The sequence below is a fragment of the Accipiter gentilis genome, chromosome 14 (genome assembly GCF_929443795.1).
Source record: "Accipiter gentilis chromosome 14, bAccGen1.1, whole genome shotgun sequence".
NCBI lineage: Eukaryota > Metazoa > Chordata > Aves > Accipitriformes > Accipitridae > Astur > Astur gentilis.
In genome coordinates this window covers 2,109,136-2,685,851 of record NC_064893.1, presented here as the reverse complement: position 1 = coordinate 2,685,851, position 576,716 = coordinate 2,109,136, and the positions used below count along the sequence as shown (strand labels likewise).

The window sequence follows — 576,716 nt, the reverse complement described above, 5'->3', positions numbered from 1 at the left end:
GGCCTCACTGGCTTTGCAGTGTGCTCTTCCCAAAGATATGCCTGGAAAATAAGCTGCAAGTCTGGGGACTATGAGGCTCAAGCAGGGACCCAGGAGATGCTGGTCCCTGTGGAGTACCTAGCCTTAAGAGAGCTGCTTTAATTCACTGGGGAGTCAAAGGCAACAGAGGTAGTTGAAGGAGGGCAGGGAGTGAGGTGTGCCTAAGGGCTGGGGGGAGAGAGAAAGAAGCCGGGGAAAAGCTCAGCATTAGGTAGGTCATTGGATAAACTGGTCCCAATGCAGTTTATTCTTAAAATAAGTGCTAGGCATAAAAATTTTCTGTGATTGTGATACGGTCCACATCTTGGACGGGATGGAACTGAGACATACTTCTTAATGCTAACTGAGTACTGCCCCGGTGCTGACTGAAGCCGAAGATATTGAAGACACTCCCCAGCTGTATGTTGTGTTTTCACACCAGGACATTTCCTCCTCCCTCCCATCCTCCTATTTGCTCCATATTTGTTATCCTACTTCTCTTTTTCTCAAATATTATAGTAATTGCTCTAACAACAAAATCCTGAATAACGTAACAGGAAACCGAGAAAATAAGAGGAGTGCTCATCCTTTTCCTCAAGAAATTTTGATAGAAGCCATAAATGATTCATGTAATGGAGGTGAGGCAGACTCTTGCCTGATCCCATATCTATCATAAGCTGCTCAGCTTTACCTAGTTATCACTGAATTGATGGATGCCTGTTACTATATTGGAAGGGGGGCGGGGGAAGCAAATCTTACGTTTGTGTAGCAAAAAGCAGGAAACGTTTGTGTGGAAAAGCAGTCAAAAGCTGGGAAAGAGCAGTGAAAGGGCAATGCACTATCCTTACATAGCTGCATGAATGAAAACTCAATACTATGGTACCAAAGCTGCTTCCAGGATTGGAGCTTAAATAAATCCCCTGTGTTCCCCCATTAGAGAGCTGCCCTTCTGCATATTTTAGGGTAAAATCCTGTCCCTTTGAGATGACCACAATTCTTTATTGTTGATTTTGGCAGGATCAGGCACTTAATCTAAATATTTTATGGTATCATCACATAGCATAACATCTTATAATTCTTGGGGGAAAAAAATCAGATACTCATTTGTGATGCCATGTGGCAAAGGATATGTCCATATGGCCATGTTCACAGCAATCAAACATATAATGCCACTGAATTCAGTAGGCACCATCGCAGCACAGCCCTGCGGAGGCTGAAAGAGGAAAAAAAAAATCATTGATTCAAATGAGGCCAAGATTTCACCTCATGTTTTTAGTGTAGCAAATGTTATTGCAAGCCCACACAGAGCCAGCGTGAAGCGCAAATTACCACAGGAATTTGTCATATTCATTACCAACCTAGCATCATTAGTTTATATGAGTGTAGGCAATTAGGAGAGAGGTTTCAGTTTCTTTCTTTGAAAATGTGAATTTTATTAACAAAATGACAAGCTTTCTTTCAATGAAAGCAAGTCATATGCTGCAGGAAGAGTCATAAATTTGAGGAAAGACCTGAGAGCCAATGTTTAACGAAGGCAGCATCACTCCACAGACTAGAAAACAAGCAATAACTCAATTCTTTGGGTACATGGGAATCCAGTACAAGAAAAGTAACCACGGATGAGGAAATTTTGTTTGCAAAGGCAGATTTAAAGCTACTGAAGACAGAGTAAAGACACTCAGGGGACATCAGTGGACCTTGTTGTCAGACACTGTACCTAGATTTGGTTATTTTCCATCGATTGCTCTTCATTCTTTGGTTATTTGGTGACACCCCCCCTTACCCCCCCATATTTGATAACCCCTGTATGTGAAGCGAAGCTGCACCACTTCTTGTGAGCAATAATATTTCTCCCAGCAGATGAACATAACTGATGAAGATGCTTCCCTTTGCTCCTGCAGGAGTTAGCCCCCCGCCCCAGTACATTGCCGTTAGCTCAAGTCTGGTTCCGTCTGATTTTTTTGAGTATCAGTGGAAGAAGAGAAAAAATATAACAGCAGTTTTGTCCATGGATGTGTAAACATCATGTATGTTTGAAAAAGCTACACGCAGGCAAAAGGCCCCAACCCAGTTTGCAATCTGGTGTAACTTTCTTGCAGTCCAGGGTAGCTGTGTTTGCTGGGATTTTGTCACCTCACAGAATTAACGGCTGCTGTCAACGCGGGTAATCCTGTTCTAGAGCGACCTCTCGTGTTATGTCGGCTAACTTCTGTTTGGATTGTTTCTTTTACCCAGTTTCCAGTAAGGTTATGAAAATATCATCAAATCGCTTTGGATGCTGGGTTTGCTCTGTGCAGCGAGCTCGGTTACACTTCCTCCCTCTCATGCTTGTTGCTCAGTCAATGTTCTGCATTGCCCTGACTCCCTTTTTTCCCTGAAATCATCCCAACAGCACTAGCGAGAGGATTTCCCCCCTCTTTTAAATTAATTTTCATGTATATTCACTTCTGTTTGGAGTCTTCACCTTTCAGTGAAATGACCAGATGTCTCAGAAAGCCTGGAGCAATGCTGGCATCAGGAGACTTCGCCCCCATCCTGAGTGAGTGCAGACAGAGATGCCAATATGTTCTGGTTTGTAATGGATGATTGATTTGGAAGGCTGTTTTGCTCTGATTCTCCCTTGCTTAAAGAAGCATTGGGCCATTTTTATTCTTTTTTATACCAAGCACTATTTCCCCTGTCTGTGGTCTTGTGTCCAATAAATCCAATCATATTACTTTTCTAACTAGCTACTCTTTTGGGTTTTTTTTTCCCCTCCAGAGGGGTTCATATTATTTGAATCTTTAATAGCAGTAAAATTACATTGGGGAAGTAACCAGCTTAGTTGCCCAAATACCTTTGAATGTACAAGGATCGTCCATGGTGGAAGCCTGCTTCTCAGCAGCCCTATGGACAGAGCACCACACTTTCTGTCTTCTCCTTGGGCTGCGATGTGACTCCTCCTCCTCTCATCTCATGCATCAGATCCAAACATCAGACGTCCACACTTCGTAAGGCTTTGTAAGCTGCATGTTCAGCCACCATGGGCAACCCTGTGGAGAGATCCCTCAGGTTCTGACCGAGCGTGAAGACGTGCAGCCACGCTCCAGCTGTGCTAGCATTAGAAGGTCCTCCGCGTCCAGTGAAAAGAACATTAAATTGTTTCCCTGTGTATAACCCCTCTCCCTATAGATGTTCACCTCTGAAATACCAGTACAGACCAGGTCACCTCTGGGGAGAAGCCTGCAAATAGCCAGAAAGTCAGAGTTTGGACCTTAGTGGCAGCTGGCATAAGACTGGAAGTGGGATTTAGAAGTTACAGCCTCCAGTTTATAGTCCCCTGTCTTTTCCCTGAGAACTCAAGTATAGCTTGGTTGAACAATAGTAATATCACTAATCTAATCCATTCCAGGTCCCCAGAGCTTTTTAATGTGTGCTACAAATTAATTACACAACTTTTACAAATAACAGGGACTGAGCTTTTAATTCCTCATGCAGTGGGGAGTGTGCTAAAACATAACCTGCCAGCACACATGCTAGTCCGCTTTACAGACTTTTTACACTGGTCTGGCAAGAGAAAGAAGTCTCCAAGTTAACGGGAATTGGATTCTCAATGTTTTGAAGTGGGAAGAGGGTCTCACAGAACAATGCTCACAAATTATCTGCCTTTAGGTGCCAAGGATTGCTGTTTTATTTTTAAAGGCATTATTTTTTCTTGCAGGATTGTGGCTGGAGTTCCTTTGGGTAGGAATAAATGAATGGAAGGCAGTCACCCATCGTGTCCTTCACTCACTAAGGTGAGTGTGAGTTTTACCACTGCGTAAAACGGACAGAGGCTCTGACTCTAATTGATTTATTTTAATTTGCTTTTTTTCACTCTGACATCATGTTCTCACTCGGTTTATTGCATTAATCTGTTTTCTGAGAAGCAAGCTTTTTGTGTCAATTCATATATGAAATCGTGAAGAAGTCTTTCCAAATCTCTGGATGCACTGGCGAGCACCTGATGGAGGATTTTTCGGATGATCCTCAGGGAAAAAAAAAAAAAAAAAAAAATTCCTCGAGAGGCTCCTTTTGTGTAGAAGAACGCTTTTCCTCTAGAACCGAGGGAATCCTGCAGATGTACAGCTTACCCCTAGAGGTCACTGCGATCCAGGGATTTCAGCGGGTCCTCCCTGGCAGCGAGCGCAGCCGGTGCCGCCGCCGCCGCCGCCGCCGCCGCTGCCGCTGCTGCAGGAGAACAATGCGGCGTCCCGCTGGCCTGGGCCGGCGGGGGGGGGTGTGTGTGCAGGTGCTTCAAAACTCTCCTGAAGAGCCTTTCTTTTTAATTTCTTTTTCTTTTTGAGGTTTAAGGCTTACCACTAGGAACCAGCAGGTAGTCAGCTTTTTTTCCAGGTGAAATTATCTTTTTTCCCCCCTCCTTTTTAATTTTGGCTTCTTCCTTTGCACTCGGGAAAATGAAAGATAAATACGGCCAGTTTGTTGTTAATGATTTTAAATTCAGGAGGGAATTCACCTTCAGCAGGTGAAGAAGATGACTTCTGGGCTCTTCAGTGTAAATTCTTTGTAGGAGTGAATTTTACTGGGCTGCCTCTGATTTAGCTTTCTGGCACGATTTACTAGTATCTCCCATTTTTTAAGCATATGATTTGAAATTTTTTTGAGTTAACTCTCCAGTTCCAGTGTAGATTGCAGGTAGCTTTGAGGCTCAGTGTTATGCAGACCGGTTCAAAAGCATCGTGCTACTTTTGCAAGGGTTTTTTACAAAGAATTCTTCACACTTTAGTTTCACTTTGCCTTTTGAAACAACTCAAGATTAGCTGGAGCTATGCTGTTGGTAGCATTCTAATGAACCACAGGCTAGCATTTTAATTTGGTGGGGGGAGAGATAACAAACTGTCCTACTTAAAATCAATCTTTTTTCAGACTCTTCCAGGTCCGCTAAAAATTTTGAAACTCCTTTGAAATGTGAGCTTCTTTGTCTCAACTCTAGAAAAATAGATCTATACCAAAATGTGAAAAAAAGCCTAGGAAAAAAAAAATAAATCTTTTCTGACTTTTCACAATATTATGATCATATTCTGCCCACAGAAATTTGCCTAAGTTCTACAGTAAAGCAAGTATATGTAGCCAGAATAAGTGAAAGAACAGTTGGCCAAAACTTCCTCCATAGAAAACTTTAAACATGGAAAAATACCCATGGCTAGAAATAAGTGTATTGGTGGAGCTGGGTAGGCTATGGTCCCTTCTCTATGACACGCATTGTAATTGAATAGAGCAGAATCCCACCTTTGTATCCTACTGCAAAATATGCAAATTTCTATGAATAATGGATTTAATCCTATTAGAAAAGAGATTAAAAGTAGTTAAACATGTCAGCCTTGATTCTGCTCTATGACTTGTTAGCAGAGACAGAACTGTATGCTTATCCGGTTGATGAACTGTTGTGGCATCAGCAGCTACACCCCTCTCTTGGGATCCTGCCATCTTTGCAAAACCTGGCTGTTGTATTTTTCCTTATCTGAAATGACTTTTTAAATAGCATCTGCTATCTAATACTATACATTCTGCTGATAATCCTATGCTCATTTGTTCTGGATTGGCCTAGTGTTTGGAGGAGAAAGCACAAATCCAGAACGGATGTGGTGCACTTTTTGTGCCTGGCTTCACTACTGACTCTTAGTAAGTCCTATAGCAAGCCATTTAAACTTTTTACATTTTGATTTCCTAACTTGCACAAGATTTGGCATAGCTGCACTAGTACTCATTGTGTGGGAATGACCAATTATTAACAGAAGTTGGGTAATTCTATTTGGACGGTATAGAAATTATAGAAATTGCAGGCATTCAGTTATGGAAATATCCACTATCTGACCAAATAGCTGTGATAAAATATCACAGTGGTGTAAAGAAGACATATTGTGAAGTATTACATCTTACATGGAAAAATGGAAGAAATGCCACTGCAATAATTCACTAAATGAAGATATAAATACAGAAATTGACCTTTTCTGGGTTCCCAAAATGATTTGTGTGTATTGGTGGTGGGTAGGGTGTATGCATAGCACTTAATGGGGTGGAACAACTTAGCTTGGGGTGAAAAAAAGAGGTGGTAATGTACAGCTCTGATTACTTTCTGTTTCTTACAAAAAAAAAAGAGAATGATGGGGGGGAAAAAAAGTGAGTTTTAGCAGTCAGTTGAGTTGAACAGAACAGGGCCTCCTCCAGTAAAGGCTTTGCAGGCAGCTCTAGCATGGGGAACATAATGACCATGGTTGGCTGCAGTGGAAGTACTTGTGCTGTAAGGGCTGCAAGTGCTTCAGTGTCCTTCCGAAGCAGAGCCACGAGACCCCTCTGCCACGTGAGGCCACAGCAGCGGGGCAACTGTAAAAGTTAAATGTGCGTATTCGCACGTAGTATGTGGGAACCTACATGTGTAGTTTGCTAATATGTGAAGTTATCCCAAGAATCAAAGTTCTAAGCAGAACTTTCTTTTAATCCTTTTTTTTTTTTTGCATTTTCTTTTTTAATTTCAGTTTAAAAAAATCTGCTTAAATGCTTGGCAGTTGTGGCCCTACAAAAGATCATTAAAATCCTGTTGAAACATGAAATTTCTGGAAAGTATCTGAAAAGCTGCTCAGCCTCAACCGTTCAGTCTTTCCTTCAGCATGGAAAGCTTTACTTTTGTGAGATGGGTTTTCACTGCGTGACAGACCCCTGCTCTTTCCCGTAGTGTTGATTTATCATCTGTTTGCATTACTTTGCAACTGGTTTTACTCACAACTGTTATGGCAGAGGGTGAGACCATATCATTTTTTAGTATCGGTAGCAAAAGTCCTCCCGCAGCCCACCTGGCCTTTGCCTGAGAGGTGGTACCACTCGGGAGAAAGCAATGTCCTACTTTCTGGATTTTTCCAGTTTTGTTTAGTGAGAGAACAGTGCGTTTTATCATTTAGCCATGACATATGATGCGGCGAGGAGATCCAGAGAGATTTCTCAGAGCTGCCAAATTTGATGCAGTTCTGTGAAGGATATTTCTTACCAGTGAGAAACCCTCCCATTTCTTGTTCCCTTCTCATCACCAAAAATGTATCTGTTCCTCTCTCTAGGTCAGCCTACTTCCTGGCAGGCTTGCAGCACTCCAGAAGAAGTAGGACGTTGAAGGGCAGAAAGAAACATCAAATGGGAGGGTTTCATCAGTCCTCAACTAGCTCCTGCCAGAAAGACAAGCAGCACTGGCTCCTCTGCCCCAAACTGTGCTTCCTTGTGTCTTCTTTGGGACCCTTGGGGTTTCTGCTGCAATTATGAACATAAGAAGGATGCTCTTGCAGAGAGCACTAGGGCAATCCTCAGGAGCCATAGGAGAAGGTGGACGGCTGCTCTGGGGCTTGTGGTCCAGCAGGACCAGGAGCAGGGGATGCTCTCAGAGGCCAAAATGGTGATACGGGTGTTTTTGGCAGCTGCTGCAGCGAGTAGCGGAGACGAAGGCGGTGACCTGGCTGCCAACGAGACCCCGCTTCTAATACACCACTGCGGCACCAGCCCCGGGTCTGTTTAAAACGGGGATTTTACTGCTGTGGGGCAGGGAGGGGGAGGAATCGTCAGAAAGGGTGAAAAGCAAATAGGAAGAAAACAAGTGAGGGGAAAGCAAGGCATCCAGCCCGGCCCGGCTCAGCCCCTCGCAGAGGGCAAACAGCTGCGGGGAGCCTGAAAATGGGGAGAAGAAGCAGGGAGAAGGAAGAGCCGGGGGCCCAGTTCTGCCTATGCTGCTTACAGGTTTGGTGTCTCTTCCCTCCAATGTGGTACCTCCCCTCCCCGCCCAACGCGAGGGCACCAAACTGCCCAGAACAGACGGGAACTACTGAGTGAAAAATGCCTGCCTTTCATGCCAGAGGCACAGTCCAGGCGAGGATTGTTTCCTTCCCAGTATGTCTGCCACCCTAGACTTAAATTCACCTTGTCAAAGAGCAGGCACCTGCCATTTCTTGAGAAATAAACGCAGTCTCCAACCATGGTCCCTGGGGACCAGCAGAGACAAACAGCGCAGCAGCTTGCTGGGGCGCTCGCTGTTAGGGGGATAAAACAGAGCAGCAGAGGCCTATTGATGCCCGATAGAAACAATAGAAACCAACTGCTGCGGTGAGAAAGCGGCCATTTGCCATGCCAGCTGCAGCCAGGGACAACAGAGGGAAGGGACGGGAGAGGACGGGTTTGGGATGCTGCAGCCTCCAGCCCCGCAGCATCCCGGTGTGACATCCCTGTTTTGCTGCGTTTCAGTGGTGACTAGATGGGGAGAGAAGCGAGGAGAGGAAAACAATGAATCAAGTTGCCTGCCTTTCTTTTTATCCTTTGAAAGCTGTGCTGATACCAGTTTTGCTTGCTCCAGACTTGAAACGTCCCGGGGAGGTGTCTGGAAGCTGGTGCCCAGTGTGTGTTGTCCTGAATGTCCATTTTAGCTTCCTGTGCTGTCACTCAATGCAATTTCTTTCTGGAAATCTGATTTTCTCTCTAAATTTTACACAGCTGTGGACTTTCTGTCCTCTGAGGGAGTTGGTGTGGGCCTGTCAGACCCAAAGTAAGGCAGATATTTCCTAGCCCATAGGTCTGGCTGGATTATGGCTTGGTGATGCTCTGAGAGGGTCCATGTAGCTGCCCGGCAGGGCTGTGGCCTGCCTGCCCTTGCCTCTCTGGTGGGTTTTTTGTACAATGCTGAATCCTCACTCTGTCTTGCTAAGTAGAGTGCTCAGACCTACCAATGAAATCCCATTCCTTTCGTTTCGGTACATTAGCACCGCAGGATATGTAGCATTGCATCTCTGTTGGAGAATGACGTCGAGTCCAGGGGAGCATGTTTTTTGGCCAGGGCTTGCCAGCTGCTGTGCAAATTCAGCTTTAGGCAGAAGTCAGTGAAATCTGCAGATCCAGGCTTTCCCCCAAAGCTTTACATCATTAAGCTTCAAGCCTTGCTCGTGATTTGCTAACTAGATCTGTTCCTAACATGGAGCAGCAACAGGACCATGTGGGCTCTGCTGTTCCTCAGCTGTTTAGCCACAATAATTAGGTGTTGTAAGGGATGGAGGATTGATAGGGAGCTCCGTGCATTGTCACACACCACCAAACATTCCTGTGATACTGTTAGAAACCTAGAGGGAGTAGTAGAAGACTCACAGCCATGAAAATAAGGCCAAATTAGATATTTGGGGGTTTGGTCCTTTCAACAGGTAGATTCTCAAAGGAGTATAAAAAGTGGGCAAGGGTTCATTCTGCTCATAGCTGTAGCTAGCCTCCATTGTTTCAATAGAAGAAGGTGAAAAAATGTCGCAGAAACCATGCTATATGTTGAAAGATGGGGGTATAATTAAGAAAATTGAGTTTCTTCTGTTCTGTTAGGTGACCAGCAAAAGCTCTGAGATATGGGGATAATACCCTATAACTGCTTGCAGGTCACTGGTGGGTGATGGTCTCCTTCAAAATACCTTTGGAGACCTCATCACATCAGGGATCTACGGATTCAGCTCAAAAGCTTGGTCCTCTGTTATACCATCCCTTCCATAAACTTACAGGGCAAACTAAATGAGAGAAGAGGAATATAGTGAGAGGATGGCTTATATGAGACATAGCTAGGGAAAAAAAAAATGGCAAAAACTTGCAGACACATCAGCACTTCTCCTGATGTCTTCTCCTGTGCTTTGATGAACAGGTTATATAGTTGGGGGAAAACCCACAAAACCCTCAATGCCAGCTCCTATAGCAGCTGTTCCTTAAGGCTTATTGCTAGGTAAGAACATTGACTTTGTGGAGAGAAATTCTGCACACACTCTTCAGAAGCATACATGGGGCTGTGGAAGCGTGTGAGGACATCACGGCAAGCATGTCATCCACCTAGCCTGGTGGTAACAACTGGAAAAGCAAGCAGTATAGCTGATAGGCTAGAGAAAATGATATCTTGGCTGTACCTTTGTTGCTCCGTACTACAGTGTTATAGGGAGAAATGAGTAGACATCAAAATGATCTTACTGATTACTTACATATTCATACACAGATTTCATACAGACTTTCCTATCAGGCACATTTATAGGAACTGTGAATTTGAAGTGAATATTAGGAGGAAAAATAAAGCCTTTAAATGCAATCATTTACTGGCATTCTACTTCTGAGAACCACTGTGATAGGGAGACATGAAGCAAGTAACTTGTGTTCCAGTAATAACTAGTTGAATCTGTCCAAACTGACGTATCAGATGGCTGTTCAAAATTGCTTATGAGCCATGTTCAGTTGGGAACAAAAATGGTAGCAAAATTCCTCCACTATTTGCAGTAACTGCAACAGAGAAATATATCAAAAGTGGGTAGAAAATTATTCCCTCCCCTCCCCAAATGTAGTATGACCAAAAAGAGGGGAAAAACCTATGTGCCATTTTTTCCTAATTCTTCAAGAAACACTATGGAAAAAAAAAAAAAAAAGTCACTCAGGGACAGATTGCGGGCAGAAGACATCAAAATTTGTTAAATAAATTAAGAACTGTGAAATACTTGCTCAGCTTTATTCAATCCTCTACTGTATAAGAAGCAAGCAGGAGAATGTACTTGTTTCTTCTACCAGTTTACTTCTTCAATAGATTCATTCATACAATGAAATCCTTCTTCAACTAGGGGAATAAAGGGAGAGAGGAAGAGAAATCCCTGGTCAGTACATCCGGTTTTCCATCTGATTTTTTTCCTAGTACATGGGAAATACATAGCAGATTGCATGTTGTGTTTACTAAAGAACATACACATGCATTTAAATCACTTACAGCTTCCTTTTTTATGATGCAATTGTGAATTATGTTCTTTTTGCATTTGTAATTAGAGGGCAGAACAGATGCGAAAGCTTCGTTTAAAGTGATATGTCCATTAAAATAACCTAGACTGCCAAGTAATTGTTCACTATAATGGGAGAATATGCCCATTGTAATAGTGTTTTTGTTCCAGTTCAATATATTGAAGGGACACAAGTCCTCAGCAAATGTTGCTCAGATTGAGAAAGTTCCTGAAACAGGGTGGTACTGGAATAGTTTTTGTTTGTTTTGGAGGGAAAAAAAATGATGCCAACACCACCATACCTTATTCTGGTACAAAGCATCAGACTGACAATTTAAATTTGTGAGAAGTTTCCTGCTTTTTTGTAAGAAAGCTTTCCTCAGCAGCACTTTTACTCACAATGGCACTTAGGCTACAAAATATTTTAAAATACTATTAGGCTTTTCATTTTGAACCAAGACTAAACAAGGGCTCAGATTTTGATCAAAGACAGCTGCCCCGTAATCTGTAGTTATGCTTGATTGAGATAGGCTCTGACAGCCAACATAACAATAGACAGACCATTCTTTAACATATTAACCCTTGTGACCTAATTAGCCATCCAAAAAATGCAAATAAGATCCTCAGCAACCTTTTTAACCATTCCCTTCTCAATGACATTTGATTTTCCTTTTGCAATGTCAATGCACTTGTGTTAAAATTTTAAAGATGTTTAGCCTTTCTGCAAAACAGATGCACACATTAAGCACTTGCATGGCTCTAATTGAAAACCTCTGTCTTTAGCCACCAGTGCTCACAGCAACGTTTGCAAGCTCAAGGTTGAAGATCTTGGCTAAACAGAATGTTAACCATCCTGACTACATCGTTTACACATTTGCTGATGATCAGTAAATACAGTTGAAATTGTAAACAGGGGAAGGGGGGGTGGCAGTGAGGGACCAGAAGGGAAAGAAGAGAGGAAGGAGGAAAGGAAAAGCTGAAATCACGGTGCCTTATTTACTCTTGCAAAATAGTCTGTATTTCTCTGAGTCATTTCAAAAAAAAGCTTAGAAGGGATAATTCACAAGATGCGACAAAAAATATAATAATGAGAATAAATCCCTGCCAGTGATTTTTTTTTTTAACTGGCATTACATTATTTGTGCATGTTAACTGTAGTATATCTTCAGCATCTGTCTTTTTCCCTTTTCTCCTTCGAAAGCAAAGTCATAAAATCCACTGAAAGTTAACCTGGTCTGTTCTGGTCAAGAAGATTTAGATCAATATCTGTACAAAGGTTTGAATTCAGTTCACAGTAATCCTCATGTGGTTAATTATTGCCCCTAAGTTATTCTAGTGATGTGCTCATTTGCAAATGCTGTTGCGCCCCTTCCCGTTATGTTTTGTAGTGACCCGTGGAGTAAAAATACACATCGGTTTGTTGGTTGTCTGTCTTTTTTGGCTTTTTTCACTTTTTTCTTTCTCCACCTCCACGTGGTGCCTGCCGCCAGCACTTTGGGTGTACACATGTTTTTTCCGTGAGCTGGGCAGGAAGCCCTCCATCCCAGTATGTCTGTTATTTCTTTATCACATAAGCTCAAATATATTGTGTGCCTTTTCCTTTGGACTGGGTGATGGAGTAATATCATGATGAGGAGTCGTGGGCTAAGAACCTGGTGTTCGCTCAGCATGTGTCAGCCTAAAATGCTCTGTTGCTGAAGTAAACCTAAAAAACCCTGCGGTCTAAATTGTTGAAGTAGCTGGGTTTTGGACTCTCAGAGACATGTGTTTCCTAAAATTTCGAGTGTGTGGAAAAGCATATATTAGTGCAAGCAAAAAGCATGACAAAACTTCCACTGGCATTCACTACAGAGACCAGCAGATGAAGTCTTGTAAGAAGTACAGAATAAATCAAAACATGATGAGCAACACCTCATGGGTCCAGCCCTCAAAAAATCTCTGGAGATATTTGTCTTTTCATCTGCTTTTTGGTTTTTTGAGAAGCAAGGTCTCACTTGCTGCCTTTTTTCCTGCCTGAATATTTACTTTTTGCTTTCCTTTTTATAAACTGGAGGCTGAAATTGCTGACACAATTGCATGATTTGAAAGTACTGGGATTTCGAGAGAAATCCCAAATTTCTCATCATTGGCAAGAAACTCACAGGAGCGCCTGCAGCTGAAGGCATTTGTGATTTTTATGGTGAGACTTGTGATGCACTCGAGTGTGTATCTAGCCAAGAGTGACCGCTGCGATTGCGGTGTACCTGGGCTGGCTTTATTTGTGCTATCCAGGGATGCTCAGCAGGAGCTGATCTGTCTCTTGCTGTCTGTAGGGTGGCTCTGCCTCCACACGGCTGCTGGTTTAAAACTAGCTTGGACCGTGGGCAGAACTCGCCGTCTTTGTTGTGACTGCAGCGCAGACACATATTGTGTTTCTCCGCCTAAAAGAACAGAAGACAAATGGGGATTTGCGGCAATCTGCATTAAGAGGTTTATTCACTGTAAGTGTTAATGATAACTGGAGAAAAATAATGTGCCAGAGCGTGGTGGCAGCTTACGCTGTCAGAGAACACATCTCATCGCACCTCTGACCAACACAGCTGTGCTGTCAGAACAGGATGGAGTTGGCCTTCATAAGGGGAAGCAAATGAAAAAAAGAAGGCAGCAACCATTGGCAAATGGTGCCAGAAATGCTGAGCTCTTGCCTGATTGTAACTGCGGTGTTGACAACCCATGCCCCCCTTGCAAAGTTGTGCCCCTCTTTTGGAGGTCTGTTGCAAGAACCTCTCCTCTTCTGGACTGCCTGGGCATTTCCAACTGTGATCCCAAGGAGTGCTCACACCAAATGTGTGTGCCTTGACTTGTGCAGTTCGTGAGTTTAGTACAGTCTTTCCTGCAGAGGAAAACCACAATGAATGCTCTAGTGCACAGAATGAGAGTGGGCTATGATATTAATTTTAAGACTGCAACAGGATTAGGTATAGTACTGTAGATTTGCCAGTCTTAGAAGAGCCAAAATCTGCCATGACTAATTCACTGATAAGTCTATTGCCATTTCTTTTCCTTTTTTCTTTTTTTTTTTTTTAAATAGGCTGAGTTGGATATAAAAAAAAAGGAAATGAATTGCTGCAGTAGTGTGCTGAGTCGACTCTCCTTAAAAGTTTCTTTTGCAGTTGAAGGCTCAGACTTAACTTCTTAAGGTTTTATCACCACTGTTGCTACCTCCATGTCAAAGCCACAATTAGCAGTGGAGGCAAAAACCAGAAAAGGCAGCAGGGGAGACAGGAGCACAAGGGTTGTCTGCGTCCTCGAAGGGAAATACCCTGAGGAAAACGGTCCCTCAGGAAACACTAAGTACTTCTCTGAGGATCGATGGAGCGCGAAACCTTGCAGTGCAGCTCTAAGTGAGTAAAAGTTGTCTGCAACTTGAGTGGTGCTTTTTGGTGTGAGAAAGCAGCAGGACAAGGCAGTAATGAGATGTAGTGGCCTTCCGCCTAAAGTTACTGTTAGAGGTCAGTAGTACATTCAGTCAGGGCAGCAAACCACACTCCATTCATGATTTTAGATAGTGTAAGAAACAAATGGAAACATTCTTGCTGCTCTGTTGGCTTGCAAAAATCATGGGGGCTCAACGTCATCTCCATCACACAGTGAAACTGCTTCTGCTGTCTGTGCCTGGGAGGCACAGACCTCCTTCAGAAGCCAGTCAAGAACCCAAAGAGCCGCTGCAGCTCTGCAGAACGCATGTCCTCTGTGGGGGGCCAGACCCTGCAGACCTGGCAAGAGGCTGTAGCTTACAGGGGAAAAAGGAGTTGCTGACAGCCCCCCTGTGACGGGTTTGCCAGCCCCAATACGTCACGGGCGGGTGCTGCTGCTGTCAGAAGGGGAAATGAGAGTCTGTGGAGAGCTGGCTGGCAGGATTTGGATTCCAGCAACAGAAGGGCAGCAGTGCAGGAGCTAGCTGGTCCTTTCAGCCAGGGAGATGCCTTTTTGCCTCTCTTCACGCTGTGGAAAGCATGCTTCGCTCTTCCCCTTTGTCGGTGGGAGCTGATGGGCAGCTGAGCCGGTGCAGAGCAGCCTGCGATCCCTCCGCAGATGACAGGCTGGCTTCCCAGTGCCGAGCATCAGGCACCTCGTTGACCTCTAATTCCACTGGCTGTGCCTGTGGAGAGGTATGGGTTGGATTTTTCTGTATGGCATGCTGGTGGAGGGAATCTTAACCCTTATGGGACAGTAGTGTTCTGCTGTAGTAACTCTGAATAAATAGCTATCTTCAGTTCTTTCCCTTCTGTCCCTAGTTCTGGATTTTTTAATCTTCTTTATTTTACCTCTGCTTTGCCCTGGAATAAATGTTGATCTTGATCTTCTGTTGCTCCTGAATTGTCTAACACTGTCTGTATGGCTAAAAACTTGACGCTCTTACAGGTGGAGTCATGGAGTGCCAAAGAGCAGGCAACCAATCCCAAAATGTGCTGATGAGGTCCAGAGGAGAAAGAAATAAGAAACAAGGGCACAGGAACCAGAGCTGCCCAATGGAAGGAGGCTCTCAGCTGCTAAGCAATAGCAATTTCTTCTTTTAAAATTTACTATATATTTACTATCAATGATGTATCTGTGGTTCACCCAAATTTGCTCATTTAATAGAGTGTACAACCACTAATATGCTGCCGCAAAGAGATTACCTGGAACACTGACGCTTCTGGACTTCAGCGGTGTTTGCCCAAATTATTGTCCATGGTCTGCCAGCTTTATACTTTACGTGTAATAGAGCCACTAACAACAGACTCGGTTGCTCTCAGCAACTTCGAGAGCAAGCTCAGACCACCCCTTAGCCGTGGGTTGTGAGCTGGGAGGAAAGGTGTATGTTCACAGCACACCTACAGTGACAATTACCAGCTGTCACAAGGATATTTAGATGCAACTTTTAGGCTATGGAAAGGAAAGCAAGCTGGCTGCCTGTTATACAGAGCAAGAGTCAAAGAGCAGGGTAATCCCAGAAGCAGTGTCCTTCATCTTTACAGATGCTTCTGATATGACTTTGATTGAAGCCAGAGGTGTAGGATTTCGATAGAGAAAAGTTTTTTCATTTCTCCTCCCCTCCCCACTCCTCCCTAGCAGTACCACATTGCAAATGGCTACAGAACAAAATATGCAGGAGGGTAGTATGCACCTGATTTTATTAGTAAAACCTTTCCTGGCAGTTACAGAAAACAGCTGTTGCCCTATAATGACACAGGTATTTTGTAAGTCTCCCCCCGCTTTTTTTAACGCTGCTATATAATAGTTGCTTTCCCTTATTTTTTCCATTGCATTGTCACTGTTTGACAATTGTTGTTATGCTAGATATTCTCACTCATTTGACATTTCTCACAACAGCTAGAACAAAAGTGATTTGTTTAAACTGTAGGAGGTACCATGCATTAATAGCTCACTTCTATTATTGTGTTCCTGTTAAGTAGAAAGACAAGTCATCTTTTTTATGAGTAACAGTTTTACCTTGGAATATTTCAGAGTGAGCAAGGACAGCCCTGGACACCTACGGTGTCTCAATCAGAGGGTGACAGACACTGCAATAGCATACACCTTGTCTTCAGTATGCTGCTGTCAGTCACCGGTGACTGAAGCTATTTGTGGTCCATAATAATGCACAGCTGCTGTGCACGAGAAATACCATCGCTAAACAAACACAGTGCTGTGCTAATCATTTAATTGGTTTTAGACAGTCTTAAAGTTCTGATAAATTCCTTTTTAAAAAGAGAGATTATTCTTCTTTCCAGTACGTGAAAGTGATTTCATGGGTTGTTTGTGTAACTCTATTCCATGCAAATCGTCCTTCTTGTGGACTTCTCCTGGACTTTTTGCAGAGGTGAAGATACCAGCACGGTGGCTTTCTGTGTTATGATGTTTACTGTAAGCAATTTGGAAACACACCAGAAAATCATGGGTTTAATTTCTCAAAATCAGGTCCACGGTAAACTTGAAAAAGATGAGAGCAGGGATATGTTGTGTATAATCACCGAGCTAAAAGTGAGTAGTTTTTAATCAAAGTATTCACCTGTTCACTGGTCAAAGGCTAGGGATCTAAATGAGTAGGGACAATTGCTTCAGGACACAACTTCTGGAAATAAAAGGGCTATATCCATTGACCAGTCTTTACCTCCACCATCTTAAAGTCAGAAATATTGTAGACTCCCCCAACTACATACTGCAAATGAAGGGCTTGGTCAGAGTCCCCAGTGAGGAGTTTGTGTTTGATTTCAGAAGGAGCAGGATGGGGTCTAGGTGATTAAGAAAGCAGTAATATCCCTGCTAGAAAAATAGCTCAGGAGTAAGGATTATCTTTCTTTGGGGATGAACTCTTACCCTTTTGGAGTCCAAGGCAATTTTATCACTGTCTTCTGTACGATTGGGATTTCACCACTAATATTGTTGAACCCATCTTCCATTAAAGAAGAAAAAAAAAAAAAAAAAAAAAAAAATTGAAGAGAAAAGCCTTCCCTTCCCCTTTTTCATATATTCATGCAATATGCCCACTTGCACATCAAGTGTTTTCGGTAACTCTTATTTCTTGCCTTTGGGCTTGATTTCAAAATATTCGAATATATTTGGCTTTTGTAACTTTCACTAATTAAACCATCTAAAACAGATGGAATTACAGAAATTACAGGGTTTAAAATATCATCCTAATTGGTTTACGATCTATGTGACACTACAGTGCCATTCAGACTGTGTAATGTATAAGGACTGCACAAAAGAGAAATCTTGCCAATTAATTTTCTTAAATTCCATTATCTGCAGTTTTCCCTTCCTTATAATCCCTTTTCTGTTAAGCTTTTCCTGGTATCCTTATTGCTGTAGGGAGGCAGAAAGCATTCCACGGTCATATATGGACTTTTCCTGTTTGCTGAAAAAACAATTTATTTTTCACGTGCAACGGAATAGAATAAGTGAATAATAGAATAAGAGTAAGTGAACTTAGGAGGAACCAGCAGCTAAATGCTGTGGAGTTATAGGAAAAAGCCTAATGCATATTAGAAATGTAAAATAGTCATTGTGCTCTCTGACACATTTTCAAATGATGGGGATTTGAGAATGGCTAGAGAAAGGTCCCCTTTTTTGAGAGTGTAATCATGCAAAGTTGTAACAATACCGTGCTTCTCTTTCACAGAAGAAAAAAAGCCTACCCTTCTGTTTCTTTAAAGTATCTCATTTTGCCATTTAGACATGATTTTTAAACTCACGATTCCCTTTTGTTGCCATGGTAACGGTTTTTGGCCCTCATGGTGACAGAAAAGTATCTCAGTTCTTGTTCCTCTTTGAACGCATATGTTTCTGTGTATAGCTGTACAGGCAGAGGGAAGGGAGGTGTGAAGAGATCGCACCTTTCAGAGCAAGGTAACTCCCTGTGCCAAACCAAGGCTGCGACTGAGGAAATAGCCTGCAGCAGGGACAGATTTATCCCTCCCCATCCCTGCACGGACTCATTCAGACTCCGGCTCTGATGATGCCAGATAGGTTCTCTTCCCTCTCCCCCACCCCCCACCCCCTTGGCACCCCCTCTTTCCTAGGTGACATTTTAGGGACTTTTAATATATATGAAGCAAGTATTTGAATGAAATCTGCTTCTAGGGGATTCCTACAGAGCTGGCTGTTAGCGTTTTCCAGCATTGCAGGGGTCAATTAAGAGAACCAATCATCTGGTTTTAAAGCTTTAATAAAAAAAAATGAATAGAACAGAAAAGCAAGGAGGAAGGAAGGAAAAAAAGAAAAAGTGGACAAAAAGTAATGTTAAATAGCATGGAGCATGACTAATGGCACAAGCATGTTAAAATCATTGGGAAAATGTCCTTGGAAGACAAATGAATTTTCAGCAGAATAATTAACTTAATTAACAAATTTGCATGCATATTCATCAGGCTATTGAAGTCTTTCCAGCACAGCTTGATGAGCATTGGTGTAATAATTGTCTCATTTACATTCTGCAATCTACTACAATTTGGGGCATGCAAAAAAAGCCGACCTTTTCCCTTTGACTTTCTTTAGGACCCTGACCCTCTTAATAAACACATGCAAACAACATGTAGTGTCCATTGCTTAGCCCTGTCTTCCACCCTTTATCAGAAAACCTGCTCCCACTCTGCCATGCTTTCCTCCTTTTCACTCCCCTCTTCCTTTGCTTTATTTTTTTCGCTTTTTTTTTTTTTTTTTTCTTCCTTTGGCCCAGGTTCTCTGTTTTGCCTCTGCTTGCTCTCCTGGGTAAATCTTGGCACCAGTTCTGACTTCAAATCTCCTGGGCCGCCAGACTGCATCATGTAAAAATTGCCATTTTCCTCTATCTCTGCAGGGCAATCTTTAAAGGCAGTAAGGTGTGACGCTCCAGACTGGCAGCTTGGCAAGAAAGAGCCCATGGATACCAGCACACAGGAATCTGGAGGGTTCACTCTGACAGGCAGTCAGTACTGGGAACAAAAGGAATTAAAAAAAAAAAAAAAAAAAAGCTGCAAATATATTTTTACATATTGCAGGCATATGGCCACAAGACCAGCAGAAATATATTTAATTACTGATCTTGTGCATTAAGCAGAAATAATGTACCAACAGCAGTACCTTATTTTTTTCCCCCTTAGAGTAAAAAAAAGCAAATGAAGGGAGGCCTCTAGAACATAGTTGGTTAATAGTGTTCCATTTCAGCTCCATTTAGACTTTTTACCCCAATTTTACAATCATTTGCAAATAGAATCTGATTGCTTGATTTTAGACTAGTGTGATTATTTTAGCATGATTTTCTTTTTAGATGTGGATGGGCATTTTTAAATGCAACTAGGCCATTTGCCAGCCTTTTTATTGCCTTATTTTAAATCAAACACTTCAACCATGCAGTATAGAGTCCCTACAATGCTTACAACTAATATTAGGTACAAATGCAAACCGTGTTATAACAGCGTTGACTTGTAAGTAGCGGTGTCTGAATGTTTTGTACCAAATGACAATGTAAGTCTCATGGTAGTACATGTGTTTCAGGCTGCATAACAACACTGTACCAGCTATTTTCCTCAGAACCTACAATCACAGTAAAAATACATTCCCTGACTGCTGGTTAAAAGGTTGACTAGTAAAAAAATGGGGCGCCTAAAGCAGGATGGATATGGAAAGTAAAGACGTCGGTCCAGAGTTGCAATGCAAAACTCCTAAGTCTGCATGTTAGCCTCTGTGTGCCTCCCTGCCACTCCTGAGATGCCCATGTGCCTAGAAGTGCGCTTGCACCCTGCACCACACCTCCGAGCAAGGCAATACTGATTTCCATCTTATTTAAGTACAATGAGGACCCAGAAATGTCCATATTCCGCTATTTCTGTCTCTTCAGTAGCTTCAGCCAGAAGGTATGTTATGGGTGTGCCTCATGAATATCAACAGGATTGGACCTTTCAGGAAATGCTGTTGCGGCTATTTCCTTCTAAAATATTGCTGCTGCTAGGTTTTATGCAGCAAACCGGAGCCCTCAACCTGGGGCAACCAAATATAATTCCCTTCTTAGTCTGGGATTCAAACCCATTATCACCCAAGCAAGTGCTCTAACCAACTGGTTGTAGAGTGTTTTGGCAGGAGAAGAGGACATCTCTGCACCTCTGCTGTTGGACCTATTCTGGAGTTATACTTAAATACCTAAAGTATATCTATATAAAAGCAATAAAGTTATCAAGGTAAGACCTCTTTCAAGAACGTAAGCTGCACTGACCCGGTTGATGGAGGTGAATTCCTCCATCAAAGTACAACAAGAATGAGTTAGAAAACATTTAAAATTAAAATGTCTTAACTTGCTACGATATTTATGGTCCATTCAGGTCCATAAAATAGGGAACACTTAACACTAGTTACAACTTGGTATTGTTTGGCTTATAGAAAAGAGATTAATCTCTTTTTTTTACCTCTGAACAGTGCAACATGTCCTCACCAAACTTGGAGTTCTTCCTTGGTAAGTATTGGATGAATTTCCAAAGACGTTCATATAAAGCCGTTCGTTAGTTTACCAGTTAAAATTCATTTAAAACTGGATCATTTACAAAATTCAGCACCTGTGTCAGTCTTTCCTTTGTCTCAAATGGTCCTAACAGCATAATGAGTCATGTAAAACTTTTCATATAAAGCTAATTCAAATCTTGTGTTTAGGCTGTGTTTGAAGAAAGTAGGCTGTAATTAAGCAAAGTTATTAACATTTCTTGTTTCTAATTGTGATTATTATTATAGGCTATAGATATGCCTTGGTCACCAGTTTTTATAACTCTTAAGTAGACCCTATCTAATACAACTAATTCTGCCAAGAGCCCTATTTCCACCCATGTTAATTTTCTTGCAACAGTTCTGCTGATTTCAGAGGCTTCAAGGAAACTGCACGTGTCAAGAGGAAGTTGCTTGGTCCATTTGTCACTGCCCTTTATGATTACATTGCTACATGCAGATGGGCGATCTTGAAGGCTCTCCCAACACTGCTGCTTCTGCATTCCTGCAGACTGAGGCAGTAGCGCCAGAGAGAGCTGAGGAAGGATCAGAGTGGGAAACCTTAAAGGGCAGAGACAGAGTTATACTTACTGCTTTGGATTGTTAAGGCATTGAAACAACCCCATCTCAGTCCTGTGATCACAATGGGAAAAAATGCAAATTTTTTTCCTTGAAGAAATATTCTAATCTGAATTAGAACAAGAAGATACCAAAAGTATCACTTTGGGGCAAGGTGGAGGTTTTTCTTTTGAGTGCTCTAATTTGAATTATTATTTTGCTAAATTAATCACGCAGATTGGTAGCATGTAGTTTAAGGATAAGTGTAACACTTTTAAATTTTTTATTTATATGCAATTTTACCTTCTAACATTAATTTGAAGTTTCAATGACTAGACTGAAATAAAAACATTGGGCAAATGTTTCTTTTAATACAAAATTTACCATTTTTATTTTGGGACTCTGTAACGCTTCTTAAAATATATGTATTTTTTAAAAGTTAGGTTACTTTGAAATCTCAGTTAAAAGAACAATCAAAATATTTTGCACTGAAATTTTAAAGCAAGCATTTCAACTTCTCAGGAAAAAAAAAAAGACCTTTTGTCAGCTGAGACTGTTCACAGGCTTCAATGTGACTGTGAATAGGGTTTTGTGTTTTTTTTTCAATGGTTCCCAAGCTGCAGTTTTGATGTAGTTTCTATTCAGAAAAACGAAATTTCCAGCTCCAAAGCTGAGGCTGGCAGACTTGCCCAAAGCAACAGCAGGAGCAAGCCCAGGGTCTGGGCTGGAGCTCAGGATTTCTCCACTCCTTGTCCCAGCAACACACTACAATCCCAAGACGCCAGCTTTCCTTCTCCTTTACTCACACAAGAAAAAAAAAGATCTCCTTATTTTACACCCTGTGGGGTAAAACCCACCAACACCTACCAGGGCTGAGGCCGCAAAGTGCAGTCGACTATGAACCCAAGTTATGCAGCTTTACTGCCCGCCTTCTCTTAAGCAGAGGAGGTATAAGAAGTAGGTGAGGGCAAGGAGAAAGGCCAAGAAGAAGAGCTGCCGACAGACGCCGCAAGCGGAGCAGAGACCTTGCATGTCTTTGATGCTCTGCTCCCTCTCCCCACACTGATGTCAACGGGAGAGTTTGGGGCAACAAGGGAGAAAATAGTATTGAAGTACAGACTCCCATGGAACTGAAAGAAAAGTTTCGCCCCTAATCTCTTTCAATGTTAATTCCTTTGCTGCCCTATGTCTACTAAAGAATTTTCCTTTAATTTTCTAGCTAATTAAAAATTTCACTTCATCACTACTAAAAGGCTTCATCATCCTATTCACTTAAAGAAATTAACTTTTTAAGGGTTTCATTTGTCTGGTGCATCATGTTTTGTAGAATAATATTTGGGTTTTCTAAAGTATGTAGTATAATTTTGTTTGGAAGCAAGAGAGACTAGTAGAGATCATGTCTGCTAATTTTGTGTGAGAGAAGAAAAGGGGGTGACTTTGCAGCCTCGACATGGTGTCAGTTGATGCTTTATTTTGTATGCACATTATTATCTGAATTTGCCTTTCTATTAAAGAGGAGTTACTTAACAACTAACGTGTAGTTTATAATAGTGAGGAAAATTTGGGTACTGTAAATGTGTGACTGGCCATTTGGATTTAGCCTGAGGTGCTGTCAAATAGAGAATGGAGGTCTGTTTTCATAAATGGATCAGATGTTATACTGATCACGACCATATCACTTGTTCTTGTATTTGTAGGATGCGGTAGAGTTACTATAACACACCTTGAAGATGAGCAGTGCTATGGGTATTCAACATCACTATTGTTATGAGTATTTTTAGTATTGCCCATTTTACAATGAGGATATAGATTTGGCAATGCTAGGCAGCTTTGGTATAGGTCTTGTTATTTATCTGACTTCTACTAAAATGGTCCTGACAACAACTTCTCTGGTGTGCAGCTGTGAATGGTTTGTGTCATGAATTGTGATTCCTTGTCTCTTTCTGAGCTGCTAGGATACACTGCTTACAGCGAGCTGCAGCATAGTCTTTGAAAGCACACCATAATTCATAGTTTAACTTGCTTCTTTTCACACTGTCTTTCAGTGTTTTTAGCTGGACATGTTCTGTCTGCTTAATACCTGCCGCCATGGTGGCGATTATTTTGATAGCTGAAAGAAGTTTACTCTTTTTACCATCCCCTTACTTGAGAGTGAATTTGGGTATTCAGTACCAAAGTCACTCACTTGATCTAGTAAATGAGCTTAACATTCCTTGGTCCTCTTAAATATTGTTTCTAGTGTCCTGAATGCTTATCAGAAAGTTTTAATGCATAACAAATAGCCGCTTTGATGTCATTAGAAAGCAATTGTTAAATGTGATGGCTGCAGCCTTCCTTCAGGTTCTGCAGCTCAGGGCCCATTTCTCGATTGCTTTAAATAGTATTTACCCAGGATTTGGCTGGTAAGTGTGAGTGTGAGGTGGCACCACCTGGACTGTTGGGTGTTTCTTAATGCTACTTCTTACCGCAATTGACCTTCCTACTGCTGTCAAAAATTTGGTGGCAGGATCAGCTCACTTAGCAGGAACATTTAAGGGTCGGATTGTGGAGTTGGTCTTTTTGCTGCAGGAAGGAGCAAGATTTGGAGTAGGGGTTGAGGGTATACTTTGGGATGGTGGGGGGTGGAGCTTGAGAAGAGGAGGGAATTAGTCTTAGACTTCATTGTAGCCTTTCATAGAGGGAACAGCCCTGGCTTTCTTTAAAGCAGTGACTAGATTTTTTGCATACCTGTTTCTTTCACTGACTAACCAAGAGATATGGAGCCTCATTCTCTCTCAAGGGTCTTTGATTAGATCTTAGGATTTCAGATCAGATCCCACCAGCTCTTTCATATTGTCTATGTCTCTAGTAGTGGCATGACTACTCCCTGGCCTCAAGGCCATCTGTCACAGTGAAGCCTACATCCACATTATTAATACTTGAATCATGCTGAGGAGTGGTTTGAGGAGGTGCTGGTTGGTCTGGGCCAAAACTGGACTGCAGACTGTTCCGAGAATTACACATTCAGCTTTCAGTGGCAGGGAAGTTTCCTTTGCCCTATTTAATTTAGTAGTATAGGCTAAGTAGCACCTTAATTGTCTGTTTCATCCACTGAATAATGAAAATAGAAGGTGTTAGCCAGTGAATGAATAGTAGAAGCAGAGCTTTGGTGTTGCACACAGGCAGTCAAAACCAGGATTCCTGTGCCCATGAGGAAAACGTGGGAGCCTGGTAGATTAGATGGCTTATACACTCCACTGGTGTAAACCAACTGATGATTTAATCTTTATCTATTGTCAGCAAGAGACCAGAATACCAAGTCCCTTCTAGAGCTGCATGTTTCTATCCAGTATGAAAATTAAAGTGTCTGGCAATAGTTGAGAGAGCCTTCAGGTTACAAGAAAATGGGTACTTTAGAAGGTGCCTGACTAATTCAAGAGCAAATAGAGTAGTAGGCAGCTTCTCAAACTTCTTGGTAGGATTTTTTTTTTTGACACCATACTTTGTGCATTCTTGTCATGCATTGCCAACATGCCATATGCTTACAACACATGGTAAAAGCATGGGTAAGAAAATGTGATTGTGACATGTAAAGACAACTCTGGATCCGTAATACTTCTGAGCTAAAATACATTTGTGCATTTGTTATATAAGTTTAGAGGATTTTTTTTATCAAGCACTTTGGATGTATGTCACTGGAAAGGATAGAGTAATTCTAACTTAGCAGACTCCATACAAAGAGAACAAGGACCGTATCATGTGGTTACCAGCTAGGATTTCAAGGCTGCAGTCCATAGTTTGCCACCGATTCTCAGAACTCAAGGCTAGTCACTTGAGTGTCCTGTGTCGGTTTACTACTCTGTAAAAGCAGATTTAAATAATTGTTTGTAAAGTGTTTAAAAATTACATGTACATATGAAAGAACCAAAGTGCTGTATTTGTGATTTGTGTAATGGCCAGCTTAGGTCTCCTGGTTTTCTGTACATAAAGAGCTACAGCTCCTGTATCAAAGAGTTTATACCATGAAAAGATAAGATAGAAAATGAGTAGGAGAGAAAAGGAGCTAATGAGAGGTAAAAAAGATTTGCCTAAGGTCAGTCACACAACATTCAATGACAGATTTGGAATAAAATCCAGGCTTCTTGCATTCCCAACCAGTTTCAAACTCACTAGACCTTGCTGCCTTCAACTACCAGTGTTACTCATCTCCCTGAAGAACTGGGGAGCCTAGCAGCTGTCCTTGGGTACTGGCATATGGGGCAGGCTCCTCTTCAGAAGTTGTTGCAGGACTTTGTCTTTCCAAACATGCCATCGATAAAGCCAACTGCAGTCAAGAAAAGCAGGTGATAGAAGAAAATGCATGAGAAATTGCAGTTAGGGACCTTAAACCTACTGACACAGTTAGGAAGATAGTCTCCGTAGGCTCTGTCTGTGATTCAGCAGAGAGAGAGGCTCTTTCATAGGGATATTCAGTGAAAGAACATAGCTAAGGTGCCTGAGTCAGACCAGTCTTATGTGTATACGTATTTATAAGTGTGGACATGGAGGCTTGGAAATGACTTCATATAGTTGATTGAAGAACATTATATCACTTATCCCCACTAAAGACATTAGTATGAATGCAAGATTTCCTTCTGCCAAACAATATGCAGACTTCTCAGAGATAACACATGTGATACGGTTTTTATCACAGACACCCTGGCAGAAGACACTGCAAACCCAGTGTTGGTCCATTCCTTGTCTCTCCCTTTGCCTCCCTTCTCTCAGCAGGCCACTAGGCTAGTCACAAACTCAGAGAAGAGAGAAAGGAATGCTACACTTCATTTATCATCCCTTCAAACTTTAAAACCCAAGCGGTCCTTCAGATCAGACACGTTTGATTTAATTCATTCATCTAACAATAGAAAACAGAGCCAAAGCTAACATACATTTTTGTTCATTTACTGTGTCCCCAGAGGGTTCATAATGGAGTTTACTGATACCTTGTTGGCAATGATGGTGAAATACTCCAGACTTTTACCTCCAGAGATTTCAGCATTCATGCTGACAGGAATGCAGATACAAAAAATCACGGAACTGATGTCTTCACTTCCCTATCTGCATTCCTGGGGCTTAATACATTTACTCACGTGCAGTTTCAGGGCTTGCTTAAAGAGATTGTACTGAAAATATCAAATATATGAGTCTGCTCTTCCCTGGCTGATAAGAAGGAAGGTTTTGAAGAACTGGTGCTGCTCACAGACAAAACACACAATGCTTTTGTCAGGAAAGGGTGCATCCCATCCTCCTTTGAAACATGGAATAATGCAACCCTCACTGAAGAAACTTACTTTGGGTACATCAGTCTCAGCTCCAGGTTCTCCCCGCAGGGTGCCTTCCAAAAACAGTGGAAGGTGTACCTTTGTCCCGTGAGGACGTAAGTTTTCTCTCTGCAGAATCTCCATATGCAAGTATTACCAAAATGTAAGGCAGAATACTCAACCAACAGACATATACGGGTGACAGGTAAAGCCCTCAATTGCCTTTCACTACACATGGCCTTGCATTTTCCTCTGTGGTGACCCAAGGCTTTAGGACAGTGTTGGCTGACGAGATGTTTGAGAAGCTGAACAATTTATGAATGCTTGTAGAGTTTTCTTGGAAAGGTTTCACATAACTTCATTTTTCAGCATTGACTTTTAACATTTCTGCTTGACATCTCTAAGTGTTGGCTAGTGCTTACTTAAACATGTTTCTGTCACTTTTGACCAAGGACAGTGTACAATTACAATGTGATCTCGTATTCAGGAAAACACCAGCACGACACAACACTGGAACATACTTGAACAACAGAGGTGTTGTGTGGATACTAGGCACTCTCCACACCGGGTGACTTAGTGAAGAACAAATCTATTCTCAATTCTTCACCCCTTGTATTCAAGGCACTCAGTTGTTACCTTTTTATTTCTAAATAAATAATTTACACCTCCAGAAAGGAGACTGTAGGATATAGCTCTGTGTTTAGAGCCCATGGGAGCTCCTATAAGACTAAAACTCATTTGTGCAGCACTAACAGCATGGTGGTGGTGAAAAAGGAGAGACTGAGAACTCAATTAGCCCCAAAGCTGTGCAACCTGATTGAATTATTGACACCTGATAGAGCAAGAGCTGTGAGGAGAACTGATAAGAGGTTGAAAAGAAGGGGATAAGACCCCAGGGCCTGATCTCATCTGGTTTTATTTTGTGGTCAGCACCCTTGATCCTGTGGTATGACTGTCTCCATGGGCAAAGGTATCCTCCCTCCTCTCCAGGCTCCTAGGCTTTGGAGTTATAGAGGTTGTTTACCTAAAATTTCCAGAAGATTGAGTCTCAGAATGGTCATCTAGCATGAAAGACTTAGAACAAGGTAAAGCCTTTTTTGTTGGGGGTGAGCTTTTCATGTGGGTTTTTTTGTCGCTGTTTTTATAGTTTTATAAGCAATTTAAAATAGACTATTATGATACTAGTTAACAGGCAAATTTAACAAAAAAAAAAAAAAAGCTATTTTGAGCACTATTATGTTAGAATAAATTTGGCAGGTAGTTGCTGATTAAATTAGAGATGGACTTACTCTGAATCTGAGATCTTAATGAAGAAATTTAGAGATTTTAGACCCTGAATAGAAAAGGCCAAAACTGATTTCCAGGCTTCAGCACCAGTGCTAGATCCGGTCCTCTGGAAGCAGATATTCTCTTAATACTCTTCCTTGCCTCAAGCTGCAGGAGCAGGGTGTCACAAGCCTAATGGGAATGAGTGCCCAAAGCTGATAGCAAGCCTCTCGGTCCTCTAGAAGAGCAGTGGCAACCTGCACCCAGTTGTGATGCAGCTTTCTAGGATTAAATCCCCCAGATCGCCGTGGAAGTGGTTATAAAGAAAATTTTGCTCTTTTCATTTTGCTGTCAGATTCAAATCTGGATCCCTCCTGTTGTCAAGGTTTTTGAACCTTGAATTTTAATTTTGATGGATTTATCACCAGCCACCCTTTGCATGTGGTTGTTTCCATCTATTTCCGGACATACTGGCTGTGCTGGGATAGCAAACGGTAGGAGAAGGTATTAACTTAAATGAGCTACATGAAACAGATTTCTGTCCGTGTCCCCTCGGCATTTCTTGATAACAACACTGTCAACAGATCTAAACATTGTCAAGATGTGTGAAAAGAAGCTAAGTTTATGCCTGTGACTAGAACTTTTCAGAGAATGGGCTTCAAAAAGTTTTCATGTTTTTATTTTTTCAACAAGCAGGCAAAATTTCCTTAGAAAGTAGATACTTTTTGTAAAAATTTAATTTTAGTCAGAACGCCAGTTTTTTTTCTGTTGGAAGAGTTTTGTTGGAAAAATGTTGACAGGCTCTTCTTGGTAAGTGGTTTCAACATTTCATTACATAAATTAGCGTGTCTGCTAATGGAAAAAAGTCCAGCTTAGACTTTCAAGAATTCTAGTGGATGGCAGTGACCACGTTTTCACCGATACTTTGTATTTTTACAGTGCTGATGACTCGGCTGTCATCAGGTGCTCAATGCAGTAAGTACTTAGGGTAGGTCAACAAGAGAGAACAACTCTGTATGTAAGGCTAAAAGATGATTTTACTCAAAGGACAAAGTCAATCTCTGCATGGGTTTGTAATGCTTTTGCACAAAGATGAAGTACCATGGCAGAGTTTATCATCTTTGACACTAACACAAGTCTTTCACCCTAGCTTCTCCAGCAAAAATTTTCCCCAGCAGTCTGTGTGTGCGAGAAAAAGCAAAACACCACATGCAATTGTCTGCTTGGGGAGAGGAAGAAAGAAAAAATGTGTGACGTGCTGGCCATGTTGCTTACTGCTCTACTGGAAAATGCTCTGATACTTTAGTGATGAAAGCAACGCAAGAGATTGAATGGAAGTACTTTTTGCTAAATTGTCAAATTCTTGCTGCTCTGTTTCAGGGATCAGGTCAAAATGGCATATATGGATTCTCACCTATAGTTCTCCAAGAAAAGCTTTTGTGTAACTAAACGATAGGTGACAATGTGTCAGTGAATTCCACTGAAATTCTTAGCTTGTCCTTGTAGATAAGGTATTTCTGCTAGCATAGGAAATGTAATTATTTATGTATGTTTATATATGTTCTTTATTACATTAAATGCATTCCATCTTATTGTATACAGTTGACATTTATATACATTTCTTTAGTATATACATTTCTTTAGTACATACATTTCTGTGTGTCTGTGGCTCAAAGAAGTTTTGAGCTTTTCTGCTTGTTGATTCTTTCCAAATTGTGGGCTTGATCCAATATTTAAGCAAGGAATGTCAAATTTCAGGGAACAAGTGGTTTCTCCCCACACAGTTCCTTTCATATGCAGAAACTTCCCTTCATGTGAGTTAACTAGGGCTAACTCTGCTTGCACCTCTGCTCTTGTGTCCTAAATTTGCTGCCTGCTCAAGTGCTTCTGAGCAGCCCTGGTAATGGGATGGGGAAAGAGGAGGTGCTCTTGCTGTAGGCAAGAGAAAAGAAGGAAATTGAAGGCTTTCTTTACCTTGTAGTGAGTGTAACCTATTTGATAAGAGTGGTTTTAATGGGCCAAATCACAAAAACTAGGGTGTTGAATTCAGCTTGTGCTAAACTTCAGTGAGACTCCAAATGTGAGCCAGCCAAACAAGTTATAGTTGACATATAGATGTATGTGGCTGATGATTGCATTTTACCTCTGACTCTAGAGAGGGCTCCTAGGCACTTCTCCATCAAGGATCTCAAGAAGAAGGGTTAGTTTGAGGTCCATTAAACACGGTGAAATTTCCTAATGTACCGCAATTATGAAAACACCTGTGCTAGGCAGAGTAACTTTTTTGTTGAGTCACTGGATTAGACTCTTTAAGTCAATGTGCTCATGCTCGTTTATAGATCACTTTAACAAATAAGCAGCATCCCAAATTGCAATTTACTTTCTTTAGATAATTTGATAATTGCAGCATTCCTTACAGTATTTATATGAGGAGATTGGCAATTCATAAAATGTTAAATTGTCCTGTTTCTGTCTATTTGCCAATTGCAGAAAATTACTGAACTAAATCTTGCGGCTATCAGAGTAGCATAACTCAAGCTACAGTAAATTCTGAAATACAGCTATACTGTGCAATGCAGCTCTAAATAAACTGATGTCAAATACTGTCAGTGCTGTGAAGAGATGCTACCTGTTATTCAGAATGAATACAGCCATGTCACAACTGCAGTGCACCAGGGTAATTTGCTCTGCTCCTCAGGACTGTTAAAGACTTTCTAACTAAATTTTTTCAGCTGGGTTCATATTCTTAGGAAAACTGTCTTTTGTGCTTGGTTTGGGAGAACTACCTTATCTCAGTTGTTTTATAAAATATGCTCCTGTTCTTAATTATTCCCTGTGACTATCTTTTTATTTTTATTTTTACATAATTTGTTTAATTATTCAGGCTGGGTTCAAAATATCTGCTGGTTTGGTTTTTTTTTTTTTCTTGAATGTTTAATCAGTGAATGCATAAGAAAAGCCCAGAATCGTGGTTTTGCAGCAATTCCAAGTTAAGGGTTTTTTTTGCCAGTGGAAAAATAAAAACATATATTTATAATACAAATCCTAATGATCAAAGACCTGGATGGGCTGTTTTGATATTCTCTAACAGCTCGCACTTATTGATGTATACTTATGAGGAAAGCCATCTTCATTTCAAAACAGAACATATATATCGTGTCTTGCTGGAATCCAAACTACACCTCTCCTCGCCTGCAAAACAGAGGTAATGTCCTGTCTTGGGTATTCCTTTCCACAAAATTTGCTCATGTCCCTTTCCATGCCTTAGAAGCTCTGAGCTCCCATGATGATAAAAGGAGACAGAATGGGATTTTTTTCTCTTTCAATTTGGCTTTTTTTCTTGCTTGATTGTGGTGTCCAGATATGCCAGCAACGAGCAGCGCAGCCTGGGCTGAGGCAAGCAAGGCAAAATGTCAGCATATGGATTCCTCAAGCACCAATCTGGTGCACAGATCTGTTATTAAGCCAGAGAACAGGACAGGGCTCTTGACCCATCAATGTTACTTTGCACAGAGGTTGCTCCCTGGAATTGATGATCGTGATAGTCTTGAGTTTCCTGCATTGATTACAGGCTGAGTTGGTAAGTTACAGAAATATTTCTTCACCATCAGATCCCAGTAAGATCCTTGGCATGTAGAGCTGCTTTTGAAGGTCCTGTATTCAAACCTTGTCTTATTCCTTTTTTTTTCTTCTTTTGAACATAACAAAATTTAAAGTTGCACTCTCGTTTCTTGAATATGAGCATACAGTTAAATTCTTAGGCAGGAGTTATTAGCATTTTGCCTTTGTAGCCATTTTCTAATCATTGTGCAGATGAAGTATTTCAGGATGAGAAAGTTACTGTAGTTTTTTAGCAAGTACCTCAGGCAATTTGCTGACATATATCAGTGCACTTGTCAAATGCTTTGACACAGATGTCTAGTTTTGGCAACCACAGAATTTGAATATCCTACCCTGTACATATCTATTCATAGAGTCAATTCAGATCCGGTGTAGGTGGGTGCAACTTCATTGACTTCAACTGTGAGGCAGCCGCCTGCACTCAAGCTGAATTTAGGCTTAGACAAGTGTGTCCGAGAACAGCCTGGAGAGCTCTCAAAATGGTCCTCCAAGACCTGTTGCTGTCTCTGCCTGTGAGTGGGGATGTGTCACAGGCATTACTGAGCCACTGGGGCTAGTGATGGCAGTGATGGATGGGCTGGCCTTGCCCTTGTCCTTCTCTACAAGAGGGTAATTTGGAGTCAGAGCCAGCCCTGGATGATGGGGTGGTCTTCTTTCCACTCGTGCTCCAATGCCCATCCTTACCCTCTGGCTGTAGTGTTGCTTCTCCGGTTGGCCCAAGAGCAACTATGGAAGTTGGGACTCTGCGTTTCCCCTTGTAGAGGGTTTTTTTTTGGCGACTGTTAATATCCCAAACATCAAAGGCTCTTTGTTCTCCCTCCAGTCAGCTATTCTAACTTTCTGCAGCTACAAATCCCCAGGATTATTAATCATTACTATTACTCACTTAACTGAGCTTCTCACTAGTTTCCCAGTAGGCATTGAGAGGGAGGGTTTCTTTTCCACCCTTGGAGGAGAAGCCAGCCCCAACTGTCACAGCGATGGAGGTCTGGGCTGGTGGCACAGAGGCCCTTTGTCGCCTCAATTGGTCCCAGTCACTTTGGGTACCCGCCAGAAGATACAGCCTCCCCTTTGCTGCCCCAAAACCCTTCCAGGGAGAGTTTCACATTGCAGAGAGGACAGCCAGGAAATTAACGCCGACAGGATCAGCCTTAACGTACCTGCTAATATCCCATGGGTCTGTTGTGTCTGGTGCTGCCTCTGCAGCTGTCGCTTCCCCACTCAGTGATCCTCCACACCGTGAAATACATTAGTGTGGCTGGAGGGGAGAGGGAGGGCACACGTCCCTCATGTTGCCAGTAATCGCCTTTTCTGCTCTGTCCCAATCAGAGCTGTCCGGCTCCTTTCCTGTCTGTCGGGTCAGGGGGGCCTGGTGAATGCATTGCAGTTTGGAGCAAAACCCCAATATCAGCGTGTTAATATTCCCAAATGTTGGGATTTGCTAAAGGTTTGACTTGTTTTAGCAGTTCTGTGAGAGAAGAATAAAAGCATTGTTGTAGATGTTTGTTTGCCTGTAGATAGAAACACAATTGCTGTGGTATATTTGGGTTTGTCACTGCATATCGTGTCCAGATTTGATTTTTCTCAAGATGGTCGTGAAGTGAAACCCAGTGGATTGACACAATGTCTTCACTTGTAAATAATTGCACTGAGCTGCCCTGCTGCTATCGGAAATAATCACAAAATACAGTGCTGCATGACACAGATCATCCTTTGGTTTGAATAACACAGTGTTAATTTTATGCTCTCCTTTCACATAAACACCCTCACTTGCACCTTAACAAGCCCCCAAACATTGGTTACCAAACGACCATATTATATCAGCCCCCCCCCCCCCCGCCCCGCTTTTGTTCACTCGCTATAAAATTGAACAACTGGGACTGAGAGAATTTGGCCTCGGTCCAAAACATGGCTAGATGCATCTGCATTTGGCTCTGTGCCCAAAGATATAATATTCAAATGTGAGTTGTCCTTAATTTTTGTTTAAATCATCCTTTTTACTTTTTTTTTTTTTTTTTTTTCCTGGGGAGGGTACGGTGCTTGTAAGATGTTTTCCCCTCTTGTTGTCAGATTTATTTTTTTATTTATTTATTTTTTAAAATGCAATTTCTATCTCTTCTTTCCCCATGGAATTCAGAAGAGATGAAACCCAGTGGGACTGTTTAGAAATTAAATGGGGCCCCCTAGAAACTACTCTTTCAAAACCACTTAACAATTAATAAAGAATGGTACCATTTCTGTAGTTTCTTTTAAACATCCTACAAAGTACAGTGGAGAACCTTATTTCTCTGATTTTTCTATAAAAAGGGCTCTTATTACCTATGAAATTCTAGGGGTTTTCTACTCAAACAGCTTTAGCTGATACTGCTGCTGGTTAATTATTACAAATGTGCTATGGACAGTAAGGGCTTGATACAGACTGAGGGGGTGGACCTTCCCTGACTGCAATGGGCTTTGGGTCAAACTGGAGTAGATCTTTGCTTGCAATGGATTTGCACGTAAATCCTTTGTGCATGAAGCTGCCTGTGATTGAAGCAGGGTAGGACTTTGAGAAGTGGCACAGCACAAAATCAGCTGCAAATTCAGTCTTGTCTTGCACTTCTCTGTTCATGCTGCCCTAAATTCAATGACATAAAGGGGGGAGCAGGTCAACAGAGAGTGTGACCTTCAGCTGAGGAAACATTTGCTGTGTTTTCCGTGCTTTAGTTGCTGTTACTAATACTGATAATGCTTAGCAGCAGTACCAATTAGATTGGTGTAAATAGAGATTATAATGTGGTTAGGGATAACGCAATTGACGATACGTGTATTTAGTAAACAAGACTGTCAGTATGTATAAAACATCAGCAACATGTTTAAGCTTGATATTTCATAAGACAGCAGAGCATGGGGATTGCTTTGAGACAGCGAGCTGAAAAAACATTTCATTTATAAATTAAACGTGTTTTAGTGTTATAAACCCCAGCAGGCAATTCACTCATTGGGGCTAATCATTCAAAATCTGCTCTTCTTTGGTAACAAGCTGAAAGAGAGACGGAGCGGCATTTCCAAAGACATTGGGGGTTTTCTTAGTTAGTCCTTAGGAACAAGTTTATTTTAGCTTTATGTTTTTTTTGGATTTAAAAAATGCTGTCTTCTGTATCTGGAGAGTAGTGTTAAAAGGCTAGATTTATTAATGTTTTCCAGATTTACATGAACTGTTATGTAAATAATGACAAATATGGAGACTTAAAATATACACCACATGTGGTAGAGGGATTAAGTGTCTTCCTTAGCTACCTGATCCAACAACCTTGAATAAGGTATTTAAAACCAGGTATGGTGAGTAATTGTAAATCAAGCACTTGAGTGGCTGAAGCAGTTAAAGAATTTTATGCTTATTGTCAAAGTATTTCCAACACTGAATTGCTCACTGTTGCTTCTCAGGCTATTGTTTCTTCTCTCTTATAATACTGTGATCTGAATGGGACATTTGTAGCTAGTTGCTGGCAAGGTGGATTACCAGCATGCTGAAGCAGAAGAGGAGGTTTAGGTCTTAGTAGGTGGATGTGAAAACTGGAGTTGGTGTCAGTAAATGTTGATCTCCCAGAGGTAACCAGGCGCAAAAAAAATTCATCTCCTCATTTATGAGGGATAGGCTTTTACTGAAACTGACTCTGAAAAATCACCCATCCCTGGCTTGGCATTTTTCTCTTCCTCCTTTTTTCTCCCTACCCCCCTGCAATGGTACAAGACTTGCCCTGCCCTCCCCCCCCAGCTATAATTGTAAATACGATACCAATCTGGGAGACATACAGTGGCTGCGGATATGCCATATTCAGCATTTGAAAAGAATATGATGAAGCAAAGTCCCAAGAGGTCCCAAGAGAAACTATTTAAATACTTTTCTGTAAAACTCTGAGCTTGGTTGCCATGTGGGGTGCAGTTGGCCAGCACTGGGAGAAGGCCCAGCAAAACCAAGTAACACTACTAAAACATAGTGGGCATAACAGCATGTTCCCTGCTCCTCTTCCTAGTTTCGAAAAAGGTCTCAGTACAAAATGGAGTTTTGCTTAAAGGTACTGGGAAGGTGCTCTTATCTTTCTCAAGTGGTATAATGAAGGTCTCTTAGAAACTGAAAAACGTAAATGATATAAGAGTTTTTTTGTACTGAGCTCACAAAAAAAAGTTGGAAGTTGTTGATGATGCCAGAAATATAGCCTAATTTTAAGAAAAATTGCTGAACCCAGTGATAGGAGGGGAAAAACCCCCAAAGTAGACATACATCTGCAGGGAAAATGTAGTCATACATCTGCACGGAAAATAGTAATACATTTATCTAAGTTAGAAGGGGAAAACTAGGTATTTCTCTTAATCTGATGTCCTTTTTCCCAAGATGTTTTACTAGAATATCTCATAGCTAGATATTTGTTCATATTGAATCTATGCCTTATACATTTTCTATCTGGCATGGTAACTTCCACAAAGGAATTATCACAAGCAAGTGTGAGCCATTTCTTCACTTCAAGTAAAGATTTCTACCAGTAACTGCTGCTCTCCCTTAACCACTACCAAGGAGGTTGCTGGAAAACAGCATCAAAATAATATTGCCTCTCTTAAAAAAAGACAGTGGAGGCAGACCTAATTTGTATATACTGCTGTTAAATTATAGAGCAGCACCAATGAAGCATGAATCATCACCTGCTGACATTTTGTTCAACTCACGGCTGCAGAGCACAATGTCTGCACAGTTAGACGCTGATGTCAGGCACAGTGGAGATGTAGAGATACAGAAAGAATAAAGATCAGAAAAACCGATGCTTGGTATGATTTGACCACCTGGGCATTGTCATTTCTCCAAGGAGCAATGTTGTGTGTGTCTACACCAGGAGGCTGTAGCTGCAGACGGTGGGGATAGCGTATGAGGTAGCCCTCCAACTGCACGAAGCTTCCATTCCCACCAGCTGCAGGTGTCCTGTGGAAAAACTTGTGACAGCTCCTCAAAACACCAGAGCAGTGCAGGCACCATATAGGTTGTTTCTAGCAAGAGACCCTGAGACTAAGCCAAAGCAGTGATGCCTGTGAGAGCTGAGCCCCAGGGCAGGGAGGTAGATTGAGCACTTCTTGTTGCTGCCTCCTGAAAGTCACGTGTGGATGTGGAGGTCCATGTGCCACTGCAACTGAATGTTTCCACCTGAGTCAGCACATTGCTTATAAGCAACCGCAGATCTGTATTATGTTCATGTTGATCAATTGGTGTTATTTTTAAGTTTGACAAGGAGAATGTTGTGGGGAACTGTCCCTTATGAGACTCTGGCATGAGAGCGTTGAACCCTGTGGCTGTGTTACACAGAGGCTTGCGTTTCCCTGTGCTGAGCGGCCGCCACTCAGATACAGCCTGTAAGGAGCTGCTTAGCTTCCAGTCATTTCTGAACAGCACAAGTAACATGCAACTTCCCCTTATTCATTATCAACAAGTGCAGAGGCTGAAATGCTTATAATTGCGCTTCAGTGCAGATGCTTGTTTTTCTGCTGGGGCTTATCATGTGTTTCTTGCCCAGTTGCTGTCTGGGTCTTTCCCACAGCACCTTCTCCATCCCATCTCCCATGCAGTTCCCTATGGCAATAGCTATGCTGGCCCTCCTTTCAGCTGCCTCCTCCGCGACAGTCAAGCTCTTGTGAAAGCAACTCAAAATCCTTCCGTCAGATATTTGAGTGACTGCATTATGGACATCGTGGATCACATATGCATGCTGTACCACTGGATTGTGCTGTCTACTGCTAATTTTAGTTTACAGATTTTCTCAGGAACAAATGAGCTTTTCTATGGCTTGTGCAGCTCTAACATCACCTTTGGTTGCCACATGGTTACTGAGAGGCAGACACAATCTTTTCAGCTGGCTACTTTGACTGCCAATTTTTTTCTGGAAATGGTTTAGGTCTAGCTCATAACAAATCTTTTGCGTCCATTTTTCCATATCTTTGACTTTTGTTTTCTCATTAAAGCCTCTCACATGTCTAAGGAGAGGGATTTTTTTTCTCCTCTGTGGGAAGGAACGTCTCCTTTACTGTAACACTTCCCTTTTCTTGGTGATTGGCTTTCCCCTAAAGCCGTGGCAGCCATTTCTTTCTGTCCTTGCCCACTGAAATCCTGAGAAGCTCCGTGGACTGCAGCAAATGCCACTTTCTATCTGAAATCCTAAGCACTTTTAGGGCAGCTGTTGAGTCTTTTGACCGTAGCAGAAGAGGTGATGTTTGATACTTAACAAGATAGCTGTTCAATAGTGGATTCCTATTCCAAAATTTCAGTTGAAGACAAACATGGGGAGTTCATTATCTAACATGCATAATGTAACAGCCACAGAATTAGGTTAATATAACAGAAATGATGTGCTTTCTGAGTAGAAAAACAATCTGAAATGAAAAGACACTTACTTCTCAGTAACAGCTTTAAAAAGTAAATCATACTTAGAAATTTTAAAACTGTTTCTAAAAATTTGCTGTTTTAGGAGATCCCGAGAGCCTGCTTTAAATGCTCTTTCTGTCCAGTTTTGTCCATTAGCCTGTAGGAGGTTACAGAGCTGTGTCTCATTTTGTCTCCCAGTGTCCAGCCCTTGCTCTGTGGCTGGCACTCTCCCAGCCCACAGGCAAATGCCTTCAGTCTCCTCCATCTGAAGTTCATGGGCAGCCAAAATCCCTCTGAACAAGCCTTTGACGCAAGTGGGTTTTTGCTCTTCCTATCTCAAAACGCAACTAACTGCTGCCTACCACTAGTGAGAAGACCAAGACCAATATGTTGGTAACACTTCAGTGCAAGGGCCAGTTCCGTGGGCATGGCAGGGGTCAAGGTGAAAAAGTGATCATTTAGTGCTTTTTCACCTCACAGATGCGTAGTTGTCATTGAAGAGAGCATACTAGAGAAGTGATGCAGAATTACTCATCCTTGCAACTGCTGCAGAGAGTAAATGGAAGTTACTCTGTGATTTGCTACTGGAATAGGGATGCATCCAACTCTCTGAATGCAGACCATTATTTTAACCCCAGAGAGCTCTTGGGTCTTCCAAAATAGCTCAAAAAAAAGGCCGATGTAATTTATAAAGGAAACGGGGATTCTTTTGATATTTTGGTTTCCTCAAATCAGTGAAATTAAAGGTATCTTTGCTATTATTTCTTCTGTTTTCTCCTTTTCCCACCTCCCCACAGAGTAAGGTTTTTGATGAATAAGCAACTGATGATCACACTATTTCTCTAGACCCTCTTTGGTAGCTGGAATACTGAAAAGTTAAGAAACAAAAATGCTGTAAGGGTATTTCTCCTCCTCATTAACTTTCCTCTGTGTTTTAGCTTTCCACCACCAGTAATGCCAGAGGAGATTTGCATTCCAAAAAGGTAAATTTAATCTGGCATTTCTGCTATTCTTCTAAAGACCCACTTATCACAGCATATGCAGGGATAGATAGAGGTTACTGTCATGGTTTAACCCCAGCCAGCAGCTAAGTACCATGCAGCTGCTCACTCACTTCCCCCGACCCAGTGGGATGGGGGAGAAAATCGGGAAAAGATGTAAAACTCATGGGTTGAGATGAGAACAGTTTAATAGAATAGAAAGGAAGAAACTAATAATGATTATAATAACAATAATAAAATTACAACAATAATAAAAGGATTGGAATATACAAGTGATGCACGATGCAATTGCTCGCTGCGGGCTGACTGATGCCCCGTTAGTTCCCGAGCAGTGACACCCCCTCTGCCAGCCCCATTCCCCCCAGTTTATATACTGGGCGTGATGTCACATGGTATGGAATACCCCTTTGGCCAGTTTGGCTCAGCTGCCCTGGCTGTGTCCCCTCCCAACTTCTTGTGGCCCTCCAGCTTTCTCGCTGGCTGGGCATGAGAAGCTGAAAAATCCTTGACTTTAAACATTACTTAGCAACAACTGAAAACATCAGTGTTATCAATATTCTTCTCATACTGAACCCAAAACATAATTACTATACAGCTACTAGGAAGACAATTAACTCTATCCCAGATGAAGCCAGGACAGTTACTCACCTGAAGTCTATCTTAATTTATTTTAACTATATAGGATGTATTTCCTCCCTTCCTCAACCCTAGGGTGGTGAGATGTAACATATAAATCAATATGAGTTTTCTCTGATGGTCTCAAAGAAGTACGGGATTGGAGTTGAAAGCCTACTACAGATGCTAAAATACATATGAAATGCATGACTGAGGTGTCCTGCAGTATGTTGTCAGCTTTGGGGAATCTGTAATTTTGTCAAAATGACCCTAGAGGAAGTAGCAGGGTGGGGCGGGGGTGAGGAAGCAGCTAAAATCAATGAATATTCAAATTCTTATTCCTGTTAAGCATGTAATTCTTCACAAATTTCAGTAAGTTTAGGTGCCAAGACAGAAATGTGAACCCTGGATGATGCAGAGCTAACTGTGTGGCCTCCTAAAGGAGCTTCTGACTAGCATGGGGACAGTTCCAGTCCCCACAGGAGAGGACTCTTACCCCAGTGGAAAGTGATTCTAAGGTCTTTCATCTGTGTAAAATGACCGCAGAGCAGTTTGTCAAGATAGTGGTGGTAAAATGCTATTTTAACACATGCAATAGTCAAATACTTTATTGGCTTGGCTTCTGATAAGCTAGGGCCCTAGCTTGGAGTGTATACCTGGACCTCATCTGGTCACAGGGATCTTATTTTACAACTTTTATTTAACTATATCTTAACAGCCGCATAGAAACCCCTGGTCACACGCAGTATTTATCTGTTTTGGCATCTTTCTTTGTATTTGCCTGTGAGTAACAGGTCAAGCACAAGACAGTTAAATGCCTATATATGGGATCTAGCCTCATTCATTTTAAAGTGTTCTTCAGCTCGGAAACTTGATCATAAAAATAGTGTGTGCATGTTTCCTGCATGCAGTTTTGTTCCTTGCTAGTTTCTGTATTGTGTACATTATAAAATATTTTTTTATAAGAAATACTCTTGTAAGCTCAGCCTACTACCCAAGAGTCCAAATACCTTCTTCTCCAGTTGTTAACCATCATCAGCGGTGAAAATGCAATAGGCCAAATTTTCCCCTGCCACAGCTTTTCATTCAAGGTTAGACTTAACACAGAGTTAGGGTTAACACACTGCCTATGTATTTTGAGATTTGTTGTTAATGCTGCTTCCTAAAAAGGAAAAACCAAGCTCATTCTTTGCTGTTTGTCTCTGCAGGGCAGGCAAGGGGCAGAAGCAACAATAGCAACAACAAAGATTTGATGCCTAAGCAGATATTATTCAAAGGCAGTGATAAAATATTTTCTAAATGGCTTTTTTTTTTTTTATTCACTAACAATTATTCTCTTTATTCCAAATACTTAAGATATCGAAGGATTTATGCATAGTTTCTTTAACAACATGAAGGTTCTGTGTTTTGCCTTCCCCCAAATAAATAATATAATCACATATTCTTTCCTTTGTGAAATATGTAGTTTTCCCATAGGAAAAATAATAAAATTCCCTAATAACTTTGTTAAATTGTTTGCAGGTGTCAGTCATAAGTATAGACATGAATAAACCAAAATAATGGTTGTATAATATTAAAGAATCATAAAACAGAAATACAGCATGAATAAACTGAAACATCAAGGGGTCTTGAATGTAGTTCCAGTCTTTTGTTGCATCTGGTAATCTCTGGACTGTGCATGCATCTTTCCTGTTCTAATGATAGAGCAACCTGCTACAATTTCATTTGAATAGGTAGTAGATGTGGTGTTTTGGGGGAGAAAATATTCTGCCTGAAATCAATGTCAGGAACTGTATTCTTGATATATTACAAAATATACTTAATAACGTGCTGTCATCTAACATAGAGAAGTATTTTGATTCCCTAATATAAGCTGTAGTAAACTTTCTTTAGCATCCATGTATGTCTGTACTCTCATCACAGAAGCTTGCTAGAATTCTTGACACAGCTTCAAGCACAGTATTTACCATGCACCATGTTTGGTTTGGTTTGGTTTTTTTTGATGCTGCAATGGCTTTCTTAACAGCCAAAGAAAGTGTATTTGTTTCTATCAAAAGGTGACTATCTCACTTTTCCATGTTGACTCAAACAAATGCAGTTGCATGAGTTATTTTCCTTGACTTCATATAGGGTAGTGTTAGTAAGAGAAACTGAATAAGTATGTTTCTGCTACAAAGAGGTAAACCAGAAAAAAAATCTTTTCCTTGGTACTTTGTTAGCTAATTTAATTTTTCATTTTTCACAGTCAAGGTTTCAAGAACAAATATCCAAAACATGAAAAAAGTTACATGCCTCAGTAAAATGTAACAGATATGGCATACTTTAAACAAATCATCAAATATCTTGTCCAGATTTCCAATGCTTTACACAGCTCTGTGTGTGCAGTGGGACACCCATCACCAAAATATTTTAGCACTTGGACAAAAATCGTCATATTGCGAAACTCTCCCTAAGTATAGTGAGTGATCTGCATTTATCCAGGCTCAGGCTTCTGCTGACAGAGGAGGGTACAAGCAGCTGACATTGTGACCCTGAAACTACTCTAGCCTTAGAGAAAATGGAGCCTTCCGAGCCTTTTTGGAGTATAGGAGAGGTTTTGGCTGTTTAGTAGAATTAGCCATGGCAGAGGGATGCTGCAGAGGATCCCGCCACCCTTCTCTCCCCCTGCGGGCATGCCCTCTGTTCCTTGAGAGTGAGGAAGGGGTGCGCAATGCAGGTGTTTCAGCAGAGCAGTTCCTTATGGGAATACTTTGCTAGACCACAAAACCAAGAACATTGCCCTTTTATGCCACCCTTATGCCACCCTGATAACACCACCCTGCTAAAGAGCTAGAGGCTGCCTTGGTGCAGCGATGCTATGCTTGTAATTGTAAGAGCAAGGACTGAGACAATGTCGATGTAAAATGGCCTCACCAGTGATCCTAGAAACACCTTGCAGGGGTTCTCCCAACATTTCTGTGTGTAGAGTACTTCCACGGACAAGGGATGGCTTTGTTTTGATGAAATGCAGAGTGCTAAGAAAGTGCCGTGTGTAGATAATATTTCCCATCTACGCCATCAGACTCATCCTGGAAACTGCTCTGCTAATAGATTGGCTCCTGATATGGTGTCTGCAGTCCTTGATCAATTATTTTTGCTCATTTTTTTTGGCTCAGAACAAGGACAGCTTTCTGTAAAGTAAGTGCTGGCTCAAGCATTCTCTGCTTTTTCCCTGGGTGTGTTTGCATGTGTGTGTGTGGGGATATATAATGCTGTGGCATCTCTGTGTGCAGAGCCCGGTGATTTTTCTCTTGCAGCCTATGTCAAATCACAAGACATAGCTGTGTGGTGCCATGAAGTACATCTCCTTCAAAAACCAGTATACCGGTCCTGGACTGAGCTGAGCTTAGCACCCGTCAGCAAGCAACACTCGTGTTATTCTGCTGTGGTGTTAACCTGTCACTTCCAAGACAGAACCATGAACTGGGGTTTGGGGGGCAGCACCCATGTCATGGGCTCGTGTTCAGCCTTGCAGTTCATCCACAGGGCTGGAGAAAAGCCTTTACGCTGGGAGTCACCTGGGCTGCTCTAGGGGGTGGCCTGCTCTTTGATGGCAGAGGCTTCTTCAGAGTCCCATGAGTACTTTGCAAACGTAGCTGGTTGCCCAGGTGGGGTTTTATTTGCACGCCTGGCTTTTGTTTGTGACAGTAGGCAAACATGAGCATCCTGCACCTCCAGATAATGACAAGGAGTGGAGTTAATTTTTAAGGAGAAGCTGTATAAGCACGGCACAGTTAAAGTTCTTGATGTAAAGAAAGTCACCAATTCACAAAGGAATTTGATTACCTCTATCCATTATACACACACAGTGAGTGATCGTGCTACTAACCATCTGTCATCTATTTCATTTGCATCATCAACACCTGCCCTGTTTATCTGCTACATTCTTTTCTTCACTGAATTCTTACACTGCTTTAATAAAATACAGAAATGTTATTGTTAAAAACCAATTAATTTACAATCCTCCACAGAGATAGTATTACTTATAATTCAATTTAGCTTCTAATGACCTGCTTTCTTGCAAAATGACTTAATTCTAGTGTCAAAGATTAGTTATTAGACATTACCCTGCTGCACCAGTCATGTACTGCTGAGACAGGCAAAGCAGCTCTAGGTGTCCCTGGTCATTAATCAGAACTCAGAGACGTTTTCCCTTTAACTCATTACAGAACCTGATTTCATCTGCCACTTTAACTCTTTGGTTTACAGAGTATTTTGAATCTACCTTTCCTTGCGTTTTCGTATTTTGGGCCTTCAAGGGGGAGAACAGACCTGGAAGTCCGATTGTTTCAGAAAAAGCTGCTGTTGCCCATGCTTTCTGCTGACCCTCCACTGACGAGTTCATTTTGCAGCTCAACCGTTATGCGAATGGGGCCTGAAAAGCAGTACTTGCTTTTCCCTACATCAGTTTTGGGGAAATTAACACAATTGGATTTTCCACACAATTACAGCACTGGGTGTACTTTCCTTCTTATTACAAGGAATGGTATTATAAGCATGCAGCACAGAGGCCAGCCTGCTTCCACGTGAGTGCTTTGGCAAGGCAGCTACTGTTAGCCACCTCCTTCCTGGGCTTCACAAAAGGCATCGTGAAGCAAGAGGCCAAATCCAGCCAATTCTCACAGCATCGGCTGGGCTCACGGGCATTCAGAAAAATGGCTGGGTTTGCAGTTCACACGTTAATGTGTCATATACAAAATATTATGTGCGATCTAGGGCTGGGTCAAATTCTTCTTTCTCGCTATACCCCAGGCAAGGTTTGGTTTTTCTTACTCATTACTAGTATGGCTTCTTCCTCTTTCTCAAGTGGCATAGCACTTTACTGGGAGTAACCCTACTTGTGGGGCATTTGCAGACTGTGATATGGCAGTAAGGATGGATATGATCTTTGGAAAACAGTGTAAAGCGCTATTCTGAGGCTCTGTTTTTGTGTTTCTGCAACGCTTTAGAGAAATACCTGCCATTAAATTAAATCCCAGATCTCTAGAGCATTTCAGCAACAAAGGGCATAAAAATTGCATATACAAATGGGTGGATTATATATAGAAATTAAACCTTTTAAGCAATTAATGACAACTCAAGCTTTTGAAAATTACATGCAGAGTATTTTTAAAATGCGTTTCAAAGTTAAAACTTCAGGCTCATCAAAACTCATTCATAGAAATGGTACAACTGGCAGGATTCAATGTGGAAAAGGTTATTTCTTCTATTCACAGCCAAGTCTATACGCTGCAGTACTACTTCCAGTAAAATCTTAGTTTTTAGCATGTTTAAGTGGTGCAGCTTAGAGTGGGTAAAATTTTTTATTTTCCCAAAATACAGTCACTTCTGTCTTTCGAAAACTGAGAAGCTACCTAGTGTTATAAAAGGCAAATAATGTCTCATCTGACTTCTTGACAACTGCATGCCATGCTGGAAGAATAAGAGATGCTCATTATTTTCCTAAAGCATAGGAATTGGCTGTACAGTGTAGGCTGACGAAACTTCAACAGCTGTCTTCTAAGAAGCAGGGTTTTTTTTCACAATAGACTATCAAGGGACATGTGAATAGTACACCAGACTAACTCTTAAACAACAGGCATTCTTACAAATGATCAAACTCAGCTATAAGCGCCTAAGAATAACCTCCTTTGGATGGCAGGGGTGGGACATTGCTCTTCGCGTACTGCAAATGCTAAAGCCGTACATAAAACATTTTGCTGGGTGAAAGCTCTGTTTATATAGCTTATAATGTTTGCAGACAAAATCCATCTGAAACACTAATATCTTAAATACTATCAGGATCAGCCCTTTGGACAATATGGTAAATCTCTTTGTATAAGCATCCTTAACAGCACTGCTTTCCAAATGTTATAGACTTATTGCTTCAATCAGACTAATAAATAATTCACATTTCTAAATGGTTTCTACACAGGGTGATGGAGCGTTGTGGTAGGGTAGGAAACATCCAGCTAGAGCCTAAAATGTCTTCAGACATAATCCTAAAATAATCCTGTTTTCAAATGGTAAAAGTTCGTGCCTCCTGCTCAGGCAGCACATCATCAGCATCCAGATCAGGAGTTATGCCAAACTAGCTGTAATCTAATATGGAAATGAGATGTTGGCCTTGATATTGTGTCATTCTTCTGAATGGGATCACCTGCACCCATATCTCCTAGGAGGAAATTTCAAACAGAGTTAGCTCCTTAAACCTTCTAATTAAAATGAGAAATCCCCAGGCTTCCATGACTCAGCCTCGGAAAAAGATTATTAGGAATTTAATAGGGAAAATATCGCATCTCAGACCATCTGTGACCCAGTGCTCTGTGAGAATTTAAAGAAAACTGGAGGGAGGAGGTGCACGCTCCAAAGCACACTCTAGGAGTACTTTGTTGGAGCTGCAATAAATCAACATAGTTAGAGTACAGCCTTTTTCAGATTTAATTACTGTTACATAATTATTAGCAAAGCAGTCTCCTCTGAAACTGTAAAACTCATTACATCAAAAATCCCCAAGCTCCTGATGGAATTTATGAACTAGTTACTTTCTTCCTAGCTCTGGGAAAATGCAATAGGATGCATTTGGGTTTGTCTCCAGCAATTTTTTAGTGTTCTGAACTATTCTATTCTTCTTCGTTTCAGAGAACGTTCCCTATTTGCCATTTTTTTATTATAAAACATGTTCGTTTTCATTTGTTTGCTTTTCTGCTCCTGGCACGGAATCTAGACATAAGCACTCGGGGACAGATACCCTTTCCCCCTCGCTGAAAGGGATTCGCATCTCATTTCCTCCATCACTCTAGTAGCTACTGATTGCGCTAAAGTATGGATTCCCTCATGGAGATGCCAAAGAACAAAATTTTCATTGTCTTTTCCCAGAGGTTTTGCTGTGAATACACAGCTTTAAAACCTGCCAATGATCTGAACAAATTGCCACCAGGGAAGGCCATTTGGAGTCTATATCAAGCAAGCCTGAGGCCAGCCCTTCCCTGACCATTGCCGCCCAGTTTGAGACCGTTGACAGCCGCCTCCTGACTCTCCTGTAGGACAGCAGAGATTGCACGATGCCCTAATGGACAGACTGACCCTTAGATCCATGACATCGCCTCATAGATAGAAGTAACAAAAGACATCCCCTCAGAGAGCTGAGCGAACAAGCGAAGAATGGTAATGGCAATGGCTCCTTTAGGGTTCCATTATTTCACAGCTGGTGGGGCTAGACTGAGCAAACAGCAAGGTCTCAGCCCAACCAGGTGAAAACAACTACAGCAGTCATCCCTTTCCTACTTCTTCCCTCAGCCAGGAAATCATATTTCATAGTAGACCTTGTGCTAGCCCAGCCCAGCCATCAGCCCTGGGAGGTACTCATAAAGTTAAGCATGACTTCGGCTGCTTGTAAGCTTAGGAGTCACAAGTCGAGGGAAAGCATTGTTGCATCTTCAAGGGTAACTCATGGATAATCAATGCTTTCACTCATATAGGGCAAAGCTGAAATCATATTTACCTGTTGAAATTGCTATGATATCATCATTAGATGGGAGAAGACTAGCCAGCTTTTTCTTGAGCTGCTTTGCTAAGTTTGTGGCATGAGAGAGTAACTGCTCTTCCTGCGTTTAACTCCTCCAAAATACAACTTTGTGGTTGTGTAAGTTGACTTGCTCTTTCATGCAAAATTGCAAATCTTACCATGGCAATTTTATAGATGCCCGAAATTTCTTGGCTCAATCTGATTTTGTTTACCTGTAGACATGATAGTGAAATAACACTTGCTCCAAGGTTTAAACCAGTGACTTAGAAAACTTGAGATACTGAGCTACACTGGGTCAGGAATATAGGGATATTCACTTTTGCTCTGCATTTAATATAATTTAATTATCTTCACAGATATTTCTCTTGGTAGGTATTACAGGTTGCGAAATAACAAGAAATCCATGCAAGACAATAAAATATAACTTAATTTTGCATAACATTTTAATGTGATCTGAATCCTAAAATGTTTAATAGAGTTAAATGGTACGTTTATAATATCCCAAAAGAGAGATTAAGGAAGCAAGCAAGAATTAATGGGAGACCTCTTTCCAAAAAGAGAGATATGGGTCAAGGATCAGGATGTGCATTTCACTGCACCAGCTGAAGTAAAGTTTCCTGTGCTACATTTCTGGTAGACAATAGATAAACAGATGGTTTAGAGATGAAGAGAGAAGGATAGAGGGAGTTTGGAACTGGATTTTTAAATGAGGGAGGAGTCAGCAGAATTTAACGAAAACAGGGTTTTATGACTGATTTTGTAAAAAAAAAAAAATTTTTTTTTCCTCCCCTAGGAAACAGCAGTTGCTTGAAGTGTTCTGGAGAAGTAGGTCTTGAGGAGATCATCAGGAGAAGAAATTACAATAGTTAAGGTAAGAGGAATGAATAGTGTATCCTTGTTAGTGGGCTGAAAAAGAAAACATTGAACACTGTATGTGAAACAGAAGATAAAGACAGGACATAAAGATAACCTTAGTACTGTCCATGGATTTTATCTGAATTGCAGAGAGCTCTGTCCAGATCTAGGTTGGGGAGAGAAGAATTAAAAGTGTCCTTGAGGGTGCTTTCCTTATCTGAACAAATCTTCTTCTGAAGCATCTTGCTGGAAAATTGTATTGAGCTTATTTTCTTGGGCATGTCCTTACTTTGTGAAAGATGGGCTCAGGATGTTTATTGGCATGGAGGCAGAGAGCATGATTTGGGCAGTTATGTGGGCCACTGGGTAAAGCATCAGATTGAGGTCTCAGACACTTGAGCAAGTTACCATAGCTTAATGAGTTCCTGTGTAGCAGCTGAGCTGTTGCGAATGTAGGGTAGCACACGCTAATTTAAACTATTTTCACTGGGGCTCAGCTGATGCATGGAAGCCATTAAACCAAGGTAGCTCAGTCATATGCCTGAAATCTGATTTAAGGAATCTGGGTTCAGCTCAGTTCAGGAGGTAGGGCACCAGGCTTCTGCTCTTCTCATGATGTCTTTGGGCAACAATTTCATCTTGGTTTTTCTCATGCATATAGCAGTAGTAATGGTGCCAACACACAACTGTGAAGTCTTCTGGGGGAGAGGAGAGAGGGGAAGAAAAGGGGGGGAGGGGGAATGCTATAAGAGCAGAATGTTTCTATTTGTTGCTGGGTAGAAATGTGGAGTATGTTGAACTTTGGCTGAGTTTAATGCAAAGTTTTCATGCTTGTCCTCATTAATACGTAAGTAAATCCAATATGTTTAAAGGGGTTTTGCTGGTATAAATGAAGGCAGAACCTTGCCATAGGGACCTAGCCTTCTGTTGGTGAGCATGCATAACCTCAGCTGAGATTTATCACAATTTCTTGTAAGTGCTGAGGAAAGAGCAGAAGAATCAGGAAATGCGCTTTTTGCTTACCACTTACTCTCTTTGGGTATCTTGGAAAGTATCAGGCACCCCTGTCCTGCCAGGAAAAGTGCACAAGTGTCCATTTTAAAAAAGTACAACATGCTGTTAAATCATTTAATATTGAGAGGTTTGGTTTCTCCCTTGTTTGAAATGAAGATGTTCCCCTGTGGAAGGATTTTTATTCTGTCTTTGTGTGGTGATCATAACGTGTGGCACTCCAGACAGCTATTCAGCTCAGAGCTGAAAAACACCAAGCATTTCCTTTAATACTACCAATAAACATTTGTGTTATTTTTTTCCATAAAGTGGTACTCTAAGCATCGTGCCAGTTCTCCAAGTGACAGTTTCTTTTGGAGGCAAAAGAAAAGTATCAGTATTTACTGGTTACCATAAGTATTTCCAAACAATTTAAGAAGCACAAAGTCCTAAAATATTTATGTATGCACATCAGTTACAGTACTCTGCTACCATTTATAGGGCAGAACGACAAAATAGATGTATCAGTTATGATTGCCGTGATAATTACTTGAGGGAATCACTCCATAATGAAAATTAAAAATAAAATCGTAGTATCATGGTCAGTGTTTAGTGGAATGATTTATTCTACAGTCATGGAGGTGGTTCATATTTCAAAATATTGGATGCACAAAATTAATGTCTTGCTGCAAAAATGGTCACTGTATTCTTACAAGGACACCTCTAGAAGTTGCAAAGGACAATGTTTCTCATGTATTCACAGTCAATTTCTCGTGTTGCCCCTCCTGTTACAAAGGACTTTCAGACAATAAACTCGCAAATTGCTACAAAAATCTTCTGATATCACTCCTGTGCATTTACAGTGGATGATAATGGGGAACAGCAGAGCAAGAATCAAAGATCTTGGTTTGGGGGTCCTGCCTCATAAACATAGGCAGCCTCTGCCTAGTTATTCATCAGACTAAAGATTTTCAACAGAGCTGTGCTAACACCCTCAGCTACTGCTTCTGGGCTGGCAGTAGCAGCTGTCTCTTACCATTATGCCCCGAGGAAGCAATGGCATTTGCCAGCAACTCCCTTTGTGTCTAACTCATTTCCTACATTCTCTTCTTTCATTTGCATAGTCAACTGGTCCTTACGCCTCAAGAAAATCAGGAAAGCATCTGAGGAATAAGTTGTTAGAAATGAAGTTTTTAAACATCACACCAGGAGGTGCATGCACAGACCTCATTATATTCCCAACAGGTCTGCCAGCTCACGAGAACATAACACACCAGAGAGAGATTCTCTGTACTAACAGTTGACAGTACTAAAATAAAGGCGGCAGATCTCAGAAAATCATTGTGTAAATGCAGTGAAATATTTCTATGAGTCTGCTTTGCATTGCGATGCCCTTCTGGTGGACAGGACTTCTTGACGTCAGGAGTGCTAGAAAGAGTAGGACTTAAGTTATAATAGGCTGCCTGCTTCTATTGTTCTTCCCTCCATCTGTCTCCCTTCTTTCACAGTAATTTAGCCTGGGGTTGTCCCAAAAGCATCAGTTAGAAATTAGTCAAAATAACCTGAAATACTAGAAGAGGTTAGATCAGAGACTTGTTTCATTGAATTTCTTCAGAATCAGGGTTTCAGCATCATCAGTGCTTTGATCTCTGATGGTTTTTCCCATCTGTGGTTAGCCGGCCTGCAATGGCAGGCTGATGCCTTTGCTGCCCAGGAGAGATCTGGCAAAGAGGTTTTCCAGGTGAAGGGTTGTGTTGACATCAACCACTCTGAACAACCAACAGCTAAAGATGCCTCAAAGGTGTCTCTGATAAATACAGTCATCAAGACCCCCCCTTCTCATTCTTTTTGACTAGCCCAGTGGATATTTGGTAAGCCTGACCTAGTTCTGGGTGGTGTTCGTGCCTGTGTTAGGTGCTTTCAGGCTGTTACTTGATGTAGTGTGGTCTCAGGATGTGAAAGGCTCTAAGTTTGGATATGACTGGGGCTGTGCTTGATGTGGTTTCCCAGCTATAAGTGGAACCCAGGCACGGCTGAACCAAACCAGCTGCTGACTTATCAAACAAGTGGCAAGGGTTCAATTGCAAGTGTGTTAATGAAAAAAAAAAAAAAAAGACAATTCTGTGCCTATGATTTTGGCCTTATTCGCTGTTGCCCTAGTGCTGGCCACCATGCCATAGCTGATGCCAGTTGCCTGCTTGAAGCAACAGGGAAAGCACGCTGGGAATTGCCGACAATTTTATTAGCAAAGCTGGTTAGAAAACTTCCAATGAGGCAAAAGTGCTTTGAAATATCTTGCTTTGGTTATGAGAGAGACTTCATTGGGTGGGTTTTCTGGAGAAGGGGGAAGAGGGACGGAATGAGTATTGCTGTGACCTGTGTGGGCTTGCAGCCTAGTGACTGGAGTTGTGGCGGGGGATGCTGGCATTCGTGGCCTGCTCTTACTTGGAAAGGGCTCAGTTTATCGCTCTTGCTCTCAGTCAGGCAATCGATCAATCAGACTTGAATCTAGGGGCATAATTCCACTATAATCACTCTTCAGTGGGCTTTGTTAGGCAACAATGAGCCTGGTGTTACTGGAGTTTGGTGTGATCTTAGTGCTCGAAGAAGGTAAGAGAGAGAGAACTTTGAACAAGCGCTGTCACTCATTCAGACACTGCAAGGTTCTGCAACAAGCCTGTTGAAAATGAGATTTATGTGAAACATACTGCCTTTATGTAGTTGATATGTTCAAACTAATCACAGTGTATGCACAACTCCAGGTACGTTACGCAAAAACTCAGCAGTACTTCACTAACAGCGAACCTATATGTCACTGTCAAAAAGTAGGCTCTTTCACTGTGTTTAAGCTTTGTAGTCAATGCTGATGGTATATCATGTTGTTATGTTTTGGTCCTGTTGGGTCCAAAAGAGGTATTGGATGCTCAGCGCTTTTAAGAAATGTGCCTTCGTGGTCAGGAGGCTGAACTGGTAATAGCGATCTGACTATGGATGCCTTTTTCATAAATGCCGGTTGTATCTGTGTTTCTATGAATGCATGTAGATATTCCTCAGTCTTACGTAGGTTATGGTAATCCCAAATGGCGGTAGTGGTTTTGGACCTGTTTGGATTCTTGTGCCTGTGTAGGAACCATCTAGAATGGCTTTCTGCCAGTAAGCACAAGCTGACTTCACATGTCTACAGACTATTCTTCAAATGAGCCTCTGTAGTGACCAGGGAACCTAAAATTGAAGCCATATGGAAACTTACTGTGCATATTAAATTGCATGCAGCAGTGTTAACAGCATTTTGATTTGTGGCTGCAAGTAATAAATGAATTATATTAATTTTGTAGCTGCAAGCTAATTTCTCCAGAATTACTTTTTAATAACCAGCATCATGTTCACTGGTAAGATTTAAATACATTTAGGAACAAATCAGAGGATTTTTTTCTTTTAAAAAAATTAATTCTAGATTATCATTTGAGACTGAGTTTCTTTAATAATCCTGTAGATATTTCAAAGTAAAATGTCCCATAGCATTTGGATGACCTGGGGACCAGATTACCTATACATGATGCAGGAGCTGGAGTAAATCACAGGTGAAATGAATGGGTAAACTAAGCAAAGACTCTGCATTGTCTACTGCTACCTTCACACACACTGACCTGCAGGAGAGAAGGGGCAGGTATAACACTGATCTAGGATATCTGAGCACAGGAGTTATCCCTCCTTGTGTGCGGTCCTTCCTTGCCAATAACTTACCCTTTCCGGAGGAGGATTTGCTTCTCAGACATCTCATTGGTGACTGTAAGAAGGCAAAGGATGATGGTGAGTGTATGCCTGCAGTCTGGGATTGCTAGAAATGTGTGTGTTCCCACATGAAATATCTTCTCTTATGCCTTGGTCCATTAATAACATACTTTAATATATTAACATTAATGCTGTTAGTGTCATTTTTGTCCAGAACAGTGCTGAATTTGAAGAGAGGGCACATCCCAACACATGGATAGGAAAAAGAGTATAAGGAATATGATCATAGTAACAGTGAGATATTGTGCTCAGGCAGCTTGTACTGTTAAGTCTCTTGTAGAGGCCACTAGGCACAGCTTAAATGAACCACTGAAGAGCTTTTCCATAAGGCTGTGCCTGTGGTAGAGGCCATTACTCATGGTGGAGTCACCATCTTACAGAACGCACTGACATCTGTGTGAGTACCTGAGGGTACAGGGAACCCGTGATTAAGTAAGATGTGGATGTATTGTACAGCAACATATCTCCTCTAGGGCATCTTTTGCAGGCTCAGCTGTTGTGAAGTGCCTGTTAATCCAGCATGAAGGCTGAAGTAACTGTTATGGGGTAGATGACCTGCTGTGCAAAGCAACTGCATCGTTCAATATGGGGATAGACAGAGTTGTAGCTGGGACACGCTTGCTGTCCAGGCAAAGCACGCTGGCACCCAGCTCATGTTTAACGTACCTGCCTCTGAGGAGCTAATTATCTGAATTTGTTGTGACCACGAAGTTGCTTTTTCCCTGCAGAAGCTGGGTACTCCCTTGCCTGTGTTTCCACTGCACACCGCGGTGCATCTTGCACTGAATTACGCTATCCACTAGGAAAGCCTTCGTCATACTTCTGGTGGCATTTATTTGTATCCTGGTCACTTATGTTTGGGCTGTGTTTCCATGTTTACAGTATTTGCCATTCCGATTTCTGGGTTTAGTTATCTTAAGCCTCTCCTAAAAAGAGAGTGTGAGATGAGGCACGGGGACAGGGTTACCCTTTTAACTAAGCTTCTATTATTTTATTGAATAAGGGGGAAAATGGTTGTGTAGAAAGAGCAAGAATATATGAGATTTAGGAGTTGAGGAAAATGATGGTTATGACTAGTTTGAATCCATGGGCTGGAAGTCTGTGTAGCTAAACACCTGGGAACTGGTGGCTGGACATATTGGCTGGCTATTCACTCACTGTCTTACCACGCTCCTAAATTTTGTGCCTTTTTGGCATCAAAATTAGTATAACTACATGCATTCAGTCAAATTATTTCCCCACTTTTTGATAGGGACCTGCAAAATCTGTGTCCCAGTGGCTATAGGCATGCCTCTGTATGTACACTGATGGGTGTGAAGGGAAACAAAATGGTTATTATATCTATTGCAGGGAATATATTTACTTTTCTAAAGTAATGCCTGTTACCAAGACAAAGATGCCAAGCACAAGAACAGCTCTCTTTAATCCAGAGGGACAGGGCTTTGCATTGTGACTGACGTGGACTCTCCCTCAGAATTTGGGAATCTCAATTGCTTAATTATTAAAATTAGCAAGAGTCCTGCTCCTGCTGTTCTCGGTGTCTGGATAATTCTTTTCCTTCCCACATATGCTTCTCCTGGTGTGGGGCAAATATCCACTAGTATTCATGTGGGCTTTCCCCTGAATTCTGAGGAAGATCCCATCATAGTTTCTTTGTTTGCAAGCTGTCTGCCCAACAGAAATGTCATTTCAGTTGCATCTAAGCGTTATGCATCTGCTCATGTGGCTGTAAATAAATAACATAGTGGATAAGGCTACGTTTAGCTTCCCGTGTGATTTAGAATTCAATCTGGTATCTGCTGAACTCCCATGGAACAAGAGCAGACCCAAGCCCTCACGTTCCTGCTTTCAAGAGTACAAAATTTATGTTATAATCTCTGATTTAGCCTGGATTCTCTATCTGTACCAGGACCTCCAATTCAGTTGATTATTACCATTTTCATTTGCAAGCAGAATGTCCAAGCACTTCGGAATTTATAACCTTTTATGTGTGGGTATACTTATATACCAGGAAATTTCATCAGTTTGAAAAATACTATTTCACATATTAATTAACTCCAATTAAAAAAACAACCAAACAACTAAGCAAAAAAACCAAACCTGCTTAGTAATGCTCTACAGAAATGCAAAAAAAACCAATAAAACCCAGAATATCAGAAAGTACAATGTTCATTAGGCTGGGGTGGGGATGGGGATACACTGAATATCCTAGAAAAATGATAAATCATAAAGGTTGCTTTTCTGTTCCAATTTTATTATTTCAACCTCCTGAAGTTGTCCAGAATTTCAGCTACAAGAAGATCTGGCTTGTTTCTGTATGGTATGTTCTACATATGTGGTGTCCTAGAATTCAATAGTGCAAGTAGCGCAGTTACAGGGATAAATGTGGAAGTCTAAGCAGCTAATGACAAACAGCCAAGAGAAAACAGTGTGTTGGGGGAGGAAACCTCTTTACAACTCTGTAACAACCTTTCTGGGTGATGCCAATTCAAAGCCAGTTGTGAGTCATAGGGAGTCCACACTGCAGGCATCAAAAAAAAAGAAACTTTTTCTTTTCCAGAGCTCTTTTGCCTGTGAATTTGTCTGTCTTTTCCTTTTTCCTAGTTTGTTCTTGCACGTCCTCTGGGTAAGGGGGAAGGCTCTGCAGGAAAATAGGCCATCCTCTTGGCATAATGTGCAAGAATTTTGTGAGACGACTAGCTCAGGTCTGATTGTGCGGCGGAGAGGACTTGGGAGTGCGATTCTGCATGGCAGCCCCGTGTACGGTAGTTAGATTTGTATCAGTGAGACACGACAGGTCTGCCCTTGAGATTCTGCAGTGGCATGGTGCCAGCTGTTCGCCATGCTGATCTGTGTCTCTCCAGAGCAAAATCACAACCTGCTGCCGCGGTTCAGCTCTGGGTCAGACCCACAGCCAGATTATTGAGGGGTTGGTTTGGTTTGGGGTTTTTGTTTGTTATTGCTTTTAATTTGGAAATTGCTGAAATTTTATAAGGGGAGCTGCTTTCGTGACAATTCGCCCCCAAGCAGTACCACCTTTGCTACTTGTACATCAAAAGCTGTAGGATTTTGGTACCGGGATTAAACCTGCTTTGACCTTGGGTGTGGACCGTAAAATACAACCATAGGCTTGAGTTAAGCTAGATTCACAATCTGAAAAACAAAACCATGCAGCTACTTTTTAATTTAGGCAAGTATTATTTGTTTTTGCAAGGAAAGAGTCTGCCATGTGTTTCATTGGGATTTCATTCATCTTTATTGATGGCATTTCACTTAATTTGCTGCCATTTGAGAACCCTACAGGCAAAGGGGAGAAGAGAAGAGTAAAGTAGGGGTAAAAATGGGAGAGGGAATTGCTAGTGTAGAAAAAACCTGCCATCACGTTTGTGCCTGTGCAAGCTCCATACATTTTAAAAATCTTTGTGCAGATAGCTATGAAGTGAAAGAATGCAGACAGTCCCAAAGGGAGCACAGCCAGGATGTGTCCTAAAACGAGTGTATTTCTACTGTAAAGCAGAGGAGCTTTGAGATCCCCTCTGAGCTCTGGCAAAGCAGTGGTTGCCCCTCCCTCTTTCTTTGCAGTCGCACTGGGATTTGTAGGACTGTGGGGCTGGGGCCACGGGTTTTAAATTTTACTCCCGATGAGGTGGGTTTTGAGACTGAGTTCAGAGGTACAGCCTAGTGCTACCCAGTCCATCCTACTCAGTGATTACTGGTGAGCCCAGTGTTGCAGAGGAAAGGGTGGAAACCCTGCAGTACACCGTCATGCCTCCCACCCCTTTTTCCAATTCAGGTACATCCCTGTCTTCGACAGGGCTGGCTGAAATCCTGGAACATGATGTTTAGTTTCTTCTCCAGCATTTTTATTAGTAAAACAAATATTTATTTTCCTCACACTGTTCTGACATCTTTGGCCATCTTTTTTACACCCTCATGTTGGAAACAGGATATTAGGTTAGCTGGATGTTTAATCTGAATCAGTACTGTCATTCTTAAATAATTAGTGTATTTCTGATACCATAAAAACATACAGTGCTTTTTAAAAATCACACTAAAATGTTACTCTGGGAAATAATAAATGGCAAAGAGTTCCACTGTGTAGCAAAACCACATATGAAACAGCTTTTCTTCTGCCAGCTTTGGGGTTCCCACCTCTAAAATTGACAGCAGGCTTCATTACTCTTGTGCTAGAGGACAAGGGAGAATAGAAACTTCTCACCTAATTTTTCTGGAGCAGTTACTGTTTTACATATTTCTGTCCTCAAGGAAGTGAAGGGAGTTAAGAGGAGAACAAGGCAGGCAGAAATGAGCAGCTTTGTTTTGCTGTATGAATGGGGTTGAAAGGAGACAAACCTTATAAAGCAGAGACTACAGGTAAAGAAACTCACTTGCTTTTATTCCTGTGACTTTAAAGCACCAGAACTTTCTCGATGCTCAGATTTGTTCCCTAAAATAAGGCGACTTCAAAGGCTTTTATAAATCACTTCAGAGCTCAGAGCACCTTATGTTCTGTGAGTGGCCGGCGAAGGAGCACAGAAATGTTTGCCGTGTACGTGAAAGAGAAGGTATGCAAGAAAGCCTGCTCTCAAGGGAATCCTCTACCTCCGTATCTCTAAATAATCCATACCCTCCTAGACAGGGAATGTCAGGGGCTTTTTTTATGCTGTCTCAATATTTTTCTATGACTTGCTCCATTATTTATTCTGGACTGGCTTTCCAATTTGCAATGCCCTGAGCAAGCGTGGTGCCCGCCTTGAGCTACCAGAGGGGGAATCTGGCTGTGAATTGCCTCCCCATCTGTCGTGGAGTGAACAAGGAAGATTCAAACTGGCAGGGACATTTTTTTCCCCTTTCCTTTTGCTTCTGCTGCCAGAAGGGGAAACTGGAACTGGCCCATGAGTTATTGAGTTAATATAGGGCCACAGAGCTGGAGACCCCCAGATTGCAGAGCCTGAAGTCTTAACACCCCTCGGGTGCCTGCTGAATGTGTTGCAGCAGGCATTTCCTTCCCTTGGTGCAGGACCTTACAGCTGCCTCCTCGCTTCACTCTCAACTTATGCAAACGCACCCTTCCCCGGTGCAGCAACGCTGCTCCGAGGTGCTTGGCTAACTTTCAGCCTTCTGGAGGAGGGTCCTCTAACAAAACTTGGTTAGAGAAGTTTGCTGCCACTGCCTTCCCCCCCACCCCCCCCACCTTCAGAGGATCCCCTGTTTCTGGGCCTACTTGCCCATAGCTCCCTGTGATATGTTATTATATCTCAGTGCCTCTTCATGCAAATCTGTGCTCAGGACTGCGTGCTTTCTTCTCCTTGACTGGCTTCTTCCCCCTTCTGCTCTATCCTGTCACCTTTCTGTGCTTTGCTGAATATCAGCTAATTCTGACTAACAGCAAAAAGCAATCTGTTTTACCCTCTCCTCTTTCCTCCTATATTCAGTGCAAAACACTTGGGGATGCTTTTGAGCTGATGGTCATCACCATCACCTTTCCTCCAAGGCAGAAAACTGCTGCCTGTACCTTCCACAGTTCCTGACCCTGATGAAAAGTGGGATAATCCTGACACAACCCCCCTGAGCTGTGGGTCAAGATTCTGCTTCAAAAGGCTCTATTTTGGGCCTGATATTTGTGTCTAGAAAGGATGTTGGTTGAGGAAAACCCCCATGTCTGCCCCCCCTGGAAGCTTGGAAGCATTTAGTCCCATCCAAACTTTGGGACTTGTTACCCCTCTCTAGCAGCTGGGGTAGCCTTGTCTTATTTAGAAGAGATGAATGTCAGGCTGCTGTTGTCCTGAAGGACCTGCAATGCTTGATGGGGCAGACTGTTTGCAGCAAGTCCAACTTGTGAATTTAGGCCAATTATCAGGGAAAATTGGCCCGTCCCCTCCTGCCAAGCTGCATACTCAAGTGAGGGTCTGGGGTTGATGTGTCATTAACAAACTGTGACCTAGACTGTGATTCAGCCAAGGGTCTCCAACCTGCAGGTGGAATTTGCACTTTTTATATAGTTTTTAAAAAAAACCATTCCCTGCTCATTCACAGCACAGCATTTTGGTACTTCGGGTGAATGCTTGTCAGGTAGCTGCTATTTATCACTCAAAATCAAGGGGTCTTGCTCACTCACAGCTTTAAAGGCTGTTAGCTTTTACAACTGTTCGTTCATTTTGTCACTTGTGTAGCTTATTGAGAAATAGCTCTGAGTGCTTAGAAAACGACCAGAGCTCAGCTGAGCTCGACTCTGTTCAGGTGCGAGGGGCCACGCAGGTCCCTGTAGCTGCTGAACTAATGTGGGTTGCAGATGCATCTGTAGTTTACTGGCGCTGTCTATTAGCCAAGGCTAAGTTTAGCAATGTTCAGGGAGTCCTTCTCTCTGCAGTTTTTACGCTTCCCGCAGTCCTGCACCCCTCCGTGAGCCAGAGCTGGAGGGGTAGCTAGTGGCCTGCGTGTCTGCTCAGGGCCCTTTCCCATATGAAATTCAGCATTTTGTTGAGCTATAAAGTTACCTTCTTCCTCTAACCTGTGTTTTGTTTAGCACACAGCTGTTTCTGTGATATTTTGGGTCTGCTTTTGCTGCATCGCTAATACATCCTTCTGAAAATAGCGCAAAGTTCGCCCTGATAATTCATGATTTCCATCCCCAGGCTCAAGCACTACGGGGGTGCGGGGAAGAAAGCTGTGTAGGCAAGCCCAAAGGCAGCTGTATACTGTGAAATAATAAGTATCAGGCAAAATACAGTATCACAGCTAATAGATGTATTTTAAAAGTGGAAACATCTATGTTTAATTGCATTTAAAGTACGTAGTGAGAAACCACAGTTATACATTGTTATAACAAACCTTTACATCTGAAGTCAGAATAATACAAAAAAAGTGCTGATTATATATGGTCAAAATAACTGAGGCAAAATTTCAACAACATCTTCTAAAATATTAGCATGTGGCCCTTGCCAGCAACACTCTAAAGGTCAGGCTGAATAATGTCAGTGACAATCACTGGTTTTCCTTATCTTACCCAAAAACAACAACCCCCAAAACTGTTTTGTTTTTTTTTTTTTTTGTTTGCTTTTTTTTTTGCATAGCTTTCAATATTGCTGCACTCTCACCTCTGCATATTGCAAGCCCATCTCAGTTCTGAGATAATTTCTTTAAAGTTCTGAATATTTTTAATCCAGTTCTCCTCAAATACATAATATATATTTTCTACCAATTATAAATACATCATTTTTATTAATCTGATTTCAATAACATGCATTTGTATAATTACTGTACAATCAAAATAGACATTGACTTTACACAGTGTGTATGCTTTTATTTCAGCGATATTGTTCAGACACACTGCTCAACAAATCAGGCAAATAGGAAAATAAAAAGAAAAAAAAAAAAAGGAAGGGGAAATAACCTCTGGGAGGAAACAGAATCTCACAGTGTTTACAGACAAAAAAACGAAAGGAAAAATACTTATCGGAAAAAGGGTTTATTAATACATAGAAAATCCCCACAATAGTTGAAACACACTTTAGGAACTAGTAAACACGTTAAATAGAGTTGTGCCAATTACGCAGTGCCCAAGCATCTGCTTGCTCTTAATTAGATGGGGAGGTGAATGACCACTGTTTATTTTCATTTTCCTCATTAATTATGAAAAACTGCATTTAATTCATCTTGCATGGTGAGAGACTGGCTGCGCAGATGTAAGTCGTAAGGGAAGTGGCTCTCTGTAGGCAACCTGAACATAGAGCTCTGCCCAAGGGGACCCCTGGGTGGCACTGCACAGTAATGCATGCCATAATTGTAATTTTTGCCATAGTCCAAGCTTTCTTCTTGCTTCAGGGAAAATATCCCATTATAGTTAATTGGGGGAGGACTTAAGGGACCTTCAAACTGTGGGCTGGCGCACTCGGGGGAAGTGCTTTCATAGAAGGACTCGTAAGCGCTGCAGTAATTGTAAGGTTTCATGGACTTGGAGTTGTCGAGAGTCCCGTGCCCCGGGGGGGTGCCGAGCTCGGGGCTGTGGTAGGGGGGGTAGAAGGTGGAGTAGGGCGAGCGGGTGTGATGGGCACCTTCGCCTGCCTGGCCCATCAGAAAACTTCTGGCATTCAGCTGGAGGCATCCCGCCACCAAGTTTGTAGTTGGCTGGGACAGACCCTTGCACAAGTTTTGGACGAAGGTGAGCAGGTCGGGTCTCTTGCCAATTCGGAGGATTTCAGAAAGAGCCCAAATGTAGTTCTTGGCTAGTCTTAAAGTTTCTATTTTGGACAGTTTTTGTGTTTTAGAATAACAAGGGACCACTTTCCTTAAATTGTCCAGGGCGTCATTAAGGCCATGCATCCGGTTCCTCTCTCTAGCATTGGCTTCTTGTCGCCTGAATTTGATCCTTTCCATCCTTATCTTGCTTGTCTTTTTTTTCCGAAGACCCCTTCGCCTAGGCAAGCCATTCTCATCCTCCTCTTCTCTCTCTTCCTCCTCCTCCTCTTTTTCCGTGTCTTCACCAGGAGATCTTTTAATGTTCTTTCCTCGGAGCACAATCTGCTTCGAAAAGCTTTCTGGGTTCTTCATTTGCTTTTGGTCATCACTTTCTCTGGAAAACTTTCTGCACATCTGGGATTCTGGCATTACAACAGACTCATCAAACGGTAGTGTTAACATGGTTCTATAATCTTAAGTTACCTGAAAGAATGCCAGCACAATATTTAAATATTTCCATTTTTAAAGTTTGCCGACTTACACACACATCCTCATGCACATTTCGTGCATCTGCGTGCACGCTCTGTATATATATAAGTGTGTGTGTTTGTACAAATATGCACAATCTGTATTTTTCGCATAAAATGCCAGTTGCAAATTCTCGCTTTTTAAAAAATAAAAGCTGTCCAGAATTTTAAAATCACTCAAAACATTTGGGATCTTGCAACTAAAAAGCCACGTTTCTCACAGATAAGTATAGAGTAAATCAATATTTAAAATGTACAATTAGCTCCCTGCTCATTTATTGTATTTTTAAACAAGCCCTTCGAACCCTCGCCACCGTGGAATTCAAAGAAATGCAAAACACGATAAAGCAATACAGAAATTTCATTAATCCAAATTCCCCTGGGTGAAAAAATGAGGAGAGCGAGAGCAGTCTTAAAATTGAAAAGTGCCATATCTCTATTAACTAATGGTTAAATATTTTAAAATCACTTTTTGACTTATATTTCAAAGTTTGGGGTTTTTCCCTCCACGTTTCTTCCCTTATGAATCAAGATATTAAACTCTAGGAAGTTAGAGTGGGTGAGAAAAAAAATTAATGGAACATTCCCCCCCCCCCCCCCCCCCCGATCACTCAGCTAGTAACATAATTAAAAATGAAGAATTTTTTCTAATGATTTGTATAAATATCACATATTACTAATTTCATATTAAGAGAAAAATCAGAATGATCTAACCCTAAACATATTCAGATTAGAGTTAGGAAATAAAATCCCCCTACCTTTTTTTTTTTTTTTTCCTTTTTCCCAGCAAAAATTCTAATTGATAATATCTGTTTAGTTAGAATCAACTTATTTGCTTTTTCTCTTTTTCTTTCCTCCTTTTTTTTTCTCCCCCATCAGTTGTTGGCGGGGGGGAGGTGAAAAATTCCCTGCACGCTATAGCAGTGTTTATGTTCTGCGAGGCTCAGACATCTCCCTCCAGCTCGTAGCTGACAGGAGCGGTCTGTAGATTCTGACTGCAATCCTGCACATGTGCTCAGAATCCAGCCTGGAACAGGAAAATAATTTCCTTCTCCCAATTATTTTGCTTTTGTTTGCAGTTTGGGAGCAGCAAAAGCTTGCATCCCACAGTTCCCAAAGAGACAAGCAAAACAAATGCAGGGACTTTTTTTAATAGAACAAAACTAAACAAAAACCCCAGTCAAAGACTAACTCTATCAGTATTGTCTACACACTTGCAATATTACATAACACCAATGAAAGTATGCAATTGCATCAGAAGAATAAAATGTTAGGAGGAGTTATTAGACAGTAAATAGCATACATAAAATACAAGACAATGATACTGTATCTTTAAACACTTGCATGCACACCCAGCACCAACTGAAATATATCTTTATTTGTATTACCTTAGCTTTTTATTTCATTCAACAATCAGTTTTCATTTTTTGCCTTCCAAATCTTTTCAGTCTGAATGTCGCATCGTCTCCTGGAGTCTAGATCTGTGTATATCTGCACTATCTCATTGATCTCTAAAAAGTGACATTGATGCCAACTGCCAGAGCTGGTACCCATGCCATCTGCTAGTGACGTCACGGGGCAGAGAAAACCACGTGAGCCTTTCTCCTGGGACCTTCATTCTGCACTGATCATCTGGCATCCCTCTAAGTGGGTACCAGCATTCATGTATCAACACAGAAGGTTAGACTGATAGAAAAAAAAAAAAAAAAAAAAAAAAAAAGAAAAGAAAAAAATCTGCACCAGCATTTCACATACAGTAGGTGCATTTCCACTGGAGCTGCTTCTTTTTAGCAGTCTAGCTGCACGGATAGACATGCCAACATTTGGTGCTATCCCTGCCTACAGGTACGGCTGCCCTGTGGTTGTTAATATGGTATTGTTTTTACAAAAAGTGCTGTCTTGTATTGATCTGAGTCCCTCTGGTGCACCTGGTACCCAGGGAAAAAAAAAAAAAAAAAAAAAAGAGGCAAGGAAGGGAAGGCAGGAATGGGGAAGTAATGCCAGTGCTATAACACGTAGCACGGTCACAAAAAGTAGTTTTTGTGTGAAGCTGCTGGGAGTGATTTTGGGGGTGTGGGGGTTTTTTGACTGCAGTGTGCTGCCCCAGAGCGCAGGATAACAGGAACAAACCTCCTGCCGGCTGTAAGAAACCCTCCCCTCGCATCTCTCCGTGGTTTTTGACATTCCCAAAAGAAAAGAGGCATTTGTGGGAAACTGGACGTACAATCTGAAGATGTAATAAACGATGCCTTTTTTCAGAAGCGTGTGGCGGGGTTCTCCGGTCCCCGTCCTGCCCTGGTGCGATGCGGTGCAACCAGGGCACCTGCTCCCGGTGAGGCGACACGCTCGCAGGTGTAACTCGGGGTGCTCGGCGGGTTTGCCCCCCTGCCAAATTTTGTCTGCCTGCCTGGCCTTTTGCGAATGCTTCCCTGAAATCTCTTTAAAAACTGAGTTATTTCCTTTGGAAACACGCTCTTCCTCCTCCTAAAAAATCTCCCCCTGCTCTTCCATTCGCCTCCCTGGCTGCTCCTTTCTTCGTGCCCTTGTTTCTCCCGTCAGCTGCCTCTCCTGTACTCCCTGCTCTTCCTCCCTTAACCCTTTTGTCTCTTTCCATGGGCAAGAAACTGTTAAATGAAGCTGACAAAGCCTCTCGGCTCAGCCTTGCCATGGAGCTTATGGCAAACTCCACCTTGGTGTGTTTGGGGTTTGTGGGTTTTTTATATTTAAGGAGTGGCGTGTCACATATAAGTGATACCAAGAGAGTTAGAGGGGGAAGGACGTGTGATCTTAGAAACATTTTTTTTAAAGTTTGCTTTCATTATTATCGCATATCACTGTTTTTTAGTGACTAAGTAATCTCTATTTTTAAAAAGTCAGTGATGGAGTATGCTTTTAGTATTAAAATAATCCCTGGCAGAGCTGCTATTGTTATGGGTCTGTGTCAGCGTTTCTATTATAAATCCTGTTTTTGAAGGGTTTATAACTCATCTGCTTTAATTCACATTGGGCCCAAGCTTGGCATTAATGTTCTCAGCCCAGATCCAATTATTTTGTTTTCACAAAGTTTCATTTAAATATGTTTGGGCATTTTTTGATTAGAGAGGGGAACAAAAAATAAGGCAGCAGCAGAACCACATGTGTGTGTGTGGAGAGCGTGTTATGTACATCTACGTGTGTGTGCTCAATGATTTTTAGAGCCTTTCATTAAAAAAAAGCCCTCACCCCAAACTTTGGTTTTGGTTGGGGTTTTTTTGTTCGTTTGTTTTTTCACAGAAGTGAGACATATCGGGTCATTCATTCTTTACGGAGCTCAGGCCACTTTTTAAAAAAATTGTATTTTTTAAGGCAAATATATTTGAAGCGACAAAGATGTTAAAACTTAAGTGGCAACTGTTCAAAAGGAGCAAGAGCTGTACTATTCACAACATTCGTTTCATTTTATCCCAAATATTACAATCTGTGTAACAGAGGGGAGGGTAGAATCCCATTATTCTCAATAGGAATTTATGTATTAAGATTTATATTGTGGAAGGTCCTAAGGGTTGTCAACCTTTTCAAGGATTTTGCATATTCAGAGTATTATACAATGCACGATAATCTAAATATGCAAAGTCCTGAGGAACCAAACCCTGTTTCAATGCATACTAAAAATACTACGAGAAATTGAAGGAAAGGTTGATATTGTAGTGGCTCTGTGTTAAGGGAAGGACCATCAAAATTTCCAGTTATATCACCCAGCCTCCAACACACACTTTTATAAAAATATTTTCTCCGTCCTTTTTTATTGCTGAAGTAGGTGTTTTTTTAAAAAACGACTCAAATGTTATTGTAAAATGCATTTTTGAATGGCTTTTATACTGCTACTAAAAACAAAATAAATGAATTAGTCTGTGTTGAAGGATTCCCTCTGTAGTAGTAACATTACATTTTTGCAGATTCTTAATCCATCATTTGACCTTTTTAATATTTTCAAATAAATAGTGGAGAAACAAAATAGCTGAGATATCAAGGTTTAAAAAGCCTCTACTGTGCATGCATAATAACTTTTCATAAGGATTTTACTACACATTTTGTATTATGGATCCATGATATGCAAATGTGTACTGCTGTTAATATGCATTCACAGCATACCCCATAACTGCTGCTTTGCTGTCTACTGTGAATGCATGTTAAGAATAATACACAAAACACAGTTAAATGCACTCTATAGAATGGCTGCACAACACCAAATATGTTACTGAACACATACCACAATTTTTTTTCCTGTGTCCAGGCTGTATAGTTTTGAATTATAAGTGACTCTATTTCAAATGCAGTATTGTTATAATACATTTAACATAGCCAAACATTAATAGATTCACTGAAATAATATTGAGTTCAAAGGACTGCAGAACCTCCACGGTGCATCAGGGGGACTGACCCAAACTGCATTGCAATCAGTGGGAGTCCCTCCAGTAACTTCAGTACGCTATCATTGGATCCCCAGGGAATGTCTTTACTCTTTTCTTTTTCCTCTTTTTTTTTTTTTTTTCTTAATTTTTTCATCGTCCTCTCCCACCCTCTCCCAACTGGCCCACATCTCCCAGTTTTGCTGAATCAGGAGAACTGCATCAGAATTAAGAAACTCTAATGATGTTTGCTCAGGACCAATTTGGTGTGTGGCAGTGTAGGTCATTCACTGGTAGCAATGGGACCTTGTGGGCAGCAGGGGACTGTTCAGAAGGTGGAGTTAGCTAAATCTTTCTCTTTTCTTTGTTTCCTTGTCTTTCTAATGTAGGCACTAAACGTCTCAGCAACTCTGCTCCTTGCGCGCGTAAAGTCATGGCGACAGTCCTGTGATGCCAAACTCCCTCGCTCGCGACCTGGTGTGAGTTTGCCTTCCTGCCACAGCACCCACATGCACAGCCCAAACACCCGGGGACGACCAAAAATACCCCCTCCAAACCTGTTTGCCTCTGGGCAGGGTCTGGTGTTTGGTGTCTATGCCAGAACCCGACTGTACGTCTGCAGCGGGGTTGGACTCTCAGCTTCCCTCGGCAGGTACCTCTGCTGCCTTGGGAGCAAGACTGGGGGGGAAATTTGTGTCTAATGTATCCCAAATTGCAAAGCCAGACCATGAGGGGAGAATACATGGGTAACAGTATGAAAAACAGTGGCTCCTGGCTCCAGTCTCCTGCTGAGTTCAGAGCTCAGGAGGAGGTGGAAATACCTGTTCAGGGTTTTTCATGTTGGGTTTTTTTTTTTTTTTTATGTGTGTTTGGTTGGGTTTTTTTCTGCAAAAGTAGGGCAAAAGTGGATGGTATCTTGGGCAGGGACTCTGGTCTGCCAGACCCAGCGAGTTTCAGACTGGTGAGAACTGGGATTCTCTGGTGAAGGCAGGACTGTGTCCCTACAGAAGGAGCTGCTGGGGGGAGGAACCAAACTGATGTGCCATATGCATGTTGCCTGCCAGCTGCTTATCCTTGTGTGCGACTAGCACACTATGGGACTGAAGTGATGTCTGTCCCCGTCCAGGGGTGACCCAGCCTTTTTCTGCCTCTCTGCATCCCCAGTACGCTGCCGTAGATTATGGACTGCTTTGTGAAGGGAACTTACTGTTCCCATCAAGTTAGCTAAGCCCTCTCCCATCAGTGCTAAGATGATATTCAGGGATATATGTCCTTTTCCTGGGAGGGATTAAAAAAGACGCTAATAAGGACCCCCCAGGTTCAGAGAAGTAAACTACGTTAGCTCAAGAGGATTCGGTTCAGTCTGAAAATGTGATTTTAACCCATCTGCTAATGCTGCGAAATATTACAAATGTGCTTTGCACTATCTAAGCCCCCTGTAATGAGGATGTACTTCTTGCTCTAATCAGACATCCTCAGTTTTATGTTTTGAATAGGCTGTTAGGGACAAATATGAAAGAGCTGCAGAGGGGTTAGTTACTCTATTTTAATGGGAGTCGCTTGAGTAAAACATGAATTTAGAATCTGAAAATGGTCTCTAATACTAATTGCTTATGGTTAACCAAAAATGAGTTTGTGACCAGAAATTGCTCTAAGATTTCTGAAACACATGACTAGAATGGGACTGATTTAGATATGACATACATTTGGCATAAACCTATTAATTTTGAGCTACTTCTGGCTTACACTAATGTAAATGAGTTGAGAGAGGGTGGGACCAGATAGTCTTAAGATGGAAAATACATTTTTTTAAAAAATAATAAAATGCGTTCCACCTAGAAAAGTAATGCCACAGTATAGCCTAAAAGTTTTCTTAGAGGTGATATGTACCTTGCAGCAATATGGGATTTAAGGTATTCTCTCCCAGGGGAAAAATGCTCTAGTCAGGCCAGTCACGTAGCTGTGTCACTTCTTGAAACTGCAGGGGATTAAGATCATTCCTAATGCTTTGTGGTGTGAAGCAACCCTATGGTACATCTGAGAAATTGCTTTGGTTTGTTGGGGTTTTTTTATTTTATTCATACTTGGCGACTGGGGTTTTCACACTCTCTGCTACCCTGCCTTGCGGATGCTCCGAGATCAGTAAGTTCGGCAGCTTTTAGAGGCTGCAGCAGGGACACCTGGCTGTGGCACAAACCCTCATGCTGCTGATCTGCGTCTACTCTTTGATGGCAATCTCTGTCAAACAACTAGTTAGTGCTGCTGCTTTTTTTCTCCCTTTCCTCTGCTGGTGCCTAGAGTGATTCACAGGCATGCTTCCTCCATGTTGCCATTTTGAGAATGTCTCTGTCCCCATCCGAGCGTGCTTCTGGGGATGGCCCTTGCCCCCAGTCCCTTCTAGAAGAGGTAGTGTTGGATGGGTGTGACCCCAGAAGAGACCTGCGCTGCTTCTGCTTCCCCAGGCAGACTCCATGGCTATGGCGCATGCTTTTTCTTCCATAAACCAGGGGCACTCCTTCCTTGCAAAACATCTGAGGCTGACGGGCTGCTTTCTCTCCTCTCCCTGCTGCAAATCTCCCCCAGCAAGAGGTGCCTGATGGGATATTTTCCCTAAATCACCCCTGTGCACATTCCCTGCACTTTTTCTCCCTTCCTGCAACCTTCCCCCGTGGAAGGATTATCCATTGTGTGGGGAGCAACAAGGAGCTGAGCCCTACGTGGTGAGGCTGCGCTGGGGCAAAGCCCCTCTGGGCAGCAGTGGGATCTCTGAGCGCGTGGCGACAGTGGCGACTCAGGACGGCCGAACAGCCTTACAGAAAGTACGTGCCGAGATGAGCGGTTTGCTTAGGACTACGCAGCATGCTCTAGATTAAATGCAAGACGCAAGGAAACAGAGAAGTTGAATTAACACTGACTTGACAGAAATGCAAAATAAAACCTAAGAGTAACGTCAGCTTCTGGTGGACAGTTCCCTCTCAGGAAATTATAGGATGTTTTGTAAGGGGAACTTTGTAAAAGATCCTTGCAAAGTTTATGAGAAACTGACATTTCCATTATTTGCAGCAGACCTTTGAAACTCAGCAGGGAGAAAGCCCTCAGGCTAGAGAAATGACTTTTCTTTACCCCCATGAAAATTTATCCAGGTTCAGGTGAGCTGTAAGCTCCTAACGAGGAATCATCATTGCCTCTCTCTTGCGTGCACTCCTCAGGCAAATTTTAGCAGGGTGCTGAAATAATACCTGAGCGTCTTAGGGGGGGAAAAAAAAAAAACCAAACCAAAACAAAAAAACCCAAACCCACCAAACCCTTAGAAACAACAATTTAAACCTATTTTGAAGCACATTATTAAAGTTGAGAAGTTGAGTAGCTGACAGTAGGAAATGCCAGAGCTACAGTTGCTTATGAAACCTCTATTCTCTCTCTTTATGTACAAATATGCAGGTAGTTTCTTAACAGCACAACTAAGCTGAAGTGCTTGTTTTTATGAAATAAAATTAAATGTGGGGCAGGATGACTCAGGCTTATTGTAATGGGAATATCTGCTCCTTTTGGTTTGCCTTTTATTATCTGAATTTATAACCTTCCTTGGACAGTGCTCTTCCTAAGATACTGGTCTGATGAAGATAAGTAAATTTTCCATTCAAAAAGCAGGAAAGCTGTGCAATCAGGCATCCCGAGCTGTTAATAAACTATGGCCTGCTATATGTTTCCCAAATCTGTGTTACACTTTTGACTCCTCCTAGCATCCACGATTGCCAACCAGCACCTGCAACATGTGATAATACATGTACTTAAAAACCTTACTGGAGATCTTTCTTTACCGAAAAGAAAGGTAACTTTGGGTAAAAAAAATAAAAATAAACCACCACAAAAAAGGCAAAAAACCCAACCAAAAACCCCAAACCAAATAAACATCAGCCAGTGCCAGAATTAAATGTTTATAACGCTTCTATGAGGCAGGGAAATGCTACTTTCCAAGAAGAAAAGGGAGGCACAAGGTTCTTATGGCACAGATCCTGAACTCGTTCCACTGATTTAAAATGCTAGATGCAAACATTAGAAGTAATCAAGAACCCAATGTCTATTTGATTAACACTCCAGAAATTATTTTTCAGAAGCAGATTAAGTGAAGCATACAGTCACTGGATCCTCCAGCCTTTCTCCTGCTACGCAAAACTATACGCATCTTCATTGATCTGAAGGCAGTGGAATATGGACAGCAATATACTTCAGATGATCTTGACCATCACATTTTACCTCAAGACACAGAAAGTTTGTCACAGCTGAGAGTGGAAGCCAGGTCATTTGAGGTGTTTCACCCACAGGATCAATTTTCCCTTGACAGTACTGGAGATTTGATGGCAGAATTTGACTGCAAATAGAACAGGATTTTATAAAACTGCTTTCTGGATTCAATCCCCAAGCTTCTGAGAAAGTGAAAAGCACAGCCAATTTCAGCTCAGCTGTAAAATGGTGCTGAATTCAGATTGGGCTGTAATGACCTTTTTCCAAAATCATTTTGGAAAATTGATGTTTAAAGAACATTTTTTCAGTGATGAATGAACAATTCTATTACTTCTAGCTGCAGATCTACTTTCAGAGAAACTGATGTTTCTCATATTTATGAAAACCCATTTTGATGTGTTTTTCACCAAATTTCCTGGGCAAGTAGACACACTGATGTTGTAAACTGCAAATTTCTTAGATTCCATTGCAAGCCTCATAATTTTCCTGGGACAGAGTGAAGAGGAGAAGATTAAGAATAGAGCGATGGTTCCCATCTATTCAAGTACATAACTGAAAGAAGTAGAGCTCAAGAGGATTTTGCTTATACCTGCATAGATGTTTTTGGTAAGATCTGTGGACACCCCCTTGGAAGCAGCATTGTCTAACAACAGTCAATAAAATTTGCCAAAATCAACATGGAGTTATGATCTGCCATAAAGAGAGGTGAGGTTTTCACATATTTAAGTACAAGCTGAAGTAAACAGTAGTTTCAGTAATTTCCATCTCATGTCTGCGTAATCTCTAAGGAGTTGTGTAAGCCCTACAGCTTGCCAGATTCCTCAGCCACCAGCCATCATGAAAATCAGTGCTTCATGCCACAGCCTTGAGCACACAGTGTTGGTTTTGGAGGTAACAGCTCTGCAAAGTGGTCTCACCTTACAGGGTGTGCAAAGGAAATGGAGTAGTATCTTTTGGCAGCCTGGAGTTTTCATTTCAGTGCTTGGGCTGGCTGAGGACTGTTTTGAATCCCCAAATAGTTTAAAGCAACCATGGCCAGAATGCACCTGGAAGTTTGGCAAAAAGCCTTCTTTTCTGGCCAAATTCCCTTTCCTAAGAAGGGAGCATGGCTTGCTGAGCCTGAATCCTGCTTGCATTTCCCCTCTGTTGTGCTTGTTGCTGTATAAGCTGACTTTCTACCTGGCTTGCATGACCTTACTGGGAGCCTGACTCTTTCAGCTCTTGAAGTACTGGGAAAAGGTCATACAGGGGACAGGTTGCAAAATGCTAAAACAGTCAGTGGTGAGCAGAAACAGTACAGAATATGCATCTATATTTGCAAGTTAAGAATCCTTTTTTTTTTTTTCTTTTTCTTTTTACTTTCTTTTTTTCCCCATAGTACTGCTTATAGTGTCAGCCAGTATGTATCTGGCCTTATTTTGGTTTCTTCACGATCATCTTTAATATAATTGCTATTTTTGGAGAAATACGTATTGCAGTCATTATTACTGCAGTGTGACCAGGACAGAAAAAATATGCACTTGACAAAGTATTCAAAGATATGCGTTCTGAAGAGGGTACTGTAATATTTTCAGGGCCTCATTCTTGGGTTCAGCATTTTTATGCGTGGCTTGGGTTGAAAATTGAAGTGCACTTTCTGCCTAGGGAGGTGTGCTGACTTCTGCATTCTGCATTTGGACCTGTAAGGCATCTCACTATGTAAAGCCATCTAGGTAAAATTTATCTCAAAAGGGTACTTTGCTATGAATTTTGAAGACAGCTCTGTAGAGAACATTTGCTGTCACCAGCAGATGGTGACTGGAATAGCCTTCTCTCCCTGTACCTCCAAGCCCTTGAACAGTGTGAATACAAGCAGTTCAATAACAATTTGGTGAAGTGATGGAGGAAATACACTTGACGTTACAGCATGGGGCCAAATCCTGAGAGATTCAGAGCTCCTGCACTATGCCTTGAAGACTGGGTGTTGGAAGAGTAAAATCTGTGAAGTTCAGGTTGGTGGGGTTTAGAATAAATATTGCTTTCTGTTGCTTTCCTTTCAGTCTGTTATTCATCTGCTTCTTGCGGCACCAACTAACATCAATGAGTTTTTTTATAAAGACTGTGCAAATGCTCGGACTCCCGTGGAAACAGAAATCTTGATTGTGAGCAAGGTATTTGCAGTTTGACCTTGTAGCATAAAGTGGCAGAAAATGGAACATGTTTTCTTTCAGAAGATTGCATATATTTTCAGCATAAAACTTTGTATATTAAGTGCATTATAATGAAATTTCATTCTGAGAATAAGACATTTAGGAAAAGTAAGATCTTTAATTCATTTCAAAGGGGTTCAAAACGATATTTCTTTTAAAAATCACATATAATACATAAAATCAAAACTAGAGCTTGTTTTTTTTTTTCCAAAATGAGACATTTCAATTGATGTGAAACAAGTATTTACTGAAAATTTTGCATTGTGGAACACACTTTTTTCTTTGCTTTTGTTTCATGTCTAAAGGAAAGCAAATTTAGAAATGTGAGCATTCTCCAAACAAAGGAATGTCTCAGTTTGCCTACTGTACTGAAATCCCTATAGTACCTGGGCTAAATCAGTGTTTCCAAAAGGCAAACCTCTTTCAGCCATGTATTCTGGAGTTGCAGTTTTCACTTTATTAATTCATTTCTCTATCATTTACTATATCCTGTAATTCAGACAGCCTATTCTTGTTATTTAACTACCACATACAAATGTTTTTACATGCTTCCCAAACCTTTTTTCTTTTTTTTTTTTTTTTTTTTTTCTTCCCCCTTTAATCATCAGCAATTCTCTGAAGTAGCAGTTCAGGCTCCCCTATACCCTCAATTCCATTTTGCCAAACACAACACAAAAAAGATAGCCTTTGTTAAAAAGTTTAATGTTCTTAATTAGTAGAATTGTCAGACTAATTAGAATACCAATTAGAATTGGCAGGGCTATCGTTAATTTAGAAGTGCTGTGGTCTAGTGTTAATCACTATTAAACCTTATAGTTTGTGAAAGAGGGGGAGCAAGGAGATGAATACACACACACGCAACCTCCCTCCCCTCCATTTTAAATGTTAAGGGTCCATAACCATAATGATCTGTGCTGTCAATGCGTACTTCGGGACTGTTTAATCCATGGAGATGTTAATGCAAAGTTAATAACTGTTTATGCAAAAAAGTAGCATTGCAGAATAAAAACTTGGAACTTCTTTTTTTTGTGTGTTACTATTAAAATGGCAAAATCCCATCAGAGGCAGGAAGAGATACTCAGAGCACCAAGGACTTCTTATCAGAAATGTGCAAGAGAAATACACTTTACTTACTTTTACTTTTGGTACTGTGAAAGTTACTTTGCACTTCTTACAGCACATGGTAAATAAAGATCTCACAGAGCTGTACATACTGAAATAAGCTTCAGTGCTTGCTGGTTCAGTGAGTTCATATCTGTGTTTCATAGATGGAGGAGCTATCACTCAGGTTCCCATCGTGAGTCAGACGTACAGTGGGAAATACACTGAGAGCTCAGCAACTTTCAGTCTCTGGATCTAACCCACACGCACATGTGCCTTTCCCATTGACCTAATTCTAACTTTTAAGTAGCGAGAAGATCATGGAGCAAAACTATTCTATTTTTCAACCCCAAGGAAAATAAAGAAGCTTCTATTCAAACTACATGCTTAAAACATCTGTTCCTGATGGAAACCTTAAGGGACAAGTTCCCAGAGGTGGATGGTGTGAATATTGCTGTGAATTTTGTGTACGCCCCTACCACATGCACAGAGCCCAGTTTATATCTGCAAGCAATTAGGAAAAAAGGGTGCTCAGGCAGCTAAAGAAGCACACAAGAGCCTGATGTGCCCAAGTCCCAAGCACAAACGTAACGTTTCCTAGGTGCAAGTATATTTTCCACTTTGACGTTTCCTCCAGCTGGGCTGATAGCTTTCTGAAATCTCTTACCAGCGATTGATTGAGGCAAGAGTGATGGCACTGAGTATTATTTATCTGGGGCAATGGTGGTGTGAGCTAGAAGAGGATAGACTGAGTGCAGAGCAGAAGAAAGGTCAGTGACACTGTTGTCTATGGACCACGTGAATGTCCTATTGATAATGCAGCAGAGTGTAAAAATTTTTCTGTTCTCCAGCCTGATCTAGCTGAAGTATTTCTCTATTTGCAGCACAGCTAGTTCGCAGTCTGATAAAATCCATCCAGACCCAACTGTGCTGCCTCTTCTATTCCAGAGAAACTAAATATTTCATTTTCGAGGAAGTCAGATGTTTAAATTGCATCTTGTAAGTGTATGGTCAAGAAACCTTTGCCTTGGTCAAATGGCACCTTGTACATTAATGCTTTATTTAATCTCTGTTTATGTAAAGCTATTGTCAAATATGACACATACGTGTCTTTGCTCTTGCAGAAAAAAAAAGTGTGAATTCACATGCTCTATATAGGAAAAGGGATTTAAGAATCAGCTACGAACTTAACCTTCATAGTTCCTATCATGTTCCTGCTCAAAGCTAAGATTTTATCCTGGATAAGTAAAATGCTGAAAAGGAAAAATAATCAGGATACAATAAAAGAAATTAACTGATGAAAAAATGATTTAACTGAAAGCCAGCATTTTAATTCAGTTTTTCACTAAGTAAGCTAGGTAGTGAATGTTAAAGAACTACATACAAAACCATTTTGCTCTCTGCTTTTTACATTAGATGTAATTCAAATGAGAAATTAAAAGAGGAACTAGAAAATTTTCTCCCAAAGCAAAGCTTTTTAAACATGTAAGAATCCTCCCAAAACCTAGTTGAAATATAGTTGAGTTTTTTAGGGATTTTTATTGACCGTGGGTCTTTTTTTCTTTATTTAAGTACTAGTACATTCATTTCAAGGCTTTGATTTTGAGCTGCCTAAACACTGTAGGCAATGTGGTCAAGCCAACTTGAGACCACCAGGACGTTTAAAATCCCATGAAAAGTTTACTTCAAATCCATCGGTCCCATTTTCACTGAGAGTTTTTCCAGTTAGGGAAGGAAAAGAGATTCCTGTCATCTTAGGCTGCTGCAACCTTTGCCCTCAGCTACATATTTCATGCCATAGCTTCAGGTCTTTGCCACTTAATCTTACAGTGCCCAAAACATTATTTCTGTTTTGTCCGGGCAGATGCATACAACCACAGTGATGCTAAGGATGAGAGTGAGGTTAGGGGTTTTTCACTGAGCTCAGCTCCAGGTGGATTTCACTTAGAACCAGCACCATGTTAGATGGGTGATGAACAACAGCCCTGCACATACACATGAAGCTGTGCAAGGACTCACATACCCCCAGCTTACTGCTCAGTAGCTGCCTGAGTGAAAACAAACTGTCTAGGCTTGCTCTTAGAGAATGGGAAAAGGAGGCATCATCTTCTCCTGTCTAAACTGAGTGCAATGAATCACTTTCCACTACTTTCCACTAACTCTGTGCATGTTAGACAATCTTCTCAGGACAGACAATTTTTTTGGTGGCTGACGTTAGATAAGTTGAATTCTACTGTAACTCTGCAGGGTCAGGACTAGAGCTGGTTGGAAATCCTTTGCCAGAACAATTTCCTCATGATAAAGCTGCTCTCACAAATCAGAATTTTCTTGGACATGTTTCCTGAAAAGGTTCAGCTTCTGAAATTTAAATACAGTTTTTCAGTTGACAGTACTGTTAGGGAGTATGTTGACCAAATATTGTAATGTTTCACAAAAACAGAAATTTGGCGATCACTCACTAGAAGAAGACTCTGATTTTGGTTTACCTTTATCTCAAGGTGCATTGCAGACACAACTCCATTCTAACCTGCCGCATAGCAGGCTCAGTGTTTCTGCCTCAGCATAGTAAGTGAAGTATCCCCCAGCAAAGGTGAGCAAAGGACTTGAAAATACAATGAAAGAGAGTAAGACAGACCTTTTTATCTCTGGTAGTGATGTGGTGGTTCAGTTCCACATTTCTGACCTGCACCAGTGGAAGTCCCCGTCCCTGAAGCACTGACCTGCTTCACACCTTGATTTGCATCAGAGATGCTTGTTGCTGCTGCCTTCCTGGGCAGCTGCAACCGCAGCGTCCAAGCCCTGGGGTCCCACTGTTGCTATATATCGCTACATCCCCCTGGCCCAGCCTCAAGTCCACAGCTGCCCTCTCTGAGCTATGGTGGTGGTGCTGCATGGACGCGGGAGCAGACGGAGGCATCACTCTGTTCCTCCAAGAGAGATGAACAGCAGTCTCGGTTTGCTTCTCTGGATATCTTACCACTTGGGTGAGAAGGCATCGTTGTGCTTGGAGTGCCTGGAGGCAGAGAGCTGCAGTTGTGGAGCTTCAGTATAGACAAATGATTTTCCCATTTTACTGCTATTTCCCCAATCGTTATTTTATTTTTTGCTTAGGTGGTTTGCAGTTACTATACTTATTCATTCTATTGTTTGCCTTTAGGGCTTCTCTGTGCCTTTTCTCCACCATTAGTCTATTCTCCTTTTCTTCCCCCAGTGGTTTTATATGTAATCTTCATTTTAATCTAGCCTGATTGTTGTCCTCTTGTCCATTGTAGATGCAATTGTTTCTAAAGAGATGAACAATATTAATTAATTTGTTTGGTGCAAAAGACCTTGTGTATTACACCACCTCTTTTGCTCAAGCGATCGAGTTTTCCTTATCTTTTTTTCATCCCCTTTTTATTCTAGCCTTATAAAGAATTAGCAGACTAAATCAAGTGCCAAAAGCCATCCATCGCTATAAGAGGAAAGACCACATAGGGATATAGTCCACAGCTGAGAACACAGAAATATTTCCTGTTTGTTTAAACCTAAGATTCGTCTCATCTCGTATTTATTTTCTGGCAATAGCCATTGCTGAAGACAGACCCTGAAAGTGTGTACATGAAGGTTAAAAAGAGATTACCCTTGTTAAGTCTCAGCCCGTTCTCTAACAGTTGCTGAATTCTGTGAGCCCTGAAGCATGACCCAAAAACGTTATTGTAATTAATTATGGTAACTCTGATATGCATATCAATTCCTTTTTGCAAACATACATTTCTGAAATCCAATTCTTGTGGCAGTGAGCTCTCTAGCCTAAGTACATATTGAGTGCAGTCCATTTAGGATGCTTTTTTGATTTTTTTTGATTTTGTTTTTTTTCTCTTTAAAACTCGTCGTGTGTATGAGCAAATCAATCACATCTCAGATCTAGCAAAACAGCGAAGTTTTAGCCATCCTTTTGCCTTCTTTTCCATCACTGAGCCTTTTATTCCTCGATTTAGAATGAACGGGACCTTGTTCAGAACCCATCACAATCCTTGATAAATTTCTGGCAACGCTTGCTGTACTGCCATAAGGTTTTTTACTTCTGCACCCTTCCTCCAGACATCATTGAGTCAGTGCGCAACCGAGGACAAGGCTGCAAATTAGCTCAGTATGGTACGCGTTCTGTTGCACGGGGGCAACCCATCCTTCCCTCCACAAGGGAGGAGGGTCTTTAACCCTTGAAAAAAAAAAAAAAAAAAAAAGATGCTGGAAAGCAGTGCCCCAGCTCTATGCATATGGAAAGCATTCACCTGGAAGCAGCAGAGCAACTCTAGGCAGGTGCCGTCCTCCTCCAGAACAAGGTAAAGGAAAAGGACATCACTGTAGTTCTTGTTCATGCTTTGCTCACGTTAAATTCTTTTTAAATAAGGCACTAATAAATGGTGAATAATATATAGGAAAACACTAACAGAAGTCAATAGCAAGTATGCTGGTTTACTTGCCAACAAAAAACAAAAGTGAAAATGTTAACATGTGAATGCTGCTCTCTGTATGAAGAAGTGCCATGTTCCAAGCATAAGTGCAAACTAAAACCCCATTTGTGTGAATAGCTAATTATAAGGGTGAAAACACTGTCAATCTTAACACTCATCTGGGTTTCATCTTGGATGCCAAATGGGTCTTGCTGTCCTATATGTTGAGAAAAGTCTTAATTTCACAGCCCTGACAGGAGAATAAATATCAGCCAGAAGTACACTGAAAGGGAATAAACATAGACTATCATGATGGAATTTTTATTAGCATCACTTTTTTCTGACTATACGTAAGTATTCTGAATCAAGACAATATTCTTCAGAAATAAGTACTGACAAAACTTTCTTAGCTATTTTATGAACACAATCCAAAAAAGAAAAAAAGATTTTTTTGTTCACAGTGCCTGCCGTGAGGAAGCCTACTGCAATTTGCAAAAGATGCATGTGCTGTTGCAGCTTTCTAAGTGAAGCTAACCCATCAAAGGGTCTAGAGACTTTGTCAAATGTCTTAAGTTACAGCTCATGTCCCAGTATAATTATGATTTAAATGTAACTCTTTAAAGAACACTACAGACAACCAGAACAAGGTCCCATTACCTTCTCATACCTATTCATTATTAAAGAGTTACCTGTGGAGTTTTGTTAAAACCTTCACATATTAATCTCTGAAAACTTGTAGAGTTTAAAAAAAAAAAAAAAAAAAAAAGCTGTTTTTTAAATATCAGGCAAAACTCACAGCAGGTGGGGAGGACTGTACTCTGTAACAAACAATTTGGATCCCATATGACTCCAGGATCCTGCAAATCTAGAAAGATCACAAAGGTGGTTTGCTTTTAAATAAATATTGTAATTTGCATGATGTTAAATGGCATAGCCATTAGCACATATTAGTATTTCAAGCAAAGGTAGCAACTTTTCAAAAATAAATTTTGTCTTTGGCTGTTCCATAAACTGCCTGGTGAATTTAAGTTGGTTTAGTCTTTTTAGTTTCCTCTCTTCCCCAGAGCCTAAATCACAAGACTTCAGATTATCAGTTCAACAGTATTTTATTCCAGTGTTTGGATAGGAAAGATAAATAAATAAGAAAGAATCTGGCTTAGGGTTCCAAACTATGAGAGAAATATACAGCTCAAGTTCTGATTAAACCTAGAATGATAGAGGCTCTGGGAATTCAATAACCTGTAAACCTCATTTGTTGCTTCAATTTAACCCCAATAATTCAAAGCATAAAGCAAAACATTTGCTAATCTTTTTTTTTTTTCTTTAATATATCTGAAGACTTTTTATATGTGAGATGTGTGAATCTCAGAGTTACACGAAGAGCTCTGTTGACTTTTATGACATCTTTATCTGGTTTTCAGCCTACCTCTGTGAGGAGAATTAACCCACTTGATCACATTCAAACTCTCAAGAAAATGCTCTGTGAACATTTCACATTTATTGAAATGATGGTATATAACAGTGAAAAGTAAGCAAGTGAAGGATGAAGAAACCTTCTGAGAGCTGTGGGAGATGCTGCATTTCCAGTTAGCCTTAACTTGTGTCAGATAAGAGGATGCACTTTGCCTAATGCCTTTCTAAAGCTCTTAGGAAAGCCTTTGGCTCCTAGGATGCCTCTGATGGACTGCGCACCATAGCATTGCTGTGGGTCGATGTTGCTCCATACGATGAGAGGACTCAGTGACCCTCTTTTCACAGGCAGGTGCCATTGGGTTTGTCATGCTATGGGGATGTTTTTCTCCTGTCCTAAAAGGAGGAAGATGTAGAATAAGCCCTGCAACCTGACACAGTGACCTCCACACCATGACGGGCTTTGGTACCTGAGCCTCCACCAGCGTGCCGCCCTGCGTGCTGTCGCTGGGGCATGAATTCAGTGTGGGGAACTCACTGCACCCTCCAGATGTCGGCGTGGGGAAGGAGGACACCGGATCCCCTGAGGCTGGGCAGACCACCAGCAGGGAGGGCAGCGGAGTGACCCTCCCTATTCCCGAGGTGCACTGGGGAGGTGAGGGGTGCAAGGGAGAGGTGGCACCGGCTGGGGAGCCAAAGATCCCCGTTGAAATGGATCAGAGCCAAAGTAAACTTCAAGGCCGGGGAAGGGGTCTGCAAGCAGTTTCTTCTTTAGCTACTCTTCATTTTTCCTGACAACCCATTCAAATGTGGTCTAGCGAGGCCGCAGGACTAAAGCGGATATAGTCATGGTGGTTTTAGCAGATCCAGCTTCCTGGGATTTGAGTGCAGGGTTTAGCAGTCCGTTCAGGTAGAGCAAACCGAATGCTTTCCTCCAGATTATCTTTCATGTATGTATAAACAGCATTGCTGCAAAATTTGTGAACTACTCAGAGTCACAGCCTGCAGCACAGCAAACTGGCTTTTCCTGGAGCTCATAATATGATAATTAAATTGCTAACAGGTACCTTAGTGATGGCATTTGCTGGAGATGTGAAAGCCTTCTTACAATCATACCTTTCTGTAGGGGACTCATCAGTAGAAGCAGAGCTATCAGAATCGGGGTTTTTTTTATATATTTTCTTCAATGAGTACATTAAATTTTTATGTGGAGTGAAATGGGACAGGACGTGTTTCCCTTCCACTGCACAATGATTTATTACCCCAAAAAGACTGCAGAACTAATTAGCAGAGTAATTAATTAATATAAATTTGCATATTTGCATTTGCAATTAGTGCAGCCGACTGATTAGTCTGAAAATGGGAAGTTTGACTCATTAGATGTTAGTGTCTGCTGGACCGGAAAGTGGCTGCCAGATGAGGCGAAAAAGCATAGAATAAGCATGAGCGTATGCGTGTGTGTGCGCGCGCAAGCTCATCATGTCTTTTGTTAGAAGAACGGAGTGCAAATATGTGGTCTAAGATACTAAGACTGCTAATTTTTTTTAATTTTTTTTTTTTTGCTTTTGCTCTTTAATCACCTTTTCAGCTGTTTTTTCCCATTAATTTACTTCCTCCAATGAGCCACTGCAACCGTGAAACTCATCAATGCTTCTGCACAGTCAAATCTTTAAGGGAGGGTAGCTGCTGCAGATCTCCTGATTTAGGTGCCGAAGGGGAGCTGTAAGGAGCCTCTTTGCTGTGTGAGAGATGGGACAGGGATATTTCCCCTCTTTCTAGTTACATTGTCTAACCAATTGCTAACGCTGAGAGGCCAAACTCAGCGGAGCCCATAAAAGCCAGGGATAAGTGATTAGCTTTCCGGGTTGCTGTGCTGTTGTCTTTTCCTCCTTGGACACCCTTGTGGGTGTGCCTCTTTGTATACACCTAAATGGTCCTTCTGCTCTGCATAGTTGAACTTGGTATGCCTGGACAGCCATTGTCCCAAGTTTTAGTGAGGTTTTAGTGAGGTTTGAGAGAACATTGAAGAGAGATGTGTCTGTCTGTTGGGTAATATATCCAGATGCCATAGTATCTTTAGGCTGATTACTAATGGTTCTCTCCAGGTGCCAGAGCAGAGCTGGTTTTCTTGGGGTTCAGTGGAGGAAGTCCTGCTACCACTGTACCTTGCTCTCTCCACTACAGCTGGAGGAAATCCCTAGTCCTCCCCCAGCGAGACTGATCGTCTCCTCTTCAAGATTACTGTAGCTGGGAATGGGGGATGAGAAGGAGCTGGTCCTAAAACAGTCCTCTGAAATCTCAGAGGGTCCTTGTCCAAAAGCTTTGATCAGATTTTAGCCATTGGCACCACTTTGACACTTGCTTGGATGTTGTAGAAGACTCACATCACTTGGGTATTGCCCATCGCTTGCCATCGCCATGCATTTACAGCATGGTGGAGTTCAACACTTGTAGCAGCTTCCTCAAGCTCCTCTGCTGTATCACAGCAAGTCACTTTGCTCCCTCTTTTTTGGCCTTTTTTTTTTTTTTTTGCTACTAATCTTAAAAATTTAGCTGCAGCAGTTAGAGCTGTAGTATAGATGCAGTTATACTTCCAATACTGTATATTTCTATTCTGTTCAAGGAATGAGTTTAAGCTAATGTGCAGGTATAAACTCTGTCCCCTCTGGTATACCTTCATTAGTTTTTAAAATCTAAGTGCAAACTGGGCCTAAGTCAACACGAATATCTTATAAACTTGAGTCCATTAATTTTTGTAAGATTTGCAGGTGTTGATTAGATCCCAAGATGCCCCTGGCATATTAGATGTATGCAAGATAATTCAAAACGTAATCATCCCTATGAAATGAGATAACCTTATTTTTTCCTTTATACACCTACACCCAGGTATGATAATTTGTTATTATAATGTCTATGTGGGGAATACTAGCAAAATGACTCTATTTTCCCCCTACCAATGAGTAAATTTTAATTCTACATTTGCCACAAAAAATTAATAAATTCCATCACTATCTGAAAATAATTACAAGATGAGCAAATATTATTTTCTATTAATATTATTTCTGAAATATTATTTGTTTCAATTATGAAATCCAGTAGTAAGAAAGAAGTCATGACTAAACATTTGATTAAGAAAGAACTACTATGGGTAAAGAATGTTACTTAAAAGAATCTGTTCACCACTACAGGTGAAGATATAGGTTTTACAGTCATTCTTTCGATAAGAATATTCTTCAAAAATTCTGTCATACTCAATTCCATCCTAAAATATGAGCAAAATTTGTCCTTCATGAATGTCATCTTGGGTAAAAATCAAACGATTTGGAGGACCAAATAACCAAACTTACTTTTGACCAAAGTCATTATTATGCTTGAAACATTACCAGATTTCCAAACACATTCAGGACTGATAGAGGCAAATTGGTTCCCACTGCTGTTTCCCGTGCCCCACTCCCATCAAGTTCTCTATCTGCATCATTTGGAACTCTTTAAAAATCTAGCCCTGTAGGCAGGTGTCAGTCATTTTGGACATGGATGCACGTAGGTATATGAGGCAGCCCTGGCCTGGGAGCCACGGCACTATGTTATGTAGGTGTTCACCCTGGTGTAGGACACGCTGCCTGTTAGCAAGGCATATTATTGGGACTCAGCACCACACGCACACAGCTATCCTCCTGCCGGGTTAGGATTGCTTTGTACCCCGTCAGCCTGAAGTGCGGGCAGATGCATAGCTCTACATGTCTGCAAGCTCCCAAGTCACTGAGCTGTTCTTTGTTTTAATTTACAGACAGCTGTGAATTTGCTTTTGGATCTAGATTGAAATATCATCTTCCCATATTTGCAGCTTTGTATTCTGACATTGTCTCCAATTCTGACCGTCAAAACTGTGCTAAAAGAAAATAATGCTCTGGCCATTTAGGGAGATCCTTACCCCCCCTTACCCCCCCAAATGCTGACTCAACAACTGAGAAGCTGTTCACCTTCTTCCTAAACTCCCCCATGCAAAACAGCAAAACATTCTGTTTTCATGAGGTCCAAATGTTTCATTACAGCTTTATTGAAGAGTTGCATTTTGATAAGGCTGTTTGATTCCAGCCACAAAGTAAACCATTTTGCAGAAGCATGACGCATAAGCAAACAGAAAAGTACAGGGCGTACAGTGCCTGCAGTTGGAGAGCACCCCCAAAGAGACTTAAGCAGCAGCAGTGACACAGCACTCTTCTTGGCTACGGTACAGTACAAAGAGAAGGATCACAATGCAGCTAGCTTCCTAGGTCTAATTAGCTGCATAGGGCCAAAGGAAACCCAGTGACATTCAAAACTGGTAACTGGGGAAAAGTAATCTGTATTCATGAGACAGAAGATGGGCAAAAGCCAGCTTCCATTTGGACTCTAACATTGTCTGCATCAGTAGGACTAACGAAATATGGAGGTCTTCCACCCCAAGTGTTGGAGAAATACAGATTGAATATAGATGCAAAGGTCAGAAAGTCTCTTCCTATTGTGGCTGACATGCGGACAAGTCAGTCCCAAGACAGAAAATCATTTCACTTGGTAAAAAACTTGGTATCTGTGCAATCCATTTCATAGTGGAGGCAAGTAAAATGGGATTTTTCCTAACAGCTAATAATTTTTTGCCCACAAACATGGGCTGTATCCTGGAAACTGCAAAAATAAGTCACCTCCCAAGGTTCTGGTATTTCAGCAGCCACTTCCACAAGCGAGGTGCAAAGAGGTAAAGGAACCTCAGTGTCTGACACAGGAATATGATTTAAAGTGGACAAACCTCTAAAATGGGCACAGCAAGGAAGAAAAAGACAGTCTGGATACATACCAATCACTGCAAAAAAAGCAACTCAATATTTCAGGGAGGCTATAGGCTCCCTGTGTTGTAGGCTATTATTTATCAGGACTCTGCAGCATATTCTGAATATAACCCGCCCATTCTGGGCGAGGCAGGTGAGACTGGAAGAAGAGATGAGCAGCCACAACATTTGGTAGGAAACACCTGCTGGCCTGTTATCAGCAAATGAGATTTCCTGGGAAAGGGTGCATGATGCATGAATGTTGACAGGAGGTGAAAACATACATGACAACTTAGAGGTATGTGACCAAGACAAGAGGGAATACCGCTGCTCAGCCAAAATTCGGGAAGCATAAACTAAACCTGGATCACAGCAGAATGTAAATCACTGCATAGCAAATGAAGAACTTCAGGCACCAAGAATGAAGCGAATGCCACAAAACAACCTCCCTTAAGAAACTGGAAGCCAAGTGTTGGGTAACTACTTACCAATTAAAACTGGGTACCCAGATCAGAAGAAGTCACAGGGCCTCCATAACAGTCAGGATGGGGCAGCAATCTGGAACATGAAGGATGCTGTTGCTTTGGGAAAGAAACAAAAGACTTTATGAAAACAAGGGAAGTCCCACCACAGGGAAGTGCTTAACAAGCAGCAGTTGGAACAGCACTAGTGCAAGAAAAAGCTCCACAGTGAAAGGATTGAGAGTACAGATGTCAACACAACAAAATGGTGTTCAGATGGAAAACATTGGATTATTGCTGTTGTTCCATGGTATCAGGAGCTTAATCAGCACATAGATAGCTGTGCTGTTACCACTGAAAGAGATCACAGGCCCCAGAGGAAATTCCTGACAAACCTCTAGCATCTGCATGGCCAAGACTTCATTGCAGCACTTTAAAGCTGTGAAGGTGCTCCTTGAAAGCACAATACAAACCCAGAAGAAAAATTTCTTTAGGAGATTTTTCTTGACTGCAGTTGTGTTGGGCAGCATGTTGCAAAAGGGAGGAAGAATCAAAGGAGCAGATGTGCGTGCTGCAGCAGCACTTACCAGGAAAGAAACAGAAAGTGACGATGTAATCAGTCTTTTGAAAGAAGGGATCATGTCAAGAGGGTCTGTACAAAAGTAAGTTCCTTTTGCTCTGGAGAGAAAATGAACCGAATTGTGCAAAGTGTAGCAATTTGAGTCCAAAGAAGCTGTGGCCAGAGCCAGAAAAAGTATTCCCAGCAGACACCTTCATATATCACTATCCAAAATATGGTTTGGAGACACATCCTCCCAGTTCAACATTTGTGCACTGATAGCCCCGTGCTAATGCACAAAATACTGGGCTTGCTCCACGTGGCAGGGCTGTTGCTGCAGGGAACCTTTGAGCACGCATGTCGTACCCAGAAAAGTGAGGCAGCAGCTGGTCTCCTCTGACACACAGGAAAAATATCTGATGGTGAGTGAAGACAAAAGATATTTTTTGAGGCCACTATCAGCAAGGCTGATAGATACCGTATTACCACCAAAGTAATCCCAGAAAGCAGAGAAGTTTTGCCTGAAGACTCTTGAAGATTTTGGAGGATGGGTGTCCAATGCACAAACAACTAATAGTTTGCACGCCATGCTGTCCCAGGGGCGGCTAGTCCAGGTGATTGAAGAGGAGTCAGACCGTTTCCTCAGACAGCTAAGTGACTTCAACGTACCTGATAAGGTTTTCCCCCTGACTTCAGCTATGAAGGTGTTGCCCATTTCATGGCCCAGCGCTGGAAAGCTCAGCAAATTAACGCAACTTCCTGGCCGGAGGAAGGAGGAAATCCTCAATGACTAAAGGCCGTAAGGTAGAAGAAAACCTCCTTTCTAACAGAGGAAAACCCTATTGGACAGTATTACGCTGATGTGGTAGACGCCCAGGTGAAATGCAAAACATTCAGTTAGAAAAAATAGTTATTGAAGTGAAGCTGCAGGCTCCAGGGAATTGCTAATATTAGTGCAACTGCTTCTGATATTGAAAACTTGGGCTGCAATGCAGAAACTGTGAGTGAGATTGCTAGCAGCAATCACAAAAGTCCAGCAAGAAGAGGAAAGGGAGAACACAATTGTAACCCCTGTAATCACAATCAGTCAATGGCACTACCAGTGTGTATTCAGCCACCCAGCTTTCTGTAACTGCCAAACCATAGCCTCATCTTCCAAGGTATCATCTATAGTCAATGAAGAGAGAAAGAAACTTTTTTTGAAAGCAGTCTTAAGCACTTGCAGTAGGGTCCTATGCCTTTCTCTGATGGTGCCTGTTTCCCATTGCTGACCATGGAGAGACCTGGGAAGTTCAGCTCTGTGGTGGGTGCTCGGTAGGAAGCTGCCTTGTGGTAGGTGTTGCAATAACTCTTCTTACCATGTCTCTGCATTCAGAAAGTAATACTTGCTCCAGACACTGGAGGAGTTTCCAGCTCAAATTGTTCTGAAGTAACAATGTCACCAAACTTCCTTGACTTCTTGATGAGGAATATTTTATGCCTATGCCCAGTGAGATGGCTGACGTCCCTTTAAAAGAGGGACAGGCTCCTTGCACGTGGGTGCCTAGATGTGTTGCGGAGAGCAAGGGGTCTGCTTGTGAAAAGATTTATTAAATCAGCCCTTCTTGTTTTCTTCTGTCCTGTGTAAAACCTTCATGGCTGGGAATGGCCTGAACCCACGCAATGTCAGTGAGGCAAAAGGGGCAAGGCTGAAATGACCTTAATCGGTGGCCACTCCGCAGTATTCTGCAGAAACCCCCATTATCGTGAAGCCGAGCAGAGTGCTCTGCAGGTCCTGGCAGCTCTCTCAGCCTGAGCACTTCTAAAGAGATTCATCAAAATGTCTTACTTACGCAAGCAGGTGTCTTCCTCACCCCAGAGAGAAGCTTTCCAGTGGCAAGCTTTGTAGAGGGGTCAAGGGAAAGCTAATTAAAGATTAAGACTACAGGGTTCAGCCCTCGACCAGAGGAAAGGCTGCACAGAGTGCCCCAGCAACAACAGCATTAACCAGGGGACTTCCAGCGAAGGGGAAACCCCAAGAAATTTCCTTTCGACCACAGCACCAAACACTGCTGTGGGTCACGAGAGAAGGCAGGCATCTGAATGCAAAGACAGGCTCACAGAGAAGAGCACGAGTAGTCAAGGCTCATGTGTTTCGTGCAGGTCTTACACAACCAACTTCCGCCTCTCATTCTCTCATAATTAGGTCTTGTTCTCATGCATATGCAGTACAGCCTTGTGGTTTCCCTCCTGATCCATCATCTATCAATGAGACGTGGTATATGGAGCCTCTGTGGGAAGGAGAGACCATCACAAAATAGAGGGATGGGGGTGTCATTTCAAGGAGCTCAAGCTGGAAGTACGCTTTCACTCTGGGTCACGCCAGCATGTCTTAACAGGCCTGCCGTGGCTGAGCGTGCCAGCGCCGCATCTCCCATGCATGGGTGGCGTGAGCAGGGGATAAAAAGCTTGAGGGGTCCAGAAATACTGGTAGTGGCAGAAAGAGGCTTTCTCACACAAGGTTTGCAATGTCATCCAAATCATACTGTGAGCTTGGCAAAAAGGGTTTCAGAGAACCATCTGGTGGTGGTTTGGCATCCTGTGGGAGCCGAGTTCCTAGTTAGTGGAAGATCTGGCCAAACAACAAAATAATTATGGCTACCATTGGCTTTAAAGATCTTCTTTTGTGGTTGCTTCAGCACAGATGTTTAGATCAGAATGAGAATGGAGGTTGAACTGTATTCTCCTTTTTGATGATGGCTGTGGGTGGGGAAAGCTTTGTGGTGGTTTAGATGGGAAGGTATATGGAGCATGAATCTCCATACAGCATTTCTGATGGTTAAGCATTTGACTTTCAGTCTCCAGAACCTGCTACTCTAGCCCTTCTCGTAAGAATCAAGAGATATCAGGCCAAGTATGATTGAACACATATCTTCCCTCCTGCTTTGTGCATCTTGTTGCCTACATTACACATGATTAAAGCACAGTTCTAGAGAGTGCAGCATTACAAATGATGATGTAGGTCTTTATACAAATATCTAATTTCATTTATGATAGAAAAGGAGAGTTTGAAAGACATACAATACATCTTTTCATCATGCCTCTTTCTTCTAAGAGAGAAGAAGAGAAGTGCTGAGGAACCGTTATATCCTACTGGTAAAATAAATTAACAAATCTTCCATTACTCTGCCTCCCATGTGTACCCTGTAGTGGCCGCAAATATTCACAGTTAACAATTATTGTGCTGTGAAAGGAAAATAATTCACTTTTAAAATAGCACAATTTGGAACGTAGTGCAGCTACCCTACCTGAATCTTGTGTTAGAAGGATGAATTAAGCTTCACAGATACCTCACACCATCCAAATTGTGGCAGCAGTTGTGCCTGCAGTTCTGTGCCTGAAGTTTGTTTTTCACATCATAACCTGTGCAGTCAAAAATAGGGAACTGTTTTGCAAATGCTTGATTTGGCCTAAACCTTGACAAACCAAGTCTCAGTATGATAGCAAGAGCTAGATAGGATAAGGATATTTTTATAAAGATGGTGAGATATGTCTGAGTGGAAACAGCATTTGATTCTCTAGCTCCCACCCTCACACGCTGGGATGTGATGGTGGTATGAGGTCTAAGGGTGGGAGAAGCCCACATTGCTGGTCATTGAACACTACAAGGCCCTAAATAATTTAGTTTCAAATGCTACTTTATAAAATAATTTTTTGCAAAATAATTTTAGGAAGTTTCCTTTCTATCCTGCCTCCAGTCCTTCACTGTAGTAGTACCATCTTTTCATTTATGTGAAATAATTTTTTTTAATAAAGAAATTTAAAAAAGGCGGTCTTGAACATAAACACACAAGTATTGTCACAATGGAGAGAATGTAGTCTTTGACAGGGAGGCAGTGGGAATGGGAGGTTCTTGGGAGGGTGCAGAAAACCTCTTCTTGAGCCAGGTCTGACAGAGAAGGATTCAAAGCATGGACCTGCACTTTCAAAATCCCAAGTCCAACTTTCAAGACTGGCAGAAATACAGGAGCCTAAGACACACTGACTTTCAAGAAGGGAGAGGTTCTACTAACAAGACATGGGGTTTTTTTCACTATCTGGACAGAAAACAATGCAAGATTAGATTTTAAAAAATGTCTGAGGGCTGTTTTGAGGTGAGATATTATGGTGTAAGTACTAGAAAGAGATAAGAAATCCAGGGCATTTGCTGTTTGAAGTTGCCAGATCTGAGCTCTGTATAAAAGTCAGTTGAGAGCAGGAACAGTGCCTAAGCTGACTGTCTGGAGAGGATGGTCAGAACATGATCCTCTGCAATTAGCTGTGTTTCAATCAGTAAATGACGTGGTTTTGGAAAGCTCCATGAGATCTCCCAAATCATGCCAGAGTAACTTCTTCAATCACTGAGGTATTTTGGGAAAGTTACTACTAGTGACTGAACCAAAGAATAGATGAGGAATGAGCAGAAGAAGCAGGAGTACAACACACAAATGGGTACATAGGTGACAAATAGGTGATGATTAAAGGGAAAAAGGAAGAGAAAATCTTCCTCAGAACTTACCCCAATCGCATGGCTGTTTTCTTGTAGATATTCATGGCAGAGTCAGGTCTTCCAGAGTTATCTGAACACAGTGAGAGTCTTAATTCAAGGGACAATCTAGAAGAAGAGTTCCATGCAGTATATAGTACAGAAGATTTGCCATAAAAGTCTGTTGGACAGTAAATAAAAAGCTGTCTATTTAATATATACTGAAAGTGAATATCTCAGAACGTATTTGGGGGCTTTCTCTTAGTTTAGTGGCATTAGTAAATGATGTCTTCCTTTGAACGATGATCATGATTACCTTGTGCATATTCTTTGTTCTAGAAAACAGGTGGGACATATTGCCCTTGTGAATATGTTCTTGTTACACCCATTTCTGATGACAGGGTACAAGAGAACTGCAAAATCATTCTAGTGAGCATTAACTGAAATTTATATGACTGTGTTTGCATATGCAAAATATCATAATTGTATGGCAAAAGGTACAGTAAGAAAGGCTTGGCATTCCTATGGACATTAACTATTTATTTCAACACATTAGCAGAATGTGAGTCTTGAATTTATAAATATGAATATAAGCTCCAGAAACCTGAATCTCACAATTAGGTTTATTTAGACAGGAACAAGATGAAATTTGAATATTGTCTAGAAAATCACTCTTGTTCTGGGTGGTATGAGAGCCTCCACTGTAATCAGACTAGTCAAGTCTACTGTAGAAGTAGCTGTTTCCCCTCATACTTTCAGTCAAATCACATTTATGTTTTGATGCAAGTTCTGTTCCCATAGACATGTTTATAATACCTATCTGAAGAGTGTCTAGGAGAGCCTTCTTATAACTACTAGAGACTCTGTCTTTATGCATGCTTACACAAAGAAACTCTGTGTTGCACATGCAGTTGGACCAAACCTACTGCGTAGGCAGTGTAGGAAGTCCAGACTTGCTTACCACTCAAGCTGTGACACCTTTATAAATTGGGCTCATTCCTTAATACATTAGTGTGGCTGTGAGAGGCTTTCTACTAGGGTGTATGGACAGCTTACATGCTTGACTGTATCTGATGACAGTCAATCATGTTCTGGAACCACACAGGGGTATGTGATGTACTACATATGACCTGAACAGAATGGAGGAGTCTCGGGTCTAAGTTGCTAACAGTGAAGTTGGCTTCAAAATTTATTTACAAATCTTGTCCATTTTATTTGTGGTCTTGCTTCTGAGGCTAATGTAATCATTTAAATCCTGAAACTGAGCTTTCAGAGACAAACATCAAATATTGTGAAACTTGCTGAAACCATGAGCTCTGGCAACACCACCTTTAAGCTGGCTCTGCAGTTTTGTGTTAATACACCTACAATGTTTTTATACACTGTTATTTGGAAAACCTACCATCAAAAAGGCATATACTGACATTTTGCCTGTTTTCTACTCAATCTTACATTTGACTTTAAAAGGGTATCGTGTGATAAATGATATCTGAAGGCCAGAGTCTGAATTCCTGGCTCATACTGAGGAGCACCTTGCTCCACCAGTAATTCCAGAAGAGTCAGGCTTCAGGAGGAGAAGGCCACTGAATCAGTGTGAGGGAATGAGAATTAATCGTCTACCAGGTTAATGTACTCCAGAACCTGAAGACCAGTTCATGCTGCCAAAACTGAATGGTTTAGTGTTTCAGTTTCTTGGCAGGGATTTGGTGATTTCCTGTATGCCCAAAGCGTGACTTTGAGGCCTAAAGGATTTGAGTAGATGATCCAGTAGCATCAATGTCAATGATGCATGAGAGGATCCTAAATTGGTAAGAAAATAAAGGCTGCTTGTGTAGGCTGTTGCCAGTGCTAACTCCTGTGGTACCGGGATAATTTTATTCAAGTATCACAGTATGAGAAAAAAATCTGCCCTGGTAATTGAAACTTTACATCAGGCAATCATTCATTTTAATATGTCAAATGTACACATTACAAGAAACTGTTGAAAAACCCAGACTGGAAAACCCCAGGCCAAACCATATACCTCAAGATTGAAACCGATTTAAATTCCAAGAATAAGTAGCTGACAAAGATAATTTTCATAGATTAACATTTTTCACCTGGGTTTTATATATCTGGAAGAAATATACACTGCATTGGTTATGCATTGATCAAACTTTTATTGTGCCAGCTGTACTTCATAGACCTGAAAAAGTGATTCAAGCAAAACAAAAGAGAACATAAAAGCACAACTATAATGGTTTTAAATCCCAAAGAGGCAATTACAAGTTTGATTCCAGTGATGCAGCTGGACTACATTGGAAAACTAAACACTTTACACATATTAAGTAGATATGAAGGCTAGGACTAGGACTGTAAATAATAAATCCATCCTGCAGTTTTATTTGTGAAGTACAGCCCTTTTAATAAGTTAGGAAAATACAGCAATAAAATTCACACTAATTCATGTGTAAAAGGTAGTTTAACAGAGCTGAAATGTGTTAAAACAGATATTTTTATTTTTTTTGAGAAAAGTAAGTTGCACAACAACTAATCATTTAAATAAAACAACTGGAAAGTGGACTAAAATAATGTTGCAACAGGAATTAATTATAGTTCTTTAGCCTTTGTGAGTGTGTTAGGGTATAATATAGTGGTTTATATTTAGAATATTATGTGGCCTCTTTTTATAAAGAAAGGCCTGGTAATTGCAGTACATAGTATTTATCTTTGCTTTGGGGGCTGAGAAGGAGAGTATAGGGCAGGGCAGTGCGGCACCTAACAAACCACCCAAACAATGGCACGAAGATGGCTTGAGGTTTAAAAACCTAATGATGCAGATGGCGACTGGCTGGTGAGAGTAGGGGGGAAGGAGATACACAGCTGCCTCCGTGTGCACAGATCACAAAAGCAGCCTTTGCATTCAAGGTACACGCATGGGGGCCTTTGTCTTCAGGTCAACCACGCCAGCTAAATGTGACATGCTGAGTATAAGCTAGTTCTGCAGGCTGCTTCAGTAGGCACTCGAGAGACATTTCTGGAGGGCAACTCATCCCACAGGAGCTGCTTCAGGCTGAGACTGATCATTACTACCCACTGAGTATTGAGAGACCCTACATGGGTTGTTTCAACTAGACATCTCCATTTTAGATGGCTAGTTAGGTGAAATGAGTCCTTCCCTCAACAGGTATTATAAGACTGATCCATCTTTTCTGTGCTTCTTCTCGTGTGCTGGGCATACAGCTGGACAAAGCAAGCTGAGGTAGTTCCTGGGTTGTATGGAGAAGTTTTGCATGTGTCTGGAGTAAGGTCTTCCTTGTAGTTCTCTCCGGATGGAGTAGGGTGTTAAGGGTAACCTCCTTCTCTAAAGGTCAGGATCAAACACCAGTGTTGGGGGGGGGGGGGGGGGGGGGGAGGAGAGGGAAGGGAAATCTAATTATACATCTATTCTCCAACACTTTGGATCTCAGAATTAAAGCAAAATTAAAAAAAAACAACAAACCAACACTGAAGCACAAAATGAAAGGCAACAGAAGGGTAAAAATTAGTAGATCACAAGAAAAAAAAAGGACACAAAATAAGTGTCATTTTTATTGTAATTCTTTGGTTTCTCTTTTGGAAAATGTAGGTTCATTGTAACAGCAATAAAAACTGCTTGTAACAAAGGATCAGTTTTGATTGTTCTGATCTAATCTGAAACATTTCTGGGGGAAAAAATGTTTTCTTGAAATGTTCTCTTTTGATACTTTCAAGAAGAAGAGTTTACTGTTTTATAATTCAAACTAATGCTTTCATCACAGTATTTTAGTTAATTTCTAGTTTAAAGTGTTAAAATTAACAAAAAATAAAAAAGATAAGAATGTTATTTAAATGAAATATTTTAACAATTTAATCTTAGGGATTTCTATTCATTTGTCTTCTTGAACAGCATTATTTCTCATGTTTTTTGGCTTTTTACCAAAATTCTGAAATTTCTTATGTGACAAGAAAGACATTTGCAGCTTAGCATAACGCTTAAAATCTAGAAAGGTCTGTGGCTCAAATAATAGTCAATGTTGCACTGTCAAATTACGGGTGAACTTCAGTGAACTGTGGGTTGATGCTGCTTTCCATGGGAGCCTGGTGGGTTTGCTGCTTCTCTTCACCAGAGGCAGGTTTGAGAGAGCAATGTTAAATATGCCCTAACATTTGTAAAGCCACCTTTCCTGAGAAGTACGATTCAGACGGGTATTTGCCTCCATTTGGCCTTAACATTTGAGGACACCCAGAAGGCACGGACGTACGCCTGGGAGGTGGAGGTGAGTAAACTGGCAGATGTCGGGAGAGTTTGTTTCTTGCTTTACAAATGCATTCTTAGTTTGTCTGAAGCTGCTTCTGAATGTATTTAAAGTTTGTGATTAACACCTCCACCTACAGCAAGGGAGATTTCGGACGAGAAGCTGCAGTCCAGCAAGGTCCGCAGAAAGAGCGCCAAGCATGGGCTGAGATGTTACAAACAGAACTAGTGACACCTATAGGTAGCAGAAGACTAACCGGTGGAGTTGTGGTCTGCTTTGCTGATGAGCAGCACCGGAGTAACTTGCAGATTTTGGCGGCAGGGGTGGTTGGTTGTCCTGTTCGCAGGGTTTGTAAACGGGTTGTATTCCTTTATCTTTCCCAGGTTTTTCTAGTAGGCACATACTCTTGCTGTAGCTGGTGACTTGAAGCTGCGGAAGTAAATGGGGGAATGTAGAAGATTGGAGGGGAAATATTATACAAAATGGTTTCCGGGGGGTGGGGGTGGGCGGAGAACAACCTATTTATTATTTTACCGTCGCTAAAGGAAGCTACAAACATCCTGAGATGAGGGGCATGTGCTTAGGTTTAGTTACTCCTGTGCAGCGAGACCAGAATAGAGCTGAGAGAAGCAGCTGAACTGGAGTTGACTAAGAAGGAAAAACAAAACCATCCTTGAAACCAGACTAGGGGCACAGTGAATTTTTAAGAAAAGTTTCAAGGGCTCTTCTCTAGTTTGGCAGTCCTATTATGATTGTTATTACTGTTAAAAAAAATAAATAAATCATACCATATAAAATATGGGTAGAACACTGTCTTTTGCAATTAGGTAGGAGTAGTTTAAGGGACCACATAGGCTTGACATCTAGCCCTGGGCACTATTCCCACTGCCAAACTTTATGAGTTTCTGCAGATTTTAAATCACATTGTCTTATTCTCTTTTCTGTGAAAGATCTAGGGGATCAAGCAGGGTAACATGAAACTGGGATCATGATAGGAGTTGGTAGAGACGTTTCTTGCTCCCGCTGCAAGGCACCTTATGAAGATTTGAGGCCAAATATATTGGCAGTTGCAGAACCAGGCCCTGGTTTCCTAGTCAGGAGAAACAGTGAAACTGTTGAGTTCTGAGTGTTCCCAAGGCTACATGTGGATTTAGGCAAGCTCAGTGCCACTAAAAATGAGAACAGAAGCGATGCCAGATGTAAAATTAAATTGATTTTATGTGTAGGAAACTCATTCAGCAAAGAAAACATCTAGAAAAATATTAATTTAACTTCCTTTTTCAATTATATTTGTTATAATAATAATAATTGCTTAAAAATTTTGAGTGGAAATGTGAGTTTGAAGTTGACTTTGTCCTATGTTGCTTTTTTAGCAGCTTCCAGCAGAGTTTTAGAAATTGTTTTGCAATTTTTTTTCCAGCATAACTCAGGTATGTTTTCATTTTTCTTTACTGTTTCCTTCTCTCCCTATGTGAGGAATGTGACACACGTCCTATGAGATTTTGTGTTGCCTTTCCTTGCTTCCTAGTGCTCATCCTTGGTATGTGCCATGGCACTATTTTTTGGTCACCCTTATACTCTGTGTTCCACTTCGATTTGTTGCTGTGTACATGACAATCTTTGTACTATGCTTCACAAAAAGATTTTACTTTTCTAAATCTCAGGACATCATCCCTATCTGATGCTTTGTGTGTTGTTGCTTTTTATTATCAGCGTGAATTGTGTTATTGCCTGTGGGATAAGCCAGAAAAGGCAGGCCTTTTGTGAAGCTTCAAGCTTCCAGTCTCTTCTCTGATCATCTTCTCTTCACTCTTATCTCCAGCAGGTGAAACTTTGAACGTGGTTTTCCCTTTTTTCCTATGTTTTTTGAAAACAAATTGGGCCACGTTTTTGTTGGTGAGGATAAGTAGATGTCTTCTAGCTTGCCAAATAAGAAAGAGTGATCCTCATATCTGTAGCAAGCACAAGTGATAGTTTTAGTAGAGTTGCCATTAAATATCACTGTCTGGATTTAAATGTTTGGACAAAGATTAGCTGCCAGTACAAAATAAATAGCATGAATGTTTAATCAAGATCTATCATTCCTCGTGGTCAGATACTGCCTTTTTTGTTCAAAAGCCCAGTATAATGGAGACACAATGCCTACTGAGAAGTCCTATGACTCTGTTAATAATTGATAGTTTCAAGCAAAATCCAATTCATACCTTGGTGGACTGAGGTGAAAGAAAGGAGAGTTTAATCTATGCATAGATAGGTAGGTGTATACTTTACAGCCCCTTTTAAAATTATGTCTTTAAAGTTGGGGTCACGACTTTCAAAACTACATTTATTTAGTCACTAGAGGGAGACATGATCTCGTATAACCTAGAGCACATCTACCACCAGGAAGAGATCAGTGATAAAAATTCCCATTGCAGGGTGGCAGATGTCAACCGCGCCGAAGTGTTACGGCCCAAGTGAAAGGCTGCTGATCTGTTAAGCGTCTGGGGGCCGTGGGGATTAGAGGGAGTGAAAGAAGTCTTCGTGGACCTGCCTGATCTTGCAGGATCGCATCACCGGTGTCTTTCCATAAAACACATCTGATCTGGGTTCCAGTGAGAAGTTCACCTTTAACTGAAGTGAGCAGAACAGGCTTTAACCACATCTTTGGCCAGTGCTGGTCTGTGCCACATTGCTCGTCATTCTCAAGAAACCTGCTGGGTAAGACACCGTTTCTCGCCCCAGAGCAGCACGGCTAGGCAGAGAAGTGGAAGGTCAATGCAGAAAGCCCTGACTCTTCTCAGGAGATTTTCTGCTGTCAGAAGTGGGCTGGAACACGTTATCAGCTCCTGCTGCATGCTGCCCAGTAACCGTCTATTCCTCTACAGCGGCCTTTGGGGAAAGACCCTGCTTGGGGGAAGCCAGTGAGGGAAGGAGGTACAGAGAACGCTCCTGCACCGTTTGTTGGCACGGGTAAGAGAAGACCTGTTTTCCTCTTGGAGCAAGACACTATAGGGGACAATCTGTGCAACCTTTTGGCTGGAGAGAGCGGTATGCAAGGCTGGATTGACAGGGTCTCACCCCAGTGATTTACTTTAAAATGAAAGCTTAGGTGCAAACATTAGATGCAGATTTTGTGCCCACTGGAAAGTGCTTTGATCAAAGCACGAAGCCCAGTGTGAAGTCTGCACAAGTGTTATTATTCATCCAAAAAACAAACAGAGCAAGCCAAAGGCCCTGTCCACACTGGGATCAGGATTGGGCTAGCACCAACCATGTTGCTGCTGATAAAACCACAGGGAAACATCTCTACATCTGGAGCTTCTGTTCAGCGTTAATCCATACTGGGATGCTGTTTAATAATGTATTTAACTAGAGTACTGCAAATGTGTGGTAAATGACATTTTTTACCATTACATTAATAATAGGTGTTATTTATCCTTTATTGCCCAGAAACATTTTAGGGACTGCTGTTAATATTTCCTCGAAATAAATGTTTATGGAATCATTAACTCTGGTTTTATTGGCCATATTTCTCACAAAGCTTCTGAGTCATGCCTTCAAGTCTGCTAGGATTTGTGATCCTATTTTCTGTTTGCTTTGTACATTTTGTCTGTCTGTGTAATTTGAAGAGAGAATTGTAGAGTGTAAGATGGAGGCAAGTATTCTTTATTTTAATTAAAATGCTAACATAAGAAATTATCTTATTGAGTGATTGTGTTGTAACACAGCCACTTGCTCTGCCATACAGTAGTTAAGTGTGATTTGATGCTTCCTCTAGAATGCTTCCTATTCTCCAGGGCTTATACTGTAGCCAAAAAAATTCCCTCTAAGCTGAAACTTGGCACGCAAAATCTCAGCTAAACTTCAGTGTTGCTTGAAACTTAAAACACAAAACTTTGCTTTTTCATGTTCAAGTTGCTTTGGGACACTACACCTGGTGGTTCCTTGTATTGTTTCCTTGTGGAATGATTGAAGAGCTCAGTGTCTTTCTGATATTAAAAATGAAATGTTGCTGGCGTTAATTTGCAATGGGAATTCATTACTGCTGATTGAGAAAAAAACCTGTGTTGTAGGCCAGATGAGTTCTAGATGGACATACATACATCACTGCACACAAAGAAAAAATTAATTCTTTTTCTGCCAGGTTTTGCCTATGTTGCCTGTCCCAAAGGGAACTCTCCCCCATTGGTGGAGGGGCCATAACACAGGCACCACGGCTGACCCTTGTTGGAGGCAGGGGTGTCAGCTAGCTGGACATTTCGTCTCATCCAAGCGTGAGCTGTTGTCTCTTCTCAACAGCACAGTGAACAGGGCTATTGAAGAGTCTTAATACAGTGCCAATGGTGTGAGTCTAGACTCTGCTGTAGACCTTAACGAATATCTCAGCTATGGTTATTTATGTGTAAATGGTTTCTGAAGCAAGCCAAGCATGTTGCTGAGCACATTGCCTGTTCCCATGCCGCTGACTACAGGAAGCTGGTCATAATAATCTGATTGGCCATTTAGATTTGGGTAGATCTTTGATCTTTCAATAACAGCATATGCATATACATGGGACAAGAGAGTCAAGCCTACTGTAACCTGAGAATACATAAGGATTGAGTCTAGCACAGCTTGCATGCCTGGGACCAACAAGTACCCGTGCAGCAAGGTTATAAGTTGAACAGTAAGTATCTACCTAGAGGTTTTTTCAGTGAATTATGTACCTGACTGATTTCAAGCCATTTTTGCAGCATGCTTTTCCAAGATCTTTACCATAAATTTAGTAGTTGCAGATGACTGCAAAGTGTTTTCTCAGAAAATTTTTCTTCTGATTTCATTTATGTTCATCCTTTGAAATGTCTTTGCACATAAAAAAATGAAAGAGACAGTGTTTATTAGATGAAAATTTCTGTCTATGAGATACCCATGAAAGCAGTTCCTTTTGGTCGAAGTAGGGAAAAATTTTAGTTCTTTCTGTATAGGAGAAAAGGAGCACTCAAAGTTTTTGCAGTTGGAGAATTACTGTCTGACATTTGAGAACAGCAAAATAAGCTCACAGGTAGAAGAATTTGTAGTCATTTAAGCCAGTCAAGAGTCATAAGGAAATTCAGAAGGAGACAACAGGACGTAACACAATGACATAGGGAACTGCAAGTTGACAAATGCAAGTCATTTATCTTGGGATAATGGAGAATTTGAAACAGCCATTCATTTTGGAGGTTACAATTTAACTTTAATACTCCGGAAAAATACCACTGAACAGAGGTCAGTCAGAACTGGTCAGCCTGTAAGAGTAGCTCAAAAATAGGTAAAATGTTAGTACCTGTAAAGGTTGGGCTATAACACTATGTCAATCAGTGACAGAACAATGTGAACCTGATAGTGTCACTGTATGCATCAGTGGTGTATTGTCACCTGCAACATAGGATCAGATGGGCCTACAGAGAAGATGCAGAGCTAATTTTCTCTTTTCTTTTTTTTTTTTTTTTTTTCCAGACTCTTGTATTACATTCTTAAGACTCCAGTGCTTATAGGCCAGTACAGTTTAGGAAACCTGGCTTTGGCAGCAGAGACTCAGAAACTGATGTGGATATTCCTGGTCTACCATCCCCCTGCCTGTGGGGGCACAAAGTTGCATAAATCCAGAAGACAGCCTGAATTACCGTTTTCTACCTTTCCATGGGTCGCTTGTTCCTTTTTGCTGTCTATTTTGAGACATTAAACCTCCAGTGATTGGAAGGAGGTCCATTTCCATGTCATGTCACTGATCCTACAAAATTGGAGCATTTTCCTGCCCTCTCCAGCAAAGCATCTACTTACCCTGCCTGGCTCTGAGCACATCAGTGACTTGGGGGTTCTTGCAGGAACTCACAAGCATGATAATCTTGGGCAGGAGCTGGGCAAGCAGAAACTCTTGGGACCTGGTGGTGGTGTGGGAACGGCCTGTCAGAGGGCAACAGGGTGCACTAGTGGGCAAAGGAGTTCACTGTGTTTATGTGGAAGAAGAATGGCTGCTAAAAAATGAAGTAATGGGGCCTGGCTCTGCTCTCAGAGATTATGGGAATCATTGGCCTGAAAGAGGTGGAGTGACATTTATGCAGAAGTGGCTTAGGAGTGGAACAGTTTTGCAGCCTTTATGGGGTTAGTCTTTTCCTATTTCTGAGAGCAGAATTGGTGAACAAGGTGAGTTAATAGTACATAAGTAAAATTGAAGCCTACGGCAATTAAATTAAAAGCTAAAAAGATTTGGAATGGTAAAACTGAATACATTTTAATTGAACATAATTCTATTGAAGACTATTAAATTACCACAGTGGAATAGAAGCACAAAAAACCATGATAATGAGTTCCTGAATGAAAATTTTAAATGGATAAACTGAAAAATTGCAGGTACCCCGGTGTATGACATGCAGAGTGCTCATGATATGAGAACATGAATTATTTATATCTTCTTTAAATGTAGAATGTAAATTTGTTTTGGATTAATTTCTACTGGGAAATCACTACACAGTAAACATAACTGTCTCTTAGGGCGATCATTTTCCTTCTAATTATTATTATTATTATTATTTTATCATATTGTTGTTTGGAGAGGGGAAGAAAAAATGGCAAATTTCATGGTAGTAAGTCATTTAAGTAATGGTTATACTGGAAAAATGTAGTGCTTTACTTTGGGGTGAAATATACTGTAAGCTAGACTGCTGTTAAAGTAACTTAGGACACATCGACTCCACTTCGATGTTGTTATGCTGGGCTAAAGAAGTTGGTATCTCCTTGTTTTTTCCTACAGCAAGTAAGCCGGTAGACTGGTAGGGGACATGAAAGAGTCCAGCTAGTGCCTTATTACTGTTGTGGTCTGTGGGATGCAGAGGCAGGTGCCAAAGCTTATGCTGAGACAGTTATGGCCATAGGAATAATCTAAGAATAGAGGAAAAGCTCTTGTGTGTAGGGAGAGAGTTAAAGGAATGCGCCACTATCATTGTTACCTTTCTTCTCTTTTCTTTGTTTTCACCTGTACAAGTGTGTTCAATCATAGGGGAAATAAATCACTTTGGTGGAATTAGGACAAACAGGTTTGTTAAAACACAGATACGCTCATAGCTTGCCTGTTGACATTGTTTTAGTCTAGTGATTATCGCTTTGCCTTTGCAATACTCCTGCTGGAGCAATGTGCAGGTAAGTCTGGGGTAAAGCCATTGAGGAATTGGGCCTTCCCAGCTGTGTTTTGTACTCCTAAGTTTAGGAAAATTGATGCAGAGAGCTCCTTTTGGCTTCAGTGGGGCCTTGTGCTTGTGAGTCACTGAAGTATCTTTGTCTAAGACAGAGTTACCAGGACCGAAGCTTTTGTTGCTTGGCCTGACCTTTGCAATCCTCGCTGCTCATTTCTAATGACACTTTATTGGTCCATCTCTCCCACCCCAGAAAATAGTGATACGTTGTAGATAACGTTATATAGCAAGCATTAATCTTGAGTGGCAAGTGGAAGATTAAATTATTTTGCTACATATAATACACTATTTTTTCATTGCTTGTATCTTTGACTTGCAACCTGTCTGGATCTGCAACTCCTTGCTAGCTGCAAACTATGTTCTGCCCATTCTCAGTCCTCTGACAATGGGAAGACGATGAGCTAAAAATGTAAAGATTTTTGTTCTTATTATTTTGGAACAACTGCTCTCCCGTTTTCTGCTGTTTTCTTTTCATGGACCATTAGCAGCTTCCAAAGGCAATATCCTTTCACTGTCACACTATGCCATGGGGTGCCATTTCAACAACTTCAGACGAGGGCATTAAGTACAATTCTGGATGAGAGTCAGAGCATAACCAAATAAAAATAATAAAGGAAAGCTTGTAAGAGCAATTTGGAATGCTGTCCTGTGCTGAATTCATTTGCAGCTTAGCAGAGAGCTACCAATCACTGGTGATCAGTGCAATACTCCGCAGCACCTTATTTAATTGTAAAGTATTTCATACCCTAAGAAACATCACTGTTCATTTGCTTTTCCTTTTTCGGTGATCATCTTAGCTGAATGCTGAGCGGTGAATCAGTGGGAGGGGAAGAAAATTCATGTTTCTAATTCAAGGAGAATAAAAATGGACTTCTTGTTGTTCCTCTCCCTTCCCCCTTGCAATTAATCTGGAGTTATGCATTTCTTAGGATAGTTTAAAAAAAAAATCCTGGAAGGAGGGAAAAGCCCCTCATAATCCTCTGGTAAATTGCTCAATGGGTCAAACTGTGGCAGACATTGCATACAGGTCCAAGCCAAAACATCCTCCTGGCCAGCAGTAAGACTGTGGGGCAGAAGCAATTTCCTCTAGCTCACCTCCCATGGAGACAGAGGAAGGACTATTCTACAGGTCCTCACAGCACCCCATGCTTTGTGGAGGACTAGGGCTACATACATTCATTGAAATAGCCCCTAAACTGGCACTGACTGATCTGGCACTGGCTTTTGCATTCGGTGCTTGAACAAATTATTCATTCTTTATACTGGGGAAAATCTGTAAGGTGCACAACGAATGGGCTGCTCAGAGCTGGAGTCAAGGCAGCCGCTGACTCTGATGCTGCATTCCCTCTCTGCACCTCTTTGGTGGTGATGGATATGCCACTTAGCAGGCATTGCTTGGAAGTGTGGTGCGGAGATCCATGTAGAGCTTGTCAGCTGGAGAGCAGATCAGTCAAGAGGCTTAAGCATAGGACTGGGAGGTAGCTGGGATGGTTGCTGTCTTGGCTATGCTGATAGATCACTTTGGGCTAGGTACTTAACATCTGTGTATTCTGCTTTCTCCTTCTGTAAAAGAAGGCTAATCTCTCTATTCATGGATGTTGGAGTTTTCTCTGGCACTGGCCTGGGTAATAATATCTTAATGCCAACATGGAAGGTGCTGGGAGACTCTGTGAAGGTTTATAAAGCACTATGAATGTGTGTTGGGCTAGGTGTTACGTTACATATGCCTTGCTACCAGAATGTTTACATTTGACTTGCACCTTACATAAAATACAGGTTTATACTATTCTCTGCTCTGTTGAAAAATGTTGAGGTTCTTGTCATTTTCTCCCTAATATAGGAACTATTTCACCTTGACATGGTAGGCTAGACAAGGGTGTCCAGTGCTGGAGTAAGAGGCACACTGAACGTAAGACTGGAGATGTGAGGGATGTAAAGAGAAGGCTAGGGCAGTCATTCCCTTGTCTTAGCTCCATCAAAGTAGTACCGATTGCTGATCTTAATGTGGTTGGTTTAGGGTTTTTTTAGTTTTCTGAATTTTTCCAGTCCCTTTTTGAGCTCATGCATCTCCAACACCCCTTGACACAGAGATTCACAGCCTAACCACTTCTTCTGTGTGAAGAAGTATGTTTTTCAGTTAATTTTGAACTGGCCATTACTAGTTTTATTTCATATGTGCTGCTGTTTACACCAGAAGACACAGCAGAAGATCATTCCCTGTATCACACCAGCTGTGGTTTTATACATGTCTTTAGAGATCCACACCATCCTCCCATGCTAAGGTGAAAGAGCCCCAGTCTATTTAGCCATTCCTCTCACAAAGAAGTGTCACACAAAAGCTGCATCCTACTCTTGACCATCCTTGCCACAATTCCCTTTATCTTTTCAGTTCCACTGTATACTTTTAAGAGGGGGGACTGGAGTTGCAAACAACGTGCACGAGACCAGCACATTCTGGATATACAAAACGCTATACCTGTGTCTTTGGTTTGTCCTTTGTGACAAGCCTGTCATTCATGGGCTTGCATTGCAATTATTTCAGGTGTGGCAATAACATTGTTACAGTGGCTGGGGGTATATAAGAGTCCTGGCACTGTGTGATAGAACAGATACTTACTGCCACTGTAAGTCTGAGCATGAGAGGAAGGAGCCGTCCAGACCAGTACGGCTTCCTCTCCATTCTGCTTTGTTTGCCTCTCTGCCTGCTTTATGATGTCCCACATTTTATTCTTCACCTTGGATTGTTTTCCTCTTATTGTACATTCACTAGAAAAGCAAAAAGCCTCTCTAAAACTGCTGGACTGAAAATGAAATATAGGATGGCTGCAGGCTATGTCTTTCTTTGCTGGGAAGCACTACCATGATAATTGTTTCTACAAAAAGAAACTACTACTCTGGCAAAAAAAAAAAAAAAAAAAAAAAAAAAAAGGAAAAAAAGACAAAAAAACCCAACCAAAAACCCAAACACCCTCTATTTGCTTGAACCTACCATAAACTATTGCTAGTAATTATAGAAGCTGACTGCACAACAGCTTAATTTGACTTAATTGGCAATTTTTTAAAGCTGCAACACAATAAAAATAGAAAACGAACTCAGTGCACAGGTTCTGGAGATGTTAAATTTCACTTTATGAAAAAGCTGTAAACCTTCATGCAATGTGTTGGCTTGTAATTCACTTCAGTTGGTTATATATTTTTTCTTTTCTTTTTTTCTCCTGTTGTGATATGAAAGTGTAGAAATATGCAGCAGTGTCTGAAAGAAGACTAAGCTTTGCCTTTTACTCTCAGTGCTGTGTTCCAGTACGACAGAAATGTTTCACAGTGAAAGATTATCAAGAGGGAGGAAGATCATCTGCTAGCCTTATTACTTTGTTAATGGCCACAGGGTTGGGGTTTTCTTTATTGAATTTTTTTCTTTTTTTTTTTTTTTTTTTTTTGAGTGACTAGTAATTCCAAATGGCAAATTCTTTTGTTCTCCCCAAACGTTTAAGAAAATGGTGGTCTACTAGAGAGACAAATCCTTTTTGAGCTACAAGTTTATCCATTGTGGGTTTAACTTTAAATAGATTAGTAGTCCCCTTTAAGTCAATTGAGCTTTAGTGGGTATTACAGAAAATTAAGCCATCTGTACACACTACCAGTGAGATGATTTAATTACACAATGTTCTGATATGGTAAGAACAATTTATATTAAGTCAATGTTTACTTATTTGAATGGGAGCTGAGGATTGTATATTATAATATACAGATATACAAGTTGGTGTGGTGACAGAATGAATTGATTTATGCTGTAAGTACCTAAAGGATGCGAATCTATGTACACAGTTAAAATATGAAGTAAGGCTCTGCAAAAGTTAAGAGTTCAGACTTTACATCCACCACCCCATTTTACACGTCTCGTGTCCCATATGAAGCATCTAGTCCCAGCTGCTTGGAGAGTGGCCTTGGCCACAGGAGTCCCTCAGAGCTTACCTGGCCCCTTCTCTGGGGAAGGTGCTGTAAATGAAGGGGACTTGGAAGGACCTAGGGCAAATTGCAGCTAGTGGATGGCTTCTAGTGGATGTTTTCCAGTTGACACAGTTTATCACAACTGCAGGCTAGCCAGAAAATCAAAGAGTCAATCCACTCACCCAGTGTACCCAATACTGTGGAGAATCTTCTCTAGACTTCGACATTAGTCCTCTGTTGGCATCAGAAACCAGACTCAGCACTTTGCCTAGAAGAGTTCAAGCTCAAGAAAGATGAGTATGTGAAGCTGATTTTAAGCTACATTTGAATTTCCTTAGTCCTGGAGTTGGTGCACATTGAAGGCTGCTCTAAGTTGCCTGGCTTCATTTGACCTAGCTAGTCACAGTAGGTAAGTTTGATCTCCTCCTAATTCCTGTGATAGTGGCTGACAGGATGACCGATTCCCCAGCATAGCTTTGTAACAATGATGGTTTGACTTAGTGGCTTAAACTGATTCAAAAGTTGTCAATAGAAACCCAAGACTCATCCCAGGTGATGAGGAAAAATGAGCCCTACCTACAATAAAGCATGTACAAGGTGCACACTTCCAGTGGAAAATGGGTATACACGCCGTAGCACTTAGCCACTCCTGGAAACAGACTTTAACTCCAGTCCCGTACTTGGAGTACTGTGTGCTTATATGAAAGAGTTACGCTGGATCTTTAATCCTCAGAGTTTATGGGGCTCTCAGTTCGGTTTCTATACCTGCTCCCTACACTCTGATGCTGCTGAGTACCCTGCTGGAGTGTGGTTTAGTCCTGAATCAAAGGGGTACTGCAGGTAAATTATGACATCATGTGGTGATACATACATATATATATATATATATATGCGATTATTTTGGTTTTTTTCTTTAAAGTCTCATTGCTTTATGGAGAAAGGAACCATTAAAATGTGGAACTAGCTCTCCCATACTGTCCAGCCAGCATTTTTGGGCCAGATTTATCTATGTCTGTGGTTACAGGCTTTTCAATGAGAGCAGTAGCATGCTGCACGCTCTCCACGCTGGTTAGAAAAGAAACAGGGAGGACAACATTTGAGACTCCAGTGCAGTATGAGGCTACAGGAAATTTCTAGGAGAAACTGGCAGGAGGTGCCACATGATCTAGCTTTTCACAGTCAGTTTTACCTCATTGGGAAGAGGTTGCTAGCAACAGGAGCAGGACCGGACCTTTTAAATCATTAACACTCCTAACCTGCATATTTATTACCTGCCAACTGGCAACAACAAAGTGATTCATCTGATGTGTTCACTGAGCAGCAGAGAACCATGCAGCCTGATTCATAAGATAAGCGAACATAATGGGAGACATAATACTGTTATCTACTGAATTTCACTGAGGGAACATGTGGGAGAAAGTAGCAAAATCCTAGCTTAAGGACTGTGAATGGAGAGGGTCCCACTTTATGGGTACTCTTTACATTATTCCCAAGGCAGATGTAGATGTTTGTGTTGTTCTGATAAAATGTATCTCAAGGCAGCAGAGGATAGCATACGTGATATGGAAGTTACATGATAGAAAACCAGACTTGTTGAGGTCATAGGGATACTCAGGCAACCACAGAAAACTCGGTACTATCCAAAGCACTTTCCCATCATAGAGTCAGGTCCTAACAACTGTGTTCCCAATTTAGTGGCTTAAAATGGCAAGAAAAATTTAAACACCCAAGAAGGAATTCCTTTGAGACAGTCCAGACCTCGAGCATTCAACTTACTTTCATGCTAACACCATTTTAGCCAGCAACCTGTTCTTTTTTATTTCTTCTAAACTGGAAGTACGGGGGTTGGGGGAGATCGCTAGTATTTGCACTTCAAGGGAGTAAAGCAGTATGTACTTTCAGGTGCACAGAGAATTAAATGATTGCATTAATTTTTTCAAGGCTCATGGAAGGCTATATATGGATTTTGTTGAAAGTTATTGTCAGTTTTTTGATGACCTGAGCTGGTTTGATGTCCATAGCTGGGATATTCCAGTTGCCACACAAATGAAACACTGGAAGTTTGGATCCAGGCATGGCTTCATTGTTAGTGAAGATTAATTTACATGCTGATTTGCATATGCTTATCTCCCCACCCCCCCCTCATTACACCTGTCTCTGAAAAAAAATTTTCTTAGTGTGTGTGAGTGGTTCCCCTAACCTAAATATTCATTTTTTTTCCCTGTACATTGACATTGCCTCTGGCTAAGACAACTGCATAGAGCCAATGAGTGTGTAGGATGGAGAGAAGAAGCTTTTGGTTTTCTGGGGTTTTTTTCCCCCAGACATTAAGTTTTCATTTTTTATTTCATATGGGAGTTGCAAGCACATGCTAAGAGAAAAGCACGACCCCAGCATAGAAAATATTCAGCACTATCGATTTTGTTACGAGGTTTCACTTACACCTGTCCAGAAAACTGGACCAACTGACCCAGAACCACAGCTGAACTGAATCAGTGTTGCTCTGCTATCTTCAGGGGACCTTACAGCAGCTACGGTCATTGCTCTCTGTGACTTACCACAACTGCGGATGGGGCCCCAGTCTTTTATGGATAAATTATTTCAAGATGTTCAGAGCTGTACTTCTGCCAGTGAGTCAGCGCAGTGGGAAGCATATTGGACATGGTGTATCTGTGCCTTTTCATTCGTGTTATTGAAACATCTCTTGTTCCTCTGAAGGGACTGACCCTTAAGAGTGATCACATGCAGTATGGATAGTATAGCTGTAACCCAAGGAGGTATTATATAGGTGGAAATGGAATGCAGATAGGGTAACTTTGACACATTAGTGTATGGTTTTCTTCTTATTTCCTGGCATATAGCTCTTTTGTAACTACTTCAGGGTTAATAGTCTTTGACTCAAGAAGCTTGTTTGATTTTAACACTAAAATTTTGGCTTTCTGCCTATACTCTCCAAACTGTTGGGCTTTTGGGGGAGGGGAGGGTTCAACGTAATGTCTAGCAATACTAAGTACTGATCTGAATTCTCCTGGACTTAAGAAAAAGTCAGTCTATTTATTATGCAGACTGAATTTTTCCTAGCTTTTTTGACCCTACATAAAGCTTGGCATGATGTGCTTAAACTAATACCACAGAAAGAACTGCTGAAAAACTCAGCTGTGAGTTGTGGATCATTATTTGTTATTACCTCACTCAGAGTCCTCTAGAAAGTGAGCTGCAATTTACCGTGTGTTATTATACTACTCAGGTGTTGTAAAGAGCTCCATTTTTAAAAAAATGCAGAGAAGTAGTCCACAGATAAAAGGCAGTATTTCCTATTAGGTTCAAATAGTTATGTGCCAGACATGTGCCCACAATAATCAGAAATGCTGTACAGTGATTTTGTATTCCTTTAGGTACCGCAGGTTTCATGTTTGGATATGTTACATTTCATGACTGAATTTTCTTTATTCTATTCTATTCAGTTCAGTTCAGTTTTATGTGTGATCAGAATAGGATACTCAGGGTCTCTTCTTAAATTTCTTAATAAACAGATGGGATTTGGAGCTTATTCTTTGAATTTCTCATTTCATGCTGGTTGCCATCATAACTCAAGAGCTTCTGTTCACGCTCCTCCCATACGCAACCCTTTTTATGAAAGATGTAGCTCCTGCACTTGGGAATTAATTGTAAATGAATTCTTTGACCATTAACGATAATTCATTCTCAGGGGTACTACGTAAATTTGTTAATGGAGTCAGGTCGAGATTTCTCCAAACAGCAAACCTAATAATTTAAAACTCCACACCTCAGAAACAATTCATGTAATAAACCTTCCACTTCTCTTCCACCCATCCAATAAACTCTTGCTTAAACAGATTTCATGTACAAATTTAAGACCAATGAAGGACTTTTTTTTTTTTTTTTCTGATTGCTGGATTTTTAATGGAGTTTTTCTGATAATTTTTGAGGTGTTTACCTCAGGATATTTGTCTCATACTCAATAGATGCCCCTTTGTGATGTTCATTTCATAGCAGACACCTCATTTTCCTCACCTTCTAGGATGTCCAGAGAGCTTCCAAAGACTGAAGTGTGAAAGGATTTTCCAAATGTCAGAAGCCACAGTGAACGTGCAGGTGAGAAAGGAGTTTCTCTTTCAAGTTTTCAGGGATATGAGAATCAGTCTTCAACAGGGAATCATTTATCAGTGTTTTCTATGGGAAGAAATATGATTCTTTTCCCAAACTATGAGCTTTAGATGTATAGTATTTAATCTGGTGAATAAAAACAAAGTGCATTATACATTAAATTCTGGAAATAATACTTTGGTGATGGCTATAATGTATGCGTTATAGCAAGTACTGACAAAGTCATGACCTGCTGAAGTAGGTAATAATATATGGTAGGTGGTCTTCTATCCCAGGCAGAGGAGGACATCCTGGAAGACCTTGACTTAATTCTTGGCTCCATCACAGTCCTTTTATGTGACCACGGACAGGACATTTCATCTGACAGCTACTCGGTTTTTTTAATTCTGTCAGTTTATTTTTGTTTCATTTGGATTATGAACTCTGTAAGAAGGAAACACCTTACTCTGTGCTCCACAATGAAAAAGAAACTTGAAGAACAATAATGTAATGTAACCAAATTTTATCATTTTAAGAGGCTGACTCAGTTCAGTGAGTAGCATGATGAACTCTGAAGGGCATGTACTTCATGACGCTGTGTGTGGTCTGAAATCTTATGCAGAGACAGATTGAAATCCTGATATTTTAATGAAGCTTTAGGTATGAGGAATAGTATACTGTCATATTAAATGACAGTAGTGAGTTATTTTGCCAATTTGCAAGTTCCCATAACACTGTAAACAAAAATTAAAAAGCCCTACCCTTGGAAGACTTTGAAAAAGAATCAAATCACACAAAACCCCTTGTATTTGAGAATAGCCTAAATAGAAGAGTTGCAATATTATCACAATAATTTCAAAGTAAAAGGATAAAGCTAGGAAGCCAAGTATTTCATAATGAATGCAGCATATAGCTTTTAAACAGGGCTAACATATGGACCACTAATGTGAATGTGAATGCAAATTAGATACTTTTGATTGCTTGAAATAAAGTCAGCAGAATCCAAGCTTCAAAAAGCAAATTGTGTGGATTTAACTACCTGAGTGCCACAGAAAGAATACTGTTCCTACAATATTTCCATATGAAACAAGGTAATGAACCTAATTAAGCTAATTCTAAGGCAAGCTGCCCTAGATAACTTGAAGATGAATTGTATGTTTTCTCTGGCCCTTTTTTTTTTTTCTTTGGGTTTACCTGAGTTTCTCAACTGTGGTTTGTTTAACCTTTTGAGGCTACTCACTGCTAATTTTGTTACCCCAAACTACAGGTGCTTTACAAGGTATCTGTCTTTTTTAGAGGCGATACAGCTTCCTACAAATACGTTGCTTTTGAGAAGAAGCAACACGACTGGCTCTGGCTGGAATAAGCAGTCACTGGGATCTCCTCAGCTCATAAAGTATGATTTAGCAGATAGTGTGATAGGGCTTCTAACATGCTCTGGCTCAGGTAAATAAAGGGAGAAGATCAGAGGTTGCCCTAAACCTTGGAAGTACTGGTGCAACATAGCTCAGAAGGACATACTTTGCACTCAGCATTGCTGGGCTGTGAGCAGTGGGAAAACTGGAAAGCAATATTTATTTTCTCTGTGAGCCATTGCCCTTCATGCAAAAGCAGTAAGCTGCTCTTGGTGAGAGGGAAAATTAAGAGGGTTGCCAACCACCCTGCATCTGGCATGGCTCGCCCTATGCAGCAGCTATGTCATACCCTTGCTGCGAGCAGCAATTTGCAGGTACTGCAGGAGCTGCTGCCAGGAGCTCTTGGGTGATGAGTGCCCATGGGGCTGGATAGTCTGGAGGGGAAGAGCAACCTCAAGGCACTGGGAGCCTGGGTGCTAGGGCACCTTCATTCCTGCTCCATGTTCTGCTTGCCCGTTTTACAGCAAAATCTTAGGCTCTACCAGAAGAGTCAAGAGATGACTTTTTTCACTGTACCTCCACATCCACAACCTTCTTCTGTCAAATTATCTTTCCTTCATCCAGGAACACCAGCTATGCTCCAAACTGCTGTCACCTGCAGCGAAACCAGCTCTTCAGCTCCCCTCATAGCCAGCGTTGCTTCACACCATCAGACATCTCAGCTCCCACCCCTGGCCTGACTGTGCCAAGCATGACCACATCTGTACCCATTTACATGCTGATATTTCTGCAGCTGTGCTGGGTACTCCCCTGACACCTTCCTACCACATCTGGAGATCTCCTTAGCATATTAGCAAGCCTATACTGTTTTTTAGCATCCTTCTCATACTCAGCCAGGCACATGGGTACACTAACCCAAAACCCTACTAGACCTGCCAGGTTTGGGGAAGTTGCATTAACTTCCCCTCATTGCCATAACTTGGGAAAGGGTATACTGATCCCAAACTGAAGTTTAAGGGAAGAGGAAAATCACTAAATGAGCTAATTTACATGTTTGCCAATCACTTGCCAATTTGCAAATATGTGAATTAGCGCATTCTGAAATTTGCATAAATTCACACATGGAGCTTTGCAAGATTTGGCAGCTATGAAAAAAAAAAAAAAAGAAAAATGTATTAATGGCTGTGCAAAAAGCAAAGGAAACTGGTTCCAGAATATAGATGTCTTTATGACTATATGAAGAATGGGGAAATGGCTTTTGAACCGAAGATTGCTTGTCAGATTCAGAACTGGTAAAAACAGATGCAACTCTGTTAGTATCACTGGTATCCATTTGTATAAATCCTGAAACTGGGCTTCATGATTCAAAGCATTGACCTGGGCCCTCTTCTTTCTTGAGAAACCATAAAAACCAGTTGCAAAGACGAGGAAGAAAAATTCTTACGAAAAGAAGAATGCAGCGCATGAGGCATTGGCTAGTGTTAGGGAAGCGTTTGGGGTGACTCTCTATCTCCTACACTGTGTGTTTCACACCAGCATTACTCAACCCTGGCTGTGCACCTGCACTCTGAAAATGATTTTGGTTAAAGCAAATGATGTTTCTAACTTACGGCTGTGTTAAAATTCAAATTGAGCCTGAAGGGCTTCCTGGATCACTGTTATTGCACTCATGTCCACCTGTGGGGCTTAGCTAGTGAGGCCGCTGAGCTCAGGCTGCAGCCTGACCTGCTGTTTTCCTCCAGAGGGATCCCTGAGAGCAAGCAGGTGTGTGGCGTTTGCAGCTAGATCCCCTCAGCTGGCGATCGATCGGTCTTATTTGGGGCCCTTTCTTCCCTTGTCTTCAGAAATGTGTAGTGGCTTGAATTGGCACCAGCCTCTTCCTCTCCACAGGGTGCTAACGCTGAAGCGTGCATTTGCATCCTCACCTATTTCAGGGATGGCTGCTTGCAGGCAGACAGGTAATGCATAACCCTCATCATCTAAGCCTTCCCAAGTGCTGCTGTCTCCAGCTAGTTACCTCTCAGCAGGCAAAATTGGCTGATAATGTCAGTGAATGTCAATGACTTGGGCAGTGGCAGTCTATACCACACATTTTTATTAGCAGAGGTGTAGTCACCATGGGTTGGCAGGGCAAGGATTGATTTATGGCACCTGTAGCTATACAAGGGGTAGCTGATGGTATTTTATGCTAACAGGATTGGGCTTTTGTCAGTATATTCTGCTTTACCTGTAAAGGTTGGATTAATCACTACCAAAAAAGCGTGCTGTCAGTCTCAAAGAAATGAGAAGCACTTTGCTAGTCCCAAATCCTGTTATTGTTAACAAGCTTGCTTCCTTCATCAGCGGGTCTGACCTCTGTTGTCAGCACCACAATCTTTTATGAGCTAGAAAATTAAAGGCGCAGAGCTGTGTGCAGTGCAGTGATCTGGTATCACTGTAAGCCGTGGCAGAACTATCTTCTTTGAAAATGCCTTTTTATAAGCAACTGCTTCTTGACTGGAATGCAACTTGTAAGTTTGGCTGGAGTTTACTGAACTCTTGAAAGCAAGACAGAAAAATAAGGGAAGTCAAACTTACTGTTATACAAAAACTTATTTTAGATTAAAATTGCCTTGGGTTTGCAAAACTATTTTTTTACTGAAAGCATTTTTTGCATTATGAAAATAAAAATAATCTTTAGGGAAATTTAGGAAAGCAGAAGAAATATTAGATATTGTAGGTTGAATTTTTAAAAGTCAAGTGCAAATGCCAGAGCATCTTCATTCTGAAGTGCCTTGATACCACAGACTTCAGGAACCTTGCTAAAGCTTTTTGGACCATTAGATGTGCAATATTCACAGATTTGTTTTTCCTAGAAAAAAACGGATGCAACAAGTTAGTCCCTGGTTACCCCTGTTACAGGGGTATATATGTATTTGAAGGACTGTTTACTAGGAAGAATGAGAGGGTATGGTACATGGGGGAAAGATACTAGGAAAGCTAGTACTCTGTTGTACTTATGTTTTGGGTTTCTGTGGCGGGGTTTTGGTAGTGGGGGAGGGGCTGCAGGGGTGGTTCCAGTGAGAAGCTGCTCGAAGCTTCCCTGGCTCCAAGTTGGACCCACCTCTGGCCAAGGCCGAGCCCATCAGCAACAGTGGTAGTGCCTCTGGGATAACAGATTTAAGAAGGGAAAACCTGCAGTGAGTAGTGGGATCGGAATGTGAGAGAAACCCCTGTGCAGACAGCAAGGTCAGTGAGGAAGGAGGGGAGGAGGTGCGCCGGAGGAGGGGATGCCCCTGCACCCCGTGGTGAGATGGCAGGCTGTCCCCCCCCCAACCTGTGGACGTGAGCAGGGGAGCAGATGCCCACCTGCAGCCCACGGAGGGTGCCACACTGGAGCAGGGGATGCCCCCAAAGATGGCTGTGACTCCATGGGAAAGCCCACACTGGAGCAGTCTGTGCCTGAAGGACTGCAGCCCATGGGAAGGACCCACACTGGAGCAGTTCATGGAGGACTGTCTCCCATGGGAGGGACCCCACGCTGGAGCAGGCGATGACTGAGGAGTCCTCCCCCTGAGGAGGAAGGAGCAGCAGAGACAATGTGTGACGAACTGACCCCAACCCCCATTCCCCCTCCCCCTGCACTGCTGGGGGGGAGGAGGTAGAGAAAATCGGGAGTAGAATTGAGCCGGGAAGGAGGGAGGGGTTGGGGGAAGGTGTTCTAGGGTTTGGGTTTACTTCTCATTATCCTTGTTTTGATTTGATTGGTAACAAATTAAATTGATTTTGTATTTTGCCCAAGTTGAGTCTGGTTTTTGCCTGTGACCATAACCGGTGAGTGATCCCTCCCTGTCCTTGTCTTAACCCATGAGCTTTTTGTTATATTTTCTCCTCTTCATCCCACCCGGGGGGACTGGGGGGAAGTGAGCAAGCGGCTTCATGGTGCTTTGTTGCCAGCTGGGCTTAAACCGCAGCAACTTCTAAAATATCTGAAGAGACTTGCAGCCCTCAAAGTCTTACAGGTTCTTCCCTCCCTGATTTAAATGTCATACTCCATGCTGAATATGTTTAGATGCTACGGTCACTGACTACCTTGTAGACTACAGTAATTAATCTAGTAATGCTCCCGTTGGTGTGGATGACACAATTGGAAATCTGTCCAGGTAGAGACAATTATGTAGAAGCAGAGATACATAATTCTTCTGTCCCTGAAGTGACACAGTACTTATCTGTCACTGTTCCTATGTTTCTTCTTATGAGACTTAGCAACTGTTTCAGTTTCTTTCATTTTATTTACTTTCAAGTCATGATTAGATTAGAGAATTCTGTTGCTGCTCCTTCCCTTAAAATCCAGGAAACCAGAGCTGAGCTGATTCACTTTTTAAAGATCATTTAATTACCTTAATGAGTTTGCTTGATTTTTTCAAATCTCCAGTGAAGTCATAGGCAGAAGTTGAAATGGTTTTATTTGCCTTGGAGAAAATGTAAGCCACTCGCTTAGTACAAAGTGTATATGTGTGTAATGCCAAAGCATACAGAGCCTCCTCTGTCCACAGCAATGATGCAGAGGCTCCCATACTGTTGGTAGCACCTGGTGATGTTCACATGTAAAAATCTAGTTTGTAGACAGAAATGCCCCAAATTTTCAGTAATGCTATGTATTCTGAACTTGAAGCAGAGAGGAAGTGAAGGGGTGCAATATCCTGCCAGAACAGGAACATGTTGTGCAAAACTATTCAGGCAAATATGAATATTTGGGATGGTCAGCTCTGGGCAATTTGCTCCTGGCTAAGCTTTATTTTTGATTCTCTGAAAAACAGATTCTCAATTCTTCAGAAAGGATGGGAAGATGATGGGCCTGAGAAGGACTATGTGCAAAGTCTTGCCCTGCTCCAGACTTCCCAGGTGGTCTGAAGCAGGTTATTTTATCTTCTCTGAGACTTTGTGGTCCACCTGCCTAAGAAAAACATAGTGCATAAAGATAAATCCATCAGAGGTTGCGGGGTGCACAGAAGCTGTTATAATGGTGATGATGTGTACTAAAACTATTGCAGAAATCAGTGCAACTGGCCAAGGGTTACACATAATCTCCATACCCTTCAGGTACGTAGGTTAACTTTGGATAAAGATTTCTTGTCCAGTTTCTGAAGCAACTAGGTACCAGTGGGTCTATCTATGCTTGCATGCTTTAAGACTTTGCTACCTCTCCAGGCTTTTTGAATTAAAAGAGAGAGTTGTTTTGTATTTAGGACTAGGAAGTATCCTATCTGCTAGTGAGGCACATAGTAGATATGGAGCTGCTGTGCAATCACTTAAAATACCGATCTATAACAATTTTGGAAATCCCATAAATAATCTTATCTGTGAGACAAAATACAGTATCAGTCTGCTGAGACACAAAATTTCCCTGCATGTAGACATTACCCTAGCTGAACAGGGGCATACTGGATAACCAAGCAGGAAATCAACTCGGTGGATATGGATAAGCATCTTCCCAGCAAATATTTGGGGGCAGTTATCAAATATCATTCTGTGCTCAGGCTCCCAACTGAGGCTGTTTTGCAAAAGACAAAAAGGTCATGAGTGATTAACCAGTGATATTTTTATTTATTTATTTTCCTGTAGCAGGAACAAATGGCAGGGGCTTAGCAGTGTCAGAAGAGTCTCAGAGCCACGTGGGGCCATGTGAGAGCATGGGACCCCAAGGGAAAAGGCTGACCCAAGGCAGGCAAGCTGAGAAAGCCCTTTTAGTGGGCTCCTGTGTTTCCCTGAAGATGAAACCTCTGTGAGGCCAGTAACATGGCCTTCGTTAGCATTTTTTAGAGAGCAAGGAAGGAAAGGCACACAGTCAACCACTGCAATGCCTGCTTTGCCTGTTTCCCTGCCTCCTGGCCTGCTGAATTATTTGGGTGTGGAAAGGAGCTCCAAGCTGGGGTGATGGTCACCTTATCTCCCTTTACTCTGGTGTGCTGGGTTGCTGCACGTGGGACCACCAGCAGCCAGGCCTGGTGCTTGGGTCTGCCAAACCCCCCTGCTGTAAGGCTTCTGTAGTACCAGATATGCAACGTAGGACATAAAGCAAGTCCTCTTTTTCTCTTTCTTTATTCCATCTCATCTTGTCTGAGGAAATAAAAGACTGCATTTCAAGTGCAATAAAGTACTTAAGCGTCTATTCACAATAGCTTTGCATATTTAATAAATGCATTTCACAATGTTTTTGATGCTTTAGCCTGTCGCAGTAAGAACACTGTTAATGTTTTCTTCTTTTGTACTTCAGCGCTGGCCCTTCCTGTCTTGATCACAATTAGAGAAAATAAGGGTAAGAAATAGAAAACAATCAAATACAATCTTTTACACTTCCCCAAAGGTCTGTGATCTGATTTATTTCAAGTTCAAATAAAAGTTTGTGTCATTTCTTATTTAACACCATTGTGTTCTTTCTCTGAATTAATTCATCCTAGAGGCAGAATTGTCTTTGGATCTTTCTCGATTGCTTTTTAATCTGCTGGTAGAACTTAAAATACTCCAGTGATGCACTGTTTTTCTGAACAATTGCCGGTAGTTTAGAGGTCTACTGAGTGTAACCTCTTTGGTCTCTGGAATTAATGAATGTTCACACTTTGTTTGATCTCTTTGTATCCAGGTTGGACTAAGTGATGACCATACTTCTGATACAAAAAATGCATTTACTTTGGTATTTAAAGTCCATGTCTAACCGTGCAGTGAGGTGCTGAACAGACGCAGGGCACAGAGGGAACTAATCAAACTGTGGGAACTGCATTTTAACAAGAGAGACCCTAGCACATTTCCTGAACAGAAATACTTGCACATGCACTGCCCAGTAAGCATACAGTATTTGGGGAACATCAGATATGTTGCATGTGTGCAGACAGTCTTTGTGGTAAACACCGCATAAATCAGATGTATCCTGAAAGTGACAGATTCAGTATACCTGGACTATAAGATTTATCCATACTTGCTCATTTCTCTTCGCCAGGCACATATTAGGACAAAAATTTATTTATATTGCACCCAGCAGGAGAAGACAGGTCTGAGGGACCTTGATGACAGAGTAACTTTATGCAAAAACCAGGTGTAGGTTTTTTGTTTGCAGAGAATTTAACTACTTCACAGTGACACTTGAGATTGTTTATTGAGTGAAAGTGTCTTTCCCATCTTAGATGAAAGCAACAAAATCACTGCATGGAGACAAGTGAGAAATTATAAGAGGCTCTGTTTGTGCTGCTCCGCTCCATGCACCTAGAATTCTATCTGTGCAGCTTTAAAATTTAATTTAACATCTTTTTAACTCAGAACAAATGTCAAATGAAAAATGACTGGCATCCTTACTGAAAACATAGGATGTAGAAGCCAGAAAGAGTTTCTGCAAATCTTTTGTGTAAATGGTGGCACTGCTATAGCTGGCATTGCTATATGAATTATTGAGACGCTTGCTGGTAAGTGGTAGAGATGTTTTGACTCCTCCACAGGCATTTGGCAATAAGCCTTATAACTTCCATATATTGCAGATGATAAGGTCTAATATTATACACACAATACAAGCAAGTACTGTGGTCACCTGAATCCGCAGACTGGGGAAATTAAGATACTAAGGAGTAATTACCTGTCTGGTGACCTTTGAGGTATATCTCTCCACCTTTGCAAATAGCACTCTGCAAGGAAAAATGTATATTTTACAGGTAAGGTTTTAGTTTTAGAAAGCATGTTGATATGAAATGTCTGCCATAGTATTAGAGAATCATGATCTTGAAACCTCTCATAGCTGTACCAGTCATTGCTTTCCTTACTGTCTGCTACCAGCTAAACCTGTATCCTAGTTATGCCATCGGAGTGGACAAAGCAAGTTCAGGTAGGTTGCACACAGCTGCAGAGTTTAAGTTCACTTGTCAGAAACTGCTGGTACTCATGTTTGCCAACCAGTGTGCTTTGCTTTTTTTTTTAATCTAAGTTCAGTGGTTTGTGATCCGTGAGCAATCAGTGTGTTGTGTGCTGCCCTAAAAGTATGGCATCCAGCAAGGACCCCACATTGACGCAGCAATGCTGTAACAAGGACCTCATTTAGCACAAGATGGGAGCTTTCTTCCCCAAACGTCCTCCCAGAGAAGGATGTGTGGGTCATGCTCCAGCTGTGAACAAGCTCAGACCTGGCCAGGACAGGCCACTACAGTCCCAGAGGAGATGTGGAGGTGTCACAGGCTGTGCTTAGAAGAGCCTTGCAGCAGGATGGGGACAGTTATCAAGGCACCTGCTTGTAAGTTAGACCTTGAAATGCAAGAAAAAAGATATTTTCTGCTCCAGTGAGCTTGTGTTTGGAGGCAAGACATTCATCCTGAGGAAGAGGAAGCAGAAGGACCGTGTTGGCTGGTGAGACAACTGGCTGTTTTAGGCAGAGCTGGAAAGGCAGGATGAGCGTTTCTAGAGTTTCCTCCCATGAATTAGAAATGCAGAGGGAAATAATAAAGTTGTTATCCCACTAAATTTTTTTTATCCCAGAAGAAAACAAGAGAATCATACTCTCATTGCTGTACTTCAGTCCTTCAAAATGGTTTCTGTACCAAATAAGTACTTCAGGTGAAGTTACTGGTTCCAGACAGTATTAGTCCCTTAGGATTCTGGTGTACTCCAAGGTAAATATGTTGTTAGTACTTAATATCCTGGTTTGTTGCATTCAATAAGTCTTGGGCAGCTATGGTAGCTTTCCAAACTCTTTAAAAAGAGGTGTTCCTCTATTTGTATGAGAGCATGAGGAGTGGGATGCATCCCGTCTGACTCCAGCTGTCTGGAGTGGAAATTTCTGTGCCTGAGCTAGTAAGCCTGGCTCCCTTTGCAGCCAGTCATTTGGACAAATGAATCCCATTCTAGATGTCTGAGTTTCATGGATGTAATCATCCTTTTAGATTTCATGTAAGCAAGATTGGTGGTTTTTATTTTTGGTATTCCACTCTTCCCATTTTTTAACTCTATCACTAGGTAAACCCTCTCTCCCATCAGAAACTTGGTACTCCCATATGCTGTTACTTGCAAGAAAAGGTTTGTACTGATTTAGTTTATAAATGCACTAACAGTACTTTATATGTACTAGCTGAAATGTAATTACCATATTTCTAATTCTTAAAGAGCTCAAATATTTGTTTCTATTGATGGATGAGTGAAAACTATAGATATTTTTTTTTTTTTTTCCCCTCTACTTCCCCACAGTTTGGGGGAGGAAAGGCAAGCAGTTATGCTGCTTAACTTTTGGAAGTTTTACACCTCTACTTTCAGCACAACCTGCAGTGTAGATGTTGTCAAGTCCTTTGCAGCCTCTGTGACAAAAGGCAGTTTTTAATGAGACATTTGCTGGAACAAAGCGAGGTAGTTCTGTGAATGTTGAACAGGAGATATTGTGATGGGATTTGTTTGCAAACATGGCACCAGATTGGAGGAAGATGACCTCCCATTTGAGGTATCATCACTTTCTCTTTTTCTTGATCTTCTCCTGTTCTCCCCAAGCATTCAGAAACCATGAGTCAAGCCTCAGAAGAACACCATGAAAACGAATGGAAAATAACTGACTTGGCATGCTTTTCATTTGTTCTTTCACAGTTGATTTTGCAAATTTTTTTTGTAATGAGGACCATAAACTCACTTTCTGTTCTTAATGAACAGCTTTGATTCTTATAGATTCTCATGACTCCAGTAGCTGGAGCTTTAGGAATAATATTGTGATATGTTCATTACAATTGTGTTATATTCATGGGAGCTAGTAGCTGTGAAATAGATCTGGACCTGAAAGTGTAGGAGTGAGCTTCCACTTTCTCTAGGTACTTTGGGCTAATCAACCTGTAGCCTCCTTCCCTTGGGGACTTTCCTGGGTCAGGGATGCAGCATAGCTTCCTTGCCACTCACCCGCACTGCTGCTGCATCCAAGTCCGGCTCTTGGTTTGAGGTTTTCCTGCAATGTCCTCCCCCACACTGGCTCTAGAGGATCTCTTTTCTTGGCTGCACAATCAAAAAGTCCAGGGCTCCCTCTGTTGTGGGAGCTCAAGCAGCCCAGGGAGGGCAGAAGTACTGCTTCCAGTTTGAAATGTACACACATTAAGTGTTGATCTCCGAGAAACAGTGGGACTTGTAATCATCATTTCTTCTGTGCCATAGTGACCATTTACATTTTGTGAAAAAGGGTCCCTACAGAATTAATTTTCAGCATTGGGGAAATATGGGCAGCTTTTTATAGTTTGATAATAATTTATCAGCCTCTCTCCTGCAGTCCTTTGCTGGCTGGCTGCTCTAAAAGCACACAATCAACAAGAGAGCAGTGAACAGAAATATTTTCAAGAGCAGATGGGATGTACCTTCAAAAACCAGGATTGTCCCAGTGAAACTGGGACATCTGGCAACCCTAAAAAAACCCAAACTAGATGAAATAAAAATTATGAGATGGAGGAGCAGAAAAATATGTCTTTGCATTGATTAGCAGGCAAAGTAATTAATCTCCTTCAACTCCCCTTTTGGTCCTTGGTGTAAAACAAGGAGAAATAGGGATATTATTGCTTTGCCAAGCGTTAATTCCTGTGTAGTGATTGCCGAGTAGTGTTTTCAGATTTAGAAGGGATATTTCACATCCTTTACTCCATCTTTCCTGTTGCCCCCAATAACAGTCTTTGTGGCATTTAGAAACACAACCTGTCCCTTGCTATGTTTGTTGCTGGGCCTAATGCAAAGTTTTCCCATTGTCTTTCAGGCACTTTGGATCAAACTCAAGCCAAACTTTGCTGAGCATGTTATCATGCAAGACATCAGCCTGTCCACAGTCCAGTTTGCAATTGACTTTCTGTCCTGGGACTGCTTTATAACAAGTCAACATTTGCTGGCCTTCTCAAAATGCCAGACAGACAAAGTAGCGTCATCTCTGCAGTTTCACGTGCATCATCTAGTCCCACGGTAAGTTTGGGGTAGGAAGTTAATCAAAATGCTGAGTGTGAAAGACAGGGACAATTGATCTGTCAGTTCAAGAAAATCACATATCTTGCTAGAAAAATGTGCTAGAACTCCAAATGAACTATAACATTATGTTCCCTGCAATGCAACAATTTAGAAATTATTCCTATGTATTTAGAAGATAGTATGTGTTTATAGCATTTACAGGGTGTAATGCAGCGGGATCCCTGCCATTGTTGGAGTGGGAGAAAAAAAATCATGTGATGTTACAGATGACAAGCTCTGTGGGAATGTTAACAATACTGGTTTTGTACTGTGTTTCTTCAGCAGATAGCACAATATATTCATAGTGAAAACTTGTAGTTTCAGTAAAGGGAAAAACTGAATAGTAGAGAGGTGTTTGGCCAGTGAGTGCAGGTATTTTAATGGCAGCGTGACAACATAGAGGGAAATATTTTTCTAAGCATCTTGTCACCCATAAGATGACAAGACAACCCAAAAAATCAAAGCTCCTTGATGTCCAGCATAGGTGTATGATTATACAAGGAATAGTTACTATCAACTCTCCTTTCATACAGGTCTGCTTATCTGAATCATTGTGTTACTCTCAATGTCCATTCTGGACAATTGCACACTTTATTTCCCATTTCCCTTTGTTTCTATTTTTAATTTGTTGCAGTACAACAGTTTAATGCTTTGTTCAGGTTCATGCCATAGCTGTGCCTAACAAGTATTTCTTAATTTTAAACTTTTTTTTTTTTAATTCCAGGTTCCTTTTCTAAATAACAGCTCTTACCTTTGCTAGAGCTAAAAACCTAAAATGCACCCCCTTCCTAAAACTCAAATGCCAGTATGTATTAGCTCATAGTTTTATCTTCAGGTGAACGGTATTGATATGTATGTCCATGTGAACACAGCACATTTGTCAGAGACACCCCTCAACGAAAGCCGTGCCACTGAGGCAGTGTATGTGAGGGTAGGATTGGCCTGCTGGGAAGGGAGTCACAGATGATACTGGTAGACATGAGAAAGAAAAGGGAGAAAACAGGTGGTTCCCATTTGCCCACTGCATTTTTACTGACACACAAAGTCTGAGTGTTGCATAGGCAAGTTGTTCCCAGACAAATGTAATTGCTCAGGAAAAATATTTAGGCCATCAGGGTTGCTTAAATTGACCAATCCCATATGCACAAGAAATGTGAAAGCAGGGGTTTGTTGATATTTCACAGCACAGACTGAATCTGTGTGATCAAATTAAGAGCATTTGCTTAAGCTTTTTAACATTCTTTATATCCCGCCCCAGATTACTTGCTTTGATGAAGAATACCCTGGGCATTGGGACTGTTTTTAAGATATTCCCTTAGATAAAAAGACAGAGCTTTTTATGAGCTCCTTAACTCATTCTAGAGTGAAAATGACCTCTGCTGGTGGAAATTTGCATGTCTGATCAATTAATCAAGTATCATCCAGGCCTTTTCATACACATTTGGGTCCAAATGCTGTTGCCCTGTTTTCTCAGTGTATTTTATTGCAGTGATCTTCTAAGGGGAACTGGAATATTTCAGAGATGCTGTATATTAGAAGATTGTCAACTATCTTCAGTACCAAAAAGATACAGGCCCAAGGAATATTAGGGAGGATGTCACAAATACTGAAATACTAAGAAAAAGATAGAGTGACCCCAAAATATTTGTTGTTATATAAAGCATTTTGACTGTGGCACCCATTCCTGTGGCATCCTCTCAGTAAAAATAATAAACAGACTCCTAGCAAGGATAAAATTAGATCACATAACTGATAGTAGAATCATTTTACTCCTTTTTGTATGGAGGATGGATTTGATATGGAAGAAGATTGTTATTCTACACTTACTAATAGAGTCTGTCTTTCTAATCTTTCTACAGGATCCAAAAGGTTTATGATCTGAATCATGTTTATAAAATACGTAATTTCCTATCTCCTTTTCCATCTCCTCCTATAAAGGCCACTTAGTGAATGATAACAACCAACAAACTTTGTGTAGACACTGGTATTAATCTGTATGCAGGCATGGAGAAATAGAAAATTATGGCCATATAGATTTCCTGGATTATGGCAGTTTTGCAGATGTTACCTAAGTCACAATACTGTTTTTCTAGACACCAGCTTACTCTTGTCTATGCTAATGTCCACACTTTTGTTATTGACAAAGATCTGAATGTAATCAAGAAAAAAAGGGGGTGATTAACCCAATTTTTGTAGTTGCTGAGCAATGTTTGTCAGTTGTAACACAGTAGCAGAGCGGGAAAACATGTGAAAACACTGGAGTGTTTTTCTAAATGTGCTTGCTTAAAAACAATTTAAAAAAAAACCCACATTAAAAAAAAATAATCCCAGCTTGTGAAAGCTTCATTCTCATAAGAATCTCAATTTCAACATAACCCATTTTTCACTTGGGAAAGAAAGTTCTTCAGAAACTTTTCAACCAGACATCTCTAGGGAGCGTGCAGTCACAGGACAGGGCAGGCCCTGTCATTTATACGCTTATTTTCCCAAATTGTCTTTAGCACTCTGACTTGGAGTCTCCCATGTGACAAAAGGGGGCAGAAAAGACATGGCAAGAGCCCAGAATGAACTCTTTGTGCCATTGGTTGCAAGAGAACACACATTTGTTTTTTCCCCATCCAGATTTGTTCTTTGTCAACTGTCCGGCTAACTTCACAGAGAATGCTGGAAAAATATACTTTTAGCACTTTCTTCTCATTTTGTACACTCCCTGTATGTACCCATAGAAAAGCAGACACATGCAAGCATGCAAATAGATCCTTCCTTATTAATGACTGTCCTGTTGAAAAATGTTCTCTTTTTTTGCCTAGTATTCTAGAAATAGCTCTGAGAGGAATAGTTTCACTTCAGTGTCACAGGTCATAACCAAACTTTCAGTTTTTATTTATACAGAAGGCATCTGTGGCTTTGAATCTCTGAGGAAGAAGCTGAGCTATTTGATTATTTTTATTTTTTTTTACAGGAGATGGAGAAGGAAAATTTAAAAACATTATTGTTGAAAAGTTGACAGAGAATCTACCACTGAAAAGCTGAGTCCAGCTTGCTTAATTTCCAGCATAAGTCTGTCTTTAGCAGAAAAACAGTGGAAGCTGTGCTTAATTCTAAGCACATGCTTTGCTGCTTCCAAGCCTAGACTCTGGCTGCTTGCTCTGGGTTCAGTGGGGTCGTGCTGAGATAGGGAGGGAAATCTGGCCATTGAGGTGTTTGTGCAGATCCACTCTGTCTACTGAAAATATAACCTCAGATTTGTTGGGCAATCCCACATCCCTTGCAGTGGGCAAGACTGAGTCCCCCCAGTAATGAATGAGCAACTTAATACCTGGTCTTTGGGATAGTCAGTCCCCTCCTGTGGCTCATATGGAGCTGAGGTGACAAGTATGTGCCTTTCATCCTCTACTGAGGGCCACAACAAAGTATATCCACTCTGAAGTCCCAGCCAAGGCTTCCTCTATAGAAAGTGAAAGACTACATGGAGAGAAGGATGTGAATGTGCTGTGGTTTCCCACCAAACGCAGCATGTTTGCCTGCAAACCTGAGGAGCTGCTTACTACTGCTTGGCAATTATATTCATCATATTGTGTCTCTTGGAAACTTATAACATTTGTTCCTGAAAGAGAGATGTGTCTTTTATCAGGACATGACTCTCATCAAAGTAATTTGAGATTGAGGGAGGAGCAGGGAAAGGAATTAGAGATAAAGCTGGCTAGAACATTTTTTGACGTTTTCTACATTAAAAATGTTGATTTGCCACAATGAGAACATTTTATAGAAATAGTCCCTCTTGACCAGCTCTTGACCTGAAACTGTTTATGATAGCCTTTCTTCTGGACTTGTACAAAATCTGCCATTATATCATTTTCATCACAAGATTTTTTTTCTTTCCCAGACAAAAAGTTTTTTTAAATAGAAGTGGAGTTTATTAAAATATATATTTTCAAATTAAATTATAACAATAACATTAGTTCATTTTATATTACTAAAACAGAAACATTTAATGGCTTTGAAAGAGTTTCTAAAATTTCAGTTGGTACTTTTGGGGAAAAAAGGGGACAGTATTAAATAAGAATGGTGGAAAGATCAGAAATCTAAACAAAATCAAAAGATTTTGTATATGGGGAAAGTTTAGAGAAAACTGAGAATGCCATTTGATGCAGCAGTTGCATATTAGAGCATGAGATGTTGTCTTCGAAACCCAGTTTCTGAGTCCTGATCAAAATCATCATGAAAAGGTGTTTTTGTATGTTCAATTAATTGTGTTCATGGTAATGATAAATTGCATCACGCTGGCTGTCACAAAGACATTGGGATACAGCATTTGACTTGGTTAAAAAGCTGTGGGAAAGAAGCTGGTTTATTTCTGGTGGCCTCTTTAATTTGATATTTCTCACTTCACTGAATGCTCTGAAAATATAGGGAGGACAAGTGCAGATAAATTGCTAATCCAGGCTGGGTGATGTTTTCCCTCTTAAAGAGGCCTGGATTTCACTAGGGAAAATAATATAATTTTTTGAGGGTGAATTTGCTATATGAACAACATGCAACACAACTTTATGTTTAGAGACATCCCTGCAGGCTCTGCTGGGCATCTTGCTGCATCTTGCAGCAATACCAACTCTTGTTGTTAAACTTTTTTATCTCTAGTAAAACGCCATGCAATAGTGCAAACTAGTTAGCACTGTACACCAGGAGTTTGATGGAGCTCAGTGCAACTCTGTAGTGCTTATATTATTTCCAGTTTTGTACATCTATCTTCAAGTGTGAGTGAGGAGGGATAGCAAATGGACTGAAGTTACATGTGAAACCAGTGAACTGGTTTTGGACTTCCTCACTGATGAGGTGGGAAGCCAAAAAGCATAGGAGAAGATCGGGAGGAAGAAAGGGGACAGAATAAATTACACTGATGAACTAATGCGTTATTTATGTGTATTCACACATGATAAGTAGCTCCCTTCCAGGAGCTCTTACAGAGCTCCAGATTGGATTCCTAGGTTTTTCCTTGTCTCAGTATTGGCTTAGTTAGCCTACATGACTACAGTTTCATGATCTGGCTATTTCATGAAGCCCATCCAGTATGAACTTTGACCTTTCAATACACATGGAGGAAGACATTATGAAGACTTTTCTGGTCAGGATTCCTGGTCAAAGGGCTGCTCAAGGGTATCCTTTCCTTCACAAGTGTTGCTTTCTGAGTTTGTAGCATGTTCTTGCAGAGGCAATGTTTCGTCCCCACTGAGGACCGACTCTAGATCACTACAGGGAATATAAAATATTAATGTGTAAAGTGGTATGCATACCTTAATATGCATGTGAGAGGTTCCTAGAGTTCTTATTTTACAAGGAGTGAAGTGTAGAGACAGAGAAGTCAAATTACTTGCCCAAAATACTTAGTGGAAGTCAGAGGCTGAGCCAGACTGAGAATATGAGATTTGCCCCAGGTGATATCCATGCTAGCTGGTCTGCTCAATATCTCTGGTGTACTGAGGCTATTGAAATTGTCCTTGCCCCCAGCTGAAATGGCACACCCTGCAGCAGCTACATGTTTGGGAATATTGTGCTGCTGAGAGTAGCTTTGCAAGGTAGGATTTGTTGTTTGTCAGGCTGTTTATTTATTTTTTCCAAGTCTGATGAGAGCAGCTTTGTAGGCTTTGGCTGTGTTGTTATTTTCATTAGTTTTCAAGTGCTGAGTTTGTTTTTGTTAGCTCACCTGTTTGTTCTAAAAGTCTTGTTTGTTCTTGGGATTGATGTTTGAGAGCGCTTTGTGTCATTTCCATGAGTCATGAAGGCACCAGGAATTTTTATTGTTCTGATGAACTCTGTGGTCAGCACCATCCCCGGGCACCTGAATGACAGTTGGGCTGCCTGGCTTCTTGCAGACATCTGGACTCTCACACCTACAGAAGATGTTGTGGAGTGACCACATTAAGGCAGTCCAGTTTTAGATGTCCTTGGGACATCTTCCCAGCCTGTGTCTGCCTCACCCCACAGGGTTGCCCAGAGTATTTTGCATTCATGTATGACTGTGCACAGACAGGTTGGCTTGTGGCATCAACAGGGCAGCAGCCCTCACAACGGGTCTCGCTGGCCCTAAAATCTGCACTACATTCACTTCCCACACTACTTTAAGAAAAAAACTTAACAATACAAAACTTCCTGAACACATCTATTCTTGAAAAACTTACGTGACACAGAGTAGACAAAGCATATTTGAAAAACAGGTTTCTTTTTGGCTTGAATGGGTGGGGATTATGAAAATATCAGCCCAGGTTAGGCAAATGTTTGTCCTCCCTCCTTTAGGACCGGGAAAGCTGAGGGAGATTTTCAGAGCTGCTGAGCTGAGATGGGAGACCTGCTGGAGACTCTGTCTCACCTGTCCCTCCTCTGGCTTCTGAAGGAGTGTTAGAGCATGCTCTGCAGTACCTGTGCTGGCCCAGGTAAGCCTTATATACTTTCCCTTATTCTTTACTGAAGCTGCAGTTGTATTGTAAGTTGACAGACAAGCACTGCTGGCAGAAGGGTGATGACAAGGGAAGTATCTCTGGAGGACAAAAGTCCTTTTTTGCTGTTCCTCTGTGTGCAAACGCATCCAATAGAGAGGGAAAGTGTGTCTAACACAGCACAGCTGTGTCTCGTACTATACTACTCCATGTGCATGGGACGATGCCTTTACCAGGGGCTAAAGCTTGAAGCTTACGTCACTGAGTAATTAAATATACAGTGTCTAATGATACCACTATCTAAGATATTGAGCAGTGTAGTTTTACTGGTGCGTATAAAGTCAGATTAAGTTATTGACTTATCAACTACACTCTTTGTTTTCTCAGACATAGAGATAAGATTAGCGATTGTTTAAATGACATCTCTGTTTGACTAAGGAACATAAAATCTGGCCTTCAACACAGAAGATTATGTATACTTACAGTTGTGTCCCCTCCCTGCCCCCAGTATGCAAAGCATACTCTCATCAACACAGAAAAGTAAAATGTTTGCCCTCAGGGTTTCCTGTGGCAGTTCACAGATGGGGAAAATTGATGTTCATGACGGCTAACAGTCTGATGTGGATGAAGCCTGAACCAAATTCTCAGTGGGTAATTTTCAATTGACTTTTGTAGTCTCAGAACTGGTCCTGAAGTGACTATAAGTTAAATTGGGAGTAATTTGGGGCAAAACCTGTCTACTTCCATATAAAAGAAAAATCAGTTGAAACTTTGTACTGCAGAAAGAAAGAAGGGAGTAATTACAGTTAAACACTTGTCAGAGCAATTCTGGTGAATGTGTAGTATCTCTAATCTGAGACAGGAGGTCAGCCTCGTCTGATTTCTTTCCTTATACGCTGACACATATCAAGCATGCTGGCTTCTGACTAAAGTCGGCCAGGCTGCTTGTGAACTAACCTAAACCTATCCAAATCTGTTCCAAAATCATGGCAAAACCAGGTGTGACTAGCTGCAAGCAAGTAGTATCAGTGTTTGCTTCTCCGTGTTAGGACATTACTGAGATATTAGTGAAATGCATACCCATCCCATAATCAGTACTGGCTTTTTGAACTGTTATCAGATAAGAAGTCTGAGCCCATATGTACGGGTGAGGTAGGGATATAAAGGTTGGTGAGAGCAAGATTCCACTTGAACAGTATTGCTATAAATGGCAACAAATGGAAAAATAATTTGCACCGATGTTACACTTTGAAATGAGCCCTGTAAGAATGACATTGCAAGGGCCAATACACTTAACTATTGCTGTATCCTTTATGACTTAAAGATCCTAGTTTTACTGAGAAGAAAAAACAAATGTTCTAAATTTCAGTTCTGCAAATTTAGCCTTGTCCATAAGAGTCAGGGTGAGTTATTCCTGGCTCTGACAATGCTAAAAATAAAAATAGCAGGCCTTCTACCTCTTCTGGAATATCTGTCTGTAACTCCCTTGAAACCAGTGCAAATAGCAGGATATCTACCATTTATAGATTCAGCATTACATATAGAATTTGCGGTCATGCTGATGAGAGGAGGCAGGGAATACTGCTTTTCCCATTCCTCTTGTGGTTGTGCAGGATTAATAGAATAAAAGCAACAAAATGGTTTTTACTAAAATAAACAGAGGACTGGACACACAGAGGGAACAGACCTATTGATTGGAGGACTGAGTCCAAACTTATTTTCAGACATAAAAGGAAACGGTGCTTTTCATAGATTATTCACATTGAGTCATTTTGGCATTCAAGAGACTTACCATCCCGCCTGCCTCACTTCATCTTTACTGGCTGGTGGACTAATTTTTAAAGAAATGCCAAGAAAACTGTTTCTTAATCAGTTTTGTTGCAGAGGAAGGAAAGGATCTTACAGGGCAGGAGGATGGGACTAAAAGTAAATGAAATGCTAAGTTCAGTTTTCAAGGAGACCTATGTATGGTCAGGATTTACATTTGCTTTCGCCTGACAAGACAGGCTGGCACTGGTGTTTTCTACGTTTTGCTGTTGCTGCTGCACAGAGCGTCTGGACGAGCACTAAGAGCAGCTCATGGGCGACACGTCCCCGCTCTGCACTGCTGCAAGGGGAGGCTGAGGACTTGAAGTCCTGCAGAGCTGTCAGAGGCATATGGAGAGAGCTGCCAGTCCAGGTATTTGCTCCTATTTCAAGTCCCACCCTCCTCCTCCTCCTCCCTTCTTGCCCTGCTTCACGGGCTGGTGCAGAGAGGGAGGACCCAGGGCTTTATTTCATTGCCAGGTGCTCTGAAAGGGTAGGAAAAGACTGAAGTGTGTGCATATGAAGTCCAATGTGCTTACACAGGCACCACGAGACTGGGGCAGTATGTCTGTGTTTAACACTTGCCTTCTACCTTGTTCCTCTCCCCAGCTGCACATTCACTGAAAGAGCTGACAAAATCTGTCCCACCAGTAGTTAGCAATAGGGCTGCTGGAAATGCCTGAAATAATCCTCAGGGTACGTGAAGGTCTTAGTCTGGTGATGTTGCTCTGTGCCTCTAAAACCCGTCTCAGGGACGCAGCTTACTGTGGGCATCTGAGCGGGAGTTCAAGGGGTGTGCTGAGGTAGGACACCAGAGCAAAGAGGTAACTTAACCCTTTTGCTAAGCACCCTGTTCTTTGCTCATGGTGTTTGCTCAGGGACACAATGGTGGTGGGCTTGAGCTCCCCATGAGCACAGTGTTAGAAAATGCATTCAGGGCTAGGTGTGGAGCCAGCTGCTTGCTTTAGAAGAAAGGGAAAAGGCAAACACATCTGGGCCTGATGCTTCTCTCACTCGCAGACACCAGCAAGAAACAAATCTGCTGATGTCATTGGAATTATATTGGTGCAAAGCTACTATGCTGTGAACCCTTTGGTGGGCAACTGAAAGGTTGGTGGTCCTGATTATCCCCCTGTACCCACAGAGAATGGTGGTGTAAGGACAGAGGGAGGTCTGGCTGCACCCTTCTTATCAAAGGAAAGCTACTTAGATGGTGCTGGTGCCCTGTCACCAGCTGTGGGCCACTCTTCTGAAGTGGGGAGCCAAGAACAGTATCCTGGAATGATATAGCTGTCCTGGCCCCATCAGAGATGTGCCTAGTCCAGTGCTGTGGGGGAAACAACATTTTTGCCAAACGTCTGATCTACTGTTCTAGTTAATCCGTGCCTAAGATCCCTTGGAAAGGAAACCGTTGATTCATGGACGTGGGCTAATCGTTTGGGATCCAGTTCTTTTTTTCACTCAAACCAGTGGCAATTTGGCCATTTCTATGCATAGAAGCAGGGTCACACAATTTGTATCCCATGTCAGTTGAAATAAAAATTATGTGTGCCTATGTATCTGGCAGAGCTTAAAGCAACAAAAAAGAACTACTGACAATCTAACAATCTAATAGACAAACAATATCATCTGCAATTTGTTTTAGGGAAACAAGACAATTTCCCTCTTCGCTATTAACTGTACTGTGGTGGTTCCCACTAGGTTTGTTTAGGGGACTGTTCATCTTGCTCATTTAACTGGATTTTGTGTAAAATTAAGGTACTTTATACAGTACTTCTGCAGAATGAAGAGGACACTCAGCTACATAAAAACTGTTGCATAAAAGCCCAGCAATCACAAGACTTCGCCACTTCCTATTCCATTCCAGTGTTTGTGGAAATCACTTATTCCAGATTACCAACATATTGATTCAGCTCTAGTACTCCAGGGGGGGAAGCTGGAAAGTTAAATTATCACCATACCTATCTGTTAGCTATTTTACACTAGGTAGCCCAAGAAATGCCATTTGTTCTGCAGATGTGCAAGATTCCACCTCTTCCTTCTTCATCTGAAATGCGACATCCCTTACCCTTGTTCTTTTGGTACCAAGTGCAGACCCAAAGCTGGTGGTTGTTTTACTTGTGATCAGTCATGAGGAAGAACCTGGGACACTCTGTGGCCAGAATATCAAGTTGGGTGTCCTTCACTGCTCCTGGTTGTTTGCAATGCAAATGGGAGGCTTTGTCTCACATAGTGCCATATCCATGGTAACCAAATGAAGGCAAGTTTGCATTACTTCCTTAGTAAAGTGTAATCCTTACCCTGGTACGTGTGCCAAAGAGGCATACGGAGTTAAAGGGACAGCAATATATTTCTTGGAAATGAAAGCAACCAAAGCAACTTCTGCTTTTTTTTTCTCCCCACCCCCCCTCCCTGTTTCAGTTATCGCTGCCCTTACTCCTCTACCCTCTCTTTCCCATCTTGCCTTTTCTGGAGTCCCCATTGTTAAAAACTAGGCTAGTCCTGATTTCTGCTTTCCTTTTGCTAAGCAAACAATCATCCTTCCAAACTGTCAACTTAAACACCACTTCTTGGCAAACAGCCTTTCCTTGCCCTTCTTGGTATCTTCAAAAAACAAAAAAAAAATAATGGGGGTGGAAAACCAAGCCAAGAACACCAGTTGTTGTCCTCCAGTTTTTAGACTTTGGGTCTCTGGCAGAACAGAGGCGCAGATGCACCAGCCTGCAACTATTCCATTATATAAACAGCTGGATCAAGGCATATAGGTTGGAGCTTATCAATTTTTTTCATTATAGTGGTTAAGAATTTTTTTAAACTTTTTTTTTTCTCTTTGATCTGTAAGATATGATGTGGGAAATATTTTTTTAAATTTATTTCTTGTTTTAATTCCAGTTAAAAGAGCTTAATTCCAGATTTAAAGAGCTTTGATTTTTTCATAGCTTCATAGGCTGTCTCTTTTGACCAGCCAGGGTACGATTTTTAGCGAAGGGACCAGGCTCAAACTAAGTGTACTGCAAAATTATTGCTGTTGTTACTGTTTTCACTGTTGTTGTTTTCTTTCCTTGCTTGTGACAACCTGTGTACTGAATTTATGCACTTTCCCGTATGTATCTGGGAGGCTCAAAATACAACTCTTTCCCACTTCAGTACAGTCTTATGCTTTTTCAAATGGAAGCATCTTTAGCTATTGTTATTTAGTGTTATCTGTAATGTTTCTTCTCAATTAAGAGTGAGCTTACATTGTGATTAAAATGCAGCACTATGATACACCATCAGCTTCCAATGCCGTTATTCACAGTGAGCAACACTGATTGTCTCAACTCACCCTAGGACTTCTACTTTGAAAAGAGCAGAACAAGTTGATACTGTGGTCTCTGAACAGAAATTTTACCAAAGGCTTCACACAGAGAGAACCCTACCCAAATTTGTATTTACCATCATATGAGAAGTCTTGAAGTGTTATTACAGTTTTCACTACCTGGCACACTTCCAGAAAAGCTTCATTCCCTGGAGTCACTTCACTTGTGAGTTTTCACATGGATCTTCCAAGGGTGCTTTGACTATCAAACCAAGTGTCCTTCATTTCTTTCAATGCAAATTGCAGGCATGCTGAAGAGACAAAATAAATGAATATCTTCCTACAGCAGCTATGATTTCAGTGTGCTTAACAACTCGAACGTTGATGGGCAGGGAAAGGGGACCTCAACTTCATTTAGCTGTCCAAAGTCAGGTCCTAAAGTTAAAGACTGAAAATGTGTTTGTCATCTCCTTTCCATTCTGAGTAAGACAGAAAACAAGAGTCCAATTGTTTCTGCCTGAGGGCACTGTGCTAGTTGCATCTTTCCTCTTGTTTACTTGAGCAGAGATGGGTAGGTAGATACCATGAGCTTTCTCCCTGATGGAGCTGCCATACAAAATGTAGCTGAGCCAGGATGCAGAACACAACTGTATCACATAAATGACTCCATAGTAATAGTATGAAGGATCTTTGTGGTTTTCCTCCCATTCTTTTAATTTTTTCCTGGTTACCTAAATACAGCAATTGATTCAGAAACTATATATATGAGTTCATAGAATTGATAATAGAAAAACTTCTCATCCTAGCTACGAGGTCTGAAAAAAGTATGGTTTTTTCCCTATTCATTCCATGTTGCAAAAGCATACTTAGTGTTCTGCTGTTATGCCGAAACAGTCCAGTCACCATAAATATGCTCAAATACTTTTCTCTATGGATATGGAATGGCTTGGAAGTTAAAGGCCTTCCTAACTAAAAGTATCTGAGATTTGCTGCTACCTCCTAATTCATGTCTGTATAACCGCAAGTTTATTTGCATATTTCTCAATATTAAAGTTAACCGTGGGCTGTCTACTCAAGTATTGTGGTGCACCTGGATATGGAGATGTTTGCATTCATAAACGTTGAAAGAAAGTAGATAAATATTAACCAAGTGTGATTGGGTAATCACTAGACAAACGGGAAGGGAAGAGTAATATTAACAGTGCTATCCAGTAGGTATCATACAGTGTGAGGAATATGGTGTGAAGCTGATGAAGTTAAGATCCTGTTTCAGTGAAACAAACACACTTTACTATAGTTGGTGGCAAGGAGAATGGTTCTGTTAAATGCTGGCAACTGAAGTGAGACAAATCTGTCTGGGAACCTGCCATAATCTGTTTATGTGTTTTTCAATTTTTAGAAACTTTTCATTTCTTGCATTCTGTAGTAAAGACCTGGTATAAATTTCTCACTAATGGAGAGTCCTCAATTTCTACCTTGAAACCTCCTTGGAGGGGAGGGGGAGCAGAAAAAAAAAAAAAAAAAAGAGATTTCCAAGATGTTCTCAGTGTGTTATCAAATGAACAAAACACACAGAACATGGAAACCAGCCAGTCATTCATTCCATCGACAGATTTGCAGAGCTAAATTTGCTTCTGGAGAGCAGTTAGAAATTAAAACACACAGATGATGAGTGGTGCTGGCACCCAAACTGTGATCAAGAGGACACTCTTGTCTGAAAAGATGTACCCTATCAGATTAATCATTATGTGTTAATTAATTTGAAATCAAAAGGATGTCTTCTGCTGTCTATGCACAGGAAATTAATGGTGATAACACTAATTAAATGTAATGGAAGTTACCTCTGTACTTCCCACATCTGGGGCCAAAATCTTTACTGCCCTTCATGTTGTGTCATTTACAGTTCAGTCCCGCTGTAGCATCTTACCCTCATTGTGCCCTGCTGTAAATGGCTGTGCAAGTCACCAGGCAATGGAGAATCAGACGGGTGGATTACTCAGCTGGGGAATGTGCTAATTTCAATTAAACTAGCTCTAAACTTTGACTTCTAATCCTGAGAAGGTGTGTCAGTGCATCTCCTCTGCTGTGAGTCATCTTAACATGAAAAAACGGTCCTTCTGCCTCACTCTCGCCCCTTACTCCCCCCAGACATTACCGTCCTTTCTTTGACCTCCTGCTGCTGCACAGGCATTTCTCCTGGCAACTTCTCTGACAGATGGGAAGCTCCATTTCCTTGCAGTTTTTTTCTTTGACCAAATGCAGCGACAGATATTTTCTCACCATTCCTGTGTAACTGCAATGCTCTGACTGGAAGGATTTTGAGAGGCCACAGCAAGCAGAGAAGACTCTGGACTCCCTCTGCCAAAGGGACTCGGAAACACAGCTCATGCTGTATATCCCATCCTCTGCACAAAGGAGTTTGCTAGCCTGCTCTTTCAGTCTTTTACTAGTGGCTTTTTATTAGTCTCAAGATCTCCTAAAAGGCAATAATAGAAGAGAAATCAGTGGGTGTACCGACCCAATGGCAAATGACTAACTACAACTCAAAATCTGAGTGATTTCAAAGAATGTTGAGTATCCTAGTTTATTTCTCCCAAGAAGGTTCACAAAAGGAACAGGAAAGCAATTTCTTTCCCACCCCAGCAGTTGGCTTTGTAAAATCTTTTGTCTCTGGTGTCACATCTGGGCTGTTGTATGTGGTTATAGCAGACCTAGACATTGGTCCATTGGGTTTTCAAGCTAGGATAACCACTTCTCTTAGCTACAGTTCACTGTGGTGGACAGGATTTTTGCTCAGGAAGTGGGGCAGTGTCCCAGGTGATGCAGATCAAGCATCTCAGCAAAGCTAATTGGAGATGTCTCTTCAGTGGCTCCTGAGCTGTGCCTTGCTTGAACCAATGCTCTCAGGGTCAGACAAAAAGCCTCCCAAATTCACCAAATAAAACAGCAATTAATAGGTGTTCCCTTTCAACACCATGTCCACTGATACTGAACCACTTAGAAGCCGCTCTGGTGGGGCTTAATCCATTTTGCTCTCTGAATGTCTTTGATACAGCCTGGTTTCTACCTCCAATCATATGCGCTCCCTTCTCCCCAACCCTTCTCGCCATCTCAGGAAGAACCCCACCTGGATGTGATTAATAATTGCATTGATGGCTGTGAGAACATTGCCTTACTGGTTTGCTGGAGCAGTTTTCACAGTCTGAGGGGTAGCAGCCAGACTGCTACGTCAGTGGCATCACACCAAGCTCACTTTTGGTTGCAAATGCATCTGAACATGTGGGAAAAGGTTAATTTCTGAAAGAGACTGGAATTGATAGGGAACAAGATACCTCAGCACTATTCATTGCAGAGGACTTTAAAATTTCTGTTACAGTGGTACTGAAGAGGAGAAAAGAGCATGTTATTACACTGATCAGGGTACAGGGTCCTGCTGGCCAAAAATCTTACAATTCAAACAGATACCATTAGAAAGAGGCAGTATTACTATATTTGCATTGTGCACAGGAAACTGAGGTGCAAAAGAAAGAGGAGACTTGCCCATTCAGGTAGGAACCCATGTTTACAGAGTACCAGCCCAGGGATTCAGCCTCAAAAAATAGCATCCCACCGTATGATCAGCAATAGAGCTCTCTATTGACCGGTAGTCTCTAAAACGGCTGCTGATGCTTTATGATAAGGGCAGGGGATCTTTTTCTTTAGTTTTCAGACTTGCTTTGTGAGATGGCATCAGATCCAGGCCAATGGATCAGCCATAGCTTTGAGATGGGTAGCGGAGGAATTCTGTTGTGCAGCAGAACATCATGGCCTTACCTAGATGAAGACTCTCCACTGTTAAAAGTGGTAGACCACCCATTTCCTACGCCACTGCTTGGTAAGACTGGAAAAAAGGATTCTGCAGATTCTCAGGATCCCATGGTGACTGAGAACAACGTCTGGGGGGGGCGGGGTCTGTACTAGCGTGCTTGTGCTGATGACAAGCATTAGCTCTCTGCTCTTAGTCACTAACTCCATTTTTAAATCTTTTGTTCTTGCCCACAGATGTGCTTGTATCAAAATGTTAAATTTGCAATATTAAATATGTTAAATTGTTTCCCCAAGCCGATTTGTAAGTACCAGATACTTAAATTGATACTCAGTGTGACACTCGTGGTTGCGGTTTGCTTCCTTTCTCTTAGGTGGATGGGGAAAAATCACCATGTGTTGCAAAATCCCATCTCATTTTCATCAAAATTTCACCTTTGTTCTACCATTTTGACTTCTGCCCGGGTGAATGTGCCACTTGTCAAGATATGTCACCTAACACCTAGGGATTGTCTCACTAGCCATCTCAGAGCTCTGCGTTTAGTCCAAAGCTAGGCTGCTTCTTCAGCCAATGAAGAAAAGGCCCTCCAAAGAGATTCTTTTCCTCCTAACACAGGTGAACTGCCGTGGAGGTGCCTTACCCTTTGTATTGACCATAAAGGGAACCTAAAAGACTGGTTTGGAGAAAGCTTGCTGGCTTACTGGGAGATCTTAATCGTCGGTGCACTAGTATTGAACTTTCAGGGTTACAGCTAGGCAGAGATCGACAGTCTTAAAACAACCCTGTCGCTCTGCAGTTTAACAAAAAACAGACTAACCTTGCTAATGCACATATACTCCCTCCTCTGTCATGGAGAGCAAGGCGGCTCCTTAAACTGATGGTCTCAGTGGCTTCAGTTGAACCTGCAGGGAAAGAATCCTGTCCGTAGCATTTTTCAGCAATGAGTTAAATACTTCTGAGCCATCTTTGCTCATTTTCGGGTTGAAAAACTGAACAGAAAGGCAGGAGAGCTGGGATCTTCCTGTGAGCTTGGTAAAAAGGAAGAGATAATCCTACCTTCACACAAGAGTGGACTGTCTCCCCCATTTCAAGCTATGCAGGAGCTGTGCACTGGGATGCATTCGTGCAGAATCAGAAAAGGTGGTTTTCCATTTTCATTAGGAGAAACTTCCAGAATGCTAGAAAATTCCAGAATATGGACAACTGGCAGATAATAGAGACAAATGAATAATTCAGGATTTTATTTTGTATTCCAGATTTGGTTAAAAAAGACCTCAGATTACTGAAGGAAATTACTAGACCCTTTTCCCAATATTTCTCATGGGTTCCAGGACTCACCAAAAATAAAGCTGTACAATAGGGTGGTTAATTGTTATAAACTGATCTGGCAATACTTCATCTAAGAGCTCTGCTTTTATTTTTAGAAGAGTCTGTAGAAGAAAATACTAATCACTGGTTGAATTCTTGTGTTTTGTAAGTTTGGGTCACATTATTACTTAATTATTTGTTGCCTGATTTCTCCAATAGGAAATATAATGTCTGCAATATTGGAGTTTCCGGTAGGAAAATTGTGACCCCTGAAAATTCAGAATAAAATATTCTGCTTTGGCTGATTTCAACCAAAGAATGACCTTTTTATTTTGTTGAACTACATCAAAATACTCTTTCATAACTATTCAGTCTGAAATTACGTCCTCCGTATGACCCAGTGCCTCACGAGAAATGTATCTCAGTGCTCTGTTCATTTCCAAGGTATTCTTTGAAGGATACCATTTCCCATCATGTGTCAGGATAGCTTTCTGATCAAGCTGTCTGCTACATCATGGGAATTTCACAATGCTGTGTGCCCCAAGGGTGATGTAGCTTGCCGCACAAGCATGATTTATGGCACAAACTGTGGTTACACATATCTACAACTCTATGAGGCAATGTGCTACTATACAGAAATATAGTTTAACCCTGACCTTACTTAAACTTGAATGTATTTTGTTCACCAAAATTCTGATTTTTAAAACTTTTTGTCCTTTTTCAGGATAAAAATTAAGTCTGAAAGACAGGTATTTCCCATGAACTTTTCAGTATGACTTCGTGTATTCACTGCTTAAGCAAATGCAGCTGAAGTGTATTTGGTTAGAGGTAGGGTTGTGCTGGAGAAGCAAAAAAAAGAAAAAAGAAAAAAAGACACAACCTTAGGAATGATATTTGGAAGTATGGTGCAGAGCAAAAAATAGCAGTAATGTCATGTAACAGTCTTAGCAGCATTTTCCAGTAGCAGGGTAAGGCTAAGTCAGCCAAACTCATGCATTGGAGGGCTGGCTATCATTACTGGTATCATTAATAATTACCATACCACCATGCAGACGCAGATAAGCTGAGAGTTTTCATAGAGCTGCCTCTCATGTGATGCACTGAAAAGGCTGTTGTTTCCATTCTTCTCACTCCTGCACCAGATAAACCGATTTAATTAGATTCTTAGTAAATTTTAAGTTCAGAAGTCACAGACTTCACTCGTGCAGAATGCTAAAATTTCATGATCTTTGCCTTAAGCATAAACTCAAGATTTGAATCTCAACACTTAACAGAGGCTGATGTATGTTGAGGGGAAAGCAGGTGAAGTTCATAGGCAGGAAAGAAGATGAACCCATGGCTCTGTTTTTCTACCAGCCATCCCCACTCAACTTGTTCATGCCCTGAGTGTCCTGTGCTGTGCCTATCCATCAGACTGCCTCCCTGACCTCATTTCCTCTCAGGAAAGAGCAGCCATCCTTTTGGGGGATTTAATTTCTTTGTCATTTTTAATTGTTTTTATCTTACAGTCTATCTACATGTGGGGATAACCTGCAAGGCCAAGAGCAGGCAGGTAAGACAGAACATCATTTGTCTGTTCTAATAAGGACTGCTTAACTATAAAATATCAAGTACCATGGACTCAGGGGGTGGGGCAGGAGCTATTGGGAAAATGTGGTATTCACAGATAAGCTGTATATTTTTTCCTCCATTTGGCATTATAATGAGAAGATTCTCTCAAGATGTCTTTGACAGAAAAGTCTTAGGCTCACCTTCTCTACTGGCATGATTTGCTTTTTTTTCTACTGAAGGAGTGGAGGTTTCTAAGAAGGGTTTGCACAGTGGTCTGGAAGTAATGGTACAAGAGTTTCAGGTGACTGAAATTCTGCCTGACCTGAATGCAGAACTTCTTGCTTGTTCTCTCCTGCTTTCCTGATCTGCTGAACGTAATGAATTCAGAGACTATTTTTTTTAGGAATGGAGCCAGAAGCCCAAATCACCTCCCAGCTCCTCATACATCCCTGAAAATGTCCATATTTTTAGTGGTTTTGGAAGCCCAAAATATTATTTATCAATGCTTCCATATCTACACTTCTTGTTTATTGGGTTCAACAATATGTGATTTAATCTTGTCTCCTGTTAATCAGAGATTACTGAGGCTAAAATGCCTTATCTTCCCTCAAGTATCAGAGGCCACATTTTGCTTAGCAAAATATATTATTCATAAGCAAAGATATACTTAGATGTGCAGTAAACAGAGCACCAATTAGCACCACAGTTGGTTTACAAAGTATTTTTTGTTTGTTTGTTTGTTTTCATAAGGTTTTCTGACAGATTTCTAAAGGGCATTATTTCCCCCAAAGTATCTTTCAGTTTGGTAATGAGATTCAGTGTTTCTTGTGTCATGAACAAAATACTTACACAGATCAGGAAATGTAAATACCCTACGCTCGCCATTACTATTTCTGTGACCTCTTAAATATGGAGAAAACAAGCTCTAATATTTCAAAATGTCAAGCTGTCTAATGAGGAACTTCTGATGAGAGTCTTCTCATTAGAGGAAGGAGTGGAGACTCTAACCATGAGTGAAATGGCCCATGTTGCAGTACCTGGAGGTGCAAAGTTTGTCCAAGTCACAAGGTGCACATGGGCTCCCGAGCAGTTTACTACCACTTAACAGGTTGGATGGCTTAGCCTTGGTAGCAGTACATTGGCATGTTCTTGACCCACAGCAATACAGGACAATTCAACTTACTTTAGCCTACAACAAAAGGTAGTTAAGGTGTCACATCCTGTGTTTGCCCGGTTTAAGAGTACTGCCACACCAACTACTGCCTCTTGCCCAACTTGCGGTAACCTATCAAGTTCTGCCCATTTGATTTTTTTGGTGACCTGCTACTTCCCACGCCTCCTACAAACACTAGGTTTCTCATCATTAAATTATTTACTTAACACCCTGGCCAGTGTTTCACAGTGCTAGGTTTTTAATTTGGCAGCACTTATGTTCATTCAGTCCCAACAATATGAGATATTGAGGAAGTCACAGCAGCAGCCTGTTTATGATATAAAGTTCTGTTACAGAGAGGAGTGTCTACATGCTGGTAGGGAAAAAATTGTATTAACTCTCACTTTCAGATCTTACTTTTTACATTGTCAAGCATTTTTATAGTGAATCTACAGCTTCTGTTGGCATGTGAGTAGGAAATAGTATACAACAAGTAGCTGATTCTTATTCACATTATGCTCAGTTTGCTGCTAGAAAGTCGGGTTTATGTTACCACAGCAAATTACAGGATGTCAGTAACCTTTATGTTCTCAATTTGGATGGATAACCTTGCACTGAGTAAGCCAAAAGGAACTTATGTTAGAATTTATGAGCGGAAGAATAATCCAGTAGAGATGGTGAAAGGATGTTTTCGCCTTCTTTATTGACACAGTTTTGTTAAATAGAAAAGAAAACTTTAAAAGCTAGACAAAAAATATTCATCTTGTGGAATGCAGAAGGATATCTACTGCTGCTCCTAGGCAAACATTACCCCAGCTTTGAGAGGATCAACAAGCATGTTATTTCCGTGACAACTGAAGTGACAACTTCAGGCACTGCGTATTTGCATCCAATTTATTCCCATTTCATCATCATGAAATATGCACCTTGCAACTCATAGGTATAGCACACCTGGAGTCCAGTAAACAATGTGATCAGTGCTTAGACAAATATTTTCTCCTCCAGAAACTCTTGCAAGTGTCCTGCAACTGTCTTGCTCCTCTCAAACACATTTAGAGCATGATGCAAAGCCCAGAGAAATCAATATTCACAAAATTTCAGTGAGTTACACTCAAAAAACTATTACACACACGAAAGTTGTACCAGCATGTCCTGGAATGAGAATTCAAAGTAACATTTTAATTGTATTTTTTTACTAAAAAAGCAGGGATTAAAATTTATTTTCATCATGTTTGCTCTAAGTATATCTTCAATGGCTCTGCAGCAGACAATGGAACCCAACTCATAGTGCTTACTTTTAAATAGCAGGGGCTTAAAGTGTGCTGCTGCTGGTTTATGAAATATAAAAGCACCTATTTTCCCTTTCTTATTAACATGTGTTGCATTTACCTACAACTAACATACTCTGTGAGTTGAGCTTCCCACAATGGTATTGTTCTGCAATTTTGCCACTTGGGCTACAATGTTTCCTTACATAATGCAATCAGTCTTTTGGTCTTTTCTCTAGTTTGACACATTTCTGTTTTGGGGGGAGGGGGTGTGTAAGAAAATAAATTATTTTTATTTCTTCTTGTTTGCAGTTTCCTTGTCAGTACCACAAATGGTACAAATGACTGTGCAAAGCTACAGGAGGTAGGTGTCAGACACCGTAGAGATTTGTTATACATTATTTTTTCTTCCATTTCTTTCTGACAAAAGGAAGAATTTCAGTTTCTTTTTTGTTGCTGTTTTTTCTTCTCTCAAGCTGATAGCAACAAAAATCTACATATCCCTCCAGGCCTGTTCAAGATGTGAGCTGATGGATAACCTGCAATGATTAAAAAAAAAAAAATAAAAAAAAAAATCAATGCAATGCTTCCACTGTATATAAACATTTGCTACTGATCTTGATAGGTATGTGTATGTAAAGTTAAGCTTGTGCATAACAAAACCACATCGTCTTACCTATTGAGAAAGGCTACCATGCTGCAGGTTATTGCTTTTGCAGTGGGCGGGCCCTGAAAAACACTTACTTCTCAGCAGATTAGTCGATACAAACGCAAAGGGAAGTGAAGCACAGAATTATTCTCAGGTGCCACTCCTGCTGCTGCAACTCATTGTGTCCTGTCTCTCCAAAACTTTGTTAAAAGCAATTATATCTTTTGAAGTAGGTGGCTAGAGAAACCATGCTCCCTAAAGGTTCCCCAAAGATTCACCATCTGTCAAAAGTGAGCCATTCTGCCACCTTTATAATTAGCATTTACTGGTACCTCACACCTACGTTCTCACACCTACTGTAACATACTGTTCTTGAGAATAAGCGTATTGCACACTCTCATTCCGACTCTTCTTATAAGGCATTGCTATTATGTATCATTATAAACCAAGAAAAAATGCAAATGTTTACTCTAGGAAAAAGTCATAATGACATCCCAGAGGAGCACATGAATACACACAATTCATTGTTTTTTTCTTCCAACCAGGTCCCTGCAAGAGTTTTCAGGAAGTCCGGTTATGTCAAGATGCAAGAGTCTCAGCTCTTCCCACTTGCTCACTAGTGCTCCCCAGAGGTTAGTTATTTCCATGTATTTCCAGCTAGGAATACAAAGTATTAGACCATCTAGGGATCAACAAATGCAAGTACAATTTTGAATAGGCAGTCAAGGTCTTAGTTTGTAAAAGACATGTCCTTATTTATTTTAACAAGATCAAAATAACTTTCTTAATAACAAGTGTCTGATCTCAAACGCAATTGTACCAGTTAAAAACCAAAACCTACGTGAAACTGCAGTGGGCTTTGAATCCACTGGAAGGTAAAAGCCTGTGAGGTCTTATGGCAGCTGCAGAATGCCTTATCTGTATTGTGTCTATAGAGAGTGGGCCTGCAGAGCTGAGAACCTACACCTTTTATTAATGTTGTTCTTGCTAAGCTATCTAGATTCAATGCCACCATATTCCTCTGGGGGGAGGAACGTGTATTAATCTCTTAGCAATGTGACCAAAAATGACTACTTTCACTTAAGCAGTAATCTCCACAAGAGGGGAGAAGAAGGGAAGAGAATTATTTAAAAAAACCACAAGACCATATGATAGCTACTGCAAGAGAAAAGTGGTACCAAGACCATGGTGTAAATAATCCTGACGTTTTCACTACAGCATTACTGAATGGCTGGCGCTCTGGGAAAAGGATCCTGTGGACATTCTGCTTGATTTGGGGTTTGGTACAGAAGAACCTGATGTCTGCACTAAAATCCCTCCTCGGTTCCTCAGTGGTGCTTCTGTAGCAAAAGGAATCAACATCCGAGTCTTTTTGGAAGCTCAGAAGCAGCGGATGGACATTGAGAGGCCAAACCTATATGGTAAGGAGAGACATTTTGGCAAAAGGAGAAGTTTTAGCCATAAATAGCATGGGGACTGAGAGGGTAGGAAAGAAGAGGCATATGAAAGTGTCGTGGTTTAACCCCAGCCAGCAACTAAACACCACGCAGCCGCTCACTCACTCCCCCGCCACCCAGTGGGATGGGGGAGAAAATCGGGAAAAGAAGTAAAACTCGTGGGTTGAGATAAGAATGGTTTAATAGAACAGAAAAGAAGAAACTAATAATGATAACACTAATAAAATGACAACAGCAATAATAAAAGGATTGGAATATACAAATGATGCACAGTGCGATTGCTCACCACCTGCCGATCGACACCGTTAGTCCCTGAGTGGTGATCCCCCACCCCCCCTCCCCTCAGTTCCTATACTAAATGGGATGCCACATGGTATGGAATACCCTGTTGGCCAGTTTGGGTCTGGTGCCCCAGCTGTGTCCTGTGCCAACTTCTTGTGCCCCTCCAGCTTTATCGCTGGCTGGACATAAGAAGCTGAAAAATCCTTGAATATAGTCTAAACACTACTGATCAACAACTGAAAACATCAGTGTGTTATCAACATTCTTCACATACTGAACTCAAAACATAGCACTGTACCAGCTACTAGGAAGACAGTTAACTCTATCCCAGCTGAAACCAGGACAGAAAGAAAATTCATGAAAAAGGGGCATGTATTCAGGAGACATCAAGGATGCTCATGTACCCCTTTGTGGCAATGATACTTCCTAATGTGACTGAAATGCTGTATAGCTGTCTTCAGCTGTGGACTCCGATTTATGTATTGAAGCTACCAGCTTGTGGCATTTTAAAACATAACCTGTGAGACCTACCCCACCACCAGAGATTGTTGCTGGTGTCACAAAGGCTGCAGAATTGAACATGGGTCCATTGCCTCAGTCTCTTCACTGGCAGCACGTTAGTATGTACCCACCGTCATTGGGGTGTAAACTAATATAGAGGATTTTTAATTCAGCCAGGCCAGATGTGGGCTCACATTCCCTTTTTCCTTTGGTGGCTGCAGGACCCGTCTCTCAGGGAAATGTGCAGAGCAAGTGACAAGATCTTAACTTCCCATGACTAGAGCTGCCAGAGCTTGTGCATCAGACCCACAAATCCCTAACAAGAACCTAAGAGTTTTGTGGTTGAAATATGCCCTGAGATGTAGATGAGGATCATATTTTAAGTACAATAAAATTGCACCATTTAAAGCACACGGTCTTGATTTTTATTCATTTGGATGGTTTTAGTTCTCGTTTTGTGTATTTTGCAGCTGAGAAATGAATACAAGGTCCTCACCCGAAAGATATATCTGCATTAAAATAGCATTGTTAATTCACTGGTATATCACCCATCTGAAAAGTCCAATTTTGACATCATTTCCCCTCATGTTTGCTGCACAGGATAGCCAGATGGCTCTTGAAATCTTCTGTTTACTTAAGATGCTCAGCGAAGCAGGATCTCTCACATAGCTTGTGCATTCCTGTTTAGAATTACACCAAGGAAGCAGTATGGATGGAATGAGAATTGAAACAGAAATGTCAGAGCATTGTGGAATATTTTTTTTTTCTCTCTCTCTCTTTTTTTATAGCAAGCCCCATGCACACATTTCAATATTTACAGCAAACTGACACATCAAACAGGTTTCTCAGCTCTCACTTTCTTTCCCTATCTCCTCTGAGAGAGAGGAGAGAGGGATCAGAGATAATCAGTATGAGTGGATGGTGGATGGAGACTTCTGGGAAGAAGGTAGAGAACTAGAAGGGAATGAGAGCCTCTGAGGGAAGGAGTTTGCACAGTGAAGGCAGGTAATGGTAAACCCAGGTATGAATTTAATGACTCGTCCTGCAGTCATCCTTAATGGGAGCACTCTTAGTACATGTTAATGGCTTATCTGTACGGGGGAGTTGCTGTGAAGTAAGATAAGATTGAATTTCTGTTTTGGTGGGAGTGATGTCCATCAAAACATATTATCTTGCTTTTGACAGTTTGGGAGGGGGTTTTCACACCATCTGCTTAGGCCTCCTAAGTATTTGCCTGGGCTGGGAACATTTAATCAAGAGTGGTGGGATTCATCCTTCAGAGATACTTACCTCTTCTCTTTTCACTGAATATATGTTTCCATATATGCAGTGATTAACCTCAACCTGGTTCACTGCACCAAATTACAGGCATTTAGCTGAAGCACCATCTCAAGGAGCTTAGTCACTGTAGAGTCTTTCTGTCTCCATAGCAAGTGGAGAGAGTCTGGCAACTCCTGCAGGTGATCATCCAGCCACCGCTTAAAACACCTCTCAGAAGAAGCCAGTCTGTCTCAGTGACCATGTAGGTAATCTGGCACAAGTACCTTCCTACAGCTGGTGTTCCAGGAGAGGACTTACAGCTAAAAAGAGGTGTACCAGGTTTAGCGTACAAATGCCTGAGGAATACCCTCAAATGGCACTTGTTTGCAAACTGTTTTTTTCCAATCTTGCTAACCTTAGGTTGTCTAACCTATCAGCCTTCAGTACTAATACTGCACCTAAATTTTCAGGTATCTAATGAGCCAGCTCTTCTAAAGCAGAAGCCTACATTCCCTGTAATGGCAATGAGGAGAATAGGTGCTTTTGAAGGCCTCCAGAAGATGATGCCCAAAAAGGTCCTTCTCTGTAAATTAAGTAGAAGGTTCAGGTCTAGAGATGTTCCATGGCATTTACCTCTCCATGAACAATTTAGGGAACTCCAGACTCCTTACTGTCAGAGCACTACTTCACCAGGGCATTGAAATTAAAGTGCTAAAATGAGGCAGACTGTGCACCACTTCTAGAGACTTTAAGACTGTATTGAACCACTGTTCCCAGAGATGTGCTGGATTAATTCAGTTATTGTCACCTTGTTTGGTTTATTATCACTGAAACATTTCAATGCAAATACAGTCTGAATGCCTCTCATTTGTCTCTAGCCATGGAAAAAGAAGAAATCATTTAATCTGAGTTAGTGAATACCTGAGAGGTTATCTCATTGTCAGTTTACTTTCTCCTGTTCTGTGAATCAGCAAAGTTAACTGATTTAGTGCGAGGTGTTACTCTAAGAAAGTGAGAGATGAGGAGAAAGATTATAGGTAATATATGGAAGACAAGAAACCTGGAGGAAAAAAAGGAGAAGGAGGTGAGACAGACCAAGGACTTCCATAGCAGAGTGATACCTTTCCACTTTCACATTTCATCCATTTCCTAGTGCAGTCTTTTTCTGTTTCTGTCTGGCTCTTCCCTGCTCGTAATAAATATAGTTTTCTAGGCCTCCTTCACTGCTGATTAGACCTTTTAAAATACATGTGGATTGTTATAGAGTTATTTATTGTCCCCTCACTTGATATTGTTTCCCCAGCATTGTCAGAGAGAGTTTTCAAAATGTTCAGTTTACAAAAATAAGGTGTGTTTTCAAAAATGTCGGTCACCCTTTCAGTTTCTTAGTCAGATCCAAATGAAAAGCTTGTCCCCATCATTCACCAGTGCTGAAAATTTTACTGACCCCATTAGATGTGATATTTCACTTTCTAACTGAAGAAATAAAGTCACTTGACACTCAGGAGTTATCTTAAGTGAAAAGTAATTATATTTCTGAATATGTTGACCACCCCCAAATCTATGAAAACTTCAAGTTTCTGAACACCTCAGTTCAGAATGTTGAAATGTTTTAATCTGATGCTTAATAATAAAAAGCCCCCACCACATTTCAGTACCACTTTTCCATGCTGCCATATCTAAATCTTCTTGGGGTTTAATGTCTTGTTCCTGTGATTTTTTTTTACACTCATTTCTGTCTGTCTTAGCTGCTGCAAGCCCCTCACTGGAGCTGTAGTTCAAGTCTCACTCACCTCTGAGATGAGTGTATTAGGTAGACACCATTTCCCATGATACATGGTTGTCCTGTGACCACCACAGGTCAGCTAGGAGAGAGGAGATGTATGTTAGCTGGTAAATCCACCCCTAGAAGAGAAATGAAATGTAAATTGCTACATACATTCTCTGAAGCACAGCTTTGATTCAAGCAAAGGCAGTATTGCCAAGACTGAAGTTGAAACAATCTAAAAAAAGGAAAATGTTTTAATAAATGACAAAGTAGACAATGCTGAAATCTCATTTTTACTTTTTCTGAGAAAAAGTGAGCAATTTCAGATGTCTTGATTTTCCCACTGAAAATTTTGAGGTTTTTTCCAAATTATGCCATTCACTGTGAAAAAAAAAAAAAAAAAAAGATGTTGATTGAAAATTTCTTGCTGGCTCTAGAAATGTTCAGTGTTCCTTCATTCCACTGGGGGCCTACTGAAGACTTTCCAAATCTTTCATGTAGATAACTATATCAACCTATGTAATACCAGATGTAAGGAAAGAGGAACAAAACTGTAAGCTTCCCCTCCTAAAGTATAAAACAATTGATCATAAAGTCATTAGAAGCCCTATAAAAAAACCCACAGATTCTATTGAAGATTCATTGATCTTGTTTACAGCATGGCTATTTGCTGTTTTGGCTGAAGTTTCAAGTGAAAATGAATCCACGTTTATGTCCTTTAATATCTCACCTGTGCTACAGGTTAGACTATTTTGCAGCAGGCTGCAGGGACTAAAGAGGTCTTACCAGCCTCTTGCCTATTTGAGGTATGATCCTTGGGGAGCACACCTAGAAACTGAAGGGACTGCTTGCCTGGAGAGAAATAGTCCATGAAGCAAGGCTGTCTGTGACATTAATTTCTTCATGACCTGTGTATTTATTACATTGCACATGAGCGAGGGGATTTTTTTCTGTTGTTCATTTATCATTTCTCTTGTTGTTTGATCTTTAGGTGTCCCAAGCTCTTTGAAATAATTTACAAAAGCTAAGCAGCATGTAAAAAACTATTTCAAATTGCAGCAAGTTTGGTTCTGGTTCAAATCAAAAGAAGGACTGGACTGCTGTGCCATGGTCAGTCAAAGGACATTAGCACTTGGCATTTTTATGGCCTGATATAGTGGCAGCTGAATGAAATACTGAGGATAAAATGTGCTTTACATGGAGAGCATGTGGTAGCACAATGGATGTACAAAACCAAAAACTATTTACTGACACCTCAAACTTATGCAAATGGAAGCTACACAACACTGTGTAATGTGTATACTGATAGACCAGATAACTCCTTTAAACAGCATCATGTGAAACCTTTGACCATGTCTTTAAAAGTGGCAGCAATAGCAACGTTTTTCTCCAGTGTTAAAAATCAGGCAATGTCTGTGGCAAAGAAAAAAGGAGTGTTCTTGAGATATAGTAACTATCAGGAATTATATGTCATGGTACTGATCCCCGATGCAAAGGACCAACTCAGATCCATGTTAAATATCACCTTGTCTAATTGTCAGTGAAGCAGCGTTACCAACAGCCACATGCAGACTGCATGCAGTAAATTTGGCTGCTCTCTAAGAGAAATGGCAGCCAAGAAAGTCAGCATTTTGCCATCTACTGTCCTCAATGAATGTCTCAAGGAAGGAGGAGTCCTGGTGACATATTCATTGCCTCAGGATAACAACATGCAAGCAAATGTCTTGCGTTTCTTTGTATAAATTATCTTCACAGTGTTCTAGTGATGGAAATCTCCAGGATCCCTTAGAGAAAGCATTATACGCTTCTCTTTAGATGTTATGCCATGGAAAAAATGACCCAGAAATTACAGGAGGTTAGTACAATGAAAAAAATCTGGGAACCTTTATATGACATCAGCTATGAGTTTCTGGCGGATAAGTGTTTTACTTTGTGCTGCTGTGAAAACAAGAACATAGCTTCTGTGGTCAATTTTTACCAGTTAATGGCTATATGCATTTTGCAGTTATCCTGGACAGCTGCCAGCTGTAAACATTTGAGATCACATTTTAATAACTTTATTCACATGAATTTTAATAAGTCCTCAAAAATGGCATCCAAGTCTGGCCCAGCCACCCGGAGAATTTCAGGCTGGATTCTGTAACCTTTATTCACACAATAAGCAGTATTCAGCTCCACTTGACCCAATGAATTCAACATTGTGTAAGTGTTTGTCTAATATAAAGAACTGTACAGTGACGTCTGTGTGTAGCCTGAATGGATCCTCTGGAAGCAAGTGGAAAAATTTAGCCACTTTTGAATGAGGTACTTAGTATATTTCTTGGCAATGACAAGGTTGAATAGTCGCTGCATGTGACTATTTCAAATTATGTTTTTTAATAACCATGTTGCCTTCCATTCTGCCAAACTTAAGAACGTTTTCGACAGCTGGAAGTACTTGACCACGTAAGCAGTGCCCTCTCGTCTTTGCTGACCGACATCAACACCCAACAGACCAAAGCACAGAATGCCGGCGGGGACGAGACTGCTCTTCTGGATGCTACAAAGAGCAGACCTGTGGTCACGCAAGCGAAGCGGAGAAGAATAGGTCAGCTCCTGAAAAGAGCTTCTTGGCAGACAACGCTGCTGAAACAGGGCTCACTGGCACCTGGGGAAGCCAACTTGCCCAGCAGGAAAGAGCAACCCTGTTCTTGTGCAGATATTGCTGAGAGGGCAACAGTCCAGGCGGGCTTTTCTGCACATGTTACATTGGGGTGTCTGACCCAGGGGCAAACCCCCAGAGGTGAAGGTGCCTCAGCATATCCCACATCCCACTGTCCACCGACTCCATCGGGGAAAGCCTGGGCTTCATCGCACCTAGCTGAAGAACAGCCCCACCTTTCTCCTGCATGTGAGGTGCCTGCCAAATACAGGCCAAGAAAGGAGCCACCTTTGCTTGTGGCCCACATGCTCAGAAAAGTGGCCGACCTAAACTGCAAGCTACAAGACTCATTTGAAATGGAAGAGGTGAGGTGGACTTTTATGTATTGTGCTAGCAACGTACCTCCACCCATACCTATGGTATAAGTTTGGATTCCCTTTTTCAGGATGGAAGCTAGAGTAAATTATTTCAACAAACACCATGCAGCAGCATTATGGGGAAAACCAGTAGGATTTACACTACTCCTTGGGGTTTTGATTATTTTAAATTGTCTTTGTGTTAGGATACTGTCAAAGAAGTTGGCACTGAAGTTACTGAGGTAGGATTCATTCAACCAGTGTGATAGTGTAAGATGCCAATGTGTTTTATGCAGTGCTAGGTTTGGGGTGTTTTTATAGAAGGAAGTTGCAGGAACACTAATACATATGGTAAAGGATATTTTTACAGATCAAGTCATTAACCAGGGTTGGGGGTTTTTCCTATCTTTTTTTTTATCCCTAAGCTCATTTTCTGGTGTGCTCTTTCAGAAAGTTGAATCACAAAATTAGCCTTGATTTTATAGCAGTGTTTGAAATATTTTATCGCTCTGTATGCTAAGCATCCTAAAACCAGAATAACTTATAACAGCAGCATGTTCTCATATCCAGTCTGCAAAGTCCGTGATACTCAGGTCTCTGTATGCTTTAGCAACAGTGCGTTGTCAGTGGGGGTTCAACATGATGTAGCAGAGACCAGGATACTTGCTGGTCCCTTTCTTACATCTAGGGTTGTTTTGTGAGCAGCAGTTTTTCTGGCTGTGCTACTGCAGAAGAAGGGCTATGGTAGGATACTCTACAATCATACAGACTCCACTGGGATACCTACAGGAATACTTTTCCCTTTCCAGCCATACTTCAAGACTGAGGAAAAGGAAGGAGTCAAAAAATTAAGCTCTTCTGTAAGAATCAAAGAAAAGAGAAGAAATGGGATGGTTGGCAGCCCCCTGCAAACATATGGAGCATGGGAGGGAGGGTGGGAGGGAGGGAAGGAAAGGAAGGAAAAAAGGGAGGAAGCAGTGAGTGGCTGGAAAAGGTGGGAGGCTTAAAAAAAATTTCCATTTTTTAAAGCATTGGAGGTCAGGTTAAGGTGGTGGCATTCTTCTCAAGGAAAGGATATTTATCTTTTCAAGTCCTTCCAAAGGTGTATTTTTCTGTACAAGGTTTGGTGCAGCCTTTGTGTTGGACTCTGACTCAAGAAACAGAGCACAGGCCTGATTATCAGCCTCAGTGGAGAAGAGGGTGTCTTTCGGACATCTCCAGCACACTAAATTTATAGTCCCAAAGCAGCCCATATGTCTTTGTAAAGCACTTAGCATGCTGGACTTGCAGCTCTGTGACTAGAGACTCACACAAAAGTGAGGACGTTGACAGAGCAGTAAATGCAGATGATCGTAAACTCTCCAGTTTGATGTCTGAGACAATTTGGTGAATGCTGTATGCTCAAATTAGACAGGGTATATATTGTTTAACTTCTGAGTTTTCTCTACCACATCATTAAATTAAGGCTGTAAGAACCATGAACTTGCTGAAACCATCAGGCCGCCTAACGTGTTAAGTCTGGCAATGGCCAGTAGCAGATGTATGGGGAACAGAATAACAGGCACATATAGACCAATTCTTCTCTTGTATTATTCTAGCCTTTGACAATGAGGGGCTTAGAGATCTCCTGAGCTACAGACTTGATGGAGGACAGACCCAACATGCATGTTCATGTGTTACTTGTATTTAATAGATCCCCTTTTCTAATAGCTTTGAAGGAGTTCATGCAGCACCATGACATGATGTTCCCCTGGATAATATGAAAAAGTCAGATGGGTCTTCATTCCTAGAGGAAAAAAAATTCTGACCTTACATACACTCTTTGGCAAGAATTTGCCTCCATATGGTTACATTGCCTTGGGTTTCCTCTACTAAGTCATATTTTTTTTCTAGGGACATTTCTCTGAGGCTGTTCAAACAAGATTGTTAGTGTATTTATGTGTTGGGAACCTTTATGTATTGATTACTTTGAGCAAGGCTTGGAAAGGTTCTGAGTCTAGAGCCTGGTTTATGACAAAAACAAATATTTTAAAGAGGAGACAATCAAAAAGGAACTATCCGAAAGATTTTATGTTTTCACTTTGAAATGTCCAGAAATTTTTCTTTTGTTTTTACTGCCTCATAATAAGGTGTATACTCATAAACATTGCCATCAATAAAAATTTTTCCTCCTCTCTTCCTTTTATTTTCAGATTCAGAGTTTTGAGGATGAAACTCCATGTGGAAATGCTCCTGACACCACTTCAGGTGAGTGTTATGAAACAGACAATTTAGCCAGTTTTGGTTTTAAAACACTGTTCCCATGTAGCTGCTTTTAAAGTTTATCCTAACAATAGGTTCTTCTTCTCTTCTCCCATCACCTCTGGCATTTGGATGCATTATTCTAGACATGGCAGTCTAGCTCATAAGACTTGATAAATCATAGGGCTGTAAAATACACTTGGCTTGTCAGGGAGACACAATGAGTACACATGAAAAGGCTACCTCACCTGCACAGCTTTGAGCCTGTCTGATGCTTTAAGCAGACTGCTCTACTCTTCCAAGTGACACCAAAGCTTTGCTCCTACTTGGTGAATTATTTGCCAGATGCAGACGACCCCTTATCAGCCAACTCTCAGATCCCTAGGAGATTCATCAACCAGCAGACTGGACACAGTGGCTCTTCAGCCACTCTACAGGACTGTGCAACCAGGACGTTCTGGTGGCAGGATGGCCTCTACCCCATCATCTGAGTCTCCTATACCACATAGACTATCACCACATGATTGGACATAGCATTGAATCATGTGTTGGAAAATAAGTTGAGGAGTCTATGAAAGGAGTAAAAGCAAAGCTGTTAGACCAGATGTTATGCTGTCATTTGGGGCAATCAGTTTGGATCCTCAGAAGCGTTTGCTGTCAGGGGTGGCAGTACTGTGGAAACAGAGCTTTCTCCAGAGCAGGTAGCAGTCAGCTTTGCTCTCCAAGGACCCTTGCTAACCAGTGGTTAAAGCAGGACTGGCAGTTTGGGTTTTTTAAATGCAGCAGAAATTTAATGTGGAAGAACTAATAAGTAGCAAGAATCATAGAATCATTTAGGTTGGAAAAGACCTTCAAGATCATCGAGTCCAACCATCAACGATACCACTAAACCATGTTCTGAAGTGCCTCGCCTACACGCTTTTTGAATACCTCCAGGGATGGTGACTCAACCACTTCCCTGGGCAGCCTGTTCCAATACCTGACAAACCTTTCAGTAAAGAAATTTTTCCTCATATCCAACCTAAACCTCCAATGCCACAACTTGAGGCCATTTCCTCTCGTCCTACCTCCAGCCTACCTGACAGAAGAGACCAGCACCCACCTCACTACAACCTCCTTTCAGGTGGCTGTAGAGAGCGATAAGGTCTCCCCTCAGCCTGCTTTTCTCCAGACTAAACAGCCCCAGTTCCCTCAGCCACCCCTCATAAGACTTGTTCTCAAGACACTCCACCAGCTTCGTTGCTCTTCTCTGGACATGCTCCAGCACCTCAATATCTTTCTTGTAGTGAGGGGCCCAAAACTGAACACAGTACTCCTGGTGCGGCCTCACCAGCACCAAGTACAGGGGAACAATCGCCTCCCTGCTCCTGCTGGCCACACTATTTCTGATACAGGCCAGGATGCCATTGGCCTTCTTGGCCACCTGGGCACCCTGCTGGCTCATATTCAGCTGGCCGTCAACCAGCACCCCCAGGTCTTTCTCTGCTGGGCGGCTTTCCAGCCACTCTTCCCCAAGCCTGTAGCGCTGCATGGGGTCATTGTGACCGAAGTGCAGGACCTGGCACTTGGCCTTGTTGAACCTCATACAGTTGGCCTCGGCCCATCGATCCAGCCTGTCCAGATCTCTTTGTAGAGCCTTACTCTTCCCCAAGCCTGTAGCGCTGCATGGGGTTGCTGGGACCTAAGCGCAAGAAGCAGATAGCAAGGGACAAAGCCCTCACCTTTTGAGGACTACATTATATTACTTTTGGGGAGCCAGCACAAATAATTAAGCAACCCAAGTTCATACACAGGTATCTAAAAAAAAATCAGATATGCACTAGTGCTGGTCATTCACAGATACCATTGGCTGCAGTGGCAGAGTGGCAGCTGGATTTGCAGGAGTGAAATCATGAGCCTGTTGAAGGCAGTGGCATAAGTTCTACTGACTTCAGCAAGGGCAGTGTTTTCATCAAAGTGTGTGGGGTTTTCTTGGTAAATGTTAGAGCTCAGTAAAGGTGATAAGAGTAAATCATGACCTCCTCTATTCTGGAAGGTTTATTTTTGTTACCAAGTTATCTGTAAGCATAAGTTTGCTGTTCTACTAGGGTTTTTTTTAACTGTGTAATACATTGCATACCTATGGCATTCAGCTGCTCTTGCCACATCTTCTGGCAGGGTTGTATGTGTCCAATCTGTCAATGTGTGGCTCCAGTGACTTTTGGGGCTTAATGTCAGGTCCTTGTTGCTATTCAGACTGTATGATTTGTCACCTGAGTTATGTGAGGTTACTTTGATTTTGTTCTCTGATGGATGTCTTGATCTTCGTGAACAAACATGAGCCCCCATACCGGTAGTCTTGCTCATAGCAGTATCTGTACAAAGAATAGCAATTCCCCAGGACTGGTGCAGTGAAAAACACCATTTGGACAAACATTCAGTGAGAAATTAAAAAAAGAGAATGTGGACATAGCCCAGTGGGGAAAAAATTAAAAACGTAATAACGTACCCACAAATGTTTTTTCCTTTCTTTGTCCATCTCTAAAAAATGACTGTGCTACTTAACGATGAAAGGCATTAGTTAAACGATGTAGCAGATTGTATAGGTGTATCAATTACAATGTAAAGGGTAAAAATAACTGTATGCCCTGAATACTCTTTTAAGACATAGGAATAAGCATGTAATTAGTAGTGATTTCATGACAGAAAATGCAGAAATTAATTATTTGTTTTTAATTCTGGTAGGACTGTCATCCAGTTAAGTGATCAATCAAAATCCTATGAGCAAAGTGAACTTATGTAAGATTTATGCCTTGGCAGAACCATGATACTATTTTAGAGTTTTGTTTAAACACTGGAATCTCTTTCTCTCTCTCTCTCTCTCTTTTTCTCTGTTGTTTTACTGTCATTGATGCTTGGCCTAAATTTAAAGTGGAGATTTCCGGCTTTTTTTTACAGGCTTTTTTCATATTCTCTCTCTTTTTCCCACTGCTTTTAAATTGCATACCCTTCCATACCCATGGGAGTTTTATTGCGACTTCAACTTGCTGTGCATCATGGAAACAGTCTAAAAATTGCCAGTTGTGAATGTAATATTGTTAGTAGTGAATAATACCTAGCTCTTAAGAATGTTCCTACCAAATTCAGCAGAATGTGGCTCAGACCCATAAGCAGGGGTCCTCAAAATAGGGGTGAGTGGGAAATAGAGTCCATCAGAAGCCTACACAAAGAAAACCTCAGCTCCCAGGAGAGCATGCCTGAATTTAGATTTGGCCTCCAAATTCTCTGGGGCACAGGCTGCCTATTTTTCAAGGCTTGTGCTGTGCCTGATACCATAAGGGCCCACTCTCATTTGGTTGTGGGCTCTGTTGGAAAGGGTGTGAGTGATGATGCAGATGTGAGAGCCTGACATGACCCTGCGGAAATGGAAGCTCACCTGAGTGGGAAAATGCAAGGTGCCCACTATGAGAAGAAAGAGAGAGAGATAGGAACAGACTGCTTTGCCTAGATGGAGCATGTTAGAGACGGGTGACTTATAGAAGTACTTGTCCCAGTGGTATTGTCCCTTGGCTCTGTAGCCTGGCCTCAATTTTAGTCCAATTGCTTAATTTTCTACACTCCCCATGAAAGCCAATTCCCTGGCTGCTGTGTGTCTTCTTTATATTTCTCCATAATGTAGATTCTGGCTGTTTAACTGCAGTAGGCTTTATGATAAGGCTTTTTTTCCCTCTCTCTTGGCAGAATGCTGAGACTTAATTTTAAAAGACGCTCAAACCCCCCAAACATCCCTGAATGACTTACAGGGAAAGCAGAGTGTTTTCTAGCTCTGTTTTAAAAAATATTACAATCTTTTTTATTAGGCAATTTTATCATTGTTATAAATAAGTAATTGTACTGGGGAGAAGGGATAATCCTTATTTAATTAAATTCATCTATACTCCCAGGTTGGCAGCAACCAGACATATGTGAGACTAATACCCACAGCCTGCCTGTATGCATGTGCAATTAAAAATTCACTCTACAGTAGCACTGGCAGTTTAGTGTTGCTTTTGGCATTTACAAATTCTTTTATTTTGTGACTTTTTTTTTACCATACACATATGCTGGAGCAGATGTTGCTTATTTGTTGTTTATTCAAATCTGTAGGCTCTGGCAGCTAACTCCATTGTTCTGTAATGAAGCTTTATTCACTGTCCTGTATTAGGACCCAGCAAATGCATGACAGACAGAGTTAGCTCTCAGCAGGAACTACAGTTATTGTCCTTACTTATTGGCTGTTTATATTCTAAAGCTCACAGTTGAGAAAGCTGGCTGGGCAGGGTAAGGGGCTGGGGATGCTGTGTGCAGAGGAAAATTACTTGACTCCACTCACTGTATCTTTGCCCTGATGAGGTGCAGGCTTGCATGTAAACTCATCTGTTGCAGGGATTTCATATTCAGCACTTGAAAAATAGAGCTGTTCTCCCCCTCCACCCCCTCTTCTGCCTTATTCTCCCTCCCCCACCCCTGCTGCTCCTTCCTTTTTCAATTAGCCTTTGTAAAGCATTGGGTTTAACTAAAGGATGTTTCAATGTTGCTCACCCCCGTTAACTCAGCACGTGCCTGAAAATTCATTAGCAGCAATGTCTATTAGGGAGGCATCGGAAGTCGGTGTTATTTCAGTGCACATTGTAGTCACCCGCTCCTCCTTGGTCCTTATTTACTTCCCTCTCCCTCTGTGGAGCGGCCACACACCCAAAAGGCAGGAATTCCTGCACGGTGCTGACCCGAGCAGACACACTGCTCCCGGGCGCTTGAGTGCCAAAAGAAAGGCATTAGCCTGCTGGAAAAGCCCTTGGTAGCCCAAGAGGCAATCAATCAGGGAAGTAACCACCTCCATCTGGCTCGCTGTGACATGGTAGCTTGCTACCGAAGTGCTTGTGATTCATCTTGTCCCAACGAGTGGTGCCAGGGATCACATGCACCCAGTTTTTGCGGCAGCTGGGAACGTCCTAGCTTCCCTGCATGCTGAGCTAACACATTAGCTCCTGTGACTATCAAGTAGCAATTCTTTGAATTATCACACCTTCACTCCTCCTACTCACCAACTCCTCTGATGGTTTGGCACCATGGGAATATTCGCAGAATGCAATTGGTATTTCTTTTAATTGACTGAGTGCCAAGAACGTGAATCCTGTTTATTATCCATCATCCATTGTAACGTCTGCCTGCAACTGAAGGAGCAATGTCTACAAAAGTGCAAGAAGAAGAGGCACAGATATTTCCTAGGCTTCAAAGAGTACAGGATCTTCTGTGTACCTTTCTCTAGTTTCAGTATTAAGAAGTGAACAGCTATTTCACATTTCTTATTTGCTGTAGTGCCTACATAACACTGTTTTTCTTCATGTATAACACAATGAGTTTTAGTTTTAAGTACAGATTAAAGGAAAGGGAAAGGCAAAGAGACAGCCAAAGAGAAGACTTGCTAAAGCTGCAGCCAAAATCAGGAGCTGAACTTAAAAATGTCCTACAACTGCTCTTGTGTTGATATTGCCTGACATTTATGTTAAATTTTAGCATTGGTTAATGATCACATACAGTCTCCAAATATGAGTTCTCCCTTCATAAAACGTGATGAATAATAGATCCATAATAGATAGATCCCTCTTTGCCACAGTTTTATCTTCTGCAGGTGACCTGGCACAAAGGAGACATCCGCCTTCTTTAAGGCTGCCTTGGGTTGCCTCCATTTGTTTTATGATGCCACAGCCCATATTTTTCCCATCTTCTGCACATGAACCATATAAAAGCCTTCTAATTCTTTCCTGTTTCTTACATAAGGGATCTGTAAGTGAGAATAAGAGGAACCGTATCATTTTAATGCATTTTGTATCCTGAAGAAGTCTGGAGGGAAAGTCCTGTGGTCCCAGAAAGAAGCAGAGACAGAGAAAAGAGTAAAGTGAAAAACAAAGTTGTGAAATGACGAGTCTTCAAACCTTCCTGCATCTTTTCCCCATCCAGAAACATCCTGAGTTGTCTGGTCCCCTCAGTGAAGTACTCCTAGAAAGACAATTTACTTCTGCAGCTCTTGAGAATACCCTGGCTGCTTTGCTTTGCCACAGTCCTCCTTCATGTATCTCATGCACATGTGTATGTCTAAGTTCAGCAAAACATAACAATGGACACCCAGGAGGTGGTGATGCCACGTTCACGAGTACCGAAACTAGATGGGCAGCAAAGAAAGGAAGTCTAGCAGACTTTTGAAACGGCTTCTGGGAGGTCACGCCACCCACCAGTGGTGTCAGGACACCCTACCTGTGGTCCTCAGGTCTAAGCAGCCATCCCAAGAGCTTTGAGCGGTTGTATGATTTTCAGTGAGTGCATTCCTAAAAGTCATTGCACATTTATAACATTTCATTGCATGTATGTGTCATTTTAGGTCCTACTGCAGCAGGCTGATTCATCCTAGTGGGAAAGGATATGCACACACCACATACTTAAGGCAGATGGCCCAGTGAAAGTTATAAAACCCGCTGTTGTTTAAATCTTGGGGGGGGGGGAAATCATAAAATACCTTAGGTATCCAGGAGGACAATCAAATACTTAAGAGACATCGGTTTAGATTAACAGTGATAGCCTTTTAAACAAGAAAACTTCTGAAATGAAATCTAGTTATGCTAAAGTTGTGCTGAGATCTTGAAAGGTCTTTCCTAATATTTCCTTCTCTGCTTTTTCTTCCCATGCCCTCAACAGACCGTAGGAGGATCAGAGCCTTGCCTGTGCAGTCACTGACCTCCATGTTGCTATACTAATTGTTCCAGTTGACAGCCTGACCCTTTGAACCTTGCTGCAAAATTCAAAATCCCAACCCCACATCCAGTTTAGGCTTTGAGGCAGCTTTGTGAGAACTTAGATACTTTTTCTGATGGCACCACATTGCTTTGCCATGGCTGCTGTGAGAGGGTTGATTCACCTCACTGTCAGTGACACCTGTGAGAAGGGGACCTTTTGGTGTTATTCTAGGTATATTTTTATGCTCTGGAGAACTCTGATTTCTTTACAGATGAGAAACATGATTCTTATTCCATACATTGCCTACATACTTGTCAACTACTGGCTGATAACTTAGCATTTCTCCTCGGGAAAATATCACTGACAAAGAGAGGCAAGCTTACTAAGCCTGACACTCTTAGACCCCCTGAATGCAGTTTAATGGTTATTACCATGGAAATAGAGCTATTATAATTGACTGTTGATCTCTACAAAGTAACAAGCAAAAGCCAGATACCTGCTCTGGCCTCCCACTTGCTTTGGGCACTGCTGACCACACAGAAGTTGTAGGACCTAGCAAAAACATAGGGGCTTTTCACTCGTTTTTCTCAAAGGTCTCTGTAAGAGTTGCTGGAAGCCATCCTCCCTTTTGTGAAGTGCTCTCAGTTGCAGAGCGCCCTATGAGGCTCCCTGCAATTGCCTATTTTTTATTCATTATCTCTGTGCAGCTGCTACTGGGAGAAGTTGTGATGTAACATGATCTACAGTGTAGGCTGATGACATTCAGCTCTACCTCTCATTTTCATCAGAAGCAGACACAACCATCACCCGTCTCTCCCGACATTTGGCAGCGGCACGAATCTGAATTAATGACAGTTGGCTGAAGCTCAGTTGAAATAAGATGGAAGTGATACTGACTCTCAAGGAAAAGTAGGAGGAGGATCTGGCAAAGTTTGAAGCTGTTTCATCAGCTGAGGGAAGATAAAAGACCATTGTCAAAGTGACTGCAATTTCAGGTTTTGACTAGATTCATCACTACTCCTAACCTCTCAGACTGCAGAAACATCATTTATCACAGAGAACTGCCTAGAGTGTTCTCTTTTTTCCTGTCAAATTCAGCTCTTGGATTACTCATTTATACTTGTACCATTTCTAGGGCAGTGTGTTCTTGTGTAGGACAGACAGGAGGTGATGGGAAACTCTGACTTGGGGGGAAGGCCTTGCTCGGGATCATGGCAGTTTGCAGGGATGCGTCCGCTGCTCTGAGCAACAGTGTGGGAGATTCATGATGTTGCTCTGTATTACCAAACCTGATACGACCTCTGTCCCCAGCAACTTTAATCACTTTCTGTAGCTCCAGCCAACCTGTTAAAGGAGGTTTCCAGAGCTGTGGACCAAATTGTACTGGTGATATTCTTGAAAGGAGCAAAGGTGGAGACTTCTGGATGGTGAACCTCTTCCACCAATGCCCAAAGATGTCAGTTCTGATCCTCTCTAGAGAGGCACAGGGTGGTTCCCTAGTGCAGGAAATTACATCCTTTTCTGATGTACAAGGTAGAGAACATGCTTCCCCTGCCTGTATTCATATCTGATTTGGGTAGGAAGGAGGGGAAAGGAACATTCAAAAAAAAATTAAAATGGTTTCATTTTTCTTTAACGAGTATCTTTACAGAATATTATCAGCTAATTCAGTTCTTCTCCAAAGCTTCCTTCTACACAGGAGCTCAGGACAACCTGTAATGCAAGAGAGTGAAAGAGAGAGCCAACCAACCCACCCACCAGCCCCAGGCATTTCACAAAGGAGTATATTTATACCTGCTGTCGCGGCACTGACTGTAACATGCAGCAGATGTACTGAAGCTAGTTTTAAATCAGTAAGCATGTGCATCAGCTTTAAAGCATGCTAGCATGTAGTGCAGGTACCAGCGGCTGTCTAGCCACAGCATTGTGGAGCTGACAGTGCACCCTCTCACCCTGCTTTTTAGACAGGTTTCGCAACCTGGGCAGCGCTCCAGGCTGCTGTGCTCTGCCTGCTGGCTGTGCTGTGCCACGAGCATGCTAGACATAACCATACCATACACTGAATCTTAAGCCAAAAACTTGGCTGGAACTTGGTGCAAAACTGCTTTTTTTCCTCGGGTGTTCTGGAGGAGGACTGAAGCTGAATGCTCTGACAATAGACATAGATTTGCTACCTAGCTATTGTTGTCATGTTCTGGGCCAGCACAGTTTGTGTCTTTAAAGCTCCGTGACCCGGTTCCCTCAAGCACTTATGGCTGATATCTGAAGAGCATCTATGCCGATGTCCTCCGAGGGGGACGTGGGCACCCAAAGCTCTGCAGGGAGCTGGGCCCTGGGCGAGGAGCGGGAGGCTCCGCAGGAGGACAAGAAGCACGCACCGTGCGCGCACTCCCAGGGCCCCTGGAGCTATGCACGTGTCTCCTGCTAATGATGGCTGTGACAGCCAGACTCCCATGATAAACGTGTAAAGAACTGCAGGCTGAGCGTGGAGATGAAGCAAAATATCGGCAGCTGTCATATGACGTGTGTGTCCCCCACCTTGCGTCCCCCCCGGCCCTGTCTCATCTCCTTGGGGTGCAGCGTACGTGTGCTCGTGTCCCACCTGAGGTGTCTGCAGTCACGGGGGCTGCAGGGCTTCCCCCCTTGTTCACGATGAGCCTGGCTTCACCCCCACAAAAAGAAAAGTGTACCTGAAGTCTTCCATATGCCAGTGGTACCTAAAGTGATGGGGAGAAGAACACTGCAGACTGGGTGAGAGCTGGGGGAACTGGGTTTTGACAAGCAGGAGGAAATTCCTCAGAGGAGCCAGGTTTTGCTCTTCTGGGCATAGAGCTTTCTCCTGTTCCGTTCATACAGCACGTACCAGCACAGTGGGGCACAATTAATAATAGAAATCGCTTTGTGTAGAGCTTTTATAAAATATATTTTCACCCAGTCACACTGTGTAAGATGATTGACACGAAATTCCCCTTCGATTCAAAGGGAGCAGGGGCTAGACAAATTTAATAGTTACACTTGGCTTTGAATAAAAATAGGAGCTTTTGCTGCATCTGGTGCATTTTGGGGTGTATTATTTGCTTTCAAATAATATGACTATTCTAATAATATGGTTTATCTAATTTCCGCTATAATGTCATTGAAAAATAAAATTGCAGGAGGTGGATAAAAGCTCTGGCTTGTGCCGGCCTTTGGAATACACGGTTTGTGGTTTGTGTGCTGCTGCCATCTGGTGACTGTTCTCCTGAAATGCAGCACAAGCCCGAGCTGTAGCTGTACGGAGAGAGGTGAGTGCTGCAGCTCTGCTCCAGCGACAAGCGGTTCTGGACTGAACCCTCTTAAGGGCAAGTTGTAGAACTGTGTGCTGCGTTTGGCCGGAAAAGAAATATAAACTAGATCTTTCTCACCTCAGTTTGCTTGTTCATCGCCATCGCCATTTCTGCAACGTGGAAAGTGAATCAGCGTTACAGAAGTTGTACAGGGATATTTAAAAAAAAAAAAGACTAAGAATAGACTTTTCCTTTGAGATTTCAGTGGCACTAAATGAAATGTTCGAGTTCATAGGCAACAATCAGTAATCGGTGCAATTGCCCGTGGGGAAGCTACTTCTTAAATTAAGGAAAGACAGTACGATATGCTGGGAACAAACAGATTTTATGGAACATTTACATGGGATCAAGTTTTTCCACATACATGGGAACTGATATGAATAACAACGTTTCTTTTCTCAAAATCCTGAAAGTTGTACAAAATGATTTCTTCCAATGCACCAAGGCTGAGTGAGCTTCAGAAAGTCCACTGTTCTGGATAACAGCACTAAAAAAAAGGGTTCTTTTTGGCTTATGCAGAACACACATTTTCCGTGGAGTTTTATTAGCTCTTAATGGCCATATCGCGGTGTGTGATACTTAAAAATTAGTGGTGCCTATCCTCTGAGTAGCAGGAGAGGGGAGTAAGCTGCAGCAGCTCTGCCATCACAGGACTGGAGCATCTGTAACTGTGCCATGCAGCTGACGTATTCCTCTAGCGTGTAGCCAGCTCACCCTGCAACATCATTTTGTGTGATGCCATAGGCAGGGCAGTGTTGTTAAGGATAATATACAGATTTATCAATTTGCAGAGCAGGAGGAGATAGAGTGAAACGTCTAAACGGGAAGGATGCAGTTAACTACTCAAAATGAACCCATTTTTATTTTGAAAGTACTGTTTGAAAATGTATTTTTTAAAGTCCTTTATTGTCATGTAAGATAGAAATTCTTGATTTTTTTTGCCTTGTGTTGGAGGATCAGAGCCTTCACATCTTCCACTCGCTGTCATAAGGGCCGTAGTGCTGAGCACCTTTGGTGGACAAAGCATTTTAGCATTTGATGCTTGTGTTTGAGAAGCAAAACAACCCAAAACATCCAAAATGTAATAAAATATCCATTCAATTCTAGCACTTCTGTGGATGTGGTGTGATCTTCATTCACCCCATCTCTTACTGCGTTTGACTGCTACTGATTTCAACTATTGTTGAATGAATGTGTTTCTTAAGGCCCAGTCAGTGAGATATCTGTCTGTCCACTTAACTCTGGGTGTGGGAATATTATGCATAGATTTAAGCCTGAATCTAGTTTCCCTGCTGAATTTAGGCAGAATGTCTAAGGTGTAATGAAGTTAATGCCTTGAGAGTTTTGTGCAAGAGATACTGCAAAAATGCCTTTGCCTATAGAGCGAAGTGGGAAAGTCTTATTCTAAGTAAGTCCTCCAGGCTTCTTTTTCTTTTACAAAATATCTGACCAAATTGTGGCTTCTGTGTGTTATTTAGTCCCATGTATGTAGCAGATAGTTTTAGAAATATTTATCCATATCAATGTCCAGTAACATTTTAAAAGCTACAGAAATATCTACAATTTGAACAGCACTGCTAAGTTGCAATTAGCCATTCTGCTTTTTCCTATGACAGGATGAGCAGTCCAGATTTTAATTTGTGAATTTAAAGTTCAAATTTGCACAAATGCTCTTGCATTTGAAGTTTTTGTGCCTATGCTTCCCCACGTATCCAAATTACGTAGAAAACAAATATTGAAGTACCTTCATCAAGGTTAATGTGATTCAAAAGATATGCAAAAAATGTGCTATTATTTACAATCAGCGTAGTAGTTCTCATGGCATCTTTTACAGTTTGCAACCATTCTCCAGGCTGGAAACTAGAAAGAGGCTGTGTTGTTTGCAGCCAAGTCCACAGAAAACCAGCTGTGGAGTCTTCAGAAGAATGCAGAACTGTACGCCAGCACTTATTTTTTTACTAATTAGGGAATATTCTCTTGTTAATGTTGAACCTAGGAGCCTGGTAGTTTCAGAAAGTTCCTGCACTGAAGGCTGCTGAAAATGAGAGCCACTGTGTCTGCATGCAAATAAGGGGAGAGAAAAAGTCTCTTAATGAAATTGGATTGATCAAGTAAGGGCTGGAAAGCTGTGGGACCTTTGAGATTTGGAAGGCATGTACTTTCTTATGCGATACAAAATGAAGCAGAAACCCGATTAGTAAGTTCCTCTAACCTATTTTTATTTAAAATTCAGGCAGAACAGAAATGGGATGCAGGAGCTAAACTATCCCAGTTCAATTAGCACAGAAAGGCGAAGAGCCAAGGTTTTCCTCACCAAGATCTTCAGGGGCGATTCTCAGTTTTCCTCTTTCCAGCATAACCAGATGTATTCTCTGAACAGGGCCCAGAGTTGTAATTTTTAGTTCATAGTTGAATACTGGTCTGCGTCTCTACTTCTTCTCCAAACATACTTTATCTTTCCTTGGTGTGATGCTCTGCATGTATTTGCAGAATCTCTACAGGTTTGGGTGTCTCCACGCACTAGGAGAACTGAGCAGAGCTACATGAATAATGGATATTTTAGTTCAGTGGCTAAATCAAATGATCGAGGGAAAAATGCGGTTTGCGTAGACTAGAAGCAAAAACATGTTTTGCTTAATGTTCAGGTGATTTAACCCATTTTTTGCACCATTCTTCAAATGAAAAAATTAAGTTGCTTCCAGGAAAAAAAAAAGCTCATTTGAACGAGAAAGGTGAGAGCATTTAAAAATGTCAAAATAAACTATGTAAATTTTGCCGACCTTCTCCCCCATCCTTTTGGTCAACTTGTATCCCTCCTAAAGACAATATTTCAGTTGCTAAAAGGCTTTAGTTCATTTAAACATGAGGAATTTTTGCTGTGAAGAAGTGGTGTCCCTAAACGTGACCTTGGCCACTGCTGAAAGGGCTTTAGATGCTAGTCTGTTCTGGGACAAACCATTACCAGCATCCAGCCTGGACATTTTCAGATACCTGGTGGATAGAGTAATTTGTCCTAGGAGAACTAGCAAAGACCCACTTTGGACACACACCTGTAAAGAGTCAATCTCCTAGTAGAAACTCAGACTATGGGTATCCTTGCTGGATATTAAAGCCTGCCAAGAAAAACTGGACTGTTACAATTGGCAAGCTGTTAACATTGCTGAAAATTTCACAGAGAGGGAAACTCTATTCCTCCTCAGGACAGCATCAGGCACGATTCAATTTGCAGTCTCACTTAATTGCTGTTTGAGACGCTAAGAGGAAAAGAAGGGATAGATCAGCCCACTCCTCACCCAAAACAGTTTCACTGGTATGCAAATGCTGCCCGCCATTATGCAAACATTACTTGGTCCTGGTATACAGACATGAAACCAAACTATACTTACATAGGTTGAAAGTGGGCTGCCTCTCAAATTGAAAAGGCTATCGTATTTAATCTACTTCTGGCACAGCCCCAGCCTGCAGTACAACCTGCCTTCCCAGCACAACCGTGCTCCACGTTTCTCCCGGGAGCGTGCTGTTCAGCTTGAAGTCCTTGTGGGAGCACTTTGCCAATCTCTTCATAGCTTTTTATCCCACCTTGAATTGGAGGCCCATGTTCATTTTTACTAAGTCTTTTTTTAAATTCAGGCTTCCACTGAAATTGAAGGAATTTTGACTAGCTTCAAATAAAGCGCTACAGATTCAGAGGAACATCTCATCTTTTAAAAACCCCTTACCTTCTCCTGCTTACCTTCAACAAGGCCTGGCATACTGCGTAGGACCTTGCAAGTCATTGTGGGATGTAATGATTAAATTAGGCATCTGAATGTAGCTGGAAAAGAACTGCAGCTCAGACCCCCAGAGTCATTGTTTTGCACTGACTATATGGGGAATGTAAGCCTTTACTCTAGGAGTATTAGTTCATTACACATCTAACATATAGGTAGGTGCAAATTAGATGCCTGACTCAGATGAAAGTGATTACTTGGTCTGAGGGCATGAAATCACAGTAACAAGCACAGGTGAACTCTGCTTAACATTGTTCTCCTTCTACTATAGTTTTCTTCTCTTTTATAAGTTTCTATTTTGCTGATATAAAAAATTGTAGAAACTGGATTTACATTCAGAACGGTAATTAGGTCCTATTATATTACCATGTTTAAATACAAATCCAGACAGCCTTTCAGAGTGCTTTGAGCCTTGATTTGTCTACATACCTTGCATGTTTAATCAATGAGAGCCATGATAGTAGAGCACACATCATACCTCCTGGCAGGGCAAGTCTAGGGAGACACATCGAGGTCTTTCTGTAGCCTAACTGTAGTGATATTAACTTGGTCTGCAGACATTTCATCTAGTCTTTAATGTCTCACCTTGTGCCTAAAGATCAGCCTGGAGTCCACTGCCACACATTTTGGGTAGTTCTCTAGCTCATGCATTAATGTAAATGTGGGTGGGAAGGCTGCACGGTTGCACTACACAAACGAAATTGACTGTTGTTGGAGCAGATGCATCGCATTTATCTTAATACATTGGTCAAACCTGGCTACAGCCACCTGGTTTCGACCAAGTCAGAAGATGAATTCTAACTGCTCTTACTCTTCCATTATAAGTTACAGGGGTTTTCCCTACATGTAATTTCTAGTAGCATGCTAGCCACTTTGGTATCCTATGTGTCTCAGGAAAAAACCAGGCACCTTAAAACACTAGGTAAGCAGATAATGTGGGCTTCTAATTCTGCAGACTTTAAAGCCTGAAGGTCGGTTGTTATGATTGTAGAATACAATTGAGTATTTGAGACTCGAATAATTTGAGTCTCAAATTGGTTGGACCTACAGCAGCTGAAACATTTCAGCTTTTCAAAATTTTTCAAAGCCTTTCTTTCTTCATTTTTATGTATGGAAAACTATAGGCCAGACTGACACACTGGAAGCAACAGCTGGCAAAGATGCAAAGGGTAATTGAAACAGCTTTAAAAAAAGTTTAGAGAATCTGTAGAGCAGTCTCCCTGGGGGAGAAGCTGAACCACGATGTTGCTTGTGGGAAACTGCAAGGATGAGTTTTGAGACCACCCACAAAACAGGCAATTTTCAGCAACATCACAGCAGAGTTTGTAATGTGTGAGATGGGAACCACATATTTCTCATCTGAAATAGGAAAGTGAGTGAGTGACTGGTGTGCTGATGATGATACCAGGACTGACAATGTAAGTAATTAATTTAAAAACCATAAAATTATATGTGGTTTTGATTTTACAATTGCTGCCTACAAATAGATTGTGTCATTTTCATTAACTGATGCCCAAGAAATATTTAATAAAGCCCATAGTCTGTTAATATGTGAAAACATAATTTTAGACTTTTTTTTTTTTTGTGCATTTTCCAATTCACACAAATGACAATTAATAACTTGGGTCTCAGAACTACTAGGTGAATTGTCATATTTTCACAGCTATAACCAGAAGATAAAAAACCTTAGGATTCAGTAGTGGTTAAGTATGCAAGGAACAAGAGAGGAAGTGTATCCAGAGTGTCTCAGTCCCCATCCCTTCCCTTCCCTAGCAGACTCCCTCAGCCTGCTCCCCCAACTCTACCTCTGGTTTTGTGCCAGGTATCTGAGAATGAGGGCATTATCTGAGGATGAAGGTTATCTGAAAGTGCCAGTTATCCAAGGGCTGAGTGGCATTGGAGTGTACAGGATAACTGAGGGTTTACTTTCAAGCACTTGCACTTTTAAAGAGGCTTGGCTTTTATTAATGAAATCAGCTAGTTAATGGTGTATAATTTTTTAATTGCAAAAGTTGGGGTAAGATTTGATTTAGCCAGATGATGTGGCTGCTAGATTAGAAACCTTTTCTGGAGTAAATCTATAATATCTTCCTCTTGCCTTTATGTCTTGTCATGCAACCCTACATCATCTCTGCTTGTTGCTGTGAATTCCTGTACTCAGATGAAAAAACAACAAAGATGATATACGGTGCATCAAAGTACAGACAAACTGGTCTAGGGAGAGGCTAGAGCAGCTCCCTTTCCCTGCATGAGTCTCCTGACTGAAGACATTGAAACTACATAGGTACGAATGAGACTTGGTCTGAGCCAGTTCTAACACTCAAAAGTCAACATTTTTAGCAAAGGATAAAAAAGTGGTTGGCTGCTTTATAGGTTATTTACACTGTGTATGTTGTGTGAATATATCTAAAACTGAAATCTGCAGTTGATGATTATACTGGTGAATAAGTCAATGCTTAGTAACATCAGCAGTAGCTATCCTGAGCACATTTTGTGACTTTTTTCCTGGCTGTAGCAATATTGCAGATTTCTGGCCAGGATCAAGAATATTTCTAGAAATGTACATTTAAAGTGCCCCTGCTTAGCTCTATATTCATTTTGGCCTGGTACTGCTTTCTGTCTTTCTAATTTTTCTTATTCTTTTGTTTTCTGCAGCAGAGGTGATGGTGACAAGAACAAGCAGCTGCCAGTCAGACAGCAGTGGGTTCATGGAGGACCTGCCAGAACCTGTACTCTTGCAAGTAAGAAATGAGCAATAGTCATCGGTAGGTCTGTGAAAAGTCTGTAAACCTGGCACAAGTAACAAAAAGAAAATCATGGAGCTGTGAAAGCTTTGTGAAAACAAATTCATCCTCCTAGAAAATCTCAGAAGACAAGAAGCTTTCTCAGAAATTTGTGCAATTCTTCCACCACACTAATACAAGATTTGTGCAAGGTTACAGGCTTTAGAGAAGAAATATTACAAGAATCTTTGATTCTTTGGTTCTTTGGGCGTGACCAGGGCAAAATAGTGGTGGGCAAACCAGTGTGATAGAACAAATGTACTATTTCAATTCCTCTTTCTCCCCCCCCCCCCCCCTTCCTCCTGTCCTTCAGAATGCACCTTTGTTGGGAAAGATTAATTTTATTTCTGATATCCACAATCAAGAAACAGCTCTGTCGCATAAGGCAGTTTTTCCTATGTTAAATCAAGATTTTCAACAAAAGCCAGATGATTGTGTTGCTAACGTCTTCATCACAGCTTGCGAGAGCATTTTGTCAGTACCTAAATCAACAAAAGCATGTAGTGACCGGGGAGAAGAGACTCATCTGCTGCTGACTGCAGAAAATGGCAAGTATCAGGCATGTAATGCTGAGCCACAGAGTTTTGTCCAAGAAGTGTTACGTGACATGGACAAGAAAGAGGATAAATTGAAAGAAAGCAACTGGAAAAAGAGAGGTGCATAAAAGAGCATAATCCTTGTTTTCAGGGTGATACTCAGGATGAAAGTGATCCTAGCTCCTCCAGATTTGATTGTCATTTATATTTTAGTACAGGACACAAAAAGATGAGTGAAACCTTCACTGAACTGAGTGATATAAACCCTGCAGCCATCAGTAAGAGCAAAATCAGAGGTGAAGATGAAGGTGAGAGGTGCTGGACTGAAAAGGATATTGTAGTTGCGTGTCGTGAAAGTGCCTGTGGAGGTTGTGCAGGAAATGTTAAAGGATTGTGGTGGGGCGCGGAAGTGGTCAGCAAAGATGGTACCCTGCTTGCAGTGAATGAGGTGACAAATGGGCAGAAGTTCTGCAAAATGGATGGTGATTCGAAAAATACAAGGTGCCTCCCCAAAATGGGGCTCCCAGAAACTCCGCAGTGGGACTCAGCAGCGCAAAGTGGGAGCAGTGCAGCTTCAAGCTGTTCTCTGCAAGTACCTCAGAGGCATCCCTCCTGCCTAGTGGAGGGGCCTGGATTAAGTTCATCTGAAGATCAGGACACTGGTAGCATAGAGGAGATGTTAGGTGCTAACAAATCAGAACAGGGAGGCGCTGTCCAAAACAGTGAAATGGCTTCTGCTCCTCTGAAATCTGTTACTGTTCAGATGTCTTCAGGGCTGGAGTTTACTTCAAGAACAAAGGCCACAGGGCAAAATGCCCCTCTCAGTGAAAGCCTTGCTAGGGAAGATCCTGTGGACTTCTCTGATGTGTTAGTGCATTGCTCTGAGAGTAGTCCTGTCGTGTGGTCAGACCCAGGGGCTTCAAAATATGGCGTGAAGCAGACCACTGAAGCTTCCAGCCAAACCAACATTCCCACCAGGAAACCCAGGTGGCCACCACTGCTTTGTCCACCCCATATTCACCTGACAAAATCAGCCTCTCTTGACAGCATGCTTTGTGGCAAATACAGGTCACGCTACTGGGGTGAAGCCTCCGGTGCCGGGGCTGCGCAGGGCAGTCGCTGCTGCCACTGCTGCTGCTGCCACGGCTGCTGCCTTTGGACCTTCTCCGTGGCTGTCTCTCCCCAACACCCTGTGGGCTGCTACTCAAACCATGCCGCCACTGAGCTGCAGCTCTTGAAAATGCTGATGCTCCTACAGGTCACTGCAATGAGTGATCTTGCTCTGGTGAGTAGGTTTCTTCATATACGTGGACAGCTGACACGCCGACGAGCTAAATGTACAAGCTGCCTTTTCCTTTCCTCTACTGCCATGCTTGCTTCTTTAGTGAGACATATCTTGGGAATGTAAATGAGAAAATGGAAAAGAAGCATTCCCTTCTGGGCAAAAATGCCAAACATATCTGTGTACCTTCAGTTTTGTGGGGCTGTTTCTTTTAGTAACTTATGTACATCAGTTCAATTGTAAAATGGTTACTGTGAACTGTGTGATAAAGTTTACAGGTCAAATGAAGAGCTGAGAGCTGAGAATGAGTTTCAGTGAGTTCCTGTGAATCAGCTGAGTTACCATAATTGAGTAACATACTAGACCACGGAAAATGCAAGGTTACATGATTTAGTGTAATCCTCTTAGAAAAAGAGAACTCATTTTGGTTTTGTTACTTAGTTTTTATTAAAGACTAATTTTGAACACCCAGATACACACCATAAGGCAAACTGCTCTAAATCAAAGTGAAATGTGACTTCTCAGAGCCTCAAGCCATTTTACTGTGGTAGAATAAGAGGCCTGCATTAAATCTAAAGGCTTGCTAAGATGAATATTTACGATAAAGATACCGATAGGAAAAAGTCACCAGATTTTTTATTTCTTTGTTCAGAATTGCTGAGAGTTCCCAAAAGCTGTGCAAGACTCAGGGTGTGTTGGGGAAGAAAGCAAGGAAGGGGAGTCAGGAGTGGCTTTTGCATCCTGAGAAAAATGTGGAAGAAGCGGCATACCTCCTGCTAGTTTGCAGGCATTTCCGTTTTTTCCTCTTCTATTGGCTCTTCATAAGGAAATGAAACTTGAATTGTTGTACATATTGGGGAAGAAAATTATTAGATAAAAGTTCCAGAAAGTGAAACTGGTGAGTTTTATGCTGCTCTATCATTGAATATATAAATCTGCAATGTCTTTTCTTTGAACAGTATATTGGAAAATATGCCTTTTGTCAGCTATCTTGCTGTTGCCACAAGATGGCAGTGAGTCAGTACCTTATGCTGGACTGGGAAGACTTTTCTCATTGATTCACTGCTATTCTATCACTCTTCTAGGAGAGGCTAATGGTGATTTGTCTTCTCTAGCCTGTGGACAGGGAATGTGGGAGGAACAGACTTTGCACAGTACTGTTATCCAAGATCTGTTCCTAGGGATACGGCTCCACATCCAAGTCACTGTACAATAAGTGAGTGAATTTATTGGATATTAGTCACTCTGCAGCGATGACACCCATGCCTACTTTGTACTTTGCATTACAGGTGTGGTAGTTTCTACATCTTTTACTGTGAGAAGCTTGCTCAGGTTATATCCCATTTGCCAAGGGCATGCATGTAACCACTACAGAGTAACTGTTAGACAGTAAATTTACCCTGTTTACGTGCACCTTACCTCGCATGAAATCAGTCCTGGAACAGTTAGTCCCCCCTCCATCCCTGCTGAGCATGAACTCCGAATTAATCTATGTGAATTTGTGCTCTGTAATATGCTCAAAGAGCCGGTGCCATGGGAGCTGCTTGTACCTCATTTGTAAGGGCTGGCACAACTTTTTACTAAACCTACACACACTGTGCCTTTTGGATCTTTTGCATGGTGCTTTCCAAATTTCTGTTAGCCTTTAGGAACCACCTAGAAATTTGTCTGTGGCCCATCACCTTTTTCCTAGTGACCTAAAGGACGAGAGCTCTTTAAGCTCATTTGGGCACACTTTTTTGATGGCTATAAGGCCTCTGTCCGCTCAGATTTGGTAGCGGGTAGAAGAAATAATGATTGCTATGTGGGCACTGCTCACTTGTACCCCACACACTCCCATCTAGGAACAAGAAAACTGTCTGAGGATTAAGACTAAAGTTTGGGGTAGGGGGCAAATGGGCAATCAGCCAACACTCAGTCTGAAGGTGCTCATAACACATCTGACTGCCTCAGTGGGGTGGGATTGCTGCCCTGACCCACAGCATTAAAAGCACCAGTTATGCTCCGCATGGAGCAGACACTTAGGAGAGTTCACCTCCACTGCAGTCACAGGACTGGCCCTATCACACTACTATTAGTCTCTAATTAGCTCTTTCTGGTGCAATCCCATGACTCTTGGGGCTAGATTTTTTAATTTACTGCTATGGGATGGTTTATCCCCGGGTCACGCACATCAAGACTGTGCCTGACATAACAGCTGCATTGAAATGGAGATTGAGAATGAGGTTTCTCAAATGCATGGAGAGCATCTTTTGCCCTCTAGCTGAAGCTGATCCCCTAGCAGGGAGGGCTTCATCATGTTTCAGGCCTTGCTGGGACTGAGGGACACATTCAAGCACACAAACACAAGGAGATCATCACAGGACATGATTGCTGGAATTCAAAGAGACTGTGCATTTCTATGCTTTGCAAACATGCCTCTTGTTCTCTCTCAGTTACAGAGGTCAGCAGTGGAGTGCAGGTTTCTACACTGTCTTCCCATGGCTTACAATAGACCAAAATTTGCTAAGATGGGAACATGTCAAATGCCTTCTTGCACTGGGAGCAATTTCAGCGTATTAGGGGCGCATGCTTTCAGAAGGCAGATGGTATTGTCTCCGAAATCATTTGGATGATGCTGCCTGCATTATTGCTCCGGACAAGGTGTGAAAAGTTGAGGAAAAGTCTTTAATGTGGCTAGAAACTCAGACATTGATAGACTCCAGTTACAGGATTTATTTCAATGTCACTAGAGGGCTGCCATTGTATTAGTCCTGTGCTACAAAGTAATAACTTGCAAATCTGCCTATACTTTTTCATGTGCCATTCCTGCTCATCCATCTCCCCCGCCTTGAGACATTCCTGGTGTAGAGATGGCTACGTCAGGGTAGATGTAGATGATCAATCATAGTAGATACTTTCTCTCAATGAAGAGTAATGGTCACATTTACGGCATAGATCCTCTGACCTGTTATGGATGTCTATGTATGGATCAGAACAATTGCTCTGTTTCAGTACTTCCAAGTACATCTGTTGCGGTAGATGTCTGCATTTGGTTACATAAATCCAGTTCTAGGTTTCTAACTCGTAATAGATGAGAAATTATCAGTATAACACTTAGCAGAACCCATCATTAAAGATGCTTTTCCTTCTCATAGTTCGTATTCATCTTCCCTCTCTCCCCCCTCCTTTCTCTTTTTAAAAAGTTTCTAACTTCCAGTGGACAGTAATTTAACCTATCATTAATCCATAGCAACTCATACTGCTCAAATGTAATGTCTGACAACAGTACGATAACATCAGAATTTGGCACGTTGTGTCAGATCTTTGATCAAAGTCCTTCTCCCCTTCAATGGCAAAAATGAAATTCTCATTGACTCAAATATTGCTAGGACTTAATCCTACATGCTTTAGGAGAAAAGGTGGTGACGGGGATGTGAGTGATGCACCCAGACCAAATTCACCTGAAGTGCCATCTGGACTTTCATAGCAGCTGCTCACAGAGTCCTTGTTGGGCAGGTAAGAGGAAGACCCATATCATTTGGGCTGTCAGCTTCAAATGCACTCGACATGGAAATGCTCAAAGAAAAGTAGTGAAGTGTGGCGTCTTCTTGCTTTTCTGTGTAGTGTACCCTCCATGAAATAGAAGCAATGAAGAGCTCCTGCCAGCACTTCCAGGAGAAGTTGGATGAGATTGAACAGCAAATGACTGAACAGCAGGTGCTGTTTTCTGGGGCTATGCCAGATGAAGGAAGGTAATTGCAGCCTCACGCACTTACCAAAATCCAAAGCTAGCATCAGCAAGAGCCCATGAGTGCGTGCAACGTGTCTGGTCACTTGTGTTAGCAACAGCACTTCTGGCCAGTGAGGTGCAGCTGTGGGCATCCCGCAAGCGGAGGAGAAATGTACTGTGATGTGGGTTTTGCTCAGGGGAAAGTCCAGCTTCTCTCCACACTAGTCAAGGCTCTTAAACATGAGCATTTTGAAGGGGAATATTGTTCCATAGATGTAGGCTAGATTTTTTTAGCATGGAAATACTGTTTTAATAGCAATAGGAATGCAGGAACAGATCTCGGTCAGCTGGATCTCACTGTCCCAGGTCAATGCTGGGTTAAGGGAAGGAGGTGGGAGTGATCTCTGACAAATCAGTCGCTTTAGGCCACATACTTAGTGCTCACAGTCAATGCAGGGATGATGCAGGAAAACTTGAACTAGCTTTTCACGTACTCAGCCCAAGCTCACAGTGATTACCACGAAGCCTCGGGTTCAGAAAGAGTTGCTAGGGGCTTCCAGTCTTGAGTTGCCTGAAAGTAGGACATTTATGCAGTCTCTGTGCTGGTGATAAATCAGAAGTGATAAACCTGCCCAGACTCAAGCTGAGTCTGCAACTACAATGTGTTTAATCTTGCAACCGGGATAGTCAGAGAAATGGGAGTCAAGCAGACAAGGGCTGTTATTTATTATTTTGTAAGGTATTCTGTCATCATGGGTAAAACCAAGACTGCAACAGAGGGAGATACGGGTGTCATGCTGGGGCATAGGAAGAGGAGGGTTTTCACTGCTCACTCGAGTGTGTTTTCATTGCTGTCCATACAGGTGTTGCCGAAAAACTTGGAATAAAGAACTTATCAACACCAATTTAGTGTAGATAAGCAGACACTTCTTTATTGACAGCCGGGTGCGCGGGCGAGTCCTCTCACGAACCACGCACACCTGAACACCAAAATCATACACCTTATATTAAACTTATTCATTCATATTCATTAGATTTCCGAGAAGGGTTATACATATTCATTAGATTTCTGGGAATTTATTAGCATTTACAAATGTCTTTTATGCAGGTGCAGTGAAGGTCTCTGGTGGTCCTCTAGAGTCCTCTGGTGGTCTTTCATAGTCTTCCTCACTTGTCCGCTTCTTGACCTCTCAGGTGATTCTGCGCAGTACGATTCTCACCATCATCTATATTAATTTACATAAAAATGCATACTATGTCTATTCTTAAATATAACCTTTCTAATGATTGGTCCTTCCGTCACACCATCTCATTAATATTCTTATGTTAAAACAATCATTGGTTAATCTCACTTAACTCTACTGATTGGAATCCTCGATAATTAGATCGAGGTGGGAAGGATAAGGGGTTTCCAAGCAGCAAACTGGTGTCCATAACGGTTTCCATAGTTTCTTAAAACAAAACACTAGTGATCAACAAATCTTTGTCATAGTTTCTGTGCTTAAATGATTTTAGACAATACTCAAATTCTTATGGTTACACATAGTACATTTTCTAAAGTTCCTAAGTTCCTATGACTATATTTCAAACTTAACACTCCCATACCTATGCTTCACAATTTTCTACTTCTTAATCAAACTGTTGGTTAAATGTAAAATGCAATAGATATGTATAGTTTTTGCTAAAATATTTCTTATAAGTCTACATTCCTATTAAAATTAAATATGATTAATTCTAACTAATAACAAATTGATAACAAATCAGTAACACAGGGAGGAAGGCAGACACCTGCAACTCTTAAGGCGAGCTGTTTGTCAGGAGGTGGCAGAGCTGGAATTTCAGCTGAATGATCGAGCTTGCCAGGTCAGGGAGAGCATCCTTATGGTACGTTGCACGAGCCACTGCTCTAGGTCATGTGGGTTTAAAGTCTGTCCTGCTATTCAGTGTTCAAAGTGCTAACTCTGAGGTACATCTGAACAATCCTTTCGGTGCCAGGAAGAGGAGGATTTCCAATAACAGGCTTAGAATTTACGTCTTTGACCCTCTTTCTCCTTGGCTATGCTGCTTGAGCTTAACTACCCAGGAAAAGTGACAGTATTTATAAAAGTGTCTGTATACTGCTCTGCTCTTGGTTTCCTACGTAATTATTGAGAAATGGTTACTGGCCTGGTTCTTTTCTGGACCAGCTCTCATGTTTGATAAGGAAAGGTAAAGAAATGATGGTCAGGGGACTTGTCTTTGATTCTTCCCTGACAAGCTTAGGTTAGAGAGTCAAGATTGCAATGGCCACAGACTGAAGTCCATTTGCAGATTTTCCATTAGGCAATTAGATCTATCTGTTGGAATAAAAAGTCCTTTAGGCTTTTCTCCTCCTTTTTATGGCAACACCTCATTTCCCAGAGAGTGCACCTCTTCTTTGGACCAAGCAGAAGACACAGGCATGCTTCATATACTCTTGTGTATCCTGCTTGATTCCTTTTATTATATTTTTATTACTGCAATATGCTTTTCCTTCTATTTTCTCTGCAGCAGCTGGACCAATTACTAGCAGAACAATCCCATCTGTTTTCTGAGCTCGGACTCTCTGATTGGAAGAAAGAAAGAAAGCCCAGAATAAACAAGCATTTCCAGATGCTGCTGACACTGCACATCCTCAAAGTGGGTGCTCAAAAATGGTGCTCCAAAGAGCTCCTAGCAAAAACACCACAGCAACAGGCTCAGTCTCTGCCCCGCAGCCAGGGGGACCCCCAACACAGTTTCCTACCAGGACAATACCTGAGCTGAATTCAGCCAAGTCTGCCCCGCAGGAGCTTTCCACCAGTAAAAAGGAAATAAAAGGAACTCCCCAAGTGAAAATGGACTTTACGGCATTTATACACAATGTAAGGAGGTGTTTCAGTCTCACCCTCAAGGTTTTAAGTGGAAGGGATCTCTGACCTGCAATGCAGTTTTACTGTTCTGTGTCTCATTGCCGCTGCCTAGATCAGGACCCTTTCCTGCTAATCCAGGCATTCATCCGGAGGGATGGAGCCCGTGTTTCAGGGCACTTCCAGTCTACATAGGCAACACAGGCAGAACTGGGACTGGACCTTCCTTGATATTTCTCAGTAAGCTGTGGCAATGATCTAGATGCTCCAGACAGAAGAACATATAAATACGTGGAGGGGATTTGACTTGCTTGAACTTTGAATGCAACTGTCTGACTAATTAGTATATCCAACCCTCTCCCACCATGTGAAATTAGTAATTTATGGCTTCAATTTGCAGAGACAATTATCCAGCTTTATAAGGGCAGTAAAGGCAGTGAACTGGAAGTTTTGTTGTTTTTCTGAAGAAATTCAAAGTCAGCATTTCTGACTGATCTATTCTCACAATGTAACCATAAAAAATGTTTGCCTGCCTCTTTTAATCCAAAATATGCCTAGAAAATCTTAGATAGCAGCCTTATCATTTAATGATCTCTTCCACTTAAGCACGTGTCCCAGTTTTTAAAAGATTGATTTAAAAGATTGATCTTTCTCTTAAATTAACAATTAGGGTTAAATTCTGCATAAACTTCATGTAAACACCATGGGAGGGAATGCTCCTTGTTGTAGTCTTATACTACTTTCTTGATTTATGTTGATATTGCACTGATATTTCAGGACATGGTTTAGTGGACATAGTTGACGGTTGGACTCAATCTTAAAGGTCTTTTCCAACCTAAGCAATTCTGTGATTCTATGATATTATCAAGCAGAATCAGGTTCTTGGCACAGAATTCAAAGAATGAGAACCATAGGCAGTGAGGAACAAAGAACTGAAATATCTGAGATCACGGTTTGTCATCTTTTGCACCCATTTCCTTTTAAGACTAGTCTTGGTCATTCTCTCAATGTACAAATAAAGTAACACTTTTTTTCCTTTTTTTTTTTTTTTCAGTTGAAGAAATCTTTCCAAAATTCTTTAGGTAATGATTCAGCAGAAGGAAAAGACTGGCGGAGGACAGACTTACAGATTTTGTTTTTAATAATTGTGGCCTTTTTCCTGAAATCCATGGTATATCACAGAAACAAATTAAGAAAACATTGCATTATAGCAAGTTCTGATCCCAGCAGTTTGATTTGCAATGAGATGACTGGCCAGAAAAGCAGGCATTTTTAAAGGATGTTTAGAAGAGAGGCACTATGTATTTTGCTCTTCTGTGATTGCGGAACCTACTACACACCTATTAACAATCACATGGGATAGGACTGTTCTTTGCAAAGTCATTTAAAAGGAAGAGGAAAGGGCTTATTTTCGAGAATAACTTTCAGACAGCCCAGGAGATACCACTAGAAGGTATTGTCCTTATAGCCAGTTATTTTAACACAGTCCTTCAACCAATATTAATCCTCAAGCCCAAACTACCTTGTATAGTCCTAGCCACAGTCTAGATTTTAACTTGCTACTAACTTGCCTCTTGACTAATTTTGTGAGGCTTGTATCTGCTGTCAGTATCAAATCAGAGGCTCACTGATGGTGCATAAAATGTTAAACACCTGGTCTGTCAAACTATTGCTGTGGATAGTCCCCTGGCTGTCCTCTTTCTTTTTCTTATTTGTTTCATATAAATCCAATTAAAACCAAAATGAGATGAGAAACACAGGATTTTCTACATTATAAGCCTTGAATCAGAATCCTGGTTCAGTTTTCTGGGGATTGTGTAGAGCCTGGATTATTGCAGAAAAGGCTGTAAGAAAAGACCTCTCGGGTTTGGATCACAGCAAAGAAATTCAACTGGTTCATTTTCAAAGCAGCGCAGTCTGTACTACTGCTTTCAATTTAGCACTTCCCAGAATGTGAGATGTCCTACTGGCTTGTTTGTTTAATGCTCTGGAGGGATCTTAGGTGTCATTTAGGCTTTGGTGTTGCAAATCACAGCTCTGCAAAGGTGCAAATAGAAGTAGCATTTGCACATGTTTAAGGAGAAAATGGAGTCAAACATGCTGAGCAGCCTCGAGGCTCCCTGCACCTCTACGTTTCCACAGATGTTCAGGGTAATAAAATGATTGGGGGGAGAGAGGTACATAACATAGGAACTGACAAGATCCTCCACAGCCTGCTGGGCCATGAATTTTACTGGTTTAAATTTGCCCCTTTCTTGAGACCCCGCATGGGATTTGTACACCACTTTCACACTATCAATTGTTTAAGAGTTTATACTAAGAGTTTATAGTTATCAAGATTTGTGATTGTGACAGTATCTTCAGGCAGCATGCAAACAGGACCAAAACATCCTTCACCTAAATTCTGGTGGAACAAGCAAGAAATTTGACTTAGTATTTTCTCTCTCCACTGGCTTATGAACTGCATTTGCAGATGTTGTAACCCAGTTTGTGGAGAAAGGCAAATAAAGAACATGGTGAAGGACATACAATGATGCCAGTGCTGAAGGTCTCCTGTAAGAGAGGATGGCTAAGAAGCTTCCTTGCTTCAGCCACGCCAGGCCTGCGATTCCTCCCATGAAAGATGTTTTTTGCAAGTGTCACTGCAGCATGATGCATAAAAGCTCTGTAGGTATGTGATGCTGCAACCACAGTCTGCCTGTCTTATATCCATGTGTACAGAAGATGGTATTGGCAGGTGGCAGCTGTTCTTGATTAGAAAGATCATGCAGGACCTCTGGTGCCATTTGAATTCTACTATTTGTATTCTCAACCAAGACTGAATTTGACACCTGCTAACAAAACTTTCCTTTTTGAATGGTCTCTAGACTGATACGTGCAGTCTAGTTCCTCGTTTCAACTTAATACAAAATCATTTCATGCAAACCATGGACAGGATAGGGTTGCCCCATGTCCAACACTTAGACGCCCACAAATATTGTTACCATGAACTTGTTTGCATTAATAGCTAGATAACCTTTTAAGTCCTCAATGTTGTTTTAACAGTTAAGCTGTAACCTTGTAGCAATAAAAAACATACTAAACAACAGGAAAGAGAAAAATCTTCTGACTCATCCTGGAGCACAAGTGATATTTCACTTCATAACTCCTCCAAGCATATTACAAGGATGGCTGGAAAAAGCCTCCTAATGCTGCTGTTGAAGATGGGAGAGAAAAGAAAACACGCAGTAATTTTGTGATCAGGAAAGTCCGGGGGTAGCACTGGTGAGAGTGCCAGCCAGCTGTGTACCCACTTAACCTCACAGTGTTACCAACCTTTTAAACTCTATCATTTATTTCCCTTTAGGGAAGTCGTAAGCAAACATGGTGGGAATCTTAATGATAACTCCACAGAACTAATGAAATAATAGATATCTGATTGAGTATCATAATTGCTCTAGCTAGGTAGAACCACACAAATTAGCTTGCAGGCTCACAAGGCAGCAGGTCGTATCTGGGGGGGGGGGGGGGCTACATTACTTGTGAAAAGCATTAGTGCCAGGCAGTTTGCAAGTTTGCAATTTGAAGAAAACTGACCCTGTGACACTGCAGGACTTCTGACCGCCTCCCCCCCCCCCCCCCGAAAAAAAAAAAAAAAGAAAGAAGTATTTGAGCAAAAGGCTGGTTTCCTCCCTATTCCACCGCTCCAAAACTGAAATAAGTAGAACCCTTGGCTCTCATTCACAGGACTGTTGAAGCCCCACAAAGGTCCATGCAATATAGATCAGACCTAGTATGGGAAAGGGTAAGATGCATAGGGTGCATGTATGTTACAGCTGTGGTTCTTCTCCCTGCTTTCCATTGCTCTTTTGGTGTCTCTTGCATGCAGAAACCTATAACTGCCACCTGAAATCCTTGTAACTCCCTGTTAAAGGCTCAGCATTTCCTTTGCCCTGGTCACAATTTCTGGAGTGCGAGGGCAACATGCAGCCTCACCAAAGCAGGAGGGAGGAAAGGAAGAGGGCGGGCAGGGGGAAGTTAATTAAAAAATGGTTCCCTAACAAAGACAGAAAATTCAAAACCTAACGATCGCTTTTGCCCACCCTAGTTCAGCAGCAATTTGTGTCACTTGAATTTTACTTCTTTTGTCATTGTCTTTTGCCTTCATTGGTTTTCCCTGGTGCCCCATAAATCTTTAAACCCTGAAGCTAAAAGAGGCTGCATTGTGCACCAGCTTGAATATTGATTTTGCTAGAGAGTATAAAATCTAGAGAGATAATAAGGAAATCCATCTAAGGTACCCTGCCAAGGGCTCCCATTAGTTGCTTTACCAGGCATCAATTCAATAAACCCTCGAGAGCAGCACATGAATAAACATCAGAGCCTCTCTGGCATGTTAATGCATCAGTTGCCTAATTGTCAATGCTGCCAACAGACTCCAAGAAAAGTACTACCTTGGGAGTTCAGCCCCTTCCAACTTCAAGTCCAAAGAAGATTTGACACTGGCTTAGAAGGCGGCAGATCTTACAAGAGGGGGTATGACAGCCAAATAACATGGGCGCGGCTGCTTTAAACGCGGTGCTGACCTCTTGCTGGATGCACAGCCCAGCTCTACCCAGTCTGGGCATGCTGCCTCCATATCGCATACCAGTGCATGGTGATGAGGTGCCCCAGGTCAGGCCCAGGGCTTTCCCTGTGCAGGACTGGAATTTATGTTTGGGGGGGGGGGGGGGGGGGGGGGAAGTCTCAAATCTTGGCCTCAGGCAATTGGAATAAACTGGTCCTGAGCTGCTACATACGAATGACCTTCTCTTCTAGGGCTGCCAGCAAGCCTGGGTGGCAAGAACCCAGCATCTTATTCTGGGCTCTATCATGTGTTTTCCCTGTGACCAGGGCCTTTTTCTTTACCCCGTGGGGACCCTTATTCCTGGCACAGCTTCTTTCTGTCTTATCTAATGAGGTTTTAAATTCCTCACAGAGAAGTTATTCTCTCCTAATGTGTTCATACGGTGCCTGGCACAATAGGGGCCTAATATCAGTTGGGACCTCTACTTGCTGCTGTGATAATAATTTTATGAGCAGCCTTTCATTAAGATCCATTGCTACTTAAGAAACAGCTGCAGTGTCACTTTATAAGGCTGTTGACTGTTTTAACTCCCTCTGCTCCAGAAACAACGTTTTGATCCTCGCTGTAGAAATAGATACGGGTAAAGGAGGCTGAAGCATGAACAAAAAGGCAATTTTGCTATCAAGTGGGAAAATTCAGAATCAGAACATCTGACACTTCCAGGAATTAAAAGAATGTGAAACAACACTATTCTCACCTCGCTAGAGAGATGCATTTGAATTCATCCATCTTCATTTAATTCTTTTCCATTGTCTTTCAATGGGTGCATCACTCACTCAATTAGCACAGATCACAGCTAGTAAGAGGGACACAGGTGTGTCCCATTGAGGCTATTCAACCTTAACATGGGAAACATTTATTACCATGACAAATATAACGCAGAACACAGGCAGCCTTTTCCTAATTTCCAGCCCCCTCCCAAATTAAAATACAAAAGATGGCTGTTAGGACCCTAGAGTTTATAGTTAATGATAGTCACAGAAGTAGTGAGGATGCAAGAAGCAGAAGAGACCAAAAGTCAGGAGCTAAGTTGGTTTTGGTGTTTTTTCCCCACAGCCCTTATTCTAAGAGGGAGTAAGGGTTCCCTGTGGCCTCACCTGAAGATGTTGACACATGTATCCCTTGCATGTCATTGGCAAGCTCTGGCCCTGTCACCTGCAAAAGGCTTCTGCAGATATAAAGACAGGTAAAATATTCCTCCTCTTCTGTGCTCTCTGCTTAGCCAGCTGCCTCTAGGAGTGACTGCAGCAAGCATTCATTAGAGGGACTTTAGGTAAAGTAAGCACCTGCCACCAGGGGTCCTGAAAAGGAGCAGGATGAAGGTCCTGGGTGGTGAAAACTGTGGTGTTCATCTTGACATTCCCATACGCCACCTCATTTCAACTTCACTGTACGAATTTTGTGGAAATTGCTTTACATCAGCTCATAGTCTGTGAAGATACAGCAAGATACACCTTCTACTACAAGTAGAGCTTCCTTTCCAACAGACAATTCAAGTCAAGCTATTGTAGACCTACTGTGAAATAAGGTATGTGTGGGGACAAACGTCTGTAGTCAAATATTATCTTGCTGGGGAATCAGCTTTTTAAAGGTTGCCTGGATTTTCCAGATGTTTTTCTAAGAGCAAAATTATGGGGAGTAGGAAATGGTTATAGTCACTTAGGAAAAAAAAAAAACCAAACAAAAAAAAAAAACAAACTAATTACTTGAAAACTAGGGTCTATTGTATCAGTGACACTTCTGTAATGTCCTGCATAAGAGCTCCACTGCCCTTAATTTTTGATCTACAAGGAATAGCAATAATGAGAAAATGTTACTCTCTTTACATCAGGAGGGCTGCTCCAGATCTAGGGTTGCTCTAATCAGAGCAGAGCATGGTGGAAGCAGGGTAGCTTGGACGCCTCATATCCTTGTCCCCTTTAATAAATAGAGAAGTGGAAGCAAGGACACCCGAGTCATCCCAAATCAGGCCAGGCAAAAGTGAGACCTGCTTTTCTCAGGCTTGGGTTTCCTGCTGAGCTAACCCATGGAGGAGTGAGAGTGTGTGTGTGTGTGGCCAAGGGTGGAGAGGAGCTGGAGTGAGATGTCCAGGGAAAATTTGGAGCAGCTGGTGCCAAAGAAATCTCATTCTGGGAGCTGATGCAATAGCCTTGTGGTGTCAGCAGGTTGTATCCAGCTGTTGCCTAACAAGCCTGTCCTCAGAGATGGGCACCGGGAAGCACACAGCAGCTGGGCTGACTACCACCCAGGCAGGAGGCGAATGGAGGGGCTCGCAAGCAGCATGGGGAAAATGTTGCAGCTGTGGATGGGACAGGGGAATCTGAAAACAGGGGGCACACACAGAAAGAAATGGAGAAAGAGCAACAGCTGAGCAGGTGTATTGAAAATGAGACACCTGAAACTAGGCAAAGGGATGAAGCAGAAGTTTATCTATGTGTAGATTCATCTGTTTAAAGGTAGCCCAAAGGTATTAGTGCAATACATAGAGTTCCTTCAATGAAATAAGTAGGCTAACTTAGCCCTCGCTCAGAAACGTGGGGAAATGAATTCACTTGTTGCTCTTCCCAAGGATGCTTACAAGCACTTCAGGATCACAGACTAGCAAAGGGGTTAAAGGCTAGAGTAAGATCAAGACAAAGCACAGAGGAACAATCAGGTTAAGGCTATCCAAGTCCTCTATAAATATAGTACCCAGTTGTTAAGAACATAAGAAATGTGCTACAGGGCCAAACCACCTCTGACAGGACTATATCTTTGACAGAGAAACTGGGAAATGTTTTTCAGGGAGAGCCTTACTATTTTGTAGGCTGCTCTCCTCATATGTCCCCAGCAGCCACAATGGTTGGATAAGGGGCATTGGAGTATATGTTTCTGCTTGTCCCTGTTAGCATCTGTTAATGTTACAGAATCACAGGAAGGCAGGTTGAGACCTCTTGAGATCATCTAATTCAGCACCCCACTCGGAGAGGGAGGGACTGGCCTGCCCTCTCCATTAACATGTCTAGTCCTTTTTGTACCCTCCTACCATGAGCTCCCACTACTTCCTGTAGAAACAAAGTCCAGAAATTTGATACGTGCTATGTGAACTCTTTTGTTTTATGAGTTTTAAACTTATCTCCTACTTTTGATGAATGGCCTCTAGCTCTAGAACTGCAGGATTTGGTCCAAAAGTGGTCTGCATTCACCTTCACCACTTTCCTGATTCTGTAACTTCGAGGAGCCTAGCATCTCCAAACTGAAGAGTCCCAATCCCTTTAGTCTTTTGTGTCTGGGCAGTTCCTCCATCCCCTTAATCTTTTCCACCCAGATGTAGCTGGATGCCAACAAAGGTTTTCCAGATTTTTAACTTTGTACGTTTCTTTCTGAAGTTGTTAGAAATTCCAGGAAATTTTCTCCTTCAGTCCTACTTACAAAGTCAGCTTTATTATAGCTACTCATTTCTGCTGCCGTTCTCCATTTCACCAGAGGGAGCTGAGTCTGAAGCTGTTGCCGTCTTCTATCAGAAATATCCTAGAAGAGCACCAAGAGTCCTTATGAATTTTGAGGCGAATCATCATAGCCCGCAAACAAATGCTCAGCCTTAAGCTTTCTTCTCTCTTCTGAGTCTTCTCAAAGTTCAACCCTTGCCGATCCAAGTCTTTACTCAATTATAAGTATTCCTGTATTAACACTGGAAGTGTTATAGAAAACGCACAGTTTCTTCTCCTTGTCAAAGTCAAAAAATGAATACATGGAAGAAGGAGGAGATGTAGGGTTGATGAAAGATATGGGACTAGAATGAAGACAGGAGGAAGAGAGAGGACTGAGGAGAAAAGCAGAAAGAGGAATGTAGTCTCAGATGCACAGGTGGCTGCAAACAGTAAAAGCAGGAAGCCTGGATCCCTGCCCTAGAGGCCATGCTTACGTGTCAGAATGGCTATCGGAAAAGGGTAGTCTGTCTTTCCTGGGAATCCACAAGGAAGGCAGGGAAGGTCACAGAGGCTATTTGCCCATCCTGATGCAGGTCCTGGACAGTAGGCACCTATCCGTGGTGAAGAGAAGCCAGGGATGGACATTAGCAAAGCATCCGGTCAGAATGAGTTTGCAGATCCTGGCTAGGACTGGCAGATGGATAAATGATTCGCCCCATGTGCTGTATGACTGTGCAGACACTCTTCTGTTACTGTTTTCCCCTTAGTTTATAGTTTTACTCCTTCTTTACTGGTTTATTCTTTACCTCTGCTATGGGAGCTCCATTTATTTTTATTTTTTTTATATCATACCCTCTCATATTCAGTCTTTTTTTTGTGGTCTGTATTGTAGCCAACCTGTCAGGTAAAGCTTCAGAGTCCGCAAAGACAACCTCAGAGAGTCTCACTGGGCATATTTAAGCAAGAGGATGTGTTGGTCTTCTGCTAAGCAGCTAGCACTGTGAGATCGCAGCAAATTCAATACAAGAGGGATAATGTTAACACAGTTAAGCATGAATTTAGACATGTCACTGCTAATCCCTAGATTAACAAGAGGGAAGGAAATGTGTCAAAATAATAAAGTACCTATTAAAAAGGCTGTAGAGACAGACACTGATCCATAGTTAGCACCGAGAGATGACAGAACATCGTCAGTCAAGCGTGAGCCGTCATCTGGCAACACTCTGTCCTGCAGAAACCAGACAAGTTAGGGACTTATGTCAGACTCGCTGGGGATTTCCAGACATTGAAAGAAAGAAATAAGGAAAACAAATTTGGAAGAAAAAGAAAATATTTTTTTTTTAAATCCTCACCTTAATTTGGTGTCTTTAGGACTTTATCCTTTTGTTCTCTGGGTCGACAGGGGGAAGTGATGATCCAGCAGGGTACTCGTATTAACTGTGTGAAATTGCTGTCACAGTCACTGAAGCCCTTTGGAGGAATAAATTAATTACTCTCTTTAGATCATACAAGGAAAGAGGATAAAGGTCTCAGAGGATGACAGGTAGGAACCCTAAAAGTCTAAGACAGCTGGAGAGACTCAGAGGCTATGTGAAACACAGGGCTTCTCAGGCACTAATCCCATGTTGCTGATTTAGTTTATCAGCTAACAGCATGTATGTGAAACTGGCTAATGTTACTTCTTAATCTTTGTTAGTGGTTATCCTTTCCAGAGGGGTAAGGAGAGTGTCTAAGCTGGTTTTTAAAGATGCCCTGGGATAAGCCTGCCATCCCTTCTGGTGGGTAGTGGGAATGCCATGCTACAGCCCAGGGCAGCAGAAGGCAGATGGTAGTTGGGGCCAGTGCCTTGGCTCTGCCTGACTTCTGGACGGCATGCTTGGCACCAGCAAGACCTCAGAAATCATTAAACAAAAAAAAAAAAAAGGGGGGTGGTGGTGGTGGTGATATTTTTTTTAATTGCCTTATGGTCTTGAGCCTCATTTGAGACTCTCCCTATAAGCAGGAGGTCTAGGAACTTAGCTGGATGTGTCACTCACTCTGTATCTTGTTAGGAAAGTAAGCGGCATACAGTATTATAAGTGCTTGGACATAAGGTCCACAGTAAAATCAAAGAGGAACCTATATCCATTTCTCTTTGGTGTAGCTTAAGAAATACCTGCTTGCTGTCCTCTGACGCTGTCTCTTCGCAGCATTCATTAATAGAGCATCACCTTTCAGTGGAAGAGAGGGGTTTTTGCAATCTCCTATGAAATGTTCTAGGAGTTTTCTTACTTCTCCTTTCTGTGCATCTATGTTCAAATCTGCCTATACTGTTCAAAAGAAGGTTATATGTCAATTAGTGCTTTAAGGTATAAACTTGATATCCGATTATTTTTATAGCTTGGGTTCTTAACTATACCACTCCAAGAGAAACATTTCAAGGATAAAGATTAATTACTTTTAATGTTGCTTCATATTTGTTATGCTGCAGATAATGCTTGTTTTAAGTAAGTGGAAACAGGTGTGTAACAATTGATTAAATTAAATTAAACAAGCAAGTAGGGAATGAAATGCACATGGCTATTTTCAAGGAGAGATATTGTAAACACTAATTAAGCAGCTGGAAATCAATAACTACACAAAACTATTCCCTCTTCCCAGTTTTACGAGATGGAAGAAGCCCTGATGTTTTCAATCATGATGTTGTTATTTATACCTTGCTGAGGTATAAACAAGACATGCCCACAACTAGGCCAGCCATGACATAGATGTGGCTAGCTAAATTTTCTTACCTGGCCCCTTCTGAATCCTGCAGAGGCCCAAGAAGCTTGATGTAGCACCACTTTCACGCTGCCCATTGATTCCCCAAAGAGAGAGTGACTTGTCTGAAGTGAATCATTTTCAGAACTAATTAGCAAAAATAACCCTCCATTCCCCTTCTGGCTAAAATTAAGTCCTTTTATATAAAATAAGGATGGCTAGTACCTTTCCAGTGCTGAATAACCATGCAAGACTACTATAAATGTAGTGTGTATATGAATAAAAAAAGGCATAAAAAAGGGAGAAATGGATTTGCAAAATTCTCCAATAGCCTCAGTATTAATTTCTGCTCTTAAAGAGTCGCCATTAGCACTGACCTTCTTAGTCAATAGATGTGCTCCCTGCAGAAGCACAGACAGGCTCTTGGCTTTTGCAACTAAAATCAGTTTGGCTTTTTCTGCTACTGCTAGCAGAAGTCAACACAGCTAAGTTAGAGCAAGAAGCTACTTTCCAGTCTATTTTGTGCAATCCTGTGCACAGATATTTACAAAGCTCCTAGCAGCTACCCGTGTGCTGGCCCACAAGAGGCAACAGAAGGCTAACATTGGATGCACAGAGGATCCACAGCAGACAACTTGCCTCATGGGGTTGATTTCCCAGGTCTCCCCATGCTGGTTAAGGAAGGGGTTTCCGTGTATGCAATGGAGCAATGCCTGTGCTGGCTGAGGAGGCAGAACAGGTCCTGCTGCTCAGAAACTGGTGGCCAGCCCTGCCTGCTTAGCATTTGCATTCACAAAGCCTGACTCTGAGGTCTATGGTAGATCACTAAAAATAATAATTTTAAAAAAAAAAAAAAAACAAAAAAAAAAAACAAAACAAAACAAAACAAAAAACCCCCATGTGTGTGGAGAAGAGAGAGATTCAGTCTTCTCTTTTTGTCCCAGGGGCCCCCAGGAAAGGTGAGTGAAACAGGTTCAATCTCCATCCCATGCATACCATCTCTAGCCAATCCTGAAACAAGTCTGGGTATATTTTGTGGACAGGAATGTGCTATGTCACAGGATCTGGATGGATGCAAGCTGTCTGGATGGATGGAGCTGTTCCACTTGACATAAATAATTAGAAATTAATTGGAACACAGACTGTACTATGCCCACCCTTCCAGCCTCACATCTTACGACCACCATCATCTCCTCTCCCTGCTGCTCTAACAGGACGTGGTGGGTTGACCCTGGCTGGAGACCAGGTGCCCACCAAAGCCACTCTATCGTTCACCCCCTCAGCTGGACAGGGGACAGAAAATATAACAAAGGGCTCGTGAGTCGAGATAAGGACAGGAAAGATCACTCAACCAATTACTGTCATGGGCAAAACAGATTTGACTTAGGGAAAATTAACTTAATTTATTGCCAATCAACCAGAGTAGGGTAATGAGAAATAAAACTGAATCTTAAAATACCTTCCCTCCATGCCTTCCTTCTTCCCAGGCACAGCTTCACTCCTGGATTCTCTACTTACTCCCACCAGTGACACAGTGGGATGGGGAATAGAGGTTACAATCAGTTCATCACACATTGTCTCTGCTGCTAATCTTCCTCAGGGGGAGGACTCATCACACTCTTCTCCTGCTCCAGCGCAGGGTCCCTCCCACAGCGGACAGTCCCCCCACGAACTTCTCTGGCGTGGGTCCTTCCCACGGGCTGCAGTCCTTCAGGAGCACACTGCTCCAGCGTGGGTCCCCCGTGGGGTCACAAGTCCTGCCAGAAAACCTGCTCCAACGTGGGCTCCTCTCTCCGCAGGGCCACAGGTCCTGACAGGAGCCTGCTCCAGCGTGGGCTTCCCGCGGGGTCACAGCCTCCTTCAGGAACCCACCTGCTCCAGCGTGGGGTCCTCCATGGACTGCAGGTGGAGATCTGCTCCACCGTGGACCTCCATGGGCTGCAGGGGGACAGCCTGCCTCACCAGGGTCTTCACCACAGGCTGCAGGGGAATCTCTGCTCTGGCGCCTGGAGCATCTCCTTCCCCTCCTTCTTCACTGACCTGGGTGTCTGCAGGGCTGTTTCTCTTACATGTTCTCACTCCTCTCTCTGGCTGCAGTTTCTGTGCCGCAGCAACTTTTTTTTCCCTTCCTAAATCTGTCATCCCAGGGTTGCTACCACTGTCACTGATGGGCTCAGCCTTGGCCAGCGGTGGGTCCGTCTTGGAGCCGGCTGCCGTTGGCTGCATTGGACATAGGGGAAGCTTCTATCAGCTGCTCACAGAAGCCGCTCCTATACCCCGCCCTGCTACCAAAACCTTGCCACGCAAACCCAATACACAGGGAAGCCATAAAAATACTATTCCTGAGGTGGATGACTTGGAGGAGCAGCAGAGGGAGCAGGGAGAAGAGGAGACTCTTCTGTCTCCTGGCTTTACAGGTATGCATCTGCAGCTTTTATTTTGGGTTGTAACTGCACCCAGAGGTTTAAGTGGAAGGCTGGATTTACTATCATCACTGGAGCACCTTCAGCAGGGACCCACACTGTTGCTTTCACAAGGTCTCTGTTTGGTCTTCCTTCCACATGTTTAAAAGCATTCATGACAGTGGCTGTAGAAAGCAGGCACTCTTCCACAAGATCCTCATGGAGGTTTGCCTGCGACTGGAAACTCATGTTGTTTGGTTTAAACACACATTGTACCTTTGGTGGATGAGAGTTCATGTAATGAAAAGAGGGTTCAGTTCAACTTGCGTTCAAAACCTACTTGCTGGAAGACCTGTCTGCCTTTTCTCTCATGTTTTACGTTAATTTCCTGGCAGCTTTCACCTGCCTCTGCAAAATTTCCTGATGTTAGCAATTATTGTTCTGATGTTTCATCACTGATAAGTTGGAAACCTACCAAGGAATGGGCATTTAATTCAACTACACTCAAAGAGGCACTTGATGGTTGGACAGTGCTTGAATTGAAGCAGTCTTTATTAATATAACTGAAATAGATACTGACCACTGCATAGCCGCTTCACAAATGTTCCTTTCTATGATGTTGCCCTGGCGTTGTTCTCTTCACATAAATCAAGTGGTCTCTTTTCACTTCAGAAAAGACATTTCCCCAGTCCCTTGTGGGCTGAAATAGTAGGGCTAAAAGTGAATATGTGCGTGATTGCTCTCAGGGGAAGAAAATTTGCCCAGTTCATTCTGGTGACGTCAAAACTCTATGTATGTGCACAATAGAAATTGTATTGTATTAGCTGATTAATCAAGCACATTTTCTGTGTATCGTGGCAATGCTCCTTATTCTAATGGCTGCCTCATTAGAAACATCTTTCTGGTAAGGTACAAAGTTTTCCTTTCTGAGACAACGAAGAGTTTCATCTCCTGAGGTCCAGGCTCCATTGAAGTCACTCTTCTGGGAGAGTTTCTGGTTTTTATGTTGTGTTGGGAAATTAACTTTGTGCCATCTTGGCCCCATTAAACCAGTGGGAGTTTTGCCTTGGACTGCAGTAGAATTAGGACGTTGTGCACTCTATAATAATTGAACTGGAAATTATAGGAGCACAATCTTCCTTCTGCCCTATTAATGAGCTTAACAACTTGCTAGGAGCAAGCTTCTGCAGATAAAGAATCTGTGCAAGTATTTACAAGCAAAGCTTATATGTCTCTAATGAATGAAATGTAATGTACCCATGCTGGGCTCAGTGTTCAGCAGTTTGCTGCCGAACCTTCAGCCACACTCAGCTCTATTGACGTTATAGGAAGAATGGATAAAATGCTAATGACTAACATACCTTTTTGGTATTAGAATTGCAAGCTTGAAATGCAGGCACTGAAATCAAGGGGAAGTTTAGACTTGGTTTCAACGGAAGCAGAGCTGCTTCTACAAATTCCATCCAGCACGAGGGGGAGAGTGATGGTGGTAGTGTTTCTTCTTGAAATATTTTGTGCTATGTCCTTTGTACCTCCACCTGTAATGGAATAGATTGTCCCAGACAGAGGACACCATCCTGCTCTGAATAGCAGGCAGTAATCTGCTTAGCAATAGGAACCAAGCAAGGACCATTAGCACACTTCCTTCCTCCTTCCCTTCATTTTGCTGTATGGGCTGGATTGGCAACCTAAGAGTTGAGGGATGTGGGATGAAGACAATGGTGAAAGCCCTGCATGACTGCTGCCACTGCTGCAGGACCACTGCTCTTCTCTGGGCAATCTGGGATTTCTCAGGATCCACCATGGGATGCAACACCCGTTGTTTCCCCTCAGCCCTTAGCATAGCTACACTCCTCAGGAGGCAGGGCTACAAACCAGGCAGCTGTCAGTGGGCTGCAAAAAATCCTTGCACACTGCAGGAGGCCAGAGTGCTCTTGCTCTGACACCTTCTCTCAGCAACACAGCACAGAAATGCTTTGTAGGGATCATTTGAGCGAGCTGTTAAGGACAGAAGGTTCAAATAAGCTGCCCATAAGTGGACTGGGGCATGTTTTGATTTGCTTCATTGGTCAACATGGTATGGATCTCTAACATCTTTATTATAGCTCCTCAACTGTGCAAGTAAAAATGTTTTCTCAAAATCCCCAGAATTACAAATTATGATATTCGCAATGTGTACATAGATTATGTATGTATAACACCACAAACACAACTGCTTTCTTCAAAATCATATCCTGATAAGAAAACTGCAGTCCTCAGTCTGCCATCACCACATGATGGCAATCAGGGCTCTGACTGGGCCAGCCAGTTGACCAGGTAAGGACTTAGACATTAGCCAATGATGACACCCAGAATGAAGCAGCAAAGACGTGGCATGTAGAAGACCACTTCCTTGAATTCCCATCCTCTGCATTCTCTAGCCAGCATCAACTAATCTATTATGGTTTCTCCTCTACTGAATTTTTCAGGACTGTAAGTACTGCAAATTAGGTTTATTTTCCTTTGTAAAGTCAAAAGAAAGACATCCCTCACCCCCACCCCCAAACCTCAGGGTGTGGAAAGTTATGTTCTCATCTCTTCCTACAGAGGGGAGATGCTGAAAAATGCCCGAGATGCAGCTCATAGCTTGCTACTGACTGAGCTATGCTGGACAAGTCAGCATCTCTGCCCAGATCCCGTCTCGAGACCTGAGCCAGCCCCAGACTGGAAGTTTGTCAGCAGAGCGATGTGCTCTCCTTGCGCAGTAGGGCAGTGACTAGCAAAGACCTTGTGATGCTGCTATAACACTAAGAATAAAGGGGGGTGTAGGATGTTTCAGGATGCTTGCAGCAAACTGGAAATTCCCAGGGAAGTTAAGAGGAGGCAGTATTCACCTTCCCTAAATTTCTTTAGGGAAAACCCTCCCATGCAGATCGCTCTGCTTCTTGCTTCTTTGTTTCATGCCCTGGATTGAAAGACTTTTGGTCTGGTTTCAATCAAGCCTAGTTTATTCCTCTTTTGATAGAGTGTTTACTGGATATCACATGCTGAAATATCCTTTGTCAGGAAAGTTCACAGACCTCATCTCAGATGTCTACATCTCTTTGCCATCCTGCTGCGAGGCACAGACAGGCCCAGGGACAGCCCAAGTTTGCTAATGAGTCTCTGTCTCTAGTCTGAGAAATAAGCACATGCTGTAGGCACTGGCATTTCTCGCACCCATGCATGTAATTTCCAGTCAGAGAAGTTGTTTTCTTCCCAGGTTTGCAGTCTAGTGAAACAAAGCAGCTAGCGTAGAGGGTGTTAGAAAGGAGAGCAAACACAGTGGTGTTTTAGAAGTTGTTTGATATTTTAAGCTATAAGTGCAGGAGGGCTGTGATGGTATTTGAAAATATAATGCTCAAGCGCAGAGTTAGAAATGCTGTAATCTTGGCAAGTCCATGGTGTTTTAGCAGAAAGACCCTGTGTGTCAACGCATGGGAAGACACGGGTTCAGCGCCTAATTAACTAGAGCAAGAAGATAGGGAGTAGGGTGAGGAAGGGCAGCGCGTGCTCCAGGAAAAGGAGCAACATGACAGATCTAATGCCCCTGGAAAGGGGAGAGACTTCTCTCAGAGATAAAGGGCAGCTTTAATCCCACCCCAGCTCCCACCTTGCTCCATGCTGCATAAGAGTGATGCATTTAAGGAGAGGCAAAAGTTACATCTGCTACTGCTTTGTCCCAAGTCTCCCTGGAATATAGTTTTCCACTACCATCTGCCATTTGCTGGATTTTTACATCTGTCTTTCCCTAAAAGTAACCCTACAAAGCCCCCTGACATAAGGATCAATGAAAACTGTGGAGCGGAGTCTGTAGGAGCACCAAACTCGAAAAGTTTTCTCCCTCATTTAAAGCCATGTCTTTTCTTTTCCTTATTTTCTCCTAGTTTACTCCTCCAGAAGCAAGCAGGAAGATGTTGGTTATAGACTAGATACATCAGCAAATGTTATCTGTCTAAATGTAAAAGCACAGGTTAATCTACAATCATTTTCATGTCAACTTAGTGTGATACTTTTTCCCCTTGGCTTTGTGCAAGAAGCCTTGGCGTGCCAGCCTGACTCTTGACATAGAAACTCCCTTTGCTACTCTAAATGGGGTTATTCTCTTCCTGCCTTTTAGGTCTCCTTCGTAATCCCCCTAACCTTTGCAGGGGCAGGGGGAAGGACATTTACATGAGAGCCATCTGTCAGGGTAGATAGAAATTCCAGACTCCTCTGGGCCTTAGAGACTGCTCCAGCATTGAAGGCTTCACTCAGCAGTACAACAAGCCCAGATGGTTTCCCTCTTGGACCCAGGACAAACATGTTGCCTTTCAGGACGTGGCAATGATTTTCCTCAAGTAAGTCTTCTGTTTAAAAAACGTGAGCTATCTACACATTCGGATCTGTGACAAATGCAACTTATGCCCCTATATGGATATTATTTTATACATAAGGGAAAATGTAGGTGTTTATAATCATTTGTCTGAAAAGTTAGGTGCATTGAGCGCAGGTTTCAATCTACTGCACTTTTAACCTCCACAACTTAAAAGGAAACCACCAAAGACAAGTGTTGACTGTACCTCAAGAATCTGTTTGATAAAAAAACAACACTGCGTATCTATCTATTGATCGAACTACGCTGGCTGCAAAGTAGCTTATTTAATCAACTGTAGTCTGTTTTATACCTATGACAACACTTATAAAGTGACTAAATGAATAAATTGGTCCTTACAAGACACAACTCCTTAATTCTCCATCTGTAAATTTACTTTGGGCATGCACATGCATGCAGCAGCTTAAGAGTTAGCATAAACCTGGGCCAAACTTACTGTGCCATGCAGTGGACTTTCACACAGAAATAAGCAGCACAGGCTGAAGCTGGGCTTAAGCACATCAGGATAGTGTGAGCCCTGAGTTTGCTTATCTGGAGGGAGTATTATCTTGGATGTAACCACGTATCACTGCATATAGAAACCGCTTGCAGCTGGATCACTAACAGTCTGGGGATTTCTAAGACCTGTTAACATGAAATCACCCTTCACTTCCACCTTATCAGGACTTTGCATTTGTCTGAAAATAGTGCCAGGGGTTGAAAGTCAAATCTGAACGAACTGTAATGTAATTAGTTGAGTACAAAACCCCACAGAACCACAGTGAAACATCTCCATATATACCTTTGCTTGTATACTAGTTTTTAATATCTTTCATGGTCTTCCACAGTAGATACAGACTATGCAGCGGCGACAATTACAACTATGTCTACTTTAGGACAACGGGCCTCCTGGTACTGATAACCTCTTTAGAGAGAGGGTTTTGCATGGGAATGTGCTGTCTCCAGTGTCTTGTTTCTCTCCTATGCAGCACAGTCTCACCTCCTTCCCAGCAGACTCATCCTTGCCTCTGTAGGCAGCACCAGATGCTCTGCTCCACACCCATGCCTGGTAGGCAACCTCCTTTGCATATTTGGCAATTTTTTCCAGACCATAATGTTTATTAAAAAGACAGACAGTGTTTTTTAAAGAGGACCAGTGTAGAAATCTATCACAATAAAACTATTTTAACGATGGTAGAGAGGAGAGCAGAAAAGGAGAAAGCACAGGCCTTTAAATGCCCCATGGAGTCTGTGTTGTGCTAGCCTCAGCGCTCAGGCATGCTGAGCAATCTACTCGTAGTAATTCTCCTCCCATTCCAAAAGTGGGGTTTTTATTTAATGTAAGGCTTCTAAACAAACAACCAACCACCCCATGTATTATGAGCCAAGGCATAATAATAGTCTTGTTATTCCAGGAATTCCTCAAAAAACAACCCTCCGAACCCATCACACCAGCCCTGTTTCATTCATCACACATGATCTGGCCCAAACCATAGGCTCACCTATGCCAGAATGAGCGTGGCACCGATAATCTGTAAGGAACAGAGCTTTACCTGGCTTCCCCTTCCATAAATCCAGTGTTTTAATTGGTTCACACTGGACTGGCACTGCCATGAGTAAGGTCTGATTTTGGTCTTCAGTTTGGACAGATTCAAAGCGAGTTCATTGCGAGCGAAATTACAGCTGGAAAATAATCTTTACTAGTTACCGCAGTGCTGAAAAGCCAGCTGTGCTTGCATTGCAAAACCAACTGTAGACCTACTACTGACCAGCAAGCATAACATCAAGGGGCACCATGCCTCTTTCAAGAAATCACTCTCTTATGCTCTGCTGAAAAGCTTCAGTAAGCCAACTTTCCGGTATAGAAAAGGAAAGTTCTAACAGGAAAAAAGTATCAAAGGAAGGCCAAATTCTCACTGCCCTTTGGACATTTGAAAATTTGACCCTTGAATTACAAACCAAGCCAGAAACAAATATAAAAATAACAAATGCATAGGTAGGTAATAGTTACATATACATATATGTATGTATATATGTACGTGTGTGTGTGTATATATGTGTATGTGTTTGTGTATTTATCTGGTTTCCATTAGATTGTCTCCTCCTTTCCCATCTGTAAAAGCTGCATTGCCTGTCTTCTAAAGCAGTAGCCTGGAAACTTTTAGACATGTGTTTATCTTTAATTACATGAGTAGTTCCCCTAGTGCTGATGGGAATACCCATGTACAAGGGTAAGGGGTTAAAGTGCAGATTTATTACAGACTCAGACTTCTTCCAGGCTGTGCTTGTGAAATTACAGAGCAGGAAGGATTAGAAAGCTGGAAGGAGTCTCAACCCTCTTACAAGCAGGACAACAATCATAAATGTTTAAAAGAAGATCAGATTTGGGAGTAAATCCGCCATCACATGGGTAATGTGACAGCCCCTCTGGAAAGACTGGGATAAATCTTCTGCTGCAGTAAAATGCTTCATGGCATCATGCAGTACCTCACAAATGTAAGAGGTGACTAGGGCTGGATGTGTGAACTTGCTGAGGGTGATAGGCCACTTTCCTCGTGAGTAAAGCTATCCTGTAATATTCCCAAAGCATCCTTGCGATCTGGTGGCTAGAACAGGAAATTATTTTCTCATCCTCAGGGCATTTTTCCAGTACTATAAATGACTGACTGATGTTTTCAATCAGGACAATGAAAATGTAAAAAAGACAATCCTGAGCTGAGTTTCAAAATATATATTTCTGATTTGAGCATTTTGTTTCATGAGCTGATTTCTCAGTGATCTCATTCCGAATTTCTGAGTTCATAGAAAAATATGAAATAACTTGTGTTTCTAAGTAAAAGGCATTTCGGTGTAAAAATAGAGGGGTTTTTTTATTTAAAATTCACTGCAACAAGGAGGTCTTGGCAATGTTGAAAGTAAAATCAAAGTTATATATAAATGGGCAACTCATAAAACCCAATTTTTTTATAAGCAGTTTGGGGGTCGTGTGGTTTGGAGGAGTTTTGCGTTGTTTGGTTGTTTTTTTCTTTTTCTTTTCAGTTAGAAATCTTAATCTCGCCAAAAAAATCTTAGCGTACTTTACTTAGAAGCCTATGCTCCATTTTTCCAGGAGTTATTTAAGCATTTATGAGCTTGCTTTTTAAAATGTGTGTCCGAGACACCTAAACACACGCACACAGCTTTTACACTCTGCTAGATAATGAATGTGCTTGTCTCTCCCAGACATCGAGGGGGAAAGCTCACGGTTCTTCCAGGTGGTGCCTTTGGAGTGCTTGGCACTTTGCAGAACCGCACCTGAAACATATAGGATCCGAGGGTGCCGCAGAGTTTGCAGGGCTGGCAATTAGCACTTTGCCCCTTTGGGCCTTCTGTACAATATATTCTTTATGAAAGAAACCTTGACTAATTTAAAGTATGCCGTGCACGCTGGTGCTGTTGAATTGCAGATGCTGAGCTGGGGGGGGGGGGGAAGAGAAGGAGGAGATAACTGCAACTGTGAGCAGTCACAGCTTTTAAAGATGTTTTAATCAAAGGGCGTAGACAAAGGCATTTTTGTTGCAGATGAATACTAAGAAAAGGGCAGTTCACAGTCCCACCACTGAGTAGAGTGTTTCTCCCAGAGCTTTTCCAACATCAGGCATGTTTGTGTATTTTTCCCTCAGTGGAAATAACAGCTCCGTCCAAAGGCATGGGCTAAAATAGGAGAGACTGGTCTCTACTGGCAAGCGACGGGCGGCCACAGAAGACTCCCTGCCCGGCCCCACAAATACTACGCTTGTGTAACTACTTGTGGCCAGATACATACTCAAACACGGCAGTCATCTCGGCGCTGGAGACGGCGTCCACCGCTTTGAGGGCTCACGGTGCTGCTCCTAGACACGTGCCCTGCCTCTTCGCTCCGCTTTTGTCCTCGGCTCTCCCCTGGGTCCCAGGCAGCATCAGCCTCGCTCCCTCCCCTTGCCATCTTCTTTTTGCGCCTCTTGACACGGCGGCTGCCGCTCGCCTTTTGGCTCCCCGAGCCAAAAGCTTCCGCCTCCTCCCCTGCTTCTCCGAGAGCAGCAGCGCCCGCCGCTCTCGCCCGTCTGGCCGGGAAGGTGCCCTCGCCTTGCGGCGCTGCGGCTCCCCCCGCCCGTCCCCTCTCCTTCTTCGGCCTCAGCAGCTGGCGGGAGAGGCAGGAGACACGCTTCCAACCCGCCGGTGGGGCAGGGGAGCGGTGATGCTGGTCCCCAGCCCCCCGGAGGCCGCCTGAGCGCCGCGTTGCCGTAGCGACGGCTCCCGCGGAGCCCTAGATAAGGCGGGCAGGAGCCTCGGCTGCCGCCCCAGCCCAGAAGGGTCCCGCTCCAGCCAGCCCCACCGCCTCGCACCGCTCTGTGAGTACTTCGCCCACGCCTCCCCTCCTGCCCGCTTTCTTCTTTTCTTTTTCTGGTTGGTTTTTTTGGGTGGGTGGGTGGGGTTTTTTTGGGTTTGGGGGTTTTTTGTTTGGTTTTTTGTTTGTTTTGTTGTTGGTGGTGGTGTTTTGTTTTGTTTTGTTTTGTTTTGGGGGGGGGGGTATTTTTATTTTTTATTTTTCCATTAGCAGCCACCACCACCAGCAAGGTAAATCGGCCATGTCACCCGTGGGGACTAGCAGGAAAGTTTGGGGTCACCACTCTGCGGGGAGCGGGCTGGCGATGGTCCCGTGCGGGGAAAGTTGGGGTGCGACTGCGCTGAGGCTGGAATGCATGGCTGGGGCCGTGGGGAGGAGAGTGCTTTAGAGACACCGGCTTCAACTAACTTCAACTGCTGTGACAATTCACAAGCAGGTAATACAAGCCAGCAGAGCGGGAACTGCTATCAGGACTTCTTAACCCACTACAAAGGGTTGGCAGGTGCAAGGGTTAGTTTGTACCTCAAGGAAACAGTTAAGGAAGACTTTGTATTTTTCGACTATCTCCAAAGACAAAAACTGTGTGACTACAACCTGTACAAATGTATCTTACTTTTTTTTTTTTTTTTTTTCCAATCAATCAAAGTTTAACTGTTGGTATTTTTATTTTTTTACAAGTTTATCAGAGGTAGCAGGAGTCAGTCCACAGCCCAACCAGGGTTTTGAACTAGCCCTCAGAAGCACCACTCTCTGTGAGAGGAAACTGCTCTGAGACAATTCTGTGGGATTTCTGCATCTGCACAATTATTAGTAGGAAAAGTTTTGGGTGGAGGGAGGCACCTGGATCAGGCTTTCAAATACTTAAGTGTTTCCTAAGAAGCTTTAAATATGCTTTAGAAAAATAATAATCAGACTACTCTGACAAGAATGCCTGGAGAGAGCAGCCTAGTGCCCAAATAACTGAAGAAGAAACTCCGTGCAGTAGCATGAGACTGTCTTCTGTGCCCAGGAAGACGTCACTCCAATAGAATAACGTTAAACACATAGTAAAACTTGTAAGGAAAAGTTTGGAATGCAAAGCAGGAACACCCAGACTTTCTACTTTTAGGGCTTTTATTTTCTACTCTGACTGCAGTAGACTGGTTGCCTTGCTTTATTCGCAGGATTTGCCCAGGAAACAGTTGTGACTTGGCTAGGATAGGACCGGAGTATGGGTGAAGGTACATACTTGCTGGTAAAGGAGCCAAGGCTGCCTGCTGAGTGCAGGTGGAAGGATTGACACGCACCCAGGTGTGGCACCATTCCCCTTGGCCCCTGAGCTGTTTCAGATGAGCTCTGTGTTGGCAAGGTGGGTGCAAGAGGACTACATCCACGATGATAGTATCTTATTCATACTTCACACATTTGTAAATAACTCCATGCAAATAGGGGCCTACTCACACTATCATCAGACCCTGCAGAGGACATGCGACAGGAGGAAGGACAGGTCTGTCTTTGCTTCTCAAGTAGGTTTAGGGAGGGAAGAGAAGAACAGGTAAGGATACTGGAAGCCTGCCTGTCCCTCCTCACTCATGTGCTCATTGCAACCAGATAGAGAGGGGCAAAGCAATTAAAAATAATTTAGTAATCAAAACCTGTCAGGAGACCATAAGTTTGTGCATGGTGGGAGGAGATGCACCAGTCTTAAAGGGCAAACCCTGATGCCTGAGCAGCTCTTTGGGCAGGGTAGCGAAGCACTGCCCTTGGTGCAGGCTGGACTGTACCTGCTGCAGTCCAACCTCTGCCTCGTGCCTGCATGGGGCAGCACACTGTAAGATACTCCTACTCATTCCCGTTTCCAACTGTCGAGCGCATCAGCGGCAGAAAGGCCAGGCCCTGCCTGCGGGAATGTGCACAAGCACATATGCATGCTGTCCCACCCCAGGGCCCCAGTAGCCTCCGCTTCTGCTCTTGAAGTCTCCTTCTCTCAGCTCATGGCAAAAATATGTTCTTATGAAGTGCTCTGAGTCCAGGAGAAGATAGGTAAATAGAGTCATACAGGCTTCTGTGGCAACATTGTTATCGACCTACCAAAATAAATACTTATTAAATTCAGATTGCTGGCTGCCACCCAACAAGGATGCTCTCAAGAGTACTTTTATGTAGCATCCTTGTCAACATGCCAATGGTTCCTTTAATGATTATGCATGTCCTGCAAACCAGTGCGTGTTTTTTCTTGGGGATTTTGTCAATTGTGCAAACAAAACATTCCCCTGAACAAAACAAGCAAACAAACAAACCCCCACCCCTGCAAACAAAGAAACAAAAAACAACAAAAAAGAAAAATCCACATACTTGTGGACAACACTACATGGTCTACTGAAGTCCTCAGAAGCACAGTTTGTGGAGACCTTACAAAGGGTTAGTTCAGAAATTCTAAGTATTCCACATACAAGGAAATGACATGCAGGTGTAATAAGTAACACTCTTAAGGTACTGGCGAGGGCTATTGACATCGATGCCCACTTAGCCCCTGTAAACATTGATAAGAACTGCAGATCAGAAAGTCATTTCTCCATCTTATAGGTAAGAATGATCACATACTGATGACCCATTTGAGAACCACATTGTCCCTTACAAATATCAAATATCCATAGGTATCTAATTTCCATGTAGCTGCATAGCACCTACAGCCGTTCAATACCTATGAGAAGGCAAGAAATGGAGATTTAACCTTCCCTTATCCAAAGCCATTTCTGTGCCTAGATCAGGATCAAATGAAAAAAGTCCAGCTCTAGTTTTGTTCTCAAAGCTTTAGTTTTCTATCTTACAAGGTAGGTTTTTCTCATGAGATTTCATTTCAAGTTGGTTTAAATGTCACATGATCAGATGTCCTCAAAAGATTTACATCACTTTGGTAGAAATACGTCAGAGTAGCTTTGCCGAGTATTTCCTAAGCTCTAGCCTGATAACTTGCGACAAAATTAAACCAAGTGCGCATTAAAATAGTAAACCAAAACTAGTTTTTTGTCCATCTCTAGGCAAAACATTTTTAACTAACTGAAGCCTGGAACTGGTTGCATCAGTGGACTTTTTGATGGAGACCCACAATTTAAATGAAGAAAGGAATCCTATTATTTGCATGCATTTGTGTGTTTTAAGACTACATTAGCGAGTGGTAGGAGCTGTACATCTTCTTTCTCTGGATAGCTTTATTTGGGCACTTCAGCAACTGAGAATTCTGAAAAAAAATTCAGAGTGTGCTTTAAGCTACGTAGAATTCCAAAGCTGGTATCTAGAATGTGACAAGTTCAGATTATTTGTCATCTGAATCACCATCTCTTACAAGTGTGTATGCCCAAAGGAGTCCTGCTGTTACATGACAGTGACTCAGCGTGCGAGCTTATCCACATGAGGCTGAAGTAGCTTTTGCTCATACCTGCACTTTTCAGTTTGCCTTATCGTTCCTTGCTCTTCTCTGCCTGTAAGTAGAGTCAATCCTATTGAATGCCGATCACTTTTACAAGGAGCAAATGCAAAACTATATAGGCAAAACTAGAAATTGTCTCAACCTTTAGGGAAGCATTTGAGGCGTCTCTATCATCAGCTGTGTCTTTTCCCAAAAGAAAGAGACTGGAGGCGACTCCTTTAGGCACCTATCTCTGCAGGGGGTGGTACAGCCTAGCTGCATTGTACCAAAGTCTCAGGCTAAATGATTATTGAATCCTAATTCAAATGGAAAAATCTATATGCATTTCAGGAAGCATCTCCCACTGAGTGTGATTTAGAGCTCCGCTGTAACCATGACAGTTGCACAAGGGATGCATGTGCATCATTATGGCAAGAGATATAACAGAGTGCAAGAAAAAACCCCACCCTAGTCCATCACCTAAATAGCAAGAATTACCTACCAAGTTGACTGACAGCAGCAGAGAGCACAAACCGTGCTAGCACGAAGGCTGCTAGGAGAAGAGTTGCACTTAACACACGAAAATCCGAGAACGTGCTTCCATTTGTAAAGGTGTATTAATGACTTCATACAGTCCCCATAGCAGTCTTCCTTCCCATGCAAAACGTTATTGGGGAAACTGTTTCTTTAGTGGTGGGGATTGATTTTAGTGGTTTGGGAAAGCGCCATTACAATGCTCACATACATCACCTCTCCTTTGAAGGAGAGCTCTGTGTGTAATGCACAGTGACAGGATGTAACAGTACTCACAGGTTCGCGCATCGTAGGCAAGGGATATACACCCAAGATACCAAAACTCGTGATACATTTTGGTAATCTTTCTCTTTTTATTCTTTTGTCACACAGACTGTCACAATGTGCAGTGTGGAAACCCGTTTGTAAACAAGGCAATGCTGGCTGCAGGGCAAAATTTTAAAAAAAAAGGGCGGGGGAGGTGGTGTCAGAAGTTAGGCTGTAAAGCCGTATTTTAAAGCACTGAAGATGCTAAGGGCTTGGCATCTGTGACTATGAAAATGTGAAGACAGATCTAAGAGATTTATTTTAGAATACTATTTTTCAAACCACTGTATTAAGAAAAAATAATTAAGGAAGTATCTCATAATCTGCATATACCAATCCTACATTAAGTCTCTTAACAAAGCTTAATTTTTTTTAGGTGAAATAACTCAATGAAACAACTTAGTGAAATCAAACCAAAGTTAATCATATTTTATAAGGCATTTCCAGTCAGTATAATTTACTATCAATTTTACATTTAAATGTTACTATCTATCTCAACTTCTTTGCCTCAAGACCTGCTCAAAAAAAGCCCATAGTGTCTGAAGTGGTATCCCTGATTTTACTGAAAACTTTCTAAACACAGAACCCTTCAGGAAAGAACATTTTCCCTACAGTCATAATATTTAACCAGCGTGCCCTAATCAAACCCGATAAAATCAAATGGCATCGAATAAAAAAAGCTCTCTCATATCACAAAATGTAGTGTGAGCCTTCATATGGCCAGATAATAAGTTTTTGTTTTAAACAAAATTACGACTGCTTCATTTTAAGCCATAGCTATTGCTTATTTATACAGTGGATAAACAGAGCAACCATACCACACTAAGGTGCATTCAAAGATTTCTTTATGCAGGATCTTCCCAAGTGGAAGATTATTTTTTTCTGTAAATGCAAATGAAGTCTGCAGGCAGTATAATCCTTTAGTACAGATGTGAGGCTGGACTGGGACTGTTCTGCAGTGAACAGCTGGCGGGCAAACCCCTTATCCAGGCCTGATTCAGTAAAGTATTTAAGAATTTGTAGAATTTTACAAATTTTTGTGAATTTTGAATACTGAAGGATATGGGAGTTAATCCCATAAGTACACTATGAGTCAATGTTCCTGACCTTTATTACTGTCAGCCAGTCTTTCTCCACTTACTTTGAAGTCACTGGAGTTGAGGACATGTTTTTCCATCCCCTGAATAATTAGCTCAGTGCATGATCATGAGTGTGACCTTTCATATTTTGTTTGGCAAATATTTATGTGACTGGATTTTGCTTGAGGATTAATTGTTCTTTATATAGATGCAAGTTTAGTCATAGAAATGAGGTTAACTCCCCTACTGTTCTTCTTCTTGTTGACAAACAACCACTGCAATTTACAGAGAAATAATATAGGTAATTTCTTTACCTCTGGCAAAACAAACTCCCATGGCACAGACTTCTATTTTCCCATCCTCCTTTTCAATGTTTTTGTCCAACTGCCTTTTCTTACACCTTTCTCTTTTATTTGCCTTTCCTTCTCTACCTCCCCTTCTTTCCTCTGTTTTTTTCCCAATTCCTCCTGTCTTTCTTCTACTATTCGTGTTGTCTCCTGTTTTTTTTCTCTTCCTCATTGCTTTCCTCCTCTCTACAAGGAATTCACAGTCTGCTCTTATTCCCCAGAAATGGAGAACAGAGGCTGTGAGTACGAAACTACCACAGGTGTTGCTGGCTGAAGGGAGACACCCAGATCACTTAGACTGCACCTTCAAGTTGAAGGTTTTTTTCCTTTAACATTGCTCTGTCATTCTGATGGCTTTCTGCTAAGCAACCACAGAAATGATCAGCAGTAAAAAAAAGGTCTCATTTCCTTCTTCCTATGACCCAGAATGAGCGAGTCCAGCATCAAAGCTGAGCTTGGGGCATGCTAGGGGAGCTCGGGTAGGAGGCTGGACTCTGGGACTCCCTGCAGTTGTGAGTAAAGGGGGATAAACCGGCCAAAACAGCAATTCAGTGAGATGTACAGAGCATGGGCACTGAAACAGCTTTGTGAAACGGGTTCCCATGCTCTCACCGAGGTGATGAGTAAGCCTGCTTCATGCTGGCTTTGGGGTCAGTGGGCACGGGCCATCTTTCAGAGGCAGCACTCACACCAGGGCCTTCAGGGGTACCCAAGCTGTCTTAGAAGATCTGGACTTGTAAGACTAACTCAACAGCATTCATAATTAAAGTTAGATTGTATGATAAATACCAAATATGACCCTTAGTTTAAAGTTGAGAAAAAAAATGGAGAAGAAAACTAGAACAAAACATGGTATTTCCTAGCATTTGCTTTGTGTATGTGATAGCACTTCCTGTATGATCAAAGTCAGTATTCTTCTGCAGAGACAACATATTTCCTGTGCTAGTGTGGGTTGCTTACAGCAAGTTAGGTGGAAAAACGGGATATCGGATCTGTAACGAAGGCGGTGAATAAATGCATCTCTTAGCATGTGTGAGCAAAATCAGACCAGCAGACTACATGACAGAGAGCAGCTGGAAGACAAGAACTTCCCATGATCTGGCTAGCAAGTGGATATATAACACCAGTATAGCTGTTTTATGTCATGCTGCTGCTTTTTTTTTTTTTTTTTTTTTTTTTTTTTGGTATAGTAGCTTCAAAGAGGAAGAAAAGCCCATTTCAATGATGTCAACAGAATGTGTTCAGCCACTTGATATCCCAGAAGACAGACTGGACAAGCGAGATTCACACTGTAGCCATTTAGGTAAGTGTTACTAGATGACGTCATTGCAGTAATTAGAGAGGTGTTGTCTTCGCATCGTTAGGTCCTGTCCAGTGTCCATTTTTCCCCTCCAGCAACACAACTGAGCCCTCATGAAACCCGATAGATTACACCTTCTGCTGACACTTCTGATGCCAGATGCAAAGGCAAAGAGCATTTTTCCTGCATATAAATATCAGCCAAAGCTCTAGCACCAAGTTAATTAAAGAGGAGAAAGGAAAAAGAGTCATTGTTCTTTTCCCTGGAAGAAAAAGTAGAGCAGTTTCTTCATTTATACCACAATAAACTGCAAGCTAAGATATAGCTGAGCCTTCCCTGAAAACATTTTCCATATGCAATTTCAGTAAAAGATTTCAAACACCCGCTTTGCCTCCACTGGGGTGGCTTTCTAAATACTTTTTCTCCTTCATCATCTATCTGTTTCCTCTCTTGAACCTATTTCATACATAACTTCTGCACTGAGAGTACCACAGGCATCTTTGCTCCACCACACTCCTAAATACCAGACTTCATACTTGATAGATGTGCTTTTTGCATATTCATAGTCTGCCTCTGCTTCAAATGCTATTTCTTCACTCCTGCCTTGCAAAATTGTCATGAAGATTTAGCAACCCAGACACAAAAATCTATTTGCTCGTCGTTACCCTTGTGATGACAATAATGAAACACACATGCAATTTCACTTGCTTGTCAAAAAAAGCGTCTCACCACAGGCAAGCACAATTTTATAAACTTTGTTTATCTGGCCTGCAAGGAAGGTATCCTTGTTCTGCCACTGCCACACGGCAGTTTTAGCCACAGGCACCACTTTTACAACTGCTGGTATACCAAACATAATTGTTCCACAAAATTACTTATTTAAATAAGTACAGAACGAGTCCCATTTTACAGTCAGGAAACAGAGGCAGCGGGAGGTTAAATGAGCTCATTAGGACTGTTCAGGAAGCCTGTGGGGGCCAGAAAAAGACCCCACATCTTCCAGGGACTTCACCCGGAGGTCATCCTTCCTGTGTCTACCCACAGGCTCGCAGACCTGCAGCTGTCTCAAATAGCATGAGAGGGCCTAGAACCAAGTCCTGTTGTGCCCAGGTCTGCAGTCAGGGGTTGGGTAGGGATGTGGGGGGCCCAGCTGAAGCCAAACAAGCAGCTTTTAAGAAATCAAAGCATTGGCTTGTGTGATGATACTAATGACAGGCTATCTTCAATATTTTTGGCTTTCATGAGCACCCAGAAATGCAGATCCTTGCAGAAAAACCATGCTGACCATCTGAGTCATGTGGGTCAAGGCTTGTTTTAAGGGAAAACCAAAAATACAGTGTAATGTTATGTAAATCAAAAGCGAATACCAGCTGCTCAGCCGCTCTGGAAATAAAGGCAACTCTTGAAGGGAACAATATATTGGCTTGGTTTACCAATACCTCAGGCTGACCCCAGACGTGTAAATCTTTCCTTCACAAAAGTGCCCTTGTAACTCTTGAAGACACAGCCTGCACAGTTAGCGCTGGATGAAACAGGGATGTCCATGGGACCTCTGCACTTGATGGTGCAGCCTTCCCTCTGCCATGTAACACACAGCTGCCCACAACTCTCTCCCTCTGCTTTATGTCTACCACCTACGATGCAGAAGGACCACCTAAGTCACTTGACTGCCACGTAGTATGGCACAGAGCCCTCTTGTGCTGACTTTCTATTTAAGAGATATTTCTCCACAGGCATTTTAATTTACTTCGATGAAAGCAGTATTATTAAAGCTTTTCTTTTTACCATCTTGTTTATTATTTCCCCTCAGTTTCAATTTCTACTCATCATTTGTTTGTTTGTTTGTTTGTTTTCCCTGCAGAAGATCTTTCAGACCAGCTGATTAAGAGCTGTGACCTCAAAAAGAAACCAAGGAAAGGTAAAACCATCCCGGCTTCCCAAAACACTGAACAGGAGCAAAAAAAGCCAAGGAGAAAAGATACACCAGCTTTGCACACCCCACCACCTCTAACAGGTGAGCAATGTATCTCTTGACTTTGAAATCCCAATTCAGCTGAGGGGACTGAATCTGGGCAAAGGTTCGGAGACCCCTCATTCACTTATGTCCCCTTGGATGTGGGCAAGAATGCAGGTCCACGCCATGTGCACCTGGGAAGGCAAGCGAACAGAGAGGCTGACTTTCTCAAAGGCATTCCCTATTAGATGAAGGGGTTTCTCACAGGGCCTGTGAATACCAAGGTGAGAGAGTGTGCACTCTAGAAAACGTGCTCCCCTGGAGCTTATAGTCTTGCTGCCTTTACATGATAAATGATGTCTATTTACCTCTAGCTGCTGAGCCATGCTAGATGTACCAATTCGATCTCATCCAAAATCCAGAAGGATCCAGTTCAGCCCCTGCAGTTTCTTGTGAAACTCATACCCAGGTGCTCAGGGGGAGGCTGAACAGGGATAAGGCTGGGAGGAGACCAGAGAAGCACACAAGCCAGATGCAGGTTGCTTCTCCTGGAAATCGCAGGGGTCTTGTGCTTATGGGGACTCTGGCAAAGGGCGGGTGTTTTGGGAAGCCAGAAACAACTGCAGGAACAAAGGGGCTCCTTGTAGGATGCTCCCTGCTGCTGTGCATCCACAGACCTCCGACGTTCGAGAGCCAAATGCCACCAACCTGGGGAAGGGAAGAATGAGCAGGAGACTGCCACTGAAACCTGACAATCTTCCAAGATCAGCAGTGGGAATAAATGTTTGTCGCTTGTCTCTGCTAACAAGCACTCCTTGTTGTGCTCTCCGGGGAGAGAGCTGTGCTGTTGTATCAATATCAACTGCATCGAGTTCTTTTTCCCATGCTGCACATACACAGAGGAGTTAGCCAGTAACTACTTGCATGGTCCCCTATGTACCAGCAACAATTCACCAAGTCAAAAACAAGCAGCTGGGATTTTCCAGTATTTGTAATCCAGATACTGAACTTGACTGTGTTCAGCTTTCACTTGTATCTTCCCCTCCGCAATTCTCTCTTAGGGAAGAGTGGCTCAGAGGCTGGAGATCTGCATTTTATGCCTGCTGTAGCCATATCATAAAGAAAACATTGTTTCACTAGTTAAACTAGGCCATTTCTGTGTGGTCGCATTGCTCCCAAGCAGAGGCTTGATTAAGGTACTTTGATAAGATGTCTAAGCTTCTGGAATAGAAGATTGTACTCATCTTTACCATGATTTCTGATGGGCTGCAATTTAGTCCATTAAGTACAACCAGAAGCCAGCTGGCCTGATAGCATCACAGTCCATAGCCTATGGGATATAAGTGACTTGGAGGAAATGCATACCTGGAGAGTAGGTATACTGTGCAGAGCAGATCATACACTCATGCAGCCTTACTTCAGAGTAGTCATTGGGAAAGTTACACAGGTGCAAATTTCTTTAATGTGAATAAGGCTGAGGTGGCATTTTCTTCTTTTCTTGCTTGCAGGCATACTTTCAGACTTTTCTGATAATCTGCTGAAAAGGTATGGTATCGCAGAGAAGCCACAGAGAGAGAGAGTGAGTCCCGGCTCTCAGGTCACCGAACTGGAGCAGAAAAAGCCCAGGAGAAAAGATACGCCTGCAATACACATCCCACCCTTGATAACAGGTAAGAAACTTACTTAGGTAAAGGTGCTCCAAAGAGGAAGTAAAAAGTGGCTAGTGCCAGAGGTATGTTTGGGAGGGGGCTGGAAGGATGTTAGTCTGCCCAGTGTGCTTTGCAGTTCCTGCTAAACTGGACCTATTTGGTCAAAGTATATAACAGCAGCGGTGGCTCATGGAATGTCTTTTCCATATTCCCTGCTCATGCTCTGGGGATAGAAGGGAAGGGGAGTAAAAGAAGACATTAGGTTACTTGATTATCTCTTGCAAACATGAGCCTGCTTTTGTGAAAGGCCAGCTACTGCTCTGCTTTTCAAACCTGAGCACATGCAAATTTTTAGGTCACCAGCACTAACTTGGCTCACACTGCCTCAAACAACCTGAAGTACAGCTGTCCTGATTAACCTCCTCTTAACTCCACAGTCCCTGACATGCTGAGGAAACCAAGCTGTGATGACCTTCTCGTTAACAGCACCTTAAAGAGTTCCATGCTTCCTTCCTAATACGCAGTGCAGCAGCTAATTTGCTTGGTGACCATATGGAGTTAGCCAGCCATGTTTTGGTCCTAAGAGCCTTAGTTTGTTGTGTTTCCCACATTCCTCTATCACAGAGGGGCCTCAATTCATCAATATTTCTGAAGGTCTTTGAAGATGTAAAGCATTGTCTAAATGTTAATTACTAGGGGTAGCTAGGGATGCAGGAACTAGTAGTGTAAGGTTGTATGCTATGCACTAGCTCTTTCCAGATCACAGGATGGAGCAAAAAAAGAATGAACTAATGAACAAATGAATGAACAAAAATCAAACAAACCCCAGAACTAAAACTAGTGCCAAAACTGGAAAACACTGTTCCCTTAGGAATCGTCTCATATGAACCGGTTATGCTGTGGGCTGGCACTACTGAGCAGTGAGACACACTAAAGGCAGATATCCTGAGACAGATACTTTGGCCCTGAGTGACTAAGCAGCAGCTCAGTACATCAAGCACCTGAGTTTCAGGTATACTTTGAATGGAATTTCCTGTACACCTAATAATTATAAGGCGTGCAAATGACTTCATCAGTCCAAGTAGGAACCTGTATTTGTAGACATCTCCTTTGAGAATCTGAGCCTTCATAACTGACTTAAACATGTGTAAGATTTTTTTTCATTTAATCAGTATGAGGTTACCAAAAGCAGAGAGAAGTATGACTAAGGTTGCAGGATCATGGCAGCAAGCATGGTACCTGCATATTGATCTGCCTAAGGAAAATAAATTTTTTATTTCCTCACTGAACTCAAGCATCCCAATGGCTTGTGGCATCAATGCTGCTGTGAGTCACTGGAAACCTGCTCCAATCATTTGCTGGGGGAAATGAAACCTATCACACAACTTCTGAGCCCAACTGCAAATGCTCCACCTTTTGAAATATTTAATATAGAGCACTGATAATGAACTGCTATATAATTGCTGGAGAAAATTACTCAGCAAATTACATGGAATTCCACATGACAAATAAATTAGGTGGGAAAAAATCATAGTCTTTTAGGAATTGATTTAGAAACAGAAGCAGAGGCAAAATTTATCCAATGATTTATAATAAACATTAGTTCTGTGTATTATACTGGAAGCCTACCCTTCCCATGGACCTTGGATGAGAGATGAGACATTATTTTGGTCAGTTCAAAAACACCCCCAAGAAAAGTTGCCTTTGGCCATTTGTAGCACCTTTAAAGATGCTGTATGTCCTTTGCACTCCTGGGTATATGCAGAGAAGGAGAATCTGAAAGCGAAACACGTTTGACAGAAATCAAAGATGAAATGTGTGACAGTGAAGCTGAGAGGCTTGACTCTTATTTGGTTTAAATGTAATTGCTAGCTAAGAGGATGCAGCAAGGATGAATTATTTCCTTGACCTGTCTCAACAGTATTCTGGCTGGATTAGCATCTAGTCACTTATTACTTCATGTTTCTATCCTAGCTTTAACTAGCTCAAATAGGCACTTAAGAGAGCAATAAGGATCATTGTAAGGGTCTTCACCTCTTGCCTCCCGTGAAGACTTCCTCTTTAACTTTTAATAATTTTCAAAGCAAAAAGAAGCTAATACAAGTTATGTGGTAACAGAAATGTGTTATAATCCCCAAATGATTTGGTAATCAAAGAAGTCAAAAGGCAAGGAAAGAGGAAAGGAGAGGAAAGAGGAAAGGAGAGGAAAGAGAAGAGGAGAGGAGAGGAAAGAGGAGGAGAGAGGAGAGGAGAGGAAAGAGGAGGAGAGAGGCGAGGAGAGGAAAGGGGAAAAAACATGCAGTGACCTTCAAATGTGACAAAATTCAAACTGTGTACATTTGCTGTTGGAAAAACTGTAGAAACTAACACAATTTTCAGTTGTTTTCAATTATACTTCCAATGACACTTTCTTGCCTACTGATGAAGTCACCTTCCAGCACTCAGCACAGCTTCAAAGCAACCTGCTAGATGCTGCCTCTCCCTGCAGACAGCCTTTCCAGCTCCTGTATCCTGGGTCCATTTTCCAGTGATTGACCTCCTGTGGCACACTTGTGCCTGTATCAGGGGCAAAGTAGCCTATGTGTTTGAATGCCTGAATTTCATTCCCTCCCTACTCTGAGGATGTGTATTTTCTTTTCAAGATACATAACAACATACAGCATTCTGGTTGAAATTCGCCAGTGGTGGCTCCATGACTTGCTATGAAAAATTGACTCATTGTGGCTGAGGGCTGGTCCAATATTTACTACTTGTTTACTTTCAGGGTTATCCCATCAGGTAGCAGACAGAGCACAAACAAACTGAGCTCTTGCGGAACTGCTGTGCAAAATAGAACCTGAATTATAGCCTCAGAGACCTGAGAAGCCCTGGCAGGGCTACATGCGCTAAATAAATACAGACAGGCCTTGCTGTCCCTGTCTCCCTGTTGGCATTGCTGCAGTAAGCAGCACACTCAGTGCCGCGTGTATCCCTTGCGACCTGCTAATGAGGATTTGTCCCTGTTTCTAACATTTCCCCTTCAGATCTCTCCCAAACACCACTTCCAGATGTCAGTTCAGAAAACTCCACTTAATTGTTTGTAGTAACAGAGCTTAATTACTAGATTATCTTTTTAAGCAGCTGTCAACACAAATAGCTTTGTTGTAAATGTAAAAATGGCAGCTGTGTTATCTCTCTCCATTTAGACCAGCTGGTTATGAGAACTCTAGAATGATCCCTCTCCTTTTTGGGTGGTCAGAGAGATTTTCAATCACAAATAAAAGCAAGTCAAACAGACCATACGAAGTGATGAAAATCAATGTATCTATCTACTGGATGGCACATGATCTGAGTGAGAAGCAGAATCAGTTTTACATCTTGCAAACACCCAATCCAAATGGGAAATGCAGGTACAGAAAGGGGGCTGCTAAATTAGCATCTGAACGTTACCATCTGCAGGAACCCATGGCTACCTGTTGTCTGCAGAAGGAGACTAAGGAAATCAGTCCTTAGCCATCTTAAATGTCTAAGCCTAGACATCAGAAAACCCTTCCCTACAAGGGTCTGACTTCTAAATGTATTCAACCTTCAAACTCATACTGAAGTGGCACAAATAACATTGTGCCATGTGTGTACAAATGAGCCATGAGTAGAGGTCTCCTCCAGTGCCCAGCTCCCCTTCAGTCAGCCAACACCTTGGCTTTCTAAAGAGATTAGACCAGACGACAAAATATAATCACAATTCCATTCCCCCCGCCCCCATCACATGACAGTAAATGATTTGAATCTGATCCAAAGCCCGTACTCAGCTCTGGGACACTATTGCTATCCCCACTTAGCAATACATTCAATTAACTGAAGGATTTCTGAGAGCTCTTCAGGCCTGTGGGTTTGAGCAAGAATGTAAATACATGTGTAAACATGGGAACATAGTTCCTGAAATGTGGCTGCTTAAGGTTTCTTAATCAGATCAGAGATAACTAGTAAAATCACAGCTGCAAACCCTCATTCTCCCTCATGCCCTAGAAAACTAGTTGAGGTAGCTCCTTTAGGATAACATCAATACCCCAGTGAAAAATCTGAGTGACACAGGAGAAGTACAGCAGTTTAATGTCACCTCTTGCCCTTTTCCAGTGCAAGGGATGTGACTGGAGCACTCCAAAATTCTTCCAACCCAGCTGCAGGAGTTGTGTGTAGGCAGTCAAGGGGAACTGGTGCCATCTTGGTGGTTTTCTGATTTACAAACCAAGAACAGTGGCTTAGATCTAGGTGGCACCTGGCAAATGGTTGATTTAAGCCAACTTTTGTTTCTGCCTATGTTTGAGCTTCGTAACAGTAGCTCTCATGTCTCTGTGAGCCTTTGAGGTCCTAGTCTCTAGCTAAAAATTGCAAGTAGTTTCAAATTCTGTTGGGAAAAATATGGCTACATTGTATTTCTACGCTGCTTTCTTCAGTCAGATCTCTTGGCAGATACTAACAGAACAGCCTACCAATCCTTAAAACAGATCTGCAGCATGAGCTGCATTTCATAATACAGCTGGGAAAACAGAGGCAGGAAGGCTAAGTGATTTACTTAAACAGTAAACAGAGAAAGACTGACTTAGAAATGTTCCCCAATTCCTAGTCCTGCTCAGTCCTTTAAACCCAGAATTTCCAAACCACATTCAGTAAAGCACTTTCCTCACAAGTTATTGGTGGCATTATATCAAAGAAAAACCACCCTTTCCCTGTGTTATAGAAATAATTCTAGTTGAGGCATCCCATTTGCATCCTCTTCCCACTGTTTTGTATTAAAGGCACATAGTTGTCCTTGAAATTGCTGGCAGTCCATGGCCTGAAAAGTTAATAACCTGCAGCTCTAGGCTATGTCCTCCTTTGAACTTTGAATCCTGAACTCTGCTGGAAGCCTTTGGAGTTCATCAGTCACCAAAGCTATTCATTGCTAACAATGCATCATCTTGCTATTCACTGTGGTAAGCATCTGGTGCACTAGTGATGTGGGTCCAGCTAAGAGCTGGGGATCTCTGCTTGGCTGTCTCTAGCATCTGCTCAAAAAAAGGATAGTTTAAATGCTATAATTAAGCCATCAGAATTACATAAACATACTTTTCCTTCATCACTTCGTAATTCAAATAAGAGATGATCATAAAGCACAGCGCAGCTTTATTTAGCTTACATTCCTGATTTCTTATTCCTGAATTTACCCAAAAGATAGGTTAGCTAAATGATCCATTGTAGCTTCACACCTTTAGCATATTTTAGCTATGTTTTCCTCGTCCCTCAAATGCTCCATAAAGAAAAAATAACAACAATTAAAAAAACACCCTCCCCTCATTCCCCCCACCAAGTCCCAAAGACAACAGTAAAAAAAAATTGTCTGTATTTGCCTAAATTGTCTATATGAATAGAAGTCTGAGTGGGGAACATTTACATAAAATGGCATAATTCTTTGCAGTTAACAATGGTGGTTACTCAATTGCTGCTTGAACAAATAAAGTCCTTCGTGTTTCAAAATAATATTCATTCATGCCTTTCAAGTTATCTCATGGTCCCACTGAAACCAGCTAGTTCACAGGTACTGCACATAAATGAAGCAGGAGCTAAATTAAATGAAGGGCAGTATAGGTTAATATTTTCATTAATTCATCACCCCTTGAAAAGACTCCAAATTTGAAGAAAATCTTCCTGTGTGGTGTTGCTCTATTTTCAGACCTCATCAAGACTGAAAGCCTTCTCTGTGAGAGGGCTTTTGATGCAGAAAGAAGCAAAACAGGTTGGTTTGACAGAACAACTCAGCCCATTAGCACAGACTGAGAGCAAACAGTAGGAGACGGAATTAGGGAGAGATTTCATTGGTCTCAACACAATGGTAACCCTCATCCTGTTTTTAGACTATGTTAACCTCTGCACCAAGGAATGTGGGAGTAAAATATATATCTTACAAGTTACTTGCTTTTTACTGGGAACAGGCAAAAGCAACACAATCTGTTAAAATAGGGATCAAGAACATTTTCAACCTAATGCATTGTCCTCTCTTCACTCAATTAATTTAATTTCTAATGAAGAGAGCAGTTACAGTAATTGTGATATCTTGGTATCACATAAAAGCCTCAAGATCCATAAGGGGTGGACTTACTAGTTTAAGCATAAGAGAGAGAAAGAGGAGAGACAGAGAAGAGGGAGGAGAGACAGAGATTTGTGGAAGACCTGAGTCTGTTTTCACATTGATCTTTATTTGGTTGCTTTTGCAATTTATTGATACTATATAACTTCAGTGGGGATGGCACTTGGCATGTGGGTATTCTAATATTTGTCTCATTTGTGGCATCTGCATTTGCAAAATCTAAGTGATATTGCTATATACATATAGAAAACACACACATGTTCACTTAAGCTGACTCAATCACAAAGATTAATCACAGTATTTATTTCATCACGCAAGTTCTTTCCATTTTTAGCTTCCCAAACCCTTTTAACAAACAGGTTCCCAGATGAAAATTCAGTGTCTCTTTTCACAGGTAGCCTAAATATGCTGGATTTAAGAGCGCTTGATAATTTTAGCTAAAAATGCAGTGATCCAATTATAGTTCACTGTATTTCGGGAGACTGATGTGCCAAAAATAAATGAGGAGTAACTCCTATGGTGTTGGAAAACTATGTTAGGATCAACAAATCAGAGAGGACTGAAAAATTCTTCTTATCCTGATATTTTCTAAAGAAGTAATATTTTAAATCAACTCCTTTTCTCTCTCTCTCTCTTTTTTTTTTTTTTTTTTTTTTTGTTTTGTGTGTGTGTCCTTCTGTTTTTAAGGCACTAAGCTGCTTACAGAAGAAAAGCAAACAGTGATTATGGAAGATGAAGAAAAGGATGGAGACACAATCCCCAGTTAAGATTACAGTGATATTTCCAATAATGAAGTGTAAATAATTCTGGGTCATTCAAGGTGGCAGCACATAGAAAAAAAAGTCTTTTCATTTTTATAAATAATAATTTTCTCAAGCATGCACATGAATTTAAATTCTCTTCAAGTGCTTATCTGCATCTCATGAAATTCCAGCAAGCATCATAGGAGCTGATGATAGAAATTTCACTTGCACATGGGGTTGGAAGGATTCGTTTGGTTTACTAAAAGCAGCTTCCCAGGATTTTTGTCAATGAGGAATCCACCTCAGATCAGAGCTAGCTTTGCGCAGCATGGTGATAAGAGTTAACACCAAGGACGCCACCAATCCACTATGCCTGGTACTAGATACCAGAGTGGTTGGTAGCACAGGGCCGTAAAGCATCAACCAATGATTCAAACTGCATTTTTCTCCTAACAGTTCACCTCATTCGTCCAGCTTTCCTCTGCTGGAATATCACTGACCGCAGCGCAAATTCCCACGTGCAGAGCTGATAGGATAGATGGCGACAGCGGGAAGGCAGGAATCAACTGCAGAGTCCCTGAAATGCAAAGCAAACAATTTCTGTCTGTATCTGCTCATGACTTGTATTTGTCAGGAGAAAATGGTAGATTTACAAAAACTTACAGCTGTCAACAAGGGCTGTCAACATTGACACATCAAACAGGACAGAGGGCAGAGCTCTCAAAAGAGAAACATACGGGAAGTGCAGCGCCTGCCTATTACACCAGGGTAGCCTATGGATTTTTTTTTTTCTTTCAAAGGTTTTATTCCTGGTTTGGTAAAAGATAAACTAGTTGGGTAGTTAATCCTTTTACTCCATACTTTTTCCTTTGATATCTGCTTTTTAAACTGAGTCCTAGGTTGACAGTTAGGAAGGGCTGTAAAGATTAAAAATCACAGTGGGAGAGTAAAAACTTACTAAAAGAATAGTGTTACTTGATGGCATACACATACTGCAAGTTGGAACACCACCACGCTTTTTCTTTTAATAGTTTACCTCATTGATTCAATCAAGAATTGTTTTCACAGCCAGCTACAGTCTTCAGCATTTATACAAACAGAGATGTGTACTTGTAGAATAATATAAAAAATAGGTAGAACTGGGTAGTTTTGTGCTTACCTTAATAGCTCTGTGTGCTAGACAGAGCAGCACTGCCGGCTGGACCCTTAGATACCTCAGCAGGGAGGTTAAAGATTATCTAGCCTGGCAGACTGAATTTAGTTATCTTTTTAACACCCTTAGGCAGACAGCTGAGGAGCACACTAGTTTGGACTTCATTTGCCACAGTGACTGACCCAGCATCTTTCATGAGAATGCAGTCCATTAGAAGATATTCAGCTTCAAGATGTAATCAACAAGCTTATAATAAATAATCATGTATTAAAGTGTACAGGAGGCCAGCTATATTATTAATGGGATGCCTGATACTTAGAAGGTGTACTTTTTTTATCCTGTTAATCTATCAGTAAGACGAGATGATATTTAAAATACAATCAATCGATAGTTCATATAATAACACTCATATAAGGTACACAATAAAATATGTCACAGCAAGTGCATGACAAGAAATACATGTGATTCGAGTCTAGCTTTGCCAGTGAAGTTGGTGAGTATTTTCAGTGCACAATACAGCAAGAGTGAGAGCGCGGAGTCCTGAACATATTGAAATGAACATCAGAAATGGATTAGCTGTGAAAACATACATGTTTAGATGTGAAGGCCATTAACAACACAAGGGAGGAACACAAATAGGATGTGACTGACTTCACTGCTCTAAAGAGGATTTGTTTCCAAGCCTGGGGAAAGCTGACACAGCTTAATATGAAAAAAAAAAAAAAAAAAGGAAAAAAAAAAGAAAAAGAGCAAGCTTTAAGCCTAGCACTATATGTTCTTCGCCAAAGAGGAGTTATGGTCCCAGTGACATCTCTGACTGCACAGCACCTAATTTACCATCCCTGTGTAGATCAACTTGAAGCCCAGTCATAAAAATGCTGCAGCATACATAATTTGCTGCAGTTTATTTAAAATGGCATATCCATAGCCTGGTAATTCAGCATTTACTTTTGTTCCACCCAGGAACAATGTGAGCGACTAAAAAGTAATTTTTCACTTGATCAATTAAGTAAATAGGAGGTTTTGCAATGTTCCTGGGAAGCTGTGCGATGAATCATTTCTCAAAGTTTTCACCTGCCTCATTGCACTCAGTGAAAGTGTTAAATGTTACTTTATTTGAGAATATGATACAATTTTTTTCAAATCAGATAAACTCTGCCTCTTCCCCCAAAACAAAGCCTTTAGGTGTTGCAGAATCACGTGTGGGCTGTACAGTGGCATGAATGTGGTTTATTGGGTTTACTTATTGTCGTTCAGGCTCTAAACTCTCCCTTTAAGACTAGATAGGGCTAAAACTGCACAAATTGCCCTTCTAGGCAAATGGCTGGAGTTGGTGTGTTCTGGGGCAGGAATGCTTTTGTACCCAGTATCCCCAAAGGTCCCCCATGGCCATTACAGCAAAGACAAAAGGAGGCCGAAAGCACAGAAACAGGCTAAGCCTTTCCGTAGCACTGTTAGGATCGGGATGCTCCAGAATGAAATTGCTTACATTGTCTGCACATAGGCATTGACTGCTTTAGGGCCTTAGTAGCTGGCTTGCATTCAGATATTTAGCTGGAACTGCTTCTCACCCCAGAAGTCTGCACTGGGCAGGACAACCAGTCCGAGACCTCAGGGTGGAATGAAGGGCTTCAGTCAGTGGATAAAAGACTGACTGCAGTCGGGAGGTTGTTAATGGCTAGTATTTTCGGAGCAAATTCTCAATTAACCTCTACCTAGAAAATAAGGGACAGGCCTCCGTTTACAATAGAATTGGGACAAAGGGATTTAATAGCCTTGCCCTTTAGCAACTTTCAACTAAGGATTGCAGAAAGCGCACCACCCATCTGAAGGGGATGTAATGAACATTTGTGTAATGCTAAACATGAGGTCCATAGGTTAAGTGATTTGCCCAGCTAAACTGCAGCAGAAGCAAATCCAAAGCAACATTCATGATGCTATCGCTAACTCACACTATATTCACAGATAAAGCAGCATTTGCATGCCTTGAATTTAGCAACACTTACACTGAAATTTTGTCTGGCTGAAATTTTGTCTTACTGGTTAATAAATTGGTAATTGTATAATGCTTTGATGGCTTAAATTAATAGATGTGTTTAGATATCATAACAGATTATCTTCCTGCATGTCCTATGCCATTTCTACCTTTTGAGGTTACATTTTGTGTGCATGAGCTTACAGTATTCTTGTATGCAGAGATACTGCCCAGCAATTGCATCTACAAGTGAAAATCAAAAGTGCACATCAGTGAAGCTCATTAGAAATTTTGGCTTCTCAACTGTATTTAGATAAATTCATAAACACATATTATTCTGTTCCTTACATCCCCCAAAAAGCCATGGCCCTCTTAGAGTTAGGTGGTGCAAACAGAAATATCAGTATTCTGGAAATATAGTTCTACAAATAGAAAGAGTGAATATTAAAATCCAGTTTCCACTCCATGATACTGGGTCCTGGTCCTGCAGGAGGAACCCACGTCAGTCTGTTGGACCCAGGCGCGGTGAAGGGAAGCTTAATCCACCCTTATACCCAACACCCTGAAGAATCCTGAAGAGACACAGACTAGACAGATGGACAAGCAGCAGCAAAATTAGAAAGCACATTCCAGAAATAAAAGAACTGCTTTTGATGGACCATTTGTGGTTATTCTTACAGGAGTGATGATCCTGTAAAATGTAAGCTGTGTATCTATAACTGAGACACGCTGCCACGAGCTTTGGATTTTTCCAAGCTGTCAAGTCTTTTCCAACCTTCAAAGTAGGTTTTAGCCCCCTAGGTGGTCTTAGGGTCTGAGGCAAAGTTATAACTATCCCAGGTTTGGTTTTCTGTATTCTGATTAGCCTGGAGAAAAGAAAGCTTAAAGGGATCTTCTCAGTGTACATAAATGTCTGATGGGAGGGAGCAAAGAACAAGAAGCCAGGCTCTTCCCAGTGGCACCCACTGACAGGAAAAGAGGCAGTGGGCACAAACTGAAATACATGAACAACAGACCTCAAGAAGAAGGAAAAGGAGGTGGGGAGATGGCTGGTCCAGAACCAAATTTGTTTTATGAACCCAACTGTCTACCTCACGACCTAAAGAATTGGAAAGGCCCATTTTAAGTTGCTGAGCCACAACTCCTCCCTCCTCTTCCCCTTCTTCCTTCGCCTCTGCTCTGGCTGCTGCAATGCTGCAATTACCCGTAAGGACATTAAAGCCAATCTTCCTTTCCAATCCCTGTTTGTATAGACATAGAAATACACAAAATATAAGGAATGAATACGCAGGAGTCTCTCTGCCTCACTCACTCTGAATTTTAACATTCAGATTTTTAATTCAGACTTTAATCCTTTTCTAAAAAAATAACCAAACAACTCCCTCTCAAAAAAAAGAGCACCAAACTTTCTTGCTGCAGCAAAGTCATCCCGTGATTAGAGCAAAGACTCAGTTCACAAATGGACTAAACAGAAAAAAGGCTAAATTTGCAAGTGTTTTGCAAGATAGTTGCAATGAGTAATTCATAATAAGTCTAAATAGCATCATAAGTCTGAGATCATAAGACTTTCCAAGAGGGACAGATTACTCAGACTTATTTCTATGCTGGCAGCAAGTGGCTATCTCAGAAATCATCAAGGCAGAAAAAGGTTGAGTGCATTGCAAAGCCAGACCTCCCCCAAATAACACAGATTTCATTTTTGAGCTTCACACTTGGAAACTTTCCCTTTGGTGTACACTAGGTGTCAGGATTGGACTGAGAGGATGAGCCCACCCACACCATCACACAGCTCCATGCATCAGGCTGGATGCCATTAGCACAACTAGCTTTGCTTACGAATTATTTTTGTGAAGCACCCAATATTTACAAGCAGTAGTCTGCACAAACATCCTCTCTCCCCCACTTTGCCGTATTTCATTTAGGCCAAAAGCTCCAGGCTTTGGAAGAGGGAAGAGACATCCTGAGATATTTTTCCAATACCAATGAGTACCTGCCACTATTCTTCACCTTCCCCAGCTCCAGGAAAAAGAAGAAATAAAACCCCTCTAAACCACTTGGGTGAACAGACACTTTCTAGAGGAGCATCTAATAGACAGCAAGTTGGCACAGCATGGACTTGGCTGGAGAAAAGTGAGAACAAAGAGGAACCTGATCAGAAATACATTAAATTTGTAGGAGTCATATACACTCCCCATAACACCTCAGGTAGGTCATTTCATTTCCCTGTGCCTTGACTACACAGCAATAAATTCAAGATGGCAACTTATCTCTGCTTCATGGCAAAAGGGGAGAGTGTGGACCAGCAGAGGAAAGACAAAAATCACTCCCTTTGTGAGATGCTAGTGACACAAAAACAGTAACCCCAATAAACCAACCGTAATAATGAAAGGCAAAAAAAAAAAGAAGCTCCCCTTTTAACTTCTGCAAGTGACCCAGTGCTGTGCACTTGTCCAGACAACAGCCAGGTAGGACTCTGTTAGATAAAGTGTTAACCAAAGGTGTCCTAAAGGGAAGGAAATGACACAGACAGAAAATGTGTTTGGAAGGATAGTATAATTTTGCATTTCTGTACAGCCTATTTGTGTAAAACATTTCAGGGTATTCTACAAGCAAAATACAGTTCTCGGGGAATTCCTAGAGATAAATCACATTTCATAAGCAGGAGGCGTTAAAGTGCATTCCTTTGTATTTGGTTTAGGCAGTGACCCAGCCCAGCTGCTGGAGTCACAAGTTATGGTGGTGGTGAAGGTCAACACCACAAACATGAAGCGCAGGGTAAAACAGATGAAAATAACTGAAACAAGGTGACATCAGAGCATTTGGGCAATGGAGATGTCTAGCAAAACACTGTGGAGAGGTGTCAAACTTCAGGGTGAGTGTGCCCAGAATTGCAGTGATCCTCTCTAAGGGAGCGAGGGGAATCTGTAACACTGCAAAACCACATCAGCTCTTTTCATGCAACAACCAGCCACAATTTTAATGTGACTGCCGCATAGCACTGCTACATACGCTGGCTGGTGCAGTTTTGATGTTGGACATAGTTACAAACCTGTAGTGTATAACAGAATGCAAATTCACAGTGAGTAACCTTTTAGAAAATATAAATAATAGAATTGGTAGGTAGCAAGGATACTTGTAAGAGAGCAGGGTCAGCCTAGTTTTTGTAGAAGAAATTTTGCCTCACAAAACTTTGAGACTTCCTTGGAGGAACCAATACTGGTTTGTAGTTCTCCATTTTGACAAGCTCCTACTCCAAAGCCTGTCAAAGGTACTGAGCTGTCATGGATTAAAAGAAGATCATAACATGTGATCTTAAGATGGGTAAATAACTGGTTAACAATGGGGGAAAGGGAAAAAAAAAAAAAAAAAGAGTAGGATAAAATGGTCAGCATTCATAGTAAAGGAGGATTGTCCTCTCTGCTATTCAACGTGCTTATCCAGAAGATGTGATTTGGAAAAGGTGTGGATGGAAGAAGAAAACAAGCAGGGAACAGAAATGAAGGATATAAGGTTAAAAAAATTTAAAAAGGAGCAGCAGCAGCAGCAGAAGAAGCAGCAGCAGCAGCAGCTTACTTCAGTGTAATTGGCAAAACCACCAATTCAGTGTTGGTAAGTGCAGATCAATGCATATGGGGAGAGGCAAACCCAACTCCCCAACTCCATATGTGCATTTGGGCTATAAATTAATGAGTATTTATTATAGATAATTCTACAGAAACTACTACTCAGTGCTCAAGGAGGTTCAAAAAGGAAAGTACAACTTTAAAAACTATTCCAAAAGGCATGGAAGATGAAACAGAAAGTGTCATTACATTATTTTATAAATTTCTGGTATACCTGCATCCTGAGTACTCCATTCAGTACTCATTCTCTCCTTTCAAAAAGAGATTAAAAAAAAAAAAAGAGAAAGAGAAAAGCAGCAAGGAAGATAAGAAGTAGAGTAGGTTTGCTTGTAAGGAGATGTCCTGGGTTCAGCTGGGGTAGAGTTAATTTTTACAGGAACCTGGGAGGTGGGGGCATAGCCGGGGCAGCTGACCTGGACTAGCCAAGGAGCTATTCCATACCATGGGACATCATGCTCAGTATATAAATGGGGAGCGGGTGGGGGGGTGGTCTCTGTTTTCGGTGGGGGCAGTGGCGGAGTGTCAGTCCCGGGTGGTGAGCAGTTGCACTGTGCATCACTCTTTTTGTATACTTTTTCATTAGTACCATTGTTGTTGTTGTAATTTCTTTGTGTTGTCCCAGTAAACTGCCTTCATCTCAACCCTCGAGGTTCCAGTTTCTTTTTCTTTTCTCTCCTCCATCTCCTCCCCATCCCACCGGAGCGGGGCGGAGGAGTGAGTGAGCGGCTGCGTGGTCCTTTGTTACCGGCTGGGCTGAAGCCACAACAGGAGAGTACAAACAGGACAGAGTTCACTGGCCTGGAAAGGGAGAGCTGAGGTGGTACGTAAATCATGAGGGGCCCGGAAAAAGAGGGCAGAGAGTTATTTGCCACTGTTTCTCACAGTGTAAAACCTGGGGGCAAGAGGAACTTCTTCAGAGGGGGCACGTTCAGCTATGAAACTCAGGCCCATGGGTTTGGTGCTCTCTGTGCACCAAGAGAACACATGGGATCAAACTCAACTAAATTAATGCCACAAAAGACAATCGGTGTTATTTAATGTCCATCAGAGTTTGTGCAATGAACAATTTTAAAGCTGTGCTATGTCTTCTTTTCCCAATGAGTGAAGCAAGAGGACTCTGTACTCTGGCCTCCTACCTTCTTCCGCCTGAATACCCATCACAATAATGACAGGAGGACATTTATTCTCAGTACAGCTAGGCAAGAAAAAACTTTCCCAGGCTGCCTGAAACAGGAGTTGTCTTACCTGTGGTAGGCGGAAGGTCACACTGAGAACACCATAAGGAGCCCAACAATCTAGGAAAGCATTAAGTTCCTTAATTTGACAGGAGATAGCGGTATACAATTACTTCTTTTAAGGTAACAGCCAAAAATTTAGTACTAAGTGGGCACGTGCTGCAATAATAAGAAGGCTATTGAGAACATTTCTGTCCATTATATTGTTTAGCTAAATCATACACTTGCTTTTATCTAGAACTGCAGCTGCTGTACAATGCAGTATGGCCTCTGCAATGATTACACAATGCCCTCTGACTGCCTGTGAGAAGCGTCGTTCCAGAAGATGCCTCTTTATTTTCTTCTGCTATTTCCTATTCCAGCTCTGGGAAATATGTTGGATCTTCTTCATCCTTCCCCTCTGGTCAAGCAGCTTACATCTCACCAGATGTTCCTCCGATTTCTTTTGGAAGGCTGGGAAATAGTCTCCTGAGCTGTGAGTGGGCCTCCTGAGGTGACACAGCTGAGGTTTGATGGCTGGCAGTGACAAAGGAAGAACAATGATGGTTACCATGCCTAGCATTCACTTGCTGGTGGACAAGAAATTAATTCCTCAGAAGCTGCATCCATCTCACTCGGCACAGCCTGTCTATGCAAAGGAAGGTTTCTCAGTCTGAAAGCCAGGACTCTTTTGGATTAATGGGTAGTTACAGAGAGGGTTAGGAAAAGGTTCAGGGGAAAAAAAAGTGAAAATATGAATCATAAGTATAGATGTAAAACTCTAGAATGAAAAACATAGACATCTCCAAAAATTACAATTTGGGCAGTTAAGAACTTTGGAATACTTGATCTTGAAATCATACCCTTACTTGGACATTCCAGAAGACTACACCAACACAGGTGAATCCCAAGGAACATTATCAAGGTTAGGAAACAGCAGTTTAGACAGAAGATGAAAGTGCCAAAAGTCTAAATGTAGAAGCAACTTTATACTTACCTATGTACATGTAGGTAGCTAAATACCTGTTTTCAAAATATCATTGAACAAGGTCATTTTAAGGCAATAAATCTGGCTTGAGATCACATTTCCCAGAATTCAGGAATAGGTGGATCTGAGGGGTTTCGTATGATTTTCCAGTAAACTACAGGCCATGGTGAAAGTCACAAGTGGGCTACATATGTACCTGACTATTATCTACTTCTTGAATCTGTTTATTTGAATCTCTGTCTTGCTTTCTTATATCTTTAATTAGGTAGAATAAAAAATTAAACATTAATATGACCAAAATGTACTCATCTTATGTTTAGTTATTATTTGCAAAATAACCAAGTAATAAGTCAATAATTAGCATGATAAGCACTTTAAAAGAAAAGTCATTGCTCTCAGCATGAATCCTAAGAAGCAAAAAGATTCCCGTGTGAGCTAGCTAACATCAAATGCTAGAACAGTCACACTCTCATCTTGTTAAACTCTTTGAGTGATTAATCATACTCTAAAATGTCTTGGGAAACAAAAAACCCTATGGATTTCATAAACTTTAGAAATACATATCCACATCTATGCATAATCATAATCTTTCCTGTTCTCAAATAGACTAGATTGATATTCGTTAAAAGCTTGAAAAATATCCAGGTGAGTTACTGTTCTTGGAGGCACATCCACTTTTCAGATTAATTCCATTTTCTGTACTCAGCACGGATTCAGCCAAACTGTTATTGGATTTTTCATTGCTCAGCATGGGGGAATGTTTATTGTTAACTGGAATTTTACTGGAGTTGTTGCCAGCAGAGATGACTTGGCTAATAGGTTTAAGAGGGTTTATCCAGAATACTGACAGTGCTGTTTATCATCCTCATACAGGAGTTGATAAAGGGGATCCATGACATTTAATTTCTTCAGGCTTTAGTGACTCAAAGGGATGAGGAAAAGAGTCTTCGGAACTCTATAGAGTTCTGTTCCCAGATTTCTCACTGACTTCTTGTGTGACCTGGGCTATAAGATTTATCCCAGTTTCTCCACATGTAAAACGGGAATAAAAATGAGAATACTAACCTCACAGGGGCTTTGTGGGCTTCAGGAGCTTCACACATCAAGTGTTGTAAGTATTACAAGTTTCTAACCTTGATGCCACTAAGGCATGGATTTCCTTTTTTTTTTTTTTTTTTTAAATTTAGGGAAAATAAATAATTATTTTTTAAGATCATGGCTACCATCAAGGCAATGAAAGCAGAGAATAGGTATTTGGACAGTGCCAGAGTAGACTGGAATAGTTACACAAGTAGCATCATGCAGAAAGACTATCTGTGTGTCGTTCAGACACTGATTTAGGAAGGAGGCAAGAGTGCATTAGCCACTCTGCTCTGGCCAGTGGGATGCACAACCAGCATGTTACAGAACAGCAGTCATACAAACCTCAGATTTGGCTAGGATGGCATCCACGCAGTATTTCCTCTCATCCTTTCTTTGATACAACTCTTCTTTTGACTCTTGAGAGAGGTCAGAACTCCCTCTAGCTGCTTGGTATAAACACCTACCCTATGTCAACATTATGCCTTGATTTGCTTAAGATAAAATGGTCATCACAGATGAAGGAATGAATGCCAGAGCTGCTGCTTAGTAGACAACTGCAAATGAAAAATAAGTGTAGACGGCCAGGAAGATCTCACCCAGCACTAGTCCTCAGGTTCTGCTTGCAGCCCTACAGTTAAGGGCTGCCAACCTCATACCACCCTATGCCCTTCCTGAGGGACACACACCTTTAACTGATATATTTTCAAAGAGTTCTGCTAAGCAGAAATGGGTATGTAATCTGCTTCTAAGTTTTTGGTAAAACCCCATAGGTTGGATCTGATGCACCTTAGATTTAACTACAGATATCGTGTCAAAGTGGGGCAGGATTTGAGGTTATCTGCTGTATTGGTTTTATGTGGCAAGGTTTTGGTAGCGGGGGGGGGTTACAGGGGTGGTTTCTGTAAGAAGCTGCTGGAAGCTTCCCCTGTGTTCGAGAGAGAGCGAGCCCATACCAGCCGGCTCTAAGACGGACCTGCCGCCGGCCAAGGCCGAGCCAATCAGTGATAGTGGTAACGCCTCTGTGATAACATTTTTAAGAAGGAAAAAAACGTTGGGACGGGGAGAAACTGCCGCCGGAGTGAGGAGTGAGAACATGTAAGACAAACAAGCCTGCGGACACCCAGGTCAGTGAAGAAGGAGGGGGAGGAGATGCTCCAGGCGCCGGAGCGAAGATTCCCCTGCAGCCCGTGGTGAAGACCCTGGTGAGGCAGGCTGTGCCCCTGCAGTCCAGGGAGGTCCACGGTGGAGCAGATATCCACCTGCAGCCCGTGGAGGACCCCACGCCAGAGCAGGCGGGTGCCCGAAGGAGGCTGTGACCCCGTGGGAACCCCGCGCTGGAGCAGGCTCCTGGCAGGACCTGCGGATCTGTGGAGAGAGGAGCCCACGGAGCAGGTTTTCTGGCAGGACTTGTGACCCCGTGGGGGACCCGCGCTGGAGCAGTGTGCTCCTGAAGGACTGCACACCGTGGAATGGACCCATGCTGGAGCAGTTCGTGAAGAACTGCAGCCCGTGGGAATGGCCCACGTTGGAGGAGTTCGTGGAGGACTGTCTCCCGTGGGTGGGACCCCACGCTGGAGCAGGGGAAGAGTGTGATCAGCCCTCGTCCTGAGGAGGTGAAGCGGCAGAAAATAACGTGTGATGACCATAAACCCCATCCCTGTCCCCCTGTGCCGCTGGGGGGGGCTTGGTGGTGAAATCCGGGAGTGTAGTTGTGCCCGGGAAGAAGGGAGGGGTGGTGGGAAGGTGTTCTGAGATTTCGTTTCATTTCTCATTACCTTGCTCTGGTTGATTTGTAATAAATTGAGTTAATTTTCCTAAACTGAGTCTGTTTTGCCCGTGACAGTAATAGTGAATGATCTCTCCTGTCCTTATCTTGACCCGCGAGCCTTTTGTTATATTTTCTCTCCCCTGTCCCGCTGAGGATGGGGGAGTGATAGAACGGCTTTGGTGGGCACCTGGTGTTCAGCCGGGGTTAACCCGTCACATCTGCAAACACATTTACAGCAGAACAACTAATAGATTTCAGAGAACGATGCAACTTGTACAATGCTTATATGAAGGAACAAGAATTGTTCATTTCCCCATCCCTCTTGCCCCCTCCATGCATAACACAAAAGCAGCCTACTGCTACACTCCACACAACTCCAATTAGATTAATAGCTTGAGGCACTACACCAGAAGCTATTATTTTATATTAGCAGTGATGGATACTCCTGTAAGCAGACATAGCTAATGCATGAGAGACTGGTTTGGAAGCAGAAGTACATACACAGCAGGGCAGGTGAACAAATGTGCCACATTTGCCACAGTTTAAACCATTCATCCGTGAGTCAAGAAACCACAGGAGTACCAAATACTGCCACAAGTTCTGCCCTTTAAAATGATCCTAAGATGTGCCATGCATCCACTGGGTGAGGTCAACAAGACAGCCGATCAAAACCCAATTATTTTGCAGATGATCACTTGAACTAACAGTCCAGACAATGCCAAGAGCTTCAATCTCATGGATAATCTGAACCAGAGAAAAACATTTATTGAGGAGTTTGCCCTCAGATAATTGAGCATGATGGACATTTCACATGAGCTTGAAGTCAGGGGATGCATCACCACAGTCCACAAGAATTATTGTACACTATAGTAAAAATTTTAGCTGGAATTTTCCTGGTTCCACTGACTTCCCTACAAATACACTCATTTGCAATAGTTTTTACCCCATTGCAATAAGAAGGAAATCATTGCTAACAATGCTTATTGACAAAAATACTATATAGTCATCTTGAAGTATTTCAAACTACTAAAAGTTGTTAGAGCAACAAACACTCTTGATGTTACATAGCAATTCCACTCTGATCAGAAAACAGAACAAGACAAGGCAAAACACTGATATCCTTTTCTTTTCCTTTCCAAGCATTTTAAAGCAGATAGATATAAACATTTCTATTCATTCAAAGGGCACATCCCATCAAAAAAGCCATTGAAATGTCATTTTCTTTAATGTCATTACTACAGTCACTGAGTGAATAGCACATTTTTTAGACACAAATACCTGTTGGGAAGCAATTTGCCTCTGATAAAAATTAAGAACAGTCAGCTGAGCAGCCACATCTGCAAATGGAATTTGAGTGGTCACTAGTGGCACTTAGTACTGGAGGGAAAGGAAAACGTGGCAGGGAAAGAAAACAGGAAACTGGAAGGGTGAAAACCCATTCACACCTGTCCCCAAGCTAGTGGCAGTCTGCTGTCATGCTGCTGCCTCTGCTTCTGGAAAAGGACCCAACCATGGCTTTCCACCACGTTTGCACAGAAGGAGTTCCAGCAATGAAACACACCTGGTTCACAGTGCAGCACTGGTGCTGGAGGAGGCCAGTTTGGCCTCGGCACTACAAGACAATGCAGGTGAGTGTAGATGACGGTGAAGAGTGAGACATTGCTGTCTCTCCCAGCTGTCCTTGCCTCACGAGGGGATGCTGTGGATTTGCAGAGACACTGGGATGGAAACAGTGTCTGGGACACAGCTTGGTCCAGACAGAAGTACTCCTTACCCATCTCCAGACACTCACACGAGCACTAAGGTTCTCTGACACAGCATGGATAAGGCATTAATGTGTTCCCTTGCTGAACCAGCTGTGGTTAGTGGCCTGTGGGGACATCCTGAAGACAGACCTTCTGCCATCTCTTCTGACCCCTCAGCCCCCTGCAGAGCTACTGCAACTTTTGCCTTCAACTACTATGCAGGCAGGATAAAGAAAATCCTAGAAAGACAACAGGGAAGGTGAAAGGCTTTTATGATCAGTAAAGCTGATTTACTGATTTAGCTAAAATATTCATCAGTGAGGTAGGGGAACTAGTTCATTGGGAATTTTTACTGGGAGATGACACAGGAAAGCTAGGGATACCGGCATTTCTAATTCAGCGTTCTGCTGCTAAATCAAGGGAGCACATCCAGGAGGGATTCTCCTTTCTCCCTTTTGCTGCCTTTGCCAACAAAGGAGATATTCTGCTGTAATTATCAGGAAGATCCGCAGGAAAGAGGTGCAGGAGAACCAAGACTGCGCTCCATTAGAGATGCTCAAGAAATGTTCTAAACTTGGGAAGAATCAGTCTCCTAGGAGTGTTAAGAAAATCTGTGTGTTTATACAAAATACACTGCTCTCTCCGATGAGGCACCTCAAGGAGAGAGTCCAAAGACTCAATATTATTCTCATACTAAATCCAAAACGTAACGCTATACCAGCTACTAGAAAGAAAATTAACTCTATCCCAGCCAAAACCAGGACAGACAGCGATAGCAGTGATGGGCTATTTTTACAGTTTGGAAGAGCTGTCATTTGCCTGGCTGTGCTTTGGTCACAGATCCAAATGTTCTAGGTCTGAATACGACCAACCTTTCCTTCCACCACACCAGCGTCACCTCCGTGCACTTGCTTCACAAAGCTTGACTTACTTCCATGGCGGGCTGTGTAACCGACCATCCCAACCTATGGCTCAGGTTACACTTTGGCTTTCCTTCAGGCTGCGGCTGTCAAAATCATCCCTCTCGTGCCCCAGGAAAAGGGTTTGTGTCCAGCCAGAGCAAGTCCCTAGTCCTCCTGGCTGTGGGGCCTCATAGGCTTTAGCTCTGGCACAGCGAGGGGACGGCTAATAGGGGTGGTCTCTGGGCTGCAGGGTTGATTTCTGCCATGGCCTGAGAGAAGAGTTAACAGCATCAGGTTTGTCCTTGGGAGCCGGGTGGCAGAGGAGGTCTCAGGGACACCCAGCAGGTGGCCCAGTGCATGGCCACCAAGGGCAGGGAGAGACCCCTGGGCCTTCTGGGCACAGGGACAGCCTGTGGAATGATTGCTGGAGGTGACTTAATGGTATGACAGCCCCCGCCCCGCCCCCATCAAGGGAAGTTGAAGCTCCAGGGTGGAATGCAGTGGACACGTAAAGAATCGGTTCCATGGTAGTTCCCTAAGCAGCATAACCTGCAACTTTAGATGTTAGCAACACCAGGGGAGCTTGGTATGCTGACTCTGAAAAGTAACATGGAGGGTGGAGCGGAGTGGAGATGCTGCGGCCAGGCTCTGTGATCATAGGGATAGGGAACTGGAATGATAGGAATGAGAACGGTTCGTCCCTGCATTGAATCCACTGAAGCAAGGAGGTAAAATAATGGGGGTTCTGTCTAGCTAATGCCCTACTTCTCATTTATATCACACATGCCCAGCTCTGGGGTACTGACATGCAACGTTATGTCATTTGGGTGAACTTTGTTCATTATAATATCTTTATAATACCAAAACACACCTCCATCCCAGAAGTTGCCCACCTCCAAGGTGTGACTGCTCCCTGCACTGAGCATGTGCTCTGAATTTTCTCTAGCATATACCTTGAAAAGCAAAGCGAGAGAATTTTATACCAATCAAAGTAAAGGTACGTATGACTAGAGTCACTCAAGCTCCACCTAAAAAATGAGAAAATATAAAAGGGCTTAAGAGAGGAGAAATGTTAGGGAAGATACCATCATAGACAAGTCGGTAGGACTCTGCAGCGCAGGTGCCAGGCCCATCCAGGAGACAGGGGCAGGGACGGGCACACCTACAACATGGCTCAGGCAGGGACTGAAGGCCCCAGGCTGAGCTGAGACATGTCCCCTGGGCCCTTGGCAGGAGACGGGCAGGGTGGGGGTCCCAGGGGAGGCCGGGCCCAGCCATTGAGGCCTATGAGCACTCCTAAGATCCTGACAGAAATAGACTTCCAAATGTTTCCAAGCCACAGGAAGAAAAATGTGGTCGCTCAGTGATTGTAAACAATACTTCTGGGTACGTCAGTATCCCTACTGTGCTTCCTCACCATACAAAGTGCAGGCTCCTTGGAGAAATTGTTGGTTCATCCTCTTTGCACTGAAAAAAAGGATTCTTTCCATCAGGCAGCAGACATGGCCATGGCAGCTGGGCTCCCTGCAGCATTGTGAGATGCATCTGAGCTGCTGGCGGACTCTGTTTTCACCAATGGTCAAGCCCAGGTGGGAGCACTTGCAGGGTTCTCTCCTGTACGCAGCCACCTAACGTAAAACTTCCCCAGCTTTGTGACCTCTCGTGTGTTTCTTCCTCTCGTGCACTTCAAATTGAAAAGGCACAGCTTCAAATGTTAGCTATGAGGAAGACTCACCAACCTGCCAGCAAAGACACGGATGGGATCACGCACACACGTGCCTGTTCTTGTCAGCCTCACTCCTTCAGAAGTGAGACTAAATCCAATGCAATAAAGCTTCCCCTTTTTATTCAAGAAGCCGCCTGTGATGAGCAGAAAAAACCAGCAAGACAATAGCATTTTCTCAATTACAAAATTGTGTGTGTGTGTTTACAGCACTGTTTCTTAGCCATACATCAATTAGTGGCTGCTTCCAGCAAAAGCAACCCCCCTGAAACATGATCTATATAGAGCATAAAGAAACAATACCATAATGGCTGTAAACAAAATGCATGACTGGACTACATACGTGGAAAATATCGCGCTATTATCTACTCCCCATCACATACTATAAATAGTTGTTTAGGAAGGGCTGATTTGCAAACTGTACCAGAGTAAACAGTTTGCTGTGTAAGCCACGGTAACAGGGCATGAGCAGGAAGGTACCACTGTTAAACAGCCAAAGAGAGAAAACCCTCTGGGTCCCTAAACCAATCAGTGCCAAAACATACACTGAGGTGGGAGATATCTAACAAAGATAAAGTCAAAACACAGCTAGTCATTTCTGTTAGTGCCAGACAGAAGGCACCTTCCTATAATTCAATGTCAGATCATCACAGTGAGTATTGCTACTGGAAGTAAGGCTGGCAACAAATCCACGGTGTCTTTTTGCAAAAAGGGACACTATTAGGTTGATTGCTCCCCTCTTTTGAAGGTGCATCCTCCCAGCTGCTGTTCTTCTAATCATAACAACAGATCTCTAGATTGGATAGTATTAAAGGGGAGTAAATATTATGATTCCCAAACAGATGAGGAAACTGGAGAACACAAGAAGGGTTTGAGCAAGGTCACTTAGCAAGTCAGCAATAATGAAAGGACTGTACCTGGTAGCTTATGCCAAAACCCTCTCTTCTGCATTTATGTTCTCTACCTTCTTATTATAATGGTGGTCTGCAGGCTCAGAACAAGGATCACACATAAGAAAGAATACGGGATTTGTTGTTTGCAGGTACTCATTAATAGAACGATGGGTTAAAAGTGGTATGGCGTTGGAGAAATGGATGAAAAACCCTGCGTAAGCATTACTTGTTAAAAGTAAACAAGGGACCAATGCAAACATGCCAAAATGTATAAAAAGTGAACTAGTTTTGAAATTACATCTTTTTATATTAGATGAGATTTATCGCTGTAGTGTGACATGAATGTTTTATTCCACAATATTTCCTTAAGATTTTTTTTTTTCTCCAAAAAGCAAGACCTCTCCAAAATCTCTCCAAAGAGCAAGACCTCTAAATGCCACCTGCAAGAAAATCCTGGGTGAAAACATCCATAGTAGTAGCCTCCTCTATGAATATAAATTTAAGAATTTAATAACTGCTGGAACCCTATAAGAAATAGGCAACATACACAGGTAATACTTAGTGTCACTGCCAGTGGTGAGAAACTTCAGAAGGTAAGAGGATGTATTTGTGATAGTTCTTGTTCCATGCTTTCTACCTAAAAAATGTCTTGGGTTAGATACAGAGGTTTAAATTTGACTTTCAATGATTATCCATTCTTGTTCTTGAGCAGGACAGTAATCCATGGATCACATTGTTTTATTAAGGGAATACAGAGTTTTGAAATCTCTCACATCCCTGCTCGTTCTTTTCCTTACACCCAAGGGGTGGCTACAGCTATGCCTGGGGAAACAATCTTCTAAGGTGGTGACTGCGAAAGAGCATTACACCATGAGCAGCTTGGAGAACTGAAACAGCACAGAAACATTCTGCTGCACATCGGCATCTATAAGTGGAGCCACACCATACCTCAGCTGCTGGCACAGCAGTCATTGATAAAAATACCTGTAGCAAAAATTTTAAAGTACTTTGCTTTAAGTTTGGAGTTTTTTTCTTGGTGATTTCTTGTCTTCCTGCATCCTCACTCTTTCTTTCACATACTGTGAATCATACATATATGAATGCCCTTGCATATGCACATGCAAGATAGTATCTTGTTCACACTAAGCCATTATTTTGTATAACTGCTTCATATTGCCCTCCCTTTCTTCTGACAGTTGTGTGGGACAAGGATGAAGGGATTAAGAAAATGGTTATCGTGATAAAATAGAGACAGCAGAATTTGGTAGATGGGAAGGGCACCAAAAAAGCTATGCTTGTGTCCACAAAACAGCCTTATTTTTTTCCCTTCAGCATCTATGTCCATGTGATAAAGGCCCAAATTAATTTGCCAATCGAATTAAAATAATCTGTGAAGCCTGCACTGCAAGCCACAAAATGTAAGATATTTGTTAAAAAAACATGAAATGCCATAAAGACCATCAAAAACAACAGTTCATTTGTTCAATCCCAGTGAATGGGTTTAACTTTTTTAATGTGATGTGTAAGTCATGCCATACCTGGAGAAGAAGTCATCTGTTTACGTCCATCTCCCAAATAGTAGGCACTCTGAGTGCCTATTTCCAAAGCTGCACATATAAGCAAATTAGAGTGAGGTGGTACCAACTGACCTGGCAATGTAAGGCGGTTTGTCGAGGAACCCGAGCCTGGTAAGTCAGCTGAACGTCGCACCGGACCTTTAAAAAGAAAGAGTAGTTTCAGCAGAGATGGATGAATGGTAGTCCTGCCAGCTATGAAAATGCTTTTTGTAGTGCTGCCATCACTATGAGGTGTTTGTTGTCTTCTTTCTGCCATTTCTTATCCATGGTACACTGGGAAAGTAGCCTCACTTCTGGGACCTTTCCATCTAAAGGAGCCAGTATCAAAAGTATCTTTCTTTTTATCACTTACCAGGTTTGGGTTGAGATACCCGTTATTGATTCTGGAAATTTTATGTTCTTAAGTTTTGGACCTATGAACTATTGCCAGATCTCAGACAGCTTTCCCTTCAGCTACCTCCATGTCCTCACAGAACTGGCAATTGCCAGTTTTACTGCCTGGCACAGCTCTGAAGGCAGTTACACAGCACTTACCTTGTTTCTGTGGTGGTTCAGCAAGCGGCTGGCATCACTTTGGGAACCACTGGTTGGTAACGGCTCTGGATATTTATGTCATTGGCTATATGTGCCAGAGAAAGGACTCTGATACTGTATTTGCAAGTGGAGGTGAGTCACGCAAATCATTAGATGCCTTTTCCAAACCATCTCGTCTCCCTTCTTGCTTATGTGGCAGTCAGTAGTTTTGATTCGAAGGTCACAACTGACTACGTCAACACCCTCAATATCTAACAGAAATTGGCAGCTTGGCTTCATCTCTGCTTGCACTGGACTGGAGATACATGCAGACTCAAACAAAGCCGGTAAGGTATAAGAATACAAGCAGGTACAGTGGCGAGCAGATTGCATGTTCTTCAGGAATTCAATTCCAGTGAACCTCTCAGAGAGGAAAGGAGTGAATTGAAACAGGAATTTCTGGCGAAAGGGAATGCACAAATCCTTTCACACTTGTATTGAACATCTCTGAACTTTACATCCTCCTTACAGAGAATGGCTTGGTCTCTGCCACTCTTTATCATTATTTTTTCCTTTTTTAAGGAAAAGATCAAATAGAAAAAACAGCAGCAAGATGGGAAAATTCTGGTCATTACTTATGTGGTGTGATGACTCCTGCACAGACACCACCCGAGTCTACCTGTGGAATACAATACTTTGTAGAAGGTGCTATGTAGACATGTAGCTGAAATGCTGTGAAAGGAGGTCTATAAGCAACACCAGAACACAGGACACCAGCCCTGTGGGATTGATACTCATGCTCCAGGTGGCACAGAAAAAATCACACAAACAAGTGTTTCAGTGCGCATGAGTGTGGTGTGTTGTCGTTGGTTTAGCTGCTCTTATGGGCTGTGGTTTCAGTCAAAAGAGAAAAGGGGAAAGGTGAGGTTGACATGTCTAATCCCCAAACAAGTAGAGATTTACCTTGGGGTCCTTAAATAAGCTATTTGAATTCTCTACCACAATTTCCCTGTCTTTAGGTATTAGGTAATGCCACTAATTCCTCACAGGGGCAAGTGGCGAGCAATGACTGCTGTCCAAGCAATGTTCCCACTACATTTAAAAAAAACAGAAGCTGATTATTACTAGTACTCTATGGGGAGCTGGATGCTGGAAAGCAAACAGCAAGTGCCGTGCCTGCATCGGGTGTAGAAAGCACAAGAACAAAATGAACCCTTCTACAATTTTAATTCAAATGGAGCAGAGACCTCATTGTTTTTATTTGGTAATAGGATGAACATACATGGACTCAATTACAGAAAAACTGGAATGTGGAAAAATGTTTTATACATTTAGAGACCACAAGCCTCTTCTTTCAAATAAGGAACTAAAAATAAATACATATTGTTTAAAATTATTCCCAGAACAGTTGAGAATACTTGGCATTACATGGCATCATTCATTTCGGTTTTGCTTTTTTTTTTTTTTCCTTATGAGTCTTAACAAACCAAATAATAGGGTTTTTTTCATTACCCTACCCACCCCGTCCCAGGAGCAAACTTGCGTTGAGTTTTGCTTTCAGCATGTATTTTAACTTGTTTTCTATCCCCTGGTGCAAAATAGCTTTAACAACCTGCCCCTTTCTTCCTTGAAAAATATTAGAAAACAGGTGTCTGTTGCTTGTTTTAGTTCAGTTCAATAAAGACTCCTCCATTATCAGTTTTGCTAATATAAACATACTCTAAAGTTTATGTTCAACTTCATACATAGAATTCCCTGCAGAATGCCAGCTGAGAAAAGGTTGTTTTTACAAGATCAAGATCCTTGAAGTTGGTTAATTTCCCCTTATCCTTCCTACCAGTAGGTTTAATGTTTCTTAACTTTATTTAGGACCTGTCAGTGTAGGGTTAACCACAAGAGCAGTGAAATCTATTGTCACAGATAAGCCACAATGTCCACCCTTCCTCCCTGCTGAAGGTAGTCAGTGCACTAGGGTATGACTTTGATTGAAGTGCCTACAAGAAGTTGCATCATCAGAATGAAGAGAGATATATGGTGTTACTTAAACATATTGTGGTGGAAGCAGCTCCTACCACAGCAAAGGAAGACAGTGCCACCCTGATGCATTGGCTTTACACAGATTGCCCTGCATGTGATTAGCTGTATGTATTTCGGTTATTTAGTCTTTGGCCCCAGATGCTGTGGTGGGACCAGCAGGAATTTGCATGCAACTTCCTTTGATTTCAGTGCAACTAAAAGAGTGATCAGGCCCTAGGTGTTACTTCGCTCTAAGCTCATGTTGCAAATGCAATGGCTTTTGTCTATCAGGGAAGAAGGGGGAGGAGAAAAGGGAAGGGAAATATTCCTGTGAGAATCTGGGCCTGTAGACAACCAGAAAGTCTGGTAAAAACCCAACCAGAACCCTACAATAAAAATAGCAAATATTTAAAAAAATTGCATATAAAAGTGTATAAAAATATCATCCAAGCGAGAAGAAAAGGAAAATGCTCACTTTGTCATTCTACTGCTAGGTTTTATCACTAGAAAACCCCAATGGCCATAAGTAATTTTGTTTGATACATGCACTCCTACAACCACCAGCAGAGACAACTGGACTACATATATTCCTCCTACCACTGGATAGCTTCTAAAACCAAGGTGTTATGAGTATACAGCAGTTGACACATACGCACTTGGAAGAAAACAAAAGAATACAAAATGCCAAAAGTGTGCTGTGAGGCTTGTGAATGAGTGCTGTTGTGCACTTAGGTATGAGAGTAAATACATTGCTAAAACAGCTTCAGATCCCCAGCCAGCTTGCCTGGAAGTAGCTCCACTTTCTTCTACCTGGTGGTCAAGTCACCAGAGCAGGGAGAGTTGATGCCTCGAAGACAGGCATGCGTCCTGGTCCTGCTTGGGTACAGATCAGAACCCTCTGTGCTTGCTGGGAATCAAAAGGGACATTGCAGCAACAAGAAGGCAGCCTCAGCAAGTGGAAATGCGTGGCCAGTGTTTCATTTTAACAGAAAATAATGGCACTGGCGGTGGTCACTTGCCCTGCTCCTGCTTTGATCACAGTAATCAGACGGGGAAAGGGTTGTCTGGGATCGCAAAACTTGTCTGCCTGTGGAAGCAGGGGGAGCACCACATTAGGATGAACACCTGACACTAAACTGAGACTGAGGCAGACCTGCTCATGTTGTGGGTAACACAAATTGGAAAAACCTCTGTACCCACTTCAGAGGGAGCTGAATTTATGCCTTAAAATGTGAAAGCATGGGGTTTTCCCTCCTTTCTACCTGGCCAGCACTGATGCTCACTCCTTGGAGCAATTTGCACAGAGTCAGTGTTGCAGGGCTCCTTCTCGTCTTCAGCCAGCATGTTCCTGCTTTTGAGTGCTGATGTTCAGACGCTGCGCCAGCGCAGCTCTGAGATCAGCACCCATTCAACACATGTGAAAAGCACAGGATCGCTCTGTTGTTTTTAATTATTGGGTGAGGTTATGGATTAAAAAACAGTAAGAGAAAAGGACTTGATTATGCTGTCATTTGCTGAGTATAAATGTCTAACATACGGTATAGATCATCAGAAGCTGATGAGTTTCATTATTATGAAATGAAATGTGAGGAAAAAGGAGCCAATAAGAAATATTTAAGACCATCTCAAGAGTTCCTGGAGATAGACTAGTTTATTCTAGTTGAAGCAAAAACATACTGTCCTTGACAGCTTCCATCATTTCTAATTTGAATAGATTATTGTGCTTTTTAATTAAAAGCCATGTTTAGGACCGACTGTAGAATTTGCAAGGACTAACAGTTAAAGTATTTGCCTTTAGCTAGGTGAACTCACAGGCCTTCTGATTACAAAGCAGCACAGCACTATCACCTATCTAGTTTAAAATATTTTTGCTTCCAGTCTGAGCTTGTAAGACTTTTTAAGTACATATGCAAACATTTGCGTATTCAAAAGGTAGTTTGCAAAACACCACCATATACCATTCTTCTCTGGCATAACCAACTACACTTTGGAAAGTTTCTCTCCAACCACAAAATCTGTGCTTTTGTGAAAAAAAGAAACAATGAGAAAAAGGAATTTGCCTCCTTCATTCACCCATCAGGAACCAAGCTCCCAAATTCCAGATTCATTCTGATAATAAATATCCTACTGTATTAATACATAGTGTGCTTACACTAGCTGGAGCTATACAAAAGGCTGCACTTTTAGATAAGCATCAGTCTGCCTAGACTGACTACTCTGAAATATGCTTTAAGTCTAAAATTGCAAAATTTCTTTTTTTAATCTACCATCTATTTTATCATCAGCAAAAAAAAAAGTTGGCTTCTGGCATCCATCTTTTTTCTCGAACATGGAAAACACTAGTGACGTCCACCATCTTTTTATATTTAAACATAGAAATCTGACCATATAACTTTAAAAAAAATAATTGTGTCATTTGTAAAGAAAGCTGGTTGACTTAAGCATTTTGAGAGGGTGCATCACAGGTTTTTACATTTTAAAAAAATAATTTAAAAATAGACAAATCCCTTCTTTCATGTGTGTGAACACTTCTTGCATGTTGTCACAGAAACGCACGGTTCAAGTCACAGATTGAGTGCAGCCCAAAGAACTGTCAATTTTTGAGCCATTTAAATAATGAACAGAAAACAATGAAGGTGGTCAAACACTGGAATAGGTTGCCCAGAGAGATGCGCAATCCCTGGAAACATTCAAGGTCAGGCTAGATGGGGCAACCTGATCTAGTTGAAGATGTCCCTGCTCATTGCAGGAGGGGTTGGACTAGATGACCTTTAAAGGTCCCTTCCAACCCAAACTATTCTATGATTCTATAAAAACATATTGCTTGCTTTTCTTTTTTTATTAAATAATAGTGTATCCAGGAGTTCAGGCACTATGTCACCATGAGTCAAAGGTCTGCTAATTCCCTGAACACCAGTCCCAGCTAAAGGAAAAAAAACCTGATAGGGATACTTGCAATGGTATCCCTCCCTCCCTGTTTTAAGGGGATAAAGTGCCTGGAGTCTCCCTCTCAAGTTACAAAACAGTTTCTGGGAAGCAGAAGATGCCTGGTGCTCTTCCAGCAACACAGAGCTTTCTGAGAGCACCAGCAGTCCCTGTGCAGAGGGCAGAAGAGTGCTGTCTTTATCAACACAGCTTCCCAGCCTGCACTGCCCTCCGTAAGAAGCACTCTGGCACCAGAAGACCCCTTTGTGCCTACTGGTGGGGACTCCCAAACAATTCTGTAGAATTTCAGCATGAGGCCAACGGTATAGGCCCTATATTTGCAAAATTTCTGGCTTATTAATTTCTTGTATAGTCTTACTGAGGATGGAAAAGGCAGGCATCTGAAAACATAACTCTATATATCTAGGGAAAGTTAGGTAAGAATGTAAGAACAGAAGTCCTTTCCCATTCTTTATAAACATAGGCCATTAGTTGATGAACACCTAATCCTTTTCCACTTTCTTCTCTTTGGTTTCCTTTTGTGGAATAAAATAAGAGAAAACAGTTCTGTAATTTTTTATTTTTTTTTTAATTTTTATTATTTTTTACACAATTGCACAGTGGCTGATCTCTAGTTTAACTGGGAGGTGTCTACACATACCATTCCTTGGCTCACAATGCACTAGCACAACGCTGCAGAGTGTTCCAGGAGGTGAAGGGGGCAGAGTAGGGCAATGTACATGAGATCCTGGGAGGGGACCCCACAACAGATTTTTTCATCTGCCCTAGTCTCTTTGTAGGATTTCACTTTCTAGATTTCACTTTCACTTTATATATTTCCAAGCTAATAGATTTCATGGGGATTTTTTTTACATGACAACAAAGAATTCTAAAAAATGCTAATAATCCACTGTACCTTATTCAAATTATTTTAAAAGAGCAGGAGAATGTTTAAGCTAGCTCTGACTCCCTGTATATTGCAAAAGATTTTGCTGCATACCTGTGTGCTGAGATCAGTAACTTTGACTATAGCATCTATTCTAGAATGGCAGCTCTGATCTGCAGTCCCCAAGGGATGGCAAACCCACCACTTCCCTTATTACCTCCTGCCAGTGGTAAATAACCCTAACAATCGAGGAAAAACATTTTCCAGTCTGATTTCACACCTTTGTGCCAGTGCACGAGAAACAAGGACTGACCAGCTATGAATTAAGCAGTCTGTTTTCACCGTCTGAAAGAAGTCATTCCCAGAAAGAAAAAAAAAATATATCAGAAACAGATGAAGAAAAATATTTAGGGTTTTTAAATTATTATTATTATTCTACTGTGCATAATCTAAGGCATTTTTAGTCAGTGTACATTAGGTAAGGGTAACTTAAAAGATATTGACTAAATCATCCTGCACCTCTGACCAAACACTTGGTGAGGATACGTTCCCTCTGACTTCAGGGAGAAGTCTGACTAAGCAGGGACTGACTCACTGCTGTGGTATTTTAGTGCTGCATTATTGATATTTCATCAATGTGCCTTCAAAGAGCCTGGTCAGGACTGGAAGTCATATTCTACCACTCTTACGAGGGCTGAATGCTGATGGAGTGTGAGAAAGGCAAGGTGGGAAAGTGCTACGTGGTGACACAGCCCCTCTTCCTGTCACACAACATGGAGTGTGCTTGGCGCTGACTGCACCTGGCGCTGACTGGCCACTGTCCTCCCAGCACCCTGCTTTCCTCAGAAAATCTACCCCAGATTGAACCAGGAGCTCACAAATGGGAACACTATGTGCCCTTATATTTATTTTATTTAAATGAGCTGGTTCAGTGAAGCCAACTGCAAATTCTAAGAACTGCAAGGGCTATTTTTGTGATTGAAGTGCAACTTTTGCACAGCATGAACCTAATCTAAATCTCTGGCTTTGAACAAACTCAAACTCTGGTGTCCAAAAAAAGAACTCAAAAAGTCTCTAGCCTCAATAATCAAAATCCCAGACACAAACACTCCTGAGTGAGAAGGTATTCACGTTTAAATGTGGATTTAGGCTGAGCTCACTGCTGTGATCTTTGCCAGTGTTGTGGGAAGCTCGTCCCTGTACATGCACAGTTTAAACAGGAACAGAAACCCAAGCTCTAATATAGGCTGGTGGTAAAGTCCTGTGCTTTTGAACATGAAAAGGAAACTCTGAGGATTTACTTTACTAAGCCAATGTTTTGCGTGTTCTCTACATAGCAAAGAGCCATAACAGCAGTCTGAGTCCTTATAAAATATATACACGACTAACACAGCAAGACCTCATCCTGAACAAAAAGGAGTTAGGCAAAAACCAGTTTTATGTGTATGTATGTGTCTTGATTTCCACATAGACAGGTAAAATTACTTACAATTAACTGGATCCCTACCAAGATGCCAAGCCAGAAAAGCACTTACATACATGTTTGATGTTTCTCATACAAAGATACCTTCCTGAATCAAGGTCTAAGCAAGTTAGTTTTTTAACATTTCTTCTTTAAAATGGGCCGAAATGATGGCTACTTTCCATGTGTCTAACTTCACTGGATAAGACAGTTTTATCCACCAACTCCAGCAGTGTATTTAGGACACACTTTTTCATTTTGGTTTTGTCTGTCCATACTTCTCCAGCAATGCTTTTTCTTTTCTTTGGCCTGTCCATTCAGTCAGTGATGAAAGAAAGACCACACTGAGATGAAAGTAAGAATCGATCCATGTGATTCCCTGCTGCCCTTCTCCTCTTAGATCTTCAGGTCAGACAAAGAGTGGTTACTAGTAGCCCATGAACAAATGTGGGAAACAGCTCATTAACTGTAATATCAAGTTAAGGCAGGCACATCAAGCAGGACATTAGTGCATGCTCTTAGAGTCTGACAACAAAATTTGTCCCAAGGGAATATTGCTTTCATTGATTATTCCTTTCCTATTACTAACTGCAAAACCAGAACAAAATCAAGGGTTGAGTGAGTCTGCCTGCTGTCTAGAAACAGAAACATTTTGCTACCATTGCATCATCTGGGAAAGACATCAAATGCTAACAAATGGTCAAATGACTCTACCAATTCGCCATCCTTATTAATAAAATCTTCTACAGTGAGGGTAAAACTGATGTCAAATTCTGTCTACCACAATTGGAAAAGGCTCTCAGGGAAAAGAAAAAGAGTAAAAGTGAAGTATTAACAAGTTTTCTTTCTCTTTTTTTTTTATATATATATATTCTTTTGCATCATGCTAATGTTGGTTTCACAAGCTTGAGGCATAGCAAAGGGCAATACCAGCTTTTGAAGATGACTCTCATCTATTTGCTTGACCTGTCCAGAAAAATGGAGCCATTTGCATCAGGAAATCACCAGTTGTTTTTTTTAACAAAAAACTTCAAAAACCAACAAAAAATGCACACATACATGAACGAACAAACAAACAGAAATAAAACTGACCCAAAAAAACAAGGCCCCCACCCTAGAACCCAGAGTCATTAGCTGTGAAGTAGCCAGTGGGAGGAGGAGTGTTTTGAAAGTTGTTTAACGCCTTCCCCAGAAACTGGTCTTTGCGGAAAGAGGAGGAGAACGGGAATGAAGAAGCTCAGCTAAAATGATGAAAGAAATTTGCAGTCTCTTTTTTAATATATTTTTATTCTTCCGTATCTGGAAAAAAAAAAAAAAAAAGTGTCAAATGCTGCCTTTCTCCCCTTTGTCCAAGAAGCAGTTAATCTGGGAAAGAAAAAGAAGGATATCAGTTTAGACAGCCTCCTTTCCTCCAAGCATTGCAGTTTTGCTTGACTGTTGAAAGGCTGCAAGGTGAGGTGCACCAAAGCAATACCTCTTATTGGCTTGACTGGAAATATCATTCTGTCCTACACAAAGTTAAATCCATTGCTCTCTGACTAATCCAGTGGGAACTCAACCTTGGGCATCAATAGGATCATTTAACAGAATCCAACATGCTTAGATCAAGAGATCCCATTAGGTTTCTTTGCTGTAGGGCACTCTGATCACCCTTGCTCACTAGCTCTTCCAGTACCTTTTTGCTCATGAAAGCAACAATGTTGTACATGCAGTTTGAGGTGAAGAAAAGAAAATGCTACAAACACAAAAGAGCACTACCATTTAAAAGCCCCTTTCTCCCAAATAGCTTGCAATGAAAAGCACAGCCTTATGTATGGATAGATGCCCCTGAGACCTAACAAAGTATGGTTTTTTTACAATCTGCTTGACTCCTCTGTCAAATATTTATAATCCCTTGGCCTCAAAATTAGGCTATATTTGACTAACATTGTACAAACATAACTGTTTTCTATGTAGTTATACCACAAGTGAATCTTTCCAATGAACAGATGTCCTTGAGGAAGAAATGTAGACAAGAAACCTTTTCCTTTATTTCTAGTGAAAGAGGACAGTTTCTAATGAAAGAGGACACTCTATCCAACCCTTCTCATACTCTCCTCTACAAATCCTCTGGAAAAGCTTCAAACAGGAACATGAATATTTTACTCTATATTGGCTGTCCCAGCCAGTTATTTGAATATGTCTGGCACTCTGCTTAGCTACTGTTATTCTGACAATGCTTATGTCAGCAGAGTTTGAAAGTGCATTTAAAAGGGTCTCTCAACCAAGGAGATTCAGCCCAAGGAGAGGTCAATTTATCTGTAAGGCTGGGCATGTCGTGGAAGATGTGATTACATCTGAATCTCTTTGGGTCCCTTTCAGAAAACCAGTTTCTTTTGCCTTCATTAATATACTGCCCTTTTTTTTTGCCTTTTTGTTTGTTTGTTTAAGTAGTATTTGGGCAAAGGAAGAAAAGGATGGCAAAACAAAGGTCTAAGGCTTTGCTGCTGGATTGCATTATCTCTGATGAATGTATACAGTGGCTGCATAGAGAGTTGGTATGATTTTCTTGTACTGTACAGTTAGCAGGGGGACTTTTCCTTGCAGGATGGTCCCCTGTAAGTTGCTGCTACATCTTGCTAACTTGATGCAATTTCTGTTGTAAAGTATTAGACTTTCAACATTTCATTGGATTTATTTAGACTGAATTGTCACATTCCCAGCACTACTGACAGCATAATCTACAATAGGCAATAGTAACAGCTATAACAACAGTACTACACTTCCTTGATGTCTCCTACCTAAAAAGTTCAGCCTGATTTACTGTCATTAACAGGATCATAACAATCCTGTGAGATGTATCACTAGCCACATTTTAAAGAGAAAAGACTGACCCAGGAGGAAAGGTAATCATGTGGGACATGTGGACTAAATGACATGTTTGAGCAGTAATTATTTCTGAATCTCTTAAATGATTTACTGAATCACATAAGGAATCTGAAACAGAGCTCAAAGTACCACCCAACATGCCCTCTCTTTCCTATGCCATCCATACTTACAAGACTTTTAACCCCTCCCACTCCTGTTAATGAAACAAGGGAAAATGCAATGTTTTTTCCCGACTCTAGAAGTTCCCTGTGGAGAACTGAGTCATATCTTGCTTTTTGCTTCTGTTAGTCACATCATCAGCTCCAGTAAGAACATTCCAGTACAGCATTTTCTTTAAATTGTTTTTCTACTTGGTGGAGCAGATGTGCTGGTTTCCTAACTGAATTTCCCTTTGGATACAATATAGCTTCACTAGGACTACCTTAACCTTGGATGTGATTCAGCCTCCTTCTCATTTTGGCACAATAAGTCCAGTGCAAATATTAGAATGTATCAACAGAGGTAATTGAAAGGGGAAAAAGAATGAATATGCAGCGCTCGGTACACAAGAAGACTCTAAGTAGTTCACTTGGAATATATTAAATTTCATTATCAGAAATAGCCTCGTCTGAATGCACATCTCAGTCCTTCAGTGTCACTGATGAGTTTATATTGTTTGTCAAGGTTGAGTATTGGCCCTCCCCTTCATCACTAATGCAAATACCAGTGACTTCTACAGCTCTTCATGTGATACCAGCACCCACTGCAAGGAGATTAAGTCCATTCCTGCTATCAGCTTGCAGTTTATACTAAGGCATTTTTAACTTGTGCTTGCTGGACTATGAATGTATGTATTTACTATGTTACTATACAGTCTGACGTACTGAGATGAAAATTACACTGTGGTTCGTCTTTTCCTTCACACAGAATTACTCAGCATACGACTGTAACCATACAGCAAGGAAGCTGGATGTCAGTTTTGCACAATCAGTGATTAATCTCACACATTTGCCTCTCTTTTTGTGACAAAACAAATCCTTTGGAATCCAAGGCCTTGCAAGAACTACCCGTTTTTACAGTTGGCATTTATTATGCCTGTCTAATGCAAACTTTCACAATCTGCTACCCAGTTGGAAAACAGGAACAGAGCCCCAGAGGCATTTAGACTGAGGTGAGAGTTTAGACTAACTCAAACCCAACATTTGTTCTGTAATGACTCATGCTCCTCACCAAGGGTATATCAGAGGCGTGATGCCAGTTGTATGAGCTGGAAGTGGCGAGCTGACCTCTCCCAGCACCGCTTCTGAAAGTGGCTGGGTCTGCTGCTCCAGCCAAATGCCTGCCCTTTCCCTCCACCCCTTCCTCCCCAGATGCCGAAAGCACAGCGCTGTCCAGAGAGGGCTCAGGATACTTTCCCACAGCCCCCAGTGCCAGGCCAGGCTGTCAGGACAAGACTGAGCCCTATAGTGTTCAAATTGCATTTAAAAGAAAACTCTGCTATTTTGTCTCCTAAAAAATAAATGCTGGATGCAGACTGCAGGACAGTGTGATGTGTAATAAGGATTTTGGGGGAAAGTTTTTTTCACAAACTACTTAGCTTGCTTGACAGTCCCTGTTGATGAAATTATTTGTGAAGTTATTGCATGGTCCCCATTTCCTCTGCTGAAATATGCATTCTTTCAGCATTATAACCTTACGTAATTATGAAGGAAGCACAAGATGACACCACAGTTATCCAGGATTTTCTAAGCAGACTGTTTTAACCTTGCAGTTCACTTGTGAAAAAGTAGTGCTTAGTATGAACAAATTTCATTTTCTCAGCAGGCTGCATGAGCACTTCTGCAGGATGGGAGAACTCCACCACACCACCAAATAACATTGCCCTTGAGGTACTATTACCCCAAGATAATTTTGAGTTAGATTTTTAATACACAGAAAAAGCAAAAGAACAGAGCCTCAGTTAACTGTATTCATTCAGTACATCCCTTATTGAACTCCATATGGTGATGCATTTTCATGCTTTTATGACGTAACATCATAAAGGTATCAACCAAAAAAATCAGCATACAATTATATTAAAATGAACATTTTTGTATTTTGTATATTTTATTCTTGAAAATTTAGGGGAAAAAAGTTAATCCTACAGGTTTTCTCATTTGTATTAAATTCAGATTCTCTTGTCACATCCCAATAACCATGTGTGTAACATGGACTGTCAGTGTTACATACTAACGTAAACAGCAGATATCAAAATGGTTGCACTTGAATGACAGTTGAATACACAAAGTTTATGCATGCTACGATTCTTTAGCCTGAAAAGACAGAGTTGCAGGGAGAATTTAATAAAAGGAAAATGAAATTATGAGTTGTGTTAAGAATGTGAATAGGGAACAAGTACTCACTGCTTCTCACAGTCCAAGAAGGGGGTTATCAAATGAAATTATCAAGCAGTACATTGGAAACCAATAAAAAGATGTGATTTTTCACATAATGCCTAAGTAAATTTTGAGTTGTGTTGTTTCAGTGCCCTGTGGACAAAAGAGTACCAGGGTTCTAAAGATAATTAGACAAAGTAAGGGAAGAAAAATCCATCGGAGGCTATCCAAGTCGGAGATTTGACCTTTGCCTTAGCTCTCTGGAAGACAGAAAGGTGTAGGGGGAGGCATTGCTCTGGTTTTGTTCTTTGTTCATTCAGATCTCTGCTATGAAATGTCATCAGGTCAGTGATGGAGAGGTAAAGGGATTTTTGGTCTGACCCAGCATGGTTGTTCAAGTGTTCCTAGGAAAGCTGATATGGTGTTTGAAAGTAGCCTCTACCCTCACTTATTAAAAGCCTAGGCTTTTCAGGATAAGAATATTCCAAACTCTGCTCTCCCCAGCACCCTGCTCCATCCAGGCGCTGGGTGAAATGACAACCAAAATGAAAAATTGTTATATGGCAACTGATTTCATAAAACGATTACTACTGATGCAGTGCACAATGAAGCGAAATAATAGTCTGAGTAAATGTGTCTCAGATAGCCCATAATCCAAAAGGTAGTTATCCTTCCTACTACAAATGATGGAAGTATTTGCAGCTGGTGGGGCAGATCGCTAAATCTGCCACTTTTAATTCCTTTTGTGGACTCACTCAGCATCTTGCAGGAGGGACCCCTTAATTCTGTAAGCTTATTCCTGAAAGCTTGGGTATTTCTTGTCTCACCTGAGTGCTAGCGTGTGCTCAGTCGTAACCTCTCCCATCTGAAAAGCAGTTAAAAGCTACTCCTAGCGCTCAGATTAAAATGAAGATGTCAAAAATCTCAGTGCTCAGTTCTCAGCACTGGGTGATCCTTTCTCTTATTAAAACCAATTGAAAGCCTTTCCAAAGAAAATTAAGACCATGAAGAAATAAATTCTGCATACTTATGCTATTCTCTTGCTTCTGTTGCACAAGAGATGAATGAGGCCTAAGAAACAAAGTTCAGAAAGTCAGTGACATAAGGAAGAAATATGTGTTAGAAGTTAATTCATCTCCGTTATCTGTCTTTTTAATGGTTGAGAAATTTTAGAGGGATTATTTTTTTCAAAGAAAACATAATGTTACTTGAAGGTGCCTGCATCCTGTTTAAAGCAAGAGAAAACAAGAATAAATGCTGTTGGGAAAAAGTTTTGAATATTTGTTTTTTAACTGAATTTAAATACCATCATTCTAATTTAGCAGACGACTCAAGTGCTTAACATTCATTTTGCTAGGAGGAGAAATTACATTAGCATAGAAGGTATTCTGATTTTTGAGCTTTGGCACATAATTATCCCTAAATCATTCATGATGTCAAACAATTTCTAGTCCTGTTCACGCTGATGTTGAGTTTTATGTTTGCTTGACAGCTTGTATTACACTTGACCTGACATCACATCCGTGATGGAAGAAAGAGATTAGCTTTGTTTTCATATATGTTGTTTGCTTACCAGCACGTTATGGAAATACATAACAGCAGAGAAAAACACAATTAAGACATTGGCAAAAGTTTCATTACACCAAGTAACGTTTGAGTTTCCTGAGTAAAGCATGTACAAAAGAAATTAGACATTTATTAAACAAGGTGACCTACAGGAATCAGTGTGAAAGCTTGTTCTGTGTTTGATAATCAAACATAATTCAAAGCTCTGAACATGTTTGGGGTAAAAGCTAGATCATGGTTTTCATTAAGAGCTGTTCCATTTTTGATGGAAATGAAAACCCCAGTGCTTTTCAAGGCACAAAAGGGATGAGCTGCCATAGGCAGAAGGATAATGAAAGCCAACAAAGTTTTCAGCCAAGTATATGAATCAGAATTTTGTAATTAGCACTGGGCAAATAATTGCTTCTTTGATTGAGTGGCTAAACTGAAAAGTCAGGATAATGCTTAGCTCTGGGTCACACACAAGTAATTGCTTGCTTTGTCTCATGGCAAAAACGATTGTTGGGGAGTGGGGTTTTTTGGTGGAAAGGGGGTGGAGAGGAAATGAAAGAACAAGTTGAGCTTTTCATCTAACACAAACAAATCTTTTATTTTTACCCTTTAGTTAAAGCTGGCTAAAAAAGTGAAACATCACTTCAAAGCAAAAATTCTCATTTGGATTTTTTCAGTGCCTCTTCAGTTTTCGACAATCACTTGTTTTGAATTAGACTTAAATCCCTAAAAACTTTAGCTTGATTCAAAATAGCACGTTTCAACTAATATCACTTGCTGGTTTTCTTCTTCTACATTTATTATTGCCTCCAAGTCCCAGGTTTTGACATTAAGAATAGCAAAGCAGTGGTTTAGAAGCAGAGAAAAGAATGAATTGCCTCGCGATGGATTGATTAGTGGTAATAAGTAGTAACAATTACTATTAGGGTATGAGTTTCAGAAAACTAACCTGTAAATTGATTCTTCTCTTTGTCCAGCTTCTGTGGACTGAATGGTACAGAACTGCAGACTGAGCAGCCTGAGGGGACTGATATCCCTTTGTCTCTGCCCCCAGGGAGAGACCAGGCAGCAGGTCCAGCACAGAAAGGGCGTGAAGGTACCCACTAAGCACCCAGCTGGCAGTTTGAGGAGTGCAGTCTTTACCTTTGGATTCCCATACAGTTGACTGTTGGACTTTTTCCTTCTTAATGCTTCTACTTGAACTACCTTGTCAGAGTCCCTATCTGGTAAGATACCTATAGCTGGTATACTCAAATTGGAAGCTAGTTGTTCCACGGGGAAGGGATGAGATTAAAGCTAAAGGTCACCAACCTCTTTTGAGGAGCCATTTCATATTCTTCCTCCCCTTCAGTCATTCCCTTCAGACACGATCTTGTTTCTCTTTCAGGGCTAAGTGTTGCAAGGGGAAAAGGAGGCCTGATTGTCACTGGATTGAACATAAACTCATGGAGCTGGGGAGCAAGGAGGACTCTCCTCTTGCCGAAGCGGAGAATTGCTATACATCATTGCACAGGCAAATTATCCTAAGTGGGGTAAGAAGGACTGTAACGGAAGCAAGGTCACAGCTCCACTCCCTGACTGGTGCAATAAAATGGCTGATGGTGCAAAATCAAGGAAGAATTTCCACAATGCACTGCATAAGTTACACATTCTTCCATGCCTCTAGGACCATGAACATTACCCTCAAGGAGCAATGCAGCCATATGCTATCTCCGAACAGAACTATATTTAAAGGACCAAAGGTAACCTGAAAAAAAATGTTCCCCATAAAGTTAACTACTCAAAAAACCTACTTAAGTACCTGCAGTAATTTTTTTTCCCCAGCATGCACCTGGAATGAATATTCCAAATATTCACTTAAATCTGAAATCAAGCCAAACACTATTCCCAATTTTTAAACTTGTCACTTATATCTGTGACTTCACATAAAGTAGAAGCAAAAAGCAATCAAGCATCCTAAGGACTTTCTAACTACCTGGCATGGCCTGAACGATGGAAAGCAGGCTAAAAAAGAGTTACGTGAAAGTCTCAAAGGAAAACCAGGTGAGGTGCTTTCCATAAGATTTACACACACACTCACAAAACTGACAAGTTGCAAAATAATCTGCATAATTATACAAGGTACCTTTCTACATATTCCCATCGAGTATGCATGCCATGGTGATGTAATGTTCCCAAGGTCAGGATGGTAACAATGTATTTAGCTTCAAAGATCATATCACATCATGTTCATCATCTACTTGATATTAAAACAGCATATTAAAACTTCCTCAGAGTGCATCCCTCTACGGAAATTCCAGCTTGCCTCAGGTGCCACTTGCTAAATTAGACACACTCATTTGTTTCAAAAGAGCACAAAAAGGATTTTAAAAAGCACAGAAGCTTTTCCCCCCTCCAGTTATCCTATACTGCACTACTATGGAGCAATTGTTCAGCAGAGATAAATGATGGTGAAATATGTCTTTCTGGATAGCAAAATGTCTTCAAGCTTTCAAGCAAGCTTTTCCAGAAGGTATCAGTACAATGCTTTCTGATTTCTAACTTGGGGCAATAACTTCTAATGTAATTCAAATAACAGGCCATAAAAAGAAGTAAGAAAAAGAAGCAAATTGTCTTTAGAAGTAGTCTTAGACTGTTGTAATTCCAATTTGTCACTGCTGCTGGATTCTGACATATAATATCAAAAGCACTATCAGGCAGCAAGGAGGAACCCAATGTGTTTGCCTTTCAACCTGAAATGGGCTTTTTGCTTCTGACAATAATAGAGCAATCAGTCTATCTTTTGGAGTAGAAATAGAAATGGCACCATTATTTATATGACCTGAAATTTACCTTTTTACCTCTCTCAAGAAAATATAGACAAATGCTGTTCATTCATACAGTTGAGTAACCTTTTTAAAGGTTTTAACCTTTTAAAACAACATTGGCATTATGCAGATTACATGAGCAGGGTTTTGTCAGAAGTCTACTTAGCATTCATTGCTGTGTAGTGGTCTTGACTAGATCGACACACATGAAAACCATATCTGCAGGAGGTTGCAAAGACAAATAATTCTTGAATGGTTGAACAGCTTTGCAAAAAGCTGCATTCTCCTTAAGCAAAGCTGGGAAGAACCTTGTTAATTCAAGTCTGTCTGGGATAATTGTGGAGCCATCTTCATATACCAAAAGCATTCTCAGATAACAACATTCTGTGCCAGCTACTCTGCCACTTGACTTTTGCAGACAGCTGGACAGAAAGAAATGAAGCCCCTGTACTTTACCTTTATAATCAGGGAAGTTTCCACTTGCTGATCAAGGAATGATTGTCAAGAAAAATTAAGACCAAAAGGCAGCTTTACATGTTGGCATAGGCAATGTATAGAACACACAGTAAAAGCTTTCAACTACTGTTAAGCAACAGTATAGCTTAACAAAATAAAAATAAAGACAGCTAAAACGTCAATGTCCAATAAGCCTGTTATGAACATTTCATAGAGTCTGTCTATTTAAAAGGCTACATATTGTATTATATTACATTATATTACATTAAATATATACTATTCCATTCAATCCTGTTGCGCTGCATAGAGGCATGTACTATTGAAACTATGACCTCTGAAAACGCAAGGTTACGATTTGACCACAAGGTGGGAGCATTGGTCATCACACATACCCAGGGCACACTAGGCTTTCTCTGTATGTACTAGCTGTTCAAGATACAAATATCCTGTCTATTTCTGTGCTATAACCTGCAAACGCGCATGTTACCACTAGAATAATAAGTTCCCAGTACAAACACACAAAAAAAGGAACCTTTTAATTATCTGTAATTGCTAGCTTGTCGTGGTTTAATCCCAGCCAGCAACTAAGCACCACGCAGCCGCTCACTCACTCCCCCCACACCCAGTGGGATGGGGGAGAAAATCGGGAAAAGAACCAAAACCCGTGGGTTGAGATAAGAACGGTTTAATAGAACAGAAAAGAAGAAACTAATAATGATAATGATAACACTAATAAAATGACAACAGCAATAATAAAAGGATTGGAATGTACAAATGATGCGCAGTGCAATTGCTCACCACCCGCCGACCAACACCCAGCTAGTCCCTGAGCGGTGATTCCTTGCCCCCACTTCCCAGTTCCTATACTAGATGGGATGTCCCATGGTATGGAATACACCGTTGGCCAGTTTGGGTCAGGTGCCCTGGCTGTGTCCGGTGCCAACTTCTTGTGCCCCTCCAGCTTTCTCGCTGGCTGGGCATGAGAAGCTGAAAAATCCTTGACTATAGTCTAAACACTACTGAGCAACAACTGAAAACATCAGTGTTATCAACATTCTTCACATACTGAACTCAAAACATAGCACTGTACCAGCTACTAGGAAGACAGTTAACTCTATCCCAGCTGAAATCAGGACATAGCTGAAAAAGAATACTTGAATAAACCGTGTTTTGGTCCCCGGCACAAAGAGTTGCACTGAAAACTTTGTATTTACATTGCTGAATCTTTTCCCAGTAGGAGAAAAATGAGCATCTGGTAGACATAACCTGTGAAAGTGGTAATCATAGAATCATAGAATAGTGTGGGTTGGAAGGGGCCTTTAAAGGTCATCTAGTCCAACCCCCTGCCATGGGCAGGGACATGTTCAATTAGATCAAGTTGCTCAGAGCCCCATCCAGCCTGACCTTAAACGCTTCAGGGATGGGGCATTTACAGTCTCTCTGGGCAACCTGTTCCAGTGTTTCACCACCCTCACAGTAAAAAATTTCTTCCTTATATCTCGTCTGAAATGGGGAAGAATAATTTTCTCATTTGTTGCCAGTTTTGTAAGCAGAAAAAAATTGCAAAAAAGAAAGTTTGTGAATGTAGACGAAAATTACCTCCATGTGACTGTTTTTGGATTTTCCATTCAAAGTGTTGAAAAGCAACTATTTCACATGGGGAAATCAGGTTTTCCAAAATGGTTTAATAATGTTCTATCCCACAGGAAACATTTGATGAACTACTTGTGCTGATGATGTCTCTGATAGGGCTGTGTCTTTATGTGGGAAATGGCAGCCCCATATCTCTTTTCTTGGAACTGAAAATATGGGCAGTACTGAGTTAAGAAGCATCTCCCACAGAAAAAAGCCAATAATATGAAGATTAGATTAACATGAGGAGACTAGCCTACGTTCAAGAGACTTGCACAGGATTTTGAAGCAGTTAAGACTGAAATCTAAGGCATGACTGCAGCTTACAAAGCCATGCTCAAGCTAGTTTTAAAATAGTTGGCTTTGGCACAGATAGAGTCAGTGGCATGAAGCTCTGGCTAGATGCATACATAGTTCCTCGCCTTCTCAGCGAGCCTGATCCCTGTTTCTAGAGGCATGACCACTCAACTATTTTTTGGGTAGCTTCAAGGTAACTCTGACACAGAAGCTGCATTTCACACCTGTGACTACAGTGAGGACATGCAGCTTCAGTGTCTTCGTGTCCACATGGGATAGTTACTCTGTGTATCCCTGGCCACTTGGTTCCCGTTGTAGTAGGACAAATGTGTTGGAAATATTTTGGCACGTACGTGTTCCTATAACAAGATATGACAATAATTTCCTTTGTATACACTCAAAAAGCAACTTGGACACAGATCCTGCAAAGATTTATGCAACATACGCTCTGCAGCTTTTTTCTCCAGATGTAGGATGCCTGTGCAGTAGGACAGGGTAGCAGACTGACCTCACTTGGGTGCAGGGCTCTAGCTGATGCTAATGGGTGGGAGTGAGAAAGCTGAAGCCCTCATAGTAAATCTACATGAATGGGCACCTGTTTAATACAAATACACTCCAGCTACATACTGAACAGAGGCTGTAAAACCCAAGTACACTTGACCCTGCAAAAAGTCCAGGCTGAGTTTCGCCCACCAGCAAACTATATGGTGAATGCATTATAGCTGTAAACTCAATCTTTCTAACACCCCTGCTTAATATTTTTTTCCAGCATGTGAAAGACCATGTACAGGCATGTGAGAAAGCATATGTTTGGGTAAACATTTCAGTAGTCTGCAAACAGCTATGTATTATCCATGGATAATGTTCCTTTCTCCACATCCCTCACATGGCTGGTAAGGAGATTTGCTCTGGAGTGAGTAATGAACAGAACAGGTTGTGCAGTATTTGTCAAAACAGAAGTGCCACTCTAGCGCTTTCCTTTCTAGGGTGCATCATTCACAATTTTTGTCCTGATTTGTATCAATGAGATTGTTAGCTATAATCTCTCTCTACAGCATCTGAATGAAAAACATTCAGCCTACAAATTGTCCTTGCATGGTTACAGTTGTTTATTCTCTATAATCAGCCAGTCCCATGGTATTGGTCTTTTCCCTAAGGGGATGAGCAAAACATTTTCTCACAGGAGAACAAATAGACATTAAACAACCAACACCACACAAAGACTAGCAACCTGCAAGGAACCAAATTCACACCCTCAATCTTCAAGTCAGCATGAAACAATCACTTCTTGGTTCTCCAGCCCAACTAAATAGGTGCCCCTAATCTTTCCAAGATTCTTGAGAGTGCAGGCCTTCAAATGTAACCTGGTCCTCAAAGTTAGGGATTCCCAGGTCTACTCTTGTGTCTGGGCTGATGCTCCTGAGTCCTCAAAGTTCGGGATTCCTGGGTCTACTCTTGTGTCTGGGCTGATGCTCCTGAGTCCTCCTAAAGAAGCCCCAGTGTTTCTGCATCCACTTGGTCCTGCCAGGGCTGCAGCCTTCTAGCACAGCCACTGCTCAGCCATCACCCACCGCAGTGGGGAGAGTAGCCATTCTGCCCATTAATTTTCCTGGGACCTTGATAGTTACATGGAGCACTGCACGTATTCATGAACATCTGAAGAGTAGCATGTTATTTGAGTATTTGTGCTTAATTTCTGCATGACCACAGAAAGAGTTGTGAATGGTACTTGTTCAAGACTGTTTTCCTGACAGACACTTAACTGTGTAAATAATATGACCTCTTAACAAAATAACTGAATTTTCCTAAACAATTGTTGCTAAGTTAGGGGCCTCTTAAAAAAAAGACCCTGCTTATATGTCTGAAATTAATACATGCTTCTAGATGAATTTTTCTACATTTTTACTTGAGGTATCATATTTTCTTCTTATTTATCACTTTGCTAGAGCAATAGGATTTTTAAATAGTTTCTTAAAAGGAAGCAATAAAAGAAAACATGGTATCATTCTAAACTGCAGTACTTAAAATGAAGTTGTCTTTCTTGACCATCAAAACAAACTACTGTATTATTTGCATTTAGGAATAGTTGTGTTTCAGTGGATTTCACTGAGACATGCAGAAAGAAAATGCTAGCTCTAACATTAGTTTCCATTTATTTTGGTACCTAATACTTTAGCAATTGTTTTTGGAGCAACGTGGGTTCAGATACTATCTCAGAGCCCTGTGGTACACAGCTGAGGAGGTGCAAAAGGGTAAACATGCCACAGACCTTACAGCTGTTTTTCCACTTTGCTGAGGCTACTAAAACTTCTGTGGACCTCTACACTAGGCTCAGAATAATTTGACATTATTCCCAGATGCTCAAGAAACCATCCTATGGCTTGAGATTCCTTCAGTTCAACAATGTTTCAGCAACATCCCTTTTCTCTAGCATCCTTAATAGGACATCTATACTGATGTGCTCACTCCTGATTGCTTCCCACACCTGTGGTTGAACAGCACTTGGCAAATTCCCCCTCAGACAATTAAGTCAAGAAAGCTTTGTGTTTGTATTGGTGTAGTATAACATGCAATCATGAAAAACAGGGACACCTTGAGAATGCCAAATGCAAGATCAAATGAAAAATAACTTAAAGGGAGAGCTCTAGCAGAACAGGGCTCCTTCAGCTGCAGTGTCTAAAAAACCTTGTGCAGGTGTTTTCTTAGCTCTGTTTTTTGCATCTCCCATACAGCCTGTCCTAACAGAGAGCAGAATACGACCCAAAGAAAGTCAGAAGGATAGAACCTCACAAATCCACATTTCCTATTAAGCAACTCCAATAATCCAGGATTTTTCTTGCAGGCATGCACAAAAATTGATGGATAAGGCTTACGAAAAGAACAACTAAGTGGTGCTAGACATTATGTGAAAGGGATGATTTTCCCCCAAAATGCCCCAATGGCTTTTTTCAAGCCTAATGACTGTTTCTGTTAAGTCTGTTTCTGGTTACCACACCATTGTTTGGTTTTAGAATAAAATGCAGACGTTTAGGAAACAGTAGATTGCATATAAAAATGGGTGACAACTGTAATAAAATGGTGTCCTTACCATCTGTTTTCTTTGATTCATCCCTCACACCAGACTGATCTTTTTTGTCCAACTTACTGTCTTCCTTTAATTCACCTAGAAAGAAGCAATAAGAAACATTATAAGCATTTTAATGCAGACTGAAGTTTATTAATGCTTGTAACTCAAATTGCAACATCGAAAGGAGCTGTTCCTTAGGAGAAAATGTCTGAATTCACAAGGAACTGGATTAACACATCTTCATAGAATAAAGCACCAGACAAAATTTATCCAACTGCTACAGAAAATCAAGCCTTACAATCTACTTTTAAATTTATTCTAATTGTTCACACCTTTTTAAGTGCACATGCAAACTCATACTCCCTCTGATTGTATCTAGGCCATTAAAAAACCTGAGGACAACCTTCACTTCAAAATCAGGACTCCAAAACATTTATGCTTTCAAAGGACTAAGACCCTGCGAGACTTCATCATAAGTCTCTGCATTAAGAATCACCTTAGATATCCCAAACAGTCCTATATAATGTTATCTTGCTTTCTCTTACCAGTTTCCTTTATCCACAGATTCATTTGGGTTGGTCCTTTGATGACGGTATGAGGGAACAAACAATCATCCTAGCATTGATCACTGGCTTTAGAGTCTCTGTAGCAAACCAGGAGAGCAAGGCCTTTGGCAGAGCAATGGTTGATGCAGAATGAAAATGGCAACTTGAGCTGGGTCGTATTTTATGAAGCCAGGAAAGTTAACCAGAGTCATTCTCATTTTCTGTCCTCTACTAGTCATACAGCAGAGCATATCAGACCTTCCCAGACCATCCCTTCATTGAATGAGAATGCCAAATGCAAGATCAAATGAAAAATAACTTAAAGGGAGAACTCTAGCAGAACAGGGCTCCTTCAGCTGCAGTGTCTAAACATCAGCAAAGAAGGTGTCCTTCCTTCAGATGTTCAGAGAAGCAACAGCAGCCTGCCCAGATGGGAGCAGGCAGCTCAGCTTTTCCTTTTCCCCCAGAGGAGCAGCACTGAATTTGTGACCCACACCTCAACACAAAAAACCTGTAGAAGTCTCACTTCAGAATTTTGTAAAGGTGAGGTATGTTACAGGGCTGTATTAAAGTGATGCTTATTCCATTTGTATTACTATTTTTGTTAGTATAACTACTTCCCAGCCTTTGGATCAGGATTATAGGTATTGTGTGTTAAAGAGGATCTAATCTGCCTTCAAAATAGTCATGGCCAGTGGATATTTATTTTTGGAACAACTCAAAAAAAGAGAAATTTCAGAGAATCAAAGTCTCCCTCTTCCACATTGTGCCCTAAACACTAGAATATTTCTTATTCTTGGATGACAGAGGATTGATCTTCCTCTCCATTTAAGCTTCATCATGGTATAAAAGAGGAATGCTTTTCAAATCTTAAAATATTTAACAGGATGGAAAAAACATGTCCTGTTCAGTTCTCATTCAGAGCTAAAACTTTTCATGTTTTTCTTCCTAAGTTTGCTGTGTGGGTTAGAGAAAAATGAAAGCAAGATGATACAGGACAAGCAGTAACCTCCTCAGCTTATGACACTGCCATTGACTTGGGCTAATTGAAAAGAGAGGTATGAGCGGCTCCAAGCAGGATTGAGGTGTCTGCTTGATGAAGGTGGCCTCTAAAAGAAGGACACTGTCTTCAGCAAATGAAATGAAAATGTATATAGGAAAGCACAAAAGTCTTCTTGCATTTCCTCCACCATCATATGCCTGATGGTAATGATGAGCTAATAATGCTATATTTGACCACTCCATAAAGAAGTTGCTTGACCCTAAGATGCAGAAGATGATGAACATCCACACATACATTATTTCAGTTTGATCTCTCTGAGAAATCACATGGGCAGCGAGTGACTAAGAGAGACTTTCAACTCACCTGACAACACAATTTCTGAATTTTCATTGAATATAACTTATTATGAATAGGGGACTTCTGCATATTGTAATATCTACCCTGCCATACTGCCAGCAGCAGAGCAGAACGATGATCATAATGATCTTTTTGAAAGGGATTACAAAGGCAGAGAAATAATAAGGCAAATACTTTACAATGAGATATTAACATATAGGCACAAAGGAAGCTGTGGTGAACCCAGAGATATGAATGTTAAGATTTCATTAGTTTCCAAAGACTCTGCAGTGATTGGACCTCATAAAGGCCTTATCCCATAAATTAAGGAGCAGAATTTCTTTTCCTGAGGAAGACACTAATTTTCAGAAATCATTATAATTCCTTTCAAAGCATTTTTGACACCTGCAGCAGAGAGACATTGCAGAAAAAGGTACTGTCAAGATCACTAGAGCACACTTAACCGCTGTATTGCTAGATGTATGTAAAACAAAGGATTTCAGAAGAAAAGTCTGATGCAGTCTAACTGGGATTTCATATGTCCCCATCCTTTTTGTCTCCTTGGGGGGCCTATTCCTATTCACCTGTGTAACACTGTCTGAAGACAAATCCCATATATAACAGAGCATGATAGCTTGGATCCCCATAGTCCTTCCAATCTCAAAAAACCCTAATGATGAAGTGATCACCGGGAAATGCCAGAAGCCAAGTGAAATACATGAGAATCATATCAGGAATGTTTTAAACAGAATTTCTGCCTCTGCTGCCATCGAAACTCACTGCTTGAGCCTGGGACTTTCAAAGCCTGTATGCTCACTCAGGCTTTTTCTAAAAGGATGCTTCCAAGTCTGAGGTTTTTGCTGGTTTTGGACTGGCTGATACTAGCCAAGTTTGTGACAAGTCACATGTGGCTGTACTGCCATTTTTTAATAATGGCTTCAAGGAGCAGGAGCTAGGGAGGGAAGGACAGTGTTTAAAGAGACAGCTGGCCAAGAGACAGCTGATGTGTTCTCATGGGTCTAATAATTTTTTTTTTTATGTTTAACACAATTTGCAAACTTTTCTTCCACCTTTCTTGGGTGTAAAGCACGATTCATATTTTGACAGTTTTACAGCAAGTTAAAACACTGGAATAAAATTTCGGTGAAAAAAAAAAAGAATATCTCCAAAAAAAGGCTCTCGACTCTCCTAATAAAAAAAAAACTAAGCAAAGGAAGCATAAATAAAGTAACTCTTAAAAACAGAGGGGGGCGGGGGAAATCCTCTGTCCCCAAACATATTTATAGCTGTGACTCTGTTCAAAGACACCTTTAACTGGCCTTAAAAAGAGTTTATAAGCCAACTTTGGCTTCTCCTCTGTCAGTTACCCAAACAACGAAGCTGTTCATTGAACCAAGGGTATTTGTTTCAGCTTTTTTTTTTTTGTTTCAGCTGTGTATCATAAGAGGCTGCTTCATTTTCATGAGAAAAGACATTTTTTCCTTTCCTCCAAAAGCATCAAGCAGGTATAATGAACCCCATCTTCTACAGAACAGTACACGGGAGTTAATTTACAGGTTACAGTTCCCATATGCAGGTGACTATGCCTATGTCCAGGAAAAGGCTCTCAGCCCATGACATCCTTTCAGGACACCAGGTTCCCCCATCACTTAGGTGAGATACTGATTTTAGGGCTGGATTTACATTTCAGTGGAAGGAGAGAACTCACCATTCTGGACATGCTGTTTCTCTTCTCCTGCTGCGTGATAAGAGTCCATTCCCTTATGTGTACTAGGTGCATTTTTCCCTTGAGAGGCTTCGTATTTGTTTACCCCAGTTTGCTGAGTCCCATTTACATGATTCTTATTGGAATCTGCGCTTTTGTTTTCCCCAGGATTTGGTTCTTTGCTGTTCTCTGTCTTTGCTGCTGTGGCATCTTCATCTGGCTTCTTCTCATCCTTTTCATCTGTTTTCTTTTCATCTGTTCCTTGATGAGCATTTTCCTCTGCTTCTTTCTTAGCTTTTTCTTCTGCATCCTCAGCAAAGAGAGAAGCAAAACAAGGAAAGAAATCATGATTATCAGTCAATTTGACAAGAACAAACTCACACATCTAAGTCTACTTCAGCTTTTTACATGCAAACAGCGATTACTTAGATAAATGTAGGAATTGACTTGACAAGGGAAAAAGAGCACAGGAGAACATTTAAGGAAGTATTCTGAAAAAAACACCTAAATGTATATTATGTGCATGTCTTTTTTTTACTATATAAGGTTCACCTTTGAAAATGCAGTTCCTCAAAATTATTTAAAGGCAAATTAAAAAGAGAAGAGATATTAGCTATTGAAGGCTCTAGGGGTGCCCAGGTTAGTTTCATTTTTGACACACAACAATCAGCAAATGACATTCAGTTTATCTCATACTATACCACGTAACTCTAAGCACATAAGAAGTTTTGGTTCTTTGGTATCTACATTTTTCCCTCTTGTTCCAGGTTGCTTCCAATGCCAGCTTCCTAATTTCTTCTGTTGCACTTACTGTTATCCTTTCTTTATGGCTCTATTCTTTCTTGGCAGACTAATATATTGCTACTAGTACTTGCTCTTCCACTTCAAAAAGTCTTGCAGTCAATCAGAAATATGCAAACGTATAAATTCAAAAGTGAGTGTTGAACTACGGCAGCATCTCAAAATACTGTCATTCAGAAAAAAAAATGAATTCACTGAGAAGCCATTTTCCCCCATTCAGGATACTACTCCTGTTTTTGTTTCTTATCCAAACCATAGGTACTGATGCAACCCACACTTACAACATAGGTTGCAAATTACTTTGCCTCCAGGTGTTGAGATCACTACATTTCTAGCCCAGGTTGGGTACAGCACACCCCCACAGACTCAGCTGCAAAGGCTCTGTGTGGCTTCCTGCCTCACACTGGAAAGCAGGACTCAACCACAGTCCCTCAGTGCAGCCCTTGAGCTAATAAACACGGCTGGGTGTGCAGACTCTGGGCAGAGACTCCATAATTTTCTGTCCTTTTTCCATGATCAATAGAGACTTATCTGCCAAAGCAGCTCAATAGTTCAGCACACACTCTATTTGGAACCTGTGAGCTTATGCAGTTTCAAGAGCATATCTATATCCATACTGAGTCTAAGCATTCAGATGTGACCACCCTACGCCTGTATAAAAGATTCCTGGGTCGGCAATATCCCAGCCCACTCATTACCCCATCATGGGCAACCAATTGCACTTTAAATGTGATAGGAATCACAGATGTATCTCCTGTTTTCTCAGAGATTGTGTAAACTGATGAGGAGAGGAGCAGATCCTACAAAACACTGAATAATGTCTACCTTGGTTCTACGAAAGTATTCTTGATATCTATAGGGAAGATGGTTTGTGCCTTACAGGAACAGGCTCTTGGCCAGTGAGCAAAAATTACAAAAGAATTTCTAAGTGTCTTGTCAAATACTTCTTATAAGTGAATCAGAACCAGTTTTGAGAAAAATGTACCGATGGCATACAAGAGAGAAAGGGGGAAAACTGTCTTTATAAGAAATGCCAATCTATATTTCCTTGCCAGCAGCTAACTAAAGTTAATTAATTTTTAAATTAATAAATTATGGCTCACATGAAAATATAATTAAATTAGATATGAGCCTCCCTCACTTTATTAATCATTCCTGAAATCTATGGTAGCTTCCATAGATAGCTCAGCTAGGTATGTTGATATTTTCTCTGGAGTCTCATGGTATACAGAAGGATTCCTCTCATTTGGGGATCTGAAAAAGAAATGCTGCATTTTGCACCTGAACCACAGGAGAGAAATTTGGCTCAGGATACTGAGGCTTGCTACAGCATTGTTGGATGAGTGCCTTTTGTCAAAATTAGTGTCAGAAAATACTTTATCTAAATGGTGTTTTGTACATCAGGGTGTTTGTTCATTCAGTTTTTTAATTTGTAGCTATTTAATGATGATCCTTTAAGCAAAAAGAGATCAGTAGTAAACCCACTTACTTTCCCCACACAGTCCGAGAAATCTTCTATAAATACCACACTCAGGATAAAAATAGTTCACTGATGCTTTTTGGGACAATGCCATTACCAAAGGGAATACAGTATTCTACAAATAATTTAATAATAATAATAGTAACAGTAATAGTAATAATAATAGATGGGTTTCCACCCTTTCTGATCCTCAGTTGGTATCTTATCTTAATAATTCTTATTTTTATTGGCAGAGCATCTTGATGCATTACAAGACATCGGTTTGATGGGGGTCAGCAATTTAAATTCCTGCTGTGTGGCAGGCCCTGCTGCACATGGCTAAGACAGGCAAGGCAGATGGAAACGGGTGCAAAGACTTGCTGCAAGTCAGGAGCAAGAGAGCAGCTGAGCAAATGTTTTGATGCAAGGGCTCTGGAGTCCAAGAACAGTTCCTTAGTCCCCAGTCCATACAACGGTACGCTGAGCCATACACTTGCATAGATCTTTCAGGATAAAAAAATATGTATGCTTGTACTGCTAAATGCACCCAGAAACACAGAAATTATGCAAAAGTCAATGAATTCAGATGAACAGAAGCTGAGACTGCTTTCTGAATCTTTGACCCATGAACTGGGACCCTGATCCAAGTTATTGGAGATGAAATTTGGCAAAACCATAAAGTAAATCAACTATCCAGGGCTAAACGTTGTCAGAAAGGTAAAGATAAAATGACCTACTCCAGGGGTCCCATGTCTAATATGCAGACTGGTGAGCTCTCTGCTTTCTAGTGATCTATTAATTCTTCCATAGACTATCCTCAGGAGCCACTAGAAGGACTTTTTTTATGAGGCAACTGAAAATAAAACATTTTCCAGCTAACGTATTAATAACCAAAAATTTATCATCAGGATACTTTGTAAAAGAATGGCTATGAAATACTGCATCAATACATATTACCAGTAGGAGCATTAAGCCATGTGTGCACATCCACTTGAATCAAAACTTGACATTTACATGTGCACATTTAGAAAAAACTCTTTATGTAAAACAGTCACTGCAAGTGGGTATAAAGCACACTTAAAAGTTAAATATACAGAATTTATTATGATCTACTCTATATATTTGTTTTAGGTGAAATATAAGGTGGATTTTATTTATTTCCCCACAGGTCTCTCTTGCATATAGGATTTTTATCTAGTAGATCCTTAGTAAACAAGCAAATATGTATGGTACATGTTGAAATGAAATCCTTAAAACTAGTTAACTGTATTGGCTCCATTCACTCAACAGTCCTATACTGTGAGACACTGACCATGTTAAATGCTTTGCTTGTTTGGTTTAGCTTTAATTTGTTTGGTCCACAAAGAACCGGGAAATAGTAAATACTGATTAAAAAAATAAAAGCCTTAAAAAAAGCCCCTGGCAAATAAGCAGATTTTGAATTACAGTTCTGTTTTCATTTTCATGGAACGCCTAGAAAGGCTTTTCCTGAATGGCAAGTTTTAATCACAAAGGAAAATTTAATTTGAATAATAATGCATGCTTTCCTGCACTTTTAGACAGGCCTTTCAGTTGGAGAGGAACAATGTGCTCTGGCAAATAGGAGAACTACGCCAAACCTTCCATCAGCCCTGACGCCAAGGCCACATAATACATTAAAATCGAACTTCTTCCATTCACATGAAATACAACAACTCCATTAAATAAGGGTTTGAGTAACAAGCATTCAGCTCAGATAAGAAATTGTATCACAAACAGTTTCATGAAGAAAAAAAATAATCAGTGATACATTGAAGCTTTTTTGGTTCCAAAGCTGGTCTAAATCACCGGAGGGCTCAAGGAGACCTTGGGTAATCACCCTGCACCTGGAAGTGAGGGGCAGTTATACCTATGTCATTCTCAACAGATGGATATCATTAGTTCCGAAAGGCCTCCAACAATGGAGATTTGCCAATATCTAACTTATTATGAGTTTATAATCACCTGCCAATTTTTTCTCCTCTTAACAGCCCAGGGTATTTGAATAAAAAAATAATTCCCTTATTTTGCAGCTGTCTTCAGAAAATTGCTTTCAGCTATAAATCTTCTCAGCTATAAACAACAGTTACCATCATTCTTATTGCTGTACTCTGTATTGTCTGCAACTGGTCCATATGTTTCCTGAACTGGAGTGGCCAAAATTGGACACAGGACTGCTGTGAGGGCCTTGTTACTGCTGGAAAAATGGGAAAAATGCCAGAGGGATCTTAGAAGCAAGATGTGGGGTTTTGGTTTTGTTTCGTTTTGTTTTTTTATTTGGGGGTGCAGGGAGGGGTTGGGGGTCTTTTTCAGTAGCATGGCAATATTCAACCATGGCCAACTTGCAACCAACACAGCTGTCATATTCTTCCGAAATATTTGCAGTTCCTCCCAGATTAATGACATCATAAGCATTTGCAGCACAGTTCCCAATTCATTATCCAAGTTATCACTAGAAATAGGAAACCAGCTGTGAAACCAGAATATCTTGTCCTTCTTCCCTGAACTATCATATATACCTTTTTCAGTCTTAACAGTGAACAATTGATAACCTATCACTACAAATGCTGTTCTAGCTAATTTTGCACCCACCCTGAGTCTGACTCATGACTTTACGGGACCTCCCTTACAATTACTTTTTTCCCTCCCATTGTCCATATCCTCTTCACTATGTACACTTACACCATGTAAGAAGAGTATAAGGCACAGATGAGTCACAATATTCCTATCTTTCTGAACTCAGTGTAGGTTGTTGACCTTGAAAAGCAGATTCTTTCAAACTAACAGTGCTTACTTGGACAATAATTTGATTGAAGAAGAGCTTGAAGAAGAAGTGAAAAGAATTTTTATTCTTTCACTAAGAAGCCTGGCTGTTACCTTTGGTGGCTTGCGCTTTCCATTTCTCCCGGTTCTGCTGTACCACCTCAGTCCAGGTGGCTTTAAAACATTTGAAGTCCACAGTGAGTATGGAGCAGTTGAGTGAGGCACTTCCTTCGGACCCAGTGCTCTTGACACTTGATCTTTTAACTTCGGACGGATTAATGCTATTCAGACTGGGACAGAAGATCACAAACACGGAAGAAATCAGTATGCCATACACCAAATACAGCTAAGAAGAAATAATGACTGTAAGTCTAGATAACTTAACAGAGTTAACCAGGAAAATCAAAAACTAAACTTGATTCCCTCATCCTCCCCTCCCTCCGACCCACCCCAGGGCAATGATGTTAAAGCAAACACCACAACCTGAGCCAGTATTAGAAATAAAGGGCAGCTTTTCCCTCCTTATTTTTTGGTATTCACAGTCTCTAAGAAATAGAATCACTCAAAGTGTTGCCATTACCTTTATTGTGCATCTTCACTCCCTAAATATTAATTGGAGAGTCAGACAATTCTAGAAATCAAATATGTCAAAGGAGGACCCTCCTAAAATTCACCATGGGAGCCATTAGGCACCGGACAGGAGGCCAGCCTCTGTCCAGGGCTTGGTGACCTCAGCTGAGGCTGAAATCAGGCACTCATTTCAGTTACACACCCTACAGTTGTCTTTCAAGGATGGACACTTCATTGCACACATTGATATAGGCAGCAAGACCACTGACGTAGAAAAATATTAGTGCTTGCTCTTTGTATAACAGCCCAAGAGTAAAGAAGTCACCTGGGAGAGGGAGTCCTGACTTGGTGGCCCTACTCTAGGGAGCACTAGCCATGTAGCATTTGAATCCCAAGACATGCCCTGTCCATGAAACTACTAAAAGAGTAGTTTCTCTACAACAGCAGAGCAGGCTGAATGGGCCAAGAGTCCTTACAGTTGAATTCCAGGTAAATTCTGGTCGTACTTCACACATTTGCAAAACCCTAAATACTGTCACTAGAGTGTGCTTATACATCCCAGTCCTCTTTGGTATTTCAATCTTATTTATACTTCTAGACATGAAGAAATGAGTGCCTCCAAACAAGTCCCTCTACCTTCTCTTTGACATTAGTGACTGAGAGAGCACTAAAGTTCACCTGACTGCATGGCTACAACCATCTGTGTTCACTGCCTTTGGAATCATGGCTTGGGTTCATTCCAGCCTCCCCTTTTGCCCTCCCCTGGGCTGGAGTTTCCCTGCAACAAAGTCACGTCACAAGGTGAGCTGCAGTGTTGGCAATGCAGATATGGGGCTTTAAGCCACATGGAAGACATATGCTGTGGTGGGGAAACCGGGGGAGTTGGGTGCAATGGCAGCATGTGCAGAGTGAAAGGAAAGGCTGCATGGTTATTCACCTGGAACGCCTGAACCCAGACATGCCAGAACGGGAAGCTTCATCAATGAGCGGAGTCACAATCTTCTCAGTCATGTCAGTCAGCACAGTAAAAGTGGGTTCCACGATGAAATCAATGAAACCTGAGCAGAAACACAAGCAGAGTCAAGCAGGCAAGACGAGGATTTATGTGGAGTTACTGCTTCAGTGATCACAGACAACCACACTGTAAAAGAGAGAGTAAAAAAATTATACCTTGAAAAAGGGATAAGCAAATACTAGAAAGGGAAAATGGAGTTATACATTAATCCCTGACCCAAGAGCCTGGATATAGCATGCAATAAAAGGTACCTACTTCAACAACAGAAAGAAACTGTGGCAAATCAGAACATAAACAGATGCAGCAGAACTTGTTTTATATGAGGAGTGTGATATTTAAGCCAAATTCCTAGCAGATTTGGATAAAACCCAGTTTCAAAGATGAACTCTCTAAAAGCAGAAAATTAATGTAACAGTAATAATACTGGTAAGCTTTGCTGGTGTGGAGTTAACATGCAAACCTCCCTACTGCATATCAGTGGGTTGCTGTGAATATTCACTCCTCAGTGCTCGGCCAGCTTGCTTTTGTTCATAATAAAAGAGATTTAGATGCTCCCCCCTGCCCCTTTTTTAATATAAGGAAAGGAAAAAAATAAAGGGTAAAATAATTTCTACTTCAGTATAAAGTTTGGCAGAGATGAGTATGGCTCTGATCTGAATGTTGAGAAAGGCAGACTGAAGGTCCCTGTGGCCATAAGCTCATGAGATGAAGGAAAATCAAAGTTGCACAGAAAAAATGTGAGAGTGAGGAGCTTAAAGTACCTTACACCTTCCCCAAAATTCTCACCTGGGGCAAGAGCTATTTCTTATGTTCATTTTAGCACTTCACTTAGCAAATTTCTTAGTGCTGCAGGTAGCCAAGAAAACAATGACATCCTTAATCCCTTCTAAGGCACATCAGGATTCAGGTCTTTCCCTACTGTTACAATTTTTAAAGATTTGGTAATTATCAACTATTAATTATATATTCATACTATTATAATTTCCCTGACTGTGTCATGTTATATTTCTATGACAGACCTTGGCGATTCTAGGTGATTACAGAAAGATAAAAGGAGAAGACACCACATGGGCCAGGCAGCTGAATTCACAGATGGTTTGATCCACATCTTGAGTGCAAAGCAGTTGAGCACCCTTCCAGTTCCATTTCCCTTCCCTGATTTTTGCTAATTTTCTAAAAGGATGGGTAATTAAGTGTATTTTCATGCCTAGCCAAATTAAACATGTTACTTGCAAGTTCTCAGAAGTTCATACTAACATTCCGTAAATCCGGAGAAAATATGCATTCAGTCTTATCTGAACATCTGAATTGTGTGCCTCCATAACACTGAGACAGTCTTATCTATTCAAATTTAGGGAGAAAAGAACTCCATTCCTCCCACAGAGTTAATCAGAAATGTATGCAGTATAAAGCCACAACAGAAGACTGTGTACTAGAACATAACCCAGATAATCCCAGCAAACTTCATACAATTTTTTAAAAGTGTGCCACAGGAATCCTGAGGATAATGAGAACTTAATTTACTTATGTGTGTGTTTCTGCCTGTCTATATGTCTCTTCTATTCCTGTTCACTCAAAAAAATTTTTACTTCTTAATGACCAAAGAAACCCAAGCCATGGTACCTTATCACTTCTGCTTGGCGAGTAATACAACTGCCATTTGCTCCATCACCACTAACAACCCTGAGACATGCAAATCTCTGATACCAGACACTTGACTGTGTCACTAACTTCAGCAGCGAGGTGGTGGGATCCACTTCCTGTGATACTCAACACTTGCACATAAATACAAGGCCCAGTTTTAAGTGTCTAAGAAACTAGTTTTCCCTGGGAGAAGTCTTGCATTTCATCAACAAAGACAGGCAGAGGTGGCACAAGAGACCACAGGTAAACTCAAAGACAGACCTAGGAGAACCTTTCTTTGATAAGTGGTATTTTTATCTCTATTCCCTAGAACATGAATAAGTTATTCAACTGTTTCCTTAAAGTAGGGATTACAATAAAGCTGGGAAACACAATCTGCTATCATAGAAACAAAACCTAGGACTTTATTAATAATTATGTAACTTATGCCATATTCCCAAGTGCCTCCCCCTGCACTGTGTTCTCTCTCTTCCTACCTAAAGACACTGTGATTTAAATATGGTGATTTAGTTTGCTAATTAAAACCCCTGTATATCAAATGATGAACCTGGGTTTTGAAACTTATTAATGCTAATGACCACTTTATCATCCTTTTTCTTCTTCAATAGAATGAGCATGTTAAATATTTCTGTTCCCCAGTGATTAAGATTATTTTACCAATTAACACTGCATGCTGAGGGTGGATTCCAGGCACGTGCCTAGTGTTCATTCATTCCACCTGAGAACATCACCATGGCAAACACTGGCTAGAGGACACTCTTCCTAAAGCACACCACCACCAAAAAAACCCCCAAAGCCCAAAAAAAAAACAACCCAAAACCAAAAAAAAACAAAAAAAAAAGAAAAAAGAATCATCAGCATGCACTCATCAGCCTTTATCAATATTTTCTGAAGCTGCAATTTTCTTTCTTGCCAGCCAAAGGACAAAAATAAAAGGATGCTGCTACATTTATCAGCTGCAAAAGAGGTCAATGACAACAAAGGCTGATCTCCAGTCAAACAAGCTTCCTACAGTCTAAGACAGACAGAGAAACTTTAACTCCTGATATTCTTGTTGGGAAATACAAACCTTGGCCTGCTTTTCTTTGTGGTTTGTTTGTCCCCTCCACTCTGATAAGCAGCCTGACTTCTGGACATGAATGTCCCGATTTCTGTACTTCACTGTGGTACAGAAATATTTACCACACTCATTCTACTGAAGAAGAAAAAGGATGATAAATTGGTCATTAGCATTAACATTAATAGGTTTTAAAACCCAGGTTCATTATTTGATATTCAGGGGTTTTTTAATTAGCAGTTTAAACTCTGAACAATTTCTTCACAAACTGAAGCAACAGGAGAGAGATTCTTTCTTTTGAGGAAGTTTTTGTTGTTACATTGCTTCATTTCTATGGAAAAAGTCTGTATTGCAAAACCTGCAGTCTGCATTTGTGAAAAACTTGTGTTAATGAAAATGCTTGCCCGCTGTTTTTGCATCCACAGTGACCTTAGAGCAGCATACCAGCAACTACAAACAAGTTGAGCGACCAGAACAGGATTTCTAGGCTCTGTCCCTGACAGAACCAAGAGCACAATTTTATTTCACAAAGGACAGAGGCCTTTTATTTGTGAAAACTGATGGCTGCTTGCTGCAGATAATAGCACAATTTGGAATTCAGTAAGAACTTACTTTTGCAAAGAAATGTAGTAATTATTATTCCAAGGAACAATTAGTTAAGGCTATTAATCAGGTAAATAAATGAATAGGAACAGATTATTTGTCTGAGAATCTAGCCTACTAACTTTGAAAGCCTTACCTCAGCAGATAGCCAGAAAAAATAAGAGGTTTTAACAAAGGAGACGTTACAGAAAGACACTGCCAATATGCGCAGCAGACTGAGAAATTAAAATTTTATGATGTTAGAAGGCAAGATTTATGGAAAGTAGCCTATTAATGTCAATGGATTACTGAACTGCACAAATCGAATACAATGACAAATAGTATATAACTAAATAAGGATGCCTTTGCATACTGAAGAGTGCCTCTTTTATAAGGTGGAATTGTGCTGGTGATGGTTTAATTCATCATTAATTTTGCAGTGTCTTGACACAAGGGGCATCAGTGCAGAAGTTTCTTGGCTCTCCTGGCCTTTCTGAGCAAAGGAGCACAAAAGAAGAGGACAAGGAAAACTGGTTTCCAAGTACACACAACCCTGCATAGAAGGGTCCTGTGGGAAGCACAACTCCTCTTCCCCCTAAGGAGTGAGAGACATATCTGAAAGCTGATAGAAGGGATGTGAAAGAGAAGTCTCTACATGCACTTCTCTCCACACCAGCCAGAGAGAGAGAGAGTTTATCTTCTCCAACAGCACAGCAGTAGGTGTAGTGTGCCCAGGAGTCCTCAATATGGGTTTTAGCTGAGACTGCAGCACTTCAAGTTTGCTGCTGCTTCCCTCCACTGAGCTGCTAGCTGAACACAGTTGTACTGCGCTCTACACACATTCCCACTCTTCTGGGTTACCATTGCAGAGGAGTAAACACTACATGTCTGGCAACCAGGCCAGGCTTTCATAGGGCTTTTCAAGTTCAGATTCTTGGCTGAACTGTCTAAACTTCCAAAGCTAGAAAAATCTGGGATGGGGTCTCTCGTAGAATGGCTTGCCTAATAGGAACAATGAAATAATTTTAAACAGAAATGGCTCTTAGCCACAGATATGAATCTGAACTTTCCTAGTTCAGGGATATCTTTGTCTTATTCTTTGAGAGAAATGTCATACTTAAATTTTTTGTTTGTTTTCCTTTAATACATTTTCTCTCTTTCTGCTTCTGGTTTTGATTCCTTCATTTTGGGGGTCTGCATTACCTTTCTTTTGTTATTCCATTTGGCTCCCTATTCTCCAGTTGAGGTTAGATCACTTCTGTTTAATTCACTTGCTTCCTAGGTCTAAAAATCCACCCACAAATCCACCTTTTCTGCTGTCTTTTTTTGCTCCCAGTCTCCTGAACAGTTTTGCTTCACTTAGCCCCTCTTGTTTTCTCACCAAATAACAGGCTTGTTGTCTCATCCTTCTCCTACTTCTTCACTCAACAACTGGAGGACAGGTAGAGAAATAGCTGTTGGTGAGTCTGTAAAAAGATCTCTGTTTCTGAATGGGTGGAGCAGAAAAAGGGTTGCTATTTGCTCAGCTTCAGTGAAAAATATTGGCTGGCTTGAAGCACTGAGACAGAAAGGCTGGGGGGAATAAATGGAAAAACACATAATAGGTTTTGCCCAGGTCGTCAAAGGGACTGATGTTACATTTTCATATCCACCAATGACACTCATATCACAACATGTTGCCGTGTATGCCTCATCTTCATAGCTCAGAAAACCACGGAGTAGTGTCATAACCAGGCACTGTAGTAATCTCTGCAGAGGCAACTTGGTTACTGCATGGAACAGCCATCATAGATTTAATGGCTCCTCTGATTTGAATTGTTGATCTGGGGAAAATAACACCATTGTGCTGTATCTCCTCTCTTTAACATAGTTCCAAATGACGTGAGAACACCATGATCTTAGCCCTACAGGGAGGAGTAAGTTTTGCTTTCAAGATGCTACTTTGCGTGCACCAAAAGGGACATACCTATTTGAGACTGAGCAACCATAGTAGACTTGCGATCACACAGTGGAGAGAAGGGAAGCCCTAGTTCTGCTTCTTTGTCACCCTGGAGAAACAAAATTGAGAAGAAATTAGAAAAAGACAAGACACATTGCACTTTGATATCTTAGGTCATGACTGTAAAAGCCTCTCATTTTACTTTCTTTAATTAAGTTTTGATTTTGGTTTGTTGGTTTGGGGTTTTGTTTTGTTTTTTAACACAAATTGTGGAGAATTTGAGTCTGGCTGGAGAAGTTGTAGTCCAAGTATAAGTTGGTGAATTAAGCATCTTGATTCCAGTGAATCCAGACCTTTCCCTGCCTGCCTGGTACTTCTATGCACCAACTAAAAACCCACTTGAGCACAAGAACGCTTCTCACTGCTGTTCTCCAGAGAACCCCAGCAGAACTCAGCTCTCAGAGCAAACCTTTCAAGAGACAACATCAGCGTCAGGACTGATTTTTTAGGGCTTGCACTTCTTTGCATGTCTTTTTTAGTCTTTCAGGTACAGAATTCACAGGTCATAGCTGGCCAGATGCAGATCACTTTTTTCTTCCAAAGGAACAGTGACATTTTTCTACAACAAAGTAACCTGCTCGGTTGATGTGGGGTGAGCAGTGGACATTGTCTACCTGGGTTTCTCCAAGGCTTTCGATACAGTTCCCCACAGCCTCCTCCTAGGGAAACTGATGTGTTATAGTCCAGATAAGTCGTCTGTGTGGTGGGTGGGGAACTGGCTGACAGGCTGCACCCAGAGGGTGATGATAAATAGCTCCTTTTCAAACTGGCAACCTGTCACAAGTGGGGACCCCCAGGGATTGATATTGAGCCCAGTGCTGTTTAGTATCCTCATAAGTGATCTGGATGGTGGGATCAAGTGTACCCTGATGAAGTTTGCTCATGATACCAAACTGAGTGGGGAAGTGGACACTTTGGAAGGGAGAGCCACCCTGCAGGAAGACATGGACAGGCTGGAAGAGTGGGCTAACAAGAACCTTATGAAGTTCAGCAAGGACAAGTGTGAGGTCTTGCACTTGGGAAAACATAATCCAAGAGTGCAGCACAGGCTAGGATCTACCTGGCTGGGGAGCAACTCTGTGGAAAGCGGTCTGGGGGTCCTGGTGGACAACAAGCTCAATATGAGTGAACAGTGAGATGCTGCAGCAAAGAAAGTCAACAGGATGCTGGGTTGCGTTAACAAGGGTACCACCAGCAGAGGTAAAGAAGTCATTACCCCACTCTGCTCAGTGCTTGTCAGGCCACACCTGGAATACTGTGTCCAGTTTTGGTCCCCCCTAAGCAAAAAAGACATGGACAGGCTGGAGAGGGTCCAGAGAAGGGCCACAAAGATGATCAAAGGACTGGGAAGCCTGACTTTCAGAGGAAAGGCTGAGGGAACTGGGTTTGTTCAGCCTTGACAAAAGCAAGTTTTGGGGAGACCTTATCACCATGTTCCAGTGTCTACAAATAAGATGCAGACTCCCTTTTTACAAGGAGTCACATGCAAAAGACGAGGGGTAATGGGTACAAGTTACTCCTGGGAAGATTCCGACTGGACACAAGAGGAAAATTTTTCACAATGAGAACAATCAGCCATTGGAATAATCTCCCCAGGGAAGTGGTGGATTCCCCAACATTGGACACTTTTAAGATTCAGGTGGACAGGGTGCTGGGCCATCTTGTCTAGACCGTGCTTTTGCAAAGAAAAGTTGGACCAGATGATCCTTGAGGTCCCTTCCAACCTGGTACTCTATGATTCTATGAGTCTGACATTGTCAACATTTTACTGAAGTACAAAAGTCCAAATATGCTTTCCAGTCCCCAGAACTGAAAGTCCTTTGCTAACGTCTCAAGATGGTGCAGAAGATCAAGTTTTATAACCCTAATTTTTTCCAGTCTTTCAAGCTGCATATTCTCAAAAAGCCTTTTAAGTTGGTTCAGTCACTCTATAACATATTGCTATATGCTGAGAAGATATATAGGATGACATAGTTGCAATACTCTCCACTGAGCATTCAAATTTAAATTACCTGTTAAATATACTAGAGAATCAATTCCTTAAATCAGCAGTTCACTTTAACTGTGCTGAACTTCTTGCCAGTGTTCTGACTAATGTTAAATGGAAGCTAAAATAGCCAGCAAACTAACCAGAGAAAAACTTGTGCAGGCATAAGAAGAGCTGAATTCTTCTTTTTGTTAATACAACACACATGAAATGGGGCACAAGACCTGTTAGAGTTTTGGGTGGAACAACAAGCAATAGTATTCTTCTGTTGCAGAACAATTCTGCTTTATGTTAGGAGTCTGATATACAAATATCAGGGTAAAACAGAAACCAAACACAGAAATATTTCCAAGTAACATTCCTTTACTATGTCTGCTGTATCTCTCAGTAAAACTGTCTCTCAATGCCAGCTCTTACCTAATCATCATTCTTCTCTTACTCCTTATGCCTCTTAAAAACCCCAGTGCCTAATTCTCTTTAGGAAGGAACTCCTAACTGCCTCTCTGACTGCTCAGAGAGATACCTGAATTCATCTAAGCTATTTGAGCAGCTCCCTCAGGGCTAGCTAAAGTGCATTAGTAAAACAAATTAATTCATGTAAGATGTTTGCTTTAAGAGATGCTCACCATAGCTGCTGAATGTAAAAAACCAGTATTGTACTCAGAAGCATCATTCACACCTACAACATCGTTACTTGGTGTGGGAAGACCTGTGTAACATCACAAAATACTTGGAAACGAATAGGGCTGGGGACCTGTACTGATATAGGTTAAGTCAGGCTTTAGAAGGGCAACCAAGCTGATGAGGGGCCTGGATCACAAGTCTTATGAGGAGCGGCTGAGGAAACTGGGGTTGTTTAGTCTGGAGAAAAAGAGGCTGAGGGTAGACCTTATAGCTCTCTACAACTACCTGAAAGGAGGTTGTAGTGAGGTGGGTGCTGATCTCTTCTGTCAGGTGGCTGGAGACAGGATGAGAGGAAATGGCCTCAAGTTGTGGCAAGGGAGGTTTAGATTGGATATTAGGAAAAAATTCTTTACTGAAAGGTTTGTCAGGTATTGGAACAGGCTGCCCAGGGAAGTGGTTGAGTTACCATCCCTGGAGGTATTCAAAAAGCATGTAGACATGGCACTTCAGGACATGGTTTAGTGGTCATGGTTGATGGTTGGAATTGATCTTGAAAGTCTTTTCCAACCTAAATGATTCTATGATTAAGTCTCTGAAGAGCACACAACAGAAAGGACAGGAGATTGTCTACAGGTGAAGAGCATAAGGAAATAAATACCTAATCTGAGGCCAGCCCAGTTTCTTATCACCATGGTCCCCTCTGGCTAGTGGTACTGCTTAGCTTGTGAGAAATGTGTGTTGTTCTTCTGCTGCCACGTCGGGATGTATTTATTGATCTAGTACTAATTAACTTCAATGAACACAAGTCTATACTTCATGGTAAGCTTAAGGGTTTTCCTGAAGAGGGAATTAATACTGCATCTGAATTTGGAACTAGAATACAAGTGTTATATAAAGATTTATCTAAAAGTGGAGGCATTTGTCATTCAAAACTAAAGTAGGGTTTGTTGGCTGAAACAAAATTATTCTTATGAAAACATAAAATAATACTTTTATCTTCATTACATGTGTTAAACAGATCAAAGCTTGGGCTTTTTGTGGTCTCATATATAGCTAATCTTCATTCCCTCACTGGTCTGTAGGGGACTCAGCAGTGGTGTATTTTAACACATCTAGTATAATTTTGAGCTAGAAAAGCATAAACATGCACAGATTTTTCCCTAAAATGTATGTGAAAACCATCCTACTTGCATGAGCCTCCTGTGTGGCAACACAGAGACAGCTGCACGGATGATCTATCTGCTTACACCTCATAAACCCATTCTTGGTTTGAAAAACAAATTAAAGGATTCATTTCAAAGCAAATTCTTGCAATGTCCTTATTAAGAAGGCATTCCCACAATGCCTTTAAAAATAGATGCCATTTAAAAAAATTGTTAGAACTTTTTAAAAATTATCATGCATTTTTCTTTTTTGCATTCAGATTTACTATAAAACATGAAGTTATTGAACTTTGGAGGGAAATTAAGCATTTAGTTTTCTGCTTAGTTTAGTAATTCATACTGGTGAAAAGTACCCTAAACACTCCTAAGTGCTCTGTTTACTTTTCCTTTTCTTTTTTTAAGGCAGGTCTTTAAATGCTTTTAATTAGTCACTTGGGGAGCTTATACCTACCACACAGAGCTTAATGATTTGTCTAGATTTGTGGGTCTGTCAACAAGCAGTCCACTGTGAGCTATAAACTAGATCAGTTCACTTCATCTAAATAAGAGTAATGTATTTTTTGCATCTACCCCAACTATATTACGTACAGTTCTACAAAGTACAGCTACCTAAATCTCTTTTCTATGGTTCTACACCTAAGTAGAATGTCACATATTCTATATTTTGCTAATTTGAAACACATATTAGCTTCCCAAATTATAATTTCTACTATGTAGATAACGCCTATATCTGGAGGCAGTGTATCAGACACTAACTTCCCAAGAGGCATAGTAGCCAGCGTTACTGGTGCCAGTTTCGTAGACACTGAGAAGTGCCAGAGAAAGTTTCGTATCATTTAGCAGGTTCTTGCATCAAACAGAGAAAAAGGCAAAGATCTGTGTTCATATTTTCCTACTTCCTTGCCCAATCCTACACAGTTCCTCTGTGCTGCAGAAATACAAAGGAACTTCCCTATCTTTACCTGTCTGAAGAACTCCTCTAGCAGAGACATGGTCCAGCGATGATGGAGATCCCAGGCCTTGGCTGGATGACTGATATCTGCTGTATGCAACAACAGTGATAAGGCTTTCGGCTTGTCAATTCTGAAAACCCAAAGGATCAAACAAATTAATTGTCTGCTCTTGAAGTGAAGAATGACAAAAATTTCACCTAAGCAGGGAAATGGGATCATTAGAATCTTTGGCCAGAATATTAATGGAGTGATTTCTGTGTTGACAAAATCAGACAGCTATGAAAGATTGTCTAATTTCTCCAAAATACACCATTCCTGTTGTAAAAGAGACATTAAGAAGTGCAAAAAGAAACTTTGCTCAGCCTTGCTGAGCTCCTTTCCAGGATTGCCTGTCTGCACAAGCAGGCTTGAAGAGCTGCTGTGTTCCCCATTTCAGCTGGGCTGCATTTTATGCAGCTGAGAAAAGAAGTTGGTCCCTACCATCTTACTGTAGTAAACAGTTAGGATCTGATCTCAGGGGCACTGATGAGTCTACACAGTAACTGATAAAAGTTTCCCTGCTAGAAAACTAGTGTGAGGTCAGGAGATCCTTGCAACTGGTTCCAGAGAACAAAAAAGGCTGCCTATTTCTTAAAACCATAACCTGAGAGGCTAGCCCAAGAACCCAGTAAATGTTGCTTCCTGGGATGGGTAGTCTCATTTTTTAATTCCAGCTTTTGACTGTCTGAAATAGCTGGAAGAGTTGTAGGTTTTGAGAGGACCAAGTGGCTGGCTACCCTCTGGTCTGATACAGGTATAATTCTGGGAGGCTCTGGACAGACCTGTGTCCAGGGTGAAAAAATGACCATAACTCAGAGCTTTCTGCAGTATGAAAGGAATTTTATGGGGAAGAGCTGTGGACAAAATATGACAGCTCCCAGTGGTGTATTAGGAAGAAGAAAAGGCCTTTCCCATTCTGCTCCATCTGTTATTTTCGAGTCCTTCCCTCAGTGGATCTCAAGTTGTTTTCATCTGTCCTCTGGTTATGGAGCAGGCCCCCTGCAGAGGTGGCAGCTGATACCATCTGCAGAAGGGCAATGTGTAAGTTGTGTTCTGCAGATCCTATAACCTTGAGTCATAGTCAAGCTGTAGAGGTCACTCAGCTGGATCATGTCCTTGATGTTACCCTGATATGCAAAGGGAAATGCCCAGGGAGGCTTATCCCAACACGGGACCTTTGCAAGCTTTGGTCCACCAGTACAGAATAGAGTTGTGTGTATACGGGGGTGCCAGTCCACTCCTAAGTGAATTAATTCAAAATTCAACAGCAGAAAGAGAATTTATGTGGACATCAAAGAGAATGAGGGCCTCTGGAGAGGTGCTTTTGAAGTCAAACACAATGGCAAAGCACCAGCTGAAATGCAGCCCCTCACTGCACAGTGTTGTGAAGTGACTCACCCTTCTGGCTGCTGCAAAGCATTCTTCATGGCTTTGATTTGCTGGAAGTGACAGGACATATCGGTGGCCAACACCATCTCAATCACTAGAGCTCTGAATTCCCTTTTAGATGGCATCACGATGAGAGGAACAAGGAAAGAGAAACACAAAAACCAGCATCAGACACACTCCAATTTCTTTTGTTGTCTATCTGTAAATTATGGACAGTACTTCTGCCTTTGTATGTCACTCTTTCCATTACCCCTCTTTCAGGGATGGGGAAAAGGATGAATGATTTTCTACACAAACACAGGAGTGGGAGGGCTGCAAATTAAGCCAGGTGGCTAATCCTTGCTAAGAGAAATCCTGGATGTTTTTTGAAGACCATGTTAGTATTAGTACTCCTTTTTCAATTAAGCACAAACCTCTTAAATTGATTTCTTTTATAGGGCATTCTTAGAAGGAAGTAAAAAGACTGTTTAAAGCCTCAGCATGAATCAGGTGAACTTTTGAACCTGAATCTCTATCCAATTGACTAAAACTGGTTGATACCTATGTTGAAAGTTTAGTCATATTATTAAAGGAAAAACAGCATGTTAAAAAAAAACGTCCTAGATGTATATATGCAGTCAAGACCTTTGAGAACCTGCATTACTTCGCTGATATTAATTCAAACTATTCCTGTATGAATTTTTGTTAAGCAAACTTCTTTAGGATCCTGTTGCAATTCATTTGCAGATAATACGGATGTCCTAGACATTTTAAAATATCACAACATTCTGATCTAGCACACAATACAAATTTATTTTCTCCTTCTCTCAGTTCAGCTATTCACAGGTTAACAGAAGAAGAACAGCCCAAGGTTAGCATACCAGCTCATAATTTGGGAGATTCAAATATGGGTCAGCTTTCATTTAAAAATAAAAGTTACCATTCTTCTTTTCATGAATGTTTCATGAAGGACATGGTCTATTTTCAGCATGCTTCTCTTGCCTCTAGTGGCTGTGCTCAAGTTCCAGCCCCAGGCCACCACTGTGTAGAGACACAAGACTGTTGTGCTTACCCCAGCCCACGGGTGACACATAATGAGTCACCCCACCAGGAGTTCTGCACGCATGTTAAGATACATCATCTGGCCTCGCTATTACCCCAGTGCACCCACCTCCACCACCCCACCATTATGTACAATCAGTTGCATAGCCAAGAGCATTCAAGATGATGATATGGTGGCTGAAAATGAACTTATTTTAAATTATTTTGAATCTTTTTTTTTCACCAGTCCTGGTCAGTTCCCTGGTCTGGTTCATTCCCAGCAGCACAAACCTCTCTGTCAATACAAACAAGAGATGCAGAGAACATGAATGTATATCAATGAACTTTTAAAAGAAGAGGGTGTCATTATGCTGTGGGAACAATTAGTGCTTGGGATTATTCCTGGGAAACAGCAGACACTTCACTGCACCCTCTGGAGTGCAACTCCATCCTAACGGACTGCATGGGAGACTTTGTGCATAGCTTATTGCAGTAAGAATGCAAAAGCAAAGGGCTCAGCTCAAGCAAATGAGTCACTGACTTCAGTCCCAGCATCTACGTATGCTCACAAGCACACAAATACTAGTTTCCCCTTCATAGATGTAAGTCTGGAATATGCACATTCGCTGACCTCCGCACATATTTCAGAACACTGTTTCCTCTGAACCAGAGAGGAAGAATACTTCAGAGACATTAACAAAGAAAGTATTTTAAGACTGAGGAGTTCTTCTTTGTCACTTCAAACAGCAGGCATCACAACAGCAGGTGACTTTGAAAGGCATGTGGACACAGGTAATTTACTGGGCATAGGTAATGCATGAGAGAAAATCTCAAAAGGCATACCCTAGAGGACAATAGGTTTGTGCATTTGTTGCCAGGTGGAGCTAAGGCTGAAACACGTTACAGAGAGAATTAAGCACAGGTATTTTGACTTTTCTTGGTTTTGCTTCTCAGTCACATCGGAGCCTGGGATACACACAGCTGTTACTTTTTGCTCCGACCAGCTTTAGCACTTTGTTTCTGCCATTGTCTTCTAAGTCTACACAACACGTTATGGTGCTGCAGTCTGAATGCTGCATAGCAGCCCTGGCTCAATAGTCCCCAGAAACTCTTTGCAAGAGGTGTTTCCACTGAGGTCTCACTGGACTGTATTTAATGATGCTAATAATGCACAAAAGCCCGTCCATGTTTTACATGACACCCTTTCAGAGTGATCTGTCTTTACTTGGGGCTAGCACCTTTATGTCAGAGAAGCCCAGTCTACGTAAAAGCAGAGGAAAAAGCAGAAAAGCAAGCCAACTGAAACAGTTTCATCTTCTCTACCTTTCAGAAAACATATTTTACCATCTCAAAGAAGAAAGGAGGTAAGAGAAGAGCCTGCACTACTTTCAAATGCCTGCATGTTGCTGTGAAACTGTGCAAAAGTATAGCACTGAACACAGAGGCTTTATCAATGTTATTACTATCGACATACGGTCAAGAGGCAGGCAAATTCAGCTTTCACTTCCACTGTTGCCAGTGGGACTATAAAGTCAGAGAACCCCCTGCTATTCCTGCAGTATCTTCTTCTCCTTTATTCCCCATGATGCAAACCCAGGTTTGTATTCAGGAAGAAGTTCATGAAGAACCAAAGTCAATTCACTCAAATAGTAATTGTCCTGAGCGATTCATTAAAGAACTTGACTCAAGAAAAATTATCCAAGTCTTTATCATCTATCAGCTATATCAAGCTGATATAGGCAGGCACGCCCCTGAGTTCATCTCCTCCAGAGAGTCACAGTTGCACCGGGCTAGAGTATTCACAAGCATGGTCATATCAGAACATTTTCCAATAAAGATTACTTGCCTATCAACTCAGGCCAAGGAAATGTCCTAGAGACAAGCTGCCCTCTGACCATTACTACCTAAACCTATCTCCTGTTTTATTCCTGCTCATGCGGCATCATGGCAACAAGTACGGTACGAATACAGAAAAGGTGTCCTGAGATCTCCATCACCCAGAATGCTTTTCATTACAGGAAAATGACAGCGCTCACCAGCACCTCCTCCCCACCGACACCAGCTCGCTCTCTCACCTAAAAGCTCGTAAAAATCTAACCCCCAGAAAAGACAATTCCCTAAAGACGCGGTCTGCACAGTGGCCTTGACAAAGAACCATGAGCCAAAGGAAGAAAGGAAACTAGTAAATAGCAGAGAGGTGACACCTTCCCCCGTGACACCGGTGCCCAGTTTAGAAGTCGGTACTGCTTTCTCTATCTATAGAGGCCACGAAAGCAGAGGACTGGGACGACACAGGAACAAGGGGCACGCTGGGATGCGCTGTCACCGTGGCAGCACAGGCACGGCCAGCCGTCACCAGAAACACCTTCGCAGCCAGCTTCGTTTTCCTTCTTCCAACCACACCACAGTCGGCAAGATTGCTCTTTGCAGACTGCTGCTCATTGAGTCGCTGTGGAGGAAGGAAAGACACCTCCCTTCCCTCCTTAACTGATGCGGTGCTCTCAACAGCTTTTACGCTGTACATGGGAATCACCTGATGGGAGGGAAGCACCTCCACACCCTTCACCCTAAGCACTCCCCTGAAGAGCCCGTAGCCAAGATCAAATCGGTCCTGCGTGCTTGTCTAGAGGCACGACTGATCTGCAGCTATTCTATGAGCAACGCCAGGGCAGCTCTGGCTTCATCTTCAAGCACCCGTTCAGTAGCTGAGGCAAGAACTAGCCGGGGACAGCAATCCCCCAGGGGCCTTCCCGCTCTCAGAGTGAACCCCCCCCCTCCAGGCCCCGAGGACCTCCCCCGGTGGCCCTACAACGGCCTCCTCCCGCCGGCCCTGCGCAGCAGCCCAGAGGACGCCAGGCCCTCTCCTCCCCTCTGCCCCTCTCTGCTGCTGTCAGGTGCGGGGACAAGGCCACTTGCAGGCAGCCCAGCGGCTGGAGGGTAATGGAGACTCCCTGACCCTCCGGGGACACTGTGGCCACCGTCCCGTCAAGGGGACCCCAGGCCTGGCACGAGGAGGGGGCTGGGGCTGGAGCCCAGGGCACACAAGGGCAGCTGCAGGGCAGCCCCGGTGCCCGAGGGGCGGCCTTTCTCTCTGGCAAGCAAAATGGCCACCTGGAATGGGGCATCATGGGCCACCACGCCAGCCACCCTAACTGCCTTTGGTGACGTCACCAGCCTTCCGGCACAGGAGCTGGCAGCCCTGCAGCCGGCCCACTGCTCGCTGAGCAGCTACAGGCTCTGACACCACGCGTGCTTGGTAGAGGAGGACCCGGCGAAGCAAGGCGAGAGCCCACGCTCAGGGGCAAGACAGAGGAGAGGTTCTCGGAACCACTCAGCATGCCTCCGCAGCCCAAAAAACGCAAGCAGGCTGACGGGAGGAGCAGCACCTACGGCAAGGCGAGTCGAGCCCACGGAGGTCGGCCTGCCGCACAATGGCGACGAGCCCATGGAGGTGGGCCCACCTCCACAGGAGGAAGAGCCCATGGAGGTGGGCCCACCTCCCGCAGGGCTGATGGGGCACCACACCACCATGCCCGGGGTTCCTCCAGCAGCATGCTGCCCAAAGTGCCGCAGGACCACCGGGGGCTCTCCGGGACCCTCCAAGCAGCCAGCTCCCAACAAGCGGCGCCAGCCCTCAGCGGGCCAGAAACAGCCACGGCCGCTCGGCAGGCTCAGCAGAAACTTCACCCGGCTTGACAGCCGCAGATGAGACCTGCTTGCCCACCCCCCACCCCCGCCCCTCCTCAAGGGGGGCCATCTCCTCCGCCCTCAGCCCCGGGGAAGAGGCGAGGAGAGGGGCTGCCATCTTCTGGCCGGCAGCACCACTGCACCAGGAGGAGTCCCTTGGAGCCCACTGAAGACTGCCAGATGCCCCTGCAGACCGCCGGAGGGAGGGAGAGAGACCGCCGGAGACCGTCGGAGGCAGGGACAGAGACCGCCGGAGACCGCCGGAGCGAGGGACAGAGACCGCCGGAGACCGCCGAACCCCCCTGGGCGCCGCTGGCCGAACCCCGCTGGACGAGCCTCCTGGACTCCCCTGGAGCGCCACCCAGGTTATTGGGGCCTGGACGTGGCATTTGGTCACTCTGAGGGTGACAAAGCCAGCGTGGGGCGGCTGTCCTCAGCTAGCTCTCGCCTCAGCTACCAAGATGAAGCCAGACCCACCCTGGCACTGCGCAGAGGATAGCAAAAGAGGGTCACCAAAGAAGGTAGATGCCCCATCCCTGCAAACATTCAAGACGGACAGTCAGCGCTTTAGAAAAGCACCAGCCTCAGTTCTGACCGGAAGAAGTTTTGACAAGATTGGGCAATAAACAATTCAAAAACCCAATAAAAAAAATAAAGCCCAATTAAAAAACAATAAGCCCCAATAAAAGCCAGTTTAAATCCCAAAACAACGCTCTCCTCTCTCACTCCGCACTCTGGAGAGTGTATGCGGACTCCCGTGTCCTGTTCTGGTCTCCCCAGGACAGGAAAGACCTGACAAACACGGTGCGGGCCCAGCCCGGCGCCTTCGAGATGGTGAGGGGCCGGGGCATGTGGCACACCAGGGCAGGCAGAGGGAACTGCTGCCGTGTAGCTGGGAGAAGAGAAGGCTCAGGGCTGGGTCTGACCACTGATCTTCCACAATGCTGGAAAGCAATTGCTTTCCTGACCCAATACCACCTCGAAAACCATCCTGTTGATCTCCCACACGTGCTTCACTTACACTAGTTTTGGTACCCAGAACAGCAAAGGCCTTGTGTAAAAAATAAAATAAATAAATACATAAAAGAGAGAGAGCTCCATTTCCCCCAGCTTGCATCCCTCCTCTCTTTGGTAGGGTACAAGCCACGGGCTCATCTCTCCTACCTGCTTGATCAAACAAGAAGTACGAGAGCACTCAAGTGCGAGTGTCGTTTGCCAACACGCACGGAAGCGGCCTCGCATCTCTAGTTCACCAGAGAGGTGAGAAACAAACTTCACCTCAATGCTAAAACACAGAAGTGGAGCTTTGCCATGAAAACTGGTTCTACAGGAAAAAACACATCTGGGAGCTCCTGAGCTCCTCTGGCTTTAAGGTCTTTAACCCCACAGCCAGCAGGGAGCAAGCCGTGCTGTCAACTACTTTTTTACACCTTGGTTTCCACTCAACAGCACTGATTGCTTTGCTCCCACATGGAGCCATGGAGCGGACTGGCAGGTATCCAGCACAGGTTACTGGAGCCCAGGGCTTGCTGCAAACCAGGGAACACACAAAACTGACAGTCCTGGTGCGCCTCAGGGACTTCACATCCAGTTTGCTCTGTACATAGGTGAAAACATTGGGGCGGTGGGGTTTGGTTTGGTGTGGTTTACAAGAGGGTTTTGGCTTTGGTTTTCTTTCTAGCTGCTACCTCATCTCTCTCCCTCTTTGAGCAAAAAAAAGGCAAACTATTCCATTGCTTACTCCTGTATTTTCATGCCCTTCCAGTTCTCTCTTTTTTAACACTTGCCTAGCTTTATTGCACTCCCAGACAGAATAGGAAACCCCATTCGGCACCCTGGCAAGAGGGGCTAGAACAAAACAGCACTCATTCATTCACAGATGAGTTGCGGCTAAATTACTAACACACCCAAGAAGCAGCACGGTGGGAAAAGGCAGTTAGTTCTGAACATACACAGGCAGGAGGGCTGTTTCCATCCAGTCCCTTTTCAAAGCAGAGTAGCCCCAAGTGAAAACTGCCCTTCTTCAACGGTTTCAGGAGAAAAAGGGGATCCATTTGCCCACCATTATAATGCAATTCGCATTACTCAACGCTCTATTATTCTTACTGACTACAGCCTTCAGTGCATTTTCATTAACTAAGGGCCCTAAAAGCAGCAGGGACCAATTTAGGATCTCACCGGAGGGTTCAGGTATGCATCTGTAGTAGTTGCAAATTCGACCTAATTCCTATTTACTTCAGACACAATCAGGAGCAACTGACACACCTTTGGTCAGAATCTGGCAGTCTGGATCAGGTCTCGAGACAGACAGGGCCTGACTCCTTCCAAATATGTCTTTGATAAACACTGCAATCCACAGGGGCAGTCTACATTCAACACAGGAGACTGGGGACATGTTTACAGCAGGCACTGGAGCACGTTACTCCTCCGCGAAGAGCATCCAGGTCTGCCTTCAGAATTGAAAGCAACACAACTGTGGCAATCAAGGGACCGCATGCACAAAAGGTTGCTCCCGAACGCAAGTCAGTACAGCCGGCTTTGCTGTAGAGTCTGGATGGAGAGCAGCATCTCCCGGGAACCGCTCTCGTCATCCTCAGGTAAGTGGAATGAATTGTCCTTCGGAGGTACTGCCTTGCTCCCGTAAGTAAGAAGAAAGCTTAGAGAATTTGCTTCTTCACGTGAGGTGAAGTGAATTCCAACAAAAGTGAGTTGGCACAATCACCCGGCAGAGCTGTGGCAGAGTGAAAAAGGGAGCTTGGGCTTCTCATTTGTCCTCTTTTACATCACTGTTTGTGGCAACAAAAATACAGTCACATGAAAATGGTCGCTACTGACAACTCTGTTATGGCTCTGTTAGGGCTTCAGAATGGGTTTTCTTGCAGGTCCCCTCAGTGAAGATCCTTTGTGGACTCACAGTCTTTTTCACAGACCTGGCTGTGCTGCTTGGCTGACTAATTAGGGATTTTAATATTTCTCCTTACACTTCCAGATGTTTTTATCTTATGGTAGAACATGCATTTCCCTAAGAGCAGAGGCCAGGAGCCAAGCAGTCATTACATCCTCAACCTATAACTTACCACTGAGACAAAGTTACAAGTTACCAAATTTGAAAAGAAATTCTAAGCTAACTTGCCCATGGCTTTTACTAATCCCTGCAGAATTAGGGAAAGGAACAATTAGGTGGAGACAGCAGGTTGTCAGGGAACAGGGTCAGGAAAAGCAACTGGAGAAGAGGGAAACCTGAAGTGAATTGCATGGCTTAGTACATGCTGAATAATAACTCATCCTGTGGCCAGTGTCACAGCTTTGATATTTTTTTTTTCTAACCAATGTCCTGCAGATGATTCACGTTGAAACATGGTATCTGGCACAGTCCCACCAGCCAGCACAGTTTTACAGTATCTTTACCACTGATTGTTGAGATAGACTCTGGCTGACTTTACGTCTAAATACTTTGAAGCCTTGCATTGATCCATCTGGCAAAGACCTTCATTTCCTCTTTACCATCATTACTTCATGGTTTTACCTTCCTTGCCTCAGAGAACATCACATCATTTTGTTGGATGCTTTGTTAGATGCGCCTTTGCTCCGTATCAGTGTCCACCTTAGAGCTGTATCCTAGTGAAGGACTCGCATCCCCTTGCACTCATGGGAAAGGGACAGGAAAAAGGCCACTTTAGACCACTTAATCCCTATGCTAGGAACCAACCTTAACATCTCTTCAGGTGAGCTATTGTCCTGGTTTCAGCTGGAATAGTTAACTGTCTTCCTAGTAGCTGGTACAGTGCTATGTTTTGAGTTCAGTATGCGAAGAATGTTGATAACACTGATGTTTTCAGTTGTTGCTCGGTAGTGTTTAGACTAAGTCAAGGATTTTTCAGCTTCTTATGCCCAGCCAGGGCACAAGAAGTCAGCACAGGACACAACCAGGGCACCTGACCCAAACTGGCCAACGGAGTATTCCATATACCATGTGATGTCCCATCTAGTATAGCAACTGGGAGGTGGGGGGGCAGGGAATCGCCGCTTGGGGACTGGCTGGGTGTTGGTCGGCGGGTGGTGAGCAATTGCCCTGCGCATCATTTGTACATTCCAATCCTTTTATTACTACTGTTGTCATTTTATTAGTGTTATCATTATCATTATTAGTTTCTTCTTTTCTCTTCTATTAAATCGTTCTTATCTCAACCCACGAGTTTTACTTCTTTTACCCGATTTTCTCCCCCATCCCACTGGATGGGGGGGAGTGAGTGAGCAGCTGCGTGGTGCTTAGTTGCTGGCTGGGGTTAAACCACGACAGCTATTTTGCTCATTTTGTCCAGTTGAAGTCTCAGTACTTTATTCTTACGGAAATGAATAGGAAAAACGCTACATTCAAGGAAACATTTTCAATGGCTGATCCTCACTAAGGGTGTAACAATCAGAATACGCATGTGCCCATCCTGAGTGCATAAAAACAAACTTTTACAAGAAAAGGCTGTGACTATGCAACCATGCACACACTATTATGTACAAAAGAAGGCTCTGACCAAATTTATCTTCAGTCAAAAAACATTCAAGGTTTCTCACCACAATCTTGAAAGGAGTAACACTGATTGACAAAGAGGGCTTAGTACTATTTGAGGGATGAACCCCAAGCAGCTTTACTGAAAAAGTCAGTATTGCATTAAAGGTTACTTCCCAAAGCTGTACTCCAATACAGTGTTAAGGAGCTCCACATGTTCCAGATGCATTTTTAATCCTGCACTTGACAGTAAAGGCCTCGCACTAAACATACTCTGTTTCAATAAACTGCATGGAAATTATTAACAATGAAATACAGTGCCAGAAAAGACATCTGTAACAGTATCTTGGAAAGCATCTGTTCACTTTGCTGTCACTTTATTGTCTCAATTCACTGTGATCTGGTTTCAGTACAGTTTCTTCATTTACTTTTTGATGACTTGCACAAATGGGATGCACGAAATAAGGCAACTCAACCGATTTTCACATATTTCATAAGCAACAGAGGTTTTTATAAATGGAGAAAAAAATGTAGGTTAAGTACTAGCAAGCATTCAACTCTGTTCTCCTTGACTGTAGCCTGAAAGATCTCTTTCAGTCTCATCTGCTTTCCTCACAAAACCTGTGCCCATTTATTTCCCAGCAGTAAAATGTAGCTCCAAGTTTCTACATTTCTTTCCTGAAAATATATTCCCTAACCAGATGACTGAATACCACAAAAGTGATAAAATCCATGTAGACATCTACGATTGCAAAATACACTGACCATCAGATTTTCTCTTACTAGTAGTGTGAAAAAAGCAGTGAGAGCTCAGCTCAGAAAGGCACTTAAGAACTTGCTTTCCAAAAGCCACTACTCAGACCTTTTGCTGAGAGAGATTTATCAGGTATGTCTACAAAATTAAAGTTCAATTTGGACATGCTTTAATAGTTTCCCAAAGCATCCTTCAATACTGACGGTCCTATTTTTGAGTGCCAGTCTGGGAACCTCTGGGCTTCTTGGTTTTCTTCTCAACACCTCAGATCCTGCTCAAGTCAGCCGATGTTGCCAGTGCTTCCCAAATGGCTGCCTGTGGGACTTCAAACTGGCAGGCAAAAGCAAAAGCACACAAAACCCACAATGTTTTGGAATTAGACCACATCCAGACAATGGCCTTTATCCGGCAGCCGCTGCTTCATCAGCAGCTACAAAATAATAAAGCCCTACTTGAGAGAGAACAAAGCAGCAATCCAAGCCACTCCACATTTTTGCTCAAGCAGTTACAGTATTTCTTAGAGAGATGGGTTGTTCTTTAAAACTTTGGGTCTAAGCATATTGCCTCAACAGAACACACACGCTGACACTACGGAAGCAATGAGAAATACCTGAAGCTAGCTTCAATCCAAGCAAAACCAGTTTAAAGTTCCAAAGCAGACCATTTTCCTAAAGACACTATCTATGCAATGAAGCCTACTGTCCTGGGTTCACCTGGGATAGAGTTAATTTTTACAGGAACCTGGGAGGTGGGGGCATAGCAGGGGCAGCTGACCTGAACTAGCCAAGGAGCTATTCCATACCATGGGACATCATGCTCAGTATATAAATGGGGAGCGGGCGGGGGGGTGGTCTCGGTTTTTGGTGGGGGAAGTGGCAGAGCGTCGCTCCTCGGTGGTGAGCAGTTGCACTGTGCATCACTCTTTTTGTATACTTTTTCATTAGTACCGTTGTTGTTGTTGTTGTAATTTTCTTTGTGTTTGTCCCAGTAAACTGCCTTTATCTCAACCCTCGAGGTTCCAGTTTCTTTTTCTTTTCTCTCCTCCGTCTCCTCCCCATCCCACCGGAGTGGGGCGGAGGAGTGAGCGAGCGGCTGTGTCGTCCTTTGTTACCAGCTGGGCTGAAACCACGACAGTCCTTTTTGGCACCCAAAATGGGGCACGAGGGGTTGAGATAACGACAGATCTGGCCAGAATGTGTTGAAACAAATTTGTCATATGCATTTCTGATACTAGATAAATAGATGTTAGTCACAATGTTGTTTCATTTGTTTACATGGTGGCATTTTGTAAGCTCTTATATGCTCTATGTATTGTCTGTAATTGCGTATCTCATCTCTGGGAGAGTGATTGGGATTATCATTTTGCTGTACTGGGCAATGTCGACTTGTAAAATGATTACATCACTGGTCATGAGGTTAAGCTGGTATCTCTATGAGGCAGTGATATCATTTCCATACTTTGGGCACCTTCTGTCGGATTTTGTTGGTAATTACACCCAATCCATGGGGAAGTTAGGGGGGGGATACCTCCCCCCGTCCGTTCACCTCCGTTTTCTCCTTCCGACTAATTACAACAGCTTTCGAGAATTTTGAATATCCTTGGGATGCGCAAGCCAGTGTGCTGTTAGTGCTATGCCTCCTGAATATTTTTCAGGTCTTGTTTAGGGCTACAAAAAGGCTCTTTAAGAGTACCACCCAGAGATCTGCCCCAAAGCTGGATATTCATGGGTGGCACGGCATGCGGGAGGATGTGGGCAGGTATCTAGAGAACTTATCACCTCCAGTGACTTGGAAGTTCACTCCAAAACAACTACAGAACCCTCATGAAGTGATAGAATATTTGAAAGAAAAATGCTGTGGCTATCCCAGAGACACACAACTCACTACAATGTGCTGGGCCCTGGCCAGTATCTACCAAACACTGCTGGATATTATGCAGCACCCTCGGGGGAAAAGGAGGAAAAGATGGAAAACAGGACAACAGGCACCATGGCTACCCCAACCCTGACAACAGACACCGTGGCTACCCCAACCCCAACAACAGGTACCGTGGCTGCCCCTACCCCGGTGGCAGATACTGCAGTTAAACCAGAGAACGAACCTGTGCCAGTATCAGTCGCCCCTGTACAGAAAAAGAAACACAAAAAAATCAGTTTGCTTAGCGAGAGATGAAGATAAACCAGGGTCATCACGAGAACAGGAGGAAGAGGCAGAACCTGAAATAATTACCCGATCTCTATCCCTGAGTGAGTTGCGTGACATGCGAAAAGATTTTAGCCACCACCCAGGTGAGCACATTGTTACCTGGCTGCTCTGATGCTGGGATAGTGGGGCTAGTAGTGTGGAATTAGAGGGTAAGGAAGCTAAGCAGTTGGGATCTCTGTCTAGGGAAGGGGGCATCGACAAGGCGATTGGGAGAAAAACACAAGTCCTCAGCCTCTGGAGGCGACTTCTGTTGGGTGTAAAGGAAAGATACCCCTTCAGAGATGAAGTTACATGTCACCAAGGCAAGTGGACCACCATGGAGAGAGGTATCCAGTACCTGAGAGAATTAGCCGTGCTGGAGGTGATTTATAATGATCCAGAAAATGCTCAGTCGCCCACAGATCCAGATGAAGTCCAATGCACACAACCCATGTGGCGGAAGTTTCTACGAAGCGCACCACCAACCTATGCCAACTCATTGGCAGTAATGTCCTGGAAAGAAGGCTACGGACAAAGGGTGGATGAATTGGCTGTCCAACTCTGGCAATACGAAGGAAGTCTCTCTTCCTCCCTACGGGCCTGTGTCTCAGCTGTAGAGGAGCTGTCCCGAGAGTTCCAGCAATTCAAAGTGGATCTGTCCTCCTCCTCACCTGTACAGGCCCGCATCGCAGTTATTGGGAGTAAGTGTTCCTCTGCCCAAGAGAGAGGAGAGAGAAAGTACACACGACGGGATAACCTGTGGTTTTACCTGCGTGACCATGGAGAGGACATGAGGAAGTGGGATGGAAAACCTACCTCAGTCTTGGATGCACGGGTACAGGAGTTGCGAGAAAAAACAACCAGAAAAGAGGATTCTTCTTGGAAAACTGCTGCTCCAGTTTCCCATGAGCAGTCCCCCAGACGCAGTAGATGGGCTGATCTCATTTCTGATCCTCTTGAAGGGACTTCTGATTCACGTGTGCAGAAAGTGAGTAACGGATATTCTAACCAGGATTAGAGGGGCCCTGCCTCCAGCCAGGTGGAGGAGAGGGACAACCAAGTCTACTGGACAGTGTGGATTCGATGGCCTGGCACATCAGACCCACAGGAATATAAGGCTCTAGTAGACACTGGTGCACAATGTACCCTAATGCCATTGAGTTATAAAAGGGGCAGAGCCCATCTGTATCTCTGGTGTGACAGGGGGATCCCAAGAGCTAACCGTATTGGAAGCTGAAATGAGTCTAACCAGGAACGAGTGGCATAAACACCCCATTGCAACTGGCCCAGAGGCCCCGTGCATCCTTGGTATAGGTTATCTCAGGAGGGGGTATTTCAAGGACCCAAAGGGGTACTGTTGGGCCTTTGGTATAGCTGCATTGGAGACGGAGGAGATTGAACAGCTGTCCACCCTGCCAGGTCTCTCCCAAGACCCTTCAGTTGTGGGGTTGCTGAAGGCTGAAGAACAACAGGTGCCAATTGCTACCATGACGGTGCACCGGCGACAATATCGCACCAACTAAGACTCCATCCATAAGCTGATTTGCCAATTGGAGAGCCAAGGAGTGATCAGCAAGACTCACTCACCCTTTAATAGTCCCATATGGCCCGTGCGGAAATCTAATGGGGAATGGAGACTAACAGTAGATTATCGTGGGCTGAATGAAGTCACGCCACCGCTGAGCGCTGCTGTGCCAGATATGTTAGAGCTTCAATATGAACTGGAATCAAAGGCAGCTAAGTGGTATGCCACAATTGACATTCCTAATGCATTGTTCTCCATTCCTTTGGCAGCGGAGTGCAGGCCTCAGTTTGCTTTCACTTGGAGGGGCGTCCAGTACGCCTGGAATCGACTGCCCCAGGGGTGGAAACACAGCCCCACCATTTGTCATGGACTGATTCAAGCTGCACTAGAAAAAGGTGAAGCTCCAGAGCACCTGCAATATATTGATGACATCATCATATGGGGCAACACGGCAGAAGAAGTTTTTGAGAAAGGGAAGAAAATAATCCAAATCCTTTTGAAGGCTGGTTTTGCCATAAAAGAAAGTAAGGTCAAGGGACCTGCGCAGGAGATCCAGTTCTTAGGAGTAAAATGGCAAGATGGGCGTCGTCAGATCCCTGTGGACATGATCAACCAAACAGCAGCTATGTTCTCACCGACTAGTAAAAAGGAAACACAGGCTTTCTTAGGTGTTGTGGGTTTTTGGAGAACGCATATTCCAAATTACAGTCAAATTGTAAGTCCTCTCTAACCAAGTTACTCGGAAGAAGAACGATTTTAAATGGGGGCCTGAGCAACGACAAGCCTTTGAACAAATTAAGCGGGAGATTGTTCATGCAGTATCTCTTGGGCCAGTCCAGACAGGACAAGATATTAAAAATGTGCTCTACACTGCGGCTGGGGAGAATGGCCCTACCTGGAGCCTTTGGCAGAAAGCACCTGGGGAGACCCGTGGCCGACCCCTGGGGTTTTGGAGTCGGGGATATCGAGGATCTGAGGCTCGCTATACTCCAACTGAAAAAGAGATCTTGGCAGCACATGAAGGAGTTCGAGCTGCCTCAGAAGTGGTTGGTACTGAAACACAGCTCTTCTTAGCACCCCTATGTTCAAAGGGAAAGTTTCCTCTACACATCACGTGACTGACGCCACATGGAGTAAGTGGATCGCACTGATCACACAGCGGGCTCGCACAGGAAACCCCAGTCGCCCAGGAATGTTAGAAGTGATCACGGACTGGCCAGAAGGCAAAGATTTTGGAATGTCGCCAGAGGAGGAGGTGACACGGGCTGAAGAGGCCCCGCTGTATAATAAACTGCCAAAAAATGAGAGGCAATATGCCCTGTTCACTGATGGGTCCTGTCGCATTGTGGGAAAACATCAGAGGTGGAAGGCTGCTGTATGGAGTCCTACATGACTAGTCGCAGAAACTGCTGAAGGAGAAGGTGAATTGAGTCAGTTTGCAGAGGTGAAAGCCATCCAGCTAGCGTTAGACATTGCTGAAAGAGAAAAGTGGCCAGCGCTCTATCTTTATACTGACTCATGGATGGTGGCAAATGCCCTATGGGGGTGCCTACAGCAATGGAAGAAGGGCAAATGGCAGCGCAGAGGTAAACCCATCTGGGCTGCCGCACTGTGGCAAGATATCGCTGTTCAGATAGAGAAGCTAGTGGTAAAAGTACGTCACGTAGATGCTCATGTACCCGAGTCGAGCCACTGAAGAACATCAAAACAACCAGCAGGCAGATCAGGCCACCAAGATTGAAGTGTCTCAGGTGGACCTGGACTGGCAACATAAGGGTGAGCTATTTATGGCTCAGTGGGCCCACGATACCTCAGGCCATCAGGAAAGAGATGCTACATATAGATGGGCTAGAGATCGAGGGGTGGACTTGACCATGGGCACTATCGCACAGGTCATCCATGAATGTGAAACATGTGCTGCAATTAAGCAAGCCAAGCGGCAAAAACCCCTGTCGCATGGAGGGCGATGGCTGAAATATAAACAGTGGGAGGCCTGGCAGATTGACTATATCACACTCCCACGAACACGCCAAGGCAAGTGCCATGTGCTTACAATGGTGGAAGCAACCACTGGATGGCTGGAAACATACCCTATGTCGCATGCCACTGCCCAGAACACTATCTTGGGCCTTGAAGAGAAAATTTTATGGCAACATGGCACCCCAGAAAGAATCAAGTCGGACAATGGGACTCACTTCCAAAACAACCTCGTAGACACCTGGGCCAAAGAACATGGCATTGAGTGGGTATATCACATCCCGTATCATGCACCGGCCTCCGGAAAAATTGAACGATACAATGGACTGCTGAAAACTACATTGAGAGCAATGGGGGGTGGAACTTTCAAGCATTGGGATACACATTTAACAGAAGCCACCTGGTTAGTTAATACTAGAGGATCCGCCAATCGGGCTGGCCCCGCCCAACCAAGAGTTCCACATACTGTAGAAGGGGATAAAAGACCCTGTAGTGCGCATGTGGAGTATGTTGGGAAAGACAGTCTGGGTTAGTCCTCCCTCAAGCAGAGGCAAACCCATTCAAGGGGTTGTTTTTGCTCAAGGACCTGGGTACACTTGGTGGGTGATGCAGAATGATGGGGAAGTTCGATGTGTACCTCAGGGAGATTTGATTTTGGGAGAGAATAGCCGGTGAATTGGGCTGTATGATATTTAACTGCTAAATAACCTGCCAATGCATGTCATTGTATCTATAGTGTCTATATGCCATATCAAGGGTATTATTGTGAGAATTATCCAAATGACTACAGCATGGAGTTTTGAAACTGAGCCAAGTACAACAGCGATAGAACTTGAACTGGCACCCAGCAATTTCCTCAAGATCAACATCTTTGACCTGCAGACCAAGGGCATGAGTTGCACCAAATGTACTAGCCACAAGTTCCAGAGGCAGCATACAACAACCCAACATCTCACACCCTCTCTCTTATCCTGAAGAACTGTTACAACAGATAGAGCCCCAAAATCGATGGACACATTAGAGGGATAGCCCATAAGCTAAAGGAACACCGTGTGTGTGTGTGTGCGAGGTCGGGGCGGGGAGTCCATATATTTATATATAAGACAAGGAAAGTAGTAGTGGTTGATTGGAAAACGTAAGATCTGGGCATGATGTAGATGGTATAGAATAAGGGGTGGATAATATCCTGGGTTCAGCTGGGATAGAGTTAATTTTTACAGGAACCTGGAGTTGGGGACATAGCCGGGGCAGCTGACCTGAACTAGCCAAGGAGCTATTCCATACCATGGGACATCATGCTCAGTATATAAATGGGGAGCGGGTGGGGGGGTGGTCTCTGTTTTTGGTGGGGGAAGTGGCGGAGTGTCAGTCCCGGATGGTGAGCAGTTGCACTGTGCATCACTCTTTTTGTATACTTTTTCATTAGTACCGTTGTTGTTGTTGTAATTTTCTTTGTGTTTGTCCCAGTAAACTGTTTTTATCTCAACCCTTGAGGTTCCAGTTTCTTTTTCTTTTCTCTCCTTCGTCTTCTCCCTATCCCACCGGAGCGGGGCGGAGGAGTGAGCAAGCGGCTGCATGGTCCTTTGTTACCGGCTGGGCTGAAACCACGACACCTACTCAACTAGATGTTCCACTGTTCCTTGCAGATAGTGGCTCTAAGGCTGCTGTTTCTGTTCTTTTAGTTCCTTGCATTTCCCCTGCCAACATAACAGGAAGCAGTAATTTGCTGCCACTATTTGACAAGGCATTACCAGCTGTAGCTAAAAAAATAAATTTGATTTTTAACACTTCAATGTAGATTTTTTTAATTTTTTTTTTTTTAAGTTCCTGCTTGCTGCCCACCATGAGACTACTGTCTATATCGGGGGACAGAATTTCTCAGGCCACTCCTCCACATTGATTGAAATCAGCCACCTAAGTTCCTGAGTTTTATTCCTGGTGTTCAGTACAGGATCCCATGACTGTCCACAAGTTGAAATAAATAGGAAATTCAGGCTAAACAGATTAGCAAGCAGTGCCTTCACTGACCAGCTTGCTAGAAGCCAGGCCCTGGAGAAGGGGTCATTTCCCCACATTTATATTAAAAGAAGAGGAACTGACTGCTCAGCACTGTATCACATTTAAGTGTATGCAGGAGGCACCATGCGTCACGTAAGATCCCACAAGTTGCTTCCCCTCCCATGAGAGAGACCGTGGGGCAAAATTCTTCCTGTCCAGCACACTGGGCTATTTTTAAATACCACCCGTTGGAGTTCAAAAAACCCCATAAAACCAGAAAGCCCTCATCAGTTTGAACTGTCTGCTTCTAGCAAGCAAATCATGGGCCGATTTTGGCACATAAATCATATGCTGCAGGAGGCTTATTTTAAATTACACCTTCTTACATCACCTTGGCATATATAGCACACTGATTTATGCTCCTTGGACTGGATTCTTTTTACATTAAGTCCCATTTACAATTTCCAGGCAGGGAGTGGCAAAGTGGATACAGGTTATGCTTGTGCTTTAGGATCAACAAACAGCAGGCTAGCTCTACGCTCACTTAGAAATGCATGTGTCCAAAGGGTTCCTCTGTGACATTCAGAAACTAGATGGGAGTCAATTTGTATATTATAATCCACTGTCGTGCAGTCTAGTCTCACTGCCAGAGGTGAAAACCAAAAGCAGAAATAAGCAAGACAAACACCTTTTAAAGCTCTTTTTCTTGCAGCAATAGAAATACTAATATGTAACACACAACAATGCATATTGCTGTTCAAACAAGGTAACAACAGTCTATGGTGATGCTGCTATGTTCCTAGGCAGTCACCGCGCTCATTTTTACCTCCAGTCATCCTTTGAGAGATTAGATAAAATATTCATCTCTTCATCATCTTGCAAAAGACGATATGCCGCACTAACATGGTGATTTTCAAGCACAGATCGGTCATTATAGAGAATGGCTGAGTCTGACCTAGCATTTAAAAGAAAACATAGGAAAGGTGATGTTTCTGCCCTCTCTAAAGAGTCTCACATTCAGAAGTTTTCCGTTGATCAGATGCAGAGATTAGTTCTATAGCACAGATGGGAGCATTTTAAGAGTGCTTGTAATACTTTGTTCATTGCTGCTATTCAGTAAAGGAAAACTAAAGATCAGAATTCACTGCAGAATCTATTTCAGTAGCTGAGACTCACCTAGTCTCCTTGCTACATACTGAAAAAAACTGCTGAGCTGTGAGAGGTATATAAATTTGGAATTGAATCACGAGACTCTTTTCCACCTCTTGTGGATGTTGCTCTCGTATTAAAGCCTGACTGTACCCAAGGAAGCCATTGCAAGATGTGTCCCAGTATTGTTTCCAGAACAGCAAACTGGCTGTAAGCAAGATAGAACTGCTTTCTGTCATCTGTGTGCTAGACTATGCTGTCTGGAAGGGCAATTGCCAGTGGGATAGAGTAAGACCAAAGGTACTTCATGCCTTATTTTAAGCTCCAGTGTGTAGAGCTGAGATTGATGAATTGCTAAACTGGTCTGAAGACAAAGGTCTTGCTGGAAGCTAATGGCAACAGAGGGTGAGTATGACTTGTTACAGTCCCCACTCAGTTCTGCTTCTCAGAGAGCAGTGTCTATTTTTCTCCCCTGACAGTTCACACCCTCTGATGTTCACTGTCACAGAAATTAAATTGCAACTGTCCTTCCTTGAATTCTTCTACAAGTATTTGGGAAATACAGCAGATCTCTAATTCTTGCCTGCATGAAGCCGTAAGAAGTGGAGTGTGGCTTGGCCCAGAACAGAGGCAGAAACTTCTATGTTCCCAAGCATTCCTGAGCACATGTGTGATTTATCCTAGCAACCTTTATGTATCCGTGATACACAGCGTGATTCAGCTAACACACTCCTGACATAGAATTTAGGCTAAGATCCAATGCATCTTACAAATTCCCAAGTGTGCAGTGTCAGCCAAGCACATCTAGACATTTTGTCATTGCTACCAGTACGCTCCCATTGTCAAAATAATACACAGACATTAGATGCCCAATTATCCCTGCAACTAGGGACTTCACAGTCTTTGCACCCTTCTGAATTTTGCTGCTATCCTCATCTTCTCCTTCTCTCTTCCACTAACCCAAAAGCCTTATAGAAGATTCTGAGTTCAAAAACCACAACGGTCCAGTCTAGCTTGTGATCAGTAATTACAGTCCAGCAATTTACAAAGCTTTAAAAAATGGCATCCCTGAAGAGGTAATGGTAAACGTATCCCCTTGCTGCAGGTGTGGTTTTCCACTCAAGTAAAAATAGTATGCATAGTGTTGGTGTTCTCTGACATTGCTGACATCTTGACGTATGCAGTTAACGCTTGATTCTTCAAATTCAACAAGGAGACAAAATGGTTGAATTATTGTATCTCCACCAAAACTAGACCTTCACCAAAATACATCACTCTCTACTGCAATTTGTCTTCGGCAACATTACACAGAAATATTTTGGCATCTTCCTTTTTCCCTGGTTATTAACACGAAACAAAGCTCAGGAAGCTAGAATACACACATTCCATTGTAAATGCTTGAGCAAGAGAAAATTACATGCAACCTAAGGAAGGAAGTGAACTTTCCTCCTGTAACACTTGAAAGCAAAAGCTCCTGAACTTTTCTAGGTGGCTGTGCTGTTACTCTCTAAAGTGTACTCTCCCCCTCCATTTCCCAACCCTTCATCGTGACTTACAGTGGCCTTACCGTGTCTGGATGTGAAAGTTGTTGGTGGTTCCAGTGTGTTCATAGTCATGGATGGCAGCTGCAAAGATCATAGCGAAGATCTCCAGCTCTGTCAGCCAGTGCTGAAAAGAGATTACGGGGCAATCAGATAAGCTGTCATTTGCCCAGGCATTAAGGCTTTTGTCTTCTAAGGCAAGTTAGCCCCTGCTGACCATCAATGCTGTATGCACATCATTGCCTTTCCCCTGCAGCCTGCCAGCTGTTTTAAAGCAAACCTCTGGCTGATACACAAAAGCCACCAGTGCTCTTCCTGAGGCTTCAGCTAAATAAACTGAACTTCAGCAAAATGGTTTCAGGAGCTAATAAGGCTTAAGGCAGAGCAAGGGGAAGAATGTGCCCTTCTTAAAGGGCAACGTGTGAGGAAGAAAGGGAGGGAAACCTCCAGAAAATCAAGCTTCTTCAAGTGGAACTTGATGATACATGGGCAGGTATGCACATACCACCAGGGTGTGTATTTTCAGCTCAGTTGACCTGGGTAGCAGAGCCTCAAATACAGAAGAATGTCACTACTTTCCAGGAACTGAAAGTCTTCATCGATCACAATCATGAGGAGAACAGGGAACACAACCTCACAAGATGTATGTTTTGTTATTTATTTCTCGTTTCTAGAAACATTTGAGAAAGCACTGATGTTTTGTTTTCCTGATTGCCTAGTCGAAGCCTTACTCTTCAATGCTTAAGTCACTTTTGACTTACATTTCTAAATGACTCAGTTGCTTTTCATTGTTTGCCTCCGAGTCAATCAATCATTTTATGTCTGGTTTTGCACTGGTAGCACACAAGGAGTGCGATTAACATCAAGTGCATCAGAGACAAAGGCTCTAGATACAGCGCATGCTGTAAATATTTCTATGAAATGCTTAAAAGTATTACATTCAGAGAAAACCTTTCCCACAGCGTTTGCCAAATATTTTTGTAACAGCTCACTGTCAACCTGCAAACATTCTGACAGACATTCATGTATGAACTACCTTTTAATTCAAAGACTACTAAAGGCAGTATGGTTTCATAAATCTATTCTAGACATCTACTACATATAGCTCAGGGCTCACCACTGCTCTGTTAACCATGTGCAGGGGAAGCACAGATGACTGGCGGGCTCTGCACACAGTGACCTGTCCAGCTCTTCTGCCTTTTGCAGCCATCTCTGCAGAACCAATGAAGAATGAAGCAAGTCTCAGTATTGAAGATCCTTACACTAAAGATGCAGTTTGAAACAACTGGCCAGGGATATTTTGCACAATGCCACTGACCATAATCAAGGTAGCTCTTGATTTTTTTTTTTTTTTTTTTGAGAGAGAGAGAGAGAGAAGGGTGAAGAGATGAAGAAGCGAGCAGACACAGAAACTAAACTACTTTCTCATTTGTACACAATTCGTCCAGGACAGGAATGGACAGCAGTGGTGCTGGAGAAACCTGTGATGATTCTGTTTCCAGGTATGACTTGTGAATAGGGAATGCTTTACAGCTGATGAAGAACACAATTTCAACTTTCAAGCAACTACTTCTGGCAGCTGCAATGGGGGAAAAAAGGAACTAGGGTTTCCAGGCCACATGTCTAGATCTGGACTTCCCTTCCTCAACCGTGGTCTGCCATTTCCCAAAAGGAGAGAGTGCAAATGATAGAAAAAAATCAGGCACAGCAAACCTACATTATGCATGCAGAACTACTACATGACATGCCCAGCTAGCCTAATGCATCCACTTCAGACATTCTGGGCATCACCTGACAAGTCCCGCACCAACGGGATCTTATGACCCAAGTCTTAAAACATCACTAAGGCAATGAGCTCTGTGCTTGAGGTCTCCTACCTCATCTCTTAAGACACAGGCAGGAAAAGTGCTAACTTGCATGCCCTATCAAAACATCACTTGTTGAACAAGTTCAGGTAATGTAGGTTTTCAAATAGGGTGTAATACACCTGAGGAGAGGTATTAAATATCATAACAGCATTTGAGGAAGACCACTCAGAATGCAGACAGGGATTACAGTTGCAAACTGTGGGTAATAAATAAACAAACCAGTGTAGGTAGCACAAAGTCAAAACAGGCTTGTGAGTAACAGGAGAGAAAAAGCAGGTAAGTAATGGGAACCTTTTAGTCCCTTTTTTCTGCTACAACCTTGCAAGCAAAAGCAAACAAGATGGCAAAGAGCTTGTAGAGAATGGATGCAATCTCAATCAAAGCAGTGATACTATCTTTCGCTAGGCTGTGATGGACTTCATCTTGAGAACGGAGAGCTAGTTTTAAGGAACAAAGCCATCAAGAACTATTGAGAAAGCACTGGCGCACCATCGCAGGTGAAAAGAGGGAGAAAACGTGAACGTTTTTCATTTCTGAAGGGTTGGCAAAAACAATCCAGAACAAAACCTTCCAACTCTCTGCGATGATAGGGGGTGGGGGGTGGGGGGGGAAGAAGGCTTGAAAGAACAAGCATTGGCTTCCAGAGTAGAAGCAAAAAAAGGATAATGAGGCATGATTGCCTTTCACAAACATGCAATAAATATGAAGAATTAGCTACTAAGGCAAGTCACTGGCATATAAACAAAAGGATTGATGCATACAGAAAGAAAAAGGAAGAGGAAAGAGCAGTGTTTCCAAATCTAACAAAATAAATGGATGCATTTCCAAGAAAATGACACAAAGCAAAGACAGCAATAATTAGTTTGTTTCCTTCCCCAGAGTTAATGGTCTTTTATTTTATTCCAAAGGAGTTATCATTTTCAGAGCTCATGATCATCTGCTTATCAATCACAATAGTCTGGAGGAGAGGAGGTTCTCACTCCCCCTTGGTACAAACCGAGGTGACAGAAGTCCTGCACTTCTGCAGTTTTACAGGTCTGCTGCAGGAAATATCCTCCTGTAATTCTTGACAGGATCAGAGAAAGAACTCTTAAGCTTTACCATTTGCACCTCTTTGTCTGGATTCACAAAGAAATCATATGGTAAGTCCTAATAATGATAAAGATTAATCAGAAAATAACACCAAAGAAAGTAATAATCACGGCTGAACAACAGAGTTAAATAAAGGAAAGAAGGAAATGAGCAAAAAGTGTGTCAGCTCTTGGAAGTTGTTCCTACTGATTATGCTTGTATACCAATCCTCTAAGAGATAAACATCAGAGTAATTCCAAATGGTCTTTCAACATTATGTCTGTGAGAGAACCCAAAATATTCTAGTTCATATGGTAAAGTATAACAAATTCATTCCAAGGCATCATCCTGAGGAAGACAATAACAGGAAAACTAAAGAGATTTCAGGCACACAATATGATTAGAGGGAAAGAAGATCTTTTTAATTGGAAAGAAAATAGAAGAAAAAAAGAAGCCTAGAACAAAACCAGTGAGAGAGCTTGTAAATAACAGGGAGCATGACAAAGGCAAATGAACCATGGAAAGATAAACCAGACAACCCTTTCTTCCCTTTGAGACTAGAACAAATTAGCATTATGCAGGCTATTTAAATTTGAAAAAAAATACATTTTTCCACATTGCAAACAATTAGTTAACAAGATAAATGAGGGGTTTGTTTCCATTTTCTTGTATGATTTTTTCAAAAGTCTTTGTCTTCATACCCATGAAGAATTAAACCCATGGCCCCAACATGCCTTCTGAAACCAAAGTCTTGTGTTCCAGCATGTCCAAGTTCCTTGCTGAAATATTGTGAAAGTGATGAACTGAACAACTATGTAGCTAGACTAAGGATAAGGTACTGATGCAAGAAATTCGGGAAATCGGAAAATGTCCCCTACCTTCCTTTACCATGTGTGAACATACTACGCATGTCAGAAGCAAGCCCTGCTGTGAGCAGTAGGTTAGGATCGATGACCTCTAGAGCTCATTTTCAAACTACATGCTTTAGTGGGCATGGCTAATGGTTGGACTCGATGATCTTGAAGGTGTTTTAAAACTAAATGATTCTATGATTCTATGATTCTATACATTAATCTATGCACATTAAGATGGGTTGTACCCTGCGGGAGAGGCAGGGTGAAAACTAAAGGGGGGGAAATAAAAGGAAAGAAAAGGAAGAAACAAAGTTAAAAAAGCATTCTAACAAGGCAAGCAAAGCTGAAATGTCACTGTTGGCACAGGTTAAGCCCCTTGCTTCTGGTAGCACAGGAGTGGTTTCTTACAGTGCTACACCAGATACTAAACCAGACGCCACCTATGACTAGGCTGTGGGAACAATTAGTGCTTGGGATTATTCCTGGGAAACAGCAGACACTTCACTGCACCCTCTGGAGTGCAACTCCATCCTAACGGACTGCATGGGAGACTTTGTGCATAGCTTATTGCAGTAAGAATGCAAAAGCAAAGGGCTCAGCTCAAGCAAATGAGTCACTGACTTCAGTCCCAGCATCTACGTATGCTCACAAGCACACAAATACTAGTTTCCCCTTCATAGATGTAAGTCTGGAATATGCACATTCGCTGACCTCCGCACATATTTCAGAACACTGTTTCCTCTGAACCAGAGAGGAAGAATACTTCAGAGACATTAACAAAGAAAGTATTTTAAGACTGAGGAGTTCTTCTTTGTCACTTCAAACAGCAGGCATCACAACAGCAGGTGACTTTGAAAGGCATGTGGACACAGGTAATTTACTGGGCATAGGTAATGCATGAGAGAAAATCTCAAAAGGCATACCCTAGAGGACAATAGGTTTGTGCATTTGTTGCCAGGTGGAGCTAAGGCTGAAACACGTTACAGAGAGAATTAAGCACAGGTATTTTGACTTTTCTTGGTTTTGCTTCTCAGTCACATCGGAGCCTGGGATACACACAGCTGTTACTTTTTGCTCCGACCAGCTTTAGCACTTTGTTTCTGCCATTGTCTTCTAAGTCTACACAACACGTTATGGTGCTGCAGTCTGAATGCTGCATAGCAGCCCTGGCTCAATAGTCCCCAGAAACTCTTTGCAAGAGGTGTTTCCACTGAGGTCTCACTGGACTGTATTTAATGATGCTAATAATGCACAAAAGCCCATCCATGTTTTACATGACACCCTTTCAGAGTGATCTGTCTTTACTTGGGGCTAGCACCTTTATGTCAGAGAAGCCCAGTCTACGTAAAAGCAGAGGAAAAAGCAGAAAAGCAAGCCAACTGAAACAGTTTCATCTTCTCTACCTTTCAGAAAACATATTTTACCATCTCAAAGAAGAAAGGAGGTAAGAGAAGAGCCTGCACTACTTTCAAATGCCTGCATGTTGCTGTGAAACTGTGCAAAAGTATAGCACTGAACACAGAGGCTTTATCAATGTTATTACTATCGACATACGGTCAAGAGGCAGGCAAATTCAGCTTTCACTTCCACTGTTGCCAGTGGGACTATAAAGTCAGAGAACCCCCTGCTATTCCTGCAGTATCTTCTTCTCCTTTATTCCCCATGATGCAAACCCAGGTTTGTATTCAGGAAGAAGTTCATGAAGAACCAAAGTCAATTCACTCAAATAGTAATTGTCCTGAGCGATTCATTAAAGAACTTGACTCAAGAAAAATTATCCAAGTCTTTATCATCTATCAGCTATATCAAGCTGATACAGGCAGGCACGCCCCTGAGTTCATCTCCTCCAGAGAGTCACAGTTGCACCGGGCTAGAGTATTCACAAGCACGGTCATATCAGAACATTTTCCAATAAAGATTACTTGCCTATCAACTCAGGCCAAGGAAATGTCCTAGAGACAAGCTGCCCTCTGACCATTACTACCTAAACCTATCTCCTGTTTTATTCCTGCTCATGCGGCATCATGGCAACAAGTACGGTACGAATACAGAAAAGGTGTCCTGAGATCTCCATCACCCAGAATGCTTTTCATTACAGGAAAATGACAGCGCTCACCAGCACCTCCTCCCCACCGACACCAGCTCGCTCTCTCACCTAAAAGCTCGTAAAAATCCAACCCCCAGAAAAGACAAACAATTCCCTAAAGACGCGGTCTGCACAGTGGCCTTGACAAAGAACCATGAGCCAAAGGAAGAAAGGAAACTAGTAAATAGCAGAGAGATGACACCTTCCCCCGTGACACCGGTGCCCAGTTTAGAAGTCGGTACTGCTTTCTCTATCTATAGAGGCCACGAAAGCAGAGGACTGGGACGACACAGGAACAAGGGGCACGCTGGGATGCGCTGTCACCGTGGCAGCACAGGCATGGCCAGCCGTCACCAGAAACACCTTCGCAGCCAGCTTCGTTTTCCTTCTTCCAACCACACCACAGTCGGCAAGATTGCTCTTTGCAGACTGCTGCTCATTGAGTCGCTGTGGAGGAAGGAAAGACACCTCCCTTCCCTCCTTAACTGATGCGGTGCTCTCAACAGCTTTTACGCTGTACATGGGAATCACCTGATGGGAGGGAAGCACCTCCACACCCTTCACCCTAAGCACTCCCCTGAAGAGCCCGTAGCCAAGATCAAATCGGTCCTGCGTGCTTGTCTAGAGGCACGACTGATCTGCAGCTATTCTATGAGCAACGCCAGGGCAGCTCTGGCTTCATTTTCAAGCACCCGTTCAGTAGCTGAGGCAAGAACTAGCCGGGGACAGCAATCCCCCAGGGGCCTTCCCGCTCTCAGAGTGAACCCCCCCCCTCCAGGCCCCGAGGACCTCCCCCGGTGGTCCTACAACGGCCTCCTCCCGCCGGCCCTGCGCAGCGGCCCAGAGGACGCCAGGCCCTCTCCTCCCCTCTGCCCCTCTCTGCTGCTGTCAGGTGCGGGGACAAGGCCACTTGCAGGCAGCCCAGCGGCTGGAGGGTAATGGAGACTCCCTGACCCTCCGGGGACACTGTGGCCACCGTCCCGTCAAGGGGACCGCAGGCCTGGCACGAGGAGGGGGCTGGGGCTGGAGCCCAGGGCACACAAGGGCAGCTGCAGGGCAGCCCCGGTGCCCGAGGGGCAGCCTTTCTCTCTGGCAAGCAAAATGGCCACCTGGAATGGGGCATCATGGGCCACCACGCCAGCCACCCTAACTGCCTTTGGTGACGTCACCAGCCTTCCGGCACAGGAGCTGGCAGCCCTGCAGCCGGCCCACTGCTCGCTGAGCAGCTACAGGCTCTGACACCACGCGTGCTTGGTAGAGGAGGACCCGGCGAAGCAAGGCGAGAGCCCACGCTCAGGGGCAAGACAGAGGAGAGGTTCTCGGAACCACTCAGCATGCCTCCGCAGCCCAAAAAACGCAAGCAGGCTGACGGGAGGAGCAGCACCTACGGCAAGGCGAGTCGAGCCCACGGAGGTCGGCCTGCCGCACAATGGCGACGAGCCCATGGAGGTGGGCCCACCTCCACAGGAGGAAGAGCCCATGGAGGTGAGCCCACCTCCCGCAGGGCTGATGGGGCACCACACCACCATGCCCGGGGTTCCTCCAGCAGCATGCTGCCCAAAGTGCCGCAGGACCACCGGGGGCTCTCCGGGACCCTCCAAGCAGCCAGCTCCCAACAAGCGGCGCCAGCCCTCAGCGGGCCAGAAACAGCCACGGCCGCTCGGCAGGCTCAGCAGAAACTTCACCCGGCTTGACAGCCGCAGATGAGACCTGCTTGCCCACCCCCCACCCCCGCCCCTCCTCAAGGGGGGCCATCTCCTCCGCCCTCAGCCCCGGGGAAGAGGCGAGGAGAGGGGCTGCCATCTTCTGGCCGGCAGCACCACTGCACCAGGAGGAGTCCCTTGGAGCCCACTGAAGACTGCCAGATGCCCCTGCAGACCGCCGGATGGAGGGAGAGAGACCGCTGGAGGGAAGGAGAGAGACCGCCGGAGGGAGGGAGAGAGACCGCCGGAGACCGTCGGAGCGAGGGAGAGAGACCGCCGGAGACCGTCGGAGCGAGGGAGAGAGACCGCCGGAGGGAGGAGAGAGACCGCCGGAGGGAGGGAGAGAGACCGCCGGAGACCGTCGGAGGAAGGGAGAGAGACCGCCGGAGGCAGGGAGAGAGACCGCCGGAGACCGTCGGAGCGAGGGAGAGAGACCGCCGGAGACCGCCGAACCCCCCTGGGCGCCGCTGGCCGAACCCCGCTGGCCGAGCCTCCTGGACTCCCCTGGAGCGCCACCCAGGTTATTGGGGCCTGGACGTGGCATTTGGTCACTCTGAGGGTGACAAAGCCAGCGTGGGGCGGCTGTCCTCAGCTAGCTCTCGCCTCAGCTACCAAGATGAAGCCAGACCCACCCTGGCACTGCGCAGAGGATAGCAAAAGAGGGTCACCAAAGAAGGTAGATGCCCCATCCCTGCAAACATTCAAGACGGACAGTCAGCGCTTTAGAAAAGCACCAGCCTCAGTTCTGACCGGAAGAAGTTTTGACAAGATTGGGCAATAAACAATTCAAAAACCCAATAAAAAAAATAAAGCCCAATTAAAAAACAATAAGCCCCAATAAAAGCCAGTTTAAATCCCAAAACAACGCTCTCCTCTCTCACTCCGCACTCTGGAGAGTGTATGCGGACTCCCGTGTCCTGTTGTGGTCTCCCCAGGACAGGAAAGACCTGACAAACACGGTGCGGGCCCAGCCCGGCGCCTTCAAGATGGTGAGGGGCCGGGGCATGTGGCACACCAGGGCAGGCAGAGGGAACTGCTGCCGTGCAGCTGGGAGAAGAGAAGGCTCAGGGCTGGGTCTGACCACTGATCTTCCACAATGCTGGAAAGCAATTGCTTTCCTGACCCAATACCACCTCGAAAACCATCCTGTTGATCTCCCACACGTGCTTCACTTACACTAGTTTTGGTACCCAGAACAGCAAAGGCCTTGTGTAAAAAATAAAATAAATAAATACATAAAAGAGAGAGAGCTCCATTTCCCCCAGCTTGCATCCCTCCTCTCTTTGGTAGGGTACAAGCCACGGGCTCATCTCTCCTACCTGCTTGATCAAACAAGAAGTACGAGAGCACTCAAGTGCGAGTGTCGTTTGCCAACACGCACGGAAGCGGCCTCGCATCTCTAGTTCACCAGAGAGGTGAGAAACAAACTTCACCTCAATGCTAAAACACAGAAGTGGAGCTTTGCCATGAAAACTGGTTCTACAGGAAAAAACACATCTGGGAGCTCCTGAGCTCCTCTGGCTTTAAGGTCTTTAACCCCACAGCCAGCAGGGAGCAAGCCGTGCTGTCAACTACTTTTTTACACCTTGGTTTCCACTCAACAGCACTGATTGCTTTGCTCCCACATGGAGCCATGGAGCGGACTGGCAGGTATCCAGCACAGGTTACTGGAGCCCAGGGCTTGCTGCAAACCAGGGAACACACAAAACTGACAGTCCTGGTGCGCCTCAGGGACTTCACATCCAGTTTGCTCTGTACATAGGTGAAAACATTGGGGCGGTGGGGTTTGGTTTGGTGTGGTTTACAAGAGGGTTTTGGCTTTGGTTTTCTTTCTAGCTGCTACCTCATCTCTCTCCCTCTTTGAGCAAAAAAAAGGCAAACTATTCCATTGCTTACTCCTGTATTTTCATGCCCTTCCAGTTCTCTCTTTTTTAACACTTGCCTAGCTTTATTGCACTCCCAGACAGAATAGGAAACCCCATTCGGCACCCTGGCAAGAGGGGCTAGAACAAAACAGCACTCATTCATTCACAGATGAGTTGCGGCTAAATTACTAACACACCCAAGAAGCAGCACGGTGGGAAAAGGCAGTTAGTTCTGAACATACACAGGCAGGAGGGCTGTTTCCATCCAGTCCCTTTTCAAAGCAGAGTAGCCCCAAGTGAAAACTGCCCTTCTTCAACGGTTTCAGGAGAAAAAGGGGATCCATTTGCCCACCATTATAATGCAATTCGCATTACTCAACGCTCTATTATTCTTACTGACTACAGCCTTCAGTGCATTTTCATTAACTAAGGGCCCTAAAAGCAGCAGGGACCAATTTAGGATCTCACCGGAGGGTTCGGGTATGCATCTGTAGTAGTTGCAAATTCGACCTAATTCCTATTTACTTCAGACACAATCAGGAGCAACTGACACACCTTTGGTCAGAATCTGGCAGTCTGGATCAGGTCTCGAGACAGACAGGGCCTGACTCCTTCCAAATATGTCTTTGATAAACACTGCAATCCACAGGGGCAGTCTACATTCAACACAGGAGACTGGGGACATGTTTACAGCAGGCACTGGAGCACGTTACTCCTCCGCGAAGAGCATCCAGGTCTGCCTTCAGAACTGAAAGCAACACAACTGTGGCAATCAAGGGACCGCATGCACAAAAGGTTGCTCCCGAACGCAAGTCAGTACAGCCGGCTTTGCTGTAGAGTCTGGATGGAGAGCAGCATCTCCCGGGAACCGCTCTCGTCATCCTCAGGTAAGTGGAATGAATTGTCCTTCGGAGGTACTGCCTTGCTCCCGTAAGTAAGAAGAAAGCTTAGAGAATTTGCTTCTTCACGTGAGGTGAAGTGAATTCCAACAAAAGTGAGTTGGCACAATCACCCGGCAGAGCTGTGGCAGAGTGAAAAAGGGAGCTTGGGCTTCTCATTTGTCCTCTTTTACATCACAGTTAAAAGATTTAATGATATCTTCACCTGCCTTCTATTTCTAAATAATCCTAAGTCTCTACTTTCATTAGCACAGCCATAGCAAAAAAGTTTTTCTACAGTGCAAACGAGTTCTACTGTGGATAATCATAATCTCCTTACTGCGCAAAAACTGTTGTAATCTCATTATACATTCAGGATGCCAACTCTTGTACTTACCACTACGCCTGTCTTGAAAAGGAGGTAATGGACTGTCTGTGTCACATCTGCGGCATGCATTAGGTTGTGATAGGGGTTTTTGTGCTTGCTGTAGCCAACCTCCAGAGCTTCTACAAAGGACACCAGGGCAGAAATGGGGATCTGAGTAAAGAAGACAGAATTAAAAATGAAATAATCACCTTGAATGGCTACCATTCAGAGGGGAGCATTTTGATAAGAGGTCCCAAAGAGCAGTTTGTACTTCACAGATAAATAACATGCTAAAACATCTGAAACGGCAGGGGGGGGAGAGACTCCAGGTTACTTCCTCAAACTGGCTTTCCCATCCCTAATTACATTATGGATGAATCACTCCCACACATAAACACACAAAAGTATGTATACTATGAAATGCCATCTGGAAGACACATGCAGTATGAAAAGTAACAGAGAGCACTTGATTGATTCCCCGTGGAGAAATATTTCTAATTAGGCCACAAGCATCTGTCTGTTCCCCTGACAACCCACTGGAATATATCTCTGCTTTGGTATTGACATTCAAGATTTTCTAATGAAACACATCATATAGCAAGTCTGAGATACTCTACTAAGAGAAATATCATTTATCAGACCTCTGGCTTTTCACGGCAAAATCCAGCCTGCTCATCCTAAGGGCTTGCCATGCTTTTCTGACTCCAAGAGTAGAACTGCACACACTCAAGAACATGCAGTTTAGGCGATTTCTAGAGAGGAGACTACATAGGTGGTGTCAGCTGCAACATATGCAACTGGCAACACGGGTTCTCCAGTTTCATCTGCTTATATGGCAAATACCCTAACCACTCATATTTCCATTGTTAGAGGAGCATTGTTGTTCTCCTCTTGGGTACATATCAGGGGAGGATGCAATTCTAACCAGTTATCTTCTTCAAACATTTCTAATCGGGTACAGGCAGTTCCTGAAGAAGTACAGGAGCCAGAGACCTGTAAACCCTTTCCAGCCAAAGTGAGTGGGGACACCCAGGGAGTGGAAGTGTCAATGGAAGAAGGGACAGAATATTTGTGTGGGGAGAATGGTCAAGATCCGAGAGCAACGTTTTTGCTATCCAAATTTAAGCCTGTTCAAAGCTGGAAGAAAAGTTATGTCACATTTGTATCTGCAAACCTCTGTAACAATTCTAGAATTATAGGATAGTTTGGGTTGGAAGGGACCTTTGAAGGTCATCTAGTCCAACCCCTCCTGGAATGAGCAGAGACACCTTCAACTAGATCAGGTTGCTCAGAGCCCTGGCTAACCTGACCTTGTAGGTTTCCCGGGATGGGGCATCTACCACCTCTCTGGACAACCAGTTCCAGTGTTTCACCACCCTCATTGTAAAAAATTTCTTCCTTATATCTAGTCTAAATCTACCCTCTTTTAGTTTAAAACCACTACCTCTTGTCCTATTGCAAGAAGCCCTACTAAAAAGTTTGTCCCCATCTTTAAGCACTGAAAGGCCACAACAAGGTCTCCCTGGAGCCTTCTCTTCTCCAGGTTGAACAACCCCAACTCTCTCAGCCTTTCTTCACAGGAGAGGTGTTCCATCCTTCTGACCATTTTTGTGGCCCTCCTATGGACGTATTGGAGTGGGTCCATGTCTTTCCTGTACTGAGAACCCCAGAGCTGGACGCAGGTGGGGTGTCACCAGAGTAGAGTAGAGGGGCAGAATCACCTCCCTTGACCTGCTGGCCATGCTTCTTTGGATGAATTTGAATTTGAATTCAAGCTCTCCTTTTTTGCCTGCACACTTGAGAGTCCTAGAATCTCAGGAGAATGACACCATTGTTCCCACAGCATCAAATGTAGTATTTCCCATGGATTCCATGGGAAAGCCTCTTTGGAAGCCTGTCTACTTTATGGTGTCCCATTGCAATCAGAAGTACTACTTAAATAACATTTGGTCTTGCTTACTGGGGAAAATGCAGAGTCCACAAAGCCTTCAAATAGCGCTACAATTGCATTCTGAATGGAACAAAGCAGGATGAAAGGGAAGTTGAACAAAATCCAAGATGGAAGAGACTTATCTTCTAACTACTGACCTTGAAACGGTTGATCAGATCATAGCGTGTGAGAAGTTCATAGAAAATGAATTTCAGTGCATGATCCCCACTGGCATCATTTAGTGCAAATACATCAAAGGACCACTTGTCTACATTCTGCAAGAGTGGGTAGAAAAGACAGTTAATATGGTCATCCCTTTTACAATGATAGTTCAATTTCTATCACATTACATCTACAAATGGAGAATAAGTGCATAGCTTCTTTTTTTAATCTTCTTCAATTTCATTTAACCAATGTAGTCTAACTTACTCATCAGTATTGTATGACTTGTGTTTAAGAAGCTTCCATTAAGAACACATATGCTGTTTGTTTATTCTAAACATAGCAATTCTCCACACCAGAATTTAATCAGCAAAGGCTGAATCCAAACCCATAAGAATCCTGCTTTGCTTTAGTACCTGAAACTTTGGGATGGCCCTATTGTGACTGATTTACCCTTCTCTGTCCCCTACCCACGTGCTATGTCTATGAAAAAGAATATTAACTTTGAAGGGAACAGGAATCATGAAGATATGCTTTTTAATGATATTAAAGCCTCTGGATTTTGCTGTCCCTATAGAGTTCTTATGACTTTGTATTATGAGCAAAGCACTCCAATGCTTCACTCATGCTTAAAACAGAGTAAGGTGGCATGCTTTTTGCAGTAAAAAAATCCCAGGCACCTATGGTCATATTTTTACAACTTAATGTTCAATCAACCAAAATAATAACTAACTAGAAGAACTATCTTGCTAGACCCAAAGAACAACTTAGTTCCTTCTGATTTTAATATTAATCCTGAATTGGGATTGTTGCAGCTTAAATTGCCCAAAGACAGCATGATCCTAATTTTTTTGTGTGTGTGGTTTTTTTTTTTAAGACAAGTGAGTCCGCTGGGGCATTCAGAAAACTACAGAGCAAGAGAAAATCACAGTGATATTACATTAAGTGCTAACAATGATGCAAAACCCAAGCTTTATAACAGAAGAGTAAATATCTAATTGCAGTTGGGAAAGTTCCAGTCAGCTGTAAATGATATATTAATGGTGCAGGGTGGTCAGTCAAGAGACTGAGGAAGGAAAGTTCACTTCCCAGCTCATAAAGCTAAAGTATAAGGTATAAACCTTCTTGCAGAAGGTTGAGTTCAAATCTCAACTCTTAGGAAAGGCCGTGGGAGCTGACAGCACTCATTTTCTAGCAAGATAAAGCTCCTTGGTCTCAGAGTTGCGTGCTCCTGAAACCCTATGAACCCTTCTCTCCTCCTCCTAGCAACAAAGAGGAAAGGTGAAGAAGGAGTTATAGCTAGAAGAATGATACACAGATCAACCACGTAGCTGCACCTGGCACAGGACCAGCTCTCACTTGCCTGCTGAGAACTTTGATGTACTTCCCACAGGGATTTATCCAAATGACTCTCCTTAAACTGCATATTAAAGATTGACATCTGTACACTGAAGTTTCCCTCCACTTTCAAACTCTGTTGCAGGTTACCTTTGTATTTCTTTGTGGTGCTTTCATCACGAAAGAAAGATGACTACATATCGCACATGTATGTGCACAGTCGCTCTCAGTGCAAGAAATGGTCTTTGGCTAGACATAATGTTGAATACTGCTAAGGATTAGAGTCTAAAAATCTGCCATCTTTTTTAGCAATACTAAAAATCCTAAATTACAATTATCTACCGAGCTCTTAAAGCCCAATCCAACTTTGTTGTTTGTTGTCATGGTCATGTTCCAGATAAGGACCTCACTTCAAGTCAAATGCAAAGGACAGTGACCTTTAACCGCCTTGCGGGCGGTCACCCATACATCAGCATAGCTACAGGACTTCTTACATTCTGAACAAGACCAGTGTATTTTGGTACTGTCCTTCTCCAGCATAGGCTGATCCTGACAACCTTGCTACTTGCATAGTGTTGATTACACAGAGCTGAGTATGCCTCTTGTGGAAGAATAGTCCACAGAAAGATTAATTAATGAGTGAATATCAAGGATGCTGAAGATTCAGCTCTGCTTTCACCTACCCCAGTAAATCACTTGCTTGATGAGCAGTTGATATTACAAGCTGTGTGGAGCCCACACATTGAAGGCAGGGTCAAGCTTCTCCAGAGATGATTTGTGGCCCAAGTCACAGAAGAGCAATCATAAATTGCAACTTTTCAACAGTTTCAGTAGGCATCGGAGAGGAAAAACAACCAAGAGAGGAAAAAGTTCCACCAAGAAAACATGTTTTGAAGCCCTTGAACAAACTTAGAAAATGGGCAAGAAAAATAATGCCCAAAGCATCCACTGAGTCAATTTTATGTATTTTCCTGGGTTTTGAGTGTTTTTATTTTGTAATCACTTATCTCAGTCAAGGAAGCAAATTAATTTAACACTTGCATGTATATAATAATGTACTTTGGGGTCTTAGAGCATTGAAAAGAATGTCTCAGCTATGATGAAATTTAATTCACTGTAAGGCAATCTTATCTTGTAAAAATAAAAAAGCTTTGTTCCTCTATATGTTTTTCCTACAGTTAATGTTGTGCTCTTGCAGCAGATAAAATTTACCAAATTGTGAAATTGCAGAATAGTACATCAGAATTGTTCTTTTGCATGAAATAATGGTTAACCACATAGACAATAAGTTTCATAGCAGTGATATCTAGATTTTAATGAGGGAGAAATCCATGCTCTTGTCAAGTCAACAGAAGTTTTGCTATTGACAATAATGACAGCAGCATTTTACCCTGAATATCTAGGGGGGGAAATCCTCTTAACAGAAGCATGGAAGTGTTACAGATGGCTTAGAGGCTTGCAGCAACAACAGTTACACTTTGAAAATTAGTGGATTTTATGACCTTAAAAAATAATTTAACACAGAAGCGATCCCTATAATGGGGAGAGATCTAAAGGGAGGCAGAACTTCACAGATGTCTTGTGAAGGAGGAGAAAAACAGTTTCTTCTCCCTAAGGAGAGCAGGAGAAACAAGGGATGGGAAACTTTCTGTGCTACACATCTCTAGGTCACAGGCCCCTTAGCCTCAGCTGAAATGTCATAAGCTGCTCTAATGCCACATATACCCACTGTGGTGTAACTGCAAATAGATCCGAAGTGTCTTACTTCTCAGTTCTGTGTCCATATTACTTGGCCATTGCTCCATTGCTTGGGGGAACCTAGAGATGAAGTGAAACACCAGTTCTTCCTAAATGCTCAGTTCTGTCTGTCCTTAACCTTGGAGACTTGGTTTGTTTTATAAGCCAACAAGCAGATTCAGGGATAGGTGTTACTCTTCTCAACACTACTGCAAGGCCTGACACTTTTGTAGCCACAGACAAGCAGAAGTCTATACTGCAGACATTGTAAATGACTACAGGTTCTGTGTTCATTACTTGTACATTAGCTAGCCCAGAAAATATTGCCCTGACAGCATGGGCATCAGAAAAAGCTGATAAAATCACTTCTAAAGCAGGTAACTACTTCAGCAACTAGTTAGTGTGAAGTTCTGTCTCTAACACTACACTGCTGAACAGCAGATCACCACAACTTACTGGGTAAATTAACATACTTACTTATTCAAACATGTCTGTATGAATGGTATGTATGGCCACTATTCAAAAGAGAGACAAGGCTGATCATCCCTTTTGTGGCAACAGATCTTACATCACCGCACCCATGTCATGCAGAATGGCAACAGGCTACTGCAGTAGAAAAATCAGTATCCAATATATAGACAGAGAGAGAGATGTTGTGCAATCAATTAAAAAAATAGCCTAACTTCTCATCCACTGAAAAAGTGAGAGAGATTATACAACTAGGACTTGCACTGCTACCACTCCATCTGCATTTTTTACAGAAGCTGCAGTATTTCATTGTTTTATTAAAACCAACCTCATTTTGCCAAGCTGATTCCACAGCTTTGGGTTACTCAGTGCAGATGTCCTGCTGGCCATGCCAGCAAAAAGGAGAGTACATAGTTCAAAAATAAGCTAGTTTTGACTCCATGACATCTCAATCCTTGTCCTTATTAGCATGACTCTGAGGGGAATGTTGGTTATGGCAATCCAGAACAGCTGAAGAGATGTGTGTGGTACACTCCTACACCCTTTTGCATGCTCAAACCATCAGCTCGTTTTACAGAGCACACCAAGCAGTCGGGTAGTTGTAAGGTTTTTTTACATGGCTTTACTGGACTGAAGCAAGCAACAAAATGTGCCATTTTCCATTAAGGAGATGTGACTGAGAAATCAAGATGAAGTATTATTTCAAAGACAGAAGACTTCTTCAAAACAAGTAACTCCTATTTCAACCACATCCACTACCAAACCCAAGGCCATCCAGCCAAAGACATGTTCTCAAAATAGTTTTGGAAGAAAATACCTCCTAGAGTGCACAGTGGCCAAGCAGCAGTTATTTCACTGTGAGCAAAATTAGTCAATGCCTTTGTTGTTATTGATGTGTCTTAACTTACTTTAGTTGATTAGTCCTCTTTATGACCTGTAATCATTTAAAAACATAGAAAGAGGAGAGGGTTTCTGTAAGGTTTGAGTTAGCTGAGAGCAGCTGATGGCTCTTGAATTGTCTTGTCACTGCTGAGGAGCTCAGGAGAAGAGGTACCATTATAGATATGCCTCATAAGCTGGTTATGGGGTATAGTTCTAAAAGAACAAAGACTTTAGATCCAATTTGCAGGTGTGAAGCTAACACTTGTCAACCTGCAGTTGGAAAAAGGTGTGGATGGATGCTTTGATTCTCTACATGAAAGGCATGTTTGATCATTCTTCTTGCATTCAATGGACCTTCTGTAATTCCTACACATCTTTTGATGAGTTGTACTATCCAAACCAAAAAGGATTCAGTACCCTTACTGCAGGTCTTTCCAGTGTGAAGTAGAGCAGCAGGATTGCTTCATGAGCTTTACACGTAATGCCCCTGTGTATCGCCCCACTGTATCACCTTTTTTTACCATTGCATGGCATGGATGAACCACATGCAACATGTAATCTGCAAAGCTGCTGTGTACACAGTTGGTTGCTAACTTGTGTTTGTAGTCTTGATAATTCCTGCCTAAGTCAAGAACTTTGCGATTGTCCCATGGATTAAACCTTTTTTTTCTTTTTTTTTTTTTTTTTTTCAGACTACTTCTGACTAATCAGTTTTTCTCTGAAACCTCAAAACTCATGAAAGGGTCATTATTTCTAAACCGATTGTCACCTCAAAGACCTGAAGCTGAGCAACACAAGAAATTCACTTCTCTCACAGCAACTGATCCTTTTCCTTCTCTACCTCTCTCCATCTGTTTTTTCTTTCTTCCCCATGGGAGGTTGTGGTTGATTCCACCATGTTACTAAGTCCTCAGTTTAATCACCGTAATTTAGAACAGAGCTGTAACCTTCACAACCTGAAAATGGCCACAGCCTTGAACTCTATTCTTTCCTTTATTGAAAGGATATTCCCTTAGGGCAGTAAATGATTAATGTATGTGAACTAAACTAAATGTCAGAGAGAAGTATTAAGACCCCCTTACCAAGTCAAATATCACAGTGTTATCTTGATGCTTTGTACAGAACCCGCCCCAACACCTTTTTATTGGGATTACCTTTAGCACTCCAATTACAGCTGGTGGGTAGCTCAAACCGACCATATTTGAAGTCCGTCTGTACATTCTACAAAGATAAAATAGATAAGGCAATGCATAAATAGAATTAAACAAAACAAACCAACCAACCAAAAATCGTAAAGCAACAGACCATTACATGAGACCTTATTTAGCCCACAAAACCCTAACTGCAACTTTGTTTATTTTCTTCCTTCTTGTTCCTAACTTGCACAACATTCTCTATACCATTCTTATTGTATAGCCTAACCTGAGACTATACACTCCCCAGTATCTCATAGCTTGGCTACCTGGTAGGACATCACAGAGAATCTGCCAATATCAGGTCTTCATCAGAGGGAAAGGCTACGCTCAAATAAACAAGATGTTCCCCATTTTCCACTGCAGATGACCATACTGCTTTTTCATTTCCCTTAGTCCTCACAGGTCCACATGCAAGCTAATTCTAAATGCACTTCAGAAATCATTTGTTGTCTGCAATGAATCAACTCTAGTTTGGTACAGCTGTTAACTTTTGTCTGCATTTTTTTAAGACTGATATAAAATCTTTGGGGTGTTTGCTGTGTGTGTGTGTTTGAGGGAGAGAGAGAGAAAGCATAATGCAATAATCAACATCTTCAACCATACTAAACAAAGCACTGAAGTATGTACCAGATTTTAAACTTGTTTTCAGGCTACACTGTGTCTAACAGGCTTGGTAAATGCAGAAACACTGTCATAGCTAAAATGCCTTTCTGCAGGTCACCCTTTTTGCACTTAAGCAACATAGGACTAAAAGGAGGTGATGGAAAGCTCTCTTCTCCCATCTGAAATGATGCTGTGTGAAGTCTTCTTTCACTTCCCTTTTTCTTTGTCATGTTCTGTACTCAGAACTGAAAAAAATCATCTCCCTTTGGAGAATTAAATTCACCCATTCCCCAAATTATAGAATATCTTACCCCCTCCTCCCTCCAGTCAGGAGCCCCATAGCCTTCTCTTAAGTGACAATTCAGGCAGAGCCCCTCTCCCTTAGCTTAGAAGAGCCACAGCCCTCCTCTGCTGCCATATCATATCTGAACACTTCCTTCTTTGGGCCACGGTGATTCAGATCAGCTGGAAAACAGCCTCCTGCAGCCAGCTCTCTGCAGTTCATTTACTTCCTTGTTGAGCAAGCCCCCCACTGAGAGTGAGGGTTAATTCACAAATAGCCTGTCAAACCTAGGAGAAACCCATTCCAAGGAGAAATGACAGGTCTAGTCTTATCACAATTTGCTGCCACTCTTAACACATGTACAGTAACTTTGGTACACAGATAAAAAAATCGGCTATAGACATGCCAGAGGAGGTTTCTGTGTGTCTGTGTGGCTTGTGGTCCACTGATACGCCCAGCCTCCTGCACAGAGGGCTGGTAGGCTGCCACTGCGATTCTGATGAACAGTGAAAGGCACTCTGCTCTTCCATTCCTGATCTGAGTTTTGCTGTAGAGACCTGGGACCTGCTGTCTTTCATGCTGCCTAAAGTCTGCTGACAGTTTCACATGCACCAGCCCCCTCCTTCTAGCTTCAAGGAGGAATGTCAGTGCAGAGTGGTTACTCAGTAAGAAAAAGTAAGATTGGAAGTCAGTCCAAATTGAAATGACTAAATGTTTCAAAGGGTTCAGCAAGTAAAATCAGTTTTAGCAGTAGGTTCTGACGCAAATCACTACAGAGAAAGAAGGCTGAGAGGACTCAATGGGTTTTTTGAAATCTGCCCTGGGCTCCAAAGTTTTCACATCTGTCTTGGTCTATAGTTCATACCAGTAATACTATGATATAGGATTTTCTTCTGTTTCTTAGCAGTTCTTCATAAATAAAACTAGACCACAGAAGTAAACAGAGGTAAGGGAGGGCTTGGTGTGGGCTGACTGAATTTTAAAAGCTGTCATTGTTGACCTAGGGCTATGCAGAGGTGCGTATTCTCTGTCAAAACTATCCCAACTGTGCTATTACATCTGTATTATGCTAAGAACAGATCAGTACGTGCTGTTTCAAGCTGCAATCAATTACTTAATCCCAGGTTTTGAGGTACTATCCAGATCTGTGTAGAACATCATTAGAAGTATATTAAAGTATTCTTCATTCAATAGAGTCATCTTCTAGTTCTCTGAGGTCTTTTGGCCTAAGGTACTCTCCTCCATCTCCTGTCATTGTGTCATCACATACCACAGGTGCAATCTGCTGTACCTGGGCAGCTACTAGAACAAAGTAATTACATGCTCTGTTACCTTTCCACAAATATCCCAGCTTGAACTGCATGGACAATACTCCTGAACCGGGGTTTTTCCTCCGTCCTTTTAAGCATCATCCCCATTTGCCGTGTGAAGGTAGAAGCCAACCAGTCCCGGACCTCCGAGGGCACAGAGTCAGACTGGATGTCACTGAGCTCATCTTCTGTGTCCAGTAAACGCCTAGAAGGGGGAGGGAAAAGATGGGTAAACAGACTTCCTTGGAGAGCATTGCAACATTATTAACAAAAAAGAAACTCACATATATTCTAATTAAAGCAGTTGTTAAATGTCTTTGGTTCGTCAGCCCTAATGGAACACACCTGTACAAGTCTTCAACAGGTTGCTTATCCTCTTGTATAGTTAAATGTCAGATTGTGAAACTCACTACTAGGCCAACAAACAAGAAGTATCAGCCTTCTGAAGCACAACTACATAATCACCCACTGACTTATCTTCAGCTCGTCAGTATTCCTGACCTTTCTGCCCTTCAGAGCTCATTTACAGTCATGTCTAACTTCGCAGTTAGCATCATACAGTCTTCTCCTTTCCCATTCTGGTCATATGAAGTGACTCTACAAGTGCATTTAGCACTGGTGAAATGGCATATAACAGAAAGGGGAACTCCTCTGCAATGTCTTACCAGTCTACCTTTATCATGACCCGGAGTAAAAATTTTTTTAATTTCAAAGACTTGATATAAGTGAAAAGATTTAACACTATTCAAAAGGAATAGAGGAGTAGGAATTTAGAAACTTTCAGAAAAAGCAGGACAAAATTATTATGAAAACATTTCTCCAAGAGAATATGTATTAAATTTATGATTGCTTTTGATCTCCTCCCCTGCCCCAGAAAACTTAAGAAGCTTTTAGACCAAGGATTGAAGATCTGCTCTACACAGAATACAGTATTTTAATGATTAATAACATATTATCTGTGAGTAATAAATCTTGGCTAAAACAACTTTCCCAACTGATGTGTAAATTACAATTTTGCGTTGTTAGTACTAGATATAAGAAGAACGCTGATGTCTGTAGTTAACTCACCTAGTTTCATCAATATATACTGACTCAAGAACAGTTGCAGCATATTCCAAATTTTTCTTTAGGTCTACAACTGAAGCTTCCCCTCTCTCTAACTGCTTTACCAAAGACCGCAATCTAGAGAAAAGGAAAACAGAAACCTGATTAGTACAAACAGAAATTGGTTTGAGAGTGAGTATCAGTTCAAAACTGGATCCGTCATGAGACCTAGCATACATGATTGGCAGGTGAAAACTTTTGGAAGTCTACAAGGTTCCTTAAGCCATATAAGAAATCAACAAAAATAACTTTTCAAAGATCAGTCACAATGATGTCAGGCAAACGTCACATTATATTTAGGCTCAAATAAGTCAGCGAGTTATGACTGTCCCCTACTCATACTGAAATAAGTTAAAATAGAAATCACCTAGAATTTAACACAGTAGCTAGGAGAGGGAAATTTCATTCCAGCCATAAGAAAGGAAGTAACTTCTTGAGTAGTATCTGTTGACAAATGTCAGCCATTTATGATGATTGGTGTACACATACGCGAAATTGTGTTAGAGTCTATTTAGAAATACCACTGCAGAAACACTGTACAAGGTTAGGAAATGCTATGATTTTCTTTAGATCAAGAGGCCACCTTTAGACTATACCATCTATATTAACCAGAACTCATGGAAGTGTTTTTATAAGGTTGTTGTTATTATTATTGGCAGGGGGAACAGACTTTCTGAAAACAAAAATTTGTGCAGAAAATGTCTCCTGTGTCAAAGACAAGTAATATATTTGTGCAATTTTCTTTTGTCTTTTCCTCTCCTTCAGTCTACTTTCTGTGGCAAACTAGAAAAACAAGAAAAGGAAGAAAGAGAAGAAGAAAATGTAAAAGTAAAGAGTAAAATCTAAATATTTTAAACAAGCCAAGAATATACATGCTTACAATTAGAAGAAAATTATCATTCCTTTAAAAGGACAACGGGATAAAGATTTGACATGTTAAAACATTTTTGTGACTGTCTTCATTCTTGCTAAACAGCAGGTAAATAAACATTCAAATATATATTTAACAGTGTAGCAGAAATAAGTTGTTAATTTGCCCTGTTCAAGATGCAAAAATGTAGAGGAGTAGTCATGTCACCTAAAATTTGTCTTCGACTTAGGAGACTACTCTTCCTCAGCTTTTTCCATAGTCCATGGAGAAAAATAAACTTTTCCACAAGGTAATTCAGAGGTAGAGCCCAATATAGGTGCCTGCTCTCACTTTATTAACCATAGTGGAAGCCCAACCTCCTACAGTAGACATGTGCATGAAGTTCTTAAAGTGAAGTGAGTATCTGTATTCCCTTGCTATCACAATGCCCCTGTGGCATCAGTGCTTTCAGAAGAAATCAAGTCTCCATGGGGCTGTATTTCATGGCAGAGCTGAGGAGCAGTCAGTCTACCCATGTGCACTGCACTAATAGCTCTTTGCAGCTGGGTTTCCTTCCCCCCCTCCTTTCCTCACATAAACGGTGAGGCTGTGGAGAACAAAAAATCTTAAAAAGTATCTATTGGTCCTCTGCCTAGATCACATAAATGCCACTCCTACTCACAGTGGTACTGCTGACACACAGCTACATATTTAGCTTTACAAAGAATCTTGAGCAAGAAGTGGACCCTCCATCTCCAGGAGGATTAACTCGTGCGCTTGTTGGCAGCCGAAAAACAGAAGTATTGTTCAATACTTCATTCCCGATGCGAGAATGGAGACAGGAAGGTCAGTGATGTACAAATACACTGAACACAACTCCTCTCATCTCTGTAAACTAGGGGGAGAGCATTCAACTATGCCAGCACGTTTCCCTCCAATCTTGGAACCCAACTCGGGGAATCCAGAGAGCAACCCCAGCCCCACGGAAGCAGCAGCATGGCTCGGTGCTCCCATACCCCTCTTCTGTGTAACTGCACCAAGTGTGAGCAGCAACACGTTGTGTTTGATGAGCAGAGCTAGGAAGGGTGCTCCCCCACCTTTCAGGTTGATTCCAGCCCCAGGCAGTACACATGGAAGATGAATTCACATCCTCCTTAGAGCCAAACCATTGATCTCTCCTACCCATTCCTAGCTTTTCTTGCCAATGCAGGAGGGGAGGAAGAGGAAAAAGAGAAAAAACCAAAACAAATTCCACATCCAAACAGTAAACATTGGTTCATATGCCTCCTCCTTCCTTGATCCCGTGTATTGGGAGTCCAGAGATGTGACTCCTTAACTAGTTACCAGAAACACTGTTTGTACACAAGCCACAGGAGTCAATATTGCAGGAGGAACATTATCTTTGGCTCTTCCTGACTTTTATGCCATTGAATTAAGTACCCACAGCTCTATGCCACAAGTCATTCAAAATTCATGTTCAATAATAGCATGGTGAGTAACGGTTGCTTCATGGCACCAACATTCATCATCGAAGAAGATTATGCAGACTACTGCGTGCATCAATCATTTGGAAAAACAGAAGTACAGTTGTTATAATAAAACCTTGTCACACGATCAGCTGCTCTCAGGTGAAAAAAAATTACGTTGTCTTACCATCCATTATCTATAACTATTTCTGATTCATTGAGTCACAGCAGCTGCTGCCAGTTACCTTTACTAAATAAGAGCGTGGTGATAGTTTGTCTTTAATGCATTTCATGTATCTCCATTTTTTTGAAATAGTCCTAAATGCAATCATAAAGTTAAGGCCAGGCTGTCCCACTGAAGGGCATCCAGGCAAATTTATTAGCTGAAAAATTCTGTTTCAGGGTGGCTGAAGTAATTCTGGAATTCAATCAAATTCACCAAACCATTTTGACTGAAATAAAAACATTACCACAAACTTTCAACATGTTTTATTTTTAGGAACTTGTATTAAAGCAATGGAAGCAGAGGGCAAGATGCTGACTTCCTATCTTTACCCCATAGACTAGTCATTGCAGCAGGTGAGTAGGGTTCAGTCACATATACTGTTTCACAGGAAAATGCCGAGTCTGACAGGCTACTGACTAAAAGGAACATACTGATATAATTATCATAATCAACTTTAGGAACCCAGTTCATCATTTACTTTGCTTTTATTGTAACTGTCTGTTTTGTGTGAACAAAATGCTGTTTTCAACCAAAGAATGTTTTGTTCTGTTCTGTTTAAAAAAGTTCATTATAGACTGATCAAAACCTAAATTTCCATTGTTTCTTTTCTTTTTTTCTCCTTTTCCTTTCAAGTTCAGAACTAAAAATTTGCAGAGCTCTACCAGTTCTAGTTCCACTGAAGCCCCTGGAGCTAGTTGTAGAAGAAACAGCCAATTCCTGTGCATTAGGAGATCCAAGGCCAGAAGGGAGTTGTTAACCGTTTCTAATATTAAGCTGTCTGTCATGGTTTAACCCCAGCCAGCAACTAAGCACCACGCAGCCACTCACTCACTCCCCCCCATCCAGTGGGACGGGGGAGAAAATCGGGAAAAAGAAGTAAAACTCGTGGGTTGAGATAAGAATGATTTAATAGAACAGAAAAGAAGAAACTAATAATGATAATGATAACACTAATAAAATGACAACAGTAGTAATAAAAGGATTGGAATGTACAAATGATGCGCAGGGCAATTGCTCACCACCCGCCGACTGACACCCAGCTAGTCCCTGAGAGGCGATTTCCTGCCCCCCCACTTCCCAGTTCCTAAACTAGATGGGACGTCCCATGGTATGGAATACACCGTTGGCCAGTTTGGGTCAGGTGCCCTGGTTGTGTCCTGTGCTGACTTCTTGTGCCCTGGCTGGGTATGAGAAGCTGAAAAATCCTTGACTTTAGTCTAAACACTACTGAGCAACAACTGAAAACATCAGTGTTATCAACATTCTTCGCATACTGAACTCAAAGCATAGCATTGTACCAGCTACTAGGAAGACAGTTAACTCTATCCCAGCTGAAACCAGGACACTGTCTTAAGACCATGACACGTGCCACAAGTGAGCCAGGCTGTAGGTCAGCCAAAAGTTTCTCAGATTACAGTCATCAGCACAGCAGTTACAAAGAACTGGTTAGTCACACAATATTAGCTCTAATTCTAGTTGTTTAATTATATTACGATACAGCTAATGCCTTTCTTAATGAGATTTCCAAGGGAAGCTATTCCTCCAGTTTGCAAATTCTCTGTGAGCATGTGCCAAATATTATGGAAAAAGTCTGAAAGCCTTTGTTCTACTCACAGTTATTTCACATTTTAGTCCTCAGAATAACCCCTTAACTGCCCAAAAGAAAAGCCTAGACCTGGGCAACATTATGCATTTTATCTTCCTATTACCCCACAGGGAGCTCAAGTAGGTGTAAAATCTTGGAAAAGGGCCAATTCCAGAATACAGCCTCCTGCACTGCCCTTCCAAGGAAAATACCTGTATGCACGCACTGTAAAAACCACTGAGAGTATCTGCAAATAATCCCACTGAATTCAGCAGAGCAATACATTTGTGTAAAGCAGCCGGGTTGGGCCCTCAGCGAAGGTGAGAGGTTATCCAAAGCATATGCTGTTCCACAGCCCTGCTCCCGCTCTTTTTAATGTTTCCCTAAAGTACTAGCTATCATAAGATTCAGGGAGCTAGAAAGCAGAAGACTAGAAACTGGGCACCTGAACTCAGTTTAAGAAAGTTACAGAGCTCAAAGACCCAAAGCCACTCTAGATCCAAACTGAGTAACAGGAAAAAGTAAGGCTGTTTTCAGCATGTTCTTGAAATGTAAAATTTCTGAGTAACTGCTCCAAGCATTCTCCTCTCTGTTATAAATAAAACAGTATCTGTGTACAAATATTTATCTCCTTAGCTAGAGGGCTTGCTTTTATGCTGTTGATTTTTTTTAAAAATAGCATTAAATATCACTGCAGAGAAGATTAACACCACTGCAGTCTGAATACCAGTCAGCTTCAATTAACATGCAAGGCACACGTATTGTCTGAATACTTGGGGCAAGTTCCTTTAACTGGTGTAAAGTCTGCAAAGCTGCATGGCTAGTCTCCACCTTTATTTTCAAAGCTTTGTGACTGTGATTTGCCACACGTTTTCAACAGTACAACTCAATCTTTTTCTCTGAGAATCATTCTCATAACATTGGGCTGGCTGAGGAAAAAAATACTTTGAATGCACATTAAAAATAAAAATTGAAAAAAAAATGATCTAGTATCATTACAGATTACCAAGGATGGAATATTTATCCCTGTTTTAGTCTTGATATTAACAGCTAAACAGTTGCCAGCTGAATCTGATTAATATGTTGTTTCAACCGTGACAGCCTACTACCTGACAGGTGAGGTCTGTAAAAAGCAGAGCAATTTTTTACTATAGCTGGGAAAAGAGGGCAAGCTATTGAACACAGCACTGCCAGAGCTGGTTAAGTACTCTCTTGAGACAATGTTCTTTCATCAATTGTCACTAATTCTGTGAGATCAAAAGCTATTCACAAGCCTCTACTAAGTCTGATACAACTTTCATTAAGAATGCCTGCAGCGGAATTTCATATCAAAATTGAGCCCTGCCCGTGGTAGTGAAGGCCCTCAGCAGAGAGGGGAAGCCTGGGCTGAAGTGACTGCTTCTTGGCCCCTTTTAACACATACTGAAATAGGAGACCCCAGAGCTCAGATGATAGACTGAGGGAATCATCTTTGATCAGTCAGTCCTAAAGAACAGGCCAGTGGGAGAAAGGACTTGCACCCTAGACCAGAAAATCCTCATAAGCGGATGGATTATTTGCCTGGGTTGTGAGTTCAAAAGTTTGCTACAGATATGGGTTGGAAGAAATTATTCAAAGTTTCCTGTCTCCCATCTGAGGAGGAGGAGTGGAAGGTAGTTGTAGTCCACACCACACCAAAAAAGGTTTTTGATTTATCTTTCTGCAAAATATGAAAATGTTCTGAAAAACTTTAAGAGATTTGAGCAACATTAGAACTTCTCCCACCCTTGCTAATAGTGACACAGCTAGCTAAAATGAGTTACTGGTTTTCTGCTGCAACCACCCCAGAAAATATGTGTCATTCTTACTTCCTTTCAAAGACATATGTAGTTCATGTGCACAAAGAGAGAAAAACTTTTCGTAACACTAAATCATTCCACAGCTACAGCTGACATACATGAGAATGTCCCTTCTCAATTCTTCTGTGAGATTTTTTACTGACGTACCAAGAACACATGGTACGAGAAAGTTTTGTACAGAGAATCAAATTTTATGGATGCCTGACAAAAATGGGTGTATGTAGCAACAAAACATGAGGTTTCATATCCTGAACGCTGGTTTCATATCCTAGGAGAGAATCTGTTCTTGCTATTCCTCAAGTTTCCAAAGCTTTGGAATCAACTTGCAAAATTTAAGTCAAAGTTTCCTTAAGCAGACAATATCCCATTGCATTTAGTGTAATTCTGACACCGCATTCCATGAACAAACAGTTTGGGGCTTCCCTGTAAACCTAAAGGATCCTTTAACACATTCTGTAAGAAATCAGGTTTCCTCTCACAGCCTCCCCCTACTCTTGTGAAGTAACTTTGTGCTGTTCAGTCATCTTCTTCAGCCTCAAATGTCACCAACTTTCAGTGGAAGTGGGGATACTTGTAAAGGGTGTTGCAGTTGCTTATTGGATAAGAATGCAAGCTACTACATCTATGTAAGAAACCATTTCTAATAGTCTTGCCATCATTAATGGTAAGATACACAAAATTTTCCCCCAAATATTGTCAGCATTAACTTCACTACGGGACACTCTATACACAGTCCTGTTCATCATAGAAGTTCATGTGCAAAAACTGGCACACAGTAAGATTGATCCCAGTTATAATAAGGTCCTTCATGACTTTTCTGCAGACAAGAAGAACGTCATTACAATTAGACACTAGTGAGGAATGCTTTCAGCTTCAGCAAATCCTTGTCACTCTGACTCTGGGGGCATGAATAAGAGGCACCTTCTGCTATCAGTCTGTGTTTATGTGGCTTTTGTTAGTCAAATTATCCTTATGTAATGAAAACCCAAGAGAATGATTTCAAAGACAACTCATTTGTGATAACATTTTTTTGATAGCCAGCTCAAATTGCTTTTCAAAAAAAAAAAAAAAAAAAAATAGAATCAACCATAATCTTCAGAAATTAACAAAATAATAATCAGAAGCAGACCTGATGGTATAAATGCCATCTTCAGTTTACACACAGAAAAAGACCTGTTCCTACAGGCTGGAAAGACAAACATCTGCTGAACGGAAAGAAAACCCTGCCTTCTGATCTACAGTACATCCCTTACCCTTCTGTGGAAAACCACCATAATTACTAGTAGGAAATTCATGAATAAGTTTGAGAAACAGATGTTCACTGTGCAGTGAACTATATTTCTACTCAAGAATTGATACACAGAAATAGGCGTGCATCTGCTATCTCACTATAATGTACGAACTCAATAAATCTGATATTCTGGGGATGTATCAGAGTTAGACAGCGCGTGCAGACCAGCTAAGCAGTGAGCGCATAAAAGGTCTGTCCGTCTGCCTCCTAGGGTGTAACGAAACTGCAAAGCAAATGCACAGGATATTTAACAGCGCCCAAAAGTATCCAGAGCAGACCACATGTGGTTACGTGGCATAATGCACATGTGCAGTAGTTTTAGTCAGCTGGGTGGACAGCTGCCTCCATGGTTTGCGTATCAGACCCTTTGACGCTGAATTCAACTAGTGGGTCGGTTGGAGGGGTACAGCACACACAGGAAGTAGCCCAGGAGCTCACCATGACTTTTCACCAGAGTCAGCAGGTACGATTCATTCCACGGTCTGACGCATCGGAGTCTAAGGCTCTACATATACCGCATGTGTGAACCACTGAGGAAAAGACAAACCTAGAAAGTCAGCTCCAGCAGTAATCCTCAAAACACAACTGAAAACAGAGTAACCGGTAGACTGTGACCCAATGGATTTGTATTAGGCTGGACAGTTATCTTCTGTCACTGCTTTTGTATAGAAAAATGCAAGTGACAACATCCAGAGAAGGAAAATACCATGTGTTTGCAAGGAGCAATCACTGAAACAAAGAGCATTGCTACACTGGCATTTTTCATCAGAAGAAATTACAAGCAATTTCCCAAGTAATTGTTTTGCCTTCCTCATGTTTCCTGAAATATCCTTCTTCCTTTGAATTAAAAAAAAAATAAAGTTAAAACATTGAAATAAACAAGTAATTTTGTATTATTTAGAAACATGAAAATGCAACAATGATAAGTTCAGTGGCCTCAGCAGGATGGTGAATGGCTTGTTTCAACTAACCTTAAGTTAAATAAGCTTTTGACCACATTAGCCAAACGTAAGTGAAATCATATATAGTTTATATTTTCACTTCACCGTCATAAATTCCTTCACGCCTATTACAGGAAGGGAAGTTCTGTGTCCAAAACATTAGCAAACTTTGGCTTACTGGAGGATTTTCAGTGAAACAAAAGCCTAAGCAACTCACCAGCACCAAGTTCTTTGAATTACCTTTGTCTCCACCTCCTGCTACTGAAAACCTCTAAAGGGTGTGCTCTCCTCTCATGTGCAAACACCTTTCCCATTCTTGGGTTCTGAACTTTGGGAACTGAGTCAGAAAATATAAGCAGTAAAAAGCCTTAATGTGGGTAAAATTTTGATGTCAGAGTCTTTGGTGATGAGGTCATTAGAAATCCTGGTCAGGGGTCTTTTCATTCAAGTCAGCTACCTCACCTAGCACTAACCTTTTATGGAAATCAGGCACACAGATGCTCATGGAAGTCACTGGAGATGGATAGCTAGGATAAACCACCTTCAAAAGCTGCCTGTCATATATTACCTCAGGAAAGGGTGCACTGCCTTTCTGACGTGCCTTCCTTCCCCGACTAATGACAGAAATGAGCTGAAAGATGAGCTTAGGTAGTCATTGTGGTTTCAGACAGCTAAGATGCAGTGAGATGACTCTTTCCACTGAATAAATTGAGACCTGAACGAGGGTAAATTTCAGATGTGGGAGAAAAAGAAAGGCTGCTATATTCTCTTTTAACAACTAGCCATCTTCTAACTGGTGTTTCCCGAAGTAAGCTTTCTTTTTGGCAGACTACTTCTTGGGACGCTAGTGTGAATTAATTTTGGGGGGAAACCACAGGATCACTGAATTTGTTGAAAATGAGATCCAAAGACAGCAAATGAAGTCTTCTGGAATTAAGCCCTTCCAAATCACTGGTGCCTTTTATAAAAAAATGACCTCAGTTATAACATGTCAGCCACAAATCTAACAATTTTTAATTTGCATCTTTAAAAATAAGTACCTGAAATGAACCATCTAAATTTGCATTTGAGGCAACTAACACATACTATCAGTTTAGTATTGATGCACCCAAGGACGCATTCCCCTTTGTTTTACACAGACAAAATCTTTTTCTTTGAAACCACAATTATCACATTTCTGGGTCCTTGAACAAGGTCATTCTTCCAAATGATGCTAGCAGATTGCTTTGTGCAGATCTGAATGTCAGAGCTCCACACTTACTCTTTACTTAATGCTCACTGCAGAGATCAGGGAGAAGTTCAACAGATAATTTCAAAATATTTCATTGTAACCTTAGTTCTCCCCCATCTGTTACCATTAAAATATCCACAGGCAGAAAATCTGCAATTATCTCATTCTTTCCAGTTCCTAAAATCAATTACTTTCCAGAGCAGCTTATAGGAACCCACAGGGCAGTTAGGCAAGTGCAGATCAGAGTCCACATGCAGTGTGAAGTTCAGGCAGGAATATGTCCCTGCCTGGTCTTCAGAAATGCCCACTAAGCAAAGGCAGAAGTCATTCCCATTCTGCTTCCTTTCAGACCACCTTCAGCCATCAGCACTTCCCAAGACCCAGACAAAGACTACCTCTCACTTATATCCATCCCATCGGCTACGGCAAGAGACAGGTACGGATCAATGGCAAATTCCCATATGACCTCAACGCTCTTTGCTGGGTTTGGCAAATTTCTGCATACTCTAATGAAGCCGAAGTTTCTCTAGATCCCTAAGGCAGCTGCATGCTCTTGAAGTCATCATCACTGACCACTTAGAGACGGGCCAGCAGATATTAGCCAAAGATTTTGTGCTAATTGTGCAGATTTATAAATCTGGATTTATAAAGCATTTTCTCATGAACGATACATTTTACACAGCTGCTAACTTAATTTTTTTCTGTGATCAGAGGTAACTCATCGATAAAACATTTCAGATTTTGTTTTATTCTAAATTGGCATAAATGGCAAATACTCAGATTTCTGGTTAAAAACTTCAACTATTTCCTTTCTATTTAAAGGCTTATACGCTTCCTTGGTAGATTTTGGATACTCAGACACTGAGGCTTTTAGGCATGTTTAAGATGTGGATCCTCACTTTTCTGCCTCTAATTTCCATTCAGGACAACATACTTACCAGGAATGTTACAGAACTAATTGCTTGACATTATTTACGCAGCTGATTCGCTGGTCTAAAAATCAGAAAATATGAGCTGAGTCAGTACTAAAATTTTACTTAGCATCATATTAAAGCTCTGCTATGCACTTTTTCTAGCCTGAAGAAATCACTCTAAAAGTTCAGGAGTTCACCACACTTCTCTGGTAATACTAGCATGTGCATTTGTTAGCTCAGATACTTGATATGACTTTTCTCAATACACAATTTACTCTTTCAACAAATATTGTTAAAAACAAGCTGTTGTTCTGCTAAAGCCCACAAAGTTTGCATTAAACTGCAAAATCATTTCCCTCTTGGCAGCTGCGAGTTGGCCAGTTGGCCACTTACACAAAACAAGCCCATTCTTGCTATGCTTAATTATCTTTATTTTGAGGGAAGCATTCCCAAAGTCAGTAGTAACCATTACCTTGTCTTTCACTAAAGGCTGGAAAACCAAGGCCATTGCCAACTTTTAGCTACACACGATGAAGGTGTTGAGCTAGATATTTGCCATGCCAGGAATTTTTAACAACCTAAGCACTATCAGGAGAACTATAGTCTTTGCAGAGAAATGGCAAGAAGAGGCAATTACAAAATTGAAGCTGGAGGTTGCCAAGCCACAAATTGCAACAAAAAATAGTTCAGATAGGGTCCCAGTCATGGGTTTTTGGAATACAAATGATTTGGAATAGTTCTCCACACAGTGGTCTTTATTGATACACTGGTAGTTTGGACTTTGCACTGCAGACTGCTCCCTTGTCTACTTTAATTACCAGCCTGGCTAATAGATCCAGGTGTACCATGGCTAATCACTACTAGCTTTTCAAACCTATATGTTTGCTAATACGCACAGGGACAGGACTTGCCCAAAATCACAATCTGACCACTGTAGCACTGATGGTTAAAGTAAGTTTAGGTAAAAGCAAATTTCTGAGCCATGCTCATTTCTCCAAGACTACATGTCCTATTTAGAGATGAACTCAAAAAGGCTATGCAAGCATCCCAAGAAGTCTATCGTAAAAGTACATCATGCACTTTTGCTTGGTGGAATCTTACCTCCTTGTTTTAATTGCAATAGCTCACCTGTCCTTAGCTGAGCCATAAAAAAGGAGTAGGAATGCCTGCTCCTACTGGTACAAATTACCAATTGCAAATGTTGTGGAAAAACCTCAAGAATCCATGAAATACATATTCAGCAACCTGATGGGTCAAAAGTGCAATTAGCCAAATTTGGAGAGTATGATTGGGAAATAATGTCTTGGGGGAAAAGAAACTTTTGAAATTGATGGCTTGTTCATTGTACTACAAAACAGATTAGCAGGCAGAAATGAAGCAATGCAAAGTTTGCACTAAAAATTGTGAAAAGAAAGTTGCGTGCAGCTGACAAAATGATAAATTGTAGGAAACACTTTTCATTCATGGCTGTTCATGAAAGAAGAAGAAAAAAATTCACCTGAGATTTCCTGCACGCACTCAGTGGAATACAAACAAAGCGCTTCAAAAACATCTGTTTGAAATAACCCAAGGTTGGAAAGAGGACCAGCACTAAAAATGTCTTTGAATAGTGATAATGAGAAAAAGATGCAACAAAGAACAACAGGAAACTTGTAAAGATCATTTAATAAAATCAATTTCTTATGCATATTATTATCATGTTTGCAAGAGCATATGTCTCCCATCTCCATTCCCTGCAAGCACTGTTGGATTCCACATGCTGTGCAGGAGTGCAGTCATCGGGTTGCAGATATCTGCGGACCAATTAGCTTTGCTCTCCTGCTGTAGAGGCACTGAACACCTCAGCTGTACGCACCACTGCAATACCCAAATACCCTCCTGCCTCAGGCTCTGACTGAAGGAAGTATTAGCTCCCAAATGATCCTTTTGCAGATAAATGTTTTCATATTTTTCTTGGTGAATTTCCATCCCTCAAATATTGCTAAACAGGCACAATAAATATGGATTAGCTTAAAGTCTTGGCACTGGTACTGTCTTGTTTCTGCCTATCATTCCCTTTCCTTCCTATTTTCCTCCTTCACCCTCAGTTTCAGCTCCACCATGACTAGTTGAAATTTCACTAGCAGCATCTCAGTGATTTGCTTTGCTTGACCTTGCTGAGGCCTTTTTATGCATTATGTCAATAAGATTGCACAACGACATCAATAATGCAAAATAGGACAAACAGATACTGAAGCTGTCCAAAGCTGTTTTATTTTGCCATCCACTTCCTTAGATGATATAGCACTTAGATGGCCACAACACGGATACTGAGAGGTGCTCTCTAGCTAAAAAGCTTCTGAGGATCTTCTGTCCAGTAAGGAAGAGCGAAAGCTTCACAAATACTGTGTCAAATGGCAACAGTGTGGTAGCATCAGAGGAAAGGAAAAGAAAAGGGAAGGGATATGTACTGGGACAGCCAGTTGTTTCAAAACAATCATGCTGAGCATTACAGTGAATAAGAAGTTTGTGCAAGGTACTGAATTATCAAAGATCATTTCAATCTTCATCTAACAGACCAAAACTTTCGAAGGCATATCCAGCCTGCCTTTTCCCAGTTTTGTCCAATTTATGCTACTAGTGGTCATCATTCCAACCTTCCCTGCCACACCGCACGCTAAGCACAGTGACTGATAAACACCTCAAGTCAGAGGTGGCAATGGCAGATCTGAACAGGACCAATGCTCTTATGGTTTTTCAGTAAGGTTTGGATGAGCATCTGGAATGATGTTTACAAATTCTGCCCCAGTGTAAAACACAAAAGTAGGGCTCAAGCTATATAGAGTCTGTCTGTATTTGTTTTACACAATAAACTCCTCCAACTAAAGGTGAACACTGAAAATCTCTCATCTCCATTTTTGGCAAACCAGAACAGAAGACACCGTAATTAAGTCACCACTTACCTCAGTGAGGATAAAATAGTTTAGTCAAGCACTGGTTAAATGCAGCGATACTGATACAAATCACTGCAAGTGAAGAATTATTCTAAGATGCAAAGAAAAGAACTTAAGAAAAGTTAAAGCTTAAGTTTTAAGAACTTAAAAATGCATTTTGAACCTGGAATGGAAGCAGGGGAAATGCACATCATTATCACATGGCTTTATGCCTACAAAGCCATTTTTTCAACAATGAGTTAGCATGAGCTGGGTTCTAGGCTGTAGCAGTCCTTTCAGGAGAATATGCTGGTCTCTGACCTGAACAGGAAGGCTTTGTAGGTTTGAGGTATGAAAACCCTTAGGTTTCCCAGCAGACTTCACTCATCCCTTAAAAAACCTTAACCTTAACAGTAGAGTAATATTCTTGTATGCAACTAACTGGATCTAAAAGGATCCAAATTAAACATTCATGCTTGATTTCCCCTTGAGACAGCAATTCTAACTAGTGAATTCACAGAATAATCAAACACCTTTTGAGGGAAGAATAACAATAAAGTAAAAAGAATGATTAGGTTTAGCCTAAATGATATCCTTTAAACACAGTTGCTGAGGAAAATGAGGCTGATTAAAACTGTCTGTCCATCTCTAGAGGCCAATGAAACTATCAGCCAATTTCAAACGATGTCAAAGAGTTTTCTAAAACATTGTTTGTACACATTGCATGACAATAAATGGCCAGTGTACATAACTCAACCTCCATTGAGGAAATCACAGCAGTGTAACCTCTCCACTATTATTAGACAACAAAGAATCTAAAGAGAGCCTCAGCTCCAACACAGAAGAAACCAGGCTTCAAAAGTGCCACACTTGCAACATTAAAAAGCTCACTGAGAGTACAGTACAGTCAGTCTCTCCATCCCTCTCTACAACTATGTAAAACCAGAGTACCCAGCTGAACATATATGCCAGACTCAACCATTTGAAAAAAAAGAAAAAGAAGGAATAGTAGATAACTTTCTCCCATATTTGGAAATTTGCTTTGAAAAGCTGCCTCTAAAATTGCCATTGAAAAGGAGAAAGGCCGGAAAAACTCAGAAATACCAACAAAAGTTCTGCTGTCAGAAAAATTGCCTACAAAATTCGCATTCATGGATTAAAACTGAAGGGGGGGGCGGATCTGGTTTTGAACATTGCGTTGTTTTGACTTAGGATTTACACAGGTCTAGTCATAACGGATGCTCTGGAAGTACACCAAAAATATTCAATTTCATATGGTATTCCTCAACTTCAACCAACACTAAATGAACAATACAAGCTCCTGTGGTTTCTTTCCTACGTAAACATTGCTCCTTTTTCAAATTATAGAAGTACGAATTTACACTTGCAATGTTTTCCTGTCTTCAACACTTCTACAAATGCATAAGGAGAGACACACAGGAATTCAAACACTGAAGTAGAGAGAGCGCTATCTCCATAATCATTTACATTAAATAACTGTTGAGGAGAAAAAAAGGAAAAAAAGTTAATAAAAACAAAGTAACAAACTTTAGCAAATTTAAACAAACTCATAATACTTCTCTACCCTTAGGCAGTGTTGAACCACTTGTGTAAAATAAAAAACGTGATAATGTTTTAGGAGATAACTAGTTAAGAAAAAGCTCTTCTTTGTAAATAATTAGCCTTACGCTGTTGTCAGCATCAGGAAAGTGTGAAAAGTGAGGTCCTGGGAAAACTTTACATCAGGTTCAAAAGAAGAGGGCTAAAGAGGCCTCTCTCAAGTGCTGCTGGGAAGGAAGAGGCTAAAACTGTATTTGTGCTCTTCCCAGAACAATATGAAAAGGGGCAGCAAATCTACATGCAGAAGCCCAGAATTAATTGATAAATTTACAAGCTAGATGCAAATCCCAATTTCTTTACTTACAAAAGCACTCTGAAAAGAGTTTTCTCCCCTAGCTTTAGCATCCCTTTGCATGAGCTCTTTCATAACTGGTTCTTACACACAGAAAAGTCCATCTACAATATTTTACTTCAATTTACCAAAGGCCCTTGTGGGACTGCTGAATTTGTATAGGGCATAGGCTGACACTGATATGTCAGCACTTGTGATACTTGCAACACAGCTTGCTTGGGGTTCAGGCTCACTATCAGTGTTGTCCCATTGACTTACAGATTACAGTCAGGATAAATTTTTCCCTGAATATAAAACATAAATTTTCAAGGGAGAAAGTGTTGGGTTCTGCTCAGCAAAACTAGGACTTTATCTTCCAAAACCGGGGTGCAACCCTTGTCTTTATTTCACCATGTTAAGTTAGTGTAACCTGATCATCTTTAGTGAAAAACTCCCCTTTTTCCTGCCAGGAGGGCAACGGTACTGCAAATCACAATATAGAGGCTCCTATGTAGGTACTAGCGCAGGCAGATTACATAAGTCATCTCAGCCTAGCAGCTACAGGCTAAGAGAATCACCAGCTGCTAATAAATATTTAAGTTAATAATTTGCAGTCCAGCAGGGAGCAGCATGAAGCATGCTAAGGTAGTGTTTCAAATTCTGAATTCTGAACAAAACCTATGTGAAATTACATTCTAGGATGCTTTCTTTTGTGTTTTTGTGCCACTGTAGGCCCTACTGCAATACTGATTTTTTCATCAGGGCCTGCTTCCTTTCTCTGCATCACTGGGCAGGGAATTTATTTTGAACATCATTTACATCTTGCTGCATTGACTGTATAGAGTTTGAATGCATTAGTAACATAAAGAAAATGAAGAAAGAGGGGAAACAATTGATGGTGATACTCGCAGAAAGTCTGCTTGCTTACTGCCCTGATTAACAATACAGGATAGCATTCTCCAGTGCCAGATGGGTTCAGCTGTACCTGGGCTCTGCTGAGCCCTCAGAGCTGTACACCATCTGCCTTCTCAAAGGTGGGTTGGTAAAAGCAATGTTAGAGGTCATTTTTGAAATGTACACGTTCTGTGAAGAAGCACAGGTTTTTAAACAGAAGTCAGAGGTATTGATTCAGGGAATGCCACAGACAAAACAGGCAGAGGTGGAAGCTGCAGGGTAGCTGCCTCTTCTGGGAGTTAACACAATGTAAAATTACTTCAGAGAGGTTCAATGTAGCTGAAGGGACACTGCAGAAGGGAAAGAAGCATGAAGATACATACATATTCTGTATGTTAAATCTAGGAGGGGCTAGGCAGCAATCTGGCAAATCTTTAAGCATAAAGCTTTATAACTTGATGTAAAGATGGAATTTTAAAACACTGCACTGCCTAAAGAAGTACAAATCCCTCTTTTCTCCTATTGATTCCTTACAAGTGCATTTTCTTCAGCTTGAGGATAAGTGAGATTCCTGCTGGTCTCTTCCACTACTTGTTGCCACCTGAATCAATAGCCTCGAGGCAGTGCATCTGGACTGGGATCTTGTAATTTTTCTTCTCAGCCTTCACTTCTTATTTAGTTCCTCTCCCACTGTATCATCTGCTTTATACCATTACAGAGCAGAAATTATCAAAAGTCCAATAGTTCATACACCCTGTCTGGCTCCTACAGCATATGCTTAAGAAGTACGAGCCAAATATGAGGCCAAGAGGCCTTGAACGGAGAGAAACGTGAAAACCAGAGTGTGTGCACCATCCTGTGGGAGCTTCATGGTGCTGTCACCATTTCAGTGTCCCAGCACATTCTCCCAGTAGATCAAAATGCCTCAGGACAGGGCCAAACATTTTTTCCACATGTTGAGTGTTCTTGTGCCTAAGGAGAGAGCTACAACATATCCTGACGACTGGCTGTGTGACTCAAGTCAGCAGTGCCTCAGCAGAACTGTACTTGGGTCTACAGCCCAAAAAAGTCCTGACACTATCTACAAAGAGAGGACAAAGGCACAGGTGGGCATGAGCAGCCACCTGGACTCAATTTTTCACTGCTGCCTATGTCAACCACCTGAATCTGTGGCCCACGGCCATGAAATATTTTTGCTGGGTCGGTATTTTGAATCATTGTCTTCTACCTTTGGCACTTGGCAAGGTGGACGTTTCGCTTCTCCAAATTCTGTATCCAAACCTATGTATACCAGACACCTAGGAATAGCAGGACAGAGCAATGCATGGAAGTGAGAAAATATCAGGTTGAAAAAGAAAGACAAAAATACCACTGAAAGATTGGCCATGAGGAGGGGAAAAAAAAAAAAGGGCATTAAGACAAGAAGCTTCTGAGACAGCTGTGGAACTTGTGGGTGATCTTTTTTCCAGCTTTTCCAGGGCTTGTGGGTTGTTTGTTTTCCCCTTCTTATTTCCAGGAAATAAACTGTCATGAAAATGAAAGTCTGCATTGATTAATGTTTGCTTTATTAACTTTGTAGTGTTGCTCTGTCTTATGAATATAAAAGCTGAAGAGATAACAATAATACATAATGTGATTGATTTTATAATTATTGTGGCAATAAAAAGAGTTGATATATTTTCCCATCATCTTTACAAAGGAAGTGAAATAATCTCTCAAACACTTTTTCTTCAATAATCAGTGAATGTACAATGAGAAGTGGAAACGTCACTATACACTTAAGTCTAGACTTAGGGAAGTTTGCGCAGTTTGGAAATTTCCAAATCATAGTATTCGTCCATTGTTAACATTCATGGATTGATTTCTGTATGCTGCAAAGTGCCTGGATGTTATTCAGTTGTCCTTGTTTTGGCTGGGGTAGAGTTAATTTTCTTTCTAGTAGCTGGTATAGTACTATGTCTTGGATTCAGTATGCGAAGAATGTTGGTAACACAGTGATGTTTTCAGTTGTTGCTAAGTAGTGTTTAGACTAAGTCAAGGATTTTTTCGCTTCTTGTGCCCAGCCAGTGAGAAGACTGGAGGGGCACAAGAAGTTGGCACAGGACACAGCCAGGACAGCTGACCCAAACTGGCCAACGGGGTATTCCATACCATGGGACATCATGCCCAGTGTATAAACTGGGGGGGAGTTGGCCTGCTAGGGATCGCTGCTTGGAAACTAACTGGGCACCAGTCGGTGAATGGTGAGCAATTGTATTGTGCATCACTTGTTTTGTATATTCCAATCATTTTATTATTATTATTATTGTCATTTTATCATTATTATCATTATTAATTTCTTCCTTTCTGTTCTATTAAACTGTTCTTATCTCAACCCATTAGTTTTACTCCCCCCCCCCCCCCCCCAATTCTTTCCTCCATTGCACTGGGGGATGGGGGGGTGGGGGAGAAGTGAGTGAGAGGCTGCATAGTGCTTAGTTACCAGCTAGGGTTAAATCATGACATTTAGCTACCTTAAAAAGATACAGTATAGGCCGATATCCCAGCAAGAACAGGATAGGCAGCATTTCCATCTACCAGCACACTGTTTTTATTTTTCCTGGCTTAAACAGTCTGCGCAAGGAAAGGTTCTATGTGCTACAATCAGTCTAAAAAGAAAATGTTCAATTTCACACCTGAGAGCTTTTTATGCAGGCCAAAAAAAAGAATTCCCTGCAGTTGTCAAGTAGACATCACATGCACAACCAACCCAATTGTTTCAAAGATGCAAAGTTATCTATAGTATTGGGGTGTGTGGAAAGCCACATAGTTGGGAAAGGGCACTTAAGGAAGCCAACAATGGGCAACACAGCAGAGTGTTCTAGTTATCAGACACACCAGATGCAAGTGCAACTAAGTTAGTAACAATCACAGTATGATACCTCCTAGTGAAAATTCAGTAAGTAGCCTAGCTGCATCATTGATTAACTTAACCTAGAATCCTACTGCCACGTACAATGAATGCGTTTAAAGAAAATAGCCAGAGTTAGCTAACACAAATCATCTGACCTGCAGCTTTTTCCTCACCTTGAGCACTGTGATACTTACTACCTCAATTTAGCTGGCTACCATTAGGAAACCCTGGGTTACTTTACACCTACTTTGCCATGTTAAAATGCCTCCACAGGCCATTACAGTGTGCTCATTAGCACTGTAGCACTTCTAATGAAGGCAGAACCCAGGTGTTCTCCAAACTCTGAGGGTCACTAGATACTTCCACTTTTCCACTGATCTGAAAGACAGATGGCAATCCTGCCCTAAATGAGGTTATGTACAGCTTTTTCAAAACACCAGGAATACACTGATTTCTGAAGGCTAGAAACGATCGTTAGAGGCCTGCATATGGTGCATCCTCCACTTCAGTGCTGCCAAGATCACTGCTATATGGAAAGCATGTTCAGAGACCTTGCCACCTCTCCTGGTTGCAGGTATCCCCTACCTCGTTCTGACAACAGGCTTGATCTTTCAGGAGTCTTCCTTCATATCACACCACACAAACCATAGATCTTATTCAACCATTAATAAAGGAAGTGTGAGGTGGTACAGGGGAGTATATGCATTTTACAGAAAACACTCATCAACCAAAACAGCTCAGTGGATAGAAAAGAGTACTGAAAATATAATGTCTCCTGCAACATGTCCCCATTTTTGCCTCTCTACACACATGCTATTTTCTTAATTAAAGAGTGAAGGTTGAAGAATAAGTCTGCTTACACAGAACCTCTAAGGCTTAAATTAGTACAACTACTCTAAGGGCTTGAGAAAGTACATCAATAATCAACCGATCTGAGGTATTTTCAGTGATGCAGTAGCACTGTGGTTTATTCAAGGTAAAGGCATATACTGATAAATATTTATGAAGCCAGACAGCCATTGCTGAATGTTAGATATATGAGGAAAGGTTATTTCTTAAATCCTATACATCTATTTATCTGGACCAACGAGTCTAAATGAACTTGTATGCAGTGTTTATACAACACTAGGCACAACTAAAGAAACAACCACAAGCAACCACTAGAAATTATTTAAGAGGTTTTAAAGAAACATATATTCTCCAAGTTTAGATTGCCTTGGTCAAACAATCTCACAAAAGGTTAGACTTAAATGAAGTCGTCTTCCCCAAATTTGCACAATACAATTGAATTAAATCCTTCCCATGAAGACCAAAACAGAGACTAAATAGATGTTTGACCTATCTCAGGGGTCTGGAACTCATTGAATATGGTGTCCAAACATCCTAAAAGCAGACAGCCACATCTACAGTGTCTGTGTGTGATGAGAAGAGGGAGTCACACAACTGGAAGTGTCTACTGCTTGGAGAGAGACCAGTACAATGGGTACATAGAATCATAGAATCGTTTAGGTTGGAAAAGACCTTTAATATCATTGATTCTATAAGCTTCAGTGGAAGGCTGCAAGCAATATTAATTCCTTAATGAATATTAACAATAAGTATACCCCATTTTACTTTCTTAAAATGAATGGGACTACCTCATTTCTGCTGTTTACATGGGCTTCCATCTTGGTTTTTTTAGAATACAATAGAGTAGTTCAGCTGGAAGGGACCTACAACAATCATCTAGCACATCTGCCTGATCACTTCAGGGCAATCAATTCCCATCTTTAGATTGCAAAGTGTCATTTGTGAAGGAAAAAAACCACAGAGAGGCACCCCACAGCTTTGATAACCATTTTCCAGGCACTGACAGTGCAGAGGCAAATTTCAACTATTATTTTCATAGGAAAAAAATTATTTCCAAATCATAGAAATACATGACATCATTTGTCTCTGCTTTCAGAGTCCAAATGTAAGTAATGATATTCTTAAAATACATACACTGAAAATTATTTTTTTATTATTTTTATTTTTTTTTTACTAGGAAATGCTGAGAAAAATCTGACCAATTCTTTGAGAATAATTTTCTTTTCCAGGATTTTTCCTGTCCTTCTTTACAGTGCTGTGATGAATGATACTATGAAATTCAGCTGTATAAGTTCACGTCAATCCTCCTTGAAGAAGACCTACCTGAATGGGATGGGCTCTGACTACACTGAGTCTATCAAGAGAACAGGCACACACTGTAGCTAGACCTTGTTGTGCTCATGGGCAAAAAGTTTGACTCAAAAATCAATTATAATTAAAATGCCTTGGTGTTGTCCCTTTCCTTTCCCGTAACCCTACCTTGTAATATTAGTTTTTTTAAGATGAATAGAGGTTGGACAAGAGAGGTTTTGATGTTGATCTCTCAAATCAAGACGACCTTTAGTCCACCTTAATTTAAGGTAAGCTGCAGTATTTTGCAGGGTCAGGCACCCCAAGAGAATTCACATATTGAATTCAAGTTTTTATTAACTCAACACTAATCCCTTTGACCACGTTTCCAAACCTGGAAGCCTAATCCTCCCTGAGGGCTTAGACAGTGATGAGAGGTTTAAGATCAGCTCCCTGCCAGGCAGGTGACTTGACTGGAATGCCACAGTCAAGATTCTCTGCTCACTTTCCATCCCACTTCTAAGCCAATGAAACACACGATACTTCACCTGTGGTAGATGACTTAATTCCCCAATAGAGCCAATTCACATTTAGGTCCTCAAATTCCTGCTTTTAAGTATCCCTGAAACAAGACAGGATATTTTGACTGGCAACGTTAGATTACAGGATAAAAAATGGAGTGCAGAACTATCTGTTGGTTGACACAGCTGCAAAAGTACAGCTTTGTCCAGCCTTGTTGCAAAAGATTACAATTTTCCTAAACAGGTGGGTAAAATGTATAAACAAAGTATCAAGCTGGGACTTGGCTTCCAGAAATCCTCCTTTCCACACTAACCGCTAGGATTTCCTCTTGCTTTTTTCCCATGTGGCCTCATAAATCTGGCATTTCTTCTGGTTGGAGACCTCAAACCCTGGCACCTCAGTTAACCTGGGAAGTGGAGGTCAAGGCAATCTCCTGGCAACTTGATGTAAATCCCCTTTTGAGGAGGAGGGCCTTGCAGCCAAAATCTTGGCATTGCCTATGCCAGTGCTCTAACTACTAGGCCATGATGTAAAAAGGAAGCAAAAATGTTTGGTTTGGGTTCTTTAGAGTGCTGAGTTCTTTGGATGTTATAGGAACTTAGCCTCTAAAAAAGCCCCATGAACTTACTTCCATGCACTGGTCTCCAGCTAGAAGCCAGGCTCCTGGCAGCTAGGCACTGTGGTGCCTGACCTGCTGGTTCCTATAGCCTTAAAAAATACACTGTGTCATGATGTTTGCTGGCTACACCATGAAAAAAACAGAAAAGCTGCTTCAACTATAGGAGCTTTAAACTAATTTATTGGGATGATTTCTAATAGACTTTCTGTAAAAGTGCCTTGAGATTAATTTTGCAGAGCAGAAGGAGCTATTAAAATTCCTAAAAATAACTTGTCCACATCTAAAAATACCATGCTATGGTAGTCCAATAACTCAAGCCCTTTTATGGTTGGTAAGTAACAGAAGCACTAATAAAATGACCATCTCCTTCTTTCCAGTGAGTGAAAAAAATGTCACATTTTTAACTGTTATCATGGTTTAACCCCAGCCAGCAACTAAGCACCACGCAGTTGCTCAATCACTTCCCCCCCACCCAGTGGGATGGGGGAGAAAATCAGGAAAAGAAGTAAAACTTGTGGGCTGAGATAAGAACAGTTTAATAGAACAGAAAAGAAGAAGCTAATAATGATAATGAAAACACTAATAAAATGACAGCAGTAATAATAAAAGGATTGGAAAATACAAATGATGCACAGTGCGATTGCTCACCACCTGCCGATCGACGTCCAGTTAGTCCCCACGCAGCAATCCCCCTGCCCCCACTCCCCCGAGTTTATATATTGGGCATAACGCCACATGGTATGGAATACCCCATCGGCCAGTTTGGGTCAGCTGTCCTGGCTGTGTCCTGTGCCAACTTCTTGTGCCCCTCCAGCTTTCTCGCTGGCTGGGCATGAGAAGCTGAAAAATCCTTGAATATAGTCTAAACACTACTTAGCAACAACTGAAAACATCAGTGTTATCAACATTCTTCTCATACTGAACCCAAAACACAGCACTATACCAGCTACTAGGAAGACAGTTAACTCTATCCCAGCTGAAACCAGGACAACTGTACAGTACCATGATGAACTGGATTTAGTGTTTTCGCTCTTTTTTTCCAGGAAGGATAAAGCTGATTCTTCCTGTGCTTTGTGACTGGTAACTTTGGGGAAGAAAAAGATAAAAGAGAAAAAACAGGCTTCCAAGCAATGCTTATGCAAAAATTCATAAATGTGGATCCATGTGTATTCATTGTTCCAGTGTGGGATACTGTTCCTTCTTTTTAATCTTGTATTTTAAATTTCCATACATTACTCCATTTATATAAAGGTGCTTTTTACTCTTCTTTTACATCCTTAAAACAGAAGAACTTGTGTTCCACACTGTTAGCTAGAACTGCATGAAATAATGAATGACACAGTTTGAAACATTGACAATACCTGACCAAGCATTTTCATGCTTTAATGACTTTTAAGCGCTCCGGTTACAATATTCAGCAATGTAAATAAGCTTGACATTAAACTTCTCTGCAGCTCGATAAACCACTTTTATATGGCTCGAAGACACAAGAGGACTGAAAAAGACAGCCTCTGTCACATTTCATACTTAAAAATGTACAATTTCATGAAATTATTTTAAGGAAATGTATGGGTTTTAACAGAAATGTTGTATTTGTTGGCAGCAAATCTTAAAGAACAGGGTGAATATTATATATCTACATAGGTTTGAAAAAAAAGATGTATCTCTTTCTGACAGCTAGTATTCAATTATTTTTTTAAATTTAATCTAGCACTGAGTTTCCTCATTCTTCAGAACAAAATTAAGTAGTAAGAAAGTCAATACCCAGGCAAGCACTCTAAACCACATTCCCTTAGGAGGCACATTACTCGGACTGAAGAACAGTTAGTTTAATTGGAAGCTATTGTTCAGGTAATACTGGATTTAACAGAATAAAAAGGAAGACCAAAGGCTGTATTTATACACAGTTGAAAGTATTAATGTTTCTCTGTATATAAATTTCTGGAGGCATATCAGCACCATAACACTTTCTCAGTAAATATGAGAGCAGTTAGTAATATCTTCTTAAAATTTTACCTACCTTCTGCACAACAGCCTAGGTCATGTAACTCACCTGCTCTCCTTCTGCACACCCGCATATAAAAATACATTGGATATATACAAATAAAAGCAAAGAAAAGATGTAGAGCTAGATCTTCAACTTCCTGTGGTGTCTCATAAGTCCAAGTGTCATACAGGTGAACAAACCAACCCAGTTTGAAGGAATTAACTGCACTCTCTCACACACCCCTTCTCATTACTTTACTATCTTTTGACATTTGATTACACTCATGAGAGACAAACCTGGTTGCCAGCTGAAGACCCTTGACTTGGGCCAGAGTCCCAGTGAGGGGCAAAGACCAATACCCAAACATTCATCATTCAGAAATCTTACAGCAGGGGTGATTGTATTTCAGAGATGCTTGCTCATGAGAGTCAGTGTCTCTCTGAGATAACTGTCTGTAGGTACATGCTGTATTGCATCAGTCAAACCCTGCAACATTTATCCACGTAAGCAAACTGAACCACTGAACCATAGGTTTGATGAAAAGAACGGCAAGATGTGTGTCTTACATTTTCCAGCACACCTATCCCAGAAACTCATAGGAAGGATGGCAGCTTGATGCCACTAGATAAGCTCTCCACAAACCTAACCTCCTGGTTCCTGAACAAGGAGAAATGTGGTGACCCACCCTTACAGTCTCACTCACTTTGCCACTGCAGCAGTTGCATGCACTCCTTTCTCTGCTCATTGCACAGCCAACAAATTGGGATTCACTCCAGTGACTGTGAGCTGCTGTATTTTACCTCGGGGTAGATGATCCACCAATTTCAACCAAACCTGCAGATCTTTCATTTGACTTTTTATGTTATTTTTTTTCAGTCTTCTGTAAAGTGCATGAAAGCTGGGTCACTCCTGCTCACTTTTTTTGCCAGTGACTCCACATGGGAACAAGGGGGAACAAGAATCTTTCTGGCTACATTTCAGGCACAAGTAATACAGTCTAATAGCCACCAACAAAAACAACAAAGCTTTGGTGTGAATGTACTTCACTAAGCTAAAATTATTAACATTACGTAAACTTGGTTTATAGATCCTTCAGATAACTGAGACCATTTTGACAAAACATGTGGGTCACCTTACACAATAAGCAATTTTAGCTCAAATCTGGAGTGTTATAAGCTTTCACTGTATCAGATTCAGTTCCAGGAATTAACAATTCCTGGTAACTTCCATTTTACCCACATTTCATTCAACTTCTTTAGTCTCTGAGTTAGTAATTAGTAACCTACCCAATAGCTCATGCTGCTTCTCACTATAATCTCTGAGAGAACAGAAGATTTATATGTTCTTCTGAAATATCTGTGCTCATTGCCACAGCATCCTGTCCTCTCTAGGGTTGGAAAGGAGGAAATGAAGAAACCGAAACTATGTTGTCAGTAAGGGTTCATGAACAGAGAGTGGGATACTGGAAGCTTCTGGAAACAAATCGGGAGCACAGCGGAACTAGCGAACAATTCAGTTACAGAATGGTAAAGCAAATGTAATCAGTGGAAGCACTAAATGGCTAAGACCCAGAATTCCTTTAAAAATATTCCTTGAAAAGCAATAAAAAAGCAGACTTGAACTATTCTTAGAGTGAGAGGGAAATAATAATAATTTTAAAAAAGGACTAATCAGCCTAAAGGACTAATTTACAAGATTGCTTCACTAGTTCCCACTGACCTCAGTATGCATACGCTCTTCCAGTATATCCCAGGACTACAAAATAATTGACTTCCTTCTCTTGGACTTGAAGAAAAAAATCTTACTAACTGCTTTCAAATAATAAATATATTTTAAAAAGTAAAATCACTATTCTTACACTGCAGTACACAGCAGTATCATAACATTTTATAGATTGGTAAGTGAACTTCATTGTCATGAATTTGGTAACATGTCCCTTACATGAAAATTATTTTAAAATTACTAATGTAGGGCATCACATATCTATCCAATAATCATTAAAAATAGTTACGGCTTGACTCATTATATTTAAGCCTAAAACACACTGACCATATTGTGATTACAGCTCTTATCCTAGCCATTTCCATATTTCTCTTCCTCCAGACAATATTTTGATTTCAAGCTCCTCTTCTGAAAACGAAAATTTAGAAGTTGTAACTTCAGTAAGATTCATGTGTGTTCCTTAAAAACATACATAAAAATGTGCTTATTACCATGACAGGTAAAGCATTGATCTAATAGCTAGAAGGAAGAGATTTGACCATTTACTCTGGATAAGTGACATGATTCTGGAACATGTACTACCCCATCTACACCTAATGCACACCTGCAGGGGTCACAGGCCTCTCTGTCTGTATTACAGTATGTTGTGTGCACATTCTGAAGGAACTTGCACCATTTTTATTTGATAGCTTCAGCACATTTCAGTGTATCAGCAAACTGCAAAAAACCATTTCATATGTCTTCAGAAAAATCCACAACCCTGCCTTGTTCACTGAACATTTTTCAACAATGCTATTAACATTTCATAAGCAGTGTGATATGGGAACAATTATGTGAAAAATTAATCAATCATGCAGTTACATTAGACAGTGTTATGGTTCATTAAAATATTTGAGACTTCAGCTAAATGGCTAATTGCTTTCTATAATAAAAATTATTATTCGTTTCAGAAAGGAGAAAGCAAAATTTTTGAATTGGCCAAAGATGCAAAAGCACGCTGCCAGAGGGCCCAGTGTGCCAGGCAAACCTGAGTGACATCACCTATGTGACAGCCTGAGTCTTAGTTCTGGCTTCCCCAAAAAGGGAAAAACTTTTTGCCGTGTTGAGAGCTAGCCTAATTCTGCGACCAGGGAAGCCAAAGAACTTTTCTCTGACTTCAGAAAAACATAGGTAGTGTATTAGAGTCCATCCCACCAGCCTAGCATGAAAGTTGTAACATGCCTGACCCCTACTCTCCAACTTCTGCTACTAGTGCTGACTCAGGTAGAAGTTGGACTTAATTTTATAAAACAAGTCAAAAAGGGTCAGGTTCAAACTGAGACATAGTTGGGGCTGGATTGATTCTTGTTTGCCATTGCTTCCTTTTCTTTCAAATTGTCCATGATAATGCAAGAGGACAGGAGAAGTAGAAACCCCTCGAGCAAAAGAAATGCTTTAAAAACAAAACTATCACATTTATCAAGGACATTTAGCAATGGCTCATTTTGTGAGTAATATTCACCATTATCCTTTATGTAGGCAAAGCTTTTTGTAGGCTAATTAAGCCAACAACCACAATAGCATACTGAGAGGTATGCGTTCCAAAGAAGTGAATCTATCCTAACCATTTAAGGCCGGGTATAAAAGAGGTACCTACACAAATTAGGCCTTCAAATAATACTGGAGAAGGAAAAGAGTAAGCGTGTATTCTGCATGTACTAACAAATAGCCCACTTCTCTGCTTAGAGGAATGAATACACACTCTAGATTACCAGTGTAAGTGAATAGACATATGTCCTGGGTTCAGCTGGGACAGAGTTAATTTTTACAGGAACCTGGGAGGTGGGGGGCATAGCCGGGGCAGCTGACCTGAACTAGCCAAGGAGCTATTCCATACCATGGGACATCATGCTCAGTATATAAATGGGGAGCGGGCCAGGGGGTAGTCTCAACTTTCGGTGGGGGAAGTGGTGGAGCGTCGGGTCCTGGGTGGTGAGCAGTTGCACTGTGCATCACTCTTTTTGTGTACTCTTTCATTAGTACCGTTGTTGTTGTAGTAATTTCTTTGTGTTGTCCCAGTAAACTGCCTTTATCTCAACCCTCGAGGTTCCAGTTTCTTTTTCTTTTCTCTCCTCCGTCTCCTCCCCATCCCACCGGAGCGGGGAGGAGGAGTGGGCGAGTGGCTGCGTGGTCCTTTGTTACCGGCCGGGCTGAAACCACGACAGTCCTTTTTGGCGCCCAACGTGGGGCACGAGGGGTTGAGATAACGACAGATCTGGCCAGAATGTGTTGAAACAAATTTGTCATACGCATTTCTTATACTAGATAAATAGATGTTAGTCACAATGTTGTTTCATTTGCTTACATGGTGGCGTTTTGTAAGCTCTTATATGCTCTATGTATTGCCTGTAGTTGCGTATCTCATCTCTGGGAGAGTGATTGGGATTATCATTTTGCTGTACTGGGCAATGTCGACTTGTAAAATGATTACATCACTGGTCATGAGGTTAAGCTGGTATCTCTATGAGGCAGTGATAACATTTCCATACTTTGGGCACCTTCTGTCGGATTTTATTGGTAATTACACCCAATCCATGGGGAAGTTAGTTCCCCTCATCCGTTCGCCTCCCTTTTCTCCTTCCGACTAATTACAACAGCTTTTGAGAATTTTGAATATCCTTGGGATGCGCAAGCCAGCGTGCTGTTAGTGCTATGCCTCCTGAATATTTTTCAGGTCTTGTTTAGGGCTACAAAAAGGCTCTTTAAGAGTACCACCCAGAGATCTGCCCCAAAGCTGGATATTCATGGGTGGCACGGCATGCGGGAGGATGTGGGCAGGTATCTAGAGAACTTCTCACCTCCAGTGACTTGGAAGTTCACTCCAAAACAACTACAGAACCCTCATGAAGTGATAGAATATTTGAAAGAAAAATGCTGTGGCTATCCCAGAGACACACAACTCACTACATTGTGCTGGGCCCTGGCCAGTATCTACCAAACACTGCTGGATATTATGCAGCACCCTCGGGGGAAAAGGAGGAAAAGATGGAAAACAGGACAACATGCACCATGCCTACCCAAACCCCAACAACAGGCACCGTGGTTGCCCCTACCACGACAACAGGTACCGTGGCTGCCCCTACCCTGGTGACAGATACTGCAGCTAAACCAGAGAACGAACCTGTGCCAGTATCAGTCGCCCCTGTACAGAAAAAGAAACACACAAAGAAATCAGTTCGCTTAGCGAGAGATGAAGATGAACCAGGGTCATTGCGAGAACAGGAGAAAGAGGCAGAACCTGAAATAATTACCTGATCTCTATCCCTGAGTGAGTTGCGTGACATGCGAAAAGATTTTAGCCGCCACCCAGGTGAGCACATTGTTACCTGGCTGCTCTAATGCTGGGATAGCGGGGCTAGTAGTGTGGAATTGGAGGGTAAGGAAGCCAAGCAGTTGGGATCTCTGTCTAGGGAAGGGGGCATCGACAAGGCGATTGGGAGAAAAACACAAGTCCTCAGCCTCTGGAGGCGACTTCTGTTGGGTGTAAAGGAAAGATACCCCTTCAGGGATGAAGTTACATGTCACCAAGGCAAGTGGACCACCATGGAGAGAGGTATCCAGTACCTGAGAGAATTAGCCGTGCTGGAGGTGATTTACAATGATCCAGAAAATGCGCAGTCACCCACAGATCCAGATGAAGTCCAATGCACACAACCCATGTGGCGGAAGTTTCTACGAAGCGCACCACCAACCTATGCCAACTCATTGGCAGTAATGTCCTGGAAAGAAGGCTACGGACAAAGGGTGGATGAATTGGCTGTCCAACTCTGGCAATACGAAGGAAGTCTCTCTTCCTCCCTACGGGCCTGTGTCTCAGCTGTAGAGGAGTTGTCCCGAGAGTTCCAGCAATTCAAAGTGGATCTGTCCTCCTCCTCACCTGTACAGGCCCGCATCGCAGTTATTGGGAGTAAGTGTTCCTCTGCCCAAGAGAGAGGAGAGAGAAAGTACACACGACGGGATAACCTGTGGTTTCACCTGCGTGACCATGGAGAGGACATGAGGAAGTGGGACGGAAAACCTACCTCAGTCTTGGATGCACGGGTACAGGAGTTGCGAGAAAAAACAACCAGAAAAGAGGATTCTTCTTGGAAAACTGCTGCTCCAGTTTCCCATGAGCAGTCCCCCAGACGCAGTAGATGGGCTGATCTCATTTCTGATCCTCTTGAAGGGACTTCTGATTCACGTGTGCAGAAAGTGAGTAACGGATATTCTAACCAGGATTAGAGGGGCCCTGCCTCCAGCCAGGTGGAGGAGAGGGACAACCAAGTCTACTGGACAGTGTGGATTCGATGGCCTGGCACATCAGACCCACAGGAATATAAGGCTCTAGTAGACACTGGTGCACAATGTACCCTAATGCCATAGAGTTATAAAGGGGCAGAGCCCATCTGTATCTCTGGTGTGACAGGGGGATCCCAAGAGCTAACCGTATTGGAAGCTGAAATGAGTCTAACCGGGAATGAGTGGCATAAACACCCCATTGCAACTGGCCCAGAGGCCCCGTGCATCCTTGGTATAGGTTATCTCAGGAGGGGGTATTTCAAGGACCCAAAGGGGTACTGTTGGGCCTTTGGTATAGCTGCATTGGAGACGGAGGAGATTGAACAGCTGTCTACCCTGCCGGGTCTCTCCCAAGACCCTTCGGTTGTGGGGTTGCTGAAGGTTGGAAAACAGCAGGTGCCAATTGCTACCACGACGGCGCACCAACGGCAATATCGCACCAGCTGAGACTCCCTGATCCCCATCCATAAGCTGATTTGCCAATTGGAGAGCCAAGGAGTGATCAGCAAGACTCACTCACCCTTTAATAGTCCCATATGGCCCGTGCGGAAATCTAATGGGGAATGGCGACTGACAGTAGATTATCATGGGCTGAATGAAGTCACACCACTGCTGAGTGCTGCTGTGCCAGACATGTTAGAGCTTCAATATGAACTGGAATCAAAGGCAGCTAAGTGGTATGCCACAATTGACATTCCTAATGCATTGTTCTCCATTCCTTTGGCAGCGGAGTGCAGGCCTCAGTTTGCTTTCACTTGGAGGGGCGTCCAGTACACCTGGAATCGACTGCCCCAGGGGTGGAAACACAGCCCCACCATTTGTCATGGACTGATCCAGGCTGCACTAGAAAAAGGTGAAGCTCCAGAGCACCTGCAATATATTGATGACATCATCGTATGGGGCAACACGGCAGAAGAAGTTTTTGAGAAAGGGAAGAAAATAATCCAAATCCTTTTGAAGGCTGGTTTTGCCATAAAAGAAAGTAAGGTCAAGGGACCTGCGCAGGAGATCCAGTTCTTAGGAGTACAATGGCAAGATGGGCGTCGTCAGATCCCTGTGGACGTGATCAACCAAACAGCAGCTATGTCCTCACCGACTAGTAAAAAGGAAACACAGGCTTTCTTAGGTGTTGTGGGTTTTTGGAGAATGCATATTCCAAATTACAGTCAAATTGTAAGCCCTCTTTACCAAGTTACTCGGAAGAAGAATGATTTTAAATGGGGGCCTGAGCAACGACAAGCCTTTGAACAAGTTAAGCGGGAGATTGTTCACGCAGTAGCTCTTGGGCCAGTCTGGACAGGACAAGATGTTAAAAATGTGCTCTACACTGCGGCTGGGGAGAATGGCCCTACCTGGAGCCTTTGGCAGAAAGCACCTGGGGAGACCCAAGGCCGACCCCTGGGGTTTTGGAGTCGGGGATATTGAGGATCCGAGGCTCGCTATACTCCAACTGAAAAAGAGATCTTGGCAGCATATGAAGGAGTTCAAGCCGCCTCAGAAGTGGTTGGTACTGAAACACAGCTCTTCTTAGCACCCCTATGTTCAAAGGGAAAGTTTCCTCTACACATCACACGACTGACACCACGTGGAGTAAGTGGATCGCACTGATCACACAGCGAGCTCGCATAGGAAACCCCAGTCGCCCAGGAATGTTAGAAGTGATCACGGACTGGCCAGAAGGCAAAGATTTTGGAATGTCGCCAGAGGAGGAGGTGACACGGGCTGAAGAGGCCCCGCTGTATAATAAACTGCCAAAAAATGAGAGGCAATATGCCCTGTTCACTGATGGGTCCTGTCGCATTGTGGGAAAACATCGGAGGTGGAAGGCTGCTGTATGGAGTCCTACATGACTAGTCGCAGAAACTGCTGAAGGAGAAGGTGAATCGAGTCAGTCTGCAGAGGTGAAAGCCATCCAGCTAGCGTTAGACATTGCTGAAAGAGAAAAGTGGCCAGTGCTCTATCTCTATACTGACTCATGGATGGTGGCAAATGCCCTATGGGGGTGCCTACAGCAATGGAAGAAGGGCAAATGGCAGCGCAGAGGTAAACCCATCTGGGCTCCTGCACTGTGGCAAGATATTGCTGTTCGGATAGAGAAGCTAGTGGTAAAAGTACGTCACGTAGATGCTCATGTACCCAAGAGTCGAGCCACTGAAGAACATCAAAACAGCCAGCAGGCAGATCAAGCCGCCAAGATTGAAGTGTCTCAGGTGGACCTGGACTGGCAACGTAGAGGTGAGCTATTTATGGCTCAGTGGGCTCACGATACCTCAGGCCATCAGGGAAGAGATGGTACATATAGATGGGCTAGAGATCGAGGGGTGGACTTGACCATGGGCACTATCGCACAGGTCATCCATGAATGTGAAACATGTGCTGCAATTAAGCAAGCCAAGCGGTAAAAACCCCTGTCGCATGGAGGGCGATGGCTGAAATATAAACAGTGGGAGGCCTGGCAGATTGACTATATCACACTCCCATGAACACGCCAAGGCAAGTGCCATGTGCTTACAATGGTGGAAGCAACCACTGGATGGCTGGAAACATACCCTGTGTCCCATGCCACTGCCCAGAACACTATCCTGGGCCTTGAAGAGAAAATTTTATGGCAACACGGCACCCCAGAAAGAATCAAGTCGGACAATGGGACTCACTTCCAAAACAACCTCGTAGACACCTGGGCCAAAGAACATGACATTGAGTGGGTATATCACATCCCGTATCATGCACCGGCCTCCGGAAAAATTGAACGATACAATGGACTGCTGAAAACTACATTGAGAGCAATGGGGGGTGGAACTTTCAAGCATTGGGATACACATTTAACAGAAGCCACCTGGTTAGTTAATACTAGAGGATCCGCCAATCGGGCTGGCCCCGCCCAACCAAGAGTTCCCCCTACTGTAGAAGGGGATAAAGTCCCTGTAGTGCGCATGAGGAGTATGTTAGGAAAGACAGTCTGGGTTAGTCCTCCCTCAAGCAGAGGCAAACCCATTCAAGGGGTTGTTTTTGCTCAAGGACCTGGGTACACTTGGTGGGTGATGTAGAAGGATGGGGAGGTTCAATGTGTACCTCAGGGAGATTTGATTTTGGGAGAGAATAGCCGGTGAATTGGGCTGTATGATATTTAACTGCTAAATAACCTGCCAATGCATGTCATTGTATCTATAGTGTCTATATGCCATATCAAGGGTATTATTGTGAGAATTATCCAAATGACTACAGGGTGGACTTTTGAAACTGAGCCAAGTACAACAGCGATAGAACTTGAACTGGCACCCAGCAATTTCCTCAAGATCAACATCTTCGACCTGCAGACCAAGGGCATGAGTTGCACCAAATGTACTAGCCACAAGTTCCAGAGGCAGCATACAACAACCCAACATCTCACACCATCTCTCTCTTATCCTGAAGAACTGTTACAACAGATAAAGCCCCAGAATCGATGGACACATTAGAGGGATAGCCCATAGGCTAAAGGAACACCGTGTGTGTGTGTGTGCGAGGTCGGGGCGGGGGGGAGTCCATATACTTATATATAAGACAAGGAAAGTAGTAGTGGTTGATTGGAAAATGTAAGATCTGGGCATGATGTAGATGGTATAGAATAAGGGGTGGATAATGTCCTGGGTTCAGCTGGGATAGAGTTAATTTTTACAGGAACCTGGGAGGTGGGGGCATAGCCGGGGCAGCTGACCTGAACTAGCCAAGGAGCTATTCCATACCATGGGACATCATGCTCAGTATATAAATGGGAAGCGGGTGGGGGGGTGGTCTCTGTTTTCGGTGGGGGCAGTGGCGGAGTGTCAGTCCCGGGTGGTGAGCAGTTGCACTGTGCATCACTCTTTTTGTATACTTTTTCATTAGTACCGTTGTTGTTGTTGTAATTTCTTTGTGTTGTCCCAGTAAACTGCCTTTGTCTCAACCCTCGAGGTTCCAGGGTTTTTTTGTTTTCTCTCCTCCATCCCCCCTATCCCACCGGAGGGGGGCGGGAGGAGTGAGCGAGCAGCTGCGTGGTCCTTTGTTACCGGCTGGGCTGAAACCACAGCAACATACAACACAACTGTAATTATCTAAGCTGCAGTGTACAAAAAATACTAAAGAGAGTCCATGCAATAGCTGTATGATTGAGAGCACAATTTTTAAATGGTCAGCTTTTGGGAAGAATGTCCCTTTGATCCATCTGCCTTTCTATTCCAGCATCATGAGCACAAGCCTCTTTCACATATGGTCTAAGAACATACGCACTACCATAAGGGTATTAACATCAGTGAGCAGAAATTACTCTACTAATGAAACCTAACACAAGCAAAAGGCAGGGCTTTTATGTGAAGGACAGTGGTAGCAGGACTCTGGTCCCCTCTCAAGGTTGACATTTTTCACCCAGTGATGCCAATTTCTTCTGAAATTCAACACTCTGACTTTCCTCCCAGAAGAATAAGAACTCACACCAAATATTGTTCATACTTTAGGGCATGAAATACATTGAAAAAGTTATTATAAAAGAAATCTTACAAGGTCTGTAGAAGTCAGTGCAGACAAAAGCATTAAGTCACTGCTAGAGTCAAGGAGGATAAACGCAATAGACAATCAGCTATGTGTGAGCAGAGCATGAGTCTAATTTTAAACATGTTCCTAACTTACTAATGCACAGTCAAGGAATTTGAAGGGCAGTGTTGACAGAAACTGTCATTATAGATAGCTATGAGCTTTAATCATCAAAAATGATACAAACTTTGTGTAGAAGAATCAGCATGAGAGAAAGATCAAGGAAGAAGGTAAGCAAGCGTAATGACAGCTTGGAGAGGCAAAGCAAAGAAATGTACCTATTGAAGAGGTATATTTCTTCTTAGCCACATAGCAGATGCCTCACGTACCGGTTAGCAGAGCAATTAGATATCAAGCAGGCCTCTGTAAGCAGTGGGAAGAACACTCACCAGTAAAGAGGTTTACTCCTTTTCGTCCTGGAAAATGGTCTTAGATTATTTATTCATTTTCCTACACCAATCTGAGTGTAATCACTGCTGCTGCAGACATTAGGCTTTAAAGCTACAAAACACAAAGCTCACAGTGAGGAAGCATATTTTATTTGGTCATTTAAAAGGGCTGAAGAAAAAAGGTATGCTATTAACCTTAAAAAAGACTCAGTTCTCAAATATTCTGCCTTTTCTCCAAATGGTCTATTAAAGATACTATCCTTTTCCCTTTAAAACACGGATGCTCATAGACAGGTGATATGTGATCACCCCCCTGAATAAATTCTCAAACAATTAGACAATTTCAGCCAAGTTGGAATCTTTATTATACTGTTTTGAGTAGCAGCTGTATACCAAAAGAGACAGAGAGAGGTGTCAGTACTAGCTCAACCTTTACCAGACCTCAGGGCTTCCAAGCAGGGGTGACACTGTGAATGCTCCAAAGACATAAAAAAGCCTGCATGGTTTTGAAGGCTATATCTGCCTAATCGCAGGCCACCAAACCACATGAAACCAGTTTTTATTGGGTGTAATGTTCATCCCCATGCCTGTTTACTACTGGAAAGGCAACAGCAGTAACCTGCTGCAATCTCAGACATCCCTTGATGGCAAAGAGGCATTTGATTGACTCAGGAATGACACAGTTACCTTCACACAGGTTTTAAGAAATGAAGTTCTCCTTTGTACTGTGCCTCTAAGAGTGGGTATTGAGTTGTTGTTGTACTCCCAAACATGAGGCCTTTATCACTGCATCTTCCCAGCATCATTCCACTACACTTGTTCTTTCATCCCACAAGCAGATCCCTTTCAGCCATTTTAACAGCTTGTTTTTATGATTTGAGAAGGCAAATAGTAGAGCTGGTCAAAACCAGGATAAACTCCTCATGAAAAGTCAAAATAAAAATTCTGAATAGTTTTAGCCATGAAATATGAACCCTTGGCAGGAAGAACTCCAAATGTCAAACACTTCTATTTCTATTGAAATGAGTCTAAAAGCTGTGGAAGTTCCCTTTAGCACCCAGTTTCTTAAGTCCTTGGGGCTGACTGTATAGTACGAACACTGGGACTAAGAAAGAAGACAATGACAGGCAATTGTTAGCATGCCTTTTATGCCTTTGCAACATCTGAAGCCCAAGGTTATGGTTAATTGTCACAAAATTGAAGCTGGAGTTAAAGACAGGAGTAACCTGAGCCATCACTCAGCTGACACCCCTTGAGGTGGAATATTTATAATTGCACTTTGTCTCTAGCCTCCCCTCCTGCTGACAAAGCCTGCAAGTTAAAACAGTAACAGACCCACAGCTAATAATTAACCTTCTCTGAACTAACGCTTGACTTTTTCCAGGGGACATAAATTTTCTTTTCTATCACATATAGAAAGAATGATGATTTTGAGTTGGAAAAGACACATTTTGTATAGGTTCAAGAAAACCCCATTCCAAGATACATCTCATTATCAGTGACTTAGAAAAATATTGTTTCCTCAAACAGAAAAGACAAGAGCCAAATAAAAGAGAATTCAAAAAGTATTTTCCATAGTAAATTGACAAAATAATCTTCTAAGTAATCTTTCCTTTATTTTCTCTAGCATATTTCCAGAGTCCAAGATTCAGAAAAATAAATACATTTTCCTACCCTGCCAGGTCAGACCTACCTGTCATGAAACTCTCCCATTAAGTAACTTGGTTGAACACATTTCTGCAGGTTTATAACTGCTTTAAATACAAAAACCCAACATTGTTGCCTTTGCATTACATAAAATAGCATAGAGGTCATTATAGTTCTGGTATAACAATTACTGCAACTTTTAAAAATGTTAGTGATATGCTGCTGGAAAGCACATAGACACTTTTGTAGAAGGGCTTTGTAAGAGCCTATAAAGACAAGAATATTTTCAGGAAGTGTCTAACTAAGGCTATGAAACCTTTGAGTTAAGTGACTTAATTTTCCAAAGTATTAGCACGTACTACAAATTTTTAAATTCCCTGAGAACAGCTGAATCCTCAGTACTTGGACAACTTTGTTAGAAAGCCTATCTTCTAATTTTCAAGATATTTAATCTGTCTTGCTTCCCAAATTCTTACACAACCAATCAAAGCAGCTCTTCTGGTAAAGTGTATTCTCAAATACACTACTCTTTTAAAGATGCAGTAAAAAGCATATTGACTACATATCACATCAATTTTTAAACTCATTTCTGAGGAATATTTTGTAGTAGTGTATCCATACTATAAACAGCTCATAACTTTATTCAGGCATATATGTCCCCTAGAACTCAATAATAACTATTTAGAAAGTGAACTGATGGCAATTTGACACTCTGTAAAGAAAACTATTCCATCATAGTAAGTTTAAATGAAATGCAGTCCAAAGTGTAATTACTATGTTTAATATTTAAAATCATTGATCCATTGAATGGCAATATTGACATTAAAATATACATTACTAAAAATTGCAAACAAGCTCATTAGATGCAATTTTACATTTCCTACAACACGAGCAAATAATCCTTTCCCTCTAACAACTCTATTAAAAATATAATGCATGTTTGATCAGAACGGAGAGAATAGAAATTTCTGCTTCGTACTAGAATTAGTGTTTCTTATAAGGTCATTAAACCGCTACATATTAGTCGGGACCTAAAGCATTAATTCACTGTCTTCCCCTAGAAGAATGGGCCTTTGAGTGAAAGGTAATTTTATACTATGCATGCACATATGCTTAACTGAAGAGCCAGAGACTCTGCAAAGGATGCAGATGTGGGCAATGCGCTGCAGCAGTACAGACTGAAAGCAATGTTAACACAGGGGCTGCTGCCCTTTTCACTCTGTCCCCCTCCCCCACGTACACATCTCCATCAATTTGCACAATTCCTCAAGTTTCACACAATGGGCGTGGGGTTTCAGTCCACTCCCTCACAGCCCACCCGGGCTTGCCACCACTAGAGGATGAGTGAAAATGCTTTCATGATCCAGTTCCTTGCTTAGGCTTCCACCTTAGATCAGCATTCGGAAACTTAAAACACAGGTGGGCTTCAGTAGTGACTTGAGTGACTTTACAATTCATACAATGGTGCAAGGCAGCAGAAAAGAAAATTAATTTGATAAATATAGAAAAAAATAATGATTGAGGTAAAATATTGACTTCGTTATATACATGTGCCTGAGAATTAATTGCCTGAAAAATCTACTGCACTAACGGACCTGGAGTACGAGGTGTCCTCTCTAGCCAGAGAAGGCACAAAATGAGTGAATAATATTGCTCCTCTGGTAAATTACATAATAAGCTCTATTACTGTGGCCAGTCTGTTCTTGAATTTCTCAGGAGAGACTTAGCTTCGTTAATTCAAGGAGAACGATTGCTCCTATTCCCTGCAGAAATATAACCAGAGCAGGGCACAAGAAATGTGTGGCATTTACAATTCCATATAAATACAGGGAAGCAGCAGAAAGGAGACCATTTCAAGTGTTAGCAGCAAATGCAATACCCATCACTGGTAAAAGCATCAAGGTTTCAAATCTGAAATGGGTCAATGCGTCAAGTCCTTTGCTATCAGACATAGTTATATCATCACTTTTACAATCAGACAAATATGCATCTTGGGCTCAAGGGAACGCTTTCTCCTCCCACATATACCACCAGAGCACTGTTCCAGAACATCACTGAAGTCATACGATTTCCTATCTAAATTTATTCATGACCAGTTTACAAGCACTGTTCTTGTTCCAACCAAAGGGGAAACTGTTTATAGTGAGAGTGGTTAAGCCCTGTATCAGCTGTGGAATGTCCATTTTTGGAGAGTTTTGAAAGCCAGCAGCATGGGACCCTGAGCAAGCTGGCCTAACTCTGGTTAGCCCTACGCTCAGCAGGAGGATGGACAAACTGACCCCGGAGGTCCCTTCCAGCCTGAATTATTCTTTCATTACATGATTATCCTTTTTTATCAGAACTGTGCAGGAACTGTGCCTCTTCATGGTAGTCTATTGGTGTACAATAGAGAATCACACAGCTGTGCTACAGCTAATAGTAAAATCTTAGAAACTAGTTAATTATGTAAGTTTTTATTTTCATAGAACAAGTTTTACAGAACCATACCAGTTTCATCACTGGTAAATTACACCTTGCCTCAAGTTTTCAGAAGTGTTAGAGAGTGCATGTGTGTATATGTGTGTGCACACACCCATGTGCACTTTTAGGCATCTCCATGGATGGCTTTTGATTCCACCTAGGAAGATTTCAATAGCTGAATGCTCTAGAATCAAAGCGTACTGCAGCTAAATCAAAAAGACCATTAAACCTAAATCACTGTTATAACAACTCATTATACCATCTTAAAATCTGAAGGAAAACAAAATGATTGATAAATCAAGACAAGAAAAAAATGTAAATAATATTACCTTAATGTATTTCATGTGAGTGGTTTAGGCATTTCATTTGGAAGCTTACACAGTGACACCATAAGCTTGTTAATGCATAAACTTTACAAGATTTGATTCATGTCCACCACAGGCAACAGGGCAAATACCGATGAGCCTGGGAAGCTCCGCTGAGCGTGTTCGTTTTTACTTCTCCTGAAAACCCAAAAGAAGAGGTCACTCAAGGAAGTGAGGTGAAGGCACGAGGCCATGCAAAGAGCTGTTTCATCCGACAGGGAGCAGGGGTAGGACGGAGGGCCCTAAACACTTCACAGTGGGTGTGTGATGATAAATAGGGAAATAAGAGATGGGATGCTTGGGGGAAACCTCATGCTTTACTGGTTTGGCCAAGTTCTTTCAATAAACTAATCAATCACCATGTACTGCATTCCTGAGAAGAAATTTACCACGCTGCTAAAACAATGATCAGTTTGAGCTATGTCTGCCCTGATCTTGTAACATCCAAAATTCCATACAATCAGATCAGAACTTCTGTGCAGGCTCACCACAAAGGAATTTTATGGCCAGACTAGCCCAATTCCACTGCAATTAGACAACTAAGCATATAAGCTCCAGGTCAAAATGTAGCACGGAGCGAAACTTTTCACCTCCACTTTCTCCCTTCTCCAGAGCTACTGTTTATGGTCCACCCTAACTAACAACACATTTGGCTGAGCACTCTAGCCTTCAGTCCCAAAATAAACCTGTTGGCTCAGTTTACCAGTTTATCTCTGTACATTTTAGCCTAGCATGATTTATTTTTCTTGACCTTAAGACAAAGCAGCCTGCAGATGCAACGTAACAGTCGGCCAAACAGTTTTAATAAGGCATCACTAACAACCAAAACTTCATTGCAACTACTGTATGGGATAATTGCATGTCTCGGCTAGAGCACTTATTAAAGATACACCACCACTGAAGATAATTAAAAATTATGCTTCATAGAACGGATGCTTTTAATAATTCATATCAACAGAATAAATATTCAAATACCTTATCAAAAGGCCTAATTGCATTGTTTTAAAAATAATCACAATGATTTCATGGAAAGAAAGAGGGGTTTAAAAAAAAAACAAAACAAAAAACCAATGAAGTATGATCCATTAGAGGCAGTCTTGGCTGCTTAATGTAAATAAGCACATCATTATGGTTATATTAATGAACCTTTTTTTTTTCCCTAAGCCTGACATATTTGTGTAAACACTCAATCAAAACAATTTGGTGAAAAGGATTTTTACTTAGCATATACTTATTATTCTGTAGATCAAGAAAGAACTTGAAGTTATTTGGTTACCAATTTTGTCAAATGGGGTTGGAGGGGACTAGTAAATCTGCCTGTCATCAGTGATGACAGTTCAGAACAAGAAGTTCATTTTAGGCCAAGAGATGATGAAACAGGATTGCTCTCAGTTTAGTTTTTACCTGAACAGGCTATGAATTGCAAGTTTTCTTTTACTGTTTGGGTTGGCCTACAACATCAGAAATTGGTCTACATAAAAATGCTAGAAGCTGGTCCAATGATGGGAGTGAGCATTGTTGTTTCTGGTGGAGCTAAGGTTCAGTCACACGACACTCTAGACTCGGTGTCTGGCAGTAGTTTGTAGGAACTGGCGGTAACTCTCAACTTGATCTAATAATGAAAAGATTTTATTTTCCAGAGCATGAGAGAAAATGACTGTTCAAGAAAGTCCACGTGTTATTTTTGGCAGACAAAACATTGTTTATCCATCTAAATGCGATCAGCTGCACTACATGAAAAGAAATTTCTAACTAAAATTGGTATGTGTCTATCCAAGGTGGGAAGAAGGAACAGAATTAAATACATTCGGGCCTGTAGCTTTTGTAACACTAAATTATCCATGGACATGGCATAAGTTTGAAAAATTCAGCCACGAGTAACAAGCTTAAGATGGTGTCGTGGTTTCAGCCCAGCCGGTAACAAAGGACCATGCAGCCGCTTGCTCACTCCTCCGCCCCGCTCCGGTGGGATGGGGAGGAGACGGAGGAGAGAAAAGAAAAAGAAACTGGAACCTCGAGGGTTGAGATAAAGGCAGTTTACTGGGACAACACAAAGAGATTACAACAACAACAACAGCACTAATGAAAAAGTATACAAAAAGAGTGATGCACAGTGCAACTGCTCACCACCCGGGACCCGACGCTCCGCCACTTCCCCCACCGAAAACAGAGACCACCCCTCGGCCCGCTCCCCATTTATATACTGAGCGTGATGTCCCATGGTATGGAATAGCTCCTTGGCTAGTTCAGGTCAGCTGCCCTGGCTATGCCCCCACCTCCCAGGTTCCTGTAAAAATTAACTCTATCCCAGCTGAACCCAGGACAGATGGCAAGTACAGAAACCTATGAGGGATTTTGCTTTGACTGGAACATAAACTGATTACAGACCTTCTGCCCAAAGAAAGTACACTACCTAGAGGTATTAAAATGCACAGCTTACACAAACTTTCTTTTCTCAAAGCCCTTCAATAGCCTTCATCACCTTTAGATATGAGGACCTCAAATAAACATCGGTGGATTTTTTATTTCTATCTTATGATGAGGTCATTAAAGTAATTTTAAGTATGGAGAGCTGGGATTCAAGACCAGACTGACTGTTCTTGGTCTGCATGAAAGAGGAAAACCCTGGATGAAATGGGAATTGAACAGAGTTGTCATCACTCCAGGCCTTATTCATTAGTCTGACCATACTTCTAAACTACTGGTTTTGAAAACTGAAGCAGTGCACACACACCCCTCTGACATACCTAATTGTAAATGGTCTACGGTTATAAGTTGTGGATTTGGGTTTATTTGAATACTAGATCACATATTTACCATTCCACATTATTATTGTAAGATCTTGTTTTCTGTTCTTTCATGCTAAGCATCAGGACAGGTGTCTATGAATGTGGTATCCATGAGGGGGCACGTTTCTATTGCTTTAATGACATAAAACACAGCTGTACTGACATATTTTTCTCCTGATATGCTTAAGATTTCCCTATGTCCCTATCAGGAGAAGCAACAGGTTGTTCAGAAATCTTTGCCAGAAGTTTTCTTATGAAGCTGAACACATGCTGAAGCACGGAGAGCAGAGCAATGGGAAAAGTACTTCTGTGGGCACAGAAATCTAATGTGACTGTGCCAGGGGAAATCTGCTCTTAATCCCCATGATTGTCATGGTCCTCTGAGGATTGACCCCGCTGAATAAAATTAAAAACTAGTAGAGATAAATTCCTGCCTGCTTTTCCTAACACACAGTTCCCTTAAGGACATCATCCCACAGGGAAAATGGTTGTAAACTGTTCACTTATGGTATGCACACATTAACTCCTTTACAAGGCCTAGGAAACAGGTGTTGTCTCTCTTTCATTCCATAAAAGCTTCAATACAATGAAAAATTTATATGCAAGATCTTTGCCCCCCTCTTCCCAGCATACTCTTGCTCCTCAGACTCTTTGAAACAGAATTCCTCTAGTTTGAAACCAAAACCACTTCTTAGTTTGCTTTTAGCCTTCTCTGTCAGCAGTGCCCACCAAGCCATTCCAGATGGTTTTGGAGTACCTTGGGGAAGAGAAACTAGAAACCTGTGGAAAGTTACCCTGTTCAGAGGACAAGTAAGGATGTGGCACATGCCTGTGATCCAAAAATTAAAAAAATGTAAGAAAAAGAATTTTTATTTGAAACAATGGTTTGCACTGCAATAATGTTATGGCCTCTCCTCACACAAAACTCATGTTGTCCTGTCACCCATTCCTGATTAATGTTCTTAAAACGTGGCCACTGGAAGCCACTCAACACTTTTATCATATTGCCCTCTCTTCTGCAATGACAGTAAGATGTAACACCTCTGCAAGCACACACTTTAATCAATCTCCTTTACACCCCACAAGGAAATTCAGTAAAGTCAAGCTCTGGCTCTTATAAAGTCACATATACTAATTTTGCTATGCCTATGTTGCCTGTTAAAGGCAGGTCCACTGTAAAAAACCTTTGTTTTGTCCACATACTGTGCCTCCTTCAGTTTGGTGCACCAGCCAGGAAAGGGATTTATTCTGCCATGGCAGAATACCTGCAGAGGAAACAACATCACCATGGCTTGGCTGTTAGCTTCTGGCCAAATACCTGATGGCAGCCCAAGGAGATGGCGCTGGGGCCTTTGCACACTCCCCAGGCCACGTGTTGTGGCAACCAAATATATTAAATGGGACCAGAATATGCTTTCAAATTCCAAAATTTGCTTGGTGGGACTGACTCATCAACTGACTAAGGGTTGTAAGGAGAAGCTTAAAGAGTTACTATGTAATTCCTGGTTTCTCAGGAAAATGAGTTAATGTGGTTTTGCTACACTGAAATACTTGGTCCCTTTTAGGATTCTTGCTCCTCCTCCTCTATAGCCCTCCCACAGCACCTGTAAGTGTGGAAGAGGCGGGGGGGAAAGCAAACAACCAACCAGTGTTGACTGAAGGAGATGAAAAAAGACATGTACAGCTTTCAAAACTTTACTTTCAGAATTAATCCACTGACACCAACTGTGGGGTTGCTTATTTATTTCCAATTTTCCAGGACTCCCTATAAACTTCCACACAAAATCCTTATTCCTTCTAAGCAAGTTGCCCCCATTTTTAAAAATCCCAGTATATAAAATAAATTATAAACTCATTGTCAGGAAGGGATTAGGATTTTGAGCGCCTCCATTTTTTGGAGGGTTTAATCAATAAAGTGCTTTGAAAGGACAGGGTGCTGAACCTTCTAATTGTGAGATTGCTTTAAGCCCTCTGAAGATATGTGGCACCAAACCTGAGGCTAGGCACTTCTAGAGGAAGAAATATTACTCTTCAGCTGGGCCAAAAACCGCTACTCAATTTAATCACTGCTGTAGCAGAGTCAACGTTTTTGCAGCACAGAATACCCACCAATGGGGCTGCTAAAGGACATGCTTAAAGCACCCAAAGAAAAATGCATTTCAGTTTGATTCTGCCTATCACTTTGTCTGGTGCAATTTCCAGATACCTCTGGGCTGGGTAACTGAGAGCAATATTTCACTGCAAGCATGCAATATATCAATATTTGCCAGAGGAAGCAAGGTAAGTTATTCCTTTAAGAAGGCAAGAAGAAAATTCCCATCTTAGAGCTATATATGTTAAAAATGGTCACACATAGCACTTTGCCCTTCTTGCTTTTATTAGGTTTGTGTTTAGATCTGGCCAAAGTTACTATGCAGGAAGACCTGGAAATTGGCACTTAATGTTTATACATAGAACACATACAAAATGAGCAGAAAGAACTAGACTTGTGGGCAGCTAATATGCCATACACTAATAAAAGACTGTCTCTGGAAGTAAATTTGTGGTCCTTTCTCTCATAAGATCACTCATTGAATTGCCAATTCATAGTGCATGGTAAGACTAATTGAAGAAGTGAGAACATTTTTATCCAAGACCCAGCTGAAATCAGGATAAGGTTGGAGTCTCACCATAAAACCTACATATATAGATATTGCAGATATTCAGATGAAAGATGTCAGGCTAAGGACAGGATAAAGAAATTTAGCCAAAACAAAGCCAAAAATCTCATTAATTCTTTCTGTTCTTCCAGTATACAGCAGCTTCTTTCCATGTTAATTCAATATATATCTTTTAATAATAAGTGGAAATTAGGCCTTAATATCAGAGGAATTTCTTTTCTTTTTTATGCTTAGGATATAGTTTTATATAAACTCATAATTTTATCCTACCCAAAAAAGGAAATGATAGAAAAATTGGAAGTTTTCACTTCAAATTCAGCTGTACCACCTGTTTACAGAATGAGGGAGGACTATGACAAAGATTTTAAGTTCTTGTCAGCATGCAACTGAAAATAATAATGGACACATACAAGAAGGCAAAAACCAAAATTGCACAGAAAAATACAGCTGGCATTCCCAATTTCTCAGTGCTTGGCTCTACAAAAAGACTTTCAGCAGTATCATTCTATTTATTGTCCTAGACTTCTTTTGTCTTAAAATACCAAGCTGAAAACAAACTTCCATGCAACATCTTTTCTCTCCCTTCTCTTCTAAAACAATTTTGGAGAACTCCAGCCTACGCGTTTCCTTGGAGAAGGGTGAAGGAAAAATGTAGTGAAATGCTGATTCTGATGTGCTGATGAGACCAAGTATGAAGCCTCCTTTTATTCTTCTATCTTATATTCTCTGTGGTCAAACCCCCTAGACAATCCCAATTCTATATGTGTGATGGCCAGGGATGACCTCTCAGGAGAATTTATGGGTCTTCATATTATTCCAGCATTTTTTCTCGAAAAACATGTGAGAGAGAAGTAGAATACTTTTTTTCTCCAGGAACAGAAGCAAGTCAGACTTTTCTGTGACAAAGACAAGGCCATTTCTGGATCTCAGGAACAATCCATAGTTGATAACAAAGTTTTTCCACAAACCAGAAAGGTGTCACCTTCTCCAGTGATTATAATAAATAATCACAAGATTGTTGTATGACACAAAGTCTTAAATTACTTTCAAGTGCAGAGGCCTAAACCAGGCCTGTATTGAAAACATAACCAGAAACATTATTCTCAACCTGGAAGGATCCTTCAATATGAAAGCTTTGGGATACAGTGAAAAATTTCCTTGCTTCCCATAAGAAGTATTAGAAAGGGTAGCAACTTTTGATACCATCATTACTGAGGTACTGTTTTTAATGAGATCCATAAAATCACACTAAAATAGGCCTGGTTCTCCTCTTCTCATCATGAGCTTTATTTGTGTAATTTCACTGACTGCCACGAAGTTATTCCTCCTTCACTTAGGAGTAAGAGATGACTACATGGTACACTGAATACTCCCAAGGTGTCTGGACATGGCTATAAAGCTTCTTCAGTTGTTTAACGGAGAGGATCGCCCTCTGTATGGAGCATTTTGTGAACTCTACAACTAAATTGCTATAAAAGGAGATTTTGCAAATCATGTAGTTGTAGACATCAGTATAATCTATGGTGTTATATTCACTGTTCACCTTCTTATGGATATGTCTGTGCCTTCTTTTTTTTCAATGTAATAACATTTTATCCACTGCCATGAGCAGTTGTATCACTCCTCTAGTTTGGTGTGCATTTCTAAAGGTTTACTAGAAAGCAAAGAGCAGAAGGGTCCACTGAACAGTATTATAGAAATTTCTACTTCTGAATGCCCTGACTTTTGCAGCAACAGTGGGACTGCCATAATAAATCTGTGCTGTGACCATCAACTTTGGCTGTAGCTAGACATTTCACAGCTAACACAAGTAGTCTCATGTCTTTCATGCTGTAATTTCACTGGTACTTGTAAAATTCATTAAAAAAATCTCCATCCTTGAAGATGTCCAAAAGCCATATGAACATGGTCCTGGGCAGCCTGCTTTAGATGGCCCTGCCTGAGCAGGGTGTTGGACCAGATGATCTCTAGAAGTCCCCTCCAACCTCAACCATTCTGTGACTCCCTGGAAAGCAAACATGTCCACTTGTGCAAATGCAGAAGATGAACAAGCTTGTAAGACTATATAACTACTTCCATACTAGCCAAGGCAGTTATAATATAGAAACGTGTATAGTCAATTCTTTCACTGACAATTAGAGAATAAAATGCATGTGAGGGAAGTTGCTTCTTAACTCCATTCACCAAGAGTTTTATGTCTTCTGCATTTTTTAATGCTCCCTAATACAACTGTGGATGTTTTCATTATTAAGTGGATAATCCTTTTTTTTGGATCCCATCAAGCTCATGGCTTCTCAATTTCTTAACCTCACGACAGCATTAACAATCAGTTTTTAAATACAATTAACAACTTACATCTGCCCACAGTGAAGTCACCATACATTTCAATTTGGATCAAAAACCTTTAACTACAATTCTAACTAATAAGGGGTCACTTTATTTCATAAAGACACAGGAAATTTCGTATGTCTTGGTTTCAGTGTATCTGCAAAACTGCACCTTTCCAGAGAGGTTTCATCAGCTCCATATACCTTGCGGCGCACTTTGTTGCCCACTGACATGTCTCAAGGTTGTGCTCTTCAGCACCACACAAAACCTCACACAACCTTCAAACTCATAATGCATTTCCAAACACTAAGCTTAAAACACTCTCAGATAATCTTAGAATTATCTCACTGCTGACAAAGCTAAGGAGCGGGTAAATTGAAGATGTGCTTCAGCGCTGAAGGGGGACTGTATAAAAAACATCTTCCCTCTGAACCATCTCCATGATGGAGTCTGTCTTCACAGATCTAGGATATGAGTAACAGCAACACTTGAATTGACTTTGGTCAGGGCAGAACGCACCCCATTGCTTTTCACATACACACGTAGCTACAGTTTTCCTGTAATTTCTACAGTCAAACAAATGAAAGAGAAAAGACACACAGTCCTTCTCTCTTCTCTGTTTTCTTGGACGCTTACAGTCATTACCTGTATACAAAAGTCTTTGCAAACGGTGTGGGTGCAGTGGTGTGAGTAAGAGTTCAAATCATCCCACAGAAGCTTAACTACCAGTGACAAGTCAGATCCCACTTGAATTTCAGAACCGAGGTTGACTTTACAGGATTGACAGATAAACTACTTTCTCTACTTGATAGGACATATGGTACATAAATCTTTGAAACAACCATAGATGTGATGGCACTGTTTTTAGAGAGACTTTCCAGAGAAAAGCAACTTGCCTAAGGTCACCTAGCAGATAAATGGCAAAACTGATGTCAAGCTCTGGATATTCCCTCCACCAGTCTCCCATTCTAAAACACTCCATTGTCACTATCATGTTTCAAAAACCAATCTGACACAAATTGATTTTGATTTTTAAAAATTAAGAAAGGCTCTCTTATAATGGAGTGAACGTTCATTAATTGACTTTCTGACCAGATTGTCTGAGACTGTTTGGACAAACAAGAACACAAATTCCTATCAGATTTGATTAAGTTAGTAACTACAGCAAGCTTTTGCTAATAACTAGGTTTAATAGAGCACATTATTTAATATCTTATTTGCACAGCCTAATGAAACAACCATTAAAGTACTTTCTAATCCCATCAACACCACTGCCAGTGGAGATGAAAACATGATAATTTCAAGGTCCCAAAGAAGTAAGGAAAAATTCTCACTGGAAAGAAGATGGAAGGAGTGTGGGAAAGAAGAGGTATTTGTAAGTATCCAGTGGGCCCTAACTGCCAAGTAAGTTAAGCCTGCTGCATTTGATGTGTCCGATGCCACTTCACTCATCTCTATGGGCCATATTCCTCCTACATAACTTAGGGATGTTACAGAGTCTCCTGAATTGTGAGCCTGGTTACTTTAACACTCCCTCTGTAAGCAATGGAGAAAGGTTTTAAGCCCATGGAGCATTTTGTGTAGCTAAAATAGGACTGAGAAGCCACCTCTACAAGTGCCTCTCTTCATCAGCTGTCAGGACATCCTTGGCTCTCTGCCATTCAGTAGACAATAAAACTCAGATCAGCCACGCTGGCATTGCTGTTGTGGTTATAATGATGTAGGGTGATGCATGCACAATCTAGTCCTGACATCAGTGTCCCTATAACCACTGTGCCAGAGAACTCATCTTTTAAAACATACTGGAAAACCTGCCCAAGTATTTGTTCAGTTTCTTTGGGTTTCAAGCCTGGTGAGAAATGGTTTATGTATCTCTGTACTGCATTAAAATCACACCAATAGGTTCTGTGTGAACACACTCAGAAGTCTGAATATGGCAGCCTCTGCTGTAAAGATTTAATGAGGTGATATTGCAAAACCACAGACACTTTGCAAAAGCTAGGGATAGGACTTACGTATTTGAGCTTGCCAATTTGACTGTAAGTAGCTTGAAGGAGTTTGAATTCATGAAAACATTTTAGATTCACTAATACAGCTATTTAAAAACAAGTGTTTCGTGTCATTCTGGCTCTCATACATACATTTCAGAGAAATACCAGCCCAATACAACAACATATGTGTAAGTACCGGCTAATGATATAACGAAATGTTATTTCACTTCTGCTGAGCATTATTTGAGGAAGCAAAAAAACCCCAACATCTATTGGTTCTGCTGCTTAATAAAGCCAAATCAAAAGGCTTTAAATTTTTAGCTCTTTGCTACAGTAAGAATAAAAAAATATCATGCTGGCCAACTAATGGGTCACTTTTCTTGAATCCACAGATGACCAATACCATGGCTGAGAAGATCAAGGTCCTTTTCATTAACCAGGAAAATAACATACATACAGGGAAAATCTTCACTGTACGTACTCATATATCCTTTAATTTTATGTTTATGTATTCTTAAAAAGCATGCTTATATATTCTTACTCTCATTATCACTCTCTGTCTCTAAATATATATTAGTTATGCATATGTCAGATGAAGAACGTAGGCAATGCTATCATAATTTTTCATGCAGCACCTGGTAGACAACCCTGACAGCCTCAATAGCACACCAGACTAAATGTCTCAGCAGTTCATGTCCTAGCTGTGGCTTTAAAGTACTCCATAAAGAAAAAGCTCCTCTTCTAGGCTCTGAGCAGCTCACAGGATTAGATGTGCTTTATGTTTTTAACAACTTGCTTTCCAGATGTTAAATGGCTCTAAGGATTAGATGCATTTTATTAAAACCAGCATGTCCCAGCTTTGAGCTGGAGTTATCCACAACATGAAACACTGTTATTCCACAAATCAGCAGAGAACAGAAGGACACCACCAAAATCAGCGGATTAAGGCAAGTGTGAGCACAGATTTAACCTAACATTTCTTTTTCTTTCTCTAAATTCCATAGAAGTATCTCCCTTAGAGAGATACCTGCTTTCATATTTCCCATTCAGTTTTGAAGTGTTGTACAAAAATCAACAATTCATTTAAAAACAAGGGGGAAAAAAGGTGGAAAAAATATCTTCTCCATATACACTGCTGTTAGATGTATTTTATGTCAAGCCAATAGCTTAGTGCTTTTGATCATGTGGTAGAGCAGATTTACCACTGGCTGGCCCCCAATTGCTTCCTGTTTTAATTCCCTTGGCTGATGAATGAATCCTTTCACCTTCCAAGGCTGTTTGGTCCCTGCTGACCCCAATCCAGGAGGGTGCATCAGCATGGAAACGTGAGGCAGCCGCTGACCTCAATGAGATGGTGCTGGTGATTCAATCTTCCACAGAGTGGAGGGTACGCAAGTGACTTTCCTGGGTCAAGGAGCAGGTCCCAGGATTAAAAACAAACCCCCAAATACATTTTTTCACCTCTTTCAGAGACTTTCAGAGCAAACAGTCTTTCAGTTGGAAATATCTGAATGAAAAAAAAAGCAAAAAACTATGAAGTTCTTGTATTTTAAAAGAAATCTCTGCACCTCCCTAAGCAGGGAACATGACAGAAAAATGCAGTACAAAGGTGATTTTAATCATCTTAGAAATACAGAAGGGGGATCCAGGTTCTCATCCCCTCAGCTGCAGAGAGACCAGACTTTATTAGCATTACTAAGGAATTAGCTGTCTCAGGGTGATGTTATTAACTCCTTGCTATGTTTGAGGTTCATGTTAGTTTTGTTTGGTTGGGCTTTTTTAATTAAAAAAGTGCTTGAGCAGAAGTTGAGTAGTAATCCAGCCTGTGACAGCACCAGCAACCATTAAGTGTAAACCCTTACTTACGCAACTTGTAATACCTAACTCTTACTATGCACTCCAGTAACCTATGCTTCCTCAAGAATTAAGGGACATAAATTTCATGTCAAGTGAACAATAGGATATATGTGGCTCATACTGTAATCCCCAGTGACAAGGCAGTTGTAACACAAAACCATTGTGACTGATACCAAGTTCATTAGCTCTCAGAAGAACAAATTCCCTCCACTGTGATATTGAACACTGATTCGGTTTTACACCATGACTCCATCTTTACTTTAAAAAAGACTTATTACACAGAGATGACTGCAGCAAGATATAAAACACTGATATTAGTAACCTGAGGGTGCCTTGCCTTGAATGTTATGAGCTGTATAGAATAAAGCTGGTCAGTTACTGAGAGTTGAAACCCCTCCAATACCTCAATACCTGTAGCTCCAGTCAGTTGATGGTCCAGTCCACAGACAAGTCAGCATGTATTCTGTTGACTGGCAACTTAGAGGATGATACCTAACAGGCCAACCTGACAGTGCAGAGGGAACAATCGACCTGTCTAAAAATCTTCAAAAAAGCAACCAGAGAGGAACAGCAGGCTCTGAGTGTTGGACATTTGGAAATACCTTCATGTCCCTGTCTGATCTTTCTCAAAGGGAAATCAGAACAAACCAACCTAACAAGATCTTCAGCAACGAATAAGAATTAATTATGAAAATACACAAGAACTGATTACAAAAGGTGTAACTAATGTGTTTGATAAGCAACTGATTGGAGCTCAAAAATTTCTCCCTTTATATAATTAGATGCAGAGCTACTGCAATTTTCCCACTGGGATCTACACCGCCCACTGTTTTCACAGTCGGCTATATAATGTGCCTGTTCTCCCAGAACTGCTGCTGTAAAACACCTGGATCATTGGTCATGTCAATAAAAAGATGGCAGGTTTGGCACTGTGCTTGAAACTTCAAGGTTTCCTTCTTGAGCTCCTTGTATTACTCAGATCCCCAGTTAACGCTGGTGGAGGAGAGGCATGGCTAGTGCTTAACACTGTGCGAATGTCATATGACAGAAAAATCTACTGCTTCAAGTATCTCTGACAGTCACCACAGTTACCAACATCCCACATTTTTCAGCCAGTTCTCCTGGCGCCAGTGCATAAAACACCAGCCTGCCCAAATCCCTCTTCCTCACAGTCACTTGACTTCTCACAAGACCCCTTGCTCTCACAAACTCAAAGCACGCACACACACCACCAAAGGGTAAAATCGAGCAGGAAGGGTTAATGAGGTTTTTATACGAGTTTCACTCTCTGCTTAGATTTATCTTTTTCCTGAAAGCACCAGGAGCTGAGACCTCTTGGACTCTCTGGCCCCAAAGACACAAGACTGCCATTCCCACCACCCGTGGGCAGGAAGGGTGAGAGACCAGCAGCTGTTTAGGCCTGTGCCGCTTCCCTCAGCTACTCCCTGTCCTGATCCCCCCCGCTAGCCGGGACCCCTGAGACTGAGGAAGAACCTTCCTCTGGTGACATGAAAGTTGGCATGAAAAAAGCTCACTCTTTTTCACGCGAGCCTCCCCCTTATGCAAAATAGGAAATGCTGCTTTGAGTGACGTTTACTAGATTAAAGCTGCAGCCAAAGGCAGGGTTTGGATTTGCAGTTTGCCCTGCTTGTAAAAAAAGGAAATTTTATCATTTTAGCTTCAGCAGCCTCCTTCCAGAACACTTTTTAAAGCGCTGCCATACTCAAGCTTACACTGTGGTGAGCCCTTCTAGACCCCTGCATCAGTTGGAAACCAAAGGCTCTCAAGTTCAGCAGATGCCTGCTGAAATAGAAAATAAATCCTTCAACAGAAGACTGGGAGAAACGGGAGGCATATTTCACTTGCTGAGAGAAATGACTCACTTCTGCTTTTCAGCAGACCTCATTCTCTATGATGCTGCTGGGAGCCAGGGAAGGAGGGAGAGGGAGAAGTGGGAAGTGCAAAAGTAAAACTGCAAGAGCAAAGCTTTTACCATTTTCAGAACAGCCCCTGATTAATTGCAGCTTGCAGGGACTAGTGGAAATAAAAGACTTTCATTTTCAAAGCTCTCTTAATAGCATTGACGACTGGCACTGCATGAAGCGCGCACATCAGCTAATGAGCAGTCAGCTATACCAGTGCATATCGGTCAATGCCTCTGGGCCTACAGCAAAGCAATCGTGAAGGACAGCCTAAAGAGAAATCCCCAGGAATGCTCAACAAAAGGGAAATCACTAGAATTCCCTCACCTGTGGCACAGTGAGAAGCGATGCATTGGTAAGCTGTGAGTAGCGGGCTAATAGAAGCAGATATGAGTATATTACACCGAGGAACAAAAAGTAGCCCCTTTTGGTAACCTGCTTTTGACACTATTTCCAATGTTAACTCCCAGGAAAATGAAATAAGAGGAAGGAGGCACAGCACCTCTTAAAGAAAGGACTTAGAAATTAATTAATATAATTGCTCTAGAGAAATCAATCTTGACAATGTTTTTATAATAAGGTAAGTGGACATATTAGGAACATTCCTGTGACTATAAAAATGGGGGGGCACAGAAGATATGGAAATTAAGTGACTTGTGAAGTAGCCAAGACAATAAATAATATGAAAGTCAACATTTTAATTAAAATTTTAAATGACTGAATTTAATTGCTGTATCACAACTTTCTCCAGCTTCAAAAATCTATTTCCTTAGGCTTTAATTCACATCTCACTCATAATTGTGTAAATCAGGAATACTTCTGCAGATGTCATTGAAGTAAATAGAACTAATTTGAGAAAAGAAACAATTAGTATCTGAGAAATGTAAAAAAGTGCTATTTGCTGCTGTTTCTAATGACAGAAGAAATAGAAAGAAAGTTTCTCAGAAAAATGCACAGAAATATTCCTGTGAACATAAGAATAAAGGAATAGCCTTTGACAGATTTTCTCAAACAGCAAGAGAATATGTCTATCTGTCTAATAATTGCTTGCTAAAAGGAAAATAATCCTTGTTAACAAGAGAAGGCAAAAGCATCAAGCCTGTAGAACTTTTTTTCCCCCCATTTTTATTTGCTAAATAGATCTCTAGGTGAGAATGTGCTTTCTTTTCTCAGCAATTTGTCTTTGACTTGAAATGAAAGCTACAAGCTATTTGATAAAGGGATCAAAATAGCCTCCCATCCTCCACCCCCAGTGGAGCTATCTGTGAAGTCCCCTTTACTCCTTGCATAAAATACCATTTGGTAATAACTTCCTAGCACAAGGCAAGCACTGCAAAACCAAATAAGTTTTTTTAAAAGGAATCATGAACCGTTGCTGAAACAGATAATATTTCTGAACTCTTTTCAGTTCTGATGCACATCTATGAAGAAAAAAGTGCTTGTTCACTAGGATTTTTTGCAAAAAAAAAAGGGGGGAAATAAAGGAAAAAGCACTGAAGTGATAGTATGTGCACATGAGTACTTGAATATGAGGTGCTGAGAAGAGAAGAGGATCATCTGGAAAGATGTGGAAGTCCTCCAGTCCTGGAACGAAAAAAACAACATCATGCCCTTCATGAGCCAGAAGAAATAGCCCATTATTAGCAGTGAACACCTCTCCAAGCAGTAATTTTGGTGAGTCATTCAGAAGCAAATCCACAGACTGGTATCCTTATATAAACCATTCAACTAATTATTATAAATAATGAACAGACAGGCACAAATCACACTCTGTTCACTAATCATTCAAGAACCAGGAGAAAAAGGGTCAAAACCATCTAATAAAGTATCTCCTAAGAACTGTTGTCCTCTGCTTTATTTCCACCTCCACACCAGAAGATGCTGCTCGCTTCTCCCCGGTCTTGTCGCAGCAGCAACGTGGGGCTGAAAACACACTGGGGGCCCCACAGCTAGTGTTTTGGCAGTGCTCTGTCCTCCCCTCTCCTCTCTGCCTCCACCAGGGCCTGCCCTGGAGCAACCCAGATGGAAAATAGACTACACACCTCCAAGCGCAGAGTATGGTTCACTTCAACTCCATGGCTAGGTTCTACCTTTTAATCCAATGTAGCTCAAGCAAAGACAGCACGAGACCAGCTGGGTGACACCCTCAGTGGCAGTGTGGCCTCTCCTTGTGGTGCAACATCCGAGTGGCATTTTAAGGCCCCTGACTAACATAAATAAGAGCTCTGAAAAGGGGAGGTAGGTGATTCCCCCAAGCCCACATATCCGAGTCCATATGTTATACAGCAATGTAAAGAAGGCCAGCACATTTTGTCTAAGAGAGCATTTTTCCCACCTAATCTAATCACTAGAACCATCAACCTTCTGAAAACAGACTAGAAAGGATGCCTGTATTCAGCGGAGTAAGCTGTATTTCACTCCCCAGCCCTCCACCTAGACTTACAGATGTTCATCACATCAGAAGTCAGACATATAAGTGAACACAATATAAAATAGTATTTTTAATTCACTCTTCACAGCATCATTGCTAAGATGAACCCATCTTCTTCCTCAAAATTTATCTTTTCACTATTTTATTAATTATGATAGCCAATGAAATTGCACATCTTGGGTTCTGACAACTTTCCTAAGTTCTTCTCGCTGTTACTGCCTCCAGACAAGCTTTCTGTTTGCTTCATTTCAACTTGCCTGGCCTTTCAATTATTCTAGCCAACAATCCCAACTTAGCCCCTAAACCCACTCACATACAAAGTTCTGTAATTCAGTAATTTGGAAGATAGTGTACATACAATCTCATTCCTATTTTATTTAGGAATCACTGTTTCTTGCACATGTACGTGTCTTGCCACAGGCTGGAGACTAGATGAATACCCACCTCTGCCCTTCTGCTGAATTCATTGACACATCTCTTCATCTTGATGTGACCTTGTGCTAACAAGCAAGAGGTAACATAAACTCAGCTTAAAAATTTATTTAGTGAAGAAAAGAAAAGAATCTCTTACTGTGTGCATTTTTGAACTGTTGTAGTATTTTCCTTTCTCTGTATTTTTCACCACAATTGTTCTGTTTTGTGGAAAATCTAGCTCATTCTTTCAAAAGTATCTATGCTGTGTTCAACAGTAGACATGCTGGTACTTGCATATATACCATTGCTAAGACTTCTATGGTGGGTCAGCCTTGAATTTTACTGAAAGGTATATTGGACCCACTCAAAAAATGTAAGTCTGATTCTGGAGGCTTTCCTTGTTTTAAATAGAGGAAATATCTCTGAATCTATAATGTCTCTAAAACTAGAATAAATGTAATTGTATCGACTATGAAGGAAAGTTAATCACAGTAATCAAATAGCAAAATACAACAGAAGCACAACAGACTTTTACAAGCAGACCCTTTCTCCTACTCCCCCAGAAGTAATTTCCAGTACAACTGATCAAGACGGCTTGAGCCAGGAGCACAAGGAGCAAACTCCTCCTATGGGAATAAGATCAGGATCAGATGAAATTATCACTGACACAAAGCACAGATCAGGTAAAACACATGAACCATTTAAATTTTGACCTGAGCTATTACACAAAGCCTAACCAAGTTTAAAAAAAAACCCAAACAACTGCTAACTTTCCACCCTCTTCCCCTTAGTTTTGCATTTAAAGAAAATGGACAGAGAACTGTAAAGACAGCTCTTCATGTGGTGTTTTCAGCCTGACAACCAGAAGGACGTGCCAAAATTCTCAGGTCAGGGCTTCAGTGTCCTTTCCAGCACATTGTTCAACAAAGTCAACTCAGATCAAATTCACATAACTTCAAGATCAAGTTTTTGTGAGTAAAAAAGTAATTTCATATTGTTTCATCAACCCAGCTACAGAAACACTGACTGGAAACAAAGCACTGGATTTTGTTTTTCTTGTCCACGTTGAGTCTACATATTACCCTCACCATGTTACTCTTACATCCTGCCTTTCTCTCTAACACATCTGAGTAAAGTCAAGGTAACAGCACAAATACAATGGTGCTATTTCATCACAATTAAAAAGATAATCCAACACTTTAGACTTTAACCCAAGCACATGAAACCTGAGAATGAATCCTTGTTCTGATACATTTTTCTGTGTCACTGTAGGCTAGAATTGTACGGTCATTTAAACATTTTTTGCAGCTTCTGCCACCTAAATTGCTTTATTCGCAGTAACTACGTGTAAAATAGGAATGAAAACACCCACCTTCTAGCAATAACACCTACTTCTCTGGAATATGCACTAAAGACAAGACTGCAGACTGCCTGGATATCACAGTAGTGGAAATCAAAGAAGTTGAAAGAGAGCCATGCAATTTGAGAAGTCCTTTCTCAGGTCTTGCACTTTAATTTTAATTACAGATTTTTTTCAGAGCATTATGGAAGAGTAAACATTCAAACACATGGGCTGAAACATGGAATTTTATCAAGAAGCACAAGTATCGTTGGGTATCTCTTGCCCTTTTTTCATTCTGCTAACCAAGTTGTTTATTTTCATGTACTCCAGAGTCTTGGCAGTTTGCACCCCAAATTATCTCCCAGTCACAGTGGCAAGGAAACAGGAAGAGTCAGCTGAAGGAAAGCAAAGAAGTTGCCCACCCAACCAGTGATCCAGACGTGCTATCTCAAGAAGACTCCAGGTTATAAATCTGCAGTTTAGAAATGAACGCATTGTAAGGATCTGTAGAAAATCATTAGTAAAAAGAAATAAACAAAGCAAGTAGAGAGTGAAGCAATTATACTGTTATAGTACAATTTTGACAAAATTGGGAAGAATGGTAAGAAAGAAAGATGGGACTATATAGAAAACTTGAAGAAAACTAAAGAGAAAATACCAAAAGTCTTATGAGAAAAATAGTGAAATGAAACCAGAACAAGTAAAGTGAATTTTCCCAAGAGGAATGCCAAGGGTATTTTTAATGGCCATGGAGAAACCTCTCTTCCCCCTCCTCCCCACCTTGATATTCTGCAATGCTGTTGAAGTATAGAAAACAAGCAGTGGCAGTTACAATGCAAGGCAATGAACACCACTTCACATTCAGCACACACAAAAAAAGGGGTGGGCATGATGGGAGTAGAACAGAAATGCCAAGAGATGCCTTTATTTCTCAAATCTGTTATATTAAAATATATACTTTCATTTTCACATACTTCTGAAGATTGGAAGTCATCTTCAGAGGACCCAAACAAAGTGGCCCTATACACAACAGAAACTACTGCTGTTTCTGTGGAGTACAGCAGGAGCTAAAAACAGAGTGTCTCTGAAAGCCTCATTTCTTTTATTAAATACACAACAGGGAGTGTATGGTGCAATCACTATCAAAATCTGAAATGGAAACAATTTCCATTCTCTATCTCTTTCACCCCTGCAAGAAATAAATAAATACATAAGGAATGTATGCCTTCAGATCTGAAAAAGATCTTGTTTGAGAAAAGCTTTTCCTAATCAGGTACCTATGGGGGAAGTCAAGTCTTCAAGTATTTGTCAAATAAATGTGCTATATGGATAAAGCTTCAATTCATCTCATTCCAGTACATAAGCCAAGTGCTCTTTTGTTAGAACAGGGGTAAACAGTAGTCTCCACCATATAGTCACATCATGGGTATTAGGACCTGCAACTATCAAATCTTTTTGTTCTTATGAATAGAGATGTAACAGAAGCTTGAAATCTCAAGTACTGAACATAATTATACTAAATAAATGTGATAAAGAGAAGATATCCGTGTTACTAAGTATCACAAAAGTAATAAGCATTTTTTTGCTTATTCATTTTCATTAAACTTCCATGCTGATGCTTTTTCCTGAGTGACATTCAAAAGAAATCTCCAAAGAGACAGAAGATAATGTGAGAAATACAGGTTTCTATTTAACATTTCATTAGTAAAAAGAAATTAGACAATATAGCAATGCAGATAAACAACAACTAAAATATTTTTACAAACATGAAGATGTCAGAGACCCCAGGACTCGTCTTGCAATGTCATAAACATTAGAGTGACCAGCTAATATTTCATCAACATTATGTGGGTCAGTTACCTTGATTCTTTTGCAGAAGATACGCCATTTCCCTTTATTATCACAATCCCCCATTAGTGAGTAGCATCATGCTTTAAAAAAAAAATTGTCAATTAAAACAGTTTTCAAGACTGGCTAACAATAAGCAACACTGGAGCAGAAAAAGTGTGGAGTGGAAAGTTGAGAGGCGGGCTGAGAAAGGGGAAAATGGTCCAAATAGGGATAGCTGGCAACCACAAATGCTGCAGCTCTGGACTAGAGGGTTTTTCTTCAGAGTTTCTAGTTTTAATTGAGCCATGACAACCCATGCAGAACTGTCTGTCTCAGGGCCTTTTGATTTTCTGCTTCTGCTTGAGCAGACATTTGAAGAACACACAAATAAAAAAATAAATTAAAGAAAATTAATCACTCCATTTCACGGAAAATAAATTTTGTTTCTGGGTAGTTCTTTAATCCCATTTGCTTCCCCCTCCCAGCGATAAAGTAGATTCCCTTTGTCTATATCCACATCTGAAGCTAGGTACATCTGTCAACTTTGACAATTTTCCAGAACCCTGACAAGAATCTTTTTGATTTCTTGTCAGGACAAACCTCCTCATTCTGTAGAAACATACTGAAGAATGGGATTTAGAGGTTTATTTTCCTTAGTGTTTTACTTGTGGTCTCACAACATGTGAAGATAACATCTACTTGCATAGCTGCTCTACGTGCACAGATGGTGCTTTCTGAATTGATTGAAGTATTGATTACCCAAAGTATTTGAAAATAAGGACCATTCAGCTCCGTTCCACTGAAAAAATAGCCATGTGCATGACCAAAATACGTTAAGGAAACTAAAAAAAATCCCAGAAAATAAAATGTGTAATTCATTTTAATTGCCTTTTGAATCCTGAGATTCCCAGATAATCAAGTCTTCTGTATCTATGAGGACTAAAAATCTCAAATTTTTGTTTCTTTCTTAAAAATAGAAAAAGAAACTCATGGAAAAAAATGTGAAAACTGGAAACAGCACATCTTCTTTGGAGACTAAAAGTCACTTTGCAAAATGAGTGCATGTAAAGGTGTTGCAGAAAGTAAGGTTAAAAATATCCCTTGGAGAAAGCTCAATAGCAAAAGAATCTCTTTTTGGCAAATTAAGCGCGAATGGGACCGTAGACGAGATCAAATCCACGCACTGAAGAGATCACATAAAGTTCCACTCACATTTTATAGGCTGGGGAGTGATCAGAGGGTTTATGATTCCCTTTCACACTTCAGAATAAAGGAAAGAGAAGTGCCATTCATGAAATTGAAGGTTTGGAGAAGATATCTCAAGTATAACGTTAATCGTAACTAAACAACATGGAAGGTGAAATTCAGCTATTCTTTCTCATGGTAACTGGCAATCAAAAAAACAATTCAGAAAATAATGTTCATTTACTCAGGGTAAACAAAGAGTGACAGTATGTGGCACCTGCACCTGCAGTATGTGCAGACACTAATCTGTCACCAGGATGCATCCATCTAGATTATTATATCCTGGATAACAAAGCTCTGCAAAGTCTCTTCACACAAGATAGGATATCTCTATCCTTTCACAGTGCCCATCCCACCAGTCACTAGTCCTTACTTATTCCCCGCCCCCCCCCCCCCCCCCCGCCATCCATGTCCTCCATCTCAGCTCTTGGATATACCCAGCATCCCTCAGGGAAATCCCAGCATGGAACAACTCCTTCCAGTGAACACTAGCCATGTCCTCCTTCTGGCCTGCCATGTTCTACAGTAAATAACTCCAGTTCTCCAGTGTAATTGAACTCCAATTACTTAGCTGTAATCACAGCTACCTTTTTCACTACCTCTCTGAGTCGTCTTCTCCTCTTGCTCCAGTATCATTCCCACAGATTTCAGTGGTTTCCCCAGAAAGAACATCTTCAAAATGATCTGACCCTTCCCTGTCGTCCATCTCTTTCCCCCCAAGTCTACCATCTGTATTGGTTTTGTCTGGCAAGGTTTTGGTAGTCGGGGGGGTTACAGGGGTGGCCTCTATAAGAAGCTGCTGGAAGCTTCCCCTGTGTTCGAGAGAGAGCGAGCCCATACCAGCCGGCTCTAACACGGACCCGCCGCCGGCCAAGGCCGAGCCAATCAGCGATAGTGGTAACGCCTCTGTGATAACATTTTTAAGAAGGAAAAAAAAGTTGGGACAAGGAGAAACAGCCGCCGGAGTGAGGAGTGAGAACATGTAAGAGAAACAAGCCTGCGGACACCAAGGTCAGTGAAGAAGGAGGGGGAGGAGATGCTCCAGGCGCCGGAGCAGAGATTCCCCTGCAGCCTGTGGTGAAGACCCTGGTGAGGCAGGCTGTCCCCCTGCAGCCCATGGAGGTCCACGGTGGAGCAGATATCCACCTGCAGCCCGTGGAGGACCCCACGCCGGAGCAGGCGGGTTCCCGAAGGAGGCTGTGACCCCGTGGGAAGCCCGCGCTGGAGCAGGCTCCTGGCAGGACCTGCGGATCTGTGGAGAGAGGAGCCCACGGAGCAGGTTTTCTGGCAGGACTTGTGACCCCGTGGGGGACCCGCGCTGGAGCAGTGAGCTCCTGAAGGACTGCACACCGTGGAATGGACCCATGCTGGAGCAGTTCGTGAAGAACTGCAGCCCGTGGGAATGGCCCACGTTGGAGGAGTTCGTGGAGGACTGTCTCCCGTGGGTGGGACCCCACGCTGGAGCAGGGGAAGAGTGTGATCAGCCCTCGTCCTGAGGAGGTGAAGCGGCAGAAAATAACGTGTGATGACCATAAACCCCATCCCTGTCCCCCTGTGCCGCTGGGGGGCTTGGTGGTGAAATCCGGGAGTGTAGTTGTGCCTGGGAAGAAGGGAGGGGTGGTGGGAAGGTGTTCTGAGATTTCGTTTTATTTCTCATTACCTTGCTCTGGTTGATTTGTAATAAATTGAGTTAATTTTCCCAAACTGAGTCTGTTTTGACCGTGACGGTAATAGTGAATGATCTCTCCTGTCCTTATCTCGACCCGCGAGCCTTTTGTTATATTTTCTCTCCCCTGTCCCGCTGAGGATGGGGGAGTGATAGAACGGCTTTGGTGGGCACCTGGTGTTCAGCCAGGGTTAACCCATCACACCATCTTTCTTCCCTGCCACAAAAGCTGACAATTGACCTCTGCTATCTTCCTCTGGCTTTTCCACTTGCCTGGTTCCTCACGTTCCTTCTCTTGGTCTCCTGCAGACCCACTCTTTTATCTCCATTCCCTTCCCCTCCTCTTTCTGAACCTTCTTAATACAAACATACTTCAGACTCCTCTGCACTTAAATCCACAACAGAACAAACCAAAAAGCTTGCCCAGTCCTCCATTTGGGTCTCTGACTACATTATTTGGCCTTGAAGATTAAATGATTTGCCATTTTCAGGACCTGCCTAGAACTGTCCTCTAGTCCTACCATAGAGCCTTATCAGCAAATTATTATCTATCACAATGCAGTAATGCAGTCTCATCCTTCCCAACTAATCAACCACCTTCAACCTCGGGGAAGGCAGCTTCTCCCCACTCATCATTCATTTGCTGCTCAGATAATAAATTCCAGTATTCCAGTTTCTCTTCAGCATCCCATAACCAAGTGTGCCAAGTACCATCTATTTAGCCCAAAGATTTAAATTCCCCAGATTCCTTACGTTACACCATGCAGTTAAGTTTTCTGATCTTCACATCCCAACCCCATGGGCACTTTGTTACTGACTTACCTACTCACTCTGCACTATTTCATCTGTGACAGTCACCACTATAGCTAGATAAAATTTTCAGATAGATTCTTTTTCCAAAATAGCCATTCAAATCAAAATTATTTAGAGGAAGATGGGACTAGCAAGAAATGTGCAGTCATATAGCTTACTCCTCTGCTATCATAGGCAACTTCATCATATAAACCTGCATAGAAATTTATTGAATTCACCTTAAAATTTATCTTATTTTATATTTTGTCTCTATTGCTCCAGTTGGAAAAGCTGCTCCTGCCATTCATTCTTTTGGGAGCTACAAACCATTCTCTAAATTCCAGCCAAATCAGTTCACGGTTTCCTTATTCTTATTTGTACTTAGGCCAGATCTCGTTTAGCTTAAATGTTTTACTCTCTCTTGGTTTTATGTCCCTGATTGCTTTTGGTTGCATTTTGTCTCAGTCTTCACTCCTTACACTTAAAAAAAATCAAACTCTTCTCTTCTCCTCTTACATTACAGATGCTCAATCCTCTGTTGCCCTGTGGCCTTTTTCTTCACCTGCTTGAGCTCATTCTTCTTGATCTTCCATGGATTTCTGTCAAAATATACTTGCAGGCAAAAAAAAAAAAAAAACAAAACAAAACAGTGAGGAGGAAATAATGGAGGGAAAATTTCCTCTCAACTTGCTCAGAATGAAAACATTAATTGCAACAAAATGTTTCTTGAGGAAACAAGCCAAACAAAACCTTTTCCTTTCCGGGGAATGCATTTTACCTTCCTCCTTTTTCCTTTGGTCCATCCATTGAATCATAAAAGTCAATTTGTCACAGAGCTCTAATAACCACCCAAGAAACTGTAAGGAACTTGGCAACTCCAATAGAAATTACTATTCAATCCAACAATCTCGCCTCACAATAAAAAACTAATGAGAGCACTAGGAGGGATGCTGCACGTGCAACTCTCCTGTAAATAGTATGGGTTTTTAAGAGAACCTGCATTCTTCCATTTCACTGTAAGGACCAAGCTGCCTGCCCTCAGACTCAGAGCAATCCTGTGGCTTCCAGATAGAGCGATTACACAGGGATTACTGAATGGAAGTATTCCAATTTTGAAAAAACTAGGTTTTAATGTTCCCTAGTCAAAATATTTTTGAAAGGAAATATAATGCTTCAAGTGATTGCTATTTATTTCACCAGCCAGTGTGAAATCACAATCTGTAACCTCAGAGAGATGGTAGCCTTTGTGCAAAAACACCCTTCATTCTGTACTCATCTTTAAACATTACCAGCAGCATGAAACACAAAGTGAGCATGTTACCAAGTGAGGCCAATTTCAAACCAAGAAGGTGCATTAGAAAAAGACCTATAGACAGCACACAATTTGCTCTCATTCACTGTATTTTCAACATGATGCAGCAAGGGATACATTATTTTCTTGACACGTAGGCTGAACTCCACTGTACTTATAATAGGATTACGCAAACACAGCCATGGTCAAAGAACAAACAGTTATCTGTTAAGCACGTCAGAGAATTTGTAATCTGGCTGTACAGACAGATGCTTAAACACAGAACCCAGTAAAAAACATGAGTTTTCTCACAGAAACAGAAATTTTGTCCAGCTGAAGTCACAGCATCAATTCAAATGGTATTTAACTGGAAATTGGCTAGTGATGACGTGTTCTTCTGTTGAAGTTCTCTCAAATGAGTCATTAATTTCTGACTGTGATGCCTCAGAGATTATGAAGTTTATTGAAATAGCCCTATTTCATTGTCTTCTGAAGTTTTAAATTGAAAGACAATAGCTGCTATAGCAAATAATTAGGATTTTATAGTATAATGCTCTTGTATGAAAACATTAAGTTTAAATGGAGAATGGCAACTTCTCCCTAAAGGTGGGAAAGCATGCTGGAAGCAATAGCATCCACTTCAGAGGGCAAAAGCCTGTATGATATACCCAAGGGTGCCAACACATAAATGGCTAAGATGGACAGGATTTCGAAACAATCTCTGCCCACACAGATTCCAGCAGGTATAATCATTTGTTTATCTCCCAATCACTGAAAATGTTGTGGCCATAATGAAGAATGTCAAACACATTTTCCTTCTTGCTAGTCATTACTATTGTATTCCCAATAAGGGGAGATGACAGTACACAAAACCACTCTGTCTCCACTTCATCACCCCACTGGGGAATTATAAAATCATCATTTGGTTGTGAAAATATTTTTACAGCTGTGAAGTAGCACCAGCTTTCCCACTTCTAACCACTTCATAAATCAGATACATCACTGTAGATATAGAACAGAAAGAAAATCACTGAGCTGAAAACAGTCAGCCACTGGCAAAAGCAATCATATAATTTCTCAAATATCAAATCTGATACCAGATTGTCTCTCTCAAACATGTCAAACCCATCTGAAAACTAGTTGTGTGTCTGGGCCTCCATTATCTTCTGAGAAATCATTTCCTGAACCTCCTTGCCGTGATGGTTAACAACATCTCTTCTCCAGTCAAAACTTATTCCTGGCCAGGTAAAACCCTTTATTTCAGCAACATTGTTCATAACCTCAAATGGCTCTTCTTCTCTTACATTTACTTCTCTGATGTATTTACTGGCCACAGTCACATTCACTCTAAGCTTTCATTTTGGGATAATGAGCTCGGACCTTCTAGTCCCCACTCAACCTACCTGTTCTTCTCTGCCTTTGTTCAAAATTTCTTTAATATGAATGGTGTACCACTCTACACGGGGATTTGAGCCGTGGCTTCTTCAAAATCTTGCCTCTAAAACGCCTTGCCTGACATTTCCTAGGATGACAATTGCCCACTACTACTCATTTCATGTGAATGAACAGAAGACCTGAGACTTTCTCTTCTTCTGTCACTGCCCCATTACACAATTATGAAATATTTTCTTGTTATTAAACAGACAGATATCCAACTTCACACTTAGATTGCTAAATTTCATCCCACTGTAGTTACTCCATCACTTAGTCATTAAGTGTTTTTCCTATATTGTCCTACACTCTTATGCAATGATGGGACTTTCTAAATGTTTGTAATTATTATTTTTTTCTTCTTCCTATTCTACTTGCCAAATTTGCTAATATCAGCCCCAAGACTGTGAGGAACTCCTGTAGAAAGCTCCTGTAACTCACCCCTCCTCACATCCTGTTGTTGCCTCTCCATCCGTCCATTCCCTATGCCACCTTCCTTTTCTGGTTTTGGTCCCCATCTCCTCCACATTAAAAAATAATTTCTCAAACACCATGATTTCACAAAGTCTAACTGGATTAAAACTTCCATTCCTCATTTTTCTAAAATATTAGTTATATAGCCAAGAAAATTGTCACGTAGTCTGATCAAGTCTACCACTGGCAGGCATATACTGAATTCCATCCCTTTCTGCCATTTACCTCTGTGTCTTCAACTATTCTTTCTTTCAAAAGACATTCTAAAACCTGTATATTTCCAAAAACAAATAAGTATTTATTTATGTAGGCTATTTTTACCCCTTTTTCAAATACAGATATAGTGTACACTATAAATAACCCAGTCACAGAATTCTGCCCTAACACAGCAGCCCAATCATAAATCTGTCACTGGATTTGGGATTTCAGCTTTCTGAAAAGAGAGGCAGAACTTCAATTCTCCAAGTATTCTGATATGGAAAATATCCAGTCCTTGCAAAATAAGTGAATTAAGTTCAAACTGAGGAGATTAAATTAATTTTGGTATATCCAGTCCTTGCAAAACAAGTGAATTAAGTTCAAACTGAGCAGATTAAATTAATTTTGGTATCTCACTGGTAGCGATAATTTCCCAATTCATACCTTCTTTTGTAGTTCTGCCTTTTCACTCTGCCCTCCAACTTACGACCCACAGCCTATGTTCAACTTACATGGACAGTTCCTGAAGCCCATGAACCTCTCCTGGCCATCCTTCCCCAGAGGCCTTCACAGCCACAGAAAAGGAGAAACTGTGGGCTGGAAAACAGAGAAAATCTCTTCCAGGTGTGCTGCTCACTGGCTCCTCAAATGGCAAGGGAAAGAAAACACTTACTGTGCATGGGCTAGGTCAGTAAATCTTGTCAGCCCCAGACATTGCTGTTTATGTGCATGCTGAAACAATCAATGCTTCACATGCATGCACAATCATTTGGCCCACCAGAGCAGTGGCCTGCTACAGTGGAAAATAAAGTACATTGCTCACCAACACCATAACCCTTATGAAATGTAAGGTAAAGTCTCAAAGTAATTTAGAGGCCAGACCCAGATTTTCTGCAATGTCCTCTTCACCGCACAGCAGTCTCACTCCTCTTTTATTTATACAGATAAAGAATGGTTTAGTATTGGTTTTAAATTCCTTAGCAAAGCCTAACTCTGCTCAACTGTAGGGCATGCTGCTGTTTAGATGAAAGCATTAAAATTCCATTTCAGTGAGCACTCACACCTTGCTCTTCTCCCACAGCACTGGCTTCTCCAGGTAAATAAAGGAGTATATTTGGGCAATTCAGAGGTTTGGGGAGCAGAAGTCAATAACAAAACTGCCATTATTTCTCATCTTTGTGTGTAAGGTGCAGGCTATCTTCACAGACTGTACAATGTACAATATCGTACAAATAGCCTTACCCTGATATAATGATAATTTTCCATTACATATCAATGGAGTTCATCTGCTTTGAATTAACAGAATCAGGCTAAAACTTTGGAATCAAAACTGTAATAAGCCAGACCAGGAAGAAAAAGTATAACTGAAAAACTCTTTTCTGTGGCTTTAACGTTTGCCAAAAGTGGCAGAAGTTTAGAAGACAGGGGGCATAGATGCTAGAGCTGGTATATGCGAACACACAGCACCAGTGCTGGTGGGTTCAGAAGAGAAGGGCAATGCTCCTTCTCCAGCACACGGCACTGAACTCAGGATTCCCAACAAACAAATGCTATATCTTGCAGGTAAGCAAAAATATGCACACATTTGTTTGTGTGTTTCCAGCACCGGGGCTCATCACTGATAGTGCCAACAGTGAGGTGACAGGAAAAGCAGGGCCTAAGCATTGGGATGCAGTTACGATCCTGTGAAGAGTCTTGAATATTTGGGTTCAGACTTGAGTAAAACGTTTCTAAACCAGTTATTTTATTAATTTGCTTTTCTTTGACTATTCTCAGGACAAAGGTAGAAACACTGTCATTCAAAAACCCTTTGAATATTTGGAGTCTCTGCAAGACTAAGCTTTCTTTCTACACAGTACAAACAAAAGCTATTTTTAATTTCAGCATAGACAAAGGTTCCTCCTTTCTTCATCTGATCAGTTGTCATTTCAATTCTGCCACATGCTGGAAATGTAATTAAAATATTTTTCCACATGCACCCATTCTCTGGCAGGAGTGACAAGTCAACATACAAAATTATGCCATTGCTGAGTAATGACAGGATACCGAGTGATTGATATTGGTGCCTGGGACTTCAAGGTAACTGTAATGTGTATCCTAATGCTGTACATTTCAGCATAACAAGCCCTTTCAAGATTATTAATGACTGCAGGATTTTTTTAATGATGGCTGCTAAATAATGGATGGCATAAAGGGCTGAATAATATTTTCTATTACAGCTAACAAATTTATTGATGGCTTCCCTGCCATTGCAATGGAAATACAGAGAGAAAACAAATACATTTAAATATTCACCCCATCAATTATATGAATTGAAACTTTCACAAAATAGTCTTGCAGAGTTAACAGCACAACCGACTGCCGGGGCGGGGGAGGGGGGTGTCAGAAAATAATGGGTTTATGCTATGTCTTTGATTTCTTAAAGAATAAAATACTGTTCCTAAGGAAAATTCATGTTCCTTTTGGGCAAAGATGTGTACCCTGAGGGATTCTCACAATTCAGAAAGTGCTAACAGAGTCCTCCTCAGTAACAGCAGCTGAAACATGCAAACTCTGAGGCAAGAACCACAAGAAACAACACACCAAGAACCAGAAAACATTGATCCTTGGATTGTAATAGGCCCTTCTGCCGACAGAGTTATGCCTAACTCAGACACAGGGTCCACGGAAATTATGTACAAAGCAGCCCTACTGCTCCAAGATTAGCTTCTCCGAGCAGACTGGAAACTATACAGGTGTTTAGCACGTAGCTAGGCCTGAAATAATGATATACTCTACCAGCAACATGTAGGACTATGCTAAGCTATGCAGCTTCCATTTCAGAGATGATTCATGTCATGTTGATGATAAGTAAACAGCGAGCATGTGGCTGTGGACATGCCCTGCTTGTTTGCTGTGGTGGAGAGGGTTCTGGGTTTTCTTCTCCATGTGGAGTCCTGCAAGCACAAGGACTGAGACGACATCTTGACTCTGTTCAGCTGCACAGATAGAGGAGATCCTACCTGAAATATTAGACGAACACAAGACTAAGCCATATATCTGATTAAGATAATGGGTTTAGAGTTTCGGTGGTCGTGGTTTCCATTTTTTGGTGAGTAATTTAAATGCAGAGCTGCTTCAAGGAAGTACAAAGAATTTAACAAAATCTAAGGTAACCCCAGTCTCCAGCAACATTCCTAATAAACTTCTGCAATGACAGAAGCTCTCAGTATAATTTATTCTCTATGCACATCCCCATGTTCAGTTGTTCTGGACGGAACTCGCAGGCAGAAAGCTCTTTTTCTTATCAAATGGAGCTGTACTCAAACCCAGCCATCTATTTTTAAGCTCAATGGATACTAAATCAGAATGGGATAAATACAGGGAAGGGGGAAAAAGCACCATTTAGCTCAGGAGAGCAGTTGTTCAACACTGGTGTTATGGAAGTGAGACCCAAAAAAATCCCAATCCTAGAGAAGTTGGTGGAGTGCAGATCTTGCCAGCCTTGTCAGCCCTGGAGGAACTACACATTGCAATACAAATGCCCAAAGATCTCAGAAAAATGGGCCACATACTTGTCCATAAATATCTGGAGAAAGGACACAAAAAGTTTCTGCTAACCCTGACTGCATCACACAGACCTTCTCAACTCCTTTCCTCTCTGTTCCTTACATTCCTTTTTTTGCCTGCTGTCTTGTCTTATTCTCTCCTGTTTGCCTCTAGCCTAGTATTCTTTCCTTCAGTGAACTTAAAAAAGATAGACCAATACCTAACTTGACTTTAATAAGTGAGTTCCATTACTCTATAAAACGGATAACACTATTGATCCAGATACCAAGCTTTATGTTGTACAAAATTCTGAACATTTTAAATACAGTTAAGGGATATAACAGATTTATGTCAAATTATAAATGGTAGATGTATTATAAAAAAATTGCATATAGTCTTCCTTCTCTTTTTATCTCAATATATTCTTGAAGCTAACAAGAATAAGTTAATCAGAATAAATGCAAAAACATTTGTACATTTTTAGAATTATGCAGTAAATTATAGTTCAAAAGTAGTGGGTTTTGTCAGTTCATTTGTATATAATGGATAAGCTGAAATAAAATGGCCTTAAACATACCTCAGCCTTATCTGTGCTGAAAAGATAAAAGGCAGGAGGATACCACAAAAGAAAGGTGAGTGGAGTCATGCTTTTTGATGCCAACCAAGCAGAGCTTCTGCCATCCCCTGGGACGGTTATGTGGCTGCCCATCTGGCCCCACCTCCATCCCAAGCTCTTGCAGAGCTTTCAGAAGTCCTGTACCAAACATTTAACTTAAAATCAGCAGTTCCCACTTCCAGTTCTACTCATCTCCTGGGTCTTATTACACCACTAACATAACTCCTAGAAACCTGAGAGCTCCCGGTGAGACAAATTAAAGTGAACAGCAAGACAGAACCGTCATTCCTTGCAGACGGTTTAGCAGCACAACACACCCCTAAATGAAGGGATCACTCTCTGTATTCATGAGGTACAGACACAATTCTGTGAGGGGCCAAGCGAGGTTTGGTGGAGTTACAGGTGCCTCTGAAAGCCATGGGAGCACCCACAGAGCATGGCAAGTCTTTAGCAGGTACCCTGCACTGATCCGAATTCCAGCATGTGCATGGTTAATGTCTTTCAGCTCTCCCACATTGCTCACCTATCTAAAGAAAGTCTGTTCCTTTTATAGTGTGATATTTGAGGAAGCAGGCTTCAACAAAAGTGTTGTGATTCTGCTTCTGATCTTTCCCAAAGAAGAGACTCCATAAACACTTTGTTAGACAGTACAATAACGTAACACTACAAAAGACAGTCACAAAGGCAATAGCAGGAGATACGTTCTTATGGAGATGTGCAAAGTCAACAAGTATTTTGTGGCAGGAATTCAGTACACCCTGCCAGAAATACAGGCAATGGTATTTTTTACTTTTATATTTACATCAGATCTTTACCAAATTAAACGTACTGGGGTTAACCCATCTTCTCCTCCATTCCTAGCCTTCAGATGTCTTTTACTTGAAAAGATATTGGAAAGACTTGGAGAGGGACACACACCTCATTTCTGCACTTACCCTCTCCACAAATCCATCAAAAGGTATAAATATTTGAGAATTTTCCAACATCTGGTATGTGCCGCTTTAGCTAACTGCATTCTGAAGTGGTAGATAAAACAAATTTGAAGCAATACCTACCACCTTTCCGATTTGGTAACACCACATATTTCTGAGAAAAAGGCTGTACTTGTGTCAGGTAAGGAATGGTAGAATAACCAGCAACCAAGCATACCTGTCATGGGGGTGGGATGGTACCTTTCATCAGAACCAGAGCAAGACATTTTGTCACATGAGACAACCCCCATCAAAGCCTCACGGGTTGGCTGAATGCCCCCAAAAGTTAGACAAGCGTGTGGAGAAGACATGACCCACAGTTGGCATTTTTTTTTCAGACGACAGTCTCATCTGCACACACACACACACACACACCCCCCCGGCTTTCAGGCCATTGCACTGTGCACAGCAGTATCCCCCACTTTGAGCATCCTGGGACCAGCCCCACCTCTGCCACGAGCAAAGGCACCTGCTCTAGATCAGGGCTTAACATGGAAAAAGCTCATCCATGGAAACATGGGCTGAAATGTTCCCAGCTCCCACGTTTAGGGCTCCCAACAGCCCCTAGGTTAGTCACCTACATCTTGCTGTGACTCTCCTCTCCATTCTTAGGCAGCTGGCTCAAATCCAGATACACCTAGGGTTACTAAAGGCAATAATTCAGCAAGGTGTTAGAGCTGATCTTTGTCACACTCACTTTTTTTGGTTTGCATCTCACTTATCTATGCCTAAGTGTTCACTTGAATGTGGACGGATGTAAGAACATGCTTACTCTTCAAAGCCTGTTACTATTCACTGACTTTCCATGAATCCATTCATTTTCCTCTTGTTCAGTTACAAAACGTTAAGTTTTAACTGGTCACCAGGGGTACAGAAAAACTGAAGGTGTCGAACAAGAAACTATCTTGTATATTTGCATGCCTGAAATCTCAACAGCTAAGTCTTTGCACCAGCTTATTCTGGGGATAGTAAGACAGACAGTAGAAGGCCAAAAAACCACCGTTTGATCAATAGAAAATCTTTCAACTTATACATGGAATGGTTCTGATAAGGAAGACACTGATAGGGAACGAATAAGGAAAAACTATGACGTCATAATAAGGAAAAACTATGATGTCATTTCAGAGTCCCTTTCCTGATCATAAGCTCTTATTATGAATTGTCCTCACAAAGCACTGTATAATTTACTCAGCCAAATTAAAAAGAGGGAGCATATCATGGAAAATTAGAAAGCCAAGTAATTAAATTAGAAAATGGAATATGTAAGTAATAAATGCCCAGAAACTATTAGAGAGCTAACACAAGATGAGAAAGGAAGAAATTTTTCTATTTAGTTCCAAACAATAAGATTTATGACTAAAGTTATGGAAGAAGCTAGACTATGGCTTGGTTAATAAAAAAGAAAGAGGTCACTAAATCAATACCTGACTAAGAGCTGAAATGACAGGTTGTCATAACATTAGAAAGATCTATAAATTTCTTTTCTCAGTTAAATACACCACTGTACTAAAATAGGTCTAATTAGAAAGACTGCCTAGTAACATAAAAAGAAGGAAGCTAAATGAAAGAAAGGAAAATATTAAGAGGACAAAAACACTTTGGAGAATTGGATGCCTCAATATGGAAAAATATTAGGGCACGATAGCAAACCCAGGTACAGCACATGTAATGACTCCAATAGGAATTCTCTCTTAACAGCTTGCAGAAACAGGTCTTTGTTTGCCAGGAGAAGTCAGTGCTTCACTGGACAATGCTTTCCTTATTCACCTTCAGGTATAACAGATCCAAGGATCTCAGCCCAGGCTCCAGAAGGCAGGAGCTCTCCCTGCAAAACATCACCAAACAAGAAGTTAGGTGCAGTGAAACACAGGCTGGTCCACCCTCTCCCTGCTAGGGATGATGGCCCACATGAGGTCAGCCTGCAACTGGGGATGGTGCAGTGCAAGACCCTTGCACCACAGCCACACGTCTCTCCTCAGCCTGTAGGTGAGAAAGAGGAGACTTTCTGCATCTCCCCGGCTTTTCATCTTCATGGCTACAAAAAATAAAAGGATGGACCAAGAGTGGTCAGAGTAGCTCCTGAGGAGCTGCATGAAGACATTGTGAAGAAAGTGGTGACTGAGTAGGTGAAACGTGTGAGGAGAAGGCTCCTGTAACCTGTCAGTAGAAGAGCAGGGAAATCCCTTTGAACAGGGAATTAATTCACTTAATTGTTGCTCCAGAGCAAGAAAACTGATGTGAAATTCCAGTCAATTTGAAATATGCAAATATATAACCAAAAACTTCCGACAAGTCAAAACCAGCTTATTTCTAAAGCAAAACATTTTCATGTCCATTTAAAAATAAGTCCACTGTACTTTTGGAAAAGCAAAACAGGTCCAGAAGCAAAGTGTTTTTGAGTTAAACAAAATGTTTCATTTGGCACCACAAATTATTTTCCCCAAGAATATTTCTCTTCAGCAATGGAATTAAAAAAGCAAAACAAAAATAGCCTAATTATTCACACAACTTCAACCAGAAAGAAAGGATTGCAAATGTGTCAGCAGCAGCAGATGAGAGCTGAATTCAAAGCAATAAGGAGAGGTTGGGATGTGGAATTAATGTGAAGAAGAGCTAGCTTTGCCATGAATCACATCATCTCATTAGAAAGTCATATTCCTTTACCAAAACTTTGTTTACTTCTGCTTTGTACTTGTTGTCAGGTTAGAGTCTGTGACATTTGGTGGTCTCCCCCGTATGTGTAGCATATAATGACCAAATGATTTACTAAAGACATGAAAGCCTGTCATTCAGACTTAAATATTCTTATTTATACTAAATCATTCAAAAGATTTTGCTCAGAAAGAAATAATAATTATAGTCCCTAGGTGATGGAACAAGAGATTTGAAAACAGGTCTGTAGCACATATGAACGCATGCTGGCTTTTCATGGACAGGACAAATGAGAAATGTTTTATATAATTTACATTCCTGTTAGTTTTAAAATCGCTCTCACAGCTTGACAAGACCAGCCTTCAAAAGCTTCCCACTGTGTAATGGTGAGAGAAGTACTGGTTTGACATCTCTGTTAAAGCAGAAGAGTAATTCTGTAATGATCTTGAGTCCAACCCTTACAACAAGTGAACAAACACTAATGAGTGCTATTTTCCCAGTAAGGCATGATTAGAAGAGCAGAAAGAGGGATATTTAAATAATAACCATTCCCTAGAAATACATAAATGGAGAGAATGAACTATGTAAAGGGGAGGGGAATAACACCTTTCGTTGTTACAGGGCTGCATCTAACCTCTCAAGAAACATTATGGGAGCACACATGTAAGCTTCAGCTTCTAGGAAAGCCTCAGTTTTGCTTGCCGTTGTTGGAGTCGTAGTAGCTCCACAGTCCAAAGCTGTCTCAGATAGCTGCATTTATTGACAGCACTGAGGTTACTTGCACGAGTAAGCCTCTGAAAAAATCACTTCTGTCAAGCAACTCCTAAAATATCATCACTTTCAGAAAAGGTTACTTTCAAACACTGCAGAGGGGACACTTGTATTGGCCCCATTAAAAGGCTATTGTGTCTGACAGCTATCATTGAAAGAGATGGTCAGCAAGGTCAGTGGTTACTTGGTGTTAGAAATGCTCACAAAAACACACAACTTGATATACTATGTCTTCAAAACTCCAGAGGATTTCATTTGTGCACCTTCCCCATGCACAAAGCGGTAGATGGGCTCAGGGCGCATGTATCCAAGAACCAAAACATCTGACTAGAAAACACTATAATAAGCAACAGATGCAGAAGCCTAACAGGAGATTAAGATGTTCTTCGGGAACGTGGGAATAAATGGGGCTTTACGCAATAAATAATCATAATACAACCACTCATTTATACACAACAGCCTTCAATTATCAAACATTTAAGTAAGAGGCAAACAGCTCAGAGAAAAGCAAAAATCAACATGGCCTGACAAAAAGGGGATCCACTGAAGGAACAAGGAGCCCGTGCCTTGTCTTGCTACAACCCAGCCAGTCCGATAACAGAGCTGCATAATTGTCCATCATGAAGGCTAGGGGTGGACTCACAAAGGCTAGCTTTGGTATAATGAGCATAATCATCCATAATCAGCAGGAAGGAGAAGGCTCCTCCAGAGGGCAAATCGGAGCAGGAGGAGAAAATTAATGTAGCTCTTCAAAGCATCCTCTACAAGAGCTCTTCTCTCTCTCCCCTCACTGATTTTAGATGGAGACTAGGAAGACTTGTCTGTCCTCCATAATTGGCCAAACAGTTCATAATAGCTTCAGATTTTTATTTAATCTCAGACTAAATTTTCCTGCAACTTCTAAGTGAATCACAGAAAAAGTTCCTCAATAACCACACTTTGAACATGGAGGCAAGCAAAGATCAAAGCATGTTCAGCAACTTTTTCTGTTGGAAATCCTTTTCAGCACAAAGCTCTGCAATCATAAGGCTGAGTCTACTGGGTTCCCTTAGGTGAGACCTAGGGTCCACTGACAGAGATTGTATTTCACAGATTGCATCCCCCGCCAATGTTTCCATTTTCTTCTTCCTGCACCTCAAAGTCATCCAGAAACAGCTTTCACCTAACCTGGATTCCTCTCCTGTAACACTGAGAGCAGTGAGAAAACCCCAGACTTCCCCTAGATCCTCTCCCTCCCCCTATAAATGTAAATACAAGTAACTTGGTCTCCTTAAAACTGGGCAGTATCCAACGGCAGACGGGGAAAAAGCAACTCAGAAGGAGAAAGAATGCAAGCGGGGATTGCTCAGAAAAATACCAGCATGTCTCAGGAAAGCACCATGTTTTTCTAGTTGCTGTGCATGAACCCTCAGCTCCCTCTGGCTGTGTTCATGCTGCTGCAGATCTACGTGAACTACCTTTAAATTTAGAGCGGTCACAGTCTAGCTGCAACAATACACTTCTCCCAAAACAGGCTATAAATTCACTCAAGAGATAGGAGAAATTAGCCCACTCTGAGTGCTGCAAACATGGCTAGACCCAAGACACCAAGACCATGGTGGTGGTGATGCTATTGAAGACCATTATCAGTGACTTGGATTATTAGATGCAACCATCCTTTCTAAGTTTGTGGATTACATCAAATTTGGGGGAGCAGGAGATACAGCAGGAGCTTGGAATACATAGCTTGCAGATGTCCCTTTCAACCTAAATTTTTCTATGATTCCAGGACACATAGACCAACACAGAGTTAAGACCTTCCACTTCTGGTTGTGGTAGACACCATCAGCATAGCTGTTTTTTCCTGGCAAACTGAAAGTTGGCTGGACAAGCCAGGTCTACCCTCTGACTCTTCTTTGCTATGTTGCAATCCCATTTCACGTAAGTATACTAATTGCATGATCTGGGCATGTGGGAAACACTAGTTCTGTGCCTAATGACACTGAGATAATTGGCTGGCATATGGCACCATAAAGGCTTATCCCAGCAGCATCAAAGTGCTATTTGTTACCTCCCAGAACTGGGTGTTGGCAGAGTAGCAGCGATTGCTTTCAGAGTACCATTTGTCTAAACAGGAAGCCTTAGGACTCTTCTGGGCATGAAATATCCACAGCTGCACAACATTTATTCAGTAGGAACACTTTCATCTTTCACAGCCTCTGTTAGACTGAACTATTTGGTACAGATAGTTAAGAAGAGGTGAGCAATAGCAGGTGAAGAAAGAGATCTGTAGTCAAAATACTGTTTTATTGGGAGAAAGGAAGGTTCAAGAAACGTAAGAAACGTAACTCAGCAAAAGCATTGTCGATCTGTTGGAGTTATATGCCGCAGTGAATCCTCCCAGAGCATATTTGTTGCTCAGAAAATAAGAAGAAATAAATTTAAGGGAAACAATTGCTGTAGGGAAATATGCTAAGAGACTAGTGTAAAATCATCTAGGCTGAATACAGCACAGAAGAATGTGACACAAGCATTATATAAACAACTCACCTAAAGTAAACACGTGTTAATTTGTGGGATATACTGTACTGTACCATTTACAAACAATTTGTCCAAAAAATCTGTTTCTTTTGCTACATTACATTCCAGGAGTTATGAGAAAAGAAAGAGAAGAGAGGCAAAAACATGGATTCAGTCTTGCTACAATAGAAATATGCCATTTGAATGTGTAGTGGAGAATACATGCTAAGCATATTCAGAGGCTTTTCAACATCCTATTTTTTCCCCAAACAATACAGACAGACAAGCAAGTTTAGAACAGCATATATTGTTTTGCATGATGATTCAGAATGCAGAAAGACTAAGCTCATCTTCAAAATTATTATCTTTTTTTTTCTCAGGGAGCATTATTTTTACAACTCCAGAAAGCACTATCTATTAAGCCCTCTGCTTATCAGTATCGTTAATTCATTGCATGAATAATGAATATGCATTCTTGTCTGAAAGCAAAACTGAGAAAGATAGATAATTAAATTATGGAAGGAAAATTGTGTACCTAAGGTGATGTGAGCCTGCCACCACTCTGATCCCAGGCAATCCCCTTCCCTCCTCTCCTTGGGTCTCTAGGGCAGGATCTGCACTGGAAAGCACCTAGCACATTTGCAGTGCTACTGCCTGGTTATAAGCCCTGTTGTAGTTATTACCCCAGCTGCAACAACTTCTATGATCCCTGGTTAAGCCGCCCGAACAACAGCCAACTACCTCAAGTGCTTTGTGCAATACTAGAGACCAGGGGGCGAAGACGCACAGAGATAGCAAACTTTTAGGTAAACTGTAGGCAAAAAAGACCCTCACAACAGAGTAATTTTTCACCCCCCTCCTGGTCAGCAGGGCTACTCTTGAATAAACGTGACTGGTGCTCAGCTAGGTTTCCAAGCTGCATGCGTTTACACCCATCTGTCAGAAGGATGTGCTGCCATCAGGCAAGATGGGAGGATTCTGGGCATAAAATGCCGATGCCAAGGAGAGAACGGTAGGCTGCGGTCCTAACCTTCCCAGTGACGTCTGCTCTGCACGACGCTCCTGCTCTGTGCCAGCTCTGCAATGCCATATGTCTATTTATACTTTATACCATGCACCTATTGGCACGTGCACGGCCAATGCATGGGGTGCTGGCACGGAAGTCAGAGAGGCCTGTGGTCTCCTGACCAGCTTTTTGATCTTCAGGATGTCACTTTATTTTCCCCATGCTGCCAGATACCTTCCTAAAGCCCATGAGAGCCAAAACCAACATATTTGCCTTCCTCCAGATCTTTCCCACACTTGCTTTAAATCTCTACATAAAGTTGAAATATATTTTCTAGAATTTGCTGAGAGATTCTGGAGTTCAGCCTTTTCTTATATACAGCCCCTCCCTCACCTACTGGGGGCAGGAGGAGCTCTAGCTCTCTCTGAGGACACCCACCCCTCCCCAGCTAGCTTTCCCTTGCTCTTACCTGATGAAAGGAATCGCTCTGCTCAGTACAGGGCTTTCTGCAGCTGCATTCAGGAACAGGACTTTGACGACTACAAATTAGACAAGAGTTTAAAGTCATCTCTTTTGAAGAGATGAATTTTATACAAGAAAAAAATTATTCACTGCTACAGTATTTGAGACCAGACAAATGACATTCACTGCACATTGACCTTTTCTGGCCAGAGCCATGTTCATCTCCCTCTCAATGACAAATCGAAAGCTTCATTGCTTCACTGTAACAAAGAATCCCTCGAGAGAGAATCCTTCTGTCCAGGAACAGCATACCTGCAGACAGCAGTGCTCCTCATCCCCCAACTTAGATAGATTGAGCCTGCAATAGTTCTGCACATGCATATTTATGTTTTGTCAGTGGAAAGATAGAGGGGATATAAAAAGAAGAGCTTCATATAAGAAAAAGCCACCTGCCTCCTTTGTCCATGATGTGGTCATTTGTCATTCATCAGATATTACCTGCTGCCCAAAGAAAAATATGTCATAAATATGGGAAATTTTCAAACCAAATGTTTGATGCACTCGGATAGAAAGCGAGGATGAAAATAAACCATATGTGTCCGTTACAAATGCACACATCACATTATAAAGGATGGTGAAAAATAATCATGAATCTGTCATCTCAGTAACATACCATTATTGCGCCTTCAGAGCATGCCCAGTAGCACAGGTTGCATCTCTATTTTGACATCCATAACTGAAGATATTTCCCAGCGGAAGCAGTAGGACAGAGGACTCATGAGAAACTTGACAGTTTTCTCCTGAACATTTTTAAGGAAAAAGGAACTGATATTTTCTTTTTCTTTATTTGGTATATATTGTTTTAGGGCTCTCATGAATTTTTTTCTGTCGCCTAATTTTAATGATTACCTGTTTTGAGAGGGAAATTAAAAGGTAATACTTCTGCAGAGAGCATGCTTGACTTTTACCTTAACTGAAAAGGTATAGTGATATGACTTTGACAGATATTGGTTATATATGATGATTATTGCATTAGCATCATTTTTATATCCATGAAATAAATAATAAACATGTCCCCATGACTCAACATTTGCCATGTGAAATGGACAACTAGAATAAAAGCTTAAGAGTAAAATAAGAAACAAATAGCACAAGGTAGAAAAAAGCCAAGCAGCTACACAAACAGCTGTGAATTAAAAAGTTTACCACCACAGCCTGTGCAAATCAGATAAACTATAACCATTCAACTAGATTAATGGTAGTTTTTTTCAATTTACTTGATTAAAACTAGCAGACATGAGTCATATTGATATTTACCGGGTGAAAAAAAGGCAGTGCTCAGGCCTGGGTCCCGGCTGGGTTCACAAATTACAGACGTTTCCAGGAGGGTTCGTCGTGCGTCTTACCAGAACATACAGTTCAGCCACTAAATGTAAACTCTACTGGTAGAGACGACTCCTTCCAATATTTCAAGTCTCTGGGTGGTATGCAGCTATTCCTGGTATCAGTGAATTCCCTTTTCCTAGCAATCAGTGTCTGCATTTACAGCGGCAGTTTTATCTGCAGTGTTTTGCACTCTCAAAACCAAAACTCTAAAACCTGTTTCCATCAAAAAGCTGGAATAGCCATAAGGCAGTGCCTAATGCATAATTAGTACAATGTAAAATGTCTGAGACTAAATTCTCAGACGATATAAAACAGGTATTTACTGAGATATTTTGTCCATTTATAGAAGCAAAGGATCTGGAACAGCACACCAATTTCTTCTTGTTTGACTGAAGCTACTCACTTTCAGCTCTGTCAACTACCTTCAAATATTTTGATTAAGGTTTTTCTAAGTGTGGAGGAACGGATGGGTGAGGGAGCTGAGTAAATTATGGATTGTCATTTGGTTTCTGCCAACTTAAATCTGGTTCAGTTCACATGGAGGAGGTTGTTTTGATGGTTTCCTAACAGCCCTTCATAAGCCTTAGAAAATAACCATTCATTTTTTCACTCCTGATTCTTCTTCTTCAAGACAGGGTCTGTGCTGGAGGGCGAGAAGCCATATACTGTATCTCAGGACTACCCACCTAAAACCAGGACTGCATCGGAACGCCAAGCGGCACTCCACTTTTCTCTTGGTGTTGCCCAGGCAAACCACATCCGCCAAATGAACCTAAGAAAAATGACGGCATATTTAGCTCATAGCCACTCTGCAATCAAGATGCAGTTGATATGCAAATGTGCCACGGTTACATTTACGTACACAGTTCTGCATCCTGTTGTTATGCGAGTGAACTGTGCAGTAATCCTTGAGGACTCAAATAAAGAGAACCCAAGCGTACCTCCACAGTCACCTGCCACAGTCCTGCCAGAGCTTATGCAGGTTAAGTATGGTGTAACTACTAAATGTAGAGCAGTTTCCCTGATTTAAATGACGCCACTAGCACTGGGCATAACAAACAGTATGAAGCCCCTCTGTATTTAGGGTCTGCTGAGTGGTCCTAGCAGGGAAAATCCTTGAGCTTCTTCTACTAGTGAAGGAGCTAAGAAGAGATACATTTAAGAACACATTATTAAAAAAAGGAAAAGCCTACACACCAGCTTGTGAGTGAGTGCAAATTTCCTCAACTGATTAAAGCAGGTCTACCACGTCAGCACCACTGAGTCAGAGCACCAGATTAATTCTAGAAATGCTCTGTGTAACAGCCAGCAGCAACGAGGAAGGTCACAGCCAAAGTTACTGTGTCACTCCTTCACGACAGGGCTCTTAAATAAACCATGAGGATTGTTTGTATCTGTTCCTTTCTGTTCACCTCCAAGCCTGCTGGACAGGGTGTGGGGGAGGGAAGGCATTCATTAATAGAAGTGGAAATTTGAATTTGTCAGCCAGCTGTATCAAAACAAAAAATGAGGTGTAGTTTTTATGCCTGGACCCTTTGCTCCTGTAATCCTGCAGTGAAACGAGCAGCCACCAAGCTCACACTGCATCCTTAAAAGATTGCTCTGCGCACCCTGTCAAAGGTAATGAAGGGTAGAAACTCTGTCCTTTTTCCAGAGAGGACACAATTCTCTGTACAGGTGCGGGGAAGGCCAGTAACACCAGCCAGGAAGCTTGAGAGACACAGGAGGAGGAAAGGGGCACCGATGAAGATACCTGCCCCTCTAGCACCTCTCCAGGACAAAGCAGTCCCATCAACTAGCCCGTCAAAGACCCTCCCATGGAAACGTGAGACACAAGGGAGCAGACAGCCTCCCCTTTGCCCCTCTCTGAAACACAGACTTCTCTAAACCTGCAGCCAGGAGCCTCCGTGCTAAGCATGCCTAAAGCCCTTTCCACCCAAAATCACCCTTACGTGGCCAGGATCCAAATGAGACCCACTGTCTGGAAGCCCTTCCACCCTTCAGAAACCATGAGTGTGTTTTATGACACCAGCCATTGCTTTTTATCAGTAGAATTCTAATTTCTTTTTCAAACATTTGCTTTAGGTTTTAAGCTTTTTGAGACTTGCATTTTGTTTGGGTTTTTTTTCACAAGTAGGTGCTAAAATCTTTGTGTTTCTCGGGGACTTCTCTCATAACTACAACATGGAGGGTGCTGGGGTTTTGGGGCAAACCCGATTATTTTGAAAGTTCCAACAAGACACATGAGTTTATAATCAATGATGATATCAAATGCACGTATTAAACAGCCTAGGAACATTTACCTCACATACACTCCAAGAATGATTTCACACAACCAGTGACTCTAAACAAATCATAAACTACTCAGCACCAGCTATTAACAAGACGGACTCTGAGCGGCAGTGAACAAGCTATTCATCACACATACTCACTACAAATCTTACAGGAGTTACCTATCCAACATCATAAAGGAGAAATTTGCCTATGTATATATGTAAGCATACCAAACATTATGCATAAACGGAAGTTAAACTAGATGACTGAAAAGTTACAGAAATGTTCCTATCTCCAAAGACATGCTTTTCTTGTGGTGCATGTGACAGCTAATATTTGAGGGAGTGAAATGAATGATGATGCTACTACTGACTTGTTTCAGTACCTTTTTGCTGGTCTTGGTTTTCCTAATGCGTGTGACAGCCCATGCCCCAAAAGTCAAGAGCAGGATGTAGAGAAATAACACAGACTATGAGAGACTAATCAGCAGGAGAAACTCAGACTAGGAGAGTTACGAGTTCTCACATACTGCCAGACTGATGCACACCATAGCTGCTAGAAAATACCTTCTGGGCCACACCAAAGTGCCCTTTGCGGGGAAGCCCAGGCACGAGGGGAAGGATGGCATGCAAGTCTTATCTCTACGTGAAACAGGACTTGGCTGAGGTCCACACCCAGAGCTATGAGGCAGAAAGCATTCTCAAGCTCCTGAGGGTCAACATGGCTTTCTTTATACTATCAAAAACGTGGCTGTCTGAATAATATAAGTATCAAGAAAAAAAAACAAACAACCCACAAAATTTTACTATTCCAGAATGAAGACAGACATAAAAAAGCAAATCAACTCCTTTTGTGGGTGATCAAAAGTTCAGGAGTTCAACAAATATGGTGCATTTGGACATATTATGACTGACGACCATAAGAAATTACTGATACAAGCTGTATCAGGGTTTTAGCTGATTAGCAGTATATACAGTTTTAATACAAAAAACAGAAATCCATTCCAGTGAATGGATAAGGCACTTTGGTCTTAAACACAGTATTACGTAACTAACTGAAATGATTAATAATATTACTAATTTTATTTCTTCTTGTTACACAACAAGCAGTAACAAATATTTTGTCAATTAAAATGCAGGTGGATAAGAAAGATCGCGAGGTTTTCTTTTGTTTTTTTAAGGAATGAATTTTCATTTTATTGAAGGTAAAAAAAGAAATTATTCCCCAGTTTTCTGTGAGTGGAGACTTTGTTAATTTTACTACTAGCAAGCCCTGTGATTTTCTGTAGGCAAATTTCACAAGCAGCAATGTGAATTCACACAGAGTGGGCAGTATGAGCCTGTCAGTTCATAAAAATAAGTTCTGTTCTGTTTTTATGATGGATCCTATAAACTCCACAAAGTTGGACTGACAGCATGTGCTTAATAGTTAGACTAGCTGACTAGTAATCAGGAGCTGTGCATTCTTGAGTCTCTTACTAATTCATTACATGAATGTGATAACATCATGTGGCTCTCCCATACAGCAGTCTCTCTGACTTCAGGATTATCCTCCACCATCAGTGACCTATAAAGAGCATTCTGAGGCTGTCAGATGGGGTTTATGGTGCTCTCTGAGGCTTCTAGGTGAAAGGTGCTGCCATCAACGTTTTTCAGCTGTAGGCCCTCAAAATGCAGCGCTCACATCAGTATGTGCTCTATTGCTCAAATCAATAAAAATTAATAATTAAAGGAAGTTCATTTATATGTATACAAATATTTTGGTGACAAATATTGGGGTTCTGTTAATATCGATCTTTAGGGTCTTGCCATGAACCAAAGAACAGATTTGAGGATACAGCAGTGAAACCCAGATGTTGTGGCTCTTAGCTCTATACCTTATTCACCTGACCACCCTGCCCCTCTGAAAATGATGTATTTTATTCGTCTTTGAAGAAAACCCTGAAAATATATATATTCATTTTCCAATACATCCTGCAACTATAGCTTCTGTGTGCATGACCCCTAAAGACAGTGGGTAAAGACAAGAAGGTATGTTGCAATAATACCAAAAATGAAGAAGCTTATTTAGCATCTTTTAACGCCAGCCTCATTTCAGAATCTCAAAGCTTGGTATTTTCACAAAAGAGCTTTGAGGAGTCTGTGAGCTTTTAGTTCTGTGAATCTGATATTAGCAAAGATTTATAGCAAGGATAAGACAATATTATGCAAAGCAAAGCCAATTGTTATTAGCCTCTCAATCTTTTCTTTATTCATGAAACAATTCTGTGGTTAAAGCAAAAAGCAAATGCCAATATACCTTTCCAGAGCAGTCTATTCAATTTTAACTCGAAGTGCCATTCATCACAGAGTTAGTTGCTTCCTTGCTATGCCTGCAGCAAGTTCCAATTCAACTACATTAAGCAATTGGCCTTTTGATAATGCAATGAATTGATGGCACTGCAACTTTATTACAGCTGGATTGCTTATCAAATAACACTTGTGGAAGTCTTTATCTTCAAATAGGAAGTAAGAGTAAGGTAGAAGTAGGAGTAAAGGGAATTCACAGGAATTAAGTGTTGTATTCTACATAAAACATTTTGAAGTTTGTTCGTTTGGGGTTTTTTAAGCTCTGCCTAGGACACGTACGTTCAACATTTATGGCATACAGGCTTTTAAAAATGACTTTTTAATAATGCTGTAAAAGGACAGAGGAGAAAAGCTGGAAAGCTGGTTTTGTATGATGAGACTGCATTTTAAATTCATCAGGAAAGGAACAGTACACATTGGTGCACATTGTTGCAGTTTTGGCACTGTGCATCCCTGATTTCAATTGGGCCCCCCAGGCACTGCTAAGTTAAAAAAAAAAAGAGCAACTCTAATAATATTGAAAAACGATCCAAATCTGGAAACCTTGGCTATCAACTCAGAAGAACATTCTGGCCTAAATCTTTGGGCAGTTGTTATTTTGTTTTGCTGGGGTAGGGGTGGGGGGTGGGAGTGTTTGTTTGTTTTTGGTTTTTTTTTTAAACTTCCACAGCAAATTGACATTTTTGTGAAAATATATTTAGCCCCAAATCCAGTTTTCTATTGAAAAATAGATTAAAACACAAAATGCAGCTAGCCCTACCCCTACCTTGCTATTAATAACGAAGGAAGAATATTAAATGTAGAAGACTGAAATCTCAAGAGAAGTTGTAGGACTAAATGACATGTCTATAAACCACCTTTAAAAGAATGGAGGCAACTTAAAAGTATATTTATGGCAATTCTCAAAATGTGCAAAATTCACATAAGTTACATAGGACTATGGATATGATGTCATCAGTAGCCTTGATCTGTCCTTAAGCTTCTCTATACTGGCCATAAGCAACAGCTTAAACACTTAACATAATGTAGCTAACTACAAGAGGGAATTCGTACATCCATAGGAAGAGAACAGTTTTTAAATGCAAACTCTACCTTTTTATTACTCTGTTTCAAATCAAATTCTCCATGGAGAGTAAACAATTTTTTATTTTTTTTTTAAAGAAGTTAACCTTTGCAGTTTGGAAGATCTACTTTCAATGTAAATGGTTGTTTCCAAGTTGAGTGCCTGCTTGGCCACTTGACTAGTCAAGCATCTAAAAAGAGGGAAAGTCAAATGCAAGATAGCAGCACTAACAGATTTTCTATAAATATAAAAACATTACATGTTGTGCAGATCTGTGTGATATTAATTCACGGGGATTCTAATTACCAAAGTAATGCTGGGCCTTTTAATAAAAATATCTATTCTAAGCATCACCTTTTATCTCCTAATTGATCCTAAGCATTTAAGAGCTATTTCGTTGCATGAGAAGACTAAAACTTTCCCTTTACAACTCATTATAAACTACAATTTCTTGTTGGTATAAAGGAAGTCCTCACTTACCCAGTTTGCTTTTGTATTGCACCAGAATTGCCTCTCTCCAGTTGCCACAAAGGAAAATAAGAACTGCCATCAAAATATAAGTCAATGTCTAAATCTATCCAAAATCCCTCTTCAAAGGTAGTCAACAGCAGATGTCCACATGTATAAAACTCCCCTAATGGCTATTTATGCTATAAAACACTATTTTTAAGCCCACACAAATCAGTTTATCTCCAGTCAAGATGTAACACTGAAGAAGAATGAGGTATGGTGTGTCTCCAAATTTCACCTTACTGAGCATTACCATGAAACTACAACATCTGTATACACGGTAGGCTCACTGAGTGGCCTGAAACCTGCTTACATGCAGCCGTTTCTATTACCCTTTCCCCCCACTTTTCCTCAGCCACTCTCTCATTTGTCTTGTCCAGCTGTGGCATTGCTGGACAAGCTGGACAGGCTTTAGAACATCATTTTTAAACAGCATCTAGCACAACAGAGCACAAACTGAATGTTGAGCATAGAGGCTTCAGTCAACCCTAAAATGAGTCATGTGCATGTTTTGTAAAACTGACTTAAGAGAAGAAAACTTATTTATTTCCTTTTCCCTTTCTCTCTGCAACATGCTCTTATTTTCTCCCCACAAAGTGTATGGAAGTTAAAAAAAATTTTAAAAATTCATCTTGTCTAGTACATACATGAAAAATGACATTTTAAAATTCTTTTCTTCAAAACATTTAAAAGTTAACTTATTAAAAAATTTCAGCGTCTGAGGAAGAAAAAATAAAAACCAGACTTAGCCTGACAAGTTTTCAAGAGTGGAAGAGTGAAAATAGCACATACTGGTCTGTGCACCACATGGCTCCCAATAGGTCATTCCCTACAAGCAAACACTGAGTTTACTTAGCAACAACTCATCTCCAGTTTTCAGAAGGAGATGAGCACAGCGGAGGGGGTTCAGTTCATAGGTGACAGATGAGCTTTTCATAGAGTTAGGAGCTGAAAATCCCAGCCCTGTACCTAATCCTCTTAAACGTGCGCAGACTTTCCCTAGACAGCTTAATTTAGATGGTTTCCCTACAACATGTAGGCAATCATGGAAAAAGCAAACAACGTTTGGAGATAAAGAATCCGTGTCCCTCAAAAAAGGCTGAAATGTTTTCCCAGCCCATTCCTTCAGCTGCCCATCTGTTATCACATGCTGTATTTCAAACTTGATCTCAGAACCATCCACACAAAAAGACATGACAGACTCAAGTGGGTGACACGAATAAGGAATGACATTTGCAACATTAATAGTGCAAGCTGGAGAGATTAATCAGCGGCTCTGACCCCTGCCACTCTACCCAGTAACTATTTCCATGCCAAAAAGAAGTGGTCTACCCCTCTATTACCTTATTACTCCGGATTGTGGAAGTAATGTTTTTGCAGCTGTGATAGATGGAGGAAGAGGCAGAGTAGTGTAGAGATATGTACATGAAGGTAGGCTTTTTTGTCTAAAAGCTTCTTAATTTTCTGTCACATTTTGGTCCAACAGAATATACTACCCCTCCCTATTACTGCACGGGCCATTAATATTGCAATTACATACGGTATTCTGTCTAGATCAGTACAATAAAATATCACTTAAAGACTTCTAGTTTAGCAGTCACCTCTCTCCAACACATCAGGACTGTTTGTCAGGTAAATATTTCATTTGAAATGAAATCCCAAAGCAGGAAATTAATACACCATCCGCATACCCATCATCCATTCACTGTGCCAAATTCCTCTTTGTATGCCCCCTTTCAAAGCCAATGCAATCTGATTACGAGCATCTCATGACAGTTTATCCCCAAAATAAGTTGAATAACAATTCCTCTTCTCTTCCCAAAGTCTGTGCCATGACAAAATTTGGATTGGAGGCAATGAGCCCATTACAAAATTACGCATCAAAACCCTAAACAGAAGTCAATGCATGTTTTAGTAAAAAGGCAAGGGCCAGGTTCTGACGTTCTGCTCTGGATGCATAATGCCCCACGCTGAGTGAAGCCCCCTTTATAGTGTTAGGACTAGACAAATATTAAGGTGCCAGGGAGCCTGAATGAGAGGAACTCAGTCTGACTCAAAGCCAAAGCATATTAGAAACGTAACAAGTGATTTCCACGGTCATTTTCTGGAAAGAGTGACTAGCTTTGAAATTTCAGAGCATTTTGCAATACAATTCAATCAACCCCAAATTAAGTAATTCATCTGAAATGTCAAAAAATCTACTGCCCAACAGAAAAATTAGTTAAACATTCAAACACATGCACTTTTCCTTTTCTTCTTGCCTAAAACCTCTTCTCCCCCTGGTCTTGGTTTGCTCTCTTTTCATTTCATCCTTCTGCCATCCAGTATTAGCTAATGAGATACACAAGGCTTTCAAATCTTTGAGACTGCTACTTTCTTTCTAAAAAGTTTTAATGAAAAAAGTTTGCAGGCACTACAATTAAATCAATATAATGTAGGATCACTTCTGATTTTCAACAAGCTGCGAGCCTTTTTTCTCATCACTTTTTCTCCCTTTCTCCAATTAAAAAAAAAAAAAAGGTTTTTTTATATCAATCTGCAGAAATACATTTTGTTTTGGAATTCACGCACGTGTTCTTTAAAAATCAGTCAGCTGTATCAAATTCATATCTTCATGGCAACGAACGATTACACAGTTATTGAAGAGGAGTTCATTTTCTCTAATCATCCTGTATACTGAAAAGGAAAAAAATACAAAAAATGTCTTTTACTCTAACAGAGAGATTTAAAAAAAAAGAAAAGAAATATACTCTGAAAAAAAATGTGCAGAATATTAATAGAGTCTCCATCATCATCTTAAAAGGTTTTAACGATCCCTAGGTTTGCATTCTCATGCTGCGGTTCTGGATACCTTAATGTAAAATTAACATTGGTACAATATTATCTTGCTGTTCCTCATTTGCTTCTCTACTAACTTGGCTTTCTTATAGCACTTTCAGACACAGATTTAAGAAGAATATTTGACTGCTGAACTACTTAGCTGTCTCTGTAACTCGGCACATCTTGCCCTTCAGATAGGAGCATATCTACAAACTGTAGCAAAAACTGCTTATGAAGTACAGAGTCCATCAGTAAGATGATGAACAGCCTTCTGAAAAGACTTCTTATATATAAATCAGCTGCAAATAGTCTCATTCTTTGTAGAAGCAGCGAGCACCACTGTGAATTCTAATGAACTTTTTGCCTTGCAAATACACAGCTTGACAGGACACAGTTACATTTATCAAATTGAAAGAATTGCCTCTCAATTACTTTCCTCCCCTCTGGTCGTTATACTACAGGAAAAGCTAATGCCTGCTCTATCTCAGTGGTTGTTTCTAGAACACCAAAATATCCACTCTGATTTATCACATCTTTAAACAAAATCTTCCTCCATCCTTCTAATCTTTCCTTATGCAGAAGCGTCACCATTTTTGCCACCAGACTGTGGAATCCTCTTCTCTCTGCTCTACTTTTTACATCACAGTTACCATGAAATGCAATACTCACAGGGCAGGAGGCCCATCATTTCCAAGAAGTGCTCTTCAATCTTTTGAATATTATGTCCCATCATCCATTTGCTTTCTGACTACCTTTGCACACTAAGCCAAGCTTGTCCTTCCAGGAATTCTGTCCAGAGTCAACATCCCCATGCAAAAGGGGACAGAAGGCAAGGCACCAATTAAAAGGCCTTTAAACTATGAACTACCTGCAAGATATATACTGTTACGAGATATATACAGCTCTAATGCCAATCTGAAAAGGCTATTTCACCCTATTTATTGGTATCAATATGTGGCAAAAGCCTGGCTAGGCACTGGCACAATATATCCTTGACACTAGGTGTCTGAGAAAGCCTAGAACATTCATTAAAAAGTATTTGCTAGCTAGTGATTTGAAAAAGTCCTTGCAAAAGCAACTTCATTATTTGTGCCACTGTAAGCAGACATCCAGGTGGTTTTGATCCTTATTGCCTCCATTATATACCAGTTATTGCCACTGCACTCTAGAAGAAATTACACTGCACACATCTGAAGAATATTAATAGTCTGTAACTCAGACTGATACATACATGATGCAACCATTTTGTACCAGAACTAGCTTATCATGGACTGAGCTGTTTAGAAAACAAGAATACAGACTCAAGAAAGAAAAAAAAAAAAGAAAATCAAGGCTTCAGGAGTTTACTTATAATGCCAACAAGGAATGAAATCAAGATCTCTTCAACGTGTTGTGAAAGCAAATGGCAACCTAGTGCAGATGCTTGAACTTGAGTTTCTTCTATGTCAGCTGAGTAACTTAACCATCCAGCCAGTATTCTCCAACTTACCTTTTTTTTTCCTGACAGAAGTTCAATTTTAACCAATGTGATTCTGGAAAACAGTTCTGTATCATTTAATAGAAATTTTCAAGTACTCCATCAGTCTAGTCAGAGGCGATAAACTAGAAACAGGCTGTAGCTGAAGTGGGAGGAAAATTTTGAAAACAACATTGTGTGTTGTTTCTGCTGCTGCGAGGTTGTTCTGAATGATGGTGGAGTACTGCAAAACAATAAACATACATTCACGCATACCACAGACTTAGGGCAAAGGCAAAGGTGTTAATAACGACATTTGCAAGAATTCAGGAACAGGGAAGAGTCTATGCTATCCTAGAACGGGATGCAACTGAAACTTAAAAAATGCTATAAAACTCTTGCACTATAAATGTCTAGAAGCAATATAGGGATGTTAATTTTGAAGATCACGGGCAGTCTGCCTCTCCTTGATTTGTGAACTTTTGGAGGAAGATCTATTAAGATGCAATACATCAGATCCACTCCTTCCTGCCAAAGGCAGACGCTGAGAAGTGCTGCAATATCTGTTCATCTTTGTAACACCACTGGAGGAACCACAGTTAAATAACATTAAAGCAGATTAACTGCAGCAAAAATTACAATGGACCAAAGCTGAAAGTCCCAATTGGTCAAGCCAAAGGCTGTAAGAGACTTCATTGCTCAAGGCAGTGGAAGAATCAAGGTCTCAGATATGGAATATGGAAATACCCCACCATGAGCACTACATGCACACTTCCATTTTGTATCCATCATCCTGAAATACAGTACTCACAAAACTGTATCATCTCTTCACTGCTTGCCAGTGATAATGCAGTATGGCTCATTATAAATAGATTTTGATATAAGCATGAAGAAGGGGGGGGGGGGGGGGTAGGAGATTCCACTCTTTGCACCTATCTAACTACTTATTTTTGCTTTCAAGATAGTTTCCAGGATAGAAGAGAATATTTGCAAATGTGCAGAGAGGCAGCTAACAAACCTGTAGCAATTTCCAGACTACTTCTTCAGCAAAACTCTTTAGGATACAGCTGGTGACTTGCTGTTGTTGAAGGTTAACTTCTGCAGTCTGCTATATGCTTTTTGCCTCTGCCAGCTCCGTCAGCCTTTGCTGGTTGCTTTCTGACTTAGGAGTACCCATAGCTTTTGACTACAACAGACTGCTGATCAAAGATTGCCAAGCACTTATTGCTACCATTGCTTGACAGGTGCTATATGACCAATAGGCAAAGCGCTGCTAACGGTGTCCCAGCAGTTGTTGCAGCAGGAGTGCAAAGGAGCCCAGAACCTCTGCTGAGGACTGTGCACTAACAGTGGTGATGTGCCATGTAGTCTCCAACACCGGCTGGAGCAAGCGGCCTTGGCACACCAGGGGCCTTGACCCAAACAGCACTACTGAGCAAGGATGCCACTGTTCAGGTCTCAGGCTGCAAGAAGTGACTGGTGAAGTTGGGAACAGTGGTTTCCTCCCCTACGGGAAGTGTGCTGTGGTTGTGGCACTCAACTGCCAGGTGAGGGAGATATAAGAAGAGGTGAGGATGCACACCATCGGGGAGGATGAACAGGAGATCAGTTTGGCCTTTGCAGAGACCTTGTAGAGCTAAGAATCCAAGACCTGTATTGCAAGGCAGGAGGGAAATCTAGAGACTACCTCAAGGGATCAAAACACCCAAGATGGGGGAAGACTGAAATTTGTCATTTCTAGTAACACAACTGGGGCTTCTTCTCCACTTCCAGTTCTGGAAACAGGGGAGAAAGGTCACCTTGCATCAGGGGAGGCATCAAAGCCAGCTAAGCTTCAACCAAGTGTCTGTATAATGAAGAAAATGGGAGTGATTGCTGTTGGAGACTCCTTCCCACAAGGGAGAGAGGAATCCTTCTGTCGGTTTGATCTGTTGTCTCAGGTTTGCTGCTTATCTGGGATGTGGTAAAGAAATTGTTGAGCTTTTTCGAGCCTTCAGGCTATTAACCTCCACTGCTCATCCATGTGAGCATCATAAACAAACTGGAGGAACTAAGCTCCACATGCAGTCACAGAACTGCGGCACGGTTGGAGTAACATGCATGGTAGGGTGGCTTGCACAACTGGCATGCTGTGATGGACAGGTATATGCACTCTTCAGGAAAGGCAGGCACGGAAAACAAAGAGCAGGGTTGTCCCTCTATTTGAAGGAGCAGCTCAAATGGCAACATGGCTGGACTCAGGCCAGCCAGGATATTTCTGGATGGTGTCATGAATAACCTCTTGATTTGAGCACTAGAGGGCCAACCAGGGGTGAAGACCTTTTTCTCCCAGAGGACAGCCAGGCAGCAGAACAGAAGGTTTGTGCAGGATCCATCCTTGGAGATTTTCCAGACCCATCTGGATACATCCCCAAGCAACCTGGTCTGAGCTCATTGCTGGGCCTGTCTTGAGCAGGAGATTGGAGTAAGGACTTCCTGAGGGCCCTTCTAACCTGAGGGACTCTGAAACTCTGGGGAAAAAAATCCTCTAATTCAGTGGCAATCACAGATCTGCCTGCAAGGAAAAGGTGGCAGTCAGAGGTAGATAAATTTATCCATGTGCATAGAATTACAGACATTTTTCCCTTCTTAGTAAAAATCACATGTATTTACATGAGACAGAAGTGTTAAAGAGGCTTATATTTAAGACAAATAAGCACAAAAGTAAACTCCAGATAATCTACCATTAACTAAACTAGGATAACACTCATACGCTTAAGTTATTCCACAAAAAAGTTCCCTAATAAATGTATGACATGCCTTATGAGATATAAGGCTCAGGTTCATAGTCCTGATTCCACAGCCTGTGCTAATTTATTTTTTTTTTTTTATATATATATATATATGCCTGTACAACTGAGCAGGGCAAAGCAGGGCTGGAGTCACATTGCCTAACACTGGCCATCTAAATAGATGTTTACTCTTTTCTCCAAGGTTTTCTCCTTAAGCTCCCTCACAGTCCCTTGCCGAAGAGTCACCTTCCACTAAATCTCCCCTTGGCAGACAAATACAACTAGGCAAGATGAATTCCACCCTTAACAAGATCTGTTAACAAAATCAACTAAGCACTTAAAGACAAACACTAGAGTGAAAACAACTGTCCCTAATAATACCAAACAGGCTGTAACTGAACTCATAGCAAGTACATGGTAAGCAATAATTCTTCCAGTTCCTCTCATTTATTCCTCAGGGTCTCCCAGTGTGACTTCCTGTTTTAGACCTGTCTTGCTTAGACTGTTAATTTTCTTCAGGGTTGGGCACTGTTCATATTACTTATCTAACTCAGGACTTGCGCCACAGTTTAATCTCAAACACTTGCATTACTTGCATACAACTCCACCCTGAAAGCCACCCTACCTTTCAGCAATTATCTCTGTGAGATAATTAAATCAGTACATACACCGAGTTAACTGAAGACAGAGAGAGAAGACATCTGAAGTGTGAGACAGGCTGTGCACAGAAAAGTTGAGACTGTGAGAGTAACCAAAGACAGTATTTCTAAGACAGGCAGGCTTTCGTGGTAGTCTCTCAGCTCAGTCCCAACTCCAGCCTTAGCTCCGTCCCCACACCTCAGCACCCCAGCCTTCATTTGCACCTCTGTTTCATGATTCTGATGTAAAATATCCTTTTATTTGGAGGTTTATTTTGTAACCAGGATCCAGCACAGGGCCAGAATGAGGGCCTAAGATACAACTTTTCTGACTGAGAATCTTGGCATTTGAGTTGTCACGTACATGGCACAGGAGCTCACGTCCTCGCAGTCGTCCTGTCCAGTCCTTATTATAGCCTATGGGAAGTGGGGGCCAGGAGGAGGACAGAAAGAAAAGGATGAGAAGAGACCTCCAGTCTCTAAAAGCCTAGCCTAAGAGAGCTGGTTGTACACATTTAATGTGAATTAGGCATTTAGCACTCACCTCAAAAGCCTAAATAAGAAATGTTGCTTAAATTGAAATCAGCGGAAAATTTTTATAAGATCCAGAGTTTCACTCTGCCTGTTTATTTCCTTCTCTGTAAAGGCACATAAACAGGCTCTTGTCAAAAACCTACGCAGAAGTTTTGCTGTCCTGCCTTTGCCTGCCCCGCTACACTCTACACCCACACATGCACACAGTGACTGACCGTATGTGAATTATCAGCCTGTGGAGTCGCTCAAATGTGACGACTGTTTCCCATAACAAGCTCCTGAAATAAAGGAAGTTTGTCAGCTCTCCAGTATTTATCACGGTACCTTTCTATAGGGTAAGAAAAGAGTTTGAACTCTGAATGCTTTTATAAAGGCTAGAACAGCATATGTTGTATTTTTCAAGATAGAAGATGTAACTCCTAACAAGTTGAATGCTGACTGTTAGATGCCCTTGTGCAGGGCAAAAAATGAACAGTCTTTTAAGCCCCTTCTGAAGTTTCAGTGAGGGTTTGACATTTTAAAAATCCTTCTTTAAAATATGAAGGAAGTCTACCATTTCTTTCCATAAATAACACCTTTCAAAGTTTTATTCATGCCTGGAATGGATTCAGTGTTTTAAGTGAAGTAAACATTGTTTCATAATCTGAGGAGTGCCAAACAACAAAATATTTCCCCTCTAATTTATTTCTGTTACATAACATTATAAACTAATGTAACAGGCAAGTAAGTGGAAAACATCAGGCAGACTGATTTTTATGACATCTTACTGGATTAGCAGTAGATACAGGGGATTTAAAAATATATGTTTGAATATGAGATAAGGAAAGATTAATTAAATCATTTTAATTATTAAAAAGGAACAAAAAATAGTGGTAAAAAGTGACCTATCAAATTTAATAAACTCTTAAGCTAAAGTTTAGAGATACTCTGAACTAGCACTAAAAGTGAACCTCAGGTCATTTGAAAAAGCTCCCACACATCTGCAAACCTGCTGCTGATTATCCCCAAACTAACAAATAGGAGGACTGGAATGTTAAAACATATCAAACAAAGCAAAGGGGAAATAAGACTTTCAGGCAAGGTCATGCTACCTAAACCGCAATACTTCCTTGCAAATGCATTTTTCCAGAAAGGGCCAACATAACTTCCCTTCTGCAAGGTCTGTAGCTTATTATTCTCTGTGATGATTCACACTGTACAATAAAATTCCTATTTGAAAAACAGAACCAGTGCAACTTTAAAACAAGTACATAGTTCCATTCAGGACACTGTAAGTTTAAGTTGATGAGCTGTTTGATCCTTTGAAGACCTATATAGTCACTCTATTTGATGATATACCCAGTTGCCTAGGTTGTTTTCCCCCTTTTATTACAGCTGTATCCTTTGGATAGGATACTGGCATCATACCACTGAATCCTTACAAGACTCTCCACATGGCCCATGGTATACGTTAAGTCAAAAAGCAGGTAATAAAAAATATTACTGGAACTATTCAGCAGCACTGGCAAAGTTTCAAGCCTAAGGTTTCCAAACAGTACAGCTTGGGAAGTGTTGATAAGACCCAGGCAGTAAACAGACGCTGAACAAATGTCTCAGGAATGGCAACGTGAAGTGACAATTCAAGCTAACTTACCACAATGAGATTATTTTATCTCTCTGTACTGCGAAAAATAATACGTCACCACTGTTCTTAGTAAGTGACAGAATGAGGTGCTACAGTCCCATGCAAGACTAAGTAGTTCACAGGAAGGGGAAAAATGCTACGTAGGACACAGTCTTTGCATAGGTTACTTTCATTTCTCACCAAGGATAATTCTAATCAGTTAGAGGTTTTGAGTAGCCACCGAGCCATATCCACACACTACAAAACAGGCTGTGTGCTGTCTACAAAGTGTGCTTTAGTGTAGCTTAGAAACAGTCAGTATGAAGGAAGACAGTGAACTTATTCAAAGGGCAAGAGGCAAAACAGCTTTATGGTATCTTCAGTCACAACCATTAGTTTCAGTGATGACTGTAAATGTGTAATGAGAACGTTTCTGAGAAGATGATCTCCCAGAAGCTTTCTCGCCATGCACACGCTTGGTGTTCGAGGAAACTGCCACATCATCTCTGCGCATTGATAGTCACAGAGCTGCATTTAGACCTGAGCAATTATCTACTATACAGTTCTCCTCCTAAAAGCTCTGCTTCAAAAACATCAGCTTTTAAAAATTAATCACTCCTAGCTGGAATAGTGTTTAATCAACATTCACTTATTTGCTTGGTCATTCTTTCACTTTGTGAGAAGGTGGTGGTCGTTATAATTGCATAAAAGGTATTCTTGGAGATGAAAGTTTCTTGCCTTTCCCAAAAAATTTTGTGCCAGTGTCCTCTCACACTAGCTTGGAAGAGCCCTGTTTTAAAATCCACGTCCAACATAGCCTGAAAACAGACAGTAATGCTATGTATCATTTGGGATAAAATAATTTTCAAAAAACAGAATGAATATATATATATATATTAGCTAACAAGTTTTAAACCTTTGGAGCACATTGAGTCTCCATGGGTTAGCCAGCCAAAACAATTCTGTGTTTCGCCTTGCATGGGAGGGTCCTCCTACAGACTTTTAAACACACCCACTAAGATAAAGTATATGATGCATTAAACCCATCTTTTCTCATCTAGACTAGGCATCATAGCTTGGTACTGCTTGCGTGATATGGATATGTTTGGGAAAAACCACTGAAGTCATCACACGGATTTCCTGTAAACCACTTAGCAGCCTCGACTGCAACCTGGACTGGTTTTTGTATCATGCAACAAAGCTGAACAGCCCTATCATCCACCCTTGCTTTCCCAGTGTTGCCCACTCATTTCTTCCTTCCCTTCTTTGCCTAAAAATATGTATTCACACACAGATCACATTTCCTATTACTATTACTTTTCCAATATGACGCATCATTTTGATACTACAGTAACAGCAAAACATTTAAATAATACGTTTGTCCTGATACTGACCTAAGACATCTCTATAGCATCTACAAGAAGGGCTGGAAGGAAGATCCAGGGAATTACAGGCCTGTTAGTCTGACCTCAATGCCGGGGAAGGTTATGGAGCAGATCATCTTGAGTGCCATCACGTGGCACGTACAGGACAACCAGGCGATCAGGCCCAGTCAGCATGTTTTTATGAAAGGGCAGGACCTGCTTGACTAACCTGATCTCCGTCTACAACAAGGTGACCTGCTTAGTGGACGAGGGAAAAGCTATGGATGTTGTCTACCTGGACTTTAGTAAAACCTTTGACACTGTTTCCCACAGCATTCTCCTGGAGAAACTGGCTGCTCATGGCTTGCACAGGTATGCTGTTTGCTGGGTAAAAAACCAGCTGGACAGCCAGGCCCAAAGAGTTGTGGCAAATGGAGTCAAATACAGTTGGTAGCTGATCACAAGTGGTGTTCCCCAGGGCTCACTGTTGGGGCCAGTTTTGTTTAACACCTTTATCGGTGATCTGGATGAGGGGATTGACTGCACCCTCGGTAAGTTTCCAGATGACACCAAGTTGGGCAGGAGTGTTGATCCGCTTAAGGGTAGCAGACAGGCCCTACGGAGGGATCAGGACAAGCTGGATCAATGGGCCAAGGCCAGTTGTATGAGGTTCAACAAGGCTCAGTGCTAGGTCCTGCACTTGGCTTGCAACAACCCCACGCAGTGCTACAGGCTTGGGGAAGAGTGGCTGGAAAGCTGCCCGACAGAGAAAGACCTGGGGGTGTAGGTCGACAGCCGGCTGAATATGAGCCAGCAGGGTGCCCAGGTGGCCAAGAAGGCCAACGGCATCCTGGCTTGTATCAGAAATAGCGTGGCCAGCAGGAACAGGGAGGTGGTTTTCCCCTGTACTCGGCACTGGTGAGGCCGCACCTTGAGTACTGTGTTCAGTTTGGGGCCCCTCACTACAGGAAAGACATTGAGGTGCTGGAGCATGTCCAGAGAAGGGCAACAAAGCTGGTGAGGGGTCTGGAGCACAAATCCTATGAGGAGCGCCTGAGGGAACTGGGGTTGTTTAGCCTGGAGAAAAGGAGGCTGAGGGGACACCTTATCAATCTCTACAACTGCCTGAAAGAAGGCTGTAGCGAAGTGGGTGTAGGTCTCTTCTTCCAAGTAACAAGTGATAGGAACCAGCCTCAAGTTGCACCAGGAGAGGTTTAGATTGGGCATTAGGAAAAATTTATTCACAGAAAGGGTTGTCAAGCATTGGAACAGGCTGCCCAGGGAAGTGGTTGAGTCACCAGTCCTGGAAGTATTTAAAAGACATGTAGATGTGGCACTTAAGGACATGGTTTAGTGGTGGACTTGGCAGTGCTAGGTTAATAGTTGTACTCAATGATCTTAAAAGGTCTTTTCCAACCTAAATGAGTCTATGATTCTAAGAAGTTTGGTTGTTCAGCAAAGCCCAATTTGCAATTTTATTTCAGCCTCAATTTACACAGTGACAAGGGTGATGATCAGACACCTAAACAAACTTATGTCAGGACATTTGAAGTACCCTCAGCATCCAAAGCATCTGCAGTGGGCTGGCACAGGAGACACACGGAAGACCCATGCCCTTTTGAAGCCAGAGGCCACATGGTTTTGTGAAACAACATAGGATGTCTATGGGTCAGCATTTAAGTCCTCTGAGATTAAATTTGTGGGAGTTTAACTGACAGAGCTGGAAGACATGCTTCCAGACTTACTAATCCTTCTTCAGATCTGAGAGACAGCTAACACCTAATAAATGTGATACCTATTTTTCTGATCAAATAAGAAGCTTTCTACTTTTCAGTGAGCTGAGCTCCAACTCCATTTCAGAAGAACACCAGTAAGCTATATTCATTCAAGAGAAATACTCCTCAGATGGGGAAACACTGCTGAACTGAAACACAGAATTATTAAAAGCTGTATTACATAGTTATGGCTGTTCAAGTGCCTTCTTATTAACAATATTTGTTAGACATCCTTCTTACAGCCGAGTAATGCCTAACAGTATACTTAAACTAACTTAATTTGGTGTCTTTCTGTTCTCCCTTGATACAAATCTAGCAAGAATTGAAAGACTCCTCTGTGTATTCCTGACCAAAATACGGACGTCATTTATTAATCCACTGAAAGTGCATGTCATTTCTGAACATTAATAGTTGTAGTTCAACGCAAAAATATTACATTTTTGTGTGTCCTATTGAATTCATGCTTTCCTTAATGTTCTATGTCTGTTCCTCATGCTGAAATCCTTCCACAGAGACAAACCCATCATATGCTCATAAAACCTGATGCTTGGGGTAGCACATACCTAATGCAGATTGAAAGCTTTTGCTGAATCTGCATGCATATGATGCTTTGAAGAAACATGCTCTCCTAATTACATCCTTTCAACAAACATCTGGAAGAGTAAGCAGGTGAAAGCTGTAAAGTCTGCTCTTATTATTACAAAACAGTTTTCCAGATTGAGAATGGGCAGTTACCTATATGCAGACATCACGAAGTCTCCATCAGAAAAAGTCAGTCTTGTCTTTGCTTACCCTGCCTTCCCCATTTTCTGCAGCACATAGAACTTTACCAGTTGATTCACCAAGCAAGTCCCTCATCCATTCTCAATATATGGCAATCCAGATGTTAATCACAGCCCTACCAAAGTGTTATGCTAGAGGACAAGACAGTTTATTATGGTTTAGCTTGTGTTATTCCTGCTTCTGCTTCTCTCTCAACTTCTAACACCTCCTTTCAGGTGAAGAGACTGAAGAAGTTTGTCATCTTTTCTTCCATCTACACTTTGTGCAGCCACAACTCTATGTGCAGGCCCATATACAGTGTGCCAGGTTTCTCAGAGCCATGTTTCCTCCACTGGATTAGTAAGAACAACTCACAACTTTCCAGCTGCACATGGCAGAGGAAAATGCTTTTGCTAGTGATGCAACAAACTCCCTGCAGGTTTCAAACATCTGCGAGATTCTGAATCACCTTCTGTCATTTTTTTAACTGTCCTGAATTGGCCCCAGACCACCTGAGACAGAAGCCCTGTCTCCAAATCTAACCACTGCGCAACTCTTATTAATGCATTAGTATTAACTGAAGCATTAAAGGATAATAAAGATGCAATTTAGAAATATCTTGACATCTATTCTTTAAATTCCTCCCAAGTGAAGGCTACTGGACAAGTGATGAGGCAAATCCAGCTTTAATGATACTCTCCTTCCTTCCAAGATTTTCAGTTCTGAATTCAGATGAGAGCACAGCGTCAAGGCTATGCTGATAAGTGAAGGCTGAACATTGCCTTCTAGAGACAAAAAAGGTGAGAGTTGATGTTGATTGCCACTGGTCTCTCACTGTTTCTCAAGGACACTGACAAAAAGTGTAGCATGGGCCTGCCCATAGGGTCCCACACACAGAATAACTGGGATGCTGCACTCCCAGCATTCAGACCATCCAGCTGAATAACTGGGGTGAAATGAAACTGAACTACATCACATGCACTAGGAATGGTCATTTAGAAAGCCCCAAGAGATTTGGGAAGGGCTGTTTCTGCCATCACCAAACTTCTTCAGGTTTGGTCCCAAGAGTAAAAACTTTCAGGTACTTAGGATTTTTTTCCTCACACAAATGCTCTGCTGGGAACTGTTGGGGCCTCCAGCTAATTCACATCTCACTTTAAAAACAGGACAGACGCGTCTATTACACGTATCCTTGCATTTCCGCACTGATATTCACTGCTTCCAGTGCCATGTAAGGTAGCTGTGACAATCTTTCCAGACCCTGACGTGACCATGACCTCCTCTAGGCGACTGCTGTGTGTGCTGAGGGCAGAGTCCTTCAGGCTCTGGGGATAAAGCTCTCACCTCTGCAAGATGCAGTGTTGTCAGCCTTGCAGCCCCTCCCCTTGGCAAGCTTTAGGACAGGACTGAAGACAAATTAATTTGGTCCAGCTTTTACAGTTTTCTTTCAAACAGCCATCAAAACACAGCATTGCTTGAGATAGCAACAAGGTTGCTGATTAATGATGTCTGCTGTCACTTCAGTCCTTGGTGTCTTTTAAGCTCCGTCAATAAACAGATTGGTGCTCAAGTTCTTTATGCCTCATGAGTCATTAAAATTGGAGCTATAACATGAAATAGAGCAAGTTGTTGTCACCATTGTTTATTAGTGCAGAAACTCCCAGAAGGAGCGTTTGTCATCACAATCTGAAAACATTCACAGTATTGCCAGGGGAAGAAAAAAAAAATTTAAAAAAAATCACAACTGCAATCTGTAAGAAAGCTGAAGTACAACCATTCCTATGGCTTACCCAGTCGAAAGAAAAAGCAGCAACAAGCTGATTGCTTCTCAGAGCATGAACACCATATTTTTATGACAGTCCTGTTTTTCTCTTCTAAGCAAATCTACTCCTGGCAAAAGGTGTTGGACTGGCTGCCTAGATCAAACTCACTTATTTATCCATATGCAACACAGTTAGCATTCATAGTCCAAATTTTTATTTCATTGCTATGCTTTACTCATGACCTATAGGAGCACGGTTCAGCAGCAGTTGGACAGTAGCTTAATCTCTGTGCTTGCTCATTCCTTGAGCATTCTCATGAGAATCAATATGTTGTTTCATTTTGGAGGGACTTAACCAGATGCTCCAATGCCAATAACTTATCTCACAAAACCATGAGATGTAAATCACAGGACCATTGCTGTTCTGGAGCATGGATCCCACCAGCTCCTGCAGTGGGTAGTGGATAAGTATTTCTGTCTTGACTACAAGACAAAACTGGAGAAGTCCTTAGTCAGTAATCATTAAGTACTGCTGGAATTTGTTGAAATGTTATTAGGTAGCTGAAAAAAAACTCCAATAGCAAAATTACCAGCTCATGTGGAACTAAGTTATAGTACTATCTGTTTTGATAGGACAAGGAGAAAAAAAAAACCCTAGAATTTAAAAACATCTTTTATCAGACAAACAAAACAGAATAAATAGCTTCTATGTACAGAACTGGTTCACTTGAAATGTTGTGAGCATGTCTCACTTTCTTTAAAATTTTACTCTTTTTTTGATTTAAAAAAAAAAAAAAAAAAAAGAAAAAAAGGGAAAGTGCTATCTGCTGTGAATTTTCCCAGGAGGAACAAGCAAGAACCCAAGAACAAACCACTTCCATCCTATCCAGTCATTACTATTAACAACCCAGACTCTGAAAAGCAACCCGATGAGACAATGGTCTACAAGCCTAGAATAACTGTGTATCACTGATCAGCAAGTCCAGAGAGTGCTTTTTGCACTGCATGAAGCATTGTTTCTGACAACAAACTTAAGAGAACAGAAGTAATTTTCCCCCTTTTAAAATAGCTGGTCCTAATCAAGATAATAATTAAAAATAAGCTGAAAACATGTTTTATGTAAATATTAGTCAAGAAAGGTTCAAAAGCTATGAACCTTAATTACATGCACCACCAAATCTGAATGTGTTGCACAGGAGCACAGAAATAAGATACTTGCACATGTTAAGAGCAATAACTTCAGAAAGAAATCATGATTTAACTATAGCACTTCTATTATGTTCAGACAATTGTTATTTCTTCTCTCTGAAGGTATGTTTGTAGCTAGGTAAGGGGGAGCATGGATTTAAGTACTCTATGAATCAGAAGGAAGGTTAGGAATAACCAGTTGTACTGAAAAAAGCACAAACTTAAAAAAAGGTTTTCTGACCAGGCATTGGAGGCCCAGATGTCCAAAGTCCTGCCCCTACATGTTGTGAGAAAAGAAAGTACTTCTCTACTGTAATTGTTCCCAAAATCTAGCTGAGGAAAAAAACCTAAAAACAACACAACACAAAAAAGCCACAACACAGCTTTGGAAATGATTGTGCCAAACTTTACTCTTGAGAGCTTGGGATCAGTCGTATTAAGCTGGATGCATCTGATGTACCTGTCGTGCACGTACCTGCTCACACATCTGCACAGGCACTTTAGTATCTCTGAGTATGGTCAAACAACAAATTCACAATATAAATACCTCAGATATTTTACAAAGCCCTTGTGAAGCATAGTATGTGCAGGTAAGTACATAACAACTGGATGTTTCTACTCAAGAACCTCTTCCCCAGCAGGAGAACAATTGTTCTTCTGCATGATGACAGTCTAACATCATCATCCACTGGAGCATAACATTAATTCAAACCCTGAAAAAGTACACATGAAATTCTGTAACGGGGTCTGCATCTCTTCTCACTCATCAGCAGATGGATGGGATTGAGGGAAGGAGATACACCAGCCCAAAACTACAGTAAATTGTTTCTTAATCTTCTCTGTGGTGGTGCTCATTGAAGCATGTATTAAGCATATTAATACGTGATAACATTTTAAAATAATGCACACACAAAGGAAGCCCAAGTCCTTTGCTTCTACTTAAGGCTTATTTTCCATTTTTGGTGTCAACACTTGGAAGCCAGCTTGTCAAAATACATTACTAGCTGTGCTCCCCTATGCCTATGGAGATGGCATGGCACTCAGCAAGGATCTGCCAACGTTTTCACAAGAAACTCTCACAGATGTTTTCACCTTAATGTGCAATCAATCTTTTGGCTCAGAGAGAGTGCAGTGTCCATGTAAATATGACATAAAGATCTGGAGGACTTCTTCACCTGTCATCTAATTAAAGTTATATGCCATCCCCAAGTTATTATCTCAAAATGGGCAGGAAAACAGGGCAAACAAAATGTATTTATTGGCAGGAAGAAAATTATTCACAATACTTAGATAGTCTATTGAGAATGTGGTAAACCAAGCACAGAGCTTAATCAGTAGAAATCAAACAGAGAGACTCTCTGATGTGGCAATGAGGAAAGAGGGTTTATATCTTTCCCAGATTTTATAAGACTTGTTAGTGGCTCCAGTGTAATCCACATTAAAAGTGAGAAATTTCTCTTGAGAAAAAGTCACAGTGCCAGGAGACAGCTGATTCTCTCCTGGGGCATATTACCTCAGCATCAATGCCTCATCCCTTGCATTTGATAGACTTTTAACAAAATGCCACAGGATTCCCTCTTCATCATTTGCAAGGAGACACACATTTAGGAAGTGAGAGATTTTGAAAGCTGGAAGCTTACACAGGACTTCATTTATAACGCCCTCCCCCAGAGGAGGTCCCCAAGTAAAAGCTCATTCCCACATTTAACTTCCAAAATGATGTCAGTCGCTAATAATTTTTTTCTTTCTCCTTCTCTCTTCCTTACACCCCCCCACCAATGTTGTTCTTTGGTCTGACTGCTAAATCAAAGAGAGCTATTAAAACAACTCATTATGAATCCAAATTGAATTTGAGACACAGCTAAAATATAGGAGTTCTGAATTAGTCATGGAAATGCTGCATTTTAGGGTAATTTAAATGACCAGCTTTTTGTAACTACCCAGTGTACCAAAAATTGCCTAGAAATTGCTATATCTCATACATTATAAATGCTTGATGGGAAAAATCAATGGACTACCTATCTGCTACATGAAGCGCCGGTTCAGAGGGGTCAACTCATTAGCAGCTGTTGGGATTATCCGTTTGAGCAGATGCAATTTAGCATTCAGTTTAAAAAAAAAAAAATCCATTTAAGTTCTTTTGTTTTCTTCCTTCTTTTGGTGTTTTATTCCCCAGGAACTTCTGGACAGTCAACTGAACAGTAGAGTGATACAGCCTAGGAGCAGCAAGTGGCAGTGGGATCCCAAATCTTAGGGATTCCCACTTATTTCTTGAGGTTTCCCTTGGAGGGAAAGCTTTTCAACAGACAAGACTCTGCTTCTGTGTGTACTGTGTGTTAGTGGAAGACCGGTGGGATACAGAGAGCCAAGACCAACACCTGTCTTCCTTATGCTGTGGATTAGAAAAATTCACATACAGTTAGGACAGAGGTATGAAGAGGAACAAGGGAATCGGAAATGGCAGCTGGAGAAGGAAGGACTGGAGACAGATGTCTTAACATTTGTGTTAACACTTATTTTCAGGAAATAAAGCCAGATTTTTTTTTCAGATATTTATGCAGATCTTCTGTGAACATTGAGACATTATCAAGAAATTGCACTGCAAAGAAGAGGAAAAGGACATAAAGATAAGTTCAATAGAGCAGCCTCTGCCTTTGCTGACAGTTACATTAAGCTCCAACAAAAGGAGGCCCCTTACTAGTGGTGTAAAATGTTTTCATCCAGACTTAGGAAGTGAACAGTCTGATCATCCATAGAGGGATTGCAGGAATAGCAACCATCTTAGCTTCCTCCTTCTTACATTACCAACATGTCCATCAAAGTTAATGTCATTTTCACTAAGGAAGTTTCACTGGGTTGCATGCATCAAATCTGAGTAATTCACTTCTCAGGGGCAAAACAACAAAAAAAAAGATTTAAAAAAATCAATAGTATTTTACAGGAAGATTATGTCTAACAGGCAATAATATAGAGCTTAACTGAATTCTTCATTAAATTTTTTTTATGCTTCTTATATAAATTAGGTGTAAATCATGGGAGAAGAACTCCCTGTTACATCCCCTCACCAAATCCTAATCTAATTCTCCAAACATGTTCAGTAAGGGATCTCAGATTAACTGAAATGGAAATGAACACTTACTGGTACCTGTGCACCCACAAGCAGAATTATATTCCACACCTGTAAGGAATGAAAACTGCAAAACCCCAAAGAAAAAAGCAAGCCACTTCAATTTAGCTAAAAATAAGTCAGTGAAAAGAGCACTGGATGTCACTGAAAGAAGCCAAACTAACCCAATGGGAAGGTGTCAGGAGACTGGGTTTATTCTTCTCCATGCAGCTTTCCAGATTCACACATGCACTACTTTGCTTCCAACTGGTGGAAACAGAAGTGCCAAAATATCATAAGGCTATAGAGTATCTAATCTGTATCACTTATTTTTAGTGTTAACCACCCAGGTGCATAGCTAGTGAAAAACCTATTCTCCAGCAGCTTTTTTCCAGACAACTTTTCGCAACAAAGCCTAGAAAAGTAGTAGGAGGCACAAGGCAACTTCAGCTCTGCACTCTCCCCAAGATGAGAATCAGAAAAATTGGTCAGGCACTAAGAACTTTCAAAAAGAAAGCATCTATACTTCACAAAGTCATTTTGGTTGGAATGTCTGATACCAAACAATGTTTGATACCAGTTTATCTTCATTAAAGTCTACAACTTTTGAATGTAATTTTCATTTCACACCAATCTTACTCTAGCAAAAAGGGAATGAATCTTGCAAATCTAGGGGCTACAAATAACTTCTAACAAACTGACACAAACAGTATCCGTAAAATCTGAATCCAGATGATATCACGATTACATTTTGAAAAAACAGTGTCATGTACAGACAGAGGTCCAATGCAAAAGCAGGAGTGTGTTATCAGTTCTGCTGAAATGATATTGAAGTTTATGGCTGAATTTCACCTAAACATGAATGCTTTATGAAAAACCTGAACGTAACTTTCTTTTGATAAGTAAGGACACTTGTCACCACAGTATTTGAGTAGCATAAGCTACTTTTTCCATTTTCTAATCTGGCAAAATCAGTTCCTTATCAACCAAGATGTGTTGTTGTTAGAACAAATTCTGCACATCCAGTAATAGTTTAGGTATTGTAAATCAGCTGAAAAACTATGCTCAATATATTCAATATTTTAATAGTCATTAATTATTAAGGACTTGTATTTATTGATAATTATTCAGCACCATATAAGATATGGAATAAAATTAATTTTAGTAAAATAATAGGAATATATATCAGCAAGAAAGATTTTGTCACTATATAATCATGTTTCATAATTATTTTGAACTTACTCCTGCTCTGGATAAAGAAGATAAGTCCCATTACTCATGTCAGGAATCTAAAATGTATACCTTCCTCTACCAGAGCCGTCATATTAAGAAATAGCTGCCTCCTTTTGGGGTAGAAAAACTGAGCAAGATCTCAAAAGCATGAAAAAAAATAACAACATACATGTTTATCTGTATGGAGTCCAATTCCAGTGCATCTTCCAGCTCTCTTAAACAGAGGGAAATAGGAAAAGGACAGAAAGAGGGAGGGTATGTAAAAGCCTCCATCACTTCTAATGTTTCAATGTTGTCCTCTTACAGAAAATGTCAGGAGAACAAAAGCTGGGATTTTCTGAAAGGCAGGTTTCCTCCTCTCCTCTGAACATGAAGTTTCCCTACACATAGCCAAGCAATATAAACTTTCTCTGTGAATTAAAGAACAAACTCCACTTAAGCTTTGTTAACTTGAACCACAGCCTCTTTTTCAGAGCTGTGCAATGCTGCCAGTATCTGACTGCACTTAAACTACAGTAGAAGATCATTCAGGTTGCAAAGTAAAGCACCCAGAAAGCTAGGAAATATCACATTAAGGTTGCCAATGTCACTTTAATTTGCCCCCTTCGCATACAGGTTAATTATAAGCTTTACTTACGTGACTACGTTCAATTTTTTCCCAAAGCACCTATGTTTCCTCAGTGCAATGAATACAGAGCACTCAACAAATCCCTTTTTTACTGAAATTAAGTGTTCATTAAATTTAACAGAACCAGTTCCACTTGTAATATTATAGAAATAAGCCAGCAGATCTCTTTTTGCTCAATGCCCAGCAGCCTTGAATTGAAAATTTAACATCAGTTTTCCTGAAATGCAAAGTTTCAAGCAGTCCCACTGAAGTTACAGGGAGCTGAGGAGGTCTCAGCACTCAGAAGACTATGCTTTACAAAGAACTTTGACACATCAAGTCATGCACTGTGTGTGCATACTACTGATTAGGATATCAACCTTTAATGCATCCTATATTGCTGGAGTTGCTCGGATACTACATATAAAGAAAAACTGGAGTTAAGCAGTATTATAATTACTTGCACAGCTTAAGGAATTAGGGGTATTTTTATTATGTGTAATTAAGATAACCTTGCAAAGTCAATAGATAAGCTATGGAAATGAAATGGTATCAGAACTAAGGACTAAGCATGTTGCCAAATTAAGGAAATTGATTAATGCCAAGAGTTAGGGCCCCAGTGATGTTCTCAAGCACCAAGAGCTGGAAGAGATGACCTCCCACCATATATAACACCCTTACTCAGACAATCTTACAAGCTTTGAGAGAGCACCAATGCTTCATTCCAATGAAGATCTCTTTAGTGTGTCCTAACAGCACTAAAGGATGAGATTAATCCCAGCACAGAGTTTTCCTCACAGGATCTCGTCCCAAGTAAATGCCTAACTTTAAAGATTACCGAGAATGAGACTTTGCAAGGCTATAAATTTACCTGCATTTTGAAATAATCCAGAAGAGACAGTGGATTAATTTAATCTAAAGAGGTATCACTATGAGTAACCCTGAAGATGACTATCAACTAAAGTTGGGGGAAAAAATTACACTTTTCCACTTATTTTGTACATAACACCATTTGTGCATTTATCGTTTCACCTCTTGTGCCACACAGTAATATAAATACTCTTTTTTTTTTCTTTTTTTTTTTTTTTTTTTAAGGAAGAACATGTTCACATTCAAATTTTCCTCCAAGAGTAGATTAACTAAATGCTGGAGCAAACTGGAACTTAGAAGCACAGACATAGGTGAGAAAGAATAGGAAAGTGTGGGAAAGGGATGGAAAAGATCTCTGCTTATGAATTTCCTCCCTGATAGTCTGAAGTAGAAACAATAAAACCCTTATGAAAATTAGGGAAAGCTTGATGTTCTGGCCATGTGCTTTGTATCAGATGTTGACCTTTTTTAATCAGAGTACAATCTTTTTTAAAGAAACCACATTAGTATTTTGCAGGGCCCGTTAGGATGCTTCTTTCAGAGTCACAGCCATATTTCAAAGGCACTTTGGTTACATTTCCTTTTCTACTTTGTACTTCATGTATAGCATTAACAGGTACTTAGGGGAAAAAATTCATCCATGCACAATAGATGGATAAAATATCAGGACTCTTTTTACTTGACTTTTATCCAAAATTAGTCCACTGTAAAAGAAGCATTTGCATCTTAATAGAAAATTAAACTGTACAATTAACCAACATGCAGCTAAACTAAAACATCAACACATGCAATTCTGTGTTACTGGTGGAGCAAAAAAGCATGGCTATGGATTGTAATGAAGAAAAATTTATGCCATGTAAACTATCACAGATTATTTATCTGACAAATTTTGAGAAGACAAATAGGACTTTAGTGAGTCCTTAGAAGCGCAAAACTGCCTGCACTAGCTAAATGTCACTCAAGGGGACGAACCTAATCTAGAAGGGGATTGCCAAGGGCTACCTGAAAGGCTCATTTCCCTTTTAATCTCCCAGGGAGATAAAGGTGCAGGAAAACACTGGCAGCTAACAGCTGGCTGTCTTCAGGATAACTGGGACTTTCAACAGTCAAATCAAACATGACTGAGGTCTCAGGTGCTCCAGAAAATCCAAGAGAGCTTTGGCTTCCCATCTAGTTCTCCCTCTTGCAGACTACCTCTCCAGTCACTATTTAATAAGCTATCTACCATTCACTTACCTAAGGGGAACAAGACAGGAGAATGACAGAAGACCCGAGTTCTGATTAAATATCCTGCTTCTCTGGTATTGCTGTGATTAATCTACATCACAGTTCAGTGGTTCAGATGCAATTATCAGGTTGGGACTAATGAAATTAGGGTTGTCTAGACAGCTGTGAAACTTCCAACTTTATGAGGAAAATCATATCAATATATTATTGTTACAAAAGCATTTTAGTCAACTCAGTTAACAGAATGATCAATGCAAGAGTCAATGTCTGTCATTTCCAATTACAATTTTAGAATGGCTCAGATTTTTCTCACTCCTCCTCCTCAAGTTTTCTTGCACATACCTCATCTTCCTTCCTAACGTGTCTGCACTCAGGGTAAACTGTTTCTTTACACTACAAGGTAGAGGACTGTATTGTTTCTCTTACATAGCTAAGTGCTATTTACTATCACCTAGGCATTCTTATGTGATAACACACCCCAAAGAGAAACAAAAGGAAGATGCAAAAGGAAGCGAAAGTTCAATTCAGTTCAGCTGCCAGTCACCCTTCAGAGCCTGGTGATTTAAGAACCACCAAGATCGTTTTGAAAAAAACATAACAAAGGAAAAAAGAAAACCCCACAACAGATGCAAGTGGGAAATGAAGGTGGAGACCTGAGCCAAGTCATCAGTTTATTTTCATTGCTGGAATTATCAACTCAACACAGAGATGCTACTTAAAATCAGCCTTTAAATGAACTGCTTTCCTGCCACATCACTTTGCTGGATGTTACATTTCTGCATCAGATGGCAGTATGTGTAATTTCCCATTTAGCATCATACCTTAATCACACAGCAGGTGGCAAATTCAAGTCAGAAGCTTACTAGACAGCTAATTTGCCCTTGGTGCTGGCAAAGCATGGTTCCCAGCCACAGCAGCTACCCTGCTGCGCTACACAGCCCTCCGGCCACCAGCCAGCACCCGCCGAGCAAGGTTATCAGGAGGTTATCAGCTCAGCAATGGCTGTGTGCTGGTCTCTGGAGCAGCCTCTTGCCTCCATAGAGCTCACACCAATTGCTAGACATGAGAGGGCCAAGAAGCCCTCCTGCCCAGCTGCTGCAACGGCACAGACCACCAGTCAGGCAGCAGGCATGGGTAACAGTGAGAGAAAAAAAAAGAAAGCTCAAAATCCCTTGGGGCACAAAACTTAACCCTGGAATGGTATGTTCAAACAGACTGACATATTCGGTTCTCCGTATGCGTTGATATAACTGTGTATTCGGCTTGTAGGAGCTTTTAACATACTTCATCTCCCTTTCAAGGCTTACAGAAAGTCCCCCATACACAAGAAATGCTGAACACAAACCTCTCTGATGCCATGGTTATGTACACAAAACACACTCAGATAAGACACAGTACTCTGGACAATGTGAGCAGTGCAGGGGACGCACAGAGAGCGATCATTCATTCTAGAAACCATCTCAGCCCCAGAAAAAATCCTCTTGCAGCAATTCAAGATCTCTGGCCAGAGACATGTTCCTAATTAATTAACAATCATGACAGCCGCAAGGGAAATGGGGAGAAAGCAGAGCTGCAAACAGAACTACAGTGCCAGGCCCACATTTAGGAAAACAACCGGGAGCATGTATACCTTCTTCCTGTTCTTGTGTCTCGCACCTCACAATGCCCACCTGCACAGTTCAGCACAGAAATCTCCAAATCAGTATTTTCCATGTCATAGCTCCAACCTACCTCATCCGTGACTCAAGCCACCACACTTAAGTCTCTTGTGGCTGTGACACACAAGCACACACATAGCCTGTCCTGCCAATGCTGCATTGGAGTGATCATCTTCAGCATAGGAAGACAGAAAACAGGAGGGGTGGCTGTGATGTCTTAGCCCATCACATCATCATGTTGGCTTATCTGCCAGCTCTTTCCATCATCACACAACATTAAAGGGCACATTCAGCAGAGCTGGAGAGTTTAGTCTTTAGAAAGCCCTCTGCAGGAGTCTCAAATCCAGTTAAAGTCAACATGAAGTAGAGATGCTCAGCACACCATGAGATTAAGTCACCAATTAATACTCCACATGCAGGGGAGGGGGAGTCAACTCAGCACCAAAAAACTTTGTGCTGCAAAGTGCATGCTCTGAAGCAACCAGGCACAAGGGCTCCCCAGAAAGAAAAATGAATCTGTCAAAGACCCCCATTGGGCCTCCCCCTCCTGCAAGGAGGCAGTAAGATAACTAGATCAGGTAGCTGTAATAGGGCCTGTTAATCAACAGGATCCCCATTTTCCCTCAGTCTCCTGCAAAGGCACAGATCATTAGCAACACTGCAAGCCCACAATTCACTTCCTTATTCCAGCATGAGTAAGTGATAGGAGCTAGAACCAGCAGATCTTGCAGAAGGAACAGAGTGACATTTATTAGGGTTTGACCTTCAAGGATAAATATTTTTGTCCTTACTCAGGGAGAACTACCACTAATGTCAGAGGGGATTTGGAGCAGCAGCAGTGCATGAGGAACCTTCAAAGGGGGAAACAATCAGCAGAATGGCATTTCCCTACGAACAAAACCAATCTGGTAACAGGAAAATCCTCCTTCAAACCCCTAACAAAAAGAGACAGATGACTCACAAATACCTTCCAATCTTCTGCGATTTACTCTTACCTTTGTGACGTTTTCTTGTATTTTCTCCTGCAGGAAAAGAACAAAATACAACTGAGATAAGAAGGCCCCACTGGTGAGGAGGAGAAAAGGAGAGGGTCAGAAATCAGGAGCAATGAAGTAACTTCTGCCATGAGATTGCCCCAAACCTGATGTAGCCATTCCCTTCTCCTAACCTCAGTGGTGGCTGCCACTAACTTCAGTAGAAAAAGGTGTGTGTTTGCCTGTATGCACATCTTGTCCTTTCTTGTAAAACAGGGCTGCTGCAGTTAGTAAAGAATGAGTTATTACTCTAAATAACTTAACAGGAAGTTCAAGTGGCAGAAACTTACTTCTACTTACTAGTAGTAAAGTAGTTTTTATGTCTCCATCCAGCAGATAAGTATGGCCTTATCTGTGGAGAGCCCACTAGGATGGAGTGGTGGTGATGTGATGCATCCAACCACATTGGCTGTGGTCACTCAGTGGAAAACCCCAGTGGTTTTACAGCAGCCTTGCTCTAAAAAGAAAGTCTAGATCCTACCAAGTTCTGTACTCCACCAAATCCCAGATACCACACCACAGAGCTTTACTTCATTGCACATATCTTGGGACCTGAGCCCAGGACCAGGAATGGCAAGAGCGGATAAGCATACTGACAGCACCTCTTCTTCTCCCCAACCCTTACACCACATCAATTGCAGCAAAGGCTGTAAACTTCTTACACCTCTTAGCACGGCGGATTTTGTCTTCTACGGTAGGCAATGGCACAAGTTGCCAATGCTCAGAGTAAGGCAATAATCGTGAGTCCTTCTGCATGGTTACTTATGTGACTACACAGTTAGCTGCAGAGCTGTATCGGCACTGTATGTTTTCTGTGACCTCTTGATCCTATGACAGCCTTTTCCAATGGTTTTGCACAGTGCCCGGCAAAACAGGGCATTGATTTCACTTGAGCTCAGCTCTGCTTTTATGTTTTAAAGTAAAGCTAATGATCTCTAAACTTCACAAGCAGTGATGGGAACAAGCTTCAGTGTGGACTGTGATGAGGAGTGCGAGATCAACACCCTGTTGCTTAGCCGTACACTAACAGACGGTCCCCACCTTTTCAATGTGTAGGTAATATTGTTAGAATGGGTCTACTGCTATAAGCATCAAGTTCTGCTTTTTCACCTCTGACACTACTGCACATGGAAAATTGTGGCTAAGGCAGGCCCAGAAAATCCAAACAAGGAGTTTTGTTTCTTAAAAATAAGAAGAAACATAGCAAAAAGGAATGTAGTGCTATTTTCTACTTAATAAGAAGCATGAATAATGTCTCCTGGCTGTCAAATGTTTCATCTAATATTACCTTTAGAAATCGTACTCATACTTGTACCTGCTTCTGTATTCTGACCATGTCAGAACCATAAAAATCCTAGATATTTACTTTTAAAGGATTTTAAAATATTTCATTTACACTTTACTGTGTGAAGATTTACTTATTTAAACTTGAATAGATGCGAAGGAGTAAAAGAGCAAACATTCATAGCAGTATCAAGATTCTAGCTTACTGGCATTCAGGATGCTGACACATACAAGCAGAAGCCCACTTAGACATACCTGATTCTAAGAGAATTTTTAATTTTAATTTCAGAAGGGCAAAGAGTAGAAATTTCATTTTGAAGAGTTTAGATTCAGGAGTTTATATTCTGACAAATACAGAACTTCACTAAACTTTCATGCAAAAAGAAAATGCTGAAAAAAAAAACCACCTGATTGGCCATTCCAATCCAGGTTGATTAAAATATCTTATTCCCAAGAAATCCAAATTTGTTTACATTTCTATTTCTGCCATGTAACTTTTAAAATTTTCAAATAAAGTTATTTAGAAGTTAATTCTTTCCCCTGGAAGTGTCTTACGGTACATTCCAGCACCGTCAGAAATATTTTTCCCTTTATTGGTTAGTGACTTTCACATCTTTTTATGAAGTGCTTCTCTTTCAGCCATGCTTCACGTTTGAGCAAAGATACCATTCATTAATTCCTGATTAGCTAAAATTTCCTTGTATATTTTAAAGAGATGACTCAGCCTTAAAGGTGCTCTTTGCATTTGAGTAACAACATCACTTTTCTGATCAGTTACACCTTTAATGCCCCTTTTACTCGAGAATATTTTTACTGCATTAGAAAACCGTGTAGCATCAGAAATGACAGTACTAGGAAAAAAGCATTTGCCTAGTCATAAGAGTTTTAAAAACATGTATTTTTTAATTATTGTTTATTGTTTCCACACCTGCAGTCCAGTTACAGTCAAGGTTTACATGTACCAAGTTAGTGACTGCATTTACAGGCACTAAATTTGCATGTTACAGTTGAAGAGAATATAACTAAAGGAACCCTTGTTTATAGATTCAGTATCACTACTGCACGCACTTGCTTTAAAAGGAACACCGCTAGCGGATTCTGATATCCAGCAAAAAAAAATTCCTGTATGCCTGAACTTTTAGCATTCCAAAATCTACCTGCTTCTTGCAAATAGGGAAATTAGAAGGTGCCTCTTTTATTACCACAGCCAGCATCAGAGGTTGGCTGCAATCAGCAACCATGTGTGAATTAACAACAGGAAACTGGAGGGTGGGGATTTTGGTTTGCTTGGTTAGGGTTTTTTTGGTGGGGTTTTGTTCAGCTGTTTATTTTAAAAACCATGTGGGACAAGCTATCCTGGTTTATCTCCCCAGGAAAACACAATGCAGAGAGGAACTAGCTGCTAAATTGCCTTTAGCAGATGCTCTGGGATAAACCTGGAAACAGACACATCTTCCAGTCAAGCTCAAGGGACACCTGATTTTCTGAGCAAACCCAAGCTATCCCTTTTTCCTAGGAGGGAAAGAATGAGAGAGACATAAAGGAAGTGGTGTTACAGCTTCCCACACCTGTGGGCCATCCTGTGTTCATGCCTGCTAGAGACTTACTGATATTACCAAATCTGCATAAGTTCAGTTTCCTTTCCTGCTGCGCGTGCCGTGCTAGAACTGCCACATCCATTCAACTCCTGCTACCTGCTGTGGAATGTATTACTCATAGGTCTACATTTAGCTTACATTAAAAAAAAAAAAATTAGAACAAGGTAGATTTTTGTTTTTCATGCTGAAGAGAATTAGCAGGTGACACACTAGGTAGGCCCTATATTACCACTGTAAACTAGAAATAACTTCACTGAACTTAATGCAATTACACCTGCATGAGTGTAGTATGAAGTAAGACAGTCCTAGTACAAGAAGGCTACAGGAGCTGAATGAAAATAAACCCAGTAAGAGTTTAAAAATTGGTATTTTGTAACAATCAAAACTAAACAAAGCGGTGGGTGGGACAAAATTTTTTACTCAAATGAGATGAAGTCAACAAGAGAGTTGGGCCCACTATTTCAGTATCTGCTCTTCTGGGGATGAATGAATCTTTTGCGTGGCCAGAGGAACACCACAATATACTAGTCCAACATAAAATTAGGACAGACTTTTGAAGGTATTTAAGCACAAATAAGATGTGGCTAGCTACAGCTATATGGGCACTCAACTCCCATTGAAATGAACAGTCATGCAAAATTTCTCTCTGTTGCTTCGATGCCCATCAACTTCTTCAAGGCTAAGTATCTGTTCCCAGGGTTATGTTTCTACCTCTTCCATTTAATTCCAGTGCACCCTCAGGCAAATTGCTTTCTGCCTATATTTCCCCATCAGACCCTTTTCCAGTAGTTTGTTAGCTCTTCAGCGTTGTGACCTTAGCTATATGGAGGTTTGCACATCAATTTATGACAGTGGGGCATAACTGGAGCCCAAATAACACTACTTTTGAGTTGTTGCACAAAGCGCTCACCCTTCCTGTGCATCTAGAAACCTAGAGATGAGGAGAATTTAAGAGAAACACACAAAAAACATGTCTGAATTTGGTAATGACGTTCTCAGGCCTTAGTCTTCTGAGAGACGTAAGTGAGTTAATGTGACTGAGTAGGTACAAAGAGGAGTGAGGATGGAGAGGTTGGGGGAATTAAGTAACTCTGCCAACTGCTCTGTGTTTGCCCCATAATCATATAACTCAGAGCATCAACTACCTAGATTAACTGCTCCTTCACTCCTACACAGCCTCCAAAGAATTAACTAACCACTTAATTTTTTTCACTCATAATAGTGGCTTGGTTAACATGGTATTATTCCACATGGTTTGGTATTAATGGTGTCTTTTCAGTATATGGAGTAAAACTGTGGGTGCTGCAGAAGTAATAGGAGGATGTTTGCCTAACTTCATCTCTGGAAATTTATCCTAAATTCTTAAAGTTAATGAGCATCACGCTCTGCTCATACACTGCTGCTAGAAACTAAGGGTTATATCTGCCCTTGGTAAGGGGGCTTGTAACTTCAGTTCAGTCATCAGCCTTAGGCCACCAGCTGATGGACCTGCGGTTAACAACCTGAGGTACACACAGGTAAGTGCAAGTGACACTTCTCAGTGAGTTAATGCTTCCCAGCTCAGGAATGCCAAGTGCCACAAGCATGTCCTTAGCCTGCTGAGATGGTGAAGTGACTCAATTTTCAGCCACTCACAGTGGCTTGATCTAACACATTTTGTTTTGCTTGGCCATTGCAATGGGTTCAGAGGGCACACATAGTTGGTCAAAGCAGTTTAGCAAGCCAGACAGATCTTATGAAGTCCTTAAAACTTGGTGGCCTGTACTCTCTCCTTTGTACCACCAGCAGCTGACAACACACAAGCCTGGATCTAATGCAGCATGTGCTTTCAGGCTGGATCTGTGCTGCTTGGTAAAAAAGAGGGCAACAACTTTTTAGGGCACCAAGAGACGAGCTAAAGTGAATCTGCTGCAGGAGTTTAAAAAAATATTGCCCCCAGCCACCTTGTGCACAGCACCCTGCCACAGGTCAGCACCCTTGCAGCACAGCTGACAGACACAAGTACATCCCTCGGCATCGGCTGCTTCAGTGCAAAGTTCAGCCTTTCGGCTTAAACTGCCAACAATGGTGGTTTCAAGCAGACACCAGGTTTTGTACAGCCACAGCTGAGGCACGCTCCTTACTGCCCACTCTGTGGTGTAGGCAGAGGAAAAGGAAACTACCGGGACATTAACTCCTCCAGCTAATGCAGCGAGCCTCGCCAGAGCTTGCCTGCCGTATCCTTATTTTTGTTGCTGACATTGGTAAACTTGATCAGAGCAGAAGAGGGAAACTCCTGCCTGAAGAGGAACATCTTAAAAAAGCAGCAACTTCTTCAGAGGAACCACAATTGTTGAAGAAAACAGTTGTCACAAGCAAATATTTAAAATTAGTTATTCATAGGCTCAAGGAGAAAGAGGGACTTTTCCTATTCTATACTTAGAAGCTTTATAATTAGCATGTTTCAGATGTGAGTGGGAGCTTAATCATCCATTAACTAAAGCACCCAACAACATCTGTCCTTCAGTACTGGTGTCCCACTACGTCCATAGCTCACGCAAGCCAGGGCTATTCATCTCTGCTTCCCTGCAGGGCTCCTCTCACCAGCATATTTGGAAGCACTGAGAGAAAAAGCCACCTTACTGCGATGAAACATCCACCTCATAACAGGCACGTTCTTGCAGGTCTTTTTCGTTTCTTTCCTTTCTGCCACAGCTGGGCTTCTGATGTTAGAATAGGTGTTAAGATAGCTCTACTAAAAGCTTGTTTCACAGTTTAGCAAAACAACAGTGAGATAAGCAATGAAATTTGGCAAAAGAGAAACAAGTCTGTCTACAGGTCAAACCTGGAAGATTCTTCCTGCTCTTTTGTTACCCATCAGTGAATCTATGGTTTTACTGAATGACATCCCTCCCCTTTCTTTTTCTGTAAGAGCTGACCACAATTCACGTTTACCACTTTTGTCCCCAAATCCTTCCAGCTCATTGGTCCAGAATCCCTAAGATTTCCCCTTGATGGCCACGTCTAGGCAGGAGGGTTAAGAGTATTTCCCAGCTCCCAAGCCCAGGTGCCCTCTCTGGCCGTATCACAGTGGCATAGCAGTTCATACTGGGGGTAGGCGCCATCCCCCTGTGCGGCACTCTCAGGGTGAGATGGCTGGGGGCTCAAATCAAGCTAGATTTTCTGATTGATAGGATCACTTAAATAAATTGAAAATCTTCTCTCCCAGCAGCTCAATATTCTGAATCATGCAATGCATTACCAATTAATCATCATCATCACAGGATTAGTGACGCATTTACATTACGTTACTAAAGCCTATATTAATAACCATGTATAAATCAATTCACAAAAACCCAATCTCAGAGCACAGACTACAGACTGGCATCTGTCAAAGCTCAGGATCCCGTGAGAGCCCCTCAGAAATATATTGAGATCGCCAGACTTCAAAGGGTATGATGCCATCAACTCCTGCTGGGTTTTTAATTCCTTAATTGAAACAGGAAGACCAGCTTTCTTGCTTTACTCACTCTCTATTCAATTAAAAAAAAATATAAAATTTATTCTTTCTTCCACATGGGCTGTTTACCAGAATATTGTGCTAAGTTAAAAACAATACAATCAAAGAGACTACTGACAGCAGAGGAGAAGAAACAGTAAGAAGTGGGTGAGGAAAGAAGGAAAGATTTCAGCTGATGCTTAAAATTTGATGGAGAGTTTATGTGGGATTTTTAAAAAACAAGACAAATGATTTTAAATTGGACCTTGAACTACATGGGGACATAGTGAAACTGTGAGAGGATGTGGCAGTCACTTGTCTCATTTTAAGTAGATTAGAAGAGCCTGCATGCTCTTAAGCATGGGCATGTGTGGCGCAGGCATACAAAGACAAGAAGCGTTCAGAACTTGAAACATGTGTGATGATTTCAGTAGAAATGGAGACAAGACATTTGAGAGGCACAGCAGATTTACAGCCAAAAAAGGAGGGAAAAACATTCATTATCTTGGAAACAAGAAGTACTGCTGCAAGGCGGAAATGAAGCTTGCACTCAACTCACAATCAGTAAATAATGTAGGTAAATAATTCAAGGTCAGAAAATGTCCTCACTGATTTTGCCTAAAGAAAATGCTATTTTGATAAATTTTAGCTGATGTGGCTGACCATTGGATTTTACCAGTCTAGCTACTGAGTTTTCTAAACAACTGGGCAAAAAAACCCCTTGCAGCTTCATCTCCAAAATGGATTGCAATCATTAGGACATATGAACGATCAGTCGATGTCTCTTGTGCTGCCCCTGCTTTGCTGGCCCTTTGATAGGGCTCTTGCCTGTGCCTTAACAACCAGTTTCCCACTTGGTCATTTGGGGTCTAATGTGTTTACCAAGTCCACGTGAAGCATAGCTGGAAAGGCAATGTGTTTAAATTCTCCTTACAGAAAAGCCTCTGTGACAGCACAGGTGGTGAGGAATTTCTTTTGCAGTACAAACCCAAGGTAGCTGCAATCCCTTCTCTACCCGTTTAGTAAAGAGTGGACAGAGCCTGGAGGTGTTACAGATGGGTGTTATAGATATGATTTGAGCAGACTGATGTTAACAACACTATTACAGTATAGGCTGTCATGAGAGCTGTTGACCTTAAATTGCACTCGAGTCCAAATTCCTTTGTTGTTTACACAGCCAGAGTGCTGGGTACCAATTTCCCTAGCAAAGCAGGGATTCAAGTATGGGGACGGGGAAGGAGGAAAGCGGGGTGGTAAGAAGGGAGTCGCTCTCAAGATTTGCTCCTGCAGATAATGAGGATACAACTGACTTGACCTACTTGGCACTACAAACTCAACCCACAGCTTGATCTCCTCTCCCAAGGCTAGTGTAAAAGCAGCCACCTATTGACCATGGGCAAGACCCTATACAGCTATATAATTTTATTCGAGCAGTAGAAGAGAGGTGTATTAGTTGACAGTATTTTATTTGCCAATGACGTAAAGATGACCTGTGATCAATTGTCATGATTCTGTTTAGCTTCATTTCAACAAAGGGCAATCATACCTTGCTCAAACTTTGATAAACACCACTGGCTATCAGAAGAGGCAAGGTAACTGCTGTGTGTCTTTCCATGGCACAGTACGTATACCAAATGAGGAGAAAAAGCAGCATAAGAAAAGTTTACTTAATTGATCTGCATCGAATACTGTCTGTATAGGAAGGTTTTGAGCAAGACAGTCTGAGGTACAAGGAACTGCAGGGAACACTGGGAACACTGCAGGTGCAATTGAGCACTCCAGCTTCATCACCAAACAAGGTTTTCAGTAAGGCCAAATCAGAAGGGCAAACTCAAATTCAGTACTGCAACTGCCCTGTGCTGGGCAACAGACTGGACTGGGATTTAAATGTGTTGGCATCTTAACTACAAAAGAAGTCAGCAAATATTGTTGTAAAAACTTCTAAAACTATGATTTCATTCATGTAGATTTGGTACAGAGCTAGGACAGTTACTGAAATCTTGAGGTTCTTCCTCTATATTTACTCAGTTTCCCATCAGTCCTCATGTAAAAAAAAAACAAAACCCCAAACCACAAACAAACAAAAACAACAAAAAAACCCTGCCATTGCAGTCGGTGCGGATTTAGCTGAAGAAAAATATTAAGTAAAAATTAAAATGGCTCTACTTCTGAAAATCTAACCTTTTGAAAAGAATATGATCTACTGCTCATTCTGCTTTTTCTTAGCACACAACAAGCAAATTCTCTTGTGCCTCACACACATCACATTCTCAAGAAAAGCGCGTGCTCATAAAAATGCAGTTACAGAAAAGTACATTTCAGGAAAATAAAGTCCTGAGGTCTGAAAAGAATATAAAGCAGTTCTCAGTATTCATGCTCAAAAAAAAAATAATAATAAGGATTGTCAAATCACCATAGTGTATGACCTTCACCTATGTACTATTTGAAAAATAGATATATATTTAGTCAGATGGAGTGTTGCTTTCTAGCTGGCCACTCCAGATGACTTATGGAAAATTTGGCTCTGAAATTAGTAAAGGTGATGACCTGCAAAGTACAGGATGGGTGGTACTTCAACATGCCTATTCTGTAGCCTCTCCCACTGGAAGAGATTGTGGAACTTAGTGCACAATGGGATCTGAGGGGCCAGGAGGGAAGAATACCTCCCCGCTCCTCTGAGGATAGATGTGCTTCAAATTGTGTTTACACGGCACTGACCTCCACAAGTGGGATGCCGCTTCCTTGCTAGTAGGTCTCAAAAAAGGGAACATATACGCAATCTTTCCTGTGCGTTCTTTAGCTGTATCCTGTTAGTTTCCCTAAGAAAAGACCTTGTGAAAACGAGTCATATCAACAAGGAGTGTACAAGGGAACAGTTCCTCCTGGAATAAGGCAAAGCAGAATTTTGAAGAGCACATATAGGGGCAATAATGATGTATCGTGTATGTTGGAAGCACATAATACTGTTTAGCAGGAATTCCATTCCCCCCATGGCAAAAAGCTGTTAGACCCTGTAAGAAACAAGCAAATACAGATTAAAAACTTATTTTAATCACTGCTACTATGTAAAACAAACATATTCAGATCCTGCAGGAGCCAAACAGACAGCTGTCTAGTTTGTTTCATGCAGGGTGGCTCTGTGATTAGTTACAGCATGCACAATGGAGGTGGGGGGTGGGATCATTCTTCATACCCTGGATTAAATATCAAGACAGGAAACATGGACTGGAATTACATCAGACCAGACCAGCCGTGTGCGTGAAGTCACTAAACAGATCTGCATCTTGCCCTAAGCTCTAGTAAATCTATCAGACTGTTACTTGTTGTTGTTCCCCCTCCAACCCTCCTCCCCCCGAACACAACCCACCCCCTCTGTCTGCTAGCAGACAGCTGGTGTGACGCAGAATTTTAAATCTCATGTTTTTGTGCCAGGGCCTCTACTGACTTCTGGGTTACAGGCTGAAACACTCAAGATTACTGTTGAACAAGCCTGAACATGGGGAGAAAAAATTGCTGCACAAAGATGCAGTGTTCCCTTTCCAAAAGAGGGTTCACTTCCCCATCCTCACCTCTCAACAACCCCCTCCTTCAGCACGCTGGTAGTTTTTAAAAATTATTCAAGCCTTTTAGCAACACTACTTTGTGTAGCGAGTCAGGGTTGCTATTGTCCTGACAGTGCCTCCTCATTAATAGACCAATTACTAAATGTCAGTCTTGGGAAAAGGCAACATTTAAACTTCTCATGAAGAGCCAATGCTGGTTTTCTGGGGTTCCCAGCACTCCGTGTTTCTCCAGGAGCAGTGACATTAAAGTCATCTGAACAACGATGGACCTCCAGGATAGCCAGCACAAGCCTGTTTGCACAGAAAAAATGGTTTCATGGAGCCTCCTATCCTCAAAATTGCTGGTTGCAGTGAGGTTCAGCACCTTCAGCAGGCTGTCTGCTACTCTGTCAACACCGTTTCTGTATTAACTACATTTTTCTCTGCAGAGAAGGTTGCTCATCTTTCCTTCCTCCACCCCCCACCCAGGCATGAATGACACTGCTGTGATGGCACACATCTGGCTCCACCAAATTAGGCATGAGGGCAGAGGGAAGGAAGAACGGAAGGAAGAGAGGGAGAGAGGCAGCAACACCACTGTCTGCAGCTCATGAACACTGCCCTGCAGTCTTGGTGTGGGAATTCCTTGCTACACAGGGGGAAACTTCGGGAGAGGGAACTGGGACGGATGGGTGGGTGGATGGGAACAGGCATTGAGCATGCACACAGAGAATGGAGGAGGCTGTGTGAGATTTCTATTCCTTAAGGCCCTACTCCATGCTGTCACCAGCTGTCTCACAAGCATTTAGATGCCACAGCAACCATGGGGGGGGGAGCGGTGTCTTCAGAAGCCTCAGATATAAAGATATATTTAAATAAGCAAGTCCTGTCCTTTCCACATACTAGATGCCATGGTTGCGACAGCGACTCTAATTGTTAAAAGTTTGGCTGCTGTCAGGGAGGAGCCAAGTCCCCTCCCCAGCCCAGAAGACAAGCAGACCTGCCTCCATAAGGTAAAGAGCTAATTCAAAATGCAATTTGATGTTTCATAGATTGTGAGGCTAGGTGGGACAATTATGATAATTTACTCCAAGTTATTCAGCAAATTTGCATAACTCAGGAATTTCATTCTTCTCCATTTGCAAGAAGGTATCTTCACTGCAGTCAAGCTACTTAGAAACAGGTCTTCTAGAAATCACTGAGCATTTATACAAAAGCCTTTCTCTGCAAAGCACTTTAAAGATGCTCTCTGTATGACATGAATGACTTCATCTACACATCCAGTCAAACTGCATCCAAATCTGTAGGCTCTCTGTACCTGGAACACTCCCTGGAAGAGGGAGAGGAAAGATGACTGCCCAGACAACATTAATGGGAACACTGGGCGGGAGAATTTTGACTGGTGTTACAACAAGAATGTGGCCAAGATAGCAAAGAAAGTTCCCCTATCCTCTAAAGAAACTAAAGCAATGGCCTCCTGAAGAAAAGATCCTCATTCACCTGAACAAAGACATGCTTGGAAAGTGACACAGAAGCAGTGTTTTGTGCAGCATTTATAACCAGAGGTGTTGCAGCATCCAGGCTTTCCTTCACTTCAAGGTCTCCCGTTAGAATCCAAGTGAGGCAAAAAATACTGTGCTACAGATTGGGTGGCATATTCAAGTGCCTTTAAAGGCAGCCCTTGTCCCTATGATTTTCAGCAAAACTCAAACTCCTAAATGACTTGCATATATGTTGTGCTATGAGCTATTTTCATTTGGAAGTAAATAAATCTAACAAATGTTTACATGTAGGGACTTGAAGAACTCACAGAACTCTCTCTTTCCCCAACACCACCTTTTTTTCTTTTTTTTTTTTAAAGCTTTTAAAGTGCTCTCTGGTTCTCCTCTCCAGCTTTTTTATGAGTCAGTATGCTCTTTTCTAATGATCTCCCAATTCTCCGCTCCCAGCCTCAACCCCCACAGCTTCCTCTCCTTTCTTTTTTCAAGCAAATCTGAAAAAAAAATAGAGTTCTCTCATCTGACTGTAGCTGTCCCTGCTGCATCAATATGTGTATAGGAGCATATTTAAATTGTGTATTCAGACTCTTTGCTTAGCAGACACCAGTAACTGCTTACTGCTAGTGAATCCCAGAAAACCAGCTGCTCCACAGGAGGCATGGGAGGAAGTGTGATTTGAGCATCGTTTACAGCAACGATCTCAACTGCTCAGCTTTGCAAGGGGGTTTATGCTCCACTTCTGCTCCTTTGCCCTTGGATGCTTGCTGTAGCTTGTGCCATGCACTTTGCAGGGACTCCCTGCTTCCCACAGCTGTAGCTCAAGGGCTCTGTACAGTCTTAGCTGTTAAAAGTTGCACAGATCTTATGTTTAATTTGTGTTAATCTTGGTGTTGAAATGAGATTTGCGTGAAGCCAGGATTCGTGCTACAGATGGATATTGTGCAACTTTCTGCCTTGGCTAGGAGCTTTGTGCATGAATAGCATCTGTCCCTAGGAGTGTAAGAAATCACTCCTAAAGTGATGACACAGACCTACTAATAGCCATTCAAAGTGTCACTTTAATAACAAAATGACTCCACAGCTTGACAGCTATAGAAGAAAAGCATGAAACTTATCATACATGTCTATATGCATCTTAATAACTAAATTGTCTCCTACATCTCTCTCTCTCCAAGAAAGATGATGACAACCCTCTCCCGCTGCATGCCTGAGCTCACATGCACTTCTCTACCCAATGTCACCAATTGCTAGGCGTGGCAGTCCTCCCAAAGAAGGCAAGGCAGATGGCTGTGACATGAATTGGACTCCTTGGCAGAGAGACAGCCTTTCAAACCTCTTCTTGACAGCCATGTAGAGCTATGGCTCTCAGAGGGCTCTGCACTCCCATTCTTGGCCAGGAAAGTTCAAAATCCCTAACATGGACATTACCAATTTTTTAGAGGAATCCTGATTCCACTGAAGTCAACCAGCTGAGTTTATTACACCCAGTTTCACCAGAGTTTGAGCTGCACTCAATCTATTGCAAAATTTTAATTCTGGTTTCTTTGTATTTATAATCACACCTTCAAAATCAATCTGCTTCTCAAATATCCAAGACAACTGCAGACAAATTTTTGCAGAGGCGTGGAGCAGTACCAAGTCTGCTGGAGGAAGGACTATTGCTCAGCTACAATTCAAATTTAAGCACAAAGTTGGCCTTAACACTGTCGGAGAAAATTTTGCACTGTCATGGGGCTAAACAACTTTTCTCAAGCCATCAATTACTTGGAAAACCTAGCTTTTCAAAGAAAACAAACAAAAAAACCCAAAACACTCCAAAGACAAGGAACTGGATTCTAACTTCACCCCTGCAAACACATCGGTATCAATGAGGTCGTTCTTTCCAGTATTTACAGCACAGTTCAGGAGATCAAAAACAGCCTTATGAATCCAAACAGGCCCTTCTAGAAAACCTCCGCTTTATCCAAATCCCCAGTGTTTTGAGAGCAATTCACATCTGTAGAGGTATGTTTCACAGCTGCTATAGTGTTTTAATAGGTCAGCCCTAATAGGTGAACTTCAGTCTTCCCTCATCTACCAGTCATGATCAAAGTCAGACTGTTTCTAGTATTTTGAAGGGGCTGAAGTGATTTTTTGACGGAACAAGAAAAGAGAGTATAGAACAGGAAAATCTCACATGAATTGCAGGAAGAAAAAGAAACACACTAAATAAAAATCCTTTCAAGGGCTGAGTTGGGTTTAATATAGTGTTTGAATCCACCAAAAGCTGGCAGATTAGGAGATGAGCTGGCCTCACAGCCTTTAAAACACACACATGCACATGCAGAGTATTTTTCAGTGCTGTCTTCCATCAGGTTTTATTTCTATCTCTATGGACTCCTATCCCACTGAGACAGTTTTAAAAAAGAATCCCAGAAAGAGACTCTTAATTTCCCTTTGACACGAGGTTTAAATTCCTCTTCCCCAAAATAACTTTTTTCATATCCTTGTTTCCTATGCAGGATTGCAAACTTTATAGCAGTGTTATTTAAAAAGCACTGAATTTAGTATTACAAAGGGAGCCCCCTTCTTATATGACAGACTGTGGTCTTCTTTTATGACTGCTGAAATAAATAATTGCTTTCTAGGCTGCAGGTATGATTCATTTTTACTACTCCCAGAAGAATAAAAAGCTTTTTTATGATTATGGCAAAAACTAGAGAGTGTATATTATTTCTTAGTCAACATTTTAGTATTAAACATGAAGTCTTCTCTCTTTTCTTACCTACAGGACTCCTCTATTGATTTAAGATTCAAATAAAATCACTGGGTGGAACAAAGTAACGGAAGGACTGTGGCAAAATATATCAGTTTACTGAATTACTATACCTCCAAACACACCGTACTTTTTAATTAACTTTTTCTGAAGTTGCTGTTCTGCTATTTATTAGAATGTCTTCTCTCCTCTGTCCATTTGTCAGGCATGAGGTTAGCAGCTGGCAGCACTTCTCCTGTTCCCCTTGCTCCTTCAAGGACTATACTGCAGGAAGTATAAAACAAGCCATTACGGGTTAGTCTAATGGTAAAATTCAGCCCTTCTTCACGCTACAGGAAAAATACTATTATGGATCAACCAGACCGCTACAAACCTTAAAACTAGTTGAGTCATTCATACCCACAGAGTAGCATACCCAAACTAAGAATCTCTAGGCCACACTGGAACACTGCTGCAACCAGCACGTACCCAGCACCCACTCACTAACCAGTGAGACCTTCTTAATCCTTCTAAGAATCATGACAACCACAGGAAAAGTGAAATTCAGACCCAAAAGGCCTACAGAGAGGTTTCCTGATGTGGTTCTCTGACAAATAATCCCTGTCTATGCTCATTAAGAAACAGGGTGGCAGCAGCTGCATTTAAATATGGTTGAAGGTAGCTCAGTTCTGCTCCCAGGGCAACAGGGCTTCAGTTTAAACCTAGATCCTCAAGAGGTTAAGAAGGGCTGAAACCAAGACCAAAGACAGCCCCCGAATGTCTCTCTCACCTCTGGAAACAAATTAGCATATTCATATTTTCCACTTAAAAAATAATTTACACATTTCCTAACAAAGTGGTGCTTTCTGAGGGTCTTTTAAAAACTCTACTATCTGCTGCCAGCTAAAATATTTGGGGACAAAGCCCACTGTGTAGAGCATGCCTCTGGAATTGAAGGGAACTCTGTTTTCCTGTTTACAATGGCCACGTAAATGAAAACAAAGCAGATCAGGATACTGTCACTGGCAGAACCAGCTGTTCTCTATGTGACATTTTTCAACTAAGGAAACCTAAAAATATCATAGAGCACATACAGATAAGACAGGGAAACAGATAACTGAGCAGTGGCACTCTTAACACTTGCCAGATCATCTCAGTCACCGAGGCTCCATGTTTTCCCACTGAAATCGGTTGCTGTTTCACCATTTACCTCAAGAACAAATATTGATCTTACACAAATGTTTGCACTGGGACGTCTTCACTGTTGATAGGATGCATGGTGCTTTGCAGAGGAAACTGAGGATATGCTCTAAGTGCTGAAATATTGTTCCAGATCTTCAGCAAAACCATGAAGTTTTCAAAGACACTGATTTAATTATGTTTCTATCTTCTTTCCCTATGAGATTTCTTAGACCAATTCTACATTGACTGGTTTGAGCAGGAGAGTCCAAAAAATGAGTTCAAAGTCAAGTATCCCATTTGAGTCGCAGTTCAGAGATTGCTGCTGTTTGTAATGTCATCTTCGGCAGCATGAGGAAGTACTACACAGAGAATGAAGGGATTTATTATGTATTTAGCAATTTAACGTTATAATCCCAGCTACTGGGAAAAAGCTTAAAGTCCATTTTTTCTCCTCTCCTTCTGCAATGCTGTAAGCATTGCAGGGGCACCAGCAGATGCCAGTGATGCTGGTGCTACTGTAATAGCTAGAAACCAAGGTTTTATTTTTGTGCATAAAAGCAACAAAAATAAAACTGAAAATATCTCCAAACTGGGTCTTCAGCTGCTGCAAACTAGCACATCCCTACTGAAACTAGCAAAGCTCTTTGGATATATGCCTCTGCATTCTTCAATGCCATCAAACATGTTTGACACCTAATCTTAGTGTTGAAAAAGACTTCAGAGTGCTTTCTCTGTTCTTGAGAAATTAGAAGGTAAGTGAAGCCACTTCATGGAGCTTTAAGAGTCCTAACTAGCAGATGGGAGTTCACAGTCCCACAGCTAGGGTTCCAAGTGCTAAAACAAGAACACCCCAACACAGCCACCACTGCTCATACCTCCCTAAAGAAACCATTAGCTTGAAAAGCAACTGTGCAGTCATATTTTGAAATCAGGTCTCCAAGCTCTGCTTCTAACAGTGCCCTGTAATGGGTCTCACCTGATCTTAACCAATACATTTTGCAGAGCAGAAGGTCCCGAGCTTAACAGAATGAGTTCCTAGCAAACATAGGAGAGTGGAGGGCAGACTCATAGTGTAACTGCCGCGTCTACAGTGTCCAAGCCTGGAGCTGAATAAGGCAAGTCTGAATAAGAGACTGCCTTCTGGACAGGACCCATGCAGCACAGAAGACAGAACACAGCAAGAGACTCAAGACCCTTTTTCTGGTATCGAAAGCCATAAGCAAATAATCAACACATCCTTAAGAAACACAGTTTCTTACAGGCTGAGCTTGTCAGCTTTCATGGGTGAGCACTGCTTGGGAATAAGAAGCAACTGTTCAAAGGCAGGCCCCATGTGAGGAAACAAATGGACATCCCCACAGACCACCAGCAGCCAAGGATCCGAGGAGATCCCCTCCTGAATTAAACACACGCTCAGCAGGAGCACATGTATACACCAGCAGTGTGCAGAGGCAGCTGGCAGCCCATCAGCAGCCAGGGAATGAGAATGCATGTGTGCTTGCGGGGAAAGGGAGACACGGGGTGGTGGGGAGGCACCACTTGCACCCAACAGCACTCCTGGGAGGCAGGCAGCCCTCTGGAAGCCAAGAAGGAAACCCCATCCAAGATATCCCTGAAGGGATGTGAAGCTGCTTCAGTCTGAGTCATTTATGATGACAAAGAAACTCAGAAGCGGGTCTGTTTCTGGGAGGTCCCTGCTGCAGGGAAAGCTGGGGAAGACAGGACCTTGACGGCTGCAAGTCCAGTGCACGCAGAGTGAGCTCCTACAAGTTGAAATCTGGAGTAAACCTCTCACTGACGTTCTGGCATGACATAAGAAAAAGGGCAAAATTGTCAGTTCTCAACTGTCAAGATTTTCCCCAGAGAGCTTCATGTACCTCTAATGGTACCTTTGCCCAGGAAACAGCTTATTCAGCAACCTTCCCTGAAAGTTCATTAATAATAAACCACTAAAAGATTCTTTTCTAAGCTGTGATTAAACCTAAATTAATATCTAATAGGTCATGTATAAAAGACACCATTTATTTCATAGATCCCTGGTTCAAGACACCCAAATATTTTGCCACAGATGACTTACTGCCCAGTAAGGCAATTTATCACGCCCCCTTAATCCTGAGAAAACACTATAGGTCCACTGACTTGATTCTCTTAAATTGCTGCACAGAATCATTAAGCCATGAATATGTGTAGGTCAAGTAAAAACATTCCAGTAATGTTATTGCATTAGTATTTTAGTTCATTCTTAAACTGTAAAAGCAAAAAGAATCTGTACATGGCCTAAGGACCATCACCTCATACTGCTATGCTTACAAAGCAACCAGGCTGTCCTGACCAAGAAACCACATCTTGGAGAGATATATATGGGAAAGGAGAAGGAATTTATTCCACTCCACTCCAGAGGCAAATTCAATATCTTGTCTGGCTCTTACATCAACATACGACTCATGTCGCAACAGACACCTGGCTTCAGCCTCACAAAAAACCTGCCCTTTGCACACTGTCCAAAAGACCTCCCTATTCCTTGAAAATACACACCCCATGCCCAAACCTCCAAAGGCCAACCATCCTGCAGGACAGAACTGCACCAGGCACACAGCAAAAAAGCCTTCACCAGACTTGCTTAAGCAGAAAACACACTACATTAGGGGAGTCTGAAAAGAGCCTCAGCTTAACCACCCCTTTGCAACCTTTGGGTTTCCATTCCCTTCAAACTAAGGAGGCTGAGATAGTAGAAAATTAAATTACACACACACACACACCCCCATCCTACCCCCTGGAAAAGCCAGGTATTGCAAGAGGTGATGAATATTGGTTTGTCCACTGAGTCACTGTGAGCGAACACACCAGCTGGCACTGGGCAGGGGGAAGACAGGGAGGAAGGTACCAGAGCTGCCAGGGTGAAGTCCTACCAAGGAGATGTCCAAACCAATGCTGAGCACCTGAGACTGTTTAAATCATCACAGCCCTTCTGGTTTAAGAAATGTTGTCAGGATCAAATTACCTACTGGGTATCTGCCTGCTGCAGACTACAACTCCCTGGGAAGCTTCAGCCAGCCACGTGCTGTGTCTCACTACCTGTGTAACACTGCTCTGGTAGCACTGTTGTGCCTTGTAACTAACTCCCGTGTGCTACGGCTGTAGCAGGGGCAGGGGAGAGAGGCATCTTCTCAAGTAGTATTTGATCTCTCCAGGATGAAGCATCTTATTTAAGAGTTAAGTAAGATATCTGTGTACATCTAATCATTCTTCTTACACATACAGGCATGCATAAAAACTGACAAGAAAAACCATGAAACGATGCCAAACCTCAGTTTGCAACCAGTTTGTGTGTGTGTGTGTATGCACGCGCTAAAAGCCACCATAAAATGACTGGGAATGGAAAATCTTCTACAGTCTTTAATTAGACCAGAACACTTTTCAGTTTTCATCTTGTGATCAAGAATTCTACAGAAAATCTATCTCCTCTTTAAGCAAAGAAATCTTGAAACTCCGAAGGAGAAAGGATGTGTTTGTTACACACACTGCCAACAGAGAGGGCCACACTGAAAAACAGCCTGAGGTTTAGTTACTAGATATCTAGAATAAGTCTTACAGTTTTGCCAAATTTCCAAAAAGGCAGAAGAGACCGGACCTTGACTTGTCATATGCAGACAGTACTTTGTACTAACGGCAGGAGAGATCCTGAACTACAACGCTGCTGAAGAACTGTCTATGAACTTCAGGTGGAATCCGAATCAGCATGCTCCTAAGCTCCTTATTAGATAGAAATTTAAGGACTCCTAATACTACAGCATGGCAGAGACTTGAAAATAAGAGGGTTTGTTTTGTGTGGCTCTTCTATTTGGAAGGCTTACAAGACAGCTGTCATCTACTTTGATTAAGTTCCTTCACAAAACAGGCTTCCTGGAGTGATGCCTTGAAAGAAATACATATTCATGCATGTGTCTTAGACTGCTTGGAGTCCTACAGAAGTTTTGGATATGCTTTACAAAATATGCTGTTGCTGCTCACACAAAATAACACTCAAAGAGGAACTCAAGTTTAACTTGAACCCATTTGTTTTCAGTTATTAGCCTACTCTTTCTACATTTTCTTGCTCCTGCTGTTTCCTAGCCTCCTTGCTCCCCTCCCTCTCCCCTTCTCCTTGAGGGCTGAAATTTTAATAACTCTAACATGTGACACTGAAGAAGAAAACCAAACAGTTCTGCATACAGAGAGGGATGGAGCTTAACATGGTAATGCTCCTCTTCGCCTTGGCCAAAAACTGATGGGCAAATATATGCTTTGCTGCCAGTAATGGATCTTAATGCTGGTAGACAGTATTTTACATACTGAGAATCTGAAAAAGATGCCAGACATTCATTCTAAATAAGCTACACAAACTCTACGTCTTATAAACTTCTCCTTTTCTGCAGTGCCAAGTTCTTTTTTAAGCACAGGTACTTTTTTTCTACTCGGGAGGCAATGTCCCATCATTTCATGGCAAGTCAGTCTTAATGTATAAATTAGTAAGTACAATCCAATCCATGGAACATGAATTTGCTGCCATTACAAATGCTGTTAGAAATGTTTTCCAATCGTGCCTTCTCTGCCTATTTTGTCCTTATTAACCATGCCAGTGCCAGAAATGGTGTACATTTACAGGGGAAAATAAGTCTTCTGTATGTTGCACCGACGGGTAAGATTATTGAAAACAGAGGATCCAATTAAGTATCATTCAGGCTATAACAGAACTTTCCTAGTATAGCAGCTAAAGTAATTAGCATCTCGGTAACTGCTTATATCTTACAATACCCTCATTAATGACATTTCTACATTCCCACTGTAACAAGCAGTTCAATTCACGGAAGAAAGTGGATCTTTTGCTAAGATTAAGTCTCTGTATTTATGGAGAACAGGTGTGGAAACTCCTGGGAAATTTTGAAGGTACTGGCAAGAAAGGGAAAAGAAAGTGCTACAATAATTTTGACAATGGGAGGAAACAGGAGAAGGATATGAAAAAACATACTACTTACAAGCCTCGGAGACGAAGCCAGATTTTCTCTATTTGCTCTGGCTGTAGGTATTTCAGAGAGTTGCTCTCAAATTCTTCGATTTCCTTAGTCGGTGACTCCATAGCTGCAGGTTACCGCTTTGGTTAAAGCTCGGCGAGGACGGATGCTGCCCCCCACACATGCACACGCTCCACCTTTAACGCTGCCCGGGAGCGGCCAACATTTTTGGCAGCCACTTCTCCCCCTCCCCGCGAGTGGGGCGCGTGGGCAGCCCGTGAGCGCTCAGGTGTACGCGGGGGGCAGCTGCGCCAGCATGCCACCATCCTCGGGCTGACCGAGGGGATTAGAGGCTCATCTCCAGATTGCAAACCCACACGGATTTTTTCTTTTTTTCCCTTGCAGTTTTTGTTTGGGGTTTGGCTTTTTTGTTTGGGTTTTGGGGGGAAGGGGGTTGGGCGGGGGAGGACCGGGGGTACAATAAGCCAGGGATACAATCAGTAATACCAGCTGAGGGATCTTTCTCAAGGGAGGAGGGGAGGAAAAATCCCTCGCTGACAAGTGAGCTGTCTGCACGGGCAGCTGGGGAGTCAGGCGGCTGCACGGGTCCCAGGGCTGCGCGCTGCCTACGAGGCTGCCCGGCACTGCACGAGTGGCAGCCCACGGTCCCTCCGGGCTGCTTCCCAGCGAGTCAGCCTTGCTCTCCCCACCCTGGCGTTATTTTTTTTTTTTCCCCACTTACCAGCAGTGCTGCCGACAGGCTCAAAACCTGACAACTGAGGAAAAAGTCGTCTGTCAGCATAGCCCAGGCACGGCTTCTCTCTCTGCCTCCCTCTCTCCCGCACTCACACAAACACAGGCGCGCAAGGGAGAACAGGCTATTGGAGACAGGCTGGCTCTGATTAAAAACCCAACCAAGCCAAACCTTTCTTTTTTTTTTTTTAAAAGGAAGGGTAAATTACAGAAAGTGAGCGGCTCGCTCCTGGCAAACAGCCATCTGCTTCATTGCAGTCAGTCTGCTTTCCTGAGAGACTGACACACAGCAGGAGCTGTAAGGCTTCAACTGGGGCAAAACCCACTTTTAAAATAAATAAATTGGTAAAGCACAATTGCCTAAACCCCACAACACATGGCAGGGGAAGTCCATACACTGAAGAGAGATCCAACCCAACATGTTAGTTAGTCAATGCCTTTCAACAAGAACAACAAACAATACATTAACGGAGAATACATGATTCATAATGCATGAGGCTTGAAACAGGACCTATGGATCAAACTCAAGAGGTTTGCACAGGGGAGGCTAAAATCCAGTTCTGCAACAGGATGCCTGCCTCCGGCTCCCCTGGGTCACCCCCATACTGACCCCAGGCACAGCAAGGACCAAGATAGAGGGCATCCCTCTCTACACCTGCAGGGCTCCTGCCCTGGACAGGAGGAAGGACAGGCATTTCCTTCATTGTATCGACCTGATCAGTCACCTCTCCAACTCTGTCAAGACCCCTGCATGCCTCCCTTTAGTTAAGGTTATTGATGTGGTGCTTTCAGCCAAAGCCACTAGAGCAGAGGGAAAATAACTGTCAAAACGTTGTCCTAGCCTTAACACGTTTTGGGACATATCGCAAAAGTTGCAATGGAGGTGTTCACCATGTGAGAGAAGACAAGCTGTGGTGAAAATGGGCTCGCTGGTGATGACTTCCAACTCCAGTTGTTCCAAGTTCACACACAAACACTCTGAGTAGCTTGTGGAAACGTGAAGAATACATTTGATTAGCCTAATCAAGCAAGCCCGTGTTTAAAGGACTTAAATCAGTTCTTAGTCATGTAACTTGACTACTTCAATATCCAGCCAGGCAAAGCAAAAACAGACCATCATGGCCACACAGAGATTCTCCTACCCCATGGGAAAAAAATATAAAATTGCAGATTTATACGTCTATACAAAATCAGTGGGGTTTCTGCTTTGGGATCTGTCATGTGCAAGAGGGCATATAACTGAGCTCAGGCTCTGAAACTGTGCTGCTGATTTGTGCAACAATTTACCAATTCACTCTCTTGTTTCCGCATATTCAAGAGTGCTTTTCATACACAGGAAAACTAGAAGTCTTGCATCCATTAATGCAAAAGGCAGTTTTCACCGGGAGGGGTAAGAGTTAAAAAAGTGTCTTGAGGTAAAACCACAAATCTTTAAACTTTTCTTCCAAAGTAGAAAAAGTGCGAGGGTTCATTTTAATTCTAGGGAGATTAGACACAGCTCCATAAAAAGTTGTATTGTATTGACAGAAAGAGAACAGCCTGTACTGAATTAAAGCTTACATTATTAGGGTTTTACCAACTTTGTGGCACTTCGGACCTTGTCAGTAAGACAAACCAGTCTTACTGATTCATCAGTAAGACCCAGAAGCTCAGATGCATGTTTCATAGGTGACTGGTAATCATTTCCCTACTCCTTATCTCAGTATCTCCATCTGAGAACCAGCACAGCACTACCACCTACCTATGGGAAGGAGAGCAAGTTCCACTGATGAGGACAAGACTGTAAGAGCAAGGCATTATTGTACTTCATTATTTCCGCATCATTTTGCCAACATACTTAAAATACGCATTTGGTATTTGACTTTCCAAATGCAACCCGTCCCATTTAAGGAAACCCTTTGCAGCTTTTCGTATTCACTCAACACAGATGCTGAGATTTCTATTTTGCTGTAGGAGGCAATGCTCCCTCACCCTTAGCTCCTTAGGTTTTAGATACTAAGAAAAAAACACCTCATATGAAAACCAGAGGCAGGTGTTCAACCCCATGGACACCTGGCCTACCACATTTACATAAAGCAGCCAGCAGAACAAAAATCCCCATTTACACTTACTTTTTTTCCCATATACATCTTTCAATTCTATTGCCTGATGCACAAAATTGCATTTTTCCTGCTCAGCTTCCATCAGGAGCATTTTCCATGAAGTTTCATTTATTACCAGGAATCAGGTATTACCAACATGACACAACCCATACACTTTTTAAATAACATTTTCCCTTGAAACAATAAACATATCAGCTCCAGCTCAAGAAAAAAATGTAAGTCATCAACAATCTGATGCTGGTGTAACCCGTATGTCTGTACCCTGCCTGTATATTATCTATTTAACCAGTGACTCATTCTTTTCCTCACCAATAACCAGCCAGTTGAGATTAGCAGAACCCAGGTACTTTTAACCTTCACCATGTTATTATTTACTATGCAAATTATGCATTTAAAATACCAGATAATGCCAGAAAGAATACATACATACTGACAGAAGAGAAAAAGTGATGAAGGAAAGCAAAAAAAAAATAATTTTCAGCTGATACCTAAAAGCAAATACAGAGGTATGAGACTAATAACTAAAGGAAAGTTACTATAGACTGCAGAAATACCAGAAAAATTATGAACTAGTGTCATAGTTATGAAGACAGATACACAGGAAGAGATACTGGGCAGGCAAAGGTAGCAAGGTGGAGAGAAGAAAAAAGAGAACAATGAGATTCTGTGCCAGGCTAGGACACCTCCACAGATTTGAAGAACTAAACTAATATTGAGTGGATCCTGTTAAAAAGGTGATACAGCAAAACTTCAATATCTATTTGGCCTTCAGTGGCTCATGGCCTTCTGTTTTACTGTATTTTGACCTCCAAGAGCCTTTGAGATCATAAGCTACCGAATACAAGGACTGTGCATTCTGACAGCTAATTGTAAAAACAAATAAAACCAGGAAGTTGAAACGGGCCAAAACAGGAGAATGCAGACAACAATGCCATTGCACTCAACTGTTGAGGAAACTGAGGGCTGGACCGATATGATGTCACAGCAACAATATTTATAGGAATTATGGGCAGAGATAGGGCTCGCAATGTTTGTAGGAAACAAGGTGATATGCAGAAGAGGAGAGAGCGTTGGCAAGAGCAACACCTGTGTTGGAGCCTGTGGTAGCAAATGGATAGTCTAAAGGTTGCCATGGAGGAATCAGGAACGTGTCTGAGGATGCTGCTTCTGCCATAGGCAAACATTTTTACAGTCATGACACTCAGCTGATGGAAGTTGAGACAAAGACACCAATTTATCTACTTATTGCAGGCAGAGATGGCACTGACGAGAGAGTTGCTGAAGATACAAGGTGGCTTCCTGCCCTGTTTGATTTAGTGTTGTGACACAATTTGGGGCTGGGGTAGGAGAGAGGTCCCTAATGAGATCCCACACAGCAGCACCACTGTGCTAACAAAATAAAAGAAGCTATTAGCAAGAGTCTCTCCCCTTCAGTCTCCTTGACCTTTCCATTTGGTTTTGTATAGAAGATGACTAAAAAAAGAGTAATTTGGGGCTTCCTAGAAATAAAGTTTCCTTCCTTTCCTTCCTACAGAACAGTAACTTTTTTTTTCCTCTCATGATAACAGAAACTCCAATAATTAATTAGAGGCAATGAGGAATTCCCAGCAGCTGAAGCAGCATGAGGATCCTACCTGCTACTTGGGTCTGTTGCACCACAGACACTTAGCACCTCAGGCAGTCTGGTCACCTGTGCGCTGGAGAAGTTCACCTCGTCCTTGCGATGACATTCAACTAGATGACTGCAGTGCCAGGTCCGGGGGGGGGCTCTCTGTACTTCATGCTGATTTTCAGAAAGCTGGTTTTTTAATGAACGTTATGCTTCCCATTGATAGGTGCTAAATTATATCAGCTGTCGCTTCAAGCAGTTTAAATCCTTGCCTAGGAGTAGCTCTTAAGGAGTTACCCAGGTATAGCACTGCTGCAACTGTTAACCATCTTCAGCTCTCTGCAGTTGAATGAGATCCTCAAATATAACCAGCAAGCAGCTAACTCAAGCTGGGACACATTCAAGGAAAAGAGACAAGTTATGAGGGGTAAAAGCATGAATAATTCCCCATATGGCCCTCTTTCCTCTTGTGCATTACAAAGGACGATGCAGTATGTTTGCTCTAGGAACCTCTTTTGACTGATACAAAGAACTGTGCGAGCAGCCATAGTAAGCAGTTTTCTGACAAGAGCAAAGACGCCCAGACGATCTTGGGGCACGCTATCTGCTTGTGCTCTTCTTGCAGTGACAATAGAATACATTATTCTTTGCTGCCTGTACTACTTCCCATTACACTGATACCCACTGCTGAACAGCTAGTGTGCTGCACGTGTCACTGCCTTTCGGAGGTGAATAAAGCAGTTACAAAACGCAATGTCTTTCTTTCCACCCATTTGATTTTAAGGTACAGATGGAGTAACAGGGAAAAATAGGAATACAGGGTATTGGTATCACCAAGTTTGAGCACAAGTTTGGGACTCCCTTGCTTGTTTAAGTCCTGTCGGTCTGATTTTGTGATAGTTGCCAGCAAGACAGCAAACACCAGGACAGTCACTGTAGTTGTAAAATGTTACAAACTTGTCCCATAAGCATCTGCCATGAATACATATCATCTTGCTTGCCTTGACCTTAAACTGATGGCGCACCTCATGGTGAGCAAGAGAAGCTTCCAAAAGGATGAAGTTTATAGGCTATGCAAGCAGCACTGCCTCAGCTCTCACACTTGTGTTGCTGCATAGAGGCAACGAGACACAGGCACACAGTGATTCCAGCTCCAATAGGCAGGAATGGCACCATCTGGTTCACTCCATTTAAACCGCTTGACTACCATGACCATTATTTGACAGACACACTAATGGATTAGCCATGTCTTCAAAGCAGAGGAGAGCTCAGGTGATCAAAAGCCCACTTGCCTGTCAGAGACATCTGTTGCCCAGCCTCCGGCAGGTAAAGACCATGCTGGGAGTGCAGACAAGGCTGTGTATGCAGCACTGCACGCCCCGACAGCTGGAGCAGCACTGCGCAAACCTTAATCCACTGTGCTGCATCCAAGCACCTCCCCAAGATGTCCCTTAGGAGATGCAAGAGGGATTCAGGACACTGCTGCTGCCTTCAAACGAGGTCTAGCCCAAGGGAGAAACAGGATTTCCCTCTGCTGCTCTGTTACCTGGCATGAGGTCCAGGGCAAGAGGACTCCTTCCTGAGCCCTGGAAGCGGCTTTCTCGCCTCTTCCACTCGCCTGTGGAAGAGCAACCAGGACACCTGCCCCAGACAGCTTTTGCATGCTCCCTTCCTAGGGCACTAGGTCAGCTCTGTCAGTAACAGCAAAGGATGAAGAGCAACACAGAGGTCCCAGGCAGGCCAAACAAGCCCTACATCTGCCTCCTCCTTTATCACAGCACATAGATTTGGGCAAATGGGAGCTTTGCTCTCTTTACCTCTCCTTCCTCAGTCCAGGACCATGCTTGCATTCATGCCAAAAGCCTCCTGATTGAGCCCTGTGCAGGAAGGATCATAATTACAGGTTATTCTCCTTCCTTACCAAGTGCACTGTTCTGCAGGGCTGCTGATGCAGGAGGATGCTGCTGACACACAGCAAAGAGGTGTTAAAAGGCCGCTGAGGAGGGTAGCGTCCACAATGCGCCTCCATGAGGGCAGGCATCACTGCAAAACAGATAAAATACCAGGTGTGCAGGAGTAGGTCTGCCTTTCTCAGGGTGATGGTACGGGTATTTCATACATGGGTGCACGGCAGAATGGTCAGACACCTCTGACATACCACGTGGCTGTAAACTAGGCTCTGTCCTCAGATTAAACTCCACAACAACTTTCCTTAAAGGCACCTACAGTTCCTTTCTTGTATTTTTTAAGCAAAGACTAGAAAAAGAGTGGGAAAGTTCAGAGTCCTCCTTGCAGAGTTCACCAGAGCTAAGTGGCTATAGCAACAACATTTAAAAGGCCCACTGAAATGCATCCAAAAATGCTTCCAAGGCAGCAGCCTGTCTGACAGAAACAGCACTCCAGTCAGCACGAGCAAACTGGGGCATTAATTTCAAACAGCAAGATTTCTGAAGTCTTCGCTGAACTGCAGCAAAAACAGCTAAGCTACCCCATGCTGAAAGGGTAGTATGAGGCGCTGGAAGTGTGCTGAAACACTGCCTATTGCTATTCCTACATATTGCCTGTGTGAACATGCATTTTCTCCCATCAATTAATCTGATTTGACAGAATGAAAGCCTCAAGCGTTATAACAAGTTCTATAATTAGTATGACTACAATGTATTCATATGTCTGTCCATGCATAAATAATCCAGAATATATTTTATTCTCTTACCACTAATGCCTCCAACCAAAATTGCAGCAGAGTATTTGTCTTTGCTTGCATTATTGCATGTCTGAGTCTGGATCTCTGAACTTCAGTTATGGCAAACACTGTGATGAGTCTGCCAGTACTACATTGCAAAATAATATGCTAATACTATATTCAAACACTGACACTTCTGCTAATTCTGCTAATGCTAAATTAAACTGGGCAGATTTTGCGCAGTCTTTACCCTAGCAGGAAAAAAGTTTCTTGCTCATTTTCAGTTAAGAACAAATTTTGCTTGTTTGTTTGCGAGGGGCTTAGGAGGAGAGAGAGGGGATCAGCTGTATCATTGAATTGCATTTATCCTATTTATTCTTCACATTGAAATATAAGAGAGTGATTGGGAAATATTTAGACGTTGCAGCTGACTTGTATGCATTTATGAAAAAAAATCAGAACTACAGCACTCTGTCCTAAGCAAAACATAACTTCAGAATGTTGAACTCTGAGAAAGGTAACCACTGTGCTAAGTGTATGAAGTTAATAAAAAAAAAAATCATGAGACTCAGTGAATAAATCAGACAATTCATCTAACAGCATAATTAACTCTGTCACCCTTCTCTAGAAAATAGACACTAGTGAACAGAATTATTTGTACCTGATTCAGCTTTTGGCTGCTGAAAAAGCATTAATATTCACCTAAATATTAAGCATTTTTGATAGCAAGAAACTGTCATCAAAGCATAGATGTCTCTGTCCCATTTAGTCAAGAACATTATAAGGTCCTAAGCCTAGTGAATCTGCTCTAAAGAGTCATAATTCAATTGTATATTATTCCAGTGTGAACAAGCAATGTATCTGTTAGCATCTGGAGTTACATTGGTATGAATGAGGTACATTGGTTTCAGGTTTTTGTTGCAATTTCACTTTCTAGTTTTATTAAACTAGATGAAGTACTTCTCAAACTGTAGTTTGCAAGTGAAATTTAATCTCTTTTTTCTGCCTAAGATTAGATTTTAGGGCCTGATGGTAACTGACTCACACCATAGCTGTGAAGCCATTAATACCACCGGGGTTATTGAGGGTTGGAAGACAAGGCTGCAAGGGTTAAAGCTAGCCAAGGAGTAGCAATCTAAGGGATGCTAACTGCCTTTAATTACAAGCAATCACCCAGTTCCCTTAGGGCTGGGGAACTGTGATTTCTGCTGCATCCAGTACTTAGGGATAGTTTTAGCTTCTCTGTCCAGAAGGAACACAGATGCAGCTGACCCAGGGAATGCTGCACTTTCAAAAAGTTTCAAAAACAGTGAACTACATATATCTATATATAGATATATCTAAACATAATATATTAACATTACTGGTGCATTCCCTGCATCCTAACAATGTGTTCAGTCTCAGCCTGGCACCAGGACTAGGCATACTATGGAGAATTTCAAGCAGGAGTTTTAGGGGAAGGCAAATTTTAGCTTTTCCTCTAAGAAAATGAACAACAAAAAAAAAATCTAAAAAAAGGGACAGTAAAATCATCAGCACAAAATAAAATGCAACTGATGAAGTTGGTGTAAAAGGTGCTGTTCATTTAAACTTTTCTTGAGTCAAGTGAATCAAGGTGACAGTTTTGATTAAAAGCTCTGGTGACTGGCAAGAAATTCTCTGTCAAATACCAGCAACTAATATTGCCACCAAGACAAGTGCATACCTCTTTTGCAGTCTGTCCTTTTTGACTCCGAGTTGTTCAGTTTCTGTGAAAGCAGATTTAAGAAAATTTGCAGAAACCTTCTTCAACTTGGGAGGCTTACCAAAATGAGAAAATTTCCATGCTGATGACATTTGAAGTTATTACTTAAACCATGGCATTGAATAGCTCCATAAAAATCCCTATTGCACTCACTCAGAGTATTGCAACTTTGACAAAAGCACTGTCACTCTTGAAGGGCATTTTAAAAAGTCTATTTTTCTTTAATGACCTCCACAGTGCTAGAAAGCCTTAAAACCGATATTACTATACATGACAGTTTAGGAAGGAGGCATGAGAGGAGTGATGGTTAAGGGAAGAGGAGCTTAATAAAATGCTTTGCAAAAAAGAATGACAGCTTGAAAACTCAGTTGTGAAAAGTCTTGGCAAAAGAGGTGAGAAGTGAGTAGTAGTCCAAGCAATTAATTACTTAAAAGAAATATCTAATTAGAGGATTAAACAAGAACTGGCTTTCTAGTTTTTTTCCTTTTTCACCAGCAAACATGCAATGAGGACAAAGTAGACCATTTTGAGGACCAGAAGCCTCTATAAAACTTTCTCAGAGTTTCTTCAGATGAAAAGGGATTGAATAAATACTGAAGTTTATTCAAAACAAGAACAAAGTTGTCTCAAAGGGCTTTTTTTAATCACTACTTACACATTTGACAGGTGGAAGTGGGAGGTTTTCCACTTGTCTGTCTCTCATACACAAAGTACACTTTATTACACAGGCCAATGCTGCCCCCTGTACCATGAAAGTGCTACATTTGATCCTATACTCGACATATACAAATTACAAAGAGCGAAGACAGAAATTATTGTGCATCCTATATTATCCCTTGTGGAGTTAGGAAACAAATCTATGACTATCATGGAATATCTGTGTACATACCATTGAATTTTATCAACTTAAAAGAGTATGGAAGTCATTTATAAACCAGACTTCTACTTTTTTCCCCCTTTTTGTTTTTTGGGGGGTTAAAATCTGCCCAGCTGCTGTACAGAGGGAAGATTCTCCAGGTGCTTTTTTGGGCTACCACTGCTTTTTGATGCCAGGGAGCCCAAGTGCTATTTCTTCTCTTCTCCTCATCCACTGTCTCCTGGGGGACATAAGTAGTCACCTCTGATCGTTCCACTTGCCTTTGCTGGCGGAGTCAGTCAACTCAGGGCTATCTACCTAACCAGCTCTGGCAGACTGCAGTCCAAGTGACAAACATTAGCTTTGGGACCTTATGTAAATCCCCTTCCACCCCAAACCCCCCAATTAAATTAATATTTCCCTTATTTATCCATGGATAACATGCATTGGACATGGGTGGAAGTGGAAGCAGAGAGTGGAAACAAAATGCAAAACCATACTGCAAACTGCAAGACCATACTGCTCTGAAACCAGGGAGCCCAGAACTTCATCATCAGAGAAATGTCTGCCTGGTAGCAGGGATCTACAACATACAGGGACCTTTTGCTGAAGTGATTCACAGAGTAGAAGCTCATTAGTCTGAACTCAGCAGTGTGCCAGGCGTCACAGCTCAGAAGAAACAATGATTAAAGAAAAGGGAAGTAGAATAAAAAGCAACACCTATTTACCACATTGGATCATGGCTGATTAACCTAGTCTGCTTCCTCCTGAATCCATTTGCTGTGATCACACAAATGTGGTAGATCTAACATATTTGGAGTTTACAAAGGTCTCAGTTTCAATGTTTTGAAAAAACAGGCATTGGAACAGAGAACTGCAATGTGAGCGGGGACATGACTAAAGGCAAGATGAGGATGTGGGGTAAATTGGCCTTCACAGGACTCTCCACTGCCACAGCTAGCCTGTCTCCCGACTTGTCCTTGCTCATGCAAACCCTAAGGGATCAGCTGCTTCAACAGAGCAAAAGGAAGGCTAAAAAGGATTGCAGTTGCTCTCTGTAGTTATCAGAGGTAAACAGCAGGGAAAAAAAACCAACAGACCTTTTAAAGGAACAATCTTGCCACAAGAGTAAATGGAAATAAACTGGCCCTGAATACAACTTTGAAGCTGGAAGATTTCTAACCACCAGAGCACTGAGCCTCTGCAAAAGCCTCTCAACTGGTACAGCACAAATGAAAAATTCCACCTGCCTTATTTGGAGATGAAGGTTCCCCAGCTTATGCAGGGGTTATACACAACACAGGCTAGACCCAGTGACGTATGCTGAATCCTGTGCTCTGCAGAAGTTCCTGCTTCTGCACAGAGAGGTCTTGGGCTGACACCCACAGGGGAGGACAACCACCTCAGGGCAACCCACTCTCCAGAGAGGAAAAAAAAAAAGGTAACAGGGGGTTTCCTTTGGGAGGAGGAGAGGCAAGAAATTAGTATATTTTTATTCAGTGCAAATGGCGCTCTACTTCACAGGAGAGGCTGCTCCAAAGCTTTAAAAGTTGTTCCTCAAAGACCACTCTGCTTCAACAGCTGAGCTCCCTTGAACAGCTTAAGGGCTTTGGGGCTTCCTCCCTTCTCAAGTTGTCTTCTACTAGAAAAAGGAAAGGCCTGCCCTCAAAACCTGAAGTACCTTCTCCCTGTGACAAAAATAAGAGTTTTGTGAGCCTGCAGGTAGGTTTAGGCACTTCACTGCAATGACATGCTGCCCATCCTCCGTAGCTGCAATTAGCATTTCTGCCACAATTGATTCCTATCATGCTTAAAGCCAGTAATGTTTATAATAAACACAAAAATTACAGAAAAATGTCATAGCAAGAAAATGTATATATATGGATGTAGCTGTGCGGACTCCAGAGAATTCCCAAATAAAGAGGTTCACCACACCAGGGAAACAGTATCGCAGAATGGTTTGTCACAAGAAAGGTTTGAGGTGGCCCCCTTCCCTAGGCAGGTAACTAGCATCCACACCTCAGGATGCACAGGGCAGAAGGTTCAAAGGCAGATCATACGCTCCCTCCTGCTGCTGTGAAACTAAATCCTTCTTGTCTGCTGGAAGAGCAGAGGATGGCAGCTCCTTTGACCACAAGGTTTCACAGGCATGTGCCCATTCAAGCAAAATGTGCTAAGGGATTTGATCATCACTGACAGCTTGTATTCAGAGAGATTACACAAGGGTTAGTACTGATGTTCCCTCTTTTCATTATCATGTTGTACAGAAAAGTATCCTAAACCGGGCCAACTAACATAGATGGTGCAAAGAACACGAATACATATGAAACCCTGAACACTGCAAATCACAAACACAGGAAGGAAAAAAACTTTCTTGTTAGCAAGATATTTACAGTCTCCCTTTTGCCTTTCATTTACCACCTTCTCAATGCTGCAGTCCACATTCTGAAGAGAAACCCACTGACTTGAAGATTAAATCCTTACACTGCTACACTTTCAACGGATGTTTTAAAGCGTGCAGCATTTTAGCTAAAAATCATAGTATTTCTCCTGCATCTACAAGGACTCTTTTTCAAACTGACTTTCCAAAGCCCTGCTAGAAGAGATCACAAAGAGTTTACAAGCTACGCTTCTTACCTAAGCTACACTTAGCGTTCACCACCGCCTTGTGGCATTTCACTGGCAACATCAGAAGTTATCAATAGCTAAAAATCTGCTAAGTTGTATTGGTTTTGTGTGGCAAGGTTTTGGTAGCGGGGGGGGTTACAGGGGTGGCTTCTGTAAGAAGCTGCTGGAAGCTTCCCCTGTGTTCGAGAGAGAGCGAGCCCATACCAGCCGGCTCTAAGACGGACCCGCCGCCGGCCAAGGCCGAGCCAATCAGTGATAGTGGTAACGCCTCTGTGATAACATTTTTAAGAAGGAAAAAAAAGTTGGGACAAGGAGAAGCAGCCGCCGGAGAGAGGAGTGAGAACATGTAAGAGAAACAAGCCTGCGGACACCCAGGTCAGTGAAGAAGGAGGGGGAGGAGATGCTCCAGGTGCCAGAGCAGAGATTCCCCTGCAGCCCGTGGTGAAGACCCTGGTGAGGCAGGCTGTCCCCCTGCAGCCCATGCAGGTCCACAGTGGAGCAGATATCCACCTGCAGCCCGTGGAGGACCCCACGCCGGAGCAGGCGGGTGCCCGAAGGAGGCTGTGACCCCGTGGGAACCCCGCGCTGGAGCAGGCTCCTGGCAGGACCTGCGGATCTGTGGAGAGAGGAGCCCACGGAGCAGGTTTTCTGGCAGGACTTGTGACCCCGTGGGAAGCCCGCGCTGGAGCAGTGTGCTCCTGAAGGACTGCACACCGTGGAATGGACCCATGCTGGAGCAGTTCATGAAGAACTGCAGCCCATGGGAAGGACCCACATTGGAGAAGTGTGTGGAGGACTGTCTCCCATGGGAGAGACCCCACGCTGGAGCACAGGAAGGGTGTGATGAGTCCTGCACCTGAGGAGGATGAAGCGGCAGAAATAACATGTGATGAACTGACCGTAAACCCCATCCCCGTCCCCCTTGTGCCGCTGGGGGGCTTGGTGAAGGAATCCGTGAGTGAAGTTGTGACCCGGAAGAAGTGAGGGGTGGAGGGAAGGTGTTCTGAGATTTGGTTTTATTTCTCATTACCTTACTCTGGCTGATTTGTAATAAACTGAGCTAATTTTCCCCAAGCTGAGTCTGTTTTGCCCGTGACGGTAATTAGTGAATGATCTCTCCTGTCCTTATCTCGACCCGCAAGCTTTTTGTTATATTTTCTCTCCTCTGTCCAGCTGAGGATGGGGGAGTGATAGAGTGGCTTTGGTGGGCACCTGGCGTCCAGCCAGGGTCAACCCATCACATAAGTGATGCTTCAAAATAAATCCTCCACTAGAAGAACACGTGATATTCCTAAAATCCTCACTTAAGCTAATTCCTGCAATTCTCATTTAAATTATATCCATTGATCAGCAACTTCTTGCTCACACTCTCATCTAACCTGTTTTGCCATTGCCACTGCACATTACCACAACCTTGGCCACCAGTGGATGGATTTAAGAATAAATTGAAGTACTGAAGACAGACAACAACAGCACAGCAGGTCAGTGGAATGATTGCCATAACAGTTCCCACATATGGCATTTGACTGGTGCCTGGGAAGGATGAGGGAGCAAATCATCCCCAAGAGAATCATGATCACTAATCTCCCTCATATGGCTTGTTGGTAAAGTTTTGATTTGGCAAAGGGTACTGCCCAGACTCCTTCCTTTCAGGCCTGCACTCAATCATTTTTGCTCACTTTCAGTGTCTGTGTCACTCTTCACGTGCATGTCCAAAGCCGTAAAAAATATGTAGAAACCTCTCAGCCAAAACCTATGCAAGAACTTCCAGAACAGCAACTATGAAATGACCTCCCCAGACATCTAAGCTTCAGCTTCATCATGCTGGTCTTCCACAAGAAAATTGGTGTACTTTCACATATTGACAAAGAGTTATGTCTGCGATGTAGCAGGAACAGGTGAACTTATATAAAGGGAAAAATGGCAGGCCATGTTTTGAAGGACTCTTGGGTACAATCACTACATCTCTGATATGAAATGATTTTGGAGCTTTCCACAAGTGGCTTGTGAAATTACTTACCTAGGTCACACTTGAGAGAAGTTTAAACAGTGCCACAGCATAAAAAAATTACCGTGGAGAGGCATTTTAATAATAAAGACAACCACAATTAAATCACTTCAGAATCAAGAAGCTGTTATGCTATTGTCCTTTAGGAACAGATCTGTCTTTGCCAGAGCAATGAGTTGTATGCCCTTCCTTCAGATAAATATAATGCAGTGTCATAACTCCGTCAAACTGCATCTTAATAAAACTGTGCAGACCAAAGACGTATCCACTAGCTTCGTTCATGCCTTAAAGTATTCCCCTATCACCTGCTACCTTGATTTTTAAAAGATATGCTCAGCAGCAATCAGTTCACTCATCAGTATTTGATTTATATGTATGAAGCATCTGCCACCATAATGTCTCAGTCCGGAGCACTTCCTAAAAGACTTATTATTGCTTTTGGATTCCCATGGCTTTAAAAGTTTATCGAGTCTCAAATTATCATTTTTCTATGTCAGTTGTGACCATCTGCACAGAAGCTAAAATTACACCTGTGTGCATGCATATGCATGTGTGTTTGAGTACAAGCTTGAGACTAGACACAAGAATGTAAGGTAAAAAAGGCAAGGACCAAAAGTTTAAAAAGAACCAGTATAAAGAGTGCACAGACAGCCCTAAGCAACTCTGTTACATACCGATAATTTGAGAAAACTTTTAGCTGTGTGATTATACCCATTTCCATACTGTACCATACAGACCCCGCACTGCCCCCTGAGGTCTTTTCCTATGGACTCTTCAGGGGTATTCATCTCTTTTCATATTAGACCGCTCAGCTTAGCAACCAGAGCAGAGAAGGTCTATAGCAGTACAAGGCCTGGAAATAAGAGTCTTACAATAATGATTTTGTTTAATTTCCAGACATTTGCTTAGACACACATGATACTGGTAGCGGGAAAGAGGGAAGTTGGATATGACATTTCTTTTTCATGCGGCATCCCATTTTCATTATTGTTCCCTCTACTGTGAGGCACTTCTGTCTCCAGCACCAGCATGAAGCAGTATTATTCTCCTGTACTTTGCTAAAATGGTCTTTATGTTGATATTTTTTGGTTAAATGTGTATTCTGAACAGGGTATTGGGAGCATATTACACACAGACACTGCAAAATACTGCATTTTAATGATAAGTGATAAATATGCTGCCATAAGGGAACTGCCATCCCTGAGTATGTAAGTGTGATTTGGGGCTTGTTGTGCAATAAAACAGTGCTTAGATTTGGCTGTCTGTAATGCATCTACTGTAAAAACACAAAATATTAATAAAACTCCTTGTGGACCTTGGCAGAAACTGGATTCAGCATAATTTCATGCTGCATGAAATCTCAGTCTATTTGTAAGTGCTAAACAAATTCTGTGCAGTATTTAAAACCTTAATTCACAATTAAATTGCCCTTATCTGCTCAAAGCCCAATGAATGTATTGCAAACCCATGAAGTGGCTCAGATATGCAGTCAGGATAAGTTGTTGTCACTCATTTCAAAGCACTACCTTCTCCAGTGACTCTTTCATGGCATTGATTTATAGCTATCCAAAGGCTCCTAGAAATTATTTCTTGTCTATATGTTTGGCCAGAAAGAAGAGGAAACCCCTCTTTTCACGAGCTCTGACTTCATTCTAGCAGCTCCACACTCCATTATAATGTGTCCTGAAATGGATGCAGCAAAAGAGTCTGAGCAATTCTAAGTCACACGACCTGACAAATTGTGACGCATGCTTTTAATCAGAGCCAAGAAACAACATTTTGCTGCAACATTTCATCTTGCAAGTGTGCTAAGAGAAACAGAGGAAGGGGAAGGCTTTTTCTGCTTTCAATTGGAAATAGGTTACATAAGCACGCAGGGGATGAATTGTGTACAAATAATTATTAGAATTGATGGTATCTGCTGTTCTGATTTATTCTGAGATTAGTGTCTGAGTAAATTGTAGAGATCAAAAGTTATGGCTTAAAGAGAGGAAGGGAAGGAGGGAAGGAAAGAAGGTAAGCACAAAGCACTTTGTGAACCCAAAATAGTAAACAGTAGGACATGCCACACCTGACACCAAAAAACCCTCCCAGTTTCTGCAGAAACATGGGAGAATAAGTACTTTTTTGGTTTAGTTGCTAATATTCCAGTGACTAGTTCAAGAAATTTAATGTACTACATTTCAGTTAAGTATTTGCAGGTGTAATTTCCCAATATATATTTGACTGCATTTTCACATGCCAGTGTAAAATTGCTACCAAAGCAGGTGTTTGTAGTAGGATTGGGCTGGTTACTTCCTCATGTTGGGCCAAACAAATAGGTTTTTTGTCTATGTATTAACAGGCTCAAAATCATAACAAGTAGCCCAGTTTTGTAAGATGTAAAGTCCCTCTGATTTCAATTACACAATTATGTTAATACAAAAGAAGGCAACAAAATTATTCAACTTAATCTTCGGTTTACCCTTTGCATTTTTTTGCATATTAGTTTTAATCCTACTTCTCAGCTAATTCATTATCTTGTGACACAGAGTTCTTGGAGGGATTCCATTCTTCTTATTTGTATTGTAGAACAATAAAAGCAACCCCACTTAAACATGAACTCAAAAGGCCTATTGACTTTCGTCTACTGAAGAACTTCAGCACGTGGCCAGAAAAAGCCATAGCTGCTTGCTCAAATCACAGCTCCCACTCCTCTGCTAGGTCAATTCCACGAGCAATAGGACAGAAAACTTTGCTTACAACATGGGGATTCAGCTGAGTCGCGTAACTAACAGCCTCAGCAGCTGGCTTGCAGCAGGGAAAATCTTTGCCAGTACTCTTGCCTCAAAAGGAGAGGGAGTGGGGAAACCTCTAACAATGCTCCTGAGGTTCAGAGACATTACCTTACAGAGGTCCTGCTCCTTGGGAAAGAGGGCAGATGTGCCCCCCGCTCCCTAAGACAACCCTCCAGAGGCAAGTTTTGAACACAAAACCATACAGACCTCCCATACTAGTATACTGGACTGCCTTATATCTGTGAGATATTTAAATTTTACCCCTGAAGTACTTTAGGTCTATTGTTGTTTGCTGTTTTTTTTTTTTTTTTTAAATGGGCACACTGGTGGCAGGTGTGAGCATTCAGTGGCAGCAAAGCAAAATCTCTTGGAGTTGAAAATAATGGTGCGACCAACAAGGCATGCAGGACATTTTACTTGCTGCTCTGTTTGGAATATAACCTAAGGCTCCTGCAAGTCCCCTACATCTTAGTCCATTAAAGTCTTGTTTACAGCACCAAAGCTGAGTACTCCTTGTACAGTATTTTTAATGCATTCTACACTAGAGCTGAGAAACTAGTGCACAAGTTGACTTTTCAAGTGAACCATACAGAAGCAGATCAGAAGTGCTGTTTCCCCAGCTTTAACCCTCCTCAGCTCTCCCAATTCTCTTTTACGAACTGATAGAATCATAGAATCATACAATAGTTGGGGTTTGAAGGGATCTTTAGAGGTCATCTAGTCCAACCCCTCCTGCAATGAGCAGAGACATCTTCAACTAGATCAGGTTGCTAAGAGCCCCATCCAACCTCACCTTGAATATTTGCAGGGATGGGGTATCTACCAAGTCTCTGGGGAACCTGTTCCACTGCCTCACCGCCCCCATTGTAAAAAATTTCTTCCTTATATGTAGTCTAAATCTATACTCTTTTAGTTTAAAACCACTACCACTTGTCCTATCGCAACAAGCCCTACTAAAAAGTTTGTCCCCTTTAAGCACTGAAAGGCCGCAGTAAGGTCTCCCTGGAGCCTTCTCTTTTCCAGGCTGAACAACCCCAACTCTCTCAGCCTTTCTTCATAGGAGAGGTGTTCCACCCCTCTGATCATTTTTGTGGTCCTCCTATGTAACCACTCTTACACGTCCATGTCTTTCCTGTGCTGAGGACTCCAGAGCTGAACACAGTACTCCAGGTGGGGTGTCACCAAAGCAGAGTAGAGGGGCAGAATCACCTCCCTTGACCTGCTTGCCACACTTCTTTTGATGCAGCCCAGGATACGGTCGGTTTTCTGGGCAAATCTTGTAGTACTCTAGGAAGTCTAATTCTAACAGGATGACAGTGTCTAATTATATACTGAAAAAATATGAAAACAATACCTAGGAGCTCAAAGGAAAAGCAAGCCTGCCTGCATGTATCTGTAAGCAAGTACCCAGCTCCCTGGAGTCTATTTGAAGTAGACTATGCAAAACTGTTTACTGTTTAGGAGCTAGTGCAGTGAGTTAGTGGTTTCATACAAAGGCACACAGCAGCAGCTATCAACTTCATTGAAAAGCCTTTCTCTGGAAACACTTATTCATTGAGCACCCTGGAATTAGCCTTCAAGCTTAAACCTAGGTAAGTGTCCACTGTGTGCATTTCATTTCCAAACACCAGTAGCTGACACAGTTGGCTCAGCTCACAGAAAGGTTCCTCCTGACGTCAGACAAGTAAGCAGACACTTGAGATCCATACACTGTCCAAACAGACAAGTCTGCTCAGAAACTATCTAAACTTTTTACTCCAAAGATACTTGCAGTACCCCATGGGAACCTGATTCAGAGTCGCTCTCAGCGGCAGTAATGCTGGGTAAAACTGTTGTAAATACTGATCGTGTTTTCACTTGAATAGTGGTCTATTTGAGCCCAGTGTTGCCAGATGTGGGGTGTCTCCTTAGAAGCATGAAACATTTATGTTCCAAAAAAAAGGAATCAATCCCCATTGTGGCAGCAAGACCAGGCTCTGGGATTCAGCTGGAAGTAGCCACATGCCTGCATCTCTAGCAGGATGCCTACCTAGCCTGTACTGTTCTCTTGGTGCCAGCTTCTCTCGAGTATTTTCTCCCTAGCAGTACAATACGAAGCCCTTAAGTATTAAATCATAAAACATCACTTTTCCCAGGAACTTAAAAAGGCACAGAAAAAAACATTAAAAGAATTCTCATTCTGAACCAAATAAAATAGGCATATTTTAAAAAATCACCCATGTCATCATAGTACTAAAATAATACTTAAGGCTCCCTGACTCTAATAATCTTCCTATCCAGGAAGATTTCACTTGTGAATCACTGATGTGTGCAGACTGCCGGCAGAATCATATCTATGCCCAAAGTATATGACATAAAATGAGGTAACGTAATAAAACCTCAAGCACCTGTGCTGCATGCACAATACATATACATGCTTTAAACAAGGGCTAGTAGAAATAACCCACCAACAAGCAGGAACAACAGAAAAGTGATGCATGCAGACTACAGACTAGTAAGGGATTAATGAACTGTTAATAAAGGAAAGGAAAAATAAACCCAGCTGTAAGCTTAGCTCAAAAAAAACCCACTTGGACACATGGACTGGAACTCTCTTAAAACATTGATTTCTTTCCTCTTCTTTTCTTTAATTGAAGAAGGAATGAATTAAAGTCCATTTCAAGGTGTGGTTCCAAACCCCGCCTAGCAAAACTACCAGTGCAGAAGTGTAGCTGGCCGTCACCCTTGTGATACCGTGAAAGGGGCCTACGAAGCCCCACCTGAGAGGACAGTGCTGTATAATCTCATAAAGGTGTGACTGGCTTGCTACTAGCATGAATGTGTTAAAAATGTTAATTTAAACAAAATTAACTTTAGAGCCTTCAGTGATAAAAACAGCTACCCTGGGTCTATCAGGCAGTTTCTGACATGAGCATTTGACTTTTGTTCTCACTTTTGCAGTATGCAACTACAATCTCACAACATGAGCTTCTACATACATTGAAAAACGCACTGTTCCTTCCAAATGCTTCTGGCTGAGAAAACGGTGTCCATGCACTAACTCACCTACTCATTTACTTAACTGGCAGTAGTAAAGCGAGTCAAGATACTCATACATTTCTACATCTGGTAGGATGAGGCACTCAAATGCATCATCTTATACTTGCACAGTCTTCAGCAAAGCACCTATAACAGATGCATACTTTAAACAGGTTAATGAAAAAACAACAGTAGTGAACCATGCACACAAGGTTTAATACAGGAAATTAAAATCACCCAACTGAAAGCTCAGCTCAGCAAGAAGCAAACCTACTACAAATTTGATTAATTAGATGCCTTTGGAGTTTAGGACAGGCGATACACACAAAATTTGCTAAAGCAAGACAAAATGGCACTAAGGGTATCAATTTTACTTTTTAAGATATCAGAAATGTGTCACAAGTATCGGTAGTTCCTCTAGACAAAAATGATCACACCTGCTGCTAGTTGTCATTTACCGTCTTGCACAAAACACAGACATGAACAGGTGGGTTTTAAGCATTTCTCTTCAGCTACCACAAATAATTCCATGATGTCCCATCTGACCACAGGGCTTTCAAGAAGAGTATTGTTACATGCTTTTGGTCAAAAATCAGCCATTTGAAACAGCACACTGTTGAAAGCAATTAGATATGAAAGCAATCAGCAGGTCTCCAGCTTTCAAGGTCACATCAGATGTGTGTTTCTAGAGGACCCCTTTTTTATTTCAGAAACCACTCCACTCCTAGGTCAAATGTAGCAACCTTAGAAGGCCAGCTACAGAAATTAAGTCAAAAGGAACGATTTTTCATCCACAAAGAGCCTTTTGAAGTCCCCAGCAAGCTGAAGGCTGGAATTCACACTGGTAACCATACTAGCAGACCCCTATTCCATGAATGTTTACAGTTATCAGATGGTCTAATAGATGGGCTAAATGTCAGGACTTTCCTAAATTCAGTGAGTTGACACACAGCAGAGATTTCTCTATGTCAATTTAATTCTAAGGGGAAACATAACAAAACCAGGTGCAGTAGTTGAAATTCAAAGTCAACCTTAAAGAGTTTCTAACCTTTGCTTCAAGGAATAAAGTTGCAAAATTTTCAAATCTCAAACACAGGTTACAATTCCAGGTGAAAACACATTGCCACTAACAAAGCAAAATGACAGTGAGATTTGAAAGAGGGTGAAATTATGCCTCATGGAATTAATCAATATATTTATGTCCGATATAGCCCCTGATACTAATAAAAATGTTCACCACTATCTTTAACCTTGCCTACATTCATTAATTGAAGTATTTCAAGTGTTTGGAGAATCAGGACTATAGGACTCTCAACTCCACCATTACACTGACAGGCATTGACATACTGCATCAGGGGAATAAGTAGCCCAATCATGGAGTGTGGCATGGGGAAAGAGCAGAGCAACGAAGCAGCCTGAATCCTTTGAGGCACTCAGGCAAATGTGAAACACTATCAAAGTCCCCACCTCTTCCTCTGCAAATTTGTAGGTTGTTTTTTTTTTTACTGCATCTTCTTCTTTTTTTTTTTTTCAAGGGAGGAAAATTTAGTATTACATGCAGTGCTCCCACTTGTTCTGGCAAATGGACAAAGACCTGCGAAGAGCAATAATTCTGACATCTCAAACTTTTCTACCAAAAAGTATCACAGTGTCACTGTGTATGCTATTACCAAAAGCCTGGGAAGGGCTCAATGGGGCTTTGCAATCTGTGGGTAAGGACTAGTCTGGTCTCACTGGAGAAGAAGGGAGCAGTTCCTCCATGGGGACGGCAGCTCATGAAGGCAGAGCAGCACCAAGAGCCCCTAGTCCCTGACCCCCCTAGCACAATCTCAGGTGAAGGATCGCAGGCTGTGGCACAGCAGCTCTCTCCCCTAGCACATCCGCAGGGAGGAGAGAGGGAACAGGAATGGGTGGGAAGGAGAAGCCCAAACTCTGCCCAACTTTTCCCCTCCCTACTTCCAGATGAGCAAAGGGCTGCAAGGGAGAGATGAGGTAGACACACGCCAAGAATAGTGGGTGCCAAACAAATTGGGCCACACCGGATAGTACAGGGAACAGGACACAAAGCTAGCATTCACCCTTGGGAGTTTTGGTATCACATCAAGCCTTAAGTTTAAAGTTCCAGTGTTGGGGTGATATTGGTACAACCACCACCACCAATGGGAACCTCAAGCAGGTAGAAGCAGAAAACATGCAGGAAAATTTACACTTGATCCTGAAGCGCATAAGATGGAGTAAATTTAAAAAATGGATGCTACAGTAATGTTGCTGTGAACAGCCTGTGCATCCCGGAGTGTGAACAGCTGGATCTTGATATTACAGAGAAAAGAGCTGGAATGGTCCAAGCATGAAAAGATTAAAGGACCTACAGTGCACAGGGATGGTAAAGAGGAACACTGCACACTTTTGCTCAGAGATACATGGATTTCTTTTCTTTAGGGTAGCAATATTTTTTAGAGATCACAAGCTATCTTCTGGAACATGTATTCCCACTGCATAATATCACTTACATTAAATTAAACTGTTAGAGGAATAATCTATATAATGATTTTAACATCATGCAGTATTTGGAGGCAGAGCAGTAGAGCCAGATGGAAATGTGATCTATAGATAGAAAATGGTTCTTTATAGGCAAATGATATTCAGGAAGAACTGGTTTTACTGGTAGCATGCTCAATAGCATCCAAACAAAGAAAATAACACTTTCATTTTAAAAGAGTTGTGAGCATCGCTCGGCATCATTCTGGCCAGCACCATCTGCCGGCTCCCAATAACATCACAAATCGTATTTCTTACTTCACATTTATTTATTCCACCGTTATCACCTGTTACACCCACGTGTTACTGTGCTTTGCAAGCAAAAGGCATAAGCTCAGGCAAAGGCTGCTCGTAGGAAATAATGTCTCTGTCCAGATACCTGTGGTTTTTTGCTGCTTTCCTACCTTCTCACTACAGCCAAATAAAAGTTTGGTTTTTCTGCAAGAGGCACACATTACACAAAAAAACACCTTATGCTTTGCATGACTGCCCAGCATTGTTGATGGGGTGGCAGAAGCGCAGTATTTAGAAGAGAGCTACTTATCCCAGAACAACTGAGCACAATTCTGTCCAGAAGCCTCCAGGGCTTTTGTACCTGCAGGTACCGCATGGTCCTCATCAACCAAAGCTTCATATCATGTAATAGTGACCACAGAGGACAATGTGAAGACAAATAATGAACCTTAATGAAGGTGAAGAATCATTGCCTGGGAAGTTATTGATGAATGTAATGCAAAGGGAAAGGCTTTTCTGTGTTAAAAGACACACTAATGGTCATTGCACAGAGATACAGAAATACAAGATACAGAACAGCCTTGTATTGCCTCGAAATGGGAGATTAATACTATACACTAAGTAACGGGTTTCCCTTAATATAAGGTTCATGGAACCTTGAAGAATTTCAGGGTCCTCTGGAACCCTGGAGGCCCAGCAGAACTAAGATGATCTAGAAGTTCCCATCTTCATAAATTTTTGCTACTGTCAAAATGGTATCATTGTTTGTACTCTTAAAATAAAAAAGAGGTGAGAGGTCCTATCTGTGTGAGCTTCCATGAAAATCTGTAGCTATAGAAATTTTATTTCTTCTTCCTGAACACTGTTGCCAGCTCATTTAAAGGGAACCCAGCTAATAGAAGTGCTTTCAATCCAGCATTTCAATTATGGATCCTTTTATATGTACAATGTAAGTAACAGTGTGCATCAGGTCTCAAAAATATAGAAGAAAAATGAGAACAACTTTTATATCTCCCTAAAATTTTATATTGTGAAGAAGAGTTGTATGTAAAATTGAAGTAAGAATGTGCACCCCCCAGGACATTGCAGCTACTGATGCATGTCAGATTGTCACACCAACAAATCAACAGGAATCATAAAATGGAGAATTTCTAGCAAAATAAATAAATGTTAGAGAACATAGTTCCCTACTCCACCGCACATCAAACAAGAATTCTAAAACAAGACTCATCTTAAATGATCCCTTTACATGTCCAGCAATCACATCCAAAGACTGACTGCAGTTCAAGTACCTTCAGTGAAATTAAAAAAAAAAAAATTCCAGCGACCTTTTCCAACAAAAAGAATCTGGAAAAAGGGGAGGAACCTGAATTAATCACAACTGACTTCAGGCACTGCAGTGCCAAAGTTAGGACTTAATCATCCTATGCTGTCTGGATAGTCGGCAGTGGAAGATCTTGAGGTGGGCTGAATTTTCCCTTGGGCTACACAGCTGCCTTCCTTGAGAGGGAGCAAAAAATAACTGAAGATTAATCTGAATCCAAATCTCTGAGCCTGTAGCTTTATTCACAGTGTTAAACATGGGGAGAGACTAGTCTTGTTCCCTTCCTGTTTCTCCAGTGAGATAAATCATACAGATTAAGAATTCCACTTAGAGATAAGGTAAAGGTTTTGACTGAATGATACACCTGCCAAAAATATCAGTTACAATCATCCTGATCCCAAGCACACACATGGACTGTGTTCACCATGTACTTTTGTACAGTAAAACAGTTTTTAACAGGGTAGTGGTATCATCATCCTGGTATCCCTGCCTTTTATCCAACAACTCAGCAGTCAGAGCATCCACTCACAATGTGTGAAACTCAGGATAGTTTATAACCTGTCAGAAGGTCAGCAGCATTTCAGTCCAACATAATCTGTGTGGGCAATGCTCCGGGTGAGTCATAGACCTTCAGAGGTCTTTAATAAACATGGCCCCAGGCCTTCACTCTTATGAAGCGAAACAAGACAAGGCATCTACATCTATTTTCATTTACATTTCTCAGGCTTCTCAGTTTTAGAGGATACTTACTTACAGAAAAATAGGTGTTTAGAAGATTGTTTTCATCTGTTTAGCAAACAAGAAAATACTGAAAGTTTCTTTGAAAAAATGGGAGAAATCTTATGAATGTAAGAAATGTCATTCTGAGTCACACAAATGGTCCATCTCCAACAAAACAGTGATATCTACCAGCAGCAATAAGAGATAGCATTTAGGGACAGCACATGAATCTGGGTATTTCCTATAGGCCACTCTTCTTGAAATTCCCCAGCGTCCACGCTGTTATGTTAGGGAAGCAGATCCTACAACCCTGCCTTTTTCCTTTCATTCCTCTTTACAGACCTGTTGTCCAAGAATTTGTCTAATCCCTTTTGTATGCACTCATATTACCTGTCTCCACAACCTCCTGTAAAAACAAATTTGAGAAGTTTATTACCTACCATGGTCAAAAATACTTTGTCTATTTTAAACTGATCCCCTACCAGTTTCAGTGAGCGCTCCCTCATTCTAGTATTGCTGAATATCAGCTCTGCATTCACACTATTCCCTTAATGATACCGTACACCTTGCTCATATCCCTTCACAGCTTTCTGCTCTCCAAACTTAAGAGCCCTTGCCTTTTAATCTGCCCTTGTAGAGCAGATGCTCCAGCCCTTAGATCATTTTACTTGTATACACACACAAATATATTTAGCTCCTTTAGACCTTTCTTGAGACACAGGGACCAGAACTGCACAAAGGGCTCAAGATGGGGGTGTGCCAAAGTTTTAAACAGTAGCAAAATTATGCCCTCTGGTCTTTTCCCCAGTACCCTTCCTGATGATGCCCAATATTTTCCTGGGGTTTTTGGCTGCCTCTGCACTTTAAGCTAATGCTTGCAGACACCTGTCAACAATGACTCCAAGATCCTTCTCCTGAGCCGTAACCATCAGTGTCACGCTCAACATTACACTAACATGTTTTAGGCTGTTTTTCTCTACATGGACAACTGAATGGTTGCTCGCACTGAACGCCACCTGCCACGTTTTTGCCCATGCACTCAGTTTAGTGAGGTGCTTCTGGAGTGCATTGCTCTTAGGGTGGCACTCGACTACCAGCACCATCTACAGACTTTCAGATTTGACTGTGCACCACCTGCTCAAGGTCTTAAATTCATATAGATTAATCTAATTCATGTAACTGACCTAATACTCTTTTTAAAGGTTTTGTTGGGGTTTTTTTCAGCCTGTGACAGGTCACTGAGTTATTGGTGTATTTCTTCATTCCTAAAAAGACTTTGATAATTGTGTGACATTACTGAGTGGATGTGGTCATGGTATACTTAACAATTATCCTGTGTTTCAGAAACTTGGGAGGGAAAGATAAAGCACCTCAGTTGGTACAGTGACTTATTTTTCATAAGTTTTACATTGAAGCATGTGCCAAGCTCCTTCAAACTGTTTTTCTAGGCTGAGATGGTTTCTGTAGCCTCTCTCCCTCCCCCCTTGAATTTATAATCTTGGGTTCCCATCTAGCCATTTCTTCTCTCACCAACACAACTGTGTAAAGTGCACTCATGTTCTCCCTCATGCCACATCTCGCTGCAAACTCAATTCTGTTTCTGATTTCAGTGAAATCAGTTGAGAAAGTGAGATGGATTTTGGTGGAGAAACAAAGAAAGTAATTTCTCTGTGGAGCTGTAAGTCAATATACTAACAAAACTGCACAAACTGTGGGTGATTCAAGTGATAGACGCAGAATGGCACATAAATGGAGCAGGATCCTGCTTCCATTGAATTCAACAGGGAAACTCGTATTTACTTTGGTTAGGTGGACTCAGACTTCTTTGCAGAGGTACAATAGAACAAAGAATAAATAGAAGAGTTTTCTTCTTTTACTTATGCTGTCCAACAGTGATATACTTTACTGTAAAATTCAATGCAATAATGTGATTCCATATTGTTATTTTGTCTTGAACAGATATCCGCCTCCTCCAAAGAAGAGTTTGGTTGTCAATTTTTCAGAAAAAAAAAAAAAAGGTATCTATTGACAGACTGAAAAATAAAAGGAAAGAATCAAAGGAAGGAGTAAATGCCTGCTGCTAAAACTATTTAGAACTAACGATATAAAAAGTGCAAAGAATAAAACCAATTCATTGCAAGATTTGACAGGAGTAGTTTTCTAAACATTTGCTGGCCTGCAAAGTGCTAGGCTCAGCAAAATCAGAGGAGCGTTGCAGAACAAGGAGCAAAGGGTATTCCTTAGCCTAAAACCTTTTGCTTTGAGTCTTGCCAAGCATCAATACTCTGGTTAGCTGAACAGAATTAGGTTTTCATTCTGCTAAGACACTGACATTCTAACAGTACAAGTACCTTTAGACCTCTGCACAGACTTGTCTTCATCTGTATCTGCCCGCTGACAGATGATGTTCTTTGAGGCTGAGTTGTCTGTTTCAGATAACCACTAGAGATCATTCCCCTGCCTTGCAGTACTTCTGAATTCATTGACGTCATTTTATTCCCATCACTCTGGGGGTTTTTTAAGTAAGAAAGTATGAATCCACATATTTATAACCTGAACGTGAATTAAAGTTGCAGGCTTTCAGATTTATGTCTTTTTAAATGCTGAAAGACAGTTTCCTCAAATAAAGCAAAACAGAAGTTCATTCTGTACTAGAAGGTCCACTGGAAGAAATAAAACTGAAAATCTGTCCACATACTCAAATGCAACTATGCCAATTCCTATTAGTTGAGGATCTGGTCTACATTCAGTAATTAAACCGAATGAGACATGCTGCCTATTATGCTAAAACCTTCATTTATTTTATATGCAAAACCAGAATTGATCTTGGAAAACAAATACTGATAAATACTTGGCTGTCTTACTGTTGGAGGACTGTGCTGGCCTCGGCAGCCAGACAGATTCCACACCACCGTGCATAATGCCTTGTCTCCAGGCCTTCCCAGTTCTTCCCTTCTCTTTTTAGACAAAGATGTGTAATTACCCACCTTCTCCTGCCCTTCACAGGGCAGGGAAGGTAGCTTAGAGTTCTATGACTGAAGCATGCTCAGAGCCGAAAGTACTACAAACTCTGTAACATTATTAACAGTAACCAGTTAGATAGGAATGTGTCAGGGGTGATCAATAATCCCCTGCAGTCAAAAGTCTCCCCTTCCCACACCTTCACATTAAAGAGACCGGTTCAAACCCTATCCTGTAATAAGCCTGTCCTCTTCCACGGAGCCCCAAGAAGCAGCACTGCTATAACTTGTCCTACTTGCTTCCAGGGAGTTAGGTCATCCATAATGTTGGACCATTTTATCTATTAAGTGAGATTGTTTTCCAAGGGCTTTTATCAGCAAGCTGGGAACATGCACAAAATGTCTCTCCTTTCACTCTGTATCTGGACAAGACTTAAATGGTGTCAGAGGAAAATGCTTTCTGTACCCTCTTTGCAAGTGTTTACAACAAAGGCTTCTTCTCTGATGTTTTAAGAATACTTCAACATCCCGTTCCCTTCTTACCTCTTCATTCCACCATTGAACTCTGAGTGTAGTACTGCATGCGTACATGTATGTACATTTACAGATGAAGGTAACAGTATAGAGTATTAATTTTGTATTTGAAATGTCAGGCCTATCACGTGTTTTCACATAGCAGACAGAGAAGCTATCCTGGATATTTTTATTTGCAGTAACAAAAGAAACTGATAAAAAAGTGAAAATTTGGAATTTTTTTACAAGGAAAAAAAAAAAAAGAAAAAAAGAAAAGAAAATCTAGGAGAACCAGAATAAAAGCTAAGTATCTCAACCCAGCCAGCGGCAAGTCCAGGGTTTCAGCTGACTACAAAATGGCTATTTTCACAATGTTTACTATTTGCCAAATTTGAAGTAACAGCTAACAGAAAAGGATCCCAGCAAAAAAGGTTAGGAAATTTTTCAATAAAATGATGAATTACTCACTGGTGAGTCTCTCTAATGACAAGAATAATACACAAAATGGCTTTTCTGTGAGAAGGGCTCAGCTCCCACCTTGTAGAATGCTAGAGGCTTAGGAAAAAAGTAGTCCAAGTTCACAAAGCTAGATTAATAATTTTTAGTGTTATGGTTCGTTGCTGAAACTAGGATGCAGTTTGAGACAAGGCTGCTTCCTGATTTTAGTTTATCATTCTGTCAAACAATATAATGTCATAACATTATTTTTGTAGTAGAAGAGGAAAGTAAAGCCATGAGAATGCAAAGGGCGTAAAGGGAATCAACACCAGCTTTTCTTCAGAGGTCAAATGGTATTTCAGAAGTTGGGAGCACAAGTTCCATGATCTTGAATATGACTTTTGACTCATTTTCATAGGGAATTCTGTTACAATGCATCCAGTTTCTCAGCAGAAAATTCAGAAATTCAAACAAAATTATCTTTCATACTGAAAATATACTTAGTTTCTCCTGACTCCATGGCAAAATCAGGTAAGTTCTTGAAAGCCTAAGTGAGGCAAAATTAGAGAGTGGTTTAGAATATGTAAAACAGAAAAAAATGTATTCCAATAGCTGATAGATAAGCCTGAGTCACCTAAATAAGCCTGTAAAATGAAATGTGTTAAAATGTAAATGCCTTTGATGTATGTTCTTTCAGCACCTGCGCTTATGTTTCTCTGGGGCATGTAGATGCTCTTTTAGAACAGAATCACAGTGAAAATGTCATCTGTATTGGTTTTGTTTGGCAAGGTTTTGGTAGCGGGGCGGGGGGGGGGTTACAGGGGTGGCTTCTGTAAGAAGCTGCTGGAAGCTTCCCCTGTGTTCGAGAGAGAGCGAGCCCATACCAGCCGGCTCTAAGACGGACCCGCCGCTGGCCAAGGCCGAGCCAATCAGTGATAGTGGTAACGCCTCTGTGATAACATTTTTAAGAAGGAAAAAAGTTGGGAGGGAGAGAGAAACTGCCGCCGGAGTGAGGAGTGAGAACATGTAAGACAAACAAGCCTGCGGACACCAAGGTCAGTGAAGAAGGAGGGGGAGGAGATGCTCCAGGCGCCGGAGCGAAGATTCCCCTGCAGCCCGTGGTGAAGACCCTGGTGAGGCAGGCTGTCCCCCTGCAGTCCAGGGAGGTCCACGGTGGAGCAGATATCCACCTGTAGCCCGTGGAGGACCCCACGCCGGAGCAGGTGGGTTCCCGAAGGAGGCTGTGACCCCGTGGGAAGCCCGCGCTGGAGCAGGCTCCTGGCAGGACCTGCGGATCTGTGGAGAGAGGAGCCCACGGAGCAGGCTTTCTGGCAGGACTTGTGACCCCGTGGGGGACCTGCGCTGGAGCAGTGTGCTCCTGAAGGACTGCACGCCGTGGAATGGACCCATGCTGGAGCAGTTCGTGAAGAACTGCAGCCCGTGGGAATGGCCCACGTTGGAGAAGTTTGTGGAGGACTGTCTCCTCTGGGAGGGACCCCACGCTGTAGCAGGGGAAGAGTGTGATCAGCCCTCGCCCTGAGGAGGTGAAGCGGCAGAAAATAACGTGTGATGACCATAAACCCCATCCCTGTCCCCCTGTGCCGCTGGGGGGGCTTGGTGGTGAAATCCGGGAGGGTAGTTGTGCCCGGGAAGAACGGAGGGGTGGTGGGAAGGTGTTCTGAGATTTCATTTTACTTCTCATTACCTTGCTCTGGTTGATTTGTAATAAATTGAGTATGTTTTGCAAATTGAGTCTGTTTTGCCCGTGACGGTAATAGTGAATGATCTCTCCTGTCCTTATCTCGACCCGCGAGCCTTTTGTTATATTTTCTCTCCCCTATCCAGCTGAGGATGGGGGAGTGATAGAACGGCTTTGGTGGGCACCTGGTGTTCAGCCAGGGTTAACCCATCTCATCATCTCTCTGGACTTCTGTAAGGCCTTTGCCACTGTCCCCCACAACATCCTTTTCTCTAAATTAGAGAGATACGGACTTGATGGATGCACTGTTCAGTGGATGAGGAATTGGTTGGATGGTCGCATCCAGCAGGTAGTGGTCAACAGCTCAATGTCCAGATGGAGATCGGTGACAAGTGGTGTCCCTCAGGGGTCCGTACTGTGACCAGTACCGTTTAATATCTTCATCAGTGACATAGAGAGTGGGATCAAGTGCACCCTCAACAAGTTTGCAGATGACACCAAGCTGAGCCGTGCAGTTGACCTGCCTGAAGGATGGGATGCCATCCAGAGGGACCTGGACAAGCTCGAGAGTGCGCCCATGTAAACCTCATGAAGTTCAGCAAGGCCAAGTGCAAGGTCCTGCACCTGGGTTGGGGCAACCACCAGTATCAATACAGGCTGGGGGATGAAGGGATTGAAAGCACCCCTGCAGAGAAGGACTTGGGGGTACTGGCAGATGAAAAGCTGGATGTAGGCCGGCAATGTGTGCTCACAGGCAGAAGGCCAAGCGTACCTGGGCTGCATCAGAAGAAGCACGGCCAGCGGGTCAAGGGAAGTGATTCTGCCCCTCTACTCCGCTCTGCTGAGACCCCACCTGGAGTACTGCGTCCAGCTCTGGAGTCCTCAGTATGGGAAAGACATGGACCCACTCCAATAGGTCCATAGGAGGGCCACAAAAATGATCAGAGGGATGGAGCACCTCTCCTATGAGGAAAGGCTGAGAGAGTTGGGGTTGTTCAGTCTGGAGAAGAAAAAGCTCTGGGGAGACCTTATTGTAGCCTTTCAATACAGAAGGAATCTTAGACGCTTTAAGATAACATGGTCCTACAAAGTAGGGTATTTTTTGTGCATGGCTCACTGGTACAGACCAGAGCAGACCCCGCACTTTCAAACACCTAAGCTGTATTCTTCCAACACAACTATGCTTGCTTACAGTCAGCACCCTCCCCCTATGCCTCACCATCCAAGTACTTCAGCAAAACATACTTGAGGCTGGCAACGTCTCCCATAAACACTGTAACTCTGTGTACATTTTCACTCCACTAGAAACCTGTCAGTTTTTTTGACATGCATCAAGTCATACTTTGTGGCTGACCTCAAATGCCATAGAAAAAAGCAGATGAACACTTTCTCACATGATTTCTACAGGGAGCAATAACTCACTCTCTTGATGAATATTGTATGATGGAACCTGCTTTATTTGAACTTCAGGAGGATACTGGGTTTTTTATTCCTTCTCAGATTTTGGGTGGGATAGCAGGGGAGACTGTAATACAGGTTACTTAGTTGTCATGGTAAAAGAAGAAAATAAGAAAACTGATTGCTGAAAGATGACTATTCTTCTGTTTGTGGCAAAGTAGCAAAGGGAACACAACACATCATGCACCAAGTGCTGTACAAACGGAAGTCAAACTGTTTTGCTCAAGTTTTTGGAATATTTTTTAAAACAGGAGGATTTGAAGAGTCCACAGCTTGTGGTTAATCAAGAATTGTGCAATGCTGCATTCCAAGCCTAATTTAAGACCTGTCTCAGGGATGGCCCAGCAAAGCACTTATTCGACAACAAGTTGGAGAGCATCCCTCATTCACCTGAGTGGGGCAGTATGCCTGTTTGTAAAATGCCCGGTCCTGTCCATCACCTTGAGATAAGCAACAGAATTAATTTTCATTAACTGGGTTCATATTCACAACAGATTGCCATTAATTTTGCCTTCATTCACCCACCACATGCATTTCAAAAAGGAATTCAGTTGTCAGTCAGTGCAAACTAATGCGGCTTTAAAAACACAGCCCAAATCCCAAACCATAAATTCAGTAATACATTTACTTTTGTCTCCTGTGCTACATCATGTCATAGCTCAGCAAGTCTAGCAGTTTATTAAGAGCTTTTTCATCTCTTGCTCCTAGCATTCCTCTGTCAGATTTCCTTATAGCAGTTGACCTGCCTCCTCTGTGCTGTACAGAATTATACCACCAGCAACTAGACAGCAGTCCACCAGACAGTGGACTTGAGTCCAGGTGCCTCGACAATTATTCTCCAGGATGGAAGAAGCAAGAAGGAAGACAGTATTTCTGCAGGTATCTGTAACACCAGGGGGGTTGCAGCTGTCTCTTTCATCTTGCATAGCTTTTTTAACTTTCTGCTGCTATTAACGTTAAGCAATCTGTTCATGAACTCGGGAGAGAGCAGCCCATGTAGAGCTCTCACCATCATCAGGTTGCTTGCTCAGATAGTCCTCTGTGTACTCTGCCGAGGTAAGGTAAGCCCTGCCTTCAAGGAGCTTACAAGAGAAAAAGACCTTTGTGATGAACTTTGTGGGGCTGTTTGTGTGACAGAGGACCACCAGGTGCAAATGGGAAGAAGGCCAAAGGAAAATGTAACATAAACAGCACTTTATGAACAGGTCTTACAGCAGTCATAGTGACCTGTTAGTTTCTTATGTCACAAACCTAAGCGTCACAACTGTAACTCAATACTAAGACATGAATGGAGCTTGAGTAGCCTACTACTGCCTTATTCTTCACCCTTTCCAGGGCTGCTTGTAACCAAAAGGCAATCTGACTACACAAGCATCTATGACTCCATAGTAGTGGGTTAGATCTGGCGTTGCTGGTTACACTAGCAGGTCCATGACCATGACTGTGGTACAGTAGTTTGACCTTTTATTTAGTAAGTGACAGTACTGAAGCCCTGTCTACATAGTAAACATATTTTTAAAGCTTTTTTTGGACACTCAGAAAATCAATGCTATAGAAATTTTTTAAATCACTTAAAAGTCACTCTAAAGACACTTAAGAATCAATGCTATAAAAACCAAAATTAATTTTTAAAAGAATAATAGTGTATCCCATTTACTGAAATGATTAGCCAGAATAGTGCATCAGCCAGCGTTCAGGGAATGGAACATGATGAAATACGTTATTACAGAATTGACAAAATGTTATGGGAAACCATAAAAGAGAGTATATGTACCTATAAAAATGGGTTACAGCTTGCTACAAATCAGACATAGATAAATATTTTACTTCCAGCAAAACTTCCTTAGCAAAACATTTTAGACTGAGACACTGCAAACAAAAATATTTGAAAAACTCAGAGCTGAGCCCAGACTTATCTTTTCCCTTTTGTAAATTTTTAGAGGCAGTTATTTTTACCCCTTGTGGGTGTAAAAATTACATTATACAAGATACATTGAGATACAGTTTCTTTACTTACTGGAAAAAAGGGTTGCATGTAAAGACTTCACCTCTGCTACAGCCCATCCCAGGTGACAGAAAAATGTATAGAATGAGTTAGTGTTTCAATACTACTTTCAAATGCTTTCAAGTTATATGTGTTTGTGATGGAGCAAGTCTCTCTCAAGAGCTCTGCCTCTAGCCTCTGTCTTTGACTCCGCTTACAGTAGGTATTCTCAGGACTCATCCTTAAGAAAGGTGACCGGCTGTGACACAAAGTGAAAATGTACAAATAGGGATTAATTTTTCTGTGTAAACAAAAGAAATAACATAAAAGGAATACAGACCATTAAAACAGAATGCAATGTAAGGGCAACAACATTTTAAAAGTTTCAGAATTGCCTGTTTCTTTTCAGTTGCTTTTGCTACTCAGCACGACAAGGAAAGGCTCTTACTGCTGATGCCTGCTCAACACCTCCAAGGTCTGAAGAGATGCAGGAGTTGCCAAAACTCTGCAAGAATCAAGCTAAAGAAAATGCCATCACTATCTCTTGAGCATCTTTTTTAATTCCTACTAAAAATTGCAATGTTACTATGAAAAAACACTGCTTCCTGGCATCAGGCCCTTATGGTACAAATTCTGGACAGGAATGAAAAACACAGCTAAGCCAAAACCACTGAAAATATATCTAACCCTAGTATGGCACAGTGGGTGAATGCTGACTTTCAGTGATGACTGGTACAGGGAGGTTTCATTGCAGTGCCACAAATTTCCAATTTTTGTTCCAGTACAGCAATGTTCCTGGAATTAAATGACCCCTAGTGCTCTCCTGCCACTGTTCAGCTCCCTCAATTAAGGCACAACTGCTGAAAAGTGGTCTTGAGCACGTCCCTGTACTGAGGTAGAAGATCTAGATGTTTCAAGCAGCAAATAGGAACCTAAATAGCTGTTAAGTATCCAGACCTCAGTGGGTAGTAAGAGCTTTAGGAAACAGCACAGCTCCTACTGGAATTCCTGGATCATAATTAACTTCCATTTCCCAGGGAGGTGGCTTGTGGAGTCTAATCTTGCAAATAGAAAACTAGGTGGGAGTGTAAATTCACAGTATAAATAGGCTGATTTAGAAACCAGAATGAGGGAGAACAACATGAATGGTATATCAAATTTGTGTTAACCAGTCTTGTTGTAAGAAATAAAACTGAACTCTTGAAAACAGCCTGCTGGGGTCCTGAGGCCAGGGAGTCCGTGTGAGGTGCAGCACGTGAGGAACTGCACCCATTTACATCCACATTTTGTTTCCAGGAGTTGGAGTAAAAGGCTGGTTTAGTGCCACACTTCAAGTAACTCCAACCCAGCCTGCCAAGGAAGCACTGCCAAAGCTATCCTGCCACATTCACAGAGACCATGGTGGGTGGTAGCAGCTCCTCATACCTCCCTTACCCCAGATGTCCTTCCCCCCCAAGCCTGGCTCACTATGATCCTATCATTCTTTAACTTCATTTCCAGTCCAGTTCACTGCTTTACACTAATCGTAAGTGACAGATGGAAGCTGCAGTACATGTCCAGATCATTAAATAAGATTACCTGTATTTCCTGCAGTAATCAGATATTGCTGCAAGATACCTCTGCCTCACCAAAACTAGGGCTGGCAAAAGGACCCTTATGATCATGGAGGGGATTTTGTTTCTTTCTTTCCAAGTTTCAGTTCAAATCAGGAGTACTCATATTTCATCCTTTTGCTATGTCAGTGTGTTAATATTTGGAAAAAAACCTGAGAAGCATATATCATCTAACTGCAATAATATTAAGAGAAAAAAAAAAACAGGTGACACCTGTATTTTTCAAGAGTATATTACACACTCTACATCTACTGTCGGGAAGAAGTAAATGCAAAGACTTAGAGGAATAAGGTGACTTTGAAGAAGAAAGCATTATTAGCAGATGAAGCAGATGGTCTTGCCATTTTGGTGGATTCTTTTTTTTCCCCCACAGAAGACCAAAATCACTCGTCTAAGGTTATAAAAGTTTTGCTCAGTTGGAAAACAAATTGGAGGGATTCGTAATTGAAACGAATGTGCAGACTGCAAAACAAGGAAGGAAAGGGTGCTATTACCTATGGTCTTTCCTTGCCTTTCAACCTTGCTGCTGGGGGTGGCAGCTGTTCATTTTGTGCGATGTGGAAGACCTGTTCTCTGTTTGTCCTTCCTCACTCCATGGAGGGATTCAGAGAAAGCCTAGCACCTTGAGAGAATGCTTATGCCTTCGGTGACTACCACTGTACTTGATATTGCAAATATCTTTTCCCTCAGCCTCTTCCATTGCGGTTATTCTGCTTTGCAAGAAATACGTGCATAATATTTGGAGCAGGGCCCAAAAGCCAGGTGGCTCCATCCCAGGGATGTGTCCAGACCATCAGCACAAAGACTCATTCTCCCTCGCCTTAATGCAGACTGTTACATCTGCCTGGCTGGTTTGGCAAACCTGGACACTTAGAAGGAAGTTAGGGAGGTAAGAAGATGGAGCTGGGTAAGGAAATAGGGGAGAATCAGATGATACTGATATTTAGAAAATGCTTGCTTCATTTTTGCTTTTCCTCATACATATTTGCCCAAACAGTTCAATGAGAGTCAAAACCAGATTTGCAAATCGCTTAAGACTGACAAAGTCTGCACGTAAGGGCAGGTTGTTCACTCCAAAAAACCTGTGCAGTCTTCATCCTGAACTTGAATCCCAGCTCTGACATAAAGTCCCCATATGGCCTTTTTTAATTATATGGGCATCTTTAAGGAAGCAAGCACAGATGGACAATTTCACAAGTGGTAGTAAAATAACACTGCATTCATTTCAATGGATTTTATAATTTTTCCTCAGTTTCCTTATCGGTCAAGTAAGCCAAACTCTACTTCCCAGCAGTATAAAACAAAGCACAGACTGCTCTTGCCACTTTACCAATGAGTTTATAACTGACACCTCAGTAAGACTGAATTTCTCTATTTATCAAGAAAGTAGCTTTCCTACAAATGTATTGTACCAGTAATCATCTTGGATTTGATACACTTCTTGAAGCAATCAGTTTCTCATAAATTTTGAGATGCTTTCTATTCTGTGTCACTTTACCGTCATACGAGATGTGATTTGGCAGTCCTAATTGTCTTCTAATCAGTTACACAATAAGGAGACAGAAAGGAGGGCGAGGGGGAATATATTCTGTAACACCAGAAAGATATTACACTATGTACAATATAATAAATATTATATAGCAGAAATTAAACATTGGGGGAAAAAAACCCAAAACCCTTGCATACTGACTCTAAGCAGCAACAAAAAAGGACACAGGACAAAGCCACCACAGCACACAAGAATTTGCAGACTCTTGGTCTCTCGGTCTCTCCTGTTTAAATTCCTGGAAGTAACAGGTGGGAATGAAATTTAGACATGACTCAGAAGAAGACCTAATATTTCTTCTGTAACAGAACCTTAAATCAGAATAGCCTGGTGCTTGCATGCAGTGCGAAAGGCAGGCAGAACAAGAGCTTCAAATTGAACCGCTCACCTCATGTCCTACCTACCAGTATCTTGAGCCTGAGAATTTTTTAATCTCTCTCTCTCCCCCACTCCCCCCAATTCCCATCACCACATAGCGCTCCTTGCAAGACTTGTATCACTTTTCAAAGTGAGAGATGATATTGCCCATGGTACTACAAATGTCAAATAGATTGTGTAACTGATCTCAACTGAGAACGAAGCTAGTTAACCTAGGTATCTAAGTGCAGACACAGTTGCCTAACCCTCAGGTAGACTCCTTTGAAAACAAACCCCAAATCCCAGCCCAGAATATACTAGGCAGGTGCTGCCAGTTACCAAACCATTTTCCATTAATTGCTAAGTGAATAAGCTTTGAAGCTTGAAATGCAGCCACAAGGCCCCAGGACTGTACTGTGTCACTAAGTCCTGGGCAGACAGATGGGGTAGCAGATGATTTGCCATGGGGGCCTGGGTGTTAGTGCTGCACCAGTCCCTTGCCCCCAGTAACCATAGTCGTTGGTAAATGCATTAAAATTGTGAAAACAAGCCTGCTTCCTTTGAACAGCATCAGTCCTACAGCATCCCTAGATAGCTGCTTCCAATAAGGAGACAAAGCAAACCAGTATAATACAACGAGACCATGCTAATCTGGAATATCTGCCATTGCTTCAGTTACAAAGGAAATGTAAACCAGACTCTGTCTTTGGTTTTCATCCTCTTTCCCTGCAGAAACTTATGACATTCAAGCTTTCTCCCATATAAGCCTCTCCTGCTATCTTCCTATTACTTACACTTAATACATACTCTCTTCCAAAGCATCCTATTTTGAAGTTGGACTTTGCATCATCTTATATATGTCTACCACCAGGTGTGGGACTAACATCAGCTCTACTGCATGCTAAGGCATCTCTGCTCTAGGATAGTCTCACTACATTTTCCCATTGGTAACTATTTATGTCACACAGACATAACTCAATTAGATCAAGTTTATTCATGTTCTAGAAATACAGGCCCTTGGATTATAGACACTGTAGGGCTTATCCACTGGAAAGGCACACAGTGTCCCAGGACAGCCTGCCAGCTTCATGCAGATGAACCAGACTGCCTGAGGCTCTGGTCAGGTGGAGCCAACACCACAGTCATGCATGGCATTCCCATCTAATCTCCTGAGGTGTTTACATGAGGCTCGCTATGGTGGTATCTGGGTGCCCTTTTCACAACAGTCCCTCCACTGCCAAAGCACTGTCACCAGGGCAGAAAGCAATAAGGCAAGCTACAATTTCATCACAAAAGACAGAAAAGTTAAGAGACAAGGTACCTGGTGAGAAGGGAAGGAATAACCAGTGTCTGAGGTATGTACCTAACTGAAGACCCTATGCAGATGCCTACAGTTGAGTATGTGACATAAAAAAAGAGGTGAGAGAAGGCTGGACTTGCTTACGTATCCCCTACCACTGAGGATGAGGCAGAACCCCAGGAGGATTTTAGCCCCCTTTACGCAGCAGATGTTTCTGCTGGCTTCATGCATCCTCCATGGGAGTTCATCTAACGTTGCCAGTGCTGCAGTCCCCTACAGCCTTGCTGCAGGTTCCTTCAGTGGAAAGCAGCTGAGGTTTGGGACAAGAGCTAGCAAGTAGTTCGCATCTCATACAGTGTCCTCAGACCTTTAAAATGCACAGGAAGAGGTTCAGTAGATCACTGGTTTATCCAAGTCTTTTAGCTGCTTTGAATTTTATTAAAGGAAGTCGTTAAGGAAGTGATACTGATAAACCGAAATTTCTGCTCTGCCCTCTGGTCAGTGCCTGTATTTTGAAATTATACAAACATTTATTTATGTATGGCAGCCTATAAGCACTTTTTAATATTGAATTGTAAATAATGCCAAGCAAAAAATTCAAAGCTAGAAACATCAGCTCGTCTCTTTCAAATGTCCTCCTGGCTTGCATAAGTACTGGAAGAATCTCAGGCAAACACGTGATCCCTCAGACCACGTGTTTGTTGTGTTATTTCGGCAAGCTGGCTAGGGATGATGCTGAGATAGAACAGATCTGTGTTGTATTACACCATCATGAACTCATAGAAAGACACAGAAAAGCAGGTACAGGTGACTGTTAGTGTAGCTTTGACGCTATAGAAGAACTAAGGCACAAGTTCACTTGTTACAAAGTAACATGTCATTTAAAAGTGCCTAAGGGGGTGAAGTTTTCCTTTCTTGCATTTTAATCACTATTATATTTATCAGATTGTACCACAAGGTAGTATTCAAAACTGAGATCCTGTGGGTTTAAAAGGATAAATTTAGGCAAATGCTTTTTGTACTGTGATCTCAGGAATGGATCCAGATGCCTTAGCATTCCTCCAGCCATTCTTCCAGCATTCATGCCCCAAAAGGCAGAAAACACCTATCATTACCACCCTACTGTTAATGTAGCAAGTGACACCGAAGTAAAAAGGAAGATGCTAACTCAGGTATGCAGGAATATTTCTAATTTTAGCAAATTCAGTCTGCCTATCAGAAAATCAACCCTATCATTTCAGTTGGGTACAGTGTTCTTTATCTCCTGCTGTTCATTTATGCTAACATTAAAAGGCTGTATTTAAGAAAAATGCTATTAACTTAGATGACTCTTTAAGTTGAAAGCTTACTTAGCTGTATTTAGGAATAAATGAAGTAATCTACAACTATGCTGTTTTAAGAACGTACCTTTGATATTCCTGGGTAAAAAAACCACATTATATATGAAGACATTCTATGTAAATGTTATTTAAGGGATATATCCTTTCAGCATTTTTTTTTAAATACAATGACACCATTTCTTCAGCTAGAGAAAACGATGAATTGTAGTACTACAAGAAATGGATTCCTGAGGATGACAGGGAGGTAAATATTTTGTTAGGGAGTTATTGATGGCTTTATTTGATTTTTTTCTTATTTAATCTCATGATGACTTTCCCCTTTGCCTGTTCTGAGCCAGGATTCACTCTAACAGCTGGTGACCAGGCAATCGCACTCACTCAGTAAATTATCAAATACCAGAGGCCTTCGTCTGCATATCCATGTTAATCTGGTTTTCACAGCTCATCCTTCAGTTCACTTTTAATAAATAAATCTCACAAAGAAAATAGCAGATGGGAATGAAAGTTGCTGTGCTTCTTTACAAACAAAGTAGTAGCTCAAGGAGCCTCAGAAGGGATGGTTCTGCCCCCTCTATTGAACAGAACAGCATCCTCCTCCACAATCAGTACTGCTGGTTTCACAAATAGGCCCTCTGAAATAAGGTGCTCAGTGTAAGGGTGAAGAAATCGAGCCCAAAATCAGTTTGCTGCTAGGCCAGTTCCTGGCTTTGCATTTCCCATGACAGTCAAAAGGAAAAGGGATTCCTGCACTGTACAGACAAAATTTTTGATTTTCAGGCAAACATTTTTTCTTCTGTACCATCAGACCCTGGAGCCTGATGAATGGTTACACTTTTTCTAACCTTGACACATCACTGCTATTGCAAGAGCTGCAACAAATTCCTTTTGCTCTCTGTACAAGAAGAGTTTCACCAATCTCCAGGAGAAAACAACAGCCCCAGTTTTAAATCCAGCCTGCACTTTCTTTGTGCAGACGGTATGAAAGAAAAACTAGAGGTGAAATGTAAGCCGAAGTACCAATGGTTTCCTAACCCACTCAGAGCATGAAGACCCCGTTCTTGAAACAAAACAGTAAATGACCTTGTGACAACAAACACAATCCCAGGGAGGTCACCATATGCAGAAACACATCCTCCTTTCTCTAGCACCTTTTCCCTTGGCCTGCTCCAAACACTGCCAACGCAGGCTCCAGCTGTCACCTACCTCTGAAGCACCTTCTTCCACAGCAGCAATGTTCTTCTGCAGAGTTCAACACCTCTATCACCCCAACCTTAATTACAGAATAAATAAAGGGCCTGAGAAAGTCTACAATGGGTCCCTCTTTCTCAGCCTTGTCCTCTTTTTTAAGCTGCAGGGCTCTTTTCTGAATGAAATTTTTGTACGTACAGCTGTTAGATGAGCACTGGAAATCTCCGCCAGAAGCTGGGGCTGGAAAAGAAGACAGGCTTTTTGAGCTGGAAGGTGTGGGAGCCTGGGGGAGGGCAGAAGAGGGGCTCTGCAGCGGGGCAAGGGGCTCTGCAGTGTGAGGCTGCCAAACAGGGGCAGGCGCAAAGACACGTGCGATGATGACTCACTGGGAAAATCTATATAATGACTATAGTCTATATTATCACTCCCCTTCCACCTTCGGGAAGGAGCGGGGTGGGAAGATTCCCCCTGTGGGAAGCCGTCTGGGAGAGGACGTGGGGGAGACATGGGGTTTGCAGAAGGGCTCTGAGTGAGCAGCGGAGGCTGCCGAGGTAGTGGTGAGTCAGGAGCCTGGGGCAACAGGGGCAAGGACTTTCCCTGCACGCTGCGCCCCTACACTTACACCTGGACACCTGTGGCCACGCTTTGTGGTGGAGTACGCAGGCAGGAGCCCTGCCGCCAGCTCACCCTCTGCTTACACACCTACCTACCCCACACACAGCACTGCTGCTGCCTCCTCCTTACAAAGGAAGAGCCATAAGCTACCTCTCCAGCATGTGCAAGCACAGCAGTACACTTTGAAACATGTTTCCTCTAAAAACTTCCCAGACAAAACAGATGCCAAGATCGACAGTGTAATTCTCTGCCTCCAAAGAAGCGGGGTACCGCTGAGACTCTCCACTGCACACAGAGAGCGCTTTCCACCAGCCGTAACAACACACCCTCACCAGGTATTGCTTGTAGATTAATTATTTGCACTAGCAGATCTTCCCCGCATCAGTTTTGGAATGTTGGGCCATTATGGGACTCGGGTTCCTCCCATTACGAGGCAACAGCATCTTTTTAAAGAAATAAAAATAGCACTGCTAAATGGGTACAACTACCTTTTATATTACTAGAGTTACCACAGAATGCATCTTCAGTGTAATTCCACTCAGTCTGGTTGACTTACTCTGTGGATGATTTTTTGAGCCCTTACATCTTACCAGTTTACTAAAAAGGCTTTTTTTTTTTTTTTTTTTTGACAAAAGCCCAAATAAAATACTTTGCAGTCCATGTAATTCTGGGCCTTCCTATGTTCCTATATGTCTCTTTCTCTGAAGTGGATAAATAAAGCATGTATTTTGTTTTCAGGTAATGTTATCAAATGCCAGACAGACATCATCTGACCTAAGAACTCACTAACTGACCCAAGCTTTGCTCCCCACGAGACCAAATGTTTTAACAGACTCAAGATTTAAATGCATTTTATCAAAACTATAACATACTTACATATGTATATATCTCATCCCTTCTGCTCTAAACAGGACCAAGGAAAAACTGAAAAAGCTTAATTCCAATAATTTTCTCCAGAGCTGTCTTGTGGCTCAGCAGGCTGATTCACAGGTCAAAGAAATTCACAATGACATAGCAGCAGAGCTATTTTCATTCTCCGTTTCCCAAAAAAGAGTACTGCAGTTATGTTTGCCAATATTCACTGTTTACACCTATTAACCAAACATCCCTATTATTTATAACTACTGGGGGTAAGATTTCATCACTTTTACACACATGCCCCTCTGCCTCTGACTAGACCCATGGATCCTACTTGAGGTTGCTCACTGATTACAGTACTATTTCGCCTTAGTACACTTAGAAATATCTTTGTGAATGATACTTCACAGCATGCTCTTGCATGTCCCCTTCAGTTAGCAAAATATCATTGATATGCTTTACGTATTGGCATCAGTATTCCTAAAGTTGTCCTGTTTATGTAAAACTGATTTTAAGTCAAGATGTTATGCAGCCTACATCACAGCTGTTCCATAATTAAATTGGATACCATAAAATCTGATGTAGAAAGTATTACCAGGTTGCAGAAGGTAAATATTCATAGGTTCAGCTTGTTCTTTTTAGCTTGAAAAACTATGCAAGTTAAAGATCATAACTTCTAAAATTAATCAAAACCTTTGCAGATGTATTAACAAGAATAAATTTTAGTGTTTTAAAAAAAAATAAAAAGCCTGCTTTAGTTCAAGCTCTGCTAAAATTACCTGATGTATAGGTGCCTAACGTGCACCATGTGCAAGAAATTCTATACACGCAGAGACCTTTGTTATACACTTTCTTAATTACCTGTATTGCTTATCAATATTCACTCACTTGTTCAGATATGCATGTTCATTTAAGGCAACTTATCTTAGTAGAGCTATTTTCATTGCAGCTTGCTTTGAATACCATCTCATTGTCAACATCAACTGGACAACCCCTAGGCATACATATGATTCCCACAGGTACCTGCACATACAGAATCTGTTGTGAGACAATGCCTGTGCAAAGGCTAAAGAGGTGGGTAAAACAGTCTCATTTGGTGCATCCAAGATGGAGGCTGCATCCTCTATTCACAGCATAGACAAACACAGGACTAAGATTTATGTGATACAGAGAATTTACTGTGTGAGAAGGGAGAAAATGGAAGAGGATTTGCCTTCTGAAACTGGACAGTACTCTTTTCAAGAGCAAGAACTGCCACTTTTATTAATTGTTTTCAAAAATCTGCAACTAAGAGGACTCTTTCAAGCTGAGTATTTAACAGTCCTTCTCCGCTTGTATGTACTTGACAAATACAAGTGTATTGCCCTTAAGGTGTGTTTTGGCTTGATTGGCTTTTTGTTTGTTTTTCTGGAAGAAATTATCAGAATGTAATAAATGCCAACAGCTCTTCAAGTATGCTTGCATGTTTCTGTATGGTTTGCAGCCCTGTCTCCAAAGCAAAAACACATGCACACAATTTAGCACTGAAAATATTTCACACTGTGCTGATGGCTTTTTTTCCTTCTGAATCTCAGTTTATAATTGTTGGAAGCAAGTTTTCTAGTCATAAAGTTAGCTGAGCTATTGGAAAAACCTGCTGTATATTATCGTTATACTGCTATCTACCAGCATGGAACTTACTGTCCTGTAACTACGTATCTCAGATTATAAAATACATATGCATGTGTTCATTTCAAATTATCATTTATTTATTTCACAGCTGAAGAAACATATCCCAATGTGAGAAAACAAGTACACACCTAATCGCTCAACTGGGTGTAAGCTTCACTGCAACACACCTTATAGTTTTAGTTTATTTCCAGAGGTGAAGATGACAACAGAAATACTAGAGTCCAATGCTGTTTTCACCTACCCTGAATATTATTTCAAGTCATTCCTCTGTGACTAACACAAAGATTATACAGTTATATGGCTTGAAAGGCTGACCATCTTTCATGTGCTCTGGAGAGTGTGAGGTTTTGTACATGAATAAAAGTGAAATGTGAATCAGCACAGGTAGATCAGTGATTTGTCTACTTCACACATACAACAAAGTGTTAATAGGTTGGTTTGCAATTTGTTTTATTTTTATCCTTACACCTCTATAACTAGTAAGCCAGTTGGGTGAGATCCTTCATTTCTGTGATTTCAACTGTTTTACACTGTACTTAATATTTCCATCTCTAAACATGGGCCCACTCAAAACAAACAACCAATTTCATGTTTTAAAAACTTTTTTTTTTAGTTTTAAAACATCTCTAAGTTTTATAGCAGTCCAGTTGTACATGCAACTCCAAAACATCCCTCACCTGTAAATCTGACAGTCTGATGCTCATTTACATGACAGGTCTTTCAACAAGCACAATGTTTCTGAGGTGGGTACAATGCAATATGTGCCAGTGTAGACTCCTTTACATTGCCAGGGAAGTTAAAAAGATGTACAGTAGGACTGAAAATTCGGGCTGGATGGAAAAACACAGAAGTAGAAAATGCTGATTTCAAAATTGCCAAGGCACATTCTTTCACTGCCCACAAGGAAAACCTGTAGACCAGGTATGGTTATGGAGATCTGTTCTTCCATCCCACTATTGCCTAAAAGGACAAGGGGCAGATGTTTCATACTGCTTGGGACAGATACCTCACTACGCACAAAGATCTCTAATTTGGTATTATGTTTCTGCATGCAGTCTCTGAATCATGCAGGAGGGAAAGAAATGCTCCTGCTACCTTGCAGCCCTGCCACTCCACAACTCCCAGGACACCTCAGAGCTCTGCACATCCACATTGGTTCTCCCTGGGTGGACTTTCCCAGGGGAACTGCGCTGCTGTGAGCATGCAAAGCCACGTAATCCAAGCCACTTGAAGGATACACAAAAATATTGTACATTTCCTCCTTAATAAAGAGTCCCTCTGGACACAGGAGTCACAGACTGTCTCTGCTCTGCAGCACATGGGATAACTGCACATCAGTCACATCCTACATTTTATCCATGTTGTTTCTTTTGCAGCACTTGCAGATATCCACTGGGGAATATGATAATCCCAAAACCCTGCTGCCTCCATGCTACAGAGTTTTATAATTCATCAACATTAGTGGTGTTCATGCATTATAAAGTACTGGCTTATTTGTACAGGAAGTAGAGACAAATTAGGAAGTTTGTGTACTAACATTTTATCTGCCCTGGCTTTGACACACTATCCTGTCCTGTTACAGAACTGTGGTACTGAAAAAAGCTATACAAAAATTACACTCTGCTTCTAGTCTGCTTTCTTTTCCCCACGATCAAATCCCTTTTCAGAGATATGATAAGACAAGCAATGTAGAAAGCACCTTGAAGGTTACCTTACTGCTTTTCTGGCAAATTATATGGCTGTCTGCCTCTGGAAAAGGTTTGGGGAGCTGCATCAACATGCAAAGAACCTCAAAAGGAGGAGGGAATTCTTGACTGCTCTAATTATCATTCTGTCCTGAAATTGAGACCTCCAGCACAAAGACAAAACACCAAACAAAATCAGCTGTGAACAACAATTAAGATAGTTTCCCACACAAACCTTAGTCCTGCCCTTGGCAAACTGCAAGTAATTTGCTTAGAAGAGAAATTTTCTTAAGCTGTCAACTGGGCAACAAAATTGCCATCAAGGGAAAAAAAAAACAACAGCAGCATCTCAATGGAGATGAGAAAAAGAGAGCACTAGATTGTCTCTAGGAGAACCAAGAGAGAGATGCTATAGATTAGGTTCATTCAGTAAAATTATGTAACAGCATCTGACTTCTCCTTTTATCAGTCTGATACGCATCTACTTATTCCTAACTTACAGTGGACAGAGTAAAATATGGTTTAGGAATTACTTGCTCTCAAATTTCACTTATATTCTTAAAAGTAGAGGACTTCAGGCATAAATCTGCCACTTATGACATGCCTGTTTCCCCTCTGTATTCAATCTAAAAGCAGTCTTTATTGAAATGATCAGAAATTACACATTGACATTTGGCAGCCTTTGTTAAAAACAGAAACCTACCACAGCCTCATTGCAGCTCTCTGTTGCCACGTCTCCATTTCCGTAGCTTAATACACCCAGTGTGGCAAAGCAGCTGCATCATTTACTGTTCATTAAGAGGTAGAAATGATGCAGCAGGTGGATGTCAGGTTTTGTCCGTTACTTCACAGTTACTTGTTCTGAATATTTAATCCACATTTTGGTAGGTGGAATGAGAACCATTTATCTAAATCAGAATGATTCATCTGAGGAGTTTTTTCCCCTCCTGCACCTCTTTTTTTATATATATATCCCCAACCTCATAAAATATTAAATTCTCCCAGACCACCTTATTAGTACTCATCTATTAATAGCAGACTCCAAAACCTCCTCACTCCGCAATTAATATTGCTCAGCCAAACATCCCATGCTTGAAAGGTTTCAGGATGACTATAGAAACTCTCTGTTGCAGGAACTAAAACCCTTGAAAGATACCTTAACGAGGCCAAGAAGATTTCCTGAAGTTTATGAAAAATAAAAATAAAAATAAAATTGTGCTAACTAGTGCAAATGTTTGCATGAATTTGGACCAGTTTCTCTCAAACTTCCCCTTGTTATTGTTTCCCTAGGAGTCACACTTAGATTTTAATCAAGTTAGGTTTGCACACAGAATTTGTTCAGAACTGTAAATTTCCATTAAAATGCAGAAAAATCTTGAAAGCTAAAGTTATTTCCATTTTCTATACAGACTGGTACGCTTGGAGAAAAAGCTCCACTGTCCAGAAGGCTGTTGACCACAGCCTTCGTTTGGAGCTTGAACTACAGCCAATCCAGATCACTGAAGACAGAGGACAGACACTCTGAATTTGACTCAAAACATCATAAAAAGTCAGTGTAGTAAGTCAAGCAGATGACGAATAATTAACTTTTTACATATCTGACTTCACTCTCCACAAGGATGAATCAGATCAGCAGCAATCTCATACTAGTGGCAAAATATAAGAGTAATACATAGTAGTAGGTATCTTGCAAGTGCCACAAAAATGTGAAACACAAATATAGGCAACTTGCTGTATACAACTGATTACAGATTCTGGCATCTGAATAATGGGAAGGTGAGCTGGAAGCTGTATGTGTTACACTACCCACACAATTCTCCCACCAACAGGGCTCCTCTCTTGCCTGAGAACAATAAATTTAGATTGGGCTACAGCAAAACTATTTCCAAGAATTGAAATGAGAAAAGGTTGGGTTATTTAATTATGAATTTAAAAAAATGCTATCCATTAAATATAAACTGACAAGACTTAATTCTTTTTGTCTCAGTGTTGTTCGTTGACACCTTCTTTGCTTTCTTGAATAATATCCATGACGAATTTTGGGAAGGGTTCAGAGAAGGTATAGCAAGGACTGTGTAATGTGCCAGAAGCTTTAAAAAAAAAAAAAAAGCAAACTGTGGTAAATGGGAAGAATGACAACTTCAAATCCACAAGCACATAAATGATCAAAAAATGCTGGCTGATAGCCTAACGTGGCGAGTAAAGCAATCACAGTATGCCTGCTCCTGTGGTGACAAGGGCCAAATGAGAGAATAACCGTCCGTCAGGTGTCATGGGCAAGCCACCACTTCTGTACATTTTAAAAAATTAATTTTTAATTAATTTAAAATTAATTTAAAAATAAATAAATGAATAAATAAAAATTTAATTTAAAACACAAAATTAAAGTACAATGACAACAAGCTGAAGAGAGAGAAATACAGAGAATGACAGTGTGGCAAGATGCCCCTCTGCTTTACTTCAGATGTTCACCTACAGGAGGTGAAGAAAGAAAACAACAGATATTATAGTCATGATTTCCTGCTGCTGCATGAGTGCCTGAACTGGCATGATAACATCTTCCTCCACGCAGGTGTGCTGGAAAGGGAATGCTGCACACATCAGTTACCGAATTAAATAAAATAGATGCAAGTAATAAGTTAATAAACTGATCTCTAAATCGCTGCTATTTTTGTGGATAGACAAGGTCAGAGTCTCTGTCCCTGTATTTATTTTCATCTACAGGCTTGGAGTCCATTTGACTCTCACTTGAAGTTATTCCTGACTCCATTTTTGAACTGAACAATGGGGCAACAAAAACGGACCTCTTAGATACCTATCCCCATGGTTACTTGCCACTAATGATAAAAGGATGGCCACAGTGCATGTTTTTAGGGTTTTATCTGTCATTTGACAACACTTCCAGTTACCCTCTGGTCAGATAAACACTAAAATTAGACACTGTGTAGAGGTCTGGCTTATCAGAGCTGTCACTCCTCTGTCATTGGGTCCTCTTGTCCACAGCTTTTGTAGAGCCACAGCAAAACGGTCCTCTTATCTCCCGTTGCATATACATACTGTGCAGCTACACTCATCAGCTAGTCACAGACCTGTGGCACATGAAAGAGGAGCTGGGCATGACCTTCAGCATCAAAATCACCCACCTTCACGCTCAGAGCAGTGTGGCAGCCCACCTTCCTCAGTGAGGAGCGAGGCTCTGCAAGCCAACACAGAGGGGAATGCACTGCCTCCTACCATGGACACTACCCTGACACCATCATCACTTTTAATTACGATTCTCCTGTGGCATCCTGAACTACTCATATCAAAAAGGTAATGACAACAACAAAACATTTGAAACCAACTTCCTGTATTCTACATGAGACTGAAAAATATGTGCTTTCCTCCAAACTATGCTGCTTTTTTTTTTTTTTTTTTTTAATTCCTTCTCTGTCGTTGCCCCCCCCTCCCACCTACCCCTCTTCTTGCTTAATATTCAGCTGTGGGTTTTGCATCTCCTCAGAGATGAGCACAACATATCTGGTTCCTTACTGGACCCGTTCATGACAAAATCCACTGCCAGTTTCTAATGCTGCTTCTAGCAGCTAAGTTTTGTCCCTCAGTATGTTTTCAGGCTTCCCACCTGGCTGAGTTGTTGCAGTGTGTTCACAGGTGTCAACCAATCGTATTGCCCTGAAAGGAGCAAAATTTCTACTTGCTGACACTAGAGAGAAAACTAGGCTTAAGTCTGTGACAAGCCCCAATTCCTCTTCTCCTATCAGGGTAAAAAAAGCACGTACTTGGTACCACACACCCTACTTTTCCAAGATACACCACCTTTTTCAGCCTTCTCACAGAAAGAGCACTTGAAGAAGGAAGACAATCCGGGGCTGAGTTATCCTGCAGGACCACCAGCATCTCTCAGCAGGATCCTGGTCTGACATTCCTTAAATGGTCCAGGGCTCTCCCTGCCTTCACATGCACACACACGGAATACCATCCATCTACTCTCATTCCTCCTTTTCCTTTCCATGGCATTCCCATTTTTGCTGTCACAAACTAGGTATCCCAAGGAGAGTGTTGCAAGGAAGGTCCTTTGCATACTGTTACATACATAACTGGTAAGGATTATGACAAACCACTAAACAGGGATGTAAAAACCACAAAGCAAATTATTCTGAAAATCATTCATTACCATTTTTCTATGCATTTTTTTCATGTTGCTTTGCAGTATGCATTTTCATATTGTGTTTTAACAGTAAGACTGATATAATTGGCAATTGTTTATCTAATATTGCTAGTCTCCTACATTATTATTATTTTAGAGGCATCAAAAAATTCTGATGAAAATGTTTTAAAGTTGAAAGAACACCCATAATAGAAAAAAAGTTCCAAAATAATCTAAGAAATTTCCAATATTTACTTTCTTCCTCAGAAATACAACAAAATAATAATGATATTCATCGCAATTTCATTTAACTGAAGTCTATTTTCTACCTTGTGAAATGGGAAATAAGTACAGCATTATTCTCAGTGTTAACACACTACTTCCAATTAGCTGTACCTTTATATTAAGTTTAGCTACAAGACATTTACTTGCATGCTTCTAAATATACAGTTGGGTTATTTAATTTTATAGTCCATGCTGCATGAAAACTACAGAGCCAGAATTTTTTATTTTTTCTTAAAGAAGAGTTTTATTTTAAGAATATATGACCAAGAAGAGTGAAGCTGAGAAGAAGAAATTTCAGGAAATAGGTACAAAATGAACTCAGCGATCCTCTCTAAACTCTCCATTGGTTCTATTGAGACTATCTTCTCAAAGCCACTTTGCAGGCTAAGTTGGCCATATGTCCACACTGCCTAGGCTGCAGCAAGACACCAGCCTTTGTTCAACAAGCAGTAACGCTTTGAAAATAGTAGGTTTTTGATGCACTTCCCAGTCTGCACTCATATGTAGTTTCGATGCATCTTCTGGATTCAAGCCACCTGAAGCATCACTAGTCAATGTACACCTGGAGAAGAGGCATAGCCCAAAACACTGTATTTATATGGCCAGGTCAGCATGATGCTATAGCCAGTGGGACCCAGAAAACTAGATGCAACAATGCCACACAGTAACCAGTCATGATGTCATCTCAACACAGGCACCAAAGAAGGATGCTTCTGATCAGATAACTGTCACTGGGCTTCACACGACTAAACTAACACCTGGGACTTGACTGCTTACAAATTTGGGCCAGACGAAAGCCCTAAACCACACCGAAATCATAGACTTGATAAGTGACACTAGCATAAATGAAATGCTTATTGCAGTCATCCCAGGAAAATGGCAAGTTCCACACAAATGGACACTATCCTCCAGTAGGTGCTACACAACAGGGAACCCATGGACATTCTGACAGAAAGCGATACTTGTCTGGGCTGGGAAAGTGACTGTTAAGTTTCATTGCTAAGTTGAGGAAAAGCCAGATGGTTGTAGTTTCACACACCTGCACGCTCCAATGCTGACACTGAACAGGCTGGTGGTGCCAAGCAAGGAAGGCCACAGGGTAATGTGAGTTTTGTGCAGAGGATGATGACCACCACCCTCTCCTTCCAGACTGGGCAGCTGGTCAAAGACCTGGCACTATTCTAAACTTTCTGCCAGCTCATTTAGCACACAGCCCAGTCCTGCAAATCCAGTCCTACCAAGGGATGCTGGTGTCACTCTGCCAGAAATAGCGTGAGGTGACACGCCTTAATTCAGTAGGAATCACAAAAAAAATAAAACAGAAACAAAAAAATAATCACACAAAATCCCACACACAACATAAAACTGGCACAGGAGCTAGACCCCTGCATGTGAACCAGCTGGCTATCCACGACCATGAGGAGGTCACCGCAGGTCACCTCAGCTCTCTTACCTGCAGCTCTGGTTGTCCTAAGTCCCTCACAAAACAGCTGAACCCCTCCTGCCTTTCCTGTCTTGCTAGTAACATCACAGTGAAAAATAATCCCTTCGTGGTCATTAGAGAACAGCCAAGGAGGACACTGGGCAGAGTTACTTACAAAGGTAGCAGTGTGGTGGCCCTGGGGTCCACATGGTTACAGAGAAGTCAGGTATGGCACAAACGCTTGCCGAGACTAGGCAGACCGTAGTCAGGTGCTGTGGAGTAGCAAGCATCCTTTGCACCACCCAGCCTTTCTGTACTGGGGATGTCAAACAGCCTGAACAGGGATGCAGTTGTCTAGCCAGAGCTACAGCCATTGGGGCATACTCTGAAAACTGCACATACTTGGCCCTTAAAGCCAGCATTTTGTCTCGGAGTTCAACAAAGCCAGTGTTTATCTCAATGTGGTTACATAGCAAGACTGTTTCTTTCACCTTCTCTCCAGAAAATATCTCCTGTTCAAAAAAAAAGACAGAGGTGGTTGTTGTTCATGCTACCTGTCTGAAATTTTGAGTCAAGTTAGCTTTTGGTGCTTTGTTTCTATCACCAGATTCCTTGAAATTCCCACAGAAGTATGAAGACACTCAGAAGAGAACAGAGAACTGGTTGATTGATTTACCTTTCTCTCCATCTGAATTGCATTCAATTAACCAATGTCATTCAGCTTGTGACATCTCCGTTGCCTTAGGCATATGCTGGTGCAGCCCTGCTAAAGGCAGGTACTCTAATAAAACTGCATGGATAAATCTGGTGAAGAATCTGGTCTCACATCTGAGGCCATGCCTGGGCCAACAAAACAAAAATAGAGAATTTTAGAAGCCAGCTACTGAAAATATTTAACAGGTAGTTCCCAATAAAGTGTCTGTGGAGATAGGATTGTCATTAAGATGGCTTTACCTTTGACAAGACAAAAAAAAAAGTATAATCACATTTTGCACATCAATAGACACACAAATTCAGCAATTGAAAGATAAATGAGAGAATGGGCTTATTTGCTTTCCTATCACTTCACCTTATGTCAGTGCTGGAGGAAATACATTAGAAAATTTCCCATGCAGTATTTTAGGCCAAGTTCTCTGTTGAAATCAACATTAGTAGAGAGTACTGGGTAAAAGTAGATGACACCTTAGCCTAGTACCTCTGCAAAGATAAATATTTAAGCAATATTTTTTAAGACCTAGAGAAAGCTCTGCAGGATCCCCAGAAATGCTTCTGCAGAAGCAACAAGCAGTAACCTCTGTTACCAGGCTTCAACTCAAAACAGATCAAAGCATTTGGCTGACCCTGGTAATGAACTAATGGTTTCTAAGGCTACAGATAATCTCACTAAGACCATTACCTAACTCACGATGAACTGATAAAAAAGTTTTCACTAGTTCTTTATGGAAGTTGTCTCTGTCATTTGTACTTCCCCTCCCTTCTTAGAGGAAGTTTGTTCAGACAAATTTAAATCACATTTGAGGACTTGTATTAGCATCTTGTGACATGAGTTTCTTCTTTCCTGTCTTCTATATGAGCTGCGAACTCAGTGCCACTTTCTTTTCATGACTGGGAGATGAAGCTTGCATTTCAATAAACTTCTCTATGGAAGACTCAATTCACAAAACACTCAGTTTACAGAGGAAAAAAAGTTAAAATATGTTATTCTGGTTTGTCTCAAACACAGATGGGGAAAGTCTCCAGAGAAAAATCCCAGTTGCCAATCTGCACTGCAGACCTCTACTTCATACTGACATCAGAGGGAGTTCCATGCAGCGGATGTGTGCAGATGATGCAACAAAAATCTGCAATGCAGATAACAGATCCGCAATGCAGATCAGACACTAGGATTTTACTCACAGGGTGATAATTCAGCTTCACTGTTCCCACCACAGAATCACTGAAATGCTGAGGCTGGAGGGGGCCTCTGGAGATCATCTAGTCCAACCCCCTTGCTCAAAGCAGTGTCAGCTAAAGCAGGTTGCCCAGGACTGTATCCTGTCCTGTTCTGAGTACCTACAAGGATGGAGACTCCACAACTCTGGACAACCTCTGCCACTGTCTGACTATCCCTCACAGTAAATTTAAAAAAAAAAAAACCAAAACCAAAAAACCAAACAAAAACCAAAACAAATTCAACCCAAAAACCATTAAAAAAAAAAAAAAAAGAACTTTTTCTTATGTTTGAATGGTATTTCCTGTATTTTGGTTTTTGCCCTCTGTCTCTTGTCCTGTCACTGGGCACTACTGAGAAGAGTGTGGCCCCATCTTGTGCACTCCCTTCCATCAGGTATTTAGATTGATAAGCTTCCCCCAAGCCTTCTCTCCTCCAGGGTGAACAGTCCCAGCCCTCCTGGCTCCCCTTCTATGTCAGATGCTCCAGCCTCCTAATCTTCTCCATGGTCCTTTGCTGGACTCTTTCCAGTATGCCCCTGTCTCTCTTGCACTAGGGAATCCAGAACTGGGCCCAGCACTCCACATGTGGCCTAACCAGTGCTGAGCAGAGAGGAAGATGGACCTGCTGGTGACACTCTTCCTAATGCTACCCAGGATGCTGTTGGCCTTCTTTGCTGCAAGGTCATATTGCTGGCTCATGGTCGAAGTTGTTGTCCACCAGGACTCCCAGCTTCTTCTCAGCAAAGCTGCTTTCCAGTCAGTCAGCCCCCAGCACATACTGGGGCATGGGGTTTTTCGCCACCACGGTGCAGGACTTCGTACTTCCTCTTGCTGAACTGCATGAGGCTCCTGTCAGCCCAGTTCTCCAGCCTGTGGAGGTCCCTCTGGGTGGCTGCACACCCACCTGGTCTACCAACCACACCCCCTGTTTTGGGTTTTTTTCATCTACAGACTTGCTGAGAGTGCACTGTGCCCCATCACCCAGGTCATTAATGTTAAACAGCATAAACCATAGTTGTATAAGCCATAGCACAGCCATGCTGGGGAAAGGCCGGGGGAGGGGGGGAATCTATCTGTGTAAAATATATTGAGTCAATTTGCGCTATTATAAAATTTTCATTAATTATTGTACAACTGCTTCAAAAAGAATGACATGTAGAATATGATGAATATGAGTTTAACCTCACTTCAATTCAGAAAAAAATTAAATTAGTTTGAAAAACAGAGAGCAATACGGCTGGTATTCTGCTGCAGCACAAAACTAAGGAGCCTGTATTCTGTTGATACCAATCAGTAATTTTTGTAAGAAATTAGGACAGTTTTGGTAGCAGAAGAGCTGATATGTCAGGATAACACAATGATTTATATTATATAATGAATTATAAAACAAAAAAGCAATAAGTACATTTTTTTTCTGAGAACCAATGCAATGAGCAAATATGTAAAGCCCAAGCAACATGAACAAAACCTACATGTCAGGTCATGGCTTGCCAACGCCAGCCTCAGATGCTTGGAAAGTGCCTTGGCTGCACTAGTATCAGCATTAAAGCAGTGGAGAAAAAAAGGAAACTGTTAAAGGCTGTACTGATTCAAAGTCTGCAAGCTTCATGGAGTTTTTTTGAAAGCCAGTGGGCATTGTCTCCCATTCTCAGATGGGAATGTGCTGTATCTAGCCCAGGCCACTTTGATTAACATATTATTCAACAGCATTGCTCATGATTCAGCAAAAACACTGTCCTGGTTTCATCTGGGATAGAGTTAACTGTCTTCCTAGTAGCTGGTACAGTGCTATGCTTTGAGTTCAGCATGCGAAGAATGTTGATAACACTGATGTTTTCAGTTGTTGCTCAGTAGTGTTTAGACTAAAGTCAAGGACTTTTCAGCTTCTCATGCCCAGCCAGGGCACAAGAAGTTGGCACAGGACACAACCAGGGCACCTGACCCAAACTGGCCAACGGTGTATTCCATACCATGGGACGTCCCATATAGTATAGGAACTGGGAGGTGGGGGGCAGGGAATGGCAGCTCGGGGACTGGCTCGGTGTCAGTCAGCGGGTGGTGAGCAATTGCCCTGCGATCATTTGTACATTCCAATCCTTTTATTACTACTGTTGTCATTTTATTAGTGTTATCATTATCATTATTAGTTTCTTCTTTTCTGTTCCATTAAACCGTTCTTATCTCAACCCAGAAGTTTTGCTTTTTTTTTTTTCCTGATTTCCTCCCCCATCCCACTGGATGGGGGGAGTGAGTGAGAGGCTGCGTGGTGCTTAGTTGCTGGCTGGGGTTAAACCACGACAAACATTCTACTAAGTTTATCAGATTTGTAACATTAATCAGCATATACGCAAGTGTCAGTGCACAAGAACTGTTTTGAAATATCAAGCCACATACTCAGCTGCAGTAAATCACCACAACTCCACAGAAGTCAACTGAGTTTTATGCCAATTTACACCAAATTTGGCCCACTGTATTTACACTACTACACTCTGTAATTCTTTTACACAAGTACTGCAGACACTGCAGATAATTATGAGCAACTTTAAACAATTTAGGAAGCCGAGAAACCCTCAAAAGGAGGTACAGTGCCATAAGAGGAATACAATTTTCTCAACATCTTCAGAACGAATCTGAATATTACTTTATTATGAATTATACTGCTTGGAATTAGGGCAGACTTAATTCTAACTGCTACAAGCAGCTGGAAGGATAACAAGCATCTTTTTGATTCAGGAGCAGATACTATTGTTGACAATTATAAGACAAAAATCAATCTTGAGGTTTCTAAGTACTGGAAATAGAAATGTTATCTTCATCTTGGAAACTGCAACTACAGATGCTCGCACTGATCTAAATGCTGCTTGTGCGCATCATTTAAGAGGAAGGAAAATAAGCTTCTGATAGTTTTCCTTTTTACAATAAACACTCTTCAGTAGCTCTCATTTAAAAGAAACAGAAAATTCAGGTCTAGTCCTTTTTCAGCTGAGCTCAGAGCTCCGACAAGGAACTGCAAGTGCTCACATGAAAGAAGAGACAGATCAAAGGAACATACATAATGGAAGGAAGCCCTGGGCATAAATGGGGACCCAAAGCCCACATTCCTAGGTCAATTTCCACACCTCAGAATGAAGGCCTTTCCACCAAAAGAAGACACAAGATTGCTTTTTGCCCGAGTAAGAGCAGCACTGACAGCAAATTTAAACTGCAGGCCTGGTTTCAAAACAACCTGAGTAAATTTATAAAGTTTAGATCAATTTATAAAGTTCACATGGAAACCAAGTAACACATGATAGTTTTAGCAGTCTTGCTGTGAACACTTCAGTAGATTCAGATCCAAAAATTATTGGAACTAAAAATAAATGTCCCAATCTGCAAACCACAGACACAGTGGCTCTGACATCAGCAAGTGCTGAGTACTCAGATGGATAGTGTGATAATTTCCAAATGAGACCTTTCTATTACATAAAATAGTTTCCTGAAATTGCCAGCAGGCAGCTTAACATGCAGAAACCAGATAAAGAACAGCCATTAGCAAGTTATGTGGGTAAGGGGTGTTGACAGTTCACAGCAGCTTTACTTACCTAGATGTTGCTATATATCTGCAAAGTCACTGGTAGGCTGGGCTGCGAATTTCTGGCAAAAGAATTTCCAGCAAAATACAGCAGTTACCAAAAATCATTTTGCATGGGGAGGCAAACTAGACAAAACATTCACCAGAAAGCACAGAGTCAAAAGAGAGAGACACACAGCAGGAGGTGCAAACAGGGGACTCCAAGTAACCCATAGCCTGATATTAATAGCATTCCCGTGGGAATCAACAATTCAATCCATTGGATGCATGACACCTGCAACAGGTATGGGGATTTCCAATGTGTCCCAGGTAAATGTTTAACATAGACTCTCTCTTAGCCTTCATGAAAAAAATAAATCTCAAATTTGTATTTCAATGCATAAACGGCTAGTGTTTTCCCAAGACAGATCACAGTTTTCTCTCCAGATCTGATTGTCATACTCAATTAACTGGAGCTAAGTATCCCTTTTTCCTGCTCCATCAAAGCTCTTCACATTAAGAAGAAATGCAGGATGTTAGCGAAGATTAAGCTCTTATCCATCAGCCTTAAGATTATTTTGGGTAATTTCATGATTGCTATTGTTGTTATTCACTTCAAAATATTCCTGAACTCCTACTTGCAGGTTTTGTGGTCTCAAAACCAAACCAGATCTGTCCCTGATCGGATCTGATCCGGAGAACATTTTATCACATCCTTTAGGAAAGCATCATAGTATAACATACCACTTAACTTCACTGCCATCAGCCAGCCATTTAAAAGGAGATGAAACTGTATAGGAATTTCCTTCAAGTGCCTTTTTAATGCTTCTTGCTTATACAAATTAAAGAACTCAAGATAAAGCTTCAGCAATTGATTAGTCAAAGACTTTTATCTCAGCTCATCACACTCTCTCTGACTGCCAAGAGTAAGAAAGCCACTATCCCATTTTCTCATTGGGAATGAAATATATACCATGACAGTCTTAATTCAATAACAGGATGAGCAACTTATGGCCCACAGGACTAGCACAGACTGCCAGGACAATAAATCTGTTCCTGAGCCCTCATTCCCCTCCCTTCCTCCCAAGTGCCCTTCAAGGGCAGGCTGCAGGCTGGAGGAATAGGCCAGGTGGCCACCAGACCCTTTCCAGTGCTATTTTGCCTGAAAGCCCAGCTGCTCCTTCCCATTGGGTGACACTCCATGACAGTCAGTTCACATCAGGAAACCCTGGGCCTCTGCATGGTCACAGAAGGACCACACTGGGTGTCACCACATGGCATGAGGGGAGAAGGTCATGGCATACAATTCACTTAATCTACCAGAATAAGATATATGGTCCACTCCACCAGGGTGATTAGACATGTTTTATAGCATAATAGTAGTGACAATAATACCTTTCATTAGCATGTTATAGTACTCAAAGCTGCAGCACAAACTATGGTTTCTTATGTGTTTGTGCTTTACGTCTTTCCTACCTTCCCCATAGCAACACATTCTGTTACCTACTGTGTCTCCTGCTGCTCTGCTCTCCTTGGGCTTCTCCTCCAAATGTTGCCCTGCCTGCTTGTGTGGTCACATATGGCACCTCATTCACAGCTACAGATGTGCTGATTAGCTAGGAAGTATGTTAGCACTGGTCAGCCAGACAGCAACTCTCAGAAGTCAGCTTTTCTCTCTCCTATCCATTCCTTCAGTGGAACCCTTTTTTATCCTGCTACCAGTTTTCACAAAATAGATAGGAACTAAATACCCTTGAGAGGTCTACCATTCTGTTAAGCTACTGGTCAAGTTCAGCTATGTTTAAGAAGTTAATGGGAAGGCTGACTAAGAGATATACAGCGATTTCCTTAGGAAAAGGATAGCCAGTTTTCCTTAGGAAACCAGGCTAAAAATTATGTCAACAGGAATTGCAAGGCATCCCAGTTTGATATTAGTATGTAGAGACTATTAATCTCTCATGCTGGAGATAACTAAATAGTGCATTATTAAACGATTCCTTATCAGAATAAAGGCTATCCTTAAATTAATGTCTTTTCCTATGTACAACTCCCTGCCCATATACAATTTCTTCTGTAAACCTGCAAGGAAGACTGGGTGTCCTGGTTTCAGCTGGGATAGAGTTAACTGTCTTCCTAGTAGCTGGTACAGTGCTATGTTTTGAGTTCAGCATGCGAAGAATGTTGATAACACTGATGTTTTCAGTTGTTGCTCAGTAGTGTTTAGACTATAGTCAAGGATTTTTCAGCTTCTCATGCCCAGCCAGGGCACAAGAAGTTGGCACAGGACACAACCAGGGCACCTGACCCAAACTGGCCAACAGTGTATTCCATACCATGTGACGTCCCATCTAGTTTAGGAACTGGGAAGCGGAGGGGGGGCAGGGAATCGCTGCTGGGGGACTGGCGGGGTGTCGGTCGGCGGGTGGTGAGCAGTTGCCTTGCGCATCACTTGTACATTCCAATCCTTTTATTACTACTGTTGTCATTTTATTAGTGTTATCATTATCATTATTAGTTTCTTTTTTTCTGTTCTATTACATCGTTCTTATCTCAACCCAGGAGTTTTGCTTTTTTTTTCCTGATTTCCTCCCCCATCCCACTGGATGGGGGGGAGTGAGTGAGCGGCTGCGTGGTGCTTGGTTGCTGGCTGGGGTTAAACCACGACACTGGGCTAGCAACTTCAGTAAGCCAAGCAACTAATCACAGCCCCTGGAACAGCCCTGTATACCCAGAAGTGCCGCACAGACATTTGAGACTCATATGGTTGTACAGGTATACCACATCTGGATTTAAAAAATATGTTCGTCCTCTGTGTGTGGTGGGGTACTGTAGTCCATGTCAAGGACTGGGGGTGATCTGTATGCTTACAAAACCAGAACTGGAAGCCTTGCACAGCTGCAAAACAAATGGTCAGAGTTCATTATGGTACAAGATTCAGGTGACATACATCAGGCAGAGAAGTGTGGTCAAGGACAGCCATTGGGCAGTCCTCAAAGCAGGACTTCTTTACTACCAGGACCTTGTTTATTCATGGAGCTTCAGCTCAAACTCTCATTCCCATTTTGGAAGTGGATTTGTTCCCTGCCTTTCAGAGGCACAGCTCTGTTAGGACACCCCACAGTCCATCTGAATTTCTCAACTTGGGTCTTTTGATGCATCTGATATTTACAGGGACAGAATCTCTGGCTTTGCTTGTCATCAATAATACATCTATTCCATGAAGAACAAGAAGACTGTGATATCACAAAAAAAAAAAAAAAACAACAACCAAAAACGAACGAGAGAGAAGTCCGTTTCCCTTTCAACTGCCTGAAAAAAACACCTTCCTCTTGGACCTGTGTGGATATACGCAAAGAGAGAGAGAGAATGCAGCCTTTGAACAGTAACTGGTATAAATCTTTCTCCTCTGATCATTCCCCCTCTGACTCATAAATCTCAATCTACCAAGAAATGAGTGCATAGCTCTCACAAAGCATGACATGCACCTAGAAGAAAGGCACAATTAAAAGAAGAGAGAAGAGACACAAATGATTTGGGGGCCAGTTCCTTAATGAACAGAACACTTTTCACTTCTTATTCATCATAATGAGTATCAATAAACAACAGGAATAAGCAAGAGGTTTGAATACAACATCGATGAATTTAAGTTTAATGCAAGTACAGTGCCTTATAGTAAGTCTGGATTGATAAAGATGTTGAGAAAGGTGGTTTTCAGAGAGACTGCTTACATTTTAATGTTTAGTGAGACCTGAATCTGCAGTAGATGGGTATAAAAACCAATGAGAAAGTGTCTTTTTTTTTTTTTTTTAAGATAAGTTAGGGCAAGTGAGATTCATCTTTTAAAAAAAAAAAAAAAAAAAAAAAAGAAGAAAATCCAAATAAAAAAAGGCAATAAACAAATACTGACACCCAGAAGGAAAGGCGGGCTTTATTCTACTCCACAACTAGCCCTCAACTCCTGTTCTTCTGCGGTCATGGTCACAGCTCTCCCGCACAGCATCACCTCCCTCTCTCATTTTCAGACCTCACATACTAGCTTAGGTAGCTACAGCCAACCTTTCGTGCTGCCCAGAGTCTCAAAACGTGAGAGGTGGTAAAGGAGCCCTGCAGGTCCCTCTTCACCATGTAACCGGAGATGGGCTCTTGCTATGACTCAGGCAAGGCAGGGGGAAGGCTGGCTTATACCCCTTATTCCCATTGATGCCACCTTGACCCACACAATTGAGGCTCATGGGCTGACTCCCAGCACGTGGTGCTGTGACTGAAGTTTTCACATTTGGAGCAATGCAGCATCACCTCCATCCTGTAGATCAAATGGCCAGTAGCTGGCATGAGCAAGAGTTTACATCACTCACAACCAAACCAGAAATACAAGAAGATTAGCTGCCAGTGTGATTTAAGACTTCCAAAGCCAAACAGAAGCAGACAAGGAAAGGAAAGCAAAGCAAACCATCCTTGGAAAGATAAAGAAACTTTGCAGCTGACATAGGAAAAGCAGCTGTTAAGTTAAGCAGGGATGTTACCAGTCTCAAGCTAAAAGCTGGAAGTATTTTGAAAGGTGATGGCAATTAAGAACCCATGCAAGTCTTGAGCTTAAAAACTCTCTGACCTTGAAGGAACTGAATCTGCCTTTCTGGTTGCCAGGACATAAGAGCCTTGGTAACAGATGATAGATATCACTTCCTAGTTCAAGTATAGCTACATAGGCATCCAGTAAGGCTTGTCTGGTACAGGACAGAGGGTCTTTGCCACATCTGCTGACTGTTCAGCTACCTGCTACCCTGATTAATTACTTTGGAAACCCTCATGCCCCAAGCCCCCACGTGCTAGATAGAGCCAGCCGGACTACTCCATGATTCCAGACCAACTTTAACTGTCACACAGGCCCTGGACCAGGATGGGAGGCTGCAGTGAGCATTCTGTCTCAGATGAGCATCTCCACTCTTCCCTAGATGTCTCAGTCACCTTGTACCATGGGATCTCTCCTGCCACAAGATCCAGCACAGCCATTACATCCCATGAGCACCGCCACAGTCATATACCCCAATGCAGTGTCCCAGGTCTCTGGACTCAAAGTTACAGTCCATCTCTCCCGTACATCAAAACTAAACAAGTCTAGGAGAAATGATGACATCTTGGACACATCAAATTTTCAGCTGGAGCAGTACCACCCTGGTGACTTGATTCACTCCAGGCACAGTCTGGGGACAAATGCAGCGGTTTCATATCCTCCAACATAAAGCACTTCCACAAACTTGTCTCTTGTTTCTCTGCTCCCCCTGGTGGGTGCCAGCCCAGAATTATCAAAATGCCTGCTTGGGTAGCACTGCCAGGGAGCAGCACACAGAAGCTAAAGCACGCTGTAAAGTATTACACAATCTCCTTAATTACCACTGTTAATTCTTACCAATACCAATAGCACCACTGCTCATTATAGGAACGAAGCAGATCAAAAAAGCAGATCTAGGAAGAGAGTTTCTGAATTAGAGACTTCAGTGTCAGCAACCACTGACATCTCCAGCCAGTAACCAGATCGTGCAGCCCTGACAAGGCCGTACACCCACCACCTAATATTCCTGGGCATCAATCCACAGCCACTGCCAGCAACTGTACATACATGGATGCTGATCCATGCACAGCTATTCAAAAAGAAAGTGATCACAGCTTCTGTAATTGTGAACTTGCATATTTGTGCAAAGAAAGATAGTGGATATATCAGATTTGTTGCATAAATTGTGGGCCAAGAAGCTAATCACTTCAGTGTGTCTAATTATATTTTTTCCCTTGTCAAAAGGGGATAATCCACCATTCTCCATATTTCACTGTATTTTCAAATGTAATTCAAACTGGGGCCTCCCCTGCCTTTACTAGACAAATAGACTAAATGCCAGTAAGAATGGATTTTAAATCTATATTTTAAGCACTGGAGTAGTATAACTAGTCAAGACACAAAACTACTTATAACTGCTTGCTCAGTACAATACTGCAAACAAGATGATACTACAAACACATTCAATTCTCTCTTTAAAAAGGTATTCAGCCTTGTTTAGACCAATCTTGTGCTTGTTCTTGGTATCTTCAGAAAAGAGATAGTAAAATAATTGTATGAGAAAATCAAGACTCATCAGAACACCTTTTAATTAGGGAGAGATCATGCACTATACTTATTCAGAGTGTAGAGAAGGGCTTGGTTTCATTTGGGTTTTGCTTTACATCTTAAAGATGGATTATTACTGCAGGAAAAGTACAACTGAAATGACTGAAATAATCACATTCCCCCCTTTATGTTTAAATGCATTTCAAGCTCACATCTAGAAGTTGAACAAAATCAAATATAGATCTCTTCCTAATTTTCCAAGCTACAGAACAATAAGTACCGCACAGTAGAAAACAAGATCTAATACAAGAGGTGGCAATTGGGATTTCATGCTGCTTATATGTATTCACATAAAAAGATATGAAATCACAAGCAAGTGTGACTCATTTGACACTGGAGAGACATTTTCTTTTTAACCATGCATGAAAGGGATAGTTTTGCCATACACTGCTCTAACAGCAGTGAATCAGAACTAGTAAAGGAGTCACTGCATTTTACAGTTTGTAGCAGTCACATTCGAAAACAAGGCCTGGTTTTTCTCTCCAAAATCAGATCATACAAGCCCAACATCACCCCACACACCCCCTGAGCTTTAGCCACCAGATTCCCAATTAAGACATGCTGGACTGAACAACTTGTAAAGCACATTTCATTCCCCAAAAGGCAACAGGGTAGCAAGATCTTCCACTAGTGTCTAATAAACAAGAAACAAGGAAAGCCCATGCTTACCAGGCAATCGCATGCACTCAGACACACCAGTCAAACTGTCACGGAAGCACTTGAAGATCACAACCCACAGAAGACTTTGATGAATCAAACATGCAACCCATCATACAAAAGATGCTACTGCCCTCCTGAGCCCTAGTTTGCACCATAATATCAACAAGATTCCAAACTGAATAAAAACACCACAGTGTTTTTATTTTCTCATGTCTTTAGACAGTAATTGCAATGTACTCTCTTATCTTCCATTCCCCTCCATAGCTCAAGCACACAGGGGAGTTCCTTTCTTTATGAAACTAGACAATTAAGATTTACTTTGTAACAATAATTTGTTTGGATTTCCATCTATAAAAACGCCACATTGTACAGTAATTTCTATACTGGTGAAAAACAAAGGTTCTGTAATGTTTATAAAGCCATTTAAACTGCATTAGCAAAACTATTTTGCTAAATTACATTTTCCAACTCATCAGTCCTTATTATGCTATATACAAGCTTACTTCTTCAAAGAGTTACCCGTACTCACATAATCAAATCAAGCCATTTGAAATGCTGTGACATTATTTTGTCATATAAAATGGTTGACATTATCTTGACGATAGAAATGTAAGGATTGCAGCTACCCAGAATTTGTTATGAGAAGTGAAAGCTGAAAAAGAGTTCAATCTCTTGAAATTATACATTTTAAATATCACAAACACAAAGACACAAAGTGTTTAAAAGCCATTAAATATTACGGGTCATCATAAAAGGAGGATCCAGGTTCTGAAACACTTGTCCTGAATAATTTCAATAGAAATACTAAAGAATGAAAATGTGCTATGGAATTACAGGGTTTATTTATATAGACTGACAAATTCACTTTATGGTAGTATGTTTTTAAATGTCAAGCAGTATAGACAAGACATCTGAAATTACCACCTAATATAATGACTTAAATAAGTGCCTTCAAAATAATGATTATATGAAGACTGAAATAAGTTTGACAGACTGAGGTATAATAAAAAAATCACTGTAGTCAAGAGAAATTTATCCAAAGCAAAAACCATTTTATGTTTGCACACATGTATGTTTACTATAAAAGTGGAACATAGTTTTTCAACAAAAACAAAAAAAATGCTCGAAAAACACTTGGAAAAATCCATTCTGCCACTCACTTCACTTTTGCTGGGCATGCCAATTTTCACATTTTGGTCAAAGATCACACAGCTTACCTCACTTTGAGAAAATTATTTTCAGAAAAACATGCCTCCAAGAAACATCTGACAACTGTACATCCACGTGATTAAATAAGAGAAAGGAAAACCCACTAATAGATATATCACACACTTTACAACAGCAGCAATCGCTTGCTTGCAAGCCCCTGGCCAGAATCCTTGTCCTTGATAAAATAAATTAATGCTAGACAGTCCTCAAGACATCACATCAACAGAAAAAGGTTTAGCTCTCTTTTTGCATCAACAAAGCACATCATCTGACCTAAAGTGCAAGTCTTTATCACTAAACCACTTTCAAATGAAACAGTACCAACCTTCAAAGACATCTTCATATAATGAGCTGTCTTTGCTGACCACTTTGACTAGGTACAGACTTTATATCTGTCTAGTTCATAATCTTTTAGGAAGGCTAATGAGGTCTGAGAAGTAAAAGACAAGTCCAATCAGTATTATTTATGGACCTCTTTTTTCACTGTTATTCAGTACAGATACGCAGCACTGAGGAATCCTTCAGTATTGATTTCTCCCACCAAACCCACTCTGCAGACTTAATCATAAAAAGATATCCTCTGAAGGATAAACAAAGTAAACTCATATCCGTCAGACCTGAAAGATGTTTTCACCAATGCCTCAGGACTGTCCACCGGTGGTAGTTCATCTGCTAAGATTTCTTCAGGGGGTCTAGGGTCACCAATGATGGTTGGCTTTGGCCTTTCCTTGAGGTTGCCGGTCAGACCACCAATAATGGTGTTCCACAAGCAGTTTTGTGATTTAGACCCTGCAAAACCAGAGAATAAGGAAAATAAATTCATGGGAGTATTGTTGTCTCTCAGCAGTCTGGAAAACAAAGATAGTCTGTTATCTTTTTACCTCTGCATCACCACCAGTTTGGGATTAAGCCTGAAAACCTGAAATAAAGCTCAAAGTGGAAATAAGCACTAACCTTCAGGTCATTCCAAATCCAAGACCATAATGCTTCCCATAAAAAGACTTGATTACAGAACAGGGAGTTTTCACATCTCAATAAAAACCATCCTCTCCACATTATACTTAATTTATAGCTTAGCATGTATTGATGTGACTGTATTTTAAGCCAAAGAACTAACCAAAAAAAAAGAGTACCAAATCAATACAATATCAATCATTGAGTTTCTTAAACTAAAGTTAATAGTGCTTAAATTACAGATTTAAGATATCACTGAAGGACTAGTATCAGGAAACATATTTTTCTGTTGAAATTTCAACTTTTCTCAGTAGACATTCAAATGCCAAAATATTTCTATGGTGATCTTTTTACATTTATTTAGAAATGTAACCATGCCTCTTGCATGTCATTCAGAGAACCCATCCTCATCTGTAAGTCTAGTTCCACTGACAAAATACAATTAGCGCCCTTCAATCAGATCTCCTCCCCACCTTTGAAGAAGAGAATACATGACTTACAGTTCATAAAATTTAACTATCTGTTTCATATTTCCAAAAATTTCCAAATGGCTTCTAAATAAATTAGGCACTTCTGAAAATCCCAGTGATACTACCATACTGAACACCTGTGTCACATTCTAACTTCAAGTATTACAGAATATACATGGGTGAGTTAGCAGATCCCAAGAAGAAGAGCTAAGTACTGACATACTCATTATTTCAGTTAAGAGACTTCTCACAACAGAGGTGCAGCAAACATTAATCTTACTGGATTCCAAAGTAATAAGATGTACCAACTCTGCTAGCAGCCATTCTCCATGGGCTTTTTATCATTATGCAAAATGAAAAAAAATAATTCTGATAAATGGGTATTTCTGAAGTCAGCAACTGATTTTATGATAGACTGTACAGGTAAGATTTTCAAATATTTTCCCAGCAATTAGACTTAATTATCCAGTAGACACCATTAAGAAGCGAATAGCAGACCTAACACATGGATTAAGGTTGACTTTTTGTTGCAGTACACAGTAAGTACATAACAGGAAATCAAATAGAAGAGTTGTTATCCCATGTCTCCTGAGAATATATCATGAGAAACTACCCTGTTAGAAGCAGCAATATCTGCTGCTACAGACAGGTGATGGCAGCCTTATTTTGCTGCTTGTCTTAAACGCCTTGTTTTCACACAGCCTAAATGGTGCAAAGACAGAAGATCAGCAAGAATCTTCATCTACCTTCTCCAGTACAAAATAATTTTCAGACTATTTCCCAGCTAATCAGGAAAGCTTCATACTCATAGGCTTCTCTGCTTTTAATTGTCAGCAGCTATTTAACATACAAGAACTGTATTTACCCAGATGTACACGTAGCCTTGATGTCCTATGCTGCGTTCTGCGCTACAATAGTTAGAAAAATTATTTCTCACACCAGGTAGTCCAAAGCCAAGTAATGTCTACACAATGGCTGCAGAAATAAATGCAACATCAATACATCTTTATAATTCAAGGACTTGCAATGTTATGGCAATACCACTGTTTCTGTTCTTTAGACCACCACACAAAATTCCCCAAATCTCTTCATTTTACTTGAAAAGGTAAGCATTTGTTTTCCCATTCTGTAAGGGGAAATATAAAGAATGTAAGAGCTTTAAATTATCTAACCATACAGGCCACCTGTGATAGAGCCAAAAATACTATGATTACCTATTATTTGTTGAGGACCATTTCTTTTGCAAAAGTATGGCATACTCAGCACAGCTGGAATCAGAAGTTTATTCATCAACAAAGAAAAATAAGTTGCCAACCAGCCATACAGGCTGCACACTAAGACAGGAGAGCACGACACCAAGACTTGTAGAAAAAAAGTTGCTGTGCGCTATTAAAATTATATTTTGTGGAAGAGAGCGTCTCTGAAGCCACTTTTGTAATTTTGAGGTTTTCCCCTAGAATTACTCCAAGGAATCTGCTGAGCTTCCCAAACCACCACCTTCTCCCTATTTCCTCAGCTCTGCTCTTTCTTTTATTCCACAAGCCCTCCAGCTTGTCAGGCATAGTACAACTCCATGGTCCAGGAAAAAGACAAATTAGCCTTTTTCTGCACTTAATAGATACAATTAAGTAGCTCACTGTTTGCACTAGCACTGAAAACCAGCAGTGACAGGTTAACTAGTTGCCACTGAAAACCACATAATCACTCAAATCAAACCTTTTTTTTCTTTCTTTTTCCTTAAAAAAAAAACAACAGTGCAAGAAAAAAAAGCACTTACTTCAGTGTATACAGTTTTTGTCCCTATGTTCTCTGCACATACATCCTTATCTTTTCCTCCAGCATGGATATCCATCCCATGCAGCTTGCCTCTGGGATTAGATCTAGGCTATAGACCCAGATCTACCTGGCTCTTCTGAAGATCAATAGCAGCAAATCAGCCAACTAACGTTAATTAACCAACTTCACTAGAGCAATGAAATGCCATGCCCACCTGTTCTAATCAGTGTTCAGCCTGCCCACAGCTATGCTCTGGTCAAGGGCATTCAGCAAATGATTGTTTTACTTAACAGGCCTGCCTGAGCAAATACCAGCCAGGAGCTTCCAGCTGCCTGAAATGCTGAAAGCTTGATGAATTTAAATCCCCACAAAGACTGATGGTACAGTGGTACTTGTAGCAAGATGACTTAGTGAGATACCAGGCACATTAATGGCTGCTAAAGGCAGGAGTAACCTCTTAAATACAAAGTCTCCTAAATGGACTGAAATTTGACATTCAAGAGTATGGGAGATCGGGTAGCCCTAGCATTGGAATGAATAACACTTAACTCAATTTTAATTTCAAATCTTTGTGAATAAATGTAAACATTTGCAAAAATGCTTCTCCCTTATTTTATTGTACCCTGTCAAAGATTATTATAGCTGTGCTAGAAGCAAAAGTAAAATAGGCTTAGGTGTTATAATTTAAAAAGCAGAACTCTGCTTAAAGAATCTGTGGGTAGGTGTTCAAATACTTTCATATAGCCTGAAAATATTGTTACACTGCAAGTCTAGCTACCTGGAGCGCCAATAACCACACAACTAACATTCCCATTGCCTCACTTAACAACACCAGCAGCCTTTTCCTCTTCTTTATTCCTGAACTAAAGGGGAAACAGCTACATGCTCCAGAGAGCTGTGGACAACTGTCAGGATGGACAAGGCTCATCTGGGTTTCGGTAGGTTATCTTGTGTTTGGCTGCATGCACAGAAAGTTAGATCAGGTAGATAAGGTCAGCCAAAATGGGTACGTTTGTTAAGTGTTCAATGACAGACCAACTGTTGTCCCAGTGAAATGTGTGAAGGTTTTACTGTTAACCTCAAATGGGCAGCTGTTAGGGAGCAATGGAAATCCTGTTCTCTGTTGTGAAGATGAAGTTAATAACTGCCTTTGAATTAATCATTTGAGTGAATGTGAAAGGCACGATCCAGGAAGATACCCAGTCTCTGGTTTGTGACTTACACAAGAGTAATGACGATAATCCTCTATGACTTCAGTTATCGCTTGAATCATTGTGCCCAAATGCTGCAGTTTTTACTGCCATTCAGTCGGGATGTTTTTGAATGCTTGATCTGCACTCCACTGTTTGTTCAATGAAACATGGTATGGTAGAGTAGGTTATAATAGTCTCAGCATAAATTTGGACATCATCCATTTAACTCACGTTAGCACAGCACATGCCTCAGACATCTCCCTCTTTTCCATAACACAGTTTCCATTCTAATCTTCTTTCCCATTCTCACAGAGTTGTTACCTTATACTGCTCATGACCACACAGTCATCATTAATGATACCCTATGAGAAGCTAGCTGGATCATTAAATCCTCCACCTGACTTCCAGATCACTAAATTTAACTCCTAACAGTGAAGGTCTGGTTTACACTTTGAATTATCTCCCTTTGTCTCTATATTATGCCTCTGTGACTATTTCCCAACCAGGCTTGGGAAATAGTGTTCCTCTCTGCATTGCATTTCTCTTACTGTCAAGTAGACTGCAGCCTTGATCTCACCTCCACATTTAATCCCATGCAGCACTGGGTCATACAATGAGAACTTATAAGGGGATATCCATTCAGCTGATAGCCATCCGACGATCTGTTCTTCTCCATGTAATGCCAGTCACCCCTACCTCTGCAGATAAGGCTTGTCTGCCTGGCTGAGAACCAAGATTAAAGCAGGAACAGAACGTGGTTGTTCCTGGGTCTCAGACCTGCACCCTATACATGTTCACCAAAAATCAAGTTCTTATGAATGTCAGAATCAGAACTGAAATGCCAGCTCAGTTCGAAATGTCATGACATTATGCTTGACCTATTTGTCAGGCAATATTGCAGCATGAAGTCCTTGTGACCCAAATGTCCAGGAATAAACAGTACTTGGGCTGAATATTCCAACACCGTACCTAGTATTCAGGAACACTAATGGACAAAAAGCAGAGTGATAAAGAACTTGAAAATGTTTGCATTTACATTTTCCTCCTCTGTGATTTCCTTTTCCATAAGCATTTTCAGGGTTGAACCAGCCAGGACTGATGAACAGAGGCCCTTCTTAAGCTTTATTGTCTACAACATGAAGGAAAATAAACCCTAAATCAGGAATAAGGAATGCCAGTACAACTGTCTCTCAATCCTGTTCAATCTCCTCCATCACCTTGCATGTAAGTCACTACATGCAACAGGTTTCATAGCCACAGACGTTCCTTCTACATCAGGTACCTTAGCTACCTATATGACGTATGGCATGCTCAGAGTGCCATCCTGTGACTGTGTGAAATACTGCACCACAGATGTAAATTATTTTGATGTTTTGATCTGCACTACCCATGATGATGGCAAATGCCCCCTTTCAATAATGAGAAGGGGATTTTTCCCCTGCAAAGTGATCACAAATCAACATGAAACTGCATGCATTATGAACAGGATTTCCTGTCCTCCTCCCCATTCCTACATATTTTGTCACGTGTGTTTTTAACAATTCATGTGGTCAAAGTCATGGTCAGTTGGTGCTACATTACCAGATGCATCCCTTTGCTTTCTTCAAAGTTGGGTCACATATTTCAAATCCCAAGCCACACCTTTCATTCCTAACCTTGCTGTGTGAAGCAAAACGTGATGGAGGAGTTATCAGTATGGTTTAATTACATTTTTTTGTACACTAAGGCTTGACCCAAATCTCTTTGTAGCCACTGTAGTCAACTTCAGCTGGCTTTGTGACACTTATATTGTTATAACCTTTTACGCTTGAAACAACAGTAAGACCACAAAGCCTTCCGTTCTTTTAAATTTGCATCAACTCTGTTCAATAAGACCGAATTTCTGTAAGTGACTTTTCCAACTACGTACTATGCTTCCTCAGTTTAGTACTATAAATGAACTGTAATAACAGGGTGGACATAATACGAGATTAAAAGACTTATTTCTACAGTCAATATAGAAGTCAACCAGCTAAAATAAAAAAAGCCTACTTACGGGCAAATCGTGAAAGTGGTCGTGCATTTTTGTCACCTGCTTCGTTTGCAACTGAAAGGAGAAAACAGAGAAATGAAAAGCATTCAAATTTAAATGTTACATTAAGATTAACAATAATAGCAATTCTCATGCATATAAGGGAGAGAAGACTGTTCACAGTAACAGCAGTTGGATATATACACATAGATATATAATACTTTTTTTAATGCCATCAAATATATTACTTTGCATGTTTTTCTGTCTGTCTGGTTCAGTTTGACTTTCAGAGTCAGGAGGGCACACCACAGGCACCTGCAAACATTGTATTGTCTCACATAATAAATGAATCGTATAATTGCCCAACATTCAACCACTAGCCATTAACAGTACATAGAAATATATGATCACAGCCGTCCTTACAAATTCTATTTTATATTGGACTTTTTTCCAGTTCCTAAATTCAACGTCATTTTTCCCATTTTCATTAATGTGTACGGGAAGAAAAAAGTAAGATTATTCCACCTGTATAAAGAAATGCACTAGCAACTTTGGAAGCCCAGAGCAAATTTAACAGCAAATTAAATTAAATTTAACAATCTGTGCAAAGGAATCTTCTGACATTTGGAACTGCATATAGATATCACCTAGAATAAAAATAATCCTTCTTTTTTCTGCCTCAGATTCACACTGGCATAGCTCTCGACATTTCTGTGACCCAGCCGGTATGCGGTTAGTCAAGAGCATAAACAACTTTTTGGGGTTCTCACAATATTAAACTACAGCTGATAAAAGAGAAGAGTTATCAAGGAGAGGAATTACCACCCATGACTTCTTTTTTTTGCAGCTAGAATAATTATGAGGAACAGCACTGATGGGCACATAGGGAGGAGAGCATATTGTAAGTGCACACAGAAACCTTGCCAATTCTTTGCTTTCTTTAAAAATGCTGTTTTCTAGAGACAAGACCAATCCAGCTAAGAAATCCCACAAAAGGATGCAAAACATGACCAGAACCGAGACTCACAGCTTCCTAGCAAGATAATGTCAACTAACTATAATGGACTTTTTGAAGACAGAAAAGACTTTTGATGAAATTTAATTCTTCTGACAAGTCTTAAGGTTGTCAGTTTAAGTTTGGCTTTACTTAAGACCCATACCCAGTGTCACTCCAGTTTTCCCTACTTGCTCTCCAATCTTCACCTGTTGATTAAGGTGGCTCCCGCACTCGTAGTTAACAGAGGGACTCTCAACAAATCACTGCCTCATTTTGCTCCTATTAGCCAGTAGATGGTGCTCTTAAAACACTGGTGCCTCTCCATCAGCCTGGGGAAACTCGCCAGGCTAGCCGGAGCGGGGACCCTGAGGTCTCCCTGCTCCCACAAGACACCCTTCCTTGGCTTGAGTCCATCACAGGTACCTGCAGCACAAACCCCATCCAAATAAGCCCTCCCGCGGCACTGAGTGCAGAGACACCGGAGTGACTGCACAGAGTTAGGCAGGCCTAGAGCAGTTCATTTTTCAGAGTCAAATCCGGCTCTGCTTGAGGGGATGGCGTGCTGAAGGAGAGGCACAGCAGCATCCTCCATGGGACAGGGCTTAAGAGTTGGACCCAGTGAGATTAAAAACCGTGCCAGAAAACACTGCTATAGCCAATATGTAAAGGTCAAGCGGCCAGGTTTTGTCTTTAACTCAGTGATGATGGTTTGCACGGCAGGTAGGCTGAGAGATCGATCGCCTGCTGGACTGGTCTCCTCTGGGGTCCTAGGTACCTCTCTGTATTGCAGCAGAGCTCGGGCAAATTCATAACGTGCACTGATGTCTAAGTTGGAACATCAAGCGGACTATTAGGTCAATGAGGAAAGAGCCTGCTGAGGGAGGGCCTTTTAACTGCATTATTATCTGCTTTAGAGTACTTCCCCTACTCTGGTGGCAGATGGCACTCCCTGGTCACCAGGGGCTTCAGGTACACACAAGGTCTCACCTTTGTGCCACCCTCCAGCTGGATGCTGCAACAACAGTTTTGGAGCACTCCACCCACCATCTGTATTTGGGCAGCTCAGCTCCCAGGCTCACAGCATCCAACACAACAGGTGTTGTTAACCCCCTCAAAAATAAGCATTTTCCAATTCCAGGGTGCTTAGGTTTGTTTTCAGTTGTCAGTGCTTTCCAAACATCAGATGGTGTCATATACTGAGTAATGCCTTCCATCTGGCATACAGCCATGTGGAGCAATGATGAAGATAGAACAGCAAAGCAATGAGCATGACAGAAAGCACTGTGGATGCAGAACCTGCATTACTAGCAAGATTCCTGGTACCAGTGAGCTAACTGCTGCCTGGGAATTGTCTGGGACCAATGAGGTGTGTGCATAGGTGAGATCTCAGGTTTGTTTATCTCTGCAATCAAAGGGGAAGGATTGAGAGGCAAAGAGCATTTCTGCATTTGCTCTGTGTGAAAATATTAGATTTTACTTGATGCAGTTTTTACTGTGGAAATTCTCCATATATATCCTACAGTTGTCTTACAGGAGTCTTTGGAGACACAAAGAACTAACAGACCTGCGTATGAGATACATGTAAATGAGAAAAGACTATTTCTCCAGATGGCCTGAAGTCTTCTGCACCCTTTGTTTATTCAAGTTTATTAATAGTAATAAGCTTTTGGGAGAAAGCAGGTATGAATTAATGAAGCTGGAGAAAGAAGCTGAATCTTTGAGAGAGCAAGTCACAACCCACACCAAAGACGATTTCTGGTATTTCCAAAGATTTCCTATCTCTTCAGATATGCTTATTCTCCTGCCACACTCTACCCTGTACACTGAAGTCTAGGCTGATTTTCATCTCTGATTAGATGAGACTATCAGCAGGAAAACTGCAGATATTTACTTCTTTTTCCTAAGTGAGTCGGACCTTCTTCAGTTTCCATCCCCCCATTTTTTTTTTCTTTTTTTTTTTTTTTTTTCATACTAAACCATGGACATTTGAAGTTATTTTCCATTCTACCCTGGAAGCAAATAAATCTTGGTGAAGGGTATACCAACATGCAGGTAGCTTGTAAGTAACTTCTGTTCCTTCAGAAAGACAGCCGTGACAGGTACAAGATGTCATCCTGTAATCACCCCATTAGAGCAAAACATTCACATGCTGTCTGTGCTCTCTTGTCCAAGTAGACAACAAAATACCAAGCCTAGCCAAATTCCTTCTATTTCAAAAGTATTATGTTGTATCATAACTGCCTGGAAATCTCAAGAGCCTCTCACTGCAATTATAAAAATATCTTCATAGGCATGATCTGTTCTTTGATTAACATGGATCACTCATATGTGAGTTCACTGCATGCCCACTTCATGGGCAGGCTTCATTTTTTAATGTCTGTCCTGTTAAACTATTTCCTACAGCTTGCCACCTTTTTTCTACTGGAGGCATCAATTTCACCAGTACACCCCCTCAGCCAATTTAGCTTTCAAAGATCCTTTGTCAAACTTCTAGTACAATGCAAAGAAAAACATACCACTTCATAGTATTGACTTACCAAGACTGACAGAAAGTAGCACATCATCTATATTTTGCCATTAAGCAGCTGAGAGGCTGAAAAACGAAAGTCAGGTATTTTTTACCCACCAGTAAACACATTCTTTCAAGGAGACTTATTTTTTTTCATCAGCCAAAGGGCAGATCAGCCTAACTGCATATTTCACACTGCTAGTAAACTTGTCAGTGTTAGGAAAAATACATTAGATAAGGTGAGAACACAGATATGTAGATAAATTTACATTGAACATACAACCTGAATAAACTCTTCTCTAGGATTTTTCTTTTTCTTTTCTTTCTTTTCCCCTTCAATGCCACATATTGTGAACAGCATTCCTGTGAAAAAAAAAATCTTTGGATTGCCCTAACATATCATCTGGTAATCTTTTCCTTTAAGCTCAGGAGAATAAAAGATAGTACTGTGACTGTTAAGACAACTGTGCCCATCTACTTTTTACAGGCAAATCAAAGTAAGATCATCTCTGGAAACTCCAGCGGGTTTTGCTCTCAAAGACTACAATGCCATTAGATGTTTTATAAACTTAACAAGCTCGATCTTAAGAGTAGCTTGTTTTTTATGCTTACCCATCTTATGAGACTTTGCCAGAACCTGACTGCAGTGCCTGTTACGTCCTATCATTTAATCTGTGTCAATTTGTTTCAATTTGTTCTTGCACCAGCAATCTCTTTAAGCTGAAGTATTTCTTTTGTCTGGTGCTTAATCCTCCTCTGATTTGGGCACAGAAAAACTCAATGTCCCTCTTCTACCATCATTTTGTGGACTAAACACACCATGATCATCTAGTTTTGCCTTACAGAATAGGTATCTTCATATCCTCTCCCCGTCTCCCCGTTCAATAAGAACCTCTTCAATGTCAATTCACTTCCTCACAGGTACCATATGCAAACATTAAGAGGGCTTATTCTTGCCTGGTCACACATTAGTTGTATGCTGTGACAGCCCCCTCATACAATTAACAGATTCTCAGATCACAGCAGAAGTTTTTGTTACCAAGTCCCCACCTGCATGACCTTTCACTCTGTACTACTTAATTTCAGCCCTCGTTGTTAGCCCCATCCTCTGGGTCACATGGATCTTACCATGAGATATTCAGCTCCTCCCCTGTACTGGCAACGCTTTGTGTTGTCAGGAGCAATTATCAGCACTTTCCTTTTTTCTGTGTCACAGTCATTAACAAAATGCCTACGCAAGATCAATCCCACACAGGGATGAGAAACACAAAAGTACCAAAGGAAGGCTTTCCTGGCGGCTGACCCATTTAGAAGATAAGGTTCCTCATAAGAAAACCTATTCTTGGGGATTTTGAGTCCAATAAGGGCATCAGAAGAGTCTCAGACCAAATGAATAATGCATCATAAAGAGGCAAATTCTGCTTCTGAGAGTTTTTATCCAGCACTACATAAACTGCAAGCACAGGAACTGTGCAGCCAGTGAGCACATTATTAAGCCAGAGATTATTCAGACCCCTCCACAGTCGTCACCCAAAGAGTTTTCTAGAGTGTTGAATCGCAGCACCACGCAGGAAACACCGGCAACTTAATATGATTTGAAATGCTTGTGCTGTAAACATCAACAGTACAGGCGGTATAAATAAACCCCATAAAACAAATTGGTAGGGTCACAAAGTTACAAGAATACGCAGCAACTTCTTGCTGATAAAAAAATACTGGATGACTTGACTGTCTCTCTGGTCTTAAGATTCTAATTAGTTACTGCAATTAAATAAGAAATCTATTACACAGATGGAAAACGCACAATATGTGTCTCTCGGATATACCCTGAAGATCACAAAACACATTCAAAACAAGAGCTATGTTTCAAAATACTTCTGGAAGGCAGGAAACTACAATCTTGCCACCCAGCATTTCCTGAAATAACTCCTAATGGCTTTTTGTTGCTGCTCTTTGCCTGGCAATGACACTGTACACCAAACACTGTCCTTCTTCGTTAACTGAGAGAGGAACACCATACACAACAGACAATTCCTTTTCCTTATGAAGGGATCCTTACACTGTAGGTTATTTGCATCTCTGATGGGAAAGTTGCTTCTGCAGTGGAAAAGAAAACACTTTGTTCCCTCAGACAACTGAAGATAGTTGCTGCCTCACTCTGAAGGGACTCCGATTCCATACACAGATTTCAGAGCTTCTGCGTCTCATCGACAGCTACAGAAATGCTTTCAGCAGGGCAAGGCAGACCCAGGGTAATTGTAACAGAGAAACAGGTGCAAAATACCTGTGTGAAAAGAAGCAAAACTATTCAATATCCTACTGAGCATCAGCCAAATTTTATTTAGAGGCAGAGATACAAACACTGAACTTGCAAACTCTGGCCCTATTGGCACCTAAAGACTGGAGGGGCTCTCACGTTGGGTTCTGGAGATTAAGGAAAATAGGAGCAAACACCAGCAATTGCCTGGACCAAAACTACCTTCCTTGCACCAAGACCCATGTTAAACATATTCCTAACCTCAAAACTGAGATGCAATCTTGTGTGACCTATTCAAACTACCAACTTAAGTTCTGTAGACTGAATATCCTCCAGCTCTTCCAGTTCACAGAACAAATGGCTCTGGTCACACAAGCTCCAGGCTGCTCTCATTCCCAACTTCTGCCATGCCAGTCTTCAAAGTACAAAGAGTACAGCCCCTTTGCCTCCCTGGCCATACATGCATACATATGTCTCTGGCATACCCAGTCACCAACAGTGTGTGATAGACTCATAATCACCTGCTAAGAGCCTGAAAATGGCTATCAGAAAAGTTGTGAATCAGGAGATGATGGAAGAGGAACTGTATAGCTATATAAAACTTCTCCACTGCAAGATGATGAAGCTACCTTAACTTCTGGCTTCTGGAATAAGATTTTTTTTTTTAACCTGGAAATGTCTGGGCTGATTTTCTACATTTAGCTGAGATTTCTTACTTCTGGTAGCTCTAACAGATTGTCCATTATAGCAAACCCACTCGCATCTTTCTCCTGAGGGAAACTATACATCTGGAGGGCTTGGTCCAGGTTGTATATTTCTGTGCAGTGAATCTAAGACAGATGGATGAAAATAATAAACCACAGGATTTTTAGAACACGATTCTGCCCATGTGGGCTACCATAACTTCCAGCTCACTTCCATTAGTAAATATATCATATAAACAACAGCATAGTGACCAGACACATGAAAGTGGTACCAGATGTGGTAGCAAGGTATTCTCCTGACTGGCATACCCTTGCCCACCAGCAATCCTCCGTCTTTGAGCTTCTTCACCCACTCCTCCACTGCTCATCGTGCTCCCCTGAACTTGAGTGGAAGTACAGCCATCACTGGATGAGCCCAAGCACATTTGTCTCTCTCTCACACTGCATCCCTTACCCTTTTTTAGTTATACTTCCCTTGTACAAAGACCCAGGTACATTCCTGCATAGCTGAGAGGCCATGCTCCCCAATCTAGAAGCAGGGATGCAGAACAAAAATCAACCATTTGTGCCATTTCCTATATTACACCATAAGCAATTGCTGTCATAGGATGCCCAGATACCCCAGTCTTACTAGGGCAGACTGGAATATGAAGGAAATTTGAGTAAAAATCTGCAGAAGCTTCTTACTTCAGTACTTTCCCTGAGACACCAGTTTTCTTTTCTCTCCACTCTCTAGTCTTTCTGAGCCTGGAAAAGTGATCTCTTCCCAGCAGAAGAATGGGACAAATCTGGCCCTGGCCTTGATCATCTAATCCAAGAGGCATGTCCCCCACCACAGGGCTCTAAAAGATAAGCTGATCACCCTGCACTTCTGGCCACCATCTGAGAGAGACCACTGCACTGCACATGCTTTAGTCTGGCTCAGTTCAGCAGCTCTTGTGTTTTTTAAATACTGACTTAAATACTCACTTGGATATAGTCCTTATATATAGTCACCAATTACGTTCTGGTTATACATCAAGTCATATCACTCCGAAACTAGCTCCCTTGTGCAGGTGGACACTAAAAGTGTAACAGCACTGACTTCAAGTCCTTTGCGAGTCGGCAGAAACAATCTGTTTTCCTCAGGGACACCAGGTCAAGTCCTGAGGAAGAAGCATACACTTTACTGAACCAAGTTCACAACTTCAGGCCTTGACTTCAAACACTGAACATCAAGTAACAGAATACAGACAGCTGCCTGTACGCCCCTGTGACACGGCCAAGTCACTATGTATTTCATAGCTCTAGATAATAGGATGATGTCTAAATGAAAGGACAAATTTCAAGTGACTCACAGTAGAGGTATTTAATTAATGGCTCGAAGCTGCATCAGGGGAGGTTCACACTTGACATGAGGAAACATTTCTTTACCGAGAGGGTGGTCACACACTGAAACAGGCTTACTGGAGAGGCGGTTGATGCCCCATGGCTGTCAGTGTTTAAGGGGCATTTGAACAATGCCCTTAATACCATGCTTGAACTTTTGGTCAGCCCTGAAGTGGTTGGGTAGTTCGACTAGATGATCATTGTAGGTTCCTTCCAGCTATTCTATTCTAATTCTATCCTATTCTATTCCTTGTCCTCACCATGAGTCAAATAACGATGAGACTGTTAGTTGCCTGAAATGCCAGGGGGGTTTCAGCTCCAGAAACACATTGAAGGACACATAACACAAAAGTTACAAGTAGAAACAGGATATTATTTTTATTTTTCTGAGTCTGTTTCAGAGCCGATGCTCACAAGCATTAACACAATGTGCCTGTGTAGCCAGGAGCAGGCTGATGCATTCTTCAGCAGAGCTTGAAAAAACATCCTTTGCAGCCTGGCAAAGGCAAGTCACAGAGCTACAGAAAGTAGCAGCAAGAATACAGGCCAAGCAGTCCCTGTGTCCTGAAGAGTGAGAACGTGAAGAATGAGGATCAGGACCGACTACACACAAAAGAAAGAAAGCAGAAAGAAGACGATGACGATGGTTAAGAAGAGGTGTGTGGTACTGTGGGGTATTTTCCAAAGTATGACAGGTAGAGGTGAAAAGTGTATTTTTGCCTTCCAAAACTTGCTCTGCTGCTATGCTTCTTGGCCAATGATGCATGAAATGAGCTCTTGTGCCAGCCCTGTGCTTGATTTGCATGCAAAGAGAGCTGAAAAGTGGCAGCTCCTAATGTGGCAGCAAGCCTGGAGCCCTTCTGAGCACAGGCTGTTTTGCAGAAGCAAGAAGCCCTGGAAAAATGGAGCCAAGGGAAGAGCAGAGCTCGCTCCCGTTTACAGACTGGCACTGGACAAGAGAGCCCGAGAGAGGCAGGGCACGAGCGGTGCCTTGGAGGTGCAGGAGCAGCAGGCAAGGAGCTAGCCGAAAGGGCCCAGAGGAGCCCGGACAAGGGGCTGTGCTCAGTGCTACAGAGGACAAGAAGCAACCCCCGGGAGCATCCCTTGGAGCCCACCCGGGAGTCAGAAAGCTTCCTCCCCCCGGATGCGGGGCACGAGGGCCACCTTCGTGGAGCATGAGCAGCGGGCACCTAGCCACAATGGCCCAAAGCAGCCGTGCTCAGTGCTGCAGAGGAAGGCAAAAAACCCCCGGGGGCACTTGCTAGGCCACCGTCGGGGAAAAAAAGCCTTCCTCCCCCCAGCTGCAGGGCACGAGAGGCCATCTTCGCGGTGCACGAGCAGCAGGCAGTAACCTAGCCACAACGGACCGGAGGAGCCCTGACAAGTGGTCATGCTCAGTGCTGCAGAGGAAGGCAAAAAACCCCCGGGGACCAGTGCCAATCTGCCCCGGGGGAAAATTCCTTCCTGACCCCAGAGCTGGCGATCGGCTATTCCCTGAGCACATGAGCAAGACCCGCCTCCTCGTCCCACAGGCTGGTCACGCCTGCCGGAAGATGCCCAAGCCCTGTTCTCCCTCAACCTGGAGCCGTCTCGGGGGCTTCTGAAAGTGGCCAAACGCCCCCAGCCTGATCAGCCTTGGGGGCAAGAATCCTTTCTGCGCCTTTGGGCCACCAGCGGGTGCTCCAAAGGACTGCAACCCCTGGCAACATCTCTGCATCCCATTTCTTACGGCTGCTGCCCCTGGCTCCGCAGGGGATGAGGATGGTGAGCTCTGCAGTGCTCCTCAAGAAGGCATTCCCATGGTCTTGCCACTGCTTATCCAGCTGAAAAGGCAACCGGCAACCTCGGGCAGCACGGGGGCTCGGTGGTTCTTCTCATCTCCTGAGGGGCTTGCGTCTGTTCCCCGAAGGTTGAAGCAGGATTTCCATCCATCAGATGGGCTTTGAACGTGGCCCTGCTGAGAAATGGTGTTGCGGTAGAGACCCTCCAGCAGCCTGTTCCAGTCTCCAGTCTTCATCCCTCAGCCCCCGCCAAGGAATTCCACCGGCTCCTCAAGGTCTTCCTCTCAGATGTCTTCGGTCGGTCCCCGGGCCATCTCTGGCAGCGGGGCGCGGGAGGCTGCCCCTTTTATACTGCCCCGGGGCATTGTGACTGCTGCACTGCCGGCTGCTGGCACTGTGACACCGGGGTGACGGGGCCCTGCCTGCCGCCCCTCCACCCAGCATCCTTCAGAGGAAGGCCTTTGGGATGCTGGCCTCAAGGCAGTCCCTGTGACTAGGAGACACTCCCTGTCCTTGGTGGCCATGCACTGGGCTGGGTGTCCCTGACACCTCCTCTGCCACCCGGCTCCCAAGGACAAACCTGGTGCTGTTACTCTTCTCTCAGGCCATGGCAGAAACCAACCCTGCAGCCCACAGACCACCCCTATTAGCTGTCCCCTCTCTGTGCCAGAGCTTACATCCAAGAGGCCACGCAGAGGGGAGGACCACGGACACACACCCTTTTCCAGGGGGATAACAGGGGATGGTTTCAGCAGCTTCAGCCTGGAGAAAAGCCCAAGTGTAATCAGAGCCATAGGCTGGGATGGATGGTGCCAGAAGACCGCCATAGAAATAACACAGGCTTTTAAAAAAAAGTGGGTGGAGGTGACACTGGTGTGGTGGAAGGAAAGGTTGGTCGTATTCAGACCTGGAACATTTGGATCCGTGACCAAAGCACAGCCAGGCAAACAACAGCTCTTCCAAACTGTAAAAATAACCCATTGCTGCTATTGCTATCACATCCCCTTCTCCCACTGAAAGCAAGCTGCACAGCTCTTCTGTTAAACACACCAATGGCCCTGTTTATACAGGATACAAAACACGCTTCAGCCACGGGGTAAAACTTTCAGAGATCATTTGTGACTTCAGCCTTTTGCAGAGGAGAGCGAGAGGAGAGTTCAGCTGGAAGGAACCTACAACAATCATCTAGCCCAACTGCCTGACCAATTCAGGGCTGACCAAAAGTTCGAGCATGGTATTAAGGGCATTGTCCAAATGCCCCTTAAACACTGACAGCCATGAGGCATCAACCGCCTCTCCAGGAAGCCTGTTCTCAGGTGTGACCACCCTCTCGGTAAAGAAATGTTTCCTTATGTCAAGTCTGAACGTCCCCTGACAGACGCAGCTTTGAGCCATTCCCACGCGTCCTTGCACTGGGTACCAGGGAGAAGAGATCAGCACCTCCCTCTCCATGTCCCCACCTCAGGAAGCTATCGAGAGCAGTGAGGTCACCCTCAGCCTCCTTCTCTCCAAACTAGACAAACCCCATGTCCTCAGCTGCTCCTCAGAGGACGTGCCTTCCAGCCCCTTCACCAGCTTTGGTGCCCTCCTTGGGACACGTTCCAGTGTCTTCCCATCCTTTGTTAAACGGTGGGGCCCAGAACTGCGCACAATGTGAGGCTGTATCAGTGCTAAATACAGCTGGGTAATCACCCCTTTTGACCGGCTGGTTCCGCTGTGTTTGATGCACCCCAGGAGGTGGTTTGCCCTCTTGGCTGCCAGGGCACACACTGCTGACTCCTGTGGAGACTCCTGTCAACCAGCACCCCCAGACCCCTTTCTGCAGGGCTGCTCTCCAGCCACTCCTCTCCCAATTTATATATGTCTGGTGTTACTCCATCCCAGGTGCAGAATCCAACATTTGTTCTTGTTGTATGTCATGCCACTGATGATTGCCCAGTGCTCCAATCTATCCAGATCCCTCCGCAAGGCCTCTTGTCCCTCAAGAGAGTCAACAGCACCTCCCAGTTTGGTATCATCAGCAAACTTACTAACCGTGCATTCCAGTTCTGCCTCCAGATCATTGATAAATGTACTGAACAGAACTGGCCCTAGAATCGAGCCCTGAGGAACACTGCTGGTGACTGGTCACCAGCCACACGTAGCCCCGTTCACTACAACACTTTCAGCCCTGCCGCCCAGCCAGTTCTTCACACAGTGCACTGTCTACCTTCTCATCTTGCAGTTGGACAACTTGTCCAGAAGGATGCTGGGAAGGAGAGTACCAAAAGCCTTACTAAATTCCAGAAAAACTATATCTACCACCCTCCCTTCATCCACTAGGCAGGTGACCCTACCGAAGAAGGATATTAAATTAGTTAAACAGGACCTTCCCTTTGTGAACCCATGTTGACTGTGTCTGACGATTGCCTTGTTCTTTAAATGTCTTTCAATAGTATCCAGTATGTTGTTCTCCACAATTTTTCCAGGTACTGAGGTTAGATTAACAGGTCTGTGGTCTCCTGGGTCTTCCCTCATGCCTTTCTTGTAAATTGGAATAACACTGGCTAGCTTCCAGTCAGCTGCCCAGACTCCCAAGATCTTTGGTAGATGATTGAGAGGAGTCCTGCCATAACATCCACTAGCTCCTTCAGTACTCTGGGAGGAAACCCATCAGGTCCCATGGACTTGTGAACATTCAGCTGATACAGCTAGTCCCTTACAATTTCATTGTCCACAAATGGAAAGTCACTGTTTCCACACTCATGGTCCTTCAACTCAGGGGACTGGGCAGCCCAAGGTCCATCAGTATTATTAAAGACTGAGGCAAAAAAAAAATTGAATGCCTCTGCTTTTTCTTTATCCCTATTTGTCAGGTGACCGTCTTCAACAAGTATCTTGGCTGGACAATAGCAGGCACCCACAATGATATCCACTTTGTCCTCCATCGCCCTAATCCTCACCCAGAGGCTCTCAACTACATCATCCCTAATCGTAAGGGCTGTACAGTCAAACCTCCCCCTTACATACAGTGCAACTCCTCCACCTCACCTGCCCTGCATATCCTTCCTGAACAGCCTAGAGCCCTCCATCCCATCTGCCTTCCCACTTTGTGGGAAGATGTTCAGATCTGACCTAAAACGCTGGCAAATCGCCTTTTCATTTAGGATTTAGCATTTAGAGTACTGAAAAAGTAAGGAAGGTACTGTTCTTGTCATTTTGTACATTCGTGCCAAAATTGGTGTGTACATTCAGACTATGTAAATAAGGGCATTTATACCATAGACATTCATTTGGTTATGGTGATGCCAGAGGTTAAAGCAAGGGGTTTGGTTCCCTCTCCAGGGACCTTGCAGAGACCTTGCAGAGACATAGAGAGCATGCAGTTTATGGTAAGGTCACCTTCTTGGAAAGAAGTCCTGAATTGTTTTGTGTTCTCTACCACATTTTTTCTTGCACTTCAATAGCCCTTTTCCTCCTTTGGTGTAGGAAAACACCTGTTTTCATGGCACATCCTTGCAGAACCCAAGTCTGTGTGAAGGGAAGTTAAAGTTCTACCTCTTTCATCTCAGGAATGAAACTTTTGTCTCAGGACTTGGGTCCCTCCCTCTGTGCCACAGCTAAAGCCTATGAGGCCCCACAGCCAGGAGGACCAGGGACTTGCTCTGGCTGGACACAAACCCCTTTCCTGGGGTGGTGAAAAAGGGGGGTGATTTCGGCACCCATGGCCTGGAGAAAAGCCAAAGTGTAAACAGAACCATAGGTTGGGATGGTAGGTGACACAGCCTGCCATGGAAGTAAGTCAGGCTTTGAGAAACAAGTGAGCAGAGGTGACACTGGTGTGGTGGAAGGAAAGGTTGGTTGTATTCAGACCTAGAACATTTGGATCCGTGACCAAAGCACAGCCAGGCAAACAACAGCTCTTCCAAACTGTAAACATAACCCATTGCTGCTATTGCCATCACATCCCCTTCTCCCACTGCTGCAAGCTGCACAGCTCCTCTGTTAAACACACAAATTGGCTCTGTTTATACAGGATACAAAACACGCTGCAGCCACAGGGTAAAACTTTCAGAGCTCATTTGTGACTTTAACCTTTCTGAGAGTTATTTGCCTACCTCAGTTTGTGGCAAGATGTTCAGATCTTGTCTAAAACCCTGGCAAGTCTCCTTTTCCTTTAGGATTTAGTATTTTGAGTACTGAAAGATTAAGAGAGGTACTCTTCTTGTCATTTTGTACATTGGTGCCAAAATTGATGTATACCTTCAGACTGTGTAAATAAGGGCATTTATACCATAGACATTGATTTGGTTGTGGTGACGCCAGAGGTGAAAGACAGGGGTTTGGTTCCCTCTGCAGGAACTCTGCAGAGATGTAGAGAGTATGCATGGTTTCCTCACCATTCCTTACCGGTGTGGCAAGGGACATTTGCTACTACACTGTCAGGAGAGGTTTGGACTTGACATAAGGAAATATTTCTTTACGGAGAGGGTGGTCACACACTTCCTGGAGAAGTGGTTGATGCCCCATGCCTGTCAGTGTTTAAGGGGCATTTGGACAACATCCTTAATACCATATTTGAACTTTGGTCAGCCCTGAAGCAGTCGGGCAGGTGGACTAGTAGGGACTTGTAGGTCCCTTCCAGCTGAACTATGCTATTATCATTAAGAACATGAAAAGAGAAAAATAAATAGTTTTTCCCACTTTATTGGAATTTGACATAAAGTAAATTAAAGATGCCTTCTCCAAAGCTGCACAGCAGTTTAGCAACTGGATTTCAAAACTGTATTTTCCCAGTCAAAGAAATTACACTGCCAATAGAGCTGTTTAGAAAAAAAAAAAAGGAGTGGTTTTGAGACGGATGTGTGAAGGGCTCTACAAAAACATTTTTAAAGAGTCTATGAACGTTTCCCATGGAAAGCACTGATTTTGTTTGCAAGCTAAGGCTCTTTCAAGCTTGGGGATCTTTTAGTTTTACAATGAAAACTTAGTATTTCTCAAAGGAAACAGGAACTTGTACAGATTTAGTTGAAACCTCAGCTTCCTATTTAAAAAATGCCTTTAAGAAAAATGTACAATCAGGCCACAACTATGCAATGGCATTAGTCCCTAAATTAATCCCAATGGCATTAGTCCCTAAATTAATCCCAGATGCATACCAGTTCACAAGGAAGCTATTTACTTGGTTGTCTGATTTATGAACTCTCACCTGGCACGTAAGGCTCAGATTAAATCCCATCCTACCATCACCTTTAAGACACTTGTTTTCTCCATGCATTTATGCTTCATAAAATGAGCTTGCACAAGTGTTAGCAACTCCAAGTCAGCACCAATCCTTTTGATAAAAATAACCTGCTATGATGTCTGAGCAATCATAGTTAAATTATACCACCATTTACATACAGTTCTGTAACAATATTCGACTAGTGTTTCTGATACAATAGAGCTTCTTTATGTAATAGTTAATGTTAACACACTTCAATAATATTAAGAAACACATAGATTGATATACTTTTCCAGGGGAAAATATTTTAAAGACTCTATATTAGTATAAATAAAAAGGCAAAAACCCTCAGTCTGGAGGAAGATGCAAAAGTGCTTCTTTACAAGAGGGTTTTCATCCATTCTTACTTACGTCAACTGAAGGGAAGATCTGAACAAAGCCATAGTTCCTTCTCCCACCCTACTCTGACCATTCACCAAGATCCAGTGCTTAGCACTGTTCCCAGTTTCCACTGAGACTGGATGAACTTACAGATGCTACCATCATTTATAAACTTAAGCTCCCAGTCTGTCCTGTCATTTCCACATCCACTTTTTCCCTTTCTGATAATGCATGAATCATAATCAGAAATCACTCTCTAGTCCATTAACAAACTAAACATTGCACAGACTCATAGAAGTACACAGATGACTATTATTACATCTGCCTCGATATTAGAGGGATCAGCTCTGTTAAAATACCTGCATTAGCAAATATTCATGTTGCATTTATTAGCATTTTCATTCCAATACACACATTATGAAGCAATGTTATTGTGGTAGGAAGGCTAGGTAGGTATTCCAGCAAGGAAGACTGCTTTGCCGCTATATTAATAGTTTATATTATAGTGCAATAATCCTGTGCTCTACAGTCTCAGACTGGTTCATTGGGAAGAAAAAAAAAAAAGTATATGGCTTTAAAAGGGTTGCAGTATTGCGTCAAAAAAGCCACAGACATTGTAGCAAAACCTTAAAATAACATAAACTCACCATGCTGGTCTGAGGATACCCAAAAAAGTATTCACCATGCCCAGACCAAGTGTTCTGTGCTGTGCCTGTCTAATTAAACAGCAGGGCACCCTCCTTGGGAGAACCACTAATCCTCAAATGTAGCATTAAAGAAGATGAGACTAAGGCTACAGAGACTTTTGTTAAAATGAGCACAAGAAAAGAATTGTACCTTCCTGAGCCTCAAAAGAATTTCTACAAAATCTTAGATATTTCTGCGATGACTTCAGGAGTTAATTTTACAGCAAGCGACTCCTAACAGAATTTTCAGATGCCTTTAGGAATAAGAAAGGATTCTAGTAATCTCTCACCCTTATAATGCAGTCTCTAGAAAGCATGCCTGAGAAACAGAGAAAAACCAGAGTGAGGAGATAGGGAAGTCAATAATGTTATTCGCGGTAGCTGCTCTGATTCGACCAGATCAAGACCAGCACAGTGTTAGCAGAGGTGTGGAATAGATGTGAAAGCCTCAGACATTTCTGACCAGCAGGTAACACTGTGGGATGTAAATGGTAAGACTGTGTTCATTTTTTTTCACAACACAATCAAAAGTGAAGTTAAAAATATCAGATCCACCAGACCAAAAAGATTTCCATCCTACTCAAGTTATGAGAGGAAAAAATCCTCTTAGGAGATAGAAAGAGATGTACTCTATAAACACACACATCTATTGTTCCCAAGCCCATCATTCAAAACTTGTCATCAGTTTATTCTCTCCCATGGGCCTTGTCCAATTCCATAGATGTCACTTCAGTGAAAACCACAACACAAAGCTGACATTTATTGAAGACTACCATGAACTCTACCATGGCACTGCAGACGAATCTAAACATCATCCTTACTCACAAATTTCCATTCAGTTCAGTGAAAGCAGAAGTGCCTCTGAGGTGTGGGAATAATAAAGAGAAAATTCTGCTTTTGGTTGCACCTAAGAACAGGCTTGCAGAGGTGCTGGTGGGAAGCCTGCTGAAAACAAAGGGGCTGTGTGGGAGTCAGGGAAAGCAGAATATGCTTTCCATCACCTAGAAAAGGAGCATCTTTTCTACCACACAAGTCACACCCACCTTTAGCACTGCTGCTTCTTAATTGCAGTCCCACTAATTTCCAATTTTCTGCACATCAATGAGCCAGTTCTATTCAGAGGGAAGACTGGTATCACTGCTGACTGCTCAGGTCAGGGCTTGAGCCCATTTTTCTGTATTCCACCATATGGAGAGAAAAAAAAAACAAAAAACCAACCCTCAAAAAGAAGAGAGAGAACCTGTTCACTTTCATCGCTTCACTGCCACCCCATGAGGTTTTGTTTGCTTGTTTGAGCATACAATCAGAAGTATCCACAGTCAAAAGTACCTCCTGCAATACCACAAACTCATGACGATGCCCCGCTGAAAGATACACCCACAGCTCGACAGGTACTGGGGTGTTCCCATCCGGGTTGTCAGCTCATCAAGGAAAGGGATGGCATCACACAGTGGGCATCCAGACCTTAACTCCTCTAGTTCAAGAACAGTCACATGTGGGCATTTCATGCCCTGACTTCTACATTCCCAAGACAGATTTCAAAATGTGGATTTCCTGGAGTTTATGGTTGGTGACAGCATAGCAGATGCCAGGAAAGGCCACCAGAGACATCGCAGAAACATGCGCAAGTCCTGCGTGAAATAATTTGTGTAGCCCTTTGAATACTGTTTCATAACGCCCCTTCTCCAAATCAAAGGGGTTTTTCACTTTGTCTGTCATGGCATATGTCTCCACCAAGAGCTAAAGACAAACAATGTGGTTTTTTGCATTCTGGGACATAGTTTTTAAAATGCAGTTCCTGGATTTTGTTACACTCATGCATCTGGCCAGCTGCTGTGCTAATTAGGAAAGAAATCACTGGGAGACAACACTTAGCACTCTCACAATAATTCACGGGGCTTTTGTACCAGAAGGAAATGAAAAGGACACGAGTCAGCTGGCAAAACCCCATACTTCCTCGCTTGGTGAAACCTCCCCAGCAGCAACCTGTTGCTCTCTGACCAACAGCTGCTGCCGCACAGGGCTCAGTCCCCTCCCTCCATGGCTTCTGGGATGCCTTTTACCCCTCTTCTTCACCCCTGCTGTGGCCTAGCAATCCGTGAAGCAATCCAAAATGCTTCACTTACAACAGAGGAAAAACAAGTGAAGGAGAACAACAACAAAAAAACCCAAACCAAACCAAAAAACAACAACAGGGGAAATAAATGTTGTCACTGACCAGAGAAGGAGACAGAGGAAACTGTGTTCCTTCTGGAAAAAAGCATGAAGACAACTGCCCTACTCTCCCCAATTTTCAGGCACCTTGCCCTGTGTCCTGGGTTCAGCTGGGATAGAGTTAATTTTTACAGGAACCTGGGAGGTGAGGGCATAGCCGGGGCAGCTGACCTGGACTAGCCAAGGAGCTATTCCATACCATGTGACATCATGCTCAGTATATAAATGGGGAGCGGGCCGGGGGGTGGTCTCGGTTTTCGGTGGGGGAAGTGGCGGAGCGTCGGGTCCCGGGTGGTGAGCAGTTGCACTGTGCATCACTCTTTTTGTATACTTTTTCATTAGTGCTGTTGTTGTTGTTGTAATCTCTTTGTGTTTGTCCCAGTAAACTGCCTTTATCTCAACCCTCGAGGTTCCAGTTTCTTTTTTTTTTCTCTCCTCCGTCTCCTCCCCATCCCACCGGAGGGGGGCGGAGGAGTGAGCGAGCGGCTGCGTGGTCCTTTGTAACCGGCTGGGCTGAAACCACGACACCCTGGCACTCCGGTACCAGGTACCCCCCAGAAGACAGTGCTGCCTCTGGCTTCTGCCCAGGCCGGGGGGGTGCAAGGAGGCCGCGCTCAGCCTTCCACCGCACAGCCGTGAGGCGGCCATTTTCCCTGCCTCTGCAGATGGCAGTCGCCGCCGCCCGCAGGAAGACGGCGAGGCTTGCGAGGTCCCCGCCGGCTGTCTGAGGGGGTTTCGGCCCCCCCCGGCACCCTCGGGCGGCAGGTCTCATGGGAGGGGCGGGCCGGGGGGTGCCGGCGGGAAGAACCTGCCCCTGAGGAGCGCCGGCCGGCGGGAGCGGCCGTTAGCGCGGGAAGGGCAGCGCACCCTGTCAGCGGCGGGGCTGCTGCCCGCGCTGCTCGCTCACCCGCCGTCTCGGGCTGCAGCCCCGACGACCACCCCGTGCTGGCCGGTGGCCGCGCAAGCCTGCCCAGCGGCCCGAGGTCGCCAGAAAATTAGGAGCGTGGTGGCAGAGAGCAGGCGAGGGCTGCGCTCCGCGGCTACCTGGCCAGGCTAGCTGGGGGTGGCCACCCTGACAGAGCTTCCCACCAGGGAAGCTGCTGCCCAGGTGGAAGGCTGCAAAGCCCGCACCTCCCCTCCTGAGCCTCCACCCGCCCAAGGTGTGCCATGTCTGGTGGAGTCACTCAGCAAGCGGAGGAGCTGCAGGAGGAGGGCAGCAGTCGGCAGGCTACACTGTATGGGGGAGGAGGAACGAGCAACAGAGTAGGAGTTGAGACTGTGCAAGAAGAAATACTAGGGCCCCATGGTGCTGACCTCCGGGATGAGTGCTTTGGGATGTCACAGGGAGGCTGCCACACTGGTTCAAAGCACAGACTACTATCCCCTGCTCCTTTTCTATGCGGGCACCGTGACACGGTAAAGCAAAACCCCGGGCAAGATCAGAATCCTTGAGGGCATGAGTGAAAGGGACCAGTGCCCAAGTAATCTTCTCTTCTGTCTTGCCAGAGAGAGGGGTGTAGGCCAAAGAGGTCTTCAGATACCTGAGCGGTAAGCAGAAGCACAGGGAAGACATAGGCCCATTGCTAAACAGGGCAGGGAAACTAGTTACTAATAGCACTGATAAGGCAGAGGATCTCAATACCTTCTTCACCTCTGTCTTTACCAACATAGGTAGACCTCAGATCACAGGATCAAGTAGCTACAACACCACCTGTTGGCTCACCATTAGCAGAGGAAGAGTTGGTCTGCAGCCTTTTGCAAGGGCTCGACCCACATAAATCTGCCGACCCAGAGAGAATCCACCCCAGGGTGGTAAAAGAAGTGGCCGATGTTGTTGCAAGGCCACCATCTATAATATTAGAAAAATCGTGGACATCAGGGGATGTCCCTGGTGCCTGGAAGAGGGCAAACGTCATACCTATCTACAAGAAGGGCCCAAAAGAGGAGCCAGGAAACTACAGACCCATTAGTTTTAATTCACTCCCTGAGAAAGTAATCAAACAAGTCCTCCTGGAAACTATTACAAACCAAATTAAGCAAGTGACTGGCAAAAGCCAGCACAGGTTTGCCAAAGGCAAATCGTGCCGGACTAACCTGATCACCTTCTACAACAAAACAACATTTTGTGTTACATGGTGAGAGCAGCGGGTGCTGTTTACCTGGACTTCAGCGAAGTGTTCAATGCTGTTTTCCACGGCCTTCTCCTGGCCAAACTGGCAAGATACAGACTAGATGGGTAGTCTGTGAGATGGGTAGGAAATTGGCTTACAGGCCACACTCAGAGGATGATCAATGTTTTTTACTCAGGCTGGCAGTCTGTCACAAGTCAGGTCCCCCAGGCATCAATACCGGGCGCCATGCTGTTCAACATCTTCATAAATGATCTGTTTGATGGGATTGAAAGCACCCGCACCAAGTTTGCTGATGACACTAAACTGAGTAGCAAGATGGACATGTTAGAAGGAAGAGCCATCTTACAGAGAGACCTGGACAGGCTGGGAAAGTGAGCTAGCAAGAACTGTATGAAGTTTAACAAAGACAAGTGCAAAGTCCTGCACCTGGGACATCATAACCAAAGAGCCCTGTCCAGGCTAGGATCTGTGTGGCTAGGCAGCAGCCTTGCTGAAAGGGGCCTGGGAGTCCTGGTGGACAAGCTGAACACAAGTCAGCAGTGCACCGCTGCAGCCACAAAGGCAAATCTGATCCTGGGCTGCATCTGCAGGAACATTACTAGCAGAGATAGGGACACAGTCAACCCACTCAGCGCTCATCAGGCTGTACCTGGAGTACCATGTCCAGCTTTGGTCCCCGCAATTCAAAAATGCAGACAGACTGGAGAGGGTCCAAAGGAGGGCCATGAAGATGACCAAGGGGCTGGAGAACCTGCTGTACAAGGAAAGACTGAAGGAGTTAGGTCTTTTCTCCCTGGAGAAGAGAAGGCTCAGGGGGGACCTCATCACAGTATTCCAGTACTTAAAGGGCAGCTACAAAGAGGATGGAGGCTCTCTCTTCACCAGAAGCCACATGGGGCAGACAAGGGACAACAGGTACAAGTTGCACCAGGAGAGGTTTCATCATGACATATGAAATTTTTTACAAGAACAATCAATCGCTGGAACAACCTCCCCAGGGACATGGTAGAGTCCCCATCACTGGAGGTTTTCAAGATGCACCTGGACAAGGTGCTAGATAATCTCCTCTAGGCTTCCTTTCCCACAAAAGGTTGGACCAGATGATCTTTCAAGGCCTCTTTCAGCCTGGGCTGAAGAAAAAAAAAATATAAAAAACACTATGCCTGCACTAACAGCCTCACTGTACCCACAGCACAGCCCAAGAAGAGGCAGGCCTTTCCCACCTACCTAACCTTCTGTGTTTTCTAAGGTCATGTTTTCCCCAAGGGAATGGTTAAGGGGAGGATAAGAATAACAACCATTTTTCAGGTCCATAAAAGAAAGCTTGACTTTTAATCTCTTGAGGCTTTTCTGAAGAAACCTATTTGTGGCACAAGCAGTATCCCTGGATTCAGGCCAGGATGTAGGCACAACAATTCAGAAGGAAATCTAAAGTCTTAAAATTTGACACCCTTATAAACTTCCAAAGAGCAATTCCAAACTGTCCGTATCAAGGTTTCTTGAACTATCACCAGTTTCAGCTGCAGATATAATCAGCCATAGTAGAATTCAGTCTCCCAGACTAGACCTACAGATATAACGGATTATTATCTGAATACATGAACTTGCAGTGTCCTTTCAGTCTCAAGTGAGAAGTTTTAATATGCTCAGCTTTAGTAAGTACATTCTGAAACACACTTTAAGATGCAGAAGTTTCAGCAGAGCTGAATAAGAAAAGCTGAAAAACGTATAATCAGTGCAACAAAAGCAATTTTTTTCTTTCTTTTGATTTCTTGTGAAAGAATCAAGTGATACAACCTTATTGGGTAATCATTGTGTATTTTGTAGCTATTTGTTTTAGATGGAAACCACACAAATCCCCCCTTACTGAAATTTGACAGGACACCGTAATGTAATACCACAAGAAAATCTAGAGTCTCAGATTTCTAAATATAATCAGCCTTTTCCTTCAATATAAAAAGTCACATAAGCTAGTTCCATATGGTGACATTTGTACAAGCAAAACCATTAGAAATCATGAACCTCAGTGAAGCATGCTGCAGCCTGGATTTAGACTGGTCTGTGCATGTATGTGAACTAATGTACACATTGAGCAGGTTTAGCTTAGAATCAAAGTAGCCAAAACCCCCACAGTATTAGTCTTTAGAGTGCTTTTGCCCCGTCCAAAACAGCACCACTTAATCAAAGTTTAAAAAAAAAGCTACTGTAAGAAATACATTTATAAAACTAGCAAGCTTTCAGGAGGCTTTATTAATTTGGGTCTAACAGGATGATAACGTAACTAGAAGATACCTTTCAGCCTGAAGCCAGCTAGGGTCCCTCCACTTCAGAGCCAGCTTGAGTAACTGTGCATGCAACTTTATAACATTCACTGAGGTAAGTCCACCAGCCACCCAAAGAAGGTGCCTGCACAACTCCACTAGTCCTCTACAAAACTCCCATCCTGCCACTACTCTGCAGCATCCATAGTCAGCATTCCAGCTTATATCACATTGAATAGCCTTTGGCACATGAAGTGTTTCTGTTTGCAATGCACCAAGTTGTGCTCCAGTCCCAGAAGCAAATCCACTGCACAAATCCATTTTTCCTCAAATTTCACTGGCATCTCCTCATTCACTGGTGAAGAACAAGAATTTTCTGGGCCCCTGTTTAAGGAAGCAGTTTCAAACTTCCCATGCATTCACCTTTCTGAGGTTTTAAAACATAGTAGCAATTTCAGTGGTTTCCCTCCTTCCCACTTTGTTTCCTCTGCAAGGAGGATCCAGACTGTAAAGATTTTCTCCAGCTGATGTTCTAAATGTTGATGCATAATAGCTGTGAAATTTTAGGGAATATAAAACTCATGAGGCAATAAAAATGACCCAGAAAGGGTAAAGGCCAGGAAGTCTCAAATTATGTAGTTTAAATTTCAAAATATTTCAGAACATATGCTGCTGGATTTTGCACTCACCCCCTTCTGCTTTCAGACTCAAGCTCGGAACACTCCTGAATAGAAAAAGGAGTTTAAGGTCTTAAACACTTTAAGAAAAAAAGCTGTGTCACATTGACTAAAACTTACACCAACTCACAATATGTTTTGAGCTAGCAATCCAGAAGTCGGAGACATTAACCTCTGAGCAAACTTAAGTATTGCAGAAATGGGCAGAAATTTGTTGTGCATGTCATCATTGTGACCAAGTTGTGCAACTGAACTCTGGGTCAAACAGAAAAATAATAGAGGACAACAACCAAACCTGAAATAACATTTCACACTTTTGAACATATCTGCTTCCATTTGGGAAATCATACTGGAAAATAAAGCTTTAGAGACACAATGTCTGAACTCAGCTGTCAAAACCAGAAGTTCTGATAGGATTTATAACTTACACTTTTGTAAACAGGAAAATCTTTTTTTCTTTTCTTCTTAGAAGAACATCAGCTGTATTTGCAAGGCTAAAACTTACGAGCTGATGTAGCTCCGTACACAGCAGAGCAATAGCATCCATGTTTGTCATCCCAATTGCTAAAATTTCCTTTCAGTGAGTCCACTAGCAAATGGCTTGCTCTACAAATAGCAGGTGGTCACTGCAATGAATCTAAATACTAACCGTTTCATCTATGAGTGCATGGAAGAAAAGAGACATCAAGCCCACACAAATTAGTTGGATTATTTTTAAAAATTTCACAGGAAGCAGGTCCAGACTCCCCACCACACTCTAAAATCATTAAAAAATTGACAAATGTCTTGGTTTCCAGATGATGCCTTAATGAAAACAAAGCAAGATCAAAATGCACTGTCTTGTTATAGCACCATTTACTTTCTAAATTATACTTTGTAATTGGAAGAACGATATTTAAACTTAATCCTTAGCAAAGTTACTAAAAGGTGCCAACTATTGACCAAGGAAGTTTCACAAAGAAGTCAAAACAAGCAAGCATCACACAACTGGATTCCTGATTTCACCAACACTTTAAGTTAGCATTGTGACCAAAAGAAGCAGTCCTATCCTTTCCTATTCCATTTATTTCCAAACCTGCACCAAGCTCTTCCTGACACTGGGAGAAAAGACAGGACACTGATTTTATTCAGGGTCAATTCCTAGCTGTGGTGCTTTGCCCAGATGCAGCATCATCTGCAGCAGCTGAAGGTGGTGAGGATGCAGAAACACATAGCTAGTTGGAGGGAGATGGCAGAACTACTTCTTTCAATGGTACCAGTGGCTTGAAACACCTTGAACTGCTCAGGAAACTTTGACTGACTGACTTCTACTAGTAGAGAGGGGGAAAAAAGCCATACACATAGTAAGAACATCCACTGTCACGTTTCAAATTACCTCACTGCCAAATATTCCTGTTACTACAACAGGTGAACTAGAGGAATGAGCGAAGTATTTAATTTTTTAATTTTTTTTAAAGCACCATTGTTTTGAACTATGTGAAATCTCCCTCTGAGGTCCCATGAAGCACTTAGTTCATAGATATTAAGTATGCAATTTTTATTGTTTTTCTGGTATTTGAACTATCATCTTCAGATTTTATCTCCATTCAAATACTGTATGACACTTCTTGTACTCTAGGCAGCCAAAACTCTTTGGCAACCCCCTCCACATAAAACCATAAAAAAATCTTGCTCAGAAAAATCCCTTTACAAGGAAGAAAAAAAAAAAGAAAGAAAAGAAAAAACTGTTTGCTTGGGGTTTTTTAATACATCCTTGAGAAACAAAGAGAGGATATACAAGCATGTGTTGTCTTGACAACAAGAAAAAAGTGTATCAGTAAGTACCTTTCTCTTAAAGTAGAAGGCTGGAACTTGTAGAGTGCTGGGAAGTGAAACAAATTGTGGAATGCTTCCACAAAAAGGTGGATAATCAGTACTTGTCAGTGAAACATCAGTATCTCGCTATCATTATTAGAAGTGTTTAACCCACTCCTTTTGTCCAGTTCAATCACTTTTCCTTTCTTTTCAAATGACTTATGTATTTGAAAACTGTTACATGCATGTCCCTCATTTTATCTTTTCCAGACTGCATAACTACTCATTCTAACTTTTTTCCTAAAAGCATATTTTCTAGACCTCTAGATTGCAAAAGCATCTGGGGAGTGAGGGGGGCATCTCTTCAGATCTAGATATCAACAAGTGCGATATAGTCACCCAGGCTCCCTTTATAGTCAATTGAAAGAAAAAGTCACTTCTAGGGCATGATTCAGCTCAGCCTGAGATTGATGTCTAAAATAGGTCAGATGAACAACACTCTACAAAAATCTATTTCTCTACATTGATTATAAAGGAAGCCAACATGATTACCTCAGATGAGGATGCCTTAAATTAGGTGAAATCCTGCCCTGACCTGGTTTCATGTGCTACTTGTACAGACTGTGTTTGAGGCTCTCTCCTTGAAAATAATTGGGCTGTGTAAAAACCACCAGTAATATCATGTGAGGTTATACCAACAGCATAGAAATCGCTTGACCTCACAAATGTCTAATCCACTGGAAAAAAGTTCTTCTTTGAAAGGTTTTCAAGCAGACTCATTAGAAAGTTACCATGGAAACATTTTTTCTCCATTGGTAGAGCACAGTTTGACAATTAGCTCTCGTGGGTGTGACCCTTTGGGTTTGAATTTTGGAATACTAGTAAATGAGGCCTCCTGTGAATTTCTCACAGGCACCTTTATTCCCTTGCTGAACACCAGGAAAAAAGGAAAGAATATATGCTGCTCATCCACACAGGCATCTTAAGAAAAAAAATTTTTTTTCAAAAGAAAATCATTGAACTGCGCACAGCTGAAGGAATGCCAGACCAGAAGTTCAGCCTCTCATAGGGGTGAGGTTTGTGTTCTCCTGTTCACCAAAGGAACTGGCTTTAAAAATAACTGAATCCATAACCATCACAGAGCAACAAACCATCTCAGCCACATGTACCTGCCAGCTCTGATATGACAGCGTGGTCATAAAACTGTGTGATGCAGCAAATCGGATGATTCTCTAGCATGGTGGAAATGCAGTAGCTCCAGAGCAATTTATCAACAGGTACTTAAATTGACAGTGATACAATGACATCCTCGCTCAGCCAAACATGTACTTCTGGAAATACAAGACTGATGCAGCCATTACTCTGCATCAGTACTAAGATACAAAAACAGGTAATGCTTTGGGAGTGCAAGTCCTACTTCTAAAGATCGCTGAGACGCAAGTCCTTAACTGCTTGTGTCACACGTGAAAGCAGAGTCTCAGTTCCTACATCGTGAGGAGCTTTTGCATATGTCATCCGTTATGAAGACAGAGAGGTATTTTTCTGATAGCCATCAACAACAGCACACCTCTGACCTTAGTGCCGTCAGGCTGTGAACAAGTTGTTCCTGAAGAATTAAGAGAGCTAGAGCCTTTGTACCCATAGCAAAGGTATCTCAGGCTACTGTGATAGTGACAGGAACATTCAAAGGAAAAAAAAAAAACCCAACAAACCACAGTACTCTGCATTTGCCTTTTACTCCTCATTGCCCCAGATGGTTTTCAACTGCCCTGTAATAAACCCCTGTACTGATGCTGCCCAATATGTGCAACAAGACAAAACCTAAGAGGTCATGCAGCATTAGATCGATTTCCTCAACAGCCATTATAGCCCAGATGTGCACACCTTCTACGCAGCAACCCCATTTCCAATGCATAACCCAATGCCATGGTAGGTTTTGAGGCTGGAAAGGAGCTACAGCACTGGAGTGCAGCCTGAAAATACATTTTCCAGCTGGGATACTTGGAGCAAAGTGGGCTAGTACACTGCGCAATGCCATGATTTCTCTGTTGTGCTTCCTGGTCCTGGCTGTTCCCTGGCACAGAGGTTTATAAAGGTGGGGAGATGTCACAGCAGCATCATGCCCAAGTGCAAGGTCTGGCCTCGCTGATGGATGAAAGAAGGCCAGCTGTGCTTGAACATGAGCCAGCAATTTGCCTTAGCAGCAAAGGCAGCTAATGGTATCCTGGGCTTCGTCAGGAGGAGTGTTGCCAGCAGGTCAAGAGAGGTGATCCTTCCCCTCTATGCAGCACTGGCCAGGCCACACCTGGAGTGCTGGGTCTAGTTCTGGGCTTCCCTGTACAAGAGAGACATGGACATACTGGAGAGAGTCCAGCAAAAGCCAACAAGAATGATTAAGGGACTGGAGCACCTCATATGTAAGGACAGGCTGAGAGAGCTGGGACTGTGCAGCCTGGAGAAGAGAAAGCTCAGGGGGATCTTATCAGTGTGTACAAATACCTGCAGGAGGGTACAAAGAGGAGAGAGGCAGGCTCCTTTCAGTGCTGGCCAGTGACAGGACCAGAGGCAACATGCAACACGCTGAAACACAGGAGGTTCCCTCTGAACATCAGGAAACACTTTTTTTACTGTGAGGGTGACCGAGCACTGGCACAGGTTTCTCGGGGAGGTTGTGGAGCCTCCATCCTTGGAGATATTCAAAAGCCATCTGGACATGGTCCGAGGAAATTCTGAGTCTAGGTGGCCATGCTTGAGCAGGGGGATTGGACAGGATGACCTCCAGAGGTCCCTTCCAACCTTAACCACTCTGTGATTCTGTGTGCTTTCACCTTTTGACATATCTTCAAGATGCACTGAGCAGACAGGCCTCCCTGGGAGCTCAGAGCATAGAAGGCTTTTGTAACCTTCCTCTACATTGTTTCTTCTAGATATATTAGGTGGTTAGGGCATAATTTGGGGACATATGTCATCTTTCATCCTCACCCTATGCAAGGATTGCAATACTCCACAGACTGGACTGCTTTCTCTGGATTCCATAAAGCCAAACATTTCTGGCTAGTCTGTTTACTAACAAAGATGCTATGCAGTAAGGAAAATGACTGACATAGCTGAAAATTTTTTATTTCTTTAGCCAGATATAATTAAAGGTGGAGTCACTAAAATCATTCTGTGCTACAATGAACACAGTGGATAAACACTGAGCTACTAGCTTCCTACTAATTAGTGCTATTTTTCCTGTTTAAAAAGTGATAGTCATTAGCTTGGCCCACATATAAAAGACTTCTGGGTACTGGGAAGCATGGCTGAGATAGTTAACTGTAGGTCAAATCAGCATTTCCAGCAGTAGGCTCTGACCACATTTTCTCTTGCTGTGTCTATTCCAAAAGCCAAATAGAAAAGAGGACCCATTGCCTCTGATTTCAGTTGAGTTTATATCAGACCAAGCAAGAGGTGACTGGGAGAGGAAATAGCCATTTCTGATTTTTCTTTCTCAAGAGATGAGCTCGCCGTTTTCTGTTTTGCATCTTTTCCTTTCCAGCATCCCATTTTAATTCTTAAGCTGTATGCACTCCTGCGATCATCACCCTGTCCACTCAGGTATCCATCAGATATCTTCCTATGCATGGACAGGTCATACTCAGCAGAGAATAGAAACATGCTGTGGGCTCTCACTTGGTTACCAGCTCCTAAGAGAGTTCACTTTAAAGGAACTCTACAACATGCCGTCTCTGGAAGCTTCATTCACAAAATATTTGGTTTTACAAGGCAACAATCCCATTGTTTTCAATAAGGACCAATTACATACCATTTCCTTTGCCCTTTCGTTCCAGTCTGCAATCCCAGGGGGATCCAGGTTTAGCCCTCTGGCTGTGACTGGGACTCCTAAGGAAGTTCCTCTGACGCCTGCTCTCCTTCCCTTCCTTGCCAGGCAGGGACCTCGGGCATCATCCAAGCCCAGGGGTGACCCAGAGCACACCTAGATAGCACTCAGGGAAGCATATGTCAGGAAGCCCACACCTTGTTCTGTCTTTCCCGTGGAGGAGACTTAGATCTGCTTGCTAACGTGTAATTTGCCCCATTCCTCTTTCCTTACTTCTAATGTTTCCCCATGAAATCCCAAAAGCCAAGGGGTTGAAAGAGTGCAGCAAGGAAGGCAACTAAATGTAAACAATGCCTTTTCAAGTAACCCTCTCTTCTATTTGGAGCTTTTTCAAATTCCAGGTCCTCACTGCCTTATACCTTTGGTCATTTATACCTCTGCTAAATTAGTGTACAATTGCTGCATAGTTTCTTTACCTCCCCGTTTCCATAAATTCACATGAATACACACATGCATATTTAAAATGAGGCCTTGGAAATTCCTTTCTTTCCTCAAAACATCAGCACTTCAGCTGCATGCTGACAGAAAGACAAGCAGAGGCAGACAGACCTGCTGGCTCTTTTAATCACAGGAATCCTGGACAGATGACCATTGCATGTGCCATACAGCAGAGTGGACTCACAGCTCAAGTACATCAGTGGTAGTTCTGACTGGAAACTCCCTGCACTTAACTGCTTTTTCACCTATCAACACTGGCAGGTTTGCATGGACAGCAGGCCATGAAAGACTCATCCTTGGTTGACCATCCTGCATGCGAGAGAAGGAGCGTTACATCCTCTTTTTTGAAAAGACTTCACCATAATGCCTCCCTTAACTGTTTGGCAACTCAGTTTTAATCATCAGAGAAGTCTCCCTTCTTCCTCTTGTGTGCACTGTCTCAGGAACAGGAGGCCGAATGTGAACAGCAGACCACTCAGGCTGCCCTGGTGCCATCCTGTTATTGTCACCTGTCCTTTGTTACAGCCTTCCTGCTACTTACAGGGAAGAAGGATACACTGCACAAACTTTGCCCATTGCCCACGATACTTTCAAAAGACTCTGTAAGAGAAGTTCCAAACTAAAGAAGGTGGTGCCCTGCTTTTCCCTCTAAATGCAATGTAAATGCATTTCTGTCTGTGAAAATCCAAGCCTTGATCCAATTGAAATTAGCAGAACTTTTTGCCATTCTTTTCAACGGGAGAAAAAAATCCTGTCACAATATGCAAAAATTAAGAAAGGAAGTAGAATCTGAAAGAAAAAAATAATTTTTAAAAGTATGATTCTCTTTTTTGCCTTATCTTAATCTAGAGAACCTTTTCATTCACCTATAAAATCACTGAACAACTTTGGTTGGGAATAACCTTCAAAGGTCATGAGGCCCAATCCTTGCTTAAAGTAAGGCTAACTTAAAGCACGTTGCTTGTGAGTTACAGGATGAAAATAAAAATTTAAAGTTTTATTTCATTTACAACTCTGTGCAGAATGGCTCTAGAAATATTGCAAAAGTGGTTCACTAATGGGAGTGTACTCAGTTTCTAGTTTCCTTCAGTCATGGTCACTTTGCAGGCGTTGCTGAGGTCCCACAAGATTCCCCCATGTACACATTAGCACCAGGGCATGGACCCTTTATTTACTTACTTTACAAGCAGCATGGGATCAGATATAAAGGACTTTTAGACCTATTTTAGGACTCCATTCTGAGTGGCTGGGTAAGAAATACTGCCCTGCAGCAATAAAGCACCCTGCACTGCATAACCTTAAACCCAGGATACAAAAAGACACTGTGCTTATGTGCCTGTGCTTCAGAGAGCAGGCCAAGAGCAGGGCAGGTTTTGTCTTCTCCAACTCATGAAATCAAGCCCAACCTTTAATTAGCAAAACCTAATGCTGCTCTGGTCTACCTGCCAGGTGGCACAGACAGGAAGGGTTTCTCACAAACAGAGAACGGTGTGTGCAAAAAGCTAAGAAAGATAATCCAGGTAAATAAACTTCTCATTAACAGGCAACACAGCAAGTCAACCATACAGTAACGCTACACCACTTCATAAGCTGCCGGTGCAGGTGTTAGGAGCACCATCATGTGTCTCTTTCCTTTTCAGCTTGTCTGCTCGCAGCAGAGGTGGACTGGTGACATGATCCCATCTGATATAATTGTTTCAAGCAATTGAAATTCAGGTCAATAACAAAAGCTTCTGGTGCATAGAGAAACCAAGTGCTGCTTCCCAGTTCCTGTCATTGGCAATCTGCCAGCAAGTACCTAGAGAAGGCTCTTCTCAGTTGCCTTTGCAGCAGCTGGTCTCCAGTCATGATGCAAAAGGATTTACTCACGCAAAGATGCTGTGCATTTTAAAATAAAAGCTCTTTTTTAACTCCTTTTTTTAAGTCTTCACTTTGAAGCAAGTACAGCCAAACCATTAAGCACTTCTGATCTGAAAAATGCCACCAGGTAACCAGCGTTATCATTATTACTTCACATAAACTACCAATACCCATAAAAGTAGTGACCAGTATAACATATACTCTTCCCCCAAAGCTGTCTTCCCACTTTAAAGAGGACAGCTTTGTCTTACTACTACATAAATTTAAAATTAATATCTTTAAAAGATTCACCAAGCTTCACATCCAGTTGTTGTCAACCTGTGACAAAAGGAGGAAAGATCCAAGGCCTGAGTCAGAGCATTTATCGCAACGTGCTTGAATATATACCCTTGGTGAAGGCCCTGAACAAAACACTGACACTGACTAATCTATAATGTCAGTCTTAGTTTAAAAGTTACATATGGCTCTTTAAATTGAAACATTAGCCAAGGAAAAATACTTCTGTTTGTTTTGTTCCTCTGAAAGCCTCTAAATGAAATGCCTGTGAAAAGTGATTCATTTTTTCATCAGTAATACTGTTAAGTGACTTCATTGCAAGTACCATGCAGACTGAACTAGGCAATAATACATGCTACATCTCCCCCACATCTCCCAGCAGGCAACTTGGGTTTTAAGGCACATCCCTGATTCTGTATAGGAAAAAATCCCTTGGCTCTTTCTAGAGACAGTGTTACTTCAGCAGCTCCAAGAGCAAGCAGGCCACGGTGAACGCCAAGTCTGTCCAACACAGCAGACACTCAGTTTTCTGGCTGAAAATAGGATATAATTTAGGGCTTTGTGCTCAGAAGTCAGGAGGTGGTCATCTGCTCATCAGGAAAAACCAGCTGTGGTCTCTCTGTGCAGCAGGAGCTATTTGCTGGTCCTACAAGTGCATGGCAGAAGGTATAACTACCTTCAAGGAGCTATATGACAACGGTATAAGACCTTCTGCCTCAATACATGTGATGCTGTGGATGCAACACAGAGGGGGTTAAACCCATGCTCCTTTAAAGGTCTTAACAGCAGTAAGTCTCTGCAGAGGAAGGAGTTTGACTATATTTTACTGAGTAATTCTGAGGCAACTGCTCTCTTCTTTTCTCAGGTGTATCCCAGGAAGAGGCAGGAGGCATGACAAATATGCAGATACCTCAGTGGAAGCATCTGCCCATATTACTGAAAGGTCCTGGGAACAGAGCCCTCTTAAAATCCACAAAAACACTACTTCATATATGCATTGGGCATAGCACTTAAGAGCTATATGACTGAGCTCCTGAAGCAAAGTATCTTCTATATTTAAAAGTTATCATTCCGAACTAGTCTAATTTGGTAGCTCTTGCAGTAGTAAGTACTCTAATTTATTGTCATGAGACTAATCACATAGAAATGCATGACTGAGCTCAAAATACTTCTCCTTTAGTTCCTGCCTTCACTGATTTTCTTTGGTTCTGCCATGCTTCTTTACAGAATCTTCTCATGTGCTGTCTTTTTAAAAATACTTAACAGTATCATCTGTAACTTTTCTCTTTCAGGTTGTTTTTTTGGTTTGGGTTGTGTTTTGGCATTTTGGTTTGGGTTGTGTTTTGGGGTTGTTTGGGGTTTCTTAAACAAAGTCTTTCACTGAGGAAGTCCAACTGCATATTTTGTAACCTAAATGGCATATAACGTCCATGCCTCATCCTGACTTTGTACTTATGTTTCTGTGAATATCTGCCACTTTCTGCAGCTATGTCTACTTTATTTTTCACTTACTGCTTTGTTCATCTGTGTCCCAAAATGTCAGTGATCAAAGAATGCCTTACAATGGCATGAATTACATCAGCAAAAGATTGGAGAAGAGAGAATAATACCAACGATTGTTGCCCACTTTAGATCACTGAATTCCAAGGGGGAGCAAAATTACCAGATTAGACACTTCACCTGTAAGTATTGTGGCACATGGCCCTCCAGCCACAATGAACTGTAAAGCAAATGCTCCCTTAATTTAAAAAACATTATTGTTATGCAAAATACCAGCCTCATTTTCAAACATTAAATAACCTGGGCATAATTTTGAATTCCTTTCTCTTATCACTAATATTGTTAGGAATTTGGACTTGAACAAGAAATACAGGCTAAATCCTTAATCCTATGTTCTTTAACTGTTCCTGCTCCTCGCTGCTATTTTTCTTTAACAAGTTTTGGAACTGCTGTTGTTTTGTTCTTCAGCAGCCATACTAAGAAATGCCTTCATTTTCCAATGCTAATCCCTCCTGTAGTTTATAGCCGTTTAACAAATATGAAATTATGTATATGCAAGTAGAGGCCTTAAATAGACTGAAAGGCAATGCAAGATGAAAATTCAAAATATTACAAAAATTATTTCTTTTTAGCTATCAGATATTATTTGATGGTAATGACACACAATTTCAAAAGATTCTGTTCTTTGTTCCATTTTGAGTGCCCAAATGACTTCATATAGAAGTCACAAATGTCTTAGCCATTTGAATGCTGCTTGGTGACTTCAACAATCAGCTTATTGCAAACAAGAACAAATAAATATTTTGTAGTGAAAATGACAAACAAGGCATGTGCCATCTGCATAGGCAGTTTACTGGATGTGATAAATCTACTAATACATCAAGCTAATCTTAAAATTGAAAAGGAATATTTTGAATGAACTTAAAAAATAATTGTGCAGCCTAAGACTCATTTTTGTGTGTCCAAAGTTTTCCCTGTGCTTCATGCACATTCCTTGTGTGCATTCCCTGTGCTCTATTCTGTGAAATAGAAGCCTATTTCACAATTACTAAAGTATTAGGATATTTGCTCCTTTCTTTTCACAAATTCCCAATGCATTCTCCAATATGCATCGTTTGGATTTAGGAGTTCAAGGTCCATAAGGTATGGTATCATTTTCTTTAGAAACACAAATTAGTCTTAGCAAAGCTATCGAGAGAGATTTTGACACCCAAAGCAAGTCCTGTCTTCCCTTCTTTCTTCCTCCAGGTTCCTTTGAAAGACTCAATGCCAAAATCTCCATCAGCTCCTCTTGGTTAGCAGCAGCACCAGCAAGCAGCAGGGCTCGGGCATCTTACTGCCAAAGGGTGGAGAGGACTATGGGAGTTGGGGAAAGATGGGCAACTCCAAGTCTAAAATCTTCCCCCTCTTCTTCCAGCGTAACACTTCACCAACATGGAACACCCTCCTCTTCCCAATTCAAAAAGATGTTTGTAACAACACCTATGCACTACAGGCAAAATTTCCCCGAAGTGCTCAAAGGCCAAATTTCCTTTGCAGCTTGGCTTAGGGACCTAAAGATACAGGCATTCTCTGAGAAAGCTTATCCGAAGCATCTGAACAGATTAGAGCTTAATAAACACTTAAATAATAAAAGCTAAAAACTTCCCAAAAGGACATGAAACTTGCTTGCCACAAACAATGTAAGAGAGATCAAATGCAAGTGACTGAATACAACATGTAAATACACAACCAGCTGGGAACACATCCCAGAGGTTTCATTTGAGTATCAGTGCAGAGCTAGAGAAAAATAATTATGCACATAAAGTGTTACTGTAAATGACAGCTAATAAAACAGAAGGCTCAAATTATTGTTGCTGCTTCAGAGGGCAAGTAGGCAAACACAATCAGAGAGTAAATGACAAGTCGTCGTGCAGAATTTTACTTCAAAAATGCCACTTCACTTAAATGGCACAATGAATTCTGATTAATAGGAAGCATTAGACTGGAACATAAGGCAGCAAACATCACTGAAGAATAAACATATTCTCCCATGAAGGAAAATTTACTCTGATTGTGTCGTCAAGCCAACAGAAGCATCTTCCAGGAGCAAGTGGATCCAAGTTATCAGCAGTGCTGTAATTGCCATCCTCAGTACTTACTTCCCTTGACTCAAGAACAATTAAGCCTTAAGCATTAGCCATGGAGACAGGAATAATACCATGAAGCCACCTAGCAACTGTAATAATAATAACCTGTTGATACTTTAGGAATGGAGGAATGCTGGGGAGCGTTAGCTGGAATGATGGTTGAGGCATTTGCTTAGTTACAGGATCTAACACCACCTGACATGGATCCATATTCAAGTCACAGCTTCAGCCTGTCCAAGTGAAACTCATGTACAACACTTAATAACAGCCAGGATCCCCTGATTTCCCCAGGCTGCTGTGATGACTCCCAGGTGGCATTTTAAACAGCAGTGGTTTGGTCAGGGTTCCTCCAGCAGTTTGTCTTTGTCCTGTGTCTCTCCCAGAGGTTACTCCTGCAGCAGGGCCAGCCAAGAGGAAAGGGCTCAACTTCATAGTCAGAGGAATTAAAGTTACAAGCAATCAGTGTCTGCTCTGCAGCAAAGTGGGCTGCAAACTGCAGTCACGGAGGAGCTGTTACACCTCCCATTCAACCAGGTTCTGGGATAATCATCATTCAAGTGTGCCAGGCTCCAGCACCAACACACATCAGCATGCTGTGGCTTTGCACTGTTAGGCAGGACGTTTCCATGTAATAATTTCTATCTATGTTTAAAAGGGAGAGGAAGTAAAACAAACACCTTAATATCCAGTGCTCTCACAACCAAAATTCACAGCGTGGAAAAATCAATCATTTTTGCAGAAGAAACATGCACCCAAAAGTCATTAAACACTTTCAGCTCAAATCTACTCTGAATTATGCTTGTGAAAACTCAGAATTCATTCTGCTGAAGTGAAGCAAGATACTCATTATCACTTGATCTATATGTGCTGCATAATTTATGAAAAGCAGACAATCAACTAAAAGCTAAGGTTAGCAGCAGTCATTAGGTCTTAGGTATTTCCTGCTGGAATTCTATTTAAGTGCTGAGGTTACCAGAAAGAAATTAACTCTTTATCTGCAAAGGAACTTTCAAAAGTAGCACAGGGTGTCCTGTTCCGGGCTTTCTAAAGATATCCATTGATTTTTGTAACAGCAGAGTTAGCCAACAGCTGGGGCTCTGGAAAATCCCACAGCTTTTGTTATTTGAGGAGCCATGAACTGAGATTTTGTAAATTAATGCTGAAAAATTATTTACGTTCCTGGAGCAGCAGTAGAAGCTACCACGGTCCCTTGTTATAACAGTTATATACACATTCAACACATTTTACTATACACCATATATACAGCACATGGACTATAAAATATAGATCACCCTCCCTATGACTCAGATTGAAATCAGCTTTGATTATCGAGTTCTATTTTAATATTGCAGATTTTGGCAATGAAAAAAACCCACAGTTTTGCCAGAGATTTCTTAGGTTTGCTCATACGGCCATGTTCAGAAAAATAATACACACTGCAGGCCAAATTATGTTTTGAGTTACGAGCTTTGTATAAGAGTCAGAACATAATTTGGCCTGCAATTCTGAATTATGATAATGTTCAAGGTGGAAAGGACATCATAGATTGTCTTTAAATCAAGGACCGGCAGCTGGCAGAAAAGACCATCACCCTCCTGTAGACTAATAAAACATTGTACAGTCCCACCAAATAAGAGTGAATAAAGACATCTGAACATCCTAAAAATCCCATTTTTACATTTCAAGGGAAATAGTGATTATTTACAGGATACATGTCCAGTAATAATCACAGCTTTGGGAATGGAGGAGGAAATCAATATAAACTAAGTGGGCCTAGTATTCTGCTATTCACATCACGCACAGCAGTGTGTAAAACATTCTATCCTGCAAAACGCCAGTTTTAATGGGAGAGGAAGACAACACTTTGCATTTGGAGCATAGCTGTCAGTAGCACCTATGAATTTCAGAGCCCTTTTTCTCCATGCATTTTCACTCCTTGCTCACTTTCTAGCAATTGCAATTGTACCCACTTGATATTTGATGAAAATACCAATTGCTTTCATTTAACCATGGAGTGCACTTTTATCACTATGCAACGGAGCTCCTCAGCCTGCAGCTAACTGAGGACCACTTGTTTGATAAATCCTGTGACTTTGGTAAGGTTTCATGTGCACATCCAACAGAAGAGTCATGGCCTGAATGAAAATCTTCTTTTTTCTTAAGAGTATCTGCCCAGTATGTGTAAATTATTCACCTTTATCTCTAGGGATCATTAAAAAAACCCAAACTCAAACTCAGTATTCTAAGCAGAGGAACATTTTGCTGTAAGTAGTTTCAGAGAAAGTTAACATATTTATAAAATTTACTTAAGCCTATTTCCAAAGTGGTTTACTAACTTGCTCTACTTGAACTAGCAATACCAAAAAAAACCCTGGAAATTTTCTGTATGTACTTAGCTGTGTGGTGGGACTAGAGAAGAAAGCTTAGTTTTCAGTTGACATGATTCAAACTAAATCACACTGGCATTCATGAAGTACAAAATAAAAGAGGGACAAGGATAAAGCATAAAGAGGAAAACACTAGTACAAATTCTGGGGGCTAGATCCATTACAGCAGTTCAAGACCCAGAATCTAAATCAACAGAAGTAAAATGTAGCATCGTGCAGCAGGAGCAGCAGCAAGAGACTAAGCACCGTGCGCTGCCCTTTAATGGAGAGAGATGATGTTTGCAGTCTTCCTAAGGGAAATTTTCAGGGGGCTAATTGCAGCTGCTATGACAACAAGGGGGAGGATGTGATGTCACACAATGACCCGAGCGACTGCTGTCACATTGTCCCAGAGCACGGGTCAACTCGCCAGCTGGGAAGCCAGTAGAGACCTCACTAAGTGCATCTGTTCAGTAATTACCACAACTTTCCCTGCACCATGCTCCCAACTTTACACACAGCCGTAGAGCGAGGCTATTGATGTAATCATGAGGGTTAAGTTCCCAGGCCTGAAAATTTTGAGCCTGTAGCTATGAGAAATCTGGGATTGAGTTTCAGCAGGATCATTAGATACAAGCTCTGTCACCAGACATGGAGAAGCGGGGAGCAAAATCATATCAACATAATCTTGATGAAGTCTTAGAAGCAAGCTGTGGAAAAGCTGTGTGATTTGCCTTCCTTGTATATAGGGCAGCTCCTTCTCGAACCTATAGCAGTGTTCGCTTTAACAGGAAAAGACCGTCCAGGACACATCCTTTCCTCATTTAAATCATTGCAGTTCTCCCAACTGTAGTGGAGTGATGCGGATTTAGTGCTGGCCAGGATCCTGCCTCTTGACTTGATTTGCACTAGTACACAGATCACTGCAGGATATGTCCAGGAGCCATTTGCTTTCTTACTCAAGCAGAGCTACAGAACTTGGAAAAACGAGCTTGCATTTACACTACATCTGGAAAATGGACCAATTAGTACAGCACAAGGGTTTAAAATAGAAGTTCTCCAGCAGAAATGCAAATCCCCAAAGGCAATTAGGTTTGAAAGCTCCTAGGCTCTGGTCGTCACAGCAGCAGTATGAGGAGGAGGATGCAGACCTCTAGCTTTTGACATGGCAGAGGGAGCCAGCTGGGGCTGTGAATGAGGCAAGGCTGCTCCCAGTCAGAGCCTGCCTGCTCAGGAACAGGCCTGGCTGCCTGCCTGCCTAAAACTGAACTCAAAAGGCACAGAAGAGTTCATGCCTGTTTATTTCTTTTGAACTTTGGACATTCTAGAAAATCTGAAGTGTGTAATTAATCTTGCTGCATCAGTTCAGAATGCATTGGGAGCAGGAGTAGTTGGCCAAAGACCAGAGAGAAAACAAAAGCAGGGGCAATGCTATTTCTCACCAAAGTAAAATGGGGCCCCTCCTGGCAGGCAGCAACAAGCATTTGTTGTCTCAACAAGAGGAGTGACTGCACTTCCTTCCCTCACAGAAGATGAGCAGGGGGACAAACAGCACGGTGGGTCTGGGATCTGGCAAAAAGGGAAAAAGAGTCCCCATCTCCAGCCAGGTGTCTCCACCTTCTGCCCTAATTGCACCTTGTGTTGGGGGCTCTGTTGCCCCACACGCTGAGTTTTCATAGCTACTTTCAATTAGTGAATCTTATTCCCAACACATTGAGGAGTTTAGACCATTTGGTGACGTTAGTCCTGAAGCTAGACTTAGAGGTGACCGAGCACCAAGACCTGGAGATATGTAACTCGCCAACCTTAAAAAAAAAAAAACACAAAAAAACCTCCCAAAACTCAGGTGAAGTAATTAAAGGAACGCTTCCTGACAGTGATGACAACAGTTTTGTCCATTAACATGTCTCCTCACCCAGGCCTCTGGAGGTTATTTTCCCACGTACAGCACTCAGCTGCAGAGAACGGGGATGCCCATTCACTCACATCCAAAACATACTGCAAAGGTTTTACTGTTCACAGCTTCCCTGAGAAATAAAATCAAGAGGAGGAAGGAAAATAGCACTTTTGATGTGACCCTGCCAGAGGGATCTGCAATCTGAATCTGATCCTTTGCGAGCTGCTGCTGAACCTGGTGTGCAACCCTGCACGGTAACCTCTCACTCAAAACAACTCTGACAGAGAAGGGGACAGCCCCAAACACTCGCTGTGTTTCTGGATGCCAAGATACAAGCAGCAGAACACAGCTGTGAACAGCAGGTAGCAGTGATAAGGTAGACCATCCACAGAGGCAAGCGGGCAGAGCTCCATGAAAACATTGCCAGGCTTTTTGCCTCACAAGAACTAACACTGCAGTCTTTTCAAAATCATTTACTTATCTTACAGCAGTCCACCCCTGCAACATCAAAGATGTCAGTGCAATATCGAGACCCTGTAGATGCCACAGAAATCACCATCACCACCCCTTTATAGAAGCAGCTGCAGGTTAAGTACCAACAGCAGGAATTCCTATTGCCCATCACTGTGGCAGAGACCATCCACCCCATACCAAGGGCCAGCAGGGTATCTCACCCATATGCATGCCAACTATGCAGACTCCTTTCAGGTGTATTTTCAGGCAGAGCAAAGACCAGACTGGTCTGAAGCTAAAACACAACTTTGTAATGGAGGGAGCAGAAAAAACTCCCATAACTTTAGAGCTTTATTTCACAATCTATTTGCTGACAGCTTTCTTTAGGTGAATTTGTTGGGTGTAGGACTATGTTGGAAGAGATTTTAATTCTTTATAGTCTATTATAACTACATCAGACTTCCTTAAATTACATTAAAAAATCTCACGTCCTGTTACAATTATATTAATAAACTTACATTTCAGATGACAGTGTTCCACTGTTTACAGAGAAGTCATCAGAGCTTCCTAACAGCTCTTATTGAGAAAATATCCTTTCAGTAAGGTCTATTGGGGGGGGGGGGGGGGGGGGGGAGTTTGGGGGGTTTCATTGTTGTTTTTTAAATCTTTTGTATTATGTCATAACAAAGAAAATTATAGACTTCAGGTACAAAGACAAGGAGAGGCTATAATCCAAAGCAGGAGTAGTGGCTATGCATTCCCCTTCACCTTTTTGCCACGGACACTGTTCGTGTGCAGGCAGAGATAACTCCCCCCCTCCCCAAAAGCGGACTGACCCCACAGACAGACATTTCTCCCAGACCTCCTTTGAAGGAAGGTTACGAGTGACGCACATGCAGAATTAGCGAGAGATTTGTCAGCACCTTATAATTACAGTGTGCTTTCAGTCAGAATGACATTTTTTATTACAGGCAACTAAGGGCAGAATTAAAGGAAATCTCCATGAAAATGGACTGTGTATGGGTCTATGGGTGTCTTCTGCTGAAACCTGCCTCTCTTGTAGGTTGCAAGGCTGTCGTCGCCCTCAGTTGAATGACAAACTCCAATAAGGGTGGAAATCGATACACAAGAACAAAACAGTTAATTGCTACAATGTACGCAGTTCTCTGCCCAAAATACAGTACAAAAATTGAAATTGCTCTTATTTCTCTGGTTTCTTCCTAGAATAATTTAAAAAACACATTCCTGTCTATTCTACTCCTAATGGACAACCTTTCAAGAGAGAATTAAAGCTAAGCATGCGACACAGAGCTGAAAGTATTTTTCCTTATCCTAACAAAGCTGAGTTCAATACTCAGTTTGCTTCCGATCTTCCCCACTCCAACTCAGACCAACACAGTACGCACATCTCCTCAAGCAATGTTTTCTTTGACCAAAACACAAAAGGCATTTCTGAAATGATCTGTCAGAGGGACCAGCAAGAGCTACTTTGGCTGTTCTACCTGTGACGTTGAAAGGGATGTTGAAATGGGCTTCAAGTAGTGAACTGCAACATGAGAAACTCCAGCAACATTAAGAAAACCACATTTTAAAATAATTATTTCAAAATAGGGCCCAAAAGCACCACTGATTAAAACTCAGATCTTCTGTAATAATTGGAGGGAGAGCTTTTGCATGCAAAATGGGGACAGTGTCCTCCTAAAGAAACTTTCCTGCGTGACTTAGAAACAACTGCTGTGAGCTAGACTAGGTGTTTCAGTACCTCATCCCTCCTCTCCAGTAACACCTGAGTTACAGCAGCACTCGCCATCACTTCATTCATTCTAATCTATAAAAATAAATTTATTAGATACATTAGATGGGACAAAACAGTGTTGCCAGGTGCTTCTGGATATGAAAAGCAGAGAGTGGGAGCTTTAATGAACTTAGCTCTTAGTCATAGGAGGGTGATAAATGCAGAAAGAAAATATCCTCTTGTTAATGTTTGTGTTTACCATTTTCCCAGATTTAAAGACAGTAGATGTTTCTCTGTCTTGCACCTTCAGTCAGTCAATTACAGCAGCAAAGTCAGTAAGTAACACACTGGCATTCTGATTTAATAGCCTTTCTTTTGCACAGGAGTGATGAGACAAGGCACAGGACAAAAAAAAAGTAGGCTTTAACTCGTCATTTCTTTTCCTTTAAACTCAGCTGCCATTCTGTTACGCTTTACTTTTAGTGGAGGAACATGCAGCCAAAGTTAAACAAGAGCTCAAATACAATAACTTGTGTACACAAAACTTCATGGCCTCTGAAATTTGCTGACACAGTCCATGGCAAATAAAGATCCTGAAGCCTTCATCAGAGATACATTGAACTTTCTAGAGCAAAGCAAATTGCATGATTCCTGTCTTCAATGGTCCCACTAAATGGCTCACACTGTGGCTCCACTGTAGTCCCTTTACATGCTACCAGTGCAAAATGTCCATAAAAGCAGAATATCCAAAACCATACGGAAATCCTCAGTGGGCATAGAGCAACACACCTCAGTCCTCCTCAGGGTCTCTGTCGAAAGGGTGGTATCTGGAGGAAAGGGATTTGCAACTACCTTGTTTCTTCGTACAGAAGAAAGCTATCGAGTATTGGCATACATCTGCCTTTCTGGTGTGGCACATCCCTTTCTTTCACAGGGATCTCTGAAGTTCTTGGGAAATGTGGAGTTCCCACAGCTCTCCTGTCCCACCACCAGTGCTGTTAAGGAACCAAAGTGAAAATTAGAGCAGTCAAGAAGCTGCTCTAGCTTGCACTGCTGTGAGAACAGATGCTGACCATCTCCAGAGACACAAGGCTATCTAACTGCAAGCCATTGGCAAGGAGCTCTACTTGCACCAGACTTCTTCCATGCCCACGTACTTTCATGTTTGATGTCAGGCCCAGGTCTTTCATTAAAATTTTCATTAAGGCTCATTGTAAGCAATCATTTTTCAAAACACTGTGAAAATCATCCTGTCTTAGCAGTTAGTATAAAGATAAATCAATGCAAAATATTTTCTTTTGTGCCCAAATGGAAACTCATTTCTGTCAACCTGGTATTACTCTGTTCCTCAAGAGTAGCAGCCTTCTCTCACAGCTGACACTTCAACAGCAGACGCAGCAGCTCAGCATTTCCCAAGAATTTCTTAAAAATTTGCATAACTAGATACCTACACAGAAGTCTCATCTGTTGGAAAAAAAGAAGTTTAAGCCCATCCCTGACACACTAATGTTGCTGTGGGGTCTTTTGGATATATTAATTTTCTTCAGTATAAAGATTAACAGATACATGAATCATTCAGATCTGTCTACCACACAGTGCTGGTAATACTAGATATGTTTACAAAGTTTTCATGGTTATGTGAGTCAATCCAATGCACACTTGCCCAGATATAAAAATAAATGTTATATAATGCACAGATCAGAGAATCAATATGCTGGTTGTGCGCACCAAATAGAAGAAAATAGCACAGGAACTCCTATGCAACAACTGTCCTAAGCAGCAGAAAACCCTGCAATTCTAATCTTGAGTAATTTGATCCAAAATTCAGTGTAGTAGTTTTGTGAGCATGAGTAGCAATAAAGACACCAGAGCAACAAATACAGCAAACCTGTTGGTTTGTTCATGAACCAAAAAAATTATTAGGCACAGTCATAAATGTTCAGCGTCTTCAGATAATGTGCCTAGGCTCAAAAAGGAAATGTTTCTCCCCCAGACTGACACGAACTGATGAAATAACACTATTAGTAATGATGCTGCGAGGGGGAGAGTTCAAAATTGAGTATGTTGCAACTTAACCTGTGGAGGGACTACCACCTTCCCATTAGAGAAAGAAATTTGCAAAGTGACATTTGCCTGGCAGTTTCACCTTTAAAATGCTATGTGCACTTTAATAAATGACTACATGAAGATATTTTAATGGAACATACATTTCTATCTCCATTTTTTTCCCAGCAACTTTAATGTTTGCACGATGTTAATAAATGCAAAACAAGTTTTCTGTAAAGCAGAGGAATAAACAGGTACCTCCTTCCACACCAATATAAAGCTTGTATTCATCATTATTAGATAAAATTGTGACCCACTAACACTAGTACAAATCATGCAAAACTTTCCTGATTTCACAGCTGCAAGGAAGTAGAATCTCTGTCATCTTGAAAGTATTCAAGGGGAATTGGAATCCATTGATTATTACAAGTTATCCAAATCTTTTAACCTGGATTTCATCTAAAAATTAAAATGGTATGCAAGCATTCTTTGTTTCTAAGATCTATAGGGATTTATATAATATAGCCTAGTGAGATACACAGTTTTAACAGAGCAGCCTGCTTAGGGAATCCTCAGATTTTAACTTTTGCCCAGCAAGTCTCTTGGAAAAACAAGTAGACACCTGTTGCTTTGAGAAGCCTCACTTTTCCCTAAGGCAGTGAACACAAACAATAAACTGCACTCTTCAAACACCTACAACAACCAGTCCTAAAATTCATAATTTCTCCTCGCATCTTTCCCGGCCCCAGCAATTTTGATTTTTGTGTTTGAGAGGCAACAAGAACTGTTATATACATCTTCATGCAAACTGAGAAATAGCAAAAGGTTGCAGAATTTGGAAACACTGGCTAAGTGAACAAAGAAATATTGGAAATAAAGCCAAGGCTCCCAAGTGTTATGTTCTGGGCTCATAGGAAGGAAACGCAGCTAGCAAGTTGGAAACCTGCAATCCTGAAGCCCAGGCTTTCCTGAGCTAAGGTTCCAAAATAAAAGTTCCGCAAACGTCTCAGTGAAGTCAAGCCAAAACCCAGGGAAAGGATTTAGAGCGGCTGTGTATCAAAGGCAAGTTTCTTGGGCAGAAGAAAATACAGAAGGCAGAATGGAAAACCAACCCAGACAAAAGTTGCAGGACATCTACACATTTTAAAGGCATATATTGACAAAAGGCAGTTGTCAGCAGCTGTCTTTTACCTGTACTTGCTGGAGCCGCAAAGAAAGAGAGGAAAGGAGAAGAGAGACAATGAAGGAAAGAGGAATTAAATCAGGCTCACCAATTGTAAAGCTATAGCCATCGATGCTGAAAGTAGCACTCCGGCATTTTTTAAATCCTTCCTTTCTGCTGCTTGGCTCTGTCATGATCCTGCCAGCTTGTACGTTCAGCAGCAGCCTTTTCGCTCCCCCCGTGGAAGCAGAGCGCTCAAGCTCGCTCTTAGCTGCCCTTGAATATCTGCCTGTGACAGCACTCACACCCAACCTCGCACATCTCCCGGCGCGGGGAGCCGAATCCGAGAGGCATGCACCCAGCAGCTTTCTCCTCCCCCCAACACTCTCGCTGGCATGTTACCGACGTGCCTGCTCAGAGTTTAACAACGGGTTAGAGGCTCCAGTATCGAAACCAGCAGTCAATTAGTGCAAGACTACCAAGTCAATAAACCAGCTGTATCTGTCAAATCCCTGTGTAGGAGTCAGCACACAATTAAAAAAAGATGAAAGGTTAGATCTTGCTGTGATCTACCCACTGACGCTCCTTGTATTCCCTGCTATGTTGCAGCCCCTGCTTCTGTGGCTCCCCTTCCTCATGGGGATTTCTGACTTGCAGCAAATTGTGCTCATATTTCAGCCATTCAAATACAACCAGCGTGTTTTAATCATTCGAGAGACAATGAATCAGCCCAAGATTACAGTACACAATCCATCATCTACTACTTGCACTAACAGCAAGTCTCCCAAAACACAACTGGCAGCAGAATGCAAAAGTTTATCAGTAAGTAAGAATGCAAGTGACTGTGGGAAAACAACAAAAGTAATTTAGCAGTAATGATGGTAAACTGAGCAAAATGTACACGGTCATATACACACAAAAGTCTTTCAAGTTCTTCCTCCTCCTGGTGGCTCATCACATGGTTTGTAAACTCCTCTCTAAAGTTTTTTTACCTAATGACGTTTAAAAATGTGATTCAGAGTGCTTGCAGCAATCCACTGAAAAAGGTGGGCAAATCATCCCTATCCTACGAACAGATAAAATTTAGAGTCAAGGTTGGCAAAGTTTTCACAGAAGGCTAGCAACAAGCCAAGGTTTTCTAAAGAGGTATCCAAGAAAACACTGTCAATATCTTACAGACCCCAGTTGACATAAATCTGTGCAATCCTTTTCTTTTTCCTGTATTGTGCGTTAATATAGAAACATGCTACTAAAGTGCTCCAATTTTTCACGTTCCCAAGCACAAAAGTAAATGCCAGGTAAGTTCATCAGGTTTTGCATTGTTCTGGGTGGAAAACACATGGAAACACTGAGTTTCAGGAAGACTGCCATCAAAATAATAGCTCATACACAGTTGGCTAAAAGCTTGCCCAACACACACCAAAAGGTTTACAAAATATCAGCAAACCCAGTCTGTGTTTAAGGTATAAACCTCAACCCTACCTTGGTTTCTCAACAAAAGCTTAAGTCAGAAAGAAATGTTGCACTTTTTAAATCCTCTCTCTTCAAAGGATGGAAGAGAATCACTACTGAACTCCAGTAGTTAATTTAAATTCCACTTAGTTCTAGCCCAGTGAAGAGCCTCAACCAAACAGACTTTTTTTGTTAACAGTTTTTTAATTATTTGGTTGCTCAATAATACAAGGCAAGTCCATTAAGAAAAAAGCTCAGTAGTGAGGTTGTGATTTTTATTATTTTTTTTTACAGGAAGGAGAACCTGGTCTTCCAGGTTTCTTGGCCATTAAAGACTGAAGTGTGAAATAATAATAATAACTACTTAGATACAACATTTCCATCACTTGCACCTGCAATTATTTTTGACCTCAGAAAGGTAGGCACAGCTCAGGAATTTAAAAGAGTTGCTGCTATAAAGGCAGCCACCGCAATGAAGAATTCTCAAGCAGTTTACTAGACTCCATCATGTAGCTGCCCCTCCTAACCAATGTAGGAAAACAGTCTCAGTATAAAGTGTTTCTAAGGAATCATTTTCTCTGTCACTGGTTATATAGGTCACAATAAGCACTGATGCTCTGCCTAAGAAAGCAAAAGCATAGAGAATTACGCTATATCTAGAAAGCACAAAGTTAAATGTTATCTAAAGGAAAGGTAAATATTGGAACTGTCAGGGTTTGGGGGGTTTATTTATTTCTTTGATGACACCATTTTTTTCCTTAGGCCATAAAGCATTGATTCATGAAGAGGAATTGTGGGAAGATACCAGTGAGGATCATGAAGTTTTAGTCAAGTTTCTTAGTTCCAGGAGAAACTTTCTTCAAAAAAACCCCAGGCAGCCAGAAGTCTTGCTTGCTTCCTGTCTTAGGCTTACTCATGTAGGAAGCAGGAGAGTTCTATTAGCATTTCTCTTCTCAGGTGAATATCCAGATCACCAAGCTGTTGCCACGTTGCTCATTTCTATCTCCTTCATTGGAGCTTCGGCCACTTTTTGCAGATTGCCAGAGAGAAAATGACCCAGTCATTCAGCAGCTGTGCATACCTCAGTTGCCTTGCAATGATACCTTGTTCAAGCCCCAATTAATACTACTTCAAATAATTGTAATAATTTGATAATTTTGATTCAGGTCAAAATGAAGAATTCCCCCAGAAAGAGTAAAGACAGTCACTCAGCAGGGCAAAGTGATCAAATAAGGCCAGAAGCCAAATCTCCCGCATCCCTGGAGAGGGCTCTAAACTGGCTGTTTGTAGCAGGATACAAACTTCAAAACTGCAGAGGTGTTCACCTCAGGGTGAAAAGGGAAAGATTTTGACCTGCAAGTCTTTCAAGAAGGAAACAGTCTCTTCCCAGATCTAGTAAAAATTTAATCCAGCTGCTCAAAGAATTACCAAATCATATGAGTAACTTGATACCTGGTCCTATCTGATTCTTTGCATTTTGCTGCTCAGCTCTTGGCTAGATTTCAGGTCTGCCATTTACACTCTGCTTTCCCAAACAATCCCTACAGATTCAGCTCAGGGTACAGTACATTTTCTACCTTGCACTGCCAGGCAGTACCAATATAGATCGTTAGGCAGTTCTTGTGGCTGCAGTTCAGTGCCATGTAGAGCAATCCATGTATGTCATTTGTAAACCACCCGGGGATCCTTTGAGATGAAAAGCACAGTGTGAATTGAAAATATTTATTATTATTGCTGTAAACAGATCAGGGTAGCCATGGTAACATTTAATTTGTCAACACATAAAACACAGTTACTTTAATATTTTCCCTTTACTTTTCAATGTGTAGAAGTTTGCATATTTTCAGGAAGTCTATTTTAACCAAACACCGTATCAAATTAAACCAAATACCCAGTCTGCCATCCTCCAACATACATGCTAGAGGAAGTTGTGAAAAAACAGCCACCTATAACAAACAGATATGCAACACCATCTTCCTATCCCTAGGCAAATTATTTATGTAAATTTGTGTTGGCAAGACTGAAAGATTTTTAATTGCATTTTACACCCAAATACTTTCCCAAGCATAAACTTTGAAAAACCAATTGCATGGAGAAATACTTCTATGTATCAGCTCAAAAGCATGGCTTGTTATTTCAGTCCTATATCCTCTGGCTCTTGTAGTGTGAGAACAGGAAGATAAAAGCATTAAGTAAAATCCTAGCCCCACAGAAGTCAAGGACAAAAGTCCCACTCACTTCAGCAGGGCTGGAGCCTCTAGCCGCCTAGTTTTCCATACTTGTACTCCTGTTGACTCAGTTCCTAATGCAGTCAAATTTCGCAGGAGCAGTGATGAATTTAGACCTCAGGCATCCATATGCTTTTGTAGTACCTGTCACTGAAGTTAGCAGAATGAGGATCTCTAAATTTTTGTCTTTTCAGAAATGTCTCAGGTATCCTAAATCAACTGACAACTTGACTGTGAATATTAAGAAGATAAAAAAAAAAAAACTCAGCCTTACTGGGTCAGACCAAAGGTCCATTGAACCCAGTGTCCTATATCTAGCTCTGTATCATCTCTCCATCATTGCCCAAAAATAGATGCTAAAAAAATTATAAAGATGCTAAAAATGATCAAGAACAAGGCAGGCTGTGGTGATATTAGATATCCAGCCACCACCAGCTCGGGTACCTCCTGAGACAGCTGTGTTTTCTGTACATTCATAAACAGTCTAAAGTCTTCTCTTCAATCAGCTTAAACCTTCAGGACCCTCAGCACCCTTTGGCAGGAAGGTACACAGCTTAACCAAACACTGCATGAAGACTTCTTGCTTTTGTTTGTTTTGAACCACTCTCCTTCTTGCTACATGGTTGCTCTTTAGCACAGT

The 576,716-nt window shown here is 41.8% G+C and overlaps 4 protein-coding genes across 11 annotated transcripts; 2 read left to right on the top strand and 2 right to left on the bottom strand.

Annotated features, from left to right (window-relative positions):
* Positions 1-59,998: 59,998 nt before the first annotated feature.
* NEUROD6 (neuronal differentiation 6) lies at positions 59,999-62,873 on the bottom strand. 2 transcript variants are annotated; one of them, XM_049816640.1, is made up of 2 exons: positions 62,776-62,873; positions 59,999-61,343 (listed from the first exon to the last, which is right to left on the bottom strand). In XM_049816640.1, the coding sequence occupies exon 2, from the start codon at positions 61,320-61,322 to the stop codon at positions 60,309-60,311; it is 1,014 nt and encodes a 337-aa protein (XP_049672597.1). In that variant the 5' UTR covers positions 61,323-61,343; positions 62,776-62,873; the 3' UTR covers positions 59,999-60,308. The 2 variants fall into 2 exon arrangements, with proteins under 2 accessions (XP_049672597.1, XP_049672598.1); XM_049816641.1 differs by having other exon boundaries at positions 59,999-61,282; positions 62,776-62,816.
* Positions 62,874-142,264: 79,391 nt separating this feature from the next.
* ITPRID1 (ITPR interacting domain containing 1) lies at positions 142,265-178,308 on the top strand. Its single transcript, XM_049817040.1, is given in 13 exon segments — positions 142,265-142,296; positions 143,127-143,213; positions 143,800-144,002; positions 150,263-150,855; positions 153,039-153,093; positions 169,589-169,674; positions 170,030-170,345; positions 170,348-171,537; positions 175,141-175,268; positions 177,019-177,130; positions 177,776-177,851; positions 177,854-178,128; positions 178,255-178,308. Coding segments are annotated over 13 exon segments (3,207 nt in total).
* A 21,511-nt stretch (positions 178,309-199,819) lies between these two features.
* Positions 199,820-218,841, top strand: PPP1R17 (protein phosphatase 1 regulatory subunit 17). Of its 3 annotated transcripts, none has more exons than XM_049817323.1 (5): positions 199,820-200,012; positions 206,853-206,965; positions 208,824-208,976; positions 210,425-210,586; positions 217,356-218,841. In XM_049817323.1, exons 2-5 carry the CDS (start codon positions 206,884-206,886, stop codon positions 217,433-217,435), a joined length of 477 nt encoding a protein of 158 aa, XP_049673280.1. In that variant the 5' UTR covers positions 199,820-200,012; positions 206,853-206,883; the 3' UTR covers positions 217,436-218,841. The 3 variants fall into 3 exon arrangements, with proteins under 3 accessions (XP_049673280.1, XP_049673279.1, XP_049673278.1); XM_049817322.1 differs by lacking the exon at positions 217,356-218,841 and adding an exon at positions 216,255-216,358 and having other exon boundaries at positions 206,856-206,965; XM_049817321.1 differs by lacking the exon at positions 217,356-218,841 and adding an exon at positions 216,255-216,358.
* PDE1C (phosphodiesterase 1C) lies at positions 212,267-572,709 on the bottom strand. 5 transcript variants are annotated; one of them, XM_049817292.1, is made up of 19 exons: positions 572,506-572,709; positions 527,715-527,765; positions 521,904-522,075; positions 322,556-322,669; positions 321,510-321,692; positions 319,250-319,316; positions 313,667-313,783; positions 311,609-311,749; positions 300,913-301,013; positions 299,023-299,151; positions 280,557-280,658; positions 279,129-279,249; positions 274,360-274,441; positions 269,033-269,153; positions 267,640-267,815; positions 262,488-262,787; positions 258,917-258,991; positions 236,128-236,193; positions 212,267-212,341 (listed from the first exon to the last, which is right to left on the bottom strand). In XM_049817292.1, exons 1-19 carry the CDS (start codon positions 572,588-572,590, stop codon positions 212,289-212,291), a joined length of 2,256 nt encoding a protein of 751 aa, XP_049673249.1. In that variant the 5' UTR covers positions 572,591-572,709; the 3' UTR covers positions 212,267-212,288. The 5 variants fall into 5 exon arrangements, with proteins under 5 accessions (XP_049673249.1, XP_049673248.1, XP_049673251.1 ...); XM_049817291.1 differs by lacking the exon at positions 212,267-212,341 and adding an exon at positions 224,832-225,913; XM_049817294.1 differs by lacking the exons at positions 212,267-212,341; positions 521,904-522,075; positions 527,715-527,765; positions 572,506-572,709 and adding exons at positions 224,832-225,913; positions 435,358-435,384; positions 455,729-455,831; positions 456,447-456,545.
* Between the last annotated feature and the right edge of the window lie 4,007 nt (positions 572,710-576,716).

Coding starts and splice junctions, on each gene's coding strand:
- NEUROD6 (XM_049816640.1), bottom strand. CDS start 61,322: ATGTTAACACTACCGTTTGATGAGTCTGTTGTAATGCCAGAATCCCAG.
- PDE1C (XM_049817291.1), bottom strand. CDS start 572,590: ATGACAGAGCCAAGCAGCAGAAAGGAAGGATTTAAAAAATGCCGGAGT. Junction 527,766..572,505: donor TGGCTATAGCTTTACAATTG/GTGAGCCTGATT, acceptor TTCTCCTTTCAG/TTGCAAACGAAGCAGGTGAC. Junction 267,816..269,032: donor TCTGGGTTCAGGCGTTCCAG/GTGAATAACCAT, acceptor CTTCTGTCCCAG/TCTGAATAGCATTAATCCGT.
- PPP1R17 (XM_049817322.1), top strand. CDS start 206,884: ATGATGTCAACAGAATGTGTTCAGCCACTTGATATCCCAGAAGACAGA. Junction 206,966..208,823: donor TTCACACTGTAGCCATTTAG/GTAAGTGTTACT, acceptor TTTTCCCTGCAG/AAGATCTTTCAGACCAGCTG. Junction 208,977..210,424: donor CACCCCACCACCTCTAACAG/GTGAGCAATGTA, acceptor TCTTGCTTGCAG/GCATACTTTCAGACTTTTCT.